Source organism: Lissotriton helveticus, chromosome 5_1, assembly GCF_964261635.1.
Source record: "Lissotriton helveticus chromosome 5_1, aLisHel1.1, whole genome shotgun sequence".
Lineage (NCBI taxonomy): Eukaryota > Metazoa > Chordata > Amphibia > Caudata > Salamandridae > Lissotriton > Lissotriton helveticus.
The window spans coordinates 1,254,859,147-1,255,435,862 of NC_136065.1; the positions used below are offsets into that span (position 1 = coordinate 1,254,859,147).

At 45.2% G+C, this 576,716-nt stretch overlaps 3 protein-coding genes and 1 long non-coding RNA gene across 8 annotated transcripts; 2 read left to right on the plus strand and 2 right to left on the minus strand.

The window, feature by feature from the left end:
* Positions 1–4,370: 4,370 nt before the first annotated feature.
* Positions 4,371–83,152, plus strand: LOC144755271 (uncharacterized). 2 transcript variants are annotated; one of them, XM_078644036.1, is made up of 7 exons: positions 4,371–4,625; positions 5,132–5,258; positions 22,797–22,907; positions 36,573–36,671; positions 67,233–67,343; positions 75,404–75,556; positions 80,156–83,152. In XM_078644036.1, the coding sequence occupies exons 1-7, from the start codon at positions 4,584–4,586 to the stop codon at positions 80,851–80,853; spliced, it is 1,341 nt and encodes a 446-aa protein (XP_078500162.1). In that variant the 5' UTR covers positions 4,371–4,583; the 3' UTR covers positions 80,854–83,152. The 2 variants fall into 2 exon arrangements, with proteins under 2 accessions (XP_078500162.1, XP_078500163.1); XM_078644037.1 differs by lacking the exon at positions 4,371–4,625 and having other exon boundaries at positions 5,130–5,258; positions 22,831–22,907; positions 80,156–82,598.
* A 64,827-nt stretch (positions 83,153–147,979) lies between these two features.
* Positions 147,980–307,421, minus strand: LOC144755272 (uncharacterized). Of its 2 annotated transcripts, XM_078644039.1 has the most exons (8): positions 306,801–307,421; positions 276,230–276,356; positions 270,399–270,488; positions 251,113–251,256; positions 214,503–214,616; positions 207,605–207,694; positions 203,810–203,920; positions 147,980–152,444 (listed from the first exon to the last, which is right to left on the minus strand). In XM_078644039.1, exons 1-8 carry the CDS (start codon positions 306,840–306,842, stop codon positions 151,630–151,632), a joined length of 1,533 nt encoding a protein of 510 aa, XP_078500165.1. In that variant the 5' UTR covers positions 306,843–307,421; the 3' UTR covers positions 147,980–151,629. The 2 variants fall into 2 exon arrangements, with proteins under 2 accessions (XP_078500165.1, XP_078500166.1); XM_078644040.1 differs by lacking the exon at positions 207,605–207,694 and having other exon boundaries at positions 306,801–307,066.
* Positions 307,422–307,478: 57 nt separating this feature from the next.
* LOC144755273 (uncharacterized) lies at positions 307,479–476,244 on the plus strand. Of its 3 annotated transcripts, XM_078644041.1 has the most exons (9): positions 307,479–307,655; positions 322,287–322,407; positions 338,271–338,381; positions 352,654–352,767; positions 360,948–361,061; positions 368,042–368,155; positions 436,413–436,520; positions 445,660–445,767; positions 475,071–476,244. In XM_078644041.1, the coding sequence occupies exons 1-9, from the start codon at positions 307,599–307,601 to the stop codon at positions 475,712–475,714; spliced, it is 1,491 nt and encodes a 496-aa protein (XP_078500167.1). In that variant the 5' UTR covers positions 307,479–307,598; the 3' UTR covers positions 475,715–476,244. The 3 variants fall into 3 exon arrangements, with proteins under 3 accessions (XP_078500167.1, XP_078500168.1, XP_078500169.1); XM_078644042.1 differs by lacking the exon at positions 445,660–445,767; XM_078644043.1 differs by lacking the exon at positions 322,287–322,407 and having other exon boundaries at positions 307,512–307,655.
* LOC144755274 (uncharacterized) lies at positions 385,695–393,028 on the minus strand. Its single transcript, XR_013594865.1, has 3 exons — positions 392,954–393,028; positions 386,324–386,419; positions 385,695–385,971 (listed from the first exon to the last, which is right to left on the minus strand). It is a non-coding gene; the product is annotated as an uncharacterized LOC144755274 (long non-coding RNA).
* Positions 476,245–576,716: the final 100,472 nt, after the last annotated feature.

Consider the following 576,716-nt stretch of genomic DNA (forward strand, 5'->3'; position numbering starts at 1 on the left):
GATTTGAACAAGGCTATTATACATGGCCCAAAACAAAAAGGGCTTGTGGGGGTCAGTGGTAGAGATATGTCCCCCATTCCAGCAAAGTCCTCTCCTCCATCAGTGGCCTTTTTGTATGTGTGTGAGGGCGTGTGCGTGTGTGTGTGTGTGTATGTATGTAGATAGAGCGAGAGAGAGAGATTCAAACATTTTAATCAAACAGCACTGATTTACTAGAAAAGGTAGTTGGACAATTTAATATGTGTGGCTAGGTGCAGTGTCAGTTTTTTCTGTGTTGTCACCCAATACATTGATCAGCTGTGGTGGTGGGCACTACGGGAGACAGGACAAATAGCACTGGGTAACAGGCACAATCTGGCCTCTATAGAGACACCAGTGAAGTCTCTGGAGTAAATAAATATAACCCTTGAAGCTAGGGGCCCTGGGAGAGTATGGGGTAGAAGAAGGGCAATGTGAGCTCAAGAGACATCCAGTCTCCAGGTCCGCACAGGATTGATGAAGAGCATAGAGATAGATAAAAATGCACTGGAATCGCCAATCAAGGGACACAGTGAGAAAGTATGCAGGAAAGAAATCAAGAGGTGCCATAAGGGCAAGGTCAGCTGGAAAGCTGATAAGGAAGAGAGGGTGGGGTATAAAAGAGGAAAAGAGAAAAAAGAAGTAGGGAATGGAGAGGGTGTGAAAATGGACGAAGGAAATACAAAGCAGAGAGCATAAAAGAGCAGAGAAAGGGAGAGAAATACCTGACAGGAGATAGGAAAAGCATAGTGGCATGATTTTGACGTGATGGGAGAGAAAAAGTTGGAGATAAACATGACAGAAAATAAAAAGAAAAAGGCTGGGATGTGAATGAAGAAAAGATAGGATGCTCAGAAATAATGGAATGGAAGAGATAGAAAGCAAGAGGGAGGAAGGAGTTGTGAAAGAGACCGAGCAGTGGATGCATTTTTGTCTAAACTGAATGATGAGTGGGCCCGATGTTGTATATCATGACAGTAGTCTGCATCAGGAAACCCACCTAAAATTGGGCAAACTTCTCCGGGTACTGATGGCAGGGACTCTGTAATGAATGGACCACCACCTATGATAGCCTGCTGACAGACTAAGACCAACCTTTAACTCCACCATCCAGTGTTACTTATATGGGCTGTATTGGTGACAGTGTCGTAACAACAGCCCCGCATCCCCTGCAGTATGGAGGGCCGCGGGCCTCAGAGCTCTTGACTGGCACAGAGAATGGGAGGGGCCCCCTCCATGTACTTTGCAGGGGGGCCCCCTCAAGTTTCGTTACGCCACTGTTCGAAGTTTGAGATGAGGGGATACTGGAGACGATGAAGGGTTCTATAGTCGAAATCAACGCCACCTTGTTGCGGCCAGTAGGTGCACGTGGATGATGTCTTGCAGAGAGCAGGCAAAGGCATGCTCAAAAATGGTACAGGCCACAGTAGTAACCCTTGCCCAACTCTTCACTTGGGAGGGGGCGGGTAGAGCAGCGAGAGCCATCTTGCGTGGCTACCAGACAACTCGGTGGGCCATCTCGCTCATGTGATGTAGTGGTGGCGTGGCTGACATGACCGCTTGTTGGAATCAGGGGGTGCAGGGTAGCCTTGCGCCTAAAGCTTTTGTCCACGGGGCTGATGTAGCAGGTGCTTTGGTGAGGCTGGTGGAGTACAAAATCGGGGGGCAGGGCATTTCTCTGCTGCAGGTCTCTGCTTTAGAGCCGTTATTTCCTCTTGTCAGTGTAGAAGAGAGGCCTCCTACCCCTTCTGGGGTGGGTGCACTGTAGAGGCAAAAGCTGCTCAATGGAGCTGGCGGTCAACAGTACTGTAGGAATGGCTGTGTGGCCGGGCATCAACGCACACCGCGGGTGCTAGAACGGCGGAGTGCCAGGGTATGCGCAGAGCCCATGAGCCGCATATGCAGGCAGGTGAGGAGGACACAGGGAGTACCATTCCTCGTCGCCAGGGGTTATGTCCCAGGGTAGGCCACGCTGGAACGTTGTGCGCAGGGACAGAGGGCTGCCGGAAGAAGGACCATGCACACACTTTTATCATTCACTTGTGTGGAACTGCCGATAAATGTTCCCACCCGTTTATTTAAAACTTCTGGTTGCATGACCTTAGGCTGAACCGTTTCTGAGGCAGGGGATACAAACAGTAACCTGCAACATCACAGCACCTTTACCTCTATTACTGCCCCTGCATACAAATCCATAAGCCACTAAAAAAATAACAATTGAGTGACAGGTCTGGAGGTGGTACCCGTCTCACATGAAATTTCTGGAGGGGAGTGGGGGGGTGGGGGGAGAGAACCAAGAACAGAAACTATGACCAATAGAACCAGGAGGACCAAGAGTACCAGGACCAGAAAAACAAAAACCAGAAAGCTCTAAAAGGACCTGAAAGGGGAAGATAAGGGCCAAAGAGCCAGAGCAATTCTAGAACTTGTAGTCTTGTTCCTATATTTGGGTAAACAGGACTTTAAGTTCCAGAACGCAATGTTAAACACCGGATAGGATGAGCTACTCCCTGGGCAGATCTAAGAAACTTGAAAGCTCATCCTACACAGTGCTTAGTGTTGCCACCTGGCTGTATTTTACTGGCATGACCAGTATTTCATTGTCCCAGTCAGTACAAAACCTACTTACCTAAAGCAGTTTTTCTTTTACCATCATCAGTACATACATGAAATATAAGAAGAAAGCACTTTAATATGTGTTTTATAGCTGACTTAATGATCCCGGACTGATTATTAAAGTAAAGAAGGTCAGACAGAGCATGCTAAAAATGAAAACAGGTTTTATATAAACTCTAAGTATCATGTCCGGGTCTTTGCAGGATCTTAAAACGTGGACAAATGGCTGGATCTTTTCTCTGGGAAAGGTGAGAGCCATAATAGTGACATGAGCTTCGGGGCGTACCTTGTACCCAAAACACAGTGGACTGGTCAGGTAGGGTTTTCACCTGACCACTTTTTACCGGCATGATTGTTTTTTAATCAACCGGTACATACATTAGAAAAATCATCTAAAGGTGTTAGCTTTCCCCCTTATCAGTACATACTTTGAACGGTAAATACTTCTATTTAAGTACCATGGCCGGGCCTTTACCCAATCTTAAAATGTAAACAAATGGCACGCATTTTTCTCTGGAAAACACATTATGATGAGAGATTTTTGAAGATGATGTGCTGCTACCATTAGTATCAATCCGTTCATGACACGATTTCCCTGAGTTCTAGCAGCAAGTTTATGTTATGTACGTTCGCAAATTTAAAAAAGCGCACAAATACCTGTGGGTGCAGGGGCGGCTCTAGGCTCATGGCGGCCCTCGGCAGGGAGCATAGGTAGGGGGCCCCGGAAGAGGGGGTCTGGGCGGGGCGGAGCCACCCAGAGCTCAGAAAGGTGTTTTAATAATACGTCCAGAAAAGGCGTTAGATGACCAGTACCTGCGGCTGCTCCTACCCTTCCGAATTCGTCTCAAAACGATAAAATTTAGGAGGAGGAGGGTATTGTGACACAACGTGGCCAGCAGTGGGTAGGGAAAAAAAGAAGCCAATCAGGAACCAGGAGGAATGCAGGCGCGGAGGCCAGTGAAGAGGCGGGGTCAGGGTGTTTGGAAGTGGAACAGAGCTGGAGGCCGCCAAATCCCTGCCAGGGGCCGCCACGCAAATATGTATCCATCCTCAGAGGATTATTATATTAAGGATATATATTGGCGTGGCAGCCCCTGGAGTTTGGCGGCCCTGTGCAGGTGCACAGCTTGAACATACCTAAGGCCGCCCCTGGTGGGTGTCTTGGCGCTGGTAGGTTAGCAGTTTAGGAAATTAATTAATTAATTAATTAATAGCTTGAGCATTTGAAAGATGTCTTTTTGAAAACAACAGAGCTCTGAAGTTACCCGTCTCTGTGCGTAAGTAGTTCATCCAGTCCAGCTTTTTGGTGACTTCTGAGTTTCGTAGTCTTGTTTAACCGCTTTATTAAAAAAAATACATGTTCTAGAATTCCAATTACCTTCCTGGAGTGGATGAGCTCTTCTCGCAAAGACCTGGAAAACCTGAGGTGGCTCATTTATGCTTGCTTTGAGAGCTAAAACTTTGTAGAATGACATTAAGGGCTGCACGAGGAGGACAAGGACAATACACTTGACGATCGTACTAGTTCTTAAAGCTGATTCTTAATTTGCAGACAGCGACCATCAAACTTCGCCTGAAGCAAATTTGCCCGTGAAGGGTGCGTCCATTACTACTACACAGGGACCGAACTGTTAACTAACACTGAGCATGTACATAGAGCAGTATTTCAGCAGTGCGCATGCGCAGACTCTATATCTTCACAGTGAGCATGCTTTAAAAAGTACTGTCTCGTATTTTATTGCATCCCTTGTGTTTTCCGAGTCAAATCCCAGACGAAGTTGCACACTGAGCACCCCTTTCACAAGTACCATTGTCGTGGAAGTGCAACTGTGTGCTTATCCCAGTATTGCAGTGGACTGTTCACGCAAACGGAAGTTTTGGGGGCTCGGTTTTGCTGTGTTTCCACTGCTCTCTTCTCAAAACACTCAACTGACATTTGCCGAATAGCAATGAAGACTAGGGAAGAAATGTCGCAGAAGTATGCAGCCGAGGCGAGTGATGGCCGTGTTTTAATGTCACCCCCTTTGAATTATGGGTGTTCGGTTGACTGTTATTTGTAGTTTATTCTTTTAAGAGGTGGCTTTACATTTCAACAGTAAAACACTGAAGATTTGAATGAGGAATACAAAAAAATATCTAAAATGCAGAATATACTGTTTTTGGACTGATGTAATGTAATGTAATGTAATTCCTGCATATATTATAGTCGACTCCAACTCCAGCAAGATAAAGTCAGCGACAAATACTTTGAAATAATAATCCATGAATGACCCTTTCACTGCTGGGATATATGGATAAGTTAGATGTGTGTTAAAGTCACATAAGATGTGTAACGTTTTTCCAACCCTGCTTTTGAACATTAATTTCAGAAAAAGGTAGTGGGACCTAGGTGATTCTAAAGCTGAATTAAAACAACATCCCACTTTGTATGAATATTTAGTCTACGTACATTTGACTGAGGTTTCTATATCTAAAATTATATTTTTTTCTGTTTTAGGTACCACTTACATTTTGGGATGTTGCCGCACGTTTCTCTGAAGAGGAGTGGACGCTTTTACACCACTGGCAGAAGGAACTTTACAACAATGTGATGAAAGAAATCAACCAAGCCTTGCGTTCCCTGGGTGAGGTTACATTATGTGCATTTTTTTCATGGCGTAAAATATATACATTTCGAAACTTCCTCATTCATGTTCTTTTGATTAATTCTATTCATGTTATTCATATGGCTTGAAAAAGGTATAAGATCAAGGTGTCTCTGCTGTGATATAAATGTGTTTGCTCGGTGTATTTAGAGTGTAATCTTCAGCCTTAAATTAGAACTGAAATCGGATCACTCATTGTGGGCACTGCAGTTTTATGCATGGCCAGTTAGCTGTATATACAATACATTGTAATGGTGTGGTTGGTAAGAAACCAGTACAGCGCAGTAATGCAGTTGAAAGACTGCCAAGCCTGCTATAAATGTATTTATTCGAATGTATAGTATGGTACATCAATTGCAGAAAACATAAGTGATGTTGGTCTCAAAAGTAGATGGGAGCTAGAAGTGTAGAGCAGCTAGCAGTGTAAAAAGAGTGGAAAGTATGTGAGGCACCCGAAAAGATCCCTCACCGTCTTTATTATTATTATTATTATTATTTTTACATTTATAGAGCGCAAACAGCTACCCACAAAGGGTTTCCCGGCGCATTCATGAGATGGTACTTTGATGCTACAGTATAAGTACTGCTTAGATGTTAAAGAGCCAGGTCTTTAAGGCTTTCCTAAAGCTCATGTAATTGGTCTCATTTTTAGCTATGATAGGCATAGAATTCCACAATGTGGGTCCCAAGAAGGAGAAGGATTTTCCACCCATGCGTGACAATCTGACTTTGGGAATCACAAAATTCTTCACTGTGGCAGATCGCAGAGCACGAGAGGGGCAGTATGGGTGTACCAAAGCTTGGAGATATTTGGGGGCTTTTTTTGTGGCAATTTTGTGCATAAAGCAAAGTGATTTAAATTTAATTCGATTTTCAATTTTTAGCCAATGAAGATCTCGGATGTACTTAGAAGTAGGAGTAGTACTGGGGATTTTACATAAGAGCCTAATTGCTGCATTTTGGACTGTCTGTAGTCTAAGAATCGTGGCTTTCTTTGCCCCCAGATATAATACATTTCCATAGTCAAGCCTTGAAGTAATCAAGGCATTGATTACAGTCTTCTTGGTCGATTCTGGCAGCATCCAGCAGATCTTCTTTAGCCATTTTAAAATGGCAAAACATGTAGCAGACGTTTTAACTGCTTGTTGATGCATAGTCAGAGAATCATCAATAATGATGCCCAAATTGCGTGCCTGTATCACTGGAACCGGAAGCAGGCCCATTTCTGGTGGCCAATTTTGTGGACCCCATAGTTCCTTGTTCTTTCCCAAGACCATCACTTCGGTTTTCTCACCGTTTAGTTTGAGAAAATGTTCGTGCATCCATCCTGCAATTTTCATCAGCCCACATTTGAGTGTTGAAGGGTTGTCATTATTTCCTGAGGAAAGTGAAAAAAGCAGCTGAGTCGTCAGCATAAGAGTACATTTTTAAACCGGTTTCTTCCACCACCTTGGCTATTGGGCTCATATATAGGTTAAATAATAACGGACTTAATATAGAGCCCTGTGGCACTCCATGCTTGAAGACTTGGATATCCGAGCAGGCTGAGCGGGAAAAGACTTGAAAAGTTCGGTCCTTTAACAGAGATTTAAGCCAATTTAAAGCGGGCCTCTGATACCTAATGAATGTAGTGTCCGCATTAACACAGTATGTGATACCGTATCAAATGCGGCACGCAAGTCCAAAAGTACCAGTGCCACCGTTTTGCCTTTGTCCAGCATGAGACGAATATTTTCTGTAACACCTAGAAGGGTCGTCTCTGTCGAGAAACCTAACCTAAAACCTGACTGACAGGGGGGTAGCAGATCTTGGTCAATGACGAAATCAGTTAAAGAACGATTCACATGCTTTTCGTCTTGATGCCTGTTGAAGACCTTCAGATTAAGGAGTTACAAATTATACACATGCACGAGTTTCACGACGAGACCTCAACAATGAAGAGGCTAAGCCTCCATGCACCTTCCTGACATTCTCTCTACTTTGGCCCTAACAGGCCTCCTTGTAACTTGGATCTATGACAGATCTACTATTGGGGATTTATTGGAAATCCAAAAACGGTCAAGAATGTCATTTACCTAAGTTTTAATTAGGCAGCATTTACTTCAGATAGAGATGTCTTCCTTCCCCTATGGTACTAGGCCCATAACTGCAATCAACCACAGGCAACAAACATGTAGTGGGGTTCCAATGCTATACCAGTCAAGAACTACAACTCTTTTTAATGCCTCAAAGTTTTCTTCACTTCATGCCCTCTAACATTATTCTTCATCACACAATCAATCACGAATCAAGCTCAAAGCTAAATGGAAATTACTTAATCAAGTGTGCGACGTCCAGCTTTGAGTTATTCACCATAATCATCTTGCTAGCGATTTCAGTATTGACAGGGGTAACTATAAGTTCAAACCTTTCCCTGCTCTTGACAACTCAGTCCACCTCCACAATCTCCCCTTACTCTCACAACTGCCTACATACTGTTAAGGCAAAATACTAGACCTTGTTTCAGCTACCACCATCAAATCCCATATTACAGTTGAGTGATTGATTAATTTCCTTGTTCCTTTTGGCATTCCCTTACCATGGGTTATGCAGAAGAAGATGCCAGCCACAGTACACTGCTTACGACCAGTTGAAAACCATTCCTCCACAGTAATTCAGTTAAACTTTGCCCTCAAAATATTGCATCGAGATTTATCCGCTCACATGAATGTCTTGATCAACAATAATTAATGACGTGACCTCCTGAAACGATGGATGGCAAAAGTATCTGCTCATATGTGCAAGCAGAGCATTTTTGTATTTCAATGCAAGGGTTTCCACATGACCTTAACACTATTGCATTGGCTGGGCATTCGAGTCAACTTTGTGAAATGCATAATTTGAACAGTTCATGTCTTCTTGTCAGACATGGCTGCAACAGTAGTTACAAACCAAAAGGACAAAGTGTCATTAATACGCCAGCCATTTATCGTTAGCATGCCAAATATCATCCGTGGCTGGATCTTGTATATCATGCATTTCGATTGTCCGAATGCCAGAATCCATAGGAAGCTCCTACAACTATGCTTGGAAGACCAATTGATGTGGTGGGAGGGCTGCTGCCATTATAATCATCTCCTTTATTGGCAGGGAAGCAAAAGGTCTATTAGTGCCAAAGGTACACTCTGCTGATAGGACCTCCATGTCATTGGGACTTTCCATCACAGAAGACTGTTAAAGATGATTCATTAATGGGATTAAGTTTCCATGTATATATAGTGACTATGCATGGCCTGTGGTTGTTGAAGGAGAAGCTGCATCACATAATTTTCCTGAAGCTCATAGAAGTCCATTTGACTCTCAAGACTTAAGTGTCATGTGTGATCACAGTTACAGTTCTGGTCCAGACACACCACACTGTATTACCTAAAGAGGAGTAAGGGCACGGACCCAGGACAAGTGCCTCGGAGGCACAATCATCTTGGCAATGGCTACTGTCACGGAAATTTCAAATAAAATCAACCCATCTTCCAGGAGCATAGACCTCGTAACCAGATGGTCTGCACAGATTCTACAAATAAAGCCACACATGGTTTATCAGTGCCATTGTGCTGCACAACATCATCTTAGAGCAGAGGTTCCAATAAACAGTCCTCTTCCCCACACCTCAGAATTTAATATGCTCAACCATAGCATCCAGGTTCAAAGAACAAGAGTCATTAAGCAAGGCCTTTTTGAGACATTGGACAGAACATTTCCTTATGCTTGTAGGGAAATGGCTCTTTTTACGAGGTCACCCCATTTGTTTTTGTGGGCTGATGCTACTGTTATACTTAGCACAGGACCCCTGCTAAACAGATCCTAGTGCATGTGCCCTGTCACCTAAAACATATCAAAATGTGTTATACTCCTAACTGCCATATTTAACTTACCTATAAAGACCTATTATATGGTATAACGTCTACCCAAGGCCTGTAAGTTAAATATCACTAGTGGACTGCATCACCTATTATGCCATCCACTACAGTGACATTGTAAACATAGCTTCAGGCTCCCATCTTAGCCTGATTCAGGCAGTTTAAAAACTGTACTTCGACCAGTCAAAATATCAGCTTTTGAGAGGTCTAAACCTTCCTTTCAAATATTGATAAGTCACCTCTAAGTAGGCCTTATAGCATATAATCATTTAAAAGCAAAGCACAGCATTTAAAAGTAGGACAAGTAGAAATTTAATGTTACATGTGACCTTACAGTAAAAAAGCCCCCTAAGGTTATTTTCACTGTAGCAAGGCTGGCGGCTCCATAGCAAAACAGTGGGATGTAATATTATATTTAAGAATGCTTTCTACAGGTAGGAAACAGCGAGAAATTCTACACATTGACCCTATGTAATGTTTATTTAAAGCCTACTTCACTGGTAAAGTCAGAATTTTTTATCAATATCAAGGAAAAGATACAATGTAGAAAGTTACTTTTTCCCTGCCTGAAGCCACTTGTGGATGAATTGCATTAGCCTCCAGCTGAAGCTCTGTTCCCAAACCTGCTCTCTACATCATTTGTACTGACTTGAGGTGCAGTACACATGCTGAAAATATGAGAAAAAAATCGGTTGGAACATCGTATCTTTTCCTCATATTCTTACCATACCACACTGCCAGTAGAAAAGTGGTGAAATGACCCATTTAAATGTGGAGATTGACATAAGAGTGTAAAAATCATAAGTTCAGTTCAAAACAAAAGCGTTGAAATCACAGTTTGCACAACGCTGTTTCAGAAAATTCTAAACTTCAGGATATTGAAAACCTCCGGAAATCAAACTTGCACTGTGCTGTGTCTTACGCTCTAATTTCAGGAGGTTTGCGTATAAAAGTGATAAACGGTTATAGCTTAGTGCCATTTCAATTACATTCGCTGCTTACACATAATGTTCCTGGCACAGCTTGGGGACACAAATAAGCACTTCCTCCATAGGGGTATGTGGTGTATTTGAAAAACAACATATTCACTTTATGGCAATGCAGAGTTCAAAAAAATGGAGTTAGCTGAATTATTTAAGATTGTATTTTATATAAAATGTTGCCTGCAAATAAAATCCTGGTCGGATAGGATGCTGGCAGAATAAGATGCTAACTTCAACCAGCGAATAAGATGCCAGCCGAATAAGAAGCTAACTTCAGTCTTCGAATAATATGCTGGCCGAGTAAGAAGCTAAATTCAGCCTCATCACTTCCTCCCCCTGCGCTTATAAATCAAAAGTTGGAGCATGCATAGATACATGCTTACTGTATTTAGTACTGGTGTCGAAAAGTGGTCCGCCAATTGAGCGCTGAAAGTACGGCTGCCTCGCCTCAGCTGCAGAAAACTGCATCTTTGGGAAAAGATGCAGCTTTCTATAAATAATGCACAAGTACATTACTCACACATACAGAAATTAAAATAATGCATGAATAGATAATGTGCAAAGAACAAGCACGTCATCAGACCAGGTCTACATGACTGTGACAGTGCATTCAGGAGGCATGCAAAAGAAGGGAAGCAGAATTTCCTAAGATATAGCTACATTTCATGGAATGGTACCAGCCCTAGTAGCAAGCATTAGAGTCTAGCTCTTCTTATTATGTGTCTCAACATGGCATTGTGCCATCAGCAATTTAGGACATGACATTAACAGTGAATCATGATATAAGTGATCTAGTAATGGTTTCCCAATCATTGCAAAATTGTCCATTTCGTCTCATAAGTTGTGTCAACATTTCCATCGCTACGATTGACCAAAGGCATTTGGACCATTCAGTTATGATAGGGAGGGATTGCCTTCTTTCATTTGACAGCTGTGGGTTGTTTACTAGCCAATATTATAAGTAGTTTTTAATGACCGTCATTGTTTCTTACATTTCCCATATTGATAGGTCCCATTCTTAAGAATACAATAGCTGGGTTGGCTTTAGAGAGATAGCCCAAAGTCTTCCTAATATGGTGCAATATCTCTTTTCAGAACACATGAAATCACAGATATGAAAATTGCACATGTAAATCCGTCACTCTCCCCACACTGTCTCGAACTTCGACCAGTTTAATTTGTCTCCATGTGTTTCAGTTTTTTAGGAGTGAGCTGCCAGTTAAACATTTTAAGATAGTGGAATATTATTTGGGGTGGGTGAATACCCACCTCAAGGAATAATCACAACACTTTTCAGGGTAAATCGTCAAAGTGATTACATCTGAGCTCAACCCCCTGTTAGGTATGGCACAGAGCAGACAGGCTTAACTTAGGACAGTGTGTAAAGTATTTATGCAGTACCAAAACAGTAATAAAATTAAAATGACCAAGAATAAAAATCACACACCATATTAGTAAAATGGAGTAAAATGTAATAAACAAAATGACACTGAAATTACAGAAATACAAAAGGGAATCTGAAAACATGAGTTTTTAAAGATTTAAGGGAAAACAGCATTGTAAAAGAACAAAGTGGCAATGATAGTCAGTGGTCATGGTAGACGGAGACCTAGGTACAATTTAATGCGGACATAATGCAGCATGGGTTGGATACACCAATCAGGTTAATCCTGTTCAGAGATTTTACCTTCTGGCTTAGACTTTCAAAACCCAATCAACCACAAGAGTACACTTCTAAGGCCACATGACCCCAGGGAAGGCATCCAGAGACTCAGAAGGTGTCAGGCAGTGGTTGACTGCAGATCCCAGTCCAGGCCCAGTTGTTGCTGGTCAGCTGGGTGTTTCCAGGAAAAGGTCTCTCGCAGCTTCCTGTAGCTATATAAAAGGCCAGCCAACTGATCCTTGGAATCCTCATCTTTACCTGGGTACAAGAGAGACAAAGTTCAGTCCTTCAGACTCATCTCAAGTCACAGACAGCAGGTCCAGAAAGTATTCTGAAGAGGATGCATGGGAATGCCATATTTATTTATGGCACTAGCTAGTGGGTGGGGTGACTCGTAACCCCTCCCTAACCAATGGGGTAAACGTTCCTTGGCCTTAAGCAACCTACTTTTGTAGTGGTTCCTTTTTGCCTTAGTATACATAGGTCCAAATTGTTAAGGCATTTTCAAGAATGCAAAAGTCTTCGGCCACACTAAACTGTGACAGTGAGCTGGGGTTGTGTGGGAAGTGCACTATGGGAATCCTAACTCTAGAGTCCAGTTTGAAGCAGGCATTGTACCTACAACAAATCCAGATACAGAAGTCTGGTAAGAAAATTAGGGTCTATCAACAAGCAGCGGACAGGAGAACTGACGCTGGGGGAGATGACACGAAGACCATGCACAAGAACATGGTAATATTAGTTTTCTACATGCCCCACTACATGCACCCTACTTTGTGGTCTACAAGGTTTATATAAGACTGACTTAATAATATTTAAAAGGAAGTGTTATTTTGACAGGTCATACTGTAGAGTTTACACTGTTGTACTAAACAGGGTAGGCATGAAGCCATGTTTGCTTTGCCACTGTAGTGGGTGGCACAGTAGGTACTTCAGTTCACTAAATGGGTGCACTTTGAACACTATGTACTAGAGACCTATGGGTAAGATAAATATATCAATTAGAAATAGCCAATTTAGCCATGGTTAAAGGGGCAACACAGGCACTTTACTATTTGTTAACATAGGAAAGTGCAGCATTATAAAGCAAGTAAAAACATACGCTACAGCAAATGGTGGAAAATCCAAGGTGACAATGCAAAAAAGCTGGATTTCCTACAAACGTTATTTTATATATATCTTTTCATGATTCTGAACCTACTTGCCGGCCTCACAAAATCACTCCACAGTTCTTGCCTCAGATCTGTAAATATATCCATTCACAGTAGTCTTTCCCATTTAATTGCATTTAGGTGTGCTATTCCCCCTCCTCCACAGCTGCACAAATATAAAAAAAAATACCTTTTGTTGTGTATTACCAAAAATACCAGCATTTGTAAAGCGCACAGCTATCTCCGGAGAGGTGTCCTGGCGCTGGGGGCCGTCGGGAGGATTAAGCAAGCTATTGCCCAGAGTCACATGATGCTAGGCTAACCTGCCGCCGGAGCCAGGGATTGAACCGTGAACCCTGTGGTCCGGAGTCAGGCACTCTGGCCGCTGCGCCACACCTCTTCCTCTTCTCTTCTCTTCTCTTTAAAGTGTCAAAATTTAAAGAGCTGTTCAAATGCAGACAGTTCTCTTGTTCAGCCAATGTCTCACTTGTAAAAAATACTGCAACATTTCTCTTTTCAATGGCAAAATCTCTTTAGCATGTGTCAAGGTTTAATTTTTCTTAAATTCAATCTTCCATTGTATGACATTCCCTCACCCACTAGCTCATGACTTCATCATCTGACAGAATCGCTCTGAATTCTGGTGTAAAGGGAAAAGGAATAGATGATCCTTGGGGTTTTTCATATAGCATCTGTGAGAAGCTGGGTTAGTATATGGTGTCCACATATGTAAGTGTATCACCATGCACTAATCCAGGTGACCCTTACGGTGATTTTAGTGGTTTAGATAACCATGGAAAGCTCTCTAAGTCGTAGCTGTGGAGAGCAGCATTCAGGCTTAATCTAGGAGGAGTGCAAAGCAGCTCGGTTTACCAGTTTCGAATCTTTTAGTATAGGCTAAATGAAAAAGAACCACACAGTGTACCTGTAAAAATAGATATTTATTACAATCACTCACTCACACACTTTACTGTATCTCCTACCTGAAGATATACACTATGCACAAAATACTTTGGACATAGAACAGTCAGTAACACCAAAACACAATGGTCCCCCAGGGAAGACCAGACCATATGTCAAGATAGGGTATGCAAACCACCACCTAAGTCGAGACTGGACCCAAGAGATGTAGGAGAGTCAGGGACCCAGGACAGAGTATAGGAAGCCCACAATGGTAGTGTGCAAATAGGTGATACGGCAGTGTACTCAAATACTGATCAGAGGGTACGTCGCGTTGCAGTCTTACCACAGGTGGATGAAAGAGTCGTTGGAGCCCAGAAGTGAGTTCGAGTCGAAGGGTACCCGAAAGCAGAGGGGACAGAGTCTGTGCCACTCCGGGGGGATCATGAGGCACGGAAGATGAAGGCCCCTCGAGTTCAAGGATGCAGGTAAAAAGAATAAATGAGGAGTTTCAAAAACGATTCCACTGAGTCAGTAACTCTGCCCAAGCTACCCGGACGTTGGAGTGAGCTTTCAGGACGCAAACGCCAGAGCAGCAGGGATCTTCCCAGGTGTGGTTTCGGTGTCCAGGCCGAAGTTCAGCAGAGTCCAGTGTACCCAGACCGTCGAAGTAGAAGTGAGCCCTTAAGTACCCTAAGATGAGGGTTGGGACGATTCAGGGATCCCTCACAGAGGAGCGGTTAGACAGTGGGGAGGATACTCCCATGTCCACTGTCCAGTTGCGTGCCAGAGCGGGAAGCCACCGGCTCCCTGATCTGGTTTGAACTGAAGTATGCACGGGAGGCACCAAATGTGCCCTTCCAGCAGACTATATGGCACTGGCTAGTGCCCCCACCCCGGCCTAATGCACTAAATCCTGCCTGGGCGGTGCTGATACCTCCCTGTGGCAGGAAACCTATTGCCCCACGTTCCCCTGCTCTGGCTTGGCCCAGCAGCAGGAGGGCAGAATTGTGTCTGGGGTCGGCAGTAGCCCAAGGTTGCTGTCAGGCTGTGTAAGATCAGTCCCAGGAGCATGGAGGGGCCCTACAGTGGATAGAATCATACCTCCAACACTGGATACTGTGTTGCGGTATCATTCCAACATGTTTGACACCAAACATGCCCAGGTTCATTCCAGTCAGCTTACAGATGCTCATTGCGTAATGGTGCATGGCTTCTCTCTATCATAATGGCTGATTCACTTACAAAGCTTGGAGAATGGACTCCAGGGTTTGTAGGGGTGGTCTGCTCATGCAGGGCCAACCTCATAGTCATAACCCAGCACCCTGCCTTTGGGAATGAAAGGCCAGCTAGAGGGGTGACTTATAGGTACCAAGTGCAGTGACATTAGATATAAGGAAACATATATTTTGAGAGAGGTGCACGCACCAACTCACACAGGCTGCAATGGCAGCGCTGTAGTCGTAGTCGTGGAGGGTCCCACGTGGGTGGCATAATACATGCTGCAGCTCACAGGGAAGCGCTGGGGTACCCATGCCCTAGGTTCCTCAGTACCATATACTAGGGACTTAGGAGCATGCCCCGGTAGTCAAATAGGAATGTACCAATTACACACCATCGCAAATTTAGGGAGGAAGATCAGTGACTGGGGCCTTAATTAGCAGTATCCCAGTCAGACTAGTCAGAAAACAGTTATGACACCAGCAAAAAGTGGGGGTAACCGTGCAGAAGGATCCTATCTCATATGTGAGATACAGGGCGTGCTATGTCTGCTGTTTCTAGGTAATTGCAAGAGATCCCGACGTAGACTCCCCATTAATAATAATTGGATATGCAGCAAGAGTAATTCGGATTCACATGTGGACCTTTCCAGTGCTACTCTCAGCTAGAAGATCATTTTCAATATTGGACATTCCTGGGCTCCCACATCCCCTAGCAGATTGCAACAATTTCCTTGACAAAATCTAGACTTCTTACTACTACTACTAAAAGAGCTGCATGCTGATTGCTGCAATAGCATTCCTTTTTAGGTCTCGCACCTGCGACGATCGCGAAGCGATGTCGCTGCGAGGCCTATTGTCGGCGGTTCTGCTTACAAGGAGCTAAGGGAGACAAGAGATATGCACGCGCCGCCTGCCGTAATCGGATCAGGTCGCGCGCGCGTTCACCATCTCCTGTCTCCCTTGTAAGCCTCAGCGCACACACACACAGAGACACAAACACACACACACACACCCCCACCCAACACCCCCTCAGTCACTGGGCACACGCGGGGCTTACATACATACACAAATGCGCGCACACACACACTCACACACGCCGGGCTTCCCCGACGCCCCCCTCACCGGGTATGTCTGGCTACTCACCACTTCAGTAGACAGCGAGCTCGCCCTCCGCTGCTGCCGTGTCCTGTGCTCAAATCCGGCTCCCCGACCGCAGCCTCACTACACGCCTCTGAATCCCTGGCCAGCGAGCACGCCCCACACCGCTGCCCTCTCCCTGGCCACACACCGAGCAAGGTGTCTCTGCTCCCCGCCGCACTTCTCTCGCGGGCCCTGAGTCCAACCAACGCTGTTGCCGGTACTGCACACTCCCAATAACGGGCCAGGAGTCTCGTACCGGGCGTCGCGCTCCTGCCCCCACCACAGCTTATTTCACTTTCTGCCGCTGCTCTCGCTTTTGGGCGGGATCGGGAGGTTTGCCCTCCCCGCCCTACACATAGGCCCCGCCCCGGTGCACCTCGCTCCCGATCACTTTCACTGCTGTCTGAATGGAGGGAGGCGACGCTAGTACCTGTTTTTTTCTAACCGCTGCCCTTCGTAATTATCACAATTCCTCTCCCCAAGCCCCCGCTTTCCCAAATCCCCACCCCTATCTGCGACTTCCGAAGTGAGTTCGCTAGCGCCCCCTCCTGCTCACTCTGGAGAGCCATGTAACACGTCTCTTTCTCACCGTCTACTGCCTCCCGAGCTGCCGCTATCTGCATTTCCTTGAGCGATTCCAGCAGTTTGCAGGAAAACACGGCTGTTACATGCACTGATATTTTTAAAACAACACAGCCCCGTCAGACTGTCTGGGCCTCCGGAAACCGCGCAGCCAGGGCCGGCTGGAGAACTGTATCCTTTACCTTCCAACGGCGATAAAAGATTCTGACTTAAATAAACTTTCCCATACATTGACCACATTTCTACATGTCATGTTTCTTTGAAAACTTATCGAAATATGTGTATTGAAAACGATTTATATTCTCACTACTTTCACGTGATTTTTGTATTCGGGCATTAAAAGAAAACCTGAAACATTGACATGAGAATAGTGCTTGCACACCTCTAAAGAATTTGTACGTGCAGTGTGGGTGTGCTTGAGTCTGTGTGCTTGTGTGTGTGAGAGAGAAAGAATTCGTTTTTAGCACTGCAAACCACACTTACGACTTCAAAGCGCTGCAACAAAAGATTTTACAGTTAACCAACGCAATCCCCTGCAGACCAGATCTGCCCCGAGATTACATTTTCCAGACGCTGATACCAGAGCCTTTGACTCCACCGGCTACAGAAGGAGCCTTTAACCTCGCCAGCTGGAGAGATGCGGGGATCACTCAATCTGATTGGACGAGAGACGAGCGCAGAACTCCAACTCAGTATTGTGGTTTGCGAAGCCGCTTAATTAACCCCAATCCCGCACAAATTGATGTAGGCCAGGTAGAGAATCAAGCCATGCGTGCTCCGTCCAGGAACAACCAGAGGGCATGGCGGGAGTGCTCTGTGCAGCTGACAGCGCCAGAGTAAACTTACAACTGTCTCTTCTAAGGTAGGTAAAGTTGTGTCTCTATGCATGTAATTTCGATTTATAAGGCATGAACCGGACAGGGACTGTCCGATTGGTAAATACGTTCATACACACATCATCATAGACCCACCGCTTCATAAACGTCCGGGTGGCAGGATAAGGTTGAACCCCATTGGTTTGGCATACTTTATTTATTATTTATTTACACTACAGCGCGGTGGGTTTATGCACTGGCTGAGATCTGCTACCCACAGGTTCGGAAGCTTCACCCTGGGAGGCTGGCTGTGAGGATAATACCCGCTGGCAGCAGGGAATAGCGCCCACCGGCGCCAGTCGGCGCTAGGATGAACACTGCACGGTGTCGTGGGTATCCCGCGGTATGTCCCCTCTCCAGCAGCGCGGGCAGATAGCGCCATTACCAGACCAGACTCATCACAGGCTCCCTGGAGCCGAGCCTCTGTTTATGGCTCTGAGGTGACAAAGTGCCTTCTGTGATTTTTTTTTACTCTGCTCCACACTTACACAATTCACTAACATGTGCGGTATTGGACAGATCACTACATTTCCTTGTGCCTCGTGTCCACTACCTGTGAAAAATCGATGCGGTTCGAAGCACTCCTACGCCACTGTTACGCACCATATCAAATAACTGTCGGACAGGACCAGTTTATTTGAGTGTTTCTTTTTTAGTTTAAAAGTTACATGGGAATTACTTTACCTAACAAGCACTTCACGTTTAAATGGTACTCTCTGAAGACCGAAGTAGGGGTAGAGTGTATTTATTAGGCGCAAGAGGTACGTTTTCTCTGTCCTGGTTTGAGTCTCTGTGTAGCAGAGTTATGTGTACAGCGTTGACAAGCTCAATGGTAGGTTACATGAAAAGCGCATTAATCTGCAGAGCTGCCAGTGTTTTGTTCCTAGGTGTTCATTCCCGCTGTGGCCTCAACTTAGAGACTGTGACCAGGTAATATCACAGGGTGGCTTCAATAACATTGTGAGGGATGTATGACATAACAACGCATGCTTTTACCACGCATGCTTTTACATCGGAAGTTTTACAACGCATGCCTTTACAACGCATAGCACTTTGGGGTGCTGGATAGTGAATAGTTTAATTTACTATTCCAACTCCAGTCCCCGTGGATAGTAGGGAAGGTGTTGGATAGTAAATTAAATCTATTCCCTATCCTAGAGCGCCCCCCAGCGCAATGCGTTGTAATGGTTTGCGTTGTAAAAGTTGCGTCGTAAAGGCACTGCGTGGTAAAAGTTGCGTTGTAAAGGATGTTTCCCCATTGTGAGACATCACCTAACCTAAAGTGTGGTTATAGCATGAAATAAGGTGGTACAAAAGGAGGTGGTGATGGACGGTGCATCTGAACCAATCAAACACTCAAACCCAGTCAACAGATCTGGGTTTAATCCATCACCGTTCTTTAGCCCACTCTGCCACCCCAGTTCAGACATGGCCATATGCAAATCAGTCTGACCCTGTGCCTCATGGGAACAGTCCAGCCCGAACTGCCAAGCCATGCCTTCCCTGGACCGGAAACAAGCTTCCGAGGACCGCTCTCTGGCATTTCAGCAGTCATCATCCCGAATTGCTTGAATCCAGTGGCAAAGTGAGCAAGGGACTCACGTTTGAGCATACCCTGCCAACTTATGGCAAACAAAGTAGTATAAAAGGGGGTGGTGATGGACGGAGCATCTGAACCAATCAAACACTCACACCCAGTCAACAGATCTGGGTTTAATCCATCACCATTCTTTAGCCCACTCTGCCACCCCAGTTCAGACATGGCTATATGCAAATCAGTCTGACATGAAATAACATAGCATCGTACCACTACACGCAACATCATTCAACTGCACATAATTACACAACACACCACATATATCCAATCCATAGCACAGAATTCCACATCATGCCACAAAATTCAACACACCAAATAATTAAACTCCACGACATACCACACCACAACACAAAATAACATTACACATAATTACACTTCACGACTCACAATCCCATTCCATATAATTCCAGAATGCTCAATACCACATAGGTAATATCCACACGATCCCACTGCACACTATGCCACTGAATTCCACTACACAAATCCACTCCACACCACACAATTCCACACCTAACAATACCAATTCAAGTCACATAATTCCCCTTCACACCACACGAATTCATCCACTCCAAACAAAAACATATGGCTAAAAGACATTGTCATTTACAAGGTCAATAGCTCTAACTCTCACAAATGCGAGACCGTTGCATTGCAAATGCTTGTTTTTAAAGGCCACTTGTGGAGCCTGAAAGAGGGACAACAAGCAAGGTATTCATTCTCATAGCTGACACTCTATGCAGCCAACATATAAATAGTGCCCTCCAATGGAGGAGGCATCATGGGGTGTCTGTTAATAAAGGATTGTAATTAGCCTTGCATAATCATTGTAATGTGTGATAGGTATATAAACTCCCAAATATTTTATTTTATTTTTGTTCCTTTGGAATGGAGAGATTGCGGTCAATTTGTCTTTTGTCTGAATGTCCGTTTCAGTGCCCAGTAATTCAGATTTGTCAAAGTTCTGTTTATAACTTTGTATATCAATATTGTCCTACCAGATGTCCAGGGCTCCTGTGAGAGATTTAGGTGGGTTTGGGTGAACAATACAGTGTCTGCAAATAAATTAATCGTGTGCATCATCTTTCCAAACTTACTCTAAGCTTCACTACTAATTCTTATTTTTAAGGGAAGAGTTGCCACTGTCAGTGCAAACAGAAGCTATAGGGACATACATCCCTGCCTTATCCCCTTCTCCAATAAGAAAGGATTAAAGCGTTTTCCATTTATCAACAATCTAGTGAAGGACATTGAAAGGATTGCCCAAATATCTTTCTGCATATTCAAGCCCAATCCCAATTTGCTAAAATTATAGCACAGGAATGACCAGCTCATACTATTAAAGGTTTCTTCTGAATTAGCGGATAATACTATCATGGGCAGTTGTCTTCGATTCAATTGTTTTCCACCAAGTGCAGAACCTAACCGATATTATCAAAAGTTCCTTTTTTGTTTCATGAGGCCAGATTGATCTGGAATAATCCAGATGGGGATATAGTTTTACATGCATTTTGCTAGAAATGTAGCATAAATCTGGAGATCAGTGTTCAACAAGGATATGTCCTGTATAAGGAGCACAATTCTCTCAGTTTACCCATCCCTTTGATGAGAGTTTTGTCTGCTGCTCTCACTCAGAGGAGTATTTCACCTTCTTCCAAGAAAGAGTTGTAGACCTTTGTAAGGTTAGAGGCGTGGAGGGCAAAACCTTTTGTAATTTGTGTTGGTTACGGTGCCTGGCCCTTGCTATTTATTGTTTTGTAAGTTACTTCTGTGGTTATTCATTGTATTGTAAATTACTTCTGTGGTTATTTCACTCACCTCAGCTCGCTAGAAGTCTATAGCACGGCATCCGCCATGTTCACAGTCTTGGTCACGCCCTTCAGCATAATTTCATATTAAAAATGGACAGGACCGCTGCAGACATTTGCCCCTGGAGGCAGGGCAAAGAACATTGTATAGGCCCATTTCTGACTTGCATCTTTGATGAGGAGCTGCAGATGATCACATATACCACGGAGTGCAGATTGATGGCTTCTGTGCCCTTTAATTAATACACTAGGAAAAGTAAAGTTGGGTTTAAGTCTTAAAACAGAGATTTCATGATCCGATTGGTAGGATTTTATGTTCCAACTGATAGGAGTTAATTATTTTTCTGCAAGACATATTTAGTACAAAAAAGGCAACCATGCACCTCTTCAAATATACTCTTTCTTACTCTCATCTCACTCCACCTATTGCTATGTGAGGTTACTCAAGATATAGGCGGCATCATGGTTTGGTCACCTTGGATGTAGGTGCCTTAGCATTATTGGGCTGGATGAAGGATTCCATCTTGGAAATAAAGTCCACTGAAGGGAGAGTAGGAGTTAAAATTGTCAGTGATTTTTGTTATTTTGTTGCCTGTGGATTTCATTATCCTGTGGTGGAACATGAGAGCCAGGGTTATATTGATGTTGTGTGAAGGCCAAGGTTTGGAGATAATTGATGTATGAGGGGAACATTATAGGAGGCTGGTTTGAAAGGGTTTATTGAGTGAAGACTGGTGGGACTGGAGTGAGTGCCAATACGGATCTCATTTATTGGAATTCTAGAGATAAAGCACCACAAGCATTGTGTATGAAAGCACTACATTAGAAGAAGAGAATTGGACAGGTGACATTTTCTTATAGTCATCGCCATCTGGTAGGGAAAAACCATTGGGTTCGGCATCTGCAGCTATAACTCATCTTTAAATCTTCCTCATGTTTCTGCAGTCAGTACAGAAGAGATCATTGTTAGGCCTGGCATAGAGAAAGCTTTAGTTTTCTTGTAGCATCATTCAATAAACATTCATTGATTTAAAAAAAAGACAAACATTTGTATATATTTCTAGATAGTCCTCTTCATCGTGTGTTCTGTTTATCTGTCATTCACATTTTGCTCCCACCCACCCCAGTGTACATCATTGGGTCTGCCCATTTTAGCCATTGACACTGTTGAGGCTATTTTTCCTGATTATAAGTGCACATCTTCCGCAAAAGAAGTGCACTGCGGCGCCCGGGCTGGTAGGCTAAAGCTTACCTTGCCAATCCTTTTTCCTTTCATTTCTTCATCGTATTTATTTATTTTTTTAGTTATGTTTGTGTGTTTAAACTATGTTTTTGCAGGAATTAGTAATTCCAAGCTAATAATACCTTTCCTTTGTGCCAATAAGAATCAGGTTTTCTATTGACGTGTATTTAAACTAAAGAAGGTTTCTATACCTGTGTCTCTATTCTAATAAGCACCTATTGTGTTCTGTGAACATTTTATTCAGTGGTTAATTTATCTTCTTTGAGGTGTTTCTCTCAAGCATATGGCCGATAGATTTAAGTGGCTGCATTTTCTTTCTATTTGAAAGGCACATGCTTGCAAAAAAAAAACAGCACCACCTTACCAATACCAGAGCACTGCTTTGTTTGTTTCCATAATAGCACTATTAGTCTGCGATTTGTCATTTACAATAACATATTAATCATGTTTCCCTTATAGGTCCTCTGATTGCTATCTCTGTTTTTTCATTAAGACCCAAAGAAAATGATGATCTGTGTCTCAAGGACTGTCAGGTCTTGGAGCAAGAAAACACCATGAACATTTTACAAAGTGAGTTGGAAAGGCTGAGATATTCTATTTTTGAGGCAAGAGAAATAGTTGAGGTTATTTCCGCGAGGTTCACATTATCTTACATGTATGAATTGTGATACACCTGTTACTTTTCATAAAAAGGTGGCAACTTTGGAAAACTTTAAACGCACTTATTTTTTACACTGCCATGTACATGATGTTTGTGATACTCTTATTTTTGCTCCTACTTCATAGGTTCGAATTATTTGTCTCACAGCTTCGAAGAGTCTCAGGGCCTATGCATGCATTCCATCTCACTCGCTTACCTCCACTACTTTTCAGTTCAAATCCTTGTTCTCCATTTGCCACTGGGTCACTCATCTTCCTACATTGCAATCTCTGTCGATCAATTCCACAAATGCATCCTGCTTCCACCTTTTTACTCTGTCCAATTCACCGGTACACCAATGACGTCTGATGCATGTGACTCCTCTGCATCCAGAAGATAAATAATGGCTCTCTGCTGAGTGTGATACGAAGAGTGATGCTGCAGTTAGAGATGGTAAATTGAGTAGCAATTGTTGTCCTTATTTGTTACCAGACACCTTTATTTTGATGCAATCATGTTTATTAACACTCATCCACAGACACACCATTCCACTTTCATCTCACCAATTTGAATGCTGGATTTTGGTTTATTTCCAACACCACCAACTCCCACCAGCTCCAATGTTCAAGCTAAAACTATTTCAGATCACACCCTAGGATATTAGGATGGTATGTGGGGTTTATAGCCTGAATTACTTTGTTTAATTGTTCAATAGTATTTCCTGTCAATTACCTTGGAGTTCATTATTAACAGGTGGTGGAGGTGCAGTCTAAGGTAATTTGATGGACCCAGCAGGTGCGTGGAGGCTGGTCAAAGTTCAGATCCCAGTGCAAATATTATTGTGTTAATAATGGATATAACTGGGCGTCAGTACTTGAAATTCACATCCCCGTGCATATAACCCCGATATATAGTTTTCTGACGATTAATCAGGTGGTAGGTACTGCAGTCCCCTATATTACCCTTCAGGTATCTATCTCAATTTCTCTTGAAACAGTGATCTATAAATGTTGGTCTCATGATAGGTCATGCTTTTCGCCTTCCTCCAATCTACTTTTCAATTCTTTATTTTTTATCTTTTATTTGTTTTTGTTTCAAATGTAATTATTATTATTTTTTTAACGTTTTATTGGATTTTTCAAGTACATAAGCACTACAGTCGATAAACCCCCCTCCCCCCCAAATGAACAAACACAGTGTTACAAATTGGCATTACTATTCCCATTCCCTCCATAGTACTTGGCACAGCCGTTCACCCAACAACCCGGAATTGGGCAGGTGGCAAATAACCCCTATCCAAAAGAGGACAACAGAAAGAAGAGGGAAGAAGAAAAATGTTATAGAAAAAATAAGTGGAGGAGCAATTGCATTTAATCCTGAAGGGAACATTTTATCAACACCTCGTCCCCCTCCCTACTCCCCATACCCTGCCCACCCCCTTCCTAGCCCGCCGTTGATTGTCCGAGACTTTAAGAGGGTTATAACCTTCCCTACACGTCCAGAAGGTAATCGATGCCTGACCCCCGAGACAGGCCAGTAGTGCCAGCCCGCCTCAGTGGCTCCGCCGGGACAACCCCTGTGCCACAACTCGCCCAGGGCTTCCGCCCTGTCGTCATACTCCCCTTGTAGTGCCTTGTGGACCTATGTGGGCCCTACCGTCTCCACCCCACCATCTCCAGAGTCCAGTGGGTTGTCAGCAACTCCCCTGCTACTGATATATGTCTGGTACAGACCCAAAACTTCTTCGGGCGACTCGTGGGGGAAGCTGCTCACTGTAGTGTTCGGATTGTGTGCAGCAATAAAGCATGTTGTGCGCCCAACGTTTGGGTGTGGGCACCGGTCCTCTCATCCAGCAGAATACCACCACTCGCTTGGCCATGAGCATCCCCATATCCCCATATCCACCAATCTGCGAACTGCAACTGGCAGCCCCCTGGAGTGTCCCAAAAGCGCTAGTGCAGGATCCGGGGCGAGGTCTGTCTCAACAATCTTGCTTATCTCGGTAAAAAGGTGTTCCCAGTACTCCTGAATACTCGGGCACAGCCACGCCAAATGCAGGAAATCTGCCTCAGGTGCGTGGCACCTCTCACACTCAGCCGATTGGCGGAGACCATATCTATGAAGCCACTCCGGTGTATAGTACACTATATTGAGAAATTTGAAGTGCACCAATCTGTGCTTAAAGATATTCGCCTGGTGCTGTCACAACAATAGCGCCACATGTCTATTGTAACTTGTAGGTCCCGTTGGCAGGCCAACCTAGCCTTCGTGAATTGATGCTCTCTGTGCGACATAGCGATTTTGTATAAATTGGTCACCTCGCTCCTCTCCACCAGGTCCCAGGACTTAACAACCTCATCTTGGAATAAGTCCCCCGCGCACCGAATGTTAAGCTTGTGCATAGCTTGAATCACACCCTTATCCCCTAGGGGGGATAGCCATTGGGTCCACTCCACTGGCATAGCCGGCGAATACAGCAGCGCCCCTCCCTGCAATTGTAGGAGACTGTGCCATGCGTGATTCGTCGCCGTGATAGAGTCCAAAATCCCAGGCCTGCGGTCCGTCTGTGCAAATACTGCCGCCGGGAGTGGGTCAGCAAACACCTTCTCCATCCGAACATGAGGAATACGTGCATACCGGTGAACCCAAGTGTGCAAATGTGATGCCTGGGCCACTCAGTAGTATAGCTCCAAGTCGGGGGCACCAAGGCCGCCCATACTGCAAGGCAGAGTGAGGAGCGTCCACCTCGCCCTAGGCTGCTTACCCGCCCAGGCTAGTTTGGTCATGAGCTGCGTCAGTTTCTGGAAGAAGATTTTAGGCAGGACAATCGGGATGGTAGCGAATAGAAACTACAGCCTGGGTAGCACCACCATTTTCATTATGGAGACATGACCCATGAGGGAAAGCGGGAGCCTGTTCCAATCCTCCACATCGTCCTCGAGCCTACTAAATGCAATCCCGTAATTTTCATTGAATAATACCTCTGCGTCAGTGTGGAGCCGTACGCCCAAATATCTAATCGATTCTATGGTCCACTGTAGCGGGTACTCCATGTCAAATGGGAGAGTCACCGGGGTGAGAGGGAAAGCTAAAGATTTTGTCCATTTTACCTTCAGACCCGAGAGGGCTCCGAAGTGTACCACCTCTCTAAGCATCGAAGATGCATTGTTTTCTGATTCGCGGATATATAACAGGGTGTCGTCTGCGTACATCGAGATCACGATTCTGTATGCGGGGAAGCCAATACCCTCATTGCTGTGGTACTCACGCAGTGCGCACGCCAACGGTTCTGCCACAAGTGCGTACAGCAGGGGGAACAGCGGACACCCCTGTCTAGCCCCCCTGCCGATTGGGAAGGAAGCCGTAACCAGGTTGCCTAGCCACAGTCTGGCTCTAAGTTCGTGATAGAGAGAGCCCACCATTTGGAGGAACGGTAGGCCCAGCCCCATCCTCTGCAACACGTGACGCATAAAAGGCCACTCCACCAAGGCGAAGGCCTTTTCCATGTCGAGGAACACCTCTATGGCCTTCGTGTCAGGCCGTACGTGCTGCATAGTGCCGAGGACAGTGCGGATATTATATGTTAGGTTTCGACTGGGAATGAAACCCGCCTGTTCCGGCACGACAAGCAAAGGGGCTAGGAGCGCCAGACGGTTTGCCAGCACTTTGGCAAAGATTTTTGTGTCGACATTCAGCAGGGAGAGGGGTCTGTATGAGCCACACTCATCGTGTGCCTTACCGGGCTTAAGAATAGCGCTTCTCTCATGGAGTGTGGCATGCTCCCTTCCACACAAATTTCATCGAACAGCGTCGAAAGATGCGGCAGCAGTTTGTCCTGAAAGGCTTTATAAAATCCCACCGTGAGCCCATCTGCCCCGGGGGCGCTGCCATCCGCATTCCGACAAGGGCCTCAACTATTTCGTATTTTTCTATTGGTAGCATAAAAATTCCCTGTGAGTATTGGTGAGCATAGGAGGTTCTATATGTTCCAAGTAATCTAGAATTTCATCGTCAAGGTCTCCACACTTAGAAGAATATAAATTTGTGTAGTAGCTACAAAACGCCTGCGCAATATCAGACTCGTCCGTGAGGACAGCGCCCGTTATCTGCTGTCGTCCTTTCCGCCCCTTCAGAACCCTCGCAAGGACCAAGCCGGGCCATTCCCCCTCACCATAAGCGCGGCCCGTTGCATATTTTCCCATGTGTTTCACTTCCCTATCTGCCTCCTCGTGATATTCGGTCAAGAGGGTCTTAATCTCTTCATCCACCACTACGTCCGGGTGCGTCCGCTGTCGTTCCTCTAACCACGCCAGCTGCCGTTCTAAGTCCGACAGCCTCCCAGCAGACCGGGCAGCCGGAAAGCCTCTTGGTTTACCAACGACCGCAAGAACTCCAAGACAACCTGCCGCACCCTCGAGAAAGCCTGGCGCCACAACCAGACAACAGAAAACATGGAAGCCCTCAAGAACGCCACCCGCAAACACCACCAGCTGATCCGCACCACCAAGAAGACAGCTTTCAAAGAACGACTGGACAACAACACCCACAACAGCAAGGGACTCTTCAACATCGTCAAAGAGCTCTCCAACCCCAGCGCCAGCAACAACGACATCACACCCTCGCAAGACCTCTGTGACTCTCTCGCCTCGTTCTTCCACCACAAAATCACCGACATACACAACAGCTTTGGCACTCCGACCACAACGACCACGCATCCCACCACCGAACCGAAACCCGCCACCACCACCCTCTGCACCTGGACCCCTGTCAACACCGAAGACACCACCGGCCTGATGAACACCATCCACTCCGGCTCACCCACGACCCCTGCCCACACCACGTCTACAACAAAGCCGCCTCCATCATCGCACCCCAACTCCGACTCGTCATCAACAGCTCCTTCGAATCCACCACCTTTCCGGAGAGCTGGAAACAGGCCGAACTGAGCGCCCTCCTGAAAAAACCCACCGCAGACCCCACGGACCTCAAGAACTTCCGCCCCATCTCGCTCCTCCCCTTTCCAGCCAAGTCATCGAGAAGACCGTCAACAGACAACTCTCCGCCTTCCTCGAAACCAACGGGTCCCTCGACCCCTCACAGTGCGGCTTCCAAGCAAACCACAGCACCGAGACCGCCCTCATCGCAGCCACCGACGACATCAGGTCCCTGCTCGACAACGGGGAAACCGTGGCCCTCATCCTCCTGGACCTCTCAGCGGCCTTCGACACCGTCTGCCACGGCACCCTGATACAGCGCCTCAGCAACACCGGAATCCAAGGAGCAGCCCTGAAATGGATCATCTCGTTCCTCACCGGAAGAACCGAGAGAGTCCGCCTCCCCCCGTTCCGATCTGCGGCCTCCGAAGTCATCTGCGGCGTCCCGCAAGGATCCTCGCTCAGCCCCACCCTCTTCAACGTCTACATGAGCCCTCTCGCAGCCATCGCCCGCCAACACAACCTCAACATCATCTCCTACGCCGACGACACCCAGCTGATCCTCTCCCTCACCAACGACCCCGCCACCGCCAAAGCCAACCTCCAGGAAGGAATGAAAGACGTCGCAGAATGGATGAAGACCAGCCGTCTGAAGCTGAACTCGGACAAAACAGAGGTCCTCATCCTAGGACCATCTCCCTCGGCCTGGGACAACTCCTGGTGGCCCTCGGCACCGCACCCAAACCAACAGACCACGCACGCAACCTGGGATTCATCCTGGACTCCTCCCTCACTATGACCAAGCAAGTTAACGCCGTCTCGTCTTCCTGCTTCAACACCCTGCGCATGCTTCGCAAGATCTTCCGGTGGATCCCCACCGACACCAGAAAGACGGTCACCTAGGCCCTCGTCATTAGCCGTCTGGACTACGGGAACACCCTCTACGCGAGAACCACAGCCAAGCTCCAGAAGAGACTGCAGCGCATCCAGAATGCCTCAGCACGACTCATCCTGAACATCCCTCGCCGCAGCCACATCTCTACCCACCTGAGAGACCTGCACTGGCTCCCAGTCAACAAGAGGATCACGTTCCGACTCCTCACCCACGCACACGAGGCTCTCCACGACACAGGCTCGAAGTACCTCAACAGCCGCCTCACTTTCTACACACCCACCCGCCAGCTCCGATCCGCCAGCCTCGCCATCGCATCCGTCCCTCGAGCTCGGAAACCCACCATCGGAGGAAGATCCTTCTCCTACCTGGCGGCCAAGACATGGAACTCCCTCCCCACCCACCTTCGGCTGACCCAGGACCATCTCTCCTTCAGGAAACAACTCAAGACCTGGCTGTTCGAGCAGTAGCATCCCCCCGCCCCCTCCTCAGCGCCTTGAGACCCTCACGGGTGAGTAGCGCGCTTTACAAATTTTGTGATTGATTTATTGATTGATTGATTGTCCTCCTAGGGGTCTCCAGTTCCAGCAGCAGTGGTGAGTGGTCAGACAGAGTGCGTGGGAGGACCCTACAATCCTGTACCTGGCCCATCATCGAGGAGGATGCCAACCAGTAGTCTATTCTGGTATAAATATCGTGGTACGCACAATGTGTGTGCCCCCCCCCCCCTCCCCTCCTTGCGCAGGATGCCTCGTCCTCCACACATCCTCCAGGTCCAGGCTAATGAGCAAGTTGTGTAGTGAATGTGCGGCAGCAGAAGGCCTACGCGCGGGACCAGCAGATCTATCCAGCGCCGGGTCAAGCACCAACTCAAAATCCCCACCCCATAGGACCTGTGCTGTGTCATAGTCACGGGCTACCGCTGCCAGGGACTGATAGAATTCGGGGGAATCATAGTTTGGACCATAAACATTAACCACAACAAACTCCATCCCCAGGCCTACGCATTTTGAAAAGACAAAGCGGCCTTCAGAATCCGCTCTCAGGATCGCCTGAGTAAGTTTCGATTTGGGATTTACCCAGGTGATCACGCCTCTGGCATGAGTCGTGAAGCCTGCTGCAGCGATATAGCCCTCCAAACCCCTACTATGCAACATTCTACTCGTCAGCGGCAAATGGGTCTCCGGTAGGAGTGCCACATCAATATGTTGCCGCTGTAGGTAACTCAGTACTTTCCTCAACTTCCGATAATCATTCATCCCCCTGACGTTCCATGTAAGCGCTCGGATCCTGGCAGCGGATCCCAAGTTCCCTGAATCAGTCATACTTGTCTCCGGTTCCCATCATGAAAGCCATGTGTATGTAACCACCGTGTAAGGTTGCTATCGACTGTGCGGTCAAATGAAGAGACAACCCCCCTCCTCCCCCCAACACCCGCCCCAAACCCTGTAACATTCCCAACCCCCACCCACAGCAGACCACCCCCAACAAGGTCTTGCAGGAAAAACCCCCATCCTCCCTCCCGCCATCCCGAAACACCAACTGTGTGACCTCCCGCGGGTCAAAAAGGGTGCATTGCGCACGGGGCCCGAGGTTGCCGCACAACCAGCAAGTAATTTGGTTATACAACCTGCCAGGTGCCCCACCCCAGCTTCCCGTCGTAATATGTATTATGCATCAGCATAGGATATGTACGTAACATCTGAAAAAAATTCTAGCAGTTCAAAGTGCATCGCCTATAGTTGGAAGCGCCCCCCCACTTCCTCTCAGGACACCAACCAAACAAGAGTGAGTCATCAGACAGAAGTCCCCCAGGGACAGCCCACGGCAGCATGCTATGAGCCCAACAGTAGTAGCTACTCCGGCAAACCCTCAGGCGGCTACAGATCATGGTACCTGGTCCCCCGCGGGCCCACGGCCGCTGCCCTTCCAAAGTCAAGACCAACAGGTACTTCTCTCCCAAAACCAGACCTCCCCACTTACTGTGTCCCAATCACCCCACAGCCACGCGGGGAACATGATAGGCTACGGGTCACTCCTGCTCGTCCAGCTGACTGCTCTGCTCCTCGCCGTTTGAAGGTTTGTTGACATCCCTACGGTGGTCCCTAGACCATTCCTTCAGAGCCTGCTGCAATGCCCTAGGGTCAGTGAAGATGTGGGAGTGTCCCTGCCGGTTGACACGTAGTTTTGCAGGGTACAACATTGAATAGTCCAGACCCAGGTCACGGAGCTGACGCTTGTATGGGGCAAAGTGTTTGCGGGCCTCCTGTACCCTTGCAGTGAAGTCTGGATAGAGCAAGATCTCTGAGCCCTCGTACTGCAGCGATTTCTTATCCCTGGCCAGCCACAATGCCACGTCCCTGTCCCTGTAGTTGAGCAGCTTAGCAATGATGGGGCGCGGCGGTGCTCCCAGGCGCGGTCGAGGGCCCAGCGAGCCGTGCGCACGCTCCACCACAAACATTGGAGAGAATGCGCCGTCTCCGAGGAGAGTAAGCAGGAGCTTTTCAACAAAGTTTTCCATGTTTCCTGTCTGCGTCGTTTCCGGCAGGCCTGTGATGTGGAGGTTAGAGCGACGAGAGCGGGCCTCCAAATCTTCCGTTTTCTCCTGTAGGGACTGCATAAGCTTCGAAAATCTTTTTGCGATCAGTGTCGAGCTCCGTTTGCGCTTCCTTGACCTCTGTCAGCCTTCTTTCGGACATGTCCAGTCTTTCTGCGTGTTTGTCGATGCGCTCCGCCATGCGATCCATCCTATAGGTGAGGGCATCGATCTTTGTGCATATGGACGTCATGCTGTTCTGGATGGCTTTTTCCATTGCCAGGAGCATGTTTTTAATGTCTGAGGCCTCAGTGGTGTCCGCTCCGTCGGACGAGTTGGCTTTGTCTGCGCCCGGTGCCTCCTGCGACTTAGAGCGTCGCTGCTCGAAGGTAAGCTTGCTCTGGGTCTTGTCGCCTCTCCCCATGCTGCCAGGCGGTGCCGAAGGACATGGGTATCGAAGCCAACCTGGTGTGTGTCACTCATATGATGCCCGAACTGACCGGACTCACGGTATCGTCGAGTGTGCTCCGGGGGTCGACGCAGTTCCGGCGTGGAAATACGTCGTGCAGCGTGCCACTATGCCTCACTTGAGTCCACACCACTGCCCAGCTCCGCCTGCAACTCAGGGCCAACCCTCGTTGTCGCCACTGCTAGAGGCCCCCCGGTCACGTGCTCCTGCCCCACTGTGGGCTCACCTTAAACTCCCAGTCGTGATCGAACAGCTCATTCAAATGAGAGTAGTGCCTCCGAGCTCCACAAGCTGTCCGGTGCCCCACTCCGCAAACCACAAGGGTAGGGGCCACAAACATTCGCCCCCAAAAGCACTCCTGTCAGCGCTATGGGCGCCCTGCCATTGTGTTGCTTAGCACTTAGTGCTGCCCAGGGCCTCGCGGTGCACCCAAACCCTCAGGCGTGCCTCAGTTCCGCTGCAGGGGGTCTTGGGCAGTCCAGTTCACGCTGCAGCCTCCCGCGGCAACCTCCGGGCAGTTCCACACCAAAGTCGCCGGGACCGGGGCTCCAGCGGCAGCTCCAGAAGAGACTGCAGCGCATCCAGAATGCCTCAGCACGACTCATCCTGAACATCCCTCGCCGCAGCCACATCTCTACCCACCTGAGAGACCTGCACTGGCTCCCAGTCAACAAGAGGATCACGTTCCGACTCCTCACCCACGCACACGAGGCTCTCCACGACACAGGCTCGAAGTACCTCAACAGCCGCCTCACTTTCTACACACCCACCCGCCAGCTCCGATCCGCCAGCCTCGCCATCGCATCCGTCCCTCGAGCTCAGAAACCCACCATCGGAGGAAGATCCTTCTCCTACCTGGCGGCCAAGACATGGAACTCCCTCCCCACCCACCTTCGGCTGACCCAGGACCATCTCTCCTTCAGGAAACAACTCAAGACCTGGCTGTTCGAGCAGTAGCGTCCTCCCCGCCCCCTCCTCAGCGCCTTGAGACCCTCACGGGTGAGTAGCGCGCTTTACAAATTTTGTGATTGATTTATTGATTGATTGATTGTCCTCCTAGGTGTCTCCAGTTCCAGCAGCAGTGGTGAGTGGTCAGACAGAGTGCGTGGGAGGACCCTACAATCCTGTACCTGGCCCATCATCGAGGAGGATGCCAACCAGTAGTCTATTCTGGTATAAATATCGTGGTACGCAGAATGTGTGTGCCCCCCCCCTGCGCAGGATGCCTCGTCCTCCACACATCCTCCAGGTCCAGGCTAATGAGCAAGTTGTGTAGTGAATGTGCGGCAGCAGAAGGCCTACGCGCGGGACCAGCAGATCTATCCAGCGCCGGGTCAAGCACCAACTTAAAATCCCCACCCCATAGGACCTGTGCTGTGTCATAGTCACGGGCTACCGCTGCCAGGGACTGATAGAATTCGGGGGAATCATAGTTTGGACCATAAACATTAACCACAACAAACTCCATCCCCAGGCCTACGCATTTTGAAAAGACAAAGCGGCCTTCAGAATCCGCTCTCAGGATCGCCTGAGTAAGTTTCGATTTGGGATTTACCCAGGTGATCACGCCTCTGGCATGAGTCGTGAAGCCTGCTGCAGCGATGTAGCCCTCCAAACCCCTACTATGCAACATTCTACTCGTCAGCGGCAAATGGGTCTCCGGTAGGAGTGCCACATCAATATGTTGCCGCTGTAGGTAACTCAGTACTTTCCTCAACTTCCGATAATCATTCATCCCCCTGACGTTCCATGTAAGCGCTCGGATCCTGGCAGCGGATCCCAAGTTCCCTGAATCAGTCATACTTGTCTCCGGTTCCCATCATGAAAGCCATGTGTATGTAACCACCGTGTAAGGTTGCTATCGACTGTGCGGTCAAATGAAGAGACAACCCCCTCCTCCCCCCAACACCCGCCCCAAACCCTGTAACATTCCCAACCCCCACCCACAGCAGACCACCCCCAACAAGGTCTTGCAGGAAAAACCCCCATCCTCCCTCCCGCCATCCCGAAACACCAACTGTGTGACCTCCCGCGGGTCAAAAAGGGTGCATTGCGCACGGGGCCCGAGGTTGCCGCACAACCAGCAAGTAATTTGGTTATACAACCTGCCAGGTGCCCCACCCCAGCTTCCCGTCGTAATATGTATTATGCATCAGCATAGGATATGTACGTAACATCTGAAAAAAATTCTAGCAGTTCAAAGTGCATCGCCTATAGTTGGAAGCGCCCCCCCACTTCCTCTCAGGACACCAACCAAACAAGAGTGAGTCATCAGACAGAAGTCCCCCAGGGACAGCCCACGGCAGCATGCTATGAGCCCAACAGTAGTAGCTACTCCGGCAAACCCTCAGGCGGCTACAGATCATGGTACCTGGTCCCCCGCGGGCCCACGGCCGCTGCCCTTCCAAAGTCAAGATCAACAGGTACTTCTCTCCCAAAACCAGACCTCCCCACTTACTGTGTCCCAATCACCCCACAGCCACGTGGGGAACATGATAGGCTACGGGTCACTCCTGCACGTCCAGCTGACTGCTCTGCTCCTCGCCGTTTGAAGGTTTGTTGACATCCCTACGGTGGTCCCTAGACCATCCCTTCAGAGCCTGCTGCAATGCCCTAGGGTCAGTGAAGATGTGGGAGTGTCCCTGCCGGTTGACACGTAGTTTTGCAGGGTACAACATTGAATAGTCCAGACCCAGGTCACGGAGCTGACACTTGTATGGGGCAAAGTGTTTGCGGGCCTCCTGTACCCTTGCAGTGAAGTCTGGATAGAGCAAGATCTCTGAGCCCTCGTACTGCAGCGATTTCTTATCCCTGGCCAGCCACAATGCCACGTCCCTGTCCCTGTAGTTGAGCAGCTTAGCAATGATGGGGCGCGGCGGTGCTCCCAGGCGCGGTCGAGGGCCCAGCGAGCCGTGCGCACGCTCCACCACAAACATTGGAGAGAATGCGCCGTCTCCGAGGAGAGTAAGCAGGAGCTTTTCAACAAAGTTTTCCATGTTTCCTGTCTGCGTCGTTTCCGGCAGGCCTGTGATGTGGAGGTTAGAGCGACGAGAGCGGGCCTCCAAATCTTCTGTTTTCTCCTGTAGGGACTGCATAAGCTTCGAAAATCTTTTTGCGATCAGTGTCGAGCTCCGTTTGCGCTTCCTTGACCTCTGTCAGCCTTCTTTCGGACATGTCCAGTCTTTCTGCGTGTTTGTCGATGCGCTCCGCCATGCGATCCATCCTATAGGTGAGGGCATTGATCTTTGTGCATATGGACGTCATGCTGTTCTGGATGGCTTTTTCCATTGCCAGGAGCATGTTTTTAATGTCTGAGGCCTCAGTGGTGTCCGCTCCGTCGGACGAGTTGGCTTTGTCTGCGCCCGGTGCCTCCTGCGACTTAGAGCGTCGCTGCTCGAAGGTAAGCTTGCTCTGGGTCTTGTCGCCTCTCCCCATGCTGCCAGGCGGTGCCGAAGGACATGGGTATCGAAGCCAACCTGGTGTGTGTCACTCGTATGATGCCCGAACTGACCGGACTCACGGTATCGTCGAGTGTGCTCCGGGGGTCGACGCAGTTCCGGCGTGGAAATACGTCGTGCAGCGTGCCACTATGCCTCACTTGAGTCCACACCACTGCCCAGCTCCGCCTGCAACTCAGGGCCAACCCTCGTTGTCGCCACTGCTAGAGGCCCCCCGGTCACGTGCTCCTGCCCCACTGTGGGCTCACCTTAAACTCCCAGTCGTGATCGAACAGCTCATTCAAATGAGAGTAGTGCCTCCGAGCTCCACAAGCTGTCCGGTGCCCCACTCCGCAAACCACAAGGGTAGGGGCCACAAACATTCGCCCCCAAAAGCACTCCTGTCGGCGCTATGGGCGCCCTGCCATTGTGTTGCTTAGCACTTAGTGCTGCCCAGGGCCTCGCGGTGCACCCAAACCCTCAGGCGTGCCTCAGTTCCGCTGCAGGGGGTCTTGGGCAGTCCAGTTCACGCTGCAGCCTCCCGCGGCAACCTCCGGGCAGTTCCACACCAAAGTCGCCGGGACCGGGGCTCCAGCGGCAGGCCCCCAGCCGAGCTCCACTCTTTTGGGCCGCTGCAGCAGTGGTCCGCCTGCCACACCACTCCACCCCCGGAGGCGAGAGGGGGGAGAGGGGGGAGTGGGGCCGGGGAGGGAAAGAGGCCAAGTCGCTCACCCCCGCTTGCAATCTGCGCGGACCGGTCCAATCTCCTCGGTCTGCCGACGGGCACACTCCGGGATCTTCCTCACGGTCAGGCCGCACGCACTGCTACGCAGCGCGGATCCACGCTGCACTATAGGGCGCGGGTCCGAGGCCTACCGCGTCCTCAACCACGTGTCCCGGTAACGGCGGTATTCCGGCGCCTTTTCTCACGCGCCGAGTCTCCACTGCAAGCCCACGCTGTCCGCAAGGTGGGGGGATATCACTACCTCCTCTAATAGTTGTGCTGATGCAGGATAATTAAGGATAATTGAAACGACGAGACGGAGCTCTGGGCTCAAGTGGCCGCCATGGTTGCCGGCAAGCTCCGCCCCCCTTTCAATTCTTTATTTATTTGACAGTTAGTAAACTTGGTACTACAAGTATGCAACATAGTTTGCCATTACTTTTAGCAGTGTGTTAAATGCTTCTCTACTAAGTTCTGTATTTGCTTGTCTACAGTGGGTACACAGATGGATCACATCAGGTAGACATCATAAACATGTGATCAATGTTTATTAGGTCCTTGCATGGTGGGGGTAAAATGATGGGTTGTGTTTTTATTCAACAGGTGATGCGACCACTGAGAAAGATGTTTTATTGATGGAAGAACAGAATCTTGAGGATATTTGCAATAAAGACAGAGAAATTGCTGATGGTCCAAGCACAGGTCAGAACAATTTTTGGGGACTGTGTGTTATTCCTAATTTAGAAGACAGTGCACAAGGAATGGCCTACAACATGAAGTGGGCCTAAAAGAGTGGAATCTGTATCTTAACAACTTAAGTTGAAGCACTCTGGTGCACGTTCACATAACATTTGTACAAGCAACAATTGTGCAGTGTCTACAATTGTAGATTTTAAATCTTAAAAATGCGATAAAATGCTTGCAAGTTAAGCAGGAATTACCAACCCCTCAAACCTCTGTAGTAGGGGGTGGAAAATGTTTTGTAAACATGGGACAAAATAGTGCATTTTACAGAACTGATCACCACATTTATTGTTCTGAAAAGGAGTTAAGGAATTAACAACATGTCCGAGGGACTGCTCTGGCACTCGGATGTAATTTTTCAAAGCATGTTTGTGCTTAGAAAAGATTGTGAGCTTGTTACAGAAAAGTGGGGAAAAATAGAGAATTTTGGCTTTCCCTCCTAAGTTAATTAAGACACGGTCCAGAGTTTGGAACATGGGGTGGGTCCAAATTTTAATTGCTGCACCCATTAAGCAGCAGGTGCATTTTTTCTTACAGAGGAAGTATGGTTCGTTTTTACTGCCCACTTTCTAGTTTGACAGATTTATAGTGAGCAGCCAGCCAGAAGGTCCAGGACAGGGGTTAGAAATTCTGCTAGAGCCCATTTGAAAATTGCAGTTCTTTCCTCATCCACTCCATTATCTGATAAATAAATATACAATCTTAGTGAGCTGAAAGTTCAATGAAGGACTCTTTTCCCCGTGCTTGTTTTTTAGGAGTGAGGTCTTTGTCCTAATCTCCTGAATTTTTCCTAGCGCTAAATGAATTACCTAAGTAAAGGGTACAGGGAACAGGAACACTTACATTACTGTTATGTAGGTTCTTTTAAGATCCGAGCAGTATCTCCTCTTTTTTGACACATCTTACCTGACCGTGAAATCTTGGAATCGGTGCTCAATGCAGATAACACACCGTTAGTCTGTGATATTGATTTGTACTTCATCAGCTGTTAAGAATATTTTGTGCCGTCCACATACAAATGATATTGAAGTTAACAGGTGCCAACTATGTCAAGGAAAGAGCTATATTGACATTAAAGAAAAGGGAATAAGGGGGAATTCCTGTTGAAGCCCATTTGTCAACCTTTTTATCTATGCATGAAAGTTCTGCTTCATTACCGATTGTCCTCCTTTGCGAAAGAATAGCAATAATCATAGCAGAGCATCACCTGATGTTCTTCCTACTGCTAGAAGGTTGGTCAAGCGCCTAGACACCTCCGGGTATATGTAGCGCTATATACATTCCTCATTTCATTTCATTGCAATGGCGTGATGCAGATCCTATAAGAAGGTTTGGGCACATTAAAGGAGGCCGCTCCACTCGTATCCAAATTCATAGAGTGACAGCCAGTGGACCAAATAGCAACGCACCACACTTGCGCCGTCTGTCTGATTGGGGGGGGGGGAGGGTGTCTGTAATATGACCAGCTTTCACTGTTCCGAATTCACCGAAGTCGAATGTAGATTGTTTATTGTGCAGAAAAAGTAGAGACAGACAAAAAACAGAACGATCTGGGCCAGTAAAGAAGTGTGACAACAGTAGCCAGAGCAGAGTCACTTCATTTGAGGCACTGTAGTAGCTAAAGTAGATATGTGAACAGAACAGGAGCCAGGGATAGCAGAGGTTTGGCCGAGAGTGGAGACAGGTAATAGCCTCACTGGTTCAAAGGGTGGATGATGAATATGCAATTGACATACATATGTGTATTTTTAAGTATACATGCACCTGTGTTCATGTACGCATGTGTGCACATTTGTGTGTGTCTGCACGTGCCTGGCGTTGTGCTCCTCTTAGATACCACCTCCCTGGAAAGCATCCTTGGTGACTGGGACCGCCAGCCCCTCTTACCCCTCGATGTTTTAGCCAAAAGTGTCCTTTTTTTTAAAAAAAAACAGCCCTTTGCATTGATGAGCAAGGAAGAATATATATACAAATGTGACCACATCAAGGCTGGCCTGAAATGTCACAAATGGCTTCTATTAGAATCCAGGATGAAATTCCAAGTCTTGTGCATTGTCCAGAAGGCATGCTGGGACACAGGCCCAGAATACCTACATAAATTGACCCTCACTAAAATGCAAGCTAAAAGCTCAGATCATCATCGACCTACCTGATACATTAGTAAGCTTAAAGAGTTTCAAACACGAAGGTAGATCCTTGGTAGTGGAGCCGGGCTCCAAACCCTGCCTTGAAATCCAAAGACAGCCACTTAACGGACAAGTTACTACTTGTGTAACAATATATCTGTAAGAGACATTAGTTAGTGATAGATTCCTTACCTAAGAATAATCCCCAGGCGTCAGACTGGATCCGGAAAGTTTTGCTTAGCAGTACCCCTGTGCCTCGTTAGGTGGCGTTGTGCGGCTCCGTGTCCGTCACTAGCGTCATGAGCGTCGAGTTGACGTCACGGAGACTACTTAGGCACCACCCACGCGCCCTGACGTCAGTTCTGTACACGACTTTCCGCGCCGAAACGCAGAGTCATGCAAGATACTGACCAGTGGTACATAAAACTAGGGCCCTAATTAACCCTAGTAATCAGTTCGTTGAACGAGGAGGATGGGTGGGCGGTAAGGAATCTATCACTAACTAATGTCTCTTACAGATATATCGTTACACAAGTAGTAACTTGTGTATCTGAAAGAGACACGCTAGTAATAGATTTCTTACCTTAGAATAGATTCCCCAGCAATTCCAACCCCGTTGGTGGGTCTGCGTACAGGGTTACACCAGAAAGTCGAGGAGCACAGAACAACCAAAGAATCCGTCTCTCCAGACCTGACTGTCAAGGCAGTAATGTTTTTGGTAAACATGTGCAGCGAGGCCCACATAGCTGCCTTACAAATGTCCTGCAGGGGAACGCCGTGTCCCAAGGCAGTAGTGGCTGCAGTTGCCCTTGTGGAATGGGCAAGCAACCCCCCAGGAGGCTTCTTCTTGGCCAAGGAGTAACATGCTTTGATGCACAGAATGACCCACCGGGAAATGGTCCTTTTGTGCACAACCTGACCTTTTTTAACGCCCACGTAGCCAACAAAGAGCTGATCATCCACCCGGAACTGTTGTGTACGCTGCAGATAGACATCAAGCGCACGTTTTGGGTCCAGACGGCGGAGCCTCTCCTCTTCCCTGGAAGGAGGCGGAGGCGGAAAGAAGGTGGGCAAAGTGATGGTCTGCCTGATGTGGAAGGGCGTGACAACCTTTGGCAAGAAAGAAGGACGGGTCCTTAAAACCACCTTGTCCGAATGAACAGAAAGGAAAGGAGGTTTAGAAGAAAGACCCTGGAGCTCACTCACTCTTCTGGCAGAGGTGATAGCTACCAGGGAAGCCGTCTTTAGAGTAAGAAGACGTAAAGGACAGTTATGAAGAGGCTCAAAGGAAGCGCACAAATGAGAAGGCTGATCAGGGAGCCTCAGGAAGGCGGAAATGGCAGAAAGATAGCCTTTGATAGTGCCCAGAGCAGAGCCCTGTTGGGCCAAAGATAGGAGTGTGAGAAGTTGGCCTGGTATATGATGTTCACTATTCTAGTGAGCACCTTGCACCAGTCCAAACAACTCTCATGGTGATGGTTGTAAAGTCAACATTATAGACCAGCTATCCTAGTGGTAGCATGGACAAAAGCAGTCTTAGGCTAAACTCAAGAGGGCATGTGAAGCCAGCTGTTTTACCATATGCAATTCCTCTAATACCAAATGAAAGGACACCACACAGGTTATATATTCAAAATATATATGTATTTATTTCTAAAACAACCCTCTGTACTCTTTATGAGAACAGAAGCATAAGCGCATAACAAGTAACTTAATATAACATACAAAAGTTGCACAAATATGGATAGGCCCTGGTGGCCCGCTAAACCATATACTACAATAGTGGTATAAGAACCACGTCACGAACAATGGTAAGGCCTAGGGCCTTGGGAATCGCTGGGGCTACACTGTACTAACAATAGTTCGGGAGCAGGAGGCCCACGGGATGCGGGTGCAGTGTCTAAAGGCACACGATTGCACACATAGAAGTCAATGGGTGCGTAAAGTTAGAAAGTTAAAGGTTTAGGCGTCTTCTGACTGGACTAGAAGCTAACCACTTGAAACTAGGACACTAGGAGAGTTACTCTTTACAGGAGCACCGCAGTACTCGCGTTACCTCACCCACAGGAAGCGGGTGCATAGGTGTCAAAGTGTGTTGGGTTTCGTCGTGGAGTTCTATGGAGCCTTGGAGAAAATATGCTGCAGGCGACCAGGAGAGAAGAGTCCGGTTGGATCCAAGGGTGGATCGAGGATGAAGAGTACCTGAAAGCAGAGGCGACAGAGTCTGGGTCACTAGCCAGTGACCAGGAAGGAACCAGGAAGGAACAAGGCGATGTCGGGAAGCAATCAGGTGATGTCGTGAAGCTTGTCTCTGCAGCCATGTGGACCAGGAGGTGTCGACGACGACTAGCAGCTGGATACAGACTGTCCCACGAAGGCTCTCGCTGTCGGCGGTGTCGGTTCTCAATTCGGAGTCAACAGGCCTTGGCAAATGCAACCCACGCAGGAATCGAAGATGGCTTCTTACTCAGGCCAGCAAGGACTGAGGGGCTTCTCCTTCACAGGGAAGTAAGGGCCAGTCTGGAGCAACCAGACCAGCGGTGTAGATTTCAGATTTCGTCGTCACAGAGGCCACTAGCCAACGGGCAAGTGACCAAATAGACGCGTCGAGCAGGAAAATGCAAAAGGGCCCCACGCAGCACTCGGTGAGTGTGGAGAGGTGATCTTTGGTGCAGTTGGTGCTCGGGGCTGGAGCTTCTCAATCCCCAATGCACACCTTCGAGGGTGCCTCAGAAGTTGCATGGAAAGCAATTCGCTGGCTTTCCAAGATGGCCGGTCCCACGTCTCTCGCCGCCTCCACGGGTCTCAGCTTTGCTGTGGCTGTGGATCGGGCTGTTGGATGTCTGGAAGTCCGGGTCTTGTCAGGCTCTGTGTTCGAGCTCCGGCGGGAGCAACAACAAAGCAAACCGTTGAGCGCTTGATGGTGCCTGCTTGCACAGGGTGGTCACTCTTTGACCACAAGGGAGATTCTTCAGTCTTCTACGTCGAGTAGGATGTCGAAGGTCCAGAGTTTCGTACCAAGGTGAGGCAGCAGATTTAAAAAAAGGCTCTCTGCTTGATCGGAAGCCAGTGCAGCTGTCTCAATAAGGCTCTGCCTTACGGATTGTTAAGGCCTGCCATAGGAGTGACTTATAGGTGTATATGTGTCTATATATATAAGGGTAGGTATAGGAATACTACACCTAAGCAAGGGGTGATTACACCACCTTGCCCCAGCTGAGTGATCAGCCAGTTGTGTCAGTTTGGATGGCCAGCCAGGGGTGGCAAAAGATATGCTGCAGCCCCTGGTAGGCCTTGGGTGCACCTATGCCCTGGGTACCTATGGTACACTGTGCAGGGACTCACAAGAGTGACCCAATATCCAATTAGGTATGTACCTAAGGTACATGGAGTCCATTTTATAGAGAGAGTAGATAGCCTGGGGCCCTGATTAGCAGGATCCCAGCGCAACTAAGTCGTAAACCAGCTAAACACAAGGCAAAAAAAATCTGGGGTAACCATGGTTACCTCCTGTCTCATGGTCCACTAAGCAATCCCTCACCCTAGGGGTATCAGAGGGTCTCCACCATAGGGAATCTCTACCTGTGGTGTGTTTTGGCAAAGTAAAAGGCTGGTGTTGAGGTGGAGTACTGAAGTGAGGCTCCACTAATGTAGGGCTCAGCTTCCTCCAATCACTATCCACCATGTGTGCCTTTCTTTCCATGACTGAGTTGCGCTGTGCTCTCAGGGTCAACCTCTGGCTGCCTATAGCTGGAGGCTGGGTCCCTTTTGTTGGCTTACTGGAGGGACAGGTCAGGTTTGGGGCCTTTGGGTCCCATGTTTGGCTGTGCCCAACAATGTCCATCTGGGGGAGGTTCCTAACTAAGAGTAAGGGAGATCCCTCAGGAGTTTCTTTAATTTTCACCTTGCTAGGGCTGCTAGTTTTGGTGCCCTTAATCTGCTGATGGGGGTGTTCTTGTGGACAGGGGGCCCTTTGGGGTCCGCTGGCCTCCCTGACCTCTGCAGCCCTGGGCTGACTGAGGCAGGGTAGAGAGGGGCAGGCCACCTGCTCCAGACTGGGTCCCACCTTGGAAGGGTCCACTGACATCAGGGGCTCTGCCAGGCCAGGCCTGACTACCTCTGGGGCAGTTCCTTCACAAGGGGTAGGGTCAGTTCCCTGAGGGGGCTGACTCTCACCTAATGTCTGGTGGGAGGGAGACTTTTCTTCCTCCCCAATGCTCTCTGTCTGAGTGGAGTGATCCATAGTTTCAGGCTTCACAACACTAAAATCTGTCTGAGTTTGGGCTGTGGCCATCACAGCCCCACCAACCTTTTCAGGAAGGGACTCAGTTTGGGTTTGGGCTGTTACCATCACAGCCCTGTCAATCTGTCTAGGGAAGGAGTCTGCTTGAGATTGGGCTGAGACTAGCACAGCCCTACCAACCTTTTCAGGGAGGATATCCTGAGCTGGGGCTGTGGCCATCACAGCACCACTAACCTTTCCATGGTGATTTATCATTTTAGAATGGGTTTCTTGTTCCACCGCAGCCCAGGCTGAGATCTCTAGATCATTTCCCAGTAGACAATCTACAGGCAAGGTTGTAGACACTGCCAATCTCTTGGGGCCAATGACACCTCCCCAGCTGAGATTAACTACTGCCATGGGATGATCTTTCTGCACTCCATCAATGTTGGTCACCTGGTATGTGGCTCCAGGTAAAAGTTGCCTTGAGGGGACTAGACTCTCAGTCACCATAGTGATGCTAGCCCCTGTGTCTCTATAGACCTCAACTTTCTGACCATTGATGAGGGGCTCCTGTCTGTACTTGCCCAAAGTGTTGGGACAAGCAGTGAAGTTGGCAAACCCCATGCCATTTTCACAGACAGGAGTAGCTATGGAAGGGGACCTGGTTAGGCCAGAGTCCACATGAGTTATGTTATGTTATGTTATGTTAAAGTAATTTGTTGAGCGCGCTAACACCATTAGGTTTCTTGGCGCTGTTCGGAGAGAGCAGAGAGAGACAGAACTAACATAACAATGGAACAAAAGTTAATTATAAGCTTCAATGAAAAGATGAGTTTTGAGGGAGGATCTGAAATTGGAATAGGGAGAGGATAACCTGAGCGGGAGAGGTAAAGAATTCCAAAAGGACGGGGCTAGGAAGGAGAACCTGAGGCCACCGTGTTTCTTCCGCTTGAATCTGGGGACAGATAAAAGAGCCATGTGGGAGGACCGGAGGGTGCGGGAGGGGACATAATGATGTAACAGAGAAGAAATGAAAGCGGGGCCCTGACCAGAGAGGGATTTGAAGGTGATACAACCCAGCTTGAATTTGCAACGAGCAGAGACCGGAAGCCAGTGGAGGTCCTTTAGAAGCGGTTGGACATGTTGGTCTCTCGGCTGGTGATAAATCAGACGGGCGGCCTGATTTTGGATCAGCTGTAGTCTCCTAAGTTGATAAGCAGGGATGCCTACATATAATGCGTTCGCGTAGTCAAGCCTAGACATGACTAACGCAAGTAGGGCCAAAATAAGGGCATCGGTGGTAAGTAGGCGCGAGATCTTGCGTATCTTCCTGAGCTGGAAATGACTAGAGGAGACTACAGCACTAATCTGGGGTGTCATCGATAGATCGTTGCTGATGACAACGCCCAGACTTTTTGCTGAGTTGACAGGACAAGGCGGGGAACCCAGGCTGGCCGGCCAAAAAGAGGGATGCCAAGGATTGGAGGGTCCCCCGACAAGCACCAGCTCGGTCTTGTCGGGGTTAAGTTTCAGGTGGTTTGCACCCATCCAATCACTGATGAAACAAAGGGCATTTTGAAAGGTAGAGATGGATTCGGGCCCAGAGTCAATGGTGAAAACCAATTGAATGTCGTCCGCATAATTAAATGCGGAGACATTAAAACGGTGGAGGGAACGGATTAATGGGGCCAAGTATAAATTAAAAAGAAGAGGGGATAGGGAAGAGCCCTGAGGGACACCACAGGTCAGCTCGACTTGAGAGGCAGAGAACTGAGACAGTCTGACGGCCTGATGGCGGTGGGTCAGGAAAGAGCGCACCCAGTCCAGGGCAATGCCCTGGATGCCAGCCTCTCCGACACGGTCGACCAGGATGTCATGGTCGACCGTGTCAAAGGCGGCTGACAGATCCAAAAGGACCAGGGCCTGACAGGTGTTAGTGTCAGCGCCCCTGCGAAGTTCGTCCATCACAGAGAGGATGACTGCTTCTGTGGAGTGTGCTGGTCTAAATCCAGCCTGCTGGGGGTCCAAAACACAGGAGTCCTCCACAAAAGAAGTAAGGGTTTGGGTAACATGAGACTCCAAGACCTTACTAAGGAAGGGGAGGAGGGAAATTGGGCGGTAGTTGCTCATGTTGGACTGGTCGGCCGTAGGTTTTTTCAAGATAGCAACCACTTCTGCCCGTTTAAAAGAACGTGGGACCACCCCCATGGTCAAAGAGCTGTTTAAAAGAGCTAAAGGGGGGTCCGGGCATGAAGTGAAGGCTTCTCGTAGGGCCGACGGGGGGCAACAGTCGCTGGGAGATCCAGAGGAAACTTTAAACAGAAGAGAAAGGAATTTGTCTTTGGAGATGAGTGGAAACTGGGTGAGGGTGTCGGTGCGATGGAGCGGGGAGAGAATGGGAAGGGTGGAAACAAGAGAGGCATGGACAATGCTGGTTTTAATTTTGACGATTTTGTCCACAAAAAATTGATTCAGAGAATCACACAATAGCTGGGAAGGGAGAGGAGCAATGGTGACTCTCGCCGGGTTCGATAATTCCTCCACAATAGAAAAGATGTCTTTAGACTTGTTGATGGAATTCAAGATCTTATTGGAGAAATAACAAGATTTGGCCCTGGCTATAGCAGACTTGTATTCTCTCAGCTGGGAAGAAAAGACAACTTTAGACTGTGAGGAATAGTCTCGACGCCAGCGCCTTTCGGCCTGACGGAGGCTAAGTTTCAGTGCCTTAAGTTCCTCGGTGAACCACCTATGGGCGTCGTGATTTCGCCGCGTTTTAACAGGTTTTAAGGGTGCCACCGAGTCAGCGGCGGAAACCAGCCAGTGGACAAGATTGTCGGACTGAGAGTCAATAGAAATAAGGGGTTCCATGATAGAGGGAGCAGATGAGCTCAGGAGGGAGGTGAATTTGTTAATGTCAGCCTTGTTCCAGTTGCGTGCCAGAAAGTTGGATTCTCGGGCAGCGCTAACCGGAGCAGGCTTAGCCAGGGAAAAGGTGATGAGTAAATGATCCGACCAAAGACAGGGAAGAACGAGAGGGGTGGAGATGTCCAGGGAAGAGGTCCATACCTGATCCAGAATATGACCTTTGGTGTGCGTGGGTGTGTGTATATGCTGGGTACAATTAAAACCCAGCATAAGCTCAGAAAAGGCGAGGGAATCAGAGGTTTCGTGAGGGTCAGATGGCCAGTAATTAAAATCGCCCAGGACCAAAATATTGGTGTTGTTGATGGTCAGCTGCGAGATAAGCTCGCCAAACTGGACAGAAAAATTGGGCATGGATTGGGGAGGACGGTAGACTAGGACACATACTAGGGAGGAGCCGGGTTGCTCCAGTCTAAGAGCCAAACAGTCGACCATGGAAATACTAATAATAGGCACCATGGAACACCGGATTGGGTGCCTAATGATGGCTGCAACCCCACCGCCCGCTTTACCAGAGGGGCGGTTAGCTTGTAGAATGTAATATCCCAAAGTAAACCCAGCCAAATTCTTGGGGGCACTCCCACCACCTGGGGGATTACTACTAATAGTAACAGGAGGTTTGGGAGTATTACTTGGGGGAATGTTTTCCTTATTGTTGGCCCTTGGGAAACTGCTATCAGTTTTCCAGTGGCCAGGCCGTTTACAGACATGGCAATAAGGTTTCTTAGGGTTAGAGGAAGTGTTTTACCATTGGAGTTTTGGGGTCCTGTGGAGGACTTGTCTTTTGATTTATCTCCACCTTTCTCTTGAGGCTTGGTAGAATCTTTCTTCTGGTCACCACCCTGATTTTTAGGCCTAACCCTGGTTCTGACCCATTTGTCTGCCTTCTTGGGTCAGATCAGAGTCCACCAGGTGTTGATGTAGAAGCTGGTTCTGACAATTATTAAGGATCTGCTCCATCATAATCACATTATACAATCCTTGATAGTCATGTACTTTGCTGCCCAATAACCAGCCCTCCAGAGCCTTAGTAGCACAATCTACAAAATCAGTCCAGTCCTGAGTCTGTGTCTTCTGGGTATCCCTGAACATCAACCTGTACTGTTCACTGGTTAAGCCAAACTCATCAATCAGAGCACTCTTCGGGACTGTGTAGTTGTTAGCATCCCCATCACTAACTGTGAGCAGCTTGTCTCTACCTTTTTCTTCAAAGGAGAGCCACAAGATAGCTGCCTACTGACTTTGGGGTACCTGCTGTACTTTGCAGGTCCTCTCCAAAGCAGTTATCCACTTGTGGATGTCATCCCCAACTTTGTAGGGGGGCACTATCTTACTCAGGTGTCTATTGTTGCTATAGGACCTGTCCCTATCCTTAGGGATATTGCTGCCACCAGTGGGTTGTGACCCACCCAATTTCTGCTCTCTAGCTAGGGCAAGCTTCTCTTTGGCAAGGGCAACTTCTAGTTCTTGCCTCCCAATCCTTCGATTAGCTTCCCTCATCCTAGCCTGATATTCTCTCCTTTCAGGAGAGGTCATCCTTCTCTGAGCAGGGGTATTGGATCCCCTAGAGGCATTAGAGTGGAGGTACTCACCTGAGTGGGACCTTCTCCTCTCATACCCCTGGTTAAGTCTACTAATAGGTCTGTATGGGGCTAGCCCATTCTCAGCCCCATGTTGGCTTAGGTTAGCCTGGCTAAGTCTCCCAACTTGGACCTGGCTATCTTGGAAAACTTCTTCTCCAGATTCTTCCTCTTGTTCATCCCCTTCTTCACCTACGACAGTGGGGTCTGATGCATCATCTGTAGAGGGTAAGACCTCTTCTGTATGAACCAAGGGACCTTGTCTAGAGGCCTTCTCAGCATCAGCCCTCTCTAGGAGTTCTATTAGGTGGGAAATGGTAGGGTTGGAACCCTGTTTCAATTTTCTTGAGGTACACAAGTGTCTCATCTCTTGGAAGTTGAGCATTTCATATCTAGAGGGTGCCCTGGGAGAGTCACTCCCCACAGGAAGAGTCATACTTGGCTCACCTGTGGTAGACATGATTCTAGTGAGGTGTGGTGTGTGCACCTACCTACACTATGTGTTTTCTACTAGAACCTCTCTAGGAGTTGTAGTGAGGGTGTGCTAGGCCCTTTGGTCTACAACAACTACGTTCAGTAGAACTTATGTATTCTAAGTCTTGTTATATGTACCTATGGTACCTAATGTGATCTTTCAAATGATATCTCAAAGATTACAACTGGTAAAACAACAGCAAGCTCAAATCCAACCGCTGCCACCAATGTGAGAAGTTGGCCTGGTATATGATGTTCACTATTCTAGTGAGCACCTTTCACCAGTCCAAACAACCCTTATGGTGATGGTTGTAAAGTCAACCTTATAGACCAGCTATCCTAGTAGTAGCATGGACAAAAGCAGTCTTAGGCTAAACTCAAGAGGGCATGTGAAGCCAGCTGTTTTACCATATGCAATCCCTTTAATACCAAATGAAAGGACACCACACAGGTTATATATTCAAAATATATATGTATTTATTTCTAAAACAACCCTTTGTACTCTTTATGAGAACAGAAGCACAAGCGCATAACAAGTAACTTAATATAACATACACAAGTTGCACAAATATGGATAGGCCCTGGTGGCCCGCTAAACCATATACTAAAATAGTGGTATAAGAACCATGTCACAAACAATGGTAAGGCCTAGGGCCTTGGGAATCGCTGGGGCTACACTTTACTAACAATAGTTAGGGAGCAGGAGGCCCACGGGATGTGGGTGCAGTGTCTAAATGCACACGCGTGCACACATAGAAGTCAATGGGTGCGTAAAGTTAGAAAGTTAAAGGTTTAGGAGTCTTCCGACTGGTCTAGAAGCTAACCACTTGAAACTAGGACACTAGGAGAGTTACTCTTTACAGGAGCACCGCAGTACTCGCGTTATCTCACCCACAGGAAGCGGGTGCATAGGTGTCAAAGTGTGTCGGGTTTCGTCGTGGAGTTCTATGGAGCGTTGGAGAAAAGATGCTGCAGGCGACCAGGAGAGAAGAGTCCGGTTGGATCCAAGGGTGGATCGAGGATGAAGACTACCTGAAAGCAGAGGGGACAGAGTCTGGGTCACTAGCCAGTGACCAGGAAGGAACCAGGAAGGAACTAGGCGATGTCGGGAAGCAATCAGGTGATGTCGTGAAGCTTGTCTCTGCAGCCACGTGGACCAGGAGGTGTCGACGACGACCAGCTGGATACGGACTGTCCCACGAAGGCTCTCGCTGTCGGCGGTGTCGGTTCTCGATTCGGAGTCAACAGGCCTTGGCAAATGCAAGCCACGCAGGAATCGAAGATGGCTTCTTACTCAGGCCAGCAAGGACTGAGGAGCTTCTCCTTCGCAGGGAAGCAAGGGCCAGTCTGTAGCAACCAGACCAGTGGTGTAGATTTCAGATTTCGTCGTCGCAGAGGCCACTAGCCAACGGGCAAGTGACCGGACAGACGCGTCGAGCAGGAAAATGCAAAAGGGCCCCACGCAGCACTCGGTGAGTGTGGAGAGGTGATCTTTGGTGCAGTTGGTGCTCGGGGCTGGAGCTTCTCAATCCCCAATGCACACCTTCGAGGGTGCCTCAGAAGTTGCATGGAAAGCAATTCGCTGGCTTTCCAAGATGGCCGGTCCCACGTCTCTCGTCGCCTCCACGGGTCTCAGCTTTGCTGTGGCTGTGGATCGGGCTGTTGGATGTCTGGAAGTCCGGGTCTTGTCAGGCTCTGTGTTCGAGCTCCGGCGGGAGCAACAAGCAAACCGTTGAGCGCTTGATGGTGCCTGCTTGCACAGGGTGGTCACTCCTTGACCACAAGGGAGATTCTTCAGTCTTCTACATCGAGTAAGATGTCAAAGGTCCAGAGTTTCGTATCAGAGTTTCAGTCAGGATATATCTAAAGTCTTGGGACTCAGCTCCTAGCTATATACCAAATCTAGGGGCTAGATTACCTGCTAGGTCCCTCCTATGGGTGGGACCCAGGAAGAGGGTGGTTACACCCCTTTCCCTTTGTCCAATTTCGAGCCAGAGCTGGGCCTGGAGTGCCCCAGCATCGGTTTGAACTGGACTATGCAGGGGACACCTTGTGTGCCCCAGACAGTGTCTCATTTCATTCAGCCCTCCCTGCCCCAATACACTGTGGCCTGTCTGGGGTGGTGCTAGCACCTCCCTGTGACAGGAAACATATTCTCCAAGCCTCCCTTGCTGGAAGGGCTCCCAGCAGCAGGAGGTCAGACTTGTGTCTGTGGCAGCAGCATCCATTTTGTGATGCTGAGGCTCTGGTTAACTTTAACCGGGATTAGTAGGAACAACATGTCTTCTCCCTCTAGAAGGGTGGAATGCTACCCCCGTTGCCAGAACTGGCGAGGGGGTAGTATTCCAAAGCGTATGACACCTTACACAACATGTTTTGATAATGCCAAACCAGAGTTAGCAATAACCGCGAGGATTATAATGCACTTAAGAGTATATGGTATGGCTATATCATAGAATAGCTATAAGGACATGGTTACGAAAGCTGCAGACAGGCTCAGCTCATGCTAGAGCCTCATCTCACATAAAACCAAGCACTCTGATTCAGGATTGTTAAGGCCTGCCATAGGAGTCACTTATAGGTGTATATGTGTCTATATATAAGGGTAGGTATAGAAATACTACACCTAAGCAAGAGGTGATTACACCCCCTTGCCCCAGCTGAGTGATCAGCCAGTTGTGTCAGTTTGGATGGCCAGCCATTGGTGGCAAAAGATATGCTGCAGCCCCTGGTAGGCCTTGGGTGCACCTATGCCCTGGGTACCTATGGTACACTGTACAGGGACTCACAAAAGTGACCCAATATCCAATTAGGTACGTACCTAAGGTACATGGAGTCCATTTTATAGAGAGAGCAGATAGCCTGGGGCCCTGATTAGCAGGATCCCATGCCAACTAAGTCAAAAAACAGCTAAACACAAGGCAAAAAAATCTGGGGTAACCATAGTCAGGTATCCACCTTCCTACAAGGAGAAACAGAAGAACCTCAGAAAGAGGGGCCGTAAGGGGATCCACAGCCTTTGCTGTGCACCATGCCACAAATTTGTTCCATCGGCAGGCGTATACCGTTTTAGTGGAGGGACGCCTGGCTGCCAGAATGACATTACAGACTTCGGGAGGAAGGTCGAAAGCCGTCAACTGTCGCCGCTCAATCTCCACGCATGGAGGTGGAGGCTGGACAGGTTCGAGTGGAGGACCGTCCCCTGCTGCTGCAACAGAAGATCCTCCCGAAGAGGCAAACGGATCGGGGGGATCAATGCTCATACTGAGTATCCCGGGATACCATATTCTTCGAGCCCAGTCCGGAGCCACAAGAATAACTTGGGCCTGTTTGTGCCTGATCTTCTTCAGCACTCTGGGCAGAAGTGGTATAGGCGGAAAAGCGTACAACAGACTGCAGCTCCACTTGAGACGAAAAGCGTCTCCGAACGAGCGCCGCCTTGGAAATTCCAACGCGCAGAACTGATGACATTGCGCGATCTCTTCGGTGGCGAATAGATCTAACAAAGGCTCTCCCCACTGCAGAAAGAGACCTTGCGCCACGTCCGAGTTCAGACGCCATTCATGATCCATCATGCACCGGTGGCTGAGTTCGTCCTCCCTGGCGTTCAGAGAACCTGCCAGTTGTTGAACCACCAAGGTAATGCCTTGATGTTCCAGCCATGTCCAGAGGCGCAGAGCCTCCTGACATAGGGTCCAGGACCCCACCCCACCCCCCCTGTTTGTTGTAATACCACATGGCGGTGGTGTTGTCTGTGAACACCTGCATCACACTTCCCCGCACAGAGGGAAGGAATGCCTTCAGTGCAAGTCAGATCGCCCGTAGCTCCAGAAGGTTGATATGGAGCCGGGACTCCGCCAGAGACCAGAGGCCTCTGATCTCCACCTTTCCCAAGTGACCTCCCCATCCCAGGAGGGACGCATCCGTCACTACTGTGTGCTCCGGTTGGGGAAGGGAGAGGGATCTGCCATTGACCCAGTTGCGATTCGTGAGCCACCACTGCAAGTGTCGTGCAGTGCCATCCGAGATCTGGACATGATGGGACTGGTTGCCTTGATGCTGCGCCCACTGGAACTTCAGGTCCCACTGCAGAGCCCGCATATGCCATCTGGCATGTTGCACTAGCAGGGTGCAGGAGGCCATCAGGCCCAGGAGCCGGAGGGTCATCCTGACTAAAACCCGGTATAGAGGCTGAAAGATCGGAATCATAGCCTGAATATCCCGGATTCGCTGCTCGTGAGGATAAACCCGAAACTGCGTCGAATCCAGAACCACTCCGAGGAAGGGAAGCTTCTGAGAGGGAATCAGGTGTGACTTCGGCACATTGATGGAGAACCCCAGCAAATGCAAGAGGTCGGCCGTAGTCTGAATGTGGGTGACGACTGCCTGGAGCGAGCCCGCCTTCAACAACCAGTCGAGGTAGGGGAAGACTGACACCCCTGACCTGCACAGATGAGCCGCGACCACCGCCATCACTTTCGTGAACACCCGAGGGGCGCTGGTAAGGTCGAAGGGGAGCACGGTGAACTAAAAATGCTCCTGGCCTACCGTGAACCGCAGGTAATGCCGGTGGGTCGGCAGGACGGAGTTGTGAAAATAAGCATCCTGCAAGTCCAATGCCACCATCCAGTCTCCAGGGTCCAGGGCAGCCAGGACCTGAGCCAGAGTCAGCATCTTGAACCTCTCCTTCCGGAGGAATTGATTGATGTCCCGGAGGTCCAGGATGGGGCGCAGGCCGCCTTTGTCCTTCTTCGTGGAAAGACCCAAAGACTTGGCTGTGGCCCAAGAGTCTTTAAAACGCTCCAGGGCATTGTCCCGCGCCGCACGGCCACCAGCTGCTGAGTGTGCTTCCCCCTCCGCTGTGCCTTGCTGCCCGACTGCTGCCTCATGACCACGCCCCCTCCTCCGAGCGGCGTGGTCCGTGATCGGCGCTCCTCTCCCTGTGCCCCTGGTGTATTTTCTGTATTTTACTAAGTAGAATTAGAATTGTAATTGTCATAATTGTGGTTTCTCCCGCTGCATTTGGTATTATTGTTGTTTCTCCCGCTGTTTTTCCTGTGTCCTTCCTGCCTGTTGCCGCCCTCCGTCGTCCCTCCCCGCTCCCCGCTTCCCGCCACCACCGCTGACCCCGCCCCTTTTTTCCTTCTGTTCCCTCCCCGCTCCCGCCTCCCAGCTGCTCCGCCCACCCGCGCACTTGGCCATATATGGCGACCGTGCAACGCAGGTGAGTGTGTCCTAGTCCTAGGACGCTCCCGCGCCGCACGGCCACCAGCTGCTGAGTGTGCTTCCCCCTCCGCTGTGCCTTGCTGCCCGACTGCTGCCTCGTGACCACGCCCCCTCCTCCGAGCGGCGTGGTCCGTGATCGGCGCTCCTCTCCCTGTGCCCCTGGTGTATTTTCTGTATTTTACTAAGTAGAATTAGAATTGTAATTGTCATAATTGTGGTTTCTCCCGCTGCATTTGGTATTATTGTTGTTTCTCCCGCTGTTTTTCCTGTGTCCTTCCTGCCTGTTGCCGCCCTCCGTCGTCCCTCCCCGCTCCCCGCTTCCCGCCACCACCGCTGACCCCGCCCCTTTTTTCCTTCTGTTCCCTCCCCGCTCCCGCCTCCCAGCTGCTCCGCCCACCCGCGCACTTCGCCATATATGGCGACCGTGCGAACGCGCAGCGGTCACGCGCAGCGGGCGCGCCGATTGTGCGCCGAAGGCGCGCCAAAGGTAAGCCCGTCTGCGCCCGTCCGCGCCTGGACCGCGCCCAGTGCCAGGACCCCTGGCCCCCACCGACGGAAGCCAACCCGACGAACCTACAACGCTGCCGAACTCATCGCACTCAACACCGGCGCCATCCCGAGATGTCACCGCGCCTCCCCGAGACACACCCACGGACCCTTCAGCTGCCACGCCTGCAAGTTCACCTGCATCCGGACCTACCCTGCACCGGCACTCGCCAAGCCGAACACCAGCAGCAACCACCTCAAGTGCATCCTGCTCAACACCCGCTCCGTCCACAGACACGCCGTAGAACTCTGGAACCTCCTCGACACCACCGCCCCTGACGTCGCCTTCCTCACAGAGACCTGGATGAACGCCTCCTCAGCGCCCGACATCGCCATCGCCATCCCAGAGGGCTACAAGATCACACGGAGGGACCGCACCGCCAACCAGACGGGAGGAGGCATCGCCGTCATCCACAGAGACACCATCCGCATCACGACCAACACCGACGACACCCTAACCACCGCCGAACACCTACACTTCCAGATCCACACCGACCCGAAGACCACCCTCAGAGGCACCCTGATCTACCGACCCCCGGGTCCACGCACACGTTTCAGTGAGGACATCGCCGACTTCATCAGCCCGCATGCCCTCCCCTCCGCCGACTACATGCTCCTGGGGGACCTCAACCTCCACCTGGAGAACAACAGCGACCGCAACACCATCACCCTGCTCGACAACCTCGCCAACCTCGGACTCAAGCAACTGGTGACCACCCCCACCCACCTCGCCGGACACACCCTCGACGCCGTCTTCTCATCCAGCAAAGACGTCACCTTCAGCCACGCAACAGGACTCCACTGGACGGACCACAGCTGCGTCCACTTCACCTTCAAAAGAACGACGATCCACCAACACCAACAACAGGTTGCCCGAAGAAGCTGGAACAAGATCACAGCGACCAGCTCACCGCCTCCCTGAGCCAGCACCCTCCTGCCGGCTCAGCGAACCCCAGCCAGGCCGCCGACAACCTCACGAAGTGGATCAGCAACTGCGCGGACGAAATCGCCCCTCTGAGAACCCCGCCCAGCAGACCCGGCAGCAGAAAAACCCCATGGTTCACCGACGAACTCAAGAGCTCCAAGAAGAACTGCCGAGCCCTCGAGAAAGTATGGAGAAGGGAACCAACTACGGACAACATGACCACCCTCAAGCTCGCCACCCGGAAACACCACCAACTGATCCGCGCCACCAAGAAAAATACATACAAGGACCGGCTGGACAACAACACACACAACTGCAAGGAACTCTTCAACATCGTGAAAGAGCTCTCCAACCCCAACGCCGGAAACAACGACATCACCCCGTCGCAAGACCTCTGCAACTCCCTCGCATCCTACTTCCACAACAAGATCGCGGACATACATAACAGCTTCAGCATCCAACCAACGCACGCCACAACCGCAGCAACGCCACCCGACACCACCCTCCGCACCTGGACTCCGATCAGCACCGAAGACACCATCCGCACAATGAACTCCGTCCACGCCGGATCTCCGACTGACCCCTGCCCTCACCACATCTTCAACAAGGCCGACGCTGTCATCGCACCCCACCTGCGGGACATTATCAACGCCTCCTTCGACACCGCTACCTTCCCGGAGAGCTGGAAGCACGCAGAACTCAGCGCTCTTCTCAAGAAACCTACAGCAGACCCCACCGAACTCAAGAATTACCGTCCCATCTCGCTCCTCCCGTTCCCGGCCAAAGTCATCGAGAAGACCGTCAACAAACAGCTGGCCGCCTTCCTCGAGACGAATGGATCCCTCGACCCCTCACAGTCTGGCTTCCGAGCCAACCACAGCACCGAGACCGCCCTCATCGCTGCCACCGATGACATCCGAGCCCTGATGGACAACGGAGAAACAGCGGCCCTCATCCTCTTGGACCTCTCCGCGGCTTTCGACACTGTCTGCCACCGCACCCTAGTGCAGCGCCTCGGCAACATCGGAATCCAGGAGAAGGCACTGGAATGGATCACCTCCTTCCTCAACGGAAGAACACAGAGAGTCCGCCTACCACCGTACAAGTCAGAGGCCACCGAAGTCATCTGCGGCGTCCCTCAAGGATCGTCGCTGAGCCCCACCCTCTTCAACGTCTACATGAGCCCCCTCGCGGCCATCGCACGCCAACACAACCTCAACATAATCTCCTACGCCGACGACACCCAGCTGATCCTCTCCCTGACCAACGACCCCGCCGCCGCCAGAGCCAACCTGCACGAAGGGATGAGAGATGTAGCCGAATGGATGACGACCAGCCGCCTGAAACTGAACTCAGACAAGACGGAGGTCCTCATCCTGGGCTCCTCGCCCTCCGCCTGGGACGACTCCTGGTGGCCCCCCGCCCTGGGCACCGCACCCAAACCGACGGACCACGCACGCAACCTGGGCTTCATCCTGGACTCCTCCCTCTCCATGACCAGACAAGTCAACGCCGTCTCCTCGTCATGCTTCAACATCCTACGCATGCTACGGAAGATCTTCTGGTGGATCCCCACCGAGACCAGGAAGACTGTCACCCAGGCCCTCGTCACTAGCCGACTGGACTACGGCAACGCCCTCTACGCCGGAACCACCGCCAAGCTCCAGAAGAGACTCCAGCGGATCCAGAACGCCTCAGCCAGACTCATCCTCGACATCCCACGAAACAGCCACATCTCCGGACATCTGAGAGACCTGCACTGGCTCCCCGTCAACAAAAGAATCACCTTCCTTCTCCTCACCCACGCGCACAAAGCCCTACACGACCAAGGCCCGAGCTACCTCAACAACCGAATCAACTTCTACACTCCCAAGCGCCACCTCAGATCAACCAGCCACGCCCTCGCCGCCGTCCCCCGCATCCGAAGAGCGACAACAGGAGGAAGGTCCTTCTCCTACCTGGCCGCCAAGACCTGGAACTCACTCCCGACCGAGCTGTGCCTGACCCAAGACCACCTCTCCTTCAGGAAGAAGCTCAAGACCTGGCTGTTCGAGCAGTAACGGCACCCCCCCCCCACCTAGCGCCTTGAGACCCTACGGGTGAGTAGTGCGCTCTATAAATGACTTGATTGATTGATCAGCCTTATCGCCAAAGAGGCGGGAGCCATCAAAGGGCATGTCCATGAGCAAGCTCTGGACATCGGGTGAGAACCCAGTGGAACGCAACCAGGCGTGGCGCCGCAATGCCACAGTCGTGGAAATTGCCCTACCCAATGAGTCAGTGGTGTCCAAACCACACCTGGTGGCAAACTTCGTCGCATCCTTGCCTTCCGCAATCACTTGGGAAAGGACAGCCTGGACCTCCTCAGAACACTGAACTCACCTACCGAATCCTGGGAGTAGCGGCCCAATAAGCAGGCGGTGTTAACCTACTGCAACCCCAAGCTGGCTGAGGAGAACAAGTTCTTGCCGAATTGGTCTAGCCTTTTAGAGTCCTTATCCGGTGTAGCCGTGGGGAAGGCATTCTGTGACGTCAAGGCCTGAATGACCAGGCTCTCAGGCGTGGGCCGAGTGGTCAAGAAGGCTGAGTCACCAGGCGCCGGGCAATGACGCCTGGCGACATTTTTATCCACCGGCGCCCCCGAGGCCGGTCACAACCAAGTGCCCAAGAGGACTTCGGTGAGAGCCTCTTTGAATGGGAGCAGCATCTCCGACGACGTAGACGTCATCTGGAGTACCTCCGTAAGGAGGTTGGTCTTAAGGGCGACTGTTGGGAGGTCGAGATGGAGAGCCTCCGCAGACCGATGCTGCACCATGGTATAGGAAGCACCCTCCTCCATAGTAGGCGGAGGAGAGGCAAGCCCCGGGTCGGAAGACACATCAAGCTCACCCGCATCTTGAAGGTCGTCCACTAGATCCTGCTCAAGTCACATTGCCGGGCAAGGGGGTCCTCGGAGCCGTCCCAGTCCTCGTCCGACTCCAAAGTAGAGTTAGTGGGCTGTGGGGGCAGGGCCGGAGCCGGAGAGGGGGCAAGCAGCGTCGGGAACGGTGCCGGAAATGGCGCCGGCCAGGGCCGAGCCGGAGCCGTATCCCAATACGGATCCCAGGCCGGAACAAAATGGTCTGAGAACCGGGGCAGGGGTGGGAGAAACGGCACCCAGTGCGGCGCCTGTGGCAGAGCCAAGGGCAGCGCCGGGGCAAGGGCAGCACCGGGGCCGGAGGCAAGGGCTGCACCGGGGCAGTAGCTAGCGGCGCAGGATCCTGTGGCGCTGGGTCTGGCGTTGGTGGCGGAGCCGTCGGGCCAACAGGATCTGGACACGGGACTGTGGGGCCGAAGGCGCGCAGGCGGGAGCCCGGCGCCTTAAAAGGCGGTTCATGGCAGCAAGAAACTCTTGCATCAGTTTGGGAATCGCCAGCGGACCCGGGTATAGCGGGTAGGCCGCGGAACTCCCCGGCTCCAGAGGAGTCGCAGGGGAGGAGCCCCTGTCCCCCTCGTCTGCCTCTGGGGAGCGACGGGGGGGATGTCAGAGAGCGAACACGCTTCTTCAACTTCTTTTTATGGCGTCGCTTACCGGAATCTGAAGGCGAAGACTTGGAGTCTGAGGAGCAACGGCTCCGGTCCCGGGAACGGCCCCTACACCCAGAGCGGGGGTGAGAAGAGTGCCAGACCTCCAGCAACTACCTGCGCCGCTCCCCTAAGGCCTTCGGGCCATGGCTCGACAGTCCCGGGAGTCATGATCGGTCTCCAGGCAGTAGAGGCACACATCGTGGGGGTCCGCCACCGACATGTTACGGCGGCACCACCCACAAGACTTATATCCGGGCATATCTACATGCACCAGGAGACGTGAGGAGGAGACAAAAGTCTAAAAAAAAATAGTCAAAAAATGACTGAGGGACGTGCTCAATCTGGATCTGCGCTTTCGGCACGGAAAAAGAAAGAACTGACGTCAGCGCGTATCGGTGGCGCCTAAGTAGTCTCCCTGGCGTAATCTCGGCGCTCACGACGCTAGTGACGGACGCGGAGCCGCATGACCCCACCTACAGACGCACAGGGGTACTGCTAAGCAAAACTTTCCGGATCCAGTCTGACGCCTGGGGATTATTCTAAGGTAAGGAATCTATCACTAACGTGTCTCTTTCTGATAGAAAACTCATAAAGTCTGAACTATTGAAAATAGTTTTCTAGTGAACCCTGTTACAGGTCAAAGGTTGTAACCAAAGAATATCGGTCACAAGCTCCACCCATTCAATAGTATTGCAACTTGTCTTTTAATTTGGCTATTCAGATACACTGTAAATAGCCAGCCAATCAATCGGTCTGAAGTAAGTGTAAGGTAACATACAGCTCAATATTTCACAGTAAATTGAAAAGTAAATTAAATTAATGTTTATAACCCAACAGAAATGTATTTTAATTTTGTATAAGATGTGATCACTACTGTAACACTGATTTCTGATTTAGAAGTAGCTCTCATTATAGAAAATGTTGGGGACTCGTGACTTTCACTCAAAAAGGTACAAAAGGGGGTGGTGATGGACGGAGCATCTGAACCAATCAAACACTCACACCCAGTCAAAAGATCTGGGTTTGATCCATCACCGTTCTTTAGCCCACTCTGCCACCCCAGTTCAGACATGGCTATATGCAAATCAGTGTGACCCTGTGCCTCATGGGAACAGTCCAGCCCGAACTGCCAAGCCATGCCTTCCCTGGACCGGAAACAAGCTTCCGAGGACCGGTTTCTGGCATTACAGCCGTCTTCAGCCCGGCTTGCTTGAATCCAGTCCTGCATATAGCGCTACGCGCTGAAAGCCTGGAATTGCATTTTAAACATCCCGTTTTATATTTACTTTGACTCGCGCCTGTTAACCCCTGATTTTAAAAGAGTTAGAATATTGTTTAGATTAGTGTTTAATATTTCTAGGTCCTCACCTGTGCCCTTGGACACGGTTCGCACTGCTGCATTTAATTGGTCTGCACTCACCGCCATTCGGGCGGCCCGGTCCCCGCGCTCTGTTCTGTCTGGGACGCCATCTTGGGTGGGTCACTGGCGCTATCCAGCCATTGGCTGGAGTAGACACGTGGTTCCATTAGAGGCAGTTACTGAGGATAGTACTTAAAGCAGGTAGGAGAGTGTCGCACTCCAGCTCGATCCCCGTCCTGCATATAGCGCTACGCGCTGAAAGCCTGGAATTGCATTTTAAACATCCCGTTTTATATTTACTTTGACTCGCGCCTGTTAACCCCTGATTTTAAAAGAGTTAGAATATTGTTTAGATTAGTGTTTAATATTTCTAGGTCCTCACCTGTGCCCTTGGACACGGTTCGCACTGCTGCATTTAATTGGTCTGCACTCACCGCCATTCGGGCGGCCCGGTCCCCGCGCTCTGTTCTGTCTGGGACGCCATCTTGGGTGGGTCACTGGCGCTATCCAGCCATTGGCTGGAGTAGACACGTGGTTCCATTAGAGGCAGTTACTGAGGATAGTACTTAAAGCAGGTAGGAGAGTGTCGCACTCCAGCTCGATCCCCGTCCTGCATATAGCGCTACGCGCTGAAAGCCTGGAATTGCATTTTAAACATCCCGTTTTATATTTACTTTGACTCGCGCCTGTTAACCCCTGATTTTAAAAGAGTTAGAATATTGTTTAGATTAGTGTTTAATATTTCTAGGTCCTCACCTGTGCCCTTGGACACGGTTCGCACTGCTGCATTTAATTGGTCTGCACTCACCGCCATTCGGGCGGCCCGGTCCCCGCGCTCTGTTCTGTCTGGGACGCCATCTTGGGTGGGTCACTGGCGCTATCCAGCCATTGGCTGGAGTAGACACGTGGTTCCATTAGAGGCAGTTACTGAGGATAGTACTTAAAGCAGGTAGGAGAGTGTCGCACTCCAGCTCGATCCCCGTCCTGCATATAGCGCTACGCGCTGAAAGCCTGGAATTGCATTTTAAACATCCCGTTTTATATTTACTTTGACTCGCGCCTGTTAACCCCTGATTTTAAAAGAGTTAGAATATTGTTTAGATTAGTGTTTAATATTTCTAGGTCCTCACCTGTGCCCTTGGACACGGTTCGCACTGCTGCATTTAATTGGTCTGCACTCACCGCCATTCGGGCGGCCCGGTCCCCGCGCTCTGTTCTGTCTGGGACGCCATCTTGGGTGGGTCACTGGCGCTATCCAGCCATTGGCTGGAGTAGACACGTGGTTCCATTAGAGGCAGTTACTGAGGATAGTACTTAAAGCAGGTAGGAGAGTGTCGCACTCCAGCTCGATCCCCGTCCTGCATATAGCGCTACGCGCTGAAAGCCTGGAATTGCATTTTAAACATCCCGTTTTATATTTACTTTGACTCGCGCCTGTTAACCCCTGATTTTAAAAGAGTTAGAATATTGTTTAGATTAGTGTTTAATATTTCTAGGTCCTCACCTGTGCCCTTGGACACGGTTCGCACTGCTGCATTTAATTGGTCTGCACTCACCGCCATTCGGGCGGCCCGGTCCCCGCGCTCTGTTCTGTCTGGGACGCCATCTTGGGTGGGTCACTGGCGCTATCCAGCCATTGGCTGGAGTAGACACGTGGTTCCATTAGAGCCCCATATAGACCGTAGGATATGGCGCGCAGCGTATACGCGCAGCGTGGACGCCATAGTGACGCCGGAGTCACGCCAGAGTCCAGCCCGTCTGCGCCCGTCCGCGCTGAGGACGCGCTGGACGGCTGGACCCTGGACTCCGGTGATACCGCCCCCGCCCCCTATAGCTACTCCCATCAGCAACTGCTGTGCCTGAAACCGAATCGACTGCGATGTTCGCATACTTACGCGCCGGATGATCTCCTCCTCCCCTTTCGCTGTGGTTGCTCCTCCTTGCATAGGTTTTCCAGCTCTGCACCTAAATATTCCTTCCCTGCCTGTCCTGCTATCTCCAGCCAGAAGAAAGGAGGAGTAGAGGGCATTCTACTTAATGCCCGCTCTCTTGTTAAGAACAAACTTATGTTTAAAGAACTGGTACTGGAGAAATCGCCTACCATAGTATTCATCACGGAAACATGGGCTAAAGATTCCTCTGACCCCGACTTAATTGAAGCGGTCCCAGAGGGATATCGTCTGGTCAGACTTGATAGACAGGGTCGAGTGGGAGGGGGGTTAGCGATCCTTTATAAGGACCATCTGCAATGCCATCTAGCACCGATATCCGAATTCTCGGATAGCTTTCAGGCACTCCACTTCACAATAAAGGAAGTGCAATGCCCCTTTTTTAATGGGATCTTAGTATATCGACCCCCTGGTGTGAGAACCCATTTTACCCACAATCTTCTCCAAGTTTTGGAACCGTACTTCGGCCAACAAGACTTGTCTATCCTAGGTGACTTTAATTATCACCTAGAACGACATGATCTAGCTGATACATCATGCCTCATTGAGGCGTTGGAGGCATGTGGACTCACGCAACGAGTCAGCGGAGCCACTCACCGGGCAGGCCATACTTTGGATGGTATCTTCTCGAATGACCCCCGGTTAACCATCAAGGATCCGATACATCTATCTTGGTCGGATCATCTAGCGGTCCCTTTTACCCTTGAACATCATAGATCGGATTCCTGTAAAAGAGGGAATCATGTCATAGAAACCGCCAGAAACTTCAGGAATCTTAGCAGTGACTCCTTTGCGCCCTGGGCTACAAGTCTTACTGTTACTGGCTTGGACAGCGTACAGAATGCAGTTGGCCATTTCGAACTGGTCACCACTGAGGCTCTGAATGAGCTGGCCCCAGTACAGTCTCGCCGCCGAGCCAGAAAGAGACCATCCGCCCCCTGGTTTTCCGACTCCCTCAGACTTCTGAGGCAAGAAGTGAGGCGAAAGGAAAGACTTTGGCATGCCAGCTGGGATTCAAGAATAAGGAGGATCACAAAACTCTTGTCAGGAAATATAAAGCCGAGATTACACAGGCCAAACAAGATTACTTTGTTACCCTGACTACCTCGCTCTCCTCGCCAAAGGAGCTTTTTAAAACGGTTGACTCCTTAGTCAACCTGCAAGCCCCTGACCCAGTTATTCCTTCGCAGGACCTATGTGACAGGATAGCCTCCTTCTTCCATGTCAAGATTCAGGATATCCATGTGGCTCTCGAGGAACAAAGGCTTTCCGTTAGTGCGCCTAGCACTCGGGTTGAGATGAATATGAATACTACTGGCATCTCCCCACTGTGCACCATGGACTCCTTTCCTCCTTTGACCCTACAAGATCTGGAGATCCTGCTTAACAAGACCAAGTCGGGATCTCCCCTGGATTCCTGTTCATTGAAAATTATTAAGTTATGTAGGGAGACCCTCCTGCCGCCATTGCTAGATATTATGAACCTAGCTATTAGAGATGGTGTCTACCCTACAGAGTGGAAGAAGGCAGTAGTTAAACCCCTGTTAAAAAAGTCATCCCTGGATCCGGAGGCCTTAAAAAACTTTCGCCCCATCTCGTTGCTTCCTGCCCCTGCGAAGATGCTTGAGGCACATCTTAACAAGCATCTCGCTACCTTCGTGGAAAGCTCGGGATGTTTGGATTCCTCCCAGCATGGTTTCAGGAGGGAACATAGCACCGAGTCAGCCCTCACCATCGTGCTTGATAAGATCCGCACGACAGTAGATGAGGGCCAGACTACCCTCCTGATCCTGTTAGATCTAACAGCAGCCTTCGATACCCTCTCCCCCTCAGTGCTTACATCTCGCCTGAGGGAGGTGGGGGTGAGAAGTGCAGCCTTGGATCTGCTGACCTCCTTCCTTATTGGGAGAGAACAAAGAGTCAAGCTGGGAGAGTTTCTATCTCCATCCCGACCAGTGCTATGTGGGGTTCCTCAAGGGTCGGCGCTCAGTCCGACCCTTTTCAACATCTATGTAACCCCACTGGCCAGGCTAATAAGATCATTCGGGATGGAGGTAGTCTCTTATGCAGACGACACCCAAATACTCGTCTCTCTCCCCCATTCGGATGTGATCACCGCCTCCAAGTTTAGATCTTGTATGGAGGCGGTTGGTCACTGGATGATTCAGAACTCTCTCAAATTGAATGGGGAGAAGACTGAGGTGTTGGTGTTTGGGGGGAAAGAAAACATCTGGTCAGCCAATTGGTGGCCTGACTCATTGGGAATATGTCCCGCCCCCACAATATCTGCTAAGAATCTCGGGGTGCTGTTAGATCCAGCCCTTGATCTGGGTGGTCAGGTGAACAGAACTGTGTCCACTTGCTGGGGTTTGATCCATACCCTGCGAAGGATCAGGAAATATCTTTCCTTGCAGGCTAGAAAACAAATAGCTGTTGCACTAATTGGCTCTCGTTTGGACTACTGTAATGCGCTGTATGCTGGGCTAAACAGGAGTCACCTACAGCGCTTACAGGTGGTCCAAAACGCTATAGCCAGATTTGTTTTGGATATCCCCAAACGCTCCTCAGCCACTGCAGCTAGGAAACTACTGCACTGGCTACCGGTAGAATCCCGAATCCGGTTTAAGGTCCTTTGTATGACCTATAGAGCCATTACTAAAAACAGCGACACTGGTATTGGGTCTATCATCTCCCATTATGCCCCCGGTAGGAGTTTGCGTTCCTCTGGGAAACTGCTTCTCAAAACCCCTCGTGTACGAAGAGCCAAATGGGGTGGCAGGGCTTTCTCCACTCTGGCCCCCAAATGGTGGAACGATCTCCCTTTTGACCTGCGTTCTCTTCCATCCTTACAGAAATTCCGCATGGCCCTAAAAACTCGCCTCTTTCAACAGGCCTATATGTAAGGACGTTGGTTTCAAATTTTGATTGTATTATTAGGCGCCTTGATACCTGCGGGTTATTGTTTTTTGCGCATTATAAATTCCCTTTCATTTCATTCATTCATTCAAAGTGAGCAAGGGACTCACGTCTGAGCATACCCTGCCACACTTATGGCAGCCAAAGCGGTACAAAAGGGGGTGGTGATGGACGGAGCATCTGACTCAAAAAGTGCATATAGTTTTAGCAATCAACATCTGCAGAAGTTGCAGAAATCAGTTAGGTCGTATGTTCCATGTGGCAAGGCAGATTGAATGGGGTGTGCAAATTGTTTTCTTTTAAAATGTTTCCACTGCCACTGTTTAGTTTGTATTTTTTTTTAAAAGCAAATAACATTAGCAACTATCTGTGTATCTCAGATGTAACAATCTGTACCTCCGCAAGGCTTATCATTCTTTTCAACTGAATATATCCATTTTTCGAAAACATATTAAATAAGCATTGGCACAGCCAGTAAGTCTTGCCTTGTAGACCTATTTGCTATGCCAATGCGTCTTGCGAATTGTATGAAGCATTAGCAAATAAATAAAATAAAGTTTGATAATACAAATGCTGAAGCTTGTCGCATCAATCATCCTGTAAGCATGCACAAGTGTTATGATATTCACGCACGTGTCACCACATGTGCATACAGAATGACGCTGGAGCCACTTTCTTTTTTGTTAAATGACCGATCTAAAATGGCAGATGTCACTTAGATAAGTAAATTGTTAAAAAATCTTGTGTGCAAAAGCTCTTTTCTTGCAGCAGAACAAATGGCAGCTGCTGGGCCCTCCCAAAAAAAAATGCAACTTGAATATTTGCCTTTTTTTGACCATTCCTTCAACCCTCCTGCAGCATCTATGGATATTGAGATCGGTATCGTAGCAAGAGAGTCATTGACCCAAATAAAAGCAAGAACAATGTACAATGTTTGTCAGCAACAAGAGGACTACATCACACTGCCCCTCACATGTATTTTCAGCATCCAGAAATGTTTAAAACAGTGGCAGCTGGTGACATTTGGAAGTGGTAGCCATAAACGAACAGGTTCAACAAAATGTGCTTTGTTTAACGGATTTATGATATGGTGTTATATAGCTTGCTTCATGCACGGAATTGTCATGAGCTTTGTGTAATATAGATATTCCTCCACTGACAGTCATTTTATGATCCACAAAAGGATGAAACGCTGAAAAGCTCCAGTAAAGTGTCTGAACTATTAAGTGTAGGTTATGATGTAAATGTGCTCAGCTATCTTACTGAATATAAGTACCACCGTTGAATGTTTATGTTGGGATGCACAATGGAAAGCTAGAGTACTCACTGCCTTGTTTTCTCAATTATGTTGCCTTTACTTATTTTACTCATTTTAATATTTTGATGCTGTTGCTACATACCTTTCTGCTGCCTTCCTTTGTGTGAATACAGAAAAAAGACCATAACATTAGGAGGAATGGTGTCAGGTAGTCTATCCCCCAGTGCATCTAGCATGTCCCATTAGCAAAAGGTGTGTGAAGGCCTCATGTACAAGGCATTTTTATGATTGCAAACCCTGCGATTCACTAACTTGAATGCCTGTGTGGAGTAAAGGAGTTTTGAACAGGGAATTTTAACGAAAATACGGATCAGTTATGTCACTGTAGGAATGGTTCTGCAGGTTTGTCGGATTGACAGATCTCTGGATAGTTCTTTGCATGTACAAGACTTTGTGTACGTTTGTTTTGAACAGAGTATTTTAGAATGAGCTAGAGAATTCACTTACTGTAATATTCTGAGATTTGAGATCGCAGGTTGCTGGCGGTGCTGTGAAGGAGAGAGCACAGGGAGGAAGGATTGCAGGACTAAAGCACTGGGGTCGGAGGATACTTCAGGAGGCTGGCGGTCCAGAGAGGGAGAGCATCAGGAGGAGAGGGCGCTCACAAGCAATGTAATGGTGTCAAAGGATAGCACAGAAGACTTCTGGTACATTTGAGAGTTGGGGAGAGAGCATGGGGAGGGAAGATAGCACTAAAGCAATGTGCTAGAACCAAGGGAACACAGGCAGCACAAGGGATTGACTGACTTTGAACCAGGTGGAGATAAGGGAGAGCACAAAAACAGTAGGGGCCGGCGGGAGTGCAGATAGAGGCTGAGGCTTGAGATGAGCCAGGGCAGAGAGAGATGGGCAGCCATGTCAGACACATGAACAGCTATGTGGATATACTGAATAAGCAGATCCCTGTGTCATTATCATATGAAATTTCTTTATTGATGTAATAAGTACACTTTTCACAATTGCCTTATTAACCTTCTTGCTTTATCAAATTTGCTTGAAAATGCACCATTTGCCCACTCTTTTTTTCAAAATATTCTCGGGGGTAGCCGCCCCCCTGCCCCGATATGGCAGTCAGGCTCGCTCACTACGCTCCTCACCACTCATCACAAACCTTTACGCCGCACCACTTTCAAATGTCACCAGTCGTCACTGATATATATATATATATATATATATATATATATATATATATATATATATATAGTTTTATCTCACTTATTTTCAAATGAATAATTGCTGTAGTATGACATATTATTAATATTATTCCCCCGTGATAGATGGTTTGTGCAGCTTGTTTTAGAGTAAGTGTATTACTATAGTAATGAAATCTCCAGATGTTTCTTCTAAATGTGTTTGATCTTTAATTGTATGTTTTATCACAGGGCAGTCACATAGTTCAACAGTTGTTTCTTTCACCATTAAACAAGAAGCAGAGGTGTTTCCTATAAATCGCATGGACTCTGATAGAAGAGAAAGCATCGCTAGTACTACAGGTGAGTAAAGGAGTTTTGCTAGATTACAGTTGCAGAATAATTCTACAATATACTTGAATGACCATCCATCTCTGTGTCATGACTGGACGGAGGAAGTAAGGCGCAATCACCTCCGATAGACTATTTCTGAAAGGCGAGGCTCATGGGCAACAGAGTGACTGTTTGAAAGTTAGTGGCAGTGTGCCACCATCAGTCATTCATCATGCTTTTCTTGTTCAAACAGAGAGTATTTGGAGCACTCGTCAGCTGGCCTAGCTCTATTGTATTAAACAAGTATACCATGTGCCATGGGGAGTGAGGTGCCAGTGACCCTCCTGCTCTGCCTGGCGCATCATTTCATGGTGAGATTTCCATAGCATAAACTGCATGAGAAGCCCTTCGACCTGCATTCCCCCACTATTGCCATGCTAGCGTGCAGTCTGTGGTTTCCACATTCTGAGTGTGTTTGCAGTGTTGCTGATACAAGTTTTGACTTTATTGTGTTGTATACTTCAGAAATTCCTGCGTCACCCTCTTTCTGTGTCAGTGATGCTGTGTTTCAATCATTAATGAAGGGACATATGCAGATCATGGCCCAGTGGTCCAGGTATTAATGCCCTTGTTTCTCATGAGTGGGCTTTGGAACGTGGTACCATCATCACACTAGCCAGTGTATAACCGAAGGATAGCCAGGCAGTGAGATGTATGAAGGTTTGATGTTTTCCTCCATGTTGTACATCCACTTGATTATGCTTTGGCACCTTCATAGTAAGTGATATGTTCACAGTACGCTAAAGAGTGCTGATATCAATTTCAATCTTTGCTACAACTTACAGAGGCAACCACCTTGTGGGTTTCATTTAGTGAACAAAACAGTGACCCGCTAATGCTCAGCATTTCTACCTTGGTAGCTTGCAGACAAAAGGCTTGTGTCTAGGCTTCCTGGATGTATAAGTTTGTATGCCACCTCCACCCTCAAATCCTCATCCTTGAGCCCTGTGTGGGTAATCTTTGTCTCGCTTTTCGTGTAAAAAGTCTGTGCTTCTTGCTGGTGTTACAGTACTCGTATGGCAAACACAAGGACCCACCCAGACCGGAACATGGGCCAACATATAGAAGAGATACACAGTGGTCCCATGGGCCAAACTTATGCAAACCTAGTTTCATACATACATATATACAATATACATACAAATAACATGAGGTATCACAGTAAGTCCCGACTTCAAGATGAGTATATCAGTATTCTTTGCTTATCTATTGGACGCAGACTTTTGCCTGTGCCGTGAGGTATGTATTGTTTGAACTGAGCTCTCTTTACAGAACAGCCATCACTGTGATTGAATCCCTGGTCTTATTAGTGAGGATGTTTGAGATCTGTCTCGATTTAAGGTCTTCAGTCAGTCAGGGCTGCCCTAAAGCGCCCTGTGGATTAGGTCCCTCTTGGGTCGAAACGTCAACATAGCCACGAGGTTATCCCACGTCTGGACATACCCTGCCAACTTAGGGCGAACAAAGCAAAACCAAAGGGGATGATGGACGGAGTGTTGAACATTGCAAGCACTCACCCCCAGTCAACTGATCTGGGCTTAATCCATCATCATTCTTTAGCTCGCTCCGCCACCCCAGTTCAGACATGGCCATATGCAAATCAGTCTGATCCTGTGCCTCATGGGAACAGTGCAGCCTGAACTGCCAAGCCATGTCTTCCCTGGACCGCAAACAAGCATCCTGGGACCGGTTTCTGGCTAATCAGCCGTCATCAGCCAGGCTAGCTTGAATCCAGTGGCAAAGTGAGCAAGAAACCCACGTCTGGACATACCCTGCCAACTTAGGGCGAACAAAGCAAAACCAAAGGGGATGATATTTAGAAACCGTTGACATTTTTACCAGGCCTCCACCATACAAGAAAGTCCTAGCAGTGAAAGGAAATAATCGCTAGTTTACTAATTAGTGATCTCGTGCTGCTGCCACCAATTTATGTTTCAGACCAGTTGCCTGTCTCTTTTGAACACAGTGGTGGGTTATTAAATACTTGAGAACAGTGATACTATTGCATCTGGGTCTGAATTACACAAGTAAATTAATCCCCTTGACCACTTGCTCGCAGGTGGGGGCAGCGTATGAGTTTGGGCAGGCCAGGTTGCAATATCATTGTGGTCCTGAAGAAGGCTGAGGATGAATAATTCCTCTGTGGCTGAAACATGTTGACCCTTGGTTTCTATTCACAGTTATTTGTTGAAAACTGTCATTGCACTGTTTTAAGCTTGAGCTTTGAGAGATACCAATTAAAGTTTTTTTCTCTCACTGTTCAATTTTAACTCACTATTTTCACTACGTTGCACTGCACTCATCACCCCGACACAAACCAATTGCTCACATCTGTAGGATCTACCATAGCGGGTTATATCGCTACAATCCAAACATCATAAAAACATCTGTGACCTCCCCTTTCCTTTTGAAATGGTTGCAGCCCTTAGCGACACTAGTGTGTTACTAGGAGAAGACCCAGATGATGAAGCATGTCACCAATGGTGAGTGATGGGAATCCGTCCTTTTTAAAGCTATTTCCTTGAAGCCTGTTAAAGGGTGTATAGTTTGCGGTCTCTTTGGATCCTATGTGGCTAACACACACAGACAATAAATGCATTTGTATGAATAGACCCCTGGATACTGTGGTTTGTATGTGGCACAATCACCCCACCACCGCCAAAGCAGGGTATTTCTTTTAATCTTTTTAGACAGTATGTAAATATCCTTGTTTTGATTGGAATAACTGCGTGACACTGCTTGCCTACAAGGGCTTTTAAAGGAGGTTTGGAGAGGAAAGTGAGGTCATGTTATGCATTTAATTTGTTGTGTGTCTGTACCTCTCCTGTATCAAGTGCTCAGTGTTGTGTCCTCGTGACCTGCATGTTTAGAATGTCTTAGTAATGTCTGCTTTTGTATTCAAGGAGTTCTTTACTGGGTCTCTTCTGGGTGGCACCTTCTCTAAGTGACTCGCATTAACGGGTCACCTTACCTTGGAGTGCAGTGTGTGCTTTTACTACAGACACCCATCCATTTCCCACAAAACAAAGTGTTAAGAAACAGAGAGCACGATTAGCTTATTTCTTTCTTCCTCATTCACAACACCACCCCACCTCTTAATGTACAGTTTCGAGGATGGGGACATCTGTACAAAACATCACCCATATAGAAACTTAATCTGGCACAAATATATAATGGTACGGAACCAGTCAGCAGGTAAAGAAGTACTGACCTGCCCATGCAAGGGCTACATTAAAATCTACCATTCAAATGCAATGCCAAATGTCTTCATTATACCCAAACTGAATAAAAAATGCAGCACAAAACAATCACAGATGTACTGTACTTCTTTTTCTGCAAACCTGTCAAATCTTCCGACGTCTACAGAATGTCAAATCGGGAGATACTTGTGACCATCGCCAACAACTGTCAGGTAAAACCTGTAGCTATCACCCCCATAACACACTGGGGTACCACACTACCCTTCATTTTTATTCAAGGGGTACTTCCCCTTGCTGCCTCTTCCAAAATAGTACTTCTCTCCCAAATTGAATCCATGGGGTACACCCCCATTTAGTTACTCATGACTAGGTACTACTCTTTCCCAACTTAGCACACTGTAGTGTACTCCTCCCATGCAACTTCTTACGACAGGGTGTTACACATCTCCAACTTTGCTTACCGCTGGATGCTCACAGCACAAACCTCTAGCAATAGGGTGTTACTCTTCCCCAGCTTCGCGTACCATGGGGTATTCAGCCATACAACCTCTACCGACAGAGTACTGCTCTTTCCCCAGTTCACTTCAACATGCCCGCATAAACTTGTACTGCCCTTTGGTCTCATGCAATGGGATAGAACTCTAAAACCACAACAGTGTCACTGAACACGCACAAGCAGCGTGTGTCTACATTTAGACACGCAGAAGGGTACTACATCCTCCTCCCCAAACTGCGAAGTATCTTCATATGGCGTCATTACTCCCCCAAAAATACTTAAAATTGCATAATTTGTACTTTCCAACCTGTCTCGCAGTACAAAACATTCAGCATGCCACCATTAACATAAACTGCGGTTCCCAAACAACGAAAGTCAACGTACATGGAAACTTACTAGCCAGACAATTGCATTATTAATAAGCCGTATATGGCATATGTCAAAATATGAGAATCACCAACGGAACTTGGCCCTAGTCAAGTCAACTCCACAGGTGGTGGGGAACAAGGCACAATTCTTAACAGAAGCACATGTAATAGTACGAACTCCATGAATGCCAAATAATCCAGCTGATTAATAAACTGAAGGTCATATTTTAACTTCTCAATTGGGCAAATGCCAGGCAGGCGATGTTTCAACTTCCCATGACCTCAGGACACATTATATTCTTGAAGAACGTAGTCTCATTTCTATCTCTAATATCTTTGGACATAGTCCTACTTCTCTTTCCAGTGTAGCCAATGGCCTTAAGGAAATGTTTCTTTAATGTTTATAGACCTGTCCCGATCAAGTATGAGTTTATTACCCTCCTTCATGATATCTACACAGCTAGCAACTCCACTGCAGCTCCCAAGCCTGGAATCCAAGTCACTGCTGAGATTCTCTCATGAGCAAGTTGCTGTGCTATGCCCCAAACACCACACCCTCTTCTTCCAGTTCCGACTGACTCCCGCTGGTGAGGAGAACCCTTCCCATTACCTGATTCTGTGCATGGACCTTTGTCAGTCACCTTAAACACAGCACTAGCAGGAGCCGCGTCATCTCCTTTGGTCACTCCACACTGGATGCAGTAATTATGCGGAATACACACATGACTATCCAGGTGCATGAATTAAACTATCCTGTGCCATAGACAACTCTATTGAGAAATCATACTGCATGATCACCAACACTACTACTTATGTCACAGTTGAATGTGTTACTGACTGAAGCTCCATGGGCCATTTTAAGGTTATGCCTACTGTAAAGGAGAGTTCCAGCCTCTTTTTTTCTTCGTCCCATCGTCACCACAACACTGTCTCCATAGCATTGTCCTTAAGATTAGAAATATTTACTGGGACATATTACCTCTGTACATAACCCCTCCCTGCTTTCTCCTTGTTTTTGGATGGGGCAAGACCTTGCCCGCTCTCCTCACAGTGCTCCTCCTGCCCGGTAGCACGTGCTGACCCTACTTGACTGTTCCAAGAAGGACTGTTCTTCTTTGAATTATTAAAACAAGCCTTGAGGAAGTCCAGGACGGAACGCGTGTCGGTTGCCTTTGTTTTGTCTAGAATGGAATAAACCATATTGATCTGAAAACGTCCACAACTATGATTCACTTCTTGGAATGTTGCAATTAGAAGTTCATCAACTTGATTTGTTCTTTTGGACTTCATGACTTTTAGAGGATAATAGTAACAGTGATTTGGTGTGCTTCGGGGCATTTGTTTTATATTGTAGTCTAGACTGCGGATGCAGATCTAGCAGATTGTTACCTAAGGTGGGTGGGTAATACGGCGCCACAAGAGCACCCTTGTATTTTGACATGTCACAAATTGAATGTTCAAACATAACATGCACTGATTCATAGATCTGCAGATCAGAGAGCATATCCACCGATTGTATTTCTGTTCATTTTCTGGGGGATTTGGGTCCTCTAGATTACGAGCCTCTCTGTCTAAAGGTCCTCGCAGATTCTTAGTATTAAAGCAAGACACTTCTATTATCCTGACAAGTTTGACTACTTTCCTTTGATAAAGTAGCAGTGTCTGCCTTCATTTGGACCTTTCCTTGCAGGAGAAGGGATGTTAGCCTGCATTAGAATAATTTTAAAAGAGTGGTGGACAATGTTCAGATCTCATCAGAAAAGCAATAGTTTATTCTAACTCTGGAACAACTAAAAAGTTGTGGAACTGTGACCAACTATCCTTTGCTGCTCAACTAAAAGTATTAGGTAATTGTCAGGTTCGTTTTTGGTATGACTTCTTTTGAGGATTTTAGTGCAAAGAGACGGTTCACGGTTCCGGGTCTTGATGGTTACTTTCAGCTCAAGGTAGGGGCGGCTTTTTCCCGTAGCCACTGTGCTGCTGATAATGGAACGCCAGAGCATACTGTGCCTTGCAGAAGGAGTCCCGAAGAGGAAAAACCCCTAAGGGAAAAAAAACCTTTGGTGGTAGCGGAGACTCCAGGAGCCGGATTGAAACAGCAGGCTTCCAATGAGAGAACAGGACTCAGAACTGTAGGCAGCGGACCAGAAGGAAGGACCAGAACAGAACACTGGAATCAGGATCACCAAGAGGCAAGATTCCCAACAGGAACAAAGGCCCAGAGAAGAATCCCGAAAAGAAGCGAGGACACACCAACAGAGGCAAGGAGTGTTGCAACCCAAGGAGAAATAAAGTTCAGCCCCTTACATACCCATAAACAGGAAGTGATGAAGAGGAAATGATAGGCCGCAATCTTTAATTGGGAGAGGTAATAGCGAAAGCATGGAAGTACTGCCATGATGATTAGGTGCAACAAAACCATTCCTGAAGCATTCTGGGACAAAAACTAGTCCGATTATGGCTCCCAGGGAGAACTTTTCTCCAGACTAACTGTCCAGCAAAACCAAGAATGGGACTCCATGACTGCCACCATGACCCCCCCCCCCCCCCCCGGCATCTGGCGAGTGCTTAGAGCGATCCGTGACACAATGTGGGACACTGCAAGGGAGACTGCGAGATACTGCATGCCAGAGAGGCACAGGGGCGAGCCATGGGACGATTCATGACCTGAGGCGTGATAGATAATAGACCATGAATCAAACACGATTTGCCCTTGCAAGACCAATGCGAGGTCAACCAGAGGTATGGCAACCTTGCAGGCAGATCGTTATTGTGGTATTGATCAATATTTGTAGAACCACTTAGGCTTCACAATCTGGATATATTAGAAACTATATGTGCCTGATGGTGCAGCAACCTTAATGATCCTCACAAATCCTGGAGCCTGTATCTCCTCTCCGGACACCACACAACTGTTCTCCAGAATTTCTAGATGAACAAAAGAGAAATGTCAGATAGGGCAACAGAAAATGAGAACAGGATCTTCCAAAAAGATGAGCGAGATGATAATAGCAAGGAAAGAAGAGAAACAACTTCTCACAAAATATTCAAGTACACAGATGTTACAGGCTACATCGTTAATTTTGACGTCCTAGGAATTACTATAAGGAATTGGACCTGGAATTAGAGATCACCGAGAGTTCATACTGAAATCCCTGTTATATGCACACCCCTAGAGTTAGAGGGAGCCCCCCTGTTTTGTTTTTTAACTCTGTGGTTGCAAACTTAGCAGCCTGTCTCTAGAGATCTCCTAATCCTAGGCCCTTAATATCAAGAATTCATCAAAGGACATACAGTGAAAGACACATAATTGCAAAACTGTTAGTTTCTGCCCACGATACGCTTTTGTGTGAATATCCTAGCCCTTTAATAGACTATGGTTGGCCAGACAGAACTAAGAACTTTGTTCAGACATCTGTACCCTCCACTGCCTAACTAACAAGATACAGCTTTAAAGTCTATGCAGAACATGTGAGTTTTAGCTACATCTGCTACTAACAGAAAATGTTCCTTACCCTGTAAGCATCTGTTTGCAGTGTGTAGTACTGTAAATTACCATGTACCCACCACCCTTCCCGGAGCCTTTGTCAGCTGTAGATCTCTCCTCTTGTCACCTACTTCTTACACTCACAATACGCATGGTCACCATGCTACATTCACTTGGCATTCCATGTGTACTTTCACCCTATGTGCGTGAAACAATCTAACATGGAGTCAATACCCATATACATTGCCCACAAAGGGAATGCATCCCATGACTTGAAAGACTTCTTCAAAGAAAAACAATGTGCAAACTGCTGCCCAACACTAGGTGACAGGAATATGCAGAGTATGCTAATATACAACAAAACACTCTGAGTAGATGCTTGTAGGGTAAGTAACATTTTCCTTTCTTGTTAGCACTGAGGAAGGGGGTTCTGTCCCTTGAAAATGTACCTGTATTTTAGTGTTGTATTTTCATTACAGGTCTAGCAGTTGCATCACCAGGACCAGAGGTTACCACACCAGAGCCGGATGTTACTACGCCAGTAGTATCGATTGTTATTAAGGAAGAGGAGGAGCCTGATCTCATTTGCATCCAGGATTATCAGAGAAGAGAAAGCTTTTACAGTCCAACAGGTGAGAAAACCACCACATGCTTATGCTTACAATCTCTAATAGAATATCTAATTGCGCCATGATTGAAATCAGTTGTTACCTTGTATATGAATATTTTAGTAGTTCTTTTGAGAAGTTTCTTTCTTACCTGTGTTGTTTACTTTCTAAAGCATCACAAACCTGTCTCTGAGTCTCCTACTTTTGAGGCTATAAACATGCTGGTGGTACCAAACGAGACAACGAAGGAAACTGACTACACATCTCTTGCCCATTTTAGCACACACTACAAAAGTAATCCTTCTTCATAAGAAACCTTGACAATTTGTGCTAACAGATTGCGACGACATACTGCTTGTTCAGTGCATTGCAACTGCAGGAGAATGCTGTACAACCTCCCTACTTGGACGTGTTTTTAACTGGCAAGTGTACCTAGACTTAATATATGAAGCAATAGGAGAAGTTACACAGTTTTGTCAGTAGAGCTGTATGCCGGACCTCAGTGAGAATGTTAGTAAGAGAAAGTTCGGGATAGATTCCTCTGGGAGGAAAGAATAGAGTTAGAGCTTTCTCTTTCGCCCTTCCGCTTCATTGTTTGGTTTTGGACTGAAAAAGTGCCACAAATTTGTTAGAAAAGGCTAAAGGCTTTAATCAAGAACATAGTTAGGTGCACAGGCACACTAGCCATAGACCTTTGGGGTAACTGCTACTGCTAGAATGCTGCAGAACATGGAATGGCTCCAGATCATGGAATGTATATTTCCAAAACGATAGTCGTATTTGTGGTAAACATTTGAATGAACACAATGTGAGGTTGCAGAACATCTATGCCATTTTAACAGATAAGACCAAGACTACCCGTAACTGCTCGAGATGGTCCTTCCCATGATCGCACGGTGATGTCACACTATCATCAGCCACATATCAGACACCAGCAACACGTATCCCTGCCGTACCCCCCCTTACAGCTTTGCCAGTTCATCCCCCCAAGGTTGAAATCAGCAGTTCCATAGCTGGTGTTCATCAATAGGGAATGCTCTCTTTACCTATCACACTACAGAGCGCCCATATGTCACCATGGGGACAGGCATACCTTCGGACTCCAGGGAAACGCGTACTACCAGGCTCTTACACGTGTTTATTAAAGTATTCGGACCTACTAAATAGGTGGCACCCAGACTGTACCACTGGAAAATGTTAATTGTACACTGTGTGAACAGTTTTGCAAACTTGATTTCCTGTAGATGTGTACCCCTCTTGTCGGTATTGCAAATACGAATCGCTCAATTATGTTTTGAACTATGCCAATCAGCTATGTATGATGTGAAAAACTAATGTCAAATTTAAACATCTATGCCATTTTAACAGATTAGAGAGAAGGATAGGATTGGGATGGGGAGTGGGGATTACTTGGTACAACTAATGTCTGAAGTGGAGATCGACCCAAAAGAGTTTCTAATGAAAGCTGCTGGTGAGGCTCCTAGTCAAGGATCTCTTGCGCTCATTCTTGGGCCTATTTGAATGCTGTGCTCACTTTGTGCCATGATTTACTGAAACAACAACAGCTGTAAGGGTCCTACTGAAGGTGAATCAGACATTTTTGTGGAGAAATTACTTTTCCAGAGGGTGAAGGGAATCAGAGTGGCAGCCAATCTTTTCAAACCATTTGATACGAAGTGCAAAAGCATTGTGATGACAGATGCTAACATTTACAGGCTTGGGGCTGTGTTGCGTCAAGCGAGAGATAGTCCTGAGAAGGAGGCTTTTTTTTACATCTAGGTCTTATGGGGCGATTCAATATACTAATTCAGTCATGTAGATAAAGGTACATACTAATGGGGAATCCATAATTTCAAAATGTATTTACGGGACACAGAGTTCATTTTTCACCCTGACCATAAACCATTGGTAGATTTGGTAGTAGGAAGGGAATTATTTACAACAAGCCTCGTATAGCCAAATGGTGATTGCATATTCAAGAGTATGTATACATACCTAAATATGTGCCTGGTTGGAAAAATGAGACTGCTATTTTTTTCTTCTAGTTACCATTGCCAGATGTGGAGTAAAGTGAAGGGGATAGTGATGAAGAGTATGTAGTTGTAGTGCTACCCATGGTTCATTGTCAGAGTCGGAGTTGTTACAGAAGTAAGATCAGAATTTGAACAATTTCAAGGAATACATAGTGAAGAGGTGGCCTAGTGGACAAGCATTAACCATGCTGGTATGAGCGTATAAACATTTAGCTGATGAATTGACCCTACAAGGTGGAATTGGGCGGAGGTGAGGCTGGCTGATTGAGGAGTAACAGGTTAGAAATTGCTCATGAGGGTCATATGGACATCTTGGTAATGAAAAAAAGAATTAGCAAAAGTGTCTCAAGGCAAGTCAGTAGAACACTACGTGGGATTGTGTTTGACGAGTACAGCTACTCTACCGATGCCAGTTAAGCCAATTGAGATGCTCTGATGGCCATAATACAAATTAGCTCTGGATAATTTGGGTCTCTATTGAGTCAATTGAGTGTCTCCAGAATATGCTAGAGTAACAATAGAGTCCTAAATAAAATGGCCTATGTGGTAGATCAGCATTTCCCAAACTGGAGGTCATGACCCACTGGTGGGTTGTGAGCCGATTTTTGGTGGGTCGCGAAAGTCATGGTCTATATTTAACATGATCAGCCTTGATTGTGCAACAGTCTGAAGGTGCTCAGTAATGCCTCAAAGTCCAGTTTTAAAACACACCTTGCAAGTATTTCTAAGCAAGACTGAAGTCGTTGCTTCTGTTTTTTTTTACTTCACAAAGCTGTTTCAACAGGGAATATGCTCAGTATACATGATCATACACAACCATACTTTTGCACATTGTGCTGCAGGTGTTTTGAGAGAACCATACTGCGAGTGATCAGGAAGGAGGCACAAAGAGGCATGTGAAGCCTGTTTATTTGTCTGTGTTGGAATGTATTGCCAACCATGTTTCCATTGCTTTCTATGTTTTTGCTTTGGTCCTCAAATCAATGTTATGGTATTGTTGCTGATGAAGTGAGAGGAACATGTTGGTTTGTGATTCTGGCTTCAGAACTTGGAATATTTAATGTGTCCTGGCAAACCACAGAGCATTCTAGAAGTATCAGTTGCGGCATGAGTACCTTACCTACTGTCTTGATTAAAGCCTTCATCTTTTTACTTACGGCTGTGACGTCTAAGGGGTTGGCAACAGAAAGTACATTTTGAGAGCTGTAGAACTACTGTTACCCCCTGTCCATCTCAAGTCAATATACTGGGCTTACTTTGTTGCAGGATTTGAAAGTTTTGTTTATCCTTTTCCAAGCTCCAAAGGTGTAAAGGATGAGCATTGACGATACATTGACCCATTTTTAGGGCTAGCTCTTCATTGTTCGTTCAATAACTGCCCATTCGCATGTACAGAAGCAGTTTATACAATTAAGTACCTTTATCAAGTACGTCTACAAAAACAATAAAGTCTTGCAGCAGAGCCAAACATCATGAAGGCAAATGCTCTGTTATGTCTGGAATCTCATCTACCCATTCCCAGCTCTCAGGCACATTAGCAGACAGTCTTCAGATTTAATAATGTGGCTCCTGGGACAAAAACCGTTGTCCCTTCTGCACAGTGCTCTATCTGAATATTGAAGTTTGATTCTTTGTAGTATTCCCTCAGCATTGCTTTTGTTATTTATCCCTTCGATTTGCCACACTAATCTGTGGGCAGTTTTCATAGATGCTTATCTGTATTATTGTCCAACCCATAAGCTCCAGTAATCATTTGACCCATATGACAACGTCATTGTCCCAGACCTCACACTGTCTAATATGTAAGGCGTCATTTTCTGATAGGAATACTAATGCCTTTACCCTTTAACAATGAACTATGTGTAACACTCAAATGATGACATTGACAGATGTAACTGAATATAGTGAACCGAAACAAAGTGTTGTCATTTATTCAACTAAATCCACTAATGTTTATTAGTTTAAATAGCTCTCATTAGGTGTAGGAGTGGTTTTACTGTTTTGTAACCCATATTTTGAGGATTAGCGGCATCTTGTGTTTACATCTCAATCAGAAAGTGTGTGCAACAGCTGTTTCTTTATCCAACTCATATCTCCGTATTCGTCCTACATGGCTGCTTCTACATAATGTGGATGGATAGAAAGCCTTCCATCAAATCATATATTAACCCGACAGCCCCTTTGGACCTTTCTTGTCCTTCCTGCCATTGGGTGATCGGGTCAGCAGCTTCAATAAATAACCTTAGAGCACACATTGTTCTCAGTTTTCCCCGGTACATGATCCTCACGCTGTACCAGGAGCTACTTTCCAGGAAGATCAACATTGACTTTTCTTCATCTGCATTGGCTGTACTATCATCTATCTGATGTAAAATTGTGATTAGTGTATGCCATTTCTTTATTCGCTTATTTATGTTGGCCTTATTAGACTCCTCTTCTTCCATCTTGTGTTCCTTAGGGCGCTTGAGAATGCATTTGTCATCCATGACCCAATATCATGTCACCTGTGGGTTAAGCATAACATTTATTGTTTCACTCATGACGTCACCAGTAGAAGATGAATAATGCAAATGTTATTGTAATCCAACAGGTAATGGCGGCATGAAGAGAAGAGCCTGCGGTTTATTAAAATGTAACGATAAATCACCACTTAGCTATTCAATGGCAAGAAAGCTCAAAGCAAATATGGTTCATAGCATTCATGAGAGAAATACTGAGATGTGGTCAGGAGGTGATGGAGAACTCCGAGACGAGAGAACTGCACACTCAAAAAGAGAATGTGGCCAACTAATGCATTCCACCTTCAATCAGACGATTCCCCCTGTACAGAGTTCAAGAGCACACTGTAAAGATGACAGTACAATGATGAATGAGAATAATACTGCATATGAATCAAACCCATTGCAAATCTCCAGGGCATACACCTATTCTACAAGTGTGCAAGCCTGCCAGAATGACAGTGACATTGGACATCAGCAACCACAAAAAGTAAATAGAAGATACCCATGTAAGGAATGTGGCAAAAGTTTTACCGTGATGTCAAATCTTCTAATACATGAAAGAATACATACTGGGGAGAGGCCACATCACTGTACTTTATGTGGGAAAAATTTCACCCAAAAAGGAGTTCTTCTTAGGCACCAAAAAATGCATACAGGCGAGAGACCTTATCAGTGCAATGTATGCGGAAAAAGGTTCAATCAAAAGCATCATCTTCTAAGACACCAAAAAACACATTCAAAGACAGAACATTTCCCGTCTGATCTGTATGGACTTCCTAAATACTAAATAATTTCAGTGTCAACGACTCTGAGACTAACAGAGTTATAAGCACAACAAAGTTGTGGCCAAATGAGATGTTGTATTACCAGCTTCTAAAATGGTAGTTGCTGGAAGACATGACATAATAGTAAAAGCAAAGGGAATACTAATGGCTAGTATTATTGAAGTAATTCCCAGTAATCCCAGGACTTTAGAAGTTCTCTGTTTCTACAGACTTAAGATTATGAAACAAGTGAGCATTCCACATGTCGCTATAAACGAATGCACATAATTTAATGTGCAACAGTGCATACAAAGTCGAGTTTCAAATACCTCTTAGAGCGACAAATTGGAAACAAACAAAAACCCAGTATATGTATTATTCAAGTATGGAGTCCATGGTTTTAAATGCGGGTTCAACAGATCTTGACCCATTTACTCAAATGCTTTTTAAAAAGAAAGACCGGGGATGGGGTTGGGTTAAGGAGTTTTGGTTCGTGGAAAAACTAAACTTATCAGTGATGTATCATGTGTCGTTTTTATTTTTGTTGATAAACATGACTAAATGTAACGGACAAATACAAAATATATAGGACAAATACAAAATATATTTAAAAAAATCAAAAACAGACGTCCTTCTTATAGAAAAAGTAAATTGATTGTATGGGCTTTTCCAGTGCAATTTGTCGTTAATATCCTAGCTATTACTATCCGTTAGTTTTTGTTTGTTTTGAATTGTCAGGGATCAACCAGACATGCTACATGCAAAACTAGGGTAACATAATATGTTTGAGGCATGTGAGCTGTAGATCACAAACTTTGCATACTCCTGCCATCTAGTGTTGGGTCCCGATGTTTGTAAGTTGTTTTTCTTTGAACAAGTCTTTCTAGTCACGAGGTAGGTGACTCCTCCTTTCGGTGACAGTGCGCCTGGGCATCGACTTCATTGTTAGATTGTTTTTTTCCGCCATGTGTTTTGTATGTAAATTGCTGCGCTCCCGTTCAAATCCGTTTTTCGGGTTTCCCTCAGTGCGCAACCCACTTACCCTCGTTGGTATTGTTTTCAATTGTGTATTCACATTTTTTGCGTATCGTATCAAATACAAAAACTCTTTTTGAACAGTAATCTCCTGGAAGCCCATCGGGCCTAACCGCGTCGATCCACCTCGCAGTCGATGGAGCGGACTCCATTTAAATTCTGCCTTCTGTGCCACGCAAAGTTTCCACGCACTGACTCACACGAAGTGTGCAACTTGTGCTTATCTCCGGAGCACAACGAACAGGACAGGGACATGTGTAAATTTTTCGCTCAAAGAAAGTGCTCTGCGACCTTCAGGCTCTAAGTCGCAACATGCAGAGCCAAACACTGCATCCATTCCAGACCTCTTCGGAGAAGATTCCGAACAAGAGACCGGAGATGCACTAGGGGCAGAGGAAGAACAGGAGGATCCTATATCCGGCTCCGATATGGACGCAGACATTCCGCAAGGTCAGCATATCGTGAGTACTGAACCTCCCTTGCCCCAAAGTCCTACTCAGCCCAGGATAGAAGGCTCCAGTCACACCTCTGCCTTCGGTCCATGGTCGGCACTGAAACACACGCTAAAGCCTTCCAGCACGGGATCGAGTTGTCCACACTCTTGCACCGAGCCGAAACCTTCGGGTCGAACCCGAAACCAGTCTCAGGTCCAACTCCTTCAACACTGAAACTGCCTTTGGAACCGACATCCTCTGCACCAAAGATACCGGCACCGAAAACTTCAGCACCAAAAAATAAATATGCTCCGATACTACCAAAGGAGCCCGTTTCGACGTCTCACTTTCAAAACCGGACCCAAAACAAAAGGAACTCTACATTAATCCCAAAACTGCCCATATTGCATCCAAATTGCCACATAAATGCAGATCTGCAACGGAGGACACTTATCACATTCCTTTAAAAAGGAAACGTGGGTACTAACCCTTCTCCTCCTCTAGATTAGATAGACTAATTCGCCACAATCTCAAACTATTGTAGATCAGGATGATGTGGATGGGGCAATGATCCTTCACCTGCAGATCCATTGAAGGATTATAAAACAGACTCTCTCACATATAATGATCCTTACCTTTATCCTACTAAACCTTCTCCATCAGAGCTGCTGAATAACATGGGTTACAATTACATAAGGAATCCCTAGAGGAGGATTTCCTCTTTGAAACCCTTAGTAGTTCCCAAAGATCCACCCACACACTCCCTATGCTCAAGGGTATGTTAAGACATGTGGACGACATACTTAAGGATCCTGTTCGTGCACGCATTCTCACCCCCAGGATAGACAAAAAATATAAACCTGCACCATCAGATCCAGTTTTCATCTAAGGCCAGTTACCTTTAGACTCTTTAGTCGTTTCTAATGCCCGTAAACGGTCCAATTCACAGACGTCGGGGATGCCCCACCTCCAGACAAAGAGTCTAAGCTGCAAATTACGGGTGTATTGCTAATACCCAGGCCCTTTTAGCCAGGTATGTAGGGTAAATTGGGATGAAATGGAACAATTGCTCCAATTCTTACCGGATGAGCATAAATCCAAAGCTCAAGACTTAGTGCAAGAGGGAAAGCTCATCTCTAATTCTTCCATAAGGTGTGCATTAGATGCAGCTGACTCTGCGGCTAGAGCCGTCAATACCAGTGTGTTACTAAGAAGACACGCATGGCTAAGAATTTCGTGATTTTAACCCGAAGTTCTGACCTCCATTCTCAACACACCATTCAACAAACAACATCTCTTTGGTTCTGTAGTAGACACGTCTTTAGAAAAAATGAGAAAGGATACAGACATGGCAAAGACAATGGGTGCCCTATAGTCCCCTTCTACTCATGGTTACTTTCGGCGCACCTTCTATTGTGAGGGGTCCAAGAATACCTCTTCAGATACTGCCTCTACACCGTACAAAGGCAACAATCAGCCCTTTTCTTCAAAAGGTTTCTTTAGAGTAAACTCAGAGGCAACAATGGCAAGGGTATAGGTAGAGGTTCCAACATACGCACCTCCCCCTCAAATGACAAACAGTGACTTGCCTACGCTTCCTCCAATTATTCGACACCTGTGGGGGGACGTCTTTCGCAGTTCCTACCCGTTTGGCAATCAATAACTACAGACAAATGGGTGTTAGGAATTATCCAATCTAGTTATTGCCTGGAGCTTACCAACAATCCTCCAAACATCCCTCCACACTCACACAAGGTGTCACCAGACCATCTACACCTCCTCAAACAAGAGATTCAGTCTTTCCTTCAAAAAGGAGCCATAGAGCCCGTACCACTACAATATCAAGGGCTGGGCTTATACTCCCTGTACTTTCTAATAACCAAAAAGGACAGCTTGCTCAGACCCATTTTAGACCTCAGAGAGTTAAACCATTACATACAATCAGATCATTTTCACATGGTGACACTTCTACAACTGACTACACTACTAAAACAAGGTGACTTTATGTCTACTCTAGACTCAAAGGATGCGTGTTTCCACATTACAATACATCCCGCTCATCACAAATATCTCAGATTTGTGGTAGCGGGAAGCATTACCAATTCAAAGTGCTTCCATTCGGAGTCACCACTGCTCCCAGAGTATTTACAAAATGCCTGGCATTAGTAGCTGCTCACCTGCGAAGACAACACATTCATGTCTTCCCGTACTTGGACAACTGGCTCATCAAAGCCAGTATGTACCTAAAGTGTCTCCAGCACACTCACATAACACTGGGGTTACTACACCAACTGGGGTTTACAGTCAATGAGTTGAAGTCTCATCTCCAACATTCCAAAACTCAAGCCTATCTAGGAGCCACTTCAGATACTCAAAGAGCTCTGGCTTTTCCCAATGCAGCCAGAATTCACAATATTCAGGCTCTAATTGTTCAGTTTCAGCCCACTTCCTACCGGCTCGGGTGTATATGCAGCTGTGGGAATGATGGCCTCTTGCATCATGATTGTTTCCCATGCAAGCCTTCACATGTGTCCCCTTCAGGAATGTGTGGCGAGTCAGTGGAGCTAGTCGCTGGGTCTCTTAACCGATCTAGTGTTGGTAGGCGGCCGTACTTATCACTCTCTGCAGTGGTGGAACCCACAAAATGTATCAAAAGGATGGCCCTTCATAGACCTTGTTCCACAGACAGTGCTAACAGCAGACGTGTCACTCACTGGTTGGGGAGCTCATCTCCACAATCACACAATTCAAGGCTTGTGGTGTCAAAAGTAATAGGCTCTCCCCATAAATCATCTAGAGCTGCTAGCAGTCTTTCTAGCGCTCAAAACTTTTCAAATTCACCTTGTAGACAAAGCTGTCCTTGTCTGCACCGACAACATTACAGCTATGTACGATATGCAAAATCGGGGGGAGGGGGGCACACACTCTCCAACTGTCACACCTAGCTCAAGCCATTTGGAAATTGGCCACACACCACAAAATGTATCTCCTAGCAAAATACCTTCCAGAAGTCAACAATCAGATTGCCGTCCTCATCAGATAGAGGCAGCACATCCACAAGTGGGAGCTTCACCCTCAAGTTCTCCTCTCATACTTTCAAAATTGGGGTTTTCCTCAAATAGATCTTTTCACTACACATGAAAACACAAAATGCCCAAGCTTCGCCTCCAGGTATCCACGCCCGCTCTCCAAAGGCAATGCACTATGGATAAACTGGTCAGGGATATTTTCCTACGCTTTTCCACCTCTCCCACTCATTCCATAAGTGGTTCAGAAACTCAGGCAAACATCCCTCCCACTGATATTGATAGCTCCCACATGGGCCCGTCAAACATGGTTGACCACCCCGCTGGAACTGAAAATAGTTCCACATAAAAAGCTATACCTCACATCCAGTCTTCTCACACAGAGTCATGGAAAAACCAGGCACAGAGATCCCAAATAACTCAACCTAGCGATCTGGCTCCTGAAGTCATAGAGTTTGGTTATCTGAATCTTGCACTGTACTGTATCAAAGAGGCCAGAAGGCCTACTACAAGAGCTTGTTATGCAGCTAAATGGAAACGATTTGTTATTTATTGTAATAATAACAATATCAAACCTCTGGATGCTTCCATACAAAATATCATGTTATTTATTACACTTGCAGCGGTCAGAATTAGCTTATACCTCTAACCGCTTACCTCAGTGTAATAGCTGTGTACCTACAATACAGACAGCACTTGTCTCTCTTTCGAGTACCAGTTATCAAAGCATTTATGGATGGACTAAAAAGAGTTATACCGCCAAGATTCCCACCTGCCCCAGTGTGGAATCTTAACATAGTCCTTACACGATTAATGGGCCCACCTTTTGAAATCATGCATAAATGTGAACTGCAATTTCTCTCATGGAAAATCACTTTCCTCATTGTGATCACTTCACTGAGGAGAGTGGCTGAGCTACCTCTATCCGCTTACATCAGTTTAATAGCTGTGTACCTACAATACAGACAGCACTTGTCTCTCTTTCGAGTACCAGTTATCAAAGCATTTATGGATGGACTAAAAAGAGTTATACCGCCAAGACTCCCACCTGCCCCAGTGTGGAATCTTAACATAGTCCTTACACAATTAATGGGCCCACCTTTTGAAACCATGCATAAATGTGAACTGCAATTTCTCTCATGGAAAATCACTTTCCTCATTGTGATCACTTCACTGAGGAGAGTGGCTGAGCTACAGGCATTAAAAATTGAAGAACCTTTCTTTCCAGCTTCACAAAGACAAAGTGGTCCTTCGTACCAACCCTAAATTTCTACCCAAAGTTATATCTGCCTTTCACATCAATCAGTCGGTTGAGTTATCTGTGTTCTTTCCTCAACTAGATTCAGTGGCAGAACGAGCTCTGCACACTTTAGATGTTAGAAGAGCCTTGTTATATAGCATAGAAAGAACAAATTCATTTTGTGATACAAAACAACTTTTTGTTGCTTTTGCTCCACTCACAAAGGCAATCCTATATCTAAATCAGGTATTGCTAGATGGATTGTTAAATGTATTCAAACATGTTATGTGAAAGCAAAAATAACTTTAACAAGAGCGCATTCCACTCGTAAAATAGGGGGTACTATGGCTTTCTTAGGTAACATTCCCATAGTTGACATTTGTAAGGCTGCAACATGGTCTACACCACACATTCACAAAGCACTATTGTGTAGATGTGTTAGCGGGACAACAAGCTAATGTAGGCCAGGCAGTACCTAGAACACTTTTTCAAACAACTGCAACAGCTACAGGTTAGCCACCACTTTGGGAGAATACTGCTGTATAGTCTATGCAAAGCATGTGATCTACAGCTCAAATGCCTCGAACGGATAATGTTCCTTACCCAGTAAGTATCTGTTCTTGGCATGTAGAGCTGTAGATTCACATGCACCCACCCGCCTCCCTGGGTACCCTTACTTGTTGCAGTTCTTTCTTATCCTATATACATATGCATGGACATCTCTATTCTACAACTGCTAACTCCATTCTCATCCTTTGCGGGAAAACAATCTAACAATGGAGTTGATGCCCATGCGCACTATCACCGAAAGGAGGAGTCACCTACCTCGTGACTGGAAAGACTTCTTCGAAGAAAAACAACTTGCAAACATCCAGACCCAACACTAGATGGCAGGAGTATGCAAAGCATGTGAATCTATAGCACTACATGCCAAGAACAGATGCTTACTGGGTAAGTAACATTATCCTTAGCAGAAGGCAGTACACAGGCAAAAGATTTGAATGTGTTTCAACCTTGTTGGACACGCTCACAGTCTAATAGGGGCACTAGCTTATGGTCCTGGGCAGGGCAGGTAAAAGCTCCTATTCATGGTAGCTGGCACAGGTCTCTTTTGCTATACTGTTACTGCTGCTTTCCAGCATCTAAACAGAGCCCAAATAGGACTTCCTGTAGTACTGCTGGAACTAGGTAAGTTGAGAGGGGGTGAACAGTCAGAATTTGCTGGTGTGTGAGAGTCTGACAGGGTTTGTATATTAGTGTGTGTTTATGGAGAGGTCGGTAGGGGATGGATAAATGGAGCTCTCCAATTACTCAAGGAACTCATCTTTAGCACATTGAGGACATTCAGTGCAACATTCTTACCATGTTGTGGGCCCTGGCCGTTCCTGCCAACATTCACCACCCCATGCGCAATAGTGGCCCATTTCTTACAACTCTAGACAACATTTTGGCTATTTGTGATCGATTGACAGGGCCACTAGAATTATGCTATTGTGTGGCTTAATTATAGATTTGCCGCATTAGCCACATAATCCATCATCTGCTGCATAATCTGCATATTTTAGAAGAAAAAATGTTTCTAGCTTAAACAGTGACTAAAAATCCAGCGAAACATACTGCTTTGCAGTGGAAGGCTCTTTGCAAAGCTTGATTGGTCACATTTCTGTTACTTATTGATATATATGGATATTAAACTGGCAATAATAAGATGCAACCAATGCCCAGACAGTGTTAATAAGTGTAACAATTACAAAATAATGAAGTAATACTAATATAAAATGTATTGCATCTTGCCACAGAATTTGCCTTCTCTTGCTACATAATTTACGCACCCTTGCCGCATAATTCGGCTCTCGACCTGCAGCATAATTCCACTGGACCTGCCTATTGGTGCCCATCATTAACACCCTGTGGGTAATCTTGACAACATAGTAGCTATCCACTGTATAATTGTGGTACTGGAAAAATGATGTCAGTACATGACTTATTGTGGCTTTTATTGAATAATTCTTACTAGCACTTATAATGGAGTGAAAAATTCTGCCAAGTGATGGACATCTTTAGTACTTGATGATGATAATGAGTACGGAAGGCACAGTCTGTCCATGTTGACAACAAGAGTGCTTACATGCTGATGTTTGGGGACCAAACATACATTTGTTACAAATTAAAATCTAGTCTATTTCGGACCATAAACTGTTGTTTTATTCTGTGTCAGAGATAGGAGCTTATTTAATCAAAGTAAAAAGTTTCCATTTCATAATGAAATGTCTGTATTTTGTATTTTTTAAGAAGTGATATGCTGGTGTTTCAGAAACATTGATTGCATTTGTGAGCTAGCAGTGGCATTACCAAAACTTGTACTGTTCGTCTGTGCCATTACTGTGGCACAGGCAGCAGAGGTTATGTTTTTAATGTGAGGAAATATGACTGCAGCTGCTGCCATATATCCCTAGGACTACATGTGGGTAACTATTTAAAGATGTTTAATTTCAATACTTTGCTCTTATCATGTCAAAATATTTTGGCCTGATTTTCAATGTCTCCCCAAAATAAATGTTGTCAATTAACCCTTTTTATGTTTTAGTTTGTCATTTGCTATGTACACATGGTGAAGAATTAACAGTATGACTTCGGGTCTTTCCATTAAAACACATTTTTCAGTCACTTGACTATTTCAGTTGTTTCTTCAAGGTGGCTCAAATCCCATTTTTGTAAAATTAAGAACACCCATAAGACCGGTTGAACCACACTAAATCTAGGAGGATTGAGCCAGTGTCTCCTTTACCTCTGTTAGGTGACCAATTAGGTAACTTAAGGGCTTCTTATATTGGTTTTATTCCAGTGCGTGCTCAAGGGTATGCAGAATGTGAACAAGTTGCACACGACTGTTCTGTGATTGAGACTACCTCATTTTGCCTCTCTCTGCTTGATGGGGTATTCCCTGTTATAGACCCTTTTCTTCTTGTTGGCAGCCCCACTCCCCTACTTTGGCCTTGGCATTGTCCTCTAATTCAGCTTTAGCTCAGTAGGCAGATGTCTGGCGCCAATGCCCAGATCTGTTCCTGTGCCATGTCTTGGGCTGCTGCCTGCTTTTCCAGCCTTATTGACGCTTCATACTGACCCTGCTCCGGTAGTGCTGTTCACACAGGCTCTGCTGGTGATATTCCACCTACGTTCAGCCCACTTATATGCACCTCTGAAGCCCAAGGTGGCTTCAGGCCTTTTGACGTTTTCCCTGCTGTTGGCTTGTACCCGATTGTTGGTTGACCTCACTCGTTTTGTTGATGTCGGTTCAACCTCAATTGTTCTGGTTCTGCTGCTAAAGGCATTGTCTGCTTCTTTGTTCATAATGTTGACTGATGATGGGTCGGTCTTTAGTCTTCTGGACCCGTAACAGATGATTTGGGGTGGCCCTACTCTTTCCTGCATTCTCCTCTACTCTGACTGAGGAGTGGTGCCTTGTTGATGATTTGGAAGGAAAATGTTTGTGTTGGTGGGGCAATGCCCTTCACTTTGGCAATGGCATGTGCTTGTTTGACCATTGTTTCCATACTGTTAGAAATGGGATTTCTAGTTGGCTAAGACTTGCGCCAAAGCCAGGCAGAAACCACCACTCTAGTCAGGGCAAGGGAGTTACACACCAAAGATAACCCCTGCTCACCCCCTTGGTAGCTTGGCACGAGCAGTCAGGCTTATCCGGTGGCAATGTGTAAAGCGTTTGCGCAACACACACACAGCAACAACATACTAGGCACACCACAAAAGGAACTCCACACAAGGTTATATCAAAAATAGCCTTTGTATTATCATAAACCACATTAGATGGTAATCACACAATGTACACTGTGCCAACTGGCACTGGGCAATATTTACAGGGGATTATATACAGATGACAGGGCCACATGGACCACTGTCAGAATCATCGCTTAGTAAAAATAGTAGAAGTAAGACATCTTAAACGTAGAACCCAACCAGTAATTACTGGCAAAATACTGTACTCCGCATCATATCAAGCGCAAAATACATTATGCGCCAACCTTATAAGCATAAACCTATTATATAACAACCTCCTAATCATGAATCACGCTAGGGGCATAAATCACAGAAAGTAACCTCATCACATAGACCACAGTAGAGGTATAAATCAGGGTGCATAAATCACAGTTCCTGCGCACCACATAAATCTCATGTAGAGCCTGGCGCACTAAAAAATCTAACCCACTCCCCTTGGCCAACTGGCCTTCTCAGAGGGCTCAAATGCCCTATGTCCTAATAGTCAGGGCATATCCAATACAGCGAATTATCAAGGGTGCAATTGCGCAGGCCTAAACATTGCAGCTGACACTAATTGCTGTACAGCTGTGTAGATACTGTAGGCATGGGCACTCACTGTGCCCTCTGGAGCCCGCCTGGGACTCTCTAACAAAGGTGCCCCCATATTGCAGAAGCACGCTACGGCGGCGCAACTGAGAGAATAAAGAATCCGGCACTGGCGTTTCGGAAAAGGGGCACTGGCACCACTGTGCCCTCTGGACCCCACTGGGGCCCAAAGCATAAATGATGGGCACTGTTGCAGCTGCCCGCTATGGCGGTGCAGCTGTGGTGAGGAAATGCGCTCTGGAGCCCCGCTCTGGGGCTCTTGTAACCAATTCAACTCTCTCCCCCCCTGACGTTGGAGCGGCTCTCTCTCCCGCGGGTCCGCTCAGCAAACAAGACACCAAAAAGAGGAGCCCTCACTCATCTGGCTCTTTGCTGGAAGGGGGGAGAGTCTCCTCTGATCTTCTCGGTCGGCTCAGCACACATGGGGCTCTCCCTTTGCCACGGGAGCCCAGCTGACCCTTCTCTTTTTCGGCGGGCTCCTGGCAGACGACTCTGCTCCTCTTCACCCGGTTCCACTGTGTCAGGGGCAGGCACCGGGGATCCTGCAGTATGGATTGGGATCTCCGTCGAGCCAGGCCTCTGTTCACGCCTCTTCCGGCCAGCCGCCAACTTCCTGCTCTTGGTCCCGCCCAGAGTCAGACAACCTTGCCTGCCTTCCTGGTCAGCCACGAGCGGCAGTGATTCTTTCCTTTGGATCTTGGCGGCGATGCGGGGTGGGCACCCACTATTAAAATAAGCATCCAGGCGGGGTGGGCACCTTCTCCTTGTGGCAGCCTGCGGGGTAAGCTCCCGCCATAATTAAGACCAGAAGCGGGGTGGGCACCCGCGATGAGTGACAACAAAAAGGCAAAAATGCGGGGTGGGCACCCGCTTGGTGCGCACACATGCGGGGTGTGCACCCGCTTTTCCCTCACAGGCAATGCGGGGTGGGCACCCGCTTTTCTCTCACAGGCAATGCAGGGAGGGCTCCCGCTCCTCTCGGCATTTAGGAGGGGGAACTTTTCCCTCACAGGCAATGCGGGGTGGGCACCCGCTTTTCTCTCACAGGCAATGCAGGGAGGGCTCCCGCTCCTCTCGGCATCTAGGAGGGGGAATCCCCATGTTAGGATTCCCTCACAGTACCTTACAGCTCCGTGCTGCAGAGCTCAAGCGCTCCTCTCTCTTCTGGGGATTTAAAATAAAAGCGCTCACTGGACGCTAGCAAGCAGGGAAAATAAAATAAAGGGTCCTTGGTGCTGGGGGGACCACAGCACAGCCAAGCAGACCAGCACGCGGGGACCCCCAGGAGTCAGCAGCTGGGGCCTGCTGCAGTTCCTCCCCCAAAGTAAGCACAAGCACAACCACTTTCATGGGGTCACAGCCCCTTCATTTATAGGACATTTTCTTTGTCCGAAAGCACAGGGCTGAGGAAACCAGATGCAACCAGTTTGGGAGCACACTGTTTTCCAGGCTTCTCTTTCCTATTGTTAGGTGGGGGCTCATCATCAGACACACCACAGGGGGGGCGGAGCACGCATTCACTAGGGCATGAACACTCCTATTCAGGGACCAGGGACTTCTCCTCCCACTACTCAAAATGTAGATGTCCCATTCAGCCTAGCACTGACTCACCCTTCCCATCCTGGAGCCACCCACCCCTCACCAGCCCCTGTCACTCAAAAGCCAGACATGCAATTCACATCAGACACATAGAACACACAAATACCAAATTCTAAAAGTGGCATTTCTAACATAACCACAATAAATCAGCGCACACCATTGTGCAGCATTTATTAATACCATTTCACACATACCAGACTTGACCACGCTGGGTCTCTCTTATCAGGATTTACCACTGGCCCACATTCATCAGGGAATACCCATGCATTCCTAAGGGAGGGCAGGCCAATCTCACTACATGTACCCCAAAGCACACGCACTTTACACTGGACAGCAGTTATAAAGTGCCTAGAGGCCTAAAACCACCATCACTACACAGGGAAAAGGCTAGGAGACAGGCAAAAAGTTTAGGGGTGAACCCGCCAAAAGGGCCAAGTCTAACACATACCCTAGGGGAGATGATGGTGATGGTTGTTCCTCTCCTTCCAGATCATGTTAGCTTCCCCTTTGCGAGGGTTTTGTACCCCCAAACCTCTTCTTAGGTCTGGTCTTAATTAGGTAGACTCAGTGTGAAGAGGTCTACACCCGGTCCCCAAGCTGTATCTGCAATCCCGGACTTGGATTTGCTTTCCGAGGACCAGAGTCAGGATAGGACCCGGAAACAAAACAAACACTGTGACCTTTCTTTGGATGTAACACCCCCTTGACATGTGTTGCCACAGGAAGACAGGGACTGGACGAATCCAGAACCGGAAGGCGGGACTGACCCTGGAGGGAGTTCGGCACCGAGAGAGAAAAAGGACTACAGAGAGACAAGAAAGAAGGTTCCGTAGTCATTGGAGGAGGGAGGAACAAGCGCAAGCGGAGAAGGAACCCATTTCAATTGAGAAGAGGAAGCCAGAGAAGAAGGCGAGGCGGAGGACGGATCCGAGAAGTGGAGTGAAGCCCTCCGGAGGATGCGGAAGTGCGGCCAGAGTTGCGGTGGAGCAGGAAGTCAAGATGGGACTGGTGGGTAGCAACTTTGGAAAAACCACGTCGGGTGAGGGGATCACAAATGTGAAGTCAAAAGCACTGATTACCCCATCCCTCACCTAGCCAAGACCCAAAGCACCTCATCACTGAACAATAACGAAACATCCCTTTTTACATGCAACGTCAGTATCTCGGAATTACAGATACGGGATAGAAACCATTCATCTTGTGATCTATGGAGTGGCTTGACCTCCCATACTCAGTCACAGGTCTACAGTCTCATCTGTGTCCCAGGAGCCTCTTTATCAATTTGGCCCACTCTGGCTTCCCCGGGCAGGTTCAGGTTGCATTAGTGTATTCTCCATTCAATGATTCTCCACATTTTGGTACAAAGGCACCTTCATCTCTCGGGTCAGGAGGGGCCATCAGCTCCACTGGGGAAGTGATCCCTCCAGCGTGCCAACTTTAAGGATATCCTGGGTTTTCTGACCATTGCTTAAATGCCAGGCCCTACAAGGAGCACCGGTACTGAGGGCAGATTTGGTGTCGTTCAGATGTTCGCCTGCCACCTTATTATTGCCACCCTCTTTTCCTTTGGACTCAACCTGCCAATCTTTGGTGGTGAGATGAAATGCATTTTGGCTTGTTATTTGCTGCCTCCATTAGGTAGGATTGTTTTCCTTCCCTACCTTGTTTGTTTCAGTCAATGGTGTTGGCATTCGTCATTCTGGATACATGTTGTTGTCTTAGTTGTTTGAAGTTCCCTACAGGTTCTAGTTTTGGACAGTGTGGCATCTTTCCTGTTGCTGCAGTGCTTGAGGTTCCTACCATTTGGGTACAGTTGGCTGCTGGCAAGCTGACCATTTTCCCAGGACACGTCTGCTCCGGTCCTCTTGGAGGTTTCCATGTGGGGGCAAGACCGTGGCCCCCATTACTTTCTCTCTGGTCCTTCACACTGTATCAGTATCTTTTCTGCTGTGCTTGTCCTTGTTGTACTCCAGATTTGGCGAGATACACAGCCAAACAAAATGACAACATTGAAGATAAGTTTGTATAACTCAAGTGAGTGTCCTCCAAATACCAACACCAGTCTTGTCCCCAACATTGAACCAAAGAACAACAAGGAAAGCACCTTATTTAAATCTGGTTCATAAAGGGGGTGGTGATGGACAGAGTATCTGAATTAAGCAGAACACTCCTACCCAGTCAAAAGATCAGGGCTTGATCCATCACCGTTTTTTAGCTCACTGCACCATCCCAGTTCAGAACCTGGCTATATGCAAATTAGTCTGCCCCTGGCCCAGTGCATCATGGGAACAGGGCAGACCAAACTACCAAGCCAATTCTTTACCGGAAAGGAAACAAGCTTCCTGAACTGGGATGGTGCAGTGAGCTAAAAAACGGTGATGGATCAAGCCCTGATCTGTTGACTGGGAGGAGTGTTCTGATTAACTCAGATACTCTGTCCATCACCACCCCCTTTTGAAATTATTTTGGCCACCACGAGTGTGGAAGGGTATGCTCAGACATGAGTCCCTTGCTCATTGCACCATCAGGATTCAAGCAAGCCGGGCCGAAGACGGCTGTAATGCCAGAAACCGGTCCCCGGAAGCTTGTTTCCTTTCCAGTGAAGAATTGGCTTGGTAGTTTGGTCTGCCCTGTTCCCATGATGCACTGGGCCAGGGACAGACTAATTTGCATATAGCCAGGTTCTGAACTGGGATGGTGCAGTGAGCTAAGAAACGGTGATGGATCAAGCCCTGATCTGTTGACTGGGTTGGAGTGTTCTGATTAACTCAGATACTCTGTCCATCACCACCCCCTTTTGAAATTATTTTGGCCACCACGAGTGTGGAAGGGTATGCTCAGACATGAGTCCCTTGCTCATTGCACCATCAGGATTCAAGCAAGCCGGGCCGAAGACGGCTGTAATGCCAGAAACCGGTCCCCGGAAGCTTGTTTTCTTTCCAGTGAAGAATTGGCTTGGTAGTTTGGTCTGCCCTGTTCCCATGATGCACTGGGCCAGGGACAGACTAATTTGCATATAGCCAGGTTCTGAACTGGGATGGTGCAGTGAGCTAAAAAACGGTGATGGATCAAGCCCTGATCTGTTGACTGGGTAGGAGTGATCTGATTAACTCAGATACTCTGTCCATCACCACCCCCTTTTGAAATTATTTTGGCCACCACGAGTGTGGAAGGGTATGCTCAGACATGAGTCCCTTGCTCATTGCACCATCAGGATTCAAGCAAGCCGGGCCGAAGACGGCTGTAATGCCAGAAACCGGTCCCCGGAAGCTTGTTTCCTTTCCAGTGAAGAATTGGCTTGGTAGTTTGGTCTGCCCTGTTCCCATGATGCACTGGGCCAGGGACAGACTAATTTGCATATAGCCAGGTTCTGAACTGGGATGGTGCAGTGAGCTAAAAAACGGTGATGGATCAAGCCCTGATCTGTTGACTGGGTAGGAGTGTTCTGATTAACTCAGATACTCTGTCCATCACCACCCCCTTTTGAAATTATTTTGGCCACCACGAGTGTGGAAGGGTATGCTCAGACATGAGTCCCTTGCTCATTGCACCATCAGGATTCAAGCAAGCCGGGCCGAAGACGGCTGTAATGCCAGAAACCGGTCCCCGGAAGCTTGTTTCCTTTCCAGTGAAGAATTGGCTTTTTAGTTTGGTCTGCCCTGTTCCCATGATGCACTGGGCCAGGGACAGACTAATTTGCATATAGCCAGGTTCTGAACTGGGATGGTGCAGTGAGCTAAAAAACGGTGATGGATCAAGCCCTGATCTGTTGACTGGGTAGGAGTGTTCTGATTAACTCAGATACTCTGTCCATCACCACCCCCTTTTGAAATTATGTTGGCCACCACGAGTGTGGAAGGGTATGCTCAGACATGAGTCCCTTGCTCATTGCACTATCAGGATTCAAGCAAGCCGGGCCGAAGACGGCTGTAATGCCAGAAACAGGTCCCCGGAAGCTTGTTTCCTTTCCAGTGAAGAATTGGCTTGGTAGTTTGGTCTGCCCTGTTCCCATGATGCACTGGGCCAGGGACAGACTAATTTGCATATAGCCAGGTTCTGAACTGGGATGGTGCAGTGAGCTAAAAAACGGTGATGGATCAAGCCCTGATCTGTTGACTGGGTAGGAGTGTTCTGATTAACTCAGATACTCTGTCCATCACCACCCCCATTTGAAATTATTTTGGCCACCACGAGTGTGGAAGGGTATGCTCAGACATGAGTCCCTTGCTCATTGCACCATCAGGATTCAAGCAAGCCGGGCCGAAGACGGCTGTAATGCCAGAAACCGGTCCCCGGAAGCTTGTTTCCTTTCCAGTGAAGAATTGGCTTGGTAGTTTGGTCTGCCCTGTTCCCATGATGCACTGGGCCAGGGACAGACTAATTTGCATATAGCCAGGTTCTGAACCCCCTTTTGAAATTATTTAAATCTGGGGCAGCCAAGTGTGTAAACGAGGCACCTGTCCCTTACTTTACACTCCAGGGTCTGTTTTGAATGATTTTCTCTTTCTTTCTTTTCTCGCAGATTTTCGAAATTGAAGCTTTTTAATGAGGTCTAGGAAGTTTCTGCTGCCAGGAGCACAGAAATAGAAATGGATTAGGCATGTTCAAGAAGCTTAAGCATGCTTTAGAACCCTTCCCTATGGAAACCTTGGTAGCAACAAGGCAGAGGATACTGCGCATGACTTAAATGCAAAGCTGCACCCAAGATGGCTTTCACTCCCATAAGACTCAGGAAGGTTTGCTCGGATGAATTGCCTACCACTTTAATGTCTGCTACGTGCCCTGTCTTACACTAGCACTAGCACCGTGAGCTACCCCAGATTTGATCTGATAAGTGTTATTTTACTGTAATACAGTGACAAGCCACCAACGGGTACTGTAAAACACCACTGAGATCAAAATCAGTCAACACTTATTGTTATTTCTGTAGAACTACTGTTACTAAGAAAGTCTTAAGTACCTGTATTTTCTCTTAGCCTGTTGTACCAAGAGTGAGTAACGTTATGTTGCCTCTGTTATGTAACAACTGATCTTATGTCTACAATTTTGAGCCAAAACTGTTATATACTCCATACAGACGTGTTTATTCACACATTCTTTACTTGCAGCGCATCGTTTTCTCTTGAAATTCTAATATCCTCAAATCTGCATTTCATCATGCGATTGTTTTCGGGTAAAGTGCTGCATTTCTTAATAGTTTGATTTAAATGACCAGTAGCAAGCTTCCTGCAATAGTTTTTTTAATCAGAAACCTCAAATTCAGAAAGCTGAGTGTCTCTTCTATAAAGTTTTTTTGCTGAATAGGTGTGATTCACAATTATGTGTGCTAACGAGGTACCTGTCCCTTACCCTACACACCAGTTTCTGGTCTGAATGTTTTTTTCTTTCTTCTTTTTCTTATGGGTTTTCAAAATTGATGCTCTATGATGGGGTCTAAAAGGGTTCTGCAGGTAGGAGCACAAAAATAGAAATAGATTAGAGAAGAGGAAACCCGAGAATGAGAGGTTGCATAGGGGTGTGAGTGGGCGTGCGAGTGCTACTATGGATGATGTAATCAGTGATGTCACTGACCATGTCATGAGTGATGTAATATTTGAGGTCATAAGCAGTGCATTGCAGGGGCTTAAGTTATAGTTAGCTCAGAGGACAGTCACAAAAAGTAAGGACTAATGCAATCTGAAGACGAAACGAGAATAATAGCTAATAGAGCATAAGTCCAAAAAATAATAAAGTTCCTGGTGCCATCCGGAGTCGGTGTATCAAAAACAACATATGCTGATATGCAAATTGCCAGTTGCAGCCTTGGTGTTTAGAGAAAAGTTTATAAAACAACGTAAAGATCCAGGCTGTAACATGTATATAGCCTAATAAGCTGATGCCATTCCACTCAGCTACACAAGTGCGGTGAATCCACAGTGGAATGGGTTGCTGGATAATATTAAAGCTAGGGTCAATGAAAACCCTTATGAAATGGTAAATTTTCTATGGCTACGTGTTAGGGGAGTGTAAAAAACAGCATGACCATAATACGTCAAGTCCTGTTTACGGGCAACTGCCGAACCTGCCGCGCCTGGTGCCGCTCGTGAATCGACACGTGTCACCTAATCACTGATTTATACAATCAGTCACGCACCCACTGATTCATTAATACAGTCACTGTTACGCCCACTGATTCATCAATACACCTTTGTATATATATTAAACACTCATAAACTTTTGAAAAAACACTCGATGATGACATCATTTTTTTAAAAGTCTTTTTATTAACTTTGCTCAAAGACCATGTTTTACATCATTCACATATAGTCTTACTTGGTACAGCTATAACATCACTGCTATTAAATGAGGGATCGGCATGGAAACCTGTATCTGCAGATGCTTTAAAGACACAGGTTTACCACATGCGACATCCATAGGCGAAATACCCTGTTCAACAGTTTCCCTCCACTCTTATATCAAGGCATAGCCTACACATACTCCTCCTCACCCAGTGCTTCTCTGTATTGGCACCATGATTGCCATATTTTCTCCCACTTTTTGCCGCAACCCCTACTTTTATACTCTGTTTCCTCTGCTCGTTGGCATCAGTCCAGATCCATTTCCCACTCACTCAGTGAAGGCGCTCCCCACCTCCTTGCAATGTTCCTTTTAGCAATCCCTGCTGCCAAGGCTAGCCATATCCCCATGTGCCTCGGCCAGGTGAGTTCTCCCTTAATCATCAGGCGGAGCCATTTGGCATCCATTGGGACCGTCTCTCCCGATACCCTGGACATTACTCCTGTGACCTGCCAAAATCGGGCAATCTCCTGCCATTCCCAAAGGATATGGAAGAAAGTCCTCTCATGTTTACAACCCCTAATTGGGTATGCTTTACCCCACTTATATAAGTGTGTATGTGGATAGTAGGTATGGTGCAGAATTTTAAGTTGCACCAGTCGAAATCTTGTCCGGATTGCAATCTCTCTTGAGCTTTGTATTGCCTCCAGCCAGTCTTCATCGTCTATATTCCCAAGGTTATCAGTCCATGACGCATGCAGAGTAAACAGGGGGTCTGGGACATTATTTATTCATTTGCGATATATCGTGGATATCACTTTCTCAGGGATGGGGTCTAATAATACTCTATCTTCTAGGGGGGAGTGATCTCGAACTGGGGTACCATGTTGGATATGTCGCCGCAGGGTATGCATCAATCTTAGGTAGTGATATCTCTGTGTCTGATTTAAATTGTATCCCTGTCGTAAATCCTCAAAGGCGATAGGAGCCTCTCCCCTCCACCCGTCTCCCAGGTACTCGATTCCTATCAGCGTCCACCCTCTAAAGCTCGTAAGGGCGGCTACTTCTTTCAATGTATCCCCGAACCACAGTGGGGTTTGACCAGTCAAATTCTCCAGCCAGCCCAAGAATCTAATTGCAACCCTTCAGCACCACAACACCGCACCAGTGTGTGTCGGCCATTCCGGGCGGGCTTTCCAGGAGTACAAGAGCGGCTTACAGTTTCCACTTGGCATACTGGCTCTGTCCACTCTATAGGATGGCTTGTGGACATCCGCGTACACCCATTCATTGATGACAAGCAACTGCGATGCCCAGTAATAGAGTCGAACATCCGGGACTGCTAGGCCTCCATCATACACTCCCTTTTGTAATTTATGGAGTGCTATTCTGGGGGAGCCTCCCTGCCACTGAAGTGTATGAACTTCCTGCGCTATCTTTTTAAAAACCGCGGGGGAACTGGACAGGGGGTATTTTGGAGAATATATAGAAGGCACGGCAGGGCCATCATTTTAAAAAGGGCCGCTCTACCCATTAGAGACAATGGGAGAGTGTGCCAGTGGCGTACGTCCGCACTCAGCCGATCTATCTGGGGCTCAAGGTTCTTCTTCAGGAACGTCCCATGGTCTCTCACAATATGTATGCCTAAATACTTAAATCCCTCCACCACCACTGGGGCCGCACATCATGTCAGTATTCTTGGCGGAGGACCTGACAATGGGAAGACCACTGACTTGGTCCAATTGATCCTATATCCTGAGTAACTCCCAAACAACTCTAAAATGTGAAAAACTCTAGCCATAGAGTGGTACGGTCTTGCTAGATACAGGAGGATGTCATCTGCATAGAGCGAAATTCGCTCCTCCCACCCCCAGGCGCCTCAATGCCCCAGATCATTGGGTTCCTCCGAATCCAGTGCCCCTGCAGCTCCAGTGCAAGGGCGAACAACAGAGGGGACAGAGGAAAACTCTGTCTAGTACCCCTCCGTAGCTGGAAGGGTCTGGAAGACGTTCCATTAACTCACACTCAGGCCTACAGCTCCCTGTACAATAACCTCACCCGGCTATGAAAGTTAGGGCCGGGGCCCAGCCCACGCTGTACCATGAATAAGTAGGGCCACTCTATACAATCAAACGCCATTGACGCGTCCAGTGCCATCAGTGCCGTCTGTTGAAAAGCAGGGTCCTGTGTCATATGGAGCACTCCATACACCCTCCTGAGGTTGTGGCCAGTGCTTCTACTTGGCATGAAGCCTGATTGGTCTACAAGTCTATTCTTTGAGATAACCAGCGGCAGCCTATTCACTAGACCCTTAGCTAGCACTTTCGCCTCTACATTGATCAAGGAAATTGGGGGATATGAGGCACACTGGTCTGGTGGCATCCCTTCCTTGTGTATCACCACCACTGTGGCCGCCCGCTGGTCCAGCGGCAGCCAACCCTGTTCTCGCACCTCAAGCAACATGTTGTGTAACGGCGGTATCATGGATGCCTGACATTTGTAGATCTCAAAAGGGAGTCCATTTGGACCCGCTGCCTTCCCTGAATGGAGAAGTCCCAGGACCCCCGTAATTCCCATTTCTGTGAGATCAGCCTTAAGAGTCTCACTAGCTTCTTTGGTTAGAGTAGGTAAGGAGAAATCTCTAAGTAGTTCCTCACAGTCGCTTTCGGATCTAGTGCATACGGGTGCATAAACCTCCTCCAGGTGCGCCGGAAATGCTTCCGCTAACTCTGTGCTCATTGTTTTTAGTACCCCTTTTTTGTCCCGCACCTCAGTCACCCAGGATCATTCCCTATCGCACTTTTCCAGCCATGCTAGGAGCCTTGATGCTTTGTCGCCAACATCATATAAGTGATGCTGAGTTACCAAGCCATATGCCCTTGCTTCATTTTCAGCAATAGCCTGTGGCGCAGGTCACTAGTATTGTCGCTTGACATCTCTGCCTCCATCTGAGTTACCTCCTGCTCTCACAACCTGATTTGTATAGTATCTTCCTTCTTTTTGGCTCCGATTAGAGCTTGTGTTTGCCCCCTCAGCACTGTCTTGTAGGCCTCCCATAAGGTTATGTGTGAGTCTACTGTTCCAACATTTTCCCGAAAAAACAACTCCGAAATCTCTCTGATTTTTTCTCTTAGTGCCGGATCTCGCAGGTGCCAGGGGTCGACCCTCGGAAATACTGCCCTGTTTGTCTAGGTAGGCTGAGCATCCTTCCTGTTCTACGTTTGCGTCTTTCCTGTATAGTTCTTTGTAGAATTCCATGAATGTGTGGATGATTTCCTTGTTTCTGGTGTGGGGCTTATTGTTTGTGTCTGTGATTGTTGAAATGCTTTTTTTTCTTTGTACTTGAGGTATGATGCCAGCGCTTTGCCCGCTTTGTTAGCCTCGCATAGGTTGATTTGTTTGTATTTCCTGATCCACATTCCCGCCCGATCACTCAGAATTCTGTTGAATTCATATTTTTTCTCCAAGAGTTTTACCAGTACGGCTGCGTTCTCAGGATCGTTAATGTGTTCCCTTTCTAGGTCTTTCATCTCCTGTTCTAGCTGATTTAGTTGCGCTTTTGCCTCCCTGTCCCTCCTGGCCTTGATTTCTATTAGTTTCCCCCTGATGGTGGCCTTAAGGGCATCCCATAATTCCAGGACCAACTATGCCCAGTGCTAGGGAAAGTCTTTAACCACTGTGGAAAAGAAGGGGCAGTCACGCAATCTATGTCACAGGCCAACATAATAGTCATACCGAAGGAGAACAAAGATCCTCAATGGCCCAAAAATTACCACCCTATATCACTCATAAACCTAGACTGCAAACTATACGCCAAAATCCTGGCCACAAGACTAAATAAAGTGCTCCCACAGCTAATCGGCAGCCCACAGGTAGGATATCTAAAAACAGGCATGTCTCACGACAACACAAGACTCCTCTGCCAAGTCATAGAACACTCAGCCAAAACAGTTAACCCTACAGTAGCTATCACATTAGATGCAGAAAAAGCCTTCGACAGGGTATCCTGGCATTTCTTAGAGAAAAGCATGCAAGCATATAACCTGGGGAAAAACTTTGTACGGAAAGTCATGGCTCTATACAAATCCCCTAAGGCCCAAATAGCTATAAACAGGGCGACCTCAGCCCCCTTCAATTTAGAAAGAGGGACGAGACAAGGATGCCCCCGATCTCCCCTGATGTTCCTCCTCGCCCTAGAACCCCTGATCAGAGATATCCTAGATAACTGTAACATAGCGGGAGTAAACATAAACAATACTACAGCCAAACTGGCTGCCTACGCAGACGACCTGCTCATAATAACGGAGGAACCTGCTCTCTCGATACCTGCACTCATGCAAACTATCGACCGGTACGCAAAACACTCTGGCTATAAACTCAACAGAGACAAGTAGGAATGTATGCCCCTCAACATACACACATACAGGGAAGTATTGGGTTCCTCCAGACTAGCCTGGGAACCTGGTTCCATTAAATACCTGGGCATCCACTTCTGTAGAACGCTAAGATCGACCCTAGAAAAAAACGAGAAAGCCACGCTAGAAAAGATAAAAGGTCTGCTAGACTCTTGGTCGCCCAAGTACATCACCTGGTGGGGCCGAATAGACACCGTGAAGATGATGATTAATCCCATAGTCAATTACCTAGCTAGTATGCTCCCCCTGGCCATCACAGATGACTTCCATAAACAAAATTGACCGGATGCTAAACAAGTTCATATGGCGCGACAAAAAACCCAGAATCAGTCTCCAGAAACTTCAAATAAGTGAAAAGCTAGGGGGCCTCAACGTAGCGGACCTGAGAACTTTCCAAACAGCCTTCATAGCCATACAAGGATTGTACTGGGTACTGCCCAAGCAACCCTATACACCAACCTGGCTCGCTATAGAGAGAGCCATCTTAAACAACGCAGACCCCCTAACACTCCTCACATCCAAAATGCAAACGTACACAAACAGCCCGATCTTCAAGATCACGAGGCAGGCGCTGCTCAAAGTAGACAGAAAGCTCGAAGTCAGCATCAGAAACTCACCATGGGAATCACTCTAGAATAATCCCAAAATCAAATACAGAGGTAAAGCCCTCGACATGCACACATGGAAAAGAGTAAGTCTCTCATACCCAGCTCAGCTGGAAGAGGAAGGATCACCGCAAACCTTCAACAGTTTGAGAAATAGACACAACCTCCCCGAGGTAGAACTTTACAACTTCCTTGCCATCAAGTCAGCCTTAACAAAAGCTAAGCTATCCAGACACAAGCCCTCAATCTTCAGATACATGGAGAACATAAACAAGGTCGGACACCAGGTCTCGCACTTATACAAGCTGCTCCGACCAGGAACATCCAAACTAAACACCAAAAACAATACCTCCTGGGAAACCCAACTCAGTTCCAATCTCACAGAACAAGAACTACAGACATTCTGGGAAACCCTATCAAGAAACATGATTTCCCCAGTGGTAGCACAAACAAAATTCTGGCTCTTACACCAAGCGTTCTGGACACCGGCTCGCCTTGCATCCTTAGGCCTCAAAGACGACACCTGTTGGAACTGCGGTGTAGTAGGGGGAGACCTCACTCACCTCATCTTCCATTGTAGTAAAGTCACCAGATACTGGAAGAGAGTGCTGAGCTTCATCAGCGATGCCCTAGGTTGCACCCTACAGCACACTTTTGCCACAACCACCACCGCACACATAACTACAGATCTGGCCACACAACAAGACATGCTCCTACTAGACTTCCTCCTGATGACAGCAGTCAAAATAGTACTAGCCAAGTGGAAAAATACCACCAAAGCCACATTTAAGGGGTGGCTGAAATGGGTCACATTCCTAAGAGGTGCGGACATCACTGCATTAAGGCAAACATCCTGGAAAAACCCCGCCAGGGCTATGTGGTCAACTCTAGACAAATACCTCGACTCATACAGGCCACCGTAACTCAAACGCACAAGCCAGATAATCTGCTAGTAATCCACCGCAGGAAGTGTAAGCTAACACCAAACAGCCGCCAAACCCATCTTTGTTTTGTTTATACGATGTACCACACGAACACACGCAACTACCTATATGTTCAATGTTAAGTGTTTTCGACCACTCGTAGAAATGCGGGGCAGACACAAATATAAACCTTGTATCGTCACTGACCTGCCGTTTTAACTGACTATATGTTAAATGTCACTTTATTTCTTTTATATTTCTTTACTGTAAAATACCGATAAAAATATATTACCAAAAAAAAAAGGAAATGCTGCCCTGTCTAGGAGCGGGCCCCTAAGGGTCACCCCCACCGGGGAGTGATCCGAGATGCCCCTTGTCATATGCCTTGGGTTTGAAAATTCTCCCATCCTATCGTTCCGCGTGAAGATATGATCTAGCCTAGAGAAGGACCCATGACGCACGGAGTAAAACATGTATTGCTGTGCAGACAGGTTATACACCTGCCACAGATCTACCAGGCAGAAAGCCAAGCAGGTCGCATTCTCCCTTCTGGCCCACCCAGGTGCCAAACCGGTCTAATTCTGGATTCACCTCAGCGTTTATGTCTCCTTCAACTAAAAGCGGGCCCAGTGGCAGTGCAACCAAGAATGAACTGACCTTCAGAAAGATAATGTTGTGTAGCTCCGGGGGTATATAAATTGAACACAATACAATCAATCTCCACTCCCATGTATCCGCTATTGCGACACAGCACCCCGCCTCAACCACCCAGGGGCGAGACACAGTCAGGGGTAACGTGTTACGAAGCAGGATTCCTACTCCCTGCGCCCCGGTTGCGTACCCAGAATGGGCCGCTAGTCTATACCCTAAACGATCCAGAACCTTGCATTTTCTCCCTTTCAGTTGGGATTCCTGTATTAGCACAATGTCCGGGAAACTGTGCATTAACTAACATAAATGAGGGGCGATAGGCCAGTCCCCAGCGCAATGTGGAATAATTTTGCTGTTGTATTCTTACAAGCCCGTCTAAGATAAATTGATAGCAACTTTATCTGTCAGTAGCCCCCACTGTTCCAGTGGATCTGAATGTTCTCACCAGTGCAACTGTCCAGTGAGTCTCCCCGCTTCAGATTAGTCAGTATCCTTATAACATCAGACATGAAATTCCACCTCTCCCCAATATTATCTCCAGGAGAGGACTCATAAGTTACTTTCCAGAGGTGAACACGCCTTTTATCACTCATCTGTACAATCACTGATCGGGGCTGTTTGGGGCCTGCTCCATCTCTCTCCCCTCTGTGGTGTGGCCATTCTTGGGCAGTGATCAACCTTTACCACCTTTTTGTTCCACTGTTCGCCAGCCCTCTAGCCAGTCGCTCGCCTCAGCCGGTGAGTCAAAAAAATCCTCCTTTCCTTCATCGATTATTATGAGTTTTGCCAGGACCAGCATCATGTATTTCACATTTTATTCTCAAAGGGCCCTCTTAACTGCTTCAAATGTCCACCGCTGGTGCTGGACATTAAGCGTAAAATCCGGGAAGAATCGGATAACTGCATTTTCAAGATGCAAGTCCCCCTGCTGGCATGCTGCCTGCAAAATGGCGTCCCTATCCCCAAAATTCAAAATCGGGGCTATGATTGTGCGAGGGGGCACCCCAGGACGGGGCCTGCCCCCCAAGGTTTGGTGCGAGCGTTCTATAAGGAAAATTTGAATAGGCGTTTAAGCTTAAATTTGTTGAGGATCATGTTTTCCAAGAAGAGGTCCATCGATGATCCTCCGGCATACGCACCACCCGAATGTTGTTTTGCCGGGCTCTTCCCTCCTGGTCTTCAAGTCTGGCAAAAATGTTGGTTTGATTCTTAGTGAGTGCTGAGACATGTTCTTCTAGGCATTTGGTTTTAGACTGTAGGCCCCCAATACCCGCCTCTGCCGTGGACACCTTCTCAGAAATTTTCCAGAGGTCAACACAGAGCAGGTTTACCTCCTCTGTGACAGAGTCCAGCTTGGGCTCCAGGGTCCCACCCAGGTCTGTGATCGCCTTCATAATGTCTTTCAGGGAGGGGTCTGGGGACTGGTCCTAGTGCCCAGACAGTATTTTGCCCCATCGCACCTCCCTCTCGGCCCACTGCCACAGTCTACTTATCTATGTGGTTGGCCTGCCCAGGCTCCACCATCTTGTTGCGTCCCATTGCCAGGTTTTGCAAGGCCTCACCGGTGGCCACGGATGCTGTGGCTCTGTTGGGTCGCTGGCCTGTGTATTCGGTGTTGGCGTCAACGTCCAGAGCTTCAGCGCAATGTGACACTTCCTTGCGGGCGCAGCCCAAAATCCTAGGCGTACCACAGCTTTCCACTCACAACCCGAAAGTGTCCCACAGTCTCAGTCGCTCCGGGGGAATTCACCAAACCCCATCCCACCAGAATCTCACTCCGCAGGGCCCGGGTACCCACGCATGCTGTTGAGCAGGGCTCTCACTTTGCACCCTGTTAAGGATCCAGCCCCTCACTTACAGGCTGTCCGACGGTCCCGAGACACCAGTGGGCCGTGCCTCCATCCAGCCAACTGAAAGACAGTTCTCCTTTAGCACCTGCACTAGGGGGAGAAGTGGATCACATGTTGCCAGCCTGCTCTCCAGCAACTCGCCAAGCTGGCCTCCCGACCTGTGTTGTCCCCGAAGCGCTCTTGCTCCCTGCCGTTGACCTCTTCACCGTCTCAGTCCACGGCAGTTGGATCCAGGGCGTGGCTTGACCCTGCATGCTCCCACTGCGGAGGTCGGTCCGTCCGCCACAGGCTCCACACAATGATTGGCTTCTCAGCAGTGGGCTCTCTGAACTTATTGTGTATCGGAACACTCCCTGTATGCCTGTAGGGCGCCTTGGCTTTCGTCAATGCTTCCCCACTCCTCGGGTTACGCAGGTGGCGCCATCTTGCTCCCACCGGCCGCTCCTTCATTGCTTCGCGTTTCTGCTGTCCTGCGCCGATTTAAGTGGCCGTTGCAAGTCGCAGAACAGCCGTTCATATTCTGGCAGTGTCCTGTCTCTGGCTGCGGTCTGAACGACGAATTATGATGTATTTGTCAGGCTCGTACGCCGGTGGCTAGCGCAGCTCTCTTAAAAGGCAGCCATCTTCGGCAGCTGCTGGCCACGCCCCAATGATGTCATCATCGATGTCATTTGAGATGTCCTAAGTGATTTTACTGACCATGTAATGAGTGATGTAATATGTGTGGTCATAAGCAGTGTATTGTGGGGGCGCGAGTTATAGTTAGCTCACCTAACTAGAACTACTGAATTTCTCTGGTTTTGTATGAGTAAACCTTGAGCCTAACTATAACGTCCCTATAACCTTTAGTTTTTTCAGTGAATATGTAAGGTTATGTAAGGTTCTTTTCAATTATATTTCCTTACTATAACAGCCCTGTGACCTTTGGTTTTTCAGTGAATTTCTAAGTTGTTTTTTAATGCTAATTTTTAACTGTAAATTACCTGTAACCTTTGTTTTTTCCAGTGAATTTCCATGGTTTTTTAAGCAGCAATTGTCTTTGTCTGATGCTGTGGAAAGGTGGCAGGGCCTCTGACCAGCTCTCAGAAATCCCACTGAGTAGGACTTATAGAAAGTACAAGTTTCTTGGTCCCCAAGTTCCTTTAGCATCCAAGACAACTTTATTCCCCAACCAGCAGTGTGACAGGACACGTGTTTGCAGAGTGGTGCAGAAAGGGGGTATGGTCTCAGAACACCTTCTGAGACCACACCTTCTTCAGAACTCAAGGCATGAGGTATCTGCGGGAAGGCATACAGGACGTTGTGAGTTCCACTCTAGGCAGAATGCATCCCATAGAGAGAGACACCTTGGACTTGAACTCTGATGTGCATGTTCTCATCGATGATGAATAGATAGAGCCAAGGTTCTCCCCATTTGAGAAGAAGAGCATGTGCCACCTCCATGTGTAACTGCTACTTGTGATCCACTGGGCGTCGAAGGCTGAGCTCGTCTGCCCTTACATTTAAAGGTTCACTGCCGGAAACATCCCTTGATGTTCCAGCCATTTCCAGTGGCGTAGTGCCCCTTGGCACAGGGTACTGGACTCCACACCTCCCTGCTTGTTGCAATCCTCATCGTGGGGGTGATGTTTGTAAGCACTATCCTCTCGTCGATGGAAAGAAGGAAGACTTCCAACACCATGCAAATGGACCTCCGCTCCAGGAGGATGATAAGGAGCAAGGCCTGTGCCGGAAACCAGAGGCCTTTGATCTCCACCTCTCCGAGGTGGGCGCCCTAACTCAGAAGGGATAGATCAGTCACCACTATCAACTCTGTGTGGGGGTAGGGAGAGGGATCTGCAGCTGACCCATTCATGGTCCAGCAACCACTACTGCAGATCTTTCGCATTCTCCTCAGAGATCTGGACATGGTCTGAGAGGTCCCCTTGATGTTAGGCCCAGTGATACGTCAGATCCCACTACAGAGCCTGCATATGCCAACTGATGAGCTTGACACCCAGGATGCAGGAAGTCATCAGTCCCAGTAGCCTCAGAGTTGACCTCACTGAAATTCAGGACAGAGAACGAGAGATCAGGATCATAGCCTAAATGTTCTAGATTCTCATTTCCAGGGGGAAAGGCACAAAGCCGAACCGTGTCCAGAATAGTTATGATGAAAGGGAGCATCTGAGAAGGAGTCAGGTATGCCTCGGCATGTTGATAGTGAGCCCTAAAGATGGCAGGTGGTTGACTACTTCAGCAGCCAGTTGTCACGTATGGGAAGACAGGAGCCTCTGACCACTGAAGATGTGCTGCTACCACCACCACACTGCTACCACCGCCATCACTTTTCTGATCTGCTGATGTGAGATCAAAGGGAAGCACAGCAAACTTAAAATGCTCCTGTCCCACCACTAACCGCTCTAGATCAGCCTATATAGAAATAGCCATCATGCACGTCTAATGCCACCATCTAGTCTCCAGGGTGGAGTACAGCCAAGAGCTGGGTCAGTATGAACATCTTGAATTTTTCTTTCCGAAGAAGGTATTGAGAGTGCACAACTCTAAAATAGGATGAAGGACTCTGACCTTCTTTGGCACCAGAAAGTAGTGGGTATAACAACCATAACCTAAGTCTGGCGTTGGCACCCTCTCAATAGCCCCTTTAGTCAAAAAGGTTTGCATTTCTTGTCATAAGACGGACAGATGGTCGTCCGTCAGCCACTCTGGGGACTGTGGAAGGTGCAGCGAAGTGGCAATGAAGGGCAAAGTGTACCACTTCTGGACTATCTGCAGGATTTTCCTGCCCAATGTGATGGTCTGTCACTCGGCAAAAATCATTGGGTACTGCCTCCAACCGTGTGGCTGTGCTCCACTAATGGCGCACTAAAAGGGTTTGGCAGGTCGGGCGTAGACTGGGTAGCTTGCCGACACTGACCACAGGGGCAGTGGGCGCCACAGCTGCGAAACTGCTTGGCACCTGGCTGGGGCTGAATTGGCTGATGGTACGGGCACCTCTGCTGAAGTCGACAGGACAGATACGCCTCGAGAGTGTGCTGTGGCCCTGCTCTGCTTGAACTGTTCCAAAGCGGAATCTGCCTTATCCCTAAACAGGCGCGTCCCTTCAAAGGACATGCCCATAAGGGTTATATGTCGATGCAGGTGCCAATAGCCCAACCAATTGAATCAGTGGCATCTAAGTCACAACAAATTATGAACTTGGCTGCATCATGACCGTCCAGCATGGCTTGCGTTAGAACAGTTGGAGGTCTTCTGGGACACCTTGAAGGAACTGAGCCACTGAATCCCAAAGAGCATGGGCATAGCGGCTTAGGAGGCAGCTGGCATTCACAGACCTGAGGGCCATGCTGGTGGGAGAAAATGCATTCTTCCCAAAGTTCTCCTTTTGTTTGGACTCCCTGTCAGGGCAAGTAGTGGGAAAGATATTCAGGTTCATCTGACTTGTAGATACCTATACCAACCTTTCAGTGAAAGGGTGCTTTGACAAAGATGCAGGGTCATCAGGGGAAGGGCTATGTCATCTTGCAATTTGGTGATTAACATAGCAAGGATTGGCACAGTCCCCTAAAAGGGAATCTGTAAGTGTCTCATTGAAGGGCAAGAGGGGCTCAGTACATGTTTGCCCTGGCTGGAGCACTTCCATCAAGACATTGGTTTCAGCCTATAAGGTGGGGAGCTGGAGATCATAAGCTTTGACTGCTCAATGCTTGTGTTCCGGGTCTGGGTGGACCTGGCTTGACAGAATGGGCTGGACCGTTCCTATTGGAGCAGGGTCAAGACTGATTTGCATATAGCTGGGTCCAAACCGAGGTGCTATGGTGTGCAAAATAACAATGGATTGGGATGCGGCCTGAGTTTTTACCAGAGGATGAGATTAATTAAAGTATTCCATCCATCACTATTTTGCATACTTCCTTGTGGAGGTGGCAAGTCAAGGGGGGGAAGTGGTGCTTTGATGAAAGTTGCAAAAAACACAGTTGATGGACAGAATGTAGAACAATGTCATACATTCACCCCAGTACAAGGATCTGGGACTAAATCCATCGTTTTTTTTTGCACTCCACACCACCCTGGGTTAGACACTGGCTATATGCAAATCAGCTCTGACCCTGTGCCTCATGGGAACAGTCCAGTCCGAACTACCAAGCCATGTCTTTCCCAGACCGGAATCAAGCATCCAAGGACCGGTTTCTGGCTATCAGCCTTCATCAGCCTGGATAGTTTGACTCCAGTGGTGTGGAGAGCCTGGGACTCACGTCTGAGCATACCCAGCCCACTCGGGGTGAAAATTGCAAAAAACACAGTTGATGGACAGAATGTAGAACAATGTCATACATTCACCCCAGTACAAGGATCTGGGCCTAAATCCATCGTTTGTTTGCAATCCCCACCACCCTGGGTTAGACACTGGCTATATGCAAATCAGCTCTGACCCTGTGCCTCATGGGAACAGTCCAGTCTGAACTACCAAGCCATGTCTTTCCCAGACCGGAATCAAGCATCCAAGGACCGGTTTCTGGCTATCAGCCTTCATCAGCCTGGATAGTTTGACTCCAGTGGTGTGGAGAGCCTGGGACTCACGTCTGAGCATACCCAGCCCACTCGGGGTGAAAATTGCAAAAAACACAGTTGATGGACAGAATGTAGAACAATGTCATACATTCACCCCAGTACAAGGATCTGGGCCTAAATCCATCGTTTGTTTGCAATCCCCACCACCCTGGGTTAGACACTGGCTATATGCAAATCAGCTCTGACCCTGTGCCTCATGGGAACAGTCCAGTCTGAACTACCAAGCCATGTCTTTCCCAGACCGGAATCAAGCATCCAAGGACCGGTTTCTGGCTATCAGCCTTCATCAGCCTGGATAGCTTGACTCCAGTGGTGTGGAGAGCCTGGGACTCACGTCTGAGCATACCCAGCCCACTCGGGGTGAAAATTGCAAAAAACACAGTTGATGGACAGAATGTAGAACAATGTCATACATTCACCCCAGTACAAGGATCTGGGGCTAAATCCATCGTTTTTTTTGCACTCCACACCACCCTGGGTTAGACACTGGCTATATGCAAATCAGCTCTGACCCTGTGCCTCATGGGAACAGTCCAGTCCGAACTACCAAGCCATGTCTTTCCCAGACCGGAATCAAGCATCCAAGGACTGGTTTCTGGCTATCAGCCTTCATCAGCCTGGATAGCTTGACTCCAGTGGTGTGGAGAGCCTGGGACTCACGTCTGAGCATACCCAGCCCACTCGGGGTGAAAATTGCAAAAAACACAGTTGATGGACAGAATGTAGAACAATGTCATACATTCACCCCAGTACAAGGATCTGGGGCTAAATCCATCGTTTTTTTTGCACTCCACACCACCCTGGGTTAGACACTGGCTATATGCAAATCAGCTCTGACCCTGTGCCTCATGGGAACAGTCCAGTCTGAACTACCAAGCCATGTCTTTCCCAGGCCGGAATCAAGCATCCAAGGACCGGTTTCTGGCTATCAGCCTTCATCAGCCTGGATAGCTTGACTCCAGTGGTGTGGAGAGCCTGGGACTCACGTCTGAGCATACCCAGCCCACTCGGGGTGAAAATTGCAAAAAACACAGTTGATGGACAGAATGTAGAACAGTGTCATACATTCACCCCAGTACAAGGATCTGGGCCTAAATCCATCGTTTTTTTGCACTCCACACCACCCTGGGTTAGACACTGGCTATATGCAAATCAGCTCTGACCCTGTGCCTCATGGGAACAGTCCAGTCCGAACTACCAAGCCATGTCTTTCCCAGACCGGAATCAAGCATCCAAGGACCGGTTTCTGGCTATCAGCCTTCATCAGCCTGGAAAGCTTGACTCCAGTGGTGTAGAGAGCCTGGGACTCACGTCTGAGCATACCCAGCCCACTCGGGGTGAAAATTGCAAAAACAGTTGATGGACAGAATGTAGAACAATGTCATACATTCACCCCAGTACAAGGATCTGGGCCTAAATCCATCGTTTTTTTAAACTCCACACCACCCTGGGTTAGACACTGGCTATATGCAAATCAGCTCTGACCCTGTGCCTCATGGGAACAGTCCAGTCCGAACTACCAAGCCATGTCTTTCCCAGACCGGAATCAAGCATCCAAGGACCGGTTTCTGCCTATCAGCCTTCATCAGCCTGGATAGCTTGACTCCAGTGGTGTGGAGAGCCTGGGACTCACGTCTGAGCATACCCAGCCCACTCGGGGTGAAAATTGCAAAAAACACAGTTGATGGACAGAATGTAGAACAATGTCATACATTCACCCCAGTACAAGGATCTGGGCCTAAATCCATCGTTTTTTTGCACTCCACACCACCCTGGGTTAGACACTGGCTATATGCAAATCAGCTCTGACCCTGTGCCTCATGGGAACAGTCCAGTCCGAACTACCATACCATGTCTTTCCCAGACCGGAATCAAGCATCCAAGGACCGGTTTCTGGCTATCAGCCTTCATCAGCCTGGATAGCTTGATGAAAGTTGAGCAGGGCTTCTATTGAGTTCATAACGGCACCGAATCAGAGTCAGAGAGCATAATGAGCAGCCTTGTCCTCTGGAATCGATGGAGTCAGTATCGGTCTTGAGGCTACAAGAACGGGCATGGAGTGTGGCCCTGGAGGTGGAGTTGGTGCATGAGTCTGAGGAGGCCCAGTGTTGAATTCAGAGGGTCCATTTGGTGCCAAGGGCAAAGTTGCCAGCAGATCCCTGATTTGGGGAACCTTTTGGCACCTTAGACCCTGTAGATGTGCCAGAAGGAGTCTGTAAGGATCCGAAGAGACGCAGCACTGTCTCGTGGAATTATTTGATCTGCCTCGTAGTCGCAGATGCCCCAGGATACTTGGGTTGTACCAAGACAAGTGCAGGATGGGCTCCAAGGTCAACCAACTTCAGGAGCGAGACCCAGAAGTATGGCGATGTCCCGGCAGCTGACTTACGCTTAGATTTTTAACGTTTTTGCTTCGACTTACCCGCAGACTTGGAGCACAACGACTGGCCTCTGAAGTGACTTCTGGACCAGGAACAGGACCAGCAACAACCTTTCGACTTGGGCCAATCTCATTTCAGAGTCTTCTGGTACTTGCCAACATAAGCGTTTCACCTTGCGGTCTCATGTGGCCTTTGAGTTCAATGATGCGCAGTCACTGCAGGGTATGAGAGCTGTGAAACTGAATCAATCCTAAAGTCAAAAGATTTAGGTATCAGTTTGCCAGCCCTATTTTTGTCAAAATATTCAAGCACACTTAAGTAACAAGCATGAATGGTAGTAGGACATTCATCAATCACTGGTGTAACATGGACATCTTAGGAAGCTGAGAAACCTGCTGCCATCTTATATTTCTCATTCCTCTTGAATCTGCCTGACTCAAGCCACGATCACTACATAGATCTGAATTGAAATACATCAAAATCAACCCCTCTCCCCAAGACTATGTGTGTTTAGGTCACCACAGGCATGAATCTTGAATTGTGTAGTGTCCTTGGTGTCATACTAATGATATAGTCCTGACTCATTAAGGCTTGATTTCTTCTGTTATATGGGTGACTAGGCCATATTTGTGGGTTACAGGGTGCCCAATGGAACAAGCAAAGTTGTTGTTGATAACATTTCCTACTGCCCCCCCAGTGTAAAATAAAAGGTTTGATAATCAGATGTACCAACTGCAGAATCTTCAGTTTGTTATAGCACTACTCCAAGATAGTAGCGAATAGTCCGCAGTATGTACACAAACTGGATTCGCCCAAAATAATGCAGACCACAACCAACAAACATCACGGATAGCATAAAAGGCCACTTTATTAATAAGATCAGGCAATTTTTCTAATATCAATAAATACTAACACATGTTTTATATTTTCTTTGAAACCGTACAATTTTGAACTTTATACCAAAAACTTATATTTAATTTCAAACTTTATTTCGTTGTAACTGTATTGACCAAAACCATCCATAAACTTCATTTCATGAATTCACCCCATATTTCCAACATATTTCAATTTTCCTTTTTTTTCCTTTCCTTTTCCCCATCTTGATCCTCCCCCACCCTCTCTCACGAAGAACGATCAAGTCCGCTCTAGACATTGACCTCCACCTATTCCGCCTGAAAAATGTAGCATAGAGTAAATTGCCTGTCCTATACTGACTTTTACTAAGATTTCATTAAATTATTATTATTATTTTTTTTTTAGGGTGAGTGGGTGGGCCTCGCCTAAAAACGCTCCTAACCTCCTCACGCTATTACCCAATATGGCGTTCCCGCCTAACTAAAACTAACGTACCTACCTGGCTCGCGCTATTCCCCCACCCGCTAGCCAATCAGAGCCCGTGGTCCGTCCCATTCGGGTGAAAATCCCCGGGGGGAGACCGCTTAGCGCTCTGCTCCCCCCGAGGACCCCATCGCCCAAAATAATTCAGACCTCAACCATCAAACATCACTGATAGCATAAAAGGCCACTTTATTAATAAGATCAGCCAATTTTTCTAATATGAATAAATACTAACACATGTTTTATATTTTCTTCGAAACCGTACAATTTTGAACTTTATACCAAAACCTTATATTTCATTTCAAACTTTACTTCGTTGTAACTGTATTGACCAAAACCATCCATAAACTTCATTTCATGAATTCACCCCATATTTCCAACATATTTCAATGTTCCTTCTTTTTCCTTTCATTTCCCCATCCTGATCCTCCCCCACCCTCTCTCATGAAGGACGATCAAGTCCGCTCTAGACATTGACCTCCCCTTAATCCGCCACTCAGGAAAACCCCCAGATTTTTAATGACCCCACCCAAAACTTTTCATTCCCTGTTCTCATTTTTTTTGGTGTTTTTTTTTTTAAATGTTATTCTTCTCCCACCCTTGAAGATACCCACAACTCCACATTCAACTCTTTAGACAACATGGCTCTTATCTCCAGATTATAGTAGGCCATTCCCAAATGAGTTAGATGTACTCCGTCTTCTCTAACCAAATGGCCTTCTCTGTCAGTGATGTTATCATGTGCTATGGTCTGAATACCCATGCCCACACAAAAAAATGTCATTGCTCTGTTCAGTTTCTTCCTTGCTTTCTCCATAGCACTGTGGTTCCGTGCATTCCTCCAATGTTTCCTGAAAACAAATTCTGTCCACACCAACCTAGCCCCTAACCAGTTGTTTGTGATCACCGCTAAGTCTAACTGCATTTTCTTTATTAAACCTAAACCTGATAATGCTAATAAATCATTTTCTCCTAAGTGGAGTATTAATATATCGGGCCGCCTCTGTCATACCTGATTTTGGCTAGCAATGGAAATAAATGTTCCCATCTCATCCCCCCTTTACCGCACCAGTAAAGTTCGTGTCCATCGCTGGGATGCCCAGATTTCGTCCATATATCTGATGTTCGGCAAAAATCGCAGCCCACTTGACGAAAGAATGACCTATTATCCATATTGGTTTTTTGATAGGACGCAAACCCCGAATATCACCTAGGTGAAAGAAAACATTTAATTAAAACATGAACTATAACCATGAATCATGTTTTTTTTAGTTTTTTTTAATCTCTTTACATATCGCGCACAGCAATCTGAACGCCATCTATCTATCCTTTTGATCGCTCCCCAACCCAGCCCCAAGCGCGCTGCCTCTGACGCTGCCCCGATCCTAAAGGAATGTGTTGCAAATTTTGTTGGATCTTTTCCCAGCAATAATAACGCTTTCCTCAGAACTGCCAGCAGCTGATGGCTCGATATTTTCTCCCCTGACTTGTGGACAAAAATCGGCCCTTCTAAAAATTCTTTTGCAGCCTTAAAATCCCTCCACTCCCTCACAGGACAACACCCCGTTGTTTGACTAGGTTTGAGATGTATCCACACTCCCTGCCCCATCTGATCAGTTTTAGATTTTTTTTAACCAGATTTTTAATCTGTTCCCTTCAAAAGGAAAACTCCATCACAGCCTTGGTCCTCGGAAGCACTTAAGGCTCAAAAACAGAGTTGTAGAAGGGCAGAGAAAAAATGGAGGTCAAACTACGATGTTAAGCATAAAGAAGACTATAAAGTGGCTTTAGGCACGTACAAAAAATTGATTAACGGAAAAAGGCAACTACTTTGTGCAAAAAATTAACGACTCAAAAGGATCTAGCAAAGCTCTTTTTTCTACTGTCAAGAAACTAGCAAAAATTGATAACATCAGCTCAGAGGTAATAACATCGGATTTTTGTAACACACTGGGTGAATTCTTTGTGAATAAGGTTTCCTTGGTTTTTAACTCTTTTAAGGATCACCTTTCAAACAATGTAGATCTGGTTATCTCCGGCCCAACAAAAGCCGCGGAGGAGTTGCCGCAGACTCCAATGTTTCAATTTTCCCCACCTACTTTAGAGCAAATTATAAAGGAAGTGAACTCTACCAGTTCAGGTAGTCCAATGGACCCTTGTCCGCATAAAGTAATGCAGCTTTTCCCAGAACTACTCAGTTCCCTTCTGGTGAAACTCTTCACACAAATTATAACGTCTGGGATTTTCCCTGATGTTTGGAAAAGTATATCAATAAGGCCGCTCCTGAAAAAATCGAATTTGGATAATGAGGAGCACAGTAGCTACAGACCCATAGCCAGGATCTCATTTGCTGCGAAAATCCTAGAGAAATTATTAAACAAACAGCTGTCCCGGTATTTAGTAGAGGGTAGCTGGTTAGATCATTCTCCATATGGATTCCGGGAGGGACATGGCACGGAAACAGCTCTGCTGACGGCGGTTGAAGAACTCAGGACGGTGCTGGACGATGGAGGGAAGGCCGCCTTAGTGTTATTAGACCTATCGGCGGCCTTCGACACGGTCAGCCATGAGACACTCCTGGCCCGCCTAGCAGAGGTCCATGATTCTGTAACATCTTTCTTGGCCTCATACCTTCGGAATAGAACCTTCTCAGTTGAGCTGGGAGAGGCAAAGTCCAAATCATTTAGTTCACCTTGTGGGGTACCCCAGGGGTCTGCCTTAAGCCCTACCCTTTTTAATCTATATGTAGCACCGCTGGCAAAAATTATAAGGGAATGTGGCTTTACCCCAGAGTCTTATGCCGACGACACCCAGATAGTGGTGTCTATCAGTAAGGAGGTGAATGAGACAGCAGCCAAATTCAAACATTGTATGTCACATGTCAGTCAGTGGATGACGGACAACTGTTTGAAGTTGAATGGTGACAAGAGTGAAGTGCTGGTGCTGGGAGGAAATGCTAATATCTGGTCTCCAGCCTGGTGGCCGGACAACCTGGGGAGTTGCCCGGACCCGGTAGACAAAGCAAAAAATCTGGGCATGAGCCTTGACATCAAACTTTCACTTGATGCTCAAGCAACTAAACTTGGATCCTCAGTTAGGTTTATCCTAAAGATGATAAAGAAACTATTGCCTTATATACCAGACGATATTCGAAAAACAATGGTGACGGCATTGGCATTGTCTAGGTTAGACTATGGAAATGCTTTATATGCTGGGGCTAGAAAACAAATCCTATCCAAGTTACAATGCCTGCAGAATGCAGCTGCGAGGTTAGTGCTTGGCATCCCCAAACATGAGTCAATTACATCTAAATTAAAACTCTTACATTGGCTTCCAGTGGCAAAAAGAGTATGTTTCAAATCACTTTGCCCGGCATACAAGGCTTTTCAGGGCTCAGGCTCACAGTTTCTGCGAACTAATTTGAAATTGTACGAACCAGTCAGGATGCTTAGATCAAGGCAACTGAAATTAATTAGTATCCCGAAATTCAGACGAATCAATTGGGGTGGTAGAAGGTTCCTGGCGCATACAGCTCGGGCATGGAACCGGCTGCCACTTAGCATAAAAGAAAGTCCATCGCTGGCCACGTTTAGAAAGGCAGTGAAAACTTGGCTTTTTATGGTTGACTGTTAGGGGAGTTGTTTTTCCATCATTGAGGCTTGCTATCTGTCTTAGCGCCAAGACGCCTTCGGGCAATCGAGCGCTTTATAAGTGGATAAATCAAATCAAATCAAATCAAACATACATCTGTGCTATCTAAACCCGTTTCAGTCATTAAACCTAATAATTCGGAAACTCTAAATGCCCCAAAAAAGCCATATCATACATAACCTAAACATCCTAACTTCATGAAAATTATAACAGGATCCTGGTAATTTCAACAACAATTGCTGCAATAATTCAAAGGATATAGGGGCCCTTGTGTGAGGCATCTTAGAATTCTCTCTCTGCAAACCTTTTAACATTTTTTTTACTAGGACATTGTTAATTGGATCAACTCCCAAATACAACTGTCCATAAAAAGAAACCCCCGCTAATTTTCCTGCAATCGTTGTATGAGAAAGCCCTTTGTTGATTAATGGTAAGACAAAATCTAAAATTAAAGGAATGCACATCTCATCACTTTTTACATTGCTGAAAGTCTTGCCATAACTTAGAAACTCATGCCATGCCAGCATGTAACTCCGTTGAGTGGTCGGCGCTATAAAATGCTCCACAAGCTACACGATCCTCAGTCCCCTACAGCCCAGACGCTGTGAGGAATAGGTGTTTTCATGACTGCCGCTCCAGGGGCCAGCAAACGAAATCTTTCCCACTGGGAACGAGAAAGCGCATCAGCGATTGCGTTATTTACACCTGGGATGTGCTTTGCCTTGAAAACTATATTCAATCTCAGGCTCAATAACATAAAAGCCCTCAATAAACTCAGCACTCTCAGGTCTTTTGCTTTCTGTCTATTTACTAGGTTGACCACCGCCATATTATCTACATGGAACAGTATCGTCCTATTGCTAAGCTCCTGTCCCCATACTTGCAGTGCTACTAACAGTGGGAACAGCTCTAGGAACGCAATACTACGTCCTTGTGTCTTCCATAATTCTGGCCCGCGCACCAACGTCCGTCCCAAAAAATACCAAATCCATTTGCGCCTGATGCGTCTGAATAAAGCTGTACCTGCCAATTCATCCCCATCTCAATTAAATATAAGGAAACTCCGTTAAAATCTTCGAGGAACAAAAGCCATATTCTCAAGTCTTCTTTCATGCTTTTGGTTAGTCTAATTCTGTGATGAGGCATTGTTGCACCTGACATGGCCATTCCTAGTTGTCTGCAGAAAGTCCTGCCTGCCCTGACTACTCTGCACGCAAAGTTTAAATAACCCAATAACCTCTGCACCTGTCTTAACTGCAACTTGTCTACCTGCAACGCCTCTCTGACACATGCTCTAATCTCTTCCAACTTGTTCTGCAGAAGCCTTGCTATCATCACTATTGTATTAATTTCTATGCCCAAAAATGTAATCTGTGTATCTGGTCCTTCTGTTTTGTCTGGTGCCAAAGGCACCCCAAATTCCTTAGCCATGTTCTGAAAAGTTTTCAATGCTAGCTCGCAATGCCTGGACTGTGCCTTCCCCATGAATAAAAAATCATCCAAGTAATGACAAACTTGACCTGCACTACATAACTGTTGAAAAACCCACTGCAAAAATGAGCTAAATAATTCAAAAAGGGCACAGGAGACTGCACATCCCATTGGAAGCACTTTGTCAAAAAAGAAGTATCCATCAAATTGCATTCCTATTAACTCAAAGTCTACAGGATGTATCGGAATCCATCTGAACGCTGATTGGATGTCACATTTTGCGAGCTCTGCCTTCTCTCCCAACCCTCTGACCATTTTCAATGCCTCATCCACTGTGGTATATGAAACTAAAGTATATTCCTCTGCAATGAAATCATTAATTGACATGCCCTCTGGCCATGAGAGGTGCTGTATTATTCTGTATTCCCCTGGTCTTTTCTTGGGAATGTCCTCTAACGGTGAAACTATCAAATTAGCAAAAGGCATCTCACTAAAGGGGCCTGCCACCCTGCCTAACCCTACCTCTTCTTCCAATTTTTTCCTTACCACGTCTGGGAATTCTTTTGCAGACTGTAGATTGTCTGCCCATCGTTTGACTCTAGGGCCCTGGTAGCTTATTCTGAAACCTTCTTTAAACCCCCAGTATGATTTGGCCGCCGCCCACCTGTGTGGATAATTATTAAGCCAAGGGATAAACAACTCCCATTTAATTGGGGTAAGAGCCTTTTGGTAAAGGATGGAGTGGTGCCCCTCTCCCCCTTGCTGATTGCCCTTGCTCCTGAAACTTGTGTCCCATTGCACCCGGGCTGCTGTAAAACATTGAAAGAGCGTGTGCCTACCTCCACACTGTGAACATTCATGTTTGAAACGGCAGTATGGCCTGTTGCAATAACCCCGGTTGTAATTCCAGCATGATCCCATTCCACTTGTTTGCCCTCGAGCCATCGTTCCCGCCCCTCCCTGGGCGGCACGCCCCGGAAAGGGCCGGTATGTCACTGGCAACCCGCTAGCTGTGCGTGTAGTTGCCGGAGGGTGAGAAGATGACATCCACTGAAGCCAGAGTTCAGCGTCTATGTCCCCCCATGGTCTATCCCCAGACATAGCTAGTAGAGGAGTAGCGCACAACCTATTGTTTAATGGTATTGGTGGAGTTTGTTTGAGAGTAGTTTTCAAAATGTTCGAGGGTGTTACCTAGGTGACGTCTCTTGTCAAAGGTGTCTGTAGTAATATTGCTCAAGTCGTGTTCCTAATGATTCATTAGTCGCATCCCCTGGCGCACACCTCACTATCTCCTTGGTAAATCCCAGGATTCCTTGCAAAATTAAATAACAAAAGTTCTTAATCTAATTAAGTTGTAAAATTCTTTTTTATTTCTTGAGTTAGTTTTATTCATGAAATTATTTCTTCATTTCATCATTTCACATCTTATGATTCCCTTATTGACATCATCATTTGAAATCAGTCCAATGCATTTCGGGCGTGAACGCCCTTCATCAGAGACCATGTGCTACAAGAAAACTTTATTTACCTCAGTGTTCACATTCGAGTCACACACTCATCACCACAAACACATTGTCGTATCAGCTCGCTTTCTTATTAGTCACATGGCCGAACTCTTAACCAATCACGGCATACGGTCCACGATAATGCCGAACCTGTAACGTAAACGTCAGTTTATTGGTTACTCGTCAACTTTTACGAAAGTAACCCGTGAGCGGTAACAATTTACTCGGCTAAATCAATTTGACAGCTCTACAGAGAAGAGACGTCCCACGTCTTAACAGTAAGCTTTGAAATCTATGGACATTTAAGCAATGCCCATGTTCACCAATACCATTCTTTTGACACGAACTTCTTGTTTCCACAGTTCGTCAAACTATTTTTTTTTTTGAATGACCGCTTTTCGTAAACGGCAACAGACATGTAAGTGCTTAGCAGCTCTTTTCCTTTTTCACCGCGTTCACTTAACCAAAACACAAGGGTTTTTTCACTCGTGGAATTTTTTCACTGCGTTCACTTAACCAAAACACACAGGTTTTTTCACTCGTTGAATTTTTTTTCTTTGCACTGGTAACACTACACTACCATTACTGCATGTCTTGTTAGGACGATAAAACAATATTTTTCATGTTTGTGTTATGTTTATCACGGTGATATTATTGAATATTGTTACTGTTTACTTGTAGCACATGGTCTCTGATGAAGGGCGTTCACTCCAGAAATGCATTGGACTGATTTCAAATGATGATGTCAATGAGGGAATCATAAAATATGAAATGAAGAAATAATTTCATGAATAAAACGAACTCAAGAAATAAAAAAGAATTTTACAACTTAATTAGATTAAGAACTTTTGTTATTTAATTTTGCAAGGAATCCTGGGATTTACCAAGGAGATAGTGAGGTGTGCGCCAGGGGATGCGACTAAAGAATCATTAGGAACACGACTATCCCCAGACATACCCATCCTTCCCCTGAACTCTTCATCGTAGTTTAACCACGAAAAGCCTCCGAAATGCATGTGGGCTTTCCGCACTACATCCATATATTTGAATATTGATACTGCCCTGTCTGGGTATTTCTCGCAGTTAATGCTAGCAAATATTAACAAGCATTTACAATGCAACGGTTTCGCCTTTGGAAAAGTTTGAGCTATCGGCATTGTGAATTACAAACTTTTTATTTATGTGTTGGTTTTGAAAACAGATAAATAAATGGCATTGTCATTTACAATGGCAATAGCTTAATCTCTCGCAAATGCGATTTGTATTGCATTTTCAATGCAATAGGTCACGTATTTAAGCAAGTTTATGCTATTGACATTGCAAATAATTCGTTTTATTTATGTTTCAAAAACCAAAACATAAATAAAAGGTCTCACACTGCTGTCTCTCACACTGCTGACTCTGCCTTGAACACACCCACTGCTGTCTCTCTCACACACACTGCTGTCTTTCTTACAGACACTGCTGTCTCTCATACACAATGTCTCTCACACTGAAGGTGTGGGTTGTTTCCAGCTCATCCCGGCTCCCCAGGTTTAAAAAAAAAAATCTGATACGATATAAAGGGCTTTAATGCTTTTGGGTCAAGTTCCCGATATAAAAAAAAATGAACAAAAAAAAAAGTTGCATTACCACCTAAACAGAAAACTCGCTACTACTAATATATGAGGAGGACACTACCAATTCTAGTAAACAAAAAAAACACCAACGCTCCAATTTAAACAGAAAATACACCCCCCCCTTGCATGCAAATAGAAAACATACACGCTAATACAGCACACTTCCACTTATACGTAAACAGAGCACACACTACAGCTTGTATTTAACCAGAACACACACCACTTGATTGTGAACAGAAAACACACAACCACCAGAATGTAAAACAGAAAACACACAACCACCAGAATGTAAAACAGAAAACACACAACCACCAGAACGTAAACAAAATAAATACTGCCAATTGCGGCTAAACAGAAAACCCTACCATTTGACTGTGAACAGAAAACACTACCACTTGCACGTAAATAGAGGAAACACTACCACTGGCAACAAAATACAGAAAACACTACAACTCGCTTGATTGCCAACAGCAATCCTGAGGGCCCCGGGATTAAACACGTGCCAAGTTAGTGCTGGGTGAGTGACTGAGCGCAAAGATGGAAAAGTGAGGGGATAGATGGGCTGCTGGACCAGTGGGTGAGAGTATGAATGGATGAACAAGGTCTAATAAGTACAACTAGGAAGGAATATTAGGAAGGAAGGAAGGAAGGAGGGCTGGGGACGGCAGCAGCAGGTCAGCCGCCGCACGGGGGCAGAGACTACAGTGCAGGCCATGACAGTAAAATAGAGGCAGGAGTAGGACAACTCATGTCATTGAGAATCAGAAGCAGCAGCACGCCAAACTGAGGCAGCAGCACGCCGCCCGAGATAGAAGTGCAAAGACCGCAGCACAGTGCGTGCTCACTGAAATAGAAGCAGCACAGCCTGACTTTAGGCACAGGCGACACATTACAAAAATACAGACATTTAAAATACAGGGAGTACAAGCTAAAGCCTGACGACACTAAGCCCACGGATATCTGCACAGTGAGTGACCCAGGCACCACAAAGCAGTTCGCGGCGACTGTAACCAACGGAAATCTGTACAGTGAGCCGCACTAAAAGACAGAGGGACTGAGGGAGTAAGGTGCCTCATAGTGAAACTCAGAAGCAGTAACGCACTGCGTCACACAAAGCTCGAGGACAGTGGCACAAGGACTGTCACGGAAAGAGGCCGCATGGCAGTGCATCATGCACGCCGGTAAAACAGGCTGAACCTAGTCTGCCAATAAAATTCAGGCATATCAACACAACATCTGACACTAAAACCTAAGGGCAGCAGCGCCCGGCACCTAGTACCCAATGGCATCATCGTCTAACACTAAGCTCACAGACAACCCATCACCTAGGCCTAAGGCACAAATGTATAAAGACATTTTCTCCCACTAAAATTAAAGATCAGCATCACGTTGTTTGACATCACTACATGGACAAAATTGAGCCTGCAGCAAGCACAAATGCATGCAGTGTTCCATACCTTGCAATACACATATACACCTATCTTTATAAGTTCAAAACTGCCCCGATTTGATAACCTAGGGCACTTTTTTTAGCCATCTAATCGCCAAATGGGCCACCTTTATTTTAGTGCCCAGGCCTATTTCCTACCCCAATCTGACCTTGAATATACACTGATATAACAAGAAAGCATGTGTCGGTAAAACAATGTGGCCTGCAGCAGGGAAACAGTGCAATACTCCACCTATATACACTGGGTCAGCACCACCAAAGAGAGATAAACATAGGAGCAATCACTTCTCACGTATGCACAACGACTGCCCAACTCCTAACGCTGGGCCAGCTGCCCTGCCGCTGAGACAAAAACTCAAATTATCAGCTTAGTGCTTGTATATAATTCACGAGACGGCAGCTCAGCATCCGTTATTGAAACACAGGGATAGCAAAACAGAGGGCCGAACATTAAAAGGCAGAGGAAAATAGCCCAATGCTAGTCTTAAGTAAATGCAATGTTTTGAAATAGCACGTCTGCTTTAACAGCTACCTCCCGTTAGACAACATACAATGCTTATCCAACAGACATTTCTCACAAATATGACCTGCTTCTCTCTAGATCGGGTAGCACCAACCTATCGTTCTTCCTAGCTAAGAGAATTCCAGTCCACCATAGAATCATAGCAGCATTCCGTGCCTCACTAGTTGATTTTCGAAGTGTATTGTTAGAACCCTAGGAGCAGGCTGCCTCGTCGACTTTAAACTAACAACAACTTACCACTGGATCGCTCTAATCTTTTTCTTTGTACATCCTGTTGCAGAAAGCTTTCTTCTGGGTCCTAACTGCTGCCTCTTATACAGACCGTGGCTTGGGCACCAACACCCCATGCCTATTCCAGCCTAGGTCCATTTGTTGAGTGCCTCCGTGGAGTTCAATGTGAAACCTGCAGTTCGCATATTCGGCGGGAGTGGACACGGACGGCGGGAGGGGGCAGGAGTGGACGGCGGGAGGGGGCGGGAGTGGACACGGACGGCGGGAGGGGGCGGGAGTGGACACGGACGGCGGGAGGGGGCGTATAATTCTGAGTGTTTTTTTTTTTTTTAGCATGAAGTATTCTGATTGGCCGCGCGAAACCAATGCATTTGCTTCAGAGCGAATCTGCCTGGATAATATGATGCCAAGGGAGAAGCCGATAGAGGGCAGAAAGCTTTCTTCTGGGTCCTAACTGCTGCCTCTTATACAGACCGTGGCTTGGGCACCAACACCCCTTGCCTATTCCAGCCTAGGTCCATTTGTTGAGTGCCTCCGTGGAGTTCAATGTGAAACCTGCAGTTCGCATATTCGGCGGCAGTGGACACGGACGGCGGGAGGGGGCGGGAGTGGACGGCGGGAGGGGGCGGGAGTGGACACGGACGGCGGGAGGGGGCGGGAGGGGGCGGGAGTGGACACGGACGGCGGGAGGGGGGCGGGAGGGGGCGGGAGTGGACACGGACGGCGGGAGGGGGCGGGAGAGGACACGGACGACGGGAAACGTGCACAGGACAGCAAGGGGGCGGAAAGGCACACGGAGGGGGCGGGAATGGACAGCGCATCTGAATTCACTTTCAGTGAAAGGGGAGGGAACGGCAAAAAACGTAACTCCGCCCTGGGAAAAAATCTCCGGAACGCCCCCGAATCTGGTCCAGCCTTGATGGACAGATCCGGCACCCAATGGCTAGCCTCCATTTATGGAGCTAACCAATGAGAGCCGGGGGACGTTCCAGGAGTCCTTATTGACGACATAGGATTTCACCTGCGCTGAAGAGCTGCGCAGAGCGCAGCCTTCGGCAGGCGAAACCCAAAAACGATATCAGAAGAGTAAAAAGACCGACCAGATGGGAAGATAAAAGTTATCTACACAATACACAGCCCAGTGTTTGGGCAGCACACACTGCCCGATCAAAAGCGCCACACGTCGTGTTATGTAATCCCTCTAGTGCAGCCCCTTTCCATACAGCAGTGGGACCCGAATTCGGTCAAATCCGTCTTTTCTGGACCGTAGTGCCAAATGAATGACATCTAAGCACTACTCTGGGCACTAGTGGAGACTGAGGTGTCACAAGTCACAGGGTTTGGAGTTGCCGATTCACTTCCGTGTTTAGGTGTCGAGTCTCCCGCCTCCAGGCCGCGTGTTAAATTGATCACTTTTGGGTCATGCTTTTATCCGAGTCACCTCTGGCCTCCGCTTCATGAGCTCACTGCAAAAAAAATAAGCCAGGAAGCATCGGGAGCAGCGCAGATTGTCAGAAGTACAGTCTTTGGCCTCTTTGCTGAGACTACAGAGGCTTGACTCCGCACTTCGCGTGTGCCCGCAAAACCTCTTACCACCAAGGCTTATCTTCTTTAGCAGGGACGACTACAGGCGAATCGCTTCACTGCCTTCGATATAAAGGTTTCAGTCACTCATTTATTCGAGTGCAAATGAATTACATCTTTTAGTCATTTGAGTAAAAAGCCACGTGCCTAGATAATTGTGTTTACCTATGTGTGGATGTCAGACGTCTTTAGCGCCGAATGCTAAATAGTGCTGCTTTTAGGCGCTAACAGAGCTACTACCCCCCTGTACTGAGCTAACTGACTGTGCTGTTGAAGACTGTAGTGACTACGAGTTAATGGTGATAAAAAGTGCTTGCAGGGCTAGATCAGAGCCATTCTCCGGCCAGGTTCTCCATAACCTCATAGTCTGTTGGGTTGGGGCAGAGTCAGTCGTCAAGCCGCGCTCCTGCCGGCCATTAGCCCCCAGCCAGACCGGCCACCCAGGGTAAGCTCTGGCCAAGACTCGAGGGCAGATTAACTGCAGAAATGACAGGAGTGAATAAACCCCATCAGGAGACGGGGGGGAGAAGGAATCCGGGAGGCAGGCGAGGCATTCACCAGGAAGAAAAGACATTCATTGACCAGGCGCCGCAGGAAGCAGGGCGATCTGCAGACACAGCAGCCACCCGCAGTCTTAAGTGTCACCTTAAAATAGATAGATTTTCTTTTCGGTGGGGAGAGGGTGCAGAGGGGGACAACAAGGGGGTGGGGAGAATCAAACTCCACAGGTGGGATGGAGAAAGGTTTTGTTGGCGGGCTCCTCCCCGAGGGGGCAGGGACTCGAGCTGGGAGGACGGGGCTCGGCGAGGAATAAAAAGACACATGGCGCTTGGAGCGCGGTAGAGGGTACAGCGTCCACGCCGAGTCGCCTTCTCCCAGGAAGCAGCCAGCGGGCACGGCTGCGGGCAGCACAGACCGGTGACTGTAGCACCGCAGCACGGAGATCAGACGGGGGAGCGGCCCGCACTGCAGAGGCACAGGTCCTCGCCCTGCCGCAGACAGGGGCTGGTGCTCGGGTGATTGAAAGGGTGCCCACAGAGGGATATCAGGGTGCTGCGCCCACAGACCCCCGCCACAGGGCACGAGAAGCCAGCCCTAGGAGGCACCTCCCCGGGCGCACCTGCCACCAGCCCTCGGCCTCGCACAGCCCCGGACCCATCCTGAAAACTTCAACGGGAAATGGAAGATGAAGCACTCGGAGAAGTTCGATGAGCTACTCAAGGCGCTAGGTGAGTGCACGCGGGAGTGGGGAGACCTCCCCTGAGTGGAGATGGGGTGTTGGGTGAGCCTTCGGGGGCGTCAGTCCTGCGTGAACAGTAGGTGGGCGCAATGGCAGTGGGTGAATTATCCTATCGGTCAGTATGTGGGCGACGACACAGCCCTCTCTTGCTGTGGGCGAGTGAGTTCTCCAGGTGAGTCGGCGGTGCAGTTGGTGAGTCATGGACATGGATGGGTGAGTTCTCCAGTTGTTGTGGGTGAGTCCCGTGGGAGGTGCGGGTATGTGCTGGTGCTGTGCTGCGTCCTATGGGAATGGGTGGTTGAGTTCTGTCGGTGCTGTGTGTGAGGCGTTTGGGAGTGGGAGGATGGGTTAAATTGGTACTTTGGGGTAAGTCCCAGTCCCTTGCGAGTGGGACGCTACGTTCTGGTGCCGTGGGGAGTCCAATGGAGAGGGTGGACGAAGACTCCTGTTGCTGTGGGTGAGTCCCGTGGGAGTGGGTGGATGGGTTCTATCGGAGCTGTGGGTGAGTTTCATTGGAGTGGGTGGGTGAGTCCTGACGCTGAGTGGGTGATGGAGTTTTATCGGATTTGTGGGTGAGTCCATTAGGAGTGGGAGGATGAGTTCTGGTGCCGTGGGGGAGTCCCCTGGGGGTGGGTGGATGGATTCTCCTCGTGCTCTGTGCGAGTCCCGTGGGAGTGGGTGGATGGGTTCCAGTCGTCTGCTTGTGTCCGCACCCAACATCCAGCACAATGGCTGCGGAGGGGTTGGGGGGATTTGGTGGGGAAGCGCTGGAATGAGAGGCTGGGGGCATTAAAAAGAAAAGTTTAAAAAAAAAAAGAAAACTTACCTGACTGCCGACTTCAGAGTCTCTCTCTTGCCTGTTTTCGCTGATGGGCACAGCTGACTCGAGTTGCACGAACGGGAGGGGGGCGGGAGAGAACACGGACGACGGGAGGGGGGCGGGAGAGGACACGGGCTGCGGGAGTGGACGGCGGGAGGGGGCGGGAGTGGACACGGACGGCGGGAGGGGGCGGGAGTGGACACGGACGGCGGGAGGGGGCGGGAGTGGACACGGACGGCGGGAGGGGGCGGGAGAGGACACGGACGGCGGGAAACGTGCACAGGACAGCAAGGGGGCGGAAAGGCACACGGAGGGGGCGGGAATGGACAGCGCATCTGAATTCACTTTCAGTGAAAGGGGAGGGAACGGCAAAAAACGTAACTCCGCCCTGGGAAAAAATCTCCGGAACGCCCCCGAATCTGGTCCAGCCTTGATGGACAGATCTGGCACCCAATGGCTAGCCTCCATTTATGGAGCTAACCAATGAGAGCCGGGGGACGTTCCAGGAGTCCTTATTGACGACATAGGATTTCACCTGCGCTGAAGAGCTGCGCAGAGCGCAGCCTTCGGCAGGCGAAACCCAAAAAGGCCGATGTCCAATTATCTATACTGCCAGGCACTCTAGGGCGCCTCGCTAGCTCCATTTCTTCCTCTTTTGAACCTTCTTTTGCTTGCACATCACGGTGCAGCAAGCGAAAAACATCAACGTACTCTTGTTGCCATATCTTCTGTTTAGTTTTCATTGACAAATGCAAGCCTAAAGGCATTGCCAGACCCATATACGTAATCTTTTTGGAAAACATGCCCCTTCTTTAGTGACCTCTTGCGTTTGCCTTTGATCGTCCCCCCCAACCTTCTCACCTGTTGGTTGACAAGCCACCTGCTTCTGCACCAGTATGTCCTGCTCGTTGTCCCCTTTTTCCTTACCCTCTCCCCCTTTTGTACCAACATCCCATGCCCCCCACCAATACGGCTTACCCTTTGGTAGTTGCTCTTCTCTCCTCCGCAAATCCGATTGAGATATCTGCTCGAGATTCTCCTATTGTGCCAAGGGTGCCGCATCTTCCCGTTCAACCTGAAATGAGTTAGCAGATTTTGTTGTCCCAATCCTCTCCCCTTATCCCTTATCTTATTTGTCCCAACCTCCATATTTCCCCAAACATCCTCTTCACATCCCACCTCCTCCAAATCCACCTCAACTTCATCATCCCTTGCCCAAGTACTCTGGGGATAAATAACTTGTTGGCTTCTTCCTGGTCGTTCTCCATCCCCCACTCCCCCATCGTATGTTGTCCAATTTAAAGCAGACCCTCGCTCTAAAAGCCTGCCCGCCTGTTGTGAATCCGCTGAAAATCCAACATTGAAACCACTCTGCTCAGCGGCCGCCCTTAATTGATCCGCTGCTCTGCCATGTGCTCCATCCATGCAAGTCTTCTTCTTGTCCCTAATGTGCTCAGTTATTCCAATCAGCGACCCCTCCTCCTGTCTCCCCACCAAACCAACCCTGCTACTAGTGGCCCCTTTGTTCACTTTGCGTCGATTCTTGTCCTCCGCTGGAGTATGCTCAACCCACACCCACTGCCCATCTAAACTTTCCTCAAACTCATCCTTCTCCGTTCCAAAGCCCACAGGCGCCTTCCGCGCGGCCGGAAAAATTTATTCCCTAATAAACCGGGTATGCTCCAATCCATTTCCATACATGTAATCCATATAATCCTCGTGATACCTCCCTTGTTGAAAACCCTCCCACACCTGCTCCCCGTGTCCAATGCCCTGGTCACCCAGCCACTCTTGGTCATATTCTTGCCTGTCTTGAGCAGTGTCCTTGGTATTCCTAACAATATTGAATTGACCCACTCCATCCATGTCCCCGTGTCTTTTGCCTCCCTGGTAATAAAAAATGCAGGCACAGTACTCTTTTGCCCCCTAACATGCACATCCTGTTTATTTTGCTCAGTCATCTCTTCATCACTGCCACTTGAATAATCCACAAGTGCCCGGGGCTGTATTTGCTTAGCACCTGAATTTAAATTAGCAGACTCTTGTTTGTCAGCCACATGCAAATTTGTGCTGCCGGAGCTCTGTGGCACACTGAAAAAGGCTACCGGTCCAGGACGTGGCAGCCTTACAGAGCCTGCTCCTGCTCCACAGGCCCCTCCCTCCTCCAAGAGCTCTCAGCTCCCTCATGGTCACGCCTCCCGCCAGGACCGCCCTCCTTCCTGTGGGCACGCTTAACTCACCCAACAGCCCTGCAAACAAGCTGGTCCCCCTCAGCAACGCTGGGGAAAGCGAGCGAGTCTTCCTGCCTCCCGCAGCACACAGCTGGCCGCCTCACGTTGCCGTCGCCCTGCGGCCTCTTGCCGAACACGCTCTCCTCAGGCCTCTTCCCAGGGCTGACGGCGGCCCGCAAGCTTCTACCGCCCTCTGGACACCTTTCGCCGCATGCCTCTTTGGCGGCCTGACGGGGGGGGCGTGGTACTACCTCCGCCTTCGCCCAGCAGGTCGCTTCTTCCAGCCTCCGCAATGATGCGGAGCGCTTCCTTCAGCTCCTCCTGAGACACCATCACGACCGTAAATATATATTGTTCCTTTTCATTTTATAATTATTTAACCTGGCACCTCGCACACGCCTCGCCTAAAAGCGCTCCTAACCTCCTCACGCTATTACCCAATATGGCGTTCCTGCCTAACTAAAGCTAACGTACCTACCTGGCTCGCGCTATTCCCCCACCCGCTAGCCAATCAGAGCCCGTGGTCCGTCCCATTCGGGCGAAAATCCCCAGGGGAGACCGCTTAGCGCTCTGCTCCCCCCGAGGACCCCATTTTCCATTTTCCCTTTTCTTTCTAACTAAATAGCCCCACCCACTTATTCTACAATTTTGAATTGTTTGTTTATCATCTACAGTTTTTACAGTTTGAATTGGTTATTCACGTTCTACAGTTTTCCCAAGATCATCTCTCTCAGGGTATGCAAGGAAGAACAGTTCAGCCCTTTTGCACAGCCCTTTCCCTTCCATTCCACTCCTTTAGACATAACCCTAGGCTATTGAAGTATATATGTTTCTGGCACAGTGGCTTAGATTGAAAAAGAACTTCCTTCAGTTTCTCATGCTGTTGTCTAAATAATGCCAAAGTAATTATTTATTTTCATAATACACACAAAATGTGATGGGAGAAATGAACACAAATAGTGTCACCACTGGTAGTTGTTTGGTGCAGCATTCCAACCAATTGTGTTACACCCTCTTTGCCTCTTGTAACGGGGTGAGGCCGCGTGCTGTAGGTGATTGCGCTACGAGAGACTGGTGGGCACCTGGTTCTGACCCGGTACGTCCTCCTTCCTTGCAGACGGAAACATGGGGAACGGAGTCCGAGGATTACGACGAGGAAGAACGCGGCTCCTTTAAGTGGACTTACACTGAGGAGGAGGATCCGCCCTCTGTACACGTCAGCCGGCCCGGATTGGCCAAAAGAGAGGAAGCAATGTGGATGGCGTGTGACGTCACCCCCGAAGTGCCGGAGAGGAGTGAAGACGGAGAACTAAGGACGGGAGACGAGAGAAACGGAGGAAGAAGCGGAGAACCCGACGAACAGCTGGGAGCCAGCGGAGGAGCGACCGAGGGGAAGCCAGGAGGCCAACGACCCTGCGAGTCGCCGTGCCACTCTCCCGGGGGAGGAGCGTGGCTTGCCCAGGTACGTCAGCGTATGGCGGCTTGGGTGGGGAGCAAGCGTGTAATTTAGTGTAAAAAGCCCCGTTTGAGATCCTGCGTCCCCCTTTCCTCCCTTGTGTCCATTTATCCCGCGTATACCCTCACAGTCTGTTTCCTCCCCTCACCCCCGCACTGAAGTATACTAGAGTTGTGTGATCACGAGTGGTGTCTTCCTACACTATACACCTGGGTCCCCCGGTGCATGCCCTCCCCGCGGACGCTGGAACTAACGGCACCTTTCTGCTTGGTCTCCCCTTTCCCTGAGTCACCGGAGCCACGACGACGGCCAAAAACACCCCATCAGTGACCAGACCTCGAAGGGGCAGCGACACCCAGCCTAGTAGGAAGACCTCCGAACGCCACAACGGAACCCAGTCAGTTCGCGAGGGAGAGACTTACGTTCCGAACACGGAGAACTCTTATGTTAAAAACCCAACGTGGAATTCCAATAAAGCCCTCGTTAACCCCAAGAATTAGTGTCCTGCCTGTTCCTACTCCACCATCCGAGTCCGCCCCACCTCCTGGTACACAGGGCCCGTCCACACCTCTCTAGATAAAATCCTGCCTTTTGCAAATCAGTATCGACCCTGCTCCTCATCGGAACAGTTCATCCCAAACTGCCAGACGAGGCAGCCCAGGAAGGGACCATGAGCAACGCCAAACCGGTTTTGTCCTACTGAGGTCTTGTCAGTGAACTATGTTTTAGGGAAATTCATGGTTCATATTAGGCCATATAGGTCCTAGATAATAGCAAAGGGAGCGGTTCAATTATGATCGTTTCTTTAAGTTTATAGTGCTAGGCTGCTCGTCCACGGCTCCTCTCCGGTGGACTCAAGCGATTCTAGATGTATCCTGGCAGTTACTGGGCGGTGTTTTGGACACGAAAATTTTTGCGCATTCTCGCTGCACGTTCGTGACAGAGCGGATTCTCGTCCCGAAGTATCCTGACTGATCCATTCAGTCCACAGGTGGTACCAGACACCAATCTCTTGGTGTTATATCGACTCTGCTCTCTCCCTGCACGCCCGACCTAGAGCGGCAGATTGATCAAGGAAACCCGACCGACTCATGCGGTCTTAAAGAGGTCCTTGACACCGACCCCGCTATGCGCAGTGATTGTCACTCCACGCAGACGGAGCAGCGGCCCGTCCTTCTATTAGAGGACCACAGTCGCACTCCCAATTCTTCATGCTCACATTTATGTCCTTATGAGGATCTCCAGTAATGGATGTCAAAACGCCGTCGACCACACAAAAAACTCTTTAAAATGACCACTCGGAGTTTTTGTTACCAATGCGATGTATATATTTTAATTGTCACCCTCACTCGCCACCTCACGCCTGTTTTTACTCTTAATGTGAGCACTTTTGAACTATAATTTCTTAAATGCAGCCTCGATGTATCATTTGTAATAAAATCGTTTTGCATTGCGAAAGCCCTTGTGTGCTGCGACATTTATGTCTTTCAAAAATAAGTGTTTAATTAAATGATTTTACTTCTCTGGGCATCTACTAAATGTAAATGCCCAGCACTATAAACTTAAAGAATCAACCATAATTGAACAGCTCCCTTTGCTGTTATCTAGGACTTATATGGCCTAATATGAACCATTGTTTTCCCTAAAACACTTAGAACACCCCAGGTTCAACTGTCAGGGTTCCCTTGTTACTTATATATACATTGTCAGTGAAGTATGGCTTGGATCCTATGGCACAGTGAACAAGGCTCACTTTTCTGAGCGTACCCTTGGCCAATTAAGACATTACATAATACACATAAAAGGGATGGAAGGAATACGTGCAAATAGTCAGTCTAACCACTGGCAATCGATCGGAGTAGGATTTCAACCCTATTTTTTTCGCTCACCATTACACTCTAGACAAAGGCCAGCCTTAGCAAACCAGCACTGACCCTGCTCCTCATGGGAACTGGCCATCCTGAACTGCTTTTTTTCTTTTAGCGTATTGGCTTCAACTACAAAACAACTGTAACCAGTCAGATTGGTAAGAATGACTGTTCCCTTGCTTCAGATCTATCAGCTCACTATCAGTTGCTTCAGACAGATGTATCCACTCACTATCACTCAGTGACATCATATGCATCCTACCTCTGCTAAGAAGGGCCCAATCATACAGGAATGTATTATCAGGGACATCAACCATGAAGAGTTGCCGCCTGCTATTGTTTCAACTATCCAGGGGCCCTGGAAAACAGAAAAACTACTTTGGTTAAAAAATCTGGGAATGACAAGTTGGCTTACTGGGATCATCCATAGTTGGAATGTATTTGCTTTCTGGGGGTAGCTCTCAGGTGGATGTAAAGGCACTGCCAGTGACATTTCTACCATATGTGGAGGTTGGAGCCCAAAATGAATGGGCATATGAGCTACCCAAGATTAAAATGATGTATATCCCAAAGTGTTCTACAAGAAGTGTGCTAAGGTACCCTTGTGACTGGTGGGTAAAGCTATCAAGTCTAGCTTGCAGCTGATCCAGTCTGCTCTGTATGCCTGCATTTACAGTACTGCAATGCAGCTGATTCAGGCTGGGACATGGTCATGTAACCTTTTCAAGTCACAGCTATAGGTACCAGGGTTCTGAATCAGGTCTATTCTTCCAAGATGGGTGAAAAGTCTACATTTTCGAAAAAAAGACCCAGCTATGCAAACCCATCGACAGAATGCGACTTGTCTCCACTCTCACCATGTATCATCTTTGTGATGCCAATGGAATACTAAATTTGGATGAGGAGCTTGGTTAGGGGACACCATGGAGTTGATCCTGTTGATATAATTCCTTCATTGAATTTTTCATTGGGGTCATTTTCTGGGTCTTGGCTAGAGGGCACACAACTCAGAAGTGGTGTGACTTGAGACAATGAGGCCTGGACAATGGGATCAGTAGCATACATCACTTCCTACATAGTCCTTTCCAGTGATGTCACTTACTAGGTCTTAACCTTGAAACAGGGGTAAGAGGATTTGTAGCTTGATCCATAACAATTAATGTTTTGGTTTAGTATCCAGTATCACTACCATTTACTACATTTATCCAGGGCCTTTAAATAAAATGCCACCCATGGGTTGCAGAGCACCCATTGTGTCCCCATTACAGTAGCACTTGATAAGATGCCAGTTTCTGGACTTTAAAAGGGAAGATATTGCAGGGGACAGTGGAAGTGTGGCGTTATTCACAGTGGGCATGATCATTGAGGTAGATTGCCTCCTTTCAGTGTTGCTACTTGGTTGGTAATATTATGAGGGATAAAGGGTTATTAGGGAAACAGTTTGGCCATTAAGGGACTTTGAAAGTAAAGTGAATAAATGACCCATGCCACAGCTTGGATACTCACTCCAACTGTGTGACTTTGGGAATCTTAATTTAAAACACTTCCATGGAATAATTATCAGGTCAGGATTGAAACTAGGGCATGTCCATGTGCCACGCATACCCCACCAATGTTTGAGAATGGTGAACAGGATCCATTCTTACTACTTTTGCTTAATTGTTAGTTACTACTGGCATGCAGGCGTATGTGAAAACATCAAAAGACCCAAACACCCAAAAAATGACTTCAGTTTTAGAATATGTAATATGCTCTTTGTCTCATTTAACTTTGACATCATTTGTAGGTTCAAAGGGATGACTGAGGAGCCACAAAGAAGGAAAGACTAAAGAAAATTAGCAAAGCAGAAAATAAGTATTTTAAAGAACTGCACCACCAGAAAAAATACAAGTCTAGAGAGACTCAGGAAATGTAAGAAACTAATGAACAAAGGTCATGTTTTTCATTATTTATTTATTGTTTAAAGACGTATCCAAAGAACAAAGGTTTTAGCAATTAGAGGATTGTACACATTTTTTTACACATAACAGCAAAATAACAGATGATGCCAACAATTACTTATTGCACATGAAGTATACTCGACAATATATTTATATATACACATATCTGATGCACATATTTCAATTATCAGATACAAAGGTGCATGTCATTTTAGCAAGTAATCTTGCGTCAGTTCATACAAGGCTTACCAATCTCCCCAAATGCCCCATTACTCTAGAATAAACTTAATCCAACAAATGCACATTTGCATTATGCAAAATGATAGAGCTCGACAGTGATATGGTTGCTTTATACAAATTGAAATAACAATGCAAGAACAAGACCCTTGTAGAGGTGTACTATTTCTCAATAACCCTTTTCAATAATGCCTTTTGTATACCATTTTATTCAACAGGCATACATGTATGGAAGGATATTTAGGAAACTAGAAATGCATGGCACGGTTTCTTTGATATTTAGTCAGCGTGTAGGTTTACCAATAGAAGTAACGGTTAGCATTTCTGGTATCTGTTCTTTTTCAAATCAAATTGTGGACATTCCATAATTTCAAACCCTACACATATGGCTAACTGCTGAATTAAGAGGGGACTCCAGGTGCTTCATAATCTGCCAGAAACTCAGCTACACAATTCTCCGCTTACTCAGATATTACAATTAGAATACATAAGTCACATGCCTTATCCTATGCGCAGCGGACATGCGCATTCACAAGTCAGACAGTGATACTGACACGATCTTTGGAGTGTTTTTAAATGTGCTGCCTAATTTTGCTTTCTTTTCACTTTTACACTTTTGTTTTGTTTTTAAATATTGTGTGCTGTGGTTCCCCTACCTGCTCTTGAGCCTTAGCTGGTCAATTGCCTTTGCGCCACACTCCGGTCCATCACGGGGTTTCCCACTTGATATGGAGAGTGCTGGCGCTTTGAAATCCAGGCTTCCTGTTTGCTGGGGATTGCTGGGGGTGGAGAGGGGCTGCCTACATATGGCACGCCTTATCCTACGCACAACGGACGCGCGCAGCAGGTGCGCTGCAGGCGTGCCAAAGGCAAGCCCGTCTGCGCCCATCCGTGGCCGACCGGGGCTAGCCATCATGACCATTTTATTACTTACTCAGCAGCTGAACTGAGACAACTACAGGGGACTTGGACCATAGACCCCAAGACCCTGACTACCTTTGATGAGTTAGGGATCTCGACATGTGGGGGTACTATGTTAGGAACCACTTATGCTGGGGAAACCTATACATACAACAAGCCCCCCTTAGTTACTACTACTCCTGAGGCGAAGGATATCACAATTAGTTATCTGAACACTCGCTGAATGGAAAAACACCAACTTAAATTATTTCAGTTTATTGATTCGGACAAACCAGACATCCTCCTACTATCAGAAACGTGGCTCTCTGAGGAATCTGCCCCAGATATCTTGGCAGCAGTCCCCAATAATTATTACATTTTTCAGTCAAACAGGCCATCGGGTAAAGCTGGGGGAGGGGTTGCAGCTATTATACACCAGAAATTTCAGTTTACTGCACTGGGGATTGTAGGCATCCCGTCAGTAGACAGTTTAATACTGAAATGTGAATCATCCCAGTCTCCTTTTATTTGCTGCTTATTTTACAGACCTCCCTATCATATGCCACATTTCCCCAACTGCTGGGCGAAATGATCTCACACTTAGTTATCAAACATGCCAGACTCCTTATAATTAGAGACTTTAATTATTAGCCCAGTGATGTACGGGAAAGCACTGATTCCTTAGAATTCACAGACCTCCTTTCTCAAATGAACTGTGTTCAACATATAAAGGTAACCACCCACATAAAAGGACACACTTTAGATCAAGTCTGGGCCTCTAACCTAGAAATTGCCAAACTTACTATCTCCCTGTGTACCTGGTCGGACCACCATATTATCTCTTTTCCAACATCTAGCATTTCTCCGCCTAAAAATCTACAGGAAAGAAACCATTTGGCCAGAAACTGGAACCGCGATTTCTGCACACTATTAACTGCCACTGCTCTGATGGCACAGGAATCCCTTGACACTCAGGCTAAAAATATTGAAATATGGCTCAAATCTGCAAGCACAAGGCCAAAGACAAAGGGATCCCGAGACACGGATGTACGCAGGGACTCACGGGAGAAACAGTAATGAAGAATCCACCCTCGCGAACGAGGGAGTCGGGTGTCACCTACCAAATGATAATAATGGAGCGTAGCCACATCTCCAAATGAACCACACTAAGGGGCCGATTAGCATCGCGGTGAATCCGCATCCTCCAGGCCGGCGGAAGCCACCGCCGGCCCGGAGGATGCGGATTCACCGCTGCGGAGGCTCCAAAGACCCACCGCCAGATTAGGATGGCTGGTGGGTCAGGAAGACCGTCCGCCGCTTTACCGCCGTGGTCGCATTCCGACTGCGGCGGAAAAGCTCTGATATGGTGGCGGTGTCTATCAGACACCGCCGGCCATATTAGGATGGGGCAGAAGACATGCTTTTCCGCGGTGGCTTTTCCGCTGTGGAAAAGCATGTGGTCTTTCGTTTTTGAGGGCTCGTTGCGAGCCCCCAGGGTGTTGGAGGGTGGGGGGTGCACATGGGGGGTACCTATGGTACCCCCCTGCATATGCATGCACAAAGAGGCAGGCACCGCGCGGTGCCTGCCGCTTTGTGCATGCATATGCAAAGCATGCACTTTTAACCTTGCGGCGGGCGCTGCTTCAAGCAGCACCCACCGCAATGTTAAACATAGGGTATGTGACAGCCAGGGTGGCGGTCACATTCTAATCTGCATGGAGGGAACGCCGCAGCCCCTGCGGACGTTCCCTCCAACTCGGGGGTGGTGGACGGACGCAGGTCCATCCGCCATCCTAATAGGCCCCATAGTTCGAATCATGGGAGAATGCGACAAACAATAAATACCAAAATTGTAATACAAAAAACAATGTTTATTAAGAATATTGTACATACAATTTTTTTAATTTCTCAAAGGATGCATCATGAAGCAAATAAGGCAGACATACAAAAACAAATGTATCATGTGCTAAAAACATTAAAAAAAATACAAAATTAAGTGAAACCTACTCCAATCCCACACACAGAGATCTCAACGATAAAAACGGACCTCAGGCACATACACAAATACTCTCATCTGTCTTGCTACACATACACTCAACAAACTCACATACGGCAATGACACAATACATATACACAACCAAATGCAAAAGGAGAAAGTCAGAAACCCAGAGAATAAGTAGTAAGTTGGGCAATGGTACATCGGTGTTCACAAAGAATTATTGCCCAATGGTCTCTGTCTTGCACGGTGCCGACGTGCTTTTCGGTGCTGGGCTAGCAAGTATATTATTTACAACAAGGGGTGGTGATGGACAGAGTCTCTGAATTAAGCAGAGTACTCTCACCCAGTCAAGAGATCAGGGCTAGATCCAACACCGTTTTTTTAGCTCATTGCACCATCGTGTGCCGACGTGCTTTTCGGTGCTGGGCTAGCAAGTAGCCATCACCTTCCTCAGGGCACTAAAAACTAAAATCTCTGCAAACAAACTACTAAAGTGGGGAAGACAAGGCAGCAGCAACTGATAAACAGCTATAGCCTGTCGATGGCGCGGATCCAAAGTCAAAAACAATTCGAATATGGCAGCTCCGTCCACATGAAAGTCAGAGTAGGCTGAAGCTTAAATGGAGCTCTGGGTTATACAAGAGACAAACAGAACTGTTAAATCACATAGGAGGGGGGCGATGGCCCAAGTAAGGAATCAATAGCTTCGCCGAGGTGGAGCCGCAACAAAACCTGTTCAGGGAAGGATCAAGATATATCACAGCAAAAAGACTCCGGATCCAAGGTTGAAGAGGGTACGGAAGCATCAGGCTCTAGTCAGGATGTGGAGCCTCTTGTCAGTGAATACCGATTTGCGTAATCTCACAAACTCAGTGTCGCGCTCCCATAGTAGCGCCTGGCCGGAGTATCCAGGGGAAAATCGGGTTCTCCTCCAAGAATGGCGGCCCAAGAAAACAAGCGTCCCGGGCTCCAAAAGAAGTCCTGACGTCCGTCACGTACGGGATACAAGACGGGCTATGATCTGCAAGCGATCAACTCGCCCCTCTTAAGAAAATCAGAGTAAAGCGACCTCATGATGCCTAACGTTCGTTTTCCAATGACCTGACATTGAAAAAACTGGCATTACGACAAGCCGAACGCTGGTGGAGGCAAGATTACACCCTGGTGAAAAAAGTTCTTTATACAATCCAATTAAAAGAATATAAAAAAGCCATTGTTCAAACCAAAGTAAGCTATTTTTCCTCAAAAATCACTAATACGGACAAAAAGTCCAGAGATATCTTTTCTATAGTGGATGAACTCACCAACCCAGATAGAGTCACCATGAAACTTGTTCCATCGCAGGCTGTATGTGAAAATTGCCTCTATCAAGGCGAGTATCTCTCCTCTCATTTCTTCACTGCCACTGCCTGATCGATGCTACAACTCAGTTATCCTAGATCAATTTCCCTTAATCTCTAAGGAAAAGTTCTTCACTCTAATTAAAAGAGTCAGCTCCGGCTCCCCCACCGACTGCTGCTCGCATCATATCCTAGTTGAAGCTTTCCTTACCTCCACGGATCCTCCCCTTTTATTTCTCAACACCTCCCTTAAATTGGGTATTGTCCCGGCCCCCTTAAAACTGCTGAAATTGTTCCCATTCTGAAGAAGCCTAATTCAGATCCTCTGACTCTCTACAATTATCGTCCAATCTCTCTGCTGCCTTACTTAGGTAAAATCTTAGAAGCTCATGTGACAGACTGCCTTTGTTCTTTTATCAAACAATCTCACTTTCTGGACTCTCCCTAGGCGGGATTCAGACCTGCCCACTCAACCAAGTCTGTCATCCTTGCGGTCATGGATGAGCTCAGAGGGGAGCTGACAAGGGCCTCACCCAGACTCTGGTACTCCTGGATCTATCGGCCACGTTTGACACGGTCGATCATGGTCTCCTGATCGATCGTGTCGGTAACGCCGGGATCCAGGGCCTGGCACTAAAATGGATTTTCGCCTACCTTAGTGACCGATTCCAAGCAGTCCGTCTCGCTCGTTTCTCGTCTCCAAAAATACATTGACCTGTGGAGTTCCCAAAGGGTCTTCCCTTCTGCCCCTTATATTTAATTTGTATCTTTTACCCTTGATATGGTCCCTACGGGGAAAAATGGTCGAAACATTTAACTACGCTGACGACCTACAGTTAATGTTTGACATTAACTCTTCCACCTCTTCAGTGTCAAACTTCCAAACCATTATGAGTTTTATGAGTGATTGGATGAATGATAATCACCTGAAATTGACCCCTGATAATACTGAGCTCATCTTTACAGGAGGAACTGCCATCCCATGGAATTCCAACTTTTGGCCCCCTATGTTAGGCAGCCCTCCACTCCCCAGTAGCTCTGTCAAGAGCCCAGGTGTTTTGATGAGCAGCGACTTATCCATGAAGGCCCAAATCAGCACAGTGGTCTCCTCCTGTTTTTACCACCGCCGAAGAATCCGCAAGATTAGCAGATTCTCGACCACTGAGGATTTGACTCTGGTCGTATTAGCACTGGTAATCTCACGCATTCATTATGCTAACTCACGATATGCCGGTATCCTGGCTTACCAACTACATCGTCTACAGTTAGTGCAAAATCAGTTGGCAAGGCTGATTGCCCGTCAGCCTATGTAACATCACGTCAAACCCCTTATGAAGAGCCTACACTGGCTCCCGGTGGCCAAACGCTGTGCCTTCAAACTAGGCTGGTCCATCTTCAAAGCCTTAGCTGGGAATGGACCAAACTTCATTTCCTTGAGGATCCAGCATTATATTCCTTCCCGCAATCTACGCTCATCCAACTCTAAGTTTTTTATCACCCCCTCATTCAAACGTAAAAAACATAGAGGGCTTAGATTTGCAGTCCTGGCCCCGCAATTTTGGAACTCGCTCCCAATGGAAGTGAGGATGGCAAATACTTATGAACACTTCAGAAAACTGCTAAAGACCTTTCTGTTTTCTCTATCATATCAGTAAGCCTACTGTGCTGTAAATGGCGTCTTTTTTCCACTGACCTTAGCGCCATGAAACCGCCTTGTATATGTGCGCTTTATAAGCTATTTTAACATAACATAACATAACATAACATAACAGAATTGCACAAACTCACCTCCAGAAATGAAAATAAGTCTGTGTCTAGCAACGCATTACAATACTCAATGTCTTCAGGTTAATAATGTTTTAAACGAGGTTCTACACAGAGTATGCGTGGCACATTTGCTGGGGCAAAAATACAGTGCCTATGACTACTTGGATTGATGTTGGGAGTTGATCACAAGATTCAACATCCTCAAATGAAAATGCACAATCAGCATATATGCCTCCCATACTCTGAGACAACCAAACATTTCCAGACTGCTCTCTGAACTGACGCCTGAATAACTATAAAATTAACATTAAAAAGTTATTAATCTTAAAATCTATAATGAAGTGTCTATCTCTATTTATAACAAATGCACTGCAATTAGCATGACCTTATGGACCACTAACTATAGTTTCTTTATTTAAAAAGCTGATTATCAGCATCACTAATACAAAGGCTGGATTTCTATTAATACTACTGTACGGTGGACCTCAAATGAAAATACTCCATGATGAAAATAACCGGTAATTGTAATATTTTAATAAACTTTGTAATAAAATATACAAGCTCTTGTTCAATGTACCTGTGGATAATTATCATCGTTACAGGGTCTGAAAGGAAATAGTTCTTGGAGTCTTGCCATACCGTTAATATCTAATATTGGTGAACTTGTTATGAGATAGTCATGGCTTTGGAAGGAAGAGGGAACATAGATGAACTGATATAGTATACTTGGCAGAATATTCATTTTAATTATATTGTTTTTCATGACCAGATCTGGAGCTAGCTATTATAATGCAACTGAAACATTCTTAATAGGTTCGCTTAAAATGATCTTCAAATCTGAACTCCATGTGGACATCTATAATCTCTACAGAGCAAGTGTGATAGATGCTTATATTGGGTAGAAGCACAAACATCAGACTGTGATGAAATATGATGCCTCATTGATCAAAAAACAATCCCCTTATTTTATTTTTATGGAGGTCACTTATGGCTTGATCGCAAGGGCAAAAAACACAGGAGAGAAGCAGTTCCTCATTACAGTTCTGAACAGGGTGATATAGGCTCATTAGAGCTAACTGTGTAGCTGTTCTTATAAAGTAGTTGAACCTATTTAGAGAATTAACATCACACTTGAAGATATCAAATGGTATAGAATATAAGAATCACACAAATAAAAATTGTAGTAATCATGGTCTTGTAGATTTCACACAACTCTAACATAAAGCAGCAGAAATCTCTCTCTGATCTAGAATGAGTATGGGAAAAGATATGAAAAGGAGTTTTAAAAATTTCAGATCTGAACAACACCTAGGCAGGTCAGGACAAAGGTTTATGTTACACATTGTAAGATATTGGAGTATTAGTTGAAGGGGTGGGAGAAGCACAGACCACAAATAATCATGATCCCAGGCAGGGTGAACTACTAAAGTCACTAAATCAACCTCTGCTTTCCCTCTAGTCGCTTGCCAGGATGCAGTCAAGCTTAACTTAGAGTCAATGTGTAAAGTATTTATGTAGCACTCAAACAGTAATTAAGTAAAAACACAAAATAAGAAAAAAATCGCAAACCAATTTAGAGTAGAGAATTGTGTAGTAAATAAAATGACACCAATGCGACAAAAATCCAATAAGTAGAACTGGATATATATATTTTTAAAAACTGAATTAAAAATAGCACTACAAGGCGTCAACCGCAGGTACCTGGTTGCACTGGACCAGGTCACAGTCAGAAATTGCGGACCGCAATGGAGCATGGATCAGATAGAGAGACTAGGTTTGTCCCAGTGGAAAGTTTACTTTCTGATTTAGAAAGTTTTATGGCGAAAAAGAGTCACCAGGGCAGGCTGCAAGCTTATTTCGATGCAGATTTAATGGTTTGCTGAATGGCGGGGTCCCAGTGCGGTGTACGCGAAGGCAAGGCTCTGAGCGGGTGAAATTCATGTCCAGGAGACCCAGACGCCAATCAGATGCTGCATGGTGTCAATCCAGGTGAAGTCCTCTACGTTCCGACATAGGAACGTCTCTGGAAGTTGTATCTCCTTCAGCAGGCAAACTGGCAAGTCGAGTCCGACGGACGGTTCGATGTCAACAGGTGGGGCTATGATGGAGATCACAATCTCAGGTGATTCTCCAGGCAGGAAGTTGGTAAAATGATTCAAAGTTCGACTTCTCGCAGTTTGGGGGATAGAATGAGTGCATTCTAACAACAGCTAAGTGTCCAGGACCTAGGAAACACCATTTGAGGTTTGCACTCACTCCAACATAGGCCAACAGTAGGATCCAGGACATGGCCAGTTGGAACTGGTCAACTGGGCAGTTGCAGGGCCAGAGGTCTCTGGAAGCATGTTGTGTCCCTGTACCTTAAAGAGCAAGTCAGCCAACTGGCCCTTAAAATCACAACTGGGGTCATGAGTTCAAGGCAAGCAGACCCAGTCTTCCATCAGGTTCCTCAGACAGCAAGGCAGTCCTTTAGATTCTTTTTAAGTTCACAAATATTTATTGGGAGTTTAAGAAGTGGTCAGCATGTAATACAATCATAATTACAAAGTAAATATTACATGAAGGAAATAAAGAGTACACGATGGTGGCGAGCACAAGAAACAGGTGAATGTGCATATAAATCCGGGAGCACTCTGAGGAGAGGTCTGAGGGGTCCACTTTTATGCTCAGTTCCAGGCAGTGGGTGGACGGTAAGCCTTTGTCTACCCCCTAAACCAGTTCTGGTCAGTCCCTCCCCTCCCACTGGAGTTGGAGCCAGCCTGACTAAAGTGACAAAAGGAAGGAAGGCCTTTTTTTTAAGCTCAGGAAGAGGCTAGCATAGCTCCCAGGCCATCCCGTGGGAGCCCCCCTCCCCACACCTAAAGCCCTTTGCCTACTGTCTGGAAGCCACACACAGGGGAGCCATCAGGATTTAGTTGAATGCGGACATGGTCAGGAAAGCTTTTTGGGTTTTAGGCAAAAAATGACAACCTTCTCAAAGTGTCATTTGCAAAATACAAATATAAAATCTGACTTGACCATTATGTTGGAATTTAAATTACCATTAACATATGTAGTTAAACAATTTTTCGATCTACTACCCAACTAAATTTAGTGCTTATTCAGTGTAATACTGTAAACCAGTCTTAACCTTTGGGAGAGCCAGCCTTGCCACAGTGAATAACGACTTTGAACATTTTTCACTACAAAGACTTGTAAAACATTAAATATACATGTCCTACTTTTAAAATACCATGCACCCTTCCCCATGGAATTTTAACTTCCTACCTTAGGAGCTACCTGTAAGTATTAAAAAGCATTTGCATAGCCAATAGGTCTCACCTATGCAAAAGATATAGTCTTTGCCATGTTGTGCAGCATAGCTAAAATACAGAATGGTAAAAGAAAGCCCAGTCACGTGGCTAGTGCTGACCTTGTCATAGAGCTTTTTAAAATTTCTTTGGAAGGTGAGGGGGTCGCACAGACAAAGGGAGGGTGGATGTGGCGAAAGAAGCAACACAGACAGGGGTGGTAGGTAAGGAAGCGAAACTGACGAGGGGTGGGAGGGGACTAAGCAACAGGGTCACTAGGGTGGCAAAAATAAAGAAAATAGTCCCTGAATCACAGCAAGCAGTGGATGGAGAGGGGAAGGACTTGGCCCATGCACTATACAAAAGAACAGGAAGTGACATCGGCAAGTGCTTGTCAATTAAGAGGCATCAAATAGGAGTGACAATAAAGCCAACTAATGGTAAGTAATGGGCCAGCTCCAAGCCTTTTACAGTAAACAATACGTGTTGCAGCAACAGCGCATGTGCAGTTGGCAGGCGAGACCTAAAAAGGTTTGACATTTATACTTTCACATTGCTGGGGAGGTGCTGCCCTGAGGGCGCCACGCAAGGCAAAAAACTAGACATCTAAAAAGTGAATCTAGTAACATAGATATCGTCCTTTCTTCTCTTTCAAGTGCTCCATTACTGCATTGTTAAGTTTCACTACAGCTCTTCCCACTGTTAAAAATGCTCCGCTCTTGTTATTTACCGATATTCACCCTGCTTGGCACATACTTTAATTGGAGTCAATATGTTCAGTGGAAAGATTCTTAATTTCATTTGTATTTATTTTTGACAGTAGTCATTTGTATTTGTGCTATTAGCTAGCATGGCAGAACCCCCATGGCTGGCACAATACCGATTTTCAGTACTGTGCTTTCTTATAAGAGGCCTGAGCATTTTAGGATATGTAGTATTGTTTTGCAACATATGGCCTATTACAGCATATACCATTGAAATGGTAGTGCTCAAGACAAGTATCTTGTTGACTTGCAACGTGAACCTATTTATTGTAACATCTTTGCTAACTATTCAAGTATAATACCTTCTGATACTTGAACGTGCTATAGCGTAACATAGTTTTTGTGTGTCGGCTACCTTGTGCGTATAGCACACAGAAACCACCTAATGCCAGCAGTATATAATTAAGTATCTATTGTAAGCAGTAGCCAGAAATTAAAGTGAGATGTTTTTCTTTAAAAAAAAAAAAAGAACAATTAAAGACAAATTATTAGCTAGGGCACACTTGGCACACTTTTGATATTATGCTTGAAAAGCTTACTGAGAGCATTAAAAAAACAACGAAAACAATTGTATAATAATTCCACTTCAATACCTTTATTTTTACGACCGGGAAAAAGTGAAAGCCCATATTTACACCAGGGGTTTTCACTCATTGTTTAAAATTTACAGAATAACTAAGGTGCTAAGTGGCATAAGTATGGAGTGCTATGTAAATGTAATTGCAAAACTATGTGATTAATAATAGTCTTGGCACATTTGGAACATACTTTAGAGAGGAGCCTTTATGTTCACTTTGGGAACTGCATAGCTAGAACAGCTTTTTACATTTCTTACCTCTTAAGTATAAGCATATACCACTGCCAAAAGAACTGTTCTTCAAAACACACCCTTATTTTCTGGTTCCTTACATTGTTTAAGAAAAGCTTCTGAATTAAACCTGTGGTCCATAAGCAAAATGTGTTCCAAGCGTCTGCTGGAAGACATTTGAGCATGTTGTTGCACATTTGAGCAGATCCCTTATGCATTGTGATTGTCTGCACCCGGCGCACCTTTTATAAGGTGCGCAGGGTGCAAACAATCACAATGCGCCCTATTAGGATGTATGCACTACCCTGGGGGCAGCCGCGTACTTGCGCTTCCCTGGGGACATGTGAAAACATGGGGCAGCTGCAAAGGGACACCCCCCCCCCCCCCCTGCAGAGGGCTGCTCTCAGGGAGCGCACTGACAGTGCACCACCTTTGAAATGGTGCACTTTTAGTGTGCCTCCTGAGGGCTGCTTTGACTCTGCACCAGCATCTGTAAAATGGTGCTGGTGCAGTCAAAGGAATTCCATCATATGAATAGGGCACGCCCCCATGCAAATAAGGGAACACCCTTTGAAGGTGTGCTTTAAGTGCGCCAGCACTATTGATATTATGAAAGGGGATGCAAAAGCGTTTGCGACCCTTCTATAATACCAAAGTTCCCCGGGGGCATGCAAAGCAGGCACAAAGGCCCATTGCACCCCTGGGGCACTTATTGTAATACGGCCCCAGGAAGAGTAGGGCAGCACACAGCGCAACATCGAGTCGGCATCATAACAACTAGACAATTCGAGACAGAAAACATGGCAAGGCAGCAAAAGAATTGGGAGACAGATCAGTGAGAAGTTGTTTAAACTGAAATATCCCACCTTTGTTATGCAGACCTGCCAATTCACACAGTGCCACTGTGTGTCAAACTAATTGGGCTCCCTTCACACAGTCACCCACCCGGTGAGGAGCCAAACTCACATGGTTGCAAGGAAACGAGCTAAAAACCACTGTAAATAGTGGCTTTCCAGCTCGTTTTTAGAGGCAGCAACCAGCTGATGCCCATTTAGAGGCGTAACAACACCCCAAGCCATCGGCAGCAGCCTTGCTGATCCTTTTTATGGAGGGAGGGTAGGGGATGGGGGGCTTGATGAGGGCCAGAGTGCCTCTTTGGTAGCTTTTGACATGAGGCCCGCCCCCTCCAAGACCCCTCCCCTCCTCACACAGTGATATTGATTTGTAAGTTGGCAGATATGGTTATGTGACATAAAAACACCAATTGTCAAGAAATCCCTATAATATCAAGCACTTTTGGCATGTTGGTAGGCGCAATCAAAGAAAGTTGTTGGCAAGAAACCTCTGTGCATGAGGAGGCGGCGCAAAGATTGGCGAACCTGTGATGGAGCGGGAAGGGGTAAGAAATAATACCTTAATTGTGTCAAAAGCAGCGGGCATGCACTGATTAAGCTGACTCCATCTGTGTTTGTGCCTTGCTCCATGGAAGGGACATTAGGACTTTGCTGGCCAATTAAGGAGAGTGTCACTGAAGCCAACAAATGGTAAGCAATGGGCGGCTCCAAGCATGATGGGATCCAAGCCCTTTTTGATAACAACTGCATCTTGGGAGTAGTTGGTGGAACAATTAGTGCTGCAGCCCATGGGTAGCATTTAATTTACAGGCCCCAGGTACATGTAGTCCCATTTACTAGGGACTTATAAGGAAAGTAATTGTGCTAATTAGGTGTATATCACTTGTATCATGTTTTACAGGGAGAGCACAAACACTTTGCCACTGGTTACCAGGGGTAAAGTGCAGAGTTCTACAGTCAACAAAAATAGGGTTCAATAAAAAAGCAAAATAAATCTCAGGTGACCCTGCAGGAAGTGCAAATTGCACACACATAGCTAACTAAAATTTTAGGAAAAATTTGCTAATCTGTTACACATCTCTCAAAATATTCTCCGGCCCTATGTTAGGGTTTGATTTTGTTTCATGGCATAATGATTTTACACAGCAAGAGGCAACTGATCAGCAACTGACATTGTGGAAGCTATGTAATGGCTTCAAAGCCTCAGTGTTACCATCCAGACACAATGACATATTAAGTTACAAACATTTGTGTTATCTTATTGTCAACTGATGCCAGAAAAGGTGCAGGAAAAATATGACCGTAAAAATCCTAGAGCCATTGAACCTTGGTGATTGCTTAGGGCTTCACATGGAAGAAATTCTTTGAAGAAACATCAGGTCAGGCAATCAGTGAATACCAAAATGTAGAGAAAAAGGAAAAAAAACTGAACATATTATACTCTGTTCCAAAGGGCCTGAAAGGACTTTCATATTTCTACTAGTAATAGCAACATCATATGAACTCCAAAGTCTGTTTTCTCAAGAGCTATTAAAACTACTCTTTTAAATAGAGAGGTTTGTTGCAATACTGAGTTAAGCTGAAGCTAGTACAACATCTCACTCTCCTTCTGGAAGTTCAAGTCTCAGAGTCCGATTTCACCTGCGAGAGATGGGCGGTACGGTGGTACATATACATTGTTCTACCTCCTGTTCTCTATAGAAGTGGTGGATTCAACTGATATTGCCGATTTCGTGGGTATCTTTTTGACTATCCCTAATATAAAGTTTGACAAAAGTGCATGTAGTTTGTTTACAAGGTATAGAGTTTTGAGGACCAGAACAATCCCACTTCTATTCTGTCTGTATAGTCAAGAAAAGCATAGACCTTTAAGGATTAGAGTGATAACACTGCTGTTCTGCCTGCATGGTCAAGACGAAGGATGGAGAAATCCTTTGGCTAGATGGTGTGAGAAGTGAGAAGTGGGGTGGAACCAGATTTCAGTTGCCACAAGGAGATGTTTCTTCTCTTGGATTGTGTCTTCTAGTTTTATGTGGTATGCCTTTACTGATCCGCAGATGTGAAGATGCATGATGTCATTTAAGTTAAACAGAGGTAGTGCTATTTAAATTACATTGTTTGGTTGGATTGATTAGACAGTTTTCAGATTTGGGTTTTGTATACAGTGATAAGTATGGAAAAGCTGGTTAAAATCTATACTTGCTCAGCAGAGTTTGCCTTTTATTCCAGTAGGTGCTAAATCAGCCACTTTTGCCTAACATGGCTTGGCTGCTCACCCATAATTTGGAATTTTTAACACATCATATTCTACCTTGATTATTCCTGCTAAGGATAAATTAACTACAAATTATACTTATGCAAATGTGGTCAATTTATAAATGGAAATACTTACCTACATTTCATGGTAAGCCTATTTGTTGTCTGGCTCCCGGATCACCCTTGCTCTTTAAGAACGATCACATGAATTTAGTTGAGGAAAGAAACATAACCCACTAGGTTCCCCTGTATAGCGCTACTACTTCAAGAACAGCAAATAATCGAAAAAGGAGGAAGCTCAGGGCACTCATAAAGAAGATAATGTTGGTGGAATTAATGGAGGATTATTGTTCATGTGTGTTTTTAGGTGTCTAATAAGACCTTCTCTTCGACTGAAACGTTTGTTGCATTTAACACAATGATGAGGCCTTTCCCCTGTATGTGTTTTGTAATGCCTATGAAGACTTTCCCTCCAACTGAATATTTTATGACATTTGGTACACTGAAAAGGTTTCCCTCCCAAATGTGTTCTTTGATGTCCAATAAGGTGATGTTTTTGACTGAAGCTTTTCTCACATTCAGTACATTGATATGGTCTTTGTCTGGAATGTGTCCTTTCGTGACATATGAGATGTCCCTTGTGGCTGAAGCTTTTGTCACATTCTTTACATTGATAATGAAGATTCTCCAGGGGTATTTGGTCTTGTACTCTTTGTTGTTCAGCAAAGCTAAAGTTCTGGTGTAAACCTTTCTCGCTATCTGGCAATTTGGCATAAGATCCCCAGTTTTTATGTGTAACTGCATGACTTTCATAAGCCTGTGTGTTCCACAAATTACTCTCACAAACATTATGTTTCTGAGACATCTCACCTCTGAGGGTTTCTTGACATACACTTGAATGGTTCTTGGTACCAACACTTGTTTCACAATTACTAAATGATTGAACTCCTAGATCCCCTTGAGTTTCTGACAGGAGCTGAAACCTGCCAGTTGTGGCCATTTTAGATGCTGGGGTCATCTTCATGTGGGCTTTTTCTATAAAAGATTTGCATGGAAGGGATTTCTGAACATATTTTACATAATCTTCATCTTTACTTTGTCTTATTGTAGTCTCTCCACCTCCTGGAAAAAGTCAAAGTCCAAATATTAGTTTTCTATTAAAGGTTCTAGAAATGGAACATTTTATTAGAGTATACACAGAATTAATATAAAATGGTTCACAATAATTGATTATCACTACCTTGCAAATACATCTTCAGGCATTACTCTAGTTTTAAGAAAGTGAAGGAGAGGATTGTGTTTATGCGTGGCCAACATTTAAATTATGCCGGCGTAATTTAGCATTATACTTGTTATAAGAAATTACATCACAACATGCAATTATTTACTGTGAAAGCACCTCACAGCAAACACACTGGAACAACAAAACTTTCGGTTTTTGCACCTTTTTAAGACCGAAATGCGTTCTTGCATCGAAAATTGATGCAAGGGCATATTTCAAGCTAAAATATATAGCTAAATGACAGATTTTATTTGACATAAAGTTGCAGAAATTTCACATAATTCCATGAAAGCAAATTACTATTCACCAGTGCTTGAGGATCCAAATGTACCTTGTGCAGTGCATTATCAGTTTTTTACAACAATACTTTTATAGGCTCAATGGGCTCTCTCTGACCTAATAATAGGTTTAAAGTATTTTTTAGCAATGAAGGTCTGTTACTTTTTTTTAAGCAGCCAGGTGACAATTTTGTGAAAATAACTTAGGAGAACAAGGGAATGGGTTCCTGGTCAGACAGTGGTCATCTTGCACACAGAGCCAGTGTGATGTGGATAGGTGCAGATTGCAATTACCATTGAAAAAGAAAAAAGAGAGTGACATGCTTATGGTGGTTTTCTGACATGATATCAAAGCCAGAAATATCAGGCAACAAAAATGTGTCTTATCTATACATATACAGGTAAGTACAAAAAGATCAACAAAAAATAGCGCTTTACACTAATATCGAAAAAATATATACAAAATATCAGTTTTTTAACATATATAGTTAAAAGTAGTATATCTTAAATATTTTAACATATAACATTAATAAAATGGGAATTAAACACGTTTAAGTAATATGTAAATATATATATATAAATATATACTATTTTAAACAAACAACACATATCTATGTATGTTTATATATACGTATATCATGTAAAACAATTTTACACAGTTTTTAAATTTATTATAATTTTCTGATTGTTTTTACATTAACTAGTATAACAATTATATATATATATATATATATATATATATATATATATATATATATTCACAGAAAAAACCATAGCTTGCAGGGGCGTTATAGTTAGAAATAATCATTTCAAAAACCTTATAAATTCACTTAAAAAACCACAGGTTTCAGGGACATTATAGTTTGCTGGACATTTCACACGTACAAAACCAGAGAAATTCATCCGTTATAGTTAGTTGAGCCAAGTATAAATCGTGCCCCCGCAATGCACTGCTGATGACATCACATATTACATCACTCATGACATTGTAAGTGACATCACTGATGACTTCACTGATTACATCTCAAATCACATCACTGATGACATCATCCAGTGACTGTGTGTTTCTGTAAAGTTTAAATATGTTTTATATATATTATACAGTGCAAGCACCCTGGCACTCAAAGGTCTAACCTTTATAAGCAAAACTACATTCCGTTTTCTCAATATGGCACTGACAACAAGCAGAGATGAATTTGTACAAAAAATGTGCTTTTTAATTTAAGTAGAACATTACATTTAAGCAAGACATTAGAGTATCACAATTTTCAAACAAGACCATAAAGACCCCTTATTCTTCAAGAGACATAACAATTGGAAGGCTAATTGTCAAAGACATTTGAGGCTCTATAGTCTATAGTTTATGCACCCAACGTAGTAGTGTGCATTTGTTACCCCCAGTGGCCCACAATCATTTGTTTTTTTGTCATATGCGATCAGGAAAATGAAGAGTATTACTTTGACTTCCCAGTCTGAGTATATATTGTTTTCTGAGGTGCGTTAGACACTACTACCGCTCCTTTGTATTTTGCCATGATGTTATATATATATATATATATATATATATATATATATATATATATATATATATATATATATGCCAAGGTGTCTTAAAGAATGAGTGGATGTATGACTGTCTGAATGGATGATTTAGTAGGTGCGTGACTAACTGTATAAGTGAGTAATTAAACGTGTCTTACTGAATGCATGGGTTGGGTTGGATTGGATTGGATTTATATTTGTATAGCGCGATAGCTACCCGCAGGCGTCCTAGCGCTTAAGAGTAACGGGTGTATATGGCAGGGACTGGTTATCTACTAAAAAGAAGGGTTTTTAATTTTTCCGGAAGATCAGGAGGTTGGGTTCTGATTGGAGGGGGATTGGAAGGGAGATCCAGAGTTTTGCCGCATTTACTGAAAACATCCTGCCTCCGCTCCTTTCTCTTCTGATTCTGGGAATGGTAGCTTGGAAGGTCTGGGCTGATCTAAGCTGTCTGTTAGGATGGTAGGGGGTGATCAGGGTGTGGTTTAGATTTGCTCCTTTCCTCCAGTAGGCATGGTGGACAATGTACATGCTTTTGAAGTTGATTCTTTCCCTCACTGGTAACCAGTGGAGGTCTTTAAGTTCGGATTTCACGGATTGGCGGCGGGGGATGCGCAACAGAGTGCGGGCTGCACAGTTTTGAATCAACTGGAGTTTTCTTAGGGTTAGTTGAGGGGCTCCTAGGTAGAGGGCATTCCCGAAATCAATCCGGGAGAGAATCAGGCCCTGGACCATGATCTGTCTGGCTTTGAACGGTAGGAGCGGAAGGATCTTCTGGATGAGTCTCAGGATGCCCATGCAGGTGGCAGATAGTGACTAAACTGTGTGAATGTCTGTATCAGCCTGTCTGTTGGTGTGTAAGCGGCTGCATAGGTTGGTGAGTAGCTACACGAGTGTCTATATGGGTTATTGAGTATTTGTATGGGTGCCTGCATGTCTGTGTGGGTGTGTGGGGTGTGTGTGTGTGACTCCCTGCATGGATGTGTGACTTGGTGATTCACTGGGTATATGGGTTCAAGAGTGCATATGTGAGGGGCTGTAAGGGTGGGTGAGTGCATGTATGGCTGTGTTGGTGAGTGAATGGCTGTCTCAGTAGTACATGTGTGAGTAACTACATATGTGAAAGGCAATATATGTAAGTGTTAGAGTACATAAATGACTATATGTGAGAGTGAGTGGTTGTGAGAGTGGCTGTGTGGATGAGTGTGTGCTTGTGTCAGTGACTGTATACAAGAGTAAGTATTTGTTAGTATCTGTATGAATAAGTGAGGTGGTGTGTGTATAACTGTATAGGTGAGTAAATGGAAGTGTGATTGATTCTTTGCATGACTGACTAGCTGCGTGAGTAACTCCATAGGTGAATGGAGGCATGTAAGTGTCTGTATGGGTATATGAGTGCATATGATAGTGGCTGTATTGATGAGTGACTGCATGTATGAGTGACTGTATGGGTGAGTGAGTGGATGTGTGTGTAGACTTAGGAATCAGTGAGTGGATATGTAGTAATTGGTATTGGTGTGTCTATGGTTTTGAGAATGGTAGACTGTATTTTAGAGTGGGTGTATCAAAGCTTATATTACGGTGTGAGGAGGTGCATCAGATTATCACATGGATGATGTCATCAGTGATGTCACTGACTATGTCATGAGTGATGTAATATGTGATGTCATCAGCAGTGCATTGCGGGGGCGCGAGTTATACTTAGCTCAACTAACTATAACGTCCAAATTTCTCTGGTTTTGTATGAGTGAAATGTCCAACTAACTATAACGTCCCTGAAACCTGTGTTTTTTTCAGTGAATTTCTATGTTTTTTTAAATGCTAATTTCTATCTATGCCTACATAGGTAGGAAATGTGCGGAAAGAGGAAGATATGTGCAAAAAGAAGCAAGAGAAGTGCAGAAAGAGGCAAGAGAGGTGTAGGAAGAGGATGAAAGGTACCGAAAGAAGAAAAAGAAATGCAGAAAGAGTAAACAGAAGTCCAGACAGAGGCCTACTTTGACTGTACCTTACAACAGACTCATACAAAGTACCCTAATCACTAATCCTCCCCGAAGATGTCTTAAGCCTCACTTTTCTCTTGAAGGTTCACAAATAATCGACTGCTCAGAACGTTAGGCCTAGCAAATACAAAACAGCAATCCTAAGCATATCACTTTTGTAAGTCAGACGAAGTTTGTGAAGGTATACATGCATGTCTACGCTATTACCTAGTGACATGCTAAATGAAAATAAACCTACAAACACTTGAATACCTGTGTTTCAAACAGCACAGTCTGTAGATTTGTGTAAAAAAAGGTGTATGCATTTCTTTCTGCTCACAATACAGGGCACATGGGTATTCAATAGTATATTTTAGGGGCTCTATAACACATATATACATGAGACATGTCTGCCTGTGCAACCGAATGACAGAGCAGAACAAGATTTGACCATCTATAAGAGAAGCTACCCGCTTTTTAAGCTACCATCTTCAGATGCATAACTCATGTGAGAATACATGTGCAAGTAGACATATACCTCAGTCACAAGAGCATGCAGACCTTTAAACTTGATAGCTTGCACTTCCCATTTGAATATAGAAACTGGCGAGAGAAGTACAGAAAGGAGCAAGAGAATTGCAGAAAGAAGGAACAGGAGTGCAGAAAGAGACAAGAGAGGTGCAGAAAGAGGGAAGAAGGGTACAGAAAGAAGGGCCAGAGGTGCAGAAAGAAGCAAGAGAAGTGCAGAAACAAGCAACAGAGTTGCAGAAAGAGGCAACAGGGGTACAGAAAGAGGCAAGAGAAGTGCAGAAAGATACAACAGAGGTGCAGAAGAAAGTAACAAAAGAAGTGCAGAAAGAAGGAACAGAAGTGCCATGTTTGATATATATATATATATATATATATATATATATATACACTCGCAACTTGCCTCGTCGCAGGGGGAGCACACACAGGCTGGTGCCACCAACGGGACCAAGGCAGTGTCCCGTATATTATTAACACAAAGTTCAGATTGATGGCACTCCACTCAGGGATTACTTTCAGCAGTATTTATTTAAATGGCTGTAAAGACCTACGCGTTTCGAACATCTCGTTCTTGATCACGGTAGCATTTTAAACAGTGAGTCCTTTTTCACTTTTTCAATATATACACACATTTTTGAACAATTCATTATGGGTCTTGTAGTTGAATTATCAACATTCAATTATATTTAAGTTACAGTCTTTTATGTACATTTTTAAACTGTCGACTAAACCATCACTGTTGGTCATTAGTGTGTTTTGTTATCATAGTTTGGAGACTGAGTGTCTTTAGGTGACCCTTGCATGTAAAGCTGATGTTGTTGTATTGTGCGTGGTTGTGAAGCTGAGTTCCAGTGTTATGTGGCAAAGCGGTGGGACGTTTATCCTATATGTATGTTTTTGTTTGCAGTGTTCTGCTGTGAATGCCTTCACTATCAGTAATATGACTACTGCAAATCTACAAATCGGATGATACGTTAGTGTTTCTAGGGCTGAGTGCCCTTGCCACCGCCTTAGATTGCCATGTGTTTACTGAACTTGTGTTTGCTATGTGAGGTTTAGTTACTAATACAGTGAGAATAGCCATAATTCATTTGAAGACACATACACCAGTTTTCACTTGTCAAGTTGTTACATCAGATCGAATTATAAGTATACATGAAGTTCCGCATCTGAATTGAGTCCTGTCGGTTGTGTAGTTTTGAATTTCATGATTAGTTTTGACTCCAGTCTTCTTAATTGTAATTTCCTGTCTCCCCCACGTTCATTTATGGGTATTGCAGCCAAGCCTGAGTATGTCATGTTTGTCCATGTGAATCCTGGATGGCTGGTCATATGCTTCGCCATTGCATAGGTAGGGTCCTTTTTCTGTATCGCCCTTGTATGCTCAAGAATGCGTTTTTTTAGGGGACATGTGGTGCTCCCAATGTATCTTTTGCCGCATTGGCATTGGAGAAGATATACTACAAAGGAGGTTTCACAGGTGATTTGTTGTTTTATTTCAAATTTTCTCCCTGATGTATGTTTTTCAGATTTTTCCCAGTTTTGCAGGCTTTACATACTAGACATTTTGTGAATCCTGTTTGTTTGGATTCTAGCCAGTCTTTATCTCTTCGTAAATCGAAGTGGCTTTGTACCAAATGATCTGATAGATTAGGTGCTCTTTTGTATGTGATCATTGGTCTATGTCCTATTTGATTCCCAATGTCTATGTCTTTTTCTAGTATGTGCCAGTACTTTGTCATTATTTTTCTTATCTTGAAGCTTTCCTTTGTATATTTGATTATCATTCTTGGCTGTTCTTCTGTTGGTTCACTTGGATTTGTTGTTTTGTCATCACTCGGATTTTTCCTTTTACCAAGTGTAGTTTTTTTACATGATGTTAACATTTCAAGTCTGTTTTTATACCTGGCAGCCATTTCTCCTCTTTTGATGTCAATCCTTTTGTATCCTCTCTGTTGAAAACGGATTTTCGTTTCTTCAAATTTACGCTCCATTTCGTTCTCTTCGGAGCAGTTTCTCTTCATCCTCAGTAATTCGCCATATGGAATGCTTTTCTTCAAACTCGTTGGATGAAAACTCTGTCCATGTAAGAGACTATTTGTTGCTGTTTTTTTGCGATGGACTGTGGTTTCCAATTTGTCATTTTTCACGTAGACTTTGGTGTCCAAGAATTCAATTTCTCTTGGGCTGATGTTGTAGGTAAATTTCAAGCCCACTTCATTGTTGTTTAGTATTTCAAAGAAGTTCTTGAATTCTTGTTCAGTAAATGTAAATGTAAATGTAAATGTAAATGTAAATGTAAATGTAAAAGTAAAAAAAGGTCGTCTATAAATCGGAGCCAGATGGCTACATTGGCCATGTGTTGTTGATTGTCTTCTCCCCAAGCTATGCACTTCTCCCACCACCCCATCATGAGGTTAGCGTAGCTTGGGGAAAAAGAAACTCCCATCGCTGTTCCGCAGCGCTGTGCATATAGTTTCGTATTGAAGATGAAAATGTTGTTGTACAAGCAAAGCGTTATCATCTGTGTAATCATCTTTGAATGTTCGTAGAGGTTGACTGGTCTCTGTTGTAAAAAGTACTGTATTGCCTTGAGACCTATTTCATGGTCTATGGAGGTGTATAGCGATACAACATCAATTGTAATTAGCAAATAATTGGGTTGCCATTCTATGTCAGATAGGATTCGTAGGAAGTCCCCTGTATCCTTAATGAAAGATGTCAGGGTGGGTACTATGGGGGCAATGAAGCTGTCTACATATGCTGACACATTCTCATATAGACTTCCACAGCTGGAAATTATTGGCCTGCCTGGTGGTTTGTTGAGTGTCTTGTGTACTTTCGGGAGAAAGTATATGGTTGGCATGATCGGATTTTCTACCATCAGATATTTTCTTTCATGTTCGGTAATTAATCCGGCCTTTTTCCAAGTTTCCAGTTTATTTCTTAGGTCGATAATGAGTTCTTTTATTGGATTTCTGTCTAGCAAAGTATATTTAGATGTATCTCCTAATTGTCTCATTGCCTCATTGATGTAGTCCGTTTTCTCTTGGATGACAATGTTTCCCCCTTTGTCGGCGGGCTTGATTTCAATGCTATTATTTGATTTCAGTGATTGTATAGCCAATCGTTCCTTGTTGTTTAAATTTTCCATTCCTTTATGGCTTATATTTGTCATTTTATCAATCTCACCTAGTACCAAATCGTAGTATATGTCAATTTTATTCCCCGGGTGCAGTATTGGGCAGAATTTGGATGGCGGTTTGAAGGTTGTTCTTCCTGGTTTGTTTGTAGTTATTGACATTTCCTCCAGGATTTGGGTATTTCCAATTTGAGTGCTGGTGGTTTCATTTGCCAAATCATATGCAGTGCGAAGTTGTGAAATTTCCTGTATGCGAAAGGGTTCTTGACCATCTCCCTCTTTGTCGCCTTGTGGATTAGCTGGGGGTTTGGGGTATTTTTTGAAGTGTTTCTTCAACTTTAGCTTCCTTATGTATTTATACAGGTCAATTTTTGTGTCTGTGATTTCCTGATGTATTTCCGGGCAAAAGGTTAGCCCCTTATTGAGTAGATCATTTTCACTCTTTGTGAGGGTGTGTCTTGATAGATTTATTACCAAGTCGGGCGGTTTCAGGTTCTTTCTTTTCATTTTTTCACTATTGTTCTGTTCGTTAGATTGTATCCGCCACTTTGGTTTGCGACCTCTCCTGGTTTTACGCCTTGTTTTTTTGACGGAAAGTATCCTCTGCCTCTTCCTCGTGTCCGGTTGGATCTTCCTGTTTGCGATGTTGATTTTGGTGCTAATTGCTCCATATGGAGCATTTGAAGCTCGTCTAAAAAATTGAACCTGTGATCACTTTGTTGTCGCCGACGTTGATCTTCCTCGCTCCAGTCTGATTCCTCTTCAGTGCTGGAGTTGTTATTTGTTCCTGTTGCTGTCGCTGATTGTTTCCACTGTTTTTTGTACACATCATATTTCTTGGCAAATGTGAAAATTGTCCCGAATTCATAATCGTCTTCGTCCCTTCTAAATTTGCGTTGTTTTCTCATTTGGACTTCATCCTCATGCTTGTCCAAATTTTTCTCCATGTCTGCCCTCATCTTACTGATGGTTTCTGGATCTTCCTGTAAATCTGAAATCATTTTTTCAATGTCAGCAATGGCTATATGTAATTCGCTAACATCAATGCGAGCGTATTTTATTATAATGAATAACATGTTCTTAGAGCATGCCATGTTATTCTTTCCCCATTCTTCCAGCATCTCCGGTCGTGTGTCTGGGTGATTGGGTAGCGTAAAGATCCTCAGTCCTCTTGGAACCATTTCACACTCAATGTATTTTTCTAATGTGATGATCTCCCATGAGCGCGATATTTCTTTGCGCAGTAGTTTTTCTAATTTCGTAAATAGTTGTCTCGCATTTGTAGGTGTTGCTGTTGCAGCTTTAGTTGCTGTTTCCCCACGTTTTGTTCCAGGAGGGGCTTTTTTGAACATGCTTTCAGCTTTTGATGCCCTCTTAGCGTTTCTTTCCTCCATATTTGATGTTTATGTCTTCAAATTGGTTTGTATTGATTTTATCTATTCTTGGCGTATTTCAACAAACGTCACAAGCAGCACAAAATTCGCTTCACGTGTTGTTTTCAAGCAGTGAATAGGTCCGTTTGCTCAGGATTCAGATGAATATTTTTTAAGATCCTTATACATTCACAACCATTATATTTCTCCCCGAGTGAGGCGGGTTTACCCAGTACGTTTTGCTGGATTGCAATGTGTCTCGTCCAGGTTGTCAGTAACCTTTTAACTTAATTCCGCCTCGCTTCAACGCTTTCACAGAAAGACGCGTTCCCTTCCCCTCGGTTACGTCTTACCTGGGAGACTCCCGGCCGTGACAGTGTCCTCCGACCCAGCACGTCGGCGCTCTACCAGTCGGGCGGAGGGATGTTTTGCTTCGTCCGTCTGGTTGCAGCCTTTGATTCTCAGCTATTTGCCAGCTCGCGATGGATTCGCATCCGTTTTTCCTTCGGTGTCACGTCGCTCTGCTCAGCTGATTCAGAAGGTCAGTTCGGGCGTTGGGCTCTCCCCTGTATATTTGATATACACTCGCAACTTGCCTCGTCGCAGGGGGAGCACACACAGGCTGGTGCCACCAACGGGACCAAGGCAGTGTCCCGTATATTATTAACACAAAGTTCAGATTGATGGCACTCCACTCAGGGATTACTTTCAGCAGTATTTATTTAAATGGCTGTAAAGACCTACGCGTTTCGAACATCTCGTTCTTGATCACGGTAGCATTCTAAACAGTGAGTCCTTTTTCACTTTTTCAATATATACACACATTTTTGAACAATGCATTATGGGTCTTGTAGTTGAATTATCAACATTCAATTATATTTAAGTCACAGTCTTTTATGTACATTTTTAAACTGTCGACTAAACCATCACTGTTGGTCATTAGTGTGTTTTGTTATCATAGTTTGGAGACTGAGTGTCTTGCCACATAACACTGGAACTCAGCTTCACAACCACGCACAATACAACAACATCAGCTTTACATGCAAGGGTCACCTAAAGACACTCAGTCTCCAAACTATGATAACAATACACACTAATGACCAACATTGATGGTTTAGTCGACAGTTTAAAAAAGTGAAAAAGGACTCACTGTTTAGAATGCTACCGTGATCAAGAACGAGATGCATCTGTGAGGGGCTGTATGGGTGGGTGGGTGCGTGTATGGCTGTGTTGGTGAGTGAATGGCTGTCTCAGTAGTACATGTGTGAGTAACTACATATGTGAAAGGCAATATATGTAAGTGTTAAGAGTACATAAATGACTATATGTGAGAGTGAGTGATTGTGAGAGTGGCTGTGTGGATGAGTGTGTTCTTGTGTCAGTGATTGTATACAAGATTAAGTATGTGTTAGTATCTGTATGAATAAGTGAGGTGGTGTGTGTATAACTATATAGGTGAGTAAATGGAAGTGTGATTGATTCTTTGCATGACTGACTAGCTGCGTGAGTAACTCCATAGGTGAATGGAGGCATGTAAGTGTCTGTATGGGTATATGAGTGCATATGATAGTGGCTGTATTGATGAGTGATTGCATGTATGAGTGACTGTATGAGTGACTGTATGGGTGAGTGAGTGGATGTGTGTGTAGACCTAGGAATCGGTGAGTGGATATGTAGTAATTGGTATTGGTGTGTCTATGGTTTTGAGAATGGTACACTGTATTTTAGAGTGGGTGTATCAAAGCTCATATTAGGGTGTGAGAAGGTACATCAGATTATCACGTGGATGATGTCATCAGTGATGTCACTGACCATGTCATGAGTGATGTAATAAGTGTTGTCATCAGCAGTGCATTGCGGTGGCACGAGTTATACTTAGCTCAACTAACTATAACGTCCAAATTTCTCTGGTTCTGTACGAGTGAAATGTCCAACTAACTATAATGTCCCTGAAACCTGTGTTTTTTTCAGGGAATTTCTATGTTTTTTTAAATGCTAATTTCTAACTATGCCGACATAGGTAGGAAATGCGTGGAAAGAGGAAGAAAGGTGCAGAACGAAGCAAAAGAAGTGCAGGAAGAGGAAGAAAGGTACAGAAAGAAGAAAAAGAAATGCAGAAAGAGTAAACAGAAGTCCAGAAAGAGGCCTGCTTTGACTGTACCTTACAACAGACTCATACAAAGTACTCTAATCACTAATCCTTCCCTGAAGATGTCTTAAGCCTCACTTTTCTCTTTAAGGTTCACAAATAATCGGCTGCTCAGAACGTTAGGCCTAGCAAATACAAAACAGCAATCCTAAGCATATCACTTTTGTAAGTCAGACGAAGTTTGTGAAGGTATGCACATTGACTATGCTATTACCTAGTGACATGCTAAATGAAAATAAACATACAAACACTTGAATACCTGTGTTTCAAACAGCTCAGTCTGTAGATTTGTGTAAAATAGGTGTATGCATTTCTTTCTCCTCACAATACAGGGCACATGGGTATTCAATAGTATATTTTAGGGGCTCTATAACACATATACGCATGAGACATGTCTGCCTGTGCAAACGAATGACAGAGCAGAACAAGATTTGACCATCTATAAGAGAAGCTACCCGCTTTTTAAGCTACCATCTTCAGATGCATAACTCATGTGAGAATACATGTGCAAGTAGACATATACCTCAGTCACAAGAGCATGCAGACCTTTAAACTTGACAGCTTACACTTCCCATTTGAATATAGAAACAGGCGAGAGAAGTACAGAAATGAGCAAGAGAATTGCAGAAAGAAGGAACAGGAGTGCAGAAAGAGGCAAGAGAGGAACAGAAAGAGGGAAGAAGGGTACAGAAAGAAGGACCAGAGGTGCAGAAAGAAGCAAGAGAAGTGCAGAAAGAAGCAAGAGAAGTGCAGAAACAAGCAACAGAGTTGCAGAAAGAGGCAAAAGGGGTACAGAAAGAGGCAAGAGAAGTGCAGAAAGATACAACAGAGTTGCAGAAAGCAACAAAAGAAGTACAGAAAGAAGGAACAGAAGTGCAGAAAGAGGCCAGAGAGTTGCAGAAACAGGCAAGAAAGGTGCAGAAAAAGAGAACAGGGGTACAGACAGAGGTAAGAGAATTGCATAAAGAGGGAAGAGTGGTGCAGAAAGAGGCAAGAGAGGTGCATAAAGAAGCAAGAACAGTGCAGAAAGAAGCAACAGAGGTGCAGAAAGAGGCAAGAGGGGTACAGAAAGAGTAGAGACATGTAGAAAGAAGCAAAAGAGGTACAGAAAGAGGTGGGAAACGTGTAGATAGAAGCAATAGAGGTACAGAAAGAGGTGAGAGAGGTGCAGAAAGATGCAAGAGCAGTGCAGAAAGACGCAAGAGATATACAGAAAGAGGCAAGAGAGGTGCAGGAAGAGCCAAGTGATGTGCAGAAAAAGGGAAGAAGGGTGCAGAAAGAAGCAAGAGAAGTGCAGAAAGAGGCAAGTGAGGTGCAGAAGCAGACAAGAGAACTGCATAAAGAGGCAAGAGAGTTGCAGAAACAGGCAAGAGGGGTGCAGAAAGAGGGAACAGGTATGCAGACAGGCAAAAGAGGTACAGAAAGAGTGAACAGGGGTACAGAAAAAGGCAAGAGGGATACAGAAATTTGCAACAGAGGTACATAAAGAAGCAACGGCAGTGCAGAAAGAACCAACAGAGGTGCAGAAAGAGGCAAGAGAAGTACCTAAAGAAGCAAAAGAGGTGCAGAAAGAGGCAAGAGAACTGCAGAAAGAGGCAAGAGGGGTGCAGAAAGAAGCAGGAGATGTGCACAAAGAGGCAAAAGGGATACAGAAAAAGGCTAGAGGGGTGCAGAAAGAAGGAAGAGAATGCAGAAAGAAACAACAGGGGTGCTGAAAGAGGTGCAAAGGGTGCAGAAAGAGGCAACAGAAACAGGCAAGAAAGGTGCAGAAAGAGGGAACAGGGGTTCAGAAAGAGGCACAAGATGTACAGAAAGAGGAAAGAGGGGTGCGGAAAGCAGCAAGTGAGGTGCAGAAAGAGGCAACAGAGGTGGAGAAATACGCAAGAGAGGTGCAGGAACAAGCAAGAGAAAGGCAGAAAGAGGCAAGAAAATTGCTGAAAGAAGAGACAGAAGTGTGGAAAGAAGCAAGAGAAGTACAGAAAGAGCCAAGTGGGGTGCAGAAAGAGGCAAGAGAGGTGCAGAAAATGGCAAGAGAACTGCAGAAAGAGGCAAGAGGGATGCAAAAAAGGGAAGAAGGGTGCAGAAAGACAACAGAGGTGCAGAAAGAAGCAAGAGAGGTGCAGAAAGAAGCAAGAGAGGTGCAGAAAGAATCAACAGAGGTGCAAAAAGTAGTCGTGTTTGCAGAGAGGTGGAGAAAGGGTGCTGGGCCTCCGACCAGCACTCAGAAATTCCTCTGTGTAAGACTTACAGGAGGTACCAGGAGGGCTTCTTGGCCCCCAAAGTCCCTCAGTAGTAAATTGGACTTCATCCCCAACCCATCGTGTGCCAAGAGGTTCATTTGCAGAGTGGTAGAGAAAGGGGGGCATGGCCCCCAAAGACCTCTTAGCAATCCCACTGTGTGGGACTTACTGGAGAAAACAGGAGGACATCTTTGGGGGCCAACTACCCCTCCTATTACCTCCAGTAAGTCCCACACACAGCAGGATTGCTAAGTTCTCATAGCAGGCCACGCCCCCTTTGCCCACCACTCTACAAACACACCTCCTGGTGCGCTCTTGGATGGGGATTCCCCTTCACTGCTGGGGGTCCTTAGGAGCCAACTAGCCTGTCTAATAACTCCAGTAAGCCCTAGCAAGTGACCTTGCTGAGAGGAGGACACAGGCCACGCCCCCTTTCTCGACCACTCTGCAAACACACCTTCTGGCATGCTCTTGGTTGGGGGATGAAGTTCCCTTGCCTCCTGTGGGTCCCTGGGGGCCAACTAGCCTACCAGGTACCTCAAATAAGCCCCACACAGCTGGATTGCTGAGAGTGGTCCGAGGCCACGCCCCCTTCTTACACCACTCTGCTAACGCACCTCCTGGCCTTTTTCTTCCCCAGGGACCCCATCCCCCAGGGCTTTGCCTCTTTTTATGTTTGCCTCCTCTTACCTGGAACGCTTTTGGCCACGGAGACCCCATCGCCCAGGGCCTGGCCTCGTTAAAAAAAAAAAAATATATATATATATATATATATATATTCACTGAAAAACCATAGGTTTGACACCAGTTATAGTTAGCTGGAAATTTTACTCGCATAAAACCAATGAAATTCCCACGTTATAGTTAGTTGGACTCACTATAACTTGCGCGTGCAATGCACTGCTGATGACGTCACATATTACATCACTCATGACATGGTCAGTGACTTCAGTCATGACATCACTGATGACACTATCCAGTGAATGTGTGTCTTTTTAAAAAATAAATATGTGTTATATATGTATATGTAAAAGTTGATGGAAGAATAAATGTTTAAATAAGTGATTACTTGGATGTTTTTAAAAAAAAGAAATTGATTGGTTAACTGTTTTTTTTTTGTTTTTTTTTTTTGCAGTTTTATATAGCGCGAACTAGACCCGAACCGAATCAGGTATCAGAGCGCTTTACATAGCACCAGTTACGTTACATGAGGACACACTTTCATTTTAGGCACGGGGAGATTAAGTGATTTGCCCAGAATCACAGGAGGTTTTTGGCGTCGTTACCGAGACTCAAACCCAGATCCCCAGGTCCGAGGTCGAGCGCCTTAGTGAATACATATATTAGAGAGTAATGTTTAAATATTTAAATATATGTATTAGTGTTTCACTTTGTGTATAAGTGGTTGCATGGGTTGGTGAGTAGCTACATGTGTATGTATATGGGTTATTAGATGTTTTTGTTAGTATCAGTATGAGTATTTGTATGGTTTGGTGGGGGGTATTACTTAACACATAGATGCATGAATGACTGACTCTCACTTTGTATGTGTTTTGAAGACAGCATATGTGCAGGACTGTATGGGTGGAAGAGTGTGTATATGTGTGTGTTAGTGAGTGAATGACTGTCTCACTAGTGTCTTTATCAGTAACTACATATGTTTTAATCTAATATATGTGAATATTGATGTATATAAGTGAGTATATGTAAGAGAAAGAGATTGTAAGAGTTCCTGTTTAGATAAGTATGTGTTTCTATACGTGATTGTTAAAGAGAGTAAGTATGTGTAAGTTTCCATAGAAGTAAGGTGGTTGTGTGTGTATAGCTGTATATGCAAATAAATGGATGTTCAATAGTTTATTTGCATGTGTGAATATGTGTGAGAGTATCTTTTGGATGACTGTCGGTGTGTAACAGGATGTATAGGTGTATCACTACATATCATGAGTGAGTATATGTACGAGTGACTATATAGAACTGTTGATCAATGAGTGGATGTGTATATAGATGGTGGAATTATTGAATTGGTTGTTGTAACTGGTATGGGTATCTCCATTTTTTTGAAAATTGTAGTTTCTATTTTTGAATATGTGTTTCAAGGGTTACATTACAGTGAAAAGAGGTCTGTCACTCTGTCACAAGGATGGTGTCATCAGTGATGTCATGACTGATGTCACTGACCATGTCATGAGTGATGTAATATGTGACGTCATCAGCAGTGCATTGCACGCGCAAGTTATAGTGAGTCCAACTAACTATAACGTGGGAATTTCATTGGTTTTATGCGATTAAATTTCCAGCTAACTATAACTGGAGTCAAACCTATGTTTTTTTCAGTGAATTTCATAGGTTTTGTAAATGCTATTTCCTAACTATAACGTGTGTAAAACCTATGGTTTTTTCAGTGAATTTCATAGGTTTTTTAAATGCTACTTCCTAACTATAACGTGTTTAAAACCTATGGTTTTTTCAGTGAATATATATATATATAAAATTTATATGGCAAAATGAAACCCCTCATTTTGTTCCTTTTCAAATTAAATGTATTAAGTGTTACCACTTTATTTCAATCAAGATGACTTCAGGTGTGCCATACTTTTGTCATAAGTAAGACTGTTAGCGTTCTAGTTGTTCTTTAGAACACTCTGGGACATTCTGTCATTGGGCTATAGTTGGGCTACATCTGGCTGATATTTGGGCTACATTTGGGCTCTTATTTCTCTGGTGGCCATCTTGGGAGACTGCATATCAGAATTTTTTTAATGAAATGTAAGAGGATTTGAGAAGTCACTCAAAATGTGCCCTAATTTTTCTTTCTTCAGCACTAATCATAATTTCTATGGCAAAATGAACCCCCTCATTTTGTTCCTTTGCAAATTAAATGTTTTAAGTGTTAACACTTTATTCCAATCAAGATGACTTCAGGTGTGCCATACTTTTGTCATAAGTAAGACTGTTAGCGCTCTAGTTGTTCTTTAGAACACTCTAGGACATTCTGTCATTGGGCTATAGTTGGGCTACATCTGGCTGATATTTGGGCTACATTTGTTTTTTTTGTCTCTGGTGGCCATCTTTGGGCTACATTGGGCTACATTGGGCTCTAACATATATATAGCCCAATGTAGCCCAATATATATTTTTTAAAAGTAAATTTTGTCAGCAACTACTGAACAGATTTACACCATTCAAAGAAAAGCGTAATCTGCGAGCCGGACTCTACCTTTCTACCAAATTTCTTATAAATCCATTTAGCCGTTCGAGCTGTAGCCGTGTCTAAACGTCCTGAGGAAAATAACATGGGGAAAACACGTTTTGGGACCCCCCTTTTATCTCAGCCCCCACTTGACGAATCCCCCCAAACTTTCAGGGAAGGAGCGGAGCGGAGCAGGCCATCTTCTTTGAGAAATTCGCAAAGATTTGTCCACTGGCGCCAAAGTTATTCTCAATAGAATGTTGCAGATTTCCTATGGAAACTAGGTCCTAACTCTAACTACCTACTGGCGACCGCCAGTAGGTAATATATATATATATATATATATATATATATATATATATATATATATATACATATGTATGTATGTATGTATGTATGTATGTATGTATATATATATATACATATGTATGTATGTATGTATGTATGTATGTATGTATGTATGTATGTATATATGAGTGAGGCTATGTTGCAATTAAATGATCGCAATTGCTACAAATTCAGCAGTGCTTCAGCAATCAAAGAGACATTTAATTTATTTCATTCAAAACTTCTGGCTTGGAAAAGTGCTGGTCTAATCACAAAAGATGAACACTTATACATGAAAAAAGACTATCCCATCATTCCAAATATTTACTTTATTCCAAAAGTTCACAAGGATGCTGTGAACCCCCCCGGAAGGCCCATCATTTCCGGGAGGAACAGCTTGTTGGAACATACTTCAAATTATATTGACTTTTTTTTGCAGGTCTATGTCATTGGATTAGCCTCTTATTTAAGAGACACTAGTGATTTTCTTGACAAAATTAAGGATTTTCTGTGGGACCCTGAATATCTACTTCTTACTCTGGATGTCTCATCTCTTTATACCTGTATAGACCATAAGGATGGTTTAAGAGCCTTAAGTTACTTTTTTTCCAAAAATCGACCAACCTCCCCCGAGCACAATCAAATGCTATTAGACATGGTGACCTTTTGTTTACATCATAATATGTTCACCTTTAACCAAGTCTATTATCAACAAATGAGGGGGGTGGCAATGGGTGCCAGCTTCTCCCCCAGTTACGCTTGTATTTTCATGGGCTGGTGGGAGGAGCTGGTCCTAAAGGGCACTCTAGGCGAATTTTACGATAATCACGTCAAAATGTATTACAGGTATATTGATGATCTTATTTTTGTCTGGAAAGGTACTAGGGAGGAGGCCCAGGAGTGGGTCAACCTTTTGAATATCAATGATATCAACCTGAAATTTACCTGTACCATGAGTAACACCAACATTCACTTCCTAGACATAGAGATATACATCCATGATAACACACTGGAAACCAAGTTGTATAGAAAGGAGACAGCGGGCAATTCGATTTTACATTACACCAGCTTCCATCCCAAACATCTTATTCGCAGCATCCCTTATGGGGAAATGCTGCGAATAAAACGCATCTGCAGTAATCCAACTGATTTGAAGATGGCACAAAATGAATGCAGGGACAGATTCCTCGCCAGAGGTTATCCCATTCATATTATTCAAACTGCCATCAATAAAACTGCTGAACTGGATAGAAACTCTCTCCTAGTCCCTAAGATTAACAATTTGCCCACATCGGAATCCCAAGCAACACCTAATACTGGTACGGTCAGACTCATTGTGCCTTATAGTGCCCAAAAAGGCGCTATAAACAAAATCATTAACCAAAATTGGGCCTTAATTCGCTCAGACCCAATTATAGGTCAAGTCATGCCTATCAAGCCTAGTGTTACGTACAAAAGGGCTACTTCCCTTCACAATAGTCTTGTATCCAATTGTCCTGAGGTTATTCCTTCTAAGGACTGGTTGAAAAGCTCAAGAGGTTTTACTAAATGTCATTCGTGCAAGGCTTGCACTTACGGTATTAACAAAACCAGTTACCGTACTGCCTTCAGTAACAAAGAGTTCAAAATAACTAAGTCTCTTCACTGCAAAACTGAGTATGCCATTTACATTCTAGAGTGTACATGTCCCCTACGGTATGTGGGAAGTACCAAGTTACCTGCCAATGTTAGGATATTACAGCACATCAGGGCTATCACTAACTCTGATCCTACCTACCCTGTTGCAAGACATTTTCGTGAGGTCCACAATAACAATCTAGTGGATCTCAAATATTATGTTATTGACACCATTCCGAAAACAAAGCAAGGAGGTGACCGGGAACATTGCATGCGTAAATTGGAAACGAGGTATATTTTGAACTTTAACAGTAAGAGCCCGGGTGGACTAAATAATACTGAAGATTTACACACATGCCTCTAAGCATAAGATTTATCGGTAAAAGAACCCCTATAAGTGATCATTTGCATTTCATTTTTTCTGTATGCAACTGAACTTCTGGTTAGTTTGACCCTTTTGTTCCAGCCCCAACCTGTATAATGAAACCTGTCCCCTGTGTCCTTTACCCTTTCGTTTTCATTTCAACTTATTGTTTCATCGACTAAATCCTGAAACTCCTTTAGTCGTATCGTCATTTTTAAGTGGTTCAACAACATGGGTTTTGTAAACCACACACGGGTTTTTTGGACTATGCCCCCTTGGCTGCCTCATTTCTCTCTGTTTATTCACAAAATCCTCACACCGAGGTTTTTTTATTATTATGCACACAATCACTTTATGCACTTAGTGACGGTTCCTTTTTTTGGATATTATCCTTCCAGTAACATCATTTAGGGGTGTTTGATTTAAATCTCCACCAATGGGGGAAAAGGGAGATCTTTCTTTGCAATTATGGGTATACTCAGACGGATTATCATGTAAGCATTATGCTTGAAATCAGGTTATGACCAACCCAATATTACCTTGGGCGACATATTTGTATATTTGTGTATATATATGAAATGCCAGAGGTTTTCTTAATTTTTTATATGGAATTATTTTTTGTATGATAGAATAAACCTTTTTAACATCGTTGTATTTTTTAAACATACCAACTTATGTTTACAAGCACTTTGCACTTTTTTCTTAATACAACAATTATCAACATTGCACACAAATGTGATGTGCGCTTTTGTTTTAATCCAAGTTGCCCTTGTACAAATTTATTATTAATAATGATGTTGGTCAACAGCAACGATTAATTACATATAAATTTTGGTGCTGAGTCATTTTCCGAAATAATTGCAAAAAAATTTATATGTATTTTACAGCAATTGAATCTCACCTTCCCATTATTACCCTTGGACTTTTGTGAATTTAGGTGTATATATATATTGTATATACTTACTTTTGATTCGAAGGTAAAATTTCCAAATGTACTTCACGTTTATTTCTTTTATGTTCATTGTTATCACAGTCACGTGCTTTGGGTGCTAGCTGTCTTAATGGTCCGTTCAAGGTTTGAACGTTGTCATGTGATCAAGCCACGTTTGTGGTGAAACGCGTTATGGCTGACTAGCGAGGAATAAAACGCTACTTTGCACTTACTCTGGGTTCGTGTCTGCTTTCGTGAATTGCTGAGGAAGAGCTTTTGGCATCCGAGTTTTCTAAGCGGCGCTTGGGATATATATATATATATATATATATATATATATATATATATATATATATATATATACATACATATATATATATATATATATATATATATATATATATATATATATATATATATATATATATATATATATATATATATGTATATATATATATATATATATATATATATATATATATATGTATATATTTGGCCTGGTATATGATGTCCACTATTCTAGTGGGCAACCTGCACCAGTCCAAACGACCCTTATGGTGATGGTTGTAAAGTCATCCTTATAGACCAGCTATCCTAGTGGTAGCATGGACAAAGCAGTCTTAGGCTAAAACTTCAGAGAGCATGTGAAGCCAGCTGTTTTACCATATATACTCCCTTGAATACCAAATGAAAGGACACCACACAAGGTATATATCAAATATATATGTATTTATTACTAACACAACCCCTCTGCACACTTTATGAGGTCAGAGTTCGAGATACGTTACAAGTTACTCATTAAGCATACTATAAGTTGCACAAATACAATTCTGCCCTAGGGGCCTCACGAACCATATACTAAGTAAGTGGTATAAGAGCCTCCTCAGGAAAGGTGAATAGGTCTAGGGCCGAGGGAATTGCTGGGGCTACACTACAGGACCAAAGGTTTGGAAGTAGGAGACCCATGGGAGACGCGTGCAGTGTTGGAACACAGACGCAAGCTACCATTGACTTACAATGGAAAACGAAGAAGTCACAAAGTTACTAATTAGGGACACTTCCGGGTGGACTACGGTGAAACCCCTTTAAACTAGGACACTTGGATAGTCAATACCCACGGGAGCACAGGAGTACTCGAGTTACCTCACCCAGGGAAGCCGGGTGCATAGGTGTCTTTTCGTGTCGGGTTTCGTCGATGCTTTCAATGGAGACCTACAAAAGAAGTGCTGCAGGCGACCGAAGGAAGAGTGCCCGGGTGGATCCAAGGGTGGAACAAGGAGCTGAAGAACCTGAAAGCAGAGGGGACAGAGTCTGGGTCACTAGCCAGTGACCAGGATGGAACCAGGTGATGTTGCGATGCAAACAGGTGAAGAGGTGAAGCTTGTCTCTGCAGCCACGAGGACCAGGAGGCGTCGACGACGACCGGGAGCTGAAGTCGAGCTGTCCCACGAAGGCTCTAGTTGACTGCGGTGTCAATATCCGGATTGGACCCAACAAGCCTTGGTAACCCCAACCCACGCAGGAAGTGATGATTCGCTTCAGTTCAGACCAGCAAGGTCTGAGGAGCTTCTCTTTTGGGTCCAGGCCATTTAAAAAATATCTATTTTCTTCAAAGGGAGGGGGGCTGAATGGCCCTCCTTCTGGGCCGTTTTGAACCCAGGGGGCACCATACCCACGGGCAGGACACTTTGTTGGGGACCGCGGGGGCCTTGCCTGAAGGAGCCGCCATTGCTTTTACACACAGGGAGCTGCTGACATGCAGCTCCCTGTGTGTAAAAGCAAAGTGCTCCGCTCTCGCTTGCTCAATGCGGAGCACGGTTTGCTATGGTATGGCAGGAGCAGTGTTCCTGCCATGCCTTAAAAAACTGCAATGTCTAGGGGTGGGAGACCCAGGACATTGCTGGAGCCGGCCCTGGGGGCTGGCAGTCCCCATGGTCATGCAGGGCTCCTGGAGGGGGGTTGCGTGCACCCCTCCTTTGTTCACAATTCTCTGGGGAGGTGGTGGTCCACAGGAGTCCGCAATGGACCCCCCTTAATTATTGCATATATTTTTGATAAAGTATGTGCCCCGGTGTGGTAGCAGTCCCCGGGGCAGCTTGCATCCCCAATATTACTTATAATAAAATAACTGTGTGCTCCGGGGAGGTGGCGATCCCTGGGGCTGGGGTGGGGGTCTGCAAGCCCCCCCCCCACATAATTTATTTAGCTCCAGGGAGGTAGCCGTCCCGGAGGCAGGGGGGTCTGCAAGGCGCCCCCACATAATTAGATCTGGGGAGGTGGACGGGGCTGCAGGCAGTGGGACCACCCGCATTCATTACTAAAAATGCCCTGGGGGGGTAAAGGTCCCAGGGGCATTGAATAGCCTAGGGAGGGGGTCCTGTGCACCCCGTCCTATATTTATCACATGCCCCTGGGACCTGGCCCACCTGTTTTATCTCACCGGAGATCAGCGGATCCTCCTGTGAGTCAGTGGCATAATTAAAAAAAAAATTGCTTTTTACCTCCAGCAGGGTCCCTGAAGAATATCTGGTGGGTCATGGAAATTCTACCCTGCCCCCTTTTTTTTTTTTTATATATATTTTTATTATTATAACACAAGAATAGAAATACACATATCGGGCATCATTTGATGGAACATATCATAATAGTGAACGGGCAGATCAGTCTAGGAATACACAATAGTTATAGGCATCTGATAAACATCGATATAAATTGGAACTGAGATAAAGCAATACGGTACAGATAGCCTTGAGCAAACATCATCGGATCCCGCCCAGCCAGAATACAGAATATGAGACTCCAAAACTAGATACCCGGATATGAGGATTAAATGATCAGGAGAACATGCCACATTTCTTGTGAAGAAGGAAAAAGGGAAATAGACAGGTCATAGAACAAAATAAAGGAAAAAAAACACAAAAAAAACTCAACCCCCCACCCTGCGGATGGCTACGACCTAACCCCACTAGCAGCGTGCCTGTCGCCCTCTAAACTAACCCCAAGGAAGGGAAAAGATGGAGGAGGAGAATCGTAAAAAGCAAAGCAAATACACCCCCGGTCTCCCGTACCCCCCGCCAGAAGCCATCACCCCGAGATACAATCAAACCGACATAAGCAATTTACAAACCAATCGGGGGGTATAGCAAGGCACCACCCAACTCCCTTCCCGTTACAGGTACAATCCCGGCATTAAATCAAGCTATTTTATCGAACCCAAGCCCTCAAGATCAACCCTGGCGAGTACGGTACTTCATGAAAGTCTTGTCCACTCGAACCACCATCTCAATCGAAAATGCAAGACGATCGTCAAAGTTCACTTCGGTGTTGCAGGATCGGCAAACGGAGAAAATTTCACGAGTTCCACAAAACGAGCAACGGAAAGTGTCCAGAGATGTCAAGTCTTTCCAACAGTCACTGAGGAATTTGTAACAGCACAGAAAACTGTCCATAGCTGAATGAGGCGGCAGCAGGAGCAAGCAGGGAACGCTAGCAACAAACACGGGCTCGCTGACTGTGAATTGGGAATCGTAAAAGCACAGTAAATCCGGGTTACACCCGGGGACCTCGGGCTCAGGTGTACATTGCACCGCTGGTATCGCAGGTGGATGAGAACTTGACGGAGAGTCAGAGACCGGTCCCATGATACCGTCCACTTGCACGCTCAGTGTCCGGAATACAACGGTGAACTGTGAATGGAGCGCCTCAATGGCGGCCATGACGGCCTGCAGCGATGGCGTACCTTCCGTCCGCCCCATCTCCTCTCACGAAGAGGCAGAGCTGGATTCGTACCCCGGAGGCCGGCTTCTCCGGGGCAACAGGTCACGCAAATCCAGTGATCACAGTGGGCGCTCCCCGTCTCGTAAGATCGACACCGATAGCAAGGGCCCCGGCCCGTCAACCCCGGGAGGTCCGCAGGGTCTCCGGGCGTCGGACCCCCAGACACGGCAGCCGGCGCGATATGCTGTTGTGTTCACGGTGTAGACCATTCACAATGCCACCGTCTTTTAACAAACAGGTTAAGAGACACTTGGGGGGACCGGGCTCAGTCCAGGTCCAGCGGCCGTTGTTGATCAACTCCAACCTGGATAGTCTAGAAATCGAGGCCCCGGCTTCCACACGATGTTAGGCCGAGAATGGGAACACGGCATATCTTCGGAGTCCGATAAGATAAAAACCTCGGGATTACGCCTTTAGAAGCAAAAATACTTAATGAACCCGGGAGTCTGGTGCAAAATCAGGATTAACAGCAGGATATACGAGCTGCTGGCGGAGGTCGGCGGAGCCGGGAGCTTATGCGGCCATCTTGGTTGCTGGCGTAGCTCCTCCTCCCCTGCCCCCTTTTTTAACTTTTTTCTGGGATTCAGCTTCAGGCTAAGTCCCAAGATGACTGCCAACTCTTTGTGGTTGAAGTGTTGGCAGCCAATCAAATTTTTGTAGGAACCTCAAGTCCACTGCAAGTACTCGCGTCCCCAATATCTATATTTCTTCACATTTGATATCTGAAAAGGCCACTGAAAAGATTTACACCAAATCACAAAAAGCACCCTCCATATGTGCAAATGAGGGTTTAATAAGGAAAATGCTACTTACCAGCATGCATCTGTTCTTGGCATGTAGAGCTGCAGAGTTCCCACACAGTAAGAAACCAACGCATCACCTCTTCTCCGGTAAGGAACTGACGTATCACCTCCCCAGCGCTGCAGGAAGGAACCGTTGCATCAAACTCCCCCGAAGTAAGGAACCAACGCATCCTCTTCCCTGAGTGTAAGGAACCGACGCATCACTTTCCCTGCAGTCTGTTTTGTTTGTTTCCGTGACGCATTCCAGGTACTTTGTGAGAAAAGTGTTGTAACTGCAATTTGCTTTGAACTGAACTATTTATACCATCTAAAAGTCATATTTTCATTACGTATTGTGGATTTTTGTTGTTTGGTCTTGTTTTGGTTTAGATAAAGATTACTTATTTGTAGTAGTGTTTTCACTGTATTACTGTATGTGTTCACAAATGCTTTACACACTGCCTCTGAGAAAAGCCTGTCTGCTCATTCCAAGCTACCAAGGGGGTGAGCAAGGGTTATTTTAGAAGTGTATCCCCCTTACCTTGACTAGAAGTAAGGGTCCCTATTTGGACAAAGGTACCTACATCTGCCATCTAGAGACCCCCATTTCTAACATGTGTCAAATAATATTGTGTTTGAGGCATATGATCTGCAGAATACAAACTGTGCATAGATGACCACCTAGTGTTGGGCCCGGATGTTTGCAGTTTGTTTTTGTTCTAGAAAGTCTTTGGAAGTCACAGTATAGGTGACTCCTCCTTTGGATCATACTGCGCATGGGCATCGGCTCCATCCCCAGATTGTTTTTCGCCATTAGGGAAGTGATGGAGTTTTACAAGAAAAGTAGTGATGTCAATGTAATTTGTATCTAACTAAGTTAATACTGGAACAGATAAAGGTAGGCGGGTGGGCGTGTGTAACTCTGCAGCTCTACATGCCAAGAACAGATGCATACTGGTAAGTAGCATTTTCCGTTCGAGGCAAATGAGCTGCAGATTACACACTGTGCATAGATTGTATAGCAGTACCCACCTTTAGCGACGACCACCAGTATCTGTTGCAGTTGTTTGAAACAGAGTTTTTAGTACAGCTTGGCCCACAGTAGCTTGTTGTTTAGTTTGCACATCTACACAATAGTGTTTTGTGAATGTGTGCGGTGTACACCATGTAGCTGCTTTGCATATGTCATCTAGGGTAATGTTCCCTAAAAATGCCATTGAAGCCCCTATTTTCCTTGTAGAATGGGCTTTAGGAGGAATAGATAACGTACATTTACCATTGTGGTTACAGATTTGTATGCATTTGACAATCCACCTAGCTATCCCAGATTCTGATATGGGTTTACCTTTCTGTGGTGGTGAAAAAGACACAAAAAGTTGTTTACTTTTACGAAAAGTTTGTGTCCTTTCAATGTAGTAAGGCAATGCTCTTTTGACATCTAAGGTGTGAAGAGGTCTTTCTGCGAGCAGCTCAACAGACCGATTTAGATAGAAGGGTGAAATGACTTTTGGAAGGAATTGACGATTAGTACGGAGAACCACTTTATTATGGTGCATTTGCATAAAGGGTTCTTGAATGGTGAATGCTTTTAGTTCACAAACTATTCTGAGAGAAGTAATAGCTACTAGGAAAGCTACTTTCCAAGTTAGGAATTGCAATGCACATTTATGTAACGGTTCAAAGGGAGGTCCCATTAACCGTGTGAGAACAACGATTAAGTTCCACACCGGTGAAGGTGGTGTTCTGGAAGGGATTATTCTTTTGAGCCCTTCCATAAAAGCCTTTATGGCAGGCACTCTAAAAAGAGATAGATGTTGTCTATTTTGTAAGTATGCTGCAATGGCAGCAAGGTGCAGTCTGATAGACGTGTACGCTAAATTACGCTTTTGAAGGTATAATAGGTATCCTATGATGTGTTGAATAGACACATCTAAAGGATTGATCTGGTTGTTTTGACAGTATATTACAAACCGTTTCCACGTAGCTGCATAACATGCTCTAGTGGTGGGATGTCTAGCTTCTTTAATAACGTTTATGCAGTCTGAAGGGAGGTTAAGGTAACCAAACTCTATGACTTCAGGAGCCAGATCGCTAGGTTGAGCTGAGCTGGGTCCGGGTGTTTGATCTCTCCATTATTCTGCGTTAATAAGCGTGGAGATAGGTCTAGTTTCTGGTGTGGTACCACAGAATGTTGCAGCAGCATGGTGTACCACGGTTGTCTGGTCCAAGTTGGAGCAACTAGAATGAGTCTTAGGGGATGCTGCTGTAGTTTGCGTACGACTAACGGAAATAGTGGGAGAGGAGGAAAAGCGTACGAAAATTTTGCGGACCAGTTAATCCATATTGCATTGCCTTTGGACAGCGGGTGTGAATATCTGGCGGTGAAGCTTGGGCATTTTGCGTTTTCGTGGGTAGCAAAGAGGTCTATCTGAGGTTGTCCCCACAGTTGAAAGAATGGTTGAAGAACTTGTGGATGAAGTTCCACCTGGAACATGTGGGGCTAAGAGAAAGAGCTTTAGTGGTATAGCCCATCTCCATATCTACTGCGCTGAGAGAGCTGTAGAGAGTGTGTTCCTTCTTGTTTTTTTATGTAGTACATGGCTGTCATATTGTACGTGAGGACTAAGGCAGCTATGCCTGATGCTTTTGGAATGCTTTTAGGGCTAGAAATACAGCTAGTAAATGCAGGTGGTTGATGTGGAGTGACCTTTGTTGTGGTGTCCACCTGCCTTGCATGGTGTGATGCAGTAGGTGAGCTCCCCAGCCGGAGAGCGATGTGTCCGCTGTTATGACTATTTGAGGAACTGGCTCTAGAAACGGTTGGCCTTTTGAAAGGTTTTTGGTGCTCCACCATTGCAGAGAGCAATGAGTCAGACTGTCTACCAACACGAGGTCTGTTAATTGACTGTGAGCCTGGTTCCATTAGCGTGTTAAGCACTCTTGAAGTGGACGCATTTGTAGTCTTGCATGAGGTACTATGAATATGCAAGATGCCATCATTCCTATAAGCGGTACAAAAGGGGGTGGTGATGGACGGAGCATCTGAACCAATCAAACACTCATACCCAGTCAAAAGATCTGGGTTTGATCCATCATCGTTCTTTAGCCCACTCTGCCACCCCAGTTCAGACATGGCTATATGCAAATCAGTCTGACCCTGTGCCTCATGGGAACAGTCCAGCCCGAACTGCCAAGCCATGCCTTCCCTGGACCGGAAACAAGCTTCCGAGGACCGGTTTCTGGCATTCCAGCCGTCTTCAGCCCGGCTTGCTTGAATCCAGTGGCAAAGTGAGCAAGGGACTCACGTCTGAGCATACCCTGCCACACTTGTGGCGGCCAAAGCGGTACAAAAGGGGGTGGTGATGGACGGAGCATCTGAACCAATCAAACACTCACACCCAGTCAAAAGATCTGGGTTTGATCCATCACCGTTCTTTAGCCCACTCTGTCACCCCAGTTCAGACATGGCTATATGCAAATCAGTCTGACCCTGTGCCTCATGGGAACAGTCCAGCCCGAACTGCCAAGCCATGCCTTCCCTGGACCGGACACAAGCTTCCGAGGACCGGTTTCTGGCATTCCAGCAGTCTTCAGCCCGGCTTGCTTGAATCCAGTGGCAAAGTGAGCAAGGGACTCACGTCTGAGCATACCCTGCCACACTTGTGGCGGCCAAAGCGGTACAAAAGGGGGTGGTGATGGACGGAGCATCTGAACCAATCAAACACTCACACCCAGTCAAGAGATCTGGGTTTGATCCATCACCGTTCTTTAACTGACTCTGCCATCATTCCTATAAGCTGCATGAACACTCGAGCAGGAAGAGAGTGTTGCAGTTTGAATTTTTTTAGGAGAGTTTGTACACTTGTTATCCTGGCTGGAGAGGGATAGGCTAGTGTTAATTTGGTGTTTATTGTAGCGCCGAGATATTGTTGTACATGGGACGGTTGCAGATGTGACTTGGTGTGATTTACTATGAATCCCAAGTTGTTGAGCAGTTGAATTGTGGCGTGAGTGTGTTGTACACACTGGCTGTATGAGCTGGCTTTTATGAGCCAGTCGTCTAGATATGGGAAGACGTGAATATGCTGTCTTCTTAAGTGTGCTGCTACTACCGCTAGGCATTTGGTAAACACCCTTGGTGCTGTTGTGACTACGAATGGGAGTACTTTGAATTGGCAGTGCTGACCGTCTATTACAAATCTGAGATATTTTCTGTGCGCTGTGTGGATAGGAATGTGGAAGTAGGCGTCCTTGGGATCTAGAGTGACAAGGAAGTCGTTTTGTAAAAGGAGTGGAAGGACCTGCTGGAGTGTAACCATTTTAAAAAAAAAAATATTTTTATTTTGCAGAGTTTTATATAGCGCGAACTAGACCCGAACCGAATCAGGTATCAGAGCGCTTTACATAGCACCAGTTACGTTACATGAGGATGGACACACACACACACATTCATTTTTAGGCACGGGGAAATTAAGTGATTTGCCCAGAATCACAGGAGGTTTTGGCGTCGCTACCGAGACTCGAACCCAGATCCCCAGGTCCGAGGTCGAGCGCCCTAGCCGTTAGGCCAACTCTTCTCCCCTATCAAAGTGGTCTGATTGTATGTACAGGTTTAGGGGTCTGAGGTGTAGAATAGGCCTTAGAGATCCGTCCTTCTTTGGAATTAAGAAATACAGAGAGTATACTCCTTTGTTTTGCTGATGCAGTGGAACTATTTCTATTGCATTTTTGCGCATGAGGGATATGACCTCCTGTCTGAGCAGTATCAAATGTTCTTGTGACATTGGACGCTGTTTGGGTGGTATGTTTGGGGGGTAGATGTTAGTTCAAGACAGTAACCTGACTGCATTATTTGTAGCACCCACCTGCCTGATGTGATGTTCTCCCAGGCTGGTAGGTATTGTTTTAGTCTTCCCCTGACAGGAGTTAAATGGGGCGGGGGAGGGGGAGGGAAGTTATTGGGCAGGGGTGAAGGCAGAGCGGGAGTTGTTGTTTTTACCTCTGCCTTTATTGTTGTTACCTCTGTAACCACCCCTTTGGTAGCCCCTACTATAGGTGGACTGTGTGGGGGCTTTGTAAGAGGTAGAGGTAAGAGGTAGAGGGTGTGTCTGAAGAGTATCTCCTGGTGTCGCCTCTGTAAGATGAGTGGCGAAATGAGTGTATGGGAGCCTGCGACTGCAAGGCTCCCATAGATTTGGCTGTATCGGTATCCTTTTTCATCTTTTCAAGGGATACGTCTACATTAGGTCCAAATAAGTGTTGCTCATGAAAGGGCTGGTTAAGTATGGCACTTTGGACTTCAGGTTTGAACCCTGAAATGCGTAGCCATGCGTGTCTTCGCAATAGAACACTGGTATTAATTGCTCTGGAGGAAGTGCCTGCTGCATCTAGTGCACAACGAATAGAGGTGTTTGTGATGTTTTTCCCTTCTTGGATAAGCTCATTTGCTCTGTCTTTATACCTATCGGGGAGGTGCTGCATTAATGATTCTAATTCATCGTAATGTGCCCTGTCATATCTTGCCAATAATGCTTGTGTATTGGCAATACGCCACGTTTGCTGCCTGAGACGCAGTTTTTTTACCGGATGCGTCAAGGAGCTTAGACTCTTTATCTGGTGGGGGAGCTTCACCTGATGTTTGTGAATTTGTTCTTTTGCGTGCATTAGAGACCACAAGAGAGTCTAATGGCGCTGGGCCTTTAATATATGCTGGATCTGAAGGGGCAGCTTTATATTTTTTTTTTATTTGTAGGTTGATGACCTGATTTCTAACTGGGTCTTTGAAGACTTCTGGAGCTTGCTTAATAACTCCCTTAAGCATGGTTAAAATTGACGAGGACCTTTGTGCATTATCAAAGGTATCCATTAGGAAGTCTTCTTCTACAGGGTCAGTATGTAGGTCAACCCCATGGTATTGTGCGGCCCTGTGTACTAGCTGATTAAATCCCATAGTGTCTTCTGGTGGGAAAGGCCTAGAGGGATATATGTCATCTTGAGGGACTTTAGGGACGTCTGGGGTATTGTAATCATTCCAAGGGTTAGGTGAGCCCGGAGGATGATCTAGTGGCTCACTATCTGCACCACACCCTGTGTCGTCAGAGCTATCATCCCTGTTGTCATCATCTGGTATGAGAGAAGATGTAGGGGAGTGCTGTGGTAGGGGAGGAGGCGGTGATGGTATATGTGGAGGAGGAGAGGGAGGAAGAGGAGAAGGAATCCTTAGAGGAGAGGTAGAAATGTCCTTCTTTTTTGGATGAGAAGCAGGTGTAGGTGTGTCCAGTGATTGTTTTTTTCAACTAAGAGTTAGTCGACCAGTGGTTGGATCCTTAACAAGAGTTGGATGAAATACGTCCTCTGCGGGAGGCAGATCTTTTGGTGCAGAGGGCTTTCTGGGCACCGAGCTGTGAGCTTCTTTTGGTTTTGAAGCTTGTTGTTTGGCAGTGTCTTTAGCTGGGGAAGTATGAGCCTTTTTTCGGCTCCGATGATTTTTTCGGCTCTGATGATTTTTTCGGCTCCGATGGGTTTTTCAGCTCCGATGGGTTTTTCGGCTCCGATGGGTTTTTCGGATCCGATGATTTTTTCGACTCCGATGATTTTTTTCGACTCCGAAGTGGGTTTGCTTGGGTCCAATTTTGGTTTCAGTGCCGAGGGGCTAACACTGGGCTTCGGCGCAGATTGTTTCCATGCCGACGTGGAGGCCGATGTTGATGTCTTTTTCGGTGCCGGTAGGTGTGCGCCGGCACCGTGGGCAGGCAGACTCGAGCCCGAGTCGCCGGAAGGCTTAGTTGGCTTCTTTGCCGAGCTCGAAGGTGGGGCATTGGAAGCAGTGTCCCGGATTGCACCCGAGGGCGAGGGTGTGACCGAAGCCTTTTTTGAATGTGTCGAGGAAGGGTCGGGGTCGACGGTCTTACTTACGACCCTTTGTGCTGGAGTGATGTCCACGTCTTTGGAATCTTCGGCATCGGAGTTGCTGTCAACGCCATGCTGTTGTTCTGAGACGTCGACGCCCTCTTGCAAGATGTCATCTGGAATCGGAGCTGATGAACGAGCCATTGTTTTCCTGGCTCTTCGGTCCTGGATCGTCTTCTTGGAACAGAAAGAGGCACAAGCAGAACAGTCTCTGGACTCGTGCTCCGGTGAGAGGCAAAGGTTACACACCTCATGTAGGTTTGTGTGGGGAAACTTCGACCCACATTGAGGACACTTTTTAAATGGCGTCCTTTCCATGAGCTGGAAGTTGAGGCCTAGGTGCGTCCGAAGGCTTTCGTCGACGACCGGAATCAAAGACTTTGGAGTTGAAGAGTAGCGTCAACTGTAAACACGTTCAAAACTATACCGTCGAAGCTGGTGAGGATTGCGCGCCGAAGGAAATCGGTTCCAACACGGAGCGCTGGAAACACATCAGAGCCCGGTGGCGGAAAAAAACAATCTGGGGATGGAGCCGAAGCCCATGCACAGTATGATCCAAAGGAGGAGTCACCTATCCTGTGACTTCCAAAGACTTTCTAGAACAAAAACAAACTGCAAACATCCGGGCCCAACACTAGGTGGCCATCTATGCACAGTTTGTATTCTGCAGATCATATGCCTCAAACACAATATTATTTGACACATGTTAGAAATGGGGGTCTCTAGATGGCAGATGTAGGTACCTTTGTCCAAATAGGGACCCTTACTTCTAGTCAAGGTAAGGGGGATACACTTCTAAAATAACCCTTGCTCACCCCCTTGGTAGCTTGGAATGAGCAGACAGGCTTTTCTCAGAGGCAGTGTGTAAAGCATTTGTGAACACATACAGTAATACAGTGAAAACACTACTACAAATAAGTAATCTTTATCTAAACCAAAACAAGACCAAACAACAAAAATCCACAATACGTAATGAAAATATGACTTTTATATGGTATAAATAGTTCAGTTCAAAGCAAATTGCAGTTACAACACTTTTCTCACAAAGTACCTGGAATGTGTCACGGAAACAAACAAAACAGACTGCAGGGAAAGTGATGCGTCGGTTCCTTACACTCAGGGAAGAGGATGCGTTGGTTCCTTACTTCGGGGGAGTTTGATGCAACGGTTCCTTCCTGCAGCGCTGGGGAGGTGATACGTCAGTTCCTTACCGGAGAAGAGGTGATGCGTTGGTTTCTTACTGTGTGGGGAGGTGATGTGCTGGTTTCTTACTGCGTTCTTCAACAATGCAACAGATTAGGAGCCTCGATGCGATGCCACAATCCGGGACGATGCGTGAACTCTTGCAGCCGCACAGGAGGTCTTGTGTCGAAATCGGTGCGGTGATCTCGGACTTCGGAGATCGTTGCACTCGATGCAGCGATTTCTTGAGCCAACGCAAGCGCTGTGACGGTTTATTCGGCGATGCGTTAGGAACAGGTGCAGATGCGTCTCGCTTCTTGAAGTTACGTTGATTTTCCATCTCCCAGCAGACAACAGTTCTCTAGAGGCCCAAAACAACAGCAGGCACCTCTTTGCTGGTCAGAACTTCCAGCAAGGCAATTCAGGGGAGCTGGTGGTGAAGTCTGTGTGTCCCTGAGACTTCAGATCAGGAGGCAAGCTCAGTTTCAAGCCCTTGGAGATCTTCCTCAAGCAGGGGACACAGCAAACAGCAAAGTACTTTCCTTGGCAGCAAGTAGCCACTGCAGGCCAATCCCAGACAGCAAGCACAGGGGCAGTATTCCTTCTCGAGCTCTTCTCCTTGGCAAAGGTTCCTCTTGATTTCCCAGACGTGATCTAAAAGTCTGGGGTCTGGGCCCCTCTTTTATACACACAAATTCTTTGTTCTTTGAAGGCAAAGAGTGTCTATATCCAGCCAAAACCAGTTCTGTTCTCACTGGTGAAGCTTCCTGGCAGGAGGTGAAAACAGCATTGTGGAGGTAGACCAGGCCCATTCAGGTGAAAGAAAATCTCCTCCTCCTACTCTAAATGCAGCCCAGGTCTTTTCAGCCCAGCCCTGACTCATCAGGCTCTCTAGAGCCACTGCTCCTCCCCAGCCCCTGTCATCCAAAGCCAGAAATGCAATATACAAACCTAGCAGAGGCACACTGGATGGCTAAGCAAGAAAATGCCAACTTTCTAAAAGTGGTATTTATAAAAACAGAATGTAAAAAGATGCATTTTAACATTCGGAGTTCAGGCATACAAAACTTTATTTCCCCACCTTGTTCCCAGGGGTAGTTATGTTCATAAGATGTTATAAGCAAACTTCACATTCTGTCCTATGGGAACAGGTAGCCTTGCAATAGTGAAAAACAAAATTGGCAGTATTTCCCTATCAGGACATGCCACACACATCAGGGCATGTCCTACCTTTCACATACAACGCACCCTGCCCACAGGGGTACCTTGGGCCTACCTTAGGGGTGACTAACATGTAAGAAAAGCGAAGGTTAGCGACTGGCAAGTGTGTGCACTTGCCAAGTCGACATGGCAGTACCAGACTGCACACAGGCTTGCAATGTCAGGCCAGAATTCCATTTACAGGATGCTTATGTGGGTTGCACAATTAGTGCTGCAGCCCACTAGCAGCATTTGATTTACAGGCCCTGGGCACACACAGTGCACTGTACTAGGGACTGACTAGTAAGTCCAATATTCCAATCATGGAATCACCAATCCATAACAATAATTTACAAAAGGGGCACTTGCCCTTTGGCACTGAACAGCAGTGGCAAAGTGCCCAAAGCACCTAGACTAGCAAAAACGGAGTCCAACACACAGCAAAAACACAGTAGGTAAAGGCAAAAATACAGGGGAGACCCACGCCAATGGCACCAGGTCTAAACAACACAAATACGAATGAAAACATAAAACAATTGCAAGAAAAAGTGCTTGGTGTCCCCAGTGATCATAGAAATAACTTAAAAGTACAGTTTCATATGTAAATATACAATTAAACGAATTCCTCTAACATGAACGATGAAGCTGGATGAAATATGATTTAACAGTTCACTGCTAGGATCAACCACGGTAACCAGCGACCAAGTCTGATTCTTGAGCAGTCAACAACACTTTAATCTCTACAAATTATTCAATAAGGTTGCATCAGGAAAATGGCAGTATAGGACTCAGTGTAGAACAGTTCAGTTGAGTACTTCTTAGTTGCATGTGGGGGCGCCATGATTAAGGAAAATGCTACTTACCCAGTATGCATATAGAGCTGTAAATTCATATGTGTTAGCATAGATCGCCATCTGGTGTTGGGCTTGGATGTTTGCACTTTGTTTCTCTTCTAAGAAGTCTTTGTAGTCACGAGGTAGGTGACTCCCCCTTTCGGTGAGAGTGTGCATGGGCATCGACTCCATCCTAAGATTGTTTTGCCGTAAGGGTGATGATGGAGTTAGTAAGAGTAGAAAGTGATGTCCATGTATAGTGTATCTAAGTAAGATCATACTACAACAGGTAAAAGTACCTGGGGAGGCGGGTGGTGCATATGAATCTACAGCTCTATATGCCAAGAACAGAATCATACTGGGTAAGTAGCATTTTCCGTTCGAGGGATATGAGCTGTAGATCATATGCGTTAGCATTGACTATATAGCAGTTCTTTACCAAGCAGTGGCTAACCTGTATCTGTTTGAAATAGTGTTCTTAAAACAGCCTGTCCCACACTAGCTTGTTATTTTGCTAACACATCTACACAATAGTGCTTTGTGAATGTGTGTGATGTAGACCATGTTGCAGCTTTGCAAATGTCATTTAAGGGTATGTTCCCTAAGAATGCAATGGATGCCCCTATTTTGCGTGTAGAATGCGCTCTAGGGGGAACTGTTAAGGTGCTTTTAGCTTTAAGGTAGCATATTTGTATGCACTTAACTATCCATCGTGCAATACCTGCTTTTGAAATGGGGTTGCGCTCATGTGGTGGGGAAAAAGCAACAAAGTTGTTTTGTCTTCCTAAAAGATTTGATTCTTTCAATGTAACAAAGTATTGCTCTTTTTACATCTAATGTGTGAAGAGCACGTTCTGCTACTGAGTCCGGCTGAGGAGAAAAGACAGGTAACTCAACAGACTGGTCGGGATGAAAAGCAGAAACGACTTTAAGTAAAAATGTTGGGTTAGTCCTAAGAACCACTTTAGTTTGGTGAATTTGTAAAAATGGTTCATTTATGGTTAGTGCCTGGAGCTCACCAACTCTTCTAAGAGATGTGATGGCTATAAGGAAGGCTACTTTCCAAGTGAGGAATTGTAGTTTGCATCTGTGCATAGGCTCAGATGGTGGGCCCATGAGTCTTGTAAGGACTATATTAAGACTCCAAATGGGAGAAGGTGGAAGTCTAGGAGGAATGATTCTTTCAAGTCCTTCCATAAAGGCTTTGATAGCAGGTACGCGAAACAAACACAAGTGCTGTCTGTTTTGTAGGTAAACCACTATAGCGGCAAGATGTAATCTTATAGATGTATATGCTAAGTTAGCACGTTGTAGGTGTAACAGATAGCAAATGATGTTTTGAGTTGAAGCATCTAGCGGATTGATTTGGTTTTTAGTACAATAAATCACAAATCATTTCCATTTTGCTGCATAGCACGCTCTTGTGGTAGGGCGTCTAACCTCTCTAATGACGTTCATACAGTCTGGTGGGAGAATAAGGTAGCCAAATTTCAAGATTTCAGGGGCCAGATTGCACGGTTGAGTTAATTGGGATCTGGATGTCTTATCTCTCCATGGTTCTGAGTGAGAAGCTTGGTGGAGAGGTGTAACTTTTGATGAGGAACTATTGATAGTTCCAAGAGGGTTGTGAACCATGGTTGTTGAGCCCAGGTGGGAGCAACTAGGATCATTGTGAGGGATTGTTGAGTGAGCTTCCGAACTACTAATGGAATTAGCAGGAGACCTGGAAAAGCGTAAGCCAATTTTCCTGACCAATTCATCCATAGAGCATTGCCTTTGGACAATGGGGGTGGATACCTGGACAAGAAGTTTGCGCATTTTGCGTTGCACTGTGTGGCAAACAGATCTATTTCTGGGTAGCCCCACATTTAGAAGAATAGGAGGAGTACTTGGGGATGTAGTTCCCATTCATGGATCTGTTGTCTCTGATGACTGAGCAGATCTGCAATCTGATAGTCTACTCCTGGGAGATGTTTTGCAAGGAGGTACATGTTTTGAGATATGGCCCACCTCCATATGCTTTGAGCTAGGTGTGAAATCTGTAGAGAGTGTCCCCTCCTCCTGTTTTTGATTGTAGTACATTGCTGTCATGTTGTCTGTAAAAACTAGGACAGCTTTGCCTACTAGACGTGTCTGAAAAGTTTTCAATGCTAGAGAAATTGCGAGCAGCTCCAGATGGTTTATGTGGAGCTGCTTTTGTTGTAGAGTCCACATGCCCATAATGGTATGTGTTTGAAGATGAGCTTTCCAACCAGTGAGGGATGTGTCTGCTGTGAGCACTATTTGTGGAACCGGGTCTATGAATCGCAGCCCTTTGGAAAGGTTTTGTGTATTCCAGCACTGTAGAGAGCGATGAGTGCGGCCGTCCACCAACACCAGATCGTTAAACTGACCTTGAGCCTGGTTCAACTGACCTGCTAAACATTCCTGCAGGAGACGCATTTGGAGTCTTGCGTAAGGAACAATTAGAATGCAGGATGCCATCATTCCGATCAACTGCATAAACACACGGGCTGGTAGTGAGTGTTGTGGTTAAAATTGTGATATTAGTGTTTGCATGTTGCGCATTCTGACTGGGTTGGGGTATGCTAGAGCTTTGCGAGTGTCTATTGTAGCTCCTAGATACGCGTGCGTGTTGGATTGTTCCAGATGAGACTTGGTGAGGTTCACAGTGAATCACATGTCGTGAAGTAGTTGAACTCTTTTCTAACTGTGGTGTAAGCAGCTGTGTTGCGACTTGGCTTTTTTTAGCCAGTCGTCTAAGTAAGGGAAGACGTGAATGTGTTGTCTTCTTAAATGAGCTACTACAACTGCTAGGCACTTGGTGAATACTCTTGGTGCTGTAGTGACCCCGAATGGGAGGACTTTGAATTGGTAGTGTTGTCCGTCCACAACAAACCCGAGATATTTCCTGTGAGCCAGGTGAATGGGAAAATGAAAGCAGGCGTCCTTTAAATATAGAGTGGAAAGAAAGTCGCCTTGCGGAAGTAATGGGAGCATCTGTTGTAGGGTGACCATGTGGAAGTGGTCCCATTGAATGTAGAGGTTTAGCTGGCTGAGGTCCAGTATGGGCCTGAGAGAGCCGTCTTTTTGGGAAGCAAAATGTATAGGGAGTACACTCCTGTCCCTTGTTGATGTAAGCGGACTGGTTCAATTGCATGTTTGTCTAACAGAGAGAGGACCTCTTGCTTTAACAGGGTGAGTTGTTCTGGTGACATTGCTTGCTCTCTGGGAAGGATTGTAGGTGGAGTGCCAGTAAGTTCCAGGCAATAACTATTTTGGATAATGTGTAATCCACTTGTCTGAGGTGGTTGAATTCCAGACAGGTAGGAACTGTGAAAGACGTCCCCCGTCAGGAGTGGATTGGTCAGGGGGTGGTGGGGGGAAGTCGCTGTTTGTTGGAGGGGAAGTGCGGTTGGAGTTAGCTCTTCCTCTGCCCTTGTTATTGTTTTCTCTGTAGCCTCTTCGAAAATAGTCTCTGGAGGGGCTAGATTGGTTGTTTCCCTTGTAAGAGGAGGGGGGATTTTCTGACAACAGTGTTTTTGAGCCACCCTTGTAGGAGGAGCGACGAAAGGAACCCCTGTTAGAAGGTAATTGTAGGGCTCCCATGGATTTTGCAGTGTCAGTGTCTTTCTTCATTTTTTCTAATGAAGTATCTACAGTTGGCCCGAAAAGATGTTCTTTATTGAAGAGCTGATTAAGTAATCCGGAGATTCGAAGCCAAGCGTGTCTTCGCAGGAGTATGCTAGTGTTGATAGTACACGATGCTGTGTCAGCTGCATCTAGGGCGCATTTTATGGAAGTGTTCGTGATGAGCTTCCCTTCCTGAATGAGGTTGTTTTCCCTTATGTTCTTCTGGCAAATGTTGTAGAAGTTATTCTAATTCATCATAATGTGCCCTGTCGTGAGGTGCCAATAGAGCTTGAGCATTGGCAATACGCCAAGAATTGGCGACCCGGGAAGCTACCCTTTTGTCTGAGGCATCAATGAGTTTTAACTCCTTATCAGGAGGAGGAGCGTTGCCTGTTGTTTGAGGCTTAGCTCTCTTACGGGCGTTAGACACAGCAAGAGAGTCTAGTGGTAACTGACCTTTTATATACACCTGGTCTATAGGAGCGGCCTTGTACTTTTTATCTACCTGAGGTGTTAGTATTCAAGCTCTAACTAGGTCTTTGAATACTTTGTTAGTATGTTTAACATGCCTTTTAGCATGGGTAGAGTGTTAGTAGACCTCTGTGAATGTGTAAACATTTCTACAAGGAAATCCTCCTCTAGAGGGTTACTATGTAGGTCCACCGCGTGATATTGGGCAGCCCTGTTGATGAGTTGCGCAAAGCCAATGTTGTCATCAGGTGGGGAAAACCTAAATCAGGGTTATTTGGTACATCTGGATCCTTACCTTAATCATCACATGGGTCAGTGTCATGTGGTATGTCTGGATCTTGCGGGATATGATGATCATCATCCCCAACGAAATCCCCATCCCCATCATCGAAATCGTCAGCCTGTGAGTCAGGTGACCTTGGAGGTGGTAAATTTGATGGTGTGATGTTTGGAATAGGAGGAGGAGATGGAGGTATGCAAGGGGGTGCAGGGTTGGTACCCATATCGCTTTTTTTGCTTAAGAGGTATAGGGGCATCTTGTGGGAGGTCTAACTTCCGTTTCTTGGGAAGAGTAGCCGTAAGGTGTCCAGTATTTGGATCAATACTGAGTTTTTTCTGTTTTGGATGCATGTTGAAAATAGCAATGTGTATGTACATAAGCGGCGTTCATTTGTGTTCACAGTACCCCTTGTTGTAAGCAGAACGGATATCGCTAAAACACTGACTGTGTTATCCCGCTAGCATAGACCCATGCACACACGTACACGACAGCCATTTTAGGTACCATGGTCTCTCAGCTTGCGATCGACCACCAGCGCCCCTTCCCTGACCCTGCAAGCTTCCCCCATGCACCCTGACCGCCCCCCCGCTCTCACATGCACAAGTCATGAGCCCTCCCCTATAACTCTGCCTCTGAGAATCACACCCCGCGCCTGACCAACACCTCCTTTCCCTCCATGAATACCCCTCCTTTGATGACCTCTTCCTCTGAACCTAATTGTCCACATGGACCGCTGGTCATCCCTTAGCCTGAGGATACAGTTTATTGCCCACTACTGTATGCACTCGCCTCTCTTGAAAGTAGCCACTATTGATCATGACCACCCCACCCCCTGAGATTCGATCAGGCGCACACATTCCAAAGGAATCAGCAGAACACTCAGCTGCGTGACAGCCCCCTCCTATTGTATGGAGGATAAGGGCCCCTACTGTAGCCACGTGTTGGAATATCTTCACACTTCACAATGTCTTGATTGTAATGAAGGATGTGTGTGTCATAAACCTGTGTATAAAAGACGAAGCCTCAGAGAAACTTGTTAGAGCACCACCCGAAGACACTATGCGAGTGTCCCAAATGACATGCTCTCCTCATGAGAAATAAACCTTTTTCCTTTGTCTTCCTGCTTCCAGTGCCCGTCTCTTCATTTGGTAATTATTCAAGATAGGAACTAAGAGTCGCCCTGCACCAGCAGCCTGGGCATCGGGTGCGATGTGGGCTGACTTTTCTACAATTGGCGCCCAACGTTGGGCCCATCAGCAACATAAGGTCCGGTAAGAGAGGTCCAGACGATGAGGTGAACATCTAAATGATTGGAGTATACCTGCCTTGAGAGGGCCCTCGTCCGGCTGCCGATTGAATGAACTTCACCGATTCCGAACGGACCTCTCTCAAATGACCTATTGTCCTGACTGGAATCCCACAGGAATGCTGCGGTAAAAACATGGAGAAAGAGAACGATCGGGCGCTGGAAAAAGGAAGGCGAAGAACTGTCCACATGGTCCGGTCCGGGTAAGGTCGTGACGCACGACAAATTGCAAAATTGATTGATTGATTGTTTGAAAATACTAGTATTACTTATTGATTGTCTCTGAGAGATTCTCTATTTGCAAACAAGCACAGAGTCGCCATACTCTGTTTAGTCTTTGCAGATAGTGAAGGATAGGTAATGCAGACTTTTGTCCCCATTGTAATCCGTCATACCTATTTTTCTCCCCATTGATTGATTGTTTGAATCGAGCATTGAATTGTTCGAAGTTGGTTCTCTTAAGGATCTTCTCTGCCTGCAAACGGGGAAGAATAGGAATATTCTCTCTCCCTTTGCAGATAGTGAAGGGTAGGTAACGCAAACCTTTAACACGTCGTGCCTATTTCGTTCCTCATTGATTGATTGTTTGCCCGAACATTGACTGTTGGGGAATTGGTTCTTTTTGGAGGTATTCCCTGTTTGCAAATAAACGTAGGAAAATCTTTGCAAGTAGTGAAGGGTAGGTAATGCGGACCTTTGTCCCCCGTTGTAATCTGTCATGCCTATCTACTCCCCATTGATTGAGACGCCAGTTTCACCCGGACCATTTACTAGAGGTAGGTCATCTGGCCCGACCAGAGAGCACCCCTAGTGAAAAGGACATATGTAATAATAACGAAGTGATCACTGTATCCTGTTAATAGAAACTTTAGCATGAAACAACCTGGAAAGAAAGGAATAGGAAAACGAAATCAGTAGGCCACTGATGAACTTTTTATTAAATAACGAACAAGGAAACGATAACGATACTTAATGATAAAATCTATTATTGTCCTAGAAACAAGAAACGTTAGAAATAAGCCCTTAATAAGAAACCTGAAAATAATAAGAGAAGCCAAGCTTGACATTGCGACGGCCACGAGGCAACGAGGCTTCATCGCCCCTCATTGTTCCAAACATGTCTGTCCCACCGCCTGCCACGCCCAATAACGGCAACCTGAGAAAGATACAAAGCAACAGACATCCGCCCCATTCTGGAAACTTCCAAAGTGCAACAGGTTTGCGGCTACGCCCAGCCGGAAGCAACACATATAGGGCGGGTCCTGCTGCCAACCGTCGGCCGGAGATCATCACATAGGGTGTAGCCGGAGGAGAGGCCGAGGCCGAAGGGACCCGGCCAAGGGGACTGCTACGACAACCCTGGAGAGTTGCAGGGGGGGGAATGTCTATGTCCTCGACCCTCCCCTCTCTCTCCCAGTCTGGACCAGCATCCATGGAGGGCCTGGGAGTGGAGAGGCCACTGCACGAAAGGCCCAGGAGAGGCGTCACACGCCAAGGCTTACCCCACCGGATGAACCAAGGAACCCGTTCCTGGGGCCAGGGCGAAGAGCGTCCGGCCGCCATCCACCGGAGGCCCGGCCCGAAAACATGCCAGGCGCCACTTCTTTCTTCAATAATGGCTGCGACAACCCTGGGGGGGGGATGTCTTGCACATGCCTCCGACCCCCCCCCCTCGTCCTCATCGCCTGGTTTGGCCATAACAAATGTCAAGCGAGACGCCGTGGGGTGCACTGGGAGGGAGAGACGGTGCAAACAAGTCTCTCCCGCCTCCCCAGGTGGAGGCTTCCCAGCTGCACCCTCAGCGCTCCAGGCGCCCGGAAAAGGGTTCTTCCACTGTGGCGATGCTGCAACACCTCGCCCGGCAGGTTGGAGCCCGTCCGCTCATTTGACCCCGTGATCGCCGGTAGCTGCCGAACTCTCAAAATGGCGATCGACCTGGCAAGAGCCGGCCCAGCATGAAGGAATGGCCCGGTCACTTGTTGACTCCACCATCATAGTTCTCCACGACCTTGAAGATTCTAGAGGAGCCGCGGGAGTCCCCGACCCCCGCAGATACCCCCGATGGGGAATGACTGCCATGATTGCCCACGGAACGATGGAAACGTAGCCGCAGGACGTCGGCGCCTCCATGCTGTCGCCAGCCTCAGTTTGAATGACTAGAATCCTGCAGACTACAGTTCGGATCAGTTCCGGTGAAAGCACAGTATGACCCGGTAGGAACATTGTTGCCTCCCTCCCCTTTTGATTGATGGTTCAGACCACCGATCCTTTCTTTTGCCCTTTAACGGAACTTTTGGACTGCCAAAAGAAGCTCTGGGCCAACCACGAGTTATTAGAAATTTAGACTATGCCTGGTTCTGCCTGACCGCACCCAAAATGGCGCCGATGCAAATGAAACTTTCAACTCCTTGTTGTACCCCGATTGTTCAGCCCTGGTGTCATGAGATATGTATGAAGGTTTTTTTTTTAACCACACGAATTGATATAGGATGTGTACTAATTATATGTTCGGACAATTAATTGATTCAGGATGTGTACTGTCAGTTCGGGAAATGAATTGATATGGGATGGGTACTGGCTATATGTTCGGACAATGAATTGATATTGGGTGGGTACTGATTATGTGTTCAGACAGTAAATTGACATCAGATGGGTATTAATTGAACATTCGGACAATGAATTGTTGTTAAGTTTGGCGCATCATGATTATTGAAAGTTGGAAACCCAACACTCATGACACTCGCTCACACTGAAGTCTCGACATGATTTTGTTGCACTTGTCGCACTTTTAGATTATGAAATAAACGACCACCGACTCCATTAAAGTTTTCCTCTAATAAGTATCCCCACATATAACAGTTCCAGCCTGCTCCGTGGCCGGCCCACGGGGTTGTAAGCCCATATTTATGCACCGACATTCTTATTAAAGATTTTCTGGAAAAAGCAAACGTAGTTGTCACGTGTGAATTAGTAAGTTTCGAATAAATGACCACTGTTTAAGGATTAAAAGGTATAGTACGCAGAGATACTGCAAAAATGAATGGAACAGGTTTTTGTTGTATGTACTTTGCACATCTTCGTACGGCCTAAAGCAACCGCTAAAAAGACCCTGGAATTCAGTCTATACTTTATATGCTACCTGTATCAGAAAAATTGTGCTAAAATGCCCCTAAGTCGCTCCAAAGGAGTGCCATCTGGCCTCCCTACATACGATCCGTAATACCACACTTGGGTGACCTATGCTATCCACCGGCTTCCGATAATCATCTCTCGCACACTAAAAGGTTCATCTGGGCTTAAATGCCGAATTGGCAAGAACTGCGTTCCGGGGAGATAGACCGCGTATGTAGTAAGTAAAAGCCTTTTCGGGTTTATGCGCACTGATGTATTCTTAAATGCTGCCCCCGCCCCCTTCTTTTTCCCTCTTTTCTGCAAGTCACTTTGGAACATCGGTTAAAAATACGAGAAAAAGAAAATGGTGATCTAACGGACGAAGAGACGGGAAAAAGGCGTCCAATTATGGTGCCCATGCACTCCGAATAATACAATCTAAACTAATGTGCGCACATGATTAAACCCTCCACACTTAACTAAATAGGGAAAGTTTAAGGAAAATTCCGAGGTAAGGATTACACAAGTACCCTCCGACGGGAGGACTAAGGATATTGCCGACACTTAAAGACCTACTACCTCCTTTTTCGCATCCTCATAGACATACCAAAGCTGCCCCATTATTCTCCAACTGACACCGACTATTGTCTCAGCCTGGAAACACCGTTTGCTAAAATGACTCGAAAATACCACCGTGAGCATTAGCCCGACCAGGTTAGTTCCTGACCAATTGCCAAAGGCATAAGTGTGTACAATCAAAGCCACCAGTAAGGGCAGCCGACGGTTAAAAGAGAAGAAAAAGGTAAAAAGAGCTTAGGATGCTAAGAATGCACAGCATACAGAAAGGGATAATTTTGGCCAATAACTGTTTTATGTTTTGTCTTGGATTTTCGTACATAATACATGTACTGTCTTCTCCGCCTGAGTTTGTGTATACGTGATGCATGGATCTACGTCATCCCTCTGTCTGTATTTCCGTAGTACTTAATCCCTGTTGTTCTGTGTGCACTGGATGGCCCATTATTGTACACGTCTGCGTGTACAGAATGGACCATTTAGAGTGCGATCTCTCTCTCTTTCTCTCTCTCTCTCTCTCTCTCTCTCTCTCTCTCTCTCCCTCACTCTCTCTCTCTCCCTCTCTCTCTCTCTCTCTCTCTCTCTCTCCCTCTCTCTCTCTCTCTCTCTCTCTCTCTCTCTCGCTCTCTAAAAACCCCCCGGTTCCCTCTTTTCTTGTAATGGTAACGTTGTGCCCCTCCCGGCACAACACCTAATTGGGTTTCCTCGAGCACAAAGGTGTTTGGAAAAATTGACAGGAACTAAAACGACTGTAACTTGCCATATTACTACCTCTCCTTTCTGCAAAACAATAGAACCCGAGTTGGTCATGAAAGAAAGGACGGGTCAGACGACTAACGTCCCCTAATCTGGCCTTTATAGGGGGACTATAACGTCAATGGCCTCCTGTTTCTCAGTTCGCTAAAAATGCAATTCCCAATGCACAGATTACTTCGCTCCTCTGCACTAAAGGGTGGATGTCCAGAGTACCCCACTTCTCCCGATCGACCCCAGCTCCCTGTCCAAAGCGTCCCCGTTTCCCCCGATTAACCCCAGCTTCATGTCATCTACCCTCGAAAGCGAAATTGATGACCTTGATTAACGTTCACTCCCCAAGAAGAGCATGTTTTACGTTCACCCCCTCCCCCTTCTTCATGACGATAACGCCCCACTTACAAGAGTTAGCCGACCCCGAAGGGAGATGTAAGATGGTCGATACTTGGGTTAAAGGGAAGGACGAGTCTCTACATAAGGACTCGAATTTGAATTTGATGTAATACACTGTGTATAAAAGTCCAACTTCTCTCATCATATGTCGCGAATGAACGCTAAGCAGGTCTATGAATTCAATAAGCAATGCCTTTCTACAGACTCCATAAGTGACGACTTCTGACTGTGACCGATGAACTTATCCCCCACCTACATAGGATTGGGGACGGAATTGAGATGTATAAATGTCTTCTCCTGCCAGTTTTTCTAAAACTTGTTTTCTACCCATTCAAAGATATAATCACCGGAGGAGAGGAGCTGGACGTAACGCACAGCCTGGCCACAGATCATGGAGCACGTGTGACGACCAAAGGTGGAGCCGCAGAGCAACGAGACGCGGGACGAGGCATAACTTTCAAACTCGGCAGATGAAAGAATGAAGGGCTACCTTGAAGCCCTCGACTTGCTGACCCACTCGTGCCTGAAGTCCCCGTCCCCTTTTGAGTCCGACTGTTGGGCTTGCCTGCTCGTTTGTCCTTTGCTCCCTTGGTCTCTTGGTGTGTTCGAAGATCTGGCCCCACTCCGCCCTCTCTTCCCTCGATTATTCAACAAACTCTTTCATATAAACTTTTGACTATGGAATGGGATTTTGCCACGGAAAAAGAAAGACACGCAGGTGCCCAGCATGAGGCACCCCTAAGAAAATGAGTTAGGAAACAGGACTGTGATCTAACAGCAGAGGACTGATCGCACCCTGCAACGCGTAAGGATGATTCCGAGCTGGACTTATAGCTCCACCGCCGGTGCTCAAAAGCGCCAACGAAAAGAAAACGGACTACCAAAGTCTACCAGTGGTGGCTCGTCGTTGAAAAAGACATTTTTCACTAAGACCCCCCCCTTCCTGAACTTTCTACCCACCCCTTGACTAGTTGTTTACATCGAATTGCATTCCTCCCTCAATTTTTATTGCTTATAAAAATGTTTCGTCGGTCACCCATGTATCTAGCTTCCCAAAGTACTGATAAGACCCGAAGGTATCAGATTACTCTTAATTAATGTCATCGGAGAAAAAGTCTGAACTTGATTCTGTAATGTTTCGGAACCTCTTTTCTTGACTCCGACTAAATATTATGCCGATCTCTAGGCTTGTATGAAGAACCCAACAAATGTAAACTGACATGTAGTGCATTCTGCCTATCGCATCGACTATGTAGAAATTGAACTCGCTTATGTAAAAAAGCGGCGACTGTTGAAAATAGCAATGTGTATGTACATAAGCGGCGTTCATTTGTGTTCACAGTACCCCTTGTTGTAAGCAGAACGGATATCGCTAAAACACTGACTGTGTTATCCCGCTAGCATAGACCCATGCACACACGTACACGACAGCCATTTTAGGTACCATGGTCTCTCAGCTTGCGATCGACCACCAGCGCCCCTTCCCTGACCCTGCAAGCTTCCCCCATGCACCCTGACCGCCCCCCCCGCTCTCACATGCACAAGTCATGAGCCCTCCCCTATAACTCTGCCTCTGAGAATCACACCCCGCGCCTGACCAACACCTCCTTTCCCTCCATGAATACCCCTCCTTTGATGACCTCTTCCTCTGAACCTAATTGTCCACATGGACCGCTGGTCATCCCTTAGCCTGAGGATACAGTTTATTGCCCACTACTGTATGCACTCGCCTCTCTTGAAAGTAGCCACTATTGATCATGACCACCCCACCCCCTGAGATTCGATCAGGCGCACACATTCCAAAGGAATCAGCAGAACACTCAGCTGCGTGACAGCCCCCTCCTATTGTATGGAGGATAAGGGCCCCTACTGTAGCCACGTGTTGGAATATCTTCACACTTCACAATGTCTTGATTGTAATGAAGGATGTGTGTGTCATAAACCTGTGTATAAAAGACGAAGCCTCAGAGAAACTTGTTAGAGCACCTCCCGAAGACACTATGCGAGTGTCCCAAATGACATGCTCTCCTCATGAGAAATAAACCTTTTTCCTTTGTCTTCCTGCTTCCAGTGCCTGTCTCTTCATTTGGTAATTATTCAAGATAGGAACTAAGAGTCGCCCTGCACCAGCAGCCTGGGCATCGGGTGCGATGTGGGCTGACTTTTCTACATGCAGAGGTGGTTCTTCAGATGGAAGTTCTTTGAAGGAGTGCCTGTTCCTTTCTGAGTGGATTTCGGCATTAAAGATTTTTGTTTATTGTCTTTGGGTGAAGAGTGTTTGGAATCTTAGGGTGCAGAGTGTTTGGAATCGGGTTCTTTACTTTTAGCCGGTTTAGGCTGTGGAGCCTTCGGAGTGGTGAGTTTCAGCTCTGAACTTTTCGGCACGAAGGTTGTCGGCTCCGAGATTTTAGGTGAGGAGCGTTTCGGCTCCGAGGTTTTCGGCTTGGACGACTTCTGTTCAGGCTCTTTTGGTTTAGAGGGTTTCGGCTCTGAGATTTTCAGTGTGGAAGATGTCCTCGGTACCAACAACGTGGAAAGAGGCCCATGTTTGTCCCTATGTTTCGGTGCCGAAGGTGTTGGCTCAGCAACGGCCTGGGATCGGCTCGAGCCCGAGCCGGAAGGCTTGTGTTTCATAGCCGGGCGGCGGGGCATATGAAACATTTTTCACGATGTCGACCGGAACCCGAGTGTGATACCGAAGCCTTTTCCTCAGCCTGAGTGGGCACATGGGGGTCTGTACTCACAGTCCGTTGTGCCAGAGTGACATTCAGGTCTTCTTCCATGTCGAAGTCGGCTTCGGACACGGAGATCAGTTCTTCCTCTTCTTCGGCTTCTGTGGCAGGACTGTGTTCCGGTTCGTCGGCAAAGATGCCCGGTACGGAGTCACTGCCACGTTGTATCTCGTGGCGTCAAGCCCGACGATCATGGATGGTCTTCTTCGATCGGAATGATCGACATGCTTCGCAGGATGTTTCTTCATGTTCCGGGGATAGGCACAGGTTGCAGACCTCGTGCAAGTCGGTGCGTGGAAATTTAGCACGACAACCAGGACATAGCTTGAACTGAGTCCATTCCATCGACTGCTTGCATGGTCGGCACCGGTAGGCCAGACGGCCTGCCTCGAAGTTCCCGATCAAAGGTTTTCACGGTTTGGACGATACGCGACGAATAGGAAACCGCGAAGATAATACCGCCGAGGGTAGTGGATTGCGCATCAAAGGAGTGCAAAACGATACCGAACCGGAGCGCAGCAATACACATCCGAACCTGATGGCGGAGAAAATAATCTAAGGATGGAGTCGATGCCCATGCGCACGATCACCGAAAGGAGGAGTCACCTACCTCGTGACTACAAAGACTTCTTCGGAAAAAAACTAATTGCAAACATTCAAGCCCAACACCAGATGGCGATCTATGCTAACACATATGATCTACAGCTCATATGCCTCAAACATAGAGTAACACCATATTGGTTATAAATGCATCCTTGGTGAGGAAACAATCAATATAGCCTCACAGCCCCAGGAAGTGGTCTGCATGAGAGAGTAACTAATAAATGGGAACGCCACAGTTAGAATCAATAATGAAAACCCGTTGAGTAATTAAAGAATTGGTCAGTGCTATCAGCAGAGGCAGCAGTGAATGTAACCTCACAGCTCCAGGAGGTGGCCCCTTAATAAGCTAAAAGTAGCATTATCACTGTCTGCCTAAGTGAAAATCATGGGTTATCTGATGGCATAGCAAGCTAAGGCTCCAAAGTTAGAAACCCTGATGTTGACACACCTCAACATGGTTTGGGAAAACTATCATTTTGGCTAGAGGACAACCGTAATACTTTCAGCATAAGCCCTGCATCTTCCACCCTCCATTGGTTTGATTGTGGAGAGAGTGAGAAGGTAACACGGACATGTAGTTCTCATGATACTCACAAACAATTTGTGTTACGGGATGACACTTGAAAATGTATTTGTAATAAGGTGACTTAGAAAAAGAAAAGAAATGTTGTTATCGAGTCCGTGCATAAGGCACTTTCAACAGGGCAATAAGTATTTCATTTCAACAGCATATGCCCTCTACATGAAACTCACAAGTGAATTACACCTGTGAAATGTAAACTTAGAAAACAAAAATATTTAATCATTTAGGCTACTAGTTAACAGTAAAATCCGGTATTTGTATGCTGTCATTATGGTCCTCTGGTGCACCTGAAAGAAACATTTAGTCTGTGTGGAGTTCAAAGCACGTCCATAGGTTCATCTTGTGAGTGAGTCACAGAATGCGCGTATTCAAAAAGACTAAATGAGAAGTCCTTTTTAGCTAAATGAGCCATGCTGATTGATCCTATTTATAAAGGATGATTTCTTACACCAGTCTGTTTTTGTGGTGGAATTCTACACTTTGATAATGTGTTTTGAGAAGCCAGAAGGAAAGGAAAAGGTCCCTTGCATCGATTGTCACTACTGTATTGCTTTCTGCAGAGAAAAGGTTCTCAGCCAGATGAGTGTTTTCATTTCCTGAGTGGAGGGTCAATCTGATTTTGGAATATACCCCAATTCTTTAGAATTTTACCCTTGGACTGCACCCTTTTCACACCAGAGAATTTACTGGGGCTAGGACAGATGCAGAGTTAGCATAACATTGTTGAAGATTACAACTCTCACCCAGAGATCTGAACAGTGGGCTCTATGTACGATCAATGTTGGGAACATTTCAGTGATTGTTTTATGAAGAGGCACCGTACCTCGATACATACCATCCTTCATTACAACTGAGAAACCCATTGCTCTTTCTGTCGGTCTTCTTGATCTTCATTTGATCTTTAAGTGTATTAACTTAATTCAACAAGGAACTTATACTTTTAGGCCATCTGTTATTTTCTATTTCTGTTACTTTTTATATCCATGACACAGTATTGTGTCTATGGACTCTTGTTTACCATTTTTGTTGGTCTTACTTGCTGCAGGGCCCTGCATTGTTCATGAATTGTATTTTTTAGAGGGATAATAACCATGCCATCTTTTTGAAAGGTTGGGCTTTGGTTGTTTGTTGCTGACTGGTATTTGTAGGTGTGACTGGAGTGTACTAGTCAGGTTATCACCAAGCATTGTGTGTTTTGAAATGTTGTCCATTACTTAAACCAAGCATTGATATGCACTATGCAACAGAGACTGAATCATTGTTAAGCACCATAGTGGACACATATACAGAGGCCCTGGTGAAGTAGGGCTTCCATTTTTGCATTCACTGTACAAATAATTCAGTTTCGTCCTGGTGATGGTCTGTGAGAACATTGGGGTTCTCATGTCACTTTATACCAGTACAAATATTCACAATTATTGTCCCACTGAAACATGGTCACCTAATTTTGTTTCCTATAAGACTTCAATTGTGCCAATTTGTAGTAAAGTACCTATTTAAAGTTCACACCTGGTATTTAAAAGCTGCTGTATCATATCACTTGCGAACACTGCTTTGACGAAGAGAGTTCATAAGAGGAAGGTTGAACTACAAAACTTACAAGAGGGTATCATTGGAGATAATCACCTTGTTGTTGGTAAGATTGGGACACAGAAGAGGTTAGGGAGCACTTGATCTAGCAACAGTTTAGCAGTATCGGACTGCAGCTTTCAAATGTGTCGATGAAGCACTCTTCCTTCCTCTGAAAGCTGCCATGCATACGTGTCCTCATCATAATGGGCGTTTCTTGCAATGGAGGGCAGAGGCAATGTCATCTACTCACTGAATGCACCCTTTATGATATATGTGGACCTGTATGCCAAGGCTGCACTATTCTTTTGAGTGATCAAAGGTAGAAGGGACCTGACATATCTGTGGATGAGGTATGCAAGTTTAGTGTTCAGCTAATGCCACACGTTACTTTATTCCCTCCTGATTATTCCATATCATCATGGAAACTAGTGGTTTTTGATATTAACATTAAACAGTTTTAACTCTCCTCTAAAAGGTGAGAAGGATGGATACTGAGTGCTTAACCAGCCAATCTGTATGGCAGTCAAGGCACTCTACTGTGGAGATGGGAATACTTCTCTATCTCTACGGTTGTTTTGGCATTCCGAGAAGTAGTGATACGTTTCCAGAAGTATGTGTAATAAGCACCAGCCCTTCACTCACTTAACCTTCCATAGTATTACATAGAAAGGTCATGTTAGCTGCCTTTAAAAGAACAGGTCTACAACAGACAGAAGTGTATCCTTTAGAAGCGAGTAACATAATAAAGACAAGAAAAGAGAAACAATAGGTTTCACAAATGTCTTGCTGTTTTAATATTGCTTTTCATATTGATGTGATTCTGAATAAAGTTTGATTGCTCACCTGAAATACTGTTAATGCGTGCTCTCTTTCTACATTCCTGGACATCAAGGGGGTAAGTCTCTCCCTCTTCGTTAATGCCAATTGAGCTCATCAGTGTAGAATCTTCAGGTCCTGCCATGAAAACACAGGGATTTTCCCAGTGAGGAACAATCTCTCACCAGGATAGCACCAAAACAGTCTTTTCGCTCTAATGAAATGCAGACTTTTGTAGAACACGAAACAGGTGGGGACTAGTTGTAATGGAAACCGTTTGGCTTTCTCAGACTCCATCCTCCAGTCATTACTGTACCTTAACATCAGTGCTTGATCTAGCTCTTACGCTGTCTCTCTGTGTGACTGTTTCACTTCTTAAATTTAGATGCTTCTCTCGTGTTTGTGGTTCTGAATGCTTATGCTTTCTCTCTTAAACACAAACACACTCTCTTTCTCCAACTTCTTTGCCTGTTTCTCATGTCTAAGCCTATGCATTTTCTCCTTGCCTCTTTGCTGCTCCATTCTGAATTCACCCACTCTTCCTCATTCCCTTCAACTCTCCTTCATCGTGGACTCATTGCTTTTCTGTTAGAAAGCCCAAGATCCTGCCCCAAATATGTAAACACATAAAATATTCCGTAGAACCTATCACCCGTTATACCAAGACCTTGTGAATTGTCCACCAGTACAATGATGCAGGCTTCATCATTGTCTAAAATGTGGAGACCTCATGTACTATATGAAAGATTACAATCTCAGAACTTGAACGTGGGAAAGAGCCTAATTATCACTCACATAGAATGGATATAATCATCACAATAACATCAGGTGAATGGTGAGAAGTATTATTTGGGTAGAAAGAGGACAGCTTAAACAACCACTCTACTCCAGGTTCTCAAGCTCAGTAATCCCACCAACCGCCCATCCATGGAACCCCGGCACAGAACATAGAAGTAAGAATACAAGAAGGAATGCAATCGTGTTAAAAGTAATGATGAATACAATAGTTGTGCTGTGTGTGTTTTAAGTTCTTATATTATGCTTTTGCATTGCCCAAGAACAAATACTAGAAATGGGGCTACAGTTGCTCAGATTGCTGCATTCTAGTGATAATTTTTACATACGGTAGGACTTGTCCAGAGCATCAGAGAAGGCACTTGGGCTGAGTAAGGAGTTAATAATGGTGATTTACACTAGGCCAAATGTATCAAACCATGATTTGAGTAGAGTGATGGATGTAGTGTTAGGGCTCCATGCATTTGCCAATCCTGGATAAATTGCTGATTTTTTGCTGCATGTCCAGAACTCATGAGTAGGATGGATAGAGGACTATTTTGGCTATAATTTCGAGTAAGCTCACTGTCTCGGTTTTGCCAGCAAAGCATATCTAATCAGGTTGTGTGGCGGTTGGAGTTATGAACAGTTCTTTAATCAAATGACAGCATAAACAACTGTAACTTAAGAAATTTCGATTTTGCAAAGAGAATTATGATTCCTGTATTTTTTGGTTTTAATTTTGTAGGGTATCAGTTATGTGCCGGAGTTGGAAAGGGATTCGATTTTTTTCTATTTTATATGTAACATATTGTTGTATAGCGTTTTAGGATCCGAGCGAAATTTATCGATTCATGCCATCATTAAGGTATAATTCAGATTGCCCTTAAATAGGCATAGAAATCATAACCATATTTAGACATAACCCATGCAGTTAAAATACAGGCATGGCTACTTCCACTCGTTCCAAAAAGCCACAATGATTTCTTGGAAAACTCAGCTTCTGCAGTCAGGGACATCCCCTTGCTTGAATATTGATTTGTCCAAGAATTCATGGAGTTTTCAAAGAACTACCATTCCCTTGGGGTTCTTTGATGACGTTATTATGTCAGAGTTTAGGTCAAACTAGGCACCTTCCAGGTATAAATATGCCTACACTTGCCCTAGTAAACACATGGTGGTTCGGAGCAGTTCGACTATCTACTTGCCTGACGCAGCTCTTTACAGCAAGTGCCGAAGGAAGCCGAACCTCCAGCTGACGCACTGATCAAGAGGCTGCATTTCTCCTGGCGAGAATCCAGCTCCAGTGTTTCCAAGTGGGGTGTTGGGAAATCGAGTACGAGACAGAGATACCAGACCTCCGTCATTCTAAAACCAAGGTACGGAGCTGATAAGACCCTAGGAGAAATCTTGGTTTGATTCTTGGCAAAGAAAAACTAAACCTATGCTACACCTCACTTACTTCTTCCCGCGTACTAGACTTAGGTTAAGTACATTGCGGTAGGCGTATTTTAGAAGCTCCAGTTGAGTTCTTTTTAGCCTTTGTTATTTATGTATGTATTTATCTATGGTTTAGAAACCATACAATGCTTTTATAGTATTATTTCGTAATACTCTTCTTACTGTATGCATTATACTTTGAAACCAGTATTACGATTGTAGCAGTTCACTTTACTTGCATGAGAAAGAAGACTGTTCAATAAACCCTTTTATTGAAAACGCCCAACTATCCATTTCTCTGCACCTCTGATGAAATGAAGCATGCACGATTGATTGAGTAAAATATCTATCTATTGTTTCCACGACTCTGAAGATCAGTTTTATTATTGAGGAACCAAAGTTGTCATGTTTATGCGGTTGTCAGAAAATAATCCCTTCTTGTTTATTCAAGAACGTTTCTAGTGACCTCTGAGCTAGCTGGCACTCACAATTAAGTCTAATATACTCGATAGAGACCTAGTCGACATAAGTCCTACGTCAAATCTATAGGATAAATTATTCCAATGCGCAGAGCCTATTGGGAATATAGGAACTACACTACTATATGTCTGAGAGTTTAAGTCTGAAGTACATTTGGATAATGGCATTTTTGGAGATATTACACAGATAAAGCAGAAGCTTTATATGGAGTTTGAATGGTTGAAATGATGATTCAGTTTACTAAATAGTTGAGGGTCTTTGACAGTAGGCCTAGCAATGATAGGGAACTAACTGGAGTTTGACATCAAACAACATGAATTGGATTGTCCTTGGCAGATGCTGTTTCACCGCAAAGGGTATTAGGTGTGACCTGATGATTTAGTCATGAATCGTGATCACTATGGCCCAAGTTCAAAGTATGTCGGGATAGTGGGTAGTATCCATCCCATCCAGTAAATGCAGAAACTCCATGGTGAAATATTTACCGAGAGTGGTAACTGCATTATATTACACGTTTGATAAGGTAAAATGAGACATAAGAGGTCGATTAGGTACATAATGCACTAAAAGCTACATGTTTTGGCTTTATCACATACATTTTCTCCGATGAATTTTGGCGGGTTTAATTTAGCGAAATTTGTAAGGGTAAAAAATACAGACAAAGTGTGACCATTAGTTTACAGCGCCCTTTTGTTCAGTGATCAGAATTCATCTTCATACTCTGAATCAGAGCCAGAGTCTCATATAAACTGCATATGGGTGAATTCCTAGATGTCTTAAGTTAACCTTCAGATTACAAGTGGTGCACTTACATTCCACATGTGCTTTATATTCCTTTGTATAAGTTGCCTTTTCTCTATTCACTGTGGTAATAACTAACTCTAATTGTGTTATACTGAGTCAATATTCTTGCATCCAAAATCAACATTTTGAAAAATCTAGAATGTCATTAAAAAAAAGTGGTCTACTTGAAAGCGTAACTTCAAGCAGAGAGCAGACAAGAGTTAGATTTAGAGCTTTTAATCACTGTTCAATATCAATAAACTAACAGTGCATAAACATTTGTAAAATTAACTTGTTGCAATGCTCTTTACAGTCACAACTGACCGTAAATTGTTTGTAACCTACCCGAGGTGTGACTGATGTTGCTTTCTTCCCTTTCTGTGTTGGGAATATTGCTCAACCGTGCCTCTTCTTCAACACTGTGATATGGGTAACCTATTTTAGAAAGTAAAATCAGTTGTACTTAACATTGTATTTAGTTGTAGAAAACTGAAATGTTGACTAAAATCCAAAATGCAATTATATTGCAGCTGTGTATAGACTACACTTCAATTTTGGCAACACTCGCACGATAAAGTGACACAACAGTGTGTTAGTCACAGTAATCAGACCTGGGCACAAAACAAACTATAGATCATTGCTGTGTACTCTCAGTAAGGACATAGGGGTCCATTAGGATGGCGGTGGGACAAAGTCCGTTCGCCATCCTGTCGGGGGTAGGTACCGTCCGCCACAAGGGCGGAGGAACCATGCCCCCAATTAGGATGCACCCGCCCCAGTGGAGGGTGCATCCCGCATTTTTAACATTGCGGTGGCCGGTGCTTAAAGCACCGGCCGCCGCAATGTGAAAAATGCTTGTTGTGCGTTTCACAGCACAACATGACAGGCACCGCGCGGTGCCTGCCATGTTGTGCTGTGAAACGGAGGGGGGTACCATAGGTACCCCTCATGTGCAACCCCCACCCCACCCTTCCCCCTGGGGGCCCGCAACGGGCCCCCAAAGCAGGATCCGTATGCCTTTTCGTGGCGGCATTGCCGCCATGGAAAGGCATTCCTCCCAGGCCATCCTAATATGGCTGGCGGTGTCTGATAGATACCGCCACCATATCAGGCCTTTTCCGCTGGGGTCGCAAGGCGACCGTGTCGGAAAAGCAACAGACGGTTTTCCCCTCCGCCACGGTCCCCCTGCCATTGTAATATGGCGGGGGGAAGAAAGGTGGCGGACGGGCAAGGATGGCGGATGGATCGCCACGCCTGCATGGCGGTGGCGCTCCATCCGCCATCCTAATGGACCCCATAGTTAGCTATCGTTCAGGCTACATATCAGTTTCCTGAAGATAGGTTAATGGCCACTCTAATGCATATGTGGCTCTTGAAGCTGTATTCTCTTCAGATTTTGTAACTCTATATTGCTCCTAACAAATTTCAATGCATGTGATACACTGTGTATATGTGTTTTACAAAAATGATATGTTACCTGCATGAGCATCTACAAATTACATGATCATTCCTTTGTTGACTAGTTCATCTAAGGCAAAACAATGTAAAATCTTCATCCCACCATTTATAAATCTTTAAGAGACACTAGATTTTTATCTATTTATTTATTTATTGATTTTACTAAAACATAAGCATAGCTAGTTCAAGAAACACTGCATACAGGATTCAGATCAAGAAGTCACAATGTAAAGATATATCTAAGGGGAAATGGGGAATAGCAAAAAAGTGTAGACTTACATCTAGGTACAGGAGTAGATTTACACACGAGTAAATCTGCAAGTGTAAGTTTAGCCTTGTGATTAGGCCCATCATTGTTTCTCAAGTGGCCATGGTGTAGCAGAAGCAGTGGAGCTAGTTGGAGGCACATGTATCCTGGCCTGAAACGCATGTATTCAATTGTGTAAAATACACATGTGTGCTCTAGCATCTCATTGCTTCCTGGCAATGTTTGTCACCCCAAACCCCCATTGACTCATACTTGCATTTGCCCACTCGCTCATCCACAATAAGACATAAAAAAACTCAGTATTCTATGAAAGGCTCTTTCACTTATAATCCAAGCCTTTCTTAATGCGTGTTTTTCTCATGTTATTGGTATACATTGTTTTTGATTAATTGGTAAGTTACAAAAAATAGTATTGCGATTAGTATATTTCCACGTTTATTTAACCGATGAATGTAACTTTCACTTTGATGTCACTTAGGCTTTAGAGTGTTAAATGATCTAATAAAATCAAACAGTACATTACCCTGAAAAAATGACAAATGTACTGCAAGCAGCCATACACGAAAAAGATATATTTTTAAACTACCCATACCGTCACTATATATAGCTCCTGGCCTACCTGTCATGTTTGACTAGAATGAGAGACACTCAAAAGAAGACAACATTTCTTCATTTTCCATTTGTATTTATGTATTAAATCGGTAGGAAATGAAAACTGGGATCCTTGATCCTGATCACTTTTAGAAACTGAATGAATTATGCAATAAGATCATCCGTCATCTTTTCACTGTAACTCAAAGCCTAAATAAAAAGGAAAGTGGGCTAAGAAAAAGGGGGGTCCCAAATCGGTTTTCCCCAGGCAGTTTCCCATAGGGATTTTAGACACAACTACAATCTGAACGGAATTATACTAAATTTGGCAGACGCTGGGTCTTGGTCCAGAAAGAGTGCTTTGTGTAATTTGGTGTAAATCCGTTCAGTTGTTTTGGAGTTGTTAAAGTAAAACGATCCACGTATATCTTGAGCCATGGATCTGCCATAGATTAGCAATACTGTGATTGGCTGGCTGCAACCTGAGAAGATAGTTGCACTTGATATTTTGTGCGAGGACACATCCTTGGGAGGGACAATAAAATGTAAAAGTGATAGAATGGTAGCGGTATCCTGCCCTTGGGACTGATGGAGGGGTCTGTGAGGGGCCCCTGATGGGCAAGAAATTACCCAAAAACATCCGCAGATTCTCACACAATTACTCACACACCCCTTCACAGACCCACAAAACCACTCACAGACCCAAAGTCAAAAGAACTTTATTCGAATGTTCATAGTAACATCCATAAAAGTACATTCCAGTAAATTTACAATTAACACATAAAATTCATATATTACTAAGAATCACTTAAAGTGAAAAGATCACAGGCAGAATATACAGTAAAAATGTATAAATATATATGATTGGTATAAAAGTAATTCTCTCAACACAACGCGATTACCCCTCCATACTTGCCCTAAATTTGATTGCAAGTTTTAAAAAGCTACATACAAATAAAATGCAATCTCGGCTTAGTAATTGAAGGTAATAAAGAGCTGGGCGGATTTGTGCAAAATTCAGTTGTTTGAGGATTGGTTTTAAATATAATTTCCTTGGTACAAGGTAAAATGGGCAGATAAATAAAAAGTGTGCCAAATCTTGCGGAGACTTTTCGTCGCAGCCGCAAGGTGGCACTCACAGACCCACACAACCCCTTACTCACCCACTCACACAACCTCTTACATACCCATACAACCACGCATTCATTCACACACCCATACAGCCACTCACATGCCTATTCACAGACCCACAAAACCACTCACAGACCCACACACCCACTCACACACCCACTTACACACCCACACAACCACTCAGACCTTTACAGCTACTCATACACCTACTCACAGACCCACAAAATCACTCCCACCCACACAGCTACACACACACTTACTCTAACATCCACACAACCACACACTACCTCTTACACACTCCTACAACGACTCTCACAACCATTCATACACCCCTACTCAAACAACCACAGAGCCACACACACACACACACATACACACACACACACGTATACACCCACACACCCATATAGCCACTTACACACCCAAAGAGGAACTCACACACAGACAGTAATACACTAAAGAAATTGCAATAGCATATGTTTGTATTAAATGTGTTCTTGTTTTAGAATTGAATGTCCGCAATATAACCAGAAGACTCCCTATTTATCTGAGGATTTGCGACAGATCTCAGGATCCATAAAGTTAATTTACAAACAAAAGAAAGATTTGCATTTAAAGAAAGACTACATAAGTACCCATAACTTAATTTTAAAATGTTTCATTCTAAAATATATAATAAGAATGAATGTGTGAATAAAATGAGTTTATGAATTTGTGAAAATGTGTATTAGTAAATTGAAATTATGGGTCAAATCGTAGCACAATTTATATTATAAAAAAAGTGAAATTAAATATAAAACCAAATGTTACAGCGATGTTATAGTTATGAAATAGCATTAAAAATGTAGAAAGTCACTGAAAACACCAAAGGTTACAGAGACATTATAGTAAGGAAATAGATTTTTTTTTTAAAACATAAAAATTCACTGAAAAAAACAAAGGTTACAGGGACGTCATAGTTAGGTTCAGATTTTACATACACACAAAACTATAGAAATTCAGCAGTTATAGTTATCTCAAGTAACTATAACTCGTGACATTGCCACGCACTACTTATTAACCCACATATGACATCACTTATGACATCTTCTATGACATCATTGATCATATGACTGCAACATTGCAGTGAAATTATTGATGAGAAAACTGTGCATGTCGGGAGTGTGTGTTATAGTTTATTTATCTTAGGGCACAAGTTATAATTACTTGAGATAACCAAAACTGCTGAATTTCTGTGGTTTTGTGTGTAAATCTAAACCCAACTATAACATATCTATAACCTTTGTTTTTTCGGTGAATATATATGTGACTATGTGATAATCCAATATAAATGGAGTTATTTTAAGTAAGGCTGATTTACTGACTTTGTCAAAGGGCCTCAAAACCAAAAGATACAGCGTTGGTATGTTGGCTTTATCAAGGGGTGAGCATGCCAACATATACAAAGCAGGCCTATCATCTTTGTAAAATAAAATCACCAATAATTATAATCAAATATAAATTTCATTAATTCACACAAAAGTGAACGTCTTAAAAAAAGTTTAAGGTTTATTAAAAAAAGAACTAACTTGTCTCTGATTCTATATTTTAAAAAATGTCAGTCCAGAAAATTCATTCATAACCACGAGAGGGCCCTGCACTCCAGCTGAAGAGCACAGAGCTCCAGCTAGGACACCTTTAGAAAAATATGGTAAGCTCTCCTGGGCTCATGAAATTAATCACTCAGGAGACTTACTGTTTTAAAAAAAAAAGAATTGTTGGGAGGCTGCTGGATGTCCTACAATGCCCCCCTCCCCGAGCCCTCAACATTAGAAAAATGGTTGGTAGTGCCACTGCCCCTTCTAGGAGCACCACCAGGATAGAAAACATTTAAATAAAAAGCCCTCACAGGGCATAATGGGGCGCTCCATGCTGGAGCAGGGAATGGTTATGTTTTCACATAACGAACTGAATTGTTCATCATACACCCTTTTATACAAAATGTATTTCTCAGTCTTGATTAAGAAAATTGCCTACATCTGGCATAACTATTAGTTTCTCCATTAAGTTTGTGTATTGTATTAAGACATGAAATCAAACCTACGGGTTCTGTGTACTAACGATGAGTATTTACTTTATGTTTATGCTGGATAGCAGTTGGGTATAATATGGCTCTATTAGCCGATAGCAAAATGATGAGTGGAATATTCTCAGAGAATTTAGTCATAATAATTTCTTGCTGAATACACCTGTGAACATCTGTTAAGTATTTTTCCATGTTCATGTGTGACCATGTGGTATGAACTGTAAATATTCATTTCATCTAAGATGGTGACCAATAATACGGCTGCAACAGCCAAAGCACTTTGTCCTTGCTTGTCTTGTATCAGCAGTAATAAACAACTTTCATTTGCAAGCAATGACTGCAGTGCCTTTGTATCTCTTTGATGAAATCCTGAATGTAATGGTTCTCAGAGAGATAGACACATATATATATTATACAGTTCCTGTGCATGGCCTTGTGTGGCACTCTACTTTCTTCAAGGTTGTGCGGGAGTGCATTTCCAACTGTTTTGACAAATTTAGGGTTGTAGTACCTTAAGGAGTCTGTGTCTGTGTGTGTGTTTGTATTAGCCTGTCCCTCCTTAACCCTTGATTACATTTCCCTAAGCCTCCCCGATTAGGAGTAGATGTTCCCAATCACTCCACCACACCCCTGGTCCTTCCCATGTTTACTACTTCATTGTATACTTACGTGTGCAGCAATCTCAACCACTTTGGTGGAAATCTCTGCACAGAAAAGCGAGGAGAGGTGGAGGTCTATGCCCATACGATTGTAGACAGCATTTTGTAGTATGTGAGTAGTACTGCTGTACAACTTTACATACTACAAAATGCATTTTGTAAATAGGCCGCTAAATGTGAGTTGACCTACAGTATGTACAGTGACATCGGAGTGTCCTCAATTTGTGTAATAGCACCCTACATTTGACCCAATCGCCCAACAGTGCCAAAGTGAACCGAGTTAAGTCTTGTCTGCCTTGGTGATTAATAGATATGTGGGGTCTAGAAGGAAGACTGAGAAGGGAAGAGGTTTGCATAGGCATGGGCTAAAGAAAACCGGATGAATTAAGCCACTAACAAGCAAGGACAGGAAAGTTCATAAAGAAAACGTTTAATTTCCTGGAAACACTCAAAACTAGCTCAAGCTAAATAATATAAAATGGATTCACTGTTACTGGTAGTACTCTCATACTGTAAAATGCTTGGATTGATCTGCAGTTCTGAAATCTGCAGTCTCTGGCTCCAACGCATGATCTAAGACAGAAAAGAACTCAAAATATCTGTCACAAAGGGCAAACTTAATATACATTTACATAGATCATTTATAAAATAATATTTTCACCAAGAAAATGATAAATTAGTGCCCAGCATAAGAGCCAAACAAGAATGTTTCACAAGAAAATGGAAAAATATTATTCAGGATAAGGTCCAAACAAAACGTTTGCAACAGAGAGGTACATTTAGAAGAAAACGATCTGGAAGGGGAACAAGAATATTTTTACTGAAGTTCAAAGAAGAAACTGAATAGTGCTTTTTTCATGGACTAATGAGGTTGCCCGTTTCCTGGACATTTACTAACCCTGGACATTACTTACTGAAAATAGGAGTAAGATAATAAAGAAGACAGTGCCATGATGTAGGGAAGAGATTTCATCTCCATACCTGATCCCAGAAGAGATTTCATCTCCATGCCTGATTCCAGATACACTGGAGTGCTTGTTTAAACTAATGAGATAGGATCTTCTTACTTACTTTTGTCACTTGTGATGCTTTCTCTTCTAAAAGGATACAGACAATCCATGGAGAATGACTCCCCTTCTCTTTTAATGTTGCTTGATGTTGCGGTTGATCCTGGAAGCACGCCTGCTATTATAAAAACAAAAAACAATTAACGTTCACTGTGTATTTGATTGAAAAAAAAATAGTATCCTTTAACAACTTTACAAAAATACACATTTTAATCATTGTTTTGAAAATTCAAACACAACCATTTTAATGTACAATACATGGGGAGCTACAGAGGTTGAGCTTTGTGTGCACTGCCTTGCAGAGCTTTCTTCTGTTCTAGCATCTTCTGCATTTTACATCATGTGAGTATAATTTCAAGGCAGCCACTAGGCTAAAGTGTTGCCTAAGAAAATGCAAGCACTGTAGTTCAACAAATTGAATATCAACATGACTGATTGGTCGGACTCTGCTTTTACTGCCTGTAATGTCTCAAAGACCCACATTGCAAATCAGTCTAGTTAATGCCTATATAAATTCTTACACATTTATATGCCATTTTCACAATTAAGCTTTGACTTCAGTTTATACTTGCTCCGTCAAAAATTAAATTTCAAGAATGTTTCCTAGTAAAACGTCATTGCAGGCAAGTACTGATCATCCGTACTTTGCACTACTAAGATCAATTAATTTTACGGAAGGAATATTGGAGAACACTCTAACTGCACCAATAGAACCTTGCTTCATTAATTTACATAGATACAGATGCAAGGAATACACCAAAATTTGGGACCATTGGCCTTCAATTTGTATGGTTTGTCTAATTACATCAAATGTATTCACAATAGGGCCTAACACAAGTATAACTAGATTTTGGGGAACAAATGAGTATCAAAGGCCTATCCTGTAGTGCAAAACAGAAAAAAAGTCTGGATTCTGTTTCCGATATTTTACATTGAAAACTCGGCCTTATTTCTGCCAGAGTTATTCATGTTCTTCAAAGGACTATAACCATTGCGTTGACATGGATCTATTTGTTGGGAAAAAGGTGAGTATGACCTTTCACAGGTGATCAGCAACAAGTTATATTTATGAACTGTGATGTGTCGGAGAACGATCTTCAATGCAATTACGTAAATATAATTTCTTGTAAGAGTTTTCTTTTGGGAAAGAGTGCAATTATGAGTGATCCCATATTCCAAAAAATAGATATGTTTTTGCAGTGATGTTACCTTACACCTATTCAGTGCCGTGCAATGTGTATCCATACACTGATTGCATAGCTAATCCACGCAGAAGAAATGAGATGCACAGTATTTTGAAAGGGAAAAGATACAGATTTAGTCCAAGAGTGGTGTATCACAAGGTAACGTGAATGAACTAATATATTAACAGGAACTTGGTGGAATGATAAGAATAATTATATAGTGTAATATGTTTTTTTCTCTTTTATTAAAAGTATGCGAGTAGTTTCCACGAGCTCGTATGAAAGCCACTCGTAATAATTGTGACAGAGAGCTCAACAGCTATTGGAAAGATGTGTTCTGGGGTAATCTACCAGTTGTATTTGAAATGTATGTGAACTCATAGTATGGAAAGCTCCTGCATTCAGTTTGTTAAACTTCAATACTAAAATGCCCTGATGGGTATTTTTAGGCTAATGACTTATTCTTTTCTAACAGTATGTGCTTCAACTGCTATTTAATTTGTATTCATCGCATTGAGCATTTTGAATTGATAAAAACAATTTAAGGTTGGAATAGATTAAAGCCAGGCGGTGTCCTTCTGGCCCTAGTTGCAGAGGCAATATGTACCCCAAAATACATCAAGGTCATCCGTCCATCATTGTGAGTACTTGTCCTTTTGAGGTTTCCCATGCAAAAAGTGCACCAATAATGTCCCTCTCTGCAAGGCCAGTGCTGAATGCAATATATTGTTCATCACATGCCTTCAATAACTCCCCATGCCAGTTAGTCTAAAAACTTGTACTGTTTAAAAGTAATTTTAGGGGATTTCGGCTTATGTAGTTCAGGCTCTCATGGGAAAACAACGCTACCTTTTTCTTTTGTCCTACACCTAAAGGATCATGCTCTGAAGCTCTTACTTCTCAAAGAGACACTTCCAAAAGGGCACAACACCATGAATGTAGTGAACGGTAATATCGAGCAACTACCACTTACCCCTTGTAGGAAAGTGGAATATTATGTGGCATGTCTGGGTGGCCTTACCATTACAATACCCCAAACATGGTCCTTGGATTCACACTAATAAAGCCTGATCTCAGTCCTGGTAGAGTGGCAAACAGCAGTCAGCCTTAACTAGAGGAACATGTGTTCAACATTTCACAATACCAACATGGACGATAAGCTATTGCCACAACTCAAGAGAAAGCGGACACCAATTTATAAAAATAGAGTGTATTTTTATCTCAATTTTGACACCAAAATGAAACAGGATATCATACATATAACGAGAGTTATAGATTTGTTAGGCAATATTAAATAAGTGCAGCAAAATACACAGACAAAATAACATTGTGACCATTGGCAAAATCCACTAGAGACAATCGGCGACTTGCAGCTCGAGTTATTCGGAATCCTTATAGGTGTGATGTCATGTGGACCCCAGGACCAGGCCACAACAGTCGTATCAAGTTTACCTAGCCTGTGGAGTCCGGGTGAGAATTTGTTCTGGCTGTCCTTCGTGCTGAACGGGAGCTGGGGGTGGTGCTGATTTTGCCGCTAACACAGTGCTGCGAGAAACAAAATGCAAAAACAGAGCAGTTGCACTGCTGCTGAGTTTGGATGATGGTTGTACGTGGTTCTTTGTAGCTGCAGCGTCGAGTGTAGGGGTCGGTTACCAGACTGGTGACCAACAATCCTTGGCAGCGGTAAGCATACCGAAAAGCTTTGGGTCCAAGTGATTAGCGTAAGAGCCTGAGACTTCAGGCAGGCAAGACTACAACTCCCACAATGCACTGGACCACCTGGATTTGGGCGATCCTTCGGAGGGCCCAATGGGCAGCGATTCTTTAGAACCAGTGATGTAGGTCACCTTTTCTACCCAGAACCCACTATTTCTGGCATCCTAAAGATGGCAGAATTCAATTTTAGGTGTACAGACCAGGCTGCCCACCCTAAAGGAGTGGCCACACTACCTGGGGTGTACACCTCCTGCATAGCTAATTTAGTGCCTTGCCTGCGTGCAAGCACGCCTGGGGCACAGGGAGGGCTCTTTTCTCCTCAGGGATACAGCTCAGATGCATATCAAAGGTGGCCTAGCCTTTGAAGCTCACCGCTCTGACGTGCCATCTGGGGCGAAGGGAGGTGTGACCTCTTTCCTGCCCAGCATTTGTCCCGGACTCCTGGGAGTGATCACACTGCCTAGCAGGAGGTCAGAATCCTGTCTTAGTGGCAGTAGGCACAGAAAAGCACAGTAAAGCTGGGAGCAACCAGGGGATAACCTCCAAGATGCACTCTGGGTGCATGTCAGGTCACCCAGGGCACGGGAATCATGTCAGGGGTGAGAAGGCACATTGTCTGATACCAAACATGATGTATACTTAGTGGTGCCATCAAGGAGCTTCCAATCTCGAGAGTACCTGGCTGGCAACCCATGTTATCCTATGAGCCTCTAACACATACACTGGTTTCCAATGGGGAACACCACCATAGGGACATATAGGCTTACATGTCCAGACCTTAAATATTATGCATCCTGCCTCCTGAGCTGAGGAAGCCTTCCTTAGGGGTGCCTTACATACATTAAAGGCAGTGTAAGTGCCTGTGCCACACATGTTGAGGGCACAGTCGAGTTGGAGCAGTTTGCATTGCTTCTGCAGTCTGCAATGGCAGGCATGCTGCCGGTAGGTTGTATGGGTCACCCAGGATGGCACAAACTCGTGCTGCAGTCCTAGGCACCCCTTAACCATCAATGCCATTGATACCCCTTGTACCATATACTAAGGACTTATAAGGGGGTAAATGTATTGCCAATTTGCGATTACCAAGTTGAACTTAACAGGTTTTAGAAGAGAGCACAGGCACTGGGGTTTGGGCAGCGGACTCCAGTGCACTATCAAAGTCTTAACCATCAGCATTTGCAGCAAAAAGTGGGGGTGATCATACAAAAAGGCACTTTCTTACACCCCTTGTTAGCGCTAATGTCCAAGATAAGTTAAAGACGCGTAGTCTGCATTGTGAATCACTGTCTTCTTTTAAGTCATCTTTATTGTTCCACAAAGCTAAAAACAGCAGCGCAAAAACGCAAAGGTGTAGTACTTGAAATCTGTTCAACTGTAACTCTTTTTAAAAATGTTTTAATTTTTTAACTGTTTTTATTAACGAAAACAGGCATTGGTACAGTAATATGCAGTCGTATTGGTATGTTCATAAAAGAAAGCAAGACACTGTTAGCAAAACAGTACATACATCGTGTAAAATACCCCATCTGTATGTTATCCCCATGTGGTCCCCCAGCCCTTTCCCACAAAACCTATGGGAATCAGAGATGTTTGTGTCATTTTGGGGTGCTACTTCAGAGTCTCACAATCACCCACGTGTCATATCGCCGGAATAGGGGGCCCAATATCTCCCGTCGCATCTCCACTATTGGGGAGATGCTGATGTCCCCTCTGTATTTGTTCCAGTTTCCCCATTTATGGTCCCATTCCTTGGGGCATCCCCTTCCCTTGAAGATCGTTTTCTCAGCTATCATAGCACAGTCCATATCTTTCGCCCACTGTTACTCACGGGCTGGTGTCCTGTCCCCACTTCTGTGCTACATTACACTTTGCGATCACCCACCACGCCTGTTCCATCTGAGAGAGGTTGGTAGCCTTCCATATGTTAGGGAGGCAGAGTTTAGGAGAAGGATGCAGGGGCTTATCACATGTCTTAGCCATTTGGCGTGTTACCCTATCCCAGTAACTTCGTATGTGTGGACATTCCCATAAAATGTGTATGAAAGTGCCAACTTGGTCGCAGTGTCTAAGACAGAGTGGATCTGGTCGCCTCTGCAGTCGGAACATCAATTTAACATCAAAATAAACCCGGTGGAGTACTTTAAGTTGTATGAGGCGGAGACACATGGGGATTGCTACCTCCTTAGGAGAGGAGAGGGCGTGCCTCCAATCTTCGTCATCTATATCACCCAAATCAGACTCCCAATTTGTGCGTAATTTATGCATAGGATCAGTACGATTATTTACCAGTTTTTTAATTGTCAGGAAGATAGCTTTATGTTCCAACGGATCTAATATAAGCTGGTCCTCCAGTGGGGAGGAGTCAGGGAGAGACGTTTCCTTTGGTAAGGCCATGGAGACTGCATGCCTGATTTGGAGATATCTAAACATCTCAGAGGGTGCAAGGTGATATTTAGTTTGGAGGTCTGAGAATGTGACCAGTTTCCCCTTCACCCACAGATCCCCAACTACAGAGATACCGATAGTGTCCCACTTATCGAACCCGGGGCATCTACTGAGGCAGCCCAGGATATCTGGTACCCATAACGGAGTTGCCTTTGTTAAGGGGTTCCGCCACCCCAGTCTCCTAGTAACTTTATGCCATATTCCCACAGTGCGAGCTGTGAGACCTGTCAAGTTAAGCCTACGGGGGTTGGTGTACAAAGCCCTGTTGTAGCCCCCTCGTCCCATGAGCCAGTGGTCGGTTCGGAAATTAGGATTGTCGTGGGGGGGCGAACACCCAGATGTTGATTGCCATCAGGACTGTAACTCTTTTTGAGCAAATGTGCTGTAGGGTCTAGATGTGGGACAGATAACCATTCAAAGGACTGAGATAAAATGTGTATTAAGAAACACATAGGCACTCGTAGCTATTTCACTTCAAAGTGAGTCAAAGTTCAGTGTAGACCAAGGTGTGTAATGCCACACAACTGCTTCCATTGATAAACTCTACTAACTATAGGAGTCATTAGGTTAAAAAACTGCTAGCCATATGATTTGTTCCAGAACCTAAAGGACTCTATGCACAGCCAGCAAGAACACCGTTAGCATGGGCTCAGACATGACGAATGCATGCCACTGCCATGAGGTGGCCAAGATAATTGTTTGAATGCAGACTGTGACCATGGCTTTTGCATAAGAAAAGAAGAGCACCAATTGTTTTTTTTCTAGAATGCCATTTAAATGTGATGCACATCAATTCACTTCCATTCCCACTATCTCAGCACTGGACCTAGTGTGCTAAAATCAGCAATGCTATTAGTTGGTAAAAAAGCATAGTAGTTGTTAAATATTTTAGAAAACTCAAAGCTACCAGTGAATTTATCTAACCCGATATTTCTCAGTGTTTATAACAGCACAGGTCGGAAACAGAAAGAGGCAATTGTTTCCTGGCTGTACTATCTGAAAACAGAACATTGACATAGAAAGATCTGGTTAAATGGATTCACTTTCTGCCTTGAAGGCGCATAAAATAGGCGCTTAGCTCTGTTCTTTGTCCATTATTGTAGGGCCCACATTCTAAGAACGATATCCAGATCGACTTGCCACAACAAAGGTTCATCACTCGTAGGTATTACAGAGCGTAGGCTCCTTGTTACCGCAGTATATTTGGAGACAGTTCTGCTTATGCTATGTTTAGGTCCAGTAAAAAAGGAGTGATCACCCAATGATCCATTGCGTTATGAAGTATTCTGTAAGCATATACACTACATATCACATGCTAAGTGGGAAAACCTATATTTTAGACCCTCAATAAGAGAAAACGAGGTTGGGACTAGCACTACAAATGAGTTATATTACAGACTGAGCCCAAATAAAACCACAAAGACAAGACTCTGGACACGATCAAATTCTAATGATTTAGGAACAAGTGCCTTACAACTGGATGCTGCATTTGTAAACTCACAATCCACTGTATTAGAAAGAATGCTATAACATCTTAATTTACAAATTCAAATAATAAAATCTGTATTACTCTTTAACAAAAAAGGAAAGTGGCATGTACAAAGGTGCTGGCTTCAGATTCCAGAGATAACTGTAGCATACCAAACACAAGGAGATGATGGACGGAGTGCTGAAACTTCTCAGAGACTCACCCCGAGTCACAGATCTGGGTTGAATCCATCATCATTCTTTAGCTCACTTCGCCACCCCAGTTCAGGCCCAGCAATATGCTAATCAGTCTTGACCCTGTTCCTCATGAGAACAATTCAGCCTGAATTGCCAAGCCAAGTCTTCCCTGGACCGGAAACAAGCATTCTGGAACCGGTGCATATAGACTTACCTTCGCTTTTTAGGCAGGTTGTTTTCAGGGACAACATCTTGGATTCTTGAATAGGCTCTATAATCAAGGTCATTTTAAGGTCTGAGGTTTAGCTGTCTTGCTAGATGTGGCCACAAGAAATCCATAATAAAAACAAATGTGTAAATACGTACATGCAAGGGATTTTAGTCAGCCCACCTCACCCAGTAGTTTGTTCAAGTATCATTCACGGGGGAGCATGGCTTGCACGTCTAAAGGAAATGGCGGATCCCGAGTGAGCTCCGCGATACCGCGGGTCTCTGAATTCATCTTCGAGCCGCATACGACAGCTGGAGGGCTGCGAACACCAGGAATCTGCCGCGCACGATGTAGTGCACATCAGGAATGCTTCGCTGGCTGTGTTTCTCCCTGCTAGCTGTACCTTTTTGTTGCCGGCGTTTTCGCGGTGTTGTGGACGCGGGCGGCCGCCATTTTGAGCCGCTGAGCCCGCGTTTCACTCAGCAATCCTCACTTCATGCCGGTATGCCTTTTTACCTATATAATTACTGCGTTGCCCCTCTACTTCATTCTCATTACCTGGTAGTGGCTTAAAGCGCAGTCTCTCTTCCTTTTTTGGTCAGCTAGCACTGTTTCCTCATTTTACTGAGAACGGACGCCATTTTAGGTCTCAACACTGGAATCTCCTTTTACTATGTTGCTGCATTTCAACTGTTGCTCCTTTTTCTGGAGATAGTATATAGTCCATCCTGAACTGCCTCTATTTATTTCTGAATCTTATATGCCTGAGAGACTTACTATTTTTTCATAATTCCTCATATTTTTACATATGGTGATTACTGCGACTAATCACCTTCGGGTGCGCCACAAAATCTCAAGTATTTGACACAGCATATCTCATCCAAATGCAATTTAATTTGCTATAATACTGAATATTGTACTTTTATGTGACACCATATCGTTCACCAGACACATTTTTTACTTAAGGTGCTCATAAACATTTTCCAGCTTTCTAGGACCTGATATGCTACTGGCAAATTTTTAGTGCTACTCTTTGTGGTACATTGATCTTTTTTGTGCATCTTGGAGGAATATGCCTTCTATCTGAGACACCCTTGCTTTTACTACGACAGCGCACCCTTATCTTTTTACGTACTTCCCTGTGCACTCTCAACATGGCGCATGATCTGCATAATGCCAAATCGTCTTCATCTGGGACAAAAAATAGGAGACAGAAAAATGACCCTCCTTCTCCCATTCTCTCATCTCAAAATCCTGTCCTGGACTCTATTTTGGACGAAGTACAAGGCCTCCAACCTTTTATGTCCGCGACCAATGAAAAGCTGAGACAAATTGAGGAAAGATGGGCAGTAATGGAAGGTAAAGTACTTGATCTGGAACAACGTGTCAGCGACATTCAGGACGTCTCTTCAAAAATTCCTCAATTAGAACAAGAAATTCATACCCTGAAGCTCCATACTGAGGACCTTGAAAATCGTAATCGTAGAAAAAACCTACGCCTTTATGGTCTTTCAGAAACTATTGAAGGTTCGGATATGGTATCTTTTCTACAGAAATTCCTTCCAGAACTATTAGAGTTTCAACCTACGACAAATCCTCTCAACATACAAAGAGCTCACCGCTTAGGTCGCCTTAATCCTAATGCCATGAAACCACGAGGCATCATCATGCTGTTTCTTGAATTTACAGAGTTGATGTAGGTATTGAAGGCTGTTAAGCTTAAACGACGTCTCGTTTGGTCTGGTCACAACATCTACTTATCTCAAGATCTCTCAAACGCAACGAATGCTCGTCTCAAAGAATTTCTGCCTCTACGTCCTCAAATGAGACGGTTGAATATCCAATACGGAATCCTCCATCCTTGTTTTTGCAAGATTACCCACAATGGTCGCACACGCTCCTTTGATGATCCACGGAAACTTAGCCGATATTTGCAAAATGTTTCACCTGCTGGAATGGATACTACCATTTAACTCTTTCCCTCTCTCAGACTAATTTGTTAATTCTGCTTCATATGTTTATAACATGATCATCTATTACTATGTTCTTCTTCTCACTCCATGAGGTTCATCTTCCATTTCTTTTTCTCTTTCCCTCCTTTTTTATTGCATATTGGGGTCCGTGTCCTTTTGGCGTCACTATGCTCCCATTGCTTCAGTTTTTCTTTCCTCTGCAGACCTGGCTGTTTTGCCTTGATCTGTTCACTTGCTTCTTCTTCCTTCTTGTTTTCTGTCTTCTTTCCCTTTCCTCCTCTCTCTTTCCCTTCTTTCTTATGTTCCTCTCCGTTGTTCCCGCATTTGTTTACTGTTACTTCTCTAAAAAGTTTCTTTTTTCTTCTACATATTCATCAATGTCTCTTGTTAGTGTTTTAGAGTTTATGTATTCTAGTATTGTGTTTTTTTTTTCGATGATTTGTCCTCATGTAAAATTTTTGTTTGGTATATTCTTTTTTGTAGTCTCCTCCTTGAAGTGTATCTACTCCATTTGTCTCCCGTCCTCCCAACCCTCCATTATGTGTAACTTTGATATGTGGAACGTCCGGGGTCTTCGAAATCCAGTTAAACGACAAAAGGTACTGTCACACTTATCTAAACTTAATTCTCAAATTGCTTTCCTTCAAGAAACTCATTGTACAGATGTGGAATCGCTAAAGTTGAAAAGACAATGGGTAGGCCAAGTTGTTTTTTCTCCTGTGTCCAACAAAAAAGCGGGTGTTGCCATATTGTTTCATAAAGCTTTATCTATTCAAATTGTAGCAACTCAAAATGATGATGATGGTTGTTGGGTAATGGCTAAGATTGTAATTCACAATAAAACATTTTTGTTAAATATATACGGCCCTGTTAGACCTGATCCCAAATTTTGGAACGACATCAAAATTCTTCTTTCCACAATTGATTGTCCTAATATTATTGTCGCTGGTGACTTTAACCATCGGTTAGACCCTTTTTCTGACAGATTGTCCAAATGTAAATTTCAACCTGATAAATCTCATAAATCCTTCCAATCGGCCATTGCCTCTCGTCCATTATATGATGTTTGGAAAACCTGTAATCCTGATTTACTTGAATATACTTTCTTTTCAAATATGCATCATACTCGTTCTAGGATTGATTACATTTTGGTTAGTAAGTCCCTACTTCCCTCTATTCACAAATCTGAAATTGGATCCATTTTTATTTCAGACCACGCACCCGTTTATGCTGTTTTAGACCTTCCAAATTTAATTGTTGGAAATGTAACACTTTCTTATTGTCTGATTCAGCATTTATTAAAGAAGTCACTACATTTGTCAATGAATTTTTTATTTGTAATAACCCATTAGATACCTCTGTATCTAATAACTGGGATGCTTTTAAAGCTGCTCTCCGTGCCTTCACCATTTCTTATGTCTCAAAAAAGAAGAAGGCCACAAGAAACAAGTATGAGGACCAATTGCGTAATATTAAAGGATTAGAGCATAAATATTTTTCCTCTAGATCTACCGATGCCCTTCATGACTTAATATCTGCAAAAACTGAACTTAATAAATTAGCAACAACTGACGCATGTAACATTTTGCTTAAGATCAAATCTAAATATCATGGAGGATAAAATAAAGCGGGTAAGATGTTAGCAGACTACTTAAAAATTAAATCTGAACGTAAAACTGTTGGTCCTATCCTTAACGAATCTACTAACAAACTTGTCTCATCGGATGAAGAGATTGCTGAAGTCTTTCATACATATTATCAGACTCTTTATGCGGATGACACACTGTCCTCTACTCAAAATTTAAACAGCTTTTTCTCAGCTCTCCCCTCTCGACCATCTCTCCCTGATGAATTTGAAGCATTAGAGAAAGATATTACTCTTCAGGAAGTTATCACTGCCATCTCCTCCCTAAAAAAATCAAAGACACCTAGTCCTGATGGCTTACCCGTGGAGTTTTATTCTACTTTTAATTCAATTTTTGCCCCCAAACTTTTTAACTCCTTTATTGCTGATGCCAGAGCTTCTGGATCGTTCATGGATGCCTTAATAGTTGTTATTCCCAAACCTGATGAAGACCATTCCTATTGTAAAAATTATCGCCCCATATCACTAATTAATTATGATTGTAAGATTTTTGCTAAAATTCTTGCGCCCCGCCTTGATAAAATCATTCCTCTATTGTTCAAAACTGATCAAGTCGGTTTTGTGAAAGGCCGATTAGCATTGGATAATGCTCGAATGTTTACTAATATTATCTCCCATGGCAAAAAATATAAAGACCCCCTTGCAGCTCTATCCTTAGACGCTGAAGAAGCATTTGACCATATTAATTGGCAATTCATGTTTCAAACTCTCCGATGTTTTGGTTTTGGACCCTCTTTTATCTCCTATGTTAAACTTTTATATTCATGCCCACGGGCCAGTATCTTTGTTAATAATCATTTCTCCAATTTTTTTTCTTTAACTAGAGGTACTAGACAAGGTCGCCCTCTTTCCCCTTTATTATTTATCCTTTGCCTTGAACCATTCTTAGAACGTATTCGGGTTAACTCTTTGATTAATGGCTTTAAACTTGCCTCTATTGAAACTAAAATATCTGCCTATGCAGACGATATTTTGGTTTATATGTCTAATCCTGTTGAATCCCTCCCACATTTTATGAATGAAGTCCAACTCTATTCTTCTATCTCTGGGTATAAACTTAATGTATCCAAAACTGAAGTTTTACCCTTAAACTCAATTTGCTTCCAATTTATGTTTAGTGATACTAACTTCACTTGGTGTCCCTCTAAAATCAAGTACCTTGGCATTTGGTTCTTGCCAACCCTAAATGATACTATTAAATATACATTTAATGCATTAATGAAGAAACTCCAATCACTTCTCCTCTTATGGTCTCCCTTATTTCTTTCATGGTGGGGTAGATTGGACTCTATTAAGATGATGCTTACTCCTCATGTACTATATATATTGTCCATGCTTCCTATTAAAATCCCCCAACGTATATTTCTCCCGAATAAATTCTATTTGTATAAAATTCTTGTGGAATAATAAACACCCTCGTATTGCACTAAACAAACTTATTTGGCCTACGAATGAAGGCGGGGTCCGCTTTCCTAATTTTAAGGTATATCACTCAGCTTTTTTGATTAAACAATCTTTTTCATTAGCCTATGATTTTCTGGACATTCCTATCCCCCAGATGGATACTTTTTGAACGTTCATTATTAAAAGATTTTTCCTTTCAACATATTATTTTTATGTCAAATTGTACCTTTTTGTCCAAACACCCCGTTTTGAAATACTCCCAAGCTTTACTTTATAATACTTTTTCTAAAGATTTGTCTCCTCTCCAGTGTTTTCTTTTTTGTAGCGTATGGTATAATACATTTCTTAAATATAAGGGCAAATCTTTTTACTACAAATATTGGAAGGGAATGGATATCTTTTTTGTTTATCAATTTCTCCATAATTATTCTGTTATCCCCTTTCATGAATTACACATATGTTATCAATTGCCTGACTCCTTTTTAAACGAATATAATATCATTGTAAATACCATACAATCTTATTTAGCTACTTTTACACTCCCACCTGACTCACCATCTTTAACCCCTTCCTCTCCCCTTTATCCTTTATTTTCTACCCACAGACCTAAAGCTGCTTTAGTATATAAATTATTGTCATCTAATGTTACTGATCGTCCTAATTCTACTATTGAAACTGCATGGGAAAATGATTTGTCCATCTCCCTCCCTGTTGAAACCTGGGAACTACTGTGGTCTAAGTTGTTCAAAGTCTCTGCTGCTGCGCGTATAACTCAATCTTTACATTTTATCTATCATAGAGCTATTATTACTCCTGTTAGCATTTGTAAGTTTTCTCCAACCTCCTCCCCACTTTGTTGGTCCTGTTCTAATGAGACGGGCAGGTTAAAACATCAATTATATGAATGTCCTTCTGTTTTATCTTTTTGGACATCTGTTTGGAATGTTTGCAAGTTAATATTCAATTTCAATGCTCCTTTATCAATATTGCATGTTTTTTTAGGATCTTTAGCATCTGATGTAAACATTGTATCCTCTGTTTCAAAATTGTTTGATCTTTTTATTGCTTTAGCTTTGAACGTAATTTTATCATCCTGGAAAGATAATTCCAAATTATCACTACTTACTTGGTGGAACTTTATTTGTGATGAACATCGTATTGCTACGGTTTCCTCTTCCTCTCTTTCTTAAAAAATCAAATCTGATCTCCTTTGGCTCCCCTTTACTACTTACCTCTCTTCTAAACCTCCTATACGTTAACACTTTTTTCTTCATAATACTATTCTCTATTACTCCCACTCTTCTTTGCTTTTCTTCCTTTCTTCCTCTCTCCTTTTCTTCTCTCTTTTTCTTTTCTTCTCTTTTATCCCTTTCTAATTATATATTTATTTTATGTCATAGGCCCAATTGTTTATTCTATTTATGATAACTATGTCTTCTTATGGCCTTTGTTTTGTATTTGAAAATTCTAATAAAAATGTCTTAAACAAAAAAAAAAAAGTAGCATTCACGTTTGCCGTCCGCCAGGTAGATCAGACAGCATGGGGAAATTGGTCAACTCACTACAGCAATTGGGACTCTTCACTGTGAGTGACAGCATTTTGCTTGTTAACATATGCATATCCACTTAAAAATCACTCCACTTCAGTGTGAGAACCGGTAGGCCAATCTTTGCTGTCCTGGCATATGTTTTATTTTTTTTGTGACAGGTAATATTTTACAGTTTTTGCTAAAATATGTACACTATCCATACACTGTTTTCTTTTTACTTGTATAACCTTTACACTATTAGTGCATATTGCATATATTTAAAAAAAAAAATCTAGTGACTTTGCCAATGCTTATTAAGATGGGAAAGAAGCTGGACCAGAGGTACATATGATGTATTGATGGACGGATAGTTTGGAAATATCCTTCTCTAAGTCTATATTAATTTAATTTGGAAGAGAATGTTAAGCAAGTTAATATTCTCATGGTGAACCAAATTACTGTAGACCTGGAGTGTGGACTAATAATCAATGCTTTGCACTAAATCCCTCATCTCTGAAACCCACGTGTGATGAAAAGGAACTCTTTTTTCTTAACTCTTGGAATTCGGTGCAGTGTTTTATCATGAAAGGCAAAGAAGTTCTCTGGCACAAATCTTAAGAGTCTGGATTTTAGAAAGGAGTACTGTCCATTTTCCACTTTATATATCCAATAATTTTGGTGAGGGATTCAAGCTGGAAATAGTTGCCAATGCAGCCAAGACTGCGAAAAAAACTGATTTAATAAGATTGTGCATGGATACAGTGATTGTTAAAATACAGAACAATTTTGTGATCTGGCTAGTGTAGTGGGCATGCTGGTCCATGCTCCTTCGCATGTGCATGATACTGACAATATAAACAAGAACTCAATGGGGCACTGTACTATATTTTTGATTCAGACAGGTTTTACTTAAAAAAACTGCTGACTACAAATGGCATCAAAACAAATGAGATCGCCATAAGAATGTAAGAGTGGTTACCTGGCTATATGTTAGAAACATTGGCAGAGCAAAATTACTTAAGGCTTACATATATATGGATAACACATCTTTATGTAGTTGTGGCAAAGCAGAGGCTTCCACTGGGAACTTTCCCTTTTCAACAGAAATTATTTTATTCTATTTCAAAGAACACATAAATTGATTGTCCTAATGGTTATTAGCAGCCTCCACACTACCAGAACATTTTCTGTGGAAGAAATTGTACATAGACCTGGGGCCGTATCACACAAGTGGCTCGAGGGCGCAAAGGACGTATGAGCCAGTTTTGCACACCGCGGGGCACTTTGGTATTACAGCAGTGACCACAGGCACTTGTGCGGCCCCTTCTGTAATATCGAGAGAGCTGGCACACATAAAGCACCAGCGATATCTTCAGAGGGCGTTCCCTCATTTGCATGGGGGCATGCCCCAAGCAAATGAGTGAATCCCTATGTTCCTCTGCGCCGCCGCCATATTACAGACGTGGGCACAGACGCAAAGAAGCTCTCAGGAGACGCACTGATAGTGCGTGACCTAAAAGATGGTGCATTGCCAGTGCACCCCTACTGAAGGGGGGAAGGGAGTACCAAGGACCCCCCAATATTTACATTGCAGTTGGGTGCAGTCACTCACTGCACCCGCATGCAAGAGGCTCTCTAATCCCCTTTAAAAGTGCAGGAGGGTTGCCGCACGCACTGTGAAAACATGGAGCGGTTTTAAAACAGCTGCTTCATTTTTCACAGGAAGGTGCTATGCCCTGGGGGCAGCGCAGTCCATGTAATAGGGCACACTTTCCTTGTTTGCGCCTGGCGCACCTGTTTTAAGGTGCGCCGGGTGCCAACAAGGGAAGTGTGCCCTTTACATATATAGGGCCCCTGATGTCCTGAGATTTAAAATCAAAGTAGAGGCATGAACTATGATTTTTTTTAAATCAAATCTTGGTCCTGTAACTGCTCAATCGGTTGAAAAGCAGATGCTTCGCTGAGCAGGAAAGCAGTGAGAAGACTGAATGTAAAAAATATCTTAAAATATCTTAAAATGGGGGCGTGGCTAGCAGCCGATGATGGCGGCAGCATAAGGGACAGGCTCCGTAGTTGAGGTGGCCTCTCCGACGATCCGGCAAGCGATCCGACACGATTTTCCAGCCCTGCAGGAGGGAACCAGAGCCCAGGACCGGGCGGTGCAAGCGGCGGCGAGCGGTGCCTGAATCCGACGTCTGGAAACCGAATGTCATTGCAGCTGCGGACAGGCCCACAGGGACTAAGCAGGCCGGGGACTGTCCTGACGACCGTGCCCGACAGGAAGTGAGGCCGCTCCGGGGGACCCACGCCGGAAGTACCCCTGCACATCGAGGGAGTGCGGAAATCCGGAGGGTGCACCAACCAACTCCACTCGGATCGGCATCGGAGACGCAGAAACAGAGCCTACTCTCCTCTCCCTTCACCCCGGTAATCGCGTCAGGCGCTGCGGCCCGGTAAAAGGGAAGTTTGCGAAACGTGGAGGGGAGCCGCCATTACGCACAACGGGGGTCGCTGCTCACCAGGCGCAAATCGAACACAGACTGAGTGCTCTGTCCCCGGCGTTGTGAGACGCGGTGATTGCGGGGGGTGGACACGCCGGGTACGGGTCAGACGACTGGAGGCACACCGGAAGGGTGGAGGAAACATCAAGCCCACCGAGACAAAGGGCACGGTGGCCGTTTGTGATAGCCGCCCACATCCTACTTTAAACTCCACCGGTGGGGCCATCAACCCGGACCACGTTGCGCTGGGGAGACAGACACCCCCCCCCGAATATACCACTAACCTGCGAGACCCTAGATCGAATACGCGGAACTGAGATTTGAGGGTCACAGAGGGGCCTGTGACACACCTCCGGCGCTGGTCCCGCACGGCAACACAGGGGGGACTCTTGACACAGCAGCACGCTGAGATCCACCACCCGGAGGGCCCGCACTTGAGGAGCGGCGTACCCTGAACTTGGGATCGAGAAGCACGACGACGCGCACGGCATTGCTTTACCCAGAGGGTGGGTCCACCCGCCCGTTGCCAACACACGTCCTTTGGAAATTAGGCGGCGAAGGATCGTTTGGTACCCCTACACAGCGCCGCACGCAGACAACCCCATACAAGTCAATCCAGCCTCTGCGCTGGAACTAGTCGGCGGCACGCTTCATGCTGAGCAGAGCTGGGAACATTCACCACTGTAAAGCGGGTATCATCCTGTAGACCTCGCCTGGCACAAAAGAGGCTTGGTGGATCTGCGGAACTTTGCTCGCATGCCCCCCTGGATGGTTGTGAAGATCCCTGCCTGACCACGAACTCGGGCAATGACGTCAGCACACAACAACAATTGCAGGAGGAGTGCCTGAGGCGGTCCTCTGGGTCAGGAGTGCTTGAAGACCGTGAAGACCACAGCCATGGCGGGGAGGGGGCAAAAGACTGGCACCACGCAGACCCGAATAGATCGCTACGCTTGCGACAAACCAACCACCTCCCCGACCACGGGGACGGGGACGACCGGCAAAACCACGGATGCACCAGGAGGCAAGAAGGCGACGCTGGACGATGTGATGCAGGCCTTGGCACATTTACAAACGACAGTGGGCTCAATTTCCACCGATATGACATTGCTCAGGGCCGACTTCCATAAAATGACGGAGAAGGTAAACGCCATGGAAGTGGTAACAAAATCCCTGGTGGAGGATGTGTCTGACCTTCAGCAGACGGTAGAGAAGTTGGCGACAGACAACAAGGTACTGCGTGAGAAACTCGACGAGCAGGAAGGGCGCTCTAGACGAAATAACATCCGCATTATTGGCGTGCCGGAGTCGGAAGGCACGAGAGCCATGGACTTGTACGTTGAAAGCTTGATTACGAAAGAACTTAAACCGAAGGGACTGTCCACCTTCTTTTCTATGGAGAGGGTGCACCGCGTGCCAGGTGGCCAACCTAAACCGGGGGCGACCCCACAACCAATTGTTGCCCGACTGTTCAATTTCCGGGACCGGGATGCCATCTTGCAGGCAGCACGGTCGTCCCCCCCTATTAGACTTCAGAACTCCACTGTGGCTTTCTTCCCAGACTACACGGCGGATGTCGCACGCAGGAGAAGAACCTTTTTCGAAGTAAAGAAAGAACTCAGGGCAAGAGAACTCCCATATTCAATGCTCTTCCCGGCCAGGTTGCGGGTTGTAGCGGACAATAGAACGTGGTTCTTCGATACCCCGGAATCCGCGCAAGAATGGCTGGAGGGATGGCGTACGGACACACACCCTCGGAGATCTAACCGGCACCAGAAAGGTCGTAGCGCCGGACGTCATCAGGAATCCCAAGCGTCAGGTGGAGGAACGGAAAGCGGCTCACCATTAAGAGAAGACGTGGGTGAAGAAGACAACGAAGAACAATGACTTCCAGGTTCTACATTTTGTCGGTCTCATTGTACAGCACGCCTAAGGCCCGCCACTGGACACTGGGCGCTGGACCTCCGGGGAAGAGACTGAGGGGCCGCTGACTTCGGAGAGTCCTTTACCCCGGCGCGCAAGTAAACTGTTGTGGGGATGGGGCATGCACTCTGCTAAGTTGGGGGGGCGGGCAGTTTTGAGTCCGTGTAGCAGGGGGGCAGGGAGGGGGGCGTTTAAGGGAAGGGGAATGGTTCATGTTCGGGATCAGTTGGTCCTAAGGGTTCAGGGTTTGACTCACAACCACACTATACAATATGACACTACCAACACACAGCGTCACATGACTCACATACGGGCACACGACAGTAGGCATGCTGGCGATCTGCCTGCTTTGCTCCTTATCAGACACAATGCCCAATGCACGAGGCGGTGGGCTAGCCCCCACATCAGTTCTTCCCACGGGATACAGGAGGGAATGAATCCGGAGACACAAACTGGGCCCCATGACAAGCCACCGCCATGGCCAGGATAGATAGCCTCACCCGACAGCCCCGCTACAAATCATGTCATTGAACGTTAGAGGACTGGGCGATAGGATCAAAAGGGGCTTGGTTATGCAGGGAATTAAGAGATTGGGTCCTGCTCTAGTTCTTGTACAGGAGACACACTTAGTGGGTGCGGCCACACGGGCGATGGATAGAAGGGGTAACCGCATGATTGCACACGCGGAATTCACCTCGGGATCCCGCGGTACTGGCATAATGCTACGAAAATCCTGCCAATACATAGTGAAGTCCACCAAGACAGACGACCAGGGCCGCTTCGCGGCGGTTCACGGCTTGTGGGAAGGCAGGCCATTGAATGTGGTGTCGGTCTACATCCCGCCGGCGCTGCATTCCGTGGCACTGCCAGACCTCGGCAAGTTCCTCTTGAGTCTCCCTGACGGGGATTTAATCATTGGGGGAGACTTTAACACAATACTGCACAACACTCTTGATCGTTTCCCGATACGAGCGCGCACAGAAGGTCCCAGTAAGCTTCATAGTTTTCTGGAAGCGCAAGGGTTGGTGGATGTGTGGCGCCTATTACACCCCGAGCAACTGGAATACACCTATTACTCAGCTACACACAATAGCCTCTCAAGGATAGATTACTTCCTCACATTAGGAAGCGGTCTCCTTACCATAGACGACGCACAGATACAACGGAGGGGTTTACGGATCATTCACCAATTACTTTGACTATGTCTAGTTTAGGGAAAACGCGCAAGAGGATCTATCCAATCTTTCCAGGGTATCTTAAGGTTCCATCTGTTAGTAAGGAATTGAAGAAAGCAACCCGATATTATTTTGAAGAGAATCGGTCTTCGGTACAATCACCTTCAGTACTATGGGAGGCGTATAAAACAGTGTTCAGAGGACAAGCCATTGCAGCGATAACGCACCACAAGAGAACGCAAGGGAGGGAAGCTTTAGAGCTGGAGTTGGACCTAGAAAGGGCCAACACTGCCCATATGGCGGATCCATCGGATGACACGCTACACTCACTACAATTGCATCAGCGTCGCCTCGACTACCACCAGAGGCGATTAACCTTGCTTGATATTGCAGCCACCAAACACAGGGTATACGACATTGGGGACAAAGCTAGCAAAGTCTTGGCATGGCTCGATAGAAAGCAGGGGGGTAACAGGAATATACTGCAAATTACAGACTCACATGGGACAGTACACGACCAGGCCGGAAGAAATTGTCGACGTGTTGGCCGATTACTTTACCGAGGTATACACCCCGGCGGTAATTGTGACCGAAGAAGAGGCTCGGGAGGCCCTTAATCAGGTATCCCTGCCAACGCTAACAGAGGAGGTGGCAAAAGACCTTGATGCCGCTTTGACCACTGACGAAATTCAGTTGGCTATTAATGCGCTCCACTCAGGCAAGGCTCTAGGCCCAAACGGGGTGCCCATTGAATGGTTTAAAACGATGTCGGAATCCTTGAGTGCCCCCCTTCTTCAGATGTACGAGGAGAGTAGAGGGAAGGGTACGTTGCCCCCAGACCAACGGATGGCGACCATAGTGGCCATTCCAAAACCGGGTAAACCGCCTAACGAATGTAAGTCCTATAGGCCTATCTCACTCCTGAACCCTGAAGCGAAAATACTAGCAAAATTATTGGCAAACAGACTCATGCCGTGCTTAACTCAGCTAATCCACCCAGACCAATCTGGATTTATGCCGCACAGAAGCACAGCATTGAATCTTCGTAGAGTGCAGGGAGTGTTGGCAAGAACCCCACTGTTGACAGAACCGGCTGCGATACTGTCCTTGGATGCCAAAATGGCGTTCGACATGGTGGAATGGAACTACCTATTCGCAGTACTCACCCGCATGGGGTTTGGGCCCACTTTTATCGCATGGATCAGATTATTGTACAAAGACCCAGTGGCAAGAGTAGTGGCAAATGGACACATATCACGTGATATACGTTTGGCGCGGGGAACTAGACAGGGATGCCCGCTCTCACCCCTCCTTTTCGCGTTGGTCCTAGAGCCGCTGGCAGTTACTATTCGAAAGACGCCACTATTGAAGGGGATTAGATGGGATAATACTTGGGAAGATAGAGTGTCCTTATACGCGGACGATATGTTGATTTACCTCACGGACCTGGGAAGTAGTCTTCCGAACCTCCTCACAATATGCAACTCACATGGGCGGTTGTCCGGCTACACTATCAATTGGTCGAAATCGACAATTTATGAGCTTAGGGGACCAATCCCGGCCCTTCCGGAGTCTTGCCCTCTGAAGGTGGCTGGTAATTCCTTTAAATACCTAGGCATACATGTCACCCGAGAGGCCACGGACTTCGTTGCTCTTAATCTACAACCCCTCTCGTTCGGCTCCGCAATGACGTACAACACTGGAAGGAACTTCCATTGACATTGCTAGGCAGAGCAGCGCTATTTAAAATGATGGCACTGCCGCGCTTTTTGTACATACTTGAAAACACTCCAACGCTAATACCCACCAGCTTCTTTCAGAGGGTGACGGCACTGATGTCGAGTTTACTATGGGGGAATCGTCCGGCCCGAATAGCCCACGTGAAGCTCAACAGGAGCTGGTACGATGGCGGGATTGCACTGCCTAATGTGCAACTGTACTACTGGGCGGCCCAACTCAAGGTTCTCAACCAATGGATACATGCCCCACAGGACGACCCGGCATTTCAGGCGGACAGAGCACAACTAGGCACTCACACCCTACTGGCGCCTCTGTATCACAAGGGTGCTGCGGCGAAACTGATAGGACCCACCAAGCATACCGTACAGTTATGGTACAAGGCGCAAACGAAACTGCACTGGGAAGGGATCATCACGAAACTCACACCACTGTGGGACACCAAGGCATTGGGACATTTGAGGCATACTAAGGGCTTCACCCAGTGGGACAACATTGGGATTTCCACAGTGGGAGACATGTGGTCCAGAGAGGGGGTGATTCCATTTGCATCCCTTCAGGAACAATACGAATTAGGGGACACTGAAATGTTTAGATACATTCAAATTAGGCATGCCCTCCAGGCAGTGATCCCATCGAATACCACACCACCGGAGTCTTCCCCGCTTGAAGACCGCCTGCTCACAGACTTTATGCAAGAGGGTGCAACGTCATTAACCTACCGCAAGCTGCTTAATAACATGCCTGACCCACTGGGGAAACTAAAAGATAAATGGGTGGAGGATGTCGGCGATTTCGACGACTCTGAATGGAACGCAGCTATTGCCTCCCCACGTGAAGCTGGAATATCAGCTAGGTTCCGCCTGGTACAGTTAAAAATCCTGCATAGGATATACTACACGAGAACTACTGTACATAAATTGCAGAGGGCGGATCACCCTTATTGTCTTAGGGGATGCGGCGAGGAAGGTACTTTCATACACACACTCTGGAGCTGCACGAGCCTCGTGTGTTATTGGCAGCGGGTGCTCCGCACCATCGCACAAACACTTGACACCTCATTAACACTAGACCCACGTGTGTGCTTGCTTAATGTATGGGGGCCTACTGATTTAACATTTTATGGTAGGTTGTGGGTCACGATAGGCCTCATGACAGCTAAACGGGACATTGCGCAAAAATGTGGGACGGCCGAGCTCCCCACCTTGGCGCAATGGAGTAGAAATATGGACATGCTCATGTTAACAGAGAGGGCGGTATACAAAATGAGAGCCAGTCCGCGTAAATGGAATGTAATTTGGCAACCCTGGAACACATACTGAGGGGACATTTGCGACCCATTACCGGAGGATGATATTGACAGTTCAGAGGATGAGGAAGAAATTGAGTGACGGCTGAGGGCTACAGCAGAGGGCATGCACGCTGGGTACAGAACTTGTCTGATGCAATAGGAGCGGATGGGGGGGTGCGGTTGGGAGGGGGGTATAACTTTCTGTGGCTTGCGGGCATGACCTACATCAGGGTGGCGTTGATGTCGATCAGCAAAGTATGCGTTCTGTGAGTTACAACTGAGTCACGTGTTGAGTTTTTTAGTACATAAAATACAAAATGCAAGTTTTCATTATGCACATGTCTAACATATCCCTAGGGATTCAACAACCTAACAAACCATTAATATAAAGACAACCTGAGTAGGGCAGAATGCATACTTGGAGAACATGCACATGACACCTTTTAAGCCGGCCTCAGGGTTGTAGGCACAAATATGTACGGTTGTTGATATTGAATATCTATATTCTTGCGCTAATAAAAGAAATTAAAAAAATATATATCTTAAAATAATAAAGTCCCTACATTAAATTATGCAATTAGCAAATGGAAAGTAAAGGTTTGCCGAAAACCCATACTGAATACACAATGCATTTTCCACCTGGTAAAAATATTTAACTAGTGGATAACAAGCATTTGCAATGCAATAGCTCTCGCATTTACGAGAGTTTGAGTTATTGGCATAGTAAATGACAATGCCAATAGCTTAAACTTAAGCGCTGGTGAGGCGTTACCAAACAGTACCGGTGTTTACAGGTAAATAGTTTGCTCTCTAGTGTCATTTTCATCCTGATATTATCAGGTCAAATGTAGACATGGACACTGGGAAACTTAAGGGAGCAGGGATACCAGAAGACTGGGACGAGGCAAATGCAGACTAAGAGAAATATATACTAAGGGACACATGGGGGATACTGAGCATGCAGTGAGAGACCGACTCTGGAAGACACTGACAAAACATGGATTACGGAGGAGACTGAGAGATGGGGGTGCCATGGACACTAGGAGAGACTGCAAGGCTGGGGAGATGCGGCCACTGGGAGACATACATTAGAAGACACGCACATTGGGATACATGGAAAGGCACTGGAAGAGCTCACACAAACAATACGCCACAGCTCAGAAACACAACATAATCTAATATAAAATAATTATAACTATTTATATAGCGCTTACTACCCCGACGAAGCGTTGAAATGTAGGAGCACGCCATGACAGCATAGTATAACATAGCACTGCACAAAAAACTGTCTGAGTATTGAGTGGCGCAGAGCCTTATGTGACTCTCAAAACATCTTAATACCTGTAGCAAGCCATAGCATATAACATAACACAGCATGTTATAAATGCATAACTTACTTTGACAACTCACAGCAACCATACAGACGTGATGCAAAAATATCATAATACAGCACAACGTACAATCGACATGTGTGGGCGTGGCTAGCCAAGCCAAGATGGTGGACGCACCCTAAGAGTGCTCCGGTACCCCTCCACCATCCGCCTGTAATTCCAGGCCACAGAAAACCGTTGGAACCCGCATCTCCCTTCTTACCTGCCATGGTGAGCCGACGGAGTGTTTAGGAGCTTGAACCTCCGCATCGGGTCCCCTGAAGCTGCGGACTGGCCTGCCGACTCTCCTGGTCAAAATGGTGGCCACCGGCCCGTGACCTTCACTCTTCTCCAGTGGAGGCAGAGCCCGGCCCCAGGAGCTGAGGGGCTCTCTGAAGCTGCACCCCCCTGGATCCGCTGGGACCCGGCCTGCTGCAGAACAAAGTGTCTCGTCTCCCCCGCTGGCCGCCTTCCTGCTTGTGGTGACGGGCGGCCTGGGAGAAGGAATCGGACGCAGCCTCCTTCCAGGTCGCGAGGGTTCGGGACTCAGAGCCCTGGCGCAGTGGCGGGCGGCGCCAGGGTTGAGTGTACCCAAGCTTTGGCCCCACTCGCGGAGGGATCATCGGCGCGGCCGCCATATCGGGCGGCGGGAGCCGCGGGGGTGGCCCTGAGCTCTCTGCTGGTTATCGCTCCCTGCCTCCATCGCGGCCTCGCTCACTGCTGCTGGCGCCCAGGCCTCCGGCCGCTGTTGAGCCTCGCCTCCTGTCTCCATTACTGACTTTCACTGCATGCTGTGCTGGGCGGCCATCTCCATCCACTGTGCACCCACATATTCCCTAGGAGCCTGGAGCCGCGCTGTGACGGGCAGAGCCGGGAGCAACGCATGTGGCCATCGAGCCTGCCCGTGTCTTGCTTCCACTTGCAGACTGGTCAGTGCTACGGTCGCTGCATTGGGTGGTCGGGGCTGCGGAGAGGTCTGGGGTGAAACGTGTGCTGAAGCGGGTGCGTCCTGGCCGCGGTAGGGTCCAGGAACAGTTGATTGGGCCCCCTGCGCGCGCAGGCAACCACTGTTTGGGGGGGCCTGCCCTGAGTGAACCCCCTTGTTGCCTGACCCGACGGACTCTCTCACGCTGCTTGAAATTGAGCTGCCAGGGCCCTGTCTTTGCCTTGGTGGACACGGATGGACTGTTCTCACCCTTGGAATTGACTGGTGCGGGCTGGTTGGTCCGTATTTGTGGAGCTGGGCGGTGGACCTGGGTGGCGGGCCCCCACGCCGCCCCGCCCCCGGGATTCCTGGCTCTTGAAGCGGGACGACTTGTTGCCGCAGCTGTACGATCTGTGGCTCCCGAGCCCTGCCTGTGGCCCTGGGGCCTGGCCCCTAGCCATTTCACCGTTCCCCTCCTCCCCTTGGCCCCCCCGCCCCTAGAGACCTATTCGGACTGGGACAACAGAGTCAGCCGCATATATCGGGCAGCGGCGAGCAGGTCTTGACTGGGCATCGGCGCTGATTGATCAGCCATCCAAGAAGGTGCTCCGGTTGCCCACTGTGTGACCCACCTGCAGGTGGCCCGGGCGCCACAGCTCTTGGGGTGCTACCATGGGTAGAACGGACAGGTCGTCGAAGGCTCCTGCCACCCAAACCAAAATGGACCGCATCACTACCTTGGAGGTGGGCGCGCCTGGGGGTGGCGCGGAACAGGAGCCGCCGCCCTCAGCAGAGTTGTCCGCTATCCTGCAAGCCATCCATGCCTCGCAATCGTCGGTGGAGGGCAAGATCGCGGAGGTACGCGTGGCATGACTCTTATCCGGCTAGATCTCCGGAACACCAGCTTCCTTGGATCATTTTTCATCTATTACTTTGGATCGCTTTCTCAACCTGCTTATACAAGTCAAGTCTGGCTCCCCGGCGGACTGTGCCCCTGCACGGATCCTTAGAACCCTCTTCACCGGTTGTCCTGCCCCTCCACTTGCCCTTCTTAATGCTTCGCTGGCTTTGGGTTCTGTGCCTTCACCTTTTAAATCGGCTATAGTTCTCCCTATTTTAAAAAAAAACTGGCCTTGATCCCTCACTTCTCCCTAATTTCAGGCCTATCTCTTTACTCCCTTATCTTGGCAAAATCCTTGAAAGCCATGTAAAATCTTGTTTGTCCACCTATATCGAGGAGAACCACCTCCTGGCCTCCCATCAGGCGGGATTTCGCCCAGGTCATTCCACGGAGACTGTGGTCCTCGCGGTCCTGGACGAACTTAAGGGGAAAGCTGACACCAATCTCCCCCAAGCTCTGGTCCTCCTCGATTTGTCCGCTGCGTTTGACACGGTCGACCATTCCATCTTTCTCGACCGGGTCAGCGCAGCGGGCATACGGGGCACTGCCCTTTCTTGGCTCGCGTCCTTTCTTCAAGGCAGGTCCCAAGCGGTCCACCTTTCTGGTTTTTCTGCCCCCCCTCGCTCGGTTACCTGCGGGGTTCCCCAAGGCTCTTCTCTTTCCCCCCTTCTTTTCAATCTTTACATCTACCCTCTTATTATTTCTCTTCTCGAGCTGGGGGGTCTCTGTATATAACTACGCGGATAACCTCCAGCTCGTTTTTGATCTTTCCTCCCCGTCTGAGTCCCTTCCTAAGTTTTGTTCCACTTTAGTTTTCATATCTGAATGGATGAGCTTCAATCATTTGAAGCTTAACCCTGACAAGACGGAGCTTGTCCTCACTGGTGGTCCCTCTAACCCTTGGTCCCCGCTTCACTGGCCCCCTTCCTTTGGTCCCCCCCTTCACCCGCTTCCTCCGTCCGAACCCTGGGCATCAAGGTCAGTCATGATCTGTCCATGCATGCCCAAATTAGCTCTGTCGTATCTTCTTGCTTTCTGTCCCTCCGTCTTATCCGTAAAATTTCCCGGTTCTTCTCGTCGGATGCTCTCAAAACTATCAGCATGGCTCTTATCATCTCTCGCCTTGACTACGGGAATGGCCTGTATGTGGGCATACCAACCTACGAAACCCGTCGCCTTCAGGCCATCCAAAATCAGGCAGCCCGCCTCATTCTCCGCCTCCCCAAAACCTCCCACATTACCCCTGTACTTAAGTCTCTTCATTGGCTCCCCGTGCACTTCAGATCTTTCTTCAAACTAGCCTGCTTGGCCTTTCGAGCCCATACCCGTTCAGCTCCCCTTTTCATCACATCTCTCATTACCCCTTATGCCCCCACTCGCACTCTCCGCTCTTCTTCTCTCTCCCTTCTGCATGTCCCCCGCTTCCGTAAATCCAGAACCGGGGGCACCCGTCTCTCGGTGTTGGCCCCATGGTATTGGAAAAGCCTTCCTCTTTCTATTCGATCCATCCCCATCTACACCCATTTTCGTAAAGCCCTTAAAACTTTTTTGTTTTCCCAGGCATTTCCTTGTTAGCCTCCCGGGGTCTCTTCTGTGAGTTTAGTCAAGTCCCCAGCGCCAGGAAGCCGCTTGGCCACAGTGCGCTTAACCAAGTTTTCTTTTCATTTAATTTCATTTCATTTCAACACCAGCGGCTGGATCAAGGATACTGAAACCCGTATCTCCACCGTGGAAGATGACGTCGAGCAACTCAAAGGGCAGGTGGCCCGCCTTCAATCTCACACTCAGGAGCTGCATCGCCGGGCAGAAGACGCAGAGAATAGGTCCCGGTGCAATAATCTTCGCCTGGTTGGTTTCCCGGAGGGGGCGGAGCAGGGTCGCATGGCGGAGTTTCTGGAGAGATGGCTCAGATCATGGGTCCCTGAGGGCTCGCTCTCCCCTTGGTTCACGATTGAGCAGGCCCATCGGTCCCTGGCCCCCAAGCCTCTTCCGGGTGCAGCTCCCCGACCTATCATAATGTGGGTCCTTAACTTCAAAGACCAGGATGCCATCCTGTCGGAAGCCCGTAAGCAGCAGAAGCTCCTGCATGAAAATCGCACTATCTTGATATTCCCGGACTATACCCACGAAGTCCAAAGCCAGCGCCGCTCATTCGACGAGATGAAACAAAAACTGAGGGCGCTCGGTATCCAATACTGTCTTCTCTTCCCGGCACGCCTGTGGGTGGTATTCGCCAACAAGGCCTTGTTCTTCGACAATCCAACTGAGGCCTGGACTTGGGCAACGGAGGAATGCCCGTTGCACGCTGACGTTCGAGCTCCGCAGCGGGAGGGGGCTGGGGGCGGTCGAGCTCACCTTTCGCCTCCCACTCTCCAGCCCCGTCGTAACCGCTCCCGCAGGCGCCATGGGTGGAGGCGAACACGCTCGGACTCTCCACCCGGCTGCCCTCTTCATCCGATGCTGCTATCCAACGACTCATCAGCTGGGAGACGCTCTGGATCATCTGACCATTTGGCTCACAGGGGCGCTTCGCCCCGACCATCCTTGCAGGTTCTCCCGGACACAGACCTCTCATGCAGCCCCATGCTTCTGAAAGATCCTGTGTGAACTCACCTCTGCCTGCCGGGCTTGGCTCCGCAGCCGGAGGGTATACCTGGTTCTACCACATTTCTTTCTTATCTGATGGTCTCGTTTAAGTGCATCCTGCAATGAGGAGGGATCCTCCACGCTTTCCCATTCCCAAGCGTTTTAGTTTGGTTGTTTACACTCTGGCTGTTGTTAGGGCGACAGATGCTTCCGTTCCTCAAGTGTACGGTGGGGGAGCTTGTGGGGGGGTTAGGATCGTTGTCCCGAGTTTTTTTCCTCTGTTCTGTGTTTCTTTACGTTTCTTGGTTCGACCACACCAGCAATCATGAAACACCCTGATGTACACCCCACACGACACACAAACTGGATCTCCCCCTCAGACTTGAAACCCCATTGTCAACCCAAACACCATGTTCGACGCGCCATTAATAAACATCCCTCTGAGTATCATGTCCTGGAACGTTAATGGCCTCCTGGACCGCTTTAAACGCATGGCGGTTCTCAAGTACCCGCAGCGCTCAGGGGCAGACATCTTACTCTTACAAGAAACCCACCTGCAGGCTAATCACTGCCCCTTCCTAACGCGATACGGCTATGACGGAGTGTGGCACTCCGGGTTCACCAGGGGTTCCCGTGGGGTGGCAATGCTGGTGAGCGCTCCCTTCCTTTGGTGACTATCCAAACGACTCTTGAAAAACCAGGGTACCTTCGTGGCCATCAGTGGCACAATAAATGACAACCCGATTAACCTGGTGTCCCTTCATTGTCCCCCTTCGATGCTGACAACTTTAGCTAAAACTGTTGATCTCCTGGCATCGCTGCTCCCCGGTCCCACATTCCTTGGGGGCGAATTTAACGTGGTCTCGTCCCCGGACCTCGACAGACACGACAGGCCCGCCATCCTCAGGTAGAATTGCACAAGCCAAGCAGCTGCGGTCTTGGTCATCCTCACTGGGTTTGTGCGACGCCTGGCGACTGTGGCACCCCTACTCCAAACAATTCACACACACCTCAGCGGCACACCACACACAGGCCCATTGGCAAACAGGCACATTGATGCCATTTTTGTTCCCTCGACGGACTGTCTCCTAATTCAGGATGTCTCGCTTCTTCCGAGAGGTATCTCTGACCTCCCGCCAGTGCTACTCCGCGCGGGTCCCCCCTGCCTCTGCCTGACAAACATGGCGGTTGAATGCTTGGTTTCTTCAGGATAAGGTTTTTAGGAAGGTGCTGAGGGAGGAGCTCAAACAATACTTTCTCTCCAACGAGGGCTCTGTGTCCTCCCCTGGCACCCTGTGGGAGGCGGGCAAAGCCACGAATAGGAGGGTCGCCGAGGGCCAACTCAAGCTCCAGCGCCAAACCCAACTGGAGCAGATTACCTCACGAGAGGCGTAGGCCCTGCGCCTCGAACGGGCAGCGGCCCGGTCCTCAGATGCTTCCGACGCAAGACTTCTGACCCGGCTCAGATCGGAGATCAAGCAGCTATCGCTGGACGCAGCTAAACTCCTTTGGCGCTCCTCCGTGGCCAGAGTATATGGTTGGGGCGACAAGAATGGTGCACTTCTTCACCGCCTGGCTACATACCCGAGGGCGAACCGTATAATCCCTGAAATATCGGCACCAGACGGGTCACGGTGCTGTGCCCCAATGGAAATTGTGCAGGCCTTTGCCGCCTACTACCATAGGTTGTACGAGGCCCGTGCCCCACTCCTGTCTCTCACGGACCTGATGGACATGGAGGGGGCTGCCTTCCGCGTGTAGATGCCGCCGTTCAGGCCGATCTGGACCGTCCCATTTCCTGGGAGGAAATTGGAGACTCACTCCCCCTAGTTTCATCTGGCAAGACGCCGGGTCCAGACGGCCTTCCTCAGGAATACTATGCCCACTACCGGGACGTTCTCATCCCCCATCTGGATGCACTGTACTGCGAAGCTGTGGAGAAGGGCTCCTTTCCTCAGGAAACTGACATAGCCACCATTGTGGTCCTTCCGAAATCTCAGCCCCCATCGCCACAGTGTGCAGATTATCGCCCTATCTCCCTCATTAACACCGAGGTCAAGCTGTTTGCCACCCTCCTTGTCCAGCGACTCAAGCCCCATCTGTCTACGTTGGTCCACCTCGACCAATGTGGGTTTATGCCCTCCCGCGGCAACCGACACTGTCTTCGCAGACTGCACTCCGCCTTGGCCCATCGCCATCTCCTCTCTACTTACCTTGCGCTTTTCCTGGTGGACTTTGAGAAGGTCTTCGACTCGGTGGACTGGGGCTTCCTCCAAGATGTTCTCGACATGATGGGACTTGGTTCCCGCTTTCGGGCCATGGTCAAAGTCCTGTACGCCCCCCCGAGGGCTCGCGTCCCAGTCAATGGGGTCCTGTCGGAGCCCTTCCCGGTCTGCAGGGAAACGAGGCAGGATTGTACCCTTTCCCCCCTGCTCTTTGCTTTTGTGATGGAGCCCTTGGCGTCCTTGATGCGGTCTTGCGACGGGATGCGGGGATGGGAATAGCCCAGCCATGAACCGGATAAAATCGCCCTCTATGCAGACGATGTCCTCATTTATTTGGCAGATCCAGCCCTGTCTGGCCCCCATTGTCTTCGTATCTTGCAGTCCTTCGAGCGGGCCTCAGGCCAACGTTTAAATCCCAAGAAATCGGTCCCGGTTCCTCTTCACCTTTCTCGGGAATGCTTTGACTGGCAGTCCGAAATACCCCTACGCCGTCAATCATTCAAATATATAGGGATCTGGGTGACCCTATTGCCCGAGCTCAGCTGGGCCCTCAATGTCACTCCACTGGTGAAGCGAGTCAAGGCGGATCTCCAGCGGTGGCAGTCGCTGCCCCTCAACCCCATGGGGAGGGTGGCCCTTTTTAAAATGATGGTGCTCCCCGCTTCCTTTATATGCTTCAGAATACCCCCATGTGCTTTCTAAGGGCCTGGTTCCGTGAACTTGACGGCTTCACTGGCAAGTACTTATGGGGGAAGGGTAGGTCCAGATTAGCACTCAATACCTGCAGGATCCCCTCGTTTGACGAGGGTTTGGGGATGACTCACCTTTACCTATACTACTTGGCCACGCGACTACTCTCCATTCATGACTGGTTCAATGGGGGGTGGTCCGATCCAGCCTACAGGCTGGAGCTCAGGAAGCTTGGCCTTGACAGGGTACAATCCTTTCTCTACGGGACCCCAATCCCGCCCCGTCTTCCGGAGGTGACGCGCTCTGTCTTACTGGCCTGGGGGGCTGCACTGCGACACACCCATTGGACAACCACGCTGACCCATTGTACACCCCTGTGGCATGGGACCTGGCTCAGGGAGGTGACCGGGCTACGGGGCTTGGGACCATATTGGCATCACATAACTCGGGGACGTTTGGGTGGGGGACCATATGCGTTCCTTTGCTGGTCTCCAAGCCAGGTACTTGCTGCATCACTCTAAGTTCTTTCGCTATCTCCAGCTGCGGCATGCCCTCCACTCACACCTTGCAACAGGCACGCGGCTGCTAGATCATCGCCCACCTGAAGCACGGATTATGTTTGGGGACCTTGGGAAGGGTGGCATTTTCCGTATTTACCGTACACTGATTAACAGCACCCCGACTTCCTTGGACCGACTGCGAAGGCAATGGGAGGACTGGGTGGGCTCCCTGGAAGAAGAGGACTGGTGGGATGCCCTATGGCCCCTAGGACAGTCATTGCCTCTGCTAGGCTGCGCTTAGTGCAGCTCTACTACCTACATGCTGCATACCTCACCCCTGTACGCCTTCATCGCGCTGGGCTAAGTCCATCCTCCACATGTACCAGATGTGGCCAAGACCCCGCTGAATTCCTTCACATGGTTTGGGCCTGTCCCCTTCTGGCGGGATTCTGGATGGGTATCGAGGAAGAGCTATCGGAGGTCCTGGGGTGGGGAGTCCCACACGACCCCAAGCACACAATTTTAGGCATCACTGATGGGCTAGACGGGTCGCGCAATGAAAAACTGTTCTTTACCACAGCGATGGTTGTAGCCAAAAGAGACATTGCAGCCTCCTGGAAGTGTCCCGATCCCCCAACTGTGGCGCATTGGAGAAGTGGGGTGGACTGGTGCGCCACGCAGGAGAAAGTTATGTACGAGGCACGTGGCTGCCCCAAGAAAAATGGTTGGGGGAGGGCTCTAATCACGGGTGGTTTACTTGTTTCCAGAATACCTTTGCTTTATTAATGCCTGTACAATGGGTGGCAGGATTCGGGATCGGTACTTGTCGACTATCGTAAGCTGGTGCAATTTGGCTGGTGCTTTCTTTCTGTAAAATGAATAAAAAGGTGTTTATAAAAAAAAAAAGAAATCGACATATGTGACATGCTGCTTCCCTTTCATCTCCTGTTAAAAAGGTTGCCAGCGCCTCGTGAGGCTGGGAGAGGCGCTGTAAAATAATCCCCATGCTAGATATAACAAAGTCATTGAAAAGTGTACACACTATGGGGTCGATTAGGATGGCGGACCGATTGCCCCCACCGGGCCAGCGGTAGCCACCGCCGGCCAGGCGGGGGCAATCCGTCCGACATCCTCACAGAAAAGACCCCCCGCCACATTAGGATGGCTGGGGGGTCCACAGCGGATAGCAAGACCGTCCGCCGCTTTTCCGCCGGTCGCGAAGAAAAAGTGCTTACATATGGTTGTGGTGTCTGCGAGACACCGCCAACCATATCACAATGCCGGCGGTCCTATGCCTTTGCTTTGGGGGCCCGTTGCGGGCCCCCAGGGTGAAGAGGAGGGTGGGGGGTGCACATGGGGGGTACCTATGCGCGGTGCCTGTCATGTTGTGCTTTGAAACGGACAACATGCATTTTTAGCATTGTGACGGGCGGTGCTTTCAGCACCGCCCGCCGCAATGTTAAAAATACGGGATGCACCCGCCACTGTGGCGGGTGCATCCTAATTCCACGCACGGGACCTCCGCCCTGTGGCGGACGATCCCTTCCTACAACAGGATGGCGGACGGACAAAGTCCGTCCGCCATCCTAATCGACTCCTATGTTACAAAACCCCATTTCCAATAGTAGGCCACCGTTTAGCATAAACGGTGACGCAGAGCCAATGTGAAATGTCCCAAAACTAAGCACATCAACTCGTCAACTGGACGTCTGAGGAAAGCAAGCTTTGCACACCCTGTGACTGCGATGGCCCGAGTGTTCCATGCTTCCTGAAATTGACACATCCACAATACAGTATATTGAAATTATGTTAGAGAGTATCGGCATAAACTCACTTGAATCAACTAAAGCATGCAGGTTGTTCTCCAATCTTTCTTCAAAATTATGCAGTGTGTATGTCCGACAATGTGCATGGAGAGACAAGATCTTGTAGTCAAGATGACTTTGTGTTTCGTAGGAATGACATAGGCATAGTCAGCCAAGCCTGATGTTGTGGACAGCAAATAACTTATCGGGGAGGATTTTGGAATGAGTCCAATGAGAAAGGCGACCGGCGGAAAAAGTGCTTACATATGGTGGTGGTGTCTGCGAGACACCGCCAACTATACCACGATGCCGGCGGTCCTATGCCTTTTCACGGCGGCATTGCCGCCGTGGAAAGACATACGGTCTTTGCTTTGGGGGCCCCCCAGGGTGAAGGGGAGGGTCGGGGGTGCACATGGGGGGTACCTATGGTACCCCCCTGCGTTTCAAAGTACAACATGGCAGGCACCACGCGGTGCCTGTCATGTTGTGCTTTGAATCGCACAACATGCACTTTTAGCAGTGTGACGGGCGGTGCTTTCAGCACTGCCCGCTGCAATGTTAAAAATGCGGGATGCAACCGCCACAGTGGCGGGTGCATCCTAATTCCATGCACTGGACCTCCGCCCCTGTGGCGGACGATCCCTTCCTACAACAGGATGGCGGACGGACTTTGTCCGTCCGCCATCCTAATCGACCCCCTATTTTACAAAACCCCATTTCCAATGGTAGGCCACCGTTTAGCATAAACGGTGACGCAGAGCCAATGTGAAATGTCCCAAAACTAAGCACATCAACTCGTCAACTGGACGTCTGAGGAAAGCAAGCTTTGCACACCCTGTGACTGCGATGGCCCGAGTGTTCCATGCTTCCTGAAATTGACACATCCACAATACAGTATATTGAAATTATGTTAGAGAGTATCGGCATAAACTCACTTGAATCAACTAAAGCATGCAGGTTGTTCTCCAATCTTTCTTCAAAATTATGCAGTGTGTATGTCCGACAATGTGCATGGAGAGACAAGATCTTGTAGTCAAGATGACTTTGTGTTTCGTAGGAATGACATAGGCATAGTCAGCCAAGCCTGATGTTGTGGACAGCAAATAACTTATCGGGGAGGATTTTGGAATGAGTCCAATGAGAAAGGCGACCGGCGGAAAAAGTGCTTACATATGGTGGTGGTGTCTGCGGGACACCGCCAACTATACCACGATGCCGGCGGTCCTATGCCTTTTCACGGCGGCATTGCCGCCGTGGAAAGACATACGGTCTTTGCTTTGGGGGCCCCCCAGGGTGAAGGGGAGGGTCGGGGGTGCACATGGGGGGTACCTATGGTACCCCCCTGCGTTTCAAAGTACAACATGGCAGGCACCGCGCGGTGCCTGTCATGTTGTGCTTTGAATCGCACAACATGCACTTTTAGCAGTGTGACGGGCGGTGCTTTCAGCACTGCCCGCCGCAATGTTAAAAATGCGGGATGCACCCGCCACAGTGGCGGGTGCATCCTAACTCCATGCACGGGACCTCCGCCCCTGTGGCGGACGATCCCTTCCTACAACAGGATGGCGGACGGACTTTGTCCGTCCGCCATCCTAATCGACCCCTATTTTACAAAACCCCATTTCCAATGGTAGGCCACCGTTTAGCATAAACGGTGACGCAGAGCCAATGTGAAATGTCCCAAAACTAAGCACATCAACTCGTCAACTGGACGTCTGAGGAAAGCAAGCTTTGCACACCCTGTGACTGCGATGGCCCGAGTGTTCCATGCTTCCTGAAATTGACACATCCACAATACAGTATATTGAAATTATGTTAGAGAGTATCGGCATAAACTCACTTGAATCAACTAAAGCATGCAGGTTGTTCTCCAATTTTTCTTCAAAATTATGCAGTGTGTATGTCCGACAATGTGCATGGAGAGACAAGATCTTGTAGTCAAGATGACTTTGTGTTTCGTAGGAATGACATAGGCATAGTCAGCCAAGCCTGATGTTGTGGATAGCAAGTAATTTATCGGGGAGGATTTTGGAATGAGTCCAATGAGAAAAGAAGAGAAGGAACGTAGTGCATGTTGAATAATCACGTCTCTGAGTACTATGTCTCACAGAATTGAGCAGCTAAGTAGTGGCAAGGAACCATGATGAAATACAATCCAACTGGGAAAACAAAACAAAAGGATAGCCATTTTGAATTTTAGGAAGGATCAATCCACCAGAAATGCAGGCAGCAATGAATTCCAGGGCCTTGCAATGTGAATGATCGTTCTCTGGCTGATCATGAGAGCAAAGGGGAGGTGGTAGGTTGGAGGAGGCTACTATTGTCTAGCTTATCTATTCTAGTAGCAAAACAGCATGAATTTAGCAGTTATAGAATTGTGGAGCTGAGACATAAAAATAATGGTGGCAGAGACACAAGCTTTAGAGAAGAGTGGGATGTTATACTCTTGGGCCAGTTGAGTTCCATTCTTGCACTGGATAGTTAACTATTTTTTGTCAGGCCAATTGCCACTCTGCTGCTGACATTCTGGGTTACAATCATATGCTTAACAAGATGCTCAGAATTTCATAGATAAAGAATGTTTGTATATTCTGTCCTGGAGTTAAGTATAACTCCAATAAACGTGACCTCAGGAATGACTGAATAGAATATATGTTACCAACTGGCTTATTGGCTTGTGCCTTCAAGGTATGGTCCACTGTGAGCCCTAGATTTTTTACTTTGTCGTTAACTAGTCTAAGACGGATGGAATTATGAGATGTGGTTTGGACCATCTAAATTTACAGCAGGTGCCCAAAGGGTTGTTTTGCATCCATACATACACATTGGAAATTTGGAAGATTGGTACGTAACTGGGAGTGCTCCGTTTTGTCAGCAGCACTTTTTAACTTGTTCTAGTAAGTTATTTGCCTAGGGACAAACTGGAGATATGGTGACAGAAAATTTTATTTTTGAGCAATGACCTGATGCTGCAGATCAGGTTTGAATCAACTTAACCAAAGAGCAGACTATATTTTAAAACAAGAGATGAGAATGAAAGTGGGGCATGCCGCAGGTACTCCATACCCCATTGGAAAGATGCTGCTTCGTCTTGGCAGCTAAAGCTTTCAGGCTTTCATTTTATATTAGCCCTTTCAACAAAGATAATTACACATTCAGACTGAATTAGTCTATATAATACCGAAATACATATTGTTCTGAAACATGACAAACCTTTGGTGCTCTGTTCTTCCTGATCATCGCAAGGCTCATTATGGTTTTCATTTTCGTCCTCATTCATGTCCTGAAAGTCATTCGGATTTTGATTTCCCTTTCTTGTTTTCTTGAATAACACATCTTTCTCAGCCTTCACAACTCCTGTTTAAGAAGGACAGAACGTATGAATGCAAAAGGATCTGTATGTACATGAGGCCTCAATTTAATACCTCCAGGACCTTATTGGTTTAAATATGTCATGCTAAAATTGGCACAAAATGCTTCAACGTAAACATATATCATCATATAGTCAGTCAGAAGTTTTACTGCTCTGTGAATGTCAAACTTTCATTGTCTTGGTTAGTGGCTGTAGCCGAAAGTGTAACCATAAAATTCTAGGGGGTTAAACTTCAGGATTTGGTGCATCTGTTTTGGGGTCATTTGTTCCTGCAATTCTGCCTTCATTCTCATTGCATAACCACAAGTTGTTGCGTGCACACCCAAGCATGCCCCTGTTTGTAACATTTGTTTTCATAAGGTGCTGTGCGATTGGGAGAACCTCCCGCAACTTATGCTGCACCTCCCTTTTTATAAGGGAGTCAACACTTTTTATGGCCTCAAGCAATGAAAATTGCTAATGCTCTTTTCACTTTCTTAGTTCTGATTCTGAAAGATAGCTTACCCCTTTCCAAGTCGATGGGCTTATTGGATCACACATGAATTGGAATGAAAAGGGCATTAGAGACGCTACATAATTACAACATGGAAAACAAGCTCATAGCTAATGCATCTAGGGCAAAAATGCCGATCTTTGGCCACAAGTTAAAAAAAACAAACATTGGCATGGCAGCTGGGCCCTCTAAGGATAACCACGACCAATAAGTACACCTACCTGGGAGTACAATTTACAGATACCTGCAGACCAGTACTGCAGGTTAAAGCACTGGAAGCAAAAGCAGCTAAGCTAACATATGGCTTCTGCAAATTACACCACAAGCTTGCAAGTCACTCACCGGAGGGGATCCGAAGAGTAATGCAAGCCAAGCTAATGTCTACACTCAGCTATGAATAACAATAAAGGGTCTGGCTCAAAAGACAGCAAGGCTGAGCTCACAATAACCAAAACTCAAAACCGAATGCCAATGCTGCTACTATTCAGGCAAAATTAATACCAGATGTAAGAAATGACCATCAATACATCCTAAAGCTCATTAGTCGCTTTTTAAATTTTTGGAATTATCACTTCATTTTTTCAAAGGAACATTTTTCATTTTATATATAGACAGTGCTTATACAAATACCCACTAATACAACACAATGAATCACAAATTACACAACACCTCACATCACACTCTCAATTTCAAACATCCTACACTCATACACATACACATTATTACATTCAATTGGAATAAACCAAACATATATCTTTAACACAGCAGACCTAGTTGCCAAAAAGGAAACTGCTACATCAAATCAACTTAATATTTTTTGCATCAATCATTATAATAAACACAATATACATTTAATATAAAATGTCAACGTTTGGTTTTATCCTCTGGTCTACGCATTTCAAACCTCCATATTTAAGAGGTTCTCATCAGGACCAAACTCTCTCTAAGTCAAGTAAAATGCTCAAAACCATTAAAGGCGTATATTAAAGATAATGAATATCCAGGTTTGAGGAAGATTGTAGTTGAGGCTGGTAATGTAGGTAGTTGCGTGTGGAAATCTTGTCTTCACAGGTATCAATCCCGGTTTCGCAAGTCTTTTTACAATATCAGCAGTGTTTTGGGTCCATTCCGGATCGGGTTACCAGCGGCCTATCGGTGTGCCAGGCACACCAATTTTGCACCGGTTTTGCTGTTTGGTACACTCAGCTATAGCCACCTTGTCTTCCCTGGTTTGTTGACCAAAATATTGGAGGGTCTGTACACAATGGCATATAGAAAAGTCTTCAAGCTCCCTTACACAACTAGGCATTCACTGATCCGTCTAGAATTCAACATCACAGCAATGGACATTGAATACAAAAAAGAATTAGTCAAATTCCAACATAACGTGCACAATGCATGTCCGGGCACAATTAGGGCAGCACTACAGGTGGTCTTTACAGATAACAATAGTCGCTGGGCGAGGTACGTCTTGATGGCCAAAAAAACACTGGGACTGTCAATCGAACTCTCAACAGAGATATCATTAACAAAGTGTAGTCTAAAGACCCTGCTAAAAAAGCGTGGCAAGAACATCTCGAGGCAACAAGACCTTGAATGGATTAGACCAGTTCTGGGTGCAGACGCCCTTATTAATTCACATGAAACTACTGCATGCCAGCCCTATTTAAAAGCAGGTCTTGGAAGGCAAGCCCTACAAAATGTCATGAGGGTGAGGCTCCTAACTTTGCCAATACAAGACTATAGAGCCCACTGGAAAAACTGGTTGTTAAGTGGGTCCACTTGTTGTCTGTGCCAACACCACGCAGAATCTGTGGAACATGTAATTTGTTTGTGCCCAGCTTTGCTGTCCCCAAGGCACATGTATTTAAGAACCATCAGGTAGATTCATCAAAGACCCGTTTTGCGAGTCTTTAATAGCGATTCATAAGGAATCGCTATTAAGGACTTGCAAAACGGGATTCATGTAGGAATCGCTAAATAAATTGCGATTCCTACACATTCCTTATTTGCGATTAGCAAATTGCTAATCGCAAATAAGGAATAACTTCCCATTCATTCCTACAGGCCCATAGGAATGAATGGGGAGTTATTCCTTATTTGCGATTAGCAATTTACTAATCGCAAATAAGGATGCGATTTCAAGGGTGCCAGGGGTGTGCAAAGGACACCCTGTAGCACCCCTGAAATGCAAATTTACACAGGTGTTGCGCACACACATGTCCAAAGGACATGTGTGTGTGTAACATGCAACTGAAAAAAATGCACTAAAGTGCTTTTTTCTATTTTTTTCGCTATTTACCACGAAGTCTGACTTCGTGGTAAATAGCGACCAAATATTGCGAATTCGCAATTCAAAATTGGTTAATGAATTGTATTTAAGGAATCTCAAATAGAGATTCCTTAAATGCAATGCCTCGCAAATATGCGATTTCGCTATTACCGATTTTTGCATTTGGGATAATGTATCCCAAATGCAAAAATTGCGCTCGCAAAGGGCCAGATTCTGAGAATCTGGCCCTTTGCGGGCGCAATTTCCTTTCATTAATCTACCTGCATGTTCATACATCACAGCATAAGAACCTGGAAGGAGGCCTTAAGGCACATTTACACCACCACAGTCCAGATGGCGCTTTCACTAACTGGGAAGTTTTATGCAGCTGCTGGAATGTTCTTACGATCGCCCAGAGAAGTGACAGTTGAATAAATCATGCTGCAAGGACCACTGGCACTTGCAACTACTTAGCATAGCACTTTTAATACTATTTATGTCTATACTAACTTTTACTAGGAACAGGATGGCCTCCTCAGTTTGCATACCCCCGCATGCCAAATTCTACATGACTTTTTTCTAAATGGACCTTTTTTGGTATAAAGTTACTTAAGTACAGTTACTTTATAGTATCTTTGCATTTTAACCTCTTTTTGTTTTATTTAGATTTTATGTATTTTATTATAACCTTTTCTAACTTGCATTTTCTTCCGCTTTTGTAAAGGATTTTAATTAATCATACAATAAAGTTGTTGCACAGTGTTAAGTCAATGGGCAAATACAGTTCAGTCTGCTGATGCATGTTATGGGATAGAGGTTATATCTCCTTAGTAATAGGGTTGCCCATATGTTCTTACTAAGCAGATAAACTTTAATAAGAATCTTGAAAACAGAGGTCTGCACAACCAGAGTATGCAGATTCGCCTAAATACATATTTTTAAAAACATATAGCGCTTAGAATTCGCTCATTCCCTATGTTTTTGGCCCTTCCCAGTCACAGGCCCTTGGCCCACCCACACAAGTGAGGTACCACTTAACTCAGGAGACTTTGGGAAATGCTGGTGGAAGTTTGAGGATCCATGCAGACTCCAAAACTTTCCATCACAGATATGTGAGGAAAATGTTTTTGTTTTTTTTACAAAGTTTGAGGTTTGCAAGGGATTCTAGGTAACAGAACCTGGTGAGAGCCACACAAGTCCCTATATCCTGTATTGCCCTGTGTGTCTGGTTTTAAAAAACGTATAGGTTTGCTAGGTTTCCCTAGCTGCCAGCTGAGCTGCGGTTCAAAATCTACAGCTAGGTAAATTGCAAAAGAGGGTCACTTTTCACTGGAAAAATGTGTTGTGTCCATGTTGCGATTTGGGCTGTTTCTTATTGCGGGGACTATGCCTACCCACACAAGTGAGGTATCATTTTTATCAGGATACTTAGGGGAACACAGAATAGTAGAACAAGTGTTATTACTAACTGACTTTATTTGCATTTTTGCCTTACAAATGTAAGACAATTTGTAAAAAAAAAAATCATTTGTGCAAATAACCACTGCTTCTAAACTCTATATTTTGTTCCCATTTTAGAAATGTATAGGTTTCCTTTGTACCTATTTTTCACTTTTTATATTTTACCAAATGAATTGCTATATACCCGGTACACAATTAAAAACCATTGCAAGATGCCAGCTCAGTTATTGGCTCTGGGTTTCTCTGGTTCTTGGTGAACCTAACAAGTCCTATATATCCCCAAAACCAGTGGATGTATTGATATATTGCTTTAAAAAATCTGTCATACTTAAGAAGAAGTTACAGATGAAAACGTAGGCACAAATGGCTGTTTTTTTCAACTCAATATCCATATTTTTTATTTTCAATTGTCAGTTTCTATATAAAACCTTGAAAGATCTACACATATGGCCCCTTGCTAAATTTAGAATGTTGTCTACGTTTCATAAATGTATAGCTTTCTGGGATCCATTATTGCTTTCACGCCCATTTCTTCCACTGACTGGAAGGAGGTTGAAAGCATAAAAAATAGCAAAAATAGGCTATGTCCCAGTAAAATGCCAAAACTATGTAGAAAATGTTGTTTTTCTGACAAATGTCTGCCTGTCCCTGAAAGCTGAGAAGATGGTGATTTCAGCATCGCAAACCCTTTGTTGATGCCAAGTGCTGGGAAAAGCACAGGTGCTTCCTTGTGCAGCACTTTTCCCATAAAAAAAGCAAAATGTAGCTGTATTTTGGCACATTTTTGGGTCCCCTCCAGAGGAATCCACAAACCCTGGGTACCTTTAAAATCCTCAGGATGTTGGAAGAAAAGGGCGTAAATTTGTAGTGGACACCTTATGTAAACAAAACGTTACAGTGTGCTAAGCGCAAACTAGCCCAAGTAGCCAAAAAATGGCTTACCAGAGGGAGGGAAAGGCCTAGCAGCAAAAGGGTTAAAAATATAAGCGTTGTTTACAATGTAGTTTCATTTATAAAAGTGCTGTGTCCTGCTTATATATCAATCTGGTATTTCTTGGTGTTGTTTCATGCATTTGTATTTGACTTGTGTGAACATTTTTGGGTACAGAAGCGTAATTTCTGGCATTTTGTGTCATGTTTCGTATGTGAGATTTCAGACATTAAGAATTATTCCTGGCTGCATTATTCAATACCATTTGGGTGCAAATCTTATTGTGAGCATGAGAACAATTGCTGTTGTTTGCTACACTTTTATTTCTTGAACAATATTTTTTTGTACAAAATGCATCATCCAGAAGCGCATTCTCCACTAAATACCAGATTTCCATTTTGTGCCGTTACACAAATAGAAATTATATACATTTTGCACACCCTCAACTTTTAAGACCCCTGACTCTGTTTACTGAGCAGCACTGTTTTTTACTCCTATCAAGGTATTCGTTATTTAGTGGAATAAAAATGTCTGCTTGTGTAATATTATTATTATTATTATTATTAATTTTATACGGCGCACAGGTACCCGGAGGTTTTCCGGCGCCATCGGACACACGTAGACTGAGAGAGAAAAAAACCTATTGATTGAATAACCATGTTTTTAGGCCTTTGCGAAAGTTCTTATGGATGGTTTCATGCCGAAGTGGCGTGCGGTGTGAGTTCCACAGTGAAGGGCCCAGGTAAGAAAAAGACCTGCCCCCCATATGCGACCGTCTGGTCCAAGGAACTGAGAATTTGGCCTGAGGGGAGGATCGGGGAAGGCGCGTTGGTAGGTAGGGATGGACTAAGGCACTCAAATACTGTGGTGCTGTGCCCAATTTAATTTTGTGCATATAGCACAGGGCCTTGAATTTAATCCTAAAACAGTGGAGGTCCAGGAGCGAGCCTGAAATGGAAGCACTTCTAGGCACCTGGCAAAGCAGTCTGGCCACCGAGTTCTGTACTACCTGCAGTTTTCACACCACCTCCTTGTTGGCTCCAAAATACAGGATGTTCCAATAGTCTAGCCTGGAAGTAATAAGGGCCTGAACCACTGTTCTTTGCGTAGGACTAGGTAACATAACATCCAAAGTATTTTTTTGAGCCGTTTTAGGATGGTGAAACAGGTTGCGGCTACCTTGACTGCTTGCTACCTCATTGATAGCTGGTCGTCAATGATTACGCCTAGATTACGGACTAATTGCACGGTTGGGGGAGAGCACCCATTTGGGGAGGCCAGTGTTGGGGGTCTTTGTTTTTCCAAAGAACTAAGACTTCTGTTTTTCCGCTGTTAGGTTTTAACATGTTGGCATGCATCCAATCTGCTATGTTTAGCAGCCCTACCTGGAGAGAGGATGCCATAGATGCCTCCTTGGTAGAGAGGGGGAAGATTAGCTGGGTATCATCAGCGTACGAAAAAATAGATAATCAAGCATCTTCAGCTATTGTTGCCAGAGGTCTGACGTAGTTTTTAAATAATAATGGGCTGAGGATAGAGCCCTGTGGTACTCCATAAGGAGAAGCGTGGGACTTAGAACTTGCTGGCGGGGAAAAGACCTGAAAAGTACGGTTGGTCAAAAAATCTGTGAGCCATTTGAGTGCTGGCCCGATAACGCCAAAAGATTGTAAAGCCTTTAGAAGGGTGGTATGTGACACAGTATCAAAAGCAGACTCAAATCAAGCAGTGGGAATGCCACAGTTTCACCCATATCAAGATGTTGATGCAAAGTTTCTGTAACTCCCACTAGAGTGGTTTCCATAGAGAAACCTGCGCTAAATCCAGACTGTGATGCATGTAGAACATTGTGGGAGTCAACAAACTGACTTTGTTGTTGGTTAATATGTTTTTCTATAATTTTTGAGAAAGCTAGAAGTACAGACATTTGGCAGAAATTGGATAATTCCATCAGATCAGCATTAGCTTTTTTCAAGAGTGGGTGAACCATGGCATGTTTCCATGCAGATGGGACAACTGCTTCCTGCAAGGATGCATTAAGCAACTGCATGATAAATTTAAGTGACGATGGCTCCAATTTTTGATTTATAGGAATGGGAAGAAGATCCCTGGGTGAGTCAGATTTAAGGCTATTTAAGACGTGTTTGAAAGAGGTGGTATTCAGAGGCAACCAATTTTCTAGTGCATTAGTAGGCACAGCAATCTGATTCGCCAGCGGAGCAAAGAAGCCCGCTTCATTTGCTTCACCACATTAGTTGTAACTTCATTCAGTTCTTCGTGGATTTTCTCCACTTTACCATTAAAAAACTTGGCTAAATCCTCGCATGGGCTTCATTGAGCACGGGGGGGGGGAGGGCGTAGTTTGGCAAGAAAGATCTTCTAATAATTTAAACAAGACCTTAGGGCTGTTATGTTATGGTTTTGTTTACATCTTCAGCTCGGGCAGCGTTGAAGAGGGAATGATAGTCCCTTTTAGATAATTTGTACATACATCTGGATTCAGGCGCATAGTCCTTCCTCCAATGTCTTTGCATTTGTTTTTCTCTGTTTTAAACCTTTCCGAAAACCAGCGGGCAGGAGGTCGATGAGTGTTAAATTGTTTGATAGATGATGGAAGGCACACATCAATGGATGTATGAATCCAGCTATGGATGGTGCCAAAGTCTGCTAAATTAATTGAGGTGATGGCAGGAATGTTTTTCAAGAGGTGTTGATTAAAAGAATCTATACCTAAATTCTTCCAGTTTCTTAACCCTGACTTGGTAGTTAAGGTGGACATGTTCTCACGCTGCCGATCTAGCCTCACCCTGAAACCGAACAAGAACTGATCGGACCAAAGTATAGGGAGAGCTGCCTGGCATGAGATACTGGATAGATTTGAAGAAAAGGGGTCTAACAGGTAGCCTTACCCAATGGGTGGAACCTGAATTGCAGAGTAGGACATTCATAGCTACCAAATTGGCCGTCTGAAAGTGCTTGTAGTGCATGTTGGATCTTTGAAGTGATTATTTAAGTCTCCCAGGATGGTGAAATTGGCAGCATCCAACAGAAAAGGGGCGATGAGTTCGGGAAAAGCCGCTGCCCATTGCCCTGCTGGCCCCGGCGGGCGATACATCAAAATCCCCGAGAGAGTGAATTGGGGGTGCGAGGGAAAGTTTGAAAAAGCTGGCCTCGCAATCCTTAAAGGGTAAGTTCTCCCATTTACAGATATATTCATTCTTAAAAATTAACGCAATGCCACCTCTGGTTTTGACCCCACAATCCATCCTAATTATCGTGTAGTTGGGGGGCAGAGCAGATGCAACATTGGGGCCAGAGCTCTCATGTAACCATGTTTCCATAAGGAAAATAGTATCAGGTTGTGTATTCCACAAGAGGTCAAAGATGTCATCCTTATGTTTGGGGAGCGACCAACAATTTATGTTAAAAAAGGTAAAATCCTTTGGAGGAGTAACCTTACTCCTTACAGAGGAGTGGATCTGTGTATTATAATTCGAGGAAACAGTATTATAAGAGATATTGTCCCTGCTAGGCTGTGTAGTAACGGCAAAGCCGCAGCAGGAGCAGGTGGGATCAGGACTTTCCGGCTTGAAAGTACTACAGTCCTGTAGTGGCCTAGGCCGGAGCCTGTGAAGCATCTTTTGTGAATATCTCCTCTTTTCCCTGAAAAAAGGGGCAGGGATCATGGCCCCTGGCCCCAGCCGGCCGCAGACAGGTTTGCCTTTCGCGCGCTGACGGCGCTTCTGCTGCGCAGTGAGGGTGACATGCCGATTAAATAGGCTAGAGCGCTGACCGTTCCGCTCCATTCCTAGCAGTCCCAACAGACCAGAGACCGGGAATCTAGGATGCAGGCACCCTCCACAACAAACGGGGAAAGCCCGTGGTGGACCGGGATGCAGGCATCGGACCCCGCCACAAAACAAAGTGCAAAGTGCAGAAGGATACAGTAACGTGAGTTTCAGTTTTTAAAATTCAAGTTAGTTTTAAAAGCAAAGTGTTAAAATCATTTTGTGGAGCTTAGTAGTCAAGCACCGTGATTTTAGTAGCAGTTGCAACTCGTTACTGAGCACGTCCGCAGTAAAATAGCTGTCCTCATAAAATAGCTGCTACTTCCTCATGTGACACAAAAGGGGATGATGGTCGGAGCGTTTGAGCAAATTAAACACTCACCCCCAGTCAACTGATCTGGGTTTAATACATCACATTCTTTAGCTCACTCCACCACCCAAGTTCAGACATGGCCATATGCACATCAGTCTGACCCTGTGCCTCATGGGAACAGTCCAGCCCGAACTGCCAAGCCATGTCTTCCCTGGACCGGAATCAAGCATCCTGGGACCGGTTTCGGATTCATAATCCTCATCAGCCAGGCTATATTGAATCCAGTGGCAGAGTGAGCAAGGGACTCACGTCTGAGCATACCCTGCCAACTTAGGGCGAACAAAGCGATACAAAAGGGGATAATGGAGGGAGCGTTTGAGCAAATCAAACACTCACCCCCAGGCAACTGATCTGGGTTTAATCCATCACCATTCTTTAGCTCACTGCGCCACCCCAGTTCAGACATGGCCTCATGTGACGCCAGAGTACTTGGTGTGCGAGGAATTTGGCTTTTGAGGACAAGGTTATTTTTACCATTTCATAGTTGACATGCAAAACAAATTACCACTGACAGAGTGATCTAAATAGCTTACAGCATGTGCAGCAGGCAAATGTGTGGGATCTTGACTATAAAGAGTTTTGCCCAATTATTTCAGAATAACCAGTAACTTGCTGTCCTGTTACCCTGCAATATAGACACAGCATCACCTGTGTACTTCCAGGGGCGAGAGACTTAAAGCATCGTCACCAACCAACAGGGCATCAGACTACTATAACTTTAGCAACTTTCAGAAACACAAACACCCTCCTGCCTCATATTTTCTTGGATTCAGCGAAGTTACAGGTGCTGCTTCCAGTAGGTGCAACAGTGTACCACAGTTATTGCTAGGCATTTGGAGGCAGATTGTGCACTGGGTCCTGGACTGCTTATGCTCTTTACTATTCATGTCTGGGGCTGGAGTACAAACTTTAGTGCCACTGAAATACATCCTACTCTTAGCATGCACTCTGCAGCAAAAGCAGTCAGAAACACACAGGCTTGCATTTTTCAAAAAACATCAATTCCTTCATTCCGCACCACCCTCCCCCCATCATGGATCATGAAAAGAAATCTGGCTATTTCAGAGTGGCGGCTAGGGTGGCTGCAGTACAACTAAATTTGTTTTTGCCAGTAGGCAGCCAGAGCAAAAACAGTTAGCATTTACCTCTGGCCAATGCTCACACTGTTTATTGATTGCAGAACTTTATAGTCAAGAGCCTGCTCGTTTTCCGTATCCATTTTTATTGGTTGTGGTTCCTTTCTTTTTTATTTTCTGTGTTTTTGGGAGATCGAATTCTGCTCCGCATGAAACAAAATATGCTCCTGTTTTCCTGCTTGTTTGTCGGTCGGTACAATAGGGGGTGGTGATGGACAGAGCATCTGAACCAATCAAACACTCACACCCAGTCAACAGATCTGGGTTTGATCCATCACCGTTCTTTAGCCCACTCTGCCACCCTAGTTCAGACATGGCCATATGCAAATCAGTCTGACCCTGTGCCTCATGGTAACAGTTTCAGCCCGAACTGCCAAGCCATGCCTTCCCTGGACCGGATTCAAGCTTCCTAGGACCGGTTTCTGGCATTACAGCCGTCTTCAGCCAGGCTTGCTTGAATCCAGTGGCAAAGTGAGCAAGGGACTGCCGTCTGAGCATACCCTGCCAAACTTATGGCGAACAAAGCAGTACAAAAGGGGGTGGTGATGGACGGAGCATCTGAACCAATTAAACACTCACACCCAGTCAACAGATCTGGGTTTGATCCATCACCGTTCTTTAGCCCACTCTGCCACCCAAGTTCAGACATGGCCATATGCAAATCGGGCTGCAGTGTACATGCGCTGTCTGCAAGACATGCTGTTACCTCTATGAGGAGAGTAATCCCGCCTGTTGTTCACTCCTGCATTGCTTTTATTTCCTGGCTCCCAATTGGTTAGCATACTCATACATCAATTCCGATTTTAGGTGAGGAGCACCGGCCAACTACAGTTTCCTTACACTAGGGTTATGTGTTCTTTGGGGACTACTTGTTTACTTTATTTCCTATTAGTGTTCCCCTGCGCTGTTAATTTTTTCACCAAGGTGCCCGCTTTACATCCGCCAAACGCATAACTTGTAAGTATTCGGTGCTGCTTTACATTTAGCACAGCACCCACTTTTATTTATTTTTTAAGGCCACAAATAACTTGTATGTATTTGGGCGGCGCACATTATAGTTAGTACGGTGCCGGCTTTTATTTACTTTTTTAGCCCGCGCATAACTTGTATGTCTTTGGGCGCCACGCTGTATATTTAGCATGACACTCATTTTTATTTATTTAGCCATGTGCTTAACTTGGATGTATTTGGGCATGGCGCTTTATATTTAGCACGCGCCCGCATTTTTTTTTTTTTAGCACCGCGCATAACTTATATGCCTTCAGGTGAGACGCTTATTGTTTAACACAGCACCCGCTTTTATTTATTTATTTAGCTGCACACATTACTTGGATGTATTCATTCGCCGCGATTTATATTTAGCGCAGCGCAGCGCGCCCGCTATTATGTTTTTTTTTCGCCGTGCAAATAACTTAAGGTCCCTTACCCCTCTTTCTGCATCCTCCTTGTCTCAGACCTACCAACATGAGACGGTCCGCCTCATGTTGTTGGGTCTGTGAAAAGGAGGACTACGAATTGAGGTAATATTTTCAACATAGTAGACAGCAATTATTAATCAGGTTTTTTTTTGTTTTTTGTTACATGGAGGTCACCAAAACACCTTAGTTTACTTAGTGCTCTGGTGCCTGCTTCTCATTTTGGTGCTGCTCTGCAACTTAGGAAATTCGTTCTATTGTAAGATATAGAGCAGCTTGTAACATAAAACTGGTCTCCGAAATTAATTTCAGAGCTTATTTACATGCAGTGCTTGCAGGGAGGTATTGTGCCTTCCAAGTACTGTACGAAACATGTTAGTATTAATCGCGTGGTAGGAATCGTTTTATCAGTCTGCTGGAATTCAAACCTGATGTGTGCACATAACATATATATATATGGGAGGGACATTACACTACTGAATTATTTTCATAGTTTATGAAGTAACAAATTAATGAGCTTTTAAAGAGGGGTTTGATGTTGGATTAAGCAGAAACTCTAAAAAAGGAAATATTCTAACCCAACTAAACTAGTCTTTTTTTATTTGTGACATTTACCCCTTCTAAATGTTCAGGGAATATAAACCATGTGGCAATCATTAAATAGCATCACTTTTTCCTTTGTTTCCATCTAGCTAACCTGCTATACAAATGTGTCTTAGGGTGAACTATCATGTATAATTTAGTTCCCTTTAACTCCTTGGATGAAATGATGTACTTCAGTTGCTGGTGTGTGTGTGCATGTGTGCTTTTATGCATGTTTACTTGTGTGAATGCGCACCCGTAATTTTCACCTATGCGCCCATATGCCTGTTCTCTGTGTTAATGTTGTCTATCTATGCATGTACAATAGCAAAGTCAGACCTATGTACTTCGTCAGTGGGTGTGTGAAGGAATACTATGAGAGCGGGAACCAAACTTACCTATTTCCCTCGATCCCACCAGTCGGGAGAAAGTTGACGCCAAAGAGTTAACTTCCCCACCTCCCAAGGAATCCCCAGGAAGCAAGAGGGCTCAGGACGCTGCTCAGCAAGGCGAAGAAGACGGGAAGGACGTGGACCGCTGGTACGAAGACTGGAGGACGCTAGAAGGCCGCCGCAACTCTGGAGAGTTGCGGCAGATGCAGTGAGTGGGACAGCAGGGGACGGGGTTGTAAAGGGAGGGCATGAGAATCCTTAAACGAGCACAACCCGAGCACCATCCTTAGTCCTCTTCACCCTTTATTTCTCGCTAGAAACCTTACTATTTAATCATTCATATTTAACCGCTCCATCAACCAAGAGCACGAATGTGTTGAGGCAATAGTATCGGGGCGTGTAAAAACTAACCCGTCCAATCCTTGTTATTTCAACCCAGTATCCCTTAGTTAAAATCGAGTGTTACCTGACTGAAAGGAAAGGGAGCAGAGATCCCTACCGCGAAGTATACCTAAAAGAGAGCTTACTTTTTCCTTTTTATTACCTAAGAGAGGGAAGGGTATCCCTTCCACCCTGACCTTCTATTTTCTCCTCACTTTCGGTGTGGTGACGGTAATCTTGTTGAGGACAGGACAGACCACTGACCGCTCTTTTCTTCTCTTGGAGACACTCCGGGAAGGCAATCCCCAGACCCAGAAGACCAGAAGATGATGGGCAGAAGACAGGAGACATCCTAAAGCACGAACCACTTGACCATCTCAACTATAAACTCACCTAATATCATCTTTACCATTTGTCCTACTTCAATAAAAGTAAACCATTCAACCACCACTCAGGCCTCTGAGTTTCTATTTCCGCCCATGCCTCAGACAAGTAGTGTCAGAAGTGGGATCTGCGGAAATGGAGGCCGCACTTCAGAAAATAGCAGACAATCAAGAGAGGCTGGAACGCATTGTGGAAAAGTTTCTGGCTGTAGCAGAGGAAGACGAGGGAAAACTTCATCAAACCCTGACTAGTCACAGCCAAATTCAAGAGAACTCAATCGGAAAGTTAGCAAATACCCTTAGCCAACAAAGTGGACCTACCACCCTCCCCTCTGTGGTGCTACAAAAAATATTTGAGTGGAGAAGATCCTGAGTTCTTCTTTTCCAATTTTGAACGGATGGCCAGGGCCGCAAGATGGCCCCTGGAGAAATGGGGTCATTACTTAGGACCCCTCCTTTCAGGAGATATGCAAGCAGCCTACCAGGCAGCCAACCCCCTGGGGTTAACCCCTTATGATGATATAAAGAACAACATCCTGGTAAGACTAGGTATAGATGAGCAAACTTATCGTATAAGATTGCGGCAAATCAAGGAAGGACTCCAAGAAACGCCTAGAGCGCTCTCATACCGAGTAAAAGACATGGCAGATAGATGGTTCAAGCCATTGGGATCAAGTAAAGAAGAAATCATGGAGAGAATTTATTTAGAACAATATTCGACTTCCCTACATCCACCCATACAGAAATGGGTACAACAACACATCCAGCTCAATATAGAGAGAACAGTTGAAATAGCCAGTGCCTTTAGTAGAGCCATGGAACTACAAAAGGGCAAAGAAGAAGCTCATGTGAAACCGTCAGGACACACTATCATAAAGAGCCATAGGCTCCCTGTAACAAAAACAACTGAGACTGTTACTCTGTTGCCTGGTCCTTTACCTGCCCCTTTTAGACCAACCATCCCCACAGGACCCCAATGTTTTAATTGTGGAGGGTTTGGACACATAGCCAGGGTATTCCCTCAAAGAGAAGAGCCGATGGAAGTAGGACTAACACGATCCTACTACTGCACTAGAGAAGGGCAACCCCTTCCCTACCACAAAACAGTGAGAGTAAACGGTGAGGACCGTTCTGCCCTAATCGATATAGGCTGTCTGCATAGTGTCATGAGGCCTCAAACCATGCTCAGGGGTAACCCTCAACCCACAGGTCTAGTCAACATACAATGTGTGCATGGGAACAATAGGCAATACCCTACTACGGAGGTTCCGGTACAACATGAGCCAGCGGTAGAACCGATCCCTTTCCGTGTGGGACTTATCCCAAAACTCCCAGAACCATTCATATTAGGAAGAGACTATCCCTACATAAACAAGCTTCTAAAAGATGAAACCGAAGAATGGAGAAAGACTGCTCCACTCTCTAAAGAGCCCGACCTTGGGTTTGCCCCAGGTAAAGCCAGAAAAAGTAACAAGCAAAAGAAAAGAGAAAAACACATGTGGTCACAAATAGCCCTGACACAACCCCAAGAGGAAGTTATGGGGCAATACGATCCAGGGTTCTCAATAGCGCAAAGAGAAGACCCAACCCTAAGGGAAGCCTGGAACAACGCCAAGGAAGAGGAAGACCCCGATCAAGTAGGTCCCCAATTCTTTGTAAGAAGAGAGTTACTATATAGGAAGGAAGGGAGGGACCACAAACCTCAGTTGTTAGTACCCCAAATATATAGAGATGAAGTCCTTTTTCTGGCCCATAACCATTTGCTGGGGGGTCATTTGGTTGGGGAAAAGACCGAGAGAGATATTCTAGATAAGTTCTACTGGCCAGGGATATATTAACAGATCCGTTGGTATTGTAAAGAATGTTCTGCTTGCCAGAAGAATAGTAGATGTCTTCCCCCTAAAGCCCTCCTTTGCCCTTTACCCATAATTGAAGAACCCTTCACCCGGGTGGGAATGGACATTATTGGTCCCCTTCTTCCCTCTCGTAGTGGCTGCAGGTATGTGTTGTTCTTGGTATATTATGCCACACGTTTCCCCGAGGCTGTGACTCTAAGACAACCCAACGCCTCTCAGATGGGCAAAGCTATGATTTTTATTTTTTCCAGAGTAGGATTTCCCTGGGAAATCATAACTGACCAGGGCACCCCTTTTGTGTCTAAGTTGATGAAGCAAGTTTGCCAACAGTTGAACATCAAACAACTAAGAACATCCGCCTACCATCCACAAACTGATGGGTTAGTGGAAAGATATAATGCCACCCTTAAAACCACCCTAAAAAAACTCCTTGATCTTAAGACTAGAAAATGGGAGGATATGTTGCCTATGGCTCTTTTCGCCATCCGCTTTAAACAGCAGAAGAGCACAGGGTATTCGCCCTTTGAATTATTATATGGAAGGTCCCCACGTACACTCTTAGATATGGAAAAAGAGGAATGGGAAGAAGAACACCGGGGTAAACCTTTACCTGAATACATCCTGGGTCTCAAAACTCACCTCCAAGAAATAAGCAGTTTTGTAAAAACCCATCTGGGGCAGGCCCGATGTTCTCAAAAGCCCAATATGATAAGAATACTAAGACCCGTACCTTCGGCATAGGAGACTATGTTTTATTGATGTTGTCTAGCTCCGACCATAAGATGTTAGGGCAGTGGCAGGGGCCTTTCAGGATAATTGAAAAGGTAACCGGGGTAACCTACCGTCTGGAACTAGACCCTAAAAGGTCTGCCCATTCTCAGATATATCATGTCAATCTATTAAAAATGGGAAGGGCCCATTCCTACCCTGCTGGGACTCACGGATATGACCGAACCCTTGTATCACCATCATATAGATCCTGAGCTCTCAGTTCAAGCAAGACACGAGTTATGCACTTGTTTAAAACCCTTACAAGTTGTATTTTCCCTTATGCCAGAAAAAACAGACGTTAGGGAGCATGAAATACATACTCTCCCAGGGAAAAAAGTGAAGCTGCGACCTTATAGAATCCCAGAGGCTAGGAGAGAAGCAGTAAAACAAGAAGTAGAACAAATGTTCCTAATGGGGATAATAGAGCCATCCTCCAGCGAATGGAATTCCCCTATTGTTTTAGTGCCAAAGCCTGATGGGTCTATCAGGTTTTGCATAGACTTTAGGGAAGTGAACAAGATCTCACAATTTGACTCATACCCTTTACCGAGAGTCAATGAAATTATTCACAGAATTCGAAAGGTCCGCTACAGCAGTACTCTCGATCTCTACAAAGGGTATTGGCAAATTCCCTTACATAAAGAGGATAGAGAGAAAAACACCTTTTCCACTCCAAAAGGGTTGTTTCAATTTACTGTCCTTCCCTTTGGACTACATGGGGCCCCTGCTACATTTCAAAGAGTAATTAACACAGTATTAAAATCCTGTGAGGCATTCACTGTGGCCTATATTGACGACATCATTATATACAGTGACACGTGGGAACAAAATGCCCACCATTTAAAAGCAGTGATCCAAACCCTGGGGAAAAAGGGGTTTACCATAAATCCTTCCAAAAGCAAACTAGATACCAAATCTGTTAAATATCTTGGTTATTTGTTAGGAGAATGTTTAATATAACCCCAAGAAGACAAAGTGGAGGCTATCACCGCCATTCCCTTCCCGAAAACTAAGAAAGACTTGAGGGCCTTCTTAGGAGTTATGGGTTATTACCGACGCTTCGTCCCTAACTTCTCACAGATTGCCAACCCCTTAACAGATCTGCTAAAGAAAGAAGCTAAAACAGAAAAGGAACTGAATAATCCTTCCTTTACAGCGATATAGGCTTTCCATCAGTTGAAACAAGCTATTACTACTAAACCTTTCCTTCTCAGCCATGACTTTACCAAACCCTTTATATTACAAACAGATGCTTCAGAACACAGGTTGGGGGCGGTATGGTCTCAAACTGATTCCCAAGGGCATGAAATACCAGTCCTATATATTAGTAGAAAACTGTTTCCACGAGAAAAAAAATATGCTGTCATAGAAAAGGAAGCGCTCGCCATCAAAAGGACCATAGAGTCACTTCGCTATTATTTAGAAGGGCAGGAGTTTGTCCTATTCACTGATCATGCCCCCTTGGAGTGGATGGCCAAGTACAAGGGTCATAATGATAGGGTCTTAAGATGGTTTCTAACACTCCAACCTTAAAGTTTTACCACTTTACACCGGAAAGGAAAAGAACAAACCAATGGGGACTTCCTATCCAGATATCTCCTTGATCTTTTTCTTGCAGGCAAGAAAGTTAGGGAAGGAGGATGTGAAGGAATACTACGAGAGCGGGAACCAAACATACCTTTTTCCGCCGATCCCGCCAGTCGAGAAAAAGTGGATGCCAAAGAGTGAACTTCCCCACCTCCCACCGTCCTACAGGAAACAACAAAGAACGAAGGAAAGCTGGACGAATGGGAGCAGAAGGGAATGCCGGAAGAGGCGGGACAGCCAGCATTTAGGGGTCTGACGCAGGAGGAAGGGGCGGACTGGAGGAGGAACCCGGAAGATGCCGAGGCCCATAATGACAGGACGGAGTATCGGAAGGAATTCCCAGGAAGCAAGAGGACCGAGGACGACGCTCAGCAAGGCGAAGAAGACGGGGAAGACATGGACCACTGGTGCGAAGACTGGTGGACGCAGGAAGGCTTTGCGGCAGACGCGGTGAGTGGGACAGCAGGGGAGGGGGTTGTAAAGGGAGGGCACGAGAATCCTTAAACGAGCACAACCCGAGCACTATCATTAGTCCCCTTCACCCCTTTTTCCTCGCTGGAAACCTTATTATTTAATCGTCCATATTTAACAGCTCCATCAACCAAGAGCACGAATGTGTTGAGGCAATAGTATTGGGGCGTGTAAAAACTAACCCGTCCAATCCATGTTATTTCAACCCAGTATCTCTTAGTGGAAATCGAGTGTTACCATCCAATCCACAATACAGAATTCCACATCATCCCACAACATTCAACAGCACACCACATAATTAAACTTCACTACATACACCTCCACAACATAAAATACCATTCCACATAATTACACTCCATGACACACAATCCCACTCCACATAATTCCAGTACACTCAGTACCACATAATTACTAACCACACAATTCCACTGCACCCCGTGCCACATAATTCCACTACACAAATCCACTCCACCCCACACAATTCCACAACTAACAATTCCAATCCAACCCACATAATTCCACTCCACACCTCATACAGCCACTTCACTCAATAACACATGGGTAAAGGACATTGTCTATTTACAATGACAATAGCTCTAACTATTGCACAAGCGATATATATTGGCTTTGCCAATGCTTGTTTTTTTAGTAGTAACTTACACTTGAATTTTGTGAATGAGCAAAAAGGAGTACCTTACTCAAAAGGGTAACTTATTCTAAAGTGTAAGTTACTCAATAAAGTGTTTTATGTTTATTCTTCTTTGTGAGGAATTAACCCATTACCGTTTCCCTGGGATTGTTGCAGACTATGTACTTTTTTTTACACTCACATCATACCTTGTATATTGGATTTTTGATGTCCCATTAGCCCTGCGTCTTCTTTTTCCTTCGGTCGTAAAGAAAACACAGAGGTGGCAATTAGAGGACCTATAATAAAAAAAACATAATAATTTACAACTTAATTGAAAATACATTCCAGTAGGGTTATTATAGAAAAGATGTGGGATGCAACCATCACGCAATGTCAGAGTTCACAGCACGAAACTGAGGAAATTACTGAAAGATGCCTAGAGTAAAATCCACACTGAACTGGCAGAAGGTTGACAGCATCTTACATTTCAGACCACTTCTCAGTTTGCTGTGACTTACATTACACTGGAAGATCTGTCACATAGTCCACACAGGGAAAGGTGCACATTTTTTGGTCTCGCCTGGCGAACGCAGTGCGAAGCGCTGTCGCCAGCGAGATCTATTGTTGTGGACTTGCCTTGGAAGTGGGACAGGAGATGGGCACGCGCAGAGCTTTCGGCGATTTGAGCAGGTGTACGTGCTTGTAGAGACGGGCTTGCATCACGTGTACAGCTACTGATGGGTGCCGCAGCGCTGCGTTTATTAGGCTCGAGACTGTAGCTACTTTGTTGTGAACGTGCTTACGAAGACGTGCTAGCTTTCACAAGTAAAGGACGGCACGTGTTTAGCTGGCGTCGGGCGCCAGACCACGTTAATTAGCTTCCTGCTTTGTTTTTGACAATTTAGCTTAGGCAGCCGTCTCACTGTGCTTTTCCTATTAACGTGCCCCCGTGGCAATAACTGATTTGGCACACCCACACAAAAACACACACACACACGCACAAACACCCACACCCCCATGCTTTCGCTTTCCCTCCCTCCAGCGTTTCAGCCCACGCTCTCCGACTCGGCCCGCTCTCACCTGTTGTACTCCATTAGCGCCATTGGGTGACACAGCCTGTCCGTTTCGCTGTGCCAGTGGGCGGCAGGAGGCCTGGGGCAGCGGAAGAGCCCGGCCCCGGTGACCGGGTGGAATGGCAGAGGCGGTGACTGGGTGGAACGGGGAGACTCCGCTGAGTCCGGCTCTGCAGGAGCAGGTGCAGCGCATCCGGCGCCAAGAGCCACCCGGGCCGTGTTTGCGTCACTTCCTTCAGTGCTCTCGGTCCGGCTCTACCGGTACAGTGGCCGCTGGACGTGGCACTTGAGTGCTGTGGCTGATGCGAGGGCAGTGAGTAGGACTCTCCGGGGTCTGCATCCTCCGCAGAGGTGGGGCTGGTTCCTCCCCTTGTCTCCGGCTCCATGTGCGTGCATTGCACAGAGCAGTGCATGCTGGGAGTTGTAGTCTTGGTGGATTCGTCTGGATTAACGCACCCAATAATGATGATCTGTTACAGGAAAGCACAAGACTCGTTTAGCGCCTGCTCTCCTCATGTGCAGAGCAGAAGCAGTATTCAGCATGCTAATCCATGTGAGGTTTGGTTGAAAGGTGTTTGTTGCTTGCAGCAGTGATTCAGAGAGAGGGCAGGGTGCAGCCCGGGTTTTAACAATGACGCCTTGTTTGGGCACAGTGTCCACTTAATTTGATGTGCTTGCAGCAGTGATTCAGAGAGAGGGCAGGGTGCAGCCCGGGTTTTAACAATGGCGCCTTGTTTGGGCACAGTGTTCACTTAATTTGATGTGCACATTCATGTTGTAGCACGGCACCTGTAGAGAGCAGGGCGAAAGTAGAAAGCTCATCTGTAAGGGCCGCCTGAAAAAAGTCCCTCCTCAACAAGACCAGCAGAGGTAACTGTGCAACTCTGGGCATGGAAGTAGCACTGGCGGAGGAGCCAATTGATGAGTTTCACTCTACGGCCTCCACTGTTAGCAAGCCCCGGTATTGCACCCCCCCTCCCTCACTTACATTGCCGGGCATGCTGACTACTCTTTACAGCTACAAGAACACTGCCTCAGAGTGTTGGGGGATGCCCTAAGGAACAATGCACAGGAAGCAGCTTCAAACAGGTAAAGTTCCTCTAGCCGCCGCTGTCATGTCTATATTTTTGTCATCATGGCGGCAGCTTCACGTTCCTCCGCTTTCATATTTATATCATCATAGCGGCTGCTTGACCGGCCGCTGCTTTTGTGTTGGTATTTCTATCATCATGGTGTCAGCTTCATAAGGCCGTCATGGGAACTAGCATGCAATGCCCTTTAATATTTGCTGCTGTAGAAGTTTGCTTACTGCTGTGTCCATCTCAATACAATATGAAGCCTGTGCGTGTTTGGTTGGGTGGGCACTGTGCCCTCACGGTGAGCTGGGGGGCCGGGTTGGATGATTTGGGAAAATAATAATGATGTAAGTTGGTGCCGGGTTATAGCGTCTGGCGTGGAGGGCCTGCATATTAAATTAAGCTGGCGCTGCGCTTTATGTTCTCTGTGCTGAGGGACAGCTGTTCCCAAACACCAATAAAAGGAAGGAAGACCACTGCTTTGTCACTCTCCATAGGAGTATTAGCCACGGACAGCTGTGCCATGTTGTAGGAGGAGTGCACGCTGCGGCCTCCAACCCCTATTGTTAAGGATTCTGGACTTGGGGTCAGACCTTGTAGGAGGCACCACTTTCACCTTTTCAAAGATTCTGTTTTAGCTGCCCTACAACACTTGGCAGTGCCAGAGCCACCCCCTAGGGCACTGCATTGAAGAGTTTAACATGGGCACTGTGCTTCCTGCGCTCAGCACTGTAGGCCCTGGAGCTAACCTCCCTGCAAGGCAAAAATGTCTACTGTATGCAACCTAGAAGGCATGCAGACACCCTAGAACCTGATAATCGTTTATGGCAATGTGTGTGCTGTTGCATCTGGGATGGCTTATGAGTGCTAATGTGATTCATGTACCGGTTTGTTGCATAATCTGAGGCACTACATGACCTAAACAATTGCTGCCCTGGACACTGGGTGCCTTGGCAGTAGTTGTTTTATATGTGAGTACTTGTGATATAGGTATATCGTTTTATGCCTGACTTGACCCTGATAACACATGCTATTTCAGCAATTGCCTCACAGGCATAGTGCCCCTAACTAGTTCTTATCTTCGTTCTACCTTGTCTGCAGCCGTGGACTGTGGTTACGGGCTTAAGAGATGCAGTACTGGCAGACATTTTGTCTTTCTTCTGGGGTTGTGTGTGGTTGGCATGTAGTGTTTGACCTTCTTCTGTGTTTGTTGCCATTTCCCAGCACACATGGATGAGTTGATCTCCGAGTTCAACCTGCCTTATTTTAGTATTTGATTCCTAACCCACTAATGCTGCCAGTACCTTACTGTATTTGTGGCGTGAACCTGAAGTTACGTTAAGATAAAGTGTTTAGTAAAGTGCTGCAGATACCCATAAGGGCATCCCAGCACTAGGGGAGGTCTGCAAGCACCAGGAAGCACACCACCCACACCAGTGCAATGTGTCTCCCTGCCCAGCGCTCTGGGTTCACGAGGACGCATACCACCCATGCCACTGTAGTGTGTCTCTCTGCGGGCACCCAGAAGCTCACCATCCATGCCAGTTTAGTGTGTCTCCCTGCCCGGCTCTCTGGGGACACTAGGACGCCCACCATCCATGCTAGTTGTGTGTCTCCCTGCAAGTCTCTCTCTTGGGGCACTAGGACGCCCACCATCCATGCTAGTTGTGTGTCTCCCTGCAAGTCTCTCTCTTGGGGCACTAGGACGCCCACCGTCCATGCCAGTTGAGTGTGTCTCCATGCCCGGCTCTCTGGGTGCACCAGGACACACGCTACCCAAGCTGTATCTGCAGTCAATTTTTGTACTTACTACCATTCTTATCTGAGTTTAGAATTTATCAGTTTGTATCTTTTATGCTCTTCATACACTCTAAAGTCCTTATGTAATGTAACTTGTTCTATTGTAATGCGCTCTGACACCTTCAGGTAAAGTTTGCGCTATATAAAAACACATAAAAAATTACATAAATAACCTGGAGACCCCCACTCCGTTCACCTCTCCTGCTGTATAGTGTATTTTCATTTACTGTTGCCTGCATATCTTTCCATCCCTCTCAGGCTCCTTAACCCCTTCGACGCTGATGACGAGCTGGGCTCGTCATGAGGTAGCCTCCTCGCACGCTCATGACGAGCCCAGCTCGTCACGTAACATACGCTTTTGAAAAAGTCAGCGTACGAGCGGAATTCCGCCCGCACGCATGCGGTTAACATACCAAGCATTTGCAATGTAATAGTTCTCGCATTTGCGAAAGATTGAGCTATTGGCGTTGTAAATGACAATGCCTTTTATGTGTTATTTTTTCAAAACAGATAAATAAAAGGCATTGTCATTTACAATGCCAATAGCTTAAACTCTTGCGAATCCGAGACCTATTGCATTGCACATGCTTGTTCCCTTTGTGCCATACTTGTATTCTTATTGGTAGTCTGTGGAGCCTGTACTACCTGCAACGGCTCAAAAAATGCAAAAACATACTGTGCTGTCTGGAGCGCATGAACTAACTTCACAACTCAGCGAGTGAGAATGTATGATCCTGATACCGCAACATACAAACAGTAAGCTGCAACCATAGCTCCATGTTTTTGGACTGTGAGGCCTGCAAAGCATTCGCTAACTTGTGGTATTTTTGAGGTAGCGCAAGTGACAAAGACGGCAAGCATTCTTTAAATGAATCCACATTGCTCACTTCTGAGCCTGTGATTTTCAAGACAATAAATAAGATTTGAAAACAATATTGAAATGGCTATTGAACTGGCACTTGATATGTTACTTAAAGCAAAATCGGAGGTGGGACTAAGAGCCAATAACGTTCAAGTAACTAGGCTCCACAAGCAATAATCAAACTAACAGAGAAGGTACTGTTTCAACAGAAAAAAAAGAGAAAAACAAAACAGTGGACGAGGATTATTTTCTGGCGCCCTCACACATCCTTGGGGATGTCATGTTTCATCATCAGGCGTTGCTCCATCTAGGGCCAACGCTGCAATGCCCTTTAGGCCCCACGAGGGACCTCTTTGGCAGAGACCTTTTATTTTTCTTGCCGTACGAAGAAGTGTGCAAGTGTGAGGGCATCCTAAATGTGTGAGATGGAATGATAGTGTATTCAATAGTGAGGAAAAATTACATAAAACTGTCTAAGAGATACCCCATAAATTATTTTAATGTGATTGTTCTCCTGTCAGGATTACAAACTGTACAGGGTCAGAGCTACTGTAGGGGCGTGATGTAACCAAGTAGCTTCAAATCTATGGGTATAGTCAGGTTAGGTGTTGTCAGGTCGACATGTTTCACGCCCAAAGGTCAAATAAAAGATCCACTGTGCTCCTTCAAGACGTAAAAAAGGAGGTTGGTAATCCTACCCTGCACCTAAACCATTATGAGTAGTATAGGTATTACCCTAAAAGTAAATGCCTGGTTCAGTGGTAAAAAAATGATCATCCAACCTGAAAAGGAAGAGGAAACAGTAGGAAGAATAAAATAGTGTGCATAGATTCTGCATATCTGGTTCAATGCGTCACCAGGATCACTCTGGTAGTACACAATATCAAAATTGCTCCAAAAGGTAGACATGTACATACTCTTATTGGCACCTTTCATCATACAGCAAAAACAATAAACAATCTCTGCCAAAGTGACACTTCATGGAGCATGTAGGACATTGCAGCACCGGTCCTACGAGGAGCAACGCCCGATGATGAAGCATGACATCCCTAGGAATGTGTGAAAACACTAGGAAATAATCCTTAGGATTCCCTCTCCGTGTCTCATCCACCGTATTCTCTCTCTTTCTTTTTTCTGATAGGAACAATTGATATGTTACACCTTTAACCAAAGACACTGGCAACTGATACACTATATTCTTACACAAAGACAGAGTGTAACCTCACCAAGAGAACTCAGGGCTTGGTTGATTTCCTGCATCACGTTGTTGTAAAGTTCCTTCTGCCAGTGATGTAAAAGCGTCCACTCCTCTTCAGAGAAACATGCAACCACATCACAAAATGTAACTGGTGCCTGGAAAACACAATTTGCTTTATAGATTAGGTAACCCCTTAAAACTAAGTGGGGCTGAAGCGAAATATAATGCTCTTTGTTTTCCCTGTAAAGTAACACATGTTAACAAACAAAGTCTATCAATAATTGCTTAGGGCGAGATTCACTAATGATTTTGTGTGCGCCTAATTTGAATTTAGGTACACAAAGAAAGTATTCAATTGATGGGATTCCACATCTAGGTTGCCCTGAATAAATGTGGAAATCCCTCCTGTGTGTTGAATTACTAAATAAAGGATTTTTTAAACAAATCAAAGGTGCACCACCCAGAGATTCTATTGATCAAAGCAAGTCAATTGTCCATAACAAAAGAATGAAAAAATATTCAGTGTTTCTTTTTTCTTTTCTCTTTCCTTTATTTTTATTCCAAAGAGAACACAGCGTTCAACATAACGGACAGTCGACGCATTTCGTCCATTTACAGGACTTCTTCAGGGCAATATAGTAGGGTAGGATCAAACCCATCCAGGCGTATTGGTAGTGAGTGTGATTTCTCACTGGTTTCCATTCCTCGTCAAGAACCGTATTGTGTTCAGAGTAGTGACCCTATATTTTCCTGATAAGAAAGTAGAGTTGACCAGCAGGGCCACATCCAAATTTTAAGGCGTCTTTCCCCGACACATACAATATTATTATTAAGAGAAGTTATCCAGACTATAAGTCTCAGTAAATATTAGCAATAGTAAGCAAGACCCCGGCCAGTTTGAAAGACGTCTTATTACTAGAAAGGCACAGTACGAGTTAATTACAAAAGGCATATATCCGGCATTAAGGCCCTATTGTATGGATGGGACGGGAAGGTAAAAGAACCTTCCTAGAAAGTTTGATTTCAGATATCCCTTGCTGATGTCCCATTGTTGTATTTACTCTGAGGCTCGTAGATGACAACGTCTTTCAAACTGGAGGGGCCTTGCCTACTATTGCTAATATCTACTAAGACTTATAGTCTGGATAACTTCCCTTAATAATAATATTGTGTGTGTCGGGGAAGGACGCCTTAAAATTTGGATGTGGTCCTGCTGGTCAACCCTACTTTCTTATCAGGAAAATATAGGGTCACTACTCTGAACATAATACGGTTCTTGACGAGGAAAGGAAACCAGTGAGAAATCACACTCACTACCAATACACCTGGATGGGTTTGATTGTACCCTAATATATTGCCCTGAAGAAGTCCTGTAAATGGACGAAACGCGTCGGCTGTCCGTTATGTTGAACGCTGTGTTCTCTCTGGAATAAAAATAAAAGAAAGAGAAAAGAAAAAAGAAACACTGAAGATTTCTTCATTCGTTTGTTATGGACAATTGACTTGCTTTGATCAATAGAATCTCTGGGTGGTGCACCTTTGCTTTGTTAAAAAATGACTATGGTCCTGGCTGGGAAATAGTACTGTGGCAGTGGGTACTGAACAGTGTGCACACAGCTCCCATCTGAAATAGTGGGTATATCACAAATTGAGTAGAAAAACTCAGGTTAGGTGCTGTCAGATAAGAGGTCCCAATGCCAGATCTTCCTCCTTTTTTTACTAAATTAATGAATTTGTTATGGACATGATCGTGTTTGCAGCTACTGGGTCGGCTAACCTGCAAAAGTATGTAAACATCCGCAACTACATGAGTGACTATTCATACAACCATTTCAGACAAAGTCCAACCCCTTCTTCAGACATACAACACATCAAACATGGCCTGGATCTTCAGCCCCGCTAAGTCAGAATTCCTAATATTAGTCAAGAACAATAAGTAACAGCTAGTCCAATCCTGACTCAATCACAAGCTTTGACAGCTTCAAACTCAACTTTCACCCAATGCTAACTCACTTGCATTCACCCTTGACACCAACCACAACAAAACAAAGTGCCAAGGCGAACTGGTATCAGTCTCTCTCCCAAAGAAAGTGAAACCATTCCTCCCGGAATGTGACTTAAGTGCTGCTCTTCAATTACTCAGCTGTTACCCCAGGTTGGTGACAACACACTGCTCCATGTCCTCCAAGATTTCAGATTGGTCCCCCTTAACGGCATCCTACATGCTATGGCATGTGTCATCCAGGGCATGAAGAAATAATGTCAACTCATCCATCCAGATGGAACTCCACCGGCTCCCCTTGTCAGCAAACACCATTTTCAAAACAAGATGTGTCAATTATGAAGCCATCAGAACAAGCACCCTTGCCTACCTGGTCGTTGAACATACCATCTCCTGTGTCTTTCTGCATTCCCACAAGCATTGCACCATCAGAGTGAAAGCAAGGAAGTGTCAGAAAGAAAAAAACAGATCAACAGGCTTTTCATATCTATGCACCTGGGGATCTAGACCAACATCCGCCTATTCTCTAATCCTGCTCTAATTTAAGAAAGATATGAAGATGTAAATACCACCAGATCATAATGTAGTAGCAGTCCATTTTAGCTCTAGAACCAATCTTGTGACTGTATTTTTAGGTCGAGGACCTAAAGGCTGCGCTTGCGCAGTCTTTGGTCGGAGATTTAATGTTTTTTAGACGGGGCTTGAACCCGCCTCTCTCCTCCACCTCTTTTCCATGGCTGGCTTCCTAAACGGAGGCCAGCCATTGGAGGAGAGGGGCATCACTCCAATGAAGCCCCGTCTCTTTCGGATTCGGGGACGTTTTCGTTCTGTTCTTTCCACTTTTTAAGCCCCGTCCCTTTTTCAATGGTGGGCGTTTTTTTTTTTTACAGGGCCGTTCTGTTTATTTCGTTTCTTCCTTTGGTGCAGGTAAGCCTTGTCTGTCCATACTTGTCTTTGTTTTGGTTGTTGTTTGTCGTCTCCGTGTACCGTTGTCGTCTCCGTGTCCCGTCGTGCATGGACCGTTTTCCCCGGAATGTTTGCTGCTGTTTGCGTCTTAGAGGTAAGCCATTTTGTCTCTTTTTTTTGTTCTAATGTGTCTTTGTTGTTTACTTTGTAGGTCTACCCCGTGTCCTGTCATCTCCGTCTACCGTCGTGCATGGACCGTTCTGCCGGTATGTATGCTGCCGTTTCTGTCTTAGAGGTAAGCCACTTTGTCTCTTTTTGTAATCTGATGTGTTTTTGTTTCCTTTGTAGGTCGACCCCGTGTCCTGTTGTCTCCCTGTACCCTCCCTGTCCCGTCGTGCATGGACCGCTTTGCCCGGAATGTTTGCTGCTGTTTGCGTCTTAGAGGTAAGTCATTTTGTCTCTTTTTTTTGTTCTAATGTGTCTTTGTTGTTTACATTGTAGGTCTACCCCGTGTCCTGTCGTCTCCGTCTACCGTCGTGCATGGACCGTTCTGCCCGGTATGTATCCTGCAGTTTCTGTCTTAGAGGTAAGCCATTTTGTCTCTTTTTGTAATCCGATGTGTTTTTGTTTACTTTGCAGGTCGACCCCGTGTCCTGTTGTCTCCCTGTACCCTCCCTGTCCCGTCGTGCATGGACCGCTTTGCCCGGAAAGTTTGCTGCTGTTTGCGTCGTAGAGGTAAGCCATTTTGTCTCTTTTTTTTTGTTCTAATGTGTCTTTGTTGTTTACTTTGTAGGTCTACCCCGTGTCCTGTCGTCTCCGACGACCGTCGTGTATGGACCGTTCTGCCCGGTATGTATGCTGCCGTTTCTGTTTTAGAGGTAAGCCAATTTGTCTATTTTTTTTCTAATATGTCCTTTTTTTATACTTTGTAGGTCTACCCTGTGTCCTGTCGTCTCCCTGTACCGTCGTGCATGGACCGCTTTACCCGGTATGTATGCTGCTGTTTGCGTCATAGAGGTAAGCCATTTTCTATCTATTTTCCTTCTAATTTGTTTTTATTTGTTTATACTTTGTAGGTCTACCCCGTGTCGTGACTTTTACAATACACCGTCCGTGATCCTGCGATATACAGGTAACTGCTATATTTTTATATACTTAGAGATTGCGTTTGTGTTTTGTTATATTGTATTGAGTTTTTGTTTTGTTTTAATTAAATAGCTATTTGTTTCTTTTAAATATATAGATATTCTTTAAATGTTTTTTAAATAGATGCATTTTTGACAAATGTGCTTTTATTCGCATTTCGGGGATAGTCGTCTTCGTTTCCCTTCGTGCATGGACCGCTTTGCCTGGTAAGTATGCTGCGTCTTAGAGGTAAGCCATTTTCTCTCTTTTTTCCTTCTAATGTGTCTTTTTTGTTTACTTTGTAGGTCTACTCTGTGTCCTGTGGTCTCCTTGTACCCTCCCTGTACCGTCGTGCATGGACCGCTTTGCCCGGTATGTATGCTGCTGTTTGCGTCTTAGAGGTAAGCCATTTTCTCTCTTTTTTCCTTCTAATGTGTCTTTTTTGTTTACTTTGTAGGTCTACTCTGTGTCCTGTGGTCTCCTTGTACCCTCCCTGTACCGTCGTGCATGGACCGCTTTGCCCAGTATGTATGCTGCTGTTTGCATCTTAGAGGTAAGCAATTTTCTCGCTTTTTGTTTCTTGTAATGTGTCTTTTTTGTTTACTTTGTAGGTCTACCCTGTGTCATGTCGTCTCCCTGTACCCTCCCGTGATGCCGCGACATACATCTAAGTGCTATATTTCTGAATACTTTGAGATAGTGTTTGTGTTTTGTTACATTGTATTGCAGTTGGTTATCTTAAGTTAGAAATGTTTCGTGGTTGTTTTGCATTATATTGTATAGCTAACTGCAGAAGCCTCGTTCACCGTGACTTCCAGGTAAGTGTGCTTTTTGCCTAACTTTGTTATCCGATTCGTATTGTGTTTGGTTTTTGTTTGTGTTTATTTTTAACTTTGACATTTATTTAAAATATGTAGCTTACTGTTTATTATATTTATTATTCGCTGTTTTTTGCGAAAAGTGCTGTTCGTGTGCTTTGGGGGGACGGTACCGCATTTCAATACGTCAGGGTGGGGCACGTTTTTAATTTAATTAGCGGTAGGCGCCATCTTTGGGAGAGTTCGGAGCTTAAGGTAAGTGCTGTCTTTTAAGAAAATTTTCGGATTTGTCACTATTAGATGTATTTTGTAATTGTTTTTCCTTTATAGGTAACTGCAGAGCGTTGTTGAACGGGACATCCAGGTAAGTGTGATTTTCATTTCTCTCTCTTTTTTTCTTCTAATGTGTCTTTTTTGTTTACTTTGTAGGTTTACCCCTTGTCCTGTCGTCTCCCTGTACCCTCCCGTGATCCCGCGACATACAAGTAAGTGCTATATTTCTGAATACTTTCAGATTGCGTTTGTGTTTTGTTACATTGTATTGCAGTTGGTTATTTTAAGTTAGAAATGTTTCGTGTTTTTTTTGCATTATATTGTATAGGTAACTGCAGAAGCCTCATTCAATGTCACTTCCAGGTAAGTGTGCTTTTTGCCTAACTTTGTTATCCGATTTGTATTGTGCTTGGTTTTTTGTTTGTGTTTATTTTTAACTTTTTAACTTTGACATTTATTGAAAATGTATAGCTTATTGTTTATTCTATTTATTATTCAATGTTTTTTGCGAAAGTGCTGTTCGTGTGCTTTGGGGGGAAGGTACCGCATTTTAATACGTCAGGGTGGGGCACGTTTTTAATTTAATTAGCGGTAGGCGCCATCTTTGGGAGAGTTTGGAGCTTAAGGTAAGTGCTGTCTTTTAAAAATGTTTTCGTATTTGTCACTATTAGATGTATTTTCTGGTTGTTTTTCCTTTATAGGTAACTGCAGAAGGCTCGTTCAATGTGACTTCCAGGTAAGTGTGCTTTTTGCCTAACTTTGTTATCCGATTCGTATTGTGTTTCGTTTTTGTTTGTGTGTATTTTTAACTTTGACATTCATTGGAAATATATAGCTTATTGTTTATTACATTTATTATTGGCTGTTTTTTTGCGAAAGTGCTGTTCGTGTGCTTTGGGGGAAGGTACCGCATTTAAATACGTCAGGGTGGGGCAAGTTTTTAATTTAATTAGCGGTAAGCGCCATCTTTGGGAGAGTTCGGAGCTTAAGGTAAGTGCTGTCTTTTAAGAATGTTTTCTAAATTTTTTAAAAACTTTTAATGTTTGGGAAATTATAACAGTAGTAGGTGCTCTGTTTACCAAGTTTCACCCATCTTATTTTTTGTGCTCCTCGACTATATTTCCCAGTTTGTTTTCCCGCTCTGCTCAGGCTCGTGCCCAGCTCGTGTCGCCTCTATTAGGTCTTCACAGGCTCGTGTCCATCTCGTGTCTCCTCGGTACAGCGGATGCTGTTTGCCTGAGTGAAGTAAGCCATCTTGTGTTTTTGCCTCTTGTAATGTATTTCTCTGTTTTTCGACTCTTGTAATGTTATTTTCTGTTTGTTTTCCACGTCATCCCCGGATCCTGTTCGTCCCCGGCTCCTGTGTGTATCGTGTTGTCACGGTGCAACCACTAATGTTTGCACGTGTAAACTTTACTTTCTGCTCCTCTAATGTACTTTTTTTTTACTTTTGCAGGTCCATCTCGTGTCGTGTCGTCTCCATGAAAAACATCTTATGCCTTGTGCTCTTTTAATGTGCTTTTCCGTTTTTTTTCCAGATCTATCGCAGGTCGTGTCGTCTATGTGCAGTCTCTGCGTGGAGTCTGGTAAGACATTTTGTGTTTAGTCCTCTTCTAATGTATTTCTTTGTTTGTTTGCCATGCAGTACACAAGTTGTGTCCAGCTCTTGTCCGGCTAGTGCTGTCTCTGTGCAGCGCCTGGTGCTTGCACGTGTTACATAGTGTTTGCAACAACTTGAAAGTTTATTTTGGTTTTTTTTCAAGGTGGTCTCTCTGATCATCTAAAGTATTTGTATGTTTGTTTTCCCGCTGTTCTCAGGCTCGTGCCCAGCTCGTGTCGCCTCTGTCAGGTTTTCACAGGCTCGTGTCCATCTCGTGTCTCCTCGGTACAGCGGATGCTGTTTGCCCGAGTCAGGTAAGCCATCTTGTGTTTTTGCCTCTTGTAATGTATTTCTCTGTTTTTGGACTCTTGTAATGTTATTTTATGTTTGTTTTCCAGGTTGTCCCCGGCTCCTGTGTGTATCGTGTTGTCACGGTGCAACCACTAATGTTTGCGCGTGTAAACTTTACTTTCTGCGCCTCTAATGAACTTTGTTTTTCTTTTGCAGGTCCATCTCGTGTCGTGTCGTCCCCATGAAAAACATCTTAGGCCTTGTGCTCTTTTAATGTGCTTTTCCGTTTCTTTTCCAGATCTATCACAGCTCGTGTTCAGACCTCTTGTAATGTATTGCTTTGTTTTTTGCCATTTATTCCACAGCTTGTATCCAGCTTGTGTTCGGCTGTGTCGTCTCTTTGCAGCGGCTGGTGTTTGCGTGTAGTCTGGTAAGCCATGTTCTATTTTGTGCACTTGTAATTTTTGTTTTGTTTGTTTTACATGTCTGTTTTCCAGGTCAATTCCGGCTCGTGTGTGGCTCTCTCGTCTCTGTGTAGCGGCTGGTGTTTGCGTACGTCAGGTAAGCCATCTTGTTTTTAGGCTACTCTGATGTATTTTTAGGCTTTCTACAGACGTCTATCCAATATCGTGTACTCTGTCTGCAGCACTCTATGTGTGTGGCTCTGTATATGAGTAGATATAAGTGTGACTCTGTATGTGTGTGTGTAGCTCTATTTGTATGTTGCTCTGTGTGTATAGCTCTATGTATGTATGTGTGCATCTCTATATGTATGCCTCGGTCGGTACGTATGGCTCTGTGTGTGTGTGTGACTCTATATAGATTTTTAAGTAAGTGGCTCTATGTCTGTGTACCTCTATCTGTATATATGTAGCTCTGTCTGTGTATGTGAGTCTGTGTGTGTGTGTCTGTCTGTATGCCTCTGTGTAAGTATGTAACTCTCTGGAAATAGCTTTTTTTGTAGGTGACTCTATGTGTAAGTACCAATATCTGTGTGACAGTGGCTCTGTGTAACTAACTCTGTGTGTGTAAGTAACTAAATGAACAACTCTGTATAACTGGCTCTATATGTGTGTATGTCTGGTACTGTATGTATAAATTCAATACCTCATGAATATGCAAAAGAAAAAGATTTTTTGCATTGTAATAACAATGCCATTGATTTACCGCTTAAATGATTGGCAATTAAAAATGTAATACTATTTTTTATGATTTTTTAAAAAAAATCGAAAATAATAAGCAATACCAATAGCTCTACCTTTAATAATGCAGAGACCATTGCATTGTAAATGCTTGTTTTACTTTGACCTTGTACAGCACTCAACTGCCTTTTGGCTGAGTTCACACAATACAATACACCAATACAAAAGGATCATTAACTGGATCTACTCCTACTTGTCTGAAACTAGAAGCTTCATTTTGCGCCAACCATATGCTTTAACTCCTTTCCGCAACAACTCTGGCATCTTGCAATGCTCCGTTGTCCCGCAACTTTTCTTCAATGGGCTTCTCAGCCCAGTTTCGTACGACATCAATTCTTGCAATAAAACCTGTTACAACTAATCAGATGACACGTGAAACACTCTGAAACCCAGACACGCAGTAGCCTTAGACATCTATGGCCTAAAACACCATGTTGAAGCCAAGGACCAACAGGTTCAGATTGACCACTTAAAACATAAATCAACAAGCATTTGCAATGCAATAGGTTTCGCATTTACGCAGAGTTTGAGCTATTGACATTGCAAAAAAATGCCTTTTATTTGTGTTTTTGTTTTTAAAACCTAAATAAAAGGCATTGTCATTTACAATGTCAATAACTCAAACTCGCGTAAATGCGAGATCTGTTGCATTGGAAATGCTTGTTATTTGGAGAAGATAGGCCTTCGTCGTCAGACAGTGAAGAGTAGGACTTGTTATGGATAACTAACTTAGTAAGATATTTCCTGTCAAAAAGTTTGCATTGTCTGAGACCAAGAAGGGGAAGCCTAGCATAGTGCTCTCAGTAATTTGGTCTTTATTTATTTTTTCAAGTAGGGTGATTTTAATGGAACCTAGTGTGTGGCTGTAGTGCTCCTCCCTGAGTAATGTATCTAGGATGGATAACAGGGCTCTTTGTTTCTGGCATTTGAGGGTTGTTATGGATGAGCCCGGGAGAATAGGGTTTCTGAGGTGTAGGTACCTACAACCTGTAATTGGATCCGATGTGAAACTCGCCCTATTTTAGCTTTAAGCCATAACAAGATCATGTGAATCGGTGTGAGGGCTACTGAAATTCAGAAACAGATTCAACACGGGAGAGCAGCAATATTTAATCTAATCTTTATAGAGCGCCTGGATACCCTTGGGCGTCCCAGCGCTATAAACGCAACACAGATTACACCACTACAATATATGAAGCCACCGGCTATCACTCAACACATAAGACGCCTTCTAATGGTAGTAAGATGTTGAATCAGATGTTAAAGGTGTGCATCAGTATGCCCTTGAAATTAATTTACGGCACACGGAACTGTGTTATCGCCAATGGGGCGACATTGGCCTGACTGTTACAAAATCATAGCTCAAATCAGATTCATTCACAAACAAGGTTAGGCCGCGAAACCGAAACCACGGTTGTAGCGCAGGAGATGCCGTCGCCGTGCGTGTGCACGTTGGCTGTCCCTGCACAAGCTGTGATGAGAAGACACGCCGAGCCAAGGTAGGGGATGTGTGTGTAAGCGCGGGGGGGGTTCTGTATGTATGTATGTGTGTGTGTGTGTACGTGCGTGTGTGTATGCGCGTCTGCGGGGGTGGGTTCCTCTATGTGTGTGTGTGCGTGTGTGTATGCGCGGCGGCGGGGGGTTCTCTATGTGTGTATGTGCATGCGTGTATGCGCGGCGGCGGGGTGGGGGGATTGGTTCTCTATGTGTGTGTGTGAGTGTGTGTATGCACGGCGGCGGGGGGTCTGTCTGTCTGTATGTGTGTGTGTGCGTGTGCTTCCAAGGAGCCATGGGAGTCAGGAAGCGAATTATTCTAAGCAAGTTATGGGTCTAATAATGCATTTCTTAACCCCTTCTCTGCGGCGGCTATTCCGCCGCAGTGCTAAGGGGGCGGGGCGGCCGGCGGCGGCCGCATGCTGGTGACGGAACCGCTCCGTCACCAGCCGCGGTTGAGCTGTGCTCATGACGGAGCGGTTCCGTCACGGCCCCGCCCGCTCAATGGAACGTCCAGCGCAGGCGCGGAATTCGCGCCGAGCGGGCCGTGACGGAACCGCTCAGTTATCAGCACAGCGCCACCGCAGCTGATGACGGAGAGGTTCCGTCATCAGCAGGGGAGGGGTTAAATAAGAAGCATAAACCTAATTTCAAATGTTAAAATTTCAAATATTATGCATTTAGTTTTGAAAAGTCCCTTGCTTCCGAGAGGACAACAAGACCGTAGACGTGTCTGAGTGTCCGCTTTTCTCTTCAGTAATCCTTGAGCACACAAACCACTTTCTCTTTAGAAAACAGCTGAAAACTGACCGACTAGTTCATAGGAGTCTTCCACCGGTGATAAACTACAATAGACTCCTTTCCTAGAAAACATCTGACAGAAAGGAGCCCTCTCTGGCCTACCAGACTGTAGCCTTACTTGACTTTTATCTATATGAGTTTTGTTGCTGCACATAAACCACCTACCTCACTTCAACGTGTGTGTAGCCTAGTTTGATTGTTACAAAGTGATTTGCAGTGGCAGCAATACAATACGATTATCATTATGTATAAACAAAAAAACGACATGCAAGCTTTTAAGGGGGTCCAGGGCAATGTGTTTCTTTCTGTGTAGTTATATGAAACCTTAGTTATATTTTTTTATTTATAGTTTTAAGAAGCGCAAACCAGGCTTTGAGACACCAGAGGGCCTATAGTGGGTCAGTAGATAATGCAGTTAAACGTACTAGAAAGGAGGAGTGCATGCTTTTTTTGGGACACAAACAAGATATTATTGTGTTCCTGTTCAAAAAGGACCTTGTTCAGTTTCCCTACAACAGAAAAACAGAATCAAACTGTAATTAATTGGATTACTCCATAAAAATGTGCAAGGAACAATTACGATTTCAGCTAAAATTACAAAGTTAAAAACAATGATTTACCATTGCGTCCTCGTGACCAAGCAATGCCAATTGCAGAGTAACACACCATAAAATCACCAATATAGTTATCTTACAGAAAAATGTGGGTGTGCTCCATTCACAGAAAATGGCCCAATTAAGCAAACGATGTGGCTTTTGTTAAAAACGGGTGAAATTAAATGAGATGTCATCATTAATTACACCTGAAACCTGCTGCAGGTTACCCTGACAACAAAGCTGTATGTTATGGCCTAGCCCAGACCCGGGGCCTAAGGGGTTAAATGCCCAAGGTGCATCTAAGCCTCACAAAGGCCTTGTCTAGATAATTAAGGGGGTGAATTCGTGCCTTAATGCTTACACAGACGCTGGTTAATTACTAGAGAAACCTTCCAATCTATTAATTGTCATCAAGGTGTCGTTTTAATTACAGCGACCTCATTACTTCTAATACAAACGTGCGCCGCCCTTGCGTGAAGGCAAACTCCGTTATGTAATCGTCAGGTGAGAGAATATGAGGAAAGTGCATGTTTAATTCATCGAGAATTTAACTATGCAACATCTTAGCGAGGCTCCTCGCGGGCAGAGTCAGCCATAGATGTAGCAATGAACTCCAATGCGCTGCCTTCACAGGTGCTCTGGTATTCGGCATTCAGAGCACGTGTAACATGTAAGTGAGAACTCACCAGAAGAAATGCACGACAACTGGGAAATTTTCCGTGTAGCAATAATTGTTTTGTAGTGCGTTGGTGGTATGTATGTCCATTAGCAAAAGCACTCTGCTGATAGCAAGGTCATATAAAAAGATGATGTCGATATACAATTTTTTTTATCATTCACGCTTTCAAAAAAAGCATTAGAACATTATTACGTCGAAGGTATATACACGTTTTTCTTACAAAATGAACACTTTGATTATATCGGACAGTTCTGTATTTTAATAAAGTATATTATGGCAGGGCATCCTGTTAACAAGCACAGAACAAGGTTAGGCCGAAAACGAAACCACGGTTGTAGCGCAGGAGATGCCGTCGCCGTGCATGTCCACGTTGGCTGTCACTGCGCAAGATGTGATGAGAAGACACGCCGAGCCGAGGTAGGGGGGTAGGTGGGGTGGGTGGGTGTGTGTGTGTGTAAGGGGGGGGCGCGAGGGGTTCTGTATGTATGTGTGTGTGTGTATGCGCGGCAGGGGGGGGTTTCTCTATGTGTGTGTGCGTGTGTGTAAGGGGGTGGCGCGAGGCGTTCTGTATGTATGTGTGTGTACGTGCGTGTGTGTATGCGGGGGGGGGACTTGGGGGGTTCTCTATGTGTGTGTATGTGTGGCGGCAGGGGGGGGTATGTGTGTGTGTGTGCGTGTGAGTCTGCTTCCAAGGAGCCATGGGAGACAGGAAGAGCGCGACCTAATCCCAGTTCGGAAGGTTGCGCGTGCACATCACTTGTCTCCTGTCTCCCTTGACTCCTTGAAAGCAGAAACGATCACAATAGAGTTTCGCAGTGCGAAACCTAAAAACCCAGACCGTCATCTGCGCACAATGGGAGCACTATCAATCAATGTGTAACCCTCGAGGTAAGGGGCCAGTAGCCATGGGGTACAGGAGGGACTAACAACCCTAGAAACGAATCCAAAGGCAGCATTTACAAAGGACTAAGACACAAAGACAATGAAAAATATGGGCGGGGCTTCCCTCACGCACTGAACTACAGAAGATCTTCATCAGAGAGGCGCTTGCGCGCCGACTCTCGGCTTGACCTAAAAAGGAGAAATTCTTCACCACTTCAGCTCGGGAGTGCATTAGCCTTCACTGGGCCTCCCAGTCCCTGTTGTCCTTCTGAGTCTCAACCTTTCATACTGGGACATTCTCTTGGTTTGAGGGTCAGCATACCCTAGGTTTCATTCAATATCTGATCCATTAGGATGGTCGCCTCTCAGTGGTGTTAGGAGTCTGCCATTCGCCCCAGGGCTGTTCACGCCACTCGATTGGATCTGTAACCTAATGACCACTGGTGCCACCCTCAACTCATTCACTCAACTCTGACACTCAGCTGGGCACTCTGGCTGAGTGTCCAGCACAGAGACTGAGGCAGGCTAGACAGTGTTTATTTCCTCCTGTTTTCTTCATTCTGACATTGGCTCCCCCATCGTAGTTCACAAGATGCAGAGGACCTGCCTCAGCATCCTCCCTGTCTACGCTGTTGCTGCGTGGACTGCTGCATATGCCTCAAGCCTCGAGCGAGGGGGGCCATGAGCTCAATAAGATTCACCACTATTCCTTAATGAGAACATCAATCCTACATATATAATATATATTACCTACTGGCGGTCGCCAGTAGGTATATATAGTTAGGATTTTTTCTCTATGGGTTTTTTGAAAATTCTATGTCTAATAACTTTGGCGTTTGTGGACGGAATCGGCTGAAATTTTCAGGAAAATGGCACATTTTGTTTCTGAGCAGCCCTTGAAAATTTGGGGGGGGTTCGTCCAGTGGGGGCCGAGAAAAAAGGGGGGTCCCAAAACGTGTTTTTAACATTGAGTTTTCCATAGGGCGGTTGGCCTCACTTTTAGCCCGAACGGCTGAATGGATTTGCACGAAACTTGGCAAAATTGTAGGGACTGGTAGCCCGATGTGCCTTTTGTAGGTCTCAATATATGTGCTCCAGTGGATTTTGAGAAATTAACGTTTAAAAAAAGATATATATCTGTAACAGCGGACCGGTTAGCGCTCTGGTTCGCGGACTTTTCGCGCAACGGAGCTTTGTGAAGCGAAGCTGATTGGTTCTCCGGCGTCTGTCAACATTCCAAACAGTCCGTAGCGGCCGCCATCTTGTCTCTCGGTAGGATCGAGAGACAAGAGGAGGTCAAAACAAAGGGGGAAATAACTATAAGGGGGCATAGTAGATCCTCGCTGACCCCCTAGGTTTGATGTGGAGGTTTTAAAAGGGCCCCGCGGGGCAAAAAAAAACCAAAATAATAATAATCGAACGGCTGAATGGATTTGCACGAAACTTGGCAAAATATTAGGGACTGGTAGCCCGATGTGCCTTTGCTAGGTCTCAATATATGTGCTCCAGTGGATTTTGAGAAATTAACGTTGAAAAAAAGATATATATCTGTAACAGCGCTCCGCTTCGCGTACTTTTCGCGTTACGGAGCTTTGCGAAGCTGATTGGTTCTCCGGCGTCTGTCAACATTCCAAACAGTCCGTAGCGGCCGCCATCTTGTCCCTCGGTAGGATTGAGAGACAAGAGGAGGCCAAAGCGAAGGGGGAAATGACCATAAGGGGGCATAGTAGATCCTTCCTGACCTCTTAGGTTTGATGTACCATTTTGCCAAGTTTGGTGTAATTCCGTTCAGCCATTCAGGCTGTAGACGTATGTAAATGTCCTATGGAAAATTGCATGGGGAAAACACATTTGAAAGTGTTGAAATTTAGAACCAATTAAAATGTTACTTTGGTTTTGTATTTGTGTGTGATGAAAGTTAATTGGTTATGTATATATGTCAAATGAGAGGAAACCACAGCCATTTTGTGATACTACTGTCTGAGGTACATTTGTGAGGAATTTTTGGTGGTGAATTTCTGGTGTTTGATTTACACAGTACTAACACTTCTGCTACTTTTAAAAAGGTGAGTTGTTAATTTGTAAGGGGAACTATGTTGTACACTTGAAGATAATTTGAAAAATGTTTTCTGTTATTTATTTGCTGTCCTTCTGTTATACTAAATACTTGATGAAGTTAGTTTTATATTATGTATTACTAAAAACGATAAATGAAAGTGATTATTTTTTTCTGCAATTTACAGCAAGCAATTTCAAAATAAAATGGCTCACAATGAAGAGACCGTGGCAATTTCTTTTGAATTGTCCACTACATTGATTGAAATTGAGAGCACCAATAATGAAATATTGTCACAAGGAGGACATGACTTGTATGATTCCATTAGATTGATTGAAATGGACAGCACCAAGAATGAAATATTGTCACAAGGAGATGACTTGAATGATTCCACTATATTGATTGAAATTGAGAGCACCAATAATGAAATATTGTCACAAGGAGGAGATGGCTTGTATGATTCCATTAGATTGATTGAAATGGACAGCACCAATAATGAAATATTGTCACAAGGAGGAGATGACTTGAATGATTCCACTACATTGATTGAAATTGAGAGCACCAATAATGAAATATTGTCACGAGGAGATGACTTGAATGATTCCACTACATTGATTGAAATTGACAGCACCAATAATGAAATATTGTCAGAAGGAGGAGATGACTTGAATGATTTTTTTGATCAATCTCTTGATGGCGAATTTATCGAGTGTTTGGAGACCATAGAGTTACAAGAATCATCATTGCAGACTTTTAATGAGGAGATTCCAGATGAGATGATTGAAGAGGAAATTACTGATGAGGACATGTTAGTAGTTGTTTCAAATTTAGAAAATTCTGAAGAATAAATTTATATTTAGAAATCAAAAATTGTTTGAGACATTATTTATTTTTATTTTTAATTTATGAGGTTGTAGCGAAGTGATTGTAGTATAAAATGAGACTTATAGTATAGAGTGCAACATTTTTATGTTACATGGTAAGTTTACTCATATTTACTTCCCTTCTGCCACTATATTATCTCCAATGTGTATTTGACATGTCTTCTTCATCTCCGGCCTCCTTTCTCTCACTGTGTGTCTCCGATGCATCTTATCGCTGCTATTTTGTGTAATTACAGAAGAGAGTAAAATAAAATAGTTCGGAACGTGAAAAGGGGGCAAAGTAGAGTACTCCTCACCCCCTAGGCCTTTTTAGGCGGTTCCAAAAGGATCAGTTTCTGCTTTCCTGAGAGATTATGGTATGAGTTCCATATACCACAATAACTTGCATTACAACATGCAAGATATCTATCTCCTATTACCAACTTTTGGAGATATTCGCGCTAAGCGCGAATATCTCCAAAAAGTAACACCTGCCCTGAGCAGTTCTTAGCCATGTTATCCAATGGGAGGTGGATAACATGGCTAAGAGCATTAGCTCGGTAATGCATGAATATCGCTGAGTTTTTAGCGATATTCATGCATTGCGGCCGTTTATTATCGCATTTGCGATAAACCTTGATAATAGTAAGGTTTATCTTCGATAATTTCTGACGATGCTTAGTGGTAAAAAATTGGTTGGTAAGCATCGTTAGCGATAAATATCGCTTAACTTTGGTAATATGCCCCAACGTCTGTTAACGTTCGATTCGAAGGAAATGAGGAAGTGTTGAAAAACATTGTCTGCGCCATCTTGCCTTTTTTGAAATGCCACACTTTTGTCGTGCACGGCAGCCATTTTAGATGTCTTGACCAGACCCACTCTCTGCACGCTGTCGATTCGTAGCATGGCTCCTCACCCTCGTAAGCATCTCCCCCAGGCACTGGTCACCACCGCTCTCTGTCTTATGCATGGGCAATAAACCTTCCCCCATCTGCGCTGCTCTTCCCTGAGAATCACACTCTGTGCCCGCCCGACACCTCCCTTTCGCCCTATTCACTACCGCACCCTCTGACACTCCTCTTCCTCTGTGTCCGAATGTCCAGGCCGGTCCTAGGCTATCAGCTAGCCCTGCAGATGTAGTTTATGGCCCCAGCTGTAAAGAATCACCCCTCTTCAAAGGAGTTATAGTAGATCAAGGCCCACACCCGATGTGATCCGTCACAGCACACGCGTTCCTACTATCTGAAAACCATCCTGTATTGTGATTGGGGAGAGGACCGAGCCTGAAGCGGAAGATTCCAGGAATGACTCTTTGTACATCAAAGTTTTTACAATTATGTGTCACATTAAAAATATATAGCACTCCAACAAAGTAGTAGGAATATAAAACTTTAATAACATATAAATATATACAACAAAACAAAAACAGTAAAAACATTTAAACAACGAAGAGACCGTGGCAATTTCTTTTTAATTATCCAATAGATTTATTGAAATTGACAGGACCAATAATGAAATATTCTTGTCAGTAGCGGTCTGTTGTGCGAATAGTTCCAAGGCAGCAGAACGCGCTGAAATCTAGATGGCACGAAAGTGATGTCTAGCAAGTTGCCGACCAGCAAATAACGGCGTGGGGCGCCGCGGGGGTGAGTGAGTCCAGTAGGCACCACAGCTATTCTTACCGGCATTGCAGAATTACTGCTGGGGACAATGCCTGTGCTGTAGCAGGGTCACAGCAGAAACAAAAAGGATTCTGTTGAAGATGTTGTTGGTTTTCAATTTGAAAACAGTTCTGGTGTCAACTGCTATGCTAATGTAGTGGTTAATGTTTTGTTTTCTCTAGAAAATGTAAAAGAGGGGGAGGCAGTCCAAAGTTCCGTTAAAAGGGCAAAGGAAAGGATCGGTGGTTTGAACTATCAGTCAAAAAGGGGAGGGGGTGCAATAATTTTTCCTACCGGGTCACACTGTGCTTTCACCGGAAGTGAGGTCTGCAGGATTGTAGTAATTCAAAGTGAGGCTGGCGCCAGCATGGGAGCGCCGACGTCCCGCGGATACAGTTTCGTCACTCCACGGGCGATCATGGCAGTCATTCCCCATCGGGGGTCGGAGACTCCCGCGGCTCCTCTAGAATCTTCAAGGTCGTGGAGGACTACGGTGGTGGAGTCAACCAGTGACCGGGCCATTTCTTTATGTTGGGCCCGCTCTTGCCAGGTCGACCGCCATTTTGAGAGTTCGGCAGCTACCGGCGATCGCGGGGTCACATGAGCGGACGGGCTCCACCCTGCCGGGCGAGACGTTGCAGCATGGCCACAGTGGAAGAACCGTTATCTAGGTCGTTCCGAAACTGTGCAGCACTGGAGTTGTTAGGATGCCACCGCCTGGAGCGCTGAGGGTGCAGCTGGGAAGCCTCCACCTGGGGAGGCGGGAGAGGCCTGTTCGCACCGTCTCTCCCTCCCAGTGCACCCCACGGCGTCTCGCTTGAGATTTGTTATGGCCGGACCAGGCGATGAGGACGAGGGGGGGGTCGGAGGCATGTGCAAGACATCCCCCTCCAGTGTTGTCGCAGCCATTATAAAAGAAAGAAGTGTCCCGTCCGTCTTCGGGCCGGGCTTCCGGTGGATGTCGGCCGGACGCCCCTGGCTCTGGCCCCATGAACGGGTTTCTTGGTTTATCGGCTGCAGCCGGATCCCGTCGGCCTCGGCCCCCCGACCGTTGGTGGTCGGACCGGAAGAGCATGTGGCGGGACTACCTGCAACTCTCAAGGGCCACCGCGGCCGGACTGGGAGAGAGAGGGGAGGGTCGAGGAGACATTCCCCCCCCCTGCAACTGTTCAGCGTTGTAAAGGCAATCCCCTGGCCGGGTCCCGCTGGTCTCGGCCTCTCCTCCGGCTACACCCTACGTTAGGATCTCCTGGCCGAGGCGTGGCAGCAGGACCTGCCTTATATGGGCTGCTCCCGGCTGGGCGTAGCCGGAACCCTGCCCCACCTTGGAAGTTTCCAGAGTGGGGGTGGATGTTCTACTCCCTAGTCTATCGATTTTTTTGGCGTGGCAGGCGGTGGGACAGCGAGGGGTGATTTGGTTTCTCTTACTGTTTTTCTGGTCTCTCACCACTGGCATATTTTAACGTTTTCTTGTTTCTAGGACATTAATAGGTTTTATCATTACGTTATGTTATCGTTTCTTTGTTCGTTGTTTAATAAAAGTTCATGTTCATCAGTGGCCTACTGATTTTCGTTTTCCTATTTTTTTCTTTCCAGGTTGTTTCATGGTAAAGTTTCTGTTAACAGGATACAGTGATCACTTCGTTATTATTGCATATGTCCTTTTCACTAGGGGTGCTCTCTGGTCGGGCCAGATGACGTATCTCTAGTAAATGGTCCGGGTGAAAAAGGTGCATCAATCAGTGGGGAGTAGATAGGCATGACAGATTACAACGGGGGAGAACGGTCCGCATTACGTACCCTTTCACTACTTGCAAAGATTTTCCTACGTTTATTTGCAAACAGGGAATACCTCCAAAAAGAACTAATTCCCAAACAGTCAATGTTCGGACAATCAATCAATCAATGAGGAATGAAATAGGTACGACGTGTTAAAGGCTTGCGTTACCTACCCTTCACTATCTGCAAAGGGAGATAGAATATTCCTATTCTTCCTCGTTTGCAGGTAGAGAAGATCGTTAAGAGAATTAACTTCGAACAATTCAATGCTCGATTGAAACAATCAACAAGGGGTACTGTGAACACAAATGAACGCCGCTTATATACATACGCATTGCTATTTTCAACAGGTTGTTCCTAATGTTTCTATTTTAGCGAGGTCAAAAGAGATCCCATTAGTGGCCTACTGATTTTGCTCGATTCCTTTTGTTTTTTTACACGATTTTTCGCTATCTGCAAAGACTAAACAGAGTATTGCGACTCTGTGCTTGTTTGTAAATAGAGAATGAACCAAAGAGAACAATCAATCAAATGGAGAGAGAAGCAGGCACGACGGATTACAAAGGGGGAAAGGGCTGCGTTAACTACCCTTCACTATCTGCAAAGAGAGAGTACTCCTAATAGAAATGAGGGGTGGGGGGCAGCAATCAAAGCAGATCAGTGTGCATAAACACGAAAAAAAAAATTCTTACCACGTACTTGACATTCGACAGCTTATGATATTTGCTATTAAAAAACCATTGAAATTCACTGAAAAAACCATAGGTTATAGACCATATATAGTTAGGAATTAGCATTTACAAAACCTTGAAAATTCACTGAAAAAACCATAGGTTATAGACCATATATAGTTAGGAATTAGCATTTAAAAAACCTTATTTTACTCACACAAAACCATTGAAATTCCATATATAGTTAGTTGCACTAACTATATATTGCGCACCCGCAATCCACTGCTGATGATGTCACATATTACATCATTCATGACATGGTCAGTGACATCACTGATGACATCACTGATGACATCTCAAATGACATCACTGATGACATCTCACTTGACATCAATGATCACATCACTGATGATATCATTCATGTGACAATACAATGCATCTCCTCACATTTTAATATAACCTCTGTTTCACCCAGTGTTAAAAACAGAGTATAATTTTTGAAACCATTGACACACCAATACTAGTTACTACATACGTACTCACTGATTCCTACGTCTACACACACATTCACTCATTCACCCATACAATCATTCATACATACAATCACTCATGTTTACAACACAATCATATGCACTCATACACCTATACAGACACTCACACTCTGCCACTCATCCATGGAGTTACTCACACACCTAGTCAGTCCTGTAAAGAATCAATCACACTTCCATTTTCTACTCTATACAGTTAAACATAGAGCACCTTACGTTTTCAACCATATACTAACACATACTTACTCTCTTATACAATCATTGATACAAGTACACATTGATCTGTACAGAGTCACACACCTCCCATCCAGCCACACACACACTCAGTCTCCCATGCAAATACTTGGGCAATCAATCAATAACCCATATAGTTACTCATATAGCTACTGATCAACACATGCAGCAGTTTACAGAACAACAGACATAATGATGCACAAATTAAGACAGTTTAGTCACTAACCCATGCACTCAGTGAGACACATTTAATCACTCACTCATACATTCAGTCATGCACCTACTAAATCCTTCGTCCAGACACTTATACATCCACTCATTCTTCAATATGTAAGACATATTTTAACTTTACAGAAACATAGTCACTGGATGTTGTCATCAGTGATGTCATTTGAGATGTCATCAGTGATGTCATCAGTGATGTCACTGACCATGTCATGAATGATGTAATATGTGACATCATCAGCAGTGGATTGCGGGTGCGCAATATATAGTTAGTGCAACTAACTATATATGGAATTTCAATGGTTTTGTGTGAGTAAAATAAGGTTTTTTAAATGCTAATTCCTAACTATATATGGTCTATAACCTATGGTTTTTTCAGTGAATATATATATATACACACACACACACATTAAACTATAGCCCAGTATCTGTTTGAAATGATGGGCTCTCTCTTCTATATGAAAATGTTTGGAGATGCCACAGATCTGCCTATGGAAAGCTGACTGAAGCATACAGCTCAATAAGGACAAGTCACACGGCAGGTGTGCCCAGGGAAAGGACAGATCAACCAAGAGATTGGTGGGAGGTACAGGATGTCATCGCACCTCTTCTATTTCCACGACAGGATGACTGGTTCTATTTGTCCTAACCTAACACCATAGAATTGAGCCCGAGGCCCATTAACTGGGACTCAGTAGTCGCAGACTCCGCCCCCAGCGATGACGTTGCAGCCTTTGGACCAACAAGAGGAGACGAGATCCGGAAGAAGGGGTGTGTTATCACTGGAGGTCGAGAAGAGCGAGGAGAAAGAGGAGTAATGAAGAGTGGAGAACGAGACTGAGAACTGAGGTGTACTTGGAGAACATCTAGCCCTGGAGGAGCGGAGAAGAATCCAGGGACGACGGGAGAGCCAGGAGCTCACCAAGAACAAGCTTCGCCGAGCCACGCTCCAGGAGGAGCGTGGCTAAAACAGGTACGAGAGAGGGGCGTGGCCAAGATGGCGAGCTAGGAGGACGCATCCTTCCGAGCTCCCGAGACCCCGGACCCTGCGTGCCGCCTGTCGCCGCTGATCTCCCCCGGATCAGGCGGAGCCCGGCGCCCGACGAGCACGGAAGAGCAGCGGAGCGGTCAGTGAGACCCCGGCGCCCTCCGGGACGTTGCAGCGGTGTGCCAGGCGTCCCCTGGCGGAGCGGCCTGTTGCCGGGCCGGGATCCCTGCCGGACCTCCCGGCGGTGCCAGCCGATGTTCGGCTCCGGGACCCCAGCGGCACCTCCGAGACACCCAAGGGGGCAGCACCCCCACGACCTGTGATTTCTGGAGGCGGCGGAGGGACGCGTCGCAGCGGGCCAGCGGCCTGCCGACCGAGCTGCAGTGTGCCTACCCCCGGGGACCGCAACTACGCGACCCCGGGGATTCAGTGACGGACGAGGCCTACCCTGAGGCCTGCAATCTGGGAGCACGTCACGGCGCTTTGTAGGAGGGATTGGCGCAACGGGCTGTCCGCGCGCCGCAGCGCCCTGGGCTGCCCGGGCGGGGGACCTTGGCGCTGTCCCCCCCCCCTCCCGGGGACCATCGGAGGGCCTATAGAGACAAGGCGGAGCCCGGCCCAGAGACTTTGCGCAAGACGGAGCCCACCCTCCTTCACCACACCTCACTCCGGTACCGGGCCGGAACCCCCGGAAGCAGACACTTGAGGTACAGGGGCTGTGGGCCTGGGCACCACGTGGCGCAGCGCACTGACTGCGGTGAGGGCACCTGCCTATTGAGACGCGGATTGGTGTCGCGGTGGGGGACTGCCCGGGCCCGTTTGGGCGGACTATGCCCCTTTGGGCGCTGCAGAACCAGCATAGCGGCGAGGCCCACCTACCTTCCTCCCCGACCGCACTCTTCTTCGCACTATCTCGGAGGTGATACTCCACGACTGGGACGATCGCTGCCACCCACCTTTGGGGGACGACGAGGGGGTGGACCAGCGGCGGTGATCGCACCGCGGAACACCGTGACAAGGAGTGCCGACGTGCGCATCTCAACCCGCCCCACCCGGGTCCTTCGCGGTGCCCCCTGTGCCGCGGTCCAGGCCTGTCGCGACGATGTCGGGCAACCGAGGGGGTAAGAAAGGTGAACGCACCCTGCCTGACATGCTGAGCAGGGCAGCCCCCCCCCCGACAGGACAGGAACCAGCCCGCCCCGAGCCCCCCGTCCGGCCCTCGAGGGGCTGAGGGAGGGGAACCCCCGGTGACTCGATCGTTTCTGGAGTCGTTGTTCAGCACTCTTCGGGAGGACTTCCAGGCATTGAAGCAGGAGGTGGCGGGAGAGGTCAGGGAGGTGCGGCGGGAAGTCGATTCCCTGGGGGAGCGGGTGACCGTTGTGGAGGAATCCAGTCAAGCCCGAGATGAAGAGATCACGCACCTGCAGCAGGAAGTACTGCGCCTCAGGGACCAGCAGATCGACCTCCAGGCCCACGCTGAAGATCTCGAGAACAGGTCCAGGCGCAACAACATCAGGGTTTGCGGCGTTCCTTCTGGAGAGGAAGGGGAAGACGTGGCTGCGTACCTGGGCGACATGTTCCGCGACATTCTGGAGGAACCTAGAGACTTCCAAGTGAGGATAGACAGAGCGCACAGAGTGGGGCCGCGGCGCCGGGCCTCCGCGCCCGCTCCTGATATCCTGGCCTTCCTGCCGGACTTCCCCTTGAAGAAGCGAATCCTACGCGAGGCTCGGCGTCGGCAGCCGCTCACCTTCCGGAACCATCCAGTGGCGCTGTTTCAAGATTTGTCGACGATCACCCTTCAAAGGCGGAAGTCCTTCAGGATAGCCACGGATTTTTTGAGAGAACACGGCACACAATATTCCTGGGGCCACCCCTTTCGGCTCATCTTCCGCTGGAACGGCACCCTGCATCAGCTCCGGTCCCTTCAGGACACCTGTGAAGTGTTGGGGATCACAGCTACAGACGCCGACACCCCTGCTCCGCCCGGGCGGCGCGCCACTAGTGATGGGTGGCAAACTGTCCGCCGGCGCCGGGCCTCTGCTTTGCCCGCGCGACCGGCTTCACCGGCGGCCAGGGCTGAGAGAGATGACGCGATACTGGCGGTTACCGGAGCCACATCGCCAAGTGACACAGCCCTGACGGCCTGAGCACACTCCGGGGGGAGATCCTGATGGCCTCATCTTCATAGCAGGTGCGGGGGTTCCGGGGGGGAGGGGGCGGCGGGGGGGTGCTGGAGGTGGCTGGACGTCCACACGAATACTCTACCACAGACTTGTCCACTAGGGACTGGACTGGGACAATGTTCTTCATTCCAGGGGAGTTGGATTGTTGGGGATGTTGGGGTACAGGGTGGGGTACGGGTGGGAGAGAGTTGGGGTTGGAAGGGGGGGCTCGGGGAAGCCGCGAGTCCAGCAGTTTGAGGGGGAGAGGTCGAGTGTTGGTTTGGTTGGGGGTTCATTGGGGGGACTTTGGGGTTTTGTGCTGGGCTGTCATGCTCTATTGCTCTTCCTCCTGTTGCTTCGCGCCAAGTGCGCTGGGTTGTAGTTCCGGTGCTGCTGGCCTCTTGCCTTTGTTTGGCCTTCTGCCGTTGCTCCTCACGATGTTCCTTGCCGACACTGCTTCATTGATCGCTGCCCTGATGTCGCCTATTCATGGCCCTTAAGGTAGTCACACTCAACGTGAAGGGGCTGAACAACCCGGTTAAGCGTAGGGCGATCCTCTCCCTCCTAGAGAATACTCAGGCGGACATCTGCCTTTTACAGGAGACTCACCTTTTGACACGAGATTGCATTAGAATAAGGTCATCGAAGTTCCCAACCCAGTTTTTCTCTTCAGGGTCCACTAAAACAGCGGGGGTTGCTATCCTGGTCTCTAGTAAATTCAGGGGAGAGGTCTTGTATAAAGTAGCGGAACAAAAGGGGAGGCTCCTGGCTTACAGAGTCAAGTTGGGGGGTTTGTTATTCACGGTGGGTTCTGTTTATAGCCCGAATGACCGCCAGGATACATTTTTACACTCAGCCCTCGAACACATTACAACTGCACCCGACAGACACATACTCATCGGGGGGGATTTGAATATGGTCTTTGATTCACTCCTGGACAGATCTGCACAGCGCCGCCCACACACCGGGGAGTTCTCGCGACTGAGTCACTCCCGCCTTAGCGAGCTCGACATACACGACCTTTGGAGACGTCTACACCCCGCTACCTGGGCCTATTCTTACTACTCCCACACGCACAGGACATATGCGAGACTGGATCACATTCTAGTTACAGGACCTATGGCCGCGCTGGCGACGGCTTCCGACATAGGGGTGCTCTCGTTGTCGGATCACGCCCCGGTGTCGGGTTCCTTTCAGCTTCCGCCGTTGTCGCCCTCTCGGGGGGTTTGGCGCCTCCGGGACACGCTGCTACACAAAAGGCGGTGGTGCAGAGGATCCGCGACGCGATATCTGAATACCGGTCCCATAATGATAATGGGGACACGTCTCGTGCGACGCAATGGGCTGCCTTGAAGGCGGTGCTCCGCGGGGAGTTCATTTCCATCTCGTCGGCGGAGAATAGGGACCGACAGCAGAAACGGGATGAGCTTACGACACAGGTACGGGAGCTGGAGCAGATGCATCAGAGAACGGGGGCACCCAGGGTTTGGAGGCAGCTTAAAGCGACGCGGAAATTGCTCTCCGCGCTCGATATGGACAGGGCGGAGTATGCGGCGCTCCGCTTGAAGCATGCATACTACTCTGGGGGCGACAGATGCGGCCGACTCCTGGCTAACAAGCTTCGGGTGAAACATCAGCGTATGCGGGTTACGGAGCTCACCACTCCGAGCGGTGTGAAGGCAACGGAGGACCCTCAAATTGCGGAGGGGTTCCGCCGATTCTACGCCGACTTATACACAGGCGAGCCTCCGTCGTCGCTCGCGGAGACTGCATATCTGGACTCGATTGACCTCCCTTCTCTCACCTCGGAGCAGGCGGAGTACCTGGAACGGGACATTCGCCCAGAGGAGGTGATTGCGGCTATCTCCCGGCTTAAACTCGGGAAGGCCCCAGGGCCCGACGGCTACTCCCCGCTTTTCTACAAGACGTTCTGTCAGGACCTGGTCCCCCTGTTGACGAGGCTCTTTAACTCTTTCGCGGAACCGGGTGCCATTCCTCCGGACTTGCTCTGGGCGACGGTGTCGGTTATTCCCAAGCCGGGGAAAGATAGGTCCGAGTGTGGCTCCTACCGGCCGATCTCGTTGCTGAACGTGGATCTCAAGCTCTATACGGGGATCCTGGCGTCTCGCCTGGCACCATACCTGCCGGGACTTGTGGACCCGGACCAGGCGGGGTTTATCCCCGGCCGGCAGACGGTGGACAATACTAAGCGGGTGGTGCACGCCCTAGAGAAGGCCTCCTGCGTCCCTGGGGAACGCATGCTCTTATCAGTCGACGCGGAAAAGGCGTTCGACCGAGTGCGCTGGTCTTACCTTGACGGTGTACTTCGCAAAGCGGGGATAGGGGAGAAATTCCGCACGCTTGTCTTTAACTGTTACAAACACCCGACCGCGGTGGTGCGGGTTAACGGGCACAGCTCCGACCGCTTCGCGATTGAACGGGGGACCAGGCAGGGATGCCCTTTGTCCCCACTTCTCTTCGCTCTTTATATGGAGCCGTTTGCCCAGAGAGTCCGACAGAACGCAAGGGTGACTGGCATCCGAATGGGAGGCTATATCCACACCATCAGCCTGTACGCGGATGACGTGATCCTTCTACTTGAAGATCCAAAAGAGGCACTCCCGGCCTGCATTGCCGAGCTGGACGCCTTCGCCGAAGTAGCGGGCTTTAAAATGAACATGAGGAAATCGTCGGCCCTAGACCTCTCGCTGTCTAACGCGACACGCCTCGAGTTACAGGGGCGCTTTCCCATGAGTTGGTCTAAGGACCTAATCCCGTACTTGGGTGTCCTGCTGGCGCCCTCCCTCCCCGCTATGGTGGCGGCGAACTATGCGGCGTTGGGCAGTAAGATGAAGGAGGAGTTGTCCCGCTGGAGCAAGGGCACGTTGTCGCTGCTGGGTCGGGTGGCCGCTGTCAAGATGACTCTTCTGCCGCAGGTCCTGTACTTGTTTCGAGCGCTACCGCTTCAGCCACCGAAGGGGTGGCTCCGTCAGGCACAAGCAGATATAGCACGTTTTGTCTGGCAGGGTCGCAAATCCAGGCTTAGGAGAGCCTTGTCTACTCTGGCTCCAGAGTCGGGCGGCCTCGGCATCCCCGATCTCCAAAAGTACTTTCAAGCGGCGCAACTGCGGTTCTTTGTGGAGTGGAGCAAATGGGAATCTGACAGACACTGGCTTTTTCAAGACCAGGCGGTGGCGGGCAGAACTCTGCAAGAGATACCCTTCATGCGCAGAGCACATAGGCCCCCTAACCTCTACGCGTCCTTGGTTACCCGGGTCCCGCTTAGAGTGTGGGACGCAGTGAATATCACGCGGGAACTTACTTCCTTCCCGTCGCCGCTTACGCCGCTGATCGGAAATCCTGATTTTCAGCCTGGGATGGAGCCTGGCGCATTCGCACGCTGGCAGGCGGCCAGGTGTAGCGCTCTGTTTCACATGTATGGCCCAGAGGGGATAGTGTCGTTCCAGGACCTCAAGAGGGATTACCACTTGCCTGAGACCGAGCGTATGCGCTATTTGCAGGTCCGCCACTGGGCGCTGCAGCCGCAGGTACGGGCACTGGCGGACCGGAAACTTACGCCTTACGAGTTGTGGTTGGCGACCCGCTCTTCAGATGCCAAGCTCGTCTCGGACCTCTACAAACTTTTGCAGCCCCCCGCCTTTCACATCCATAACCCTGGGAGGGAGAGATGGGAACGCGAACTAGGGAGGGTACTGAGCCATAAGGAATGGGACGACATATCTTATCGCGCACATCACTCAGCTTATCACACTGGGCTCACTGAGACCTTCACTAAAATTACTACATATTGGTACTATACACCTCAGCGACTACACGACATGAACCATGGTCTTCCCGACACCTGCTGGTGCGAGTGCGGACAGACTGGTACCCTCACACATATTTTATGGGACTGTCCATCGCTAGGTCTGTACTGGAAAGAAGTCCTAGATGAAATCGACCGCTGTTTTGACATTGAACTGCCTCGCCTACCGGCCTATGTTTTATTGGGGCTGCCCAACGGGTTGATGTACCCCCTGAGATCCAGGAAGGGTAGGCAGATAGCAATTGCATTGGGCTCAGCGATCCAGAACATACTCATATATTGGCGCACCACTACCATTCCCGACACTACTGGTTGGCTACACAGGCTGTGGCATGTTCTAGGTATGGAGAAGCTGTCCCTTATGGTGGCAGGGGAAGTTGATAGGTTTGTGGAGCTGTGGCAACCCTTCGTCACTCTATTGCAGTCGGAATTCAAGGAGATTACTTGCCCCAGATACCTCAGGCTTATGCGGCTGACATCCTTGGCCACTCAGCATTCTTAGTCGCCCCTGGGGGATCTCTGTGGGACAGGAGGCGGATCCGTTGAACTGTTAACAAGGGCGCTTGACTTTGGCTCGGCACACCGTTATGGGGGGGGGAGGGGACTCTGGGGAGGGCGGGAGGGGCAGTTCTGTTGGGGGGAGGGTTGTTTTTTGGAATCGGTCGTCATTGCTTCTTCGTCCAGCATATGTTCCTTCCACTTGCTCTGAATGTACCATTTGCATATCTGAAGGCGCTCAGGATGTGGGGACTCACCATGGCCTCTTTGTGACGACCAGTTTTTGTTGTATGTACTGTTTTATACTTATGCAATAAAATGCTTTAAACTTAAAACTGGTACGAGAGCGGTTCGCGGGTTGGGTAGGGAGGCAGCAAAGGCCGAAAGATAGAGGCGCCAGCCCCTTACCGACCATTGTAAATAGCTAATACCCAACCCAACACCCTCACTCCTCTCCGATAGACGTGTGGCACTGGTTTGTTTGGGTTGCTCCCTCACTCCCTTTCCCTACAAAAACACTATGTTTCGTCTTTGTTTTGGGGTTCCCGAGTCCAACCAAGCTGTCTTCCGACCCCTGGGACAGGAGGAAGGAGAACGCCCGGTGATTGAAGGAGAAGTCGCTAGGAGACTGGAAGGATGAGGAGGAGACGTATCGTTGTTACTCTTGTTTACACCTGCATACTGGCTGCACGTAGAAAACGAGTATTCCACAAAATAAAACCTGCTTTACCCCGATCTAGTATCCCACGCCTTTCTTCTGAAAAGCTACAGGACACTTTTACATGGGTCCTCATTGCAGCCACACCCCTAATAAATCCTTTAAACAAATGGAGAATTTATAAAGCATATTTAAAACTAGGGCTGCAAAAGAGCAATTTTTAACTTGAAATTATTTAACTTATAATGAATAAAGAAAAGTGAAGGAGTTTCCGTTACCAGAATTGATATGCTACCCGAAATGAGACTGCCCTCAAAACCACCATCGTCGGCCCACCCCATCCTGCTTGAATACCTAAATGAAATCTGAATCCAAGGATACACACTACGGTGAATCTGCTCCTTCCTGACGGAAAGATCCGGTCAGTCAACCTGGTACCGTACAGCTAGGACACCCGTGGTGTCAACTGCAGCGTTCCATAAGGATCCTTCCTGAGCCCGACCCTCTTCAACGCATACATGATCCGCCTAGCCAGTATCATCCACTCTCACATTAACTTTCTCTCCTACGCCGACAACACACAACTCATTCTCTCCCTTACAGAGAAGACGCTTAGTACCCGGATCAAATTCAATGCCTGCATGACTGAAATCACCCACTGGATGAAGATCAACAGTCTGAAATATGATCTTCAGGAAGAGCACTTCAACATGAGACTCTACTTGGTGCCCAACAGAGCATGGACTGACACCAACCACTCACAGTAAGAACCTTGTGATCATCATCAACTGTCAGTCAGTCAGTCAGTAAACTTTATTCGGTTTTGACAACCATATGAGTAACACAAAAATATATAAAATGCAAAAAAATAAAAACAAATTAAGTACACAGACATATTCAATAATCATCAGTAACCTCAACAAGACCGCCCAAATCAATGCCATCACTGCCTCATGTTTCCATACCATGTTTCAAACTGCTCTCAATCAGCACCCAGCAACCCGTAATGCACTCCCTTGTCATAAGCAAACTGGACAACGAGAACACCCTCTATGCTGGGATCAACAAACAACTCACCAGATGACTGCAGACCATTCAGAACTCGGTGGCCAGAATCACTCTCAACCTCCCATGTCAAAATACCCATTATTGACATGCATTTAAAGACTGATCCTGAACTTAGTCTGCCATAAAACTCGAGCTGCACCACACCTCAAGCTGCACCTCTTGGTCAAGGCATAATGAGGCTGAGATCACTCTGATGTTTGGGTCCCGGGTTTTCTATACCACGGAACGCAAACTGCACTTTACTAATGAGGGCCCAGAAGACTTATGCTGCACTGATGAGGCCCAACAAGAACGATACTGGTCAGTCTAGAGTTCCTTTTGCGCCTAGTAAGTAGGACTTTATTGTCCCTCACAGGACGGCACTCATTCTGACTTGTATGCAGCTGGTCACTGTCTGCAATTTCAGCCCTTAAACAGTAGTGAGTCATTATCAGTGCATGTAATTGATACAATGACTGCATCGATTGGTTATCGCCCTTTTCCTAGAATCCTGCCACCCGTGCTCTGGACAGGGTTCTTTTGGTGTGTAGTTATTTACCGTGCTAAATACAACTCACTACAGTTGCATAGGGGTTTATGCTATAAAGACATCCGCAATAAAAATATATAAAGCTATATTCGAAGGTTCAAAAATATTTGCTGACTGTAAATGCCTGCGAAAACATATATGATGCTACAGTGACACTCACTTGGTCTGACCTCCGCTGGGAAATCTCTTTTCTAGTTTTCATCCTTGTTTTTCAGTGGTCGAGGGTGCAAGAGGTTCGGAGATGAAGAGATATAGAACAGATCAGCAAAGATCCTTAAAAACTGCACAGAATGAAAAAAGTCCCGTCACCGAGACCTTGCATTTAACGATCCTGAGAGGGAACCATTTTTTGGTATAGGACTCTGATCTTTATAGAAAATCAGATTTAGCTCAACAGGAATCGCTCATGTTCGGCGGAAAGACGTTAGTGTTAAGAGCGAACTCACATCTCTCATTCTCAGAGGCGAGACACTGGTCTCTGCAGTATGCCCGCACTTCCAATCTAATCTTCTGCGCAGGCCCAAACTCAGAGACGCCTCTTACGTACAGTATCTTTCTAAGAAGAGTTTCTTAGGACTGTACCAACCATAATGTATTACTTTTCGAGGAAACCCGACGTCTTCTCAAAGATGTAACAGCCTCAAGTTCTGCACTGTCCCTCAGCCTCAACTAAAAATATGGTTTCATACCTTACTGTTTGACAGGCAAGCAGAAATGTTTTGTAAACCAATTTTAATAAAACCGGTTCCTGTACTCGACTCTTGTACCTGCCCCCTGACTCTGAGCAGGCCTCGCCGATCAGTGTTTCTGACTTAGAACGTGCGTAGTTTACTGACAGTACAACACAGGCGGCCCTTTAAACAGTGTGGACATTTTTACCTGGCAAGGATTTAAATACCAAACGCCTCTCTTCAGCGAGTTATCAGAAACCGAACTTTAATTTGAATTACTTTGAGAGATGAGCGTAGTGAAATCTTTAGACCGCCACGAAACCTCGAGGCTGGATGCAGAAGAGGTAAGTTGTCAAAGTGTGTGCTGATGTAGTCGATGACTAGCTCCATTGTCAGTGGCACCTGACACGTTCCTGTTTGTTTCATATAATCCGCGTGTAGCCTAGAATTTAGAAAGGTATGTGAGCACTAACCTCCTGTGGCAGCCTTTGTGTAGGCCACAACCATCCTGCTACAAACCACCCTCGGTGAGATCTGTGGGGTGGGAACAGACTACAGTGATCAGTATGTAAAAACGTTCTCCTGAGTACATGTCCAATTTATGAATGTCCACAAATATATTGTAGTCGATATGTTGTAACACACACCAAAACGATACTGTAGCCAATCTTGTAACACATCCAAAGCTATACTGTAGCCAACACATGTTTCGTCTGTGGGGAGTATACCACTGAGTCCTCAGGGCAATTCAGGTATATTATAGACACAAGCAGTTCGCCATATATAGACCAAATATATCTCGGACTCCGAATATCCGTGGCCGCCAGCCTGTGCACCAATCCAGTATTTTCAATCAAATAATGTAACCCCGTATCTGCGTTATGTTCCAGGAGAGTGTTCCTCAATTGTTACGGTGTGATCAGCATTTACCCCACTTATTTATCCCCTCGGCCAAGCCCCAATCCTCCGGGTGTGTGTTACAAAGTCAAAGTCGCTTTATTCGGTTTGTAAAATAACACATCCATATAGCAACAGACATAAAATTTTACACATATTGAAACAGCTATAGAGAAGAGAAATAACAAATACAGGATTGCGCTTAAAATAAAAACATTTAGCAACTATAATAGTACAAAATCATAAGGTCATCTAGAAAAATACATTTGACTGTAGTATTGATAATATACGACCATTGATAATGTGCAAATAAGCAGTTAAAGTGCTAAGTATCATCTCTGTATTAATACAGATTGATAATTTCTAAAAGGAATTCTGCTGCATACTTCCTAAAGTGCAAATATGCATATAACAGCGTCTAATCAGGCTATTCACAAGGAATAACTATGACAAACTATGACAAAAGTGCAAGTGCTGAATCATTCCAATAGTGGATATTGTACCATAGCAGCAAGTACTCAAACATATGTGTGCAAATTAGCATAATAATACATGATAACAACAACATCCTGTTATAAAGTGCATAATACATTTAGCAGCTTACAAGATTCATATAATAATTGATTTTCTAGCGGAGATACATTTTAAAATATAACTAGCCACATAAAAACATACATCTGGGGACTCTAGATTAAACACTAATTTCATTGCTGTTTGTAAATGATGCGTATCATATTTTAAAAAGATGGGTTTCAAATAATATTTCCTAAAAGACGTATAAAAAGTGCAAAATAGCATAAAGTGACATACGCTCTGTTTTGATTTGCCATCGCATGGGCACGGGCACGTTCCAGGTTGTTTTGGCACAGGGAAGGCCACAATATGATGCACAATTCCTAAACGGAGACGGGTTAGGACAAATCGATGGGAGGGAATACTAACTATTACAAGATAAAATTGGAAACCTACGTTAATGTTATATTGTTGGTAGAGATTGAATGTACTTTGTTTCTTATATTTTTCCACTCTAATCTCTGCTGAATATTTCAAAAAAGAGGCCTTCAGCTCCCGTTTTGATAAAATAGGATCCATTTTAAAATCTTTAAAAATGTCCAGGCCATACAATGTTTTATACCAATAATGTATATGGTTCAGCCAAGGAATTTTTGATCGATGGTCAAGATTAATACAATCAGTTATTACATCCTGTGTAAACTTTGTCTCCTCCTTTGCCCATATTGAACGCCATAAGGACAGAGGACGGAGCGCAATTAGATCTTTGACATAATACAGGTCTAATTCCTTGTGTAATAACTCCGTTGAAGCGTAGCTGGGGCACTGATTAGTCTTTTTAAAAACACATTTTCCTTCCCCTGAACAGTTTTGGCACTCTGTGCATCATACCCCCAAACTCCAGCCCCATATATGGCTGACGAAATGCATCTGGCGTTAAAAAGGGTCAACATGTCAGGAATTCTGCGATCCCCTAGTTTCGCAGCAAATCTGAAGATACAGTTAGTATTCCTGGCCATTTTAAAAAGAACACTTTTTTGTTCATTAATCCATTTCCCGTTTCCTGAGAAGGTAATACCTAGATAACAAAAACTATGAACACTTTCTAATTTCCCCCCTTCTAAGAAAAAAGACTTGTGTTTTCTTTGTTTCTTACCACACACCATGGTAACTGTCTTCCCTTTATTAATTTTCAATCCCCTGTTTTCTATAAATATGTGGAATTGATTAATTAGGTGTTGCAGTGTATTATGAGTTCTGGAGAGGAGGACCGCGTCATCCGCGTATAAAAGGATTGGGATAGGGTTACCTTTTATAGTTGGTGCGTCTGCATTGGTCATTCTTAAAGTTGTGTCAACATAGTTAATAAATAAGGAAAATAATAGGGGGACGAGTACGCATCCTTGACGGATGCCTCTCTTGACATCATAAAAAGCGGCGGGGCCAGTATACAGCCTTGTCTCACCCCTCTAGTAATCGGGAATTTCTCCGTACATTCCCCCTGTTTACCATACCTAACTCTTGCCCCTGCATCTTTATAGAGCTCTTTAATGAAAGTAATGATGCGGTTGTCAATGCCCAATTCACCCAGTGTTGCCCACAGAAAATCATGATCAACACAATCAAACGCGGAGCTGAGATCGATGAAAGTTATAAAAAGAGCTCCGCGTTTGACGTGAGTGTACTTGGAGACAAGGAGGGACAAATTTAGGCACTGTTCAATTGTCCCTATTCCTTTTCTGAACCCGTACTGTAGGTGGGAAACTACATTATGGTCTTCCTCCCAGAGTTGCATTCTCTTTAAAATTATTCTTCCAGCCACCTTCATTAGGCCGTCCAAAAGGGATATCGGCCTATAGCAGGTAGGGTCGTCTCTATTACCTTTTTTAAATATAGGGACCACGATAGCATCAGTCCAGGTATCAATGAACCCACTCTGGTTTCCCTTATTTAAAACATTTGTGAGCAAGGGAGCCCAGAAGTCCGGCTCTGCTTTATAAACATCCACCGGCATACAGTCTGGTCCTGGGGCTTTGCCTGATGCACTTTCCCTGATGGCGTCGTGAACTTCCTCGACGGTAAATGATAGATCTATAGGGAATGGATGGACTGGGGGATGCTCCGTGCCACTATTATGTACTCCCTTTTCTATTGATGGCCATACCCATGGTGGTGTTGTACTTTCTCCGGGGATTGTATGATTATACAATTGTCTAAAGTGGCTTACCCACGTTTTACCCGTTATGGCTAAGTCCATAGTGTCATTTCCTTCTCAATCTCATAGGCTGCCTTGATGTTCACATGAGCCAGGGCAGATTCAATGTCTTCTGCCCTGTTATTTGCTAAACCTTGCAACTGTGCCACTAGCAACATGGCGTCGTTTTAGGATGAGCTGTCTTAACTCTGATGGGCGACAGCCCTGTATGATTTCGGTCCAAACTTGTTTCACTGGATAATCTTTCACACTGCTAGCTTCCTTAGTCTTGCGGGAAAAAAGCCCATTACTCACCATTTTTTGTTTTGCCTGTCTCAATTTGAATCTCTCATAGTTACAATTCTGTTCGGGGCTGCCACAGCAACCTCATGGACATGGTCCTGTTCTGCGCCAGTTGTTAGAATCAATCATAGCATTTGTAAAGCGCACTACATACCCATGAGGGTCTCAAGGCGCTAGGGAGGGGGGGGAGCGCTGCTACTGTTCAAAGAGCCAGGTGTTGAGGAGTCTCCTGAAGGTCAGGAGGTCTTCGGTCTGCCATAGGCGGATGGGGAGGGTGTTCCACATCTTGGCGGCGAGGTGGGAGAATGATCTGCCGCCGGCGGTCACTCTTCGGATGCGGGGGGCAGTGGCGAGGGCATGGTCTGCGGAGCGGAGCTGCCGGGCGGGGGTGTAGCGGCTGAGCTGGCTGTTGAGGTACGCTGGTCCGGTGTCATGGAGTGCCTTGTGTGCGTGGGTGAGGAGCTTGAAGGTTAGCCTCTTGTTGATGGGGAGCCAGTGCTCCTTCAGGTGGGGTGTGATGTGGCTGTGGCGGGGGATATCGAGGATCAGGCGTGCAGAGGCATTCTGAACGCGTTGGAGCCGTTTCAGGAGTTTGGCCAGGGCTCCTGCGTAGAGTGCGTTGCCGTAGTCCAGTGCTGATGAGGGCCTGGGTGACCGTCCTTCTAGTTCCGATGGGGATCCACTTGAAGATCCTGCAAGGCATGCAAAGGGTGTTAAAGCAGTCGAGGATGACCCCTAGTTTTCATGCGTGGTTGGTGGGTGTGGGGGGTGCTCTTAGTGCCGTCACCACCAGGAGTCGTCCCAGGCCAAGGGGGAGGAACCGAGGATGAGGACCTTGAGGATGAGGACCTCCGTCTTGTCCGAGTTCAGCTTCAGTCGGCTGTTCCTCATCCAGTCGGCGATGGCCTTCAGTCCTTCGTGGAGGTTGGTGTTGGGGGTGTGGGGGTCCTTGGTGAGTGAGAGGATCAGCTGGGTGTCATCGGCGTAGGAGATGATGTTTAGGTCGTGCTGTCGGGCGACGTGGACGAGCAGTGCCATGTAGACGTTGAACAACGTTGGGCTGAGGGATGAGCCTTGGGGTACGCCGCAGATGATCTTGGTGGCTTTGGAGATGAAGGGGGGGAGGCGGACGCTCTGGGTTCTCCCGGTGAGGAAGGAGGTGGTCCAGTCCAGGGTTTCTCTTGGATTCCGGCGTCGTGGAGGCGTGCTCTTAGTGTGCAGTGCCAGACAGTGTCGAAAGCGGCTGACAGGTCCAGGAAGATGAGGGCTGCGGTTTCTCCATTGTCGAGCAGGATCCTGATGTCGTCGGTGGCGGCGATGAGGGCAGTTTTGGTGCTGTGGTTGCTGCGAAACCCGGACTGAGACGGGTCCAGGATGTTGTTCTCTGCGAGGAAGCTGGTCAGTTGTTTGTTGACGGCCTTTTCGATGACCTTTGCCGGGAACGGGAGCAGGGAGATGAGGTCCTTGGGGTCCGCCTTGGGTTTCTTTAGTAGAGCGTTGATCTCTGCATGCTTCCAGCTCTCCGGGACGGTCTCTGTCATGAAGGAGATGTTGATGGTTTTCCGGAGGTGGGGTGCGATGGTGCTGCTGGCTTTGTTGAAGATGTGGTGTGGGCAGGGGTCTTCCGGTGATCCGGAGTGTATGGTGTTCATGATCTTGATGGTGTCGTCGTCGTTGATGTTGGTCAAGGCGAGCAGGCGGTTGGTGCGGGCGGTGGTCGTGGGAGCGGGGGTGGCGGCGGTTGCCGGGGTGGTGGCGGCATCGAAGCTGTGGTGGATGTCTGCTATCTTGCGATGGAAGAAAGTGGCCAGTGAGTCGCTCAGGTCTTGTGACAGTGGGATGTCGTTGGTGTTGCAGCTGGGGTTGGAGAGTTCCTTCACAATGCTGAAGAGTTCTTTGCTGTTGTGTGCGTTGTTGTCTATGTGGTTTCTGAAGGCGGTTCTTTTGGCGGATCTGAGAAGCTTGTGGTGTTTGCGGGTGGCGTTCCTGTGGGCTGTGTAGCTTTCCGGTGTTTTTTCGCGGGTCCAGTTTTTTTTCTAGTTTTCGGCAGTTCGGCCTTGAGGTCTTCGATGAACCAGCTCGCTCTCTTGCTGGTGTGGGTGTTGGGGGGCTTCTTGAGTGGGACGAGGGTGTTGGCGCAGTCATTGATCCATTGTCTGAGGCTGCGGGCTGCGACGTCGGGGTTGGTCGGATCCGCGGGTGGGCTCTGGGTTAGGGCGTCGGTTAGCTGGTCCTCGGTGATCTTGCCCCAGCTGCGGCGCGGCATCTGCTGGGTGTGGTGGTGTGTGGTGGGTTTCTGGAAGGTGAAGTGGATGCAGCTGTGGTCGGTCCAGTGGAGTTTGGTGGTGCAGTCGAAAAAGGAGTGGGTGCTTGCTAAGAATATGGGATCAAGTGTGTGGCCGGCGGAGTGAGTTATCTGAGTCCGAGGTTGTCGATCAGGGTGGAGGAGTTGGTGTCGTTGTTGTTCTCGAGGTGGAAGTTCAGGTCCCCGAGGAGGATGTAGTCCATGGAGGCGAGGGCATGTGTGCTGATGAAGTCGCTGAACTGCGGTCAGGGTTCGGGGGGTCTGTAGATGAGGGTGCCTCTGAGGGTGGTGTTGGAATCAGTGTGGATCTGGAAGTGCATGTGTTTGGCGGTGCTGAGGGTGTCGTCGGCGTGTGCCGAGATTTTGAGAGTGTTTCTGTGGACGATGGCAATTCCTCCTCCTATTCCGTTGGGGCAGTCCTTGCAGGTGATCTTGTAGCCTTCCGGAATGGCTATGGCGATGTCAGGTGCAGAGGAGGGGGTCAGCCAGGTCTCTGTCAGGAAGGCAACGTCTGGGATGTTGGTGTCGAGTAGGTCCCAGAGTTCGACGGCGTGTTTGCTGGCAGAGCGGGTGTTGAGCAGGATGCATCTGAGGAAGTTGGGTTCCTTGTTGGTCGGGTTGGCGGGCTAGATGCTGGTGAAGCTGCAGTTCCGGCAGGAGAAGGGTCCTTTGGTGCACTTCGGGGCGGCCAGGCAACAGGTGCGTGATCGTCCGGTGTTGAGTGCGTGGAGGGTGCTGGAGTCGTAGCAGAGGCAGGCGTCGTGGCTTTCGAAGGGGCCAGGAGTCCTGGCCTTAGGCGCCCCTTTGGAGCACAGCTTCTTTCACACACTCACGATAAAGTGTCGATAAAAGTGTCACATGTGCAATAAAATGTTACACATCAACACACTAAAATAATGAAATGTCACACAAACCCATACTGAAAACTTGGCAGCTATGCTTCACTGATGGGCGATATGGCAGTTAGGGCCGCATGCTTTGAAAGTGCCACTTGAGGTTGAGTGGTGTAGGTGGGGTGGTTGGATTCTCGATTGATTATTGCCTGTGGGTCATAACTGGTCGTGCGACTTTTACTGGCTCTGACACTAACCCAACTATCTTCTTTTATTATTCTTTATGTATCCCCTTACCAAGCCAGGGATGTGACCTTGTGTGATCAAAGTTTACTTCTGTGCTATCTTTAGTTTTCCATTTGTCTGCATTACATTTCCAGAATGATTCGAAATTGAGAAAGCCCACAGTATTTCCTTTCATCGCAAACCTCATCAAACTAAATCACAATAAACTATATTTAAAGTTTTTAGGCACCATCATCTTATTATTATTATTAGAAAGGCTGCACATGAAATCCCAAATTTTCTTACTGAGTTTAATAACGCCTTTATTCACCAAGATTTTGCAAAAGAGACAGTGAAAATTTGGCGACAATTCTCAGACTTGCGACCTAGACTACGAGATTCTGGACATAAATATGGTCTCTTCTACCCTTCTACAATGCGTATATAGAAAAATTATGTTTGTAAGTCTTTCACCTCACCCTCAGACTTGATACAATTTATGAGCAACATGATCCTATTGTCTTGGATTCGGAATCTTCAGATTCTAATGGCTATATTTTATTCGCCTTAATAATTGACATTATAATAATACCATAGCAGGCACATACAGTGTGCCTAGTATTGCTTCGCACCTCCATCTCTAATGTTCCATTTGATGTGAAGTCTTGGTTGATGACCTCCATTTATGTTGTGTTTCTTATTTATATGTGTTACTTCCTTTTTACTATCCCTTTTCTCTCTCAGGTTTTCTATCTTTCAATAACTTGATATAGCTCATCAACAAAAACGAATTGTCTTTGAACGTTAAGGGGTTACGTCGTCATCCTGTCGAAAGGCGAAAAAGTTTAGAATATTATACAAAAATATTTAATGCTGATGTTTGTTCTTTACAAGAAACTCATGTTGATGATAAAATCTTGCATTCAATGTACAAGGGATGGGTAGGAAATATAGTTTCATGTTATGCCGCAGAAAGAAAAAATGGTGATAACCAGTACACAATTCAGAAGGTAGATACGTTTATGCTCTATTTAAAGTGGAAAGCCACATTTTAAACTTTGTTAGCATATATGCTCCCACATTGGATGATCCTTCGTTTTGGAAAAATATTACTACTGAAATAATAAAATTAGACAATGCTCCCCTTGTCCTGAGGGTGATTTTAAATCTTATTTGTGATCCTTCACTAGAACCCTCCTCTGCATTCAAACTCTAGCCCAATAAATCTTTTCACCTTTTGAAAAAAAAATGTCTGCCACTAAATTAATTGCGTTTTGGAGACTAGTACAACCTACAGATAAATAATTTACCTTCTTTTTTAACACGCACTCCACTGTTTTTAGGATGTAACTTATGCCATATGATTACTGACTCCAGCATACAACCTATTACAATTTCTGATCATGCTCTAATCTCTTCTATCTCTATCAAAGTCCTGCCCTATCAATAAGAGACGGAGAATGAACTTTATATAGTGCTCAATCCAACTAATTCCCAAAAATTGGCTTCTGCCATAAATTACTATTTTCTTAATAATTTTCCTGAATATACTTCCAAAATTATTCATCTGGATTTATTTAAAGCATTTATTCGAGGAGACACTATTTCTATTATGGTTCATGAAAATAAGGCCTTTCATGCTCACCTTTCTACATTAGAGCAACAGATAGCTGATCTCTTCATGGCATCCTAAATACAAATCTCATCTTCAGAAACTCGGATATGAATATAAAAATATGCTAAGTACAAGAGCAGGGTTACTTATCTCAGAAGAAAAATCAAACTTTCACTTCAACCTGAACAAATCTGGTCAACTTTTCGCCAACTACCTACGTGTTAAAAATGAAAAAACTCAAATACCTGTCATTAAAAGCAATGATGGTACCTTGTTTCCTACTACAGAGGAGATATCAAAGGCGTTTTAATCTTTTGTACCTCTTTGTATCATAAGCTTAAAGTCATTATGATGTCATTAATGCATTCTTTAGAGCCTGCCAGTTACCTTACATTTCTGATACACATAAACTTACTTTAGAAAAACCTATTGATGTTCAAGAAATTAGTTACAATAAATCACCAGGTCCAGATGGTATTCCAGTTGAATTTGACAAAAGTTTCAAATCCCAACTCTCTCCCATTATATGTTCATTATTTATGGAACTTTGAAATACTTCCATGATGGGTGTTTTTTTAATGACGCCACCATCATTGTGCTTCCTAAACCAAATAAGAACTCAATTTTAGTTCCAATTATTGTCCAATATTCCTCATTATTCAAGATTGCAAAACATATGCCAAACTCTTAGCAAACAGGTTGACAGCTATAGTTACCTCAATTATCCAACATGACCAAACAGGATTCATGAAAGTTAGATGGGCTGCTCATAATACTCGTCTATTGTGCTATGTTCTTTCTTTTGCTGAAGACTCAACTTTCCAGAAGGCCTATTGGCCTTAAATGCTGATATAGCATTTGTTATAGTAAATTGGCAATTTTTATTTAACACAACAGAAACCTTTCATTTTGGTCCCACATTTTCAAAAATGGTTAAAGCACCATACTCCGCGCCGTCTGCTTCCATTTATTTCAAAGGTACCCTTTCTACTTCATTCAATTTATTTAGAGGTATGCAACAATGTTGCCCACTATCCCCCCTGTTATTTCTTATTGACACTGACCCTCTCTTATGCTCCTTCTGCATTAATCAGCAATATACTGGTAACATAAACGGTTCTGCCTATGCTAATGATTTTTTGTTTAGTTACTTCTCTACCTATTATTCTTGATACTATTCAACAGTATGAGGATAGCTCCAGCTATTCTCTAAATGTCAATAAAATAGAATTTTCTCCATTAAATATTTTATGCAGTTCTATCATGATAGCAAATGTCAACATTTTGTGGTTGCCATCGACACTAAAGTATTTGGGGATTACTTTTGTTGGCTCTATTAAAAATACAATTGCAATCAATAGTGTTGAAATGCTAATCACCAAGAAAGAGAAATTAGATAAATGGTCAACTCTGAATTTAAGTTGGTGGGGATGTATTGAAGCACTTAAAATTACTACTACCCCACAGATTCTGTATAATTTATCTGTCCTACCCTTAGGCTCTCTTCTACTTTCTATACTAAAATATATACATTAATTACTAAGTTTTTTTGGAATAACAAATCTGTGTGTCTTACTCTTAAAACTTTACAAATTCCTAAACGAGAATGAGGAGTTGGCTTACCTGATTTCAAGAAATCCCATATGCCTTTGCTTGTTGCACAGTGCTCTCTATGGTTTCAAAATATTGATCCTTATAACGTCCCCAAATGGCTTACTTTAGAAAATAACTTAACACAGCCTTTTCCTTCACCTGATTTTTTGGACAACAGTAACTTTGGAAACTTTGGAAAAATATCACCCTCTATTGCAGCCTCTAAAACTGCCTTCCTATCTTTTGATGAAAAATATACTATTAACATTAAATCACCTAAAAAAGATTCCCTTGGTTTAACCCCAAACTCAAATTGAATAAACAATCTGTATTTCCTAAATATGAATTAACTACCTTCTGCTGCGTTATTGAATATGGAAGTACAACCTAGGCATGTTTAGTCAGACAGGACATATAGCTTCTGTAGTGTATAAAAACACTTTGCTCGGCCTTCCCCTTTAATGACTCTAAATCAAAAATGGTCTTCAGACATAAATATACAATCTTCAGATGTACAATGGAAATCTATCTGGCTATCTACTATCGATAGTTATCTCCTGGCAACTCATATCCAGACTGATGTATATCTTTTATATCAATGCTTTTGGTCCAGTTAAATTAGTCAAAGTAAAACTCTTAGATTCACCAAACTGTTGGCATTGTAAAACTGCTACTAGATATTTACAACATATACTATATAATTGAAGACATTTTAACATTTTGGTCCTATTTTTGGGATAATATTACTCAGCTATTTAAAATCCAAATACCTTTTTATTGTTTCCTATTGTAATCTACAAATCTTATTCTTTGAAACCTGTATTATCTTCTGATGCTTGTAAACTTTTTTTGATTTTCTAATTTCTAATTTCTACTGCAATTAAATCAATTACTTCAAATTGGAAGGATGCAAAACCATTATCAGTTAGTGCTTCTTGGGAATGGATTTTTTTCCTGATACGTGGAAAACACTCATTAATGCATACTCGTAAAGACTGCTTTGTTCTTAGGGTCAATATGTGGCATACTATTGACTCACATTAATACATGTCAAGTCATTATAAAATGTATACTATTTTGTTTCTTACTCTCTTATAGTAGCCCTTATTTGGTTTCATTCCTTTGCTTCTAATTAATGATTGGTATGGTTCCATATATTGATGTAAATTAATGTTCATATATTTCTCATGTAATTGCTCTCATATTTCATTACAGTTACGAAAATATTTGTTTACATTGTTCATTGTGTATTATACTTAAAATTAATAAATACTTCTGAACTCAAAGACTGTTGTATCACAAATATGTTTTTCCCCAATCAACAGCAGTTCTTGTGTGGGTATTCAACTGAAGACATCAGTCCTGTATCTCATTGGGGTACATTTCAGGCAGAAGTATGATCATCTGATAAAGGCAACAAATAATCTGGGTATCATCAGCATAAGTAATTGCTGAGCAGTCATAGGAATCAATAAGGGAAGTTAGAATTAGAACATAGATGTTAAATAGACTCTGAGGCAAGGAGCAGCTCTGCAGAAAACCACACGAGTTCTGATGAAATTTTGCTTGAGAATGAGCTTTAAGGAAGGGAACAAAACAAGACAGCACCATGAATTATGATGCCTTCTAAGGTGGCTATACAGATGATAAGTTCAACCATTTACAGAGGCAGTGAAAAAGTCAAGTAATAAAAGTTCTGTCTAATCTCCATAGTCAGAGATTGTATAGATCTTCTTAACTGCTTGCACAAGTGCTGCTTCTGTTGCACTTCCTACTCTGAAAATGCATTTGTCATTGGGATGATAAGTTGCTCCTTTTCCAATAAACAGTAAATTGTTTGGCTACTATACACTCAGCTATTTTACCTTATAAAGCCAAGATTGTGATTGGGCAATAGTTGGTCATGTTGCTGGAACTGTTGCTCCTGTATAACTTGTCTTTCTCAAAGACATTCTTGCTCTCCTCCTGGAATTTACCAGAAGTAAGTGACTGCATGCTGTTGGTCTTACAGGTTCCAGAAATCTAAAAAGTGAGCTCATTGGCTTTCTCGGGTGAGCATATCAATATATATAAAGCAGACATATCATCTTTCTCCAAAATTCTCCAATATTTACTGTGTATTTTAAAAATTCACACAATGCAATCTTTATTAATAGTGATTATTATAAACATGTTTAATACAATTTTATTTTTAAAAAAGTCAGTTGGTAAAGTTTTTAATATTGCATTTTGAGGTGTGAATAATGTTGAAAGAAAGGACCGGAGACTCTGATTTAAAAAAACAAAAAACATGTCTAAGTCTTTCTTTAAACATTTTTTCAGCCCACAAAACAAAATCATAAAAATAATCACAATAGGCACTCCATATGAAGAGCTTACAGCTCCAGCTAGGAGTGCTTTAAACAAATAAGGGAAGTCATCCTCAGGTTATGGATTTAATGACACAGGAAACTTACTGTTCATTTAAATGTTGCTAGGGAGCAACATTCCTTGCAGCCACCACGGTTGAGAAAAAAAGTCTTGGTGGTGCCCCTGCCCCTTAGGGACACCACCAAGGCACTTTTTTCTTTGCCTTTGCAGTGCTTTTTCAGAGTGGTGAATAATAAATGAGCGACTCCTGACAGTCATTTATCAATAATTTAAAACAAAAACATTTATGTGGGGGTGCCATTGTCCACCTGGGACATCTACATCTTTTATCTAATCTGTGGGCTGTGGGGTTACCTCAGGGCACCCGTAGCCCCAACTAGCTCCTCTTGCAGGAGCTGATAATCTTTTTAATAGGTGGGTGCCCTGGATCCTAGACCCTGGTGTCGCCAGATGGCTTCCCTGTCAGCATCATACTGGGTGCTGGAGGAAGCTGGCACCTTTCTTTTACTCCTGCATGGGCACATTTTTTTTTTACTGCTCCCACCTAGTGTGGGCAAAGTAGAGTTCCCTGCCCGGACAGTGAGGTAGTTTCCCCAGGGCACTGTGTAGTATTGCGTCCTTGGGGATGTGGTGCCTGGGGCAGTTACCTTTGAGGAAATGTGGCCCCAGGGGATTGCGCCCCCATGCTCAACAGCAGCTTGGAAGGGTGGATGCTTGCCCCCTCCCCTTTTATATACAAATCGGCCACTCGGCCACTGGGGAAGGGGTCCCTGGAGCCCTTTAGTGGGTCAGTGATCCTCTCTCCTGTAGTTAATATTGGTCCCCAGGGAGAGTATTCCCAGGGCTGAATAGTGGCTCTGGGAGGGTGGCCCTACTCACACCCCTCCTCAAATATTTAAGAGTAATTACTCCAAGATTCTGGCCCACCTCAGGGGTCAAAATAATATATATTTTGTTTTAATGCTGAATCCTGCGGAACTCCTGCAGGATCGCAGCATGAAAAGTCAACTTTTTCTATTTTGCCCCAGGGTACGGGGTGTCCCTTTGGGCCCCACCTCACAAGGGCTAGGGAGGGATGGGTATCACTAACCTGCCCCCTTATATCTTTTTAGTATCATGAAACAGGACTAAGTCCCAAGTCCTGTAATGGCTGTTGCAACATTTTCTTTCTTGTTGTGGCCAGCCAATCAGAGCACTCACTCCCACAGGAACGAGGGCACCCAAGGAGAGAAAACTCTAGGTCAATCAGAACGCTCTATTATTTTTTAATTTGGGGTTGAGGGAGTCTCGCGAGAGTCCCTCGAACCCAAGCTTCCAGCTATACAAATATTTGTGATACTTATTTTCTCAAAAACACCTAAAAAGATTTACATCAAATCAAAAAAGCACACTTTCTGAACCAAGATTTCCTGTACAATATGGTTTAATTTCATTGAGCAGTTTTTGCGGTATTGTTTCTTTAAAAAAATCTGTCTATGGAAACTGAGTGGGGAATTTGCGTTTTGGACCCCCACTCCCCTTTTTTCAGCCCCCGCTTAATGGATCACCTGATACTTTCTATGAGGAATCTAGGCCAAAAAGAGCACTTTTTGGACAGTTTTGTGAAGTGCGTCAAACTTATCAGCAAGCCAAAAATGGCATTTCTTATGGCAATGCACAGCTAACTATAACTACCCAATGGCGACCGACACTGGGTAATATATATATATTTACACACACATACTTACTTTTCCAATTTCAAATCTGAATTTAAAATATCCAAAATAAGGTAATCCAAAAATATTGTAAATCAGAATTTATCGATCCAAATTAATGATAAAATTACATTAGGGATCCAAAGTAGTGAGGCCGTACCCTTGAAGACACAACTATCATACATGTGGCAGCACGGAATTATCCCATACACCAAGACCAAATTGCAGTCATAAACAATGTGCACCTGTGATGAATTATATACCAGCGCTGCACCAGTACAATAGCAGTATCCCAACCTTGTGCAACCACCCATAGCAACATAGAGGTGAAAAAGTAACTTTGTGAATCGGGCCTCATCTACTCACTTTCTGCCACCTTTTCGGAATAGAATTACTCATTAAGTGACGGCACATTTATTTGTTCCATGGGCAGGTTTCCTTTCATGACGCTTCTGCCTATTTCTCTGAAGAGGAGTGGACGGTATTACAAGAATGGCAGAAGGAACTGTACAGGAATGTGATGAAGGAAATTCACCAGGCTTTGATCTCACTGGGTAAAGTTAAAATGTCTACCTTAATCTACAGTTTTTGTAATCTTTAAAGTACCCCCTTTCATAGTGCCTCATTCTTAGTATTGCTTGAACTATCTTTAAATAGTGTACAATTCTGTGGGCTTTCTGTTTAGCACAAATGATAGATAATAATGTCTCAGTTGACTATTTATCCCATCAAAGGAGGCACCATGGGAGATGTTTGGGTTTACAAAAATGCACCAGTTTCTGTGAGGCAGCTTGATGCTATTTAATCTTAGGTGCCAATTTTGGAGATAGCAGTCCAAAGAAAATATTTTCCACTGACAACAAGAAAAGCAAAATTAATCTTCAACTGAACATGCTATTTAGCTTCAGACCCAAAATGATAAGTTTCTGCTCTAGATCAGTAGTTCTTAACCTGAGGTCTTCAGAACCCTGGGGGTCTGCAAGTGCTTAGAAATGTAAATAATATTTGCAGATTAATAAAGTATATTTAAATAAAGAAGCACAATTGATCATTGAAAATGTTAAAGCATTTTGTAAATGTGAAAAAGTTTAAATTAGAGGCTAAAAATTAAGGGCCAGATGTAGGTAACTTCAATTTGGCGAGTTCTTAATAGCGATTTTTACCGAATCACTATTAAGGACTCGATAATTGAATGTAGGTAGGAATCACTAAAATATTAACGATTCCTTAATACTCCTTAATAACGAATCGGTAATTGAGATTCGTTATTAAGGAATACCTAGCCATTCATTCCTACGGGCTAGGAGGCCCATAGGAATGAATGGGAAGATATTCACTATTAGCCATTCGGTATTACAGAATCGCAAATAGCAGGAGCTACTTCAAGGGTGCCAGGGTGTCCAAAGGACAACCTGTTGCACCCCTGAAATGTGCATGTGTGCACATGTGGCGCACATACATGCCTTAAGAGCATGGATTTGTGCCACATGGCACATTTAAAAAAGCAAAAAAGTGCTTTTTTAACCCCTTCCACGCTGATGACGAGCTGGGCTCGTCATGAGGTAGCCTCCTGCTACGCTGATGACGAGCCCAGCTCGTCACGTAACATGCGCTTTTAAAAATCTCCGCGTACGAGCGGAATTCCGCCCGCACGCATGCTGTTAAAGGAAATCGCTACTTACCACCAACTTGAAGTTGGAGGTAATTAGCGATTCCTTAAGGCTGAAGAGCACTTTTTTTAGTGCTAAGTACATTGCATTTAAAGAATCGGTATTTCAGATTCCTTAACTGAAAGAGCAAAATAAGGAATCGCAAAATAGCGATTACTTAAATGCAATGTACTTAGCACTAAAAAAAACGTGGGTTTAAACTCACCTACATTGCACTCAGCCAAATACCAGTCACCGCTCGGTATTTGGCCACCTACATCTGGCCCTTAGTTGGTGTCCTCCCATTGATTCATGGGAGCAGTACAAGTGCATCAGACACAATATAGTCTGGACATATGGTGGCTTCATTTAGAAAAGTTCCAACCAGTCCAATTTTCCCATAAAAATTAAAGTTTCTATTTTTTATATTTGTTTCTGAGTTAAATAAAATATTGCAGCTTTTGTGTATTTTTGACAAATGTTTCTTTCTGTATTTTTGTGTATTGTTTTAAGGACCAAATCCTTGAATTTGCTTAGGCAGGGCCCCCAACTTCAGTAATGACTCAGAGGGCATCCTCGGATTCCAATATTGATTGGTGGGGTGAGGGGGGCGTATACCAGTAATGATTAAGAAGGGATCCACAGGAGTCAAAAGGTTTAGAACCACTGCCCTAGATTGTTAAGTGCATTACACAGTAGATATTGGGAAACAGCTAAACAAACAGCTCAGACAGAAGAACTGGTTTATTTCTTTCAGCCTAAGCTTCTTTCAGTAAATATGCCTGCCTTTTATGTTGTACGAACAGGGTAGGTATTGTTACTGAGGTGAACACCCATCTCGTAGATCTCATTTGGGCATCACAGAGGAAAAGACTAGCACTGGCAAAGTTGATTAAGCCTAATCAATCAACCAATCAAGGGAATTGTAAGCTCGCTACTCACCCGTGAGGGTATCAAGGCGCTGAGGGGGGGATCCACAGATCTGTTTACCCAAAGAGCCAGGTCTTGGGGGTCTTCCTGAAGGTGTTCGTGGAGGGGGCATGTCTGATGTCTGCTGGTATCTCGTTCCAGGTCTTGCCCGCAATGTGAGAGAAGGATCTTCCGCCTGCTCTGGCTCTGTGGATGCGCAGGGTTTTGGCCAGTGCGAAGTTGCAAGATCGGGGGTTTCTTTTGGGTACGTGAAAGTTGATTCTGTTGTTGAGGTATTTGGGTCCGTTGTTGTGTAGACATTTGTAGGCATGAGTGAGGATTTTGAGGGTGATTCTTTTCCCTACGGGGAGCCAGTGAAGTCTTCGTAGGTGTTGACTGATGTGTTTGTGTCGGGGGATGCCGAGGACGAGTCTGGCAACGGTGTTCTGTATTGTCTGGAGTTTGCGGAGTAGGGAGTTGTGGATGCCGGCGTAGAGTGCATTTCCATAGTCCAGTCTGCTGGTGATGAGTGCGTGGGTGACTGTCTTCCTTGACTCAGGGGGATCCATTTGAAAGTCTTTCGGAGGATGCGGAGGGTGTTGAAGCAGCTGAAGGTGACGATGTTGACCTGCCAGTTCATGGTGAGTAATGAGTACAATGCTGAGGTTTTTGGCGTCGTCTGAGGGGGTATGTGGGCTTCCGAGGCTACCAGATGCTGTCCCATGCTGAAGGGGTGGTACTGAGGACGAGGACTTCTGTCTTCTTGGCGTTGAGCTTTAGGCAGCTGTTGGTCATCCAGACTGTGATGTCTTGCATTCCTTTCCGGAAGTTGAGTTTGATGGTGGTGGTGTCTTTGGTGAGGGAGAAGATGAGCCGGGTGTCGTCAGCATAGGATACGATGTTGAGGCCGTGTTGTTGGACAATGGCTGCGAGGGGAGCCATGTAGATGTTGAAGAGGGTTGAGCTCAGTGATGACCCCTGTGGGACTCCACAGGTGATTTTCGTGGGTCGGAGAGGAAGGGTGGCAGTTTGATCATTTGGCTTCTTCCGGTGAGAAATAATCGGATCCAGTCCAGGGCTGTCCCTTGTATGCCTGCGTCTTGTAATCTGGTGACTAATGTGTGGTGGGAGTCGATGTTAAAGGCCGCTGATAGGTCGAGTAAGATGAGGGCTGCAGAATGGCCTTGGTTCAGGAGGGTGCACATGTCATCTGTGGCGGCGAGTAGGGTGGTCTCTGTGCTTTGGTTGTTTCGGAATCCGGATTGGGATGGGTCGAGGACGGCGTTCCCTGTTGACTGTTTTCTCTGCAACTTTGGCTGCGAAGGGGAGGAGTTAGATGGGCCAATAGGTCTTGAGGTCAGCGGGGTCAGCTGTGGGCTTCTTGAGTAGGGTTCTGACTTCTGCGTGCTTCCGGGCATCTGGGAAGGTGCCTGTTTAGAAGGTGGTGTTGATGGTGCATTGTAGTTCGGGTACGATGGCAATCATTGCTCTGTGGTAGATATGAGGGGGGCAGGGGTCGGTGGGGGCCCCCCAAGTCGATGCCTTTCATGGTCGAGGTGGTGTCTTCGACCATCATCGGTGTGCAGTTGGAGATAGTTTGCTGGTTGGTGTCTCTAGGGGGTGGGAGGCCGTCTGTGGCGCCTGGTGGATGGTCGACAAAGTTGTTGTGGAGGTTTTTGATCTGGAGGTGGAAGTAGGTTCCAAGTTTGGCTCAGAGGTCTTGGGATGGGGTGATGTCTGTGACTTCGCTGCGTGGGTTGGTGAATTCTTGAATGACACTGAAAAGTTCCTTGGTTTTGGTCATCGGCGGAGTGGCCCCACTACGCCGATGAGAAGCGGTTGCGAAGACCAGACTGCAGTTGGTTTTCGAGTAGACACGTGATCATCAGACACGGTAGTCCGGACTGGGAGGGTTTCAGGTACGCTGACACGACGCAACCCCCAGGTGTTGTACACATTGAAGTGGAAGCATGTGAAGACAACCCCCGTTAGCCCTGAAGAAGTTGCACGAAGTAGAGCAACGAAACATGTTGGCGACATCTAGTTATAATTGAATTGGTTTAGTGTGAACCATTTTAGCTTGAAGAGCGTGCAGCCCAGAATAAAATTACGAGCGGCCAGCAAGTTCTTCAATTTTAATTCTGTGGGTGAGAAGCACATTTACTTTCTCACTGTTTTTTTTTTGGTGTAGGTGTCTACACAATAGTAAGTGTTGTTTGTCTCGGCTTACTATTTTCACGAGTAACCATATGTTTGTGGTATACGTGGAAGAAAAAGCACTGTTACTTGTTGTCCAGTCTTTTTCTTTTCTTCCCTTTTCTTTTCACTTCATGAGAGAGAGTTGCCTATGATGATAATTGGGTAACCTGGCAATTGTTAACCAGCAACCCGATCGGTAGTTCTACCATGAGGTACTCTCTCTCTTTTCCCACATATTTATTTATTACATGTTTAGTGGGATCTCTGGATGGTAGTTGACAATTCCCTTTCTATTTTAGCAAAGAAAGACACCATGACCTAAGTACACAGTTGCACTACACATGAGTCTGGGTACTGTATAAAATTGTGCAGTCCCACATCTTAGGCGCAGTAAAGATACATTCTTGAGTGTCTTGAGGGTGAGGCCACATTTTGTGTATTACAGTTTGAGTGGGGGGGCGGCCTCCTCTACCCTTTTTCTTCCCCCTCGGCTCCCAGTATTTTGATGGATGTGTTTCTGAGTCGGTCAGAAAAGCGGGCTTCGAATCGGATTCGGACAAACCGAATGCTGTTCGGAGCCTTTCTGACTGACCCCTTAGTATAATTGAGGGACTGCGGATGCAGCACACCCAGAATCTATAGATGTCTGAAGTAAAATCGGAGATGGGAAGTTGAAGTGGTGCTTCTCGGGACCAGGAATGGACTGAAGAAAGACACCAGAGAAGTTTGCGTTGCTTAGTTCTGTTGACATAAATATGTAGATAAATTGGAATGAGGGTCGCTTTATGCTCCCACAATACTTCTGGAGTGCGTACTGGATTTCTGGGAGCTGGAGCTCAATTATGGTAGGATGCCATGGACGGACCCCTGTATACGAAATGTAAGAGATGTGTATCACGGTGGATAAATGTGCACCTATAAGACTTTAAGAAGTGAAGCTGGTATTCCAGTACGGAAAATCACAGCTTACGCAGCATTGCTGCGAGCTGCCAGATGAACATGGGGAATGGAGGATTCAGATCCGAGGTCCTCAATGATACTCACCTTAGGGTTTTGCAGACATGCAGTGACCACCTGTTATGATCTTTCATGTAAATGTTTTCTTGCAGTCTTGTATGTTGCTGAGAGAAGCTCGAGCATGAGCGTCTGGCTGGATTCAGTGTCACTGAGCATGTAGGCATTTAGCTTTCTTGGACAGTTAGCTCAAGCGTGTTCTGTGACGCTGCATGAAGGGGGCATTGTGCTTACGGTCTCATATACTACGCATCATCTGATAAACTTGACCAACGCAGCAGCCATTTTGCTGCAGGATGTTTTAGAGCACTTTTACCTGGAACACATGCAATGTGATGACTAGGTGTTTGTAGTGGTGATCGTTAAGCATCAGCAGTGCGTTTCTGTGTGCCTGGCGTCAGATATCAGTGGCACTCATTTCTTTTAATGCAATATCTACAAAAAGTAAGCATTTTTATGATTTTTGAAGGATAGCACTGATTTTCTTGCGTTCACCACCGATTCTTTCAGGAACCTTCAAATACAAGTGCAAGTATGTCATCTTGAATTACATCCAAGATATTGAGGTGCTATATACTTTTGCCAGATTTTTCCTCTTATGAACCATGGCGACTGGTAATATGCGTCCACCTTTTGTTAGAAAAAGGGGTACCCCTAATACCTTGGAAGAGAAGGAAGAATCTTTTTGATTCGTGTTTGGTGCCCGTTGGAGTTGAAACGTTTATGGCGGAAAGGAAACAAGCAGTACTTTTACTCAATGTGGGTGTCGAAGGGAGGAATATCTATGACAGTATGGAAACTTTGCCCATTGGTAATTCTGAGGGGGATGCTCGGGACGTGTATGAAATGTCGGTACTGATGTTAGAGAAGCATTTTGAGGACAAGATAAATGTTGTCTAGTAGCATCTCAAATTTTTTATGAGGGTGCAGGGAAAGAATGTGAATCTAAGTTACTACATTGCACGCTTAAGGTAAGGCCCCAGAACTTTGTGACTCTTACAGGCCGCTGTCGCTGCTTAATTGTGACGCTAAAATTCTGGACAAACTCATAGCTACGTGATTGAGCTTAATTATGGAATACCTGATCCTACCTGACCAATCGGGCTTTGTGCCTAACAGAGCCACCTCTCATAACTTGAGAACGTTGTTCGCTATTTTACATACAGTATCCCCAGATTTCCCGATGGCGGGGATTTTTTTTTATGCCACTAAGGCATGGAATGGAGTTATATCTTTGGAGTGATGAAGAGAATGGTGTTCCTGCCATTGTTTTTATCGTGGATTAGATTACTATACACCAAACCAGTAGCTAAGATTCTGATTAATGGACACACGTCAGACACATTTGATATAACGAGAGGTACTAGGCAGGGATGCCCGCTGTCACCACTATTCTTCGCGCTTGCTGTCAAACGACTCATGGGGAAACTGTGGCAAAGCCACAATGACAAGGCACTGCAGTGTTATCAACGCCAAATACTTATATCACTCTATGCAGACAACATCACCTTATATGTTCGAGACCCACGACAGAACCTGAACCCAATACTATGAGAATTCTTAGTTTTTGGGGGACTATCCGTAGTACAGATTAATTGGGCAAAGTCTAGTTTCTTCCCACTCACGGACGCTACTGAACGCTTTGAGATAGACTACCCCTTGGAATGGTGTGCAGACAAATTAAAATACTTAGGGGTCAGAGTCACGAAGGATAGGGGGGAACTTTTGAGATTGAATTATGGCACAACCATGACTAGACTGATAGATAACATGACGCGATGGGTGGCGTTACCCTTGTCCATGGCGGGCTGTGCTTCATTAATTAAAATGGTGATACTTCCTCAACTCTTGTATCTCTTTCTGAATATCCCATACTACCCGAGTACGCACTTCTTTAAAACACTTAAATCAGAGATGATAAGACTGGTATGGGGTGGCAAACAGCCCAGATTGCAATGGGAAGTAATTCCTGATTTTGAACTATATTTCACGGCAGCGCAAGCCCCACTTTGTGTGGTATTGGAGTAAGCAACCTCGCTATATGCCGCAAGTGGCGGCAGAACATTGGTTGGCACACCTTATTCCTATAGATGGTGCACTATATGTTTCGGTAGGGGTTAGAGAAGACAGCCTAATGCAATTCACAGCACGATCATAGCCTGGCGGAGTATTGCTTGTATACCGGAGGTACCATTGTTGTACTCACCGCTGTTGCTCCTAACGTATCACCTGGACATACCACTGTTGCAGGAAGAAATATTTCATAGCTTTAAAAGAAAGACTAATATAGCCACCTGGGGAGACATGTACCACGAGAGCAAGTTTTGTGCCCTTGATCATATGTGCCCATCAGAACAGAGGACACCGCTAGATGTCTTTTTGTACATAAGATTATGACAAAGTATAAAAGCACTAACCCCGAAGTTCTCGGAAGAACCTGGGGTGCTGTTGGATGACCAATTGGAGACCTGCTGCTTGCAAACAGAGAGAGTATCAGCAAGTAGTAGATTCAGAATCATACACTATAAGTTTTTACACAGACTATACTACACACCAGCTAAAATGTACAGATTTAAGCTTAGGACGGAGGATAGCTGTGATAGGTGTCATGCTCTAGGAACTGATTTCCTACACTTGGCGCGGGATTGCCCGAGTATTAAAGACTACTGGAATCAAGTGTTTGGTGCGCTGCAAAAGATGATATAAACCCTCTGTTGGCGTTATTGGGTTATGTTAAGCCTGTTAGAGCAGAACATAGGAGATTCATTGCCATGGCACTTCTAATGGCCAAGAGAAGGGTGGCCTACAGATGGGGAAGGGGACGGGCGCCTAAATTTAAGACATGGATGGATGACCCGATAACATGTCAGGAGAAGCTCGCTACATATGCGGAACTATTGCCAGTGTCTTCTAGACCTAATGATATATGGGCCCCACTGACGTGTTATCTGATTAACAACCTGAGAGATAAGTCTTAGCGCGGAGCAGCTGCCCACATAGGGTGAGGAGATGGGCATAGACACAGAAAGTACGGTAGGTCGCTTATTACTTGAAGATATATAGGTGGATAGCGGGGAAGCACAGTTGTTACTCTCAGACTGTACCATGGCACAATCTCTGACACGGGTAGATTCCTAATGGATGCACAATAGATGTCATGACATTACAGATATGTATAGTAACTAAGGAGAATGGGTCTCAGGACCAGCAACTATAGTGATGGTAAATGTGATGTTGGTCGGTGTATGTAATATCTTGCGTAGTGATGTAATTATGAGTATTGTAAAGGTGGACCCATACAGGATTGTAATATGAGGACGATGAGAAATGTACTTGTTTGTAACTTTAAAACAATAAAAAAAAAGAATGTTTAAAATAAAAGGTAAACCTACACTCCATTTGTCTTACCAATCCAAGTCACCAATACCTATAGTCCTAAAGGATCAAGGGAGTTAGTGAGAAAATAGGTAGGTATAATAACATTCAGCAATACCCCCTATTCGAAAATGGTTAGCTAGGGCAATACAAATTAATGCCCTCACTAGGGAACATAACTTAAGAGCACTCAACGGTAGGACTTTGTCCGACAGGGTTGGTGCAATGACATTCAATAGGCTTAATGGTCCGTCCAGAATTGATTACATCTTACTGGACGTTAGATTGTGGAAAGACCTAATAGACATGGAGGTGGTGGCTACACAGGATAGCGACCACAACCCCCTGTGCAGCAAGTTTAGGTGGGGCAACCCAAAGGGTGGGGGGACCAGTGCTCCCTTGAGGTTAACTAAAGAGGTAGTCCCCTACAATAGTAACCGTAGGCTGAAATGGGACAAGGCACAATTAAAGGAAGAGCAACTTGGGAGTATAAAAACTCTTGTGGTAGAACTGACACGGGACTTGGCAGGACGGCAAGATGGGTTGGGAAATGTCCCGGAACCGCCCATGGCTTCTGATACAGCTTACAAAAATACAATAGAGCGGGTGAGCCAATATTTTTTAATTAAATGGAAAAGCCGCAGAGCTCACAACATACCTCCCATTTCTAGCAATCCCTGGTACTCGGCCCAGTGTAAGGGGAAAAGACAAGAGCTAACAGCTGCCCTACTCAAAAAAGATCCCTCACTAGTTAGAGCGGCTAGAAAGGACTATTTAAGGGTAGTGGCACAGGCCAAACGAGAGTGGGAGGAGCAACATTGGCAGGATTTAAACTGTGCTGTCATCAAGAGGAACCCAAGGTTATTCTGGGACCTTATTAACAATGCTAGACAACAAAGCGCACAGCCATTAGCCACCCACATAACAAGCCAGCAATGGGTAGACCACTTTTCGACACTATATGGTGGAATTGAAGCCGCCCCTTGTTTAACGGCAGCCAGGGGTAGAGAAGGGGAACTTACAAGGGAGTTTGAGGATCCATTTTTGCCCTCGGAGGTAGTAGCGGCTATCAGACATCTGACCCCGAAAAAGGCGGCCGGACCGGATGGGATACCGGGGGACCTTTTGATAAAGGAGCCTGGGGCTTGGGCCGAACTAATTGCCCTTATAATGAACCTTATTGACAGGGGACACCCCGTGCCAGACTCTTGGAAGGGCGCTGAGGTGGTCACTGTGTTTAAAAAGGGGGCTAGAGAGGACCCTGCCAATTACAGACCCATCAGTCTGATAGACGTGATTCAGAAAGTGGTTGGCAGGGTCATTATCTCAAGGGCTGGAGCCTGGATGGAAGAGGAACAAATCCTCTCCCACCTTCAAGCAAAATTCCGCCAAAAGGTGGGCACGATGGACCAGGTCTTTCGCTTGTTTGGGATCTATTGGAAGTCAGTTACCATCAAAAGGGGCAGCCTCTACATGGCTTTCATCGATCTCAAGACGGCGTTCGACCTGGTCCCTCGAGCTAGGCTTTGGGAGACGTTGGAGAAGATGGGTTTCCCCGGGTCTCTTTTGAATTTTATTGTAAGGCTCCACGAGGGGAATTATGCGAGGATCAGATGGGGCACCCAGGGCCAGCTGACAGATAGGGTGCCCGTGAGGAGGGGAGTACGCCAGGGATGTGTTATGGCACCGACCCTCTTCTCTCTGTTTGTGAATGGAGTGGTGGACCATCTGAGAGAGGAAGAGGTGGACGCACCAAACCTGGCGGGGGAAAGAATCCCCACTCTACTCTTCGCGGATGACACCATACTGATCTCCACATCCCCGGTGGGACTCCAAAGGCTCCTACATCGATTCAGCTCCTTCTGTATAGATAGAGGACTCACTATTAATACTAAGAAAACTAAGCTCATGGCCCTCTCACCCTCCAAAAGATTTAGGAATAATTTTACGCTCAATGGGGCACCCCTGGAGTTGGTTCACTCATTCGACTATTTGGGGGTGCGGGTAAATAGTCGAATGAATTGGAAGGACCATCTGGCTAAAATGTTGCTTAGCCATAAAAGAGTGTCAGGGGCGATTCTGAGAGAGCATCGGAAGTCAACGAGCAAACTCGTTAGCTGCAGCGGAATACACGTTTCTGAGGGACTTGGTGGCTCTCCCTGTCTCCACCCCTCTAATTCCTTTGCGGCTAGATTTGGGTAGGCGTTCCTTTAAAGACCTAGTGCGGTTACGCCCCCTACTGTTTTGGGTTTGACTGCGAAGAACTGAGGAGCTCGCCAACTATGCTGCCGTTCTGGATGAATTAATCCTGCTGGACATTGGTAATAAGATCGGGTGGTTGACCAATGTGAGGCAGCTGTTGGTGCAACTGGGCCTGAGGGATGTGTGGGTGAGCCAAACGCCTCCTCCCAAACCAGTGATTAAGAAGTTATACTGGGACTGGATCCAGGCAGAGGCAACATGTAGTGGGGCTGGGGGTTTACTTACAGAGCGGTTTTTAGAGTTCAAAAGGTCTAGGAAGTTGGAACCCTTCCTCGACCTCATAGCCAAGCCCCGGGATAGAGCCCTTTATCTAAAACTCAGGTATGGGACCCTCCCGGTGCACGAGTTTACCGCAGGGTGGTCCAACGCTGGTGACTCTCGGCGCTCTTGCCCAGGGTGCGCGGCCCCAAAGGAGTCTGTGGCGCATTTATTTTTTGTCTGCCCCGCCTACAAAGTTGCTAGGAAGGTTTGGCTGAAACCAGTATGTATGGGGTTGGGTTTGAGGTGCCACAAAATGGCCTTACGAGTTCTCACCACTGATCCGACCTCCTCTATCATGGTATGTGGGGTGGCCAAATTCCTGAGCAGTGCATGGCTGACTCGTATTAGGAGGATGAAGCAACATGTTCCCTAGCCAAATAGTTAGGTGGCCCCTAGTGGTTGGGCGATATGTTAAGACTAGTACGGCTTTGAAGCCACCCCAACCTTCATGCAATAGTGTACTGATGAGAATGTTGATTGGGATTTACAAAATCGATCCAACGTACTGTATAATGTGCAGGTTTTATTTATTTATTTATTTTTTAAGTAATTTTATTGTATAAGGTCTTATATAATGTTTTTCATTCCCTTATTTCTTTTAAGTATATAGTAATGAATAATTGTATAAAATGTATTCTTTTATGGTGAAAGTTTTACCGAATAAAGATTTACTACTGCTACTATAACATTCAGCATCTCATGAACAACCACAAACTCTGAAAAGTTTCGAAATCTTTATCTAAGTAAATTCTGGAAAGTTATAAACATGAACTCAATTTAGCTTCTTAATTCTATTTAGACTATTGTAGATTTAGACATAAACATTACAAACAATTTGAAGAGAAAATGTCGTTAGGCATTTTAGACAGAGGGTGGGTAAGAAAAGGGAAAACAGTACAATGACAAACCCACACTTTATAGTTACCTATATCGGTGTGATGACCAACCCTGGCCACTGGCTGAGTCAAAGAATAAGGATCCCAAGTACAGGTGCCAGCAAAAAAGAACAGGTGCAAGCCAGAATCAGAACCAGGGCAGGATACAGACCAAATTGGATCAGGACAGGACCACCACAGGCTAAGACTCGCACCACAGCTAAAGTTCAAAACGCCAGCGTTGTAAACCCTCTCTGCAGCTAACAGTCGAACCCCGATTGGGTCATCGATCTACTTCCCATAACCCCGATTGGGTTATCGATTCTTCTGACAGAGCGCTCCGCCAGCAACTCTGCTCTCGATCACCTATTGAGTGTCTTGGGTCAGTGACAGGTCAGCTATTCGGACAAGTCGGACAAACTAACTAGCTTAGCCTACCCTAGTTATACTATTTTTCAGGTCAGTGTACTACCCCCAAATGTTGCAAATGTTGCAATTGTTGCAAATGTATGAATCCCACAATTTTATTGGACAAGAACGAGGAGTAGCCATCAGACCATATTTTCCTGAAGCAACTTGTCAATCATGTATTCAAGTCGTTCCCTCCCATAATATTATCAACCCATGTTCTTTATTCCGACCGGTAGTGAAACGTATCAATAATTATTTTTAACATTTTAATCAGTTCAGCTTCCTCCAGTAAGGCAAGGAGTTCACTCTTCTCCGCCTTCCATGTCTTCTTGGCTTAGTTTCAAGGCTGCAGCTTCTGTGGCTTCAAGATTTGTCACGCAGGCTCAGTTTCTCCAAAGATGGAGTTCAGCAAAGCATTTAGGCCCGTTCATTCATAGCATATAAAAATAGAAAAGAACAGTTTTAGAGACACAAAATAAATGAATGCACTGTATACCACTTCTTTCTACTCTAGTCCCATTATTTTATTTTAAACTATTGCATTAGATATTAAGCGAAAACAGACGGCTTAGCAAAGCAGCGTTGCAAGCTTCTTGCACGCTAGGACACGTAACGGCCATCTTATATCTATTGTGCAGAAGCAGAAGTTTTCCCAGCAAGCATATCACGTGGGCATGACAGACGCATGCGCAGTAGAAAATCCCTCGTAACAGCAGGCATTTTAGTGCAAGCAGATTATAGTTAATAAAAGCACATTGGCAAGCTTCCCCTAGATGCCTAATATGTTGTGTAATGCAATCTTAATAAGACAAAACATGTTAGTTAGTACATTAATATTATTTTCGAGAGGGCTGAGTACGAGCAAGTCACTTTACGTGTGAAACCTTGCTCCATCAGAGTGAAGCAGACTAGAGTGGCGTAAAATGTAGTGCTGTAGAGTGCAGTAGAGTGGCGTCGAGTAGAGTGGTGAAGTAGAGTGCAGAACCATAGAGTGTATGGGTGTAGACTATAGTGACATAGGGTGTAGTGGCGTAGTGTAGAGTGGTGCAGAGTAGAGTGGCGTAGAGCGCAGTGCGAAGAGTAGAGTGGCACAGCATAGAGTGGAGTAGCGTAGAGTGCAGTGGCGTAAAGTGGATTGTTTCAGAGTAGACTCGAGTGGCGTAGAGTGAGGTGATGCAGGGTAGGGTGAAGTGATGCAGGGTAAAATAGAGTGGTGTTGATTTGAGTCGTGTAAAGTAGATTAGAGTGCCTTAGAGTGGACCAGCCTAGAATAGAGTAGTACTGAGTAGAGTGCATTGGCGCAGAATGTATTTGCATTGAGTGCAGAGGCATTGAGTGCAGTGTTGCAGAGTAGTGTGACGTGGAGTGTCATATAGTAGAGTTGTGCAGAGTAGAGTGGTGTGGCCTAGACTGGAGTGTAGTGGCGAAGAGTGGATTGGTGTAGAGTAGAGTGCAGTGACGCAGAGTCGGGTGGTGCAGAGTAGAGTGCAGTGTCATGGCGGAAATTGGAGTATGCATGGTTGTGGTAGCACTTTGCTATTACAGACAACACATTTTCAAATGAATGAAATGACCACTACATTTTCACAGATATACAGTTTTATTGATAAATGTATACAGCACACATGTATGGATATGTAAAAAATTAGTGTATTGATTTTTTTTATCATAATAAAATTGTTGTTTCCACCACACTTCAGAATTACAAAAGATATGCTTTATTTGTGCTTTTATAACTCTTGCATATTCTGAAATATCTGCACAGTTCATAAGAGACATTTGTTGTGTGGTAGAAAAAAAGCCTTTCGCAGCAAGATTGTCACATAAATCCTCTGTATTTAACTCGTTTAGTCCTTCCGTCGGCTGTTGAACGTTCGGAGCACTACCTGGCTGGTGCTGCGCATGTTCAACGGCCGACGCAGCCCCGCCCGTTTTTTAAAACGGCCGCACGCGGCCAATGGGTTAAAGTCAGACAAAGAAAAATAAACATTAAGGTCCCTCGGAAGAGTAAGCCTCACATTTGACCTCTGTCTTTGAATGCACAGAATATGTGACAAGATAAGAACAAGAATTATAGACCTGTTAATAGAAAGTGAGTTCTGGGAATGATACAGTAAACAAGGGTTGCTCCACGGGAGGGACAAACTCAAACTGGACAGCCTAAAGCAAATAAAGTCAGCAAATAGAAAGCAAGCTACTGTAAGTTACAAACCACAAAGTCAATAATAAGCGATGGCGAAATGCATTCCAAGGGAAGCGTTCAGAATGCCACAAGAAGTTGTTAGCAAACCAGACAGTTATGCTGTCTGGTAGACTTCGACCTAAAAATTACAATATTTTATTACAAGAAATTATCAAACTTTTTTGCTCTTTGAATTAGAAAAGACAGTATACTAAATTGATGTGTCTTTACTTCTAATATAGGACATTTTATTATAGTGGTGTGAGTGGTGGCCCTGTCTGGCACTTGGATTGTATTCCAGATCCTCAATGGTTTGTCCAGTATATCACAGTAGACAAGAGCAAGCCACATGCAAATCAGATAGGGGCATGTTCCAACAGAAATAGTCCAGCCCAAACTGCCATTCAACCCTCTTCTGGAAGGGAACGCAAGAAATCACCCTTGGGTTGCTTGTAAATGTGATTTGGCAGTTAGGGCTGGATTATTCCTGTTGTGTAACAACCAAGGCTGATTTTTAATAGTTTGAGCCTTTTATGGATAGGCACAATGACAAAAAATTACAAACTGGAATGTGACCCAAAGTAAGTATTAGCGACTGAGATTAATTTAAGCATTACACCAATCAGTTTGTCGTTTTGTTGAATTTTTCTATACTCAAGATAAAATAGTTACTTCTTGGTGAATAATATTTTTATATGATCTCCTGAATGTTATTGTTTTCATTCTAATATCAATTTTTTTTTTTCGTTGTAATATATTTTCTATCAATGTGTATTAATACGTCTAAATTGCGATGTAAAAATGCCACACAATTAGCTGCACAAATCCACAAAATTTGATTTTCTATGCTGTATAATTAAGCGAACTCTGCTGCATAGTCTTCAAATATTTCTGTTAAAAGTAGGCTGAGATGAAATCTTTGAAGAAGGCAAGTGGAAGGGGGACTTTGACTAAGAATTGCGGAGTATGTTTCGGGAAGAGACATTGAAACAGCCCAATTCTTTAATATCACCATTCGATTATAAAAACGAAAAAAAGCAGGGGCTTAACACAGGCCCCCGCAGCCCCCGTGGTGCGGGGGGCCCCTAGCTCCAAGGGGCCCCCTCGGCACTGCACTGTGACCGGAGAGCTCCTGATTGAGCCCGGAGGGGGCCCCTCTAAGTACCGTGCAGGGGGGCCTCCTCACTTTTCCTTACGCCAGTGAAAAAAGAATTGATTTATAATCAATGAACCGCATGTACCGCTAATAAATGATTCTTTGCCTATTTGTTTCATAACAGGTCCTCTCATTACAACTGCAGTATGTTCAGTTAGAGCTAAGGAGAAGGAAGAGATGTGTGCAGAGGAGCAACAAAACTCTGAAAGCAGACATGGGATTTATAGTTGGTCAGGTGAGTATGATGTGCTTTACCTTCCTCACAGCTTTCTCTGACACCCATATAGATTTGCCTACATGCTCAGACGAGTGCTAGAACCTCATAACAGATATACATGGGCATTCTGTCCATTTAAAACCGTAATGTAGTTGCTGGTGTCAGTATTGTCCCCTACAGATTTCCAGTCATTTCAGATCACCGGCTACTTAAAGAGAGATGTTGGGAAATGCATTCGGAGATTTATTAGTGGTGTCAGGCTCGGATTGAGACTTTACTGTGCCTAGTATTTATTGCTAGTGCTGCTATTGAAGGGACTCACTACTGAGTATACTGAGTCCACTACTGAGTCCCAACACTGCGTGTTGCAGGGTGAGCCTAGTCTCCTTTTAGGGAATTGGGGGGCTGTTTTTTAACTCTGTTTTTACTCTGTTATTGTGTCTGTTTTAAAACTCGTGCTGTTTTTAGAAAAACCCACATACTTCATTTAGCGCTGCTTGCTGCAGCTACCTTCCCACTTGCACTTTCTTTCACGATCACCGAGAGGAGCGCCATTTTTACTCCGCTCGGGTAGGCCATTTTGTGGCAGACATATTGGGGGCGGTTAGCGTCCAGTTCTTGGTGTGCTCACTGGTGGGTGCCTATTTAAGACACGCCGGTACGCTGTCGCACAGTGGACACGCGCTGCAGGCGCGCCAGCGGCAAGCCCGTCTGCGCCGAGACCGTGACCAGCACCAGCCACGCTGCCTGTTTGGGGAGCGAAGAGGGGATGTCCTGGTCGCACGATTCGCTCCTTGCCCTAGGTAGTAATTAATGAATTGGATCCCATGGGGCTCGATGGTAGAATTTCGATTCCAGCTACCACTGTAAGTTCTGTAGTTTTAAGCGGGGAATCCCAGGAGGGACATCTAGCAGCTGGGGTAAGCCTCCCAAGATACTGAGAGCATTGGGCGGAGGGGTAAGAGCCTGTCTGATTAACTGTAGATCACTGCCCAGGCACACTGACGACATTTGGCTCTTACGAATAGACAAAGGTTGGGATATAGTATTCCTTACGTAAACTTGGCTGAAAGAGGACACCTTCCCGACATTAACACTGGCAATCCCCCCTGGTTTCAGGATAGTCTGCGTCAGTAGGCCTGGAGAAAAGCGAGGGAGTGGGGTGGCAATTATTTTTAAGGAGTCATGGGACATTACTTTTTCTGAATTGATCGGTCTTGGCTCCATTGAGGGCATGAACATTTGCATTAAGCTCTCCCCTATCCTCTCCCTAGCAGGTTTTTTAATATATAGACCTCCAGATTGCCCGAATCTTCATTTTTGGGAGCTGAGCAATTTGATTGCACGGAAATCTTTACATTACTCTAACTTCTTGGCCCTAGGTGATTTCAACCTCCACGTGGATGACCCCTCTTGCCTTTCAGCTAGTGCAATTCCTCAAGGGAGCGAATCTCACGCAACATGTCTCCGCGCCCACTCACAGAGCAGGTCATATGCTTGACCTCATTTTCTCTAACATCCATTCCATTAGATTCTAGTGCACTCAACGCATGCCGTGGTCAGACCACCATCTAGTTCCTTTTTCATTCAGCATAGGCAAAACACAGCCATCGAGTCAAAAACAATCATCGGTAGGTAGGAACTGGAAGAGAGTTAAGGCTGACAATGTAGGCCCTTTGATTCTTCACGGGGAACAACCACGCTCAGGTGATCCCAATGCGGATGCTGCGTTGTTTAATGCAAGGATCTCGGCCTCACTCAATAAGGTGGCGCAACTAACAATTCCTAAATCTCAGAGAGAATCCCCGTCTGTCCCATGGTTCTCGGACGAACTTAGGAGCGAAAAAATGGAGGAAAGATTACAACCCTGAAGTGAAGCAGGAATATGAGGTAGCTTTAAAAAAGCTACGTAAAATGATGGGAAAGGCCAGGAGAGAGCATTTTGTTAAACAGATTGAGGGTGCAGAGAACTCAAGCAAAGAGATCTTTAGGATTGTGAGATCCTTCACCAACCCTTCTGTGGCTGAAGGAAAAATGATACCCTTCTTAGCTCTATGTTCCAACCTATCTAACTTCTTTGAGAAGAAGATCCAGATCGTGTACTCCTCTTTTACATCCAAAGTGCCAGTTTTGGCTGCTCAGGCTTCCATAACTGGCAAGCCTGAGGACACCTTTGTAAAGTGTGCCCCTATAACTCTGCAAGAATCTTTGGCTGAAATCTTGAGGTGCAAGTCGGGCTCTCCAGCTGACCCTTGTCCTCCAAAGATTTTCAGACTACTGGCGAACTGGATTAATCCAGCATTGAATTACATCTGGATTGCGCCTTTGTCCACAGGCATCTTTCCTGATGTATGGAAGCACGTGCTCCCATCACCGCTCTTGAAAAAATCTAATGCCGACCCCAAGGAGCTTGGGAATTACCGGGCTATTCCTCTGCTGCCAGCTCCTGATAAAATGTTGGTAAAATTAGCGCAAGGCCAACTCTCTATGTATGTCGATTCTCATGACATCTTACATGACACTCAATCAGGCTTCCGAACAGGATACAGCACTGAAACCGTGGTGGAGGTGGCAGAATCCATAAGAATGTCATTGGATGCAGGAGCCTCTGCTGTGTCGATCCTGTTGGATTTATCCGCGGCCTTCGACACGGTCGCCCACCCTATACTGCTAAATAGACTTGAACAGTTTGGTTTGGATTGCACTCAAAGTGTATTTCTCCCTCCACACCAAACATCATCTAAGCCTTTGAGGTGTGGGGTACCACAAGGCTTGGCACTAAGCCCTTTGCTCTTTAACATCTACCTGGTACCACTCTTCAATCTCATTGACACCTGGGAATTAAAGGCTGTGTCTTACGCAGACGATACCCAGCTGATATCCTCCTTCAAGGATCAGTCAAAGGATTCATTTGCCGGATTAATGAGTTGCCTGAAAGACATCACTAGCTGGATGAATAGTAACAAATTGAAACCAAATGCGGACAAGATGGAGATCATGTCCTTTGGCCAGCCCTCCCCCCTCCCGCAGGACTGTGGTGGCCTGCTGAGTTGGGCACTCCTCCTGGACCGGCAAAGACAGCCGAAATTTAGGCGTCAAGTGGGACTCAGATCTATCTTTCGAAACCCACATATGCCATTTCTCGTCAATCTGATTTGGCAAATTAAAAATGTCAAAAAAATTCTTGCACCTCCTGCCAGAAAAGAGCAGGAGGGTGGTGGTTCATGCAGCTGTAACATCCAATCTGGACTATGCTAATAGTCTATACCTAGATCTTCCCAGTTAACTGATTCATAGACTTTAGATGATTCAGAATGCGGCCGTGAGGCTTATTCATGGGGTGCCCTTTTGCCACCACATTTCCCCTTACATCAGGCGACTACACTGGCTCCTGGTTGCAAAACACATTGAATTTAAGGCCTTGACCCTAGCTTTTCGGGCAATGTACAACATAGGGCCGGGATACCTCAGAAAGAGACTTCTCCCATACCAAACGTTGAAATCATATTGATATTGTTACCTTGGAAATTATTCCATTTTTTTAATAAAAACAGTGTGAGATGAAGAAGACACTGCCTGAATATAAATTGCTGAATCTCAATTAATATTTTAGGGAATATTATTAGGGAAAGGAGTCTAGTTTAGAATTACATAAAAGCTCATATCTAGAAGGAGGTATCCGAACTTTTTGTTGCAATTCATCATTCTGATATATATATGTTTTAAATAAAAAATACCAGCTTTAATCTAAGAGTGCCAGAAATGTACAGTTTGGGAAAGTTTTATTCTAGGATTGTGCTATAATGACATATCTAATGTATGTGAAATAGTTGATTGATAAAGTGACTCTAAATGGTGAAGTATTAACTTTGTAGATTTCAAAATAATACATTTATCAACTAACATTGAAGTGTTAGACATAGCTAATAAAGTAGGTAAGGAAACGGTGTTATCAAACCTTTTTTACAAAACCTTTTGGTTTTAATATAAACGCTTTATGAGAATTTAAAAAATCCAGCAAATCAAATCCTCCATTACATTTTGCTATTTTTTATTTCTTATAGCTTATACAGGGAGTTTTATTATTCCAAAGAAACTTAGAAGTGGTGATCAACAGTCTAATGAAACTGGATAGGAAATTTACTAGGGGTCATAGCTAGGGAATAAAAATGTTTAGAAGTTTTACCATTTTTATTGAATCCATTTCCCCCGCCATGAAAGATATAATGCAGACCATTTGGAGAATTTATCTTTAATGTAGTTGATAATAGATTCACAATTTAATGGATTTTTTTAATGTGATTGGAAATCAGAATACCAATTTGATCCCTTTGCTAAATTATTTCTTGTATGGGTCACATATCAGGTGTTCAACGAAGATTGAGAGGGAAAAAAATCATTTTTGTTGGTATTTAACATATAACCTGAAATCTGAGAGTATAATGAGATAATATCAAATAATGGAGGAAAGGAGGTTTCAGGATTACTAATAAACAAAAGGATATCATCTGCATGAGATATTGTTTTTATGGTGAAATCTTTGATATTAATACCAGTAATAGCAATACAGTTTCTAATAGTAGTGAGTAAGGGTTCAAAAACAAGAAGTGACAAGGGACAACCTTGTCTGGTACCTCTAAAAAGAGAAAATTGATTGGAAATATGACCATTAACGAATAGGCAAGCAGAAGGGCTTGAATAAAGAGCAGATATCATGCGAATAAACTAATCACCAAAATTAAATGCTGATAAGGTATGGAATAGATATTGCCTATGAACTTTGTCGAAGGCTTTTTCCGCATCCAATGCTAGTACTTCAGCTGGTAAGGAAAAAGACGACCCTTGTTCAGTAGCTTATAATAAGACTCTAGTGTTGTTGACAGAGTATCTATTTTTCATGAAACCAGATTGATCAGGATGAATAAGGGATTCCAGTACAGAGGTCAATCTGCTTGCAAGAATTTTAGCATGGAGTTTACATCTTGATTTATTAAGGAAATAGGGCAATAATTCGATACAATAGCTGGGTCTTTGTTAGGTTTTGGAAAATCTATAGTCAATGATTCAGTAAAAGCACGAGAAGTTGAGCCTGAAGCACTAAAAAAGGTAAAAAGTTTAAACAAATGAAGAATGAGCTGCAAGGCAAATTGTTTATAAAATTCCACTCAAATTACATCAGGACCTGGAGATTTACATTGTTTAAGGGATTTAATAACCAGTTTATTTTTTTCAATAGTAATTGGCGAATCTAATTTATCTTTGGTTGACTGTGATACTTCAGGTAATCCACATTGATGTAAACAAGCATTTGCAATGCAATAGTTCTCGCATTTACGTATATGAGCTATTGGCATTGTAAATGGCAATACCTTTTATTTATGTTTTGGTTTTGAAAACATAAATAAAAGGTATTGTAATTTTTAGAATGCCAATAGCTTAAACTAGCGTAAATGTGAGACCTATTGCATTGCAAATGCTTGTCTTTCTTTTCCTTCTTTTTTCTCCTGTCACTTATCAACTTATTTGGTCCCTTGATCCCCAAATTTTGTCTCTCTTACTTGGACCACCTTTCACCAGGACCTCGTACTGACTGATGGCATGGAAAGTAGGATGTAATCGTGCCTTGAATGCTGAGCTCTCACGGCTGTGTTCATATAAAATGCATGACTCTCCACCCCCAGGTTATTGACTCTGTATAGGTGCAGTTTTACAAATTTTTTTAATTGAATGAGGTTTTTCAGTTTTTTTTACCACTATTATCTCCCTTGTCAGTACTTTTTTCGCAGAGTACGCCTGGAAATCTGATTACATTGTTTTGCACATGTAAGGTCAGCTTTTGTGAAGGCCTTGCACTTGTAAATCGTGCATCTTTTGTGAGCTTAAACTACATGGGCACACTGCTTTGAGAATCAAGCGCTTTGTGCCTGACACTCCTTCAGCATGTCAAAGTCATCTGTCAAATCTGTCTTGATAAGCCCTCTCAGGACAGATTTGACAGATGACTTGATAAAATGTGATCTTGCACTGTATGAAATCTATTTCGGCAGCTGATGCCCTAATGCATTTGTGCAAGTTTTTTTTTTCTCTTACAAGGGCACCTTCTGTTGGAACTCAACTTGTGAGTGAGGATAAAATCTGAAGCAGCCTATGTCACAGGGCCTGGGGACGCATCCAGCTAATGTGCACTCATCTGCATTAGAGGACAACGGGCCTGCTTAGTTTTCTGGAAGCCATCTTTATGAGTCATTCCCTGCCGTGCGCTTCATCTTGGGGAAGGTGAGAGCTGGCGAGAGGAGAATGAGAGATGGGAAAATGAAAGGCAGAGAAAAGAAAAACACAGGAAGATCATGTAGCCATTAAGAGGAGCGATTTATGCTTCATGTCTGCCTGGAAGAGAATCCTGGTAGACTGTGGCCAATAAAATGTAGCTCTGTTGTTCTGCATCCACTGATGCTCTTTGCAATTCCTACTGTGTGTATGATAAAATGCTGTGATGAGTCGCTTTGCAATTTCCAGAATATTGCCTTACAGCCCTCACCAGCACTCGTAGAAACTGCTAAAGGAAAATGTCGTCTATGTTCTGTCAATCAATCATACATGGCATGTTGCGTACATGTTTGTCGCAAGTAAAACCTAAAATTGATGCTGTGTATTTTTTTAATACAATTGTAAAGTGACCGACTTCAGGCCTCATTCAGAAAGGAACAAGTTTAAAAAACAAGCATTTGCAATGGAGTAGGACTCGCATTTACACAAGACCTATTGCATTGAATCACAGACAGCAGGAGGGAGGAAGCACGTCAGCGGGAGTGCGGGTGGGGGGAGGGGAGAAGGGTCCGAGAAGGCAAGGACAAATTATTGCTTACAGTCTAAATAACACATACCCTACCGTGTAACACTTGAAGTAATGGGGCCTGTAGCCAAGGGAGGGTACAAATGACTACATGAATATATTAAGGAAGGACTAACCAGCCTCATAATCAAACAGAAGGCAGCATTTACGAAAGACAATGACACAAGCCAATTAAAAACATGGTTGGAGAGTGGGCGGAGCTTCAATTGCATACTCCATTACTGCATGCCTCGCAGAGCAAGCAGCGCGCTGCCGCTATATGCTCGACCTACAGATGGTCAATCAGGGAATGATTCTCCAAATGAGGTTTATTGTATAAGGTTGAACGATAATTTAGAAATTCATTAACAATATCCTTTTGGGATAAAGCAATCTTTCCATTGGAACAATGAATTGTATTTATTTGAGTTTTATCTTTTTTAATACATAAATAATTTGCCAAGAGTCTTCCAGACCTATTAGCATTAAACAGAATTTGGCTTTAGTATTAGAAAGTTGTATACCAGCTCTTCTACTTAGGGGCTGATTCCGATCCGGGTTGGAAGGGCACCGAACGCGTTCCGGCCAGAAAAACTATGAGCCGTACGTGCGTTTTCCGCCCGACTTGTACAACTGTACGAGCGCGCAAGTACGATGCGAGGTACATGAAAATCACCGACCAAGTCGTTTTCGGGTCCGATCCGCTCCGTACGTCTCGGCTAAAAGCTGTCCGTGGCATGCAATGGATGCGATTTCCGATCGAGCCAGTACGATGCACACAGTGTCCGGCTCCAAAACGTCCGGGAAGTTGCCTTTGGGGGTTCACTTCGGAACCCCTGTCACCCGCAGCCCTATGACTCGGACACAGGAGGAGACCCAAGGGTCTCGCCAACACAGGCATGTACGGTGCGGATGGCACCGACGCATAGCCACTGTGGGTAGCACCCTTGCGTGAGACGTAGCCATTCAGTCAATGGGAGCCCATGTATGCATTGTACGACCAGCTCATATTGACTTCTATGGGAGTCCAACCGAACCGAGTCCGGCAGCATACGGCCGCACCGTACTCGTTCGGTCGGACTGCTGGACTCGGCTTGGTCGGAAAACACTCCGGATCCGGCTCGGTCGGAGAGCTTTACGATGCAGATCGAAATCGGCCCCTAAATATTGAGTTAAACTTATAACAAAGCTTTTGCAATTGTATTTTAAATTGGAGATCATTAGAGGTTATGAAAAGTCTCTAAAATTTTGCACTTTGTTTATCCAATTCTTTAATTTTAGAATTGAAAGATTTGTTTTCATGAGGCATAAGAGAAATGGATGTCACTCTAATGTAAGCCTTAAAGGCATCCCACCGCATCACCATAAATGTAGAGCCTTCTGGGTTAAAAGTAAAATAATCCTGGAGTGCTGATAAAATGTTTAGTTTATTATTTTCGTTAAGGTTAATATATGTATTCAAGGCCAACTCGATTGAGCCTGATAATTTGACCCATGTTGTAGAAACATAGAAAAAAGAGCATGTTCAGAAATATTAATATTGTAGATATTTGGTGTATTAACTGAATGAATGAATTGCTGAGAAACTAATAAATGATCTAATCTTGAATAAAAGTTATGAGGATTTGAAAAAATGTAAACATTTTCTCAGTTGGGTGATGTAATCGCCAAATATCAACCAACTAAGAGATTCATTGCGATGTTGGTCGGAAAGGCTCCGAACGGCATTTGGAATTTCCTAACCCTTGTTGGAACCCATGTTTCCTACCGCCTCTGAAACATTTCCAACCGACCGATTACGATAGAAGGTAACTGTTACGACTTTCCAACTTGGTTCCGACCGGCATTCGGAGACTCCAAGTTGGTCCGAGCCAAATCGTACAGGTCTGTGGACTGCGTTTCCGACCGACGTATTACGATGTCGTATTCAGACAGCCTTTCCGAATCGGTCTGTCTGACACAAAACGGCTGTCGGTAACTGACGTTGGGGGCCCATAGCAGGCCCTCCTTCACCAGGAGGCCTCCTTTTGGGGCCTGCGGGGTTACTTATGGGACCCCTCTTTACAACCATGCACAGTGTAGCAGGCACTTTGCGACAGGGTGCAAGGTTTTCCGCAACCACCCAATTTTTCAATAGGAGCATGTGTTGCCAGTCGGAACACAGGCTCCAATTGAAGTCAATGCAAGTCTGACCGAACTTTGTTCGGAAACATCGTAATAGGTCGCTCTGACGCTCCGAACCTGAGTTGGTCGGAACCGATGACGACAAGGAGTCGGTAAGAATACTTTCTGACTAACATCATAATGAGGCGCTTAGTTGTTTTAAAAAATTATTTTAGAGTGAAGAAACCTCTAGGTGGTCGATATTTAGTTTGTGATTATCTATCTAAAAAGGATCACAAATGAGGTTAAAATCCCCTCCAACAATAAATGGGACATCGCCTAACTTGAACACTTCTGTAGTAAAAAGAGACCCAAAAATCGGGGTCATCAGTAGTCGGACGATACACATTAATTAAAAACATAACTGTGTCTTGAATTTAAATTTTCACTATAATATAACAACCTTCTTCACCATAAGATTTGCTCAATATTTGGAAATGCAATATGTTTGCAAAGAGGATAGCAACACAATTTTTTCTATGTACAGCAGGAGAAGATATAACAGTGCTAACCCATTTTGTCTTCATAAAAGCTAAAACTGTGTCATCAATGTGCGTCTCTTGTAAAAAACAAATATCCGCTTTATAACTTCCTAAATAATCTAACATTTTAGTGTGCTTCACAGGATATCTTAAACCTTTAACATTAAAGGATACAATTTTAATATCATTGAAATTGCCCATTATGGAGAGTAGAAAGTGTAGCGAAAACGAAAGAAATTAAATTTAAGGCGTAGAAGAGTAAAAAGTATCTCCAGAATGAATAATAGGTAAAAAAGAAAAGGAAAGACACATACAAACACAGAAAAAGACAACAGATAAACATTAAGAACATTTTTGAAATGCACACACGCTTAGCAAGCATGACCAAACCACTAATGCCCTATATCAAATTGGATAAATTGGCTAGCCAGAAAGGACAATGAGATTAATACTCAGGTAGCAGTATCCATGTTGATCCAAGAATAGACAGAGGACTTCAGGGCGCTGAAAGTTCTTTGAGAAACCATCTTTCCAACTCTGAATAGTCGAGGGGTCAAATAGACCATATTTGAAACGGTAACTAGTCATGATATCGAATAAAAATAGCGCCTGGACAGAATATTGAGTTTTTTATATAGAATGGACAAAATATCGAATTGCAAAAATATAGTGGTGCAGAATATTGAAATGCAGGTAAGAAATATCGATTCCCACAATATCGAAGTGAGTAATACCAAATTTCTTTTAGTGTTTCAAGTGTTAGTTTATGTGTTAAAGGTTTGTATGATTTTTGTAATGTATGTTTGAATTTTGTAAAAGTTATGATTTTTATGTTAATTCATTTTTGTGTAATTTAAATCCGTAGCGGGTTGTGGGTTTATAGCGGAATAGGGTGGAAAGTAATTTAATTATAATACATATATTTTTAGCATTATTTAGAATTAATTAATTATATGTTAAATATTTTTTGCGTAATTTAATTCTGTAGTGGGATATAGGGGAATAGGGTGGGAAGTACTTTAATTGAAATGTATTAATTTATTCTTTCATTACTTAATCATTTAATATTTAATAATTTATATTGTTAATTAAGTTAATTAATGTATTACTGATTCATAAAAAATTGATTAACAATTCATATTTAAATGGTAATTATGTTAATAGTTTCATTTTTTTATTAATTAGATATTAATTATTAACAATGAATTTGTAAATATGTTAATTGTGTACTTTATCAGTGGGTTGAGGGTTGATAGGGTAGCAGGGTAGGACGTAATTTATATTTAATGTAACTTATTATTTGTTATATTATAATCTCTGTAAGTTATTTTATAGTAATCGTGTGAATTGAGATTTGATTGTTAATTATATTGTTAATTGTAATTAGTTAATTAATGAATTAATTAATTATGTTAATTTATTAATATGTTACAATATTGTAGGTACTGTTTATAGGGTAAAATGGTGGGAGGTAAATAATTTTTTTTAATTAATTATTGTTTATTAATGTAAATTAAATTGCAGGAGTGGGTATATTAAATTATTCCCCTACGCTATCCAACACTTTCCTTACTATTGCACTTATAGGAGTGGGAATAGAAATTGTTACCCTCCCGCTATCCAACCCTTTCCCTACTGTTGCACTCACTGGAGTGGGAATAGTAATTTTTACCCACCCGCTATCCAACACTTTCCCTACTGTTGCACTCACTGGAGTGGAAATAGTAATTTTATCTTTTTCGCTATGCAATCTTCAGTATTGTTATATTTAATGTAGTGTAAAATATTATTTAAAAAAACAAAAAAACTTTTAATATTTTAACTTGTATGTAATTTATTTTTATATTTGTATTATAGGTTTATTTATATATATATGTAATTATATTTTAAATTAACTTTTTAACATTTAATTATTATAATTATTGATTGCTTGTTTTTTAATATTAAGTTAATATATGTAATAAAAATACAAATACATGTTTATTTTTTCCTAACTTACATTTATTATTTATTAATTTTAAGGTTATTTAAGTATTTTTAAGTATGTTTTACTTAATTATATTTATTATTTTCATGAATTTTACATTACTTTAAGACATTTAAAAAGGTCGATATTTTAGCAAACATAGGGCACCATCACAGGTGCCAGGGGTGTGGCGGTCCCGCTGTGCCGATTATGATGCGCCCGCCACACTGGCGGGGGCATCCTGCATATTTTACATTGTGCCAAACGGATGCTTCAAGCAGCACCTGCTTCTATGTAAAAACTGCATGTTGTGCATTTGAATGCACAACGTGACAGGCACTGCACGGTGCCTGCCACCTTGTGCATGCAAATGTCCAGGGATACCATGGGTACCCCGAGTGCATACACCACCCCCCCAAAACCCCGGGGGCCCGTAACGGGCCACCAACACAGAAGAATGCATGCCTTTCCATGGCATCGCCGCCATGGAATGGTCAATTGCAGCCATCATCATAATATGGATGGTGGTGTCTTGCAGACACCGCACCATATTAAACATGTTTTCCGCCCGGTTAATGAGTCGATCAGTGGAAAAGTGGTGGACGGTCTTTCCGTCCGCCGCGTACCCCTAGCCATCCTAAAATGCTGTGCGGTCTTTTGGTAATGGATGGCCGATGGATCGTCCCCTGCTGGGCCAGCGGTGGCTGCTGCTGGCCCGGCGGGGGCGATCCGCCAGCCATTCTAATGGGGCCCTATATTATTTACAACAATATTTAGGATTTAATATTTTTGTACTAGGAATTCTTTATTCTGGTAGTCGATATTTTGTCACTGATATTTTTGTAGGTCAATATTTAGCTCCTCGATATTCTGTCAATGATTCATTTGAAACCTAGATTTCTCAATCGTGGTCGAAGATCAGTAAGTCTTTGCGAATTATAACAGTTTCTTTTGCAAGTTCCTGGTGTATGAACATTTTATTGCCATTAACCATTAAGGAAGGGATTTCTCATGCCGCTTTCCGATCAAACACTAGGGGCCTGATTCTGATGCGGGTTGGAAAGCTTCCCGACCGAATCGGTTTGGAAATGGTTTCCGACCCACTCGGATCGGGAGAGTCCGACCGACGGAATACAATGCATACGAATGCTTCCAGATACGATTAGGTTGGACTACCATTGACTTCAATGGGAGCATATGTTCCTAACCGCATCATAATTGAGCCCTGGGTCGTTCCCGATCCGATTTGGAAGGAGCAAATGCCATTAGGTGGCCTTCCTAACCGCATCAGAATCAGGCCGTAGGTGGGGATGCTTTCCTAACCGCATCAGAATAAGGCCGTAAGTGAGGATGACTTAAAACTTTAAAGATTATTTGTCACTGTTTATTGTGGTGTGGATTGTGATGAGAGGGAATCCTATGAGCCTTATCAATTTCAAATTTCTCAGAACATTTTAGACATAAGAGACCAGGTATTAAATTCTCCAAGTATAATCTACAATCATTACTTTCCAAATCTCCGGTAAGTTAAAAATACGCAAGTTATACTGGCTATTACGATTTTCCAAGTCAAGAAGCAGGTTAGACATATGTAATATTTTTGCTGCAAGCGGTGAGAAACGTAACATTTTTACTTTATGTTCTTGAATTTTAATTGCGTTGTCAGCTACTTTCATTGAAAGACTAGCCATGCCTTTGTTTGTATATTCTTAATCTCTGACGCAATAGAATCTGTGTCAGACGAATAGCTTGAATCTCATCAAACAATAAAGCCAAAGACGGCTCACTTGACTCCACTATTTTTGATTTAACTGGAGGTGGAGAAATATTTTGTTTCCGTTTATTATGTTTAACATGTGTATTTTTACCATCCATACTTCCTAAACTGGAATTTTGCAATAAGATATAATACAAATTGAAGTATAAAGTAATAGAAAAGAATACATTTCAATAGAAGGTAGTGCAGCAGCTAAATCAGACAGTGGGAGTGTCTAGGTCACAGCCTCACCTTTTCCAGAATGTTGCTCCTTCCCCCTGACTGGAAAACTTGGCTGTACCTGATAGAGAAGATCGAGGAAGAAACAGGAAGGGAAAAAGATTCTTCTGCTGCGTCGAGGAAACTCAACAAGCCCCACACAGGTAAGTAGAGTCTTCAAAACTCTGATGCCGTCACAAATAGAAGTAATTCTGGCTCATTCAGGACAAATGATGAAGGGCAGACACAATGAAGAACTCACCGGGGGCGGGAGGGGCGGCCATCTTAGCTCGCGTGAATCCTATGTTTTATGGGTCATCACACATACATTTGAAACTGGACAGCAGCATCGCAGTGTGCGCAGATTGGAAAACTAGAAGCATCAGGCCTCAATAAATGGCGACACAAGAAGAAGCGCTTTCTCACGTATACTCTATGTGATAAAGTGAAAGATATTTTATTTAGCCAAGACAGTAGAACAAGCATAGAGAGACAAAAACAGGCACAAATAAATAAAATAATATTTTGTGAGGGAGTAACAGATTAAAGAAATATTTGAAAGGTTAGGAAAGATATGGAAGGGTGGACATTCAGTTCAGAGAGCAAAATAAGCCCATTTGGCAGATGAAAGCCTCGTTGAAATCCAGGATTTTGTTAATATTTTAAAGATGCAACCTGTTCCCTCAAACAGCCCTTGTAACCTGATACATCTTTCAGCTCTTGCATCTGCAATCGTGCTTCAGGCATGAGAAACATCCAGGTCGGTGAGAAGCTAAATGTCTTAACTACATTATTTGAGGATAGAGGTCTAAAGGCAAAAGACAAACCAAATCTTTTCAACAAAAATTCTAACAATTGTATCTTTTTGACAGGTGATACTATAGCTAACACAGATGCTCCCTTAAGAATAAAATGTGAGAACTCACAGCACTTAACCAATCCTGAGGACACAGGAGGAGTGGACATTGATGATTGTTTCAGAACAGGTGAGGAAGTAAAGCTGCAATTTAGCAATTATCCTTATTTGAAATGTCCTTGTATCTCCTATCTGGAATTTCTTCTTGTTAGACCTGGCATCTTTTGGGGTATTTCCCCTGTCTTTTTGCTTCCTGTTTTTAATGGTACATTGGGATTAGTTGTGCTAGTTCAGTGCCCCTGCGCACTTTCTCACTGCTGTTCAGTGTTAAAGTGCTCCTACTGTAAATTGTGTTTATGGATTGGTGTTTACATGTTTGGCTTATTTGGTTTACTAATAAGTCCCTAGTATAGTGCACTGTGTGTGCAAAGGGCCTGGAAATCAGATGCTGCTAGATGGGCCTGCAGCAGTGATTGTGCCACCCCCACACAAACAGTATTTCAATGGTATATCAGACATGCCACTACAGTGTCTGCATGCAGTTTTCAACTGCCATGTCAACCTGGCAAATTGTGTATGTAATAGGGCATAGGTTGACTGAGGGTCCTGAAATGAGCATAGTTGGGTGCCAGACCGAAAATCCCCCAGCAGGAAAATACCAATGGTATCCAAGGGAGTAAAGGCCGCTAGGCCATCAGTTTCTCATAGCCACCTTCCCCGCCAAAATGGAATTTGTTGAGTGAGTTTGGAGTCCCATCCAGAGCGTTAGCTGAGGAAAGATCATTCAGGACATGTCCAGTAAGTTCTTGGGGATTCAAGAACTGTTAAGCAGTCCCAGCACAGTCTCTAAACCCAGCGAGGTCAGTCCCACCCTATATATAGCGGTATAAATTAGCCATGCCCAAATTGCATCTAACAGTGCTCGTAGACAGCTCGTAATATGCCGTATCTGTTTTAAGTGCAAAGAAGCCTCCTGGTTGGGGCTTGTTGCGCTGAACATATCCCATAAAAAAGTCAATACCAAGAATGATACACATGATGGAAATGTTAAACTGCAAGACAATGAACAATATTACATTGAAACTGTAATTTTTTCTTTGATACCGTGAGAACCCCATCTGGAGTAGTTATGCTTGTGTATTTGACAGACACACCTTCCTCTGTCCAGAAACAGAATTCTGCAGGTCTTGGATACGCAATTTAAAGAAGGAAGAAGGCTGTAGAGTAGCTACCATTGTTGTCATGAATTTGCATGTGTTATAGCATAGGAGAACCCCTGTTTCAGTCTTAATCCTAATGCCAGTAGAGCAGTGATCTCCATCCTGCCCGGTAACAAGAGCTACTTATGTTCAATGAAAATTGTCCTGAGCTGGGTATATTATTAGTTTTGTAAAAGTGACCACATCAGACTAGATTTCGTTAGTAGCCACCCTATTGTAGTTCTTTGGGTGTTTGAGTGGCTGTGTGAGTGACTGAGTGTGTAATTCGGTGTATGGGTGAATGACTGAGTGGGTGTGTGGGCAAGTGAGTGGGTGTGTCGGTGGATGTTTTCTTCAGTCATTGTTTGTGTGGGTGGCTATATGGCTGAGTGAGTGGGTGTGTGAGTGGTTGTATGGATGCATGAGTGTGTATGTAAGTGTTTGTGTAGGTGAATGAATGGCTGCATGAGTGAGTAAGTTGAATGTGAGTGGTGTATGGGTGAGGAAGTATCTGTGTAATTGGCTTGATGGGTGAGTGAGTGGATGTGTAAGCAATTGTGTGGGTGTGTTAGTAGTTGTATGGTTGAATTAGTGAGTATGTGAGTAGCTGTTAGGGTGGGTATGTGGCTGTGTGTGTTGTATCAGTGAGTGAGTGGTTGTATGAGTAACTTTATGGGTGAGTGGCTGTGTGAGTGCCTGCATAGGTGTATACGTGGCTCTATGGTTGAGTGAGAGAGTTTGTGAGTGGTTGTATGTGTCTATGACTGGGTGTGTGAGTGGTTCTGTGAATTATGTCATCAGTGATGTCACTTGAGGTGCCATCAGTGATGTCACTGACCATGTCATGAGTAATGTAATATGTGAGGTCATAAGCAGTGCTTAGCGGGGCGTAACATATATGTGAGGCCATAAGCATTGCTTTGTAGGGGCATAAGCTATAGTTAGCTCAAGTAACTATAACTGCTGAATTTCTATGGTCTTGTACGAGTGAAATGTGAGACTAACTATAAAGTCTGTGTAACCTTTTTTTTCAGTGAAATTCTATGCTTTTTAAAATTCTGTTCCTAACTATAGTGTCCCTGTAACCTTTGGTTTTTCAGTATATTTCCAAGGTTTTTAAAAATTGTATTTCCTGATTTTAACCTGTAACCTCTGACAGTGTCTGTGTGAGTGGGTGTGTGGCTATATTGTTCTGTGAGTAAGTGTGTGAGTCTCATAGCAGGTTTTTTGAGTGGATGTGTAAGTCTCTGAGTGGGTTTGTGAGTGGGTGTATGAACCTGTAAGTGGACCTTTGAGTGGATACGCAAATGTCTGTGTGGATCTCTGAGTGGGTGCAGGAGTCTCTGGGTATGTCTGTAAATGGGTGTGAGAGTGTCTGTGAGTGGGTGTGTGAGTGTCTGTGTGGGTCTGTGAGTGGGTGCCTGAGTCTCTGAGTGAGTCTGTGAGTAGGTGCATGAATGTCTGACTTGGTTTTGAGTTGGTGTGGGAGTGTCTGAGTATGTCTCTGAGTGGGTGTGTGAATCTGTGAGTGGGTGCATGAGTGTGAGTGGGTCTGTGAGTGGGTGCATGAGTGTGAGTGGGGATGTGACTGGGTGCATGAGTGTCTGAGTGGGTCTGTCAGTGTGGGTGTCTGAGTGGGTCTGTGAATGGATGTGTCAGTCTCCGAGTGGGTCTGTGAGTGGGTGCATTAGTCTGGAAGTAGGTCTGTGAGTGGGAGCATGAGTCTCTCAGTGGGGATGTGAGTGGGTGCAAGAGTCTCAGTGGGTCTGTGAGTAGGTGCACAAGTCTTTGAGTGGGGCTTTGATTGGTTGCATAAATGTCTGAGTAGGTATGTGACTGGGTGCTTGAGTGTCTGAGTGAGTCTGTCAGTGGGAGTGTATCTGAGTGGGCTGTGAGTATGAGCATGAGTGTCTGAGTGGGTCCATGGGTGAATGCATGAGTCTCTGGGTGAGTCTGTGTGTGGGAGTCTGAGGGGGTCTGTGAGTGAGTGCATGAGTCTCCGAGTAGGTCAGCGAGTGGGTGCATGAGTCTCTGAGTGGGTCTGTAAATGGGTGCATGAGCCTCTCAATGGATCGGTGCATGATTGTCTTGAGTGCATCTGTGAGTGGGTATATGAGTGTCTAAGTGGGACTCTCAGTGAGTGCATAAGTGTCCGCGTGGGTGTGTAAGTGTCTGAGTGGATCTGTGAGTGGGTGCTTGAGTCTGAGTGGGTCTGTTAGTAGGTGCATGACTGTCTGAGTGCATATGTCAGTGTGTGAATGAGTGCCTGAGTGGGTCTGTGAGTCGGTCTGAGTGGGAGCATGAGTGTCTGAGTGGGTCTCTGAGTGGGTGCGTGAGTGTCTAAGTGGGTCTGTCAGTAGATGCATGAGTGGTTCTGTCTGTGGGTACAAGAGTGTCAGAGTGGGCGTGACTGTGTGGGTCTGTGAATGCATGCTTTAGTTTGTCAGTGAATGTATATATTTTTTCAACAAGGTTTGCGGCTCTGCCGCGATGCAACATGGGGGGCCATGCTGAGCTTCGCAGCAGGTCTGCAACTCCATTGACGTGGAAAAAATACAGTTTACGACATTTTGAAACACTTAAGTGGTCCGTCAAACACCAATACAATGACCCCTTCTATACTATTTAGCCTCAAAACGAATTCCCGGGACTGTAGAAAATGGCGGCTGCAACTTTCTTCACAGGTTGTGTCTAGCCAATCACAACATTTCTACTGGTGGGAGGGTTCGCGAAGCTGCGCGTAGGTGTTGCCAGGGACCCGGGTCCCAAGATATCCAAATTTGAATTTCTTTTAATAGTTTAAAAGCTACTGAACGGATTTTCACCAATTTACAAATAGGTTGTTTTCTGGACCTACAGTTACTTTTTTGCCAAATTTGGTGTAATTCCATACTGCGGTTTGGGCTGCAGTCGTGTCTAAAATTCCTAAGAGAATTAACATGAGAAACATACAGTTTTTTTACCCCCTTTTTTTCTCGGCCCCCGCTTGATGGATCACCCCGAAACTTTCCATGCACAAGAAGAATCACTGGCACACTTTTTTGGGAGAATTTCATGAAGATTCGTCAAAAGCACCAAAGTTCTGGGCAAGTCAGAGAACGCTTTTCCAATGGAAACATGATGACATGGTCCTAACTATAACTACCTACTGGCAACGGCCAGTAATATATACATAGGAAATGCATCTTTTTGTCCTTAAATTGATCACAGGAGAGTCTGAGTATTTCTTACTCGTCTGGAGAAGAATTTTGTGCATATTTGGGATAGCCGGTGACCCAACACAAAGATTCCAAATGAAATGCACAACCAGGAAATGCCAATCAGTGCAGTATATATAATCCAAATTCACCATTGAATTGGATTTTTAAGAAATATTACAAACAGTGGTTGAACATTCTCTGTAGCTTATTCCAAACAAGGGATATGGGATTAGCACATGAATTGTTCTTTAGCTTAGTCACAGTAGAACCAGCTATAGCCCTAACAGTGACCACCTTTTAATGGCTGGTCACTGTAAGAACATGCAAACATTACATTCTTACATGTTCAACTCCTAAATACCGAGCACCCTCCCTTATGGGCTAGAAGGTCTACTTAGGGATTGCGGACTTAATGTTTAAAAGTAGGGTTTCCCTCCTCTCAAATGGTTTATTTTGACAGGTCTGCCTGTAGGTATAAAAGTTGCAAGAGTCAGGCTACACATATAGGTCTGATGTCATGTTTCCTTGACATTCGAGTGAATGGCACAATGGGTGCTCAGGCCACAGGTGAAAATTATAGTTATGTCCCATTGTTACATTTTCTTACTGCACATACTATGTTTCAGAAATTGGGTTGGAAGCCCCACTCACATAATAAATATGATCCTTGTCAGGTTGAACCACAGAAAGACACAAAATTAACCTGTGCTTAACCCTCAGGTAGTTTGGCACAAAGGCAGCCAGGCTTAACTTAGAGGCAATGTGTATAGTATTTAACAGGCACTCAAACAGAAATAAAGTGAAAGCACAACACAGGACAAATCCCAAACCAATTGTGAAAAATAGATTCAAGTTTAATAAATAAAATCACACCAAAACAACAAATATCCAATCAGTAGACAGGAGATATGAGTTTTTAAAGTTTTAGGAGAAAATAGCGCCAAGAGGCACAAAGCACCACTCTTGGATAACTGGTCATAATGGACTGGGGCAAAATCACAAATTCAGCCTAACCATGATGGAGTACAGGTTGGATACAGGTGCATTCCCAGTGAAGAGCTACCTTCTCAAGTCCGGCCCAAAAAGTGGCATTCCCGTTGGTGGGCCATGAGGAGGAGGCTGTTTGTGTGAGGAGCAGGTCGAGCATCACAGATTGTCATGGCTGTAGCACGACGAGCCGGATGTGCTTGAACTGTGCATTGAAAATAATTGTGGACTATTGCTGTTGGCACAATGAGCAGTCTTTGCTGGAGCTTTGCATAAGTGGTTGTTATGGGCGGTCAATTCTCATTGTGAAGGGGGACACATTGTGAACACGAAAAGACCCACATTTCTGGATCTTCCCCTTTTTTCAGGAGGAGTTCACACCTCTTGGGGATAAAGACTCACACCAGCAGGGGCCAGCAGTAGGCTGCGGCAGCTCCTGTTGGTGCTGGTCAGCTGGGCAGTTGCAAGATGGCCTCTGGAAGGTCGTGGTGTCCTGTAGGTCACACAGGTTAGTTAGCCCTTGGAATCACTCTGGATGGCCTGGTTTCAAGCTCAACAGATCAAATCTTTCTTCTTCAGGCAACAGGGCTGTCCCTCTTCCTCAGACAGCAGGGCAGTTTTTCTTCTTCTAAGTCTTCCACAGGAGTGTTTTGATAAGAGGTTCTGAAGGTACAACTGGTATATCCATGCCAGCCTTTGTGTAGGAGTATTATCTGACCTACCCCAAAGACCGGTTCTGGTAATTTCTTTCCTTTCTATAACTCCTGGCTGCAGACGTTCTAGGGTGACAAAGGCAAGGGCAGGCCTGGTGTCAGGTTTCTTTGTATGCGCTGCATGCAGGACCCTTTAAAGTGTAATCAGGGCTGGCATAACTCCTTGCCAGCCATCCATTCAGGGAGACCCTCTCCCCTCACAGCTAGTGCTCTTTTGACTCAAAATCTGGAAGCAATACGCACCCCACAACAAGAGAGCCATTCACAGTCATGTGGCCCGGGACACTGTCAGAAATGCACAAATCCTAACTCTCTAAAAGTGTCAGTTCCAGAATAGTAACTTAAAATCCAACTTTAACATTAAAATGATGTTTAAATTACTATTGGTTTGAGTGTAAACAGCATGTTTCTATCTGGTCCCAAACTGAAGTAGCACGTATTAATTGAAAGCCAGGTAACCCAGTTTTAGTCTATGGGGGAAGATAGACTTAAAGCAGTGAACAAAAACCACTTTAGGATTTTTTTTTCTACTGCCAGTGCATTGTAAAACATAAGTACACATGTCCCACCTTTTAAATACCATTCACCCTACCCTATGAGCCTTTAGGAACTACCTTGGGGGTAACTTATATGTATTGAAAAGGAAGGTTTAGGCCTGGCAAATGTGTTATTTTGCCAGGGTGAAAGTGGCAGTTTTAAACTGCACTACAGGCTAATAGTGGCAGACCTGAGACATATTTGAAAGTGCTATTTTAGTGGGTGGCACAATGTGTGCTACAACCCACTCGTAGCACTTAATTAAAAAGCCCTGGGTACATTTACCAAGGACTTCTAAGTAAATTAAATGCGCCAGTGGGGTGTATGCCAATTTGTCCATGTTTGAAGGCGAGAGCACAGTACTTTGCCACAGGTAGCTTTAGCCAACAAAAATAATTCAGAAAGGAAGGGGAGTGAAGGCAAAATGTTTGGAGGAATACCATGGCAAAGATGTTAGCTCCATAAGCACAGAGTGGCTGTTTACTGGGACAGAAGACTCGCACCCGCCATTAAATCATGGATTCACAATGTCACATACTGTCAAGAGCAACTGTCAAACTATTGGGTGCTTATGTCACTCCGATCTTGCCCCAGAGACATCTGGGAGCCATTAATGGCGCTACGACAAAGATATTCTGATTCACTAGTCACTACTTCTACCACTTGAACACACTGATGCACTGTGATCTTACACGCTCTCTTTCTTATTCACAGAATGGTTGTATAGCCTCTTAGATTGGGTTTGTCGCCTTACCGACCAGAAATTTTCAAAGGGTTACAGGGCTTTTTATTTTGTTGGCACTGCATATTCTGTGTTTGGTATGCCCTAACATGTTTATCTGTGTACAATTGGTAATATATACTGCTATACAGTGTATTATGGATATGTTGACACTTCGTTACCTGACACCGTTCCCTTCCCTATTTTTCCTTCCTCATCTTTATCTCTCTCCTTCCCTTTGTTAATTGGAACTGCTCTTCTTTTGGTTTGTATGTAATTCTAAATGCCAATAAAAGCATTACAAAAAAAGATGTCAGGTCCACCACTATCGTCTTACTGGAAAGTTAAAAAGGCCAGTTGGTGATTAACCAGTGTTACTATATTTTAGCGGTCATCACACATACATTGGCGACTGGACAGCAGCATCAAAGTGTGCAGAGTGCAAAACTAGCAGCATTAGTCCACACGAAATGGGTCAGGTGACACAAGATCAAGGACTTTCTCATACACGCTCTATGTGATAAAGTGAACGATATGTTTACTGAGCCAAGACAATACAGTGAGCATAGAGAGACAAAACAGGCACTAATACATAAAAGTATATTTTGGGAGGGAGTGACAGATTAAAGAAATATTTGAAAGGTTAGGAAAGATATGGAAGGATAGAAATTCAGCTCAGAGAGCGAATAAGACCACTTGGCAGATGAAAGCCTCATTGAAATCCAAGATTTTGTTAATACTTTAAAGATGCAACCGAGTCCCACAAACAGCTCTTGTAACCTGGTGCGGCTTTTAACTCTTGCACCTGAAATCGTGCTGTAGGCCTGAGAAACATTCAGGTCGGTGAGAAGCTAAATGTATTCACTAGATTATTTGAATATAGAGGTCTCAAAGCAAAAGACAAACTAAATATTTTCAAGAGAAATTCTAACCATTTTATCTTTCTCTGACAGGTGATACTATAGCTAACCCTGATGCGCCCTTAAGAATAAAACGTGAGAACTCACAGCACTTGAGTAATCCTGAGGACACAGGAGGAGTGGACATAAATCATTGTTTCAGAACAGGTGAGGAAGTAAATCTGAAATATGCCAATTATCCTTATTCGAAATGTCCTCGTATCTCCTATCTGGAATTCCTTCCCATCTATTAGAGAAACGCAAGTGCACCTTTTGTTTAATAAGCCTGCCTTTAATAAACAGATACACTGTGTTTTCAGCACAACCCTATAACCCTTTGAAGAAGGATGCCGGCTGTAGGGTTGCTACCCTTGTTGTCATTAATTCGCCTGTGTTAAAGTGTAGGGGTAGCTGAAGAGCCCATGTTTCAGTCTTACCTCTAATGCCATTAGAGCAGTGGTCTCCCAACTTTTCCGGTAACAAGAGCTCATTATGTTCAATGAAAATTGTCCTGAGCTACTAGTATTATTAGTGTTGTAAAATTGACCACATCAGGCAAGATTACATTAGTTACCACCCTATGCAAGACTATCGACAGTGATCACCTCACTGAATCAGGCAGAATTACCAGCAGCACCATAAAAAAGACTTTGGGCCTGATTTAGATTTTGGCAGACAGGTTTCTCCGTCACAACGGTGACAAAAATCCGGTCCGCTGAAATATAAATCCCATAGGATAATATGGGGTTTATATTTCGGCGCAATCGGGATATCTGTTACCGTTTTGACAGAGTAACCCGTCCGCCAAAATCTAAATCAGACCCTTTATCAATTTGGAATGCTTTACATAGGTAATATATCGCTGTAATGGTTGTGGCATCAAGGTAATATTAGTAATGAGTGTTCCCAACGGCACATAATTTATCACTCAAATAATAGCTTTAAAATATTTTGAAAATTCAACTATTTTCTTCAAGCATACTCTTATGGGTTCTGAAATATATGCATTTTTCTCTCGAATACATACTTTTCAATGTTTACAGACATATATTAATTCAGCCCTGTAAAAGCTCCTAATTTAGTAGGCTGGGCTGCACACTGGAGAGCTACTCACAGGGAGCTGGAGCTACTCGTTGGAGAAGTCCGCATTAGAGCATTTGTGCGGTACTTACAGCCACTGCTGCTATCTGTGTGTTATGTATTAAGGAGCAGTCGGTGCACATGATAATAAGAGTGCAGTACCATTAGGTATTGAGATAAAGGAAATTAACTCCATAGCTTTCTGCATTTCCACTACCTGATCATGGTACTATACGTCTTGTCAAAGGTCTGAAAACAATTAATACTGATCTGATGTTTATGGCCCGAGGTGCCCTAGGGTACCTCAGTGCAGCAGGCACAGCAGCCAGTATAATGATGGAGAAGAGGTTGATTCTTTTATCCTTTTAATAATGTGTACAAATACTTTTTTTGTAAATATTTATCATTTGTGCATCACAAGGTAAAGTGCCCTGATTTGTTTTGATCCTATTAAAATCTCCGTTTCCAGCACTCATCAGAATTATAAAACAAGTGGTTCATTTTTGCTTTCCTAACTGCTGAATGCATTTAGTTCATTTACATGTATTTGCATTTTGTTGTGTGTTGAAAAAACGACATCCTACAGCCTTTCCTTTCAGATGTTAACCCCTGCAAAACTGTCACATAATTCACTTTAGAAACTCCTCTCAAGTCAGAGAAATAATACACCAATCCCGTGTTAAAAGAATAAGCAGCGATTTTCACAAGATACAGCCTCACATTTGACCTCTTTCTTTGAAGCAGGCAAATGTGACACAGAATTTAAAGCCATCATTATGTATTGCTCTTAGTTTTCTCGACCCACCAAAAATCGGCTTGCAACTTGGCCCACAGTTTGGGAAACACTGACTTAGAGTCTTGATCATATTAGCCAAAGTATGTAAACAATATATTGACATCAAGATCCCAGTCATGACTCACCAGCTTCTGTATGGCCTTATCAGTTGGCACTACGAGAGCACTCTTGTGGTGACAGCTGATAAGGCACTTACAGTTGGAAAGACAAGATTGGCTGTCTTCTCATGTATATCCTTTTTGCTAGTAAATTCCTATATTAGCATGTTTACTTCTGCTGGGACTTTACATGGCATCTCTGAGGAGGACTCTTGTGTTTTGATGTCTATGTTTCCTAGAACAGTGCTTGTGTGTACTTTGTTGTGCGCCTTTTTTTAACCCTTTTTCTAGTACCCGACTGTCACTTTGAAGCTGTCTCCAGATGCCATACATCCCCTGTGAAACGCACATTAAATAAATGCAAATACATTAAATACTTTGGTGAGGCGCTGTTACTTCACCCGAGTCATAGAAGAAACAAGTTAATAGAATACATTGGAAACCTCAATTTATTGTCTTGGCATTTCTAGTCATTTGGGATAGAATTCCCAAAAACATTGATAGACATGGAGCATGGCCACCATGAGGAAACAGATTCTTGGCATTATAACTTATAAACTAGGGAAGTGCAGCCTGCTTTTAAGCTATAGAATTGGGGTATGTACCATTTACCAATGATTTCTCTTTGTGTCTTCTTTGAGAATGGATCTCCTGTGGACATCCTGAACACTTGGTATTTCAGCATCATTCCAAACCCAGTGATGAACCCCTTTGCTGTAGAAAATCTAATCATTGAAGGTTATGTAATCTTAATGGCTCATGGGACAGGCATAACCTAGCCTGCTGTAAAGTCATAAATGGCCCTATATGTTTCAGGATTGAGCTTTAATACCAGCTCCTAGGTTCTCTTGACAAAGTCAAACATACACCATGATATGAATTAGCCAATGTTTTTTCACAATGGCAATGACCACCCAACAGTAACGTTTTTTTTTACAGAAACCATGACAAAATAAGCATTACCAAAGCGAAGTATTGAATTACTTTTTCAATGCTTGCTAACTTTGTTCTTAAGAAAATTAAAAAAAATTCAAATCTGATAAACAAGGCATAAATAATCGGTCAGAGTTGCATAACATTTGAAATTAGTTTTCTACATACAGCTATTTACAAAAGGTACAATGAATATCAGAAAAATGATTAAGATTGTAAAAAACGTCTAGTTGAACTCCTGCAACTGAGTGAACTTTGAGTAACCTCCAAGCAATGAAAGGTCACTCTCAACTGTCTGTGTTTTCAGTGACTGATCCTCCGCTAAGGCGGAGGATCGTCGCCCCACTCCTTTTCAGCAGTGTAAGGAAAAATAAAATAATAATAACTCAATGTTATTATCCTTTTATTTTTTCCTGTTGCTGGCACAGCAGCTTTGCCAGGCGTGGTGGGCATGGTTGCTCTTCTGACTAGAGAGGGGAGGAGTGGTTTTCAGTCCCTAAGGGTGCATCAATGTTTGGCCAGCCGTCTTGGGCCGGCCAAACATTCATGTGCACGCAGCATGCTCTCAGACCAATCACAATGCTACATTCCAGCATTGTGATTGGCTCAGGGAGCCTGGGTGTTTCCTGTTCTGTGTTCTGGCCAGAGGGACGAGGAGAGACGTGAGAAGGATGCGGTGAGGAGGACGCGGCGTGGAGATAAGTTTAATTTTATTGTTTATTTATACCCTTCCCCTTCATCCGGCCCGCCACCCCAGGTCCATGACACCACCACTGTGTGTTTTTGCATTCACTTGCATAAACGGGTAAGTGCAAGTGTTACCTTATGTGCAAAGTAATGATGGATGCAATAGGTGAAATAGAACATAATACACAATCTGGGGCCACCCTCATTAGCTTTCTTTTGCCACTAGGTTTCAGAAGAAGCAAGAGATGCAATTGGGGGAGAGAATGTATGTGTCCGATGCAAGTGACAGAAGTCCATGATAAAAAGGGGATGGGCATTGTATAAAGAAGCTACCACAGTAGTGAAAAAAGACAGGGGCCACTCCTCCGTTGGAGCAGAAGAGCATTGCCCCACTCAAATGCCCCCATCCACATGTCCCAAAGAGAGGGTCAGGGCGGGGCCTGCTGAATGAAAGTAGCACGAGTGTGGGCTGCCTTGGCACTTTTCAAAAGAGCGCATGTTTTAAGAGCGCATGTCTCGTTGGCCGGCCGTCTTGTGAGGGCCAGCCAGACATGCGCACTTAAAACCTCTCAACTCAGCTGTCTTAAGACAGCTGGGTTGAGAGCAAGTGCAAGGCTCCAGAGTTCTCTGGAGCGCTAAGACAGGCCGCTCCCTCCAATCAGAGCTCTGCTCTCATTTTGTGAGCAGCGCCAGGATTAGCCAAGGGAGTTGAAGCATCCAGTTCCTGTACAGTGGGCGAAAGAAGAGATCCGGCGCAGAGGACATCGTGTTGAAGGTGTTTCATGTTTTTATTGTATTTGGCCGCGCACCCGCCCCCACTCCCCGTAGATGCCAGCCCCCACTGAAAATAGAATTAACTTATTTTGCAAAACAAAGCAATGGACAGCTCAGGATCAAGAAATGTGAAGTCGCACAGTTGCAATAAGGGGAGAAAAAAAGAGATTCATGTAGGATTTAATAATTATGTCAAAATAAAAACCGAGTGTAGTAAGTGAAAGAAATAAAATAGGAGCAAAAAGAGATGACTTGGTGAGAAGGAAATGCATGTAAATTTGGGAGAAACAGGCCAGAACGTTTGGAAGTAGAGAAATACTGAGAGGATCTGACATTTGAAGAGAAACGTTAGACATATTCCAGGGAGAATAAAGTGAGTGAAAATTTCAACAGAGAAGAAAAAAACTAGACATCCAGAACATAAATAAAGTAAGGAATACTCAAAGGATTTTGAAAAACAAAGAGTCAACTTGTGAGAAAAAGAGGCTCATCTAAGCAAAGGAAAAGATGGCGTTGCCAAGTTCGAAGTGAATTACATAGAGCCAGCCAGGATGAAAAATAAATGGATATATATAGGAAGAATGAGATATACAGAGGTACAAAAAGAGACAATATTCCAACTGCAGTTTGACACTGATCATAGAGAACAAGGGTGAACTGTAACAAAAGCATATAGAAACAAGGAGACACCTCTGTATGAGTGTGTGAGAAACTGTTGTGGAGATAAACAGTTTCACTGGGAACAAAAAGAGCACATAAAACGAATTGGAGGCATTCCAAATGTAGAAGCTAAAACATTCTTTAAAAAAATATATATATATTAAGATTTTCTTAGGTCATAGACCAAGTTCGATAAGCAAATAGGCAGATGCAAACTGTACCAAATTAAACATTAAAAGAATACATGCACACAGGAAAAATAACATCAATTAAGTCCCAACATAAATCCGATTCCAAAACACAGATTCATCAATATGTGACCTAAGGGATTAAAATAAATAACAGAAGCTTGATTGACTAATGATTTTATGTCATTTGATTAATCCAAATATTCACTACCAGTATTAATAACATCCCATCAAATATTCTTCAAGACCCTAACAAACTTTAACAATGCAAGGGACCCTCTTACTTTAACCAAGGCAAATTATAATTCATAGATTTGCTTGAGAAGGTATCTTTTGCATCTGTAGGAGCTTCCTCTGAGTCCCAAGCTGGGGGTATGCAGAGTCTGGCAGATAGCAGTATAATAACAGCTAATTTCTGCAAACCTCCCACTAATTCATTTTTAACGCTCATCATTTTCTCTTTAACCGATAATTGTACCGCAAAGCTGAAGCTAAGCGACATACCATTAGTCACCCCTTCCCAGAATGTTTGTAAACAGGGGCAAAGCACAAACATTTGGAGGACATCTGCAGCCGGGAGCCTACATTTAGGGCATCTTGTTCTGTCCATCCTGTCTACAGAGGGGGATACGCACCACTTTAAAATTACATCTGGAGTGTAATAAACAAAAAGCACAGTATACACCACTGCTGAAGTTTAAGATTAATGGAGTATACCAAGCGATCCAATAGGTCTAAAGCCATCTGAATCTCTCCGGCTGAAACCCCTGATGAAAGCAGTCTAATCCATTTTACAGCAATAGCCGGGTGTCATCTATAGCATACTGTGAAAATAGTAGATACATCCTACTTATAGTAGGTTTAATAACAGGTTTAAAGTAATATAGGGAAACCTCTCAACTGTCGTTGCCCTCCACATGTTGGTGAGCCGTCATCATATAGTCCCTGAGCTGGAGATATTTAAAGGAGTGATGAGGCAATTGATAAGCTGCCCGTAGATCAGAAAAGGATCTAAAACTATTAGGATCAAAAAGTTGGCCCATGTTCGTAATCCCACAGTCAGCCCAGACCCTACATGTTAGATCTTGAGAAATACAAGAAAAAGCAGGATTAACCCATATAGGGGTCTCTTTATTAATAAACCCAATAGAATACTTCTTGCAGATCCCTCTCCAAGTATAGATGATATCCTTTAGTACCTTGAAGTGTACCCTCTTGAAATAGTAGGATCATCTAATCAATAAAAAAAAGAGGCTGGCGAAGCGAGAACATTCATGGAAGAGAGAAATAAGAGTCATGTCTGGGCAAAAATACAGCATGTGTGTCTGAGTTGATTTTTAAAAACCACTGTGCAGAAAGCAGAAGTTTGTAGACTTGCAATAATTTGAAGTGTATTTCTTAGACTGTTCTTGTTTGCAAATATGTGGTTGTTTTCTCGTCTTTAGATGGGCAAAGTGTAAACCGCAAATACCAGGATGTAGGGAAATTTTAAAATACAGCTTAGTACTAAAAGCAGTGCTTAACTTGAGCCTATGGTTGGCGGTGGGGGCACCAACACGTATTTTTTTGAATCCGGTAAAAAATACATAGATCAGGAAGACAGAGAATGAAAAAGAAACCAAAACCATCACAAAAGTAGAAAGCTGGGTCCTGCAAGAGTGAGATATGGGGGCAGGGAGCATCTGGTAGTAAATAAACGGGACATGAGTTGGATTTAAGACTACCAGCTTTGGTATTTGGTGTGCCACCATTTAATTGCACTGGTGGTGGCTTTATGAGCAGTGCTCCGGGCCCCTGCACTGGTGGCGGCTTCATCAGCAGTGCTCCGGGCACCCGCACTCTTTCTTTTATAAATGAAGCACTGTCTAGAAGCAATTGAGAATTATTATTAAGTGACATAGTGAATTATGGATTTCTCCCTTCATGTAACAGGTGAAACAATGCAGGGCCCTGAATTGCACTTGAGAATTAATAATCAAGAACCCCTACATCCGAAAAATCTCTGCGACTCAGTCAGAAGAGAAACGAATGATTGCCTCAGTGCAGGTGAGGAAGAATACTTTTCATTGTCATACTGTTGCTATTCAAATGTTAGAGGTCTCTAATAATTACCTGCAGAGCAGTTTCAATTGGAGCAGGGCTGGTTCTAGGGCAATGCAACACATCAGCCCACTCTATGAGTTGTACATAGTTTCCGTCTTTGTTTTTTAAAGGTTTAAGCAACATGTAGGAAGGTAATGGGGCTTGTGAACTGTATTATCTCCTGTTTGGCATAATAGCCAAAAAGCTGAAAATTAAGTGAAAGTGTCGATTTTCTAGTATTCTGGTTTCTAAGCAAACTGCAACTACTCTTTTTCAGTAGTTATTAACAGTAAAACAAATTAGAGCTTTAAGTATGCATATTACATATTAGATGCTTAGTTTCTCCATTTCATTTAACCTATATTGAATACTGCGGATTGTTTTATGCATGGAAATGTTCAAGTCAAAGATTGGGAAGATGTATGGGGGGACTCCTGGGTATGGCGAAGATGGATGAATTGAAATGCATTCCATTTAATTTCTCTAAGTAGTACCTGTGTTTGTTGCTTAGCTACAAATTAAAATGTACTCTTTGCTTTTGATTCTGATGCAAAGGCCTTTTGTTTGTTACTGTACACAGAAAGGTATGAATTTTCATAGTATTGAAAGGAAGATTATTTCATCGATGTTATAAACAAAAAACTGGCTGGAATGTGGACATGGATAATAGACTTGGCTTCAGCATCTACTTTGCATTGCGTTACAGACCACAATAAGACACAAGTGTTCTAACTCCCAATTGAGGGACTCTTGACAGAAGAGTGTTTTCAAAGCTTTCCTAAAAGCAGACGTTCTTCAGTGTTCTCGAGTTCTTTCAAGATAGCATTCCTTTGAGCACACATACTGTTCGGAAATGTTTTTTTCTCCCAAAGTACCCAACCACATTCTTTGCCTGAATAATCACCCTCTTATTAGAAGACCATAAAGTCATCACAAAGTAATGAGATACATTTCAATGAGATAGAAGATAACGTTTTGCTATGGACAGACTAATACCTTGAATTTAATGGGGATATTCCTAGCTTCAGTGATGATGAAGAGGAAATCTGACATTTTAACAAAGACAATGAGGTCAGTATAGTATGCAACATCTCTTCACTAAAGGTAAATAGCTGATATAATCATCATTTGCAGAAATAAACACCAAATTAATTACCGCGCTGGCTGCTGAGAGTGACTCAGGCCCTCTTTGATTGACTCTGATGCAGCATTGCCCATTCACATTTAATATTGACCACGCACACTAAGTTTAGCGGTTTTATGACAGTGGCACTTTGTGATTTAGTCAGAGGCAATCTGTCACAACATTTTGTGATAATGCACAGGTTATTATTAGACCTGTCCATAATTTTACTCTTCCAACAGTGTTGTTAAATAGATATCTTCATTATCTCCTGAAAGCGTCATTGTTCTCTTTCTACTTAAACTGTTTTGTCCTGATGATGATCTCGTGGACTTGACACATATGAGATCGAAATGTCGACGCTTAGTCCAGATCCTTTAGCGACAATCCTTAGATCTTTACCTATGAATGGTTCACTTTTTAGTGAAGACGGACACTAAAACCTAGTGGACTCCACACACATTAGCATATGTATCCGTAATGATTGATTTTTTTGATGACGATGTAACTTTGCCGATGTGTGTCTTGATATTTTTTGGTATGTACTTCATGATATTTAATATATTCCATTCAATTCTCCAGAATTCGTAGAGCGCATGGCTACTCAAAATCGGGCTTCACAGTTCTGTGGGACTGAGTGAATGAGTGAGTTAAAAAGACTAAAAAAGAATTAGGGGCAAAGAAAGGTCTTACCTTTTTTTCTGAAACTAGTAAAATTGTCCTCCATTCTGAGGCTGGTAGGCCGAGAATTCCAAAGCCTGATTGCGAGGTAAGCAAAAGACCTACTCCCACTTCCAGTCTCTTGATTCTGGGGACAAGAAGCAGTTAAAGGTTGTTTGATCACAGGTCCCTGTTGGCATGGTAGGGGGTGGCCAGTTGCTACAGGACACATAAGCCTGTGTTATGCTTAGCCTGATGTAAGATGCATAGTGCCTTAAATTGTACTCTGCAGCTTATGGGCAGCCAGTGACGTGTACTGATTGCAATGCCAGCTGATTGTGTTTTCTGAATACCTAACAGTATCTGGGCGGCGGCACTTTGAATAATCTGGAGTATATTATTACTGATTTTGGGCTGCCTAAGTACAGTGAGTTGCCAAAATCCACGCGGTACAGTTTTAGACTTTGACACACGATTCTGCGTAATTCTACTGGGAGCCATTTCAAGTTCTTTCTCAAGGCTCTCAAAAGCCTAAACAGCTGCCAAACACCTTTTTTTGCTTGGGAGACCATGGTTAGCTGGTTGTCCAGGGTCATCCCTAGGCTCTTACTTCTGACTTAGGGGATGGGCGCTCGTCTAAGGAAGATACACAAATGATCTGATCTCAGAGCATTGGGTTGTTTCCAAAAGATCAAAACCTAGGTCTTTTCACCATTCAATTTCAGACAGCTGACTGCCATCCACTCAGACACCTTTGCTAAGCAACTGATGAGTCCCCTGGAAATAGAGTCCATATCTGGTGCCAGCGTAACAATCAGCTGGGTATCGTCTGCATAAGATACCATCTTGAAACCGAAGGAACATGTGTTATCTGATAGGGGTCGACATAAATGTGAAAAAGCTTAGGGCTCAAGGATGACTCCTTGGGACACCACAGTGCAGCTGATTGCTGGATGAGAGGACCTCCAAACTGTCTTCATCCATAAATTTGGCCAACCACTTCAGGGCCTTCCATGTAATACCAACTTCTTTCAATTGGCAAAGAAGCGTAGGGTAGTAGACTATATTGAAAGTGACACTCTGGTCCAGGAGGATCAGTGCCACCAATACACCCTCGCCCAAGACCATTTTCAGATCCTTTTCGGCCTTTAGAAAAGCTGTTTCTGTACTACAGCCCACGATGAATCCTGTCTGGGTAGGGTGAAGAATGTTGTTGGTTTCCAGATTATCGGTGTTGTACTTATTCATTTTGTCTAGCATTTTGCTAACACCAGACAGAAGGCATATGGGTCTATAATTTTCTATTGTCTCAGGGTCTAGGTTGGGTTTCTTTAATAGTGGTCAAATAATGGCGTGTTTCCATTACACTGAGCATGACAGATTAAATAAATCAGTCAAAGTGGTTTACATCGTAGTGCCCCCTTTAGTAGGATCAATTGGAGCTGGGTCAAGCGAAGAGCCAGATTCGATTGAGGTTGCCACAGCCGTGAAATCCTCTATGGTCAATTGTGGGAAAGTAGTGAGTGGTATTTCAATGTCAGTGCCTCTTGTCATGTTATCTATATTATCCTTATAGTCCGGTGAGCCTGATAGGGTGTCATGAATGCCTTTAACTCTACCAAGAAAGTGATTAGCTAGAGATTCACATCATTCTCAGATGCTGTAGGCCTGGCTTCAGGTGTCATGATTTAGAAAGGAATCTACTATATCGTAGATATCTTTTGAAGAGTTAGCAGATTGCTTGATCCTCTCTGCAAGATCATTGTACCGGCTCTCCGGATGGCTTGATGATATTGTTTCAGCAATGTTTTGTGGGACTGTTTACTCCTATCATCATATTTAACTCTCCATTTCCTTTCATATTTTTTGCATTCTTTTTTTTGTTGCTGCAACTCTGGTGAGAACCAGTTTTTTTTTCCCCGAAGTGGCATTTTTTAATTAGTTTTTAATGGGATTACGTCATCCAGGTTCTTTGTAATCCATTTTTTACTCCTGTAGATGACAACGAGACCTCTGCTTCTTCGGTTAAACTGGGGGCTCTTTTACATAGGGCCTGCTTCCACCTGGCCAGATTCAGTATAGACCATTGCCGGGAGGTCTTAGACTATGAGTGCTGGCATCCCCTTTTGGAATCGAGAATGGAACGATGTAATGGTCGGTTAAGACAGCTGGCAAAGGCTGATCTACTGTGAAATTAAGTACGTTAGTGTAAATTGGGTTCAGAATGTGGCCTTTGTTGTGTGTTGGAAGACTGACCATCCGAGAAAGGTGGATCACTGACAGGTCGTGCAGAATGTTGGCAACCTGTACACACTCTTTGAGTTTTCTACATGGATGTTTAGGTCCCCTAGTACCATGAAGTGAGCTGTCTGAAGGCTAGAGGCAGCTAATATGTCAGACACCAGCTGCATAAACTCTACAGCTGGACCTGGTAGCAGGTATAACAGGAGCCCGAGAATGTGAAATTGTGGGAAAGTCTGATAGAGAAAGCAAACTTTCACTACCTGGAATTGACACGGGGGTGAACTTACAATCTAGATTTTATTCACAATACTTGCAATTCCTCCACCTTTCTTGTCTAGCCGGGCACGCCTTGCCATGCGTAGCCTGGTGGTAAGGCTTCTACAATATAAAGTCCCCTTTCCTCATTGAGCCATGTTTCTGTAAGATACAGCACGACTGGCTCAGCTTCCTCTAGGAAGGTAAACAATCCTAATTTGTGCTTGGAGAGGGCTCTGCAGTGCTTAAATGGCACTTGGTACATGTGCCATTTAAGCATTTGCTGGTCATCTCCTTCATAGTCTCTGTGTTTAGTTTAAAGTCAGATTCTCCTGATTCTTTAGGCTCGGTTGAATCTGGGGAATAGTTACAGGTGTGACAATTACCTGATAGCTTGCTGAGTCCAGAGAGTGCTGGCAGGCCTCTTCAGGCCGTTTGTTAAGGCTTTCCAGCTCTGTTGATGAATATCTTATGATTGTTAGTTTCCCTGCTTCCAAGGACGCAGGGGTCCTGGCCCCCGGCCCCGGTCTGACGCGAACAGAATCAGATGGGCTTGCCTTTGTCGCACCAGTGGAATGTCTGCTTCGCGTCCTTGCATCAGCTGCCATTAAGTAATGTGGCCTTGCTAACAACTAGAGTGCAAAGAGACTGGGCACCTATCAGCAACGGAAGAAAGACTATCAGCACTGAACATGGCCAGATAGTCAAATTGCAAAGAGTGCAGCATCCCCCCTCCTGTCTGGCTCTAGAAAGTGCAAAATGCAAAAGACAGGAGCAACGCTAAAAGAAATGTAGAAAAAGGTAGGTAAAAACAATCACATCGAGCAAAATACAAAAATGCCACTCATTCTAATCTCTAGCGCATCCTCGTGCCAGCTGCCATTAAGTGATGTGGCCTTGCTAACAACTAGAGCACCAACAGGCTGGGAGCCTGTCAGCAATGGAAGAAAGGCTATCGGCACTGAACACGGCCAGATAGTCAAATTACAAAAAGTGCTCCTACATGTAGATTTCCTCCACAAGTCTGGCCCCAGGAAGTGCAAAATTCAACAACGCTAAAAGAGTTCTTTAAAAAGGTAGGTAAAAACAATCACATTGAGCAAAGATAGGCAAACAAATAGATTTGTGTTCAGTTCTTTGTATGCACCTGTTTCTTTCGATAAATTCATTTAGGAAAATTCCTCATATATATGTTTACATTTTGAGTTCGATTAATTTTATCACTATTTGGGCAATTAATTCAGTATTGGTTTCTGAAAATGAATGCTTCCCTTTTCAGCCATTTACCTTTACTTTAGTCTATACCCAAGCTCGCAAGGGGCTACTGGGTTGCCCTTTTTCTGTTCAATTGCTACTCCTGGGAGCAGCAATTAAGATGATGATATAAAGGATTTCTTAGCACCATGCGTCTGAAACAGTCCAGCAGCACTCTCTTGTTGCCGTCTGATGTGATATGCGAGAATCAGGAAGGAATTCAGAATAAGCATAAATGAGAAAGGCAGAACTTCGGGGAGATATCCAACAGGGAGTCTAAGAATGAGATCCAGGCACCAGTGAGACTTGAGGAGCTTGAAAGAGGAGGGTGGCTGAAAACCTAACTAGTGGAAAGCAAGTCGGGACAGGAGGATCCACTAGAGCACCTCAGACATCTGAGGATGTTATGTTGAACCTAAAGAGTGAGGAAGTAAGAGGAAAAGTTAAGTGAAAGAGCAAAGAAGACATAGTAAGACCTAACGCAAGGCATGTGAGGAAAGAATTACAGGGAAAGATCCTATTTAGGATCATCTGAAGACACCCAGGTGAAAAGGGGAAATATTATACTCACCTTATTGCCTTTATTAATATCTCAGATTCTCAGTTATTGCTCTGTGCTTTATTAAAAGAAAGTAATAAAGTGTTGTTATAAAAACAATTCTCAGATTTCCCCTTCACTGAAACTAGGCAAATTCCAATTTTAATACAAGACAGTGCAATATGCACGTTCAAAGCCCAACAATGACTGTCAGACATGTGCATGGGGGCGGGACATAATACAGGTCCCTGCAGTCCCTGCGGCGTAAGGGGACCCCATCCCTCCTGGGGGGCCCCAACTAGTCAAAAGGGCACCTATTCAGCCCAGAGCCAAGGAATATCTGTAAGATTTGGGAGACTCAAACCCCTGCATCACATTCTGCAGGGAGGGGCTATCATTGTGTGCTACGCCACTGCATAGGGGGCTTTAGATAGAATGTGAGAAAGGATGCAGCTTGAGACCAGCTAACCACCTTAAGGATGACAGACATCTTGACCCAGTGAGCTAAGGTAGTTGAAGAGATGGGCCTATGAGGGTTCTTAAAAGAAAGGAGAAATTGGTTGGAACAGGTAGAGGAGGATATGAGAGATGTACACCTGAATGGAGGATATCATGCAGATGGAGGGGAAGCAGGAAAAGTAAGGGTACAAGACAGAGCGGGAGGCTGTGTTGGTACGAACCTATGTGGAATAAAGCAACTTCTGAAGCAAAATGTTGGCCTTTCAGGGATAACGCTCTAACATCCAAAACCTGTTTACAGGAGATAAGGCACAACGTGAGGCTAGTTTATTGGAGAGGTTTTTCTACTGAAGTTTCGAGTTTGGAAAACCGAGCAGTAAGAAAAACAGGACTGTTGAGACATCTGTGGCTGAAGAGTAGCAAGGAAGGGGTTGCCTTCTGAGGCTACTATCTTTCATGTAGCTGAAGCTACCTGGGCACCCCCAGCGAACATTGTTCGCCCACCGTTACCCATAGCGCTACCCATACCTTCAGACCAGCCATCCTCCCCCACAGACCACCTAACACACACATTCGCACCTATAATATCTCTACCTTACCCGCAAACACCTTTACCTTCCCCGCACACCTTAGCCCCATACCACACACCAAGCCAGTCCCCAACGCCCACATCCTTACCCTCAACACAGACGCACTCACTACTCACAGCCACCCCCACAGCCCACCCATCACACACCCTATTACCAGCAGCATCCTTTCCATCCACACTCACACACACACCTAATCATATACCAGACCAGACCCCACTTGTAGCCACCCATACAGCCATCCTTACAGCCCACCTAACACACAAACTCCCACCATCAACACTCCTCTCACCCACACTCACACACTCAACAATTTCTACTCCAGGCCAGACCCCATTGCAGGCATCCAAACCCGTATCCAAACCCACACCCATAACACAACCACATACTACATGCCCACCTGCACATAACTTCAGACTCGACGAGATCATACTCTCACTGAACCAGATCAAAGAAGAACTCCAAGCTGTTAATGATCGTTTAGCGAAACAACCTTGGGGTGATAGAATAACTAGACATCCCAAAACCTGCCATCCCAGAAGCCAAATGACCACTAACACGAATCCCAACTGATCCTCAGTCCCCTCCTCTAACAATTCATCTTGACCAATCAGAAGCACCAACCTGTTCTCAGAGAGTGACTTACTCACCCTGGTGAGTTCATCGACCCCGCTCCTATGAAGCCTAACACACCTGCTGCAACACTAATCCCCGCACCCTCGAAGCCTAACACACCCACAGCACCACCAATTCTCGCTCCATTGAAGCCTAACACACCCGCAGCATCATTAATTCCTACTATCCCCCTAAATCCCCATAGGACCACTAAACCAAATACCAGAGGCATCACAAACAACAACCTCAGAAGAATCCGTATCACTCAGGAACCCTATTCAACCACCAGCACGCCTACACTCAAATGTATTCTCCCAAACTGCAGATCAGCCGCTCGACATGCAGCGGACATTGCTGATCTCATCCTCACACATGAACCAGACTTGATAATGCTAACTGAAACCTGGTTAAAAGAATCCTCCACACCAATCATTGACATTCTAGTTCCACCCTATTATAACATCATCAGACTAGACAGAGCTAGAGCAGACAAGTCGGGAGGGGGCATAGCCTGCATACATCATAGCAATATCTCGGTAAGCAGAGCCATCTCCCCTCTATTCCAGTCATGTGAATACATGTGCCTTAACATCACTAGCAAGGGTATACCGGTCTGCTCTCTGCATATCATTTATCACCCACCAGGTGAGAACGTCACCTTCATCGAACACCACATGGACATGGTGTCATCATACATAGGTCGACAAAATACCCACATATTCCTAGGAGACTTCAATCTCCATTGGAATGATCCTATTGATACTGCAGTGAACAGTCTTAAGAATTTCCTGGCTGACTTAGACCTAACTCAATTCTGCAATATCCCAACACACGACAAAGGAGCGATCCTTGACTTATTAATCTCTAAAACAAGCTCCATTCAGCTTGAGACGATCCTACCCTGCGACTGGTCACACCACCACATCATCACTTTCACCATTAAGGAAAAGGTGAAAACGAGCTCAGCCCAACCCACAAGATCAAAAGTGTGGAAGAGAGACTTGAAAAAACTTAAGCCCAACACCTTACCGTCCTCCTATGCCAAGCTATTGCTGCCTCCAGCAGGATCCTCTACAGTACACGAGCTCACCGACTACTATTTCTCGACCATGACATCAATAAAAGATGAGGTAGCACCTCTTCAACTAAAAAGAATATCTCTGAAAGACTCTAAACCATGGTATAACGGTTCACTCAACGATGATAGGCGTTCTCTCAGAACTGCAGAACGGATCTGGAGGTCAATACCATCTACCAACCACCTTATGACTCTCAGGACAGAGCGAAACGCATATTTTCGCAAGATCAAGCGCTCCAAAGCCGATTATTTCAGCCCCCAACTTGACCAGGCAAGAAACCATCCCAAAAAACTCTTTGATCTGATCAAAACCCAATCTAAGGAGGCACCTCATCGTCCACAAGATACGGAATGCTCGCAGCCAAACTGTGAAGAATTCTCCACCTTCTTCCAACTGAAAACTGACACCATCAAGAAAGACCTCCTAAAGGATCTAACCTTATACGCAAGACCGAATACACTAACCTTTCCTGCTCCCAGTTCCACGCCATGCCAACCCCTATCGAAGTCTAACCCTAAAAATAATGCAAGCTGGTCATCATTTTCCTCCTACTCCGAAGTTGCCCTAGGCAAAATTTTCATTGCATTGAATCCAGCTAACCATTCCGCTGACCCGCTTCCGGCAAACGCAGTCAAAGATTTTATTCCAATGCTTCTACCTCTCTGGTCTAAGATCATAAACAGCTCCCTTCAACAAGGATGCAGCCCAGACACCCTCAAAGTAGGTCAGGCTCACCCATTCTAAAGAAGCCCACGGCAGAACCGACAGATTTAAACAACTATCGCCCAATCTCCAGTATCCCCACCCTAGCCAAGCTGCTGGAAAAATGTGTACATCTACAGCTAACGAAACATATTGATCATTTTGACCTACTCAACAAACACCAATCTGGTTTCCGTGCTGGTCTCTCATCCTACTTAATCTATCCTCAGCCTTTGATACGGTTAAACATGAGAACCTGTTAGACCTCCTGAAACACAGAATGGGCCTATCTGGGGCCGTACTAAGCTGGTTCAATTCATTTCTCCAAAATCGGACACAACAGTTTAAAATCAAGAACACACTGTCCAAGCCCGTCCCAGTGACCCTGGGGGTACCGCAAGGATCAGCGCTATCTCCAACATTGTTTAATCTCTTCCTGGAACCTCTAACTGAAATTATACAAACCTCTAACGTGCAATACCACATGTATGCAGATGATACACAGCTATACCTCAAGATACAGTCCTTGGAGGACATCAAACAACTTAACACAGCTCTTAGGAATACCCAAACTTGGCAGGCAGAAAATCATCTTAAATTGAACGCCCTAAAGACTGAATTTCTTCTAATAGGCCCGCCGGATCAAATCCCGAAAATGCAAGATTTGATCAAACATATCACGGCGTTCAACGTACATCCTACCATTGTGGATTCAGCTAAATCACTTGGAATAACTTTAGACAGCAACCTCAACATGCAAAAACATACCAACAATGCCACAAAGGGAGACAACCTTCAGATAAACACATTGAGGAAACTAAAACCCTTCCTTCCACACAATGACTTTAAGCAGGCTGTACAAGCTCTGGTTATACCCAGAGTGGAATACGGTTGCGTCACCCTTTGTGGCCTACCCAAAGCATCAACTGCACCTCTTAGAGCTTCAATTAACGCTGCAGCAAGACTCATAACTGGATCTAAACGTAGCTTCCACATCTCCCCGGATCTTCAATCCCTGAACTGGTTACCCCTAGATGCGAGAATTCAGCTGAAAATCGCGTGCATGACGCACAGAGCCTTACACCAAAAGACTCCCAGCCACCTGGCACAAAAACTAACAATTTCTGGTGGGACCAGATCCTCAAGAAATGCGGAAAAATTACTACTGAAACCACAAAAATTCCTTAAGAAAAAAACCTATAACAGATCCTTCTCGGGGATGGCACCCAGAATTTGGAATGCCTTACCCCCAGAAATCAGACTCAACCCGTCCATTGCTGCTTTTAAAAAGGAAGTTAAATCCATCCTAATGGCTAAATACACATGATTATGGTCTGCTGAATCAATATGGTGAAAGGCAGCTATGCTCTCAACCACAAGACACTTATTGATGCTAAATATAACTATAGTGTTTTCGTTATTATACTCTCTGTACTGCTGTGTGGATCTATTTTATTGCTTGTATATGTAACATTTACTGTTTGTATAGCGCTCTGATATCCGCTGGGATCTTGTTCGCGCTTTATAAAACCGCAAATAAACACAAAGGTCTCCTTAAACAAATATCATTACAGATGGGAGCATGGGCTGCAGTCACTCAGTGAAACACATTGCTGGTTCTTAAAGGAGGCCTCTAGTAAAATATGTCAACAGGAAGTTAGTTGGACAGGAAGCAAAGGGATTCAAATGCCACCCCAAGCACCAACAAAGCCTGGTGTTCTGGGCAGAATTGTAGGCATATCTGATGACTGGTGCCTATGTTTTGTTGACAAGGTCAGCAGCTACCTCCAAAAGATCTAGCCATCTTGAGCATCCCTTGACATTACTCACGCAAGAAGATGGGGCTGGCCTTGAAGAACCAGATTGTGGTGGCGACCCTCCTAAAAAAAAGAGTGATGAAGGTGGGTAGGAGGTGAGGCAAGACCATAATTAGTTGCAGAAGATGAGGGAACCAGGCCTTTGAGGGCCAGCAAGATAAAATCAAGACTACCCTGCACCAGAAGAATGTGGCAAAGAGGAAGACTCTGGAAAGGTGAGCAAAGGGAGGGAATGCATAATGAGGGAAAAGGGACCAATGTTGCAGGAAGGTGTCTGATGACCTGGTATCCAGATCTGTTTGCCTGCTCACTAAGATCCAAAATGAACTGTTCAGTCAGAAGGCAAAGAGATCCAGGTCCGGAGGGCCCCATAGGCAAGATATGAGAAGGAAGATGCTCTTGTGAACATCCAGTCTCTGTAATCTTGAAAATGCCCTGAGAACCAATCTGAGGTTGAAGAGACCTGGTTTGTACTCTCTCACCATGTAAAGATTGTTGCAAACACAGTGTTTCTAGAGGTTCTTTGAGAGACCTGCCAAAGGTTTGGATTTTGCATCCCCATTGTTGTTTCTGTACTGGATGGCCAAAAGGTTGTCCATCTTCAAAAGTATGCAGAAGTGCAACTAGTTTTTTGTGAAACTCTTGTCAACAAAGGTGTTTGCTTGGAGTTGTAGGACATTGATGGGCAGATTATTTATGGCAGGAGGCTGAAGGAATACAGTCGAAGAGTGCCAGAGTTGACTCTGCAACCTGATCTGCTCACATCTAAACTGTCGATATCTGGAGAGGTGACAAACATGCCTTGCCATTACAAACCTCTATGTCCAGGAGACATCAGCACCGGTCTGTGCCTGATTCAGCAGGCAGTGAAATGCAGTCCAAATAATGGAAATCCCAGTGAAGGAGAGGGAGTTTCCATAGATGAAAGACTCAATACTCAAGGAGTAGGAAAGATGGTGAAGAAGGATACCTGCTTTGAGACAGACTTAATAAATTCATCACCAAAGAGGAGGCCATCCGTAGGGTCTGGGATAGGATTGGACGACAGCGCAGCTAGTTTCAGATCTAGAGAAAGGAGAATATCTCCAAGTCTTCGTAAGGAGATAAGAGACCTGGGTCCTTTTTTTAGGTCGAGCATGGTCGGCGCATGCGCTGCTCTGTAAGGCATAATGTATTCATGTATGGGCTTGAAGCTCCGCCCACTCCCCCTATATGTTTTTTACTGCCTTATGTCATTGTCCTTTTTAAACTGTGTCTTTTCAATGGTGAATAGGCTTAGTAGTCCCTCCTTAGTACCGCCTTGTCTCATTTTGTAACCTCCCATGAGGACACCCTCTGTTACATGTGTTGTTACTCGTAGGCTTTAATCACAGCCTCCGATGAACACTGTTTTGTTAAATGGGTTTCATCTGCCTGCTGTTACAGGAAGGACAAGCTGTCCCGCAATGCTTTTTTTCTCTTCGTTTCATAGCACGGCACGCCACGCTGATACAGTGGCCACCATTCTTTAGCCCACTCAGCCACCCCATTTCAGACACCAGTCCCAGGATGCTTGTTTCCGGTCCAGGGAAGACATGGCTTGGCAGTTCGGGCTGGACTGTTCCCATGAAGCACAGGGTCAGCCTGATTTGCATATAGCCATGTCTGAACTGGGGTGGCTGAGTGAACTAAAGAATGGTGATGGATTAAACCCAGATCAGTTGACTGGGGGTGAGTGTTTGATTTGTTCAAACGCTCCGTCCATCATCCCCTTTTGTATCGCTTTGTTCGCCCTAAGTGTGGCAGGGTATGCTCAGACGTGAGTCCCTTGTTCACTTGGCCACTGGATTCAAGATAGCCTGGCTGATGAGGATTATGAATCTGAAACCGGTCCCAGGATGCTTGTTTCCGGTCCAGGGAAGACATGGCTTGGCAGTTCGGGCTGGACTGTTCCCATGAGGCACAGGGTCAGACTGATTTGCATATAGCCATGTCTGAACTGGGGTGGCTGAGTGAACAAAAGAATGGTGATGGATTAAACCCAGATCAGTTGACTGGGGGTGAGTGTTTGATTTTTTCAAACGCTCCGTCCATCATCCCCTTTTGTATCGCTTTGTTCGCCCTAAGTGTGGCAGGGTATGCTCAGACGTGAGTCCCTTGTTCACTTGGCCACTGGATTCAAGATAGCCTGGCTGATGAGGATTATGAATCCGAAACCGGTTCCAGGATGCTTGTTTCCGGTCCAGGGAAGACATGGCTTGGCAGTTCGGGCTGGACTGTTCCCATGAGGCACAGGGTCAGACTGATTTGCATATAGCCATGTCTGAACTGGGGTGGCTGAGTGAACTAAAGAATGGTGATGGATTAAACCCAGATCAGTTGACTGGGGATGAGTGTTTGATTTGTTCAAACGCTCCGTCCATCATCCCCTTTTGTATCGCTTTGTTCGCCCTAAGTGTGGCAGCGTATGCTCAGACGTGAGTCCCTTGTTCACTTGGCCACTGGATTCAAGATAGCCTGGCTGATGAGGATTATGAATCCGAAACCGGTCCCAGGATGCTTGTTTCCGGTCCAGGGAAGACATGGCTTGGCAGTTCGGGCTGGACTGTTCCCATGAGGCACAGGGTCAGACTGATTTGCATATAGCCATGTCTGAACTGGGGTGGCTGAGTGAACTAAAGAATGGTGATGGATTAAACCCAGATCAGTTGACTGGGGGTGAGTGTTTGATTTGTTCAAACGCTCCGTCCATCATCCCCTTTTGTATCGCTTTGTTCGCCCTAAGTGTGGCAGGGTATGCTCAGACGTGAGTCCCTTGTTCACTTGGCCACTGGATTCAAGATAGCCTGGCTGATGAGGATTATGAATCCGAAACCGGTCCCAGGATGCTTGTTTCCGGTCCAGGGAAGACATGGCTTGGCAGTTCGGGCTGGACTGTTCCCATGAGGCACAGGGTCAGACTGATTTGCATATAGCCATGTCTGAACTGGGGTGGCTGAGTGAACTAAAGAATGGTGATGGATTAAACCCAGATCAGTTGACTGGGGGTGAGTGTTTGATTTGTTCAAACGCTCCGTCCATCATCCCCTTTTGTATCGCTTCTAAAGAAAGGGGCACAGCCGCCATTAAAGTGAAAGCGCGGCACGGGGTGCTTTTACAAAAAAAGCATTTGCAGAGCAATAGGTTTTGCATTTGCAAGAGTTTAAGCTGTGGCATTGTATATGACAATGCCTTTTATTTATCTGTTTTAAAAACAACATATAAATAGAAGTCATTGTAATTTACAATGCCAATAGGTCAAACTCTCGTAAATACGAGACCTATTGAATTGCAAATGCTTGTCTTTTAATATGTTAAGGAGAAATATGGGCATCAGAGGTGGCGTGTTGACCGATGAAACAAAGTGGCAGTTGTGAGAGTGTCATTATGGAAATCATGGCATAGAAGCACAGGGTGACACATTATTTGTTCTAGTGAAAGAAAGGAGGGCCAAACGATTGAAGCGTCACTATTGCAAACAGAATCACAGAAATACAGGTGGATGCATTGCAAGTTTTATGAAATGCTGCCATTGAGAAAGTCGGGAGGGGCCAACCGGAGATGGGAAGCTGTCAGCAGAATTACACTAGCGTGCTTACTGGAAGACAGAGGATGCAGTGGCAGAAGCAGTAAGATAACGGGATGACGAGAGAGTGAAGCGCGCTTGCAGACTGAGCATATTGAGAAAACAGTAGTAGAAATACGCTGAGGCAGGTACTTGCAGCAAGAGAAGGGAGGGTTGGCGGATTGAGATTAAAGGATTCCAGATGAAAACTCAGCTGGAGAAATAGCAAAAAAAAGTGAGGGCTTTAAAACAATGAGATAAAGTTGGAAAAAAATCTAACGACAATAAAGAAGAAGGATGAAAAGAAAAGGGTAGAGAGTAGATTAGAGAAACACCTCAGAGTGGATAAACAAGGGGAACAAATACGATTGCATCATAGGAAAATTATAATACGTAAAGGAGTACAGAGAAAGCACTTACCTGTTGCAAGTAGCAGCAATAAGGCAAGTGCGTGTGTTGCTGGAGAGACTTTAATGGGCATCCCATCATGTTAATGCTGCTGTCAGGGGAGGCTAATAAAGTAAGAGTGCACACAGTACTGCCTCAGTGTCAATGTTGGAAATTGCCCTTTCTAGAGTGCTTTCCCTCGACTTTTTGCTTTTGTCCCTCACAGTTTTCCACTGATCTATGTGCTAATCTTAGGACTTTGAAAGCTTATGGCACTGCCATTCAGTACTAAAACGCTGTGCTTGTCATATACATACTGGTGATTGGTGTATACATGATTAGCTGATTTGAGTTATCCGTAAGCCCCTTGTCTAAGGGTAAGTGATATACCTAGGGGCATGTAACTCGTTCGGTACGGTAGAGCCTGCTTCTCGCATTAAATTTAGATAAGGGATTTGTGTGAAAGGCTATTCAGCTGTATTTCCTCAAACAGAAGAGTGCCAGTATAATGTTTGACATTGATGAGTTGGTAATGGCAATTCCTCTCCTGTAATTTTTGCCCTATATTTAGACTTTATCGCTGCAACTGCTGAGAAACCAGCTTCACAAAGGTACGAAGTAGCAAAAGAGATAAAAACATGCAGGGCTCTTTTGCTTATCATTGGATATTTATCTCCAGCTTGGCACCAGAACTCAAGGAGTGACTGAGACTGGAACCTTACTTTCAATGCTGAGTCACTTGAAACATCAATACGCTGTTCTGCTTCCTCATTGTTGAAATGCTTAGGGATCTCAGCATTGAAGGGGTCTCTCACACATTTTATTGGTTCCACTTCATCGTCTGGAAAATATTTATCAAGACAAATACAGAACAAAAACTGTCCTCAGTTCCTCCTTTAACGGAATCTCATTGTCCTGCAGAAACTGGTCCAACGAAGGAAAACATTTATAGTCACCTTTGCTTACAGTGCTTTTCCAAAGGATCACTTTCTTCTTAAAGCCTGAAACTTTGTCTGACAGTTGCAAGATGTTATTATTATTGCCTTGCAAGGACTTGTTCAGTGCATTCAGTTTTTCAAATAGATCTGAAAGAAAAGCCATTTGTATTAGAAAGTCTGCATCAATAAACTTGTCAGCAAAACAATGTTCATCATCGTGTAGATATGAGTATTATTTTATTCCTCAGCTCATATACTCTAAGCAGGGAGTTACCTAGAGACAGCCACCGAGAACTGTTGTAGAACAAGAGGCATGAGTGTTCTGCACCCATATCCTGACACAGTTTAGCAAAAAATCTTGCTTTCAAAGGTCTTGTTTTAATATAATTTACCACTTTGATGACTATTTTCAGAATGCCATGCAGTTCTTCACTGAGGTTTCCTGCTGCTAGTGCTTCTCTGTAAATTATGCAGTGTGTCCAAACAGCATTAGGCGCTTTAGATCGTATGCGAGCTTGAAGTCCTTGGTAGCATCCTACCATTGAACGGCCCCCATCTGTACAAACTCCAACACATCTCTCCCAGTCAATTTGATTCTGTTGCATAAAATCGTCCACAACAGCATACAAGTCTTGACCTGTAGTTTTACCTTTGATTTCTTTACAGAACAACACATCCTCAACAATTAGTTTTTCATATGGAAACCTGACATAGCAAATAAGATGGGTGTCTTTGTGGTTGTCTGTTGCCTCATCTAACTGGAGTGCAAAGTCTTTGCCTCTTAGATTACAGATGAGCTGATCATTAATGTCTTCAGCCATATAATTTATCCTCCGGCTGATAGTATTATTAGAAGAGGCAATTTCAGCAGCTGTTTAACCACATCTTCGCCGAGCATGATTGTTACCATATCCACAGCAGCAGGCAAAATCAGTTTTTCTGCAAATGTGTGTTTTTGTTCCTCTGTGCAACTAGATAGGCCACTGTATATGAAGACAGGAGGGCATTACTATTAACTTTGATTTGTTTTGAGAAAGTGGATTTTTGTAGTTTGGCTTCTGCAACTTTTCTTACAAAAAATTGCCTTGGCTTTCCGACCACATTTGGGTGAAGACTTTCAAGATGCCGCTTAAGTTTACTTGGAAGCATGGATTCCACAGCCAAAACTTTTAAAGAGATTGCACATTGAGGGCGCTCCTCTTTATTAACCTGAACACACATGAAACCATAATCCAGATACCTGTCATCGTACTATCTGTACTTGGCTTTCCGTTTTCCATCCTTTTTTTTGTCAAAAGAACCTGCAACTTCACTTTTCTAAGACGAACTTGGCATTAGAAATCTCTTCATTGTCTTTCAGAAAGATGGGAATCAGTTCCTCTCGTGTTAATTATTCAGATGGAGAAGAGAAGAATTTACAAAAATATATAAGAAAGGTCTTTCAATCTGTAAAGTTCCTGGTCTTCTTTTCTTTTCCTTTGCTGTAGTATTTCCAGGTTTCTTGCAGGTCTCATCCACAGTCTCCACAGAATAATAAGCCTGAAGTACAAAACATCCAGGTAAGACAAGTATAAGAAGAACTAAAGTAATTTCCTTCCTAATGATGGATCTATTATTTCTGTTATTTTGCAATAGTAGCCCATGATGATGGTGATCATTTGGAAGTATTATTCTTATTGTTACCCCGCACAGACAGAAAGAGCATTCAGTTTTTTAATGAAATCTAAAATCAAATAAAATGGCAAATGAAAAGTTTGCAGCGGTTGCAAACAACAATAGAAAACATGAGCAACTCTGACTTAGTTCATATAAGCTAGGTTTAAACCCCCGTGAAATCAAATAGAAAGAACCAGCAGGCAACACCTGCAACTTGCGAAACCACTTTACGTACCTGCTTGTACTGCAACGATGGCTGTTCTGCCTGGAAGAATTGGTTCAGTGGGTTCAGCTGGTGAGATAAGCTTTTCCTCCACAGCGTGGTTCTTCCCTAAAACCAGGATTTAAAAGCAATGAGACAAATCATTAGTATTACTACTCTAGTTTTCTTTTACCAACCAAAGCTATCAATTTTTTAATGCAGCATGCCATCTAAATAAATAATGATCCATACATGCTTCAAATGGCAAATATAACTTGAAATTACTTTTACATTTATTCAGAGCCTCATTATTATCCGTTCCTAAAGTGAAGTACAAAGAACAACGTGATGATTGGAATGCTTGAATTATTAATCTCATCCACTGGCAATCACGTTGGCTGCATCCCAATCCATCTGTCATGCAAAGTGCTGCTGCGAGTGCAGAAGCAAACCCTGGGAATGGACAGCAAGTGCCAAAGCCAAGTTTTACAGCCCAATGTTAAAGCTCTGAGACTCAGAGTTGTCAGAGCTAAGCAGCTGCCTACTAATCACTGCTACTTCCTCTATAATGGTACGGGGAGGAAAATGCGGCCTGCGACCCTTGGCTTTTTAGCACTTGCTGGTCTCTCTCCATAGGCCCGGCTCGCTGTCCGCCCTATTCCTCTCAGACTCAGAGTCACCTGCTGACTGATGCAAACTGTGTGCCTGGTCCCAAACACTTATACCAGCTGCTGTTTTCAGTAGCTTTTTGGTACTGAGAGCTCTTGCATTAAAATCCATTAATAAAAACCAATTCTGTTGCTCAAATCTCCAGGAATAAACAAACGTCAAAGCCCCCAATAGTTGCTCATTGAGTTTTTGACTCCATCCAAGTTCAAAGTGACCAATGTGATCGTGATAATAAGGCACTTTTATGATTTCTTTAACGAGCTCCTTGGAGCCCGCCTTTTTACAGCTGACCTTTACCACCGATGACTTACTTTCCAAGAAAGAAGCCACTTCCTTATCACCCCTCCAACTCACGTGAACTCTACAGTAGTATACTTGTAAAGCACACAGCTGCCCCAGCAACGGGGTGTCCCGGTGCTGTATAACTCTGGGGAACCCGTCCTGGCTTTCCCTGTGGGATGGTCCCTTGCTGGGAGTCCCCAAGGTGGAGCCAGGCATCCCCGGAATTGGTGGGGCCGTTGTGGAGATTAGGCAAGCTAATGCCCAGAGTTGCCGAGTGGAACCCCTGATTAGAGTAAGCACCGAAGCGAGAATTATCAAGTCCGCTGACCAAGGGCCACGACCCTGCCGCGTCGGGAATTGAACCCTGGTCCCGGGCTGACTTCTGCTCTCAGGCCTGCTGCCTCTAACCAGTGAGCCACACTACTCCACTGCAGAAAGGACTCTGCCAGCACTAAAGTACCAACATCCAATGTAGTGCATCATGACAAAAACCAACACGGAACGCAAAAGAATCCGGAGTATGACAATCATAATGCATGACAATGGGCAAGAAGCGAATGGTGGACAGCTGGAAGACCTGTCCTAGAACCTTGAACATGAAGGATTTAAAACACATTTGGCCGAAATTAAATAAAATGCTGTACTTTTGCATGCATCAATGGGAAAGCAAACAAGAACACATGGGATGAATGCGGATCCACATAAATTTGCATACGTTTCCACACATCGTGGGTCAGGAGAAAATGTTCCTGCATATTTCTTGGGTTATGCCCGGTCAGAAACTCATAAAAGCTGCAGTGCTAGAGGCACTTCAGGTGAGCAGATGGCCAGGGAGCAGTCCACAGTGCAGCTCTATCCCACAAAGGGCACCTAATATCAAACAGGCTTTGAAATCCTGATCACAACCACAGTATGACTGAGTGGCTAGTATTGTAGGATTTAAGTCTAAGATTGGCATGGCATTTGATTAATAATTAACAAACAGTGCTTCAGGCATCAAAGGTTGCTATGAGTATAGTAAAATCTAATGTGCAAAATGTTTCTACTATCATTTGTATTGATTTCACATCGCCCTGCCTCAAGTATACCATCAGAGCTATATTTCCTTGTAACAATCAGTATCCATCCTCATGGTGACCATGGACGTGTATTACCGAATCCAAATCAAATCAAGGCTTCCAACAGTTCATGATGAATATGGGCAAAGCGTACCACACAGCGTGGTACCGTTTGTTCCCCTGTACTTGTAATTCTCAGTGTCTCACTAAGCCCTGAAATAGCCTTTTATTTTTTTACAAGTCATAACTATGGACATTGTATTGATAAGGTTGAAGACAAGAATCCTACCTGTCCTAGGACCTTGATTTCTTTAGTTTAACTGGCCTTTTTACAGTAAAAATAATGCTGGTGATACAGGTGTAAAACGGAGGTTGGGCATTTGATTAATAATTAATAAAATGCCATGCCGATCTTCTGCCCAACCTCCATTTTACACCCGTATCACCAGCATTATTATTCATAACGGCACAGGATTGGCTTATATTCGAGTCATTGTATGTCTGACAGGAGTAGAGTGAGCAGGAATTATTATCTCTTCTTGTAAAAACTGTAAGACACTCTCCTTACTTGAGTAATCTATCTTAAAGAAATAACACTGCGGCTTGTGAATATTGAGCTGCTCCCTATGTGTGGGCTGTAGAAAGTACCAAATATTTTAACTCCAGCTGCAGCCTGTCAAATGCATGGGAAATCTTTGGGGCTGAAAACCGGAGGCATTGATGCGCTTTTCTTCAAAGACACAAGTGTCATGGATGGTTGGAAAATAACAATTTGGAAAGGCTGCTTACTGTGCCAGGAGCAATAAATGCGGCTTTGGAAGGCTGACTTGTCCGTATTCTCCTCCGCACTACCATTTTCCTGGCTCAGAAATGTATAAATCAGTACACAGGTATAAATGATAAAACAGTGCTTGATTCCTGTGTGGTCCGTTCTGTGAGTCTGTTGCACGGCATCCAAGAATCCAGAAAGAAGGCCTTGGCTTGGCTTATATTTTATATCAGATTTCTAACGAGCTCCGTTTTTATAGTAAAAATAATTCTGGTGATACGGGTATAAAACGGAGGCTGGGCAGAAGATCGGCATGGCATTTTATTAATTATTAATCAAATGCCATGCCGATCTTCTGTCCAACCTCCGTTTTACACCCGTATCACCAGCATTATTTTTACTGTAAAAACGGAGCACATTAGAAATCAGACATAAAATATAAGCCAAGCCAAAGCCTTCTCTCTGGCTTCTTGGCTGCCGTGCCACAGAGTCACACAATGGACCACACAGGAACCCTTCCCATGCCAGTCCCAACACCAACGGCCCTTCTAACTTACTTACCTTACATGGGAAGAGGGTTCTACGGCAGAACACAGCACGCGGCAGAACACGGCGGCCAGCAGTACATGGTGGGCTGCAGTAACTCCCCTCAAACGGCCAGAGCTGCGCATGGCATGCGTATGCCAGTAATGGAGACTACCTTCTACGCCTGTGAACACACATACGAAGCGTATATGTACGCACGTATGGCGACAGGGCGCTCTTGGGACATACCATGTCCCCAGTTTTTGCAGGTGGAACATATTTTGGCTGCGGCTGCAAGAAGCTTCACTTTTCCACATTACTCATTACAGCGCACCGGGGGGCAGCGGCGCACAGTTTGGGAACCACGGCCCTACGCTATCCAACACTTTCCCTACTGTTGCACTTACTGGAGTGGGAATAGTAATTTTTACCCCTACACTATCCAATGCTTTCCCTACTGTTGCACTCACTGGAGTGGGATTAGTAATTTTTACCCCCCTGCTATCCAGCGCTTTCCCTACTATTGCACTCACTGGAGTGGGAATAGTAATTTCACCCCTCCGCTATCCAACGCTTTCCCTACTGTTACACACACTGGAGTGGGAATAGTAATTTTTACCCCTACGCTATCCAACACTTTCCCTACTGTTGCACTCACTGGAGTGGGAATAGTAATTCTTACCGCTATGCTATCCAACGCTTTCCCTACTGTTGCACTCACTGGAGTAGGAATAGTAATTTTTACCCCATCGCTATCCAACCTTTTCACTACTATTGTGTTTATTTTGTTATTAAATGTATGTTTTATTCTTTTTTTAATAGTTTAATGTGTTATATGTGTATATTTTATTTTTATATAACTTAAAATGTTTATAAATTAAATAAATATAAGTTAATAAAATGTATTTAGGTAAATATATGTATATGCACACTATTTTGTGTTTATATTTATTAAATTAAGTTTGTTATAATTAGTTAAATTATATATTAAATTAAACTTATTTTGTTAATAATATTGATATTATTTAATTAATTTTATTTAAGTTATGTAAATTAGTCAATATTTTTTACTTCTATATTTTTTACAGTGATATTTTTGTGTCGATATTATTGTACTTACCTGTTTATGTATAGTAGTCAATATTTTTGTTATCAATATTTTTACATCGATATTTTTTTCATCTATATTTTTAATATCGATATTTTAACATGGAACCCTAATCAAAGTGTCACCAGCAGGTGCAAAGTGTACCGTTGGCTGGTGTAGTTTAAGTGGCTAAGGGGTTGGGTTATGAGGCGTAATCAAAGGCTGTGGATTTTTTTACCATTACAACTGTACAAAGTATACAATATTGGGATTGTTGTGTTTTTATGCTAACATGTTTTATCTGGAAAGTGGAATACCACTGAACAGCCTGCATATATGTTTCTGTCACTTTTGATGTGGGAGAGATTGCTTAGATTCTGAATACCTCGGGGAAGTACGCACATGGGTTTATGCTGCTTACGAAGCTGAGGTAATAACGGGGCAAGTATAATACCTAAGACTAGCACATATATATTCATGCCTTTCTGCTGCTAATGGAAGAGTTTGACGATTGCTTATAACTGCAAAGTATATATCCGATGTGTATGTTGTTTTCTATTTCAATGTGTGTAATACATAGACCCGTGTTTTATACATTCGGTGCCGAGTCTTACTGTAGCATACACTGTAGTGTGTTGCGGGGGTGGGGCCTGTACCAACACTTTACACTTTGACCCTGAGGATGAGCCTGACTGCTTGTGCCAAGCTACCCAAGGGTGAGCACAAGTTATTGGACAAGTGTATCGTACTCATACTATTTAGAACAGTGGAATCTGCCTGGCTTTGTATTATCACAGCCAGCCAGAAACTTCTGAGTCTAACAGTCTTGTGTTAAAATGTGTGATCTCACAGGGAGTCAGTACAGTTTCTGTAAAATATGTAACATGCCTGATTTTTTGGAAGGCTGCCTGGTGTCATTTAAGATTCAAGCTCTACTCCCAAGGTTTTGACTTTAGCACTAACATTAATAAGCAAATCTCCAACCAGGAATGACTTGTGCATGGTCCTTTTTTTCTCAGAAATTAGTCTGCTCCAGCAATCAACGATTCATTCTTGGCAGCATTTAAGCCATGCCAATTGGTATCCAAAGCTAAATTACACTAATACCGCTGACACGCTTATCTTTAGCACGATGCAGAGTTAAATTAAATACCACAAGGGTGTCATAAACGTAATGTTGGAACCTATACGCTTTGCATTCTAAAAAAAAGCAAAACAGATTGAACTAGGAAATGAAGGTAAAATAACATTAACCAGTGACAACAAACATGAGACTGAAGTACTCCAAATTTCACCACCCTTGCCTCAGAACTTTCCTATTCTACGAACAATCTGTTTTTTGGTTTAAGAGACAGGATTCAGGATTCAAGTTGCCAGCTGCATAATCTTCCCCCTGTCGACCACTCTTTTGAATCTTTTTGAAAGAATGGAGTGTTTAAGGATGTTGAAGGCAGCTTACATGTCTAATACCTTGTGGAGTCCTGGGTCACTGATAACCATACGTTTTAAGATACTGTTTGGGTATCCAATAAGGCTGTCTCTGTACGTCTTCCTGGGCAGAAGCCAGATTGTTTGTCTGTAGCCCAGTATTTAATTTTTTTAATAAAGTTTTGCAGTTGTATTATTACTGCTTTTTCCAAGGGACATTGGAGATTGGGTAGTAATTATGTAGGTTAGCCTCACTTAGCAAAGTTTTTTTTAACTACCATGCCTCAATGATTCCCGTCCTCTAAGAACTATTTATGACATCTGCTATAAAAAGGGCTGCGCTTGCATGGCCTTCGGTAAAGATGCTGTCCACACGTTTTCTTTATTAAACAATCTTCTTTATTGGCTGTAAATGCTCACATATCCAGCTGCCTAGCCGGTACTGTCTCCGCCCGTCTCGGCCTCTCTCAACTCTCCTTCTCTGATGTTACTCCCCTCATCATCACATTCCATATTTCCAATATTCTTTCTTCAAGCATTACACATCTTCCCCCTATGCGAACGAACAATTACTATATCTCTTATAGTACAAAACCATTGCGCCTGTCTACAAACTTTACACATATCACCTACACTCTGTGTTGTTCCATCATCCAAAATCACCACATTCCCTTTGATATCCAACACTTTAAAAGGATCAGAATGCCTACTGTCACCTTTGCGCACAAAACCACCTCTCCTCACTACAACCCAATCTCCCCTCTGAATCAGAGATTCTCTCACACTTTTCCTCCTATTTAATGCTCCATATTTTTTACCTGTGAATCCTCTACTCTCCTTCTTACCTCCTCACGATCAACCCTCATATCACTCCTTCCCCTCAACCTCTGGGGTCGTTGTTTGGAGCTGCTTCCAGTGCTCCCCACCTTTTTTTCCTGTTGAGGGGATTCCCATTAAAACACGCACCATCTGTTAAAAATAAAATAGAACATGTCGGGAAGCCCAAAGGATAACTTTCATTTAATGCAAAATAGCTAGCAGCACAGCAAAATCATTAAAATACAATTGTCAGTTCAAGTGGCCAGAGCTCTAGCTGGAAAATATTAGTCTATGGAACCTAATTATGTGTCCAAAACGTGTTGCTTTCAGCAGACACTTTTATAATGTGTTGGTGGCAGGAGTTTTTTTTAGAGTAAGCACAAGATGCCCTTGAAGGGAAGATGCCATTCAGGATTGCAATAGTGAGCTCATTATTCTCCCAAAATCGTTCTTCCTGTTGCCAGGACTGCAAAAAGGTAACATGCCTTCAGAAATTTAGCAGGCATATTTGAGGATAATCTAATTAATAAGAAACAACATCCGTAACGGTTTATAAAATTAATTGAAACACTCCTTGCCATACAAAAATATATATAACAATAATTCTGTAATACTTAGGGATATATGTTTATGTTTTCAAACATCAGCTCTTTTAGCTCAATAAATTGTGATCTTGTATTTTTTCACAAATAATTTAACCTGCTCAGCAAGTTATTACTACGGGCCTTGGTATGAGTTTGGCGAACCCATGGTGGCAGTGCGACTTCCACACCGGTGGTCCGACCACCCTATTCTGAGCTGGGCAGTCAGACCGCCATGAGCACTGCTACTACCAGGGATCTGCAATCCCTTGGTGGTGGTCCGGCAGTTTGGAGCAGCAATATACTGGTGGTTCCGCTGCTGCACCACCTGCCATATTCTGAGTTTCCAGACCTCCATCCTTAAAGTGTAGCGGTTAGGAAACTAAGGGGGCCACTTCAAGACCCCTTGTTGTCCCTGTGCAGGCGGGCGCATGCAGAGGAGCACATGTTGTGCCCCTTGTCTGTATGCACCCTTGTTCTTGACCGGCATGAGCTATACCAGTCCATGCCGTGCAGGAACTTGCTTTAGCAGTACCATGGCTATGCAAAGCCCGCCAGACCTGGAGGAAACTCGTAACCTGGCTGGTGATCGGAGGTTGAGTTTGGCAGTGTGGGAGCCCGCTCCCACACTACAAAACTCTATTAATCAGGCCATTGAATTATTTTGACTTATGATATCCAGTTATGACTAGCTACACGATGTTGAGCAAAATATAACCAAGTATTTATTAATAAGTAGCTCATCCACAGCATATTCAGCACTGTCTAAGATGGAATCTTTACAACCCCTCTCTTTAGAGATGGAACTCAGGAATCCTCATATTCTAGGAAATTCTAAATGCTTAAGAACACAGCACCAAAGCTTAAGGTGGCTGATCTTGTGACATCGATGTCAGGCCACTCAATAGCATGGACAAGCCTCTCCAGGCTAAAATCCATTGTTTGTGCGTTTGAGGCTGCCAGTTGAGAAATAACCGGTATTTGGACACAAAAAAACGATTTTAGTATTGGGAGAGAGAAATATCTGAAAAATAATATTTTGATACAAAAATGTCATGTAGCAGAAATATCTTTGTGAAGAATATTGTTTTTTCATGTAAATAATATCGATTTAGGAATATCGTTGTTAATACCATTTTCAATAATATAGTTGTAAAGAATATTGTATTGAATTATTCTGATGTGTTTTAATTCATACATTAATTTTATGTATTATTATTATTGTCTGTGTAATTATTTTTTTTAATATAGTTTGGAATTTTAAGTGATTTAGAATGTTTTATTCAATTGTTAATAGTAATTTATAGTGGGTTGTTGGGTTTGTAGGGGGAGAGGGTGAGAAGTTAACCAGGGGCCTCATTATGAGTTTGGTGGTGCACGAGCAGGACAGCTCCTTTGCCGCACCGCCAAACCCATGTTTGATCCGCCAGCCAGATAAGGAGTTTTATCCTGTCTGGCGGGCTGTTCTTTGGCACTGCAAGGGGAGCATCAAAATCAGTCCCTGCATGGCATGAACTGCTGCAGTCCATGCCGTGCAGGTACTGGTGTGCATGCACACAGGGGGGCACATGTTGTGCCCCCCTGTGTGCATCCACATGGCGTGAAGCACAAGGGGGCCTGCCCCCTTTGTTTCCTCTCCGTAACACTTTTCATGGCAGTCGCACTACCATGAAAAGTGTGGCAGTGTGGAAACTCGTAATATGCTTGGCGGGCCGCAGTGGCCCCACCAAGAATAGTGTAGCCTCAATACTGCTGCGCTTCCACCAGGGATCTCTGGTGCTTGTGGTGGTCCCAGGTCAGTCCGACCACCCTGGTCGTAATTGGGTGGTCAGAAGTCCGACACCGCTTGCAAAATCTCTTGCAATAAAAAAATATCTTTGAAAGGGCTTAAAGCTTGTCCATTATTTACCTTTACTTACCATTACTTGGCTCCCACATCGCTCTTGTTTTCTTGCTTTTTATTTACAGTTCCTCCTCCTCCCCTCCAGCTTCCTCCCCGTGAATCATGTGTTTCCATGCCGTGGATCTTAGGTAAAGTACTGTCTGTGCACCGACAGAGGTACTTTTTTCATTTTAAACTGTAGCCCTCCATCAGATTGCATAGTTTTGGAGGCTGTCACTTCCCGCGAATTCCACCCTGCCTGCATTCGTTGCTGCTTGGCTTATTCCCCCCCACCACCTCCCTCCGGTCGATGCTTGCCCCCTTTCATCTCCTGTTGCTTGCCCCATTCACAGATCCTTCCCGACACGTCACTGCTTTTCCCTTCATTGCTTACCTTCCCCATAGCCGCCTCCAACTGTCCTTTCTCTACCCGCATTTGTTGCTGCTTGCCCTATTTCCTCGCAACCTGCCTCCCATAGCTGCTTGCCCCCTTTCACCTCCCGTTGCTTGCCCCATCCACAGATCCCCCCTTAACCCCTTCACTACTTTTCCCTTTTGTTGCCAGCTCCCCATAACCCACCCCCTTAATTTTTCTCTTTAGCACCCACTGGCCCCATAGATTTTTCTCCAAGTGGGCCTGCCTTCTGAGTCATGCAATTGTTTAAGCGACAAGTATATTGTGTGCAATTCAGAAATTATGCATCTTAAGTCTTACAAAAAAGCTCTATTTGTCAGCATTGACCACGTCATACTACTTTTATTTTTTTTAAACGTTAAGTAATCTTGCATACTAGCTTGTGCTGTTGTGCAACATGTAAAAAAAACATTGACGGAGCCCATAGATCTTGCTTAGGCAAAACCTGTTGTCTTTGCCAATGCTTTATTAATATAGACTCTCAAGGTGTAACAGATACTTTTTCGTCATATCAGATTACCACATGCTCTGTAATAGTCTTTCATCATGTAAGGAGCAAACCTACATTTATTCTTGTGCATAAGTGCACATACCAATATTTTTACTAATGAGCAGATATTTAAATATTGTTTTAGGTTTCTAACTTTACATTGTATTTGGCCAAAGGATGTTATCAACCCCCTAAGTAATAATTAATTAATGATTTTTTAGTCAGTATGTGATTGATCCTAATTGTGTATATTATGTAATTCTGATTTAATTTACTTATATTTTAGTTGTAGGGATACAGGATGGAAAGTTAATTAGGTAATAATGAACAAATAAATAATAATTTCTTATTAACTATTTGGGTGACTAATATGTATGTTATGTAATACTGATATATTTTAATTGCGGGTAGCTAGATTTGTAAGGGTATAGGGTGGGAAGTTAAGAAATCTTTAAATAATAACTATTAATGTATAGTTAAATATTTAATTGATTAATCATTATGTAAATTGTTAGATATTATCTATTAGTTATATTTTAGGTGTGTGTTGCTGGGCTAGTAGGGTTGTTGGGTGAGAAGTTAATTTAGTAAATTTTAATTAATAAATATTATCAATTTAATATTATTGGGGTGTTTATCAATTACGTACATTATGTAATACGGATTTATTTTAGTTATATTTAAGTTGTGAGTTGCTAGGTTTGTAGAAGCACAGGGTGGGAAGTTCAGTGATATTTAAAAATGTATTAATAATATATAATGAAATATGTAATTGATTCATAATTATATAAATTGTGTAATAATTATATTTATTAATTACATTTTAGGTGTGGGTTGCTGGGTTTGTTGGGTTGTTGGGTGGGAAGTTAACTAAGTAGTAATTAAAAAATTGTTAATGTATTAGTTATTGGAGTGATTATTAATTATGTACATTATATAATGCTGATTTATTTTAGAAATATTTTAGTTGTGGGTTGCTAGGTTTGTTTGGTGGAATGTTAAATAATTATTAATTAGTTATTTATTTGATTATCAATTAAGTAAATGGTGTTATACGTATTTATTTTAGTTATATTTCACGTATGGGTTGCTAGGCACGTAGAGCTATAGGATGGCAAGATAATTAAGTAATAATTAAATAACATTTATTTTTCAATTGAAAATTAATTGTGACATTGTTTATGAATTATGTAATAAGATTAATTGTTTTTTTTCAAGATATATAATATATATATATATATATATATATATATATATATATAATAAGTTAATATTAAGAGTTTTATATTTTTTTTAATTGATATGGTTATTCAAATATGAAATGTGCTCAAAGTGAAGGAGTTTACCTACTGTTGCTTAGACTAGAAATAGTAAATGAAACCCCTCTGAAGTCCAACACTCCCCCAACTGTTGTACAGACTGGAGTGTAAATAGTAATTTTTAAACCTCCAAAGTCCAAAATAGTAATTCCTACCCCTTCAAAGTCCAACACTTTTCCTACTGTTGCTTAGACTGGAGTGGGTATAGTAATTTTAACCTCTCTGAAGTCCAACATGTTTCCTATTGTTGCACGGACAAGAGAGGGAATAGTAAATCTTAACCCTCCAAAATCCAATTTTTCCCTACTGTTGCCCAGACTGGTGTGGGATTAGTAAATGTATCCCCTCCGAAGTCCAACGCTTTCCCTACTGTTCTAGTGTTTGGAGTGGGTATATTATGTTTAAACCCTCTGAAGGTCTACACTTTTTCTACTATGGCTTCAACTGGAGCAGGAATAGTGTATATCAGTGGTTCCCAAACTTTTGACTCCTGAGGACCCCCATTGACTCACCACTGGAAGCTGGGGACCCCCAGCAATTTCTAGGATTTAATTTTCAAACATTAACAGAGTAATTCGAAGAAAAAAAAACACACGTGCACACAAAACAAATACTCAAATTACTAAGGCTTTTAGTATTTTATATTGAAAGAGTTTGCAAAAAAACTGAACATTTTAATGGGAAGGTTGGTACAGCATCTCCATGATTACATTTTAAATGGTTAGTTTTATTTTGCAGTACAAGGCTCCTGCTCCTGCCAGGGCCAGAGTGGAAACCCAAAGCAGCCCGGCAAATGTTTTCAGACCAGTCCCCATACAGTGCACAGCAAGTGAAGTGAGTGAGCCTGGCCACTACAAAGGGGACTTTGGGAGGCTCTCCCCCCCAAGAAAATTTAGGATACAATGGTGCATTCTATAACACATTTATCATTATATATTGAATTGTATTAGCTTTTAAAGATTAGTAAATGATGATCTTGCTATGCACCAGGATAGAACAATCTTTGTTGGGGTTCTTCAATGATTCCCTTATTATCACCCTTCAACAGTGCCTCTCATTTCCCCATAGCACACCTATCACATGTATTTCATTTGTTTTATAGCATCCCTCCTACCACTGTATGATGTCAGAGCACTTTACATCACACACCTATAGAGACAATGAATCATACTTGTAAATCATTGTAGCGAAAATGTTACATAAGGTAAAGGGGACTACACGGTGTAGGATTCACATGTCATTCATACTGGTAGGCATTTTTAAAGAGTGCTTGGTTTGGAAAAGCACTAACTCGGGATTCAGAACATAACACAGTGGTTACCACTGACTAACAATAAAAATGTCTGTCCACACAAATAAACTCCTTCATCTGATAGAGACTACTAGCCACAGATTCCTTAACGTAGAATTATCCCCAGGCGTGAGACTGGATCCGGAGATTTTTTTTGCCCAGCATCCCTGCGCGCAGGGGGGACGGCATCACGCGACTCCGCTCAGGCGTCGTCCACGTACGTGACGTCCGCGAGGTCACATAAGTCCCAACCCGGCATGCCTATGTCAGTTTCTTCCTTTTCCGTGTGCAGCGCAGAACCGTTTCATGCTCTGGGCCTGTTTAGGCTTTCCCTTCGATCTTTCGTGTGTTGGGGGAACAGTGCGTGGAAGCCTTCAGGCTTGTGGATTCTTGATGTCGGCGACGGACCGTCATCTCATTTGCATGTGGTGCTTGGAGGAGGATCACGGCTCCACTGATTGCGAGGCGTGTCAACGGTTGAAGCCGAAGTCACGGCGGGAACGCCGGATGAAACGTATCTCGACTCGCATGTCCAGATCGGCTTCGTCGCCTCGCTCAGCTTCTGCAGAAGGTTTTCGGAGCGGCCATCATCATCGTCATCCTCATCCCTCTCCTGAGCTGCAAGAGAGTCACTCCCCTGTTGGTAACTGTCACACTTTGTCCCCGAGGGCTGGTTTCCCGGCTGTTGGGGGCGTGGGCTCTCCACGGGTGATGCGGCCCCTCATATCGTCCCCCTATCCACTGTTTCCCGATGAGGGGGCATCGAGATCCCAGATGGAGATATATGCGGTGGCTTTGCAGGCCTCGCTGGCTTCTCCTCCTCCTCCTTCACCCCCTGGGATGTCGGCGGATCACTTGCGCCATGCGGGGCCATCTGCGGCGTTGCCGGCAGCTTCGGGCCCGGCACTGACTGGTGCGGCTCCAGGCTTGTAGGATGTGGTGCGGCCCTTCGGGGGTCCCCCCTTCGGACCACAGCACCTCTGCCTCGCCGCAAACTCCTGCGGGAGTCCCTGTGGTGTCGCGGGAGGTCGCCGGGGCTCCCCCAGCCCCCTCGGCCCTTTCGACAGGTGGTGATTCTGTCTGAGGATGAGGTGGTGCCGCTACGGCACAGGCAGCTGCTGGCCCTGGTGGTGCCAACAGGGGTCGGCGGATCCCTCTCGTGCCTATTTGGGTCGAGGCTGGAAGGGGACCCCTCGTCTCTCACGGGCCCTTCTCATCCCTCCACGCAGGCGGCTGCCTCATCGGAGGTCAAGACGGTCTCGGTGGCACCACAGGGGTCAGTGGGCCCCTCTCGTCCCTTCGTGGGTCGAGGCTGGCGGGGGACCCCTCGTCAGTCCCCGGGTCCCTCTCATCCCTCCGCCCATGCGGCTGCCTCACCGGAGGTCAAGTCGGCCTTGGTGCCTCTGTGGGGGTTGGCGGACCTCTCTCGCCCCCATGGGTCGAGGCTGGTGAGGGACTCCTTGTCGCTCTCCAGGTGCTTCTCGTTCCTCCACGCAGGCGGCTGCCTCATCGGAGGTCGAGTCGGCGGCACCGCCCCTTGACCACCTCGGCTCCAGCCATGCCCCGGTCCCCGGCGCCGTGTGACGGGGTGGATGCCTGTCCGGTGTCTCCTGTGGTGTTGGACGACGACAACGCCCTGCTCCAGGTTGCGGACTCTACAGCACCGTACAGGCGTCAGATCGTGGATTCGTCCTTGGACAACCCCTCTTCCCCAGAGGTTGGGCATCTGCTGGTGTTGTCCTCGCCGGAGACAGGCCACCACGTCGTGGCTTTCTCCCCAACGTCATCAAAAGACGGCTCCTTGCCATCGCTGCGGCCACGGTTTTCACCGGAGTAACCACAGGTCCTCCACTCTTCGGTGCCTCTTTCTTCTTTTTGGGCCTGGCCCTTTCCCGCTCCGCTTGGTCTAGGGGATGGCCGTCTTAGTTTGCAGCCGTCGCCCACGGAGGAGCTGCTTTTTCCACCGCTGGGCCCTATGGAGATGGGTGCTACCTTTACTCGCGGTGTTTCCACGGCTGTGGGAATTTTGCGCATGGGAGATAAGGCTGCCCATTTCCCTGAGAATCATCTTTTGGAGGTTCTGCACCAGGGCTCTGGTGGGAGGGAGCTGCTGCTCCCCTTTGAAGGTTCGCTTCATTCTTATCTGAAGGGGACTTGGGGGCGCCCCACCACGGGGGATTTGGTGCCCCAACACCTTCTGCACCGGCACCTTCCAGCGCCGCTTGACCCGGCGTGTCTTTCCCTCCACCCCTCTGCCAGTGGCCTCCTTTTGTGGACCACCTTTCCTTTCCTGCTGTCGCTGTTGGCTCCACCCTCCTGGGAGGCCCGTTGGCTGGACTCCTGGGGCCGCAATATGACGTCGATTAGGATGGCGGCCGGACTTGCGTCCGTCCGCCACCCCCGAGGAATTAGGATGTGACTGCCACCCTGGCGGTCACATCCCGTATAGTTAACATTGCGGCGGCCCCCCAGAAGCAAATCTCCACATGCTTTTCCACGGCGGAAAATACGCCGCGGAAAGGCATGTCTGCACACACATCGTAATTTGGCTGGCGGTGTCTTGCAGACACCGCCACCAAATTGCGGTCAACACCCCGCGGATCAGCGGCGGACGGACCTGCTGTCTGCCGTTGATCCCACCGCCATCATGATCTGGCGGGGATGTTTTCAGGGTCCGCGGCGGTGAATCTGCATCCTCCGGGCCGGCGGTGGCTTCCACCGGCCCGGAGGATGCGGATTCACCGCAATCATAATCGACCCCTATGTTTGCATCAACCAGCGCGGCTCTGCGGGCCCTTAACAATTTATGTGTGTTGGCTAGGGCCACATCTTGCTTTTGGGACTGGGCGGAATCCATTGGATCTGCAGCTTCTCAGGAGGGTGGTAGTGTGGACTTGCACCACCATGCGTTAGATGACCAGGAGCTGGCGGCGTTTATTCTTCACTCCGCTCCAGACATCTCGGAGGTGCTTGGTCGTGCCATGGCTTCTTCGGTTGCCCTTTGCGCCATGCTTGGCTTCGGGACAGTGTGTTCCCGGAGAATGTGCGGGAACAGCTGGTGGATCTTCCCTTTGATGGCACTCTCTTGTTCCACGTACCAGCAGACTCAGCCATCCGGAGGTTCTTGGCGGTTCTTCAGGCCTCCCCTCCACCTCCTCCTCCTACTCCTTCTCCTCCTCAGTAACCTGTGGGTTGGTCTGGATTTTGTGAGTTGTCCTTTCATTGGGGCGAGTCGCCCCCGTTGTGTGCCCTGTGTGCTTCTTGTACCTGAGAGTCCTCTTGTTGGGACTGTGGCTCAGTTGGCTGCTGGCCAGCCCTTCTTGTGTGTGCTTTGTTGAAGGTTGTTTACACCAGGGTCGCCCTGCGATTAAGCCTCCTGTTCTTCTCTGGGCTGCTGGACAAGCCTTCTGCGTTTTTTCCCCCTGTAGCTCTTTCGGTTGTCCTCTGCTGCAGAGGTTTCTTCCTAAGAGAGTTCCCATGTTTAGGACTAACATACCCTATGTGGGGTACTGGTAGCTGTTATATAGCTCGTTATGTGCTGGGGAGTTGTGGTTGCATTCAGGCCTCTGCCCTCCATGGCGATTATGTACTTGCAGGTGCAATTTCCTTGTGCTGGATGTGAATGCCTAGGTGGCGCCCCGAGGTGTCCTTCTCTGGGGTTGCTGCGTTGTTCATCAGGTCTGACCTGTTGTCTGCGGCCTGGGTCGTGACTCTGGTCTGCTCCTTGTGGGTCATGTGTACGTACTCCTCTCTGTGGTGTGTCCGGGCCTTCTTCACGCTCATGTTCGCTGGCCTGGGAATTGGGTAGGCTCTTGTGTTCCTCCCTCTTTTGGGACACAGCCTACTGGTTTTCCTGGGTGTCCCGGGCTGTTATTCCTTCTTTCTCCCTGTCTCCTTGGAGCCTCTGGGTTGCTCTTCTTCCCCTTCCTTGCCTTGGCCTTGGATGGCCGTTTTGTAGCCCGTAAGGACGTAGGGTGCCTCAGCCTCCCCTTGCCTTGCCTTGATTCCTCGGTTGGGAGGAATGGGTTTCCTCTTTCTCCTTTCTTCTTCCCCCGCCCCCGTGGGATCAGTGGCGTTCTGCTATGGGGGTTCCCCTTGCCTGCGGGGACGAGCTCTTCACCTTGTCCGTTGGCCTGGTCCCCTGTGGGGCCCTCTGTTATGTTCAGGCCGGTGGGGCCCTTTCGCAGACCCTCCTTCCCTGTGGGTATGGCTAGGGTATCTATTCTACGTTAAGGAATCTGCGGCTAGTAGTCTCTATCAGATGTACGAGTTACTTACCTTCGGTAACGATGTATCTGGTAGAGACGATTCTAGCCGCAGATTCCTTCACTGCCCGCCCTTCCTCCCCGTTCTGTGAGGGCCTTAGGCTTGGTCTTCTGCACTCGCATCCCGGTGGGTGGCGGTATCTTCTGTGAGTGCATTCTTTCGCTCTTTTAACAGGATGATTTGTTCTGTTTTTGTTCCTTCCTCCTCTTGCCTCTTTAGAGGATGAAGTTTTATATTCTCCTGTGCCCCTCTGCTCTGGTCCAGGTTAGGGGCTTGCCTTCTCTACCCCCCTCCCCCTCCCCTTGGTTACTAGGGTTCTGGTCCCTCTGCTACCTTCTAAGTTGGGGTCATCTCATCGTGCCCTTGTCCCTTGGGGAGGTGGCCGCAGTCTGTGATGGGGTCCCCATGGAGATTTGTCATTCCTGTTTGTCTTGAGACCAGTTTCCCCATCGTTGTTCCTGGTTGGGGTTGTAGTCCTACTGTATGTTGTCATGACAACTTTGCATGCGTTCCTTGTCTGCAGAGGGAGCTGCGTACATCCTGGCGCGGTGGCTGTTTGGGGCTGTACTCTGTTATTTTTCTTTCCCTGCCTTTGGCTGCTGCAGTTTTGTCTTCCCTTATGGTGTTGTTCGTCACTGTATTTTTTTCATTTTTTTCTGGTCTTTCGTGCACTGTTCCCATAATACCACAGTTGTCTGATGGCTCCGCATTGTGGTGCGGAAACGTTCTCCGAAGAAAACTGACGTAGGCGCGCCGGGGTGGGACTTATGTGACCTCTCTGACACCACGTACGCGGACGACGCCTGGACGGAGTCGCATGATGCCGTCCTCCCGGCACGCAGGGATGTTGGGCAAAAAATGTCCGGATCCAGTCTTACGCCTGGGGATAATTCTACGTTAAGGAATCTGCGGCTAGAATCGTCTCTACCAGATACATCGTTACCGAAGGTAAATAACTTGTACAACATCATCAGGATAATGAAAGACTGGGAAAAAACTAGTTACTAACTTGTACCATGCAGTGTGTAAGCAGCTCTTTGATGACCGTTTATAGGTCACTGTGCTAGATTATGCTGGTGTCTTATGAGCTGCACAGTAACAAAAGAATCTCTGTGACAAAAGCAGCAACCCACTGACCTATGCACATAAAATACTGTTTTTTAAAATGCATGGTACACGTTCTTTGCAGCAGGCATATTAACCCTCTGTGCTACTACATTAGATAAGTCAAACCTGCCACTGGACAAAACTCTCATCTCTCTCCAGCAGGTACATTAATCACTCGTGTTATCTTGACACTTTTATTGTTGCTCGAAAACTGCTAATTCTACAAAGAACTTTGCAGTGCTTTTAAAACTGCTGCCTGTGGACCCCCTGGGAATGTGTCACGGACCCCTTTGGGGTCCAGGATCCCCAGTTTGGGAAACACTGGTGTATATTATTCCCAGACAAACACATTTTGAAATATTTTTAAAAAATATGTATTGTTGATATTTGGTAATAATGTTTATTTTATAGTATTTGTTTATATTTTTATTTCTAAATGTTTATAATTGTTTTTAATTTTCTATGTTTTTTTGTTTTTGTATTTTATTTGTTTAGTATTTTATTTAATGTTTTGGAATTGAATTATTAATATTTTTTATCCTTCATGTAAAGAAATTATATATATATGTATATGTATATGTATATGTATATATATATATAACATCACATCTCTCCCAGCGAACAAATCAGAGGCCAGAGGGGATTTCAGGAAGGAAACACGCTTTATTCGGAACAACACAGTGGCGGCGAATGCATTTCAGCATAAAGCCTTCATCAGCGCCCTGCACTGCATGGAGTCCTGCTTCATGTTTGCCCAATTCTGCTGCTTGATATATACTTACTCGCCCTGAATTCTCTTCCCCCAATCATGGAAATGAGTCAGCACACCTGTTGTTTGTTGCGCTGTATGTCCCAACTACAATTCCCAGAGTACATCATGATTATGTATCTGGGTTGGCGGCATGGGGAGCAGTAAAACACATTGGTGGGGGCGTGTAGGTACTCTGCAGGTAGGTGATGCAAGTAATCCCCCATATGAAGTCCAACATCCACGGCCACCTCGCTGGGTCACCTCGGACTGCTGATACCAAATGAAATACACCCGCAGTAGAGTAGGGGTCGTCATTACGACAATAATGCACCCTAGTGGAAGTGAAATACCTCGATTCTCTCACATTGGCCTTATTCAAAATTGGTGGTCTCCGGACATCTCGATCCCCCGAGCCATGAACGCTGTCAAACAACGTGATGCCAGTGAAAAGTCCGGGTCGCTTATGCAGCAGGGCCTTCTGTTCTGCACCCCTGGCCGGCGCAGCAAATATGACACCACATCTCTCCCAGCGAAGAAATCAGAGGCCAGAGGGGATTTCAGGAAGGAAACACACTTTATTCGGAACAACACAGTGGCGGCGAATGCATTTCAGCATAAGGCCTTCTTCAGCGCCCTGCACTGCATGGAGCCCTGCTTCATGTTTGCCCAATCCTGCTGCTTGATATATGCTTACTCGCCCTGAATTCTCCTCCCCCAATCATGGAAATGAGTCAGCACACCTGTTGTTCGTTGCGCTGAATGTCCCAACTACAACTCCCAGAGTACATGATGATTATGTATCTGGGTTGGTGGCATGGGGAGCTGTAAAACACATTGGTGCAGGCTTGTAGTTACTCTGCAGGTAGGTGATGCAAGTTATCCCCCATATGAAGTCCAACGTCCACGGCCACCTCGCTGGGTCCCCTCGGACTGCTGCTACCAAATGAAATAAAACCGCAGTAGAGTAGGGGCCGTCATTACGACAATATTGGACCCTAGTGGAAGTGAAATACCTCGATTCTCTCACATTGGCCTTATTCAAAATTGGTGGTCTCCGGACATCTCGGTCCCCCGAGCCATGAACGCTGTCAAACAACGTGATGCCAGTGAAAAGTCCGGGTCGCTTATGAAGCAGGGCCTTCTGTTCTGCACCCCTGGCCAGCGCAGCAAATATGACACCACATCTCTCCCAGCGAAGAAATCAGAGGCCAGAGGGGATTTCAGGAAGGAAACACGCTTTATTCGGAACAACACAGTGGCGGCGAATGCATTTCAGCATAAAGCAAACAGCGCCCTGCACTGCATGGAGTCCTGCTTCATGTTTGCCCAATCCTGCTGCTTAATATATGCTTACTCACCCTGAATTCTCCTCCCCCAATCATGGAAATGAGTCAGCACACCTGTTGTTCGTTGCGCTGAATGTCCCAACTACAACTCCCAGAGGACATCATGATTATGTATCTGGGTTGGCGGCATGGGGAAGCAGTAAAACACATTGGTGCGGGCGTGTAGTTACTCTGCAGGTAGGTGATGCAAGTAATCCCCCATATGAAGTCCAACGTCCACGGCCATGGACTGCTGCTACCAAATGAAATAAAACCGCAGTAGAGTAGGGGCCGTCATTACGACAATAATGCACCCTAGTGGAAGTGAAATACCTCGATTCTCTCACATTGGCCAGTGAAAAGTCCGGGTCACTAATGCAGCAGGGCCTTCAGTATATATATATATATATATTGTTCAACAAATTACCCATGTGCTCAAGAGTGCACACAACAGGCAACACACCATCCGGTTTTCTCCTTTCACGAACCTCGCTCTTGTCACTCCGGGTTACTGATTAGACCTGACGCGTTTCAAGGATCTCCCTCTTTATCAAAGGTCAATATGCAAATTAGGCACACCGGAAGTTCTGCAAGCCCATTTTAATTATATTGCTGCGTGCATTTCTTTTTTAGTGCATGCTGGTACTTTTAGTCCAATTAAGAACAGTTGTTTACCTTTGAGTAAGTCCCATGTGCATTAACCTGCACTGGTATTACATTCGCCCTGAGTGGGCCCCAGACCTCAAGAAGCAAGTAATTCACCTTGTTGTCTGTGCTGCATATCATACCCAAGAACAATTCCGAGCTTGCAGCCTCCTCGCCCTCCAAGGATGGTGCTGCTCCTTACGGCAGGGCCGCCGTGTCCCTATTTTGTTCAACAAATTACTCATGAGCTCAGGAGCGCACACAACAGGCAACAAACCATCCGTTTTTCTCCTTTCAGGCACCTCGCTCCTGTCACTCCGGGATACTGATTATATATATATATATATATATATATATATATATATATATATATATATATATTACCTACTGGCGGTCGCCAGTAGGTATATATAGTTAGGATTTTTTCTCTATGGGTTTTTTGAAAATTCTATGTCTAATAACTTTGGCGTTTGTGGACGGAATTGGCTGAAATTTTCAGGAAAATGGCACATTTTGTTTCTGAGCAGCCCTTGAAAATTTGGGGGGGGTTCGTCAAGGGGGGGCTGAGAAAAAAGGGGGGTCCCACAACGTGTTTTTAACATTGAGTTTTCCATAGGGCGGTTGGCCTCACTTTTAGCCCGAACGGCTGAATGGATTTGCACGAAACTTGGCAAAATTGTAGGGACTGGTAGCCCGATGTGCCTTTTGTAGGTCTCAATATATGTGCTACAGTGGATTTTGAGAAGTTAACGTTTAAAAAAAGATATATATCTGTAACAGCGGACCGGGCAGCGCTCCAGGACGCGTACTTTTCGCGCAACGGAGCTTTGTGAAGCGAAGCTGATTGGTTCTCCGGCGTCTGTCAACATTCCAAACAGTCCGTAGCGGCCGCCATCTTGTCTCTCGGTAGGATCGAGAGACAAGAGGAGGCCAAAGCGAAGGGGCAAATGACCATAAGGGGGAATAGTAGATCCTCGCTGACCCCCTACGTTTGATGTGGAGGTTTTAAAAGGGCCCCGCGGGGCAAAAAAAAATAAAATAATAATAATCGAACGGCTGAATGGATTTGCACGAAACTTGGCAAAATATTAGGGACTGGTAGCCCGATGTGCCTTTGCTAGGTCTCAATATATGTGCTCCAGTGGATTTTGAGAAATTAACGTTCAAAAAAAGATATATATCTGTAACAGCGCTCCGCTTCGCGTACTTTTCGCGTTACGGAGCTTTGCGAAGCTGATTGGTTCTCCGGCGTCTGTCAACATTCCAAACAGTCCGTAGCGGCCGCCATCTTGTCTCTCGGTAGGATTGAGAGACAAGAGGAGGCCAAAGCGAAGGGGGAAATGACCATAAGGGGGCATAGTAGATCCTTCCTGACCTCTTAGGTTTGATGTACCATTTTGCCAAGTTTGGTGTAATTCCGTTCAGCCATTCAGGCTGTAGACGTATGTAAATGTCCTATGGAAAATTGCATGGGGAAAACACATTTGAAAGTGTTGAAATTTAGAACCAATTAAAATGTTAGTTTGGTTTTGTATTTGTGTGTGATGAAAGTTAATTGGTTATGTATATATTTCAAATGAGAGGAAACCACAGCCATTTTGTGATACTACTGTCTGAGGTACATTTGTGAGGAATTTTTGGTGGTGAATTTCTGGTGTTTGATTTACACAGTACTAACACTTCTCCTACTTTTAAAAAGGTGAGTTGTTAATTTGTAAGGGGAACTATGTTGTACACTTGAAGATAATTTGAAAAATGTTTTCTGTTATTTATTTGCAGTCCTTCTGTTATACTAAATACTTGATAAAGTTAGCTTTATATTATGTATTACTAAAAACGATAAATGAAAGTGATTATTTTTTTCTGCAATTTATAGCAAGCAATTTCAAAATAAAATGGCTCACAATGAAGAGACCGTGGCAATTTCTTTTGAATTGTCCACTACATTGATTGAAATTGAGAGCACCAATAATGAAATATTGTCACAAGGAGGAGATGACTTGTATGATTCCATTAGATTGATTGAAATGGACAGCACCAATAATGAAATATTGGCACAAGGAGATGACTTGAATGATTCCACTACATTGATTGAAATTGAGAGCACCAATAATGAAATATTGTCACAAGGAGGAGATGACTTGTATGATTCCATTAGATTGATTGAAATGGACAGCACCAATAATGAAATATTGTCACAAGGAGGAGATGACTTGAATGATTCCACTACATTGATTGAAATTGAGAGCACCAATAATGAAATATTGTCACGAGGAGATGACTTGAATGATTCCACTACATTGATTGAAATTGACAGCACCAATAATGAAATATTGTCACAAGGAGGAGATGACTTGAATGATTTTTTTGATCAATCTCTTGATGGCGAATTTATCGAATGTTTGGAGACCATAGAGTTACAAGAATCATCATTGCAGACTTTTCATGAGGACATTGCTGATGAGGACATGTTACTAGTTCTTTCAAATTTAGAAAATTCTGAAGAATAAATTTATATTTAGAAATCAAAAATTGTTTGAGACATTATTCATTTTTATTTTTAATTTATGAGGTTGTAGCGAAGTGATTGTAGTATAAAATGAGACTTATAGTATAGAGTGCAACATTTTTATGTTACATGGTAAGTTTACTCATATTTACTTCCCTTCTGCCACTATATTATCTCCAATGTGTATTTGACATCTCTTCTTCATCTCCGGCCTCCTTTCTCTCACTGTGTCTCCGATGCATCTTATCGCTGCTATTTTGTGTAATTACAGAAGAGAGTAAAATAAAATAGTTCGGAACGTGAAAAGGGGGCAAAGTAGAGTACTCCTCACCCCCTAGGCCTTTTTAGGCGGTCCCAAAAGGATCAGTTTCTGCTTTCCTGAGAGATTATGGTATGAGTTCCATATACCACAATAACTTGCATTACAACATGCAAGATATCTATCTCCTTTTGGAGATATTCGCGCTAAGCGCGAATATCTCCAAAAAGTAACACCTGCCCTGAGCAGTTCTTAGCCATGTTATCCAATGGGAGGTGGATAACATGGCTAAGAGCATTAGCTCGGTAATGCATGAATATCGCTGAGTTTTTAGCGATATTGATGCATTGCGGCCGTTTATTATCGCATTTGCGATAAACCTTGATAATAGCAAGGTTTATCTTCGATAATTTCTGACGATGCTTAGCGGTAAAAAATTCGTTGGTAAGCATCGTTAGCGATAAATATCGCTTAACTTTGGTAATATGCCCCAACGTCTGTTAACGTTCGATTCGAAGGAAATGAGGAAGTGTTGAAAAACATTGTTTGCGCCATCTTGCCTTTTTTGAAATGCCACACTTTTGTGGTGCACGGCAGCCATTTTAGATGTCTTGACCAGACCCACTCTCTGCACGCTGTCGATTCGTAGCATGGCTCCTCACCCTCGCAAGCATCTTCCCCAGGCACTGGTCACCCCCGCTCTCTGTCTTATGCATGGGCAATAAACCTCCCCCCATCTGCGCTGCTCTTCCCTGAAAATCACACTCTGTGCCCGCCCGACACCTCCCTTTCGCCCTATTCACTACCGCACCCTCTGACACTCCTCTTCCTCTGTGTCCGATTGTCCAGGCTATCAGCTAGCCCTGCAGATGTAGTTTATGGCCCCAGCTGTAAAGAATCACCCCTCTTCAAAGGAGTTATAGTAGATCAAGGCCCACACCCGATGAGATCCGTCACACCACACGCGTTCCTACTATCTGAAAACCATCCTGTATTGTGATTGGGGAGGGGACCGAGCCTGAAGCGGAAGATTCCAGGAATGACTCTTGGTACATCAAAGTTTTTACAATTATGTGTCACATTAAAAATATGTAGCACTCCAACAAAGTAGTAGGAATATAAAACTTTAATAACATATAAATATATACAACAAAACAAAAACAGTAAAAACATTTAAACAACGAAGAGACCGTGGCAATTTCTTTTGAATTATCCAATAGATTTATTGAAATTGACAGCACCAATAATGAAATATTCTTGTCAGTAGCGGTCTGTTGTGCGAATAGTTACAAGGCAGCAGAACGCGCTGAAATCTAGATGGCACGAAAGTGATGTCTAGTAAGTTGCCGCCCAGCAAATAACGGCGTGGGGCGCCGCGGGGGTGAGTGAGTCCAGTAGGCACCACAGCTATTCTTACCGGCATCGCAGAATTACTGCTGGGGACAATGCCTGTGCTGTAGCAGGGTCACAGCAGAAACAAAAAGGATTTTGTTGAAGATGTTGTTGGTTTTAAATTTGAAAACAGTTCTGGTGTCAACTGCTATGCTAATGTAGTGGTTAATGTTTTCTTTTCTCTAGAAAATGTAAAAGAGGGGGAGGCAGTCCAAAGTTCCGTTAAAAGGGCAAAGGAAAGGATCGGTGGTTTGAACTATCAGTGAAAAAGGGGAGGGGGTGCAACAATTTTTCCTACCGGGTCACACTGTGCTTTCACCGGAACTGAGGTCTGCAGGATTCTAGTAATTCAAAGTGAGGCTGGCGCCAGCATGGGAGCGCCGACGTCCCGCGGATACAGTTTCGTCACTCCACGGGCGATCATGGCAGTCATTCCCCATCGGGGGTCGGAGACTCCCGCGGCTCCTCTAGAATCTTCAAGGTCGTGGAGGACTACGGTGGTGGAGTCAAGCAGTGACCGGGCCATTTCTTTATGCTGGGCCCGCTCTTGCCAGGTCGACCGCCATTTTGAAAGTTCGGTAGCTACTGGCGATCGCGGGGTCAAATGAGCGGACGGGCTCCACCCTGCCGGGCGAGACGTTGCAGCATGGCCACAGTGGAAGAACCCTTTTCCGGGCGCCTGGAGCGCTGAGGGTGCAGCTGGGAAGCCTCCACCTGGGGAGGCGGGAGAGGCCTGTTCGCACCGTCTCTCCCTCCCAGTGCACCCCACGGCGTCTCGCTTGAGATTTGTTATGGCCGGACCAGGCGATGAGGACGAGGGGGGGGGGGGGTCGGAGGCATGTGCAAGAAATCCCCCCCCAGTGTTGTCGCAGCCATTATTCAAGAAAGAAGAAGTGTCCCGTCCGTCTTCGGTCCGGGCTTCCGGTAGATGTCGGCCGGACGCCCCTGGCTCTGGCCCCATGAACGGGTTTCTTGGTTTATCGGCTGCAGCCGGATCCCGTCGTCCTCGGCCCCCCGACCGTTGGTGGCCGGACCGGAAGAGCATGTGGCGGGAGTACCTGCAACTCTCAAGGGCCACCGCGGCCGGACTGGGAGAGAGACGGGAGGGTCGAGGAGACATTCCCCCCCCTGCAACTGTTCAGCGTTGTAAAGGCAATCCCCTGGCCGGGTCCCGCTGGCCTCGGCCTCTCCTCCGGCTACACCCTACGTTAGGATCTCCTGGCCGAGGCGTGGCAGCAGGACCTGCCTTATATGGGCTGCTCCCGGCTGGGCGTAGCCGCAACCCTGCCCCACCTTGGAAGTTTCCAGAGTGGGGGCGGATGTTCTACTGACTTGCATTTTCCCTAGTCTATCGATTTTTTTGGCGTGGCAGGCGGTGGGACAGCGAGGGGTGATTTGGTTTCTCTTACTGTTTTTCTGGTCTCTCACCACTGGCATATTTTAACGTTTTCTTGTTTCTAGGACATTAATAGGTTTTATCATTACGTTATGTTATCGTTTCTTTGTTCGTTGTTTAATAAAAGTTCATGTTCATCAGTGGCCTACTGATTTTCGTTTTCCTATTCTTTTCTTTCCAGGTTGTTTCATGCTAAAGTTTCTGTTAACAGGATACAGTGATCACTTCGTTATTATTGCATATGTCCTTTTCACTAGGGGTGCTCTCTGGTCGGGCCAGATAACGTATCTCTAGTAAATGGTCCGGGTGAAACAGGTGCATCAATCAGTGGGGAGTAGATAGGCATGACAGATTACAACGGGGGAGAAAGGTCCGCATTACGTACCCTTTCACTACTTGCAAAGATTTTCCTACGTTTATTTGCAAACAGGGAATACCTCCAAAAAGAACTAATTCCCAAACAGTCAATGTTCGGACAATCAATCAATCAATGAGGAATGAAATAGGTACGACGTGTTAAAGGCTTGCGTTACCTACCCTTCACTATCTGCAAAGGGAGAGAGAATATTCCTATTCTTCCTCGTTTGCAGGCAGAGAAGATCCTTAAGAGAACCAACTTCGAACAATTCAATGCTCGATTGAAACAATCAACAAGGGGTACTGTGAACACAAATGAACGCCGCTTATGTACATACGCATTGCTATTTTCAACAGGTTGTTCCTAATGTTTCTATTTTAGCGAGGTCAAAAAGAGATCCCATTAGTGGCCTACTGATTTTGTTCGATTCCTTTTGTTTTTTTACACGATTTTTCGCTATCTGCAAAGACTAAACAGAGTATTGCGACTCTGTGCTTGTTTGTAAATAGAGAATGAACCAAAGAGAACAATCAATCAAATGGAGAGAGAAGCAGGCACGACGGATTACAAAGGGGGCAAAGGGCTGCGTTAACTACCCTTCACTATCTGCAAAGAGAGAGTACTCCTAATAGAAATGAGGGGTGGGGGGCAGCATTCAAAGCAGATCAGTGTGCATAAACACGAAAATGTTTTTACTTACCACGTACTTGACATTCGACAGCTTATGATATTTGCTATTAAAAAACCATTGAAATTCACTGAAAAAACCATAGGTTATAGACCATATATAGTTAGGAATTAGCATTTACAAAACCTTGAAAATTCACTGAAAAAACCATAGGTTATAGACCATATATAGTTAGGAATTAGCATTTACAAAACCTTGAAAATTCACTGCAAAAACCATAGGTTAGAGACCATATATAGTTAGCTGGACATTTTATTGACATAAAACCAATGAAATTCCATATATAGTTAGTTGCACTAACTATATATCGCGCACCCGCAATCCACTGCTGATGATGTCACATATTACATCATTCATGACATGGTCAGTGACATCACTGATGACATCACTGATGACATCTCAAATGACATCACTGATGACATCACTGATGACATCTCATTTGACATCAATGACCACATCACTGATGATATCATTCATGTGACAATACAATGCATCTCCTCACATTTTAATATAACCTCTGTTTCACCCAGTGTTAAAAAGAGTATAATTTTTGAAACCATTGACACACCAATACTAGTTACTACATACGCACTCACTGATTGCTACGTCTACACACACCTTCACTCATTCACCCATACAATCATTCATACATACAATCACTCATCTTTACAACACTATCATATGCACTCATACACCTATACAGACACTCACAGTCTGCCACTCATCCATGGAGTTACTCACACACCTAGTCAGTCCTGTAAAGAATCAATGAGACTTCCATTTTCTTGTCTATACAGTTAAACATAGAGCACCTTACATTTTCAAACATATACTAACACATACTTACCTTCTTATACAATCATTGATACAAGTACAGATTGATCTGCACAGAGTCACACACCTCCCAGCTAGCCACACACACACTCAGTCTCCCATACAAATACTTGGGCAATCAATCAATAACCCATATAGTTACTCATATAGCTACTGATCAACACATGCAGCAGTTTACAGAACAACAGACATAATGATGCACAAATTAAGACAGTTTAGTCACTAACCCATGCACTCAGTGAGACACATTTAATCACTCACTCATACAGTCAGTCATGCACCTACTAAATCCTTCGTCCAGACACTTACACATCCACTCATTCTTCAATATGTAAGACATATTTAAACTTTATAGAAACAAAAAATCACTGGATGTTGTTATCAGTGATGTCATCAGTGATGTCATTTGAGATGTCATCAGTGATGTCATCAGTGATGTCACTGACCATGTCATGAATGATGTAATATGTGACATCATCAGCAGTGGATTGCGGGTGCGCGATATATAGTTAGTGCAACTAACTATATATGGAATTTCATTGGTTTTATGTCAATAAAATGTCCAGCTAACTATATATGGTCTCTAACCTATGGTTTTTGCAGTGAATTTTCAAGGTTTTGTAAATGCTAATTCCTAACTATATATGGTCTATAACCTATGGTTTTTTCAGTGAATATATATATATATATATATATATATATATATATATATATATATATATATATATATATATATGTATATATATGTATATATATATATATGGTCTGCTTTTTATAGTGGCACATTTAAATAATTAAACAAAAACATTTTTAAATATATATTTTTTTTAATTGTGTTATATAATATATATATGTGTGTGCTTACATAAATATGTATTTACATAGATTATGTAGTATTAAAAATTAGCGAGATATATTTAACATTATATTAATGGTGTATATTACAATATTTAAGATTTACGACTTCATATATATATATATTCACTGAAAAAACCATAGGTTATAGACCATATATAGTTAGGAATTAGCATTTAAAAAACCTTATTTTACTCACACAAAACCATTGAAATTCCATATATAGTTAGTTGCACTAACTATATATCGCGCACCCGCAATCCACTGCTGATCATGTCACATATTACATCATTCATGACATGGTCAGTGACATCACTGATGACATCACTGATGACATCTCAAATGACATCACTGATGACATCACTGATGACAACATCCAGTGACTGTATGTTTCTGTAAAGTTAAAATATGTCTTACATATTGAAGAATGAGTGGATGTATAAGTGTCTGGATGAAGGATTTAGTAGGTGCGTGACTGACTGTATGAGTGAGTGATTAAATGTGTCTCACTGAATGCATGGGTTAGTGACTAAACTGTCTTAATTTGTGCATCATTATGTCTGTTGTTCTGTAAACTGCTGCATGTGTTGATCATTAGCTATACGAGAGGCTATATGTGTTATTAATTGGTTGCCCAAGTATTTCTATGGGAGATTGAGTTTGTGTGGGGGTGGCTGGAAGGTGTGTGACTCTATGCATAGATGTGTGAGCAGTTTATTCACTAGGTGTATGAGTTCAAGAGTGCATGTGGAAACAGCTACATGGGCAGTTGAATGTGTGCATGAGTGTATTGATGAGTGAATGGATATCTCAATGCTACATGTCATAGTAAGTACATATGTAAAACACAGTACATGTGAGAGTTGGCATATATAAATAACTGTGCATGAGAGCCACTGAATGAGTGAGTGGTTGTATCGATCATTGTGAACTTGTATCAGGGATTGTATAAGAGAGTAAATATGTGTTAGTATATGTTTCAATAAGTAAGGTGTGTTTAACTGTATAGTTGAAGAAATGGAGGTGAGATTGTTTCTTTGCATGACTGACTGGGTGTGTGAGTAACTCCATGGATGAGTGGCAGTGTGTGAGTGTCTGTATACACTGAGTGTATCTAAGGTTATATTAGAGTCTGAAGAGGTTTATCGTATTAGCACAAGAATGATGTCAAATGAGATGTCATCAGTGATGTCATCAGTGATGTCATTTGAGATGTCATCAGTGATGTCATCAGTGATGTCACTGACCATGTCATGAATGATGTAATATGTGACATGATCAGCAGTGGATTGCGGGTGCGCGATATATAGTTAGTGCAACTAACTATATATGGAATTTCAATGGTTTTGTGTGAGTAAAATAAGGTTTTTTAAATGCTAATTCCTAACTATATATGGTCTATAACCTATGGTTTTTTCAGTGAATTTCAATGGTTTTTTAATAGCAAATATCATAAGCTGTCGAATGTCAAGTACGTGGTAAGTGAAAACATTTTCGTGTTTATGCACACTGATCTGCTTTGAATGGTGCCCCCCCCCTCATTTCTATTAGGAGTACTCTCTCTTTGCAGATAGTGAAAGGTAGTTAACGCAGGCCTTTGCCCCCGTTGTAATCCGTCGTGCCTGCTTCTCTCTCCATTTGATTGATTGTTATCCAAGTATTTACTGTTTTAGAATTAGTTCTCTTTGGTTCATTCTCTATTTACAAACAAACACAGAGTCGCAATACTCTGTTTAGTCTTTGCAGATAACGAAAAATCGTGTAAAAAAAAAGAAAAGGAATCGAGCAAAATCAGTAGGCCACTAATGGGATCTCTTTTTGACCTCGCTAAAATAGAAACATTAGGAACAACCCCTCATGACAAATACAAAACTAGTGAGATGAACTGAACTCCACACAATGATGGCTGCAAAACAGCTCGGCTCCGCCACCCACCCCGCCCAAAATAACGATAAAGAACGGCTGCCATGATTGGTTGCGGAATGACCACGACGGAGCTACGAAATGGTGCTGCTCTCATGCTAACCCCAGCTTCAGTCTGAAACATCCAGAAACACTGTAGACTACCAATTCGATCAGTTCCGGTAGCGCCCCAATGTAACCCGGTAGAGAAGAACTAGCCCTCCCCTCTTTGACTGATGGTTCTTGTTGCCTGTCCCTTCTGTTGTCATTTAACAGAACTATTTAGCCTGCTGAAAGGGGTTGTGTTCCGACCGCTGGTTGGTGGAGACATTTTGACTATATTCTGTACCTGCGTTGTCGCGTAATGCGTCATATGACGCGCCGTGTTAGCGCATCCGGAAGTCATCCGGGGCGCGCAGCGCGTAACGTAAGCATAACAAGTCATGTGACTTGTTAATAAAACTTTTCATTGGTTCATTTTACTTTTCTTATTGTAATGATGAAAGGCTTGGTCATATGACCTAAAAATTACGCTTTTCATTACTTCCGAACATTATTTTTTCTTAAATATATGTTATAATGTTCCAGGCTAATGTACTTTCCCGGAAATTTTACAACTGTCCTGCAAGTAAAATATATTCTTTTTTCGAGAAAAAGAGCGTTTCTTCGTCCCATGACGGAGCCGTTGAGCAAAAGAGGGTCGACCTGCTGTCTTAGTCGCCGATACGCCTGAATATGAGATTCTTATCGATCACTTTATGTTGCAGGAATAGAAAACACAACAGCCCTTGACCATTTATCTTTACTGCGTTCCTTCGTATTATACCTTTTACCCTTCATGTAATTGGTCTGCTTTATTTCACTTGCCTTTTAATGATTCTAAAACAGTCACTATTATTAAAAACTTTACCAATGTATATACTACTACCATGTTTTCTTTTAAAAACCTTTATTGTGAAAATTTCATTATACAAATACGAGCCTATAACCATGTGGGCCTGCCACAGAGCAAACTGTAATCGTATATGATGAATAGACATTTACACTGTAGAGGAACGTAACGGGCGGGCCATCAGGTTGCAAGAACTAAGGTGTCTAACAGTTACGGAATCGGTGGACGTACATTTTATAATTAAAATACGACAGGGCCAGTTACAATAAAATTATCTAGATATACATTTGCGGGCAAGTACCATGGGTGACGTTAATTCGAACTTTCAACAGTACAGTAATCAATAACACATCAGAACTTAATATCAATAGGGATGTCGAAATAGTCAATCAATTCTCGTCCCCGCCCGCCATGTGCTTCAAAACTGCATACGTATCTCGTGATTTCAAGGTTCTGCAACCAGTACACAACAAGGAGTTACGAGTCCCATTTATTCCGGCGCCATTTTGGGCGAGGACGGGCAGGTCCAGGATATAGTCGAAATGTCTCTACCAACCATCGACTATGATGATGTTCATATGCTGTATTTATTAGAGTAACACTCATCTGTCCACATGAAATTAATTTGCCACAATCTAAACATGTCATTTTAATCTTTCCAAAGTTCTTCTAAATATTTGGGACCGTTTCCCTTGCCTCTGAAGCTCTCAGTGCCACTTCTTTGATGAATGTACTAGCAGGTCAGGGGTTCTCCTCCAAATCTCTCTTTTATGCAGCACTATCATTAATTAGTGCCACCTCTCCATATGACGATGCATGGTATAGTTACCACAACTATATTTTTTTTCGGTTCCTCTGGAGAGTTCATCGTGGCAGATGAAGCGTGTAACGTACCGGGCATTTACCTTTTTTTGCATGTACAGGAAAGGAAAAAAAAATCGAGCGTCCGAGTTCTAAGGTGTCCCAGGGCCATTTTAGTGGACCAGGCCCAAATCCAAAGAACAGGCCGCCATTTTGAGAGTCCTCTTGCAGCCGCCTGTCGCTGTAGCATCAAGAGCAGCCGAAACTCAGCTGAATGGCAACTGAAACGGTAAAGGGGCGCCCCACTACAGCAGACGAGCCTCCACCTAGGAAGGCCCATTCACGCCGGCTCCCCCCCCCCCCTTCGGGCACCCCACGCCGTTATTCGGAGCAGTATTGTAGGATGGCCACACCAGTGCGGCAACTTGCTAGACATCACCTCGGTGGTAACCGAATCTCAACGCCTTGTGGTGTCTTCTATTCAAAAAACATTGTTATGCTGCCTTCGACCTATTCGCCGCAAGTGCGCACACAACTCAACTGCATAGCTTGCTAGACACCACCTCGGTGCCATCCGGATCTTGGAATGTCAGCACCTTTTGGTGTCTTCTCTTCAGAAAATATTGTTGCGCTGCCTTTGGCCCCATTCGCACATCAGTCCGCTACTGACGCCATCTCACAGGCTAATGGGGCGCCCCACGCCGACTTTCAGCATTGTAGAATGACCACACCAGTACAGCAACTTGCTAGACATCACCTCGGTGCCATCCGGATCTCGGCGCCCCACTGCAGATGAAGTGCCTCTCAACTATGAAACCACCACGGTGACATCCGGATCTTGGCGCGTTGTGCTGCCTTCGGCCTATTCGCACATCGGTCCGCTACTGACGCCATCTCACAGGCTAATGGGGCGACCCACGCCGAGTTTCAGCATTGTAGGATGACCACACCAGTACAGCAACTTGCTAGACATCACCTCGGTGCCATCCGAATCTTGGCATCTCAACGCCTAGTGGTATCTTCCATACAAAAAATATTGTTACGCTGCCTTTGGCCCCATTCGCACATCGGTCCGCTACTGACGCCATCTCACAGGCCAACGGGGCGCCCCACGCCGACTTTCAACATTGTAGGATGGCCACAGAAGTGCGACAACTTACTAGACACCACCTCGGTGCCATCCGGATCTTGGCGCGTTGTGCTGCCTTCGGCCTATTCGCACATCGGTCCGCTACTGACGCCATCTCACAGGCCAACGGGGCGCCCCACGCCGACTTTCAGCATTGTTGGATGGCCACACCAGTGCGGCAACTTACTAGACACCACCTCGGTGCCATCCGGATCTTGGCGCGTTGTGCTGCCTTCGGCCTATTCGCACATCGGTCCGCTACTGACGCAAACTCACAGGCCAACGGGGCGCCCCACGCCGACTTTCAGCATTGTAGGATGGCCACACCAGTGCTGCAACTTGCTGGACACCACCTCGGTGCCATCCGGATCTTGGCGCGTTGTATTGCCTTCGGCCTATTCGCACATCGGTCCGCTACTGACGCCGCCTCACGTGCCAACGTATTTTCTCCGCATTTTATACCCTATGCCGCATAACAGGTCATGTGACTTGTTTATAAAACTTTTCATTGGTTCATTTTACTTTTGGTTTCCTAATGATGGAAGGCTTGATCATATGACCTAAAAACAACACTTTTCATTGGATGAAAACTTTTTTTTTTCCCAAACGATGAAAGCCCCACCTTGTTTCTGGATGTTTCAGACTAAACTGGCGTCAGCATGAGAGCACCACCATCTCGTAGCTCCGTCGTGGTCATTCCGCGAGCAATCATGGCAGCCGCTCCCCACCAGAAGCCTGCAGGAGTCGGGGCCCCCAAAACTTTTGATGAATTCTCAAGGCGGAGGGGACGCTTTTGAGAATGGGGTCCAAGACCTAGCAGACAAGCGTCCGATTTCCAAGGTGTCCCAGGGCCATTTCAGTGGACCAGGCCCAAAAAAGAAAGAGCCTGCCGCCATTTTGAGAGTCCTGTGACAGCCGCCTATCGCTGCACCGCAAGAGTGGGCGCAACTCAGCTGAATTGCGGCTTTTGACACAGTGGACCAAAAACAGACGGAATGGCAACTGAAACGGTAAAGGGGCGCCCCACTACAACAGATGACACTCCACCGGGAGAGGCCCGTTCACGCCGCCTCCCCCGGGGCGCCCCACGCCGTTATTCGGAGCAGCATTGTAGGATACCAAAACCAGTGCGGCAACTTACTGGACATCACCTTGGTGCCATCGTTCTGCTGCCTTGGAACTATTCGCACAACAGTTTGCTACTGATGACCCACCCCCCGCGACGCCCCACGCCGTTATTTGCTGGGTGGCAACTTACTAGACATCACTTTCGTGTCATCTAGATTTCGGCGCGTTCTGCTGCCTTGGAACTATTCGCACAACAGTTTGCTACTGATGACCCACCCCCCGCGACGCCCCACGCCGGAAATCTGGACGTTGTGCTGCGTTGGGACTATTCGCACAGCCGACCGCTACTTCGTTGTTTTTCCCTAAAAATGTTTATATGTTATTACTATTTTTGTTTTCTTGTATATATTTATAAATTATTAAAGTTTTATAATCTTACTACTTTGTCGGAGTGCTATATATTTTTAATGTGACACATAATTGTAAAAACTTTGATGTACAAAGAGTCATCCCTAGAATCTTCCGCTTCACGCTCGGTCCCCTCCCCAATCACAATACAGGATGGTTTTCAGATAATAGCAACGCTTCTGCTGTGACGGATCTCATCGAGTGTGGGCCTTGATCTACTATAACTCCTTTGAAGAGGGGTGATTCTTTACAGCTGTGGCCATAAACTACATCTGCAGGGCTAGCTGATAGCCTAGGACCGGCCTGGACAATCGGACACAGAGGAAAAGGAGTGTCAGAGGGTGCGGTAGTGAATAGGGCGAAAGGGAGGTGTCGGGCGGGCACAGGGTGTGATTCTCAGGGAAGAGCAGCGCAGATGGGGGGAGGTTTATTACCCATGCATAAGACAGAGAGCGGGGGTGACCACTGCCTGGGTGAGATGCTTGCGAGGGTGGGGAGCCATGCTAAGGATCGACAGCGTGCACAGAGTGGGTTTGGTCAAGGCATCTAAAATGGCTGCCGTGCACGACAAAAGTGTGGCATTTGAAAAAAGACAAGATGGCGCAGACAATGTTTTTCAACACTTCCTGATTTCCTTCTAATCGAACGTTAACAGACGTTGGGGCATATTACCAAAGTTAAGCGATATTTATCCCTAACGATGCATTGCAAAGATTTTTTTACCGTCAGAAATTATCGCAGATAAACCTTGCTATTATCAAGGTTTATCGCAAATACGATAAAAAACGACCGCAATGCATAAATATCGCTGAAAACTCAGCGATATTCATGCATTACCGAGCTAATGCTCTTAGCCATGTTATCCACCTCCCATTGGATAACATGGCTAAGAACTGCTCAGGGCAGCTGTTACTTTTTGGAGATATTCGCGCTTATCTCGAATATTTCCAAAAGTTGATAATAGGAGATAGCGATGTTAGCGACTGTTTCCAGTCGCTAACATCTTGGCATGCCCACTTTGCATGTCATTAGTGATAAATATCACTCACATGCAAAGTGGGGCCCAAGATGGTCGCTATCTCCTACTAGCCGTCGCTAACTGGTGTTAGCAACAGCTAGGTAATACAGATATAATTTTATCTCCGCGAAGCGGAGCGCTGTTACAGATATATATCTTGTTTTTGAACGTTAATTTCTCAAAATGCACTGAAGCACATATATTGAGACCTAGCAAAGGCACATCGGGCTACCAGTCCCTAATATTTTACCAAGTTTCGTGCAAATCCATTCAGCCGTTCGATTATGATTATTATTTTTTTTTTTTGCCCCGCGGGGCCCTTTTAAAACCTCCACATCAAACCTAGGGGGTCAGCGAGGATCTACTATGCCCCCTTATGGTCATTTGCCCCTTCGCTTTGGCCTCCTCTTGTCTCTCGATCCTACCGAGAGACAAGATGGCGGCCGCTACGTACTGTTTGGAATGTTTACAGACACCGGAGAGCCAATCAGCTTCGCTTCACAAAGCTCCGTTGCGCGAAAAGTACGCGTCCTGGAGCGCTGCCCGGTCCGCTGTTACAGATATATATCTTTTTTTAAACGTTAATTTCTCAAAATCCACTGTAGCACATATATTGAGACCTACAAAAGGCACATCGGGCTACCAGTCCCTACAATTTTGCCAAGTTTCGTGCAAATCCATTCAGCCGTTCGGGCTAAAAGTGAGGCCAACCGCCCTATGGAAAACTCAATGTTAAAAACACGTTTTGGGACCCCCCTTTTTTCTCGACCCCCCCTGGACGAACCCCCCCCCAATTTTCAGGGGCTGCTCAGAAACAAAATGTGCCATTTTCCTGAAAATTTCAGCCAATTCCGTCCACAAACGCCAAAGTTATTAGACATAGAATTTTCAAAAAACCCATAGAGAAAAAATCCTAACTATATATACCTACTGGCGACCGCCAGTAGGTAATATACATATATATATATATTAGCAGAACAACTCAGCAGAATATATATATATATATATATATATATATATATATATATATTACCTACTGGCGGTCGCCAGTAGGTATATATAGTTAGGATTTTTTCTCTATGGGTTTTTTGAAAATTCTATGTCTAATAACTTTGGCGTTTGTGGACGGAATTAGCTGAAATTTTCAGGAAAATGGCACATTTTGTTTCTGAGCAGCCCTTGAAAATTTGGGGGGGGTTCGTCCAGTGGGGGCCGAGAAAAAAGGGGGGTCCCAAAACGTGTTTTTAACATTGAGTTTTCCATAGGGCGGTTGGCCTCACTTTTAGCCCGAACGGCTGAATGGATTTGCACGAAACTTGGCAAAATTGTAGGGACTGGTAGCCCGATGTGCCTTTTGTAGGTCTCAATATATGTGCTCCAGTGGATTTTGAGAAATTAACGTTTAAAAAAAGATATATATCTGTAACAGCGGACCGGGCAGCGCACTGGTTCGCGGACTTTTCGCGCAACGGAGCTTTGTGAAGCGAAGCTGATTGGTTCTCCGGCGTCTGTCAACATTCCAAACAGTCCGTAGCGGCCGCCATCTTGTCTCTCGGTAGGATCGAGAGACAAGAGGAGGTCAAAACAAAGGGGGAAATAACTATAAGGGGGCATAGTAGATCCTCGCTGATCCCCTAGGTTTGATGTGGAGGTTTTAAAAGGGCCCCGCGGGGCAAAAAAAAATAATAATAATAATAATTGAACGGCTGAATGGATTTGCACGAAACTTGGCAAAATATTAGGGACTGGTAGCCCGATGTGCCTTTGCTAGGTCTCAATATATGTGCTCCAGTGGATTTTGAGAAATTAACGTTCAAAAAAAGATATATATCTGTAACAGCGCTCCGCTTCGCGTAACGGAGGTTTGCGAAGCTGATTGGTCATTCTGTCACTGGGCTATAGTTGGGCTACATCTGGCTGATATTTGGGCTACATTTGTTTTTTTGTGTGTCTGGCGGCCATCTTTGGGCTACATTGGGCTACATTGGGCTTCATTGGGCTACATTCGGCTAATTAGCAAATAGCTCATCGCAAACTAGGAATGGTAAAGAATCGCTATTTATTCCTTAAAGTTCGCTATTTAGGAAATGCAAATAACTTTGATGATACATATGGCGGTTCATCTCTAACAAGATAAGAAGCATAGGGATACATTTATGATGACTGGCGCATCACCAGGGATGTGTTAGTCATTCTGTGCCGCTGTTCCGTCACCTATGGTGTGCTGCATTTACAATGCGGCGCATCATGGGGCAAAAACAGCACAGATGCGTGATGTATCTGTGCCGTAAAGGTGGCGCATTGCTGGAGTTGTATCGCAAGTGTGATGAAGCTCCAGCAAGGGTCGGGGGTGCCCCTGTCGCAGGGTTTCTGTTCTCACACAGAACTGTGGACAGAGGATTGGAACCTCGGCGAATGCATTGCTGGAGTTGTATCGCAAGTGTGATGAAGCTCCAGCAAGGGTCGGGGGTGCCCCTGTCGCAGGGTTTCTGTTCTCACACAGAACTGTGGACAGAGGATTGGAACCTCGGCGAATTAGGGTGTCCCAAAACTCACGTTAGTAATCAAAAACTATTTAGCAAGCTAGGTACAGTGTCACATTGGATATAACAAACTCTCAATGTTTAGACAATCCAGAATATGAACTTATAGTACCTCAGGATACGTGGAACTCATGAACAGTCGGTCGTTATAGATTTCTTAGAAACCAGAACATGGAGTTAAGAAGAACAGATGTGTATTTGAAATGTTTATTTACTAATGCCGTCTTCTCAGGCGTAGTACCTTAGATAATAAAAGTACACATATTATCAGTAGCAAAATTACCAGCATAGTTACTAGTACATAAAAAGTGAATGGTGATAGTATGTTAACATGCTGTAAATGAATAAGAGTTAGCAACACTTATAAGCAGCCGCGGGCCGTGGAGGGAGTTACGGTGAGGCAGGGAGGCGGGGAGGGGGAGAAGCAGGGTGGAGAATACAAGTACACATATTATCAGTAGCAAAATTACCAGCATAGTTACTAGTACATAAAAAGCGAATGGTGACAGTATGTTAACATGCTGTAAATGAATAAGAGTTAGCAACACTTATAAGCAGCCGCGGGCCGTGGAGGGAGTTACGGTGGGGCAGGGAGGCGGGGAGGGGGAGGGGCAAGGTAGAGAGGGCTCCACCCTGCTTCTCCCCCTCCCCGCCTCCCTGCCCCACCGTAACTCCCTCCACGGCCCGCGGCTGCTTATATCTCACCCTCCCTAATACACATATTATATTATTTGCTAAGAAGGTCTCTTTGTGTTGGTTTAGGGCGTGCCCATACTTTAGTGTCTTAGATTTGAAGGAATCACATCAGCATACACCAGCTCTCTCTTCATGTGAACCGCATCAACTGTTGTGTATGTGTGTTCGGCAAAGCAATATAAAACCCGCCTCATGCCCAGAATTGGCAGAAGTTGCACTTATGTTATGAGTATGAAGTCGTGGAGATCAGACCTCATAACAATTCTGTATCGTGTTGTTCTTGAAACTTTAGCACTCGCTGTACAGATATAGTTTAACAAGTAAAGCAGATAGTAGACCAATAACATATTATTCTCATGTAAACCACGATGAACTACTAGGTGGAAAGCTAAAGCAACAACTAAGTGTCGTGTGCAGAAGTTGCAAAAAAGGAAAAATGGCGTTTAAACCGGTAATGAGCCCATGCTAACTTAACACGGTGTAAAGATATCCAGGACCTAGATGACACCTCCTCATGATCCGGAAACGAACTGAATAAGATAATAGAAGTGCCATCTCATGAGAGCAGATTGCAAGTTTATATGTGGACGGTCCGCAAGGTAAAGCATTAAAAACTAGGAAAATTTAATGCTAAAGAAAAATAAAACAGCCAAGTACTTTATCGAGTCTTAAGCCAATAGGCAAGGTAAATAATAAAAACTTGACAAATAAGTCAATGAATTGTCAATGAAATGCTAGTACTCAGCATATCAAACATGAAAAAGGTCTATGACATAACTGTGTATGCAAAATAAGCTGCAACAGCCTCCAATAGGAAGTCACCGTCTTCATCCGAAAACAGTTCAGCCATCCAATTTAAAAGCGGAAAAGAACATACGTGCTCTCCCAGCACCGGATCCTCTATCACCATCAGAGGACAGCTCGGTGGGTTTTCAAGAAAGCTCTGTTCCAAGAAAGACTGTGCTGCCGCCAGTAAATTCCAGGGACCAAGTAGTCCATGCATCAATGCCACAGCCATAATCCTTTCGCCAGGACAAACCAACTCGTGAGTAATGATAGGAGTCATCAGCTGATTAAAGTCGACGTCAGGAGAAACCGGTCCGCAGAGACACAAATCAATGGCCCAATCGAAATCACAGGTCAGGCAGTGAAATACATACAAAGTTCATAGGTCGCACGCTACTCCACCATTACAGCGTGTGTACCCCAGGAGCATCATGGTAGATGTTGTTTTATCAAAGCGGGTGCGCTTAACACCTGACGAGCTCAGGTTAACGCCCTACGCGCCTGGAGAGGTACCATACCTGATAACACTTTGGCAGCCTGCACAGCAACCCCTGACACTCATCCTACACTCTGCTGATGAAGGACAAAAATCCAGAAACACCGGTGTCCAGAGTTGGCCTGCAACCATGCATCACACTTCGGAACTTTGTTAAGCGCACCCGCTTTGATAAAACAACATCTACCATGATGCTCCTGGGGTACACACGCTGTAATGGTGGAGTAGCGTGCGACCTATGAACTTTGTACGTAACTACGGCTCCCTTGAGCCTTCGAGCTGACGAGCTCAGGTTAACGCCCTACGCGCCTGGAGAGGTACCATACCTGATAACACTTTGGCAGCCTGCACAGCAACCCCTGACACTCATCCTACACTCTGCTGATGAAGGACAAAAATCCAGAAACACCGGTGTCCAGAGTTGGCCTGCAACCATGCATCACACTTCGGAACTTTGTTAAGCGCACCCGCTTTGATAAAACAACATCTACCATGATGCTCCTGGGGTACACACGCTGTAATGGTGGAGTAGCGTGCGACCTATGAACTTTGTACGTAACTACGGCTCCCTTGAGCCTTCGAGCTGACGAGCTCAGGTTAACGCCCTACGCGCCTGGAGAGGTACCATACCTGATAACACTTTGGCAGCCTGCACAGCAACCCCTGACACTCATCCTACACTCTGCTGATGAAGGACAAAAATCCAGAAACACCGGTGTCCAGAGTTGGCCTGCAACCATGCATCACACTTCGGAACTTTGTTAAGCGCACCCGCTTTGATAAAACAACATCTACCATGATGCTCCTGGGGTACACACGCTGTAATGGTGGAGTAGCGTGCGACCTATGAACTTTGTACGTAACTACGGCTCCCTTGAGCCTTCGAGCTGACGAGCTCAGGTTAACGCCCTACGCGCCTGGAGAGGTACCATACCTGATAACACTTTGGCAGCCTGCACAGCAACCCCTGACACTCATCCTACACTCTGCTGATGAAGGACAAAAATCCAGAAACACCGGTGTCCAGAGTTGGCCTGCAACCATGCATCACACTTCGGAACTTTGTTAAGCGCACCCGCTTTGATAAAACAACATCTACCATGATGCTCCTGGGGTACACACGCTGTAATGGTGGAGTAGCGTGCGACCTATGAACTTTGTACGTAACTACGGCTCCCTTGAGCCTTCGAGCTGACGAGCTCAGGTTAACGCCCTACGCGCCTGGAGAGGTACCATACCTGATAACACTTTGGCAGCCTGCACAGCAACCCCTGACACTCATCCTACACTCTGCTGATGAAGGACAAAAATCCAGAAACACCGGTGTCCAGAGTTGGCCTGCAACCATGCATCACACTTCGGAACTTTGTTAAGCGCACCCGCTTTGATAAAACAACATCTACCATGATGCTCCTGGGGTACACACGCTGTAATGGTGGAGTAGCGTGCGACCTATGAACTTTGTACGTAACTACGGCTCCCTTGAGCCTTCGAGCTGACGAGCTCAGGTTAACGCCCTACGCGCCTGGAGAGGTACCATACCTGATAACACTTTGGCAGCCTGCACAGCAACCCCTGACACTCATCCTACACTCTGCTGATGAAGGACAAAAATCCAGAAACACCGGTGTCCAGAGTTGGCCTGCAACCATGCATCACACTTCGGAACTTTGTTAAGCGCACCCGCTTTGATAAAACAACATCTACCATGATGCTCCTGGGGTACACACGCTGTAATGGTGGAGTAGCGTGCGACCTATGAACTTTGTACGTAACTACGGCTCCCTTGAGCCTTCGAGCTGACGAGCTCAGGTTAACGCCCTACGCGCCTGGAGAGGTACCATACCTGATAACACTTTGGCAGCCTGCACAGCAACCCCTGACACTCATCCTACACTCTGCTGATGAAGGACAAAAATCCAGAAACACCGGTGTCCAGAGTTGGCCTGCAACCATGCATCACACTTCGGAACTTTGTTAAGCGCACCCGCTTTGATAAAACAACATCTACCATGATGCTCCTGGGGTACACACGCTGTAATGGTGGAGTAGCGTGCGACCTATGAACTTTGTACGTAACTACGGCTCCCTTGAGCCTTCGAGCTGACGAGCTCAGGTTAACACCCTACGCGCCTGGAGAGGTACCATACCTGATAACACTTTGGCAGCCTGCACAGCAACCCCTGACACTCATCCTACACTCTGCTGATGAAGGACAAAAATCCAGAAACACCGGTGTCCAGAGTTGGCCTGCAACCATGCATCACACTTCGGAACTTTGTTAAGCGCACCCGCTTTGATAAAACAACATCTACCATGATGCTCCTGGGGTACACACGCTGTAATGGTGGAGTAGCGTGCGACCTATGAACTTTGTACGTAACTACGGCTCCCTTGAGCCTTCGAGCTGACGAGCTCAGGTTAACGCCCTACGCGCCTGGAGAGGTACCATACCTGATAACACTTTGGCAGCCTGCACAGCAACCCCTGACACTCATCCTACACTCTGCTGATGAAGGACAAAAATCCAGAAACACCGGTGTCCAGAGTTGGCCTGCAACCATGCATCACACTTCGGAACTTTGTTAAGCGCACCCGCTTTGATAAAACAACATCTACCATGATGCTCCTGGGGTACACACGCTGTAATGGTGGAGTAGCGTGCGACCTATGAACTTTGTACGTAACTACGGCTCCCTTGAGCCTTCGAGCTGACGAGCTCAGGTTAACGCCCTACGCGCCTGGAGAGGTACCATACCTGATAACACTTTGGCAGCCTGCACAGCAACCCCTGACACTCATCCTACACTCTGCTGATGAAGGACAAAAATCCAGAAACACCGGTGTCCAGAGTTGGCCTGCAACCATGCATCACACTTCGGAACTTTGTTAAGCGCACCCGCTTTGATAAAACAACATCTACCATGATGCTCCTGGGGTACACACGCTGTAATGGTGGAGTAGCGTGCGACCTATGAACTTTGTACGTAACTACGGCTCCCTTGAGCCTTCGAGCTGACGAGCTCAGGTTAACGCCCTACGCGCCTGGAGAGGTACCATACCTGATAACACTTTGGCAGCCTGCACAGCAACCCCTGACACTCATCCTACACTCTGCTGATGAAGGACAAAAATCCAGAAACACCGGTGTCCAGAGTTGGCCTGCAACCATGCATCACACTTCGGAACTTTGTTAAGCGCACCCGCTTTGATAAAACAACATCTACCATGATGCTCCTGGGGTACACACGCTGTAATGGTGGAGTAGCGTGCGACCTATGAACTTTGTACGTAACTACGGCTCCCTTGAGCCTTCGAGCTGACGAGCTCAGGTTAACGCCCTACGCGCCTGGAGAGGTACCATACCTGATAACACTTTGGCAGCCTGCACAGCAACCCCTGACACTCATCCTACACTCTGCTGATGAAGGACAAAAATCCAGAAACACCGGTGTCCAGAGTTGGCCTGCAACCATGCATCACACTTCGGAACTTTGTTAAGCGCACCCGCTTTGATAAAACAACATCTACCATGATGCTCCTGGGGTACACACGCTGTAATGGTGGAGTAGCGTGCGACCTATGAACTTTGTACGTAACTACGGCTCCCTTGAGCCTTCGAGCTGACGAGCTCAGGTTAACGCCCTACGCGCCTGGAGAGGTACCATACCTGATAACACTTTGGCAGCCTGCACAGCAACCCCTGACACTCATCCTACACTCTGCTGATGAAGGACAAAAATCCAGAAACACCGGTGTCCAGAGTTGGCCTGCAACCATGCATCACACTTCGGAACTTTGTTAAGCGCACCCGCTTTGATAAAACAACATCTACCATGATGCTCCTGGGGTACACACGCTGTAATGGTGGAGTAGCGTGCGACCTATGAACTTTGTACGTAACTACGGCTCCCTTGAGCCTTCGAGCTGACGAGCTCAGGTTAACGCCCTACGCGCCTGGAGAGGTACCATACCTGATAACACTTTGGCAGCCTGCACAGCAACCCCTGACACTCATCCTACACTCTGCTGATGAAGGACAAAAATCCAGAAACACCGGTGTCCAGAGTTGGCCTGCAACCATGCATCACACTTCGGAACTTTGTTAAGCGCACCCGCTTTGATAAAACAACATCTACCATGATGCTCCTGGGGTACACACGCTGTAATGGTGGAGTAGCGTGCGACCTATGAACTTTGTACGTAACTACGGCTCCCTTGAGCCTTCGAGCTGACGAGCTCAGGTTAACGCCCTACGCGCCTGGAGAGATACCATACCTGATAACACTTTGGCAGCCTGCACAGCAACCCCTGACACTCATCCTACACTCTGCTGATGAAGGACAAAAATCCAGAAACACCGGTGTCCAGAGTTGGCCTGCAACCATGCATCACACTTCGGAACTTTGTTAAGCGCACCCGCTTTGATAAAACAACATCTACCATGATGCTCCTGGGGTACACACGCTGTAATGGTGGAGTAGCGTGCGACCTATGAACTTTGTACGTAACTACGGCTCCCTTGAGCCTTCGAGCTGACGAGCTCAGGTTAACGCCCTACGCGCCTGGAGAGGTACCATACCTGATAACACTTTGGCAGCCTGCACAGCAACCCCTGACACTCATCCTACACTCTGCTGATGAAGGACAAAAATCCAGAAACACCGGTGTCCAGAGTTGGCCTGCAACCATGCATCACACTTCGGAACTTTGTTAAGCGCACCCGCTTTGATAAAACAACATCTACCATGATGCTCCTGGGGTACACACGCTGTAATGGTGGAGTAGCGTGCGACCTATGAACTTTGTAGGCAGTGAAATACAGGCTGGACACAGGTGAAGTAGGAGAACCGAAAAGATAATCCATATGCCGTGCTTAATATCGCCAACGGCATTGTGCCATAATATTCTAGCATGCGATTGCGGAACAGTGTCAGCAGCTGCAGGGTCGGAGGTTGCATAGGAGGGACATCCATATTTAAAAATGTAAAAAAGCACAAGAGCGTCCGCTGGTAATGCAAGTAAAAATGCCAATCCACGAACCAGAGTGCAGAAAATACAATGAAAGGAAGCAGGGATGACTCCAAAGATTTTCTCAAATGAAGTCACGAGACCACTGGTAACAACTTTAAAAAAGTGCACCAGGGACTTTGTGGAGGATGCGTTACAGATAGTCGGAAACATGTTGCTGAAATTGAAAGGCAAATGTTAATTGAAAAAGGTTTTGCACCTCTGTATGGGTGTTCGCTATGTGAAGTACGAAAGTTTCACGGGCCGAACTCAAGGCCACCTCTCTCTGAGACAAAAGAGCTCTTATTCTTGCCATGCCGTTGAAACGTGTCTCAAGGTTGGTATTTGTGGCCAGATTGAAAACTCCCTATGTTAATGTGTGGGAGGAAATAGAACATTTCTGCAGCAAATAACCCGTTCACTTACTGTTACGATAAAAGGAATACTTTTAATTAACTCAGAACAATCTTCATTATTGAGCATCAAATAACTACCATTTTCCAACAACTTGAACGTGGGGATGATAGCAGGAACTGGCGTGCCTTGCAACACGCAAGCCATATTTGGTCGGTGTTTGTTGCATGAACCGTGTAAATGTATGTGCCTACACATTAGTGAATGATCTGGCGTCTCAGTGCATTCCTCTCCATTCAGATAAACTTCTTGATCATCTTTGAAACATCTGTATGTGTATGGAAGCGACCAGACCTCATGAAGAAAAGCACTACCTAAAGGTTCATAACGACCTATTGGTATATATTTCATACAATTTGAAAACTTATATAAAGCAAAAGGCAGCGTTATTAAACCGTGGATAAGGCATGTTGCCAAAAAACCCGCAATCCTCTGCTGATGATGTCACTGAGCATGTCATGAATGATGTAATATGTGACATCATCAGCAGTGGATTACGGGTAATGGTATCTCTAGTTTACTCCCTTATAGCTGTCTTTCTTTTAACATAAGTGTCTGTTTCCTTCCCTTATACTTACTGTTTTTGGGTCGCTTCCGGTTCGCGTACCCGCGAGCGAACTGGGAAGCGAACTAAGAAAAATAGAGGTTGGCACAGTTCCAAATATTGTACCAATTTTTTAATAACGGGGAGGTAGTTCTGAAAAGAACTTTTTTTTTTTTTTTTCTGAACATTTTTTTACTGTTTTTGAATTTTTCGGAACAGTTTTATATTTTTTGGGGTTTTTCTTGGAAGGGGCAATGAAAACGATTCATTGTAAAGGGCTCAACAGGAGCAACAAAACAAAAAAAAGAAGTATTTATTATTTTGGGCGTTTCGGACAAACTTGCATATGATAGTCAATAGCTCTGTTGATCAGAGTGATGCTTTTTTCTCCGTAGGAAATGAATCCATCGCAAAATGCGCAGATGTGTTTTACATCACCAAATCTCATTTGTATATTTGGCACCATCTCCCTGCCCTCTGGTCCCGTTACTTCCGGTACAACAGATCTTCTGGCCATAATAGGGAGATTATCTAGGTCGTTCCGAAACTGTGCAGCACTGTAGTTGTTAGGATGCCACCTAGTCATATGGCGATGCATTGTGTAGTTTCCGAAACTGTATTTTTTGTCGGTCCCTCTGGACAGTCTATCTTGACATATAAGGCAAGTTACGTATCTTGCATTTACTTTTTTCTGACCTTTGGGAATTTTAAAAAATTGCCAAATGAAGTTTTCTTTCCGGTGAGACGTCCTGGGCTGCTCAGGCAAAAACTGCCTCTCTTCGTGCTCGTCCTCCTGTTCCTCTTCTTCTTCTTCTTGTTGAATTACAACTTGAGCAGGTGGTCCACTCTTCCTTGGATGTGGTGGAGGTGGTGGGGAAGCACCAGCTGAAGCTACTAAAGAAGCCATTGCTCAGTGATCACAAAGGGTCTTTCTCTCACAATGATGAAAGTCAGAGTGAGGAAAGAAGGAGGGATTTTCATCATTTGGGAAAAACAAGAGTTCTCAACCAATCAAAAGTGTTCATTTTAGATTATATGACCTAGTCTTACATCATTAGGAAACCAAAAGTGAAATGAACCAATGAAAAGTGTTATTACCAAGTCACATGACTTGCTGTGTTTACGTTAAGCGCTTTGCAGGGCCTCCCGGTTTGCTTCCAGAAACCTGCGCTTTGCGACTCGCTTCGCGTACCAGTTCGCTAACGTAGCACGTCATATGACGTATCACGCGACAACGTGAAACGTCATGCGGACGGGAGGCGTCACGATGTTGTTTTCTAACGCGGCACTTGCGGTAAAGAAACGTTTACCGGCTCGCGGTCTATTTCGCGGCATCAAGGTCAGCTAACGGGAAGCTTCCCGATTCGCGAAGCGGGAACGAAGAAAAAAAAATATTTAAAAAAAAAATTATTCATAAACATATAAAATATATTTTTGGATTTAAAGAAGAATACATTTTACAGCTACAGATATTAGCTGTTAAAAAACCAATGAAATTCACAGAAAAAAACATAGGTTATAGACCATATATAGTTAGGAATTAGCATTTACAAAACCTTGAAAATTCACTGAAAAAACCATAGGTTATAGACCATATATAGTTAGGAATTAGCATTTAGAAAACCTTATTTTACTCACACAAAACCATTGAAATTCCATATATAGTTAGTTGCACTAACTATATATCGCGCACCCGCAATCCACTGCTGATGATGTCACATATTACATCATTCATGACATGGTCAGTGACATCACTGATGACATCACTGATGACATCTCAAATGACATCACTGATGACAACATCCAGTGACTGTATGTTTCTGTAAAGTTAAAATATGTCTTAGATATTGAAGAATGAGTGGATGTATAAGTGTCTGGATGAAGGATTTAGTAGGTGCGTGACTGACTGTATGAGTGAGTGATTAAATGTGTCTCACTGAATGCATGGGTTAGTGACTAAACTGTCTTAATTTGTGCATCATTATGTCTGTTGTGATGTAAACTGCTGCATGTGTTGATCATTAGCTATACGAGAGGCTATATGTTTTATTAATTGGTTGCCCAAGTATTTCTATGGGAGATTGAGTTTGTGTGGGGGTGGCTGGGAGGTGTGTGACTCTGTGCATAGATGTGTGAGCAGTTGATTCACTAGGTGTATGAGTTCAAGAGTGCATGTGGAAAAAGCTACATGGGCGGTTGACTGTGTGCATGAGTGTATTGATGAGTGAATGGATATCTCAATGCTACATGTCATAGTAAGTACATATGTAAAACACAGTACATGTGAGAGTTGGCATATATAAATAACTGTGCATGAGAGCCACTGAATGTGTGAGTGGCTGTATGGATCATTGTGAACTTGTATCAGGGATTGTATAAGAGAGTAAATATGTGTTAGTATATGTTTGAATAAGTAAGGTGTGTATAACTGTATAGTTGAGGAAATGGAGGTGAGATTGTTTCTTTGCATGACTGACTAGGTGTGTGAGTAACTCCATGGATGAGTGACAGTGTGTGAGTGTCTGTATACACTGAGTGTATCTAAGGTTATATTAGAGTCTGAAGAGGTTTATCGTATTAGCACAAGAATGATGTCAAATGAGATGTCATCAGTGATGTCATCAGTGATGTCATTTGAGATGTCATCAGTGATGTCATCAGTGATGTCACTGACCATGTCATGAATGATGTAATATGTGACATCATCAGCAGTGGATTGCGGGTGCGCGATATATAGTTAGTGCAACTAACTATATATGGAATTTCAATGGTTTTGTGTGAGTAAAATAAGGTTTTCTAAATGCTAATTCCTAACTATATATGGTCTATAACCTATGGTTTTTTCAGTGAATATATATATATATTAGGAAACAATCTTTTTGTGTGTATTTTAACAATATTAGTGTACAACGATATCTTTTGAAAATATTTTTGTACTTATCATTATATGGATAGGGAAACAATATTTTTGACACAAATTTCATGTTAAAGTATATTGTTGGCTCCGATATTATGTCAATGATCCGAAATAACCAAAGACCCAGTAAGAACATTTAGCTGAGGACTTATGTTGACTTGTTTTGTCATTGCGCTTTGTGTGTACTGCATGAGAGACAGTCAAAACTTTGTATTCCATAGGACCCAGCTTTCCTTGCAAAGTTCCACTCTTCTAGTGACGAAACTAACACCTGTAAGCTATACAAAGATTTGCCACTGTAGAAGTGAGTACATGTGTACGGATACATTCTAATCTGTGATCATAGAGCATTCACCTTCACACAATTCAGTTCACAGTGTACCTATGGAAGTCAACTCATTGCTGAACATTTTTACTTACTTTTGTATATTTTGTATTGTTTTGAAGCTGTAATGGTTTGTTTTATTTAAACTCATTTTCTCTTGACTTACTCCACAGGATTTACATTTCGCAACACTGACTGTATAAGGAAAGAACAACCAGTTTTTGATTCTTTTGATCAACATGGCACTGAAATGGAAGACTGCAGCAATGATCCTACCATGGGTATGTCGTTCACACATCAGAATAACTTAGCATGCTTCAATTTTCCAGTGAGTGATCCCACGTGAATCAGGAATGTTTAGTTTCATGGTTGTGCACAGAAAATGATAGCTTCGCTTGTCAGATTTGGTATAGATGAGTCTTGGGTTTCCAGATTATTTGCATTTGACAGGCAAGGGCCATTTTCCTGATTTGCTGCTTCATTAAGCATGCCCAGGCCATACCAATGTATCATTTGGCAAATTAACGGAACACTAACAAAAGCACTTGACAAACTCTTTGCTATATTATGTTTTCCATTTACTTGCTTAGTGAAAAACAATTCCTTTTCACTACTACTTAAAATATACTTACCCTTATGTAACATTGTGCTATGTAGCCACTGCTATGTAGCCAATGTTCCCAGTTTCAAAGTGTGCTACTTTAATTTATATTTTCTTTAAATTCCAACAGATTTACACATATATTTAACATACCAATATCCTGTGATATAATTTGGTCTCCAACGGAACTAGCTTATCAAAGGAATTCTGCTAAGGCGTATTGGTCTGAGGGGTCTATATCAACTAGACATGGCTTATGTTGACATCTTACCCTACTTTTGAACTAACCCTAAAAGCTCATTGGACACAATAGGACTAGAGGAAGGGTTGGGCGTTAAGTTCTTCATGGTCATAGGAGACTTCAATTTTCATCTTGAGGACTTCACCGACCCCGATAATATAAGACTGCATCAAATATTCAATGGGGGGACCACAAACAGCTTGTGGTAGACCCCACTCATTCCGCTGGGCATACATTGGATGGAATTTTCTCTAATAACCCTAATCTTGTATATTTGGAAGCACTACCACTCACCTGGACTGACCATGCGGCGATCCTATATGAATTTAAACAGGCTAAGCGTCTTCAATACAAGTCTTTCCCTAAGGCCGTAACAACCACAAGGGACGGAAAAACATTAATAGCCTAGAACTAGGAAGTCTTCTGAAGGCTTCAGCATATCCACCACCTTCTAATGTGGAGGAAGCTAAGGTCCCTACACAGAATGGGTTGATTCCGCTTGCAGGAAATTAGTGCCGTGCAAATGTTACATTCCCAAGCGGCCATCGCCATCTGCCCCTTGGTATTCAGAAAACGTAAAAGCACAAAAACTTGACTGTAAGCAGCTAGAGCGAGCCTGGAGAAGAGGGTACAATAACATTGATAAAGAGGCCTATAAAGTAAGTCTTACAAACTACAAAAAACCGCTCATTGAAACCAAAAATACATACTTTGGGGAATAGATTGGGAAAGTCAGATCCTTATCCAAAGATCTGATTAAAACTATCTCCACACTCACGACTTCCTCTAGCCCCAAGACAGATAGTAGTCCTGAATAATGTGAGACTTTGGCCGCCTTTTTTCTGCAAAAGCTGGAAATCATCTTTTCCTCCTTTACTCCTCAGCCTACTGTCGCCAATAAGACCTTAGCGACAGGGTTGCTCAAGGATAACCAGCCCATCCCCTCACTAGACCATTTTACATCGCTGGATTCACAAGGGGTTACCAAATTACTGTTAAAAATTCGATCAGGTTCCCCTCTAGACCCTTGTCCAGCCTTTGTACTTAAACAGGTCCCAGAAATCATTGGAGATACTCTCACCCCTTTGTTCAGTTCCATTTTTAACTCAGGGCCTTTTCCTGGACCATGGAAAGCAGCATCGATCCTTCCTTCATTAAAAAAATCTAATTTGGATCCAAAAGACTGTAACAACTATAGACCCATCTCACGTCTCCCAAAATGATTGAGAAGGCCATGAATGGCCAACTCAGTAGGTTTCTTCAAACCAACTCTCTGCTGGACTCTACACAGTTTGGCTTTCGAGCGGAAAACAGCACAGAGCTGGCACTGATTAAATCCATGGAGGAGATTAGAGAGGCCTTGGACCAGGGAGGTACCGCTAAACTCATCATGCTGGACCTCTCAGCCGCCTTCGATATGGTCCATCATGAAGTTCTGATGGACCGTCTATCCGAAGTTGGGGTCCAAGGCAAGGTCTGGCATCTTTTAAGATCCTTTCTTACCGGTAGGACACAAACTGTAGACCTAAGTGGGTACAGATCTAGGCCCTTCTCTCTCCCCTGTGGAGTGCCGCAGGGGTCATCTCTTAGCCCCACATTATTCAATGTGTGTGTGTCACCTCTGGCAGCCTTGATCAGATCCTTTGGGTTCTAGTTGAATACATATGAGGACGACACGCATATTGTGTTGTCCCTTCAGAATGGTACAGCGGTAGCGACTGGATCAAAATGCCATGACTGCATGCAGACGATTGCGGAGTGGATGGCTTTAAACTGCCTGAAACTCAATGCAGGTAAAACAGAGGTGGTTATATTTGGGAACACCTCTAACCTCTGGACACCAGACTGGTGGCCAACTACAATGGGCGCGCTCCCAGTCCCTGTGGAGAAGGCTAAGAATTTGGGGGTGATCCTGGATTCGAAACTCTCCTTTGGTGACCAAATTAGCAAGGTTGTCTCATCAAGTTTCCACATCATTCGAATACTGAGGAAAATCAAATTCCTCCTTCCAGCAGACAGCCTGAAGATAGCACTCACAGCGCTTGTCCTCTCACGTCTGGATTACTGCAATAGTCTCTACATGAACATCCCCAAAAAACATCTGAGTAGATTCCAGATCGTACAGAATGCGGCAGCTAGGCTGCTAACAGGTACACCCAGGAATGTATCTGTGAGGCTGGAACTTAGAAATCTGCACTGGCTTCCGGTCGAACAACTGGCACAATTCAAGGCTCTGTATACAGTTTTTAAAGCCCTTAGGGGTGTTGGACCGACTTTCTTAAAAACAGGATACAATGGTTTGTTCCTGGAAGAACTTTGCATCCCTCGCCAGCTAAACAAGTGACTATTCCTCGCTTTAAAAAGGCTAACTTGGGTGGCAGTAGCTTTCATTACTGTGCTACAAAGGCTTGGAAAAACTTGCCTTTCCATCTTAGAAATTCAAAAGAGCTCCTTCCTTTCAGTAAGGAATTGAAAACATGGCTCTTTGGATCACTGACAAAATATTGAATTCAAAAATATAGAATACCTAAAATATCGATGACAAAATATCGTATGCAAAAATATCGAAGTCCTATCTACAAACAGGTAAGTACATAAATATTGAATCAAAAATATAGTTAGTCAAAATATCGATTTTTTAAAAATGTCTTAAAAGTAATTTAAAATTAATAAAATAATAAATATAATTAACTAAAACATACTTAAAAATACTTAACCCCTTCCATGCTCATGACGGAACGGTTCCGTTATGAGCGTCGGTTGGCCTGTGCTCATGACGGAACCGTTCCGTCATGAGTCCATAGGTTCTTTAGAACCTTCAGCACCGCAGCGGAATTCGCGCAGCGCTGAAGGGGTTAAATAACCTTAAAATTATTAAATAATTAATGTAAGTAAAAAAAAACATACAGTTTTATTTTTTAACACATTTATATATGTTAACATACTATTAATAAAAAATATACACTATTTTTACAGTAGGATAGCGGGAGGGTAAAATGTACTATTACCACTCCAGTGAGTGCAACAGTAGGGTAAACGTTGGATAGCGTAGGGGTAAAAATTACTATTCCCAATCCAGTGAGTGCAACAGTAGGGAAAGCGTTGGATAGCGTAGGGGTAAAAATTACTATTACCACTCCAGTGAGTGCAACAGTAGGGAAAGCGTTGGATAGCGGGAGGGTCAAAATTACTATTACCACTCCTGTGAGTGCAACAGTAGGGAAAGCATTGGATAGCGAGGGGGTCAAAATTACTATTCCCACTCCAGTGAGTGCAACAGTAGAGAAAGCGTTGGATAGCGGGAGGGTCAAAATTACTATTCCCACTCCAGAGAGTGCAACAGTAGGGAACGCAATGGATGGCGTAGGGGTAAAAATTACTATTCCCACTCCAGTGAGTGCAACAGTAGGGAATGCGTTGGATAGGGGGAGGGTAAAAATTACTATTCCCACGACAGAGAGTGCAACAGTAGGGAAAGCGTTGGATAGCGTAGGGGTAAAAATTACTATTACCACTCCAGTGAGTGCAACAGTAGGGAAAGCATTGGATAGAGGGAGTGTAAAAATTACTATTACCACTCTTGTGAGTGCAACAGTAGGGAAAGCGTTGGATAACGGGAGGGTCAAAATTACTATTCCCACTCCAGAGAGTGCAACAGTAGGGATCGCAATGGATGGCGTAGGGGTAAAAATTTCTATTCCCACTCCAGTGAGTGCAACAGTAGGGAATGCGTTGGATTGTGGGAGGGTAAAAATTACTATTCCCACTCCAGAGAGTGCAACAGTAGGGAAAGCGTTGGATAGCGTAGGGGTAAAAATTACTATTCCCACTCCAGAGAGTGCAACAGTAGGAAAAGCGTTGGATAGCGTAGGGGTAAAAATTAATATTCCCACTCCAGAGAGTGCATCAGTAGGGAAAGCGTTGGATAGCGTAGGGGTAAAAATTACTATTCCCACTCGAGAGAGTGCAACAGTAGGGAAAGCATTGGATAGCATAGGGGTAAAAATTACTGTATCCACTCCAGAGAGTGCAACAGTAGGGAAAGCGTTGGATAGCATAGGGGTAAAAATTACTATTCCCACTCCAGAGAGTGCAACAGTAGGGAAAGGAAAGATTCAATATATTAATAAAAATTAATTAAATATTAATACCAATAAAAAATTAATTAAAATAAATTACCAATTTAATATTATGTAAAAATGAATCAATTAAAAATACAAATAAATATTAGTTGTTAAAGTTAATTACTTATTAATACAAATGAATTACCAATTAAAAATTAATCAATTACCAATTAACAATTGTTAGAAATGGGATCCCTGGCTGGCCAGGGCTTTCGCCAAAGTCAGTCAGAGACCACCACTCCTAAGTCAGGGCAAGGGAGTTACACGCCAAGATAACCCCTGCTCACCCTCTAGGTAACGTGGCGCGAGCAGCAAGGCTAAACTCGGAGGCGATGTGAGTTAAGTATTTGCGCACGCACCCCAGCAACAACCCCCAAGGCCCACCACAAAGGAAACTCCACACAAGGTTATATAAAAATAGCCTTTGTATTACACCAAAACACATTAGATAAAAACACACACTTTAAAATGTACCAACAGGCACGGGCAGAATTTACAGGGGATATGTACAAGACAGGGCCACCTGGACCACTGTCAGGAATCAGCACTTTTAGAAGTAACACTTTTAGAAATAGCACTTAGAACATAGAACGTAAAATCACTGTCGCACAAAATAGCACACAACCAGTAATCACTGGTAACCAGGACCTCACTAGCACCACCTGCACTAGGAGAAAAACAACCACCTAAGTATCACAATACCTGTAGGGGTGTAAGCACATAACACATGATGCATAAACATACATTCAGCGGTGTAAGGAAGGAAAAACACATGATGCATCAACAATACATTCAGAGGTGTAAGAACAAGGCACATGACGCATAAAAACACATTCAGAGGTGCAGCAAAAGAACAATTGCGCCAAACTCACATAAGTCACCACCTGTGACTGTCCCTAGGCCAACTGGCCTCTCCAGGGCTAGGATGCCCTGTGTCCACAGTCAGGGGGCCTAAACGTGGCAGCTGCCCTCGAAGTGCTGGGCAGCTGTGAAACAATGGTGGGGACAACGTTGGAGCCTCTCAGGCTCTGGCGAAATGTGGGCTGGGGGCCTCGTGGCCCTAAACAAACGTCATGTCACCCAAGAGCCTTTCTGGACTCTAAAACAAATCTGGCACCTCGAGCCTCTCTCAGGGCGCTAAATACATAATGCCCCCTGAGCCCCTCTGGGCCCTACAAACAACTGTAGTGTTGGAGTCCCCTCCGGACTCTGAGTAAACAGGGGGGGGGGCGGTGGAGTCCCTCTCGGGGAACTCGTGGACTAATAAATGCCCCTTGAGCCTCTCTGGGCTCCTGAACAACTGTGGCGCTTTTGAGCCTCTCTGAGCTCGTGAAACAAATAGCGCCTGGAGCCTTCTGTGGAGTCCCCCCTCTGGGGACTCAAGAGAAACAACTGACCCCGGAGATGCTGGAGCGGCCCTCTGGGGCCGCTCAACAGGGAAAGGAAACTGCACCCGGAGCCTCGTGTCTCCAACAAACAAATGCCGCCTTGGATCGTGGAGCCTTGACAGGCTCTGGCAGAAATGCGGCGGGGGTGGGGCCCCTCCCTCTGGTGGGCTCAACTCGAAATTGCCCCACGAGCCTCGGGGCTCTAAATCACAGCACTGCACCAAGGGGGGGGGGGGGCACCGGCAATGTGCCCCGACGCCTCCCCCTCTTCCCAGTGTAGCACGGGGCCCTCCAGTCACCGGGTCTGTGGCGGGGCTCCTCTCTTTCGTGCTCCGCCCGGGGCGCACGTCCAGTCTCCTTGGCTGGCACCTCGGCGGGACACACCGGGGCTCTCTCTCTCCCTCAGGAGCCCCGGAGGAGACGGCCGCGTCCTGTTTCTGGCTGCAGGGGCGGGACTTCCGCTCCTTCTTCCCGGGGCCGCGCTGCGATTGGCCGGCCAGCGAGGTGCTTCCGGGTCGCCGTGGGCAGAGCGGCGGCCCGAGGGAAGCTCTTTTTGTAGTGGCAATCCGGGGGTAATTTTAACTATTAAGCGAGGTGGGCTCTCGCTATGGGGGCCACCAAAAAAATAGCGGCAAGGTCCCTGGCGAGGTGGGCACTCGCCAGGGGCTTCAAAATCGGCAATTAAAGCGGGCAAATGCCGGGTGGGCACCGGCTGTGCACACAAGTGCTCCCCAGCGCTAGGACCACAAATAAAGCGCTCTCAAGCGCCAAAGGCAAATAAAGCGCTTCCAGGCGCTCCAGTGAAAGCCCAAAGCGCTCCCAGGCGCTGGGAGCACAAGCACAGCGCTCCCAGGTGCCCTCAGCAGGGCAGAGTTCCAGCAAAGTCCTTGGGTAGGCAGGGGGGCAAGGCTGGGCCCAGAGCCAGCTCACTGGGCCTCCAGGCAGGGAGGCAGTCCAAGTGGCGGTCCTCTGGCCCAGCAACAGCAGCAGCCCCCTCAGGCAGGATCCTGGAAGAGAACAACTTCTGTGGGGACACAGCCCCATTTTTATACATCACAGTCCTTTCTCTGTAGGTGCAGGAGTGGGGGGAGACCAGTCGCAGCTGGTCTTGGAGCACCCTTGATGGCCCATCCCCTCACTCTATTCACTGGCAGGGCTAGGGTCATTAGACGCACTACAGGGGGGCGGAGCCAGCATTGTGTGGGGAAAACCCAGCCCCATCAGGAACCAGGTGCAGCCCTCCCCTCACATCAGCATGCTGATCTCAGCACTCACCACTGGGCAGACCCATCCAGACATCCTGGAGCCTGGCACCCCAGCCAGCTCCAGCCAATCACACGCCAGCACCTTCACAGCACACACATAGCCATGTCTAAAAGTGGCACTTCCCCACTAGACACATTCATGCCGCATACATCATTTTGCAGCATTCAATCACACGAGTCCACACATACCAGACTCGAGCCTGTACACCCCACGCATCAGGAACTACCAGGGACACATACATTCCCCATGCATTCCTATGGGAGGGCAGGCCTATCTCACCACATGCACTCAAAGTGCGCACACACTTTCCACTGGGACATAGTGAAAGTGCGCAGAACCCAAAAATCACCATCACCAGGTCACCATTACAAGCAAAAAGTTTAGGGGTGAACCTGCCAGAAGGGCCAAGTCCAACAATAATTAATTAACAATTAATTCAAAATGAATACTAATAAATTAATTAACATATTTAATTAATTACAATTAAATTACTTCCCACCCTATTCCCATATAAACCCACAACCCGCTACGGAAAATAAATTAATAAGATTAACATAATTATCAATTAATCAATTAATAAAAATTTATTACCAATTAAAAAATAATTACCAATTAAAAATTAATTAATTACAAAATACAAATAATTTACCTTTAATTCAAAATAAATACCAATAAATAAATTAACATATTTAATTAATTACAATTAAATTACTTCCCACCCTATTCCCCTGTAAACCCACAACCCGCTACAGAATTAAACTATGCAAAAATTAAATAACAAAAAAAACGTTGAAAAATTCGATATATTTTAAAACCTATATTATATACTTCGTTATTTTGACTTTCTATATTTTAAAAATCGATATTACATTACTTACCTTCAATTCGATATTTTTCACCACTATATTCTGTCCATTCGATATTTCGGCCATTCTATATTTTGACTTCGATATTATGTTTATTTTATATTTTTGATTCGATATTATGTTTCTTTAACGGCTCTTCATATGAACAGTTTTTTTTATAGTTTTCTTACAGGTAGGCAGTGCTCAGCGCCAGTACACATCAGGGTAACAGAGCGCTTTAGAAGTCTGAGTAACATTAACATTGACAAGTAACATGGGATTGGGAATAATTTGTGTTTTTTATTTCTTTGTAATGCACTTCCATCATAGTTGACCTAGTGACATAGATTAGGATCAGCCAACATGCATCTCACCTCTATGGAGCGCAGGCCTGGGCCTTTTTCAAGGCTAAGAAACAACAAAATAATACTAGGACTTGGAGCAAAAATCCATGAGCTTGTCTGCGTAACAGAACAAAATTAAGTTGCAAGTCAGATTCCTTATCTTAAGGTGTCAAAACGTGAAGGAGACGTGGTCACTGCAGTCGTATAACCCAAATTTAACTTTGAAACTAAAATTCGCAACCCTGAGTTACTACTAACGAATATCTTACTCACTAGTTTAACAGATGCCCTTTAATATACAAGGCAGGGAAATCACATTCCTCACTTCCTATTGACAAAGAAAATGGATTCTGACCCGTGTGTAATATTCTACATTGTATGAATGTTCCTTTTTTCCTCACTCACCTGTATTACATGACTTGGCTGACTTATAAACAGGAATTAGCTAGCCCTCCCCTTTGCTCATGCTAGTGCTTTGAATGGCCCTTTCTTATAGTTCTCATTGCCAATTGTCTTTATCGTCACAATGTTTTTCACCAAAACTATTCTTTGTATTCTTTGTTGAATAATATCTGGTTGCACATTTTGTGTCATATGTTTTGTTATTATAGTAAGCACAGGATATGAGATTGTTTCATTCAGCATAAAAGATGAGGAAGATATGTGCTTTATGGACCGTCATGATAGCAGGAGGAAAAAAAGGACTGGAGGCCTATTGGGTGAGTTAACTGTTGCTCGGCTTGTTAGAACAAGAAGTGTGTGAAGTTACACAACTCTAACCAGTCCTCTGCAAATAATATATTTTATGTTCGTTCTAACATTGGTTGTGAGCATAAAGGTGATAGATGATGGCAAGAACAACTGGACAGGATACAAAAAAAGAAATTAAAGAATAAAACTGGAGACAATGCATATGAACATTTAGTCACAGTCAGTTGCTTTTGGGAACATGTTTTTTTGCCTATTCCTTTCTGAAAGACAAGTAGGTGGATATCTATAGATTGAATAGAAAGTTCTGTTTAGTAAATGAGTATAATTTATTTATTTATTTATTGTAGAGTTTTATATAGCTCTAGCCAGACCCAAAGGTATCGGAGCACTTCACAACATGGGTTAAAGCAACATATTAAGGCGATCGTAAACACATTGATTCAAAGCATAATTGGAAGACCTGTGTGTTGAATAACATTACAGGAAAGGAAGACACAGGGAGTCACAATAATGAGCACATGCAAAGAAGGGAAGAGGTATAAGTCTTGGTGAGGCAGTGGTTATGTCCTGCAAAGTGCAGGCTTAGGCTTTTCGGTAGCGACTATCCATTCGGGAGAGACCGGTTAAGGAAGTGGTCTTTGAGTTGTCTTATGAATTGTAAAAAGAAGGGGGTAGTACTGATATGAACTGGGATGAAGTTCAAGAATTTGGGAGCATTTCCAGTGAAGGATCGTGAAGCTGTTTTTTGTTTGCGGATTTTCTGCGGGATGAGGAGTAGGGTTTTGGAGCTTCTGCGGCTTCTTGTCTGACCGTCTTGAGTTGGCGGCCAGGTAGGCTGGTTTCCCTGTATGAAGGGCTTTGTGCGTGAGGCAGGCGGTTCTGAAATTGGCACGCATTTCGATTGGGAGCCATTTTAGCTCTCTGAGTGCGGGCGAGATGTGATCAAACTTCTTCCCTCCAGTGACCATTCTGGCTGCTGCGTTGAGCGTAGATCTGAGGGGGGATAGGTGGGATTTTGTTGTACCTGTGAGGGAAGCATTCCTTTAGTCCTTGTCAGCACCAGGGATTGAATGGCTTGTTTGAAGTCGTTAGGCGGGATGAAGGGTTTAATTTTGTTAAGAAGCCTCAGGTTAAGGAAGGCACTCTTGGCGGTGTTCTTAATGTGTTTGGTCATGTCAAGTTTGGGATGAAGGATGATTCAGAGTGATTTGGCAGAATCCACCAGGGTGAGATTGTCGTTTAGGGCGTCAATTGATTTTAGACATTCTGTGATTTGGAGGTTCTCCTCTTTGTTAGAGATGAGGATTTCCGTTTTGTCTTTATTGAGTTTCAGGTGGTTTCGTGATAGCCAGTGTTGGACTACTCTTAGAGTGTCATTGAGTCTGTGAATATCATCAATGGAGTAAGTTTCAAGGTAGATCTGGGTGTCGTCCGCATAGAGGTGGAAGGGGAACTGATCCCTTGGGGGGACGCCTCTGCTGATGGGGTGGAAGTCTGATGAAACGTTTCTAATCTTTATTCTGTGGCTGCAGTTCTGGAGAAAGGAGGAGAACCACTTTAAAACCACCTCTTCTACCCCTACTGTCTCGTGAAGTACCTTGATGAGCAAGTTATGGTCTACCGTGTCAAAGGCAGCCAATAAGTCCAGGTGAATAAGTAGGGAGCATTGGCCTGCATCTAGTGATTTGTTTTATAATGTTCTGTCTAATGACTTTGAGGTTCAAATTTAGGTTTATCTCTTAAATAGATTATTGTAGGAAAAAGGCCCTTATTACAATGTTAGAAATGTGATCTCTGGTTGGCTAAGGCTTGCGCCAAAGCCAGGCAGAGACCACCACTCTATTTTTGTTCTTGGTCGTCCATCCTATGAGTGAGTGCCAGGAGGTTTTCTTCTAGGCAGGTATAGGTGTCTTTTTTTAATTTTTATTTGTTTCCGAGATAGAGAAGCGGGCCCCCATTTCCAGTGTCAGTCGTTTTAGTAGCCCCTGAACTGTTTCTGCACTTTGGGGTCCCTCTTCCAACGGTGCTGGCCCTACCTCCTTCGAATTCTTCATGTCTTTCCTCCCCACTCAATACAGGCAGAGTACTTAGAGGTGCCAAACAATTGGAGAGTATAATAGAGGAGTCTACCACCTCCCCACCTTCCTCTACTGTGACACTAGAACCACCCCGCCTATTGAGGTCAGGATTGCCCTGGGGATTAGCTATGAAATAGGTCCTAAGTGAAGGAGCAACTTCGATATCTCCATGGGATAATGGTGTGGTACATATCTTACTTTTAAGGAATGTTTGTGATACCCCAGAAGATAAGTGGAGGAGTTAGAAGAAGAAGGAGACAATCTTAGTCCTGTAAGTCTAATTGGGTCTTCAGCTAGCTGAAGATAGGGGTCCTGCTTTGACCCGAGTCTCCCCTTGCTAGATGTAATATGGGTGGCGACCCTGAGCAGGCCCAGGCTATAGAGAATATCTCCCCCGAATACGCTACACCGTACACGACGAAGCTCCAACAATGCCCCAGCAGCTCTATGGAACGTGGTCACCGGATTTTCAAACATCAAGCTGGAAGAGACCACCACTCTAGTCAGGGCTTGGGAGTTACACGCCAAAGATAACCCCTGCTCACCCCCTTGGTAGTTTGGCACGAGCAGTCAGGCTTATCCCGTAGGCAATGTGTAAAGCATTTGCGCACGCACACAGCAACAACATCCCAGGCACACTACAAAAGTAACTCCACACAAGGTTATATAAAAATAGCCTTTGTATTCTCTCAACACATTAGAGTAGTAAACACATAACATACACTGTGCCAACTGGCACTGGGCAATATTTACAAGGGAATTATTTTACACCTGACAGGGCTACATGGACCACTCTCAGGACCATCAGAAAGTGAACTTGGTAAAAGTAAAATCAGATCATAAACGTACAACCAGTAACCACTGGTAATCTCACTTGCATAATCACATGAAATACAAAGCAACCTCATAATCATAAAATCAGAAGACTTGCTAGAGTTAGTGTATCACTTCTTCAAATCATCAGTATCCTAAGGTGGGAAGAGTTTGAGGAGGGCGGGTGGAGGTTTTTCTGTGTATGTGTGTTTTGAGGGTAGGCAGGGGTGGTGGTGTCTATATTTCAACCTGGGTGGGGTTGTGTACCCCATGCCATAAGCACAAAACTGAAAATGCTTGGCATTACACTTTATATGTTTTCTCTTGATACAAAGTTCCCATGACTTTGACACTTTCCTTATGCCTTCATTTGAAAGTAAGGTTTTAATTCATTTTAACTATTTTCAAAATTATTTGGAAGGGGCAGGGTGAGAAATGAAATGTCTCACAGATCTTGGATAGTCGGCAGCACTATACCTCAAGCTAGAGGTCTCACAGGCTCAGAGAGGAGACCTATCATTTAGATTGCGCAGACCTTACAGGAGCCACCACCTGGGTTATACCTTAGGTTACATCACTCTTATAGGCTCAGGTCTCAACTATTAGTCCTGCTGATTATGTCAACAAAAGCGATTTCATTGTCAATAATGAAATACTGGCACCCTTTTGGCCTGATGGTCACAGAAGTATCATGATATATCAATATGTCATTCTCTTCTTTCCTTCCCCACTGTTCCAGGTCACCATTAGAGTGAGAAATAAGGCAATGTAGAAGCCTTCAACTCGCAGGCTCTTTCATATAACCCACAGGACCTCAAATGTAGAACAAGTGGCTGACCTCTCAATCGTCTAGCCACAGGCATGTGCTGTGTACTCACCAAGGAACTCACTAGACAACCCAAGCTCAGATCCTGAGGGAAACACTGCAAGGTCCCATCTGTTTACCTTCATTGACTCCACACTAAATAAACTTGAATGTGGAAGTCTACAAACGCAGAGCACTCAGGCCCTTATTACAAGTTGGCTGAAATGTTGTTTGGGACACTGAGGAGCTGGCAGTATATACTCACCAAATACAGCTATTCAGAGTTTTCTCCATGGAAGGAGAATAACTGTACAGACCCAGGAATACTAGGTCTTTTGACATGCTTTTTTCTCCATTCCAGAGAGAAAGCCACTCACATTTTCTGCCTTCTGTGAGCAGGTGAATGATGTCAGTTTGAGAGGCGCAGGTTCAGCGGGCGTGGGAATCGGGGGTTTCAGGGCAGGTTTCTGACTGCCCAGGTAGGAGCATTTTGTGCATGGGTTGGGTGTGAGCAGGGCTTTGCTGCTGCCTGCAGTAGCTAAGTACAGTCCAGTGTCCCGTTCTGGAAATTATCTAGCGGGGAGTGTATAGACCTGATAATTCGGAGCCCTCAGACGCTTGTACTTGAATTTAGCGTAATTACCACCTGCGTTATCGCTCCATATGAAACTGGGCATCTAGTAGGCCTCAGTCCTGCAAATGTGTTATCCGTTTACCTAAATATACAGTCTATTTCAGTTCACATTCTATATGTGGCATATCCTCCAAGTATAAGTGATCTCAAAGCCTTTATTTTCTTATCAGAGATAGATCACTAAAGTTTAGTCACACAAAGAATGTTTACATTTAGTAACGTCGCTGCTGAAGCTATCAACAAGGTGAAGTAATTGGCCCACAGTTTTTTTTAGAGATTATTAACCGGTTTTAAAATTGCACTTCTTTTTAGCTATGCTTGCGAAAATCCTTTGTAATAATTTTTTTTTTTAAAGGGGCTTTCAGAGCTTTCCCATTATTTACCTTTACATACCATTAGTTGGCTCCCACGTTGCTCTTGTTTTCTTCCTTCTTATTGGACAGTGCCTCCTTCTCGCCTCCCACTTCCTACCCGGGCGGCATTTGTGTCCATGCCGAGGATCTTAGGCCAAGTACTGTCTGTGCCTGGCGCCTGGCGCCTGCTGAGGTACTTTTTTTATTTTGAGCTATTTTAAACTGTAACTCTCCATCAGAGTGCATTGTTTTGGAGGCTTTCACTACCACCCCTCCCATATAATGACAGTTCTAAACAACAGACCGGACATCCCTGACCGGTAGGTACATAATTCACGAAGAGGCTGATACCATTGTAAATGCATGTATATTATATATGTGTGTGTATATATCACCTGCTTCACCTGTAAACACCCAGTTTCTCTTAAACAGACGAACGCAGATCCACTTTATGGTGCAAAATGAATTTATTTGTTACCCTGCACCGCCGCCTTAACACGTTACGACCTCCCCAAGGCCCTTGATCACATGAGAAAGCTATATATATATATATATATATATATATATATATATATATATATATATATATATATATATATATATATATATATATATATATATATATATATTACCTACTGGCGGTCGCCAGTAGGTATATATAGTTAGGATTTTTTCTCTATGGGTTTTTTGAAAATTCTATGTCTAATAACTTTGGCGTTTGTGGACGGAATTGGCTGAAATTTTCAGGAAAATGGCACATTTTGTTTCTGAGCAGCCCTTGAAAATTTGGGGGGGGTTCGTCCAGTGGGGGCCGAGAAAAAAGGGGGGTCCCAAAACGTGTTTTTAACATTGAGTTTTCCATAGGGCGGTTGGCCTCACTTTTAGCCCGAACGGCTGAATGGATTTGCACGAAACTTGGCAAAATTGTAGGGACTGGTAGCCCGATGTGCCTTTTGTAGGTCTCAATATATGTGCTCCAGTGGATTTTGAGAAATTAACGTTTAAAAAAAGATATATATCTGTAACAGCGGACCGGGCAGCGGCCCAGGACGCGTACTTTTCGCGCAACGGAGCTTTGTGAAGCGAAGCTGATTGGTTCTCTGGCGTCTGTCAACATTCCAAACAGTCCGTAGCGGCCGCCATCTTGTCTCTCGGTAGGATCGAGAGACAAGAGGAGGCCAAAGCGAAGGGGCAAATGACCATAAGGGGGAATAGTAGATCCTCGCTGACCCCCTAGGTTTGATGTGGAGGTTTTAAAAGGGCCCCGCGGGGCAAAAAAAAAAAAAAAAAATAATAATAATAATCGAACGGCTGAATGGATTTGCACGAAACTTGGCAAAATTGTAGGGACTGGTAGCCCGATGTGCCTTTGCTAGGTCTCAATATATGTGCTTCAGTGGATTTTGAGAAATTAACGTTCAAAAAAAGATATATATCTGTAACAGCGCACCGCTTCGCGTACTTTTCGCGTTACGGAGCTTTGCGAAGCGAAGCTGATTGGCTCTCCGGTGTCTGTAAACATTCCAAACAGTACGTAGCGGCCGCCATCTTGTCTCTCGGTAGGATCGAGAGACAAGAGGAGGCCAAAGCGAAGGGGCAAATGACCATAAGGGGGCATAGTAGATCCTCGCTGACCCCCTAGGTTTGATGTGGAGGTTTTAAAAGGGCCCCGCGGGGCAAAAAAAAAAAATAATAATAATAATCGAACGGCTGAATGGATTTGCACGAAACTTGGTAAAATATTAGGGACTGGTAGCCCGATGTGCCTTTGCTATGTCTCAATATATGTGCTTCAGTGCATTTTGAGAAATTAACGTTCAAAAACAAGATATATATCTGTAACAGCGCTCCGCTTCGCGGAGATAAAATTATATCTGTATTACCTAGCTGTTGCTAACACCAGTTAGCGACGGCTAGTAGGAGATAGCGACCATCTTGGGTCCCACTTTGCATGTGAGTGATATTTATCACTAATGACATGCAAAGTGGGCATGCCAAGATGTTAGCGACTGGAAACAGTCGCTAACATCGCTATCTCCTAGGGACTGGTAGCCCGATGTGCCTTTGCTATGTCTCAATATATGTGCTTCAGTGCATTTTGAGAAATTAACGTTCAAAAACAAGATATATATCTGTAACAGCGCTCCGCTTCGCGGAGATAAAATTATATCTGTATTACCTAGCTGTTGCTAACACCAGTTAGCGACGGCTAGTAGGAGATAGCGACCATCTTGGGTCCCACTTTGCATGTGAGTGATATTTATCACTAATGACATGCAAAGTGGGCATGCCAAGATGTTAGCGACTGGAAACAGTCGCTAACATCGCTATCTCCTATTATCAACTTTTGGAAATATTCGAGATAAGCGCGAATATCTCCAAAAAGTAACAGCTGCCCTGAGCAGTTCTTAGCCATGTTATCCAATGGGAGGTGGATAACATGGCTAAGAGCATTAGCTCGGTAATGCATGAATATCGCTGAGTTTTCAGCGATATTAATGCATTGCGGTCGTTTTTTATCGTATTTGCGATAAACCTTGATAATAGCAAGGTTTATCTGCGATAATTTCTGACGGCAAAAAAATCTTTGCAATGCATCGTTAGGGATAAATATCGCTTAACTTTGGTAATATGCCCCAACGTCTGTTAACGTTCGATTCGAAGGAAATCAGGAATTGTTGAAAAACATTGTGTGCGCCATCTTGTCTTTTTTCAAATGCCACACTTTTGTCGTGCACGGCAGCCATTTTAGATGCCTTGACCAGACCCACTCTGTGCACGCTGTCGATCCTTAGCATGGCTCCCCACCCTTGCAAGCATCTCACCCAGGCAGTGGTCACCCCCGCTCTCTGTCTTATGCATGGGTAATAAACCTCCCCCCATCTGCGCTGCTCTTCCCTGAGAATCACACCCTGTGCCCGCCCGACACCTCCCTTTCGCCCTATTCACTACCGCACCCTCTGACACTCTTTTTCCTCTGTGTCCGATTGTCCAGGCCGGTCCTAGGCTATCAGCTAGCCCTGCAGATGTAGTTTATGGCCACAGCTGTAAAGAATCACCCCTCTTCAAAGGAGTTATAGTAGATCAAGGCCCACACTCGATGAGATCCGTCACAGCAGAAGCGTTGCTATTATCTGAAAACCATCCTGTATTGTGATTGGGGAGGGGACCGAGCGTGAAGCGGAAGATTCCAGGGATGACTCTTTGTACATCAAAGTTTTTACAATTATGTGTCACATTAAAAATATATAGCACTCCGACAAAGTAGTAAGATTATAAAACTTTAATAATTTATAAATATATACAAGAAAACAAAAATAGTAATAACATATAAACATTTTTAGGGAAAAACAACGAAGTAGCGGTCGGCTGTGCGAATAGTCCCAACGCAGCACAACGTCCAGATTTCCGGCGTGGGGCGTCGCGGGGGGTGGGTCATCAGTAGCAAACTGTTGTGCGAATAGTTCCAAGGCAGCAGAACGCGCCGAAATCTAGATGACACGAAAGTGATGTCTAGTAAGTTGCCACCCAGCAAATAACGGCGTGGGGCGTCGCGGGGGGTGGGTCATCAGTAGCAAACTGTTGTGCGAATAGTTCCAAGGCAGCAGAACGATGGCACCAAGGTGATGTCCAGTAAGTTGCCGCACTGGTTTTGGTATCCTACAATGCTGCTCCGAATAACGGCGTGGGGCGCCCCGGGGGAGGCGGCGTGAACGGGCCTCTCCAGGTGGAGTCTCATCTGTTTTAGTGGGGCGCCCCTTTACCGTTTCAGTTGCCATTCCGTCCGCTTTTGGTCCACTGTGTCAAAATCCGCCATTCAGCTGAGTTGCGCCCACTCTTGCGGTGCAGCGATAGGCGGCTGCCACAGGACTCTCAAAATGGCGGCAGGCTCTTTCCTTTTTGGGCGTGGTCCACTGAAATGGCCCTGGGACACCTTGGAAATCGGACGCGTGTCTGCTAGGTCTTGGACCCCATTCTCGAAAGCGTCCCCTCCGCCTTGAGAATTCATCAAAAGTTTTGGGGGCCCCGACTCCTGCAGGCTTCTGGTGGGGAGCGGCTGCCATGATTGCTCGCGGAATGACCACGACGGAGCTACGAGATGGTGGTGCTCTCATGCTGACGCCAGTTTAGTCTGAAACATCCAGAAACAAGGTGGGGCTTTCATCGTTTGGGGGAAAAAAAAAGTTTTCATCCAATGAAAAGTGTTGTTTTTAGGTCATATGATCAAGCCTTCCATCATTAGGAAACCAAAAGTAAAATGAACCAATGAAAAGTTTTATAAACAAGTCACATGACCTGTTATGCGGCATAGGGTATAAAATGCGGAGAAAATACGTTGGCACGTGAGGCGGCGTCAGTAGCGGACCGATGTGCGAATAGGCCGAAGGCAATACAACGCGCCAAGATCCGGATGGCACCGAGGTGGTGTCCAGCAAGTTGCAGCACTGGTGTGGCCATCCTACAATGCTGAAAGTCGGCGTGGGGCGCCCCGTTGGCCTGTGAGTTTGCGTCAGTAGCGGACCGATGTGCGAATAGGCCGAAGGCAGCACAACGCGCCAAGATCCGGATGGCACCGAGGTGGTGTCTAGTAAGTTGTCGCACTTCTGTGGCAATCCTACAATGTTGAAAGTCGGCGTGGGGCGCCCCGTTGGCCTGTGAGATGGCGTCAGTAGCGGACCGATGTGCGAATGGGGCCAAAGGCAGCGCAACAATATTTTCTGACTGACACCACAAGGCGCTGAGATGCCAAGATCCGGATGGCACCGAGGTGATGTCTAAGTTGCGGACTGATGTGCGAATGGGGCCAAAGGCAGCGTAACAATATTTTTTGTATGGAAGATACCACTAGGCGTTGAGATGCCAAGATTCGGATGGCACTGAGGTGATGTCTAGCAAGTTGCTGTACTGGTGTGGTCATCCTACAATGCTGAAACTCGGCGTGGGTCGCCCCATTAGCCTGTGAGATGGCGTCAGTAGCGGACCGATGTGCGAATAGGCCGAAGGCAGCACAACGCGCCAAGATCCGGATGTCACCGTGGTGGTTTCATAGTTGAGAGGCACTTCATCTGCAGTGGGGCGCCGAGATCCGGATGGCACCGAGGTGATGTCTAGCAAGTTGCTGTACTGGTGTGGTCATCCTACAATGCTGAAACTCGGCGTGGGTCGCCCCATTAGCCTGTGAGATGGCGTCAGTAGCGGACCGATGTGCGAATAGGCCGAAGGCAGCACAACGCGCCAAGATCCGGATGTCACCGTGGTGGTTTCATAGTTGAGAGGCACTTCATCTGCAGTGGGGCGCCGAGATCCGGATGGCACCGAGGTGATGTCTAGCAAGTTGCTGTACTGGTGTGGTTATTCTACAATGCTGAAACTCGGCGTGGGGCGCCCCATTAGCCTGTGAGATGGCGTCAGTAGCGGACCGATGTGCGAATGGGGCCAAAGGCAGCGCAACAATATTTTCTGAAGAGAAGACACCAAAAGGTGCTGACATTCCAAGATCCGGATGGCACCGAGGTGGTGTCTAGCAAGCTATGCAGTTGAGTTGTGTGCGCACTTGCGGCGAATAGGTCGAAGGCAGCATAACAATGTTTTCTGAATAGGAGACACCACAAGGCGTTGAGATTCGGTTACCACCGAGGTGATGTCTAGCAAGTTGCCGCACTGGTGTGGCCATCCTACAATACTGCTCCGAATAACGGCGTGGGGTGCCCGAAGGGGGGGGGAGCCGGCGTGAATGGGCCTTCCTAGGTGGAGGCTCGTCTGCTGTAGTGGGGCGCCCCTTTACCGTTTCAGTTGCCATTCAGCTGAGTTTCGGCTGCTCTTGATGCTACAGCGACAGGCGGCTGCAAGAGGACTCTCAAAATGGCGGCCTGTTCTTTGGATTTGGGCCTGGTCCACTAAAATGGCCCTGGGACACCTTAGAACTCGGACGCTCGATTTTTTTTTCCTTTCCTGTACATGCAAAAAAAGGTAAATGCCCGGTACGTTACACGCTTCATCTGCCACGATGAACTCTCCAGAGGAACCGAAAAAAAATATAGTTGTGGTAACTATACCATGCATCGTCATATGGAGAGGTGGCACCAATTAATTATAGTGCTGCATAAAAGAGAGATTTGGAGGAGAACCCCTGACCTGCTAGTACATTCATCAAAGAAGTGGCACTGAGAGCTTCAGAGGCAAGGGAAACGGTCCCAAATATTTAGAAGAACTTTGGAAAGATTAAAATGACATGTTTAGATTGTGGCAAATTAATTTCATGTGGACAGATGAGTGTTACTCTAATAAATACAGCATATGAACATCATCATAGTCGATGGTTGGTAGAGACATTTTGACTATATCCTGGACCTGCCCGTCCTCGCCCAAAATGGCGCCGGAATAAATGGGACTCGTAACTCCTTGTTGTGTACTGGTTGCAGAACCTTGAAATCACGAGATACGTATGCAGTTTTGAAGCACATGGCGGGCGGGGACGAGAATTGATTGAATATTTCGACATCCCTATTGATATTAAGTTCTGATGTGTTATTGATTACTGTACTGTTGAAAGTTCGAATTAACGTCACCCATGGTACTTGCCCGCAAATGTATATCTAGATAATTTTATTGTAACTGGCCCTGTCGTATTTTAATTATAAAATGTACGTCCACCGATTCCGTAACTGTTAGACACCTTAGTTCTTGCAACCTAATGGCCCGCCCGTTACGTTCCTCTACAGTGTAAATGTCTATTCATCATATACGATTACAGTTTGCTCTGTGGCAGGCCCACGTGGTTATAGGCTCGTATTTGTATAATGAAATTTTCACAATAAAGGTTTTTAAAAGAAAACATGGTAGTAGTATATACATTGGTAAAGTTTTGAATAATAGTGACTGTTTTAGAATCATTAAACGGCAAGTGAAATAAAGCAGACCAATTACATGAAGGGTAAAAGGTATAATACGAAGGAACGCAGTAAAGATAAATGGTCAAGGGCTGTTGTGTTTTCTATTCCTGCAACATAAAGTGATCGATAAGAATCTCATATTCAGGCGTATCGGCGACTAAGACAGCAGGTCGACCCTCTTTTGCTCAACGGCTCCGTCATGGGACGAAGAAACGCTCTTTTTCTCGAAAAAAGAATATATTTTACTTGCAGGACAGTTGTAAAATTTCCGGGAAAGTACATTAGCCTGGAACATTATAACATATATTTAAGAAAAAATAATGTTCGGAAGTAATGAAAAGCGTAATTTTTAGGTCATATGACCAAGCCTTTCATCATTACAATAAGAAAAGTAAAATGAACCAATGAAAAGTTTTATTAACAAGTCACATGACTTGTTATGCTTACGTTACGCGCTGCGCGCCCCGGATGACTTCCGGATGCGCTAACGCGGCGCGTCATATGACGCATTACGTGACAACGCAGGTACAGAATATAGTCAAAATGTCTCCACCAATCAGCGGTCGGAACACAACCCCTTTCAGCAGGCTAAATAGTTCTGTTAAATGACAACAGAAGGGACAGGCAACAAGAACCATCAGTCAAAGAGGGGAGGGCTAGTTCTTCTCTACCGGGTTACATTGGGGCGCTACCGGAACTGATCGAATTGGTAGTCTACAGTGTTTCTGGATGTTTCAGACTGAAGCTGGGGTTAGCATGAGAGCAGCACCATTTCGTAGCTCCGTCGTGGTCATTCCGCAACCAATCATGGCAGCCGTTCTTTATCGTTATTTTGGGCGGGGTGGGTGGCGGAGCCGAGCTGTTTTGCAGCCATCATTGTGTGGAGTTCAGTTCATCTCACTAGTTTTGTATTTGTCATGAGGGGTTGTTCCTAATGTTTCTATTTTAGCGAGGTCAAAAAGAGATCCCATTAGTGGCCTACTGATTTTGCTCGATTCCTTTTTTTTTTTTTACACGATTTTTCGTTATCTGCAAAGACTAAACAGAGTATTGCGACTCTGTGTTTGTTTGTAAATAGAGAATGAACCAAAGAGAACTAATTCTAAAACAGTAAATACTTGGATAACAATCAATCAAATGGAGAGAGAAGCAGGCACGACGGATTACAATGGGGTCAAAGGCCTGCGTTAACTACCTTTCACTATCTGCAAAGAGAGAGTACTCCTAATAGAAATGAGGGGGGGGGGGCACCATTCAAAGCAGATCAGTGTGCATAAACACAAAAATGTTTTCACTTACCACGTACTTGACATTCGACAGCTTATGATATTTGCTATTAAAAAACCATTGAAATTCACTGAAAAAAACATAGGTTATAGACCATATATAGTTAGGAATTAGCATTTACAAAACCTTGAAAATTCACTGAAAAAACCATAGGTTATAGACCATATATAGTTAGGAATTAGCATTTAAAAAACCTTATTTTACTCACACAAAACCATTGAAATTCCATATATAGTTAGTTGCACTAACTATATATCGCGCACCCGCAATCCACTGCTGATCATGTCACATATTACATCATTCATGACATGGTCAGTGACATCACTGATGACATCACTGATGACATCTCAAATGACATCACTGATGACATCACTGATGACATCTCATTTGACATCATTCTTGTGCTAATACGATAAACCTCTTCAGACTCTAATATAACCTTAGATACACTCAGTGTATACAGACACTCACACACTGCCACTCATCCATGGAGTTACTCACACACCCAGTCAGTCATGCAAAGAAACAATCTCACCTCCATTTCTTCAACTATACAGTTAAACACACCTTACTTATTGAAACATATACTAACACATATTTACTCTCTTATACAATCCCTGATACAAGTTCACAATGATCGATACAACTACTCACTCATTCAGTGGCTCTCATGCACAGTTATTTATATATGCCAACTCTCACATGTACTGTGTTTTACATATGTACTTACTATTACATGTAGCATTGAGATATCCATTCACTCATCAATACACTCATGCACACAGTCAACTGCCCATGTAGCTGTTTCCACATGCACTCTTGAACTCATACACCTAGTGAATAAACTGCTCACACATCTATGCATAGAGTCACACACCTTCCAGCCACCCCTACACAAACTCAATCTCCCATAGAAATACTTGGGCAACCAATTAATAACACATATAGCCTCTCGTATAGCTAATGATCAACACATGCAGCAGTTTACAGAACAACAGACATAATGATGCACAAATTAAGACAGTTTAGTCACTAACCCATGCATTCAGTGAGACACATTTAATCACTCACTCATACAGTCAGTCACGCACCTACTAAATCCTTCATCCAGACACTTATACATCCACTCATTCTTCAATATGTAAAACATATTTAAACTTTACAAAAACACACAGACACTAGATGATGTCATCAGTGATGTCATTTGAGATGTCATCAGTGATGTCATTTGAGATGTCATCAGTGATGTCATCAGTGATGTCACTGACCATGTCATGAATGATGTAATATGTGACATGATCAGCAGTGGATTGCGGGTGCGCGATATATAGTTAGTGCAACTAACTATATATGGAATTTCAATGGTTTTGTGTGAGTAAAATAAGGTTTTTTAAATGCTAATTCCTAACTATATATGGTCTATAACCTATGGTTTTTTCAGTGAATATATATATAGATATATATAGATATATATATAGATATATATATAGATATATATATATATATATATATATATAGATATATATATATATATATGTATATAGATATATATATATATATATATATATACTTTCAACCATGACCTGTCCATGAATAAAACAGGTAAGGACACAGCACAGGATACCAGTTTCTATAACCACTGATTTTTATTCCACACCTTCAGTCAAAATGACGTGTTTCGGCCAAGGCGCCGCCTTGTTTCCATGGTTTGGGTGCCATATTGAGCTCCCTTCAATAATGTGTCACAGATCACATGGTGCATGGACATAAAAAGAAAACTTTTCATTTTTCTTAGTTATTAGTTATTATTCTTGTCTCAACTCGCTAATGCTGTCCATGACAACGCTACTAAAATAAAAATACCACAGCTACTTCAAAGAATGAGTACAATACTGCTTATGGCTGTACTTTTTTGATGTTTGTAACCTGAAGACCACCGGTTAAATACCTGCAACAAATGTCGGGTTTTCAAAACTCCGGTTTCGATATGTGGTCGTTGAGCTCAGCAATGTCAATACATGTGCCCAAATTTCTAATTAAAATCCAACAGATTGTAAAGTATATAAAATGTATATACATTTTAAAATGTTGCCTCTGCTCAGTTAACAGACATTGTACTTAGCAAATACAGAAATAGTTAAGAATTATTTTCCCCCACCAGGTGCTGCTCTAAATCAACACAAGTGCAACACAAACAAATGATGGACGGAATGCTGAATAAATCATACATTCACCCCCAGTCAAGAGATCTGGGTTAAATCCATTGTACTTTTGCTCACCATGCCACCCCAGTTTAGACCCAGCCATATGTAAATCTGTCTTGACCCTGTGCCTCAGGGGAACAGTCCAGACCGAACTGCCAAGTCAGGTACTCCCTGGACCGGAAACAAGCATCCTGGGACTGGTTTCTGGGTATTACCCTTCATCAGCCAGCACTTTGGGAGAGGAGGAGCATATTCTCTAAGCCCGAGCCCGCCGTGCCTGCTTGCTGCCGCTGCTCCGTCTCTAACCCTGCCTTGCCTCGCCTCGTGTTGCGGAGCCGCAGAGAGATTATGGGGCTTCTGCTTTGACTGGCCAACCCGAGCAGCGGGAAACTTTGACCAGCTCCAGATTCACCACAGATTCACAGTGGATTCACCTGGGACTGAGTCGGGTCAGAACGAAGAGTCTGTGGGCTGGAGCCTGGGGGTGAGTTGCGGTGAGCTGTGGTGAGGTGTGCCGAGCAGCTTTGGCGTGGCGTGGCATGTAGGTTATTTTGTGCCTCGCACCCTGTGCCTTGTCTGCCTCGAGTTTGCAATCCTCGCTGCTCCCCTGCCCCCCCATCCTGATCGCGCCTGCTGACTCTCTTCGCCACCTGTTGCTGCAGTTTGTTGGCTAAACTCGGGCAACAAGTGGAGTCTGGGTGTGGGGGTTGAGTGGAGTAGGTGCTTCCTCCGGCCTCCAGCACCTCGAATACCCCCAGCTGAGTTTGAGCCCATGCTCCCCCACAGAGGTGAATAAAGGGGGCCACCAGGGAACCAGGGCACCATTTCAGCTCCCCTGGGCAGTGCTTACAATCACCCCTCCATAGAGACTTAAAAACAGGGGGCACCAGGGCATTAGGACAGCCCCCGCCGGAGAAGGTCACACAAGGACATTAAGGACACTAAAAGACACTAAAGGACACCCTAGCAAGTGGAGTAAGGTAGAGCAATAGAGCAGGGACCGGTGACTAGAGGGGTTAGAGGGGCTAGAGGAAGTTGAGAGGCATCGGGGTTGGGAGGGCCACATCCCCTCCCCTGCCGTCACCAATCAACTCCACTCCTCTCCCGCTTTCTTACTCCTGCACCCCATGCAACCTGTCACCTGCCTCTTACCCCTTTGTGCTCCACACCCTCCTGTGTTCTCCCACGTTCATCAGGGACCACAGACACCGCAGACACTGTAATCTTCAACTTCAACTCAGACTTTGAATCTTCTGGCCCATCAACCAAAAGTTTAAAGACCAGGCGTTTGCCATATATTCACCGAATAGAGCGCAGAACAACCATGCGGACAAAGAATGCGGGACTGACCCAGCCCCAGACCAACTACCGCCCTCATAAATCTGCAAGACGCCAAAAAGCTAAGATGTTATATCCCCTTGGGAAAGACAGTGCAAGACATGATCCAACTTCACAGGACAGGACCTCACAGGATGGGAAACAAGTGGGAGTGGAACAAATAAACTCTCCCTCAGCATCAAGGATAAATACCAGGAACACAAATACAAATTTAAATACAAATATAACCACAAAAAATAGAAAATCATCTTGCATTGATCAATGAAGCTTTGATTTCAATGGCAAAGGCAGCTATAATGCATGCAGATAAATTAGACACCCAAATAAATATACTCCAATCAGTAGCCGGCCTGATCTCTGGAGTGGACTTAAAATTGGAACATTTAAACTTACTGATACGTAGAGCACAAGCGAACACAGAAGTAAAGGTAAAACCAAACAATTGCGGGGGCTCCCCAATACTGCAGACCTTGGGAAAACTCCCAGAAATAATGAGCACAGATCTTAAGTGCGAGGCGAACAGATGGATGAGCAATACACCACGCTCCTCTCGCCACAACTCAACTCAGAGTCCAAGTGCAAAGTCCACATATAAAGAACAAAATACAACAAAAGCCACTCATGCTCTACTAGGGCTAATGGGAGACCAAACAAACAAAATAAGTATAAGCGATACACAGTCGCCATTGGACACACATCAATGGTAACAGGATAATCAGGATAGTTTAGGGAAAATGCAGGAAATTCTCAGCAACGATAATAACGACCCCAAATGCCCATCAAGCATTAACACATTAGCTTCAAATTCAAATTCACAGTCAAAACCACATTCTTGTCATATAACCGATAACAATCCTGGAAAACCAGATGACCCAAAACCATCTTCCTTAGAACTCCAACCTCTAACAAGGAAAAACAAGAAAAAACTGAAAAAGTTAAACAAAACAAAAAGTGATAAAAGACATTTAAAAGGGACCATTAAGCATTGGTTTTGTGCCAGTAAACCAGGACAACAAAGATAATAGTAAGGAGAATCAGAAGGGTTGTGACCGCATACAAAAACCAACCACTGCAGATCAAAACAGAGACGCACAAATACAAGGTATAACCATCACCGACACACCTCCTCAGAGCCTCTGATGTACCTCAAGCAGGAATTCGATTAAAACCTCGTCCGAAAGATCTCCTGTGCCCAGAGACCACTTGAGTAATGCACAGGGCTTAGAGATCAATGAGCAACACCCAGACATCACAAACAAACATGATGCCGCACAGACAAATGTCTATAATGAGCCCCAAATTGAAAATACATTTAACATCCAACGGGAGAGGAACATCGTCCAAGTAAGTCTCAAAGACCCAGACCGGACTGTCACCTTTAGGACTGACTCACAAATCGGTATCGCGAATACAAATTGGACCGGAGGATCTGCCCTGGGCGAAAATTCAACTCGGAATTTAAGTGAGCCTTTGGAAACTACCAACCCCCACCAGACCCTTGGTATAGACTGTGAAAATCCGAAAGTCTTGTTATATCCCGAATACACCTCGCAGGCGAGCTGGGACATTCTCAACAGAGGGCACCTTCTGAAGCTCTGCGAAAGCATCCCAGGTCTGGAGAATATCAAAACAACTGATATTGAGAGGGTGGTTTTTCCCAGCCCATGGCCAAGTAAATTAAATGAAACAATTGAGATAACCTAATCCTACCAGATCATGGCGAAGGCTCTGAAAGGATATAAAACACAACTGGACAGCTGGGGCATAAAAATTAAGCCTCCAATTGTTACCAAATACCCAGAGATTCTGAAAAATAAGTGGCCAAATACCTAACAGGGAGATCAAAAAATGAAGGGGCAGAAAAGGATGAACAGCAAACACCTAACTTCACCTGCCAAGGGATCGACCTTACACGGCTCTATAGGTGGCACACAAGCAACACAGTGGGGCAACAATTCAATCCAAATCATCAAATATATAGACGGAGGTAATCGCTCCTGCTTAACTAAGGGACACAGTACCAAACATTGGACCTGACTCCCACTGGCCTTAAATGCTAGCTCCTAATATCAGCTATTTGTCAGGTAATCGTCCAACAGCATCAAAGATCACCTTCGGCCACACCCAGCACAATAGCTCCACTGCAAGCAATCGAACAATCAATATAATGTCGTGGAATGTTGCAGAGATACATAAAGTTTTGCAAAGTCATGGGGCAATCACATTTCTAGCAGGAGCAGATATAATATGTGCACAGGAAACATGGGCTACTTCCTAAACTCCAATAGGGGACTACGCTGAATACTTCAAGACCGCACTAAAAGCTAATATTTTCGTGAGACCATCTGCGGGCATCTCAATATACGTCAAGCATGCACTGAAAGTAAACTTTTCAGTAATACAGAATATATCAGATATGTTTTTGGCTGGCATTCTGAAAGGCTTGATTACGACAAACAGCCTAATATCAATACTCCTAACCAATGTCTACTTCAACCGCCATGGGCCTGGTTCAAACGACATACTCAACTAGCTTTTAAATGAGATTGAAGGAGTAGTTTCTGTCCTGTAACTCCAGTTCTGTAGTAGGGGTATCTCTGTTATAGTCATAATCTAGTGAATAGTCCCGCCCATGTGCGTGGACCCCGTAGCAATCAAAAATAATCTCTTAAGGTGTCGAAAAATGCAGAACTGCACAGACACTTAAGCGAGAATTTAAAGACAGATAATGCAGCCTATATCCACTGGCTACATTGTCCAGTACTTCAACTAGAAATTCCACCAAAAATCCACAAACAGAAAAGCCTGTCCAGATTTCCCTTGCTTTAACAGCAAAACCCCTCTGGAAAGATAGAGAGGAAGACATGGACAGACAAGCCCCATAGGCTGCCATTATGTGGCTCAAAACAGGATACTGTGCCTTTAAGAGAACTTTCCAGAACTTCACAGTGTCCCAGAATGCACTGCAGGTCCCTTTTACTTTCAGTTCTTTTTGAAGGCATAACACGCCAGACCTGTAGCATTCCTTACATGAATATCTCTCTCCACCGGGGAGGAGGGCGGGCGCTTATGACTATAACAGAGATACCCTTACTACAGAACTGGAGTTACAGGACAGAAACTACTCCTTCTGTAGTAGGGGATCTCTGTGTATAGTCATAATCTAGTGAATAGAATGGCAAGCCCATCCCCACACCAAAGCGGCGGTGGAGAACATAGAAATAATACCACTATTGTGCGAACAGATTTCGCAGCGAAGCCTGCCCAACCTGAGAGTCTGCCCTGGCATCAGTGTCCAGGCAGTAATGCTTAGCAAAGGTATGAACCGACTTCCAAGTGGCCGCCTTGCAGATTTCTGCAATTGGAACATTACGGAGCAAAGCAGTCGTGGCAGCTTTGCCCCTGGTGGAATGAGCCTTAGGCTTACCCCCTAAGGTCTTATTAGCTTTTTGGTAACACAATTGTATACAGGACACAATCCACCTCGAGATGGACTGTTTAGAGGTAGCAAGACCCGTCCTGACTGATCCATAATTGATAAACAATTGGTCTAACCTATGAATATCCTTGGTTTTATCCAGATAAAATTTCAACACCCTCCTGACATCCAGGGAATGCAGGGACCTTTCCGCTGGAGAGGAAGGATTCTGAAAAAACGTAGGCAAAGTTATGGTCTGGTTAACATGAAAGTCAGATGTAACTTTAGGAAGAAATTTAGGGTGAGTACGCATAACAACCTGAGCAGCATGAAATACAGTATAATGTTCTTGGCAACACAATGCCTGAATTTCACTCACCCTGCGGGCCGATGTAATGGCCACGAGGAACGCCGCCTTCCAGGACAGGTGCTGCAACGAAGCCTTATGAATAGGTTCAAAAGGCTCCTTCATCAATTTGGACAGCACCACATTCAATTCCCATGAAGGCAAAGGATGCCGGACAGGAGGGAACACTTTCTTCAAGCCTTCCAAAAAATCTTTGATCACAGGGATCTGAAAGAAGGAAGTCTGTGAAGGACATTTCCTGTAGGCAGTCAATGCAGCCAGATGAACCTTAATGGAATGGACATTAAGGCCATACTGCGCCAGATGTAGAAGATATGGAAGGATTACATCTTCCTTACATGTCGTCGGGTCATAGTTCTTACACTTGCACCAGATGCAAAACCTCTTCCACTTGTCAGCATAAGAAGTCCTAGTGGAAGGTCGCTTAGCCTCCTTCAGTATGTCCATGCAATCTTCAGGTAGATTCAGATGGCCATATTGCACTATCTCAGGAGCCATGCCGCCAAACTCAAAGACGAGACGTTGGGGTGCAACATCTGCCCCCCGAACTTCGTGAGAATGTCCGGCCTGCACGGCTGCCGTATGTGAGGAAGGAGAGACCGGTGAAGCAGGTCAGTGAACCACCACTGTCTGGGCCATTCCAGGGAAATCAGGATCATCCGCGCCCTGGACTGGGACAGTTTGATGAGCACCGCCGGAATCAGGGGAATGGGTGGAAAAGCGTAAAGAAAGCTGTTTGACCAGTTGATCCATAACGCATTCCCCAGCGTCCCTGGCTGGTGGTACCTGGAGGCGAAGTCTCGGCATTTACTGTTTTCGGCGGTGGCTAACAGATCTACATCTGGAGTCCCCCACCTTGCGAAGACTTCTCCTAGTACTTCGTCGTTTATGACCCATTCGTGGTTTTCCTGAATCAGTCTGCTCAGTGCGTCTGCCTGAACATTCTGCACACCTGGTAGTTGGGTGGCCGTTATCGTCAGTCCTCTGGCCAGAAGCCAGTGCCAGATCGCCTGCGCCTCCTGCGACAGATTGCGCGATCTCGACCCCCCTGCTTGTTGAGGTAATACATTGTGGTCGTATTGTCCGTCTGAACAAGCAAAGAGTTGGTCCGGAAGGACGGATGAAAGGCCTTCAGTGCCAAGTGAACAGCCCTGAGTTCCAGGAAATTGATGTGGTACGTGGACTCCATCGGGGACCACGTCCCTTGAATCTGTAAGTCTCCGGAGTGCGCCCCCCAGCCGTGGAGCGACGCATCTGTCACAATAGTCTGCGTGGGAATGTCCTTGTGGAAGGGTACCCCTCTGAGGAGATTCTCCGCTGAACACCACCACTTCAGAGACTGAAGAGCATGCAGAGACAGTCTTATCTTGTCGTCCCAAGATCCTTTCCTCTGATCCCACTGATCCTCCAAGCACTCCTGCAATGGTCTCATGTGCAGCCGTGCGTGTGGCATGAGGAAGATACAAGAGGCCATCGACCCCAGTAGAGAAGACACCGTCCTCACTGTTGTAGATGCAGCGGTCATAAGAGCCTGAGCCTTCCGAAGGAGTGATAATCGTCTCTCCTCCGAAGGAGACAGGCTTGCCGACAGCGTATTGATGGAGGCTCCCAAGTACTGTATGCACTGGACCGGAGTCGGGACAGACTTGGACATGTTGATGTGCAACCCCAGCTTGTTCAAGAGAACGCACGTCTTCCTGAAGTGCGCTTGAGCTTCCGAGAAGGAGGAGGCCTTGATCAACCAATCGTCCAGGTACGGGTAGACAAACACCTTGTTCTTCCTTAGGTGTGCAGCTACCACTGCCATGCACTTCGAGAATGTTCTGGGCGCTGACTTCAGCCCGAATGGCAGTACTGCGTACTGATAATGATTGGCGCCGACTTGGAATCGCAGGAACTTCCTGTGTTTGTGTGCAATGGGCACATGGAAGTACGCATCCTGTAGGTCTATAGCACACAGCCAGTCTCCCTATTGCAGCTGAGGATAAATCTGATGCAACGACAGCATGCGAAACTTCTCTCTGCGAATCCACTTGTTTGCGTGCCGCAAATCCAGAATGGGCCTGAACTTGTTCTTGTCCTTCTTGCGAACCAGGAAGAACCGGGAGTACAGACCTCTTCCTCTTTGAGACAGAGGTACATCTTCTATCGCCCTTTTCCTTAACAGGATATCTGCCTCCGCCTGGAGCTTGCGCAGTTGAAACTGCGAGCTGACAGGTGGAATCGATGGAGGCGGGCTGGTGAACCGAAGACAGTATCCATTGCAAACAATATTCAGCACCCACTTGTCCTGAGTAATTTTTCTCCACTCTGCCAGAAAAAAATGAACACTTACCCCCCACCGGAGCGGGTAACGGATGTAGGGGAAGTAACTGCTCAGGGTCGAGACCCGGGTGCGCCCTTGTTCGCTGTAGAGGACTGCTGACCTCCTCTACCCTTCTGGCGCTTCTGGAAAGGCCTCCGGAACTGCTGCTGTTGTTGCTGCTGCTGTCCCGAAGCCTGTCCTCACCCTCTGCCCTGTGCCCCGAACCGTCTCTGGAACGGGCGGTAGGCTTTCTTTTCTTTGGGCTTCTCCAAGCCCACAGCCGTCAGAGTCTCTGCCTCCGCTTTCATGCGTGCCATCTCATCGTCCGCATGCTTGCCGAACAGGGTTTCCCCCGAGAAGGGCATATTGGGCACTCGCTGCTGGGCCTCCGGCTTGAGTGATGTGAGCCTGACATGGGATCGCTGGTTGATCCCATGACAGTACCCGTGGGCCGCCAAAAGAGAGACATTAGCGGCCGCGCTGATGACCTGGTTCGAAACCAGCATCCCTTCCTTCTGGATCTCCAGGAAATCCTCCCTCTTATCTCTTGGCAGGAGTTCCGTGAACTGCTGGAGGGATTCCCACAGGGCACGATCATACCGCCCCAGCAAAGCCGCATCGCTAGAGACCTTCATGGCCGTAGATGCCGTCCCACTAGCCTTCCTGCCAGCTGAGTCGATCCATCGGCTCTCCTTATCCGGAGGCACTGTAGACGACGGGGAGGTAGAGTGTTGTTTTCTGGCTGCCGTTACTATAACGGAGTCCGGAACAGGGTCAATCCTCAGAAAGGCCGGGTCGGAATCCGGGGCCCTGTACTTTCATAAGAAGACGGGATGGAGCGGCTTTCGTCACTGCAGGCGTGAGGAACAGCTCCTCCGCTGGCTCTACCAATCCTGGCACGAGCGGTAGTAGAGGGCGAGACAAATGTTTCTTGGTTAGTGTCTCAAAAATCACGGACGTCGTAGGTGTTGGAGCCGTCACCGTGATTCCCAATTTTGCTGCACCCCTCAGGAGAACATCCTGGAACGTGCTGATGTCATCCACGGGAGACACCCTCGTCCCCGGGGAGTCTGACAAGGTCGGGGAGTAAGACCTGGTTCTGGAAGAGTCCGTGCGGGACCGTTATCCGCGCCTCCTGTGGCGCCGTCTTGACCTCGTAGAGGATCTGTGACGACTGCGCGACCTCCCTCTCCGTCCGGAGCGGGATCGCGACTTCCTTGGCTTCGGTCGCCCTGCCGGTTCCACCGGGACGGGTGACCTTGGCTTGGTTGGGGCCCTCGTCTGAGGGGTCCCCTTAGGAGGAGTCGGAAATCGTGGCAACGAACCTGTCCTCGGAGGAATCGGAGGAGGCTTGTCAGCCGGCAACTGAGGTTGAGGCTGAGGCCGAGGTGGAGGAGGAGGCGGAAGTGGCGGAAGTGGAGGCGGGGTTAGAGCCCGCGGAGGAAGCCCTCTCGTTAACGGAGGAAGAGGAAGCGTAACTGTCTTCGGCCTAGCAGGGGTATACACAACAGAGTACACCGAGCCCGGTGACCCGCCCTCCTTACTAGGCAGGGACTTTGGAGAGCCTCCCAAAGGCACTTGACGCCTGTCAGATTTACTCCTGTCGCCAGAACTCCTTCTACGCCTTCTCAGCGTCGAAGAACGTCGACCGGACGGCGAGTGTCGGCCCCTCAACATCAAGCTTCGTCTCCTCGACGGCGAGCGCCTATCCCTCGACGGCGAATGCCTTCGCCCCGAAGGCGACCTTCTTCACCTCGACCTCCTACGCCTCGACGGCGATCTTCTACGCCTCGACGGCGACCTTCTACGCCTCGACGGCGATCTTCTCTTCGACATCAAGGATCCCCTCGACGACGACCTTCTCTTCGCAGACGGCAAACGGCGGTGTCGCCTCGATGGCGAGCGCCGACGCCGGGCCTCTCGACGTCGAGTACTCGACGACGACGCCAACGACGACGAAATCGTCACCGGAGACTTCGACGGCGGTCTGTTCAGTTCCCTCAACGCCGAGTGTCGATGTCGCTTCGACCCAGAGCCCTGGGGAGACGGAGAACAGACTGCAGTCAACCCTCTCAACGTCGTGGTCGGTGCAATCGACGCAGAGGGAGAATGGGGACGTTTGCTGGTCTTCCTGCCCCTGGGGAGCCCCCCAGAGGCCTCAGCATGGGCAGAGGAAGCCCCTCCAGACCCACCTTGTGTCTTCAGTCTTCTGGCCTCCAGGCCCTGAAGCCTGATCTTCATCCTATCCCTCAGGGTCCTGCTAGAGAAACCCTGGCAGATGTCACACTCCTCTGGGACATGAGATGAAGGAAGGCAGATGATACACACCTTGTGTGGGTCGGACTTGGCCTTCTTCCTGGAGCACTCAGGGCATTTGTCGAATAATGCAGGCATACTGACCATCAAAGAGTGCACCAAAAGACAAACGGGAAGAAAAACCACCAAAGTACTTCAGAGAAGCACTCAAATAACTTTGAAAAAGTGGAGAAAAAAAATCACCAATAAACACTTGAAAAGGGAGAGCTCAATGCTCCAGGGTCCTGCTTGCAGGAGCCGGAAAAAAGAACTGAAAGTAAAAGGGACCTGCAGTGCATTCTGGGATACTGTGAAGTTCTGGAAAGTTCTCTTAAAGGCACAGTATCCTGTTTTGAGCCACATAATGGCAGCCTATGGGGCTTGTCTGTCCATGTCTTCCTCTCTATCTTTCTAGAGGGGTGTTGCTGTTAAAGCAAGGGAAATCTGGACAGGCTTTGCTGTTTGTGGATTTTTGGTGGAATTTCTAGTTGAAGTACTGGACAGTGTAGCCTGTGGATATAGGCTGCATTATCTGTCTTTAAATTCTCTCTTAAGAGTCTGTGCAGTTCTGCATTTTTGGACACCATAAGAGATTATTTTTGATTGCTCCGGGGTCCACGCACATGGGCGGGACTATTCACTAGATTATGACTATACACAAAGATCCCCTACTACAGAAACTCTATTATTACGGTATGCGGGCATGGATTCTATTATTCTTGGTGATTTTAACATGCATGACCTAGGGCAAAAGACCCCTGAAAATCACCGCAATGGAAGTACCGGAAGATTCAATGCCCTAATGCGGGCATATAAACTGGCAACGACACACTGTTTAACTACAAAAGTCAACCCAACAGCATTGATAGTACCCACTTACAACAACCAGACAACAATAGATTATATTCTACTAAGTGAGAGCCTATAAAAATACATGTCAAATTACAAAGTCCACCCCTTGATCGAAAGTGACCATGCTGCTCTTACCTTAGAGTTGGCCATTACCGCGAAAACACGTAATACTCTTCGCTGTATTGGCGCCACAAAGGGGGAAGAGTTATATAGACTCCTCAGAAGAATTAAATGGGGTCCGTTTCCAAGTCATAAGTTTGCCTCATGGAAACTAACATGGAAAGGCTGGCAGACTGGCAATAATGACAAGGGCAGAATAGGGGAATGGGGCTCATTCGCATATGATTTAGCCCACCAGCTTCGTGGGAGCGACAATCAAAGAACCCATGTTAACTCTGCTTACAACTTGGGACACCAACCAGCAATTAAGAAATGTTCAAGAGAACTTAACTCTAAATGTAGAGCCTATCGAGCAACTAGATCAAAGTCTGCAAAAAAAGAACTAAAACAAGCGGCCAAGAGTCACGCAACAGTGGTCTGGCAAGTAAATACAGAGGAAAAAAGGGCACAAGATTTTTGAGCTGCTCGTCCCCAGCAAATCCCAATAATTTTGGCAATATATAAACAAGGTAATCCATGGAACTTCTAACTGAGAGAACTCACTAGATGCAAGCACTTGGTCAGCCCATGTAAAAACTCTCTACACCAACGATTCAAAGAAAGACCCAATTGAAACATCAATCTTCGTGGAACACCTAAGTAAAACAACAATTGAATCCATGGACCCCTTGGCCGACGCCACCCTTATGGAAATACATGCAATACGAACTATTCTGAAAAAAAATACGCCACAATGGAGCCCCAGGACCAAATGGCCTGCCTGGCTCCCTCTTCAGACAGGACATCAACTTTTGGGCTGAGAGTTTGGGACAGTTGTATGCGGAGTGCAGGTTCTTGGAGGACGTCCCAGATTCCTGGAGGGGATCATTACTACATCAAATCTATAAAAAAAGGGCCAAGCCCGGACCCTAGGAACTACCGCATGATTGCCTTATTGGACATTGAGGGCAAGGCTTATGCAAGCACTCTCCTGACAGAACTAGCAGACTGGGTCAGCAAGGAGTATCTGCTTCCTTTCTATCAGACCGGGTTCTGTACAGGAGGCTCCACCTTAGATAACATCATTGCCCTATCATATTTAGTACACCAAACAATGGCTCGTGGCAATCAGCCGCTTTTTGCTTGTTTTATAGATTATACAGCAGCATTTGACGGGGTAGACCGATGGACGGAATGCTAAATAAATCATACATTCACCCCAGTCAAGAGATCTGGGCTAAATCCATTGTTCTTTTGCACACCATGCCACCCCAGTTTAGACCTAGCCATATGCAAATCAGTCTTGACCCTGTGCCTCATGAGAACAGTCCAGACCGAACTGCCAAGCCAGGTCCTCCCTGTACCGGAAACAAGCATCCTAGGACCGGTTTCTGGGTATTACCCTTCATCAGCCAGGCTAGCTTGAATCCAGTGGCACAGTAAGCAGTGGACCCACGTCTGGGCATACCCATCCCACTTAGGGTGAAAAGTGCTACGCAAACAAATGATGGACGGAATGCTGAATAAATCATACATTCACCCCAGTCAAGAGATCTGGGTTAAATCCATCGTTCTTTTGCTCACCATGCCACCCCAGTTTGGACCCAACCATATGCAAATCAGTCTTGACCCTATGCCTCATGGGAACAGTCCAGACCGAACTGCCAAGCCAGGTCCTCCCTGGACCGGAAATAAGCATCCTGGGACCGGTTTCTGGGTAAATCAACACAAGCATATTTTTTTATGAGCACGCTTTTTAGTTCGCTGCCATTATTCTTTTCTTTTCATCAGTCTCAATTCACTTTTGGGGATGCATGGGAGTGCATGAAAGAAATAGCTTAAAAACTTTTAATCTCAGAGCGGCGCATTATTAATGTTGCTCAGGTTTGAACTTCGCTCATTTGTCTTGCGTTACCCTGTTTTCCAGAGCCTGTTTGGTATAGAGTATGCATGGAAACTCTTAGTCCTTAGCTATTTACACCCCATGCTACCGGACTTGCGAATGCCAATTTCTCCACAAATGTTCTAAATGGAATTCAGGCACAGCGTGACCTTTAAAACTCCTGTTTATACGGTCCCCGATCACAGCTTTTGAACAGTATCACAAATCCTTACGTTCTTTAAATTCGGCTGCCAAAGTCTGGGAAAGTACCTTCAGTAGTGCCAGTTATCCTGTCCGTTTAGCTTTATGCCGCTAGTCCTCCTCCCAATTGCTCCAATTACCTCAGCACTATAACAGCCCGATTTCTCTGGTTTTGTAAGAGTGAAATGTCCATCTAACTATAATGTCCATGAAACCTGAGGATTTCTCAGTGAATTTCTAAGGTTTTTTAAATGCTAATTTCTAACTATAATGTCCCTGAAACCTATGGTTTGTTCATTGAATTTCAAAGGTTTTTTAAATGCTAATTTCTAAATATGCCTACATAGGAAGAATATGTGCAGAAAGAGGAATAAAGGCGCAGAAAGAAGCAAAAGAAGTGCAGAAAGAACCAACGGATGGGCAGGCAGAGGCAAGAGGGGTACAGAAAGAGGCAAGAGAAGCGCAGAAAGAAGCAACAGAGGTGCAGAAAGAGGCAAGAGAACTGCAGAAAGAGGCAAGAGAGTTGCAGAAACAAGTAAAAGAGATGCAGAAAGAGAAAACAGGGTGTAGTCAGAGGCAAGAGAGGTGCAGAATAAGGGAAGAGGGGTGCAGAAATTTGCAAGAGAGGTGGAGAAAGAAGCAAGAGCAGAATAGAAAGAAACAAGATCAGTGCACAAAGAACCAACAGAGGTGCAGAGAAAAGCAAGAGGGGTGCAGAAAGAGGAAACAGAAGTGCAGAAAGAAGCAAAAGAGGTACCAAAAAGGGTAAGAGGTTACAGAAAGAGGTAAGAGAAGTACAGAAAGAGGCAAGAGAGGTGCACAAAGAGGCAAGAGAGGTGCACAAAGAGGTAGAGTGTGCACAAAGAGGCAAGAGGGGTGCAGAAAGAATCAAGAGAGGTGCAGAAAGAAGCAAGAGGGAACAGAAAGAAGAAACAGAGGTGCAGAAGGAGGCAGGAGAACTAAAGAAAGAGGCAAGAAAGAGGCAAAAGAGGGAACAGGGGGGCAGACAGAGGCAAGAGAAGTTCAGAAAGAGGGAGGAGGGGTGCAGAAAGAGGCAAGAGGGGTGCAGAAAGAGGCAAGAGAGGTTCAACAGGAAGCAAAAGCAGTGCCAAAAGAACCAACAGAGGTACAGAATATATTGTCAGAACAAAATAACCTAACACCAGCTGTTTTTGCTATCACACTTTAAAACGTGTTCCTTTAGTTCATCTTAATCATTCCCCAAACACACTCACACATTGTACAACCTAATGTTTACACTGTAAATATCACTGTAAATATCACAATTTGAGCATTCAGTCTCTTTGCACAGCAGCAGTATTTATTACAATATTCTCTTACTACAGCATCTCAATTCTGAATGTGTTACGTTATGTTATGTTAATATGATTTATAGAGTGCATGGCTGCCCCAACATCAATGAAGAAAATATTTCTATATTGACTGATAATTGGAATACTAATTACTGACTCAATTTCATCCAATAGGCGAACCAAGTGCAAACAGAAAAAAGAAAACTGGCGAGTCTGCAAAATGTTCTGAAGGAACTGCACCCTGTGCTTTTTCTGGGATATTCGACAAAACAATTCTCCAGAGTTCCAATAAGGACCCAAACTCTAGTAACCAAATGTGGTCAGAATGTTATCAGAATCTCAGAGGAGAGAAAACTACTCAGGGTGAAAGCAGCTTCAGCAATCCAGTAGATTTCAATCCTCCTACCATTGGAGGATCAGATGAGAGTAACTGGAGGGATGCACAGGTTCATGAAGAACTACTAAGCATTGAGCAAAATCGGAGAACAAGCACATACACAAATGGTGATGATAAAAGCTACAATCCAACGGAAGAGTTTATAAAACATACAAGAACAAATTCAAGAGTGAGGCCCTATGCATGCACTGAATGTGAGAAAAGTTTTTTTCACAAAAGCCATCTTAACACACACCACCGAGTGCATTCAGGTGAAAAGCCATACATTTGTATTTTCTGCCACAAAAGTTTCCATCGGAAAGATAATCTGAATAAACATATAAGAATACATACAGGAGAAAGACCATATAAATGCCAAAAATGTGAGAAAACCTTCATTCAAAGAAGTCATCTAACAGAACATCTAAGAAAACATACTTGAGTCAGAACACTACCAGATATGAAATGTGACTGACAGACAGGTTACCAAACTGAACAGACTGCCTGCAACTACTGGGGGCATTTAAAATCTCATCAGATCAATCCTCTGTTGGGGAGACATTTTCAGTAAGTCATGTGAAACAAAACAATGCTATATTTTGGGAACATTCTGTCATATAGTATCACATTCTATTTGTATCTGATGTGGTGTTTGCTTTTAACTCGGTGAATGTAGAAAGAAAGAATGAAAGTAATGTGCTGGGGTTTCACTGGAAAACCTTTAATGAGTATATCATGTTCTGTTCCTGGGACAAATGATCGAAATAGGATTATTAGTAAAGCTAGGTGTTTGCCAGATAAATCAGCAACCAGACCATTCATATTGTGAAAAAAGTCTGTTGCACAGAACATTTGTAATGGATAATGAAAACATTAAGTTGTTTTTCGCTTATTTTGTGCTTGTTTTAATGACCTCAAAGACAGTACTGTATAAAACCTTTATATCTCGATTAAAATGCTGACCAAAACCCATACCACTAGTACAGTCAATGATTTGCTCATTGTGGAATCTCAATTTAGCATTTTCAATTTTATTTGTTTTAACAAGTTGCTGGGGAAAAAGGTTTCCTGATAGATCTATATTCCACAGTCTCCTTGTTATGTCATGTTTAGTGGGTCCAGATTTGGCTACCTTTAGAAGAGTAGATTTATTTAAATATTGCAATATCTTTATAGTATAACTCCAGCTTTCTCATACCTTTTCCTACCATTGTTTGGCCTTATTGTCACTCTCATGTCCTTAGTTCTCATTCAATTGTTTTTACTTGTCCCAGCTGTCCATCCTGTGTATGTCCCTCCCCTGGAGCATAGCCTCTTTATAATCTTCCTGATTTGTGGCTGGCTTCTGTCCTTCCACTACTAACTTTAGGGATTTCTTTTTCTTCTGAGATTGCCTGTGTTTTCCAGCTGTCTCCATTGTGTGCTTTTATCCCTTCCACAGCTCGTATTTAGTGTATCACTCTCACACATGTGCTTCTCCAACACCTCTGTGTTTTTCTCTCCTTTATGTGCTTCTTGTTCTAAACCTTCATGTTTCTCTCTTCTCATGTGCTGCTTTTATCCACCTGCCCTACCTTCTCATCAATAATTTCACTGCAAATGTTGCTGTCATATTAATGATGTCATAGAAGATGTCATGCGTCTCAGACGCAGGCCTCGCTGGCCCTGCGTCTGAGACCCACAGTGGGAGGCAGAGGTGCTGAGGAATTGCAGCGGTCTGACGGTGAAGGCGGGCCACTTTGTGACCAAGCCTTTGGGCCATGTCAGTAGACATTGAGGAATCGGCAATCGCCCTTACCTGGTGGTGAAGTCTGGAAGGTCGCATGGAGACACATTGCTGACCTGTGTGAGAAGACTGCCTGGCGCCCCTTGAAGCTGTGATCGGTTGAGGCACTCCTGCGCACAAACATAGGGAAGTCTGCATCTCATAACAGGCGCCACCAATACACCGGGGTGCATGGAAGAAATTGCCCATGATGGGCCTCACCTCTCTACACCACAGGCCGGAGGATGTGGTGCTGTTCTGATGCTGTGGAGGGTGAGGCCCCTGATCTAAGGGGGACCTGTTGCATCACCTGCATCGGGACGTTCCCCAGCGTACTTGGCAGCGACTGCTGTACCCAGGCTTGTGAAATCCCACCTGGTTGAGGCTCCTGATGGATGAGTCACAGATTCGCAGAGAGCTTGGCAGATTGAGCATCGGTGTCAATGTCCAGGTGAGGAGAAGGTGGGAAGGGGAGCAGAGGAGGCCTGGGGGTTGTGTGGGTCCCAGGCCTAGCTCCGTTGGGTGGCGCACAGTGTGCCCTGAGCAATCCCTGCACTGCGGAGGATGCACATTGCTTAGGACACCGCACAAGACTGGTGGGGGACTCTACCAACTGGCTCATGTTGCTGAGATCGGCCATTGTTGGCAGTGGGTGCCAAGGGTACGTGTGCCGGTTTGGGCCCAGGCCCATGGGTATGCAGCTTGATCTGCCGTTACTTGCTAGGGAACTGGGGAACACCGAATCTGGTCGCCATTGTTAGATCAGAAGAGGCAACCAGGTGGTGCTGCCTTTCCTTGCCCCCTGGCAGTGAGCTCTTCGGTGTACAGGGGACTATCCCTTAGTGGACTTGCTCTTCCCACAGCGCTGTGCTGTCTGGTAGCTGATGCCGCTGTTTCCATCTGCTGCTGCTGGTTCCTCCGACCCGGAGCAAAGGCCTGCTACCTGGTATCGCTTTATTTATGTTCAGATATTCCCTTTTTCTGACCAGCGAGATTAAACATATGATCGTGTTTAGGACTTGACTTTCACCTTGTAGCCCACAGGTCTACACACTGATCTATCTTTAGTAGTCTTATCAATGACCCAGATAATTATTTTTTACACTTGCACAAGAACAAGAAGATCCACCAACGGGAGAGAGGACGTGTCGGAAGTTCCAGAGAAAAACTGAGGAGGAACCTTGGGAGGAAGATATCTGTCATCCAATCGCAAGTGGTTAAAAGAAAAAATAATACCCCATAACGAATTGGAACTCCGTCTAAGAACCCCAAACCAGGGACGACATACAGAATACAACCAGGTTGTCTGGAAGTTAAGCAACCAAGTGAGATCGCGCGCAGATTGAAAGACGCAAGATTTCGATAACAGACACAAGATAGATAATTCTCCCGTTTTTAAAGCAATAGAGGTGATTGAACACCTACCCCACAGGCATAGAGAAAAAGAACTTTTTATTACTTGAGGGGAAGCAATCCCGAAGTAAGAAGAGGGATAACACATCAATAAAAAATGAAGATCACTTGGTTTTTAAACATAAGTCTGTCCTGAGGAAGGTGTATTAATAAAACCACACACCGAAACGCGTCGACAAAGGACTGTCTTCAATCAAAAAAATTTTAAGAAAAAGTTTGATGTATATGCATGACTGTGAACCTGTATATGCATTATTTTAATTGAAGGACAACTAGATTAGGATCGGTTATTTGTATTAGAATAGGATCCAATGTGGAACATATGTTCATCGGTAATTATGGAATTGTGTAAGTGATCTAATGTTTTTAATTGCAATTTTATCTAATAAAAATCTTTGAGAGACAGAAGGAGTTCTTGTGCAAGTGTAAAAAATAATTATCTGGGTCATTGATAAGACTACTAAAGATAGATCAGTGTGTAGACCTGTGGGCTACAAGGTGAAAGTCAAGTCCTAAACACGATCATATGTTTAATCTCGCTGGTCAGAAAAAGGGAATATCTGAACATAAATAAAGCGATACCAGGTAGCAGGCCTTTGGCCACAAAAAACAATTGAGTAACACAGAAAGGAATCTCTTTTTTTCTGCATTTGATACCCAGTCCTTTCTGGTTTTCTAGGAAACTCTCTTTTTTGAAAAGATCCTCCGACCCGGAGGTCAGATGTTCGAGGCGCCTAATTTTTGGTTGTTGAGTGGTAAAGCGTCACTTCTCTTCTGCTTGGCTGTCCTCCTGTCCCTTTTTTCTGCTGTTCCTGTCCCTCTTTCTGTTCTTCTCCGTTGCTTTCTACCTTTGGCTTTGTATCTTTTCTTTGCTTGTTTGGCTTTGTCTTTTCTGTTCTTTTGTAAAGTTCCTTTTTCCCTGTCCTCTCCCTCGTTGACGCTGCTATCACCTGCAGCCCACCTCCTCCAGTGTCCTTTCGCTGTTCAGCCCTCCCGCATCCCTTCCTAATGCGTCAGGTGTGTTCCCATGCAACAAAGCCTAGTAGGAGTGGCACAGTGAATACAGCGCATCCATGGTGTCGCAAGGATGGCGCAATAAAAAGTGGATCAACACTGTTTTGTCACAACAATGCAACACTTTTCATGAATGAGGCCCAGGAATGCGCCCTATCTTATTGATAGTGTGCATCCCCGTCCTTGTGTTCTGGCGCAGGGCAGCACAGCAATATTCCTAGCAGTGCTGTCCAGCACCCAAACATCTCATATGTGGACCCAAGTGTTTGCACCACTTTTATGAGCAACTATTTGTTAGTCTTAAAACACTGCCTCTGACTGGCCTTAGCGGCAGTTTTTACAGGTTATCACCATATGGGAATTTCATTGTAAATATCGCGAAGTGTGGTTAGTGGCAGTTTTATCACAGGTACGCCTACCTTGCATCTCATTTTCATTAAGTCCCGCCAACAGAAGTGGCGGACCCGAAAATTCCAGTTTACGTTGGAAAAGTGTCACTAACTGGACTTAGTGGCAACTTGTAAATATGGCGATAAACAAAGCTACCGTAATGTAAAAAAATTTACGCTACAGCAGTCTTAACGTCTTGTAAATATGCCCCATAGTTCTTGAGATAACTCCAACCATAACTGTTGATTTTCTATTTAACTACCCTATCCCCTGGGACACGGCCATTCAATGGTGGGTGCCTTGGCACCACCCAGGGCACACAGTGTCTTTTTGTTGGGGGTCACGGGTGAGCACCGATGCCCCCACGGTCACTGACGGCTCCCTGCCTCGAGCGGGAGCCGGCATTGCTCCAGCACACAGGGAGCAGTCAAAAATGCTTTAATCTTTTTCCCTGCCCACTTCATCTTTTGGTCTGCCTGCCTCACAGTGGACAAGGAAACAGATGAAATATCAGCTCCCAGCAGGCAGGAGCATTTTTCCAGCTCCTGCCCGCTGAGAGGGGACTTACCATTTGCTCTCGCTTGGCGGGAGCATTAAATTGCTCCTGCCAAGTGACAGCATACAGAGATTTCCCTGCCTGCACTAGTAGCTATGTCCTAATTTTTGGTTGTTGAGTGGTAAAGCGTCACTTCTCTTCTGCTTGGCTGTCCTCCTGTCCCTTTTTTCTGCTGTTCCTGTCCCTCTTTCTGTTCTTCTCCGTTGCTTTCTACCTTTGGCTTTGTATCTTTTCTTTGCTTGTTTGGCTTTGTCTTTTCTGTTCTTTTGTAAAGTTCCTTTTTCCCTGTCCTCTCCCTCGTTGACGCTGCTATCACCTGCAGCCCACCTCCTCCAGTGTCCTTTCGCTGTTCAGCCCTCCCGCATCCCTTCCTAATGGCGGCCGCTGTGCAGCAATGTGCAGCAGGTGTGCCACTGGTGCACCAAATGCATGCCAAAGGCAAGCCTGTCAGCGCTGTCCGTGCACTGACCGCATTCAGTGCAAGTGACCCTGACTCCCAGACACTACACCGCTATGACGCCAGCAGCCTCCTGGCCTACAACCCTGGATGCCACTCAGACTGCCATCTAGCATCACCGAAGAATAGCCTTGCACCCTTCACCTGCCAAAACTGAAAACACACTTTCTGCCACATCAACACACCAGCGCCTCTTGCCGACCAGTCGACCAACGGCGCACCCAACGGTCTCAAATGCATCCTCCTCATAGTTTAGTCCCTCCACAAACATGCCACAGAAAACTGGGAATTCCTCAACGCCAACACGTTCTTAACATAAACCTGAACCAACCTCTGCTCCGGACATCACCATTGCCATCTCCAACAGCTACAACATCACCCTCAAGGACCACCCAACCGCCCAGGAGGAGGCATTGCCATAGTCTACAAAAGCACACTCTAACTCACCACACACTCTAATGACCCAACCAACGGCGACCATGAAACACCTCCACTGCCAGATCCAACACCACCCTCAGCAGTCATCCTCATGTACTGCCACCTGCCCCCCGCCTCGGCCAATGCCCCTCCATTCCCCAATGCAATTGTAGGCCTCATCACACCACAAGCTCTCCCATCCTCCGACTTCATCCTACTTGGAGACCTCATCTTCCATCTGGACAATCCCAGAACACCACCACCATCCTGAAGAACCTCGCCAACATCAGACTCAAGCAGCTAGTCACCACATCAACCCACATAGCCAGACACTTGCTTGACCCCGTTCTCTCCGCCAGCGGTACCATTCAACTACAGCTACACCACCAAACTCTCCTGGACCAACCATCATTTTATACATCACGCCTTCACCATGCCCACCGAACACCACAGTTATGATTACCATCTCACCGTCACAGCTGGATCAAGGCCAAAGAAGAGCTTCTCATCAACTCCCTCATCACCACCACTCCACCAATGCTTACAGACACCAACACCGATGGATCTCTAACTGCGCCGATACCCTGGCACCTCTCAAGAAGAAAACAGGCAAACAACCCTCCAAGAAGGCCAACTGCTTCACTCCCGCACTCCACTAGTTCAGACACACCTGCAGACGTCTCGCAAAGACATGGAGCCACAACATTAATCAAGTCTGCAACAGTCACCCTTGCACCATGGCACAAGGGTGCCTGCATTGGTGCATGCGACCACTGTGCGCCATCGTATGGGAAAAATACAGGTGGCTTATTCATAAACCCCTTCTGACAGTTTAACGCGGCCTGTGCGTCATTTTCTTGACATACTTGCAGCATGAATCTTCCACGACGTTGCGCCATATTTACAAAGTGAGGCATCTAGGCATATGTGTGACCTTGTGAAGCCCTGTGCCACATTATACCTGCGTCAGGTGTGTTCCCATGCAACAAAGCCTAGTAGGAGTGGCACAGTGAATACAGCGCATCCATGGTGTCGCAAGGATGGCGCAATAAAAAGTGGATCAACACTGTTTTGTCACAACAATGCAACACTTTTCATGAATGAGGCCCAGGAATGCGCCCTATCTTATTGATAGTGTGCATCCCCGTCCTTGTGTTCTGGCGCAGGGCAGCACAGCAATATTCCTAGCAGTGCTGTCCAGCACCCAAACATCTCATATGTGGACCCAAGTGTTTGCACCACTTTTATGAGCAACTATTTGTTAGTCTTAAAACACTGCCTCTGACTGGCCTTAGCGGCAGTTTTTACAGGTTATCACCATATGGGAATTTCATTGTAAATATCGCGAAGTGTGGTTAGTGGCAGTTTTATCACAGGTACGCCTACCTTGCATCTCATTTTCATTAAGTCCCGCCAACAGAAGTGGCGGACCCGAAAATTCCAGTTTACGGTGGAAAAGTGTCACTAACTGGACTTAGTGGCAACTTGTAAATATGGCGATAAACAAAGCTGCCGTAATGTCAAAAAATGTACGCTACAGCAGTCTTAACGTCTTGTAAATATGCCCCATAGTTCTTGAGATAACTCCAACCATAACTGTTGATTTTCTATTTAACTACCCTATCCCCTGGGACACGGCCATTCAATGGTGGGTGCCTTGGCACCACCCAGGGCACACAGTGTCTTTTTGTTGGGGGTCACGGGTGAGCACCGATGCCCCCACGGTCACTGACGGCTCCCTGCCTCGAGCGGGAGCCGGCATTGCTCCAGCACACAGGGAGCAGTAAAAAATGCTTTAATCTTTTTCCCTGCCCACTTCATCTTTTGGTCTGCCTGCCTCACAGGGGACAAGGAAACAGATGAAATATCAGCTCCCAGCAGGCAGGAGCATTTTTCCAGCTCCTGCCCGCTGAGAGGGGACTTACCATTTGCTCTCACTTGGCGGGAGCATTAAATTGCTCCTGCCAAGTGACAGCATACAGAGATTTCCCTGCCTGCACTAGTAGCTATGTCCCAAGTGGGCACCTCAGGACATAGCAGGATCCTGCCTGGGATATGGTGTCCCCAGGGCCATTAATGGCTCTATTTCCAGTAAACAGCCAGACCTTGGGATATGGGGCCCATGAGGCCCAAATCGGCCTGGTAGGCTGGGCACGCAGCCCCTCTCCCTATTGTGCATATTGGCCGTGCCCGGGGACATGAGGTCTCGGGCGCTGAAAATGACTCAGGAGGAAGAGGGGTGCATGGACCCACCTCCCATACTGTGTTTTGGCTGGGTGATGGGGTCCCTGAGGCCACCAGTAGCTAGTAATAGTCAGGACCTAGTTTGCATAGCCAACGTTTTTTTCCTTTTGCTAATAATTTTGCGGCCGTTTATATTTAAAACTGGTACTCAAGTCACTTCAGCTGCTGTCTGGAAAGTTGTGGGAAGATTTGTCAAGCGGGGGCAGAGAAAAAGGAGGGGACCCAAAATGCGATTTCCCAGTGGCATTTCCCATAGGGATTTTAGACACAACTTCAACCGAACCGTTGAGCAAAATTACACCAGATTTGGCAGAAAGCTAGATCTTGGTCCAGGAACTTCTCTTTTTGGAATTTGGTGTAAATCTGTTAAGTAGTTTTGAGTTATTTAAGAAAAAAGATTCAGGTATGACACGAAATTCAGATCCATTGCAGATTCATGCACAACCAGCAATGCTGTGATGAAAGTTGCAGCTGCCATTTTCTATTCTGAGACTTGGTCGGAGAGGAATACCCCATAAAATTGGATGAGGCGTCAGGGTAGAGGTACCCTGACCCTATGGGTCTGATAGAGGGGTCTGTAATAGCCCCAAAATGTTTTTGGAGGGCGTCCCTTGATCCGCGGATCTACTGCAGTGAGCAGCACAGTACCATGTGTGAATCCACAACAGATCTGCAGATCCAGAGCCCAATAAAAAAAAGATACACCCACTCACAGGCCCACTCATACAGTCACTCACACACCCACACACCAACTTGCATATTCATACGGCCCCTAAAACATCCAATCACACACCTATACGGTCACTTATATATCCACTCAGAAACCCAGAGCACAACTCACACCCCCATTCACACAATCACACATCCCCTCACGCCCACATTCACACACCCACTTAAAGATCCACAAAACCACTCACACACCTAGCCACACAATGCACAGTCACTCACACTCCCATACAGTCACTCACACTCCCATACAGCCACTCACACACTCTCTCACACCCCCACGTGGTCACCCACATGCCCACTCACACACCCATACAGTCACTGACACACCCTCTCACACACCAATATGGCCACTAACACATCCACTCAGAGACCCAGAGAACCACTCACAACACCACACGCTTACACACCCACTCACACAGCAACTTACCCTACAGGCGGGGAGGGGGGTTGATCACAAGGCCTTGCATGTGTGAATCTTCAACGGATATACGGACCCAGAACCTAATTTGAAATAAAAATATACCTACTCACAGGTCAACTCACAAAGTCACTCACCCACTCGCACAACCACTCAAACACTAACTCACATATCCAAACAGCCACTAAAACACTGAAGCTCGATCCCATACAGTCACTGAAAACCCACTTAGAGACCCAAAACACCACTCACACCCCCGTTCACACATTCACACACCACTCACACAACAAGATTACATATGCTCTGTTCCGAATCAATATTGCACCCTTGATGGAAATGGGGCGGTTTGGAAGTAGTAAAAGATCTTGAATCCCTTGACTTAAGGGTGCTGAATGGATATTTCAAAGCGATGTATCACCTAGATGGACATATCAGGCTGCAGGTTGCAATCAAGAATAGATTTTACGGCAGTAACTCTATCTACACAGCAACTAATAGCTTAATTTCATATTTACATGACAGGAGAAAGTGACCATGGGCAGCAACTTATTGAGATAGAAGTTCAACCACAGTATCAGGCGAGATAGAAACAACTAATTATAGGAGATTGTACTGGTCGTAAGGATCCCTAGAGGCTGTAAGCCAGATGGCCTCGCTTTTGGTCAAAAATTGTTTCACCATTAAGACAGGATCTGAGGTGGACTAACGGTCGGAATTTACAGAATAATTAAGTGTCTCCCCTTTGGAAACAAAAATTATTCATCGTTAACTTAATTCTCAGACACAGAATCTAAACAGTGTAAAAGAATCTGTATCATGTTGCATCTTGAACAAAAACTGCAACAGAATTATGCGTCAATCGAAGTATCCCTGGAATCAGGAGCTTCAGATTGAAGCTAAGAAAATAAATACAAATTACTGGACGGAAATCTGGAAAGAGAAGTTAAAAACAAACCAAGCTCTTTGGGATAAGGCTCTGTTCAGTAAAGAAAAAAATGCAAGGGCTTTTTGGGGAATGATCAACAACTTGAACCGGGCATCAGTGAAGATTACAACTTCAACTATAACAGAATCGGCATGGGTGGAGTTCTTAATAAAGCACTTCAATTATTCAAGTGAAACAAAAATATACCCTAACTGTGAAGAGAATAGTTGGAGCAAAATGTTCCAGGGGAATATGCACTTGAAAATTCAGAAGTGCAAGTTGGTAATTTAATTAAAACAGACAAGATGGGGAACCCGGTCCGAATGGTATCCCACAAGCGTTGTATAAAACAGATGCACCTTTTTGGGCTGAGTACCTATCAAAACTTTTTAATAACGTTCTGCAATTAAAAACAATTCCTGAATCTTGGAAAGGCTCTATGATAGTACCGATACATAAAGGAGGGGAGTGGTCAAAACTAGAAAACTACTGCCTTATTATGTTTCAGGACACCGCAGCTAAGCTCTTCGCAGTGATTCTTCTAAAAGAACTTTTATACGGGGCAGAGCAAAAGCAGATTATCCCCCCCAAATCAAACTGGATTTGTTCAAGGATTAGGCACATCATCCAACATTCTAGCACTCTCAGTAATGATAGATAAGTACAAATTAAGGAAACAACCAATCTACTTCTGTTTGTGGATTTTATTTTATTTTATTATTATTTTTTTTTAAAACCTTTATTGACATCAAAAGGATATACAAGTCAAGGCCTACAACCAAACCGGCCGGCCACAATGTGTAAAGCAATCAGAGGTTCCAAGGCAAACATTACAGAATCAATCAGCAAGAAGCAGAGGCAGTACATTCGTAAAAAGGGGAGAAGGGACTTAGGAACCAGAGGGCCAAAACACAGGAGCTAAAAAAGGTTAATTTTATAATATGGGGATAAGGCTTACGTCAGGCTCACTTTCAATATAGAGACGTCCGATGTCCCAGAATCAGCCTCAGCGTCAATAAGGGGGTAAGGGGCCGCAGTACAGGAGAGACAACACAATGCACACAAGAAGATCAGGATAATTGAGACATAGTCGACACCTGAGCATAATCATCGTCACATGCCCACCACCCAAACCACAACTAAGCCAGAACAGAGGGATCGGAGAAACCGCACATCAAAACCAGCCCGTCATAGTGACCTCTAGGAAAAAGGAGGGAGGGGGGCGGGGACAAGGAAAAGAGGGGGAAGAGGGGGGAAGGAGGGGGAGGGGGGAGGACAAGATGGAACAATAATAAAAGGAAAAAAGAAAAGAAATATGAAAACGAAAGAAAGAAGACACGTCGACACAGGCGTCCCGTGGCGGGAATACAGGAGACAACAGGAGTAACAGCACCAGTGAGGGTACAGCGAACGAGAAGAAAAGCAACCGAACCATAAAAGGAGAGTGAACGACGCCACACACCCCACCCAGAACACACCACGGGAGGCCGGGACAGACGCAGCTTTACGAAAAGGAGATACAAAAGGGCCATAGAACCATAAAACAAACAACAAATAGAACCCAACCCACCCATCCCACCCTGCACCCCTGTAGAAGGCTATGGCCTACCCTTCAGACAGTGTGCCTGTCGCCCTAAACCAGAACCCGAAATATAGCGAGAAGGAAAGAGAGAAAAACGAGACAAAAAAGAAACAGAAACGGAAGTAAGAAAACAGGAGGGAGGAGCATAAGAACAGCAATCAATATGGCCGGCCGCCGCCCTCCGCCCAACCAGACAATCACAGCAAAAACGACCAGGACGACACCCCATCAAGCGCCGTAAAACGTACAAAGAAGGGGACCTCCCACCGCTCCACGGGTACAAACAATTGCGCCACTAAGTCGCATACCAGGAATCAACCAAGAGTCGCGCATATCACCCCCATCCCTTCCGAACCACAAAACCCACCCACCACATGACAGTGTAAAATGAGATACTAAATACAAAACCAGCATACAGTCGAAAAGAATGGTGACCACCATAACAACATGGGGGGTAAATCGGTCCGCAAGGGAGCAGAAGTCCAAATAAAGAGTTTAGATGCATCAGCAATCGAAGCACGGATGATGAAAAACAGGAGTTCAATGTCGCCGCTGGGGAGGGCGAGGGGCTCTCTATGATAGACAAAGGCGAAGCCATCGGAGCAGGTGCAGGCGGCAGTCCACCAATAGTTCCAGGCATCCATGCCGGACAGGGCCGCGGCAAAATGTCCAAGTCCCCGGGGTCAGAACCTCGAAAAACAGGGAGCTCCAGAGTCACCGGCACACAAACCGATCTTCGATCAGCGGCAGCAACATTTGCAGCAATCAAGGGGGGCGAGGCAATGGAGTCACTGAAACAAGAGGGCGGCAAGAAGAAACGGCTGCCCAAAATGGCGGCAGATCGTGGCGGACCCACAGGGACATCGGTGGCCAGGGATGCGCGCAGGGATCTCAGAGCTTCCAGGATATCTCTGACCGTAAGCTCACCAGACCAGACCCCCGCGCAATTAGGCAACCCATGTCCGCCGCAACAGGGCGATTCTCGTTTCAGAGGGTCGGCCGCCATTTCGTGAATTCAGCCCAGTCGCCGCCCTCCACGACCCCCGGAAAAACAGTTAAAAAATGTAGGACTTTACAGAGCTCCGGGGGTCCCAGCAATGGCAGCCTTGGTGCCGAAAGGATGTCCGCCCAATACGGGTCCCCGCCTACACCAGCACCGGTGCCCCCAACAAGCAGAGTCCGGGCGCAGATGACCAGGGCCGCCGGACAAAGCAGCGGCGGGGGGAGGACCCCTTCACAGAATCAGTCCCCGGTGCATCTCACCCACATCAGCCGCGCGGTCACCAGGGCAGGCCCGGATCAGGATCGCCGGGATTTTCGCACAACAGCTCTCATCATTGGTTCACGCTCCCGGCCGGGGCCGAGAGCCATCGGATCCCACAGGCTAGGTCCCGGTCTAGGTTCCACGGAGGCCCCGATCTTGCGGAGGGCACAACTTCGGAGCCGCTGCACGCTGAAATCTCCGGGCCAAACGGTAAGTACAAACAAGGTGTACTGTGTCCAATTCCCCGATAACGTGCCGTCCCCGGACAGGATAGTAGACAGGATAGGCAATCAGGCCGGAGGGCTGCGGGAGCCGAGCTAAAAGGCGACCATTACGCTCGCGAGCTTGGCTCCTCCCCCTGTTTGTGGATTTTAAATCTGCGTTTGATTGTGTTCAATGCAGTCTTCTGTGGCAAAAGCTGGTTAAAATGTACATCCCACCCTGCCTATTAAAAGCAATCCACATGTTATATTCAGATACAAGGATAAGAGTGAAAATGGGTGATGGTATTGATGGAGCAAGGATTCAAGAAAACTAAACTTGCTTGGAGCAATCCCTCATTAACAGTACTAATTGTTAGAAATAGTAAAAAAAAACTAAATTAATATACACACAACATTTACATATGAGAATAGAGCTTTTGCGATTTTGCGCATAGGCGAACTAGGAATGCATAGATAGTAACGTGACTAACCTGTTTTGAGAGGGTAAACTTCCACGCCTGCGCAAGAACTATTAACATGAAGTCTTGAGGCACCGCATGCCCAGCATATGCTTGCTTGGATTTAAAGAGAGCTATTGCTGCTAATACTTTTTCGGTTAAAGAAAGAGATCATAACATGGGATAGAGTAGAAGTGGGTGGTGAAAATCATATATTTGAGAAATTAACATCTGTTTATGATTCCTTTATTAATAATGTATGTTTGGGCCCACTATAGCATGTAATGAAAGAAAAATGGCGGCGAAATGGAAGCAAACTACGCATGCGCAGTGAAGTCATGATGTGACTCAAAGACCATGTGGCTGAACGGCTGCCAAGATTCAAGGACAGGAATTGTGTGAAAGTTATTCTCGACTGTGGAACTGCATTTAAAAATTGTTTGCAACATTAGATATATGGGTATGAAGTTGAATAAAGTTATAAATGATCTAAAGGGGAAAGGTTTGTCAAAGAAAGAATGATTAATAAAAAAAAATGAATGTCAGCATGAGGTTCATATTCCAGTGATATTTGCAACTTTTAGGGGTGTGACATGTAGAAATGAAGACTATAACTAGAGTGACTTAAAGATTAGTAACAAATGAATGAGCGAGCTATTCAAGATTGACATCGATGCTGTGAGAGAGAGAGGCAAGAGTTGCTGCTGATAAGGAAAGGAGAGAACAGACTGGGAAGATTCACACCTGAATGACAACCTGATTAGACTGAAGATTCCGGAAGAATATCGAGGAGGGAGAGAGTGTAACAGAGGGATGCTCCCTGGTGCGTTGGGTTTGTAGAGAAGTCTAGTAAGTATTGCCCTGTCCTGATCCTATCCTTTAGTCTTTGTCTCCTGATTCTTAATCAGGGGACCTCCACCAATCCTTTGGCAAGAGGGTTGGTTGTCCCGTTATCACCATGGGGTAACTATTATTCTGTCTCAAATTTGCCTATCCTTTTGCAAATGTATGATTTATTATGCCTTTTGTCTCTACATCTATCCACTCTTAATGCATTGATTTGTTGAATGAGTCTGCAATATCGAATGTATTTGCTAAATTAATTTTCTCTTCCATGAAATTTGATGGAGTTTGCACTGTGAATTTGTACTAATGAGCGTTCATTTATGACTGAGATTTAGATAACATTCATTGAATCTTATCCAGAGTCTGCGGTTATTTCACATAAGATTTGTAAAGTAGTTAGTTAATTGTTAATATCACCATCAACTACTCAACTAATGGTCCATCAACCAGAGGAAAGAGTGTTGATCTGTGAAGATTAGTTAGGTATTGAAATAATCACCTCAAATAATTTGAGGTTACAGTGAGTTAACTAATCAGAGCTGAAGTGGAATTATAAAACTTGGCCCCCAGCGAAAACAGCCAGGGAATTTGAATGTGTGTCTGGACCCCATTGAAGTTTTTTCTTGACTGTGAAGTGTTCATCCCTGGCTTTTCGCTGGATCAGTACCCTTTTGTTAAAGAAAATTAAAACCTCTCAGGGTTTGAAACAAGGCTTTGTTCTTGCACCATATTTGTTTAATCAGTTTTTGGCTGATTTAACGCAAGAGCTGGATGAAGTTAATGCACATCCTCCAATGTTAGGAGATAAATATATATCAAATCTCTTATATGCTGACAATGTGCTTTTGCTGAGCCAAACAAAGTTCGGTCTGCAGCGACTAATTAATAAAAAAATCTAACTATTTGTTACTTAATGATATGGTAATAAATGAAAAAAAACAATAGTGAGTATTAAGATACATAAAAAATATAAGTGGTTCTTACAAACTCGGCAACTAGAACAATTTAAAACATATAAATATCTTGGAGTAATATTTGATAAAAATGGCTCTTTCAAGCAACATAAATTGGATTTACAAAGGAAAGGAAATTCCCTACTCTTGGCATTTCGGTAACTACGGAGGTCACTAGGATGCTTCAGCCTCCAACCACTACTAAAGATAATATCCGCAAATCTTTTTCCAACTATCTCGTATGGAAGTGAGGCGATGCGGGGTAGAGATGCAGTAACATTAAATAAAATTGTCACTAAAATATTTAGATCGCTGTTTAAACTACAAAGCAATGCAATGCCAGCTCAGAAAATGTTAGAATTTGGTCTGCCAAACCAAACCATTGCACACAAAGGATCGTACGTTTAAACCTGGAAGAAATCAAATCAAATATTTCAAACCAGTTAGATCAAACCCTCTGGCATGAAGTTCAAAGAAATCCAAATTCACCAACATAGAAGTATTTAACTGAGGCTACAGAAGATCTGTCCATTTATTAATTATGAGATAAACCTCTGATTCCAGCAATTAAAAAAAAAGCGTCAATGGCTTAATGAAAAAACATCAATGTTAAAAGAGAAATAATTATTTTTACCTAGGTCACATGCCTGGATGGTTATAAATGAATATAAAATCCTTAAACCCCAGTTTTATTTGGAGTCTGGATGGTCCCCGCTATAAAAAAGAAGGTTCAAAAGAGCACGAATTGGAATGATTCCAGGCCTTGCATATGCAATGTCATGGCTGAGACAACAAAACCAACATCCTGCAGGCTGTGTAAACTTGGCGAAGAAAATAAAATTCATTTATTTGGATCTAAGGCGCAGGTTGCGAAGGATACTGTTTAACCAGCGGGGCATTCGTTCATTCAAACAAGCAGTGAGAGCATGTCTCAAATCATCTGATACAGCACTGAATTGTATATTTGTAAAATTTATGAGAGCAGTGGAAATGAATATGGCTTATATTATGTGATCATACTTTTAGCCGTAGCAATGAATGCTTTGTTATTTAATATAATATAAAAATATATAAGGAAATCATCTTTTGTTGGATCCTTCTAAATGTAAATATGTAATTATTTTTAACAATGTTAGTGATTTTATAACTATGGTTACATTGATTTCTCTCATGATGTTTTTATTATTTCTAATATTGTAAGATTTTAATTAATCAACAAGAAACATTCTGCTACATAAGAGGGCATGTATTTCCGTCTGTTCTTTAACTTTTCACCATTCTCCCAGAACACACTTTAATGTTGAAAAACATCAACATGGCATTTGCTATTCCTGTCAGTACACGCTATTTAACACTTCCACTTTTCTTACCTGTTGTGTTCCACTGTTCTTTCTCCCCTGTGCTTTTAATCTGGACCCATTTTGTGGTTTCTGTCACCAATGTTCTTGTAAACAATCATAAACCCAGACAGTTTCATTTTACTTTTCCACTTGTAACCTTCACAATCTCCCTTCATGTTCAATTTAACCCTTTAGCCACCACTGAATCCAATAAAGTTTTATCAAAATTCATATTCTGCTTATGCCCCTGGTCTTTACTTTCACAGTTTGCTGAATTATCTACTATGCCAGTTGCACCTTCTCCTTCATGTCCTTCCAACCCATTCTAAAATAAAAAGAATGCTCCTTCACGGTCTGTCCTTTTCTTGCAAACCCACCTAGTAAGATATGTTGTTTTCAGCTCCCCACCCCCAAACATGCCTTTCTGTCTTTCTCTCCTGTACCATTCCTATACAGCTACATTTACTGGCCCCTAGCTTCCTTGTGCAGCAGAGTGTGCAGTGTCACTATACACCTGAAACCATTTGTACACTAATTACTGCTTTATTTCACAATTCAAGCTGCAGTCCAGGAGTCTGTTGACTGCCTTGTGCTAGGGTCCATCATAGAATGACTACTCCACTGCGCACTTAAATAATTTGTATTAGTTTTCTCCATTACCCATCACAAACTATGATGTTTCATAGCTGTGGCTTTTAGTAATATCACCACCACCTATCGCCCTTCTTTGATACGGCCCGCTCCCAACACGCCTCTTTGTATTCTTTGGTTTACAGTTTTCTTTATAATCAGTATTTACAAAACAAACCATACAATTTATAAACATTTCTAAACCTTACAACACATTACAATGCAAATTCAGCTTTTAAAAATCATAAACTACGTTTCTGCTTTTTCAAATTGTTTTTTGCTATTTTACTTTTTTTATACAATACTTTATGGAAAAGAACATTACCAAAGCCACTCTCATAACAGCGAGACCTGTTGGCTTTTCCAATGCATTTTAGAAAGGCTCATCGCTTAGGAGGGTGCACATACCTATCATTTCTCTGTGTCAAGCAATGAGTCTGTCATTTTACAATCGGGTCAACCTGGCAGAGAGAGAGGCATGACCTGGTGTGCTTTTTATTTTAAGAGGTTTTTTGATAAACAGATAATGCAGTGGTATATTAATGCATAAAGGAAAGTACAGTGATTGCGCAAACAGAGTAAGAACCACATTTATCTGCTGTAAGTTAAGCTTTCACAGTGCTAGTTTTTCCATGGGAAGGGGAAGAGGGAAAATAGGACTAGGTACTAACTAGGACTAGAAAATAACACTTGTAATATGCAATAAGGTAAATGAAGGTAAGTGAATACAAAAAGTTAACATATGAAGCAGATTAACAAAATATAAACAATGAATAGAACAGAGAATTCAACAATTATGGAGGCTTAAAATTCTCAAAAGATATGCAATTTGAGTAGGAAAAATGTATAATACTACTATTTAGAAAATATGTCAACGGTAGCCAAAATAAATCTCTATTCATTTGAGAAATAGAAGAAGACATAAAAGCTCTGTCTGAGGATGACATAGATTATACTATAAGCGTTGTATGAAATATTAGAAGAACATTTCCATTTAACAGTTATATGTTGAACAGTAATAAATCAACCAACCTATTTGTTAAAATAAATGTTTGGATTCTTATTATCAAACAAATGTCCTACAAAAAAGAGCTTTAACAGAAAAAGGGCAGGGGATATGAAAAATCGTTTTAGTTTGAGACCAAATCTTAGGCCAAAAAGATAAAATATCAACGCACCAAAATAACATATGTATAAAATCACTGTTGGAGTGAGCAAATGAACAGCAACTATTACTGTTCTCTTCAGAGAATTTGGCAGTAAGGGAGTGATTAACATAAATATTATGATATAAAAAAAATAGTGTTTGAGTTGTATTGGCTATTATAGCAACAGTATGTATTTTAGACAATATCTTGTTCGAAAATGAGTGACCAGTAACAACTCAAATTACATTCTCAAACAACTTCTACTTTGGATTTAGGCCTAGAAGGATTCACAGAGAAAACGGTTTATATATATATATAAGGAAGGCTTTCGGAGTGGAAGTCATTATGCCAGCTAATCCTCAACTAGATAAAGAGGGAGGTGACACATCCTCCAATGAATGTATAGCATCCAATACAATATTTATTAGAAGGAAAAATGAAGCTTAAGAAGACTTAAGGCAGTTAAAGGAATTCTGAGATTGTGGGAACAATATTGGAGCATCCTTATGAAATGAATATGCTATCCATTTAATTTCTTTCTCTCTCCACGATTTCCAGTACATTGGTTTATTATCAAGTTTGATAAGTTTGTTTTACACTTACAAGAAGGTGTCTCATTATATGGTGTGCAATGGGTAACAGGATTTCATCAACCAACGTATGTGTTTAAAAAGTGGTGAATATGTAATAGAGAAACTTGAGAAAAAAGAAATCACCACTAAAGGAAAAAAGGGTTTCTGCAATTATTTGATTTTGCTACATCAATTCAGAATAGTGAGAACTGGGAAGAATGATTGGCGATCCATCAAGAGCATTGGAACAGACAGATGGCTTTATGATAAGGTAAAAGTCTGAACATTTTGCATCACCTTCCTGTTTAGTTTTCTTGAGCTTTGATCAAGAGATTCTAGATTTTTTCCTTTTCCCATAAGAATTTGGAAAGGAGATAATAAAGAGCACGGGATAGTATAATATGGGTAATCATCATTTTAATTGATACTTCCCCATCAGGACAGAAACAGGGGATTCCAAGATGAAATTAGTTGTTCAACTTTAGTCAAACCTTTGTTAAGATTACTATTAACTGATTCTATGATGGAGTTTGTGTACCAAATTCCTAAATATTTAATCCTAGAACAATTCCATTGAAAATCAGAACTATCAAAATAATGTTTGACACTAAATTTGTTTAGAGGAAGAATTTCATTTTTATCAGTATTAATTTTGTAGCCTGAAATAGAAGACAACTAGGAAATTTCCTTAAGAAGAACTGGTATGGAGTGTCAAGATCCGAAATTCAAAAGAGAATATCATCATCTACATATGCTGTTAATTTTAATTGACTATCTCCATAATAGAATACTGTTATCAATGGGTTATTATGAATTAGAGAGCGAAAAGGTTCAAGAGCCAGTACAAATAATAATGGGGATAAAGGACATTATTGACCAAAACCTAGTTGAAGATCGAATTAATAGGAAATCTTCCCATTAACCGAAACTGAAGCATTTTGGGAATTATATAATAAAGGGATTGATGAATCATTTTAGGAGCAAAGCCATGCCATGCTATATGATTAAAAAATATAGTTCCAATAAATCCTGTCAAAAGCTTTTTCCACGTCAATAGATATTGCTGATAACAGGTGTTAAATTAGGGAGGATTTTTTTAAGACATTAAAAAAATAATTTCTTAGCATGTGCCATTTGAAGCGTATCTGCCCTTTACAAAACTTGATGGTTATTTTCCAATAATGTGGGTAAAATTGGGCTTTGGTGTAAAGCTGGGATTTTGACAAATATTTTACAGTCTACATACACAAGAGAGATTGGTAATGAGAAGGATATTTTCCTTCTTTATGAATGAGATACATTGTGGCTTCTTAGAGTGTGGACTTAGTCATACCAGTAGTGGAGACAAATCTAAATAAGTGTAATAATCACAGTACCAATATGTCAAAGAAATGGAGGAAAACTTCTACCATAAATAAGTCAAGTCCAAGAGTTTTAACTTTCTCAAGTGACTTAAAGGTGCTGACAAATTCTTGCAGGGAAATATTTTTCTCAAGAAGGAAAAAGTCAAGCTCAACATTGACAGATTTATGTATATCTGTAAATAGGAATCAATATTTTAAATGGATATTTTCTGGAGTATAAAAATTCTGATAAAACTACAATTTCAGGTAAAATTTCATCATCTTTAAATAAATGAATACCCTGGGAAGCGTGTATAATCGATATTGGTAAACTGTTTTCTGTGCAATAATTAGCCATTAGTTTCTTTTCTCTTTTACGGCCACCACAATAGCTAGTACTACTTGTAAGTAAGCTGGAAGAGGTATTATTTGTAGATATTTCATTAAAGTACAATTTGACTTTATTAAGCTCCTTTAAGCCAACTTAAAGGAGTAATATGGATGTTCCAAATGTTTTATAGTGGAGAGGAAGGATTTATGTTCCTTATCAAAATGTTTCTGCTTTTGTGCCCCATAATCAATAATGAAATCGCAGGCAGTAGCTTTAAATGTAACCCAGAGAAGTTGGGGCAAAATATAAGGATTATTATGGATTTCAAAAAATTCTGCAGCAAAGAAAACAAAAAAAATAAGAAAACTTAAAATCCTGCAACAAAGGATCCATCTACTTTGGGTTGAATTGGTATTAATTCAAATTCAATTATCACCGGGACATGATCCGAAATCAAAATGGGGCCAATACTAGAGTCAGTAATATTTTGGGATGTGTTGACTAATAAAGATATGATCTAATCTAGTAACTGATCCATGAGCAGGAGAGAATAAATAATATTCTTGTGAGGAGGGATGACAGACCCTCCCTTACTCAATCAGGGCTGTTAGGAAATGGTAGAGTGAAACTGATTATGTATTTTATGTCGAATGATTCCATAATCTAGTTATAATCCACTCCTAAAATAAATTAATCATCATTATATAGCTTAAATATTTTTTTGAAACATCGGACCAAAAATTGTAATCAACTTGCCTAGGGCCATAACATTACACCCTGTAAAAAGAATGATATTGATTATTCATTTAACAATTATCTATCGTCTCTCATTATCAGTTAATCAATTGTCAAATTAATTTTTTATGTCATAAAATGATGATACCATTTTTTTATTGGGTGTTGGAAAAAACTAGAATTTAATCTGCCCATTCATGTTTGTGTTTTAAACCTTTAATCTCTATAAGGTGAGATATTTCAAAGCAAACATATCTGGCTGATGAGATAAAATACTTTGTCTTTTATATGATTACTTAATCCTTTGACATACCCGGACAGTATTCTGGGTTTTACTTGAAACAACATTGTTATAATTTTAGAGATCTTCAGTAGAAACACCACAATGCATACGATGAAAAAGAGAAGAGTAGTCCGAAGAGAAGGAATTAGAACAAAGAAACTGAGAGGCGAAGATAACAGATTAGAGAGAAGAAGGAAGGAAAACAAAGACAGGAAAGAAGAATTGGAAATATATCTGAGAGAAAGAGACAATTCATGTCAAACAAATAACAAAAGAAACAATGTACCTTATTATAATGAACAAAAAGGTGGCGTTGGTGACTGCACAAGATGAATATGGCACATCAAGGGAGCATAACGTTCCAGTATCAGAGAACATTAGTAGAAATGAAGAGATGAAGTTGAAATACAGTAAACAACCTGCAAAATGAAAGGAGGAATTAGAACACACAAAAAATATTTAATACGAATAACGTCACATAATAGAAAATAACTGAACCACAATCTAATGAAAACAAAGAAAATGGTGACAACAACGTCCTACAAGGAATAATACAATACTAACTCGTATAGGGACCAAACGTGCCCATGGTATCCGATGAATTATTTCTTAGGAAGTTCTTGAGATCTGCAGGTCCCTGTTGGTAATGGTTTTATCTCACTATGTCATTTAGAATAAACATGGATGAATTAACCCATATAGCAAAGCTTCATAAAGAGATGAAGAAATTCTTGTCTCCAGTTGTTTTGTGTAAGGAATATTTTTTCCTGATGAAAATGGTTGTTGTTTAGACTTTGCAACATTTAGTAATATTAGCAGACCAGTGAAATTCAGAAATAAATTAATAACTCCTCTAGGTTTCAATAATTAAGCATTTGACTTAGATCAGTGACCAAGTCTGTCCACTCTCTGAATCATTATCATTGTGGGAAGTGGCAAATCCACTAATTGAGCTAAAAGGAACTTGAAAAGAGATACAGGGACTTTACATTCAATGCCCTCTGGAAAACCATAAATGCAGAGATTATTCCGCCTGTTCCTATTCTCCAAATCTTCTGTCTATAGCTTTAATTGTGCTACTTCTTTCTCCCTAATCACAATCCTATTTGTTTAATAAAGGATGAAAGTATTACTTCCCTTTACAAATGGTCGCAGAGCTCTGATTTCTATAAGCAAGAATCTAACAAAATAGGTGAATGCAACTTTACAGGAGAATGACGATCTTGTTTGATTCCCTTCTTTGTTGATGTGGTATTCTGAGGTTTCAGAGAAGATGAAGACACGGAAGTCAGCTTAGGAATGTTGGAAGACATAAGGTCAGTAGGAGAAAGTTTGGTTTCCATTGAAGAATCACAAAGCGTCTAATTTGAGGTGATAGTCCAATGAGAAGAAAGCTTGAGCTTCCTTGTTTTGCTAGTGAATATAAGCAGACCTCTTTAGTTGCACAAAAAAACACGTGAGTTAATCGATAAAGAGATAAGACAAATACTTTGCTCAAATTTTACCATGAAGACTGTAAAAGGATGTCCAGAAAGTATTTATGTTCCCTTTAAAAACAGCACAGTATCCTTAAATGGAGATATACTTTTCATTCTTTTATTAAATTATAAATGATTATGGAAAAACATTAAGAGCCTAATTCTGTAGTAGCATACATTATCATAAGGACCAACATATACATGTATAAATTGAGGAACTTGTTCCAGCTTTCTAGTACATTTGAGAAAAAGATTCAATAAATTTCAGCTTGACTCTTTTACAAATTGCAGCGCTGCATTAATGTAGAAAAATATGCTCTTTCATGGGAACGCTGAAGAAATAAAAAGTTGCCACCCTAGTTACCACTACTGAGGACAGCAAGGATGCCTCCATGCTCGTAGCAAAATGTCTGGTCTCTTAAATATGGGAGGACCGTGCCACCGATGAAAATACTCCGGCATGGTACGAAGCACCCTTCTCAAGTGACCATCTTCCTTGGTGGTCAAGCTCCGCCTCCTTGATCTTCTAAGTCTTCTAAGTCTGTTAAATGAGCCTGATCTGCTGTACAAGCCCTTTATTAATGAGCCTAGTGCCACTGACGTCTGTGGTGTGTACTGCAGAGGACAAGCACACCTCAGCACAGCCACTGTTGCTGGAACTTTTTAATCTTTGCAGGTAATTCAAGTCAGAAACACAGGGCAGTTTCCTGTATTATACACTGATACAGTAATATGCACTAGCCTTTATTTCATATTTGAGCCACCTTAAACCAGTTTAGTTTTGTTTGTCTTTCTCTCAGTATTCAGGGCAGCTGGCTTCTATTATATGTGATGTTTACTATTGTATGGCGTCCAAAGCAAATGAACAAAGCCTCCACCAGCAGATATATCAATGTAACATGCTTGCCAATTTCTTTCTGGAAAAGGTAAATAACATCCTTCTTACACTCGCAGGGGATTGTGGCATAATCAAGCCTCCCAAATGCAACATGTTATCAGTGCAGTCAACTTGAAGGTCATGAAGAAACTTTAAAGTCAGTTAAATCCTGCTCCCTGTAGGACCCAGCCCCTCTGGGTACAATGAATAAAGGAGGAAGAGTAGTGATGTCTACCTTGACAGATATGTTCAACTATTCATTACAGTCTGGGACTGTCCTGCCAGCACGGAAACACACCATTGTGAAGCTTTTTTTTTTTTAAATAACTCTACGCCAACCCCCTTCAGTGTGAAAACTACAGACGGATCTTCCTCCTTCCACGGACAAGTAAAGTGCTGCAGAAGTTTATAAATAAGAATTTCACTTAATTTCTTGAGACGAACAGCATTCTGCACCCTTCCCGGACTGGCTTTAGACCAGTTAGTAGTATAGAATGGATCTACTTGAATCTACAGAGGAATTGAGAGCAATTGTGGATTAATGCGGTTCAGCAGTTTTAATCTAATTATATCTGAAACTGAGAGCAATAGTGGATTAAGGTGGTTCAGCAGCTTTAATCCCATTATATCTGAGTGCAGCCTTTGATACCTCCTCCCATCCTGTCCTTATTCAAATGCTAGAAGAGGCTGGCATCTCTGGGATGGGGCTAAAATGGCTTGCCTCTTTTCTTAAAAATAGTGTTGAAAGAAACTATGCTGTCCAAACCCCATTTCCTAAAATGTGGTATTCCTCAGGGTTCATCACAAAGCCCCACTCTGTCTAACTTGTATGTTCTCCCGCTGGAAGAGATTGTGAGGGCTTGTGACTTTCCAATTGTGTACTACACGGATGACACACATATTGTCATCTCCCTTTCTCCCCATACAGAAAAGGAGTCCAACCAACTTAATGACTGATTAAAGCATATAGTAGACTGGATGTCTGAGCAGTCAGAAATTAAATAGAGAACATAAGTGCTAGTAGTTGGAAACAATCCTTCTTGTTGGATGTAATTGAGCTGGCAAGATAATCTCAGTACTCCGCAAGCTTTCCATGGTGGTTCAGGTCCGAAAATTGGCATCAAACTGTTTTGGTCTACTCGGGGTTATGCCAGGTCTGGGAATATCATGACTAGATTACGGAAACTCTCAAAAAAGATTCCAGGTAATTAAATTTAGCAGCAATACACCTAGAGTCAGCGATTGGTAAGGCACTGGATAATATCGCCCCCCTACGTATGGTCAAGTGCAGGGAGAAGCCATCACCCTGGTTCACGGAACAGCTAAAAGAAACCAAGGCCATTACAAGAATCGCTGAAAAAAAATGGCGAAAAAGTAAGGACGCTACCGATCGAAAGACCTATCAAACTCTACATACCAACTATATGAGGGAAATAAGATCAGCTAAGAGGGTGTACTTAGCAGAGCGTATAATTAAAGCTGAAATCTCGTCGAAAGAGCTTCATTATATCTTAACCGCTACCGCGCTACCGCGTTTTCCCGCTGTGCGCTGGAATTTCAAAAATGCGCAGCTTGTGACAAAGCCAGCTCGTCATCCACGTAGCGCAGGTAACGCCCATGACAAGCTGGCATTGTCATCCGCATCGAAGGGGTTAAAAGAATTTACTTCCTCAAAAAATCCATCATCTACTCCTGATACTGTAGAATGGATTGAAGCTCTCTCTAAATTTTTGGAGGATAAAATTACAACTATATGCAAATCTTTCAGCGCAGACTCTCAGCTTACACAGAATCAAGATCATGATCCCATTACTGATAAGTCTCCCTCTAGATCATGGGTACTCACAAACTTTCTCTCGGGGGCCAAATTTACAGTGTGGTTTGTGTCCGAGGGCCGCACCGGTGGGGGCGGGGTCAGTGGGTGAGGAGTGGGGCTAGAAAAAAATACTGACCATGAGGTTGATCACAGGTCCCTGCAGCGGACGCCTTCGTCCACTGAGCCACCAGACCCGGCATACACACATTTCTCGCTCTCTCTCTCTCGTTCATTCTCTGTCGCTCTCTCTCTCTCGTTCTTTCTCCCTCCCTCCCTCTCTCCCTCCCTCTCTCTGTCTCCCTCTGTCTCACTCACTCTGACTGTCTCACTCCCTCTCACTCCCTCTCTCCCTGTCTCACTCACTCTGACTGTCTCACTCCCTCTCTCCCTCGGTCTCACTCACTCTGACTGTATCACTCTCTCTTTGTCTCCCTCTATCTCTGTTTCCCTCTCCCTCTCTCTGTTTCCCTCTACCTTCCTCTATTTCTCTCTCCCTCTCTCCTTCCTTCTCCCTCCTTCCCTCTGTCTCCCTCTCTCTCCTTCCCTCTCCCTCCTTCCCTCTCCCTCCCTCTCCCTCCCTCCTTTCCTCTGTCTCCCTCTCTCTCCTTCCCCCTCCCTCACTCCGAGGTCTCCCTCCCTCTGTCTCCCCACCCTCGCTCTGTCTTTCCCTCGCTCTCCCTCTGTCTGCCTGTCTCCCTCCCTCACTCTCCCTCTGTCTGCTGTCTCCCTCCCTCTCCCTCCGTCAGTCTGCCTCTGTCTCCCTCACTCTCCCTCCGTCTGCCTCTGTCTCCCTCCCTCGCTCTCCCTCCGTCTGCCTGTCTCCCTCCCTCGCTCTCCCTCTGTCTGCCTGTATCCCTCCCTTGCTCTCCCTCTGTCTGCCTGTCTCCCTCCCTCGCTCTCCCTCGCTCTCCCTCGCTCTCCCTCGCTCTGCCTCCCTCGCTCTCCCTCTCTCGCTCTCCCTGTCTGCCTGTCTCCCTCCCTCGCTCTCCCTCTGTCTGCCTGTCTCCCTCCCTCACTCTCCCTCGCTTTGCCTCCCTCGCTCTCCCTCTGTCTGCCTGTCTCCCTCCTTCGCTCTCCCTCTGTCTGCCTGTCTCCCTCCCTCGCTCTCCCTCTGTCTGCCTGTCTCCCTCCCTTGCTCTCCCTCTGTCTGCCTGTCTCCCTCCCTCGCTCTCCCTCTGTCTGCCTGTCTCCCTCGATCCCCCTCGCTCTGCCTCCCTCACTCTCCCTGTCTGCCGGTCTCCCTCCCTCGCTCTCCCTCTGTCTGCCTGACTCCCTCCCTTGCTCTCCCTCTGTCTGCCTGTCTCCCTCCCTCTCCCTCGCTCTCCCTGTCTGCCTCAGTCTCCCTCGCTCTCCCTCGCGCTGCCTCCATCACTCTCCCTCCGTCTGCCTCTGCCTCTGTCTCCCTCCCTCGCTCTCCCTCTGTCTCCCTCGCTCTCCCTCTGTCTGTCTATCTCTGTCTCCTTCCCTTTCCCTTCCTCTCCCTCTTCCTCTCACCCTGCCTGTGTGAGACAGATTCTGGGCACACACACACTCAGCAAGCCAGCCAGCCGCACCCGAGCACTTAACAGGTCTTTAAAAGACCATTCGCATGCTAATGAGGCTTTGTTCACCTCTTAGGCCCCTGCAGCCCCACTCTGACGGAAATCGCCCGGCCCTCACAGAGAGTCTCTGCATCGCGCTGCAGCAGGGGTGTTTGCTGAAATTCTTTAAAAAAACAAACAAACACAGGTACGATGTCTGCACGGTCCGCGGGCCGCCAGGGAAGGCTTGCCGGGCCGCCCCTGGCCCGCGGGCCGTACTATGAGTACACGTGCTCTAGATGGACCACCTTCGAAATGTCTGACAAGGACAAGACCATTATAGTAGGGCAAAAGATCAAATCAGGCTCCCCGAATGACCAACTACCCCTGAAACTATTTACCTTACTTACTCTGGTTGATTGCCTTACTAGCCTCCTTAATAAATCTCTGCTGGAACCAGATGTCCCAGAAATCTGGAAGGCGGCGAGAGTAAGGGCGATATTGAAAAAACCTGGAGCTGATGCTAACATTCTTGTAAACTATCGACCCATCTCCCTGCTCCCGTATTTTGGGAAAATACTGGAAGCATCGGTCAATGGACAATTGGTAAAATATCTTGAATCTAATGACCTACTTGACCCTTCGCAGTCGGGCTTCCGTGCTGCTCACAGTATGGAGACAGCACTGGTCGAGGTCGCAGACAACATAAGAATTGCTCTGGACAAACATCAATCTTCCATCCTTGTCCTCTTGGATTTGTCTGCGGCATTTGACACCATCTCCCATCGTATTCTGATTCAGAGACTATGGGAGATTGGTATCAGAGGGCAGGTACTGGAATGGTTCAAGAGCTATCTATCCAACCGTACGACCACAGTACAAATAGGCAGAATCCTGGCCAGCACTCGGCCCGTCAAAAGGGGGGTGCCACAGGGCTCTATTCTGAGCCCCACGCTTTTTAATATTTATATGGCTCCCCTGGCCAAAGTAATCAGAGCGTTCGGCTTCGATGTTTTATCCTATGCCGACGATACACACATTTTGGCTACTCTTGACCCTGACGTTAATGAGACCAAAGGCCGTTTTAAGAACTGTCTGATGGAGGTAAAAAACTGGATGGGTCAAAATCATCTGCAGTTGAACGGCAGCAAGTCAGAGGTCATGTTGTTCGGCAAAGCCATTGAACATTGGACCCAGGACTGGTGGCCTACACAACTGGGCGAATGCCCAGCCCCCAAGGAATCGGTCCGCAATTTAGGCCTACACATGGATAATAAACTCTCCATGAAAGCTCAAGTAAACCATATTGTTGGTACCTGCTTTGGCATCATGCGCGGCTTGTGCAGGGTTTTTAAGTGGATACCGGCTGAAGCCCGTAAGCCCTTGGTACAGGGCCTCATAATAAACAGGCTTGATTATGGCAATTCACTATTACTTGCCGCAAATGAATGCCACCTCAGGAAGCTGCAGGTCGTGCAGAATACAGCAGCGCGCCTTGTCTTGGATTTACCTCGAAGGTCCCCCTCTGCGCCGTGTCTAAAAACCCTACACTGGCTTCCTGTAAAAAAACGGATCATGTTTAAAACACTATGTATGGTACACCAACATATGTATGGAAGGGGCCCAAAATACTGGACCCAGAAACTCACATGGTACATGCCAAGGAGACAGCTGAGATCAAGCACTGAGTCATTACTGACCCCATTAAGAATTCAAACTGCCCGGAATGGAGGTCGCGCTTTTTCTTTCTTGGCACCGTCCTTCTGGAATAAAATGCCTCTCAGTCTGCGCACAACCTCTGAACACACTAGTTTCCGAAAGAAGCTTAAGACCTGGCTTTTCTGCTAATTTTAGCTGTTTACCTTTCTGTCAGACCTGTCTGCATGCGCCATGAGACTCTTTGGACGTGATATGTGCGCAATACAAATATCCTGACTTGACTTGACTTGACTTGACTTAAAAATGCTGGTGCCTCGATTCTACTAAAAATTCCCAAGCACCAGTTGACCGCAGCAGCTCTGGTGGTCTTGCACTGGCTTCCAGTATACAAAAGAATCCAATTTAATTCACTCTCTCTTGCTCATCGAACAGTGCACAAGAAACGGCCTTGGCTGATACAGAGATTGTTGAGGTACTATAACCTTACAAGAGCTTTGTGCTCCACGGACTAGCAACTGATTGTGATCCCTAGGATCAAGAACCCCAGGGGTGAAAAACACTTGCTTTCTTTCCTTCCTCTCAAAATCTGGAACACTTTTCCAGTGGAGATGAAAAAGTTTGAGGGGCCGATTATGATGTCTGGAAGATGCAGTAAATGGGACCAACCGACCTCTTGTTGGGGGTCCCGATCGCCTGATTAGGACATTTCTCAATGTGTGGTATATAAATAAATAATACCGGATCTATTTTTGAATGAATGAATGAATAACAGATAGCTCAATAAATAAGAGTCAAGATTCGAGGTAGTAGGAGTTTTGCAGGTTTAATACAGCATAAGGACAGGAACAGGACAACCTGCATAGGAATAGGATGACAGGGCGACAGGGCCCAGCAGCTGCTGGGGCTGGGTCTGGGATGAGCGCGCTAACTTTTAATAACAATACACGAGCATATATACATAGCGCAAACACATAACATTACATTGCAGTAGGCGTAGCAGTGGGTGGAGCAGAAGGCGTGACGCGTAGCAGTCGCGAAAGATAAGGGTAAAGTAGGTGTAACTGGGCGTATACATAGACATGTGATGCAAACGTAACAGAATATGTCATGAATGGGCGGAAACATAGGAGGGGGCTACCTAAGGAGCCGGGACCTCTAGCCTGGTGGTGCGCGCAAACTGGCAATGACGTGTTACGAGGAGAAGCTGGGGGCTATGAACTCTGTGCTAGGAGCAGAGACTAAAGTCTGGAGGGTCGGAGCGACATGTACCTAAACCCTATCTAGTATCTGATGTTTAGGGAACATGTTGATATAAACTAGAAGTCATGAGGGGAAAAGCTAACTGACTCTAAGACTGGACCATGCATTATTCTACATGTAGTGCGTGATGAAGAATATTAAATGACCATTAAATACAGTATTTCTCTTAACATGGGGCCGAATAGGCTAGACAATGACGGAAACTATTGATGCAGTTCAGTAGCTTAGGAATGCAGAGAAGGAGGACTAAACCGATAGCTGGAATCATAACATAGTCTTGGCAGACTCAGAGGCAGAGCCAAGCTGCACCGGGCACTGCGAGGCAGGAAGTAAGTGAAAGGTCGAGGATACAGGTGGGGGCTGTATCGCTCCTCAGCGAGGCTTCAGGAGACAGGAGCTGAATCTGATGTCCAGGCCCTTTTGAGGCCTAGAAACGGGGACTTTATAATGAAATAACGTGCACACTGAGAAACGTGGCAACATAACTTTACATAGGCCTGATACTCATATCACTCATGAGGACTGGGGAATGACATACCAGAGGTGGACACAACTATAATTGCGTCTTTAATCGGACATGGGGAGTACATATGCATATTGGTCATGCACACATAACATATGATGGATGACACGTAGGGACACAGAACATGACAAAATTTACTTTTCCACATTCCCTCCTTGTCACTACGTTTCCATCAGGAAACATCAATATTCATGATACCATCTATCATTTCATACAGTACCATTTGTTCATCTCGAATTGTCTTGGAACGGGATTTAGAACGGGGCTTGGGACTAGGAATACAAGAGGTAGCACACATGCCGCAAATCGCAGGGCCACATTGTATACAGAGGCAGCAGCTGAATATGATCGCTACTGCGATACCTAGAAAGGACAGGACTTTCCATCCCCAGGCGGAAATTATATTCCAGAACCAACCGGACCATGTCCAGGTGCCTGGATCTTGGTGTAACAGATGGGCAATTTTATGAAGTCTGGTTATAGCTGAATAAACAGACGGCGCGTTATTTGGAATAAAAATGCAGCAACTAGATCCGAGGACTCTACAGGCCCCGCCCCTATCGGCCAGTATGACGTCAAGGACGAGACGATTCTGGAGCACAACAATTCTCATAAAGGATTGCTCTTCGGTTAAGTTACCTAGAGCGGAGGCAGTCTCATCTACTACAGCTTCAAGGGTTCTTGTTAACCTACGGATTAGCTTACTGTTTACGACTGTACCTAAATAAGGGAACACACCTTTATCAATATCAATGAATTGCTCTGCAGCAGTTTCAGTATAATCGACAATCGGGAGGTTTCTCTTGTGTCTAGTATGTACTAGGTAGGAATTCCTATGGTAGTCAGGTGGGGCTAGAAAAACAGGTGGCAGTAGGAAGGCAATGTAACAGGTTCCCTCCCAATCGAGGGGCAGACGAACATATGCAGTTTGACCACAAACAAAATAAGAATGACGTGAAGCTTTGAAAATAGATTTCCCACTGTCACTATACTTGATAATAGTAGTACAATCACTATGTCCTACGTGTACAGAACCATAATTACGAACACATAATTCGCCTTTGACTGGTAGTACTGAAATAGCAGGTGAGTCTGGAGTAGTATCAGACTGAACATTCAGGACCATGAAATTCGACGAATAGTTACCTAAATTATACACTTCATTTTCTAGATCTAAACCTGTTCTGTGGGGGAAACCTTGCTTGTTTGGGAAACATGTACTGTTAAGAAAGGACATGTCTGTTAAGGAGGACGTTAACGTGGACCATGCTCCACACGAACCATTATGTGAAAAAGGATAAGGAAAGAGTGGCAGAACTCCCTTTGACGTCTGGAAAGGGGGGAGTCGACCACACACCCAACAATTAGTGGCATTGCTGGTCTGGTGTGAGTAATGTAACATGCGGATAAATGAGTTATTACGCATAGCGAGGCGGTATGAATATTCGTGAGGAGGCAGATCACTAAACGTGTGCTCTACTGTAACATTAGAAGGCTTATTTACATGAGGAACTGGAAAACACAGGAAAAATGCGTAACTAGTGCAGGAAATCATTATGCTGATAAATAATATGAAACTTAGAAAAACGATACATCGGTTTGAGTTTGAAATAACTCTCACACTATGGGGGTCTATTTTATACATGTCAGAAACAGTCTAACCGTTTCACCTAGGGGAGGACTTATACAATCAAACTGACTGACTTATTTTACTAGACCGGAGTTTTTGCTTATACTCCTGCTGCGGAGTTTTCTCTACCAAGGGAGGGGTTGTATCAATGTCATTTGCGGGACAGTCCTTAGGAACAATGTTTTGACAAGTCTTGATATCCTGGGAAATGTTCTTGGAGACCGGTTTTAATCCGTAGAATTTCTTGACGTGCGAAAGGTGCACCCAGCCCTTGCGTCCTTCCAACTTCACGGCTGTACGGGTGGTGAGGAGGACCTGACGGGGCTCCTTCCAACGTGGCTCCAGCGGACTTGATCTGTCAAAGTTCCGGACGAGCACCATCGAACCTGGAACGATTTCATGCGGTGCCACCTCGGTATTATCGGGAAATGCGGCGGCAACCTGTGAACGACATGAGTTGAGGGCAGACATCAAGGAAGCTAGGTAATCTGTCAGCATATTACATGAAACATCAGTAATACTTCGGGGTCTAGGAGTACCCCACATGTTAGGGGGGCGGCCGAAAACGACCTCATACGGGGACAGACCTGATCTGGAATGTGCGACCATGCGCATGTAAAACAAAGCGACTGGCAGAGCCAGTCCACACCTTTTTCCTTACAAATTTTAGCGATGCGGATTTTCAGGGTCTGATTATGTCTCTCGACTAGACCAGCTGCTTCAGGATGGCGTACACAATGAAACTTCCACTGGTACCCTAACAACAGGGAAACGTGCTTCATCAACTCAGATGAGAATGGCTGACCGTTATCAGAATATACGACTCTAGGGAGTCCATATCGAGGGAAAAACTCACGAACCAACTGCTTGGCAGTGGTCGCGGCTGTGTAATCTGGGACTGGATATGCTTCTGTCCATCTGGACAAAGCGCATACAACTACAAGGACATACTTGAAACCTCGACATCGCTCCATCTGAATATAATCCATCTGGAGGACCTCAAAAGGGTGGTCAGGAGGCTGGAAACCACCTTGTTCCACCGGGACACTTTTACCTGGATTAAACTGACAACATATCATACAGGTACGGACTTTCTGCTTGGCTGCAGCTCGTAAATGCTTGTTGAACCAAATGTTCTGGATACTGTCTAACATTGCTTTTTCTCCTAAATGTGCTGGACTATGTGCGGTATTAATAATGACTTGAACCATAGAGTCGGGGAGAAACCATGTGGCTCTACCCTTTGTTAACCATCCTTGATCTGTCTGGACCCCTCCTTGTTCAGACCATTTCTTGATTTCATCGGGAGTAGCATGTAACTGGATATCTATGACATCTTGAGTAGGGTCTTTAACTGTCATACATGTAGTCGGATCTGGAGTGTGTGTCATGTTAACTGGACTGTCTAGAGCCTGTGCTGTAAGCTTGGCTGTGCGATCTGCTAGATCATTACCTTGAGAAATAATGTCAGTAACTTTCGTATGTGCTTTGCATTTCATAATAGCGATAGATGTCGGTAAGTGTATGGCATCTAACAGAGCTTGAATAAGGAGACCATGCTGAATCTTGGTTCCATGAGAAGTCATGAAACCTCTCTCCTGCCAGAGCACTCCAAAGTCGTGAACGACTCCAAATGCGTAACGTGAATCTGTGTAAACATTAACTTTCCGGTTCTTGGCGTGTATACAGGCTTGTGTCAGAGCAACTAGCTCTGCTGCTTGAGCGGACAGGGTATCAATACGGTGTGTTTCAATAACTTCGGTGTCAGTAGTCACTGCATACGCGGCTACTAGTTCTCCTGTACTAGTTCTCATACATGAACCATCCACATAAAGTGTTAGGTCGGGGTCTGGTAACGGAATATCTGTCAAGTCTTGTCTTGGCTTTGTCGTAATGTTAACTACTTCCACGCAATCATGTGTGGCTGGATTTGAACTAACTGATGGTAACAGTGTAGCAGGATTCAGGACGTTGCAGCGCCTAATATCTATGTGTGGTTGGAACAGTGTCAATTCATAACCTGTTAAACGTGCAATTGTCAAGTGCTGAGTTTGTGTTCGGTTTAAAAGAACTTCCACGGAATGTGGAACTTGTACTGTCAAGGTATGTCCTAAAACTATGGAATCACTTTGTCTGATAGCTAGGGCTGTGGCTGCAACTGACTTGAGGCACGCAGGCAACGCCTGGGCGACTGGATCTAGTGTGCTAGAAAAATAAGCACAGGGCTTGTATTGTCCTGCTTGGTCTTGCGTAAGAACAGATAATGCTGTACCTTCACGTTCAGTAACGAAAAGTGTAAAAGGCTTACTGTAGTTCGGTGTAGCTAGAACTGGAGCTTGACATAAAGCTTTCTTTAACTCGTTGAAACTAAGTGTATGTTCAGATGTCCAAGGGAGGACAGTCGATACGGCTGCCTCCTGTGTCGTTAACTGTATCAGTGGCTTGGCTAGAAATGCATACTGAGGAATCCATTGTCGGCAATAAGAAGTAAGGCCAATAAAGGCACGTACCTCCTTCTGGGTTCTGGGCTGAGGAAGACTCGCTATTAACTGGATACGGTCTGGTGTCAACTGCCTACCCCTCTTGGACAGTAAGTGTCCTAAGTAGACCACTTGCTGGACACAGAATTGAAGCTTCGAAGGGGACACCTTGTGCCCCATCTCGGCTAGGAAATACAAAACCGTGAGTGACGCTCGCTCGCAGTCACGTTCAGAACGGGCTGTGATCAGTAGATCATCGACATACTGGAGCAGGGCAGTGTCAGTTGGCATATGAATATTGTCAAGTTGTCTCTTAAGTGCTTGACTGTAAATACTAGGACTTTCTGTGAAACCTTGAGGAGCGCGTGTGAACATATAGCTCCTTCCATTTAAACAAAATCCGAAAAGAAACTGGCTGTCTGGATGGATGGGAACACTAAAAAATGCGTTCTTGAGGTCTATGACAGTGAAGAACGTGGCTTCGGAATCAATGGCTGTTAATAGGGAAGAGATGTCTGGGACAACTGGGTACTGAGGAATAATACATTTGTTAAGTTCTCGTAGGTCGATCACTAATCGATATACTGGGGGTGCATTTGGATCAGTACGTTTCATGACTGGAATGATCGGAGAGTTACATACATTGGAGTCAGTTTCTACAACTACTCCTTGAGCCATGAGCTCGTCAATAATTTTGGATAAGGCTGCTACGGCCTCAGGTGGCAATCTATACTGTCTGATTCGGGGTAACACTACACCTGGTTTGAGAGTCACACGATGGGGTGTGATTTGCATATAACCTACATCAGTTGGACCTTGCGCCCATAAATGCTGCGGAACTTTAGACAGTCTGGAATCAAAATCTCGTAATACATAGTGACCCTTAAAGTCACGTAGGAACAAACGTATTCCCTCTGGGGAACAACATATAACGGCACCTAATTCTTTCAGTGTCCTAATGCCTAATAGGTTTTCTGGACATGACTTAGTAAGTAATAGATCAGTGGTGCGGGACAATGGACCTACTTCTAGAGTGACTGGCTTTGAAATCTCATTAACGATCGGCTTTCCTGAAAATCCAAGGGAAACATTTCTTGAGCCTGAGAGCGGAGCCCCTGGAACCTCGGCATGACTAATTGTGGTCCTACTTGCCCCTGTATCAATCAAAAACTTTCTGTCTTTCCCTAATACTTGACTGTGAATATAGGGACCTTCTTGATCTACAGGTATCTCGATGAGAGGCAAGCCTACCTCCCTCTCTAGGCTGTTTCATGAATATGGCTGGTACTCTGGATACTCAGACTGTGCATACTGGTACATCTGCGATGTAACATGCTGTGTTGCAGCAATAGGCTGCGGTACTGTAACTGTCTGCTGTGCATTCTGTGGCTGAGGAGTCTGTGAAATTTGTTCTTGTCTAGGCGGACGTGGTCTTTCTTTAGTCTTACCAGTAGCTATGTTATGTTTCAGAACTGCACACTCATTTATAAAATGACCTGGCTGTTTACAATAATTGCAGTTCCCTTTAACGGGAGCTGCAGGATGACTGGCTTGATTCAGACCCCTCTTCTGACTGTCTTGAGGAACAGATTGTGCAACTAGTACTTTCATTTTCGTGTCTTTCATACGTTTTCTCTCGTGTTCTTGCTCTTCCCTGATTCTATTCTGGTGGTACTGGAGCATCTGGAGCATCTGGGACGGAGTATTTGCTTGCCAGGTGCTTTCGACTTTCAAAACTCGGTTTTTAACTTGTGGGCTTGAATTCTCGACTAATTTAGTAACGAAAAGGTGAGGGTATGACTCACTACTTGTCTTGAGGCCACTGTTGATACTGAAACATTTTTCAAATCTAGAATAAAAATCACTAATATCTTCATCTTGTTTCTGTTTACAGGCTGAGATTGCATCCCAGTCTTCTTTTCTAGTTGTTAATAATCTAGGTAAAACTTGAATTAATAATTCTGGTAATTCTTTACATTTCTCTCCAAGACCAGTACCTGGTACACGTATCTTATCTTCTGCTTCTAGGACTGCCCAATCGATCTTTTTCTCTCCCACCTCCCATTCTTTTTCCTTTAGCTTTTCATACACCCCTGCGGGTAGCAGAACCTTTAACATTTTAATGATATCTGGGTAAGTGTATTCTCCCATACGGAGCATGTCTTTTAATTCTCTATGGAACCCTGCTGGATCTTTGTCATGACAGGGAATTAATTTCTTCATTTCGAGGAGTTCCATCTTTGTGATCGGAGTGTATACAAACACTCGTTGCATTTCGCCACCCGTTCCTTTAACTGGGTGGACTTCTCGTAACGGATTCTGTCTGTCTATGTAGAATGATTTACTTTCTGGGGGTGAGACATGAACAAAATGCGGGTTCAAAAATGTTCTATATTTATGACGCTGTTCTAGAATGACACTAATTAAATCGGTACCTAGACCTTTCCATCTATACTGGAGTAACTCGTTCAAGATATCATGTAACGGACCTGGATCAGAGTGTTGACCCTCATACAGAGTAATGAGGTGCTGAATCATATACATACCCACCAGTCGTTGCTCGGCTGGGGGCATTTTCAGAAACATTTGTGCCACTATTTCGTCTGGAAAAGTGGTAGAATCAGTAATCCATCGGACTGCTGATCGGGCTAGTTCCTGTTCATGCATGGTACTTAACTCACTATAACCGATTCGTGATTTCAGAATGTGATCGGTAGCTTGGAATACTTGTTCTAGAGAACCTTGTTCTGGTGCTGGATGATGAAAAATAGACTTGTGTTCTAGGCGTAAATGGCGGTCTGGAAATCTAGATTTTCCTACATACGCTATTCTGGCGGGATTCTCGTCCTCTACCTCTTCAGTATCAGAGATACTTTCTTTCTCGCTTACTTGTGCTGCTTTACGTTGTTCGTGTATCTTTATTATTTCCCTACGGATTTTCTTGTACATACTCTCCATAGCACCGACGGTCTTGTGCTTACCCTCGGCTATATTATCACTCCACCTTGTCAGGATTTTCATTTCGGCAGGATCTTTAGACGGGTAATCTTGTTCTCTTATTAGACAATTTATCAGAAACTTTAATATCATGAGCTGGATCTCGGCTTTCCTTTGAGACATGGCCTCGCAAATACTTTCTGGATCATCCCCTGTACGGATGAAACGATATATTCTGTCTAGATCTTCTTTCATATTCGGTAAGGTGACTAGATACTCGGCCACCTTTCTTACGCGGAATGAATATAAAACCATATTATCCTCGCCTGGGACTGGATCATAGCAGCATTCGGCAAGGGATTTTCTTATTTCTGCTACAGTCTGATGTCTAGGCGTACGCTGTGACGCTTGTGCATGCAATTCGGCTAACGTTAAACGCTTGTGTGGCGGCGGGGTTTGAGGAGGACCTCCCCCTGCGGCCCCTAAACTAGAGTCTAGGTCTACTGAGGCTCTTCGTCCTGGCAGAGTGGGAAATGGAAATGTAGGCTGGACTTGTATGGCGGGCTGGACCGGGGGTACCGTAACAGGTACTCCGGTGTCTGGAGGAGCGGGAAGTGCCTGATTTACAGGGACTGGCGGAGCGCGAACAGGATTTGCATATTCGGGGACTGTGTCGTCCAGATAGGACGAAATAAAAATATCAGTTGCGGTAGGCTTGTGACGTAGCTTGGTCGGAACTAATGGTGGCGGGAAATTACTGGATGCCTCTGGGGTCGCTTTTGGCAAGCCTTCGGCAAGAAGAGGATACATACCCCTAATAAGGGCATGTCTCTGTCTGTCTGACTGTTCGGCTTTGACTTGTTCACCTATCTCGATTAGTTCTTTTTCTTGGGCTCGTTCTTGGGATTCTCTACTTAGTTCTGTCTTTCTGATTTCCTTTTCAGTTCTTTTATGAGATTCTTTACGCCATAACTCGATGGCATCTTTCTGTGACTGTCTGGCTTTCTTTTTCCATAATGCTTCTTCTACTCGCATGATGCATTCGGCATCCCATGTACCCGATACGGGCCATCTATACTTTTCTTCTAACTGTTTGGTATACTCTACCCATAAATCTAGATACAATATGGCGCTTATGCCATGTTTCTGATACATAAAATGACCTGGACTGTCCCTCGGCGGAACAGGAACTGCTTCTTCTAACAAACCTTTTCTAGTTTTTAGCTGACGTAATCTCGAAAAGAGAGACATGGTAAACTTGAATCGGAACACAATACAATACACGAGGAACAATAACAATTGGGAGAACAATTCAGGCATACCACGACATTGGAAATACATTGAACAACATCATAACATAACAGTTCGGACGAAATATTACCTGGAATACTGAGAACAGAAAACACAAGAATTTCTCGAGAACGGAACAGACTAGAGTTACTGGATGCACTGCTGAAACAGTACGGAACATACCGGTCCCATAAAGGGACGCATCAAGACCCGTATCCACCTAGGTGAACACTTCGTTTGTGAGTCTGGGTACCACCAACCCACGGACCAGAGTCAATTTAGATTGACCCTGTCTAGATACTACCCCAGTAATGGTACTCACCGGGCAGCAAGAACGGAAAGCCTCGGACTGGACTGGACTGCTACGACGACGGACGACGAACTTCGGACTTCAGTTACGGGTGGACCTCCGGATACCTCGGACCTTGGACTCTTGGCTTGGGCTCTGGTCGGGACTCGCCGCGTTCCTCCACCGTCTCGTTTGGATGCTGGACCGCCTTCTCCGTCTCCTCCGTGGGCCTGAGGGATACTTGAAGCAGAAATATCTGCCGGTGCACGGTATGGTTCCGTCACGGCTGCAGAGGGTCAGGGGGTCGGCGTGGCTTCACCGACGCGTGGGGAAAGGGCAAGTCCCTGTTCGGGCGCCATTATGTGGTATATAAATAAATAATACCGGATCTATTTTTGAATGAATGAATGAATAACAGATAGCTCAATAAATAAGAGTCAAGATTCGAGGTAGTAGGAGTTTTGCAGGTTTAATACAGCATAAGGACAGGAACAGGACAACCTGCATAGGAATAGGATGACAGGGCGACAGGGCCCAGCAGCTGCTGGGGCTGGGTCTGGGATGAGCGCGCTAACTTTTAATAACAATACACGAGCATATATACATAGCGCAAACACATAACATTACATTGCAGTAGGCGTAGCAGTGGGTGGAGCAGAAGGCGTGACGCGTAGCAGTCGCGAAAGATAAGGGTAAAGTAGGTGTAACTGGGCGTATACATAGACATGTGATGCAAACGTAACAGAATATGTCATGAATGGGCGGAAACATAGGAGGGGGCTACCTAAGGAGCCGGGACCTCTAGCCTGGTGGTGCGCGCAAACTGGCAATGACGTGTTACGAGGAGAAGCTGGGGGCTATGAACTCTGTGCTAGGAGCAGAGACTAAAGTCTGGAGGGTCGGAGCGACATGTACCTAAACCCTATCTAGTATCTGATGTTTAGGGAACATGTTGATATAAACTAGAAGTCATGAGGGGAAAAGCTAACTGACTCTAAGACTGGACCATGCATTATTCTACATGTAGTGCGTGATGAAGAATATTAAATGACCATTAAATACAGTATTTCTCTTAACATGGGGCCGAATAGGCTAGACAATGACGGAAACTATTGATGCAGTTCAGTAGCTTAGGAATGCAGAGAAGGAGGACTAAACCGATAGCTGGAATCATAACATAGTCTTGGCAGACTCGGAGGCAGAGCCAAGCTGCACCGGGCACTGCAAGGCAGGAAGTAAGTGAAAGGTCGAGGATACAGGTGGGGGCTGTATCGCTCCTCAGCGAGGCTTCAGGAGACAGGAGCTGAATCTGATGTCCAGGCCCTTTTGAGGCCTAGAAACGGGGACTTTATAATGAAATAACGTGCACACTGAGAAACGTGGCAACATAACTTTACATAGGCCTGATACTCATATCACTCATGAGGACTGGGGAATGACATACCAGAGGTGGACACAACTATAATTGCGTCTTTAATCGGACATGGGGAGTACATATGCATATTGGTCATGCACACATAACATATGATGGATGACACGTAGGGACACAGAACATGACAAAATTTACTTTTCCACAAATGGGAGCATGTGTTACGGCTGTAAACCGGCCATAGTACATGCTCCCATAGGAAACTGGAAGGCGGTGTTAATCCCTGCACCCCGTGGCAGGCTCCTCATGGTGTCCCCTTTGCCCCTACCGGAGGCCGCGCACACAAAGGGGCCCTGCTAGGGTCCCCAAAACATGCTTTCCATGTCGGAAACGCCGGCATGGAAACCCTGCTGGTAACAGTGCATTGTAATCCCAAGGGAGGAAAGGCCTGCTCCGAGTCATCAAAGCTGGACTGCCAGATATCTATGTCCTCACCCCAAGCTCATCAGTACCGGGGAATGAATGGACAAGTAGAGGGCTAAATACGAGATTTCCTTCATGTCCTGTGCAAGGGTGGATTACATTACACAGTAATCTAGCCAGCTGTATGTCCCGGCTGCAGGCGTGTAGCAGGAGTACATTCTAGTGTCAGGGTATCGTTCCCTCCAGAAACCTATCAGGCCCAGGCCCTTTATCATGTCGGGAATGAGAACAATGGTCTGTGACCAACCGTTTGGAAATAATGTACAAGTGCGTTGTATATACCTTTACAAAATGGTTAATCAATGACCTAAAAGCGGAATTTATGCATGCACAATAACACTATTTATGCATCCATATGAATTTGATAGACCACACATCAAAACAAACCCAAAAGATGTGTACTTAATACGATTTGTTTATTTCAGAGCAAATCATGCCTATTTAGGCATTGCGCCCAGGTCCGTCCTGACTTTAAGGGCTACCCCATTATCAATAACTTTTGTCATGTCGGCTAGCATCTTGGTCATGTTTGGTTTGGTGTGAGGTTTTGGAGGTGCACGGTCAAGTAACCCATTAAAGGCACAGTTATAATCCCCTGCCACAATCATATCAGCATTCAGGTATGGCTTTATAGCCGCTGTTACTCCTTGATAGTAGGCTGCACAATAATTTTTCGGGACATACACATTCACCAAGCACATCTTGTGCCCATCTAGGACACCAAACAGGATCGAATAACATCCCTCTAAATCAATCACCTGTTCCCACTTTTGGAAAGGACCTCCCAGGGCCACCCAAATCATGACTCCACTGGCCTATCTGGAGTATGAGGTGGCATACAGTTATCCCCTCCATCTGTTCTGTAGACTAGGGATGCAGTCCCCCAAACATGCATTTCTTGCCAAAAGGCAATATAAACGTGATAGCATTTCAGATAGGCATGCACTCTATGGCGTTTCTGTAATTGGGCCAGGTACCCAATATTCCACGTCATAAACGTATACACATTATCCACCATTGCCATTTAGTACCGGATCAAACAAGCACTCAGACGTCAAGAAAGGGTCGATGCACAGTCATCCTACAGGGCACCACAGAGATGGTTGTAAGATAGAGGCCCGCATGGGCGAGCCATGAATGCGTGTGAACCACGCATTCCTTTACCATGCATGCCTAGATCCACACAATTTCTTTGTGAAGAAATGTATGGTAAGGGGGTATGCGTGGTTAACTTTGCCACTACTCCGACCCCCTACCTCTGCCCCAGCCCAAAGCTCTAAATTACAAACCCCCTACCTGACCCCCGAGGCCCAAAACCTGCCCTGAAAACTAACCCTTTTCATCCCCCTGCCCTGAGGCCTAAAACCCTGCCCCTTAACATGCACTACCCAACCCCCCATGCTGCCCCTAAAACTACCCTAACCCCTTCCACTGCCCTGAGGCCTAAAACACTGCCCCAATTAAAAAATGACCCCGATCCCCTACTCGCCCTGATCCCTAAAACTAGCACTATTCCTAAAAGACTCCCCCCCCCCCCTCCCCAAAACCCAGCCCTTAAAACTACCCCAACCCCTTCCATTGCCCTGTGGCATAAAACCCTGTCACCAATTTAAAAAACTGCCCTGATTCCTCCCCCCTGAGCCTAACACCACCCCTTTCCTAGAAAACTTCCCCTACACCCAGCCCTTAAAACGACCCCATCCCTGAGCCCTAAAACCTGCCCCCTTCTTAATAGTAGCGCTCCTCCTTCTGCAGCCCTAAAAAAAACAAAAGTACCCCTCCCATCCACTCCCAAAGTGACCTCGACCACCCCCCAGACCTGGCCACAGTCCCGCTTACCTGTCTGCATCCAGAGCTTCCTGTTCCAAAGCTTCTACCAGAGTCACCACCCATCCTGAACACTAGAGCGCTATCTGCCTTAAACACGCATATGTGTGTTTAAGTAAGATGCATTATTCCGGCAAACGTGATTATGCTTGCAGTGTTCTGAGATGCGTGGCTCTGCCTGCGTTGTTCTGGACGTTTCCCCACAGAGATATATACCAAACCATTAACATATGAGAGCACCGATTAAATCCCTGAACTGACAAAATCATTAAAATAAAACACCCCCCAGCACCTACCAACCTGTAATGTCCTGTCTTTATCTCTTTCTTCTATTTCTATCTTTATTCTATCCCTCCCTTTCATTCTAGAATCCGGCTTGGATTCATACTGTCTTGCTCTTTGACAACGCACAGCCGCTCCGCTGTGGGTCCGTTAATATCTCTCTTAAAGACTAAATAAAGTCTTATTTAAATTGAGAGCACTTGGCTTCTGGCATTCCCACTCGTCTTTATTGTATCTCGAGGATTTCTGCCCAGCTGATGTTGGAAGCAGCGGAAAGATCGTGATTTCAGACCCTTTCGTTGAAGAGGATTTTTACTTCAAAACCTTTTGAAACGTTCAATACAAGGGGGGGCCAATAGGCCCCCACGCAAGCATGGCGGGGCCCGGTCCCTCCCACACCCCGTCCCTTTCGGGGCCGCTTGCCCCGCCCCCTCGCCCCGGAAGTACTGGTGTGCTTCCGGGGCGAGGGGGCGGGGTCGCGGCGGCGAAAGGGTAAAAAGCCTGGGGAGCGCGGGAAGCGGCCTCTTTGTGCCCGCGCTCCCAGGCTCGCTCCTCGCCGCCCCACCGTGGGGCCGTGTAATTTTCTTTTCTCTTTTGCAGTCCCGCATGGAGAGCATCGCAATCAGCGGGAGTGGAGCGGCGGAGCCCGGGAGAGCAGCAGACGAAGTCTCCCTTGTTCGTCGGGGGACGGGTGCTCGCTCCTCGCCCCGCCGTGGGGCTATGTAATGTGCTTGTTCAATTTCTATTGCAGGTGTGCCTCGTAGCTGCTAGAGGACTGCGGTGTTTTTTCATGGATCCCACGCGCTGCTGAGGTGGAGCGGGAGAACTTATGACCAGGCGGCGTGCTGATCCGGAGAACCCTAGCTGCGGAGGACTGATCCGGGTTCGTGCCTCGCCCCACCGTGGGGGCTGTATAATTGTTCTCTTTTCTTTTGTAGTCCAGCATGGAGATCATCGCAGACACCGGGAGTGGAGCTGCGGAGCCCGGGAGAGCAGCAGACGATGTCTCCGTTGTTCGTCGGGGGAGGAAGCCATCCATGATCCAGGCCCCCCCTTGTGTTTCTTCAGTCCGTTAGATAGTTAAGCTGCGCTTCTTACTTGGTCTTTAATGGATAAGTAAAATATCAGCAAAGTAAGTAAGTAATGCTTTCCATTTGGCGCTGGGTGTGGACTGTTGTGATGCCTTCAGAGTTGATGTAGCAGCAAAGACACAATTGCACTCAGTAGGCCCCCTTTTGTATTATTAATTTTGCTGATGTTTTTTACGCGTAGAAATGTACAATATTGTACAAGGTTTCTGTTTTAAATCGGTTATGCTTATTGTTGCCTTTGTTGTGTATTAGAGCGCATGCCCTGTTCTTCTAGGACTTCATGACTTTGGTAATAGACACGAGCAATAACAAGTTATCACCAGGCACTGGTTTGCCTCAGGCTAAGATCTGTTGAACCAGACACCTTACTAGATGCTCAAAGGTGGAGGGCAGGATGAGCCTGCTGGGGGTCACAAGAATGCCTCTTGAGTGCGGTCAGTGCTCCTGCTTGCTTTTTGGTACCTTGTTGTGAGGGGTAAGCGACAAGTGAGGTGCACTCACTGACACCCATAACACTGGAGTGATGTAGAACATTTAAAAATGCATCGTGATTTGCAGGTGGGTTCTTAGTACCCTTCATAATTATTGAGTCATTTGAGGTATTAATAACCCGTCCCACCCTTCCCAAGGATACTGGGGGCAATGCTTTCTTTATGGGAAATGTACGTCTTGCAGTTGCACTACCACACTTTACCCATCTTGTTTTCTGGGGCGGAACGATTATTAGAGAAGCGGCTGGTGCAATGGAATCGAGCCCCATGGGTGTGAGGGGCACTCTGCAATCCAGCATAACTGTCTATTTGTCTGCCTAACCCAGAAGGATGGGCCGCAGTTTGCTCCCTATATCAGACCTCTTGTGTCACATAAAACGACTTTATCGGAATATAATTTGGAGGTGTTTATTTCTCCCCAGCACATCATCAAGTTCCATCGTGCCTCGAAAGCAAATAAAAAGCCAATGCAGCTGCCTCGGTGTATGGTGAAGTCACTTCTGTACCAGATCCTCGACGGAATCCACTACCGCCACGCAAACTGGGTCCTTCACAGAGACTTGGTAAGTGCGACATAGGCTCGCAAAGGATGCTGGGTATTGGGAACAAACGTATCTAGCTAGGTGGCACGGTGCACTTGCATATTGATACACGCGGTTCCTTTTATTGTGGGTGCTTACTATTGGAAGGCTAAACATGTCATGGTTTCCCATTGTGTTTATCTGCAACATCTGAACAGACACAATGACAGCGAATCCGGCGATAGTGCCGGAGGGGCGGCATCAGAAAGCCATTGCGTTCTCTGGCTCGTGGACAATACGAAACCGTTCTGAAAATAGCTGTATTTAAGAGCGCGCGGCCCTTAGCAGATAAGGCGCAGCGCGCGCCGGTTATTGTTCTAGAGCACGTCACGTCGAAGGCCTGCACTGTCGTTGCGCACGTGCGTGTCTCCTTCATCCCTTGTTTTTCCATGTCCAGTTATAATGGGGGTAGCGTTTAGGGGTATCCGTACCATTTCACTGACACCTTTAATTCGGGAGTCATTTTAAACAACAGGCCTGTTTGCGCAATCTGGTGGGAAGAAGCAGATGTGCCTAGAATGCAGAAGTTGACAGGAAACTACAACATGGCGCCAGAGTGTATAGACTTTAAAAGAGCTGGAATGAAAGGGTGAAATGAGATTTATGTCTTGTCATAAATTACTGGGCTATGTTACATACTTTAATAATAAGTCGTTTGTAAACTGCAGGGCATTTCTTTCTCAGCGCTGGTATTCAAATCAAAAGCGAATTGAATCACGAGGTTTCTAACCTATCGGTTTGGAGGTTTCACGCCATTTCAACTAAAATCCCGATTGCCTGCCCATCTTACTAATGGTCTTGCAGATAGTTGTAGGTTCAGTAGGTTGTATGTCCTGGTTGCTTTGTGTCCTGTTCTGCTGCAGTTTCATTAATGCTAGGCTGGTTCTAGGATTTTTTGGGGCCCTGGGCAGAAAGGGTATTGGAGGGCCCCCCCTAATTTGCATGGAGTGACATCACATTAATACTATACATAGACTAAATTCTATGACGTTTTTTGAAGCGATTTTGCACGAAGCAACTTTTTAAAACTATGGTAAGTGTAAATACATTAGGTAGGGTACTATCCCACATCCTATCACACCTGTTTACAAGCAAGTTGGTTCAGTAAATAGTTGGCCAGGGTGACCACCTGCTACCGGGGATAGCAATAAGGCAGTGGGGCTTTTAGCTCACAAGTGAATCAAAAGGAGGGTTCAGGGCCACAAATAATTGCCTGCTGAAATTGGAAGACCTTTATCTCTTTCTTTAAATCAAGAATGTCCAATGTAGGCCCAGGAGGGCTGTATCCATGACAGATTTGCAGGATAATCAACACACTTGAAAATATATATTTAGATTAGATGCACTGTATCTAAATGCATTTAATAGGTTAATTCTACTCTCAGAGATGCTGCCCATTGTATACCAACACTTGGGCAAAAACACTTTAAACGATCATTTGTCAAACTGGTTGAGTGCAAGGAGCATGAAAAGCTGCCCACATGGGTTAAATGCTGTGACATTAGGATGACAATTACTGTGCCCTTTGTTTTTCCTTTCTGACTCAGCGACAAGACAGTCGTGGTCGCTATTATTTGGTAAATGGACAATGTAACCATCATTGCTGGGCGGGCACTGTAATCTGCTCCCTGTTTAACACCCTCCTTGCACTAACCCCGCCACCCCACAATATTTCTTTCTGGGTGCGGGGAATTCTGTTGTAGATCCTGTCCGGTTCAACAGGAGGGATCTCAGTAAAACAATATTGTGTGTCTACTTCGCCTGGGTATCCGCCCACAGACCAAGCTAATGCTACTTACAACGATAACATGGCAGAGTGGTCGATGTAATCAATATATCTATCGGTATTATTGACAATACTAGTTCGGGGTCACCTGTGGGCTTGCTGATTCAAGTTACACTTGCGTGCGTACTTGCCTAGGTTGTAGGCCTCGTTTTGATCACAGGACAAAACTATGAAATGTGCAGCACAAGTTACTAGGCACAGTGCGATTTAAGCCTGGTTTCAGTGGTAAAAACCTTTGACGCCCCCGGAACAAGGTAATGCTACTTGCAAACGGTAACATGGTAAAGTGGCGGCGTAAGGGATATATCTATCAGTAATATTGACAATACTAGTTCTGGGTCACCTGTGTGCACTTGCGTGTCTACTTAACAGCATTTGGCACTAAATTCTTCGCCCCCTGTTTTACTGCCTATTTGAGTCAGCCGTACCAATGTCAGCCAGGAAATTGACATTCCATAGTATGCCTATTAGTTTCAGGTAATCTTCTCAGAGGACATATAGCAAGCAAAGGACTCACTATAGTAGAGGGGATCCAAAAAGGAAGGTCGTGACCATGCCTAAATACCATCGCGGATACTGCTGGTGCTCTTATATGGGCAGGGGGGGGTCGGACAGGTTTGCATATGGCCAGGGCTGAACTGGGGGAGGCAGAATGGGTTAATGAACGGTAACACATTAAACCCTGATCTGTTGAAACTAATGTTGCATCATGATTTACGAGAGGTGGCGGTATACTATGAATTGATTGGAAACTCATGTGTGGCAGCTGGAGGGCCACCTGTTACATGCAACCTGTTAAGGGAATGATGCTCAGTCTGTTATCATAAGAATAATACATATAGGTGATGGTTGCCCCTTAGTTATATTACGCGTTACCACTGGCAGCCACGGTCGTAGCCAACAGTCAGGCGCGAGGGGTTCGATACTTAGAATACGTATATCTCATCAAGTTGTGATTGGGTGGGTGGGTGCCAATACAAACTGACTGTTCCTTTTAAACTGGTATCCTAATCATCCTTAAGGAGTCATGAGGGCGCTATGGTATGCACTGGGTACTCCATGCTTTGTGTCACTGCACTACACACTGGGTAGTATTCGTTAATGAAGACCATTTTACAGGGCACTCTTCTTAACACTTATACAGTCACGCTACAGGGGACACAAACTAAGGTTATGCTCAACACTTAGTCGGAAGTGTTTAGCAGTATGCATCTGGCGCTAATTGTATCTCAAACGTAGCAAGTGATGGCAATGTAAGACTAGCACGTGTACAGCAGTTATCGCCAGAAACACTAATGGTTTGTGTTTATCTTTTTCGTTTATGTATGGCCGGGTCCATGGTGGATATCTGGAGTGCTCCACATCACAACAGCTGCTACAGGTGGACAGCCCAAGGGATGCTTACGTCAGGTAGAGGATGGCAAACAACAACGCAAGTGTGATGGGCGAGCGATCAAAAGACCCAGGAGGTGCCAACACAGAGTTGATTGTTTCGGTGTGTAAGCCCCTAATTGGGCTGGTGGCAGTAATGTAGCAGGATGTTGTTTCACAAAAATGGCAGTATTTGCCTTAACAGGATATTGTATACCTCCAGTAACGGCGCCTGTGCACGCAGGGCCACCAGTGTCAGCATGGTATATGCATAGTCAACAATTGGTAGTGACAACGGTAGAGATGGGACAGTACACAAGGGGGTGCATCCCTGGCCTAGGAACCCCCAGGAATGATAAGCCTCTGCAACGCCTCATTTCCCCTGTTCAGGAAGTAGGGATTTCCATCGTAAAAGTAGTACCATACACTTGACATTTTCCAGAGCGTAGTGGCTAGGTGTGGATGGTTAGCGGACTGTACAGTATGCCAGTGGGAAGGGTAGAATGGTAGTACCAGGATACCCCCGGTCATAGCATCTGCAGGGAGCCTCGAGAGGCGTGCCCCCACACCCTCATTCATTTTTAGGACATGGGGTAACGATGATAGGACCCAGACTGCACCATAGAGGGGGGGGCTCAGTTTTCCCCAGGCTGCACGTAAAAGGGGGGGGGGGACTAGGCGAGTGCAAGGAGTCACTCGGTGAAGAATCACTCGATAAAGAGGATCAACACTTGGTTTGAGAAACTATTTCATACACATTAATCGCAGAATATCCCACAGGGGGTCATCGCAGGACCAAGTAGACTAACAGTCGGCTGATAATGAGGGGTTGACGTTTATTAGAGGCTCTACTCACAGGGTGGGGGGTCCAGTGGACAGAGTCGGGGATGCCCTAGGGATAGGGAACTAAATAGCAGGGGTAGAGGGTTTTTGGATTAGGAAGTTATGACCTTTCAGTGTAGGCGGTGGGGGGGGGGCCAGATAGTCGGTAAACTACCTGGCCTGTAGCGGTAAGGTCATTAATCGGTGAGCAGCATTTTAAGGTCCTTACGGGGGGGCGGACCCATTCACGAAAGGGCCGCCCGCGGGAGGGGCCATTGGTCTCTCTCAGAACTTCAGGGGCAGGATATGATATCCCGTTTTAAAGGGTGCGGGGGAGGGAGTCTACGCTTTCCTCAGGCTGGTAGCCACCCCTCACAACACTATGACGTCACTAAGGTGCGCGAGTGTCTGGGCCCTCCTGTTATGGTTAAATGGAGTTCGGGGAGCGCACGTGGGTGTAACGTGCCCTGGGTTGCGCATGCGCATCTTCAACGTGAGAGCGCAGCTGTAAAAGGATCTGACACCGGTTGGCGACCTTGCCGTAGGACTTTATTAAAATTATTAAAAATATTAAAAATATTAGAATGCAGTTTAATTTTCAGGATGATTAGATTACGTTAGGAGACACGCTGTACTAGCTATTTGTTAAGGTTAGCCCATCATACATGTCGAAACGGATGTCAATCTAATATTCTGAAAAGTGTGCATTTTAATGATTGTCAGAAATGTTTATTTGATTAAAATTTTTGATTTGTTTTTATATTTTAATAAATACGGCCAGGGGGGGGGCCCCGTACCCCCCCTTGACTTCCAAAGACCCCCATGTGTTGACTGGTTGAATTGGGTAATTCAGTCGGTGTTCAAGGGGGGAGGTGGCCGGCAGTCCAAGACCATGATACAAGGGGGGGCCAATAGGCCCCCACGCAAGCATGGCGGGGCCCGGTCCCTCCCACACCCCGTCCCTTTCGGGGCCGCTTGCCCCGCCCCCTCGCCCCGGAAGTACTGGTGTGCTTCCGGGGCGAGGGGGCGGGGTCGCGGCGGCGAAAGGGTAAAAAGCCTGGGGAGCGCGGGAAGCGGCCTCTTTGTGCCCGCGCTCCCAGGCTCGCTCCTCGCCGCCCCACCGTGGGGCCGTGTAATTTTCCCCACCCTCCATCCCTTGTTAGCAGACCTTGGGGCCGGGCAAATGGTAAGAATCAGGTTTGTCAATGTGCCGGACTATAGATTTAGGGGTTTGATCCAGTAGGCCTTGAATTTCACGTTTACTGGAAGGTGGAACAGATGTAAATATTTTATGCAGTGCCGTGATATTTAACGAATTCTCTCCTTAGGCCTTTTTCCCGCTTACAGGAATATCTGTATATGTATATGTTTGTGCTTTGCTGTGTATTAACAATTTTCTCCTTAGGCCTTTTTCCTTTTAGAATAGCAATGTCGTATTTATTATGTGTGTCTGGCGGTAAGGTCATTAATCGGTGAGCAGCATTTTAAGGTCCTTACGGGGGGGCGGACCCATTCACGAAAGGGCCGCCCGCGGGAGGGGCCATTGGTCTCTCTCAGAACTTCAGGGGCAGGATATGATATCCCGTTTTAAAGGGTGCGGGGGAGGGAGTCTACGCTTTCCTCAGGCTGGTAGCCACCCCTCACAACACTATGACGTCACTAAGGTGCGCGAGTGTCTGGGCCCTCCTGTTATGGTTAAATGGAGTTCGGGGAGCGCACGTGGGTGTAACGTGCCCTGGGTTGCGCATGCGCATCTTCAACGTGAGAGCGCAGCTGTAAAAGGATCTGACACCGGTTGGCGACCTTGCCGTAGGACTTTATTAAAATTATTAAAAATATTAAAAATATTAGAATGCAGTTTAATTTTCAGGATGATTAGATTACGTTAGGAGACACGCTGTACTAGCTATTTGTTAAGGTTAGCCCATCATACATGTCGAAACGGATGTCAATCTAATATTCTGAAAAGTGTGCATTTTAATGATTGTCAGAAATGTTTATTTGATTAAAATTTTTGATTTGTTTTTATATTTTAATAAATACGGCCAGGGGGGGGGGCCCGTACCCCCCCTTGACTTCCAAAGACCCCCATGTGTTGACTGGTTGAATTGGGTAATTCAGTCGGTGTTCAAGGGGGGAGGTGGCCGGCAGTCCAAGACCATGTGAAGATACTTTTCCTGAGCTTCCGACTAGCTGCTTACTTTGCTACACTGTTGCATCGGACCCACAGCACAAGATCCTGCTCCTTGTTACACAACCGTTGGGCAGTAGCGCTAACTTGTCTTGTCCAAACCATAAACTTGCATCTCCCACCTCATACATGTGAACCAAGAGAGTAATCAATACAAGTCTCTGCGTAGAAAAGAACAACCTTGAGCTATGCTAGAGGCTGAAGCCTAACGGTCGTCATGAGGCCAAAGCACTCAAGCAGCCCCTCTTGTGCTCATGCCCCTTTACTTCCATATGTCTTCTGCCGGCTGAAGGATATGTTATATGCAGTCAGTCCTCACCAGCCCACTTAGTATCATCCTGGGTCTATAATGATGTGAATTATAAAACCCCACGAAGAAGACAAGAAAAAAAAGACAATTGCATTGGGTTTCACCCCTCTTCCCTTAAGCAATTATGTATTAACAGTTTTAGGAAATCCATGGCAGCTGGATTTTTCTCTCAGCCACATTACCACCGGCTTTCCGTGCCCTTCTCTCAGAAGGACCATACTCACAGTTACAAAATTCATTGAACTTACAATGTCAGAGGAGTGAGTCTGGTCTCTTCACAAATTCATCAATGCTTTACCAACTTTCTTACGTTCTTGGTTGAAGGTGTATAGTTCATAATCAACACTGGTCATTGGATTAAACAGAGATTCAAAACTTCTTTAATCTGTTGATATGTGACTTCTTCATCAGTTTGCAGCATTTATTTATGATTTCCTTTATACCCTCACCAGAAAGATTTTTGAGATCTATTTGACAATCTTTTTGTTATCAGTCTATTAATGTGCATCAATGAAATCATCAAATGTCTCTATCCAAAAGGTCCATCTATCGCCAATATTCAGATTTTCAGCAGTATAAAACAGTGGTGGTCTTTTCAGGAAAGCAGCAACATATTAGCTCTTTCTGGGAGTGGCTGACATTGAGGGTGGAGCCCTATCTCACACGGTCTGCTGTACCTGAGGACCTGCTTAATGTATACCATTTCTAAAGCTATGTATTGTTCTGGCTTTTGGGTCGATCTGGCCCCTTTGGTGTCCATGGGAGTACTTCAAATCCAGGGTGATACAACCAACGTTACTCCAGTTAGTGGGGGTAGCTGTCATGACGTGATATAGCCTCCTAATATTGAGCGAGTTGCTATGTGACGGTATAATCCCACACTGGTCAGGGTGGATCAAATGATGTAGGTAGGGGCGCAAGCAGCTTGCCAGAACTCTGCTCAATATTTTGTACTCAGTCGTTAATAAGGATAAGGGCCTGTAACCCGAGAGGTCCGTGGCTGACCGTCCCGGCTTGGGGATGGATACCACTAGTGCCTGCCAAGTAGTGGGGGGCAGTGTTCCAGCATCTCTTGCAGTGTTATACAGGTGATCTAGTTGGGGCACTAAAGAGTCTGGGTAGGCAACAAAGAATTCGGCTGGGAGGCCATCAAGGCCAGGGGCCTTGTTATGGGGTAGACCCCGAATGGCAGCCTTGATTTCTGCTCTAGTAATGGGGCCCGAGATATCATCCTGCGCTGCTTTAGTTAGTTGAGTTGGGGGAATTGCACGTCTGTAAAAAAACACCTTCAGAGTATCCTCGTCCAAAGGGGAGGGGGGGGGGGGTGATTGATACAGTGTCTGAAAGTATTCACAGAAAGCATCATTTATGCCCTGCTGTGTATCCACCGTGTCGCCGGACACTGTGGTGACCTCATGTATGGGGGTATGTGGGGGGTCATCCCGGAGTATACGCGCCAGTAGCGGGCCGGCCACATCTGCTTCAGCATGCTCAGTGTGTGTATAGGCTGTGTAGTCGATGCACCGCAAGGTTTCTAGGAGCTCTGCGCAATTTATCCTGGCCTCCTCCTCCTGCAATGGGGCGTCCTTAGAGGGGTCATTTGCCTCTGCCTGCCCTAACTCATTCAAAGTGTTTTCGACTTCCCTTAGATTATTGTGGATTTCCTGTCGCGCCCCAGCTGTTGTGCTAATAGCTAGGCTTCTAATCACTGTCTTGAAGGCGTCCCACTCCACCTGCGGGGTAGAGGCAGTACCTGTGTTTTCAGCAAAATAATGATGAATGCCAGTGGAGAGGGCCTCCCGAAAGTCAGCGTTCTTAAGCATCTGAGGCCATAACTTCAAGGTAAGGACCAGAGTGGGGATTCTGCCCCACGCTAGCGTAATTTCCAATGGGTTATGGTTGAAAAGTGTCTTACCCAAATAGGTGGCATGCGTGACCTTGGCCGCGATGGGGTCGGAGCAGAAAATCCTATCTATACGAGTGTGTAATTGATGTGGATGAGAGAAAAAGGAGTATTCCCTGCTAGTCGGATGTTTCAGTCTCCAAGCGTCTCCCAACCCCCATCTGTCAGCCCAACCACGCAGCTCGTCTGCCTGTCTAATAGAGCTAGTACTAGCTAGAGGGGGGTGAGACCTGTCGATAGTGATATTCAGTACAGCATTATAGTCTCCCCCGATTATCCATGGGCATGTAGCCCAGGCCGCTAGTACAGGGTTAAGGCTCAGTAGGAATTTGTCTTGCTCGAATTAGGGTGCATATACACTGTTTACCACAATGAGCCGCTCCCAGTCTTAGTGTTGCTATTGTAAGTTACAGTGTAGGAATGTGAGTGCAGGCATCTCACAAAAAGTGAAGGACTGGTCTCACACACCACCGGGTGTCATGCTTCATCATTGACCAGTCCTCACCCTCTAAAAACTCGGTTTGATAGAGGGTGGGCATACACCTGACGACAGGGATGCACTTCTAAACTAAGTGGGGGCCCAAATAATATATACAGTGATTTAAAAGGCCATTATGGGTGTCAGCTTAAATTTTAATAGTGCCGGCATCCATATGGTAGTTAAAATAGGGTGATCGGTGTCATAGGGAAATTAGTATCCCCACACCGCTCTGAGTGAGGTCAACATGTTTCTGCCTGAAGGCCCATCTGGGTCCGCGGCATTCATCAGGACCTTGAACTAACGGGCTCCGCTCTTACCACACTCAGGTGGGAGGGTTCCACTTGATGGGGTGAAAGTGATCACACTCCACTCCTGGACTGGCTATGTCTTGTATGCCCTGAGACGAGGTCAAAATGGCCCCATAGGAGGGGAGGGCAGATGGACCCTTTCGGTCTTGGAATGTTAAATGACGAGCTCTCTGCCTCACTTTTTGTGAGATGCCTGCCCTCACATTCCTACACTGTAACTTACACTAGCAACACTAAGACTGGGAGTGGCTCATTGTGGTACACAGTATATGTTGGAGGCTGCCGCCTACCAGTACCCGGTGCCTCTAGTTCCCTCAGTCCAGATTTTCCTGGCATTTGTGGTTATATATGCATATACACTGCCCAGTACAATTTGTGCACCGTCCAACATGCCTCTCACCAATATATATCTGCCAAGGGTCCACCTGTTGCTCCAGGACCTTGAGGGAACTCCGCTTCTAACCCATATCGTGGCACCTCTGGCAAAGGCGAAGTATGATGTGGAAAAAACCTGTCCCCTCCATTTTTTGCGCAGTTTAGACCTCTTAACTGTGGTCAGGTGGGACTCCTGCAAGCATACAATGTGCGCCCGTCGCCTGTTGAGTTGTATTCTATGCCTCTTGTGGACAGACCCCAATCCCCACACATTCCAAGTAACTACGTTATAATTATACAGCATGTGCGTTCAGTGCGTTCAGTGTGCGCTAACATGTGGAGCATGTGTGGTGTGGGGGGAGCGGCAATACCCAGCGTTGTGGAATTGAGTGGCCAGGAGGAAGTGACTAATAAACTACAAATAACAATACTCTGGCCAGCGGCGGGAACTACGCTGGCTCAAACCAGATGCACAACGGTGCAAATAAATAACAGTGTGCTCGTTGCTTACGCTGTGGGGGGTGCATTCCTAAAACTGCCTAATGAGGCAGGCACGGTGTGTGCTCTATGCTGACCTGACCCCAAGTGACAGTATACAACCCGGAGTCAGCCCATCATATCAAACTCCCACACGGAGTTACACAGCACAATGGGAAATGTTGGATGGATGTCTTTGTGGGATGAAAACATGAAAACTCAATGGGGCACAAATTTTACTGGGTGACATTTTATGTGGTGAGTATTTCAGTTTGGCTTGGCCACTGTCAATATCATTTAGGTTGCACTTCTCCCTAGGATGTAGGTTGAATATGTGTTTGAAGTATTGAAATTAGATATTTGTTTATCGACACATGGAGAGTGTAAAAGTGTCACACCTTTGTGGAATTTTGTATGTAAATATGTCCATTTCCCAGTGTGCATCTTCCACCTAATCTATCTAGATGTGTGAGAATACTGTTAGTGCTGTTTGCTTTCCTGACTTGCACTTACAAATTACCTACACATGCATGGCATTTAGTAATACTATCTGTTGTCCCTGATATATCACAATTCACAGGTGCTGTGCACACTGAGCTTTTAAGCCATGTACAAAATATAATGTGCCCCAGAGCCCGTGCCTTTTACGGTTCCCCATGATAAAGGGAATACCTACTCTGCAGAGGGTGTTACCATCTTTGAAATCCCATTTACTGACATTGTCACTTAATGTGGGTGATTTGTGAGAGTCCAATACAGAGTTTCAGCAGAGAAGGTGTGTTTCACTTTAATGACATATCCATACATATATATCTTTGACATCAAAACAGGAGCTGGGATGTGTGCAATGTGAGTGTGTGTTAGAGATAAATAGGTGTGATAAAGACGAGGAGGTGATGTGTGACACAATGTAATGTACACATCACTATCACTGATTATGAGTTGTAAACATATGTCCATTTATGTACAATGTGCAGTAACAGTGACTTCAGGATGGGGGGCATCATACAGGTGTATTTATTTATTTATTTAAGGAATTTATAGAGCGCACGGCTACCCCCGAGGGGGTGTCCCGGCGCTAGCGACTAAAAACTCAGAAAAAAAGAACAAAGAAACAGAATTATTGAGAGGAAAATAGCCAAGTTTTCAGTTTGCGGCGAAAAATGGGTTCAGTAGGAGCAAATCTTAAATCCAAGGGGAGGTTATTCCATAGTCTGGCAGTCAGGACTCCAAATGCTCTACCGCCCATCCTAGAAAGACGGAAACGAGGAACGATCAGAAGACGTAGACTATTAGATCGAAGAGATCTAACGGATTGTGATAGGACAAGCCGTTTTCAGATAACCTGGACCGGAATCGTTCAGAGCTCGAAAAGCGAGGGTCAAAATCTTAAATTGGATACGACAGGCAATAGGGAGCCAGTGCAGCTTTTTGCGATAGGATGCTACAGACTGACGATAGGGAATGTTACCAATCAGTCTCGCCGCCGCATTCTGCACAATCTGCAAACGTTCAATTTGGTACAAAGGAGCACCGGCGTAGAGACTGTTGGCATAGTCCAAATGGGACGTAATTAATGCCTGGACCACAGTTCTACGAGCATCTAAAGGGAGGTATGGAAGAATCTTTCTAATCATACACAGTTTTGCAAAGCATGCAGAAGTAGTCTTGTTAATTTGGGGAGTGCAGGAGAGGGTATTATCAAACTGGAAACCCAAATTGCGTACTGTTAGTGCTGGGATGGGCGGGGGGTCGAGTACTGTCGGCCACCAAAGGCTAGAGGGAATAGCAGTTTTCTGATTAAAAAACAAAACCTCCGTCTTATCAGTGTTAAGCCTGAGATGGTTGGCAGTCATCCAGGAGCATATGTTGTTCAGACACTGGCGGAAGTTGGCAAAGCAGGAGTCAGAGTGATCTTTAAATGAGAACACCAACTGAGTGTCATCAGCATAAGAGACCACCCTGACTCCCCAAGATTCTACCACCTTGGCCAGTGGGGCAAGATAGACATTAAAAAACAGAGGGCTCAAGGCTGAACCCTGGGGAACACCACAAAGGAGGGGTTTACCAGCAGATTTAAAAGGCCTGAGAAAAACCCTCTGAGAACGATCTTTCAAAAAAGAGTTAATCCAGGTCAACACTGTACCACCTATTCCCATCTGACTCAAACGATCCAGCAGTATTGCATGGGAAACCGTATCAAAGGCGGCGAATAGGTCGAGGAGGACTAACATAGCCTCCTCGCCCCTATCCACACACTCTCTGATTGTCTCGGAGACTTCCAGGAGAGCCGTCTCTGTACTAAAACCCGTTCTAAATCCCGACTGGGAATCATGTAGTAGCGAGTTAGTCTCCAGATATTCTGCCAATTGCAATTGTACAGCTTTCTCCAAAATTTTAGCTGAGTTGGGGAGAAGGGAAATAGGACGATAGTTGTTAAATTGAGCGGGGTCTGTGTTCGCCTTTTTCAGGATAGGGACTAACATAGCCTCCTTCCACACAGAAGGGAATTGGCCTAAACCGAGAGAGGAGTTCCAAATGGAAAGGAGAGGTCTAATCAATACAGGGGCTAAATTTCCCATCATTTTAGCCGGGATAAGGTCAAGAGGGGAGCCAGATTTACATTGGGTAATTAACCTCAATGAGGAATTGATAGTCATCTCCTTAAAAGACTCCAAGGAAGCTGTGCCCAGATCTACCTCCCTTGGGGTCGGTAGAATTCCCTCCATGGGAAAGGAAGATCTGATGTTCAAAATTTTCTCCTGAAAGTAGTCATTAAAGTAGTATTTGGGTTAAAGATTTAAAATAATACCACACAGGGTCCCAGTAAATATATTTGACCAAGCCACCCCAACACCCTTGCCTTATCCATGGCAGAACATTGTTTTGTCTATGGAAACAGGTAGTAGTATGAGTTACCGTAGGTTTTGTCTACGACGGTGTGGGTTTTAGACATGCTCAAGCAAGTACAGCAGCGGCAGGATGTGTACGATCGCCTCCATGGTGGCACAGGACATGAAGAGGTGAGTATAGATGAATTTTGGCCTTAAATACCCCCTTTTCCGCCTGCCGCCCGCACCCATTGGGCAAGCTCAGATACCTCCGGGAATCATAATCCCGACAACATCCATGGGAAGTGCCCCCAATGATCTATGCGTAGCAGTTCAACAAGATCAGAAAATGTTCTATCACCATGCACAGCAAAACATTGTCCCCTACCAAACAGGCACTCGGGAAAGCATAGTTCATCCGTCAAACGATCAGATGTCGCATAAGAGCTACATATTGCTCAAACCAGAATATATCACGAAAGGTCGCCATGATCTGCTGAATCGTGGGAATATACTAAAACTACTTCGGGCAATTCCCACCTTGAACGATCTAAACACTTCAGATCTGCTTGCAATTGAGTTCCTCCCCGCCGACAATCCAGCAAAACCGGAAATAACAAGAGCACTATGGAAATCAGCGGTTACAGCACAAAGAGTATTAAATCACCACACCACCTTTAAGGACTGGGGCATTCAAATCAGCCCCTACCATCCTCCAGCTTATCCGGCACCGCTAATAACCAATAGCCCAAGCCAAGTACAACAAAAAAGTTTTCGGCCTTCCACCTCGATTCTAAAAGGGGCTCCTGGCCATTCGGAGCCAAGAAGGGCTGATAATCGAAGTCAACAATTTTCGCCGTTAAGGGCGGAACTTTCAAGCAGATGGAACTCTGGTCTTTTAGACCAATGTGTCAGAACAATAACTCTTGCAACAGCGTCACAATGACATACCAACTACACAGCTCAGGATAAAGTCGTGCCGAAAGAGCAACAATTCGCCTTTGCTCGTGGAATGTAAATAGTTTGGCAGCAAAATCTAAGGACTCAGACTTCCTTTAATATCTCAACAAATTCGATATCATCATGCTACAGGAAACATGGCTTATAGAACCCATGTACATCCAAGGTTTCCGCTGTTTCGCTCGCCCCGCCACTAAGGGGAGCAAAATGGGCCACGCCTCAGGGGGGCTGGCGACATATATCTCAATATCATCCATACTAACAGCAGAACTAACGGGGCCGGAGAATGATGTAGCATTATCAGTTAAACTCACCCTCCCATGGGTAGAGGCAAAGTCTGAAGTAATCCTGTTCAACGTTTACATCCACCCGAAACGAACAACAACTGACACAGCAAAACTAATAGAACTAATATTTTCACACGCAGACTGCTCAGAAGTCTCAAATTTCATTTTATCACGGGACATGAATTTATTTCTAATGGGAAGATCCGAGTCAAAGGAAGTCTGTCTCCAATCATTACACTACCTACAATTTACCTCAGCAAAGCCCCTTTTCCCATGGGAGGCCAAACAAGGTAAATCGCCACTTTCTGGAAGATCTGGAACACCTAAACCTGAGGGCCCTTAACAGAAGATCAGACAATGATACTCCTCCAGCGGCAAGTTACCACACTAAGCTAACAAGCTCGCTTATAGACTACACGTTTGTTAGCCTTCCACTGTGGCAAAATGTAACAGGCTTCAAAATGGGTGATATAGGAGACAGTGATCACCGCCCACAGGAGGCCTCCCTAGCGGGCACGGCTACGAACAGCATCCTCCCCGCTTTACAACTAGGCTCAAGTTACACAACCAATTACAAGAGGATTAAGTTCTCGACAGAATCTATAAAGATCTTGACAGATACAGCAATCAGTCTTATATCGGGTCAAACACCTGGCGAAAACCAGATAAATTCCTGGGAACGCTTTACAAGCAACTTCAGCGCTCTAAAGGCAACAGCTACTATACCAAGGATCTCTCATGGGTAGTCACAAACGATCAATCTATCCACGAGTCAAAGAATACAATTAAAAGGACTCAAAAAATCAATAAACGGCTCGCTAAGATCTCTACGCCATGACCCATGTAATATTACACTCATTTCCAACATGCGGGAACAGAGAACCAAACTAAAGAGGCTGAAATGGAATATTAACAACAACAATGAACAGGATCTCTGGGTCAAACTCTTGCATAACATCAAGCACAACGCCAGTGATAGATTCTGGAAAACAGTAAATAAGATAACACACCCGAACCATGTGGGCCTCACCTCCTACATACTAGAAAAAAACATGGGCAGCCTATCTAAAGTCCCACTTTATCGGCCAAAGTTTCACTGCCTCAATGCCGGGGAAGACCAAAACAGCGGAGCATGAAGTTGATACCATCGACTGTAGTCGGGATAGCGCCAGGAAAACTGGTTCATGCTTAAAGGCAACCAGCATATCTCAATCTGCTGGAGACAAGCTATAAAGCAATAAATGTACACCCGTCACTGAACAGCTCTTAATTAAAAAACAGATCAAGAAGGGAAAAAAGGAGGGAGCACCAGGGCCGAATGGTATTCCACCAGCAGTGTTCAAGGAAAAACCGGAGGACTGGGCAAAAATACTGCACTCACTATTTCTTGAAGTACGACATCTGGGCATAATTCCAGACTCTTGGAAAAGGTCGATAATTGTGCCAATCCATAAAACGGGCAGCAAGAAGCTTCCAGCCAATTATCGATTAGTAGCCCTGATCGATAATGAAGCCAAATACTTTGCGGGTACATTGCTGGAGGAATTGACAACTTGGGCAGAGAACAAAAAAATAATTCCGCTTAACCAGACAGGATTCCGAAAATGCACCGGCACAATAACTAACATTATGGCAATGTCAATGCTAATGGACATGGCAAAAACCAAGCACATGCAGCTCCATGTCTGTTTTATTGATTATAGTGCCGCGTTTGATAATGTGGATAGGCCCAAACTATGGTCGAAGCTAGGCAGATGGGGCATTCCCAACAATCTTCTATCATTGATCATGCTCCTACATTCCAACACCTGGGTTCAAGTAAAATTGGGCTCAGGAACGCATCTCTCAAGGAAAATCCAAACATCGAAAGGGCTGAAACAGGGCTGAGAGCTGGCCCCCATGTTATTCAACCTATTCATGGCAGACTTACCCTGGCACTTAACAACTGCAACTCGCACGCACCCAGATTAGGGGGTTCCCCAATATCTAATCTACTCTACGCGGACGACGTTGTCCTACTCAGCTACACGGCAGTAGGCCTGCAACATCTCTTGAATTGCCTAGAGGTCCACGCAGAAGAAAATTGTCTCTCAATAAACTTAAATAAAACAAGGACCATGACAATTAAAAAGAAACGAAAAAAGCCCTACCAGTGGCTCCTGGGTAATAAACACGTTGAGTCAGCAGAGGCTTACAAGTATCTGGGTATATACATAGACAAAGAATGTCTAGTCAGCCGCCAGCAACAGGAGATCAAAAGGAAAGGGATAATTCTTGCACTCTCTCTGAAAGGAGTCTCAGCCAAATTACTGGGCCCCACTCTGAATCCACTCTTGATGGTAGCCCGGGCCAAAATATTACCTTCTATTACTTACGGTACTGAGGCACTGTGCGGGAGAGCTAGTAATCTGCTGGATAAAACACTTGTTAAAGCATATAGAACAATGTTCAGCCTCCCGACCTACACTTCACCGGCACAAATTCGTCTGGAGTTTGGTCTCATAAAGCAAACTTGGGCTAGCTACGGTGCTTTCATTAACAGCTGGCACAAGATTAGGTCAGCAAACTATAACACATTAAACTACCTCCTCTGGCAAGAGATCCAACAGAGGCCAAACTCATCCGCAGGACAATATCTTGAGGAGGCTTTGGCGATCACAGGCCTCTCCCCCTTATGGGACACACACTGCCTCTACTCGGCGTTCAAAAAAACGGTGCGTAAGATGCTGAAGACACTCTCCTTGCTAGAGGATAAGGCGACCTTCTCGCTTAGAGCGCATGCCTGGATGACCTTGGCCACATATAGGTACTTAGCCCCACAGCACTACTATAATTTGGGTTATTCAAAAATACTGAACATTTTTTTTTAAAGTTCAGACTAGGAGTGTTACCAACTATGCAGCAACTCCCACCTTGGAAAAGGGAGCAGGCTTTTACTCTTTGTAGTCTGTGCTAAAAGGATCAGGGCGACATCACTCACACAATTTGTATCTGCACGGAGCTGTGTCAAGAAAGGAGACAGCTGCTAAAAATTCCCCTCAATCAAAGAGGGATCAGGACAAGGAGACAAGCTGTCCTGGCATGCTTTGATCCCTCATCACCACAACTGAACACTAGGCTAGTTAAATTTCTCGAAGCAGCTCCCTTAAAAATGCCAAACTGATTGTCACTTTGTAGACAATTGCTCTACGGGGGAAATTTCACTAAGTGACTGGATAAATCTCACAGCGGACTGCATCTTTCCACAGGCAGTAAAGACAAAATCAGCCGGGACATTAAAACTGTATTGACATAGAAATGTCTTTTTGCAGCTCACGTTGCGACGCTCATGAGGGAGCATACACTTTTTAAATACGGAACATTTTTAATATGGTTGTATATTTGTATGCATTGCAATGGTTTTAAGTAACTATGCAAATAAAGTTTTACCTTACCCTTTTCCGCCTGCCAGATGTGGGGGTTGGACTGCCAAGGTCGCACTGGAGGTAAGGCAACTCATAATTGGGTGGCGGTTTCACTGCCGGTCCAAGCCTCAGACAGACTCATAGGCCATTTTACAACCAATGCGGTTGGATTTGAGTAAGGGTTGTGGCGGTATCACATCGGTCTTTCGTCTATGTAACCGCATGTCTCGTAATACGCCGATCGGACCACCACTGCGTGTACGGCGGTCTCGGGAACGTCAAACTCATAATCAGGCCAGAAATATCCATGCTCTTAGTTCACAGTGAGTGAGATAAAGGGGGCAATATGTATAGGCCTCAGTTTGAAATTACCAGAACAGTTCTCACCCTCAGGAGTACTTCTGTACTGCCCTCCTGGTCCTAGTTTGGAATTCATGGACACCTTATGTAATGCCATCTCTCCACACTGTGAGTAGTTTGCTAACCACCATGTTAGGTGATTTTAACATTCACGTAGACGGCATGGGGGCGGATAGTACTCTCCTGCAGCGTCGCAGCTCTGCTTAGATTTGCCAAGTTGTTTGTAGTCTGGCAGGCGGGTGGTGTGGCATTCCAATGGTGGTGCTCTTTTAAAGGCCTCAGTGCCTTTGAAAAAAGCACCGCAATGGAAATGCCTCACAAGTTGTCACATGATTCTTGCATGGCATGAACTCAAAAGTCCATGCCTTGCAGGAACTTTTGTGCATGCTCACAGGGGGGTACATTTTATGCCCCCCCCCCTGTGTGCTTGCCCAAATGGAGGAGGCACTGGGGGTCTATAGGGCGCCCTTTGTTTCCTTCTCCTCCAAGATTTACATAGAGAAGGAAATGGCATATAATCCCTGTAAGAGAAAAAACTCGTAATATGAGTGGCGTGACCATGGTGCTCCTGACAAGCATATTGCAGCCTTTGACCACCATGCACCCTCCAGGGAAAGGCAGTTCTCTGGCAGTGTTGGCGGTCCCAGGGCAGTCCAACCGGCCAACTCGTACTGGGGTGGTCGATCACCGGTGCGGCGGTGTCTAGACCACCACCACCGTGTCACCACGGGTCTGGCGGTCCTTAGACTGCCAGACTCGTAATTGTGCCATAAGTCTGCAGCAGAAGCACAGGGTCACACGATGGACCTTATTTTCTCAAAGCTGTCCTCTCTTAGCACATTAGAGACTGAACCTGTTACCTGCACAGACCATTACTTGGTTCATCTTCGCATAAAACAGCCTGACCCCTCTACCAGGTCACACACTATATGTCACTGGGTGCAAAACCGTAGACTAAATGACACTGAGGCAAAATTTGCTGAGGAATTGAAGTTATCTCTCCACACCAATCATTGTGACCTTGAGAAGGACACCATTGTCTTTAATAAGGGTATCCTTGAGGTCCTGGACAAACTTGCCCCCATTAAAATGCCCAAGAAGTCATGTTCCACCTAAACCGCTCCTTAGTTTTCTGCATCACTAATAGAGGAGAGATAGGCCTGCAAAAGGCTGCAGAGAAAGTGGAGACCAAATTACTCATACACTGACAATTATAAGTATAAACAGGGTTAAAGAAGTACCACAGAACGATAATAAACATAAAAACTGTATACGTGGCTTAGAAGATCGAATCAGCAAAGAACTCCTCTAGGGAGCATATCAAAAGACTTCCTCAATACTAAAGCCTTCGGAAATGTCTTTCTGCCATCTCAAGAGCTTTGTAATGCCTTAGCCAGCTTCTTCGAAAAGATAGATAACATCCATGCGAACTTCCCTAACAAAGTACAAACAAACATGGAGTCTCAAAGTCAGTAACATCTCCACCACCTTTGTCCCTATTTCTATGTAGGATCAGGACAGGCTCTAATACACTGCAAATCAGTATCCCCTGAGGACCCAGTGATCCTCTTCACTCTTATACAAGGTCTCTTAAAATGTCAAGTTTTACATTAACATCCTAATCAACAGTTTGTTATCTATGGAATTAGTTCTATCTACATGAAAGAAGACATTTATTAAGCCACTCCTAAAGAAACCTACAGGAGACCCCAACATCTTGGCCATCTACAAGCCTATATCACTGCTGCCCTTTCTATCAAAAGTTACACAGAAGCTGGTGAATTAACAACTCTCAAAATATCTAAACTCAGAAAATGTACTTCCTACCTCCCAGTCCGGCATCAGGCCACTGCACAGTACAGAAACTGCACTTTTATAAGTTTCTGAGTTGATCAAGATAATGTTGGACGAGGGGATGAAAGCCACCCACAATTAGTTCTGTAAGCTGCATTCGGCACAGTCCCCCATACACAGCTCCTGAGATGCTTGGAAGAAGTGGGGATTCCCCTGAAGTGGGTTTGTTGTTTCCTCAGAGACAGAACTCACATGGTCGTGTTACCACTTTTCACATATAGCGCCATCCCTCTCAGATATGGGGTCTCTTAGGGTTCATTCCTCAGCCCCACTCTCTTTAATATTTTTATGATAACTCTGGCCGACCCTATCAAGTCCTTTGGGATCACGGTTATATCATATGCCGATGATACCCAGCTGATTCAAACATTAGAGCGACAGTCTTCCAGTTCTGAGCTCAACTTCCAGAAGTGTCTCACGGTGGTGTTCAACTGGATGAATCACAACTACTTAAAATGCAACAGGGAAAAAACAAAGATGATATTATTTGGTAAATCCAACGGGTGCTCGCCAACAATCTGGTTACCTGAGGGCATCACCCTCCCTACTCCACCCACCACCGTGGCCAAAATTTGGGGATAAGGTTTTACTCCAACCTATCTTTCCGGCCGCATATTCTCAATGTCTCAACAACTTGTTTTGCGCTGCTAAGAACCTTGAAAACATGTTTTGCCTTTTTATCTCTGTTTGCTAGGCAGTGATACACACCCGACTACTCCACAACTGGATTGGGGCAATTCCCTATACTTGGGTTTGCCAAAACACCTAATCAAACATCTCCAGATTGTCCAAAACACTGCAGCAAGGACGGTACTAAAATTTGACAGAAGGAGCCCAGGTGTGCAAGCTCTTCAGACCTTGCATTGTCTCCCTGTCTTTAGGAAGATCCGATTCAAGGCTAGGACCCTGGAACATAAAGCTTTCAGAAGGACTGGGCTGCTCTACATCAGGAAGAGGATGTTTCTCACATACCAAAAATACTTCTCTGTTTCTCAAATGCATATTTATTTACAATAGGTCCCAAGATATAGGATGACCACCAGAGATGGCAGGTCATTTTTTCTTCTAGCCCCCATGGAATAGAACCAGCTCTCTCCCTAATAATAGGAGGAAACTGTCAAAAGGTGACGTTCTTCAGAGCTTGCACGAGGATAGAAGTGTCCACCTCCAGGCAGCTCCAAGTCTGATTGTCGTTATGACACAGACTTCTTTGTGATAGAATAGCACCAATTGCCATATCAGAGGCATCAGCCTCCACGATGAAAGGTTGTTCAGGATTAGGATAAACTAGAACAGGAACAGAAGTAACAGCTAGTTTAAGCTGATCAAATGCCTTTTGAGCTTCAGAGTTCCATTGAAATGGGAATTTTTTTCTCAATAGATGGGTAATTGGGGCTATGGTTTGTGAAAAATGAACAATGAATGGTCTATAAAAGTTTGCAAAGCCCAGAAAACACTGGATATCACGTACAGTTTTTGGACTTGGCCAATTGAGTACTGCTTGAATTTTCCTTTGTGCCATTTGAAAGCCCCCAAGGAGTTAATATATGACACCTAGGAATTCGACTTCAGTGACATGGAAGTCGCACGTGTTTCTGTAATTGTTCAACAATGGTCAAGATATGTTGTTCGTGCTGTTTGTTGGAAGTAGAATAGATTAGAATATCGTTTATATACACAATGACAAATCTATCTAAGAAGTTTTGTAATATATAATTCAGGAAAAATTGAAACGCCGCTGGGGCGTTATAAAGCCCAAATGGCATTACGGTGTATTCAAAGAGTCCTATGCTGTTTTCCACTCATCTCCTGTCCGCAAACATACCAGATGATATGCACCTTTTAAATCCAGTTTAGTGTACACTATGGCTGTTTTTACTTGGTCTAGGAGAACAGGGATGAGCGGGAGTGGATATTTTTTTTTCACTGTGATTTTTTTCAGTGCGCTATAGTCAATGCAGGAGCGGAGCTCACCTTTGGCTTTTGGTAAAAAAAATAGTGGAGAGGCCGCAGGGGACTTGGAAGGTCGAATGAAGCCGTTGGCTAGGTATTTGTCTAGGTATTCTCTTAAGTATTTTTTTTCTTTTTCAGCTAAAGCATAAATGCGACAATTGGGGACCACAGTACCAGGTATTAAGGGCCATATGTATCATTCCAAATTGTGATTGCAAACGACAAAATTCACGGAATTTCAGTGTTTGCGATCGCAATTTGGCTCAGTGGTATGTATGAAAGCAAAACTGCCTCGCAAAATAAGGAATAGCAAAATTTGCGATTAATTATTTTGCGATTGCATTTAAGGAATCGCAAATTGCTATTCCTTAAATGCAATGTAAGAAGCACAGAAAAAGTGCAATTTGGCCTTAAGGAATTGCAAATTACCACCAACTTCAAATTGGTGGTAATTGGAGATTTCTTTGAAAAATTCACTTTTTTACAAGTGCCATGTGGCGCACATACATGCCCTGAGTGCCACATGTGCACACATGTATATTTCAGGGGTGCAACACGGTGTCTTTTTGACACCCTGGTACCCTTGAAATTGCATTCTCAATTTGCGATTCTTTAATTGAGAATCGCAAATTGAAAATGTCTTCCCATTCATTCCTATGGGCCTTTAGGCCCATAGGAATGAATGGGGAGGTATTCCTTAATTACGAATTGCAATTTGCGATTCGCAATTAAGGAATATGTAGGATTCGCTAAATTATTTGCAAATCCTACATATATAGCGGTTTGCCATTCTCAAATAGCGATTCTCTAAAAATCGCTATTTGAGAATCGCAAAACCAAAGTTCATACATATGGCCCTAAGTCTATTTGGCAATCATATGCCCGGTGAGGAGGTAGACTGTCTGCTTGTCTTTTGTTAAAAACTTCAAGATATTTTTCGTACTGTGGGGTTAACATAGTTTCTTTTTCTTCAGCATGATCTTGCACTTGATCAAGTTTCTTTGGATTACATGAACATACAACACAATGTTGTTTACAAAAATCTGAAAGATTAATAATTTTTTGTTGGACCCAGTCTATTTGAGGATTATGGGTTTGTAACCATGGCATCCCAAGGATAAATCCATATTGAGGAGCGCTAATGAGATTGAAAGAGATGGTTTCGATATGTTGCATGGTTGCCACTGTAAACTCTAGTTGTTAGGCCTTGGTTTGTTTAGTAATGGGCCTAGAAGTTAGAACACGCCCATCTACTGCACCATTTCCTTCTTTGTCTTAGGTTCACATAGTAGCTATAATTGTTGTGCCAATCCTGAATCTACAAAATTGCCTGTGACTCCAGAATCAAGAAGCACCATGATTGCATGTCTGGTTGTTGAAGTAATTTCTAAAACCATTTCTATGATTAAATGGTCAACTCGATTACTGCGGAAGCATTTATGGAGGGGATGTGCCAAGCACCCAAAAGATCCCCCTGTACATCTTTTGAGTAGATTAGTTTTCCGTCTGGGTTAAAGGTGTACTTTTGGTTTTAATGGCTGGCTGAAAGCTTTTGTTTCGTGGTTTGGTAGGACATTCTTTAACAAAGTGTCCCTTTTTGCCACAGTATAAACACAATCCATTTTTCCTATGTAACTTTTTCTTCTTTAGTTAAAGCCGGACGGACTGGACCTATTTCCATGGGTTTGTTGTGATTGTCCAATGGTGGGGTACTAAGTATTGGTTCACTATGTTCAAAACGATAACCACTATGATCAGGACGACGCCCTTTTCGTTCAGTTGGTCTATGATCTAAATGTAACATTAGATTAATTAGTTCAGTACATTGTTTAGGTTACGGATCTATTTGCACCAGGACGTCTTTCAGCTCGTCACGTAACCCACGGTAATAGATCACAGCCCTTTTTTACTCAGGCCATTTGGTTTCTGATACCAAGCGATTAAAATGCGTTAAATACGTGACCAGATCTCGGTTACCTTGACGCAATTCCAAGAGTTCTTTATCGGCCAATAGTGTAGTCGCCCTCCTGTCAAACACTTTCTCAAATTCTCTGACAAAGGCTTTCCAGTTATACAGAATGGCATTATCCTCACAAACTAATGGGACAGCCCAAGAAGCTGCGTCACCGATTAAGTATGAAATGAGGACTGCTATTTTGGATTGTGCATCAGGGAAGGATGCGGGCCTACAAGTTAAATGTAATTCTATTTGAGTGAGGAAGATCTGGAATTTAACAGGATCTCCACAGAAACGTTCTGGTGCAGCTAATGGTATTTGGGAGGGAACCGTCACAGATATAGATGTAGGATTTACACATCCACCAGTAGTACCGTCACTGATAGGATGAACTGCACTCGGAAATTTAACCAAAGGAACATCAAAAGGTTTACGTTCTGCTTTTTCCCTACTTTCTATTCTGTGTTGCAGATGTGATACGCTCTCTGCTAATGCTGTATTATGTGCTTTTGAATCTGCCAACTCTTGTTGCATGTGCCATAAAGCTTTAAGGATGTCATCCAGAGTGGCCAATCTAAAATCGAGCAAGTTGGTAGGAAAGCAATGTGTGGGCTTGTTATTCTGTCAAAGGGTGACGTTCTTCAGAGCTTGCACGATGATAGAAGGCTCCACCTCCAGGCAGCTCCAAGTCTGATTGTCGTTATGACACAGAACATTAGAGTGGCCAGGCGGGGGAAAGGGTGTTTGGGTAGGGTAAGGAGATCTGTAAACAGAAATTATGACAATGTAAAACAGACTGAATTTCTCCTAAGGACTTATAAAAAGCGTACTGTTGATTTAGTATATTCACCTGTGTTTCCCTTACTGCTTTAACCTGGAGAGATTTTGGGAATGAGGGCACTACGATAGAACATATGAGAAACGTTAATTGTTCATCATCTAGAATAGTGAACTATGTCTTTGAAGGTGTAAGAGGACGAAGGAACTTATACCCAAGACAGCCTTATTCCTTTAAGTATTTGTCCACTTGTTCCATAAATGATGATTATGCGGGACCTGCCACGCAACTTTATACAGAGGATGAATTGTTCATAGTAAAGGTTTTTGATTTGGTGTGTAGCTTTGTCAATTGTCCCAAAAATTACCTATAAAGCACTCAAGGGATAACAGCTCTTACAGAAATTGCGAAAGAGTTCAGTATTCTATGACCATAAACAGTTATGCAAATGTTCTGGTTGTCAAAACATTATCCAAAAATATTCCAATCGAGGTTCCAAGCAAAGAAACGATAGGGGTGCTCTTACCCCGATTCTAGTGTCAGGTATTCTCTGTGCATCTAGTTTGAAATCCAATGCGCTGGAGAGCTGAGGATGTTTCCAGGGCACCAGCTTTCTTGTTCAGCCTGCAGGAAGCGAGAGAGAATAACGAGCGCGACTTGAAGGGTGTGGTCCCCTGTTTTAGAAGGGACTCGCTCAAGATGGATGCTACGCTGCGATAAATCCCGGAAGGGGGCTTGGCAGTGCATTCACTGGCACGGAGAAGTCGGCAGCACTAGGAAACAAAGTTCTTTTAAATAAAAGGCAACAAAAGGAAAACAATTTGTCTTTTAAATAAACAGCAACAAAAGGAAAAAATGTGTTTAAAAACATGGTAATTATTATGATTGTTGAAGCACATATACCATGTGACGTCGTTGTAGCGCATAAGACTTGCGGTCATGACCATTATTGGAGCATCTGATATTAAACTGTTCTTGCGTCCATGACTGCATATAACATTAAAGTTCCAGGTTTCTGTGGTAGGATCGATTGCAAGACCATCAATATCGCGCTAAAGGGAAATACCTGTGCATTTTGCCACAAAGTGGGCGTGAGAAGGAGTGTTTATGCACACCGTCATTGACATTGCGCTGTGCGGAGTTGCTCTAGAGCCACAGCCCATAGCCATGACAGAAACAAATCACAATTCTGCAAGCAACTCAAGATCTTGCTTTTCTCCCAGCAAGATAATTAGTCAGACCCCCTTCTCATGCCCTTGTCTACACATCAGATTCACTCAATTTTCGCGGCGTCAGGACACCCCTTGGGGTAACAGAGTATTTCCAAACACCACAAATACCAAATATCTTGCAACTAAAAAAAAGATATGTGCAGGTGCAAATCAGGCAGGAAACTATTAGTATGGCTCGCAAAGGGGGATAAAATCAATTGATAGGGCAATTAAAAAGCTTAAATACCACCAAGATCTGTGACGGGTATGGCTAATGCCTTTGCTAAATTCTATGATCCCTTTATAAAACACAAGGTAAGATTCAGGAAGAAGAGGTCCTGGCGTTCCTGTCAGACATAAAGATACCTAGATTATCACAGGCTGATAACGAGGCCCATCAGCTAGATGTAACAATTGAGAAGGTCAAAGCAAGCCATTTGAGGTAAGAAGTCAGGTAAGACCATGGGCCTGAATAACATACCTGTATAAGAATATATAAGAATAGTGGGTTGATGTATCAACACATCTCCTGAATATGTGTAATAAGGCCAAACGGGAGGGGTAAGTAGGCTACGATTTACGTGTAGCCACAATATACAACAATATGAATAAATTAATTAGTGCATTTATGGAGCGCACAGCTACTCAACAAGAGTGTCCCGGCGCTAAGAGTCTCCATCTACCCTACCAACCCCCTTAGTAGCGGAATAACCAGGTTTTAAGCTGTTTCTTAAATACAGCTAGGTCAGTCACTGATCTAAGAGTCACCGGAAGAAGGTTTCAGGTTTGCGCTCCCACACCCTGAAGGAACTACCTCAAGAATGGGCTCGGCATATTCTAGGAAAGGAGGCAAGGCCCAAAGAGGATTACCTCAAAGTTCTTAATGGCACATACTGGGTTACTCTCCTTGAGGGGCTTGAAAAACAACACCAGAGCGAAAACCTAATCGTCTTTTTTAATGGAAGCCAGTGTAATGCCTTCAGGTGTGAGAATATATGAGGCCTGGGCTTAAGCATGAGTACCAGTCTAGCTGCTGCCTTTTGAGTCAGCTGCAAGCGATTGAGAAGACACTCAGGAAGGCCTAGGTACAGGATAGTAGCATAGTCCAGTCTCGAAGTGACCAATGCCTGGACTACGGTTTTCCTGGAATCACTGGTATAAGGGAAAGACATTTTCTCGGCATTCGAATTAGGCTACTACCGACTGGACTTGGGATCTCATCGAGAGAGTGCCATCCATTGTGATGCCCAGATTTTTTACAGTGGTTTAAGCAGGGAGAAGAGGTGACATATCTCCAGGCCACCAGCTTCTCTACTCTTCAAAGGGCAGGGAGCAAAAAAGATCATTTCAGACTTCTCCGGATTATATTTCAATTGATTCCTCCTTAGCCACTTAAAAACCTTAGTGAGGCAAATTCTAATCTTCTCACCCTCAAACTCTGCTCCCTTATCACAGGTGAAAAGCAGCTGTGTATCACCCGCATATGAAATTAATTTCGCCCCGCATGCTTCTGCCAGTGGTGCCAAGGGGGACATATATAGATTGAAAAGAGTGGGGTCAGTACAGAGCCGTGCGGGACCCCCACTTTCAGACTGGGGATGTAGGCCACAAAGGGAGGAGTCCGAACTTTCTGACTTCTGTCCTCTAGGGAGGAAGTCAGCCATTCTAAAGCAGAGCCACCTATTTCAAATTCCTGCAGCCTGTCCAGGAGCCTGTCATGAGGGACCATATCGAAGGCCGCTGACAGGTCCAATAAAATTAGAATGGCTTTACCCCCGATCAAGCTTTTCTTTAATATGTTCTGAGACCTCCAACAAAGCGGTTTCTGTGCTATAGTTAGCTTTGAAGCCTGACTGACTAATGTGCAAAAGGTAATTTTTTTCAACATGGTCTGAGATAATACACAAACTAGGAACGCTCCAGGGAGGAATGTTTCTCATACTTGCCCATTTCACTTTTAAATGTTGAGACCAAAGTACTTGCAAAAATACAGGACACCTGATTGAGGGGAGTAAATAATACTCTGGTGCATCCCAACCAATTATGTTTTATGCTCAATGGAAGTACTTGACTTAATCCTCAACCCCTATATGGCTGTAAGGCAGAGAATGAAAAAATAGTGGTGGTCTTGTCACTAGATGCTGTGATGGCATTTGAATCTCTGGAATACCCAAATAGGCTCTGAGATCTCAAGAGAATTGAATGTTGGACACAAATTCATTAAATTGTTAAAATTCTTTTAAAATAAACAATTGGCCAGTGCCCGTATTAATGGAGTCTGTTGTATTGAGCACGCAGAGACAGGTAAGAGTTCATTTGATGAGTTTATTCCATTACAGCGGGCCACCAGACGAAGGGTCCAGGCCAGGATCACAGCACCAACTGCTGTTTAGAAGATTCTAGCCTTGATCCTGGAATCCAGGCTAACTGGATTCCATGCTTAATGCTCTAACCATACAACTAGAACGCTACATCGGTTTTCCCTTTACAAAGGGAACACAGATAAAGAACTATTCAAAGTAGTAGCATGCATACACCTATACTGCAGAAGATAAACATTCCCCTTGATATACAATGAAGATATTTACAAAAATCCCAAATCCTAAGGAAAAAATAAAACTACTTTAACATTATCAGAAGAATCCGACACGCAGGAGTGTTCTTTTGAAAACGTGCAGGCCTAGTCCTGAGCCTAACACCAATGCCAAACCCTTGCTCCCCTTCATCCATGTAATTTGTGCCTTGAGCAACTTCATCACCCCCTTTATGTTTCTCATCAATCACCTTAACCAAAATGAATTGGTTCTACTATTGACCTCCTTCTGTCTGTACACTATTCCCTTTTACCTTCACCACCTTCACAGGCAGTCCAAACTTAGAATCACCTTTCCTCACTGGTCCAGCTTTATTTACACGTAGTGTCACCAAATTTAATTACGATAACTTTCACACGGTTGCTTGCATAAAATACCCTTTCTGTTTCACCTGCCTAACCTTCACACAATTCCTTACACTCCCAACTGTCCATTTGTCTTGTTTGACCCATTTGTTCATCCAAACTGGGCAAAAAGTTGTGGTTGCTCTGCATCTGCACAACAATTCAAAAGGTGACACCCCAGTTGAAACGTGTGGAGTAGTGTGATAAAAACCACAGCATCGTCCTTACCGCATTGAAGATCACACACTTATTGCTAATGGCCCATTGCATACACTCTTCCAGCTCTCTATTCATCCTCTCCACCAGGCCATTGGTTGGAGGACGGTACAACAAGCTTTTGAGATGCTTAATACCACTGGTTTCCAAAAGAAAGTCCAATTGGTCGCACACTGCTTGTCCTATCAGCGTGTTGCCCCAAAGCATTGTGGTCCATGAAGTAAGCATCAGCAGGTATGCCTCTGCCAGGGTCTTGAGCAAAAAAATCACTGTCGCGTTGGCCATCCCTGGACACGTGTTTCGAGGTTCTTACCTCTCGTCAGCAGGGAATAGGCATATATGTAGGAGTGCTGCGTAGGCTGCCAAAAACTATCCTCAGGTCCGGTACCACTCGTGGCATGCAGGTGCGTAACCCGGGCTCGTCAGCCCCACCAGCTCGAGGGAGCTTGAATACAAAGGAAAGTCTAATTGGTCGCACACTGCTTGTCCTATCAGCGTGTTGCCCCAAAGCATTGTGGTCCATGAAGTAAGCATCAGCGGGGGCGCCTCTGCCAGGGTCTTGAGCAAAAAAATCACTGTCGCATTTGCCATCCCTGGACACGTGTTTCCAGGTTGTTACCTCTCGTCAGCAGGGAATAGGCATATATGTAGGGGTGCTGCGTAGGCTGCCAAAAAAAATCCTCAGGTCCGGTACCACTCGTGGCATGCAGGTGCGTAACCCGGGCTCGTCAGCCCCACCAGCTCAAGGGAGCTTGAATACAAAAGAAAGTCCAATTGGTCGCACACTGCTTGTCCTATCAGCGTGTTGCCCCAAAGCATTGTGGTCCATGAAGTAAGCATCAGCGGGTGCGCCTCTGCCAGGGTCTTGAGCAAAAAAATCACTGTCGCGTTGGCCATCCCTGGACACGTGTTTCGAGGTTGTTACCTCTCGTCAGCAGGGAATAGGCATATATGTAGGGGTGCTGCGTAGGCTGCCAAAAAATATCCTCAGGTCCAGTACCACTCGTGGCACGCAGGTGCGTAACCCGGGCTCGTCAGCCCCACCAGCTCAAGGGAGCTTGAATACAAAAGAAAGTCTAATTGGTCGCACACTGCTTGTCCTATCAGCGTGTTGCCCCAAAGCATTGTGGTCCATGAAGTTAGCATCAGCGGGTGCGCCTCTGCCAGGGTCTTGAGCAAAAAAATCACTGTCGCGTTGGCCATCCCTGGACACGTGTTTCGAGGTTGTTACCTCTCGTCAGCAGGGAATAGGCATATATGTAGGGGTGCTGCGTAGGCTGCCAAAAAATATCCTCAGGTCCGGTACCACTCGTGGCACGCAGGTGCGTAACCCGGGCTCGTCAGCCCCACCAGCTCAAGGGAGCTTGAATACACGCTGGTGGGACGAGCAGTGTGCGACCTCATTCGGACATACTATGTATGCAGGCTCCCTTGAGCCGGTGGAGGTGACGACCTCGAGATAACGCACCTGCGCGCCTTAAGAGGTATCTGGACCTGCGAATGTTTTCGTCAGCCCGCGCAGCAACCCCGTGCACACGCCTAATCCCTGCTGATGAGCGTTAATGAACGCGAAACACGTGTCCAGGGATGGCAAGCACACCAGTGAACACCCTCAAGACTCAACACTTGGGTAGAAGCGCACCCGCTGATGCCGACTACATCGACCATCATGCTCCGGGGTCACACGCTGGTGGGACGAGCAGTGTGCGACCTAATTCGGACATACTATGTATGCAGGCTCCCTTGAGCCGGTGGAGGTGACGACCTCGAGATAACGCACCTGCGCGCCTTAAGAGGTATCTGGACCTGCAAATGTTTTCGGCAGCCCACGCAGCAACCCCGTGCACACGCCTAATCCCTGCTGATGAGCGTTAATGAACGCGAAACACGTGTCCAGTGATGGCAAGCACACCAGTGAACACCCTCAAGACTCAACACTCGGGTAGAAGCGCACCTGCTGATGCCGACTACATCGACCATCATGCTCCGGGGTCACACGCTGGTGGGACGAGCAGTGTGCGACCTCATTCGGACATACTATGTATTCAGGCTCCCTTGAGCCGGTGGAGGTGACGACCTCGAGATAACTCACCTGCGCGCCTTAAGAGGTATCTGGACCTGCGAATGTTTTCGGCAGCCCACGCAGCAACCCCGTGCACACGCCTAATCCCTGCTGATGAGCGTTAATGAACACGAAACACGTGTCCAGGGATGGCAGGCACACCAGTGAACACCCTCAAGACTCAACACTCGGGTAGAAGCGCACCCGCTGATGCCGACTACATCGACCATCATGCTCCACATCTTTTTCTAGGTTTTTCCGAATGCTGAATGGTACATTTCTGAGTTTGTGTTTTACTGGTTGTGCCCCTTCCTTTACTATTATTTTAATGCTTGTCCCCTTGAATTTTTCCTAGTTCTCCAGAGGATACATGGGGATATTTATTCATGAGTTCTTCCATCTCCAAACATTCTCTCACAGCTATTACTTGTCCTCTAGCTCCAGGTCTAAGGATCATTCCAAACAAACCTTGATAGAACCATCCTAAAATATTCAACCCTTTGTGAACTACATAAAACTTCCCAGCAATTTTCCGCCCCTTGAATTCCAGTATATCTTCCATGTAACCACATAATGATTTATATCACAACCTTCATACGATACTGCCTTGCTATCTGGTGGTAAAAGCATACTGCATCAAACAACTCTTGGGTGATAATGGTGATCCGTGCAGCTGAATCTACCAACAGCTTTAGTTTTTCCTCACCCACCATAATGTCAGCATATGGGTCAACACATAATTCAAGATTCCCCAATTAAATTTTTGTCGTTTTGTACCACCATGACCTTGTCGCTTATATCTTTAGTTAAACACGTCATCCTCATTTTGAATAGCACTATCTAACACACATTTAACAGGTTGCTACTGCTTACTCTTGCTCGATTGATAGACTTTAGCAAAATGCCCCCGTCTGTTGTATAACCTACAGGTGACAAATTGCACTGGACATTTTCCCCTTCTTGCATGCGTTCGAAAAACACATCGGAAACAAATATTCTTTTGAGTGAAAAATTAATTGGATCTGTCCTGATGATTTTTCTGCTGGCCCAGTGTCTTTTGCTGTGATTTGCAAAGTTTCCACACTCTTTGCGACCTTGATGGTCTCATCCAAACTAGGATTTCCCATTGACAGTAGCTTTTGCCTAATGAATTTATCATTGCAGTGGCAAACAAACTGGTCTCTTACCAGTTGATCAGCAAAGTTTTCAAATTGACAATCAGCCACTAACCTTCTCAACGCTGTAATGTATGTATCCACATCTTCACCTGGATTTTGTATTTGTAAAAAAACATAGCTAACCACTAATTACATCGTATGGGGGTTCACCTGGCATTTCTAGAAACGCAGGTGATGGAGTTACTGCAATCATGACCCTTATCAGTAACTCTGTGTTGACTGCAAAAGTAGATGCTATTGTTTTCCTCCTATTAACTTTTTCTTAACTGATGCCACTAACCACATGAAAACACCAGTGAAGATGACAAAAAGGAACCACTCGATTCGAATGGGCCTATACTAGAAGCAATGCAAATTATCCTACTATTCACTGGAAAAGAAACAACACAAAACTGTGATTTCTAAAGTCACACTACAATTTTAAGTGTCATTGTTACTAATCCAATAAAGCTAAAGAAGACCCACTTGAAGAGTGGCCTACAATCATACTGTGTAGATCAGCACTGTATGTACTTGCTGAAGTGCAGATCAGCGTCAATGCCACTTTAAAGTCTCCTCATCTGCACTCACACGTCCAGTAAATCAGATTGTACAAATGCGATCTGAGAGGACACTGTGCAGATCAGTGCAAGATATACACACAAACTGCTGTGTAAGTCAGCGTGAGGATGACTTGCAAGCTAACTGCACGAGGCTGCCACACTAGCGCTTTACCGATGATTAGTTGAAGTGCCCACTGCGTTGTGCGGTTGATTTGCTAGACTGCCATTCACCAAAGTTCTCTCATCCGGAGTCTCAGCTGCTGTGCAAATGACGTCACTCCTTCTTTACTCTTGTCTTGGTCAGTGGAATGCACGTTGTGCTATGCGTTCTAGCCAGACACAGCGTCCAAAGCTTCGATACATGTCACTGTGGTCTCTCACCGTGCAAATCAGACCTTTTGCTCCACACCAAGCTGTGCTTACCACCAAGCCTTGTTCATGCATGAATGAAAAACTAAACTCAGGCTTCCTCCCAAGAATCTTCTCTGCTGAGTGACGCCTCGTCTTAAAGGAACATGCATCTTCTCCCAGTATTGCAGAGAGTGGCCTCCATCGTAGGGTCCGTGTTGGTGGCTCGCTCGATCGTCGCCAAAAACAATGTTGTATTGAGCATGGAGAGACGGGTAAGCGTTCATTTGATAAGTATATTCCGTTACAGCGAGTCACCAGCCGAAGCGTCGAGGCCAGGATCACGGCACCAACTGCTGTTTACAAGATTCTAGCCTTGAGCATGGAATCCAGGGTAACTGGATTCCATGCTCAATGCTCTAACCATACAAATATAGTACTACAGAGTCCTGTCTACACACTTCGAGTTAGAACAGGGAAAAAGGCTGGTTTGCCCCGTGACACCTATAATTTTACAATAGCACTGGAATAATTTGCCTGTTAGTTTCACAAGGATGCACTTGTTCTGGGCTTGTGCTGGGATGTTGCATGGAATGAGAGAATTTCCATGTCGACGGGTGATGTTCTGTTATATGTGGCACAACCATATATGAGCATAGACAGGATTTTACAATTATTTTATATATTTTTAGCAGCTTTAGTATTAATTAGAGGAAATCAGTAACGAATTCAATGACTGAGTGGTCTGAGCATAAAACCTATGGGGCACCCTTATATTAGTAGGGAGAGATTCCTAAATTGGGAAATAGGTCAAACACTCACTACAGACACTGGAGAAATCTGCCTTTTTCCCCTTTTGAGAAGAGGATCCCTCTATAACACGATAGTACTGTCCCAAAGCTTATACGTCCTGCAAAATACTCCCTACAGGGTGCTAAAGAAGTTATTCAAGATCGTGAATGCGGATATACAACTGTTACTTTGGGAGGGTGGACTGGAACAGATTGCTTTGCAAACATTGTCCTAGGAAGTATATGATGGAGGTTTTGCCCCACAAAACATTAAAAAATATTATTGGGCCTCTCTGCTGGTAATGGAAAATGAATGGGTATTTGATGGTCTAAGATGAACCATCATTAAGAACAGACATACATTCAATAGTTAATCGGGTATACTGCACAGCATCATCCAGCAAATGTATGATTATGTTATTGCTAAAATATGTAATATACTTATGTCTTGATTATTAAGGTCCAGATTACGACTCTGGTGGTCCTAAAGTGGATGGTGCAATGCGCCATTCGCTGTAGGACCGCCAAAGCGGTGGTGCTGCCTCCAGCCAGATTAGGAATTAAATCCTGGTCTGGCGGGCAGTACTGCAGTGATCTGTCAGGCTCATAGAAGAGCCCAACATGCAGGCCGACGTTGTCAGAGCGCCAACTGCACCTTCTTGCATGGTTTGGCATACATGCCACATTGTGAAGGAACCAGGGGTGCAAATCCAGGGGGACCCTACATGTGCCCTCCTTGTATGTACTCCCTTGGCACTAAATGGAAAGAGTGGAGGTTTGCCAATTCAGAATATACTAGGCAGTTCTGTTGTGGAACTGCCAGCATATTCCTGCTTCAGACCACCATTCTATGGGATCCTGGATCTCGGCGGAGGCGTCGGTCTGACTGCCACACTCCGATGCAGCGCACAATGCCAGTGTGGTCGGACCACCACCACAAGTACGGTGCTATGTATGTGTTTATTTAGGACTGTAATGTTTTTTACGGTGGTGTTTAATGTTTCTTTTGCAGGTTTATGTTTACGAATGATTTCAAAGGGAAGTTGGAGTTTACGATGTTCTTTTTTTTTTTAAGGAAATCTGTTTTGGTTCATTATAAAGCAATTATTTTTACGTACATTTCCTTATTTATTTGGTGTCCTAGAGCGGTTCTTTAAAAAAAATATTTTTTATTTTTATGGAACCTACAGACTTTGGATTGCTTTGAGGGATTTCGATTGGATTGTTAATATGTTTGCATTTTTTGGGGGGGCGTTTTTGTGTTAGCTTTCTTCATTTTTTGGTGGATTAGTATTTTTTGCTATGTGGATTTTGCGCGAGATCTGCAGCTACAGAACAATATGTTTTATATGAAAAAAATGTGTTGTGGGTGAGAAATGTTATATTGCATTTTTTATGTTTTTATATGTGGTATGCTTTGCATTATGTGTTGTATTTATTTGATGTTATAATTTAAATTAGTTTTGAAGTTGGGCAGTAATATATATATATATATATCCCTTTTAAAAAACTGTGTGTAAATGTTTGCACTTTTAATCTATCGTAGATTGTATGTATGGCTCGGTGGTCTCTTTGGTACTGTAATGGATGTCAACTTTTATGATAAAATTTTATCGAATAAAGTTACTACTATATATATATTCACTGAAAAAAACCATAGGTTTCAGGGGCGTTAGTTAGTGGGACATTTCACTCGTACAAAACCATAGAAATTCCTCCGTTATAGTTAGTTCAGCTAACTATAACTCGTGCGCCTGCAATGCACTGCTGATGAAGTCACATATTACATCACTCATGACATGGTCAGTGGCATCACTCATGGCATCACTCATGACATCTCAAATGACATATTATGCGGCGGGATTAGAACTCCCTCTTAAAATGCGCCACGGGGTGCGATTGCACACTGGTGTAGGGAGGGGGGCCTGAGGTGACGTGTACAAACACGCCCAGTGGATGTTTTAAGTTGGGGGATAAAGTCCCCTTGAATCCTGAGGGTCCCTAGGGTCCAACTAGCCCACTACGTACCTCCAGTAAGCGCCACAGAGCTGCGTTGCAGAGAAGTGTAACAAGCATTTGCAATGCAATAGGTCTCACATTTACGCGAGTTTGAGCTATTGACATTGCAAATTACAATGCCTTTCATTTTTGTTTTCGTTTTTAAAACATAAATAAAAGGCATTGTCATTTACAATGCCAATAGCTTAAACTCAGTAAATGCGAGACCTATTGCATTACAAATGCTTGTTTATTTTTCTTTCTTCTTTTTCAGCCAAAGTGCATTCCTGTGCTTTGTTTTGTTAGCGTGATGCACTTTGACTACCCTACTTTTATGTCTTGGTTTTTTCTTCCCAAAATCTGGTCACCCTGTATTTAAGCAGCGACCCTGATGCAGCCCCCAGACTGCCCCACTGTAAAGTGAGGCAATGGCTGTTACCCGGGGGCTCTTCCATCTAAGGGGCGAGTCCATGAGTGGGCAGGCGCTCCCTCTCCTAGACTGGTGTCGGTAACCCGTAGGTCGCAGAGTCGAAGCAAGGGAGACAGGCCAGACTCTGTCCAGGGGTGTGGCCGGGGTGCAAGGGGAATGCACCCCTATTCCCACAAACCACTATAACTGGTGCAGTGTGGGCCCCTCCCCCCACTGCACCGTTGCCTTTGCCCCACCTTAGATCTACGTAAGGTAAGTGTCTCGAAGCTCAGGACTAGACTTGAGTGAAAGAGACATGTCTGTGTGCACAGGGCATGGTTGGAATGGGAGGGGGCGGGGAGAGTCAACATCTGGAAAGGAACAAGTTACAGATGTGTGCACGCAGAGGTATTAATAGAGCACTGTAAGGGAAGTGGGGAGGGGGCGGGAGCGGGAATTGAAGAGTCTGGGGGAGCCCCATGCCATGGAAAGCCGGTCGGGGGGGATAGAGGGGGGAGGTACACAGGGGGGCTGCAGAGGGGGGCGGCTGGGACAGGACACGAGGCATAGGTTATGAGCCCAGCCCCTCCGGCACTTCACAGGACAGGAGAGGCAGCTCTCTCTCGGCTTGGGGCACTTCAGGCATGCACCGGGGCCATCTGCCCCCTTGGAGAGGTAACAGCATGGCTGCCTGACATGAGTCTGCCTGCCCCAGCCCCACCATCTGGCCTGCAGCTCACTGTCCTCACGCTACAACAATGCAACAACAGGGCCTCTGCTTTATTAGACCTCAGACTACATCTCCCAGAAGGCCTTTCGGGCCGCGCCCGGGAGCACGTGCTCTGAAAGCCTGTGCAACGGGTAACACCGCCCTATGAAGGCCGCAGCTTCCTATCTGACACGTGTTCTTTGTATGTCCCTATTGTATGTAAAGCGCTCGCCGTCCTATGTAGAGGCCCTGAAGTGCTATAGCATGAATCTTATACATAAACAAACACACAAAGTCCTTCCTGCTCGACCCCGCACACTCCACCCCAGCCCCCTCAACATCAGAGCCTCCCTGTCCTCTTAGGCACTGTTCCCCACAGGCTGCACTCACCCAATGCTTCGCTTGCAGACCGCCCGATGCTGGCTAAGCTGGTCCCAGCACGGGACTCCGGTGCTAGACGGGCGTTTGCCAGGGCGTAGGCTCCTACTCCTGCATGGGGGTGCGCTCTCTCCCTTCTCTGCCATTTCTGCTCTCAACGCCTCCAGCACATTGGCGAGCCTCAGAGATGGCAATGGGCATATGTAACTCACAATGGATGCTGTGACTTCGATCTCCGCGCGCCTGCTGCATGGGGATGAGGAGCCGCCGCAGGTGGCGCGCGCGCTGGTGAGAGGAACCACCGCAGGTGGGGCGTGCGCTAGGGAGAGGAGGCACTGCAGGTGGCGCGCGCGCTGGGGAGAGGAGGCACCGCAGCTGGCGCGCACGCTGGGGAGAGGAGGCTCGCATGCCTCGGCCAGCACTCAGAGCACCCTGTCTGGCCCTGGGATCCAAGGGTCAGCAGACGAGGAGGTGAAAGGATGCAAGCACGGTAATGAAAGTCATGCTACAGCTACGAAGCGGCCGGGGAGGTGGTCTCAGTGGCACGAGGAAAATGCCATTGTGCTGGCGGGTGCGCTCGTGTGTTTCCGGCGGCGGCGAGGGGGGGAGCGGAGGGGAGGTGTGTGTGTCTCTGTATGTGTGCGCGGCGGAGGGGGGGTTCTGTATGTGTGTGTGTGTGTGTGCGTGTGTGTCTGCTTACAAGGAGCCATGGGAGACAGGAAGCGCGCGCGACCGGATCCGATTCCGCAAGGTTGCGCGTGCACATCACTTGTCTCCTGTCTCCCTTGACTCCTTGAAAGCAGAAAGGATTACAATAGAGTCTCGCAGTGACGATCGCTTCGGGATCTGTTCACAGTGCGAGACATAAAAAGGGACATGGCCTGGACCACCTCTCTGCAACGCAGCGCAGTGGCGCTTACTGGAAGCACCTAGTGGGCTAGTTGGCCCCCAGGGGCCCTCAGGATTGAAGGGGAAGTATTTCCCTAACTTAAAACACGCCACAGGGCGTGTTTGCACACATCAACTCAGGCCCCGTACCCTCTCTTCACCACCATGTAAACACGCCCTGTGGATGTTTTAAGTTGGGAGATTAACTCCCCTTGAATCCTGAGGGTCCCAAGGGTCCAACTAGCCCACTAGGTACCTCCAGTAAGCGCCACAGAGCTGTGTTGCAGAGAGGTGTAAAAGGGGCATGGTCTGGACCACCTCTCTGCAACGCAGCACAGTGGCACTTACTGGAAGCACCTAGTGAGCTAGTTGGCCCCCATGGCCCTCAAGATTGAAGGGGAATTATTTCCCCAACTTAAAACGCGCCACAAGGTGTGTTTGCACACGTCACCTCAGGCCTCGTCCCCTCCCTTCCCCACTGTGTAAACGTGCCCTGTGGCTGTTTTAAATTGGGAAATTAAGTCCCCTTGAATCCTGAGGGTCCCTAGGGTTCAATTAGCCCACCAGGTAAATCCAGTAAGCGCCACAGAGCTGCGTTACAGAGAGGTGTAAAAAGGGGCGTGGCATCTGAACACCTCTCTGCAACGCAGCTCACTGGCGAATACTGGAGGTACCTGGTGGGCTAGTTGGCCCTCTGGGATGCTCAGTATTGAAGGGGAATTAATTCCCCAATTTACAACTCACCAGGGGGCGCGTGTGCACAATGGTGAAGGAAGGGGGTGGGGCCTGAGATGACATGTGTGCAAACACGCCCTGTGGCACGTTTTAAGTTGGGGAATGAATTCCTCTTTAATCCTGAGGGTCCCTGGGGGCCAACTAGCCAACCAGGTACCTTCAGTATGCGCCAGGGAGCTGCATTGCAGAGAGGTGTTCAGAGGACAAGCCCCTTTTTACAACACTCTGCAACGCAGGTCTGTGGCACTTACTGGAGGTACCTGGTGGGCTAGTTGCCCCCCAGGAGACCTCAGGATAAAAGAGGAAGTAATTCCTCAACTTAAAAAGTGCCACAGGGCGTCTTTGCACACGTCACCTCAGGCCCCGCCCCCTTCCTTCACCATTGTGCAAAGGCGCCCCCTGGCGAGTTGTAAGTTGGGGAATTAATTCCCCTTCAATACTGAGCGTCCCAGAGGGCCAGCAGGGTAGCAGAGTGGGCTAAAGAACGGTGATGGATTAAACCCACATCTGTTGACTGGGTGTGAGTGTTCGATTGGTTCAGATGCTCCGTCCAGCACCACCCCCTTTTGTACCACTTTGTTCGCCATAAGTTGGCAGGGTATGCTCAGACGTGAGTCCCTTGCTCACTTTGCCACTGGATTCAAGCAAGCCGGGCCGAAGACGGCTAAAATGCCAGAAACCGGTCCTCTGAAACTTGTTTCCGGTCCAGGGAAGGCATGGCTTGGCAGTTCGGGCTGGACTGTTCCCATGAGGCACAGGGTCAGACTGATTTGCATATGGCCATGTCTGAACTGGGGTGGCAGAGTGGGCTAAAGAACGGTGATGGATAAACCCAGATCTGTTGACTGGGTGTGAGTATTTGATTGGTTCAAATGCTCCGTCCCTCACCACCCCCTTTTGTACCACTTTGTTCGCCATAAGTTGGCAGGGTATGCTCAGACGTGAGTCCCTTGCTCACTTTGCCACTGGATTCAAGCAAGCCGGGCGGAAGACGGCTGAAATGCCAGAAACCGGTCTCGGAAGCTTGTTTCCGGTCCAGGGAAGGCATGGCTTGTCAGTTCGGGCTGGACTGTTCCCATGAGGCACAGGGTCAGACTGATTTGCATATGGCCATGTCTGAACTGGGGTGGCAGAGTGGGCTAAAGAACGGTGATGGATTAAACCCAGATCTGTTGACTGGGTGTGAGTGTTTGATTGGTTCAGATGCTCCGTCCATCACCACCCCCTTTTGTGCATCTTTTAGCCCAGCACTGACCCTGAAAAGTAATTCTAAGCGTACTTACCAGTAACGTGTATTTCCTTCCATAGGAATCCATTGTGTGGTTTTCAGCAGAAAAGTTTCTAAGTGTCTATTTTCACAAACTAAAAATATTCCTAAAAAAATCACCTGTATGACTTAAACACAGTCTTTCAACTGTTTACAGGAGATGCACCAGTGCTGGATTCAGGATCCACCACTGAGTAAGAAAAACTAACAAAAACACCACGTAGCTGCTTAGTGAATTTTATGCCAAAGAATAACATTGGCGATTCTATGTGAAAAAATGTCTGTCAACTTTAAAAATAAAATAATATTCCTTAAAAATCGATACTGTTACCAAAACGCGTTTTCTCAACTGTTTACAGGAGATGTCCAAGGACTGAATCTAGGGTCCAGTCCTGTGGTTAGAAAAGTAATCCATAAAGTAACTAATTGCATTTGACTAGAAATTCACATTGAGCTCAATGTTGCATTGTGTTTGAAATTGTATTGCCCATTGCAACAAATGTAACAACTGTACTTAAAATTCTATTGCCTATTTGCAAAGTATTTAAACTAAAGTAATTCATACTGAGAAAGTATATTTTGTATTGTAATGTATAATGTAATTATAATGTAATTAAAAAAATAAAATATCTAAAAATAAATAGTTTAAAAGTTGTAGTAAATCAGTATAAAAAAAATCAGCATAACAATTAATACAGTAAAAATTTTCATTTACAAAACCTTTGAAATTCACTGAAAAAACCATAGGTTTCAGGCCTGATATAGTTAGGAATTAGCATTTAAAAAACCTTTGAAATTCACTGAAAAAAACATAGGTTTCATGCTTGATATAGTTAGGAATTAGCATTTAAAAAACCTTTGAAATTCACTGAATAAACCATAGGTTTCAGGCCTGATATAGTTAGGAATTAGCATTTAAAAAACCTTAGTAAATCACTGAAAAAAACAATAAGTTTTAGGGGTGTTATAGTTAGCTGGACATTTCACTCGTACAAAACCATTGAAATTCCTCCGATATAGTTAGTTGTACTAACTACATCTCGCGCGCCCGCAGTCTACTGTTGTTGATGTCACATATTACATCATTCATGACATGGTCAGTGGTACAACCTAGAGAATATTAATACTTTATGATAATCTCCTATTTATATTGTATTTTACTCTGTCTTTGCACATCCATCCCCTTCAACACTTTAATAAGTGTTTGTGTCCCATGAGACCTTGTCTTGCAAGAACTTGTTTTCAAGATCTTGTTTCTTTTAAAGATTCTCCTATTCAAGAACTTTTTTAGTGAGGAAGGAGTAAAGAATGAATAGTTTTAACATGGTTCAGGACAACCAGTCAATGATTGGTGTCTTGATGTGCACATTGATAACAGCTTGGGGTATTGAGAAGGTTTATTTTAATGAGATAAATTGAAATATAAAGAAAAGATCATTGGGCCTCTTGTTCTTCTTTCCCCTTTAAATTTATGCAAATTCAAAGTCCCTCTAAGAGAGCTCTGTCAGTGTTTAAAGGCATATGTCTTAATATTGGAGAAGATGTATTAGAATAGAATAATACAGATTAGGAAATTAATACAGTAATTTCCTTGAAATCCTCCATTTCCCAAAATGCAATATGTAAGCAAGTACATTCTGTGGTTATATTAAGATATACATACAAGGATATGTGAGATGATAAGCACTTTGAATTATATTTATATTTTTGATGGTTATGTAACCATTTTATAAAGGAGGAATGAATTGTATTTGGCAATCTGAACTCTAACTGTTAATTTTTAATTCAGAGCGGGGATAATATAGGGCAATGGTCCTTTAAATAGACACTTTGTGTGGCAGCACTTTATGGCCCAGTAGAAAGCTCCAGCCCAAACGTGCAGGCTTGTTTCTAAGAGCACGATGCACTTTGGCTGAAAAAATAATAAAAAGAAAAATATAGTAAATACTAGGCGTACCTGAAATAATCATTTTCGCCAGGATGCGAGGTAGAATTATATTTATTCACCAAACTTAAGGCATTGACACACGTTGCCAGAAGCCTTTCTCCAAGTTCTCATACACCATCTATATTCCCTTCCCATTAAATATGTGGAAATCCCCATCAAAATAAAATACACCAAGTGCAAATAACACTTAAATGTGCAAATATGCTAAAAAGTTACACATATTCAATTCATCACATTTAAAAGATTCTTCTTTCTCTCCAAATAACATGAGGTATAAAAAATGATCTCTCTTTATGAATGTCAAAATATAAATATTTAAATAAATACATATAGAAATATAAAAAGATTGTTTTATCTATCCACAAAACTCATTTAACTAGAATATCATAAATATATACCATATATGTAGAGAGAGAATATAACAGTTCTTGGATAGAGAATGTGATTCAAGATTTTAAAGGCAGGTTTTCCCAAATAGTAACAATTTCTTTTCAACATGTTATTATGGGCAAGTACCCCAATCCTACAACCATAACAACTAATCTTTCAAATACATCTCTATGCACTAATCCTACTACACTAAATGGAGTAAAAGTATTTTAGCTAAAAATATTATTCTAAAACTATTCTACTCATAACCACGTCAACCAAAGCTACTAACAAAACAATGCATATTTGATTACATATAGCGGTCTTCAATTAATCATGTAACCTAAAGGGACCCGGAGTATTCCAATGGCAAAAACCAAGAGATAAAATGTCCCCAATTCCTTGAATCTTATGGAAATATCATATATCACATGCCCTAAGCCGAAATAGTGTAAAGAGCACCCTTAGTAAGACCTTCCATCTACAAGTCCTTATTAAGTTCTGCAGGTGTCTTAGTATGTAAATCCAAGATATACTTGGATTCCAAGCACCTTAGCGCTTCTACCCGGATTCTTCCTCTCAAATTTGCTGGAATTCTGTCTACAGCAAAGAAGGTTAATTTGGACACGTCACTCTCATGTTGTTCACAGAAGTGACGCGCCACAGGGTATGTGAAATCCGCTTTCCTAATGGCTCTCTGATGTTTCACAATAAGCTTACGCAGTGGGAAGATGGTACTACCCATGGTGGAGGAGCCGGTCCCATCATGGCTGCTCGGAGCTGAAGCTCCGGGAAAGCCCCACCCACAGCAGCCAAGCACGGTTCTTCAACACACCAAAACCATCTGGAAAAAACCTGTCATCAGAGCATTGGGAGCGTCTGCTGCTGTGGGCACCGTTCCCCGAAATTCGGCTTAAATCTCCCCGGGTGATCGCACCTCAAAATGGCGCTGGAAGCGGAGCGGACTCGCTTTTGTGTATAACAGACCGGGGGCCGCAAAATCAGGTGCAGGCCCCCGGGAGACTACATCGTAGGAGCGGCGAGACCCAGAGCTGCCTCCTCTGCACCCCCGATGAGCGCCTGCAGCAGAAGTGGAGCTGCAGCTTCCGATGGTACAGCCCTGAACACACAGAGCATCGCTGATGCCCAGCCCGCAAGGAAACATCCTCTAACCCAGAGTACCATCCAAAGTGAGCCGCGCAGCTGCCTTAAAGAGGCTCCCCCGTCACAATGTAGTGAGAAGCGAAGTTTTTGGGGAATTGTGTCCGGCGGCGGTGAGATCCTCGGGGGGAGCAGAGCAAAGCGGTCTCCCCCCGCGGATTTTCGCCCGGGTGGACAGACCCAAAGCGATGACGCGTTAGAGCAGGGCAGCGCGCGTGTAGCTTGCTGCGTAGGCATTAGTCAGGGGAGAGGCGCTATTTTAGGTTCCAGTCATAGGAGGCAGGAGCTTTTAGGCGAGGCTGGGCATTTTTGCTTTTAGAAAATTTAGAAGCTCGTATTGTACTATTGCCGCTTACCGCTTTGGTCATGGTGACACAGGAGGCACTGCAGGAGGCGCTCCGCGTCATAGCGGAAGTGGGAAGGAGGGACCTTTTGGCGGCCGGAGGTGCAGCTGAGCCCCCCAGGACACCGAGGAGACAGGCGGCGAATGGCGTGAGGAGAGCCATTGAGGCCTGCAGGCAGTCGGCGGCAGCACGGAAAGGCACAAGGAGAGCGCACTCAGCCAGAGGTGCACACCAGGCAGTGGGGCACGCCCGGCAATTAGCCATGTGGAGGGGGCAGTCCTCACGCTCCTTATCTCCAGCGATGCTCCGAGGGTCTGGCTGTGTCGTCAGGCTGCCGGGTGAGTTGGCTACGCCCACGCCTATGAGGGAGGGGTTAGCAGTGGGTGGGCTCGGCTCAGGTTCCTCGTGCTCAGCAGTGGGAAGGGGCAGGTCAGGCAGAGCAGCCCCAGCGCGGCAGGCACGACCTAGGCCAGTGCCTTTATTTACCGTGCCTCAAGGTTTGGAGGGCCATACATCAAAGGGGGGCGATAAGTGCCTGCTCCCCCATACAGCTTTAGCGGCACCGCAGCCACAGCCTCAGCCTTTGGTTGATTATTCAAGTGGCAGCGATGAGGAGTCTGCGCTTGTGCCACACCAAACAGAGGGCACCAGTGAACAGAGGTATTTACACCGCGCAAGGGCAATGCCCAGGGAGCCAGAGTTTGAGGAGGTATGGGGTGCCTTCAGCATTGTGGAAAATACTGCTGATGATTTTTCTATTTACCTCTCATCTGACCAAGAGGGTCTATAGGCACAGGCTGAAGGGGAGGGCTTTCAGAGTAGGGAGGCTGGCCTGCCAGAACAAGGCCAAGACGACTTTATCCAGTATATGTATGACAATGGTCTGGAGCACACCAGATTTAACCGAGAGTACATTTTCCCGGCTGCGCGCCAGGCCCCATTAGGTTTTGGGTCAGATGAGCTAGATTTGGGCCATAGTTTAGCAGGGCAATGGGTGTGGGTAGAACATGCCACCACTTCTGAAGTGCAGCGGAACAAAGGGGACTTGGTGAACTCAAGCAGCAAGGCGCTTTTAGTGGAAGAGGCAGATAGGGTGTCAGGTGGCTCTGTAGCGGAGCAGGTTCAGACCAGGAATCAGTCAAGAAGTAGGAGACTGCAGGGCAGGGAAGTTGCGACGGACAGAGCGGCCACCGACCAGGGTGGTTTTAATGTGGAATTTTTTGCGGATCCACACCAGGCGGACAGGCCTTTGGAGCGCGGGCCTGTTTTTAATTGGGCAACTTACGATGGGGGTGTGGGAGATGGAGAGTGTCTGGGGGGAAGCCGGCAAGTCTTCGCCCCGCAAGCCATGGGGGCAGGGAGAGCGGCTGTTCTACAACACTCGGAGGAGCGGAATGTTAGCAAACATCTGAGGAGTTTGCAAAAACGACACCCAGCTCCAGCAGTGGGCACAGGGAGGGGGACGGGGACAACACTGTTCAATCACTACAGGTTCAAGACGAAGATGCGGAATCTGGGATGCAGAAGGAGAATCTCAAGCGGATCTCTCAAGAAGAACTGAGACGACGTGAGGAACAGCTTCCAAAGGGTAAGCCGCGTTGGTGGGGGGCATGGGATGTCACTTCACAGGTTGCTGCTGAAAAGGTCCAAGAGCAAGATGTTTCGGTACACAGTCAAGTGGCGCCTGCACAGGCATGTGTACAGGGTGGTAAGTCAGTACACAACATTAGACATGTAGGCACGGAAGATAGATCATCTGTGCCAGGCAGGTTACCATATATGGGCATGTCAATGCCGCTAGGCACACATTTGTCTCAAAAGACGAAACAAAAGATATGGCAGCATGATTATGTAGATGTTTTTCGTTTACTGCATCGAGATGTGCAATCGAGAGAGGGGTCCAAGGAGGAGGAGATTGAATTGGCAAGACGACCCAGAGTGCCAAGAAATATAGATAATTGGTCATCGGCCTTTTTAATTTTCTCTAGCATTTACTGTGAAAAATATCCGGAGAGGGTAGTTTCACTTTTCAAGTACATGGATGTGGTACGTAAGGCTCACATGCATTTTGGTGGCTTTTCCTGGCTGAACTACGACGAGGAGTTCAGGGCCAGGATGAGTATGAATCCTGAAAAACCTTGGGGGGACATAGATACAGAATTATGGTTACAATGGATGTCATCCTCTCAGCTTACAGAAACCACTCATACAGCTAGTGGCTTGCTGGTAGCGTACCGGCCCTTTCCAGGGCGTGCCGCCCAGGGAGGGGCGGGGTTGGTTACAAGGGAACATCCAAGTGGCATGGGTTCCTGTTGGAACTACAACAGAGGTTATTGTAACAGGCCATACTGTAGATTCAAACATGAATGTTCCCAGTGCGGAGGCAGACACATGCTCTTTCAGTGCCTTTCACCAGCATCAGACACAGTTGAACATACACCGCAAACACAAGGCCAGGCAGCAAGAGGTAGGGGAACTCCACTCCCTCCTATACCAAAAGGCTTTTACCCCAATTAAATGGGAATTGCTTGTCCCTTGGTTAGACAGGTATCCGGACAGGGAGGCGGCTGCCAAACTATATCGGGGGTTTAGGGAGGGATTCCGAATTGGTTACCAGGGCCCCAGATACAGGCGCTGGGCAGAGAATTTAATGTCTGCAAAGGATTTCCCGGAGGTAGTGTGCAAGAAACTGGAAGAGGAAGTTTGTTTAGGCAGAGTGGCTGGGCCTTTTGAGGAGATGCCTTTTGTTCATTTTATGGTGTCACCGCTAGGGGTCATTCCCAAGAAGTCTGCAGGTGAATTCCGCATGATACAGCACCTTTCTTGGCCGGAGGGTAGATCAATTAATGATTTCATTGCTGATGAGGACACAGCGGTCTCTTACACCACAGTTGATGAGGCTTTAAAAATGGTTCGAAGTTTAGGGGATCATGCTGAACTAGCCAAATGCGACATCCAATCTGCTTTTCGATTGATCCCGATCCACCCCATAGATTTTGAGCTTCTGGGTATGCAGTTGAATGGCTATTTTTATTTTGACAAAGTTTTACCAATGGGGTGTGCAGTATCCTGTGCCCTTTTTGAATTATTCAGCTCATTTTTACAGTGGGTTTTTCAGCAAGGGTGTAGGGAAGGCAAGGTGTGTCATTACCTTGATGACTTTTTATTCATGGGCCCGGCAAAGTCCAGACATTGTGAGAGAGCTTTACAATTCTTTCAGCACATGGCAGAAACATTTGGGGTGCCTTTGGCACAAGACAAGATGGAGGGCCCCAGTACACAGATTACGTTTCTTGGCATAGAAATTGATAATGTGGAGATGGTGGCACGACTTCCTAAGAAGAAATTAGAAGAGATTCAGTCATGTATTCAAGAGGCTCTACAGGTAGACAAATTACAGCTCAGGCAAGTGCAGAAACTATTAGGATATTTGAATTTTGCGTGCAGAGTGGTAAGGGCTGGCAGGACTTTCTGCAGGTTGTTAGGCATGGCCATGTCGGGAGCAACTCTGCCGCATCATAGAATCAGGCTCACCAGAAACATAAAGGAGGATTTGAGGATTTGGTTATTATTTCTGGAGGATTTCAATGGAGTGTCACTATTGTTCATCGAAGAAGGCATGAAGTGGCAGGTGCAACTTTACTCGGATGCGTCAGGTTTGAATGGATTTGGCATTTTTTGGGACGGGCGCTTGTGCGCCGAGAGGTGGCCAGAGGTGTGGATTTCTCAAGGTCGCAGCATAGCATTTCTGGAGCTTTTTCCCCTTTTGGTCGCTTTGCAGGTATGGGGCCAGGAGCTTAGTAACAGAACGATCCTTTTCCATGTAGACAACATGTCAGTAGTTCACTTAATAAACAGGCAGAAAGCTAGAGACAGGAGAGTGCTAGGCCTTTTGAGGGCTTTCATGTTGTTGAGTCTGCGTCTGAACATTGTTTTTCGGGCAGCACACATTCCAGGTATCAATAACACAATTGCTGATGCACTCTCTCGTTCCCAGTGGGACAGATTTCGCGGGCTGGCCCCGGGAGCAGCAGTCAAGAAAACACCGGTGCCTATCAGCGTCTGGGCTCTAGGGGACTGAGGATACTACAGCAGGTGGAGAATTCAATAGCGTCATCCACACAACGGAGTTATATGCTGGCATGGCATGAATTTCTAAGTTATGTCGACACTTCTGACATTGTAAAAAGAGAAGAGATGTGTATTCCTCTTATACTTGACTTCGTTTTAACTTTAATTGATAAAGGTTTGTCGCATAACACAATAGCGGGTAAGCTAGCGGGGATTTCCTTCCACGTTCAATTGTATTGGGGCCTGGATCCAAATAACAATGTATTGGTAAAGAGAGTTTTGAAGGGATTGCAGAGGGCAAAGGCTACAAGTCCACACACAAGAGCACCAATAACTTTTGATTTGCTTCAGCAATTGTTAGGGTCATTACCCAAATCTTGTTACAACGTGCATGAGATTAGGCTTTTTAGATTAGTTATGATATGGCTCTTTTTTGGAGCATTTAGAGTTTCCGAACTGTTAGGTTTGAAGAATGACTGCGGGCTATGTGGCAAGGATGTTTGCTTGGAGGGTGATACGTTAAAAATATGGTTATGCAAATCGAAAACAGATCAGATGGGGCAAGGAGTGTGGATACACCTAAATGTGACAGACATACAAGGTTGTTGTCCAGTACATGAGTGGAGGGATTTTCAGTCTTTTAAAGATTTTCTGGGTGGGACGATTTTTGTGCATGAGTCAGGTGTCAAGCTTTCGAGCCACCAGCTGCTGGTGGTCATGAGACGCACGCTTTTATTGTTAGGTTTAAATCCAATGAACTATGCAACGCATTCCTTTGGTATAGGAGCAGCATCAGAAGCAGCTTGTTTGGGTCTGGGTTGGAGCGCGATCAAGAGGATAGGAAGGTGGAGTTCAAACTGCGGTGCACGCTATGTGAAGAAATTAAAAAAAAGAAAAAATAGAGAAAGACACATGGACATCAGTCAAAGTCATGAGTTGCTAAGCACCAATTTATATGGTTTGAGTTTTCTTACCGGGTTGTTTTTCTTTCATCCAGGTGACATTCGGGGCTTGAGCCCGGCCAAAAAACAAATCTGGATCGTGGGACACTCATTTGTGAAGTGGGCCGCGATTTTTGCTGATCATCAAATCTATGGAAGGAATTTGGGTATCCCCGGCGCTGGACATGAACTTTACTGGTGCGGTAAAGGGGGCATGCGCTGGGAGAATTTGTTCCCTCTATTGGCATAATGCCTGGTGGCATTATCGGGTTTAAGTTTAATCAAAGCCATGCAATTAGATTTAGCCGTGATATCCAACAATTGGCTAGGGACCAGTCTAGTGTGGACCGAATTTGTGTTTAGACAACAGTGGAGGAATGCAAGGAGCCATAGTGCCATGGAAAAAGCCAGGAAAAAGTTAAACAGGGCTATGAAGATTTTCTGTGTGGGTTTGGAGATCCAGACAATTGCACATGACAGCATCACTGGGAAGGAAGGCCATTTGTTTAGGGAAGACGGTGTCCACCGCACACAATTGGGGATGGCGTATTACATACTTGAAATAAGAGACATGTTATCGAAAATTTTGAAAGTGGATTTGTAGGTGTCTTCCAGAAGGGAGGAATAAAAAATAAATTAAAAAAAACAGGCTGAACTGAGTAACAACAAAGTACGATAAGAATGGTTTTTGTTTTCGGGTGGGGTCAGGAAAAATCCAAGGTTTTTCCTGGGTGGCGGAATAGGGGGAGGTCAAGATCTAGAACGGACTTTACCGTCCTTCATGAGAGAGGGTGGTGGGAGGTACAGGATGGGGGAAAAGGAAAGAAAAGATGGAAAGTGAAAGATTTTGAAACATGGTGGTGAATTCAAGAAAAAGGAAGTTATATTGGTTTTGGAACAATATAGTTAAAAACAAACAAGTGCAGAAATAAATGTTATGGTTTTGGTACAATATGCAAATTCAACGGTTCCGAAGATAAGTGTAAATTACAACTGTTTGAAGGTTTACGAATATTTATGAAATTGCCTGATCTAAAGAATACAAGTGGCCTTTTATGCTACCAGTGATGTTTGTCTCATTGTATTGGGTCTGGATTATTTCAGGCGATGAGATCCTCGGGGGGAGCAGAGCGAAGCGGTCTCCCCCCCGCGGATTTTCGCCCGGGTGGACAGACCCAGAGCGATGATGCGTTAGAGCAGGGCAGCGCGCGCATAGCTTGCTGCATAGGCGTTAGTCAGGGGAGAGGCGCCATTTTAGGTTCCAGTCATACTGAGGCAGGAGCTTTTAGGCGAGGCCCGCCCACCCACCCCCTGATGACAAGATGTTAAATAAAATTGTTTTATGTTGTTAACAAGCTTGTATGAGAAGACAGAGATGTTAAATATGCAATATGCCACTGTATGTCAGGCAATGATGTGTATCCTATGATCTGGGAGTGGCGGAATAGGGGGAGGTCAAGATCTAGAGCGGACTTGACCGTCCTTCATGAGAGAGGGTGGTGGGAGGTACAGGATGGGGGAAAAGGAAAGAAAAGATGGAAAGTGAAAGATTTTGAAACATGGTGGTGAATTCAAGAAAAAGGAAGTTATATTGGTTTTGGAACAATACAGTTATAAACAAACAAGTGCAGAAATAAATGTTATGCTTTTGGTACAATATGCAAGTTCAACGGTTCTGAAGATAAGTGTAAATTACAACTGTTTGAAGGTTTACGGATATTTATGAAATTGCCTGATCTAAAGAATAAAAGTGGCCTTTTATGCTACCAGTGATGTTTGTCTCATTGTATTGGGTCTGGATTATTTCGGGCGATAAGAGGCTGTATAGAGTGGTGATTGCAGCGTGAAGAGCTGCACCGGCGTGTGGCTAGAAATCAGAACCTGCAGTGAGTTCTGGCAGGCCCAAGACTTAGCCCTGAGTTGACCACTCTGCCCCTAAACAGTGGCTTGAAGAGGGAGTAGACCCGGGTGCATAACCAGGGCTGACAGCTGGGTGCACCCAGGAATTGAGATGTGCGTGGCTGAGAAGGCCATCTAAGATTGGGACACATTCCCCGCCGGTGCTGCGAGTGGCTGGGTTTTAGCGAGTGAGGGAGGGGGGGGGAGATCCACTTGTGAGCGCCGCACATTGGACAGTGAAGAGGTAGGCAGAGGCTCCCCACCATTAGACACAATCACAGTGACCCCCCCTCCCCCCCCCCCCCCCCGGCGGTGATGGTGAGGCTGTGGGGGAGTCAGGGACACATGAGGCACCTACCTGACTCCAAAATGGGTGAAAATTGTGGCTGAGTTGCTTGAAGGTGGCTAGGCAAGGAGTCTGCCTGTCCCTAATATGGCGCCCGGAGCGTGATTTCGTTGCTCACATCAGGGGTCTCCACAGCGCAAAAGTCTAGCAATAGGACTGGTTTTCCACCTTGTCCTGCGACAACCTCACTCTCGCTGAGAGAACTGCATGGGGCATCAACCGAGTGCCCTACTAGCCCGGTCCTACCCATCTACACACCTGACCTTGAGATGGCTATCATGGCCTGGCCCCTGGAAGCATTGCTATCGAGTGCATATCAACCCAACAGCAATTCTTAGCTTGCCAGTAACTCTGGGATGGGTGCTACCAATTGGTCTAAGACCCCCGGACGGAAACCTTGATCACTGTACATTCCACGGAGCCGGAATCAACATGGCCCTTACCTGATGGAACTTTGATGGAACTTCTGATGGACCTTTGACGAGGCCACCTGGGCAGATACCAAAACTGTTTGTCCTCATCCCGATGCACGAGCAACCTTGGCCGATGCCCGGTGGAGCTGTCATATGCAGCTTAAGAGGAGTCTGACCCTGTTTTCACCCCCTCGGCCGTCACCTATCAAGCTGGATATCTGACATTGTTTTCCTTGTTTTTCCCATTGTGTTTTCCTTCCCTCCTCCTCTTCCTCTCCCTGTGACTCTTTGATTTCATTGATGTAACTATGTAATCAGTAACTCGCTGTAACTCATTTAAAGCGCTTTGATACCTGCGGGTCTAGCCAGCGCTATATAAAACTTTTCAAATAAATAAATAAAGTACATAAGGGAACATGGACAATTAAAGCACATAGACGCAAGGATCTGTATTATAACTGAAAAAGTTGAAGATTGTATTCTTTCCCCATCCGAGGTGGAATACTCTGACGTATTAGAAATAAATCTGCAGGATTTACAGTGGCTACACTTGAAGAACCCTCTAGCTTTGCTCAACCAATTGCCCTTTCTGGGAGCTTTAAAATGCTAACTATGTGCCTTATTTATGAGGCCTTATGACACTTTTGAGCAGCTGTTGCGTCACTTTTTGTGATGCACCGGCGGCATAAAAAATGTGCCATATTGCGCCCCTTTTACAAAGTGGCAGATGCGTCACTTTGTGAAGCCCTGATCTACATTATACGTCTGGTATAATGCATGCAGAGTGGACGTTCCCCTGCAAAAAGCCTCGTAGAAGTGGGGCAGTGAAATCTAGCAGATTTCACCGCACCACTTCTAGAATGCTACTGCATCAATATCTTATGCCTGCCTCACAGCAGGCGTAAGACTGATGCATGCCCTTTCAAATGGGGCTTACCGCATGTGAAATGACACATTGCTGGAGCTGCGTGTGTTTTCAGACACACCCAAGCAATGCACGACTTCTGCACCTACAGATCCGTCAGAAATATTGATGTATCTGTACCTCCTTGCAACATGGAGTGTGGTACATTAAATACGGGAAATCCATCCTGTCACAAGGAGGGCGCATTGAAAACTGTTGCATTGCTGTTTTTACGCAGGGATGTGACAGTTTTCATAAATGAGGCCCACAGTGTCAAAACATCAGCTAATGTTTAACCTCTTCTATAGGTAATGGAGGGTTCTTCTGGTAAATCTCTACCAATTGCCAGATCTTTTTTTACTATATTCCATTGTATACATATCAAATTCCTAATTTTATAGGACGAGGAGTTACAGGTCATAATACGTTTAGGGTTTTTTTTTTCACGGTGATGTCATCAGTGATATCACTGACCATGTCATGAGTGATGTAATATGTGATGTAATTAGCAGTGCATTACGGGGCATGAGTTATAGTTAGCTAAACTAGCTATAACCCCTGAATTTCTCTGGTTTTGTACGAGTGAAATGTCAGCCTACCTATAAAGTCCCTGTAACCTTTATTTTTTCCGTGAATGTCGAAGGTTTTTTACATGCTAATTGCTAACTACAAAGTCCCTGAAACCTGTGTTTTTTCAGTGAATTTCTAACACTTTTAAATGCTAATTCCCAACTAACAGATGTCTGCTTCTGCGACTGAATGCTCTAGAAGGACTGATCAGATTTGTGCACCTGTATGACAAGCTACATAGATTTTAAGTTAGAGTCATCAGATACACAACAAGTGTTAGAATACATGTAGAAGTAGACACATACCTCAGTCATGATAGCACACAGATATTTAAACTTGACAGAGTGCACTTTCCATTTAAAGCACACACCTACATTTATACGGCCCACTTCAAGTGCATCTTTCCAGAGACTCATATGAAGTAGCATAAACACCAATCCATCTATCAACATGTTTTAAACCTCACTTTTATCTTGCAGCTTCATTATTCGGTGACAGCTCACAATATTAGGCCTAGGCAAATATGAAAGGCCAACTCTTCTCATTTCACTGTTGTAAGTCTCACCAGGTTTCTCAAGGCGTCAATGTGTGTGTCTGTGGCTTTTTGTAGTGACATGATAAATCAAAAAAAGCCTACAAATACTAGAATACCTCTGTTTCACACAACATGCTCTCTAAATTTCAGTAGAACAAGGTGTACATATTACTTTCTCCTCATTATACAGTACAGGTGGGTATTGAACCCTGCATTCAATGGCCTCTGGGACACCTACATAACTAACGGATGCCTGTTTCTGAGACTGAATGCTCTAGTAGGGCTGGCAAGATTTGTACAGCTGTATGATAAGCTAAGTTGTTAAGTTAGAGTCATCAGATGCACAACACGTGTCAGAATACATGTAGACAAATACCTCAGTCATGATAGCACAGAAATATTCAAACTTGACAGAGAGCACATTCATTTAAAGCTGACATCTAAATTTATACAGCCTACTTCAAGTGTACCTTTCCAGAGACTCATACAAACTACCATAAACAATTATCTACCAATATGTTTTAACCCTCACTTTTCTCTTGTAGCTCCATTATTCACTGACTGCTCACTCAGTATTTCATGTATATATGATGTTACAACGCAAACTATTACAACATGATTTTTACAACACAACTTCCATTACAATGCATCCTATTACAATGCAAGCCATTACAACACGTCCCAATGTAACGCATGCATTGTAATGGAAGATTCGCACACAGAGATTTTTATGACCTGTGATACACGTTAATACAAATGTGAACATATTTTAAACCTCAGTTTTCTCTACTACTTTCATTACAGACTCAGGAAGCATTCATTAGTATGTACAACCAATTTCAATCTTCATTTAAGTACAACCAAACAGACTACAATAAAGGTTCCTACATTTGGTAACATTTAAAACATCGCATTTCTCTAATGCCTTGCAAGCTTTAAAAATAGTTGTCACAAAGATAAAAATATCATTCCAAACACTAAAGCACTCCTGCACAATATATAACACACCTTACACATTTGTAACTCTACTCTGAAATACCATTGTAGAATATGAAAATATCAGAATCTCCTAAACAATTTTGTTGCCCACACAATAAATGTGATGCACCACTGTCAACAGGGTAAAACCAGTAATGGCAAATTTTACCTCTCATATTGCACAGAAATGAATGTAAATAACAAACCAAAATACTCCCTTCATTTGTTCAAATTCTAAAACACCTTTCTATTGGATACACATATTAACCCTGTATTACTTACACTCTTCTAAAAGTGCCCAATCAGATTCTGTAACCTACTGGAGTCGCGACCACCACGGTGCTGCAGTGTAACGACGTGATAGAGTCGCAAACCCTTATGGAAGTTCAAAAACCTATTTTCAACAATACTAGTATTATTTTTTGAGAACATACAACTTCTAAACATGGTACTGAATTGGGAAAACTTACTTTAGAAGCATATCACATTTATATAACTTACCATTTCATATTTTAAAACCACAGTTAACTTTCAACCCTTCCCCCCCCCATTCTGCTTAATCCTAGTTTCCATTAGAAGTTTCTGCAACATTCAATTGTATCAGCAGGTCACAAGTTCACCATATTTTCAAATTCAGCGCACTAGCTTACAAATGCAAATAACAGGTGTGGTTGACTTTTGCAAAATATTAGATTATCCTGTTTACTGTACCTTTCAAACGTTTTTCTACAATAGGAAAGATGCTTGTTCTGTAAAGTAACATGCATCCTATTCTTGAATACACAATGTTTATGAACAGCCAATCAGTTATCTACCTTTTCAAAAACAGTCTTCTCCACCATTTTAGATTGTACCAACCGAATTACTCAGCTACAGACGTTTTTTTATGCCTTCCACATATCCCTTCAACAGCTAACAGCATGGATTGTAGCACACAGCTATGTTTTCTGGTGCAAAAGGTATGCTGAAAGCAGAGGTATTGCCAAAG

Excerpts from the sequence above, each read along its gene's own strand:
- LOC144755271 (XM_078644036.1), top strand. The coding sequence starts at position 4,584 with ATGAAGACTAGGGAAGAAATGTCGCAGAAGTATGCAGCCGAG. Across the intron at positions 4,626-5,131 it reads CGCAGAAGTATGCAGCCGAG|GTACCACTTACATTTTGGGA; the intron begins GCGAGTGATGGC and ends TTTCTGTTTTAG. Across the intron at positions 22,908-36,572 it reads CACCATGAACATTTTACAAA|GTGATGCGACCACTGAGAAA; the intron begins GTGAGTTGGAAA and ends TTTATTCAACAG.
- LOC144755272 (XM_078644039.1), bottom strand. The coding sequence starts at position 306,842 with ATGAAAACTAGAAAAGAGATTTCCCAGCGGAGGTCAGACCAA. Across the intron at positions 270,489-276,229 it reads CCAAGCCCTGAGTTCTCTTG|GTCCTCTAATTGCCACCTCT; the intron begins GTGAGGTTACAC and ends TTTTTATTATAG. Across the intron at positions 152,445-203,809 it reads ACGCATTAACAGTATTTCAG|GAGGTGGAGAGACTACAATA; the intron begins GTGAGCAATCAA and ends GACTTTTTCCAG.
- LOC144755273 (XM_078644041.1), top strand. The coding sequence starts at position 307,599 with ATGAGCGTAGTGAAATCTTTAGACCGCCACGAAACCTCGAGGCTGGAT. Across the intron at positions 307,656-322,286 it reads CGAGGCTGGATGCAGAAGAG|GTTTCCTTTCATGACGCTTC; the intron begins GTAAGTTGTCAA and ends TTCCATGGGCAG. Across the intron at positions 352,768-360,947 it reads TGATGATTGTTTCAGAACAG|GTGATACTATAGCTAACCCT; the intron begins GTGAGGAAGTAA and ends TTTCTCTGACAG.